We start from the raw sequence: 559,267 nt of genomic DNA on the forward strand, positions 1-559,267 counted from the left end.
GGTACATCCAAATCAACATGGGATTGAGCATGGGGTTTCACAAGTCATAAGCATTTGAAGAGAACAGACAAGAAGCAGGGTGAGATCAGATAAAAATGAGTAGTCCATTTTGAAGCACCCAAGAAGAAGGTCAGAAGAGAATCCAAAGAGTTTGCTAAGGTCAACAAACCAAAGAAGTTGAAAAGCCTAGTATGCAAGAGAGCTGGAAGCAGGGACAACAGTCAACTAAAGCAGGCATTGAGTCCAACAATACTAATCTCTTTCCTCTTCTGCTGCCGCGACCTATGTCCTTTAATGGCATAATCCTATGTCTCAGGTATTAATGCTTTATATGTTGCTACATCAGAAAGGCCAATTCATATTAATTAGAGGCAGTACTTCTAAGTCAGCTCTCTTGCAATCTATCAGTCTGCTACAGTTGGTTTCTTTTAAGCTCTTTCATGAGCTTTCTTGCCGAGAGAGCTCAGCATTACAGTCCTCCTCTCCCTGCTCCTTAAGGAGAAATTGATCTCTGTTGGAGGGCTGAAGCTCTGCCTCAGACTTAGCTTCCAACTGACAGACCCAGTTCCCTCCTCCTCCCCCAGTCTTCCCCTGATCCTTCTTCCTAGGACCCATTCTCTCAACTCTCCTCATCCTCTGAGAAGGAAACCTCCAGGTATTGCACAACAATGCCCACCTTTTTTATTTTGACTGCCGGTATAATGGTTACAAATATATAGATTAACTAGCAAAAATTTGGAGACGAACGTGAAATTAAAAACTTAGGCTCTTCTAATATCCACATCTATGAAAAAGTCAGAGGATAAGTAAACCTTTAGGTCAAACTTCATACAATGCAAACAGCCTTCCACCTGTCGTCTGTGATGCTTTGGCTGTGAAGTGTTTCAGAAGTGCGAGGGAATGGGGAAAATTGAGCCAGGGATAAATCATCTTCTGAGCTCCCGATGCACATGGAAATTGGAGAAAGTGGTGATTAACATGTGGGATGAGGTATTTAAGAACTCTTGTGTCACCTTGAGAATAAGGGGCTTGAGAGGGAAAGTAAAGGAGCCCATGGAAGTAGTGAATGATGCCTTGTGTCTACTCTGGAGTAAGGGGCTGGAGAGGCAAAGGAGCCCATAGAAGTGGTATCTGCCCCAAGAATGATGTCTTGTGTCTTCTTTACTGATGGTTGAGCTAGAGGCGAGAGGAGGTGATCCTGTGTGATGGGGGTAAGTAAATTCTCCATCTTCTTTGAAGACGGAATCCCACATGTGCCGTCCGCCGGACAATAAAAAGCTATAAAACTGAAACGTGCTGTCCTTTATCCGGGCGAACTGCAAATCCCTATAAGCTGTCCTATAGATATTGAACGACTGAGTCTGGATAACTTCAAAAAAGAATGTTTATTCATACAAGGTTGTAAACCTGGCACAGATCTTAAAGTTGCAGAAAATGAAACAAATTTCTATAGGTTTTAGTCACAGAATTATCCCTGGTTCCAGAAGGCAAAGGTGATTATAAAACCACTATACCCTAATCACGCTGCCTATATTAGAAGGAGAAACTCTTTCCTTCCCTATCTTTACAGCAAAGATTAGTTCTAGAAGCGATGGAATAACTCTGCTCCTCTAACTAGATTTCTTATTCCAGATCAATATAATTCAATACTTATCTAATTTGGATAGGCTTAGATTGGCCTGGTTTTGAGGATGATTTGTCCCAGTTAGCTTTGCACAGCTCCAGCACGTTGGAAGACTATAGCCAGAATGAAACTCTAAAATGGAGACTAGACCCTGGTAAAAAGGGCGGTCCTAAGATGTTGCACTCTTTGACCAATCACTGCAAAGAAAACTGCAGCCAGCTCTTGCAGATTCCAAGCCACTTTTCCTGGGCTTTGCAGCCAGAGGCTGAAACAAAATGCAAAGGAGGGAAAACAAACAAACGACCAATAGGTAAGGCAAACCATCGTCCTGGGGGACGGAACACCACACAAAGAATATCATTCTACACGCAAGGATGATTTCCCCCACTTTCCTCCAGCTCCATCTGATAAAGTCCAAAGTTAATATTTATTTGAAGTTACTTCTTGTTTGTAAGCCCAGAGTAAGGCTGTAGCCTAAACAATTGCACAATATATAGGAAATAAATAAGTGAACTGTGTCATAAGTTACTGATACTTTTAGACTGGAATCTTAATAAAACGTAACACCTGCTCTACATAAAGCAGGGGTCCCCAAACTAAGGCCCGGGGGCCGGATGCGGCCCATCGAAGCCATTTATCCGGCCCCCACAGCACAAGGGCAGAAGTGGGTTGGGCTAAATGATCCACGGGGTCTCTTCTTCTCTTACAACCATTATTGTTGTTGTTGTTGTTGTTGTTGTTATTATTATTATTATTAACATTGAGGCTGGTTGGCCATCTGTCAGGGGTGCTTTGCTTGTGCTTTCAGTGCACAAAGGCAGAAAGGGGTTGGACTCAATGGCCCAAAGGGTCTCTTCCAACCCTCTATTATTATTATTATTATTATTATTATTATTATTATTATTATTATTAACATTGAGACTGGGAGGCTATCTGTCAGGGGTGCTTTGCTTGATCTTTTTGTGCACAAAGGCAGAAGGAGGTTGGACTCAATGGCCCAAGGGTCTATTATTATTATTATTATTATTATTATTATTATTATTATTGACATTGAGACTGGTTGGCCATCTGTCAGGGGTGCTTTGCTTGTGCTTTCGGTGCACAAAGGCAGAAAGGGGTTGGACTCAATGGCCCAAAGGGTCTCTTCCAACCCTCTATTATTATTATTATTATTATTATTATTATTATTATTATTATTATTATTAACATTGAGACTGGGAGGCTATCTGTCAGGGGTGCTTTGCTTGATCTTTTTGTGCACAAAGGCAGAAGGAGGTTGGACTCAATGGCCCAAGGGTCTATTATTATTATTATTATTATTATTATTATTATTATTGACATTGAGACTGGTTGGCCATCTGTCAGGGGTGCTTTGCTTGTGCTTTTGGTGCACAGAGGCAGAAGGGGGTTTGACTAAATGGCCCAAGGGGTCTCTTCCAACCCTCATTATTATTATTATTATTATTATTATTATTATTGACATTGAGGCTGGGAGGCCATCTGTCAGGGGTGCTTTACTTGTGCTTTCGGTGTACAAAGGCAGAAGGGGATTGGACTCAATGGCCCAAAGGGTCTCTTCCAACCCTCTTTATTATTCTTATTATTATTATTAATTATTATTGCTCGGTGGCCAACTATAGTCCGGCCCTCCAATGGTCCAAAGGGTCGTGAACTGGCCCCCTGTTTAAAAAGTTTGGGGACCCCTGACATAAAGGCTAACATAGCCATATTGTTGATTTGGAAGCTATTGTTCTAATAATTTTGAAATTATTGCAACTTGCTTCAGAATAAATATTTATATGATTGTCTTGATACTGTAACTAGAACAAAGTTCTGCAGAAAAAGATTCAAATACATAGTAAATATCTCCCAATGGTGTTTAAATTTTATCCAAGATACAGCTGCCCCCCCCCCCCCCCCCCGCCATGCCACCATACAGCCATTGTGTGTATAGACACACACGCACACGCACACACAACTATTAATATTAGGGAGAAGAAGAGAAAGCCAGTAAGATTGTGCTTTAAAATTTATGGTTCATGTAACAATAATCAGAAGTGAAGAAAGGAGAAAAATATTTTCACATCAGAAATGCTTCTTCTACCTCTACATAAAGTGGAGGTGGAAGAGCAATCTAAAATCTATTTAAGGGAGAAAATTGTGTACCTGTGAGAGAGCATCTGAAAGACAGTTCTGGACATAATTTAAATGGGAATTCAAGGGAAGTCCCACTTCCCCTGCTTGTTTATTTCTTTTTCTTACCCCCAAGTACCAATTCTTGAATGAATAAAATCAGTGAATAATAAACTTAATGTTTATAGAGAAAGGAGTTTTAAAGTGTGCTATACTAATGTTATTTTTGTTGTGTTTTCTAATGGATATGTTTTAAAATTAACATTTAATTTATTTAATGTTTTGTATATCTTATTGAAACATGTTTTAATTTTTGTAAACCATTTGGAGTCTTAGGGCTGGGAGAAAAGTAAGGGATAAATATATCAACAACAGTGATGGAAATGACAAATTGTGCCCTTCAGGCAGCATAATTTCCCCTCAAAATGTATTTTTTCTGCCTTGGGCCTTTTGTAAAGTGTGTGTGTGTGTGTAGTGTTGGTTTTTTTTTTTAGAAATAGTGATGGGCTGAAATGACATTTACATGGCTAATTGTATCTTACAGAGGTTACTGGGAGCAATTTTGGCTGGCTAATTTTGGGCAGAGGAGAAAGGAATAAGGGTTGGGGGATATGTGGACTCTAGGGCTTCATTTGTGTTGAATCACTGATCAAAGGAAACTTCCAACCAAAATACTTCTCTTTTAGAAATTTGCTTGAGTATTTATTTATTTGTCGTGTCAGAAACGAACTGAGGGTGCAGTTGTAATGTATTTAAAAACACCAACAAAGTTAAAAACTTGGCATTATACTAAATGTTCTTTGACCAGTAGCTGGTCACTTGGAGTGCCTCTGGTGTTGCCGTAAGAAGGTCCTCTGTTGTGCATGTGGCAGGGCTCAGACTGCATTGTAATAGGTGCTCTGTTGTTTGCTCTTTTCCACACTCGTAGGTCATGGACTCCACTTCGTGGCCCCATTTCTTAACGTTGCCTCTGTATCTCGTGGTGCCAGAGCGCAGTCTGTTCAGTGCCTTCCAAGTCACCTAGTCTTCCGTGTGCCCAGGAGGGGTCTCTCATTCGGTATCAGCCATGGCTTGAGGTTCCAGGTTTTAGCCTGCCACTTTTGGACTCTTGCTTGCGGAGGTGTTCCTGCGAGTATCTCTGTAGATCTTAGAAAACTATTTCTTGATTTAAGGCATTGTGTGCTGGCTGATATCTGAACAGGGGATGGTCCAGAGATGTTACTGCCTTGGTCTTTTCATTGCTGGCTGCTACTTTCTGGCGGATGTCAGGTGGTGCAGTACTGGCTAAACAGTATAATGTCTCCAGTGGTGTGGGGTGTAGACATCCTGTGATAATGCGGCATGTGTTATTAAGAGCTAGTGTTTCCTACTAAAGTGTTTGGTAACTAAAGATCACAGAGGTATTGTAAGTACTGCAAGTCTTCTTATTTCTCTTGATGTTCACAAGAAAGATAGGATATACATTTCATGTATCAATATTCTGATTAAAATCCTCATTGAAGCTGTCACATCAACAACAAACACTCTTAAAGCCAACACAGTGTTAAAAGGTAATTAAAGCTTTTTCTCAAAACATGCTGATTTACTGTACACTCTAATTTGCCTCAATATTACTGTGCAACATTTATTTAATCCCAGCAAATGTGAGTATTCAATGATAAATAATATGTGAAATATTTAGTTTTCAATCACAGTGCTAAACAGGACTAAATTGCACTATTTCCAATATTATATAAGTGGAGTTACAGTCATACAGCAGGACTTTACCTTAACTTGTTTTAAGGGGAATCCATGCCAATAGATTCTAATCACAGGCAGTCCCTGAATTACAAACATCCATCTTACAAATGACTCATAGTTAAGAATGGAAATGAAACAACAGGAAGTGAGAGAAATCTACCCCAGGAAGGGGAATTCACTCCTGAAAGAGTTATCATCATGGGGAAAAGATGTCTGAACGGAAGCTTTGTTTCTACAATAAGCCGAATGTTTCAAAACCTAATTATCACAGGGACAAAGTGAGGTGAAAACTTTTGAACAGGGGCATAGACAGCGAAACAAACACCACAGGGGTATCAACCCTTCCTTATGCTATCTGAATAATCCAACTTCCTATCATGCAAGAAAACACAACTGAAGCATGCCTGGGAGGCAGTCATCCAAACTTTGTTGAAAGAAGGCCAAAGAAGGAAAGTGTGCCATCCTCTAAGACCGTCTCGTTCATTATCTAACAGCCATTACAGTAAGAAGTCCTTCCTAATGTTTGTGAAATGCTGTATCACTAATAACACACACTCCTTGATGTAACCCCATCTTTAAAACTTTTGTTTAATGTATGCAAATTTCCCAAATGTATTATTTGTTAAAAGAGTTATAATCTGTCCTCTGTCATAGACTCTCGTGGCAATACATAAGTAACATCAATTTAAATAGCTGGAAACAATTTAAAAATAAAGACGTTAAACAGACAAAAAAGCATATTAAAACATGTAACAAATGCTGCTAGTATAAAAGGGTAAAATAATTTAAAACTAGGTATATGTGCATTTTGGAAGAAATCAATTGGGCCTCCAAGGCTTTAATGTACCTGCATTTATAACTGAAAAATTCTAAGGAAGACTGTAAGTTTAGAACAATTTAACAATAACAAAACTTTAGTATTTTAAAAACTAGCAAAGTTAGTTATTGTCACTGTTTTAATGCCACTGCTGTTCAGCTTGAAAAAGGTTATGGGGGCAGAAAGTAGGTTTTTGCCTTGTTTTGAAAGGAGTTCATCTGTTTCTGACAGGCCCACATTAAAGTTACATTAACCTTCCTAGCAGTTTATCTGTTTCATATCAGAAAGGTTGCCAGGCAGCCTGTTTTTCTTTCATGGATTTTGCTAGCTAAAGACAAATTCAAAAAGATATTGTAGATATGATTTATAATTACATGTGATAAAAATATTTATATATAGGTATTACAATTTGAGCTGGAAAATCCTTTTTAGAAACAGATCTGAACACCATGAGTCCTTTTATGTGAGATCATGAAATGAGAAGTGCTCAATTTATTGAGGATTTATGAGAAAATGGTTGTTGTAATGTACATTTCATTTCATAACATGATTGTTGGAAGGGCATGAGAGGGAAAAACTCTTATAGCCTGCTTATTTCAAAGGGAAATATCAAATATACTAGTATGTGTATAAGGATTGTTAGCATCTGCCACTTTCCAGAAAACTGCCTCCCAGTTGATAAAGCACATAATGGAGAAATTGAATTCTTTTGTTTTCTAATGTGGCATTTGTGTGGGAAAGGACAATATAAATAAGTGTTAAGGAGTATTTTGGTAGGGAGAAAACATAGTTATGTGAAATAAACATGCTTCCAAGTTATCCTCTGCTGCTATGCTTTGTATGCAGGAGGTCTTCCATTTAATTCATTCTATCCCTAGTTAAAAGGATAGCAAATAATGCAATCCTTGCCTGGGATTGGATCAAACAAAACCAGACCTGATGTAAGACAACTTATTTTCCTAAAAGGGTGAGTAGATGTTTCTTAGTCACAGAAAAACTTTCTTGTAGGATGCTTATGTCTTGTTTATGAATTTTTCAAACACTAAGGCCAGATAGATATTTTTGTCATCACAAAATGCACTTCGTGAGTTAAACAATAGATAATCCTTATTTACCATTATTTAGACACCTGATGCTTATTTTGCTTCATGCAGTTCTGTATTCAGAGGGAGGATTTGGCCAAACCTCCTTTGAGTCTTCATTTCCTTAGAAAACTCTATGAAATCCATGGATTGTCATAATTTGATAGCAGACTTGAAGGCACATATAAATTTCTTTACTACATCACAGTCAATTAAAGGACCCTGATTTTAGTGAGTTAAATGCAAAACAAGGAAATGCAGGTAAGAAATAAAGTTGTTGTTGTTGTTGTTGTTGTTGTTGTGTCTTGGAAAGTAAGAAAAGTGGGAGATTTTGAGCAGAGTAGGGAGAATAATGAGGAGTAGGTAGGCCACATTTTCAAAAAACGGGTAAGGGAACCAAGCAGTGTGGACATCCCCGATAAGGATTGCAATTGCAATATTCCAACTGGAATAAGTTAAACCTGTCACTGATAAAATGCAGCTAACGTGGCTGTAAAAACAGTTCCACCTTTTTGGTAGAGCTACTGGAAGACCAAGTTCTACTAGTTTCAGATGATCCATTCCTTTGCTGAGAAAATGTCTTCACCACCTCATAGGCCCCTTCCACACGGCTCTATAAAATCCCCATTGAACTGGATTATACAGCAGTGTGGACTTTGATAATCTAGTTCAAAGCAGATATTGTGGATTATCTGCCTTGATATTCTGGGTTATATTATTGTGTGGAAGGGCCCATAGTGATGTTTGCATAGTCCTGATAGCTTCTCACTTGCTTTTCCTAAGATTAATTCATCAGTGAGCACCTAAAAGCACCAGATCCTTCAATTGTCAAATACTTGTTAGTATGTGTATAAAATCACAATACAAATGAAACCCGATCCTGTCTGTTTTTGAACGCTAGGCAAGGTGAGCCCTGGTTAGTACTTTAATGAGTGATTGCCAGTGAATACCACTGGCAAAAAGAAGGAATGCAGAAGAAACTGGCAAAACCACCCCTGAGTATTCCCTGTCTAAGAAAACCCCATGAATTATGGGGTTGCCATAATTTGACATGTGATTTCAAGTTGCATGCACACAAAAGCCATCAGTTAATTTATCTTGACTCATTCTAACCTAGCTGGACTTGACATGTAGTGATGCGACCAATTCAATCAGGTCTCCTTGGTTCAGCTTGGCTTCCTTCAGCCAGATCTTTCTGATGTAGCCTGTCTCTTCTGTTTTGGGCCAAACTTCGGTGATCATTAGTGTTTTAATTTGGTGTTTAACAAGTTTTTAAAAAACTTATGTTTAAATTGGTCACTAATATGGCCATCAACTGCTTAATTACAATGCACAACTAAATAATATTTTGTACCCTGACCCCTCCCCGTCCTCCCCAAAGCCACCTTAAAAGCCAGTAGTCAGATTGGGTGAAGGAGGTCCATTGGGACTCAGTAAGAATGACCATTCCACCAGCCTCCTGCCAACAAATTATGCTGCGCCAAGAATTGTGACATGGATTATCTTCTGATTTGATGGCAGGAGGTTGGTGACAATAACATCCTCCTTGCACTCTGATTGGAAGCTGAACAGATTTCCCTCATCTTATCTGGTTGCTAGCTCTTAAAAGGAGTTTGGGATGGAATTTACAGCCTTACGGAATACAAAATATGAGCCGCGGTGGCACAATGGGCTAAACCGTTGTGCTGGCTGGACTACTGACCTAAAGGCAGGGTTGCTGACCTGAAGGTTGCCGGTTTGAATTCACAAGACGGGGTGAGCTCCCATCTGTCAGTTCTAGCTTGCGTGGACATGAGATAAGCCTCCCAGCAGGATGGTAACACAGCCAGGCGTCCCCTGGACAACGTCTCTCACACTGGAAGCGACTTACAGTATATTCTCAGTGGTTTTGGCCTTCAACTCCCAGAAATCCTAACAGCTGGTAAATTGGCTGGGATTTCTGGGAGTTGTAGGCCAAAACACCTGGGGACCCACAGTTACCAGGTTGAATATTCCTCCATGTTATGTTGTCTTGGTAGTTTGATCTTTTCTTTCTACAAATATAATGCTAAAACAGTCGTACCTTACACCATGGAAGAATACCAAACCAAGAATATGGATTGTGCAGCAAGATGTTATTCAGGCGTGGATGATGGGGAGGGAAAGAAACTCCACCCACACAACAGTTAATGGCACCTCAAGCAAGACCAAAAAAAAAAAATTGAATGAAACCATAGACAGAAGAAGAAAAAGAAGATAGACATGATTGTAATCAGTAACAGAAATAACCATTATAAGATATTATAAAATGTGAAATCCAGAAAAAGAATGTTCCAATATTTACCAGAACGATTACAACTTTCTGGATGCTTCTTGAATAATGAATTTCTTTGCTTCTCATGTGTTAAGATTGGATGATACCATTGACCCCACAAAGCTGTTTCAAATTAACTTGAAGAAAGCCACCATAAAATTTAGAGACACATTAAGGTTCTGTTTCAAAAAAAGTACTGGCTTTTCAAAAGGTTACTGTGTTTAAAGTCAAACCATAAAAGTTCTGTTAGCAACATAAGGCTTAAAATATAATATGGAATTATCCCAGCTTTAAGGAACTGGAAGTTCTTATGAGCATCTTCCTTCAGGTTCACTTCAGGTCTGCAGCATTTTGAATGAAATAAAAGGTGTTCTATTAGCAATCAAAGCAATTCATACTTATAGAGCATATCTTGTGCACCAGTGTGCTGTGTAGGAGTATTTTAGTTCTGACTGCATGATAATTATAAAAAATGAGCAGGCGTTGACAGGCCGCAATCAGAATTACCCAGTTTTCTTTAAATTCACAGAGCAAAGAAGAAGAGAAAAATGAAAATGAAAATGAAAAGTTAACGTACTGCACGGTTAGCCTGGAGAATGATATAACAACATCCTTTCATTTGCATTAGAGCAAATAAGTTCCCCTATGCTACTTAGCAGTTGTGGTATTCTTGGAAAGGGCTTCTGAGCTCTGCAACCCCTATTGTTCCCAGTTCTGCCATTTTGATCCTGCATTGTAACAATGTTTTGGCAAATAATATGGAGATGTGGCTCCATATTGGGTGAAAAACAGATAGCAGGGGTGTTAGGTTGCTAGCTTTGTTACCAATTCCAAACCAGGAATGCCTTCAGCCCAAGCTTCCTAGGACCAAGCCCTCTGAGCCAAATGCTAAGATGGGACTGGCATTTTCATCTATTGCTCTAAAGCACCGGTTCTTAAAGTGTGCTCCGTGGAGCCCTTGGATCTGGCCACTGGGAGCACCTCACTCGGCCTGGATTGCAAAGCCCTGGTCCTCCTCCTTGTTCTCCTCCTGGGAACAGAAATGCTTTTCTTGCTTCCATAACCTTATTTTCCTCCCATCGCTCAGGGAGTGCTTTGATTGTGCTTTTGCTGCATGGCAGAAGGGGGTTGGACTAGATAGCCCTGGGGTCTTTCACTGAAATACTGTTAAGTTTATGTTGGTTAAAATTGTTCTTCATTTTTAATACTGCATTGTTCTTTCTTTTCTTTTTGCACTATAAATGAGATATATGTTGTGTGCATAGGAATATTCAAATTTAAAACACAATGTGGCCTCTGTGTCCAAAAGTTTGTCAATGTCTGATATATATACATTATATATAATAATGTAATATAATGTGATGTAATGTAATATAATATAACATAACATAATATAATATAATATAATATAATATAATATAATATAATATAATCTATATATATAAAAGGGTAATGAAATCACGAACGTGAGCAAAACAGCAAAACCATACAACGCAGAACCATGAAACTTGCCAACAGAACCCAGCGCCCTTGCCACTAGGTTCGTACCACAAACAAAACATCTGGAACCAAATCTGGCCCCCCAAAAGCCCCAAAACCACAAAAATTGAACAGCGTATGTCCCAGACATGAAATGGTGTGCGCTCACCACACACACCACCCTCCACCCTCAACGGTCGTCCCTCCATTCCCGCCGGGAGGGAGGGGGTCACAACGCAGTAATGCTAAGTAGTAATTACTGTATTTACAAATTTACCACCAAAATATCACAATGAATTAAAAACATTGACTACAAAAACATTGACTTTTCCTTACTTAGTTTATCCATACCTCACAACCTCTGAGGATGCCTGCCATAGATGTGGGCGAAACGTCAGGAGAGAATACTTCTGGAACATGGCCACACAGCCCGAAAGACATACAACAACCCTGAAAACATTGACTACTAAAAGGTACACTGCGTTGGATAATCCAGAACATTGGATAAGCGAATGTTGGATAAGTGAGATTCTACTATAATATGACATAATTACTGTGGAATAATAATACAGAATAATATAATCTCTAAAACCAGGACATTAAATAAAGAGCAACACTCTGAATGCAGGGAAATTGGGAAATCCAGAAAGGAAAAAATCTAAGCCAACTAACACCTCCCACTAAAATCAAAATATATCAAAACAGGTCTGCCACTGACACAAAACAATCAGTCCCACTTAACACTTAAGCATGACACAATCAGTCCCACCTAACACTACCCAACAAAGGATTCCACCAGGCAGAAATTAACCACGGTTTGGAGCTACAAGACACGAAACAATCAGGGCCAGCTAACACCTCCAAACACATGAATTCCCCAGGCACAAAGCACCCAGGCTTTCAGATTACAACACTATTAAATACTAATCAAAAGGACTAATTACACCATTCAGACCTGCCGCACCGACACAATCATTGCAATCCAGGTCACCAAACAAGGACTTCCAGAACAACAAAACGGCCAGGCTTTCAGGAACCAAGGCCATTCACTGCTATTCCATCTGGCCAACAAATCATTCCAATGAGTCACAGCAATGCGTGGCCAGGCAAAGCTAGTACAATATAATATAATAACATTTCCTGGGGCTCCATGAGAAACTTCAACAAGGGTTCCACAGCTGAAAAAGTTTGAGAACCCCTGCTCTAAAGAAAGCACTAGCTATCACAGGCAACATGGTTTGTTAGGCCTCATCAGATCCCGTCTGATCTGGAAGCTAAGCAGAGTCAGCCCTGGTTATAGAACTTAAATGGGAGACTGCCAATGAATACCAGGTACTGTAGGCTATTTTTCAGAGGAAATAACTGGCAAAACACCTCTTGGTATTCCTTGCACTATGGAATTTATAGGATGACCATAAGTTGACAGGTGACTTGAAAGCACACACAGACACATATATTAGATACCTGAGTAAAGGCATGCCTTTTATGTCTTATCATTCCTCAGCAGGAGGGTGGATTCTATGAAGGACAGTTACGACCACAAAAATAATCTTAAGGGTTTCAAAAATAGTTGGGCACATTTTTATATGAAGTGTCTGAGATCCCAAGAATCCAGCCAACTTTGTTAACATGACTGAGTGTAGCTGTGTAATGCCATCTTCTTATCTTATGTACATCTAGGGTCTAGACCAGGGGTCCCCAAACTAAGGCCCGGGGGCCGGATGCGGCCCTCCAAAGTCATTTACCTGGCCCCTGCCCTCAGTTTTATAATATAATATTTTTATATCAGTTTTAATAATATAATATTGTATATACATATAATATTGATAGTAATATTATAATGTAATATAATGTTATACTAATAATAATACCATATAATAATATTGATTATATATTATATATTACATGTAATATTACATATAATATTACAGTATAGTGGTATAATTTAATATAGTAATATATAATGCTAATATTGTTCTATGCTACTAATATAATATATTGTATATAGATACAAATTGTAAGCTGCTCTGAGTCCCCTTCGGGGTGAGAAGGACAGGATAAAAATGTAGTAAATAAATAAATAATAAATAAATATTTTTTTTGACTTAGGCTCGCCCAAAATCTGAAATGACTTGAAGGCACACAACAACAATAATCCTAAATAACTTGACTATCTTGTTGGCCAGAAGCAGGTCCACACTTCCCATTGAAATCCTGATCGGTTTGAGTTGGTTAAAATTGTTTTTATTTTTAAATATCGTATTCTTCTTTCGTTGTGTTGTTGTTGTTGTTGTTGTTGTTGTTGTTTTAGCACAACAAATAAGACATATGCAGTGTGCATAGGAATTTGTTCGGGTTTTTTTTCAAATGATAATTTGGCCCCTCAACAGTCTGAAGGATTGTGGACCGGCCCTCGGCTTAAAAAGTTTGAGGACCCCTGGTCTAGACAGATATAGTCTTGAACTGTCATGATGATATTAATTATCATTTAAAATTCTGCCTCTTAATCTCAGATTCCTAGGTGGTGATATAACTGAAACACAATACCCTCAAACAGAAGATGAAATTCAAATTTCCAAACAATTCCCAGGAACACTATAAAAAAGATAAATGGCCACAGCAAAAACAAAATAAGGGATGTTTATTGTTAACCTTAAGTCTCTGTCTCAGAAGGAGGGGGAGATAAAAATTACATAAGTAAGCAATGTCTGCCTGGAGAGCCCGGTGGCACAGGGGTTAAACTGCTGAACTTGCTGACTGAAAGGTTGGCGCTTCGAATCTGGGGAGTGGGTGAGCTCCTGCTGCTAGCCCCAGCTTCTGCCAATCTAGCAGTTTGAAAACATGCAAATGTGAGTAGATAAATAGGTACCGCTCTAGTGGGAAAGTAACAGCGCACCATGCAGTCATGCCAACCACATGACCTTGGAGGTCTCTACAGACAATGCCGGCTCTCTGGCTTCGAAATGGAAACCCCCAGAGTTGAACACGCCTAGACTGAATGTCAGGGGAAAACCTTTATCTTTACCTAATGTCTGCCTAGCTAGTGGCCTTTCTCCAGTATCTAAAGAACACCAAATAAGATGACAGATAAATCAATCATAGAAGATTGCTCAAAAACATGGCATCACAACTGAGAAGGCTCTTATTTTCTAATGGCCAAGTACTTTCACAGTGCAGCCTCGGAAGATCTTAATAGTTAAAATTAGATTTTTGAACTCAAATTAGGAGGCCCTTTAGAAACTCAGATCTCAACCCATTATGTGCTTACTATGACAAAGAAGGAAGAGCAACACGGCTCTCCTTCTTTGTCATATTCCACCACATGCTTTGGCAATCCCAATACAGTCATTCATAACATTCTCCTGTCCCAGTGGTCCTTCATTCTTGACAGCACAGGAGCTCACAGGAAGAAGATTGTAGTTTATGTAGACTGACAGCATAAGAGTAATCATCTGATTTAAGCTGAGCCGGTTAATATACTTGCAAATCTATTTCAAGATGAACTCTTGCATAACTAATTTAGTGCTCGACAAGCAATCTCATATCTTAAGTGCCAATTTTTTTCCCCGATGCACAAAGTAGCCCAGACAATTGAGTGGTGACCTATAGGAGCAATTTGTAATAATGAATCAGATATGCACTGATTTCCATTTGGATATTCATTTAGAACTCTCTTTCCTAGTTCAGTAGCAGTATACCAATGCATTAATGGCATGAACATATTCATATGATTGAGGAAAGAGTAAAATGCAAAAGCCCAGTTACCCAATCACAAGTTTACTATTACAAAACTTTTACCTGTTAATATCTTGGGATATTATGAACAGTATTCATTTTAAGTAAGATCACTTTATTTCCAATTTATTTATTTATAATAATTTTGTCCTGCTTTTTTTCAGCAACAGAGCAACAATAAAATGATAGAGACAGAATCTCTAAAAATATCCTCCTTTTTCTTAGGAGGTGAATTAGTATCCATGGAGTTCATGTCAAAATAATTTTGTGTTAAAGAGAGCACAAGACTTTCTTTTCCTAGAAGAGTGTATTGGAGTTTTCCTCACCTTGTTATTCCCTTAAAAAGATGCAGGTGTCAGTTCTTGAAGTTGGATTTTCTTTTCATTGCTTCCTTTAAATTAAAGTTTGGGTAAATATATGAGAGTGGCCACTTTTGTCTCTGTAACTTCTGCATCTGGCCACACAGTGGAAGGTAAGATACAAGTCAAAAGTTTTGAAATTAATTGAGTGTTATGACGAGTGGTGAAGCAGGTCGTCTTTGTTATTTAACCCCAAGAAAAGTCCCATTCTCTCACCTTGTTAATTGGGCACATGGTGGGGAGTCACACTACTGCAGTGTATTAGCTTGGCAGCATGCCCCTCATTGGCTCAGCTTTCACTCTTCTCCATTTCATGAAAATTCAAGAGAAGTCATACCAGTGTACACATCAGTAGTCAGTCCTGTGAGTGGTGTTCAATGAGTGACTTTTTTCTACGTGTCTTCTCTTTGACATTGTTTTAAGTTTTAAATTATTGAATCCATATATTAAATATGGATCAACAATTGAAAACTGTCAGAGTAAAAATGCTGAAATATAATGTAAAATGCTGAAACCAATCACCAAGAATTTTTGGACATGTCTACTGCTTGAGTGCAAAACAGTAAGAAAGCACAATCTTCAATTCTTTGAACAGGTAAAAAGAGTAAATACTGTAATAAATGCAGAAACTATGGATTTTTGAAAATAGAAGATTTTCTGTCCAAAGCCCTAGTGTGTAGCTTGTGGAAAAGCATCTTTGGAGAGAGGAGTAAGGAAAGAAGAGTGGAGCTCCAGAAATCTGTTTTTTAAACTTCCTTATTTCAGAGGAAGAAAGAAGGAAGGAGGAATCAGCCCCAAATAGCTCTGTGGCTATTATACAAGAAACACAAAAATACCAATTTTGCCACCCAAAAATGGTGGTGTGACTATTATACGGTGGTTTTTTGTTTTGTTGTTGTTTTATGTCAGGAATGACTTGAGAAACTGCAAGTTGCTTCAGGTGTGAGAGACTTGGCAGTCTGTAAGGAACACCCGGATGTTTGACGTTTTACCATCCTGTGGGAGGCTTCTCTCTTGTCCCATTATACGATGATGTCTATTATGTGATTAGATATAAGCATTATTTCTGACAAACATCAATTCACAGGCAATTTTTAAGTTTTGTTTATATAGTATCATGATCTCTGTGTAAAAATGTTTACTAATGTGTCAGGGATCAGTGCCATATTTGTCTCCACTGACTACAACGCATTTCTGACCTAGAAATTCAGTGCAGTCTTGTAGCAGATGGCTTGTACGTACATCAGCACTGATCTATGGACCATATCTTTGAGTAGCACTGCTGTACATAACTTTATACAAAAGTCTACTTGCTACATAGGTTTAAGAAACAATGTAGGAGTGGGCATAACTATATAAATGCCTAGTCTTAAAGATTTTATTCATAATTGTATAATACATTATTTTAATTTTTTTCCAGAGCATTGGAAAAAATGGATTTTTTTTCTTTTTTTCCTGGATCTTCATGCCCTCCATTGTGAGAATAGATTGATTCTGTAGAAAAGCTGTCTGAATACAGTACGTTGAAATATTTTTTTCTCATGGAGGATTAATATTAACAGATATTGTTTACATTCATATATTTAATTTTCCATCTATTCCTTAGCAAATAATTCTCCATTTATGAATGCCAGTGCAGAAAATATTCTGTCTCAGATACTGAACATGTAATAGCAATAAGACAGGGAATATGGCACTCAGAAGTTATTATGATGTCAAAACTTGAGCAGGCTCATATGAGAAGTGACTTATTATTTTAAAATTGGAAGATGGGCTGCTGACATTTGAAAAACAAGGGTTCGGTTTTATAATCAGCTTTATTTTAGCAGTATATGGTGACTTCCTGCTTCCAAACAGACAAAATAAGACTATAGAATCATAGAGTTGGAAGAGACCACATGGGCCATCCAGTCCAGCCCCCTGCCATGCCATTCAGTCAGCACACTCCCAACAGGTGACCATTCAGCCTCTGTTTAAAGGTTTCTGTGTGATGCTCCATTATATAAGCACCACAGAAACATTATCCACACACACACACACCCCCACTCATAGTGTTTAATGCAGCAATGGATTATGGTCTCCAAAGTGTGTCATGAACAAATTGTTTTTGTAGTGTACCCAATCTATCTATGTTTCCAATTTATGTCTAACTGGAGGGACAAAAGCTAGAATCCAGACTCAAGGTATGAGCTAAAATATACTTGAAAGGGGGACGTTAAGATGGAAGCCACAATTGTGCTGCCCCTGAATGACCCTTTGGCAGAGTAGGACCTTTGACATGCCATGGCTTCCCAGAACCACCTGCTCAAATTTGGTATTCTTCTAAATTTAGTTATGGTGATTACTGTTACTGGGCTTCCATATGGTAACAGTAGGTGACTACTATGGCAGATGATGCAGAGGCTTAAGAGGAGGATCCAGATTCTAGTATTCAGAAAAAAAGCATTGATTGCAAAAGCCTTTTTCTCTTGACTGTGAGTGGAAAAAACAACGGAAGCTGGTCTGTCTTGTATGGAAAGCTTTGGATTTTCTGGAAAGCATGGAAACTGATTCAGTTAAGACCAATCTTCTTTAGTAGAGTTTGAAAGTGAAAGTGTATCTCGTTCTCTCTGAGATTAACTTTAGAATAATAAAGTAGAGGCATTTACGGTAACTAAAAACATAATTGATAATGTTGACAAGCACATGCAAAATGTAAATACATACATTACATAGGTTCTGGTAACCCAGAGGACAGTTTCATGGAAAGGGTCAGCTCCACAGAACTGGCATTCGCTGCCACCTTGAGGGAGGAATGAGAGGGAGGAGGAGGAGAAGAGGAGGAGGAGGAGGAGAAGAGGGAAGACAGGGTTTTTTAAAAGTGTGGTTGCAGACACACTTGGAAGGATTTCTGGAACCATGAAGCAGATAACTAGATACAATGCAGTTGGTTGATTTAGCAAACATGGAAGTTCTAGAGCAGAGCTTTCCAAATTGTGTGTTGTGACACAGTGTGTTGCATGCAGTGTGTAGACTTGTCCTCAAATCTTGTTTAATAGATGAAGATGGTTGGAATCATGTGCCACTTCAAATGTTGCTGGTCTGCAACTGTCAGCATGCCTAAAGTTTTGCCATGCACGATTGGCAATGCTGACTAGTGATATTGAAACTTGGTGTTCAAAAACATCTGAAGAGCCACATCATTCTCATCTCTGATATGTGGCAAAAGGGCTTGAAGATATCCTTAAAATCTTTATTGTTTATTGTTACTAGGCCAGCTAGTTTCATTCCATGGCTCATCTTTCTCCATATACAATATAAAACTAAATATTACTGTGATGATATTTCATATTTACGAAACACTTTCCTGTCTTTGGAAATCATGTATACTGGACTTTATGCAGAGCACAAAATAATGCGTAACTGTCTTCTAGGAACTGGCATTCAATAATTAAAACTCCACCATGCCTAGACTACAACATACCCTATCAAGACTAACCTTAGGCAGCCATAGCAATGTACCACAGACATAGCAGAATTTGGGAGAGGACATGGAGAATGACTTACTTAATTTGCATTTGGCAGAGACAGAAGAACTTATCTAAGTATGAGTTGGGTAGAACAAGAAATAGAGGCCTAAGTCTTATTCTCCTGTTCTGAAGGTTGCATGAGGTAAATGCATGAAGAGGGCTAGCATATTAACCCTGACCTCTATTTGCCATTTTCATCACCCACCATATCTATAGGGCAGCTAAAAGATGACAAGCTCTGTTATGGTTCAATCTCTTCACATAATAGGAAATTCTAAAATACTAGCATTTCCAGTTGCATAGATAGCTTCCATTTTCCTCTTCAGAAGGTCCTAACAGGTGGACAGTGACCTAAATACTGACCAGGGAGAAGGGTAGCATTTCCCTTCTTATATGTTTATCTTACTGAGTCTTGACAGTTATTGAGCAGGGATAAACTAGTGCAGGCATAGGTTAATATGGTCAATATCCTCCTTTTAGAAGGATTTTGAACTAGATCGTCATTTCTTAGACTACTATTTCCAAAGGCTATGCAAGCTGCGGACTATAGGTATTACAGTCAAATACATTTGGAGATAAGAGTACATTGTTGAGAAAAGCTGGGAAAACTTTCTATCATAGCTAGAAGATAGCTTCCATACATGGTGAGCAGGCATGTAGCCGGGGGGGCGGGGCGGGGGGGGGGGGGCGGGCGGGCGAGAAGGCCTTACATTTATTATTTAAACTGTTATGTTTATTCATATCATGATCTAATCACCATGCTCAATATATCCCGTATGCATGGGGTTATTGGGATAATGATACAAAAGGTTTGCTAGGGTAGATCTCCTCCCACCCAGATTCAGCCCCCTGCCCCCCAAAGCAAAACCTAGCACCTCCCGAATCAAAATCCTGGCTACAGGCCTGATGGTGAGGGTGTTGGGATCTTGTTGTTCTTTACTTCATACAAGAAAATTTCTTTGATTAGCCTGAGAACGCTCTTTCTTAAATCTTTGCAGCTCACATTCCTAATAAAATGAATTTTTGTTAGGTATGTTGTTGTTGTAATTATTTTGCTAAAGAGCATATTGTCTATAAGAAGAAGCAAAGTTTGTTCAATCCTCTTTTTCAAAGGAATATTTTAAAAATTGGTTTGTGTCATAGAGAGTGCATTTGTACTGTACAATTTACATAGTTTGACACCATTTTAACTGCTATGACTCAGTATTATAGAATCATGGGAGTTACAGTTTTATAGGGTCTTTACCTCTCTCTGCCAAAGAGTTTGAGTGCCTCACCAATAAAACCCCCAGGACCTCACAAAACTGTCATGACATTAATTCTACAGTGTAAATGCATGCAGAGTGTGCAAAGCTGAACAAGCTTTACTGTTTCTACACCATTAGCCATAATGAATCCCAACAAGCATATTTAGACCTTTGTAACACTAAATTCTTCAGTCCAAGGTACCTGAGGAGTATATATGAAGTGGGTTGATGATCACATTTTGGTTCTTCTAATTATTATGGGGAATTCTGAACTAGATTTAATGTGGATGGCATGACATTTTTGTACCATTACAAGAAGGATGTCAATTTAACTTAAAGTAAGTTGGAAGGAGAAACATAATGCTCAGGGAAGAGATTATTTGAAAAGAATGAAAGTCGAATGTAATTTGAGGGGAGAAAGATGTTGCCTGAAATCATACACTGCAGAAGTGTATGATTTCAAGGCTATAAAAAAGATTGCATAGGTAGAAAGAATGAACTTGAAAGAAAGATGAGTTTTGATACTTCATACTCCACTTATATGGAAAGTTTAAACCACCCACTTCACTCTAATGCAGTGGTTCTCGACCTGTGGATCCTCAGATGTTTTGGCCTTCAATTCCCAGAAATCCTAACAGCTGGTAAAACTTTCTGGGAGTTGTAGGCCAAAACATCTGGGGACCCCAGATTGAGAACCACTGCTCTAGTGAGTGCAGAAACAGGTTTCCAGAAGTGGATCTGCTACACCAGGTGTGCAAAGTGCAGCTAGGTATAGGAAAACAGAGTTCTGTCCTCAAAGGCACAGAGGTAATAGAGCTGTCCAAGAATCCAGCCTCCAGTGCCTGGCTCTGACACTTCTTGTCTCTTCCTTAAGAATAAGGAGTTCTTCTTTCTTTCATTAAACCAGCAAGTATATTTTGTCACCAAAACTAAAAAAGAGGAAATGGGCAAAGATTATTCTTGATTGAAAGCTCAATAGTAATCAGTATATGTGAATATGATAGCTAAAAATGATTACGCTGATTCATTCAGATAATAATAATAATTATTATTATTAAGAGCCAATTCATTTCCTTCTGCCTCGTACTGGAGAGACATCTCACAATGCTCCACTGGTCCATGTCACTACTCAGCACAGAACATACCATGCCCTTTCCAAAAAGTACAATCTTCATGCTTTGTGAAGCAAACACAGAAAATTCACAAAAACTTTCAAAACATTCTCTTGCTTCAGACTTCTGTATTATATATCTGCAAACTAGGAGTAAAGAGCTAGCAAAAGCTTCATGTGAAGAATGAGTTGTTTTTAATTGCCATTCCAATAAAGACTCATCGTTACTCAATATTTCTTCTCTTCCTTCCCTCCCTCCCTTGCCATCTCTCTTTTCTTATTTTCTTTTTCTATCTCCTATTATTTTCCTCCTTATCCCCAAGTCAACATGCGGTTCTGTCTCCCTGGCCACCCTAGTTTTTTAAAAATAATAATAGGCTTTGTCCTTTCTCTTTACTGCCCTTCAGCTCTTGGGTAATGATTATCCAGGTAAGTGATTGCACAAAAACCCAAAAAACAAAAAACAAAAAAAACCCCACCTCCAACCCAATGCATATTTGAATAGTTATCTTTACTTGTCTTAATTTGCATTTAAGGAAATGGTGGCAGTTTTGAACTGGTCACCATCCTTTACAACATTTTAAAATAAAAAAAATATGTTGCACAAACTACTCATGAAGTCATAATCAGAAGACTTATAACTTAGGGTAGGGGTCCTCAAACTTTTTAAGCCGAGGGCTAGTTCATGGTCCCCCAGACTGTTGGCGGTGGTGGTGGTGGTGGGCGGGGGGGGGGGGGTGCACTATAGTTTGAAAAAAACCTGAATTAATTCCTATGCATGCTGTACATATCTTATTTGTCATGCAAAAGAAATGAAAGAACAATACAATATTTAAAATTAATAACAATTTTAACCAGTATTTCAATAGGAAGTGTAGGCCTGCTTTTGGCTAATGAGACTGTCACGACCCAGGCTGCAGAGCACCAATAACCATACACAGAGGCCAGAATCTAACTAATATCTTTATTCAGGAATTGTATAAGGTAAATAAAAGCAAGTGTAGGAAATAGTTCAGGAGTAGACCTTTCAGGGAAGGTCAAAATTAGTCCAAAGAAACAATGTCCAATATGAAATATTAAGGTCCAAAGTTGTAATCCAATAACCGAAACACTCACTTCGCCAAGCGAAGTGAGGGGAGATGACAAGGTCCTTTAGTCCATGAAACTTGAGCAAGGCTAGTTAATAACTTGATACTTGGAACACAAGGCTTGAACAAGGCAACAAGAAACGAGGAGCAAAACCAAGATCCGTGGAATTTACTTGGCAAAGTCCGGGAAGCAAGGCAAGATCCGTGGAAGTAAACAAGGCTGGGAACGAAGGCTTGGAAACAGGAACAAGGCTTGGAAACAGGAACGAGGCTTGGAAACGGAGTAGCTGTCCACACACGCTACTCCAGTAGCTGACGAATTGACTCCGCAAGATTCCAAAAGGGGCAAGGAACCTAAATAGGGCCTTGTTTCCCACCAGAGAACACTTCTCTGGGGAAACCAGAAACGAAAGTCAATCTCTGTGTCCAGATGTATGACTCCCTAAAATTTCTCATGGGAGCAGGCTTAATCATCAGAATGCTTTGCTGCGATTCTCAGGCTTCGGCGATTAGCCTGCTGAACTCCTTTTTGTTGTAGATAATAATTACGGCGAGAAAATGGGGGAGATTTTGACTCAGGGCTTGTTTGGCAGATTTCTGGAATACAAACCTCCTGCAGGTGCAAGGGCTCTAATTCAGGCTGGGAAAGTTCCCTTTCTGGCTGAAATGGTGGAAAACCCAAGTTTTCCTCTTCATCTGTCACAACAGCACTAGGAACGGGACTACATGGCCCATGAGTCATCACACTATCCCCCTCCTCAAGCCCCCTCTCAAACTGGGACTCTCTCCCCGAGGCGCGAGGCCGCGGCTTGGCGGGATAGGTCTGATGGAAACGGCGGGTTAAATCTGGGGCATGGACTGTGGAAGCGTCTTCCCAAGAGCGTTCCTCGGGACCAAAACCCACCCAGTCAATGAGATATTGAAGGCGGCGGCGGTGAAAGCGAGAATCCAAAATGTCCTGAACCTCGAATTCCTCCTCCCCATCCACCAAAATAGGAGTGGGGGCCGGCCGGTCTACATCAGGGCGCACACCTTCCGCCGGAAGGAGCAGAGAGTGATGAAACACTGGATGAATGCGCATAGAGCGTGGGAGTTGGAGTTTGAAAGTCACGGGGTTAAGCTGCGCCACCACTGGATAGGGACCAATGAAACGGGCATCTAACTTCCGGCAAGGGCGATGGGAGGGCAAAAAGCGAGTGGACAGAAGAACCCGGTCTCCTACCTTGATTTCGGGCCCCGGCTGGCGATGTTTGTCCGCGTGACGTTTATAGTCCTCCTTGGCTTGGTCTAGTTGCTGGAGCAAAAGTTGTTGCACCGCTGTGAGTTCCTGCAGCCAGTCTTCGGCTGCGGGAACTTCTGAGGTTTCAATGACAGGAGGAAAGAAATGTGGATGGAAGCCGTAGTTTGCAAAGAACGGGGTTTCCTTAGTCGAGGCCTGGACACCATTGTTATAGGCAAACTCTGACAGCGGTAACAGGGAAGCCCAATTGTCCTGCTGGTAGTTCACATAACAGCGAAGGTATTGTTCCAGAGTGGCATTGGTGCGCTCAGTTTGCCCATCCGTTTGGGGATGGTGAGCCGAAGATAAACGAGAGTCTATGCCCAATAGTTTTTGTAGTGCTTTCCAGAAACGAGAGGTGAATTGGGACCCACGGTCTGTGACCAAACTCTTGGGCAATCCATGCAATCTGAAAACATGTTGAAGGAATAAATCTGCAGTCTCTTTGGCCGTGGGAAGGCCATCGCAGGGAATGAAATGGGCTAACTTAGTAAAAAGGTCCACCACCACTAGGATTGTGGTGAATCCACAAGAAGGTGGTAGATCAGTGATAAAATCCGCAGAGATTATTTCCCATGGGCGAGATGGGGTAGGGAGGGGATGCAGAAGCCCTGAGGGCTTTTCCCTTCTTGTCTTGGAGCGCTGGCATACTGGGCAGGTGTTGACATATTTTTCCACATCCTTGCGGATCTTGGGCCACCAGAAATCTCTTAGGATCAAATGCATGGTTTTAAATAGTCCGTAGTGCCCTGCTGGCTTGCAGTCATGACACAGACGAAGTGCTTTTTCCCTGCCCGGTCCTGGAGGAATGTAGACATGATTTCTATAGCAGAGTAGCCCATCCTTAAGCGAAAAGGGGAAATGTAGTCCTTGGCGAAGTTGGTCCTGTGCCCAGGCATCTGCTTGCTGACTAGCCCTGATTTCCTGAGCACAAAGGGGCCCTGGAGTAGAGGGAGTTGATTCAATGGGAGTGGATTTGGTGTTTCCCACTGTGAGCGTGGCAAAGTTCTCGGGCTGTAGCAGCTGGGACTCAAAGGTCTCCTTGCGCCCTGCAGCATATTCCGGTTTCCGTGACAGAGCATCTGCTTGCTTGGTCTGGGCTGGGGTTACATAATGGATTTGGAAGTTAAAACGTTCAAAGAATAAAGCCCAGCGTTGTTGCCTCTGATTTAGCTTGCGGGCAGTTCTTAGATGCTCTAGGTTCCGATGATCAGTATGGACTTCAATGGGAAATTTGGCCCCTTCTAACCAATGTCTCCAAGTTTCAAAGGCTGCCTTTATGGCCAAAAGTTCCTTTTCCCAAATAGTGTAATTCCTCTCTGGTGCGGTCAATTGACGGGAATAAAAGGCACAAGGGTGAAGATGATCTCCCACTGGTTGTAGGAGTACAGCCCCAATCGCCACATCGGAGGCGTCCGCCTGCACGACAAAAGGGGTTTCAGGATCTGGGTGCTGAAGGATTGGCTGGGACGTGAATAATTTCTTTAGTTGCTGGAACCCTTTCTCTGCTTGTTCTGTCCAGCGGAAGGGCTGTTTCCCCCGGATGCAGCTGGTGATTGGATCAGACCAGCGGGCAAAGTCTGGAATGAACTTGCGGTAGTAGTTCGCGAACCCCAAGAAACGTTGCACCTCTTTCTTGTTGGTTGGCGCCCGCCATTCCAATACTGCTGCAACCTTTGCCGGGTCCATGGTGAGCCCTAGTGGCGAGACACGATATCCCAGGAAATCTACCTCTTGTAGATCAAAAGCGCATTTTTCCAGCTTGGCATAAAGTCCATGGTCCCGCAATCGTTGTAACACCATTCTGACGTGGGTCTCATGTTCTGATTGTGATCTAGAAAACACCAAAAAATCGTCCAGGTAGATAATCAAGAACCGGTCTAGATAATCCTGAAAGATATCGTTGACAAAATGCTGGAACGTTGCGGGAGCTCCACATAAACCGAAATTCATGACCAGGGTTTCGAATAAACCGAATTTAGTCTGGAAGGCAGTCTTCCACTCGTCCCCTTCCCTGATGCGAACTAGATTATAAGCTCCTCGTAGATCCAGTTTGGTGTAAACCTTAGCCCCTCGAAGCCGGTCTAAGAGGTCCGAGATCAAAGGCAGGGGATACCGGTTTCGCTTAGTGATATTGTTCAATGCTCTATAGTCCACCACCAAGCGTAGGTCCCCTGACTTCTTTTTCACAAACATCACCGGGGAAGCGGCTGGGGATTGAGAGGGTCTGATAAACCCCTTGCGGAGGTTTGTCTCTAAGAACTCCCTGAGAGCTTCTTGCTCTGGTTCAGTCAGGGAGTAGAGGTGTCCTCGCGGGATCGGGGCCCCCTCCACCAAGTCAATGGCACAGTCATAAGGTCTATGTGGGGGTAGTCTCTCGGCTTCTTTTTCATTGAATACATCCCAATATTCTGAGTACTTCTTGGGCAAGGTGATGATGGGTTCAGCGTCTGTGGCATGGCAGACCTTGGCTACAAGGCAATGGTTTTGGCAATATTTTGAAGCAAACTGCAGTTCTCTGTTGGACCAGGAGATGTTTGGGTCGTGGAGTGTCAGCCATGGAATTCCCAAAATCACAGGGAAGTGGGGAACCTCGGTAACAAAGAAGGAAATCTCTTCCATGTGTTCCCTTATCCACATTCTGGTGGGCTCCGACCACTGGCTTACTGGACCTGTCTTGAGGGGGCGGCCATCGATGGCTTGCACCACACGGGCGTTCTTGAAGTCGTGATATTGTAATCCCAGAGAGTCGGCATACTCTCTATCAATGAAGTTGTTTGTGGCTCCTGAGTCTATCATGGCATGGACCATGACGGGTCCTTTTTTCACTGACCACAAGGTGACCACTAGAAGAAATAGGACCCCGGTTGGCGGCTCTTGAGTGGGGTTTTTGACCGGGTTGGCGAGCCTCTCTACGCCCGGTCGCTGGCTTCCCCCGCCGGCTGTGCGCCAGCCGCCTCAGACGTCTTCGTCTCCGTGGAGGACGCCACCGCCAGACGAGCGGCGGGCTTCCCTTTGGCTGGACACTCTCTGGCAAAGTGGCCCCCGTTTCCGCAGTACCAACAGAGATTTAGGCATTGGCGGCGGGCCTTCTCGGCGGCATCTAATCTGGGACGCACATTGCCCAACTGCATCGGCACCTCCTCGCTTCCTCTGGGGTATGGGGCTGGTGGCGGGGGTCTCCACACTGGACGCGGCTGGACGCCGGTGGGAGCGGGAGGTCTCACTCCGGTCCTACCGCTCTGGCCTCGGATCCATTGTCTTCTGTTGGCAATCATGACTTCAGCTCGTAAACATTGATCAATGAGTGCTTCAAGAGAGTGTGGAGGATCCACCTTGGAGATTTCCTCCAGCATCTCGATATTGAGACCCTCCCGAAATTGTCCTCTGAGGGCTATATCGTTCCATCCGGTGTTATGGGCCAGCACTCGGAACTCGGCTATGTACTGGGACATGGGTCTGTCCCCTTGGGAGAGGCGGCGGAGTTTGTGGCCGGCTGCCTCCAAATTGTCCTCAATCCCCCAAGTCGCCTTAATGTGATCTAAGAATTGTTGCGCTGATCTTAGATGTGGGGAGTCTTGGTCGAACAGTGCCGTCGCCCAGTTGGCCGCTGGCCCGTCTAGGAGACTGTAGATCCACGCCACCTTGATGTCTTCTTGGGGAAACTCGGCATTACGGGCCTCTAGATAAGCCTGGCATTGGCGACGGAAAACATGTACCTTAGAAGCTTCTCCAGTAAACTTGGTTGGCAACTCCAGGGCCGGGAGACGGATTCCGCGTTCCTTCAATCCCCTTATTTCTCCCTCCTGCGCATTGAGCTTATCACGGATGCGGTCCACTTCATCCTTGTCGATGGTGTAGCTGAGTGGTTGGGCCCCCGGTCCGGCTCCGGTAGACATTCTGGCCTAGGTTAATTGGTGCTTAGGGTGGCGGAGTCAAACTGTCATGACCCAGGCTGCAGAGCACCAATAACCATACACAGAGGCCAGAATCTAACTAATATCTTTATTCAGGAATTGTATAAGGTAAATAAAAGCAAGTGTAGGAAATAGTTCAGGAGTAGACCTTTCAGGGAAGGTCAAAATTAGTCCAAAGAAACAATGTCCAATATGAAATATTAAGGTCCAAAGTTGTAATCCAATAACCGAAACACTCACTTCGCCAAGCGAAGTGAGGGGAGATGACAAGGTCCTTTAGTCCATGAAACTTGAGCAAGGCTAGTTAATAACTTGATACTTGGAACACAAGGCTTGAACAAGGCAACAAGAAACGAGGAGCAAAACCAAGATCCGTGGAATTTACTTGGCAAAGTCCGGGAAGCAAGGCAAGATCCGTGGAAGTAAACAAGGCTGGGAACGAAGGCTTGGAAACAGGAACAAGGCTTGGAAACAGGAACGAGGCTTGGAAACGGAGTAGCTGTCCACACACGCTACTCCAGTAGCTGACGAATTGACTCCGCAAGATTCCAAAAGGGGCAAGGAACCTAAATAGGGCCTTGTTTCCCACCAGAGAACACTTCTCTGGGGAAACCAGAAACGAAAGTCAATCTCTGTGTCCAGATGTATGACTCCCTAAAATTTCTCATGGGAACAGGCTTAATCATCAGAATGCTTTGCTGCGATTCTCAGGCTTCGGCGATTAGCCTGCTGAACTCCTTTTTGTTGTAGATAATAATTACGGCGAGAAAATGGGGGAGATTTTGACTCAGGGCTTGTTTGGCAGATTTCTGGAATACAAACCTCCTGCAGGTGCAAGGGCTCTAATTCAGGCTGGGAAAGTTCCCTTTCTGGCTGAAATGGTGGAAAACCCAAGTTTTCCTCTTCATCTGTCACAACAGCACTAGGAACGGGACTACATGGCCCATGAGTCATCACAGAGACAGTGAAGTCAATTAGGATTACTGTTGTTGTATGCCTTCAAATCATTTCAGACTTAGGGTGACCCCAAGTCTGAAGTTTAGAGTGGGGGCCAGGTAAATAGCTGGTCCACTGCATTAGATGGTGGTGTTTATTCGTTCAGTTGCTTCTGAGTCTTCATGACCTCATGGACCAGCTCCGTCAGTCATCGCCACCCCCAGCTCCTTCAGGTTCAAGCCAGTCACTTCAAGGATACCGTCCATCCATCTCGCCCTTGGTCGGCCTCTCTTCCTTATTCCATCCATTTTCCCCATCATCATTATCTTCTCCAAGCTTTCCTGTGTTCTCATAATGTGGCCAAAAATACTTCATCTTTGCCTCTAATATCCTTCCCTCCAGTGAGCAATTGAGCTTTATTTCCTGAAGTATGTACATGTTAGATCTTTATTATTTCTCACGATGCTTCAATTATCTTGTGACATCCACATGGAAGAACTGGTAATTTCTATATAGTCACATGCATTTTTATTCACACTTACAGAGAAATGACACATGTAGTAAACCACAAAGTAATTATGATACATACTTCCCTTCAGTTGTAAGAAAACTCATAGAGAAGGAAAATGGATAGACCCCCAGGGCTAATTAGCAAATTGTGTTTTCTGTGCCGAGGTTAAATTCCCAGGTGTTTTACTGGGATTTATATACCATAATTACTTGCAAGGATTATACTCAAGCTTGGTGAGATTGATATATGCCCCATGGTCAAAGAACTAGTTCTAATTCTTAGCAGGCAGCCTATTCAAATACTGAGTCTAGCCTTGATTCTATGTCTGATCCTGTCTTGAAAAAATGCTTAAAGAACCTAGTCTTAATTAAAGACAGATCTAAGGTTTTTAACTAATTTGTAAAATTGCTTGTGATTATAGAACTTTTTAAAAAAGAAGATATTGTACTTTGTTTTTTAATGTACTTGAGCCGTGTACCTACTATTTTAAATGTTTTAATCATTATACATCATTTCAGGGGTCCTGGTATGCTGAAAGGGAATCAGCACATATCATACATAAAGAAACAAACAAATAAATAAATAAATCCAATCATGAAAGAATATGTTGCCAGCTAATTAGCTACTGGGGAGGAACAGAGGATAAGTTCAACTAGTCCCAGATGTTAGCTCTAAGCCGAAAGGAAGGCTAACGGCCGACGGTGCTGGAGGTGAACGACGAATCCTATGTTCTAAAGATCAACACACTATAGAAAGCTGGAATGTAAGAGCTATGAGCCAGGGAAAATTGGACGTGTTTCTTGGTGAGATGTCAAGATTAAAGATAGACATTCTGGAAGTTAGTGAACTGAAATGGACTGGAATGGGCCATTTCACAACAGATGACCACCAGATCTACTACTGTGGACAAGAGGAACACTGAAGAAATGGAGTAGCCTTCATAACTAATAATAATGTTTCTAAAGCAGTCCTTGAATACAACCCAAAAAATGTCAGAATGATCTCCATTCGAGTTCAAGGTAAGCTGTTTAACATCACAGTGATCCAAATATACGACCCAACCACAGCTGCTGAAGAAGCAGAAGTAGATCAGTTCTATGAGGATCTGCAGCACCTACTGGATAATACACCAAAAAGAGACATTACTTTCATTACAGGAGATTGGAATGCTAAGGTGGGCAGTCAAATGACAACTGGAATCACAGGCAAGCATGGGACAACAAAATGAAGCAGGGCGTAGGCTGATAGAATTTTGCCAGGAAAACTCACTTTGCATAACCAATACTCTCTTCCAACAACCTAAAAGATGGCTTTATACATGGACTTCACCAGATGGTCAACACTAAAATCAGATTGCCTACATCCTTTGCAGCCAAAAGTGGTGGATATCCATCCAGTTGGTGAAAACAAGACCTGGAGCTGACTGTAGTTCAGATCACGAACTTCTTATTGCACAATTTAGAATCAGACTAAAGAGATTAGGGAAAACACACAGATCAGTTGGATATGATCTCACAAATATTCCTACTGAATATGCAGTGGAGGTGAAGAATAGATTTCAGGGACTAGATTTAATCAGAAGAACTATGGACAGAAGGTCACAACATTGTTCAGGAGGCGGCAACAAAGTACATCCCAAAGAAAAAGAAAACCAAGAAGGCAAGATGGTTGTCTGCTGAGACACTGGAAGTAGCCCAAGAAACAAGGAAGGCTAAAGGAAACAGTGATAGGGGGAGATATGCCCAATTAAACGCACAATTCCAGAGGTTAGCCAGAAGAGACAAGGAACTATTTTTAAACAAGCAATGCATGGAAGTGGAAAAAGACAATAGAATAGGAAGGACAAGAGACCTCTTCCAGAAAATTAGAAACATGGAGGTAAATTTCAGGCAAAAATGGGCATGATCAAAAACAAAGATGGCAAGGACCTATCAGAAGCTGAAGAGATCAAGAAAAGGTGGCAAGACAATACAGAAGATCTGTATAGGAAGGATAGTAATATCAAGGACAGCTTTGACAGTGTGGTGAGTGAATTAGAACCAGATAACCTGAGGAGTGAGGTTGAATAGGCCTTAAGAAGCATTGCTAATAATGAGTCAACAGGAGATGATGGGATCCCAGCTGAGTTGTTTAAAATCTTGGAAGGTGATGCTGTCAAGGTGATGCATGCCATATACCAGCTAATATGAAAAACACAAGAATGGCCATCAGATTGGAAAAAATCCATTTATATCCCCATACCAAAAAAGGGAAATGCTAATGAAAGCTCAAACTTTCATACAGTGGCACTTATTTCACAAGCCAGTAAGATAATGCTCAAGATTTTGCAAGGCAGACTCCACCAATACATGGAGCGAGAGTTGCCAGATGTACAAGATGGGCTTAGAAAAGGCAGAGGTAGAAGAGATCAAATTGCCAATGTTTGCTGGATAACGGAGGACGCTAGGGAGTTTCAGAAAAACATCTATTTCTGTTTTATTGACTATTTTAAAGTCTTCGACTGTGTGGATCATAATAAATTGTGGAAAGTTCTTGGTGGTATGGGGATACCAAGTCACCTTGTCTGTCTCCTGAGAAATCTGTATACGACTAAGTAGCAATAGTAAAAACAGATCATGGAACAATGGATTGGTTCAAGATTGGGAAAGGAGTACGGAAGGGCTGTATACTTTCACCCTACCTATTAAACCTGCATGCAAAACACATCATGCGATGATGAATCCAAGGTGGAGTTAAAATTGCTGGAAGAAACATTAACAATCTTAGATATGCAGATGATATTACTCTGATGGCTGAAATCGAGGAGGAGCTGAGGAGCCTTCTAACCAAAGTGAAAGGAAAAAAATGCAAAATCTGGGTTGCAGTTAAACTTCAAGAAAACCAAGATTATGGCAACCAGGCTGATTGATAACTGGCAAATAGAGGGAGAAAATGTTGAGGCCATGATAAACTTTGTATTTCTAGATGTGAGGATTACTGCAGACACAGACTGCAGCCAGGAAATCAGAAGTCTTTACTTATTGGGAGGAGAGCAATGGCCAACCTCGATGAAATAGTGAAGAGTAGAGACATCACACTGGCAATGAAGGTCCACATAGTTAAAGCAATGGTATTCCCCATAATTACCTCTGGGTGCGAGAGCTGGACCATAAGGAAGGCTGAGTGAAGGAAGAAAGATGCTTTTGAACTGTGGTGTTGGAGGAAAATTCTGAGAGTGCCTTGGACCGCAAGAAGATTAAACTAGTCCATACTCCAGGAAATAATGCCCAGCTGCTCACTGGAGGGAAGGATATTGGAGGCAAAGATGAAGTATTTTGGCCACATCATGAGAAGACTGGAAAGCTTGGAAAAGATCATGATGCTGGGGAAAATGGAAGGAAAAAGGAAGAGAGGTAGACCAAGGGCAAGATGGATGGATGGTATTCTTGAAGTAACTGGTTTGACCTTGAAGGAGCTGGGGGTGGTGATGGCTGACAGGAAGTTCTATTGTGGGCTGGTCCATGAGGTCACGAAGAGTCGGAAGTGACTGAACGAATAAACAACAACAATCAGCTACTAGTTGACCCCATGATAATTATCTTTTGCATTTCTATTTCAATTCTATTTTTGGGAGCAGGAGAAACTTTTCTGAAGCTCAGAAACTTATTTTACCATTTATGATGGTATTTGACCCATAGATGTTACCTTTATTAGGCTATCATTACTGGAAAATTTCACATAAATAACAGGGTTACTGCATGTTGTTTTTTAAAAGTCTGCTGTGCCAAAATTCTATTGAGAAGATGTAATGATGATTAGGAATTTTCTTCAAAGATATCTTAATGAAAACAAATTCATAGCAATTATATTCATACTGTATGAATACACAGTTGTGAGTTTTCAATAAACATTCATCATGGCTTGTTGGTTCTTACTGAAAAATAATTGTCATCTCTGGCAATTGCCTGAGACATTCCAGTTTAACACCATAACAAATTAGAATGAGGAGGTTGTTCAGCAACGATCTTTGTTGTTGTTTCTGCTTATTACTTACTTGGAACTAATTATAGTTTTTTTTTGTGGTAAGATAGGTGATCTTTTTGGAAATGAATGCATGCTATAACACTAGCTCAAAATAAAATCCTAAAATGCAGTTTTAATTTCACATTGTCTGTCACTTTCTCTAATTGTCTGTTGCCCAGCAGCTGCCTCTAATTCCTTTCTCCGGCTGAAGAAGAGAATGTGCTAAATGGTGTACATAATGCTGCCCACAAGACACTGTAGGGCTACTCTGAATTTTATGACTGTTTCTCCTAAAGCTACTCCAGGTTGATCAGGAGATTTGCAGATATTGGGCACTAGTTTACACAAGAAGCTGGCAGTGAACACGAGAAGAAATTTCCAACCAACTACTTATGGGAAGTAACTGTCCGGAGTCACAGGCAGAAGTCTTTCCCATCATGTGCAATTTGCTCCTTTTAAATAGAGACACTGAAGATGGAAAATTGGGACCTTTCACATGAAAAACATGTACTCAGCTTCTTAGCAATAGTCTCTCCAGAAAGACATGCCTTCTTAACACGTGATAACTGATGACTTGTGCAAAAAACAAACAAACAAAAAAACCCTAGACTTGTGCAAAAAAAAAAAAACTACCACAGGTTTAACATCACAGAAATAAACTTAATTACTTTATTTGTCAACATACCTATATCCTATAGCATGAGAAGTGCTTCTTCTAATATCAAGATCCCAAGCTGTTGAAAGCTTTGAATCACCAGCACTTTTGTTATCGAACACCACTAACCCCACCCTAATTAAAAAGGATTTATAGTTAGGGCTTTATAGTTTTCCAAGGGCAACAAACCAGAATAAGATACAGTGCGTTCTCTTGTTTGTATAAAAAACCCCAGGCCTCCCCATCACCCCCAGACCTCTCTCCTTTCTCTATATTTTATTCCATTTTTATTCCTATTAAAACATTCTATTTTACATCTGGAGCAGAAAAGCATTAACCTTTACCTGACCTAGGTCAGGAAGCAAATTATCCAACTATTGTTTCATCCTGAGAAACAGCCTCGGTGTGGTTTAGAAACAAAAGAAGACTTTGGGTCATGGCAGCATCCTTTATCTGGGAAAAAGACATAATCATGCTTAGACCGGGCTAAGGCTGGGCTGTGGCGCAGCTAGCTAGTAACCAGCTGCTATAAATCACTACTGACCGAGAGGTCATGAGTTCAAAGCCCGGGTCGGGTTAAGCCTCCGACCATAAAAAAAAAAAATAGCCCCAGCTTGCTGTTGACCTAGCAGCCCCGAAAGACAGTTGAATCTGTCAATTAGGGAAATTTAGGGACGCTTTATGCGGGAGGCTAATTTAACTAATCTACAACACCATAAAACTGCTCACGAGGAAAAGAAGAGGAAGAACAGCCATCAATGGACGGTGAAGCAACAGCTCCCCCTGTGGCCGGAAATCGTGAAGCTGGAAGATGTTAAAAAAAAATGCCTCTGTGTCTGTCTAAAAAACTGAATGTTATTTGTCTATTGGCATTGAATGTTTGCCATATATGTGTTCATTGTAATCCGCCCTGAGTCCCCTTCGGGGTGAGAAGGGCGGAATATAAATACTGTAAATAAATAAATAAATAGACATCCAAAGCCCAAACTTCTATCCATTCCTTACTGTACAACTTTTATCCTTTCCCCAACTGGCTGGGAGGGGATTTCCAGCCACATCACCAGAGTGCAGCCAACCAGAAACAGAAGAGGGATGGTTCAAATGGAACAATGGACCTTGTTGTATAAAAACTGTTTTGCAGAGCACATGCTCTCTAATGCTTGTAATTTTTGGAGCAGGAGCACACAAGCATCACATTTTGGCCAAGGTAAAATAAATGCCTCTGCTCTATGTCTCCACTTCACTTGTGAGTTTTTAAAATCTGGAAATTTGATTATTAATTATGGTTGGCATAAATGCTCCTCTCAATTTATTGTGGCCTAAATTCCATATCACTTTGAATTTGGATTGGAAGTGTATAGATAGCTGTTGCAATATATTTATGTATTTAATTAATTACTCCAAGACCAAGGTTATGGTTTTTGGCAGATACTTTCCCAGGTATAAATGGTCTTTAGACCAACATGCCACAACACAAACCCATCTATTTAAATATTTGAGAATTGTTTTTAGTGAATCTCTTTCCTGGAAATGTCACAGGGAAGCAGTGAAGCTGAAAGCTGATAAAACAATAGGAGCTCTGATGAAATTTTCCATACTCAGGACATTCAGCTGATTGAATCTGCTCTAAAAATTTTCAGTAGCAAAATGTTGGCACAGATGCGATATGGTGCAGAAATCTGGGGCCTAGATACTAACACTTGAAAAACTTTGGAAACATTTCAGAAAGAGTTCCTCCAAAAACATTATTCTCTCCCAACTGGAACTTCTGCAGCACTTCTGTGTGCCAAATCTGAATGGCCATCAGTCAAAACAAAAGTAGATTGTGCCCAATTAAGGTACTTTAAACAAATTGCCACTCTACAAGTAACAGTCTTCCAGCCAGGGAAATTTTCAAGTGTAAGCGAAACAGGATTTTGGTGCCCCCCCCCCCAAAAAAACCCAATCACCGAGAAATAAAAGGTAGAAGGTAGAGGTGAATGGAATGGATAAAAGGGTTTACCTTACAACCAGAAGTTTATTAACAACATTATGTTCATATAGTAACATTACATAGAATTAACACCAATCTTGCATTTTAATAAATAAATATTTTAATAAACTTTGCAACAATTTTAATTTTTTTGTTATTTCTAGTCTACAAGTACTACACAAAGGTTTCCTGGTCATGATATCTCTTCAGAAGATTTTTCAGACTTCGGACTAGCTTCAGATCAGTTTTGTTTGGGAGAACGCAGCCCCAGGAGAATAGACGCTTCCTTTCTAAGGAAGTGAACTCTTGTCCTTCAGAAGTGCCACGCCAGCGTGGACCATTGTAATGGGTGTAGCAAAGCAGGGGAAATCCAGTCATGAATCAATCAGGGCCAGCTAACACCTCCCAACAAAGTATTCCCATCATCAAAGTCTGGTAAATCCTCTGTTTTCTCACGGCCACAGACGGTAGAGGCACATACCATATCACAAAGAACACCACTCTGAAAACAGGGGAATTCCAGACAGGAAACAATCAGGGCCAGCTAACACCTCCCAACAAAGTATTCCCATCATCAAAGTCTGGTAAATCCTCTGTTTTCTCACGGCCACAGACGGTAGAAGCACATACCATATCGCAAAGAACACCACTCTGAAAACAGGGGAATTCCAGACAGGAAACAATCAAGGCCAGCTAACACCTCCCAACAAAAAATTCACTCAGAGGGGAAACAGCCAGGCTGTAAATCTGCAAGGCCATTACATCCTTATCATTTTTCCGAATTGCAGCATTCATACTTGCCTCTAACAGACAAAAAAAAAAACAATCAGAAATATTGTATATTCACAACCTTTAAGAAATAATATCCCCTGATGGCACAGCGTGTGAAAGCGCTGAGCTGCTGAAATTCTGGACCAAAAGGCCGCAGCAGGTTTGAATTGGGGGACCAGAGTGAGCCCTCACTGTTAGCCCCAGCTTCTGCCAACCCAGAAGTTCAAAAACATACAAATTTGAGTGCATCAATAGGTACTGCTCCAGCGGGAAGGTAACGCATGCAGTCATCCCACATGACCTTGGAGGAGTGTACGCACAACGCTGGCTCTTTGGCTTTGAAATGGAGATGAGCACCAAACCCCAGAATCAGACATGACTGGACTTAATGTCAGGGGGAAACGTTTACCCTTTAGGGTTGTTGTATGTCTTTCGGGCTGTGTGGCCATGTTCCAGAAGTATACTCTCCTGATGTTTCACCCACATCTATGGCAGGCATCCTCAGAGGTTGTGAAGTCTGTTGGAAACTATGCAAGTGGGGTTTATCTATCTGTGGAATGTCCAGGGTGGGAGAAAGAACTCTTGTCTGTTGGAGGCAAGTGTGAATGTTGCAACTGACCACTTGATTAGCATTGAATGGTTTTTTAGCTTCAAAACCTGGCTGCTTCCTGCCTGGGGGAATGCTTTGTTGTGGTGGAGGCTCCTTCTTTGGAGGCTTTTAAGCAGAGGCTGGATGTCCATCTGTCAGGGGTGCTTTCATACTAAAGCCTGGAGCAGATTCAATTGTTAGCTGAGATGGTATCCACCAGCCATAGATGCCTCTTGGCAATTTAACTCATGGTCCAATGCTTCCAAGACCAAGAAAGCCTGACCTTGGTCAGACCACAACTGGAATACTGAGTCCAGTTCTGGGCACTGCGATTTAAGGGAGATGCTGACAACCTGAAATGTGTCCAGAGGAGGGCGACTAAAATGATCAAGAGTCTGGAGGACAAGCCCTATGAGGAGTGGCTTAAAGAGCTGGCCATGTTTAGCCTGCAGAAGAGAAGGTTGAGAGGAGACATGATGTCCATCCATAAATATGTGAGGGGAAGTCATAGGGAGCAAGCTTGTTTTCTGCCGCTCTGGAGACTAGGATGCAGAACAATAGCTTCAAACTACAAGAAAGGAAATTCCACCTGAACATTGGGAAGAACTTTCTAATTGTGAGAGCTGTTTGGCAGTGGAACTCTCTGCTCCGGAGTGTGGTGGAGACTCCTTCTTTGGAGGCTTTTAAGCAGAGGCTGGATGGCCATCTGTTGGGGCTGCTTTGAATGCGATTTTCCTGCTTCTTGGCAGGGGGTTGGACTGGATGGCACACAAGGTCTCTTCCAACTCTATGATTTTATGATTCTATGGAGGTGTTGGCTGGCCCTGATTGTCTCATGCCTGGAATTCCCCTGTTTTCTGAGTGCTGCCTGAGGCTGGGAGTGTTTTGGAGTCTCATTTTCTGAAGGTTTTTAAGCAGAGACTGGATGGCCATCTGTCGGGAAACTACATATGTTTATGTTTTCTTATTTTAAACAGGCATTTGTAACAGTTGGTAGATAGAAGATAGTTGTGCAGTTGTCTCTGTTGCAGCTCTCATGAGCCTAAGGCTTCATCTACACTGAAGAATGAATGCAGCAACCCCACAGCAACCAACGCCAAGTCAAAGATCCACCCAGAGGAAAAGTGTTCTTACGGAACATCAAGGGAACCACTGGCTGCATAGTGAAGCTGATGAAGAAACGCAACGTATAAACTATCTACAGTCCCACTAAGAAAATCCAACAAATGCTGCGTTCAGCGAAGGACAAGAGGGATCCTTTCACCTCTGCAGGAGCCTACCATATACCATGCCGCTGTGGACAAGTCTACATAGGGACCACCAAACGCAGCGGCATTGCCCGAACACCAATCAAGGAACAGGAAAGGCACTGCAGACTAACTCAACCAGACAAGTCAGCCATAACAGAGCACTTGATGAACCAACCTGGACACAGCATATTATTTGAGAACACAGAAATGCTGGACCACTCTAATAACCACCATGTCAGGCAAGACAGAGAAGTCACTGAAATCCACAAGCATGTGGACTATTTCAACAGAAAGGAGAAAACAATGAAAATGAACAAAATCTGGCTACCAGTATTAAAAAACCCTCTAAAATCAGGACAGTAAATAAAGTACAACACTGAAGAACAGGGGAATTCCAGACAAGAAACAACCAAGGGTAGCTAATCACCTCTTAACAAAGGATTCCCCCAGGAAGGAAGCAGCCAGGCCTTGAAGCTGCAAGGCTATTCAGTGCTAATCAAGGTGGCCAATTGCAACATTCGCACTTGCCTCAAACAGACAAGAGTTCTTTTTCCCAACCTGGACCTTCCACAGATATAAAACCCCCACTTGCCTAGTTTCCAACATACCTTACAACCTCTAAGGATGCCTGCCATAGATGTGGGAGAAACGTCAGGAGAGAATGCTTCTGGAACATGGCCATACAGCCCGGAAAACTCACAGCAACCCAGTGATTCTGTCAACCCCAAGTCAATCCTTTAGTATGGTTTACTCTGGAGAAAGTGTGCCTGGGATGGCAACCTCAGGGTGTGTCTACCTTGTTGAATTAATGCACTTTGACGCTGCTTGAACTGCCATGGCTCAGTCCTATGGAATCCTGGGAGTTGTGGTTTGGTGAGGCATCAGCATCATGTAAAACTACAATTCCCAGGCTTCCATTCTATTGAGCCATGGCCGTTCAGGTGGTGTGTCAAACTGCCTTCATTCTACAGGGAATTAACAATATCTCTAAAAGTAGGGCAGCCTGGGCAAACTTCGGCCCTCCCAGGTGTTTTGGAGTCCAAAACACCTGGGAGGACCGAAGTTTGCCCAGGCCTGCAGTAAGGGCTAGAAAAATGTGAGTTTAAGATGCATCCTAAGGAAATCTTCCTATCCGTTTGCTCCTGGTCTCCCCCACAAGCTGATTGGCCCAAGACCCTGGATGGGATCGAGGCCAGTTGGGGGCGGAGAAGGAGAAGGGTCTTTCCCTCCAGCGCTGAACAAAAGAAGGAAGGAAGGAAGGAAGGAAGGAAGGAAGGAAGGAAGGAAGACGACCTGGGATCGGGGCTGCTCTGGAGCAGTTCTGAAGCTCATGAGTGAGGCGCGCCTTGCCAAGACAGAGGAGGAAGAGGAGGAGGAGGAGGAGGAGGAGGAGGAGGAGGAGGAAGAAGACGCGGCCCAGCCAGTCTCGGAAGGAGCCGAGGCCAACCTCAAGCGATCCTGCAGGTAATGTTGCTATCAGAAGGGGTGATCTATGGGGAGGAAGGACGGAGAGGCCCAAGCAGGCCTAGGAGTGGGGAGGAGGGGAGCTGAGCCTTTGCCCCACTGCCTCACATCCCCCTTATTTCCGCCCACAAAGGCTCCCCAGCTCCTGCCGCCCCCGATCTTCTCCTCTCCCCATCCCAGGCCCCCCTCCTCCATCCTGCGCCGCCGCTCCGCGCCAAACTGCATGTCGCCCTAAATGGCAGCGGCAGCGCTACCTGGCGCTGTCGAGGCGTCGACAGCGCCCCTAGCGGCGTGCGCCCGAGGCGGTGGCTTAACCAGCCTCATAATTTAAACTGGCCCTGCTTCCAGCATTGTGTTACTTGGAAATAAGTAATCATCAACACTGGGAAATAAGTCTAGAAAATCTCCTACACAGCTGCAACCTCTCCGAGTTGAATTATATCTTGGACATGGATAAGAGGCAATTAAGAGACTGGTTATGTTGGATTGTTGCAAGAAAGGCTCTGCAATTAATCAGGACACAAAATTCTCCCCATGGTTCTCCTTCTTGAAAACCAAACATTTTTGAGTCAGATATCTGATTAAACTTAAGCCATCCTCCTTAAGAATGCCTTCACTGAACTGTGATTTCAAGAAATGCCCACTGCAGTGCTAGATGGTCGTTACCATAATATGTCATAGGAAAACAGACTTTGCTTCTATAGCCAATGTCAGGTGGAAGCCATGGAGACTCAAAGGGCTAATTTGACCCTTCCCCATAATATATCTGCAACTATCGATGATTCACATTGTCTTTTGTTCTTTGTATGAGCATGAAGATGGCCTTTGTTTATTATCTTTTGCTTTCTGTTTCCTTTGAGGGTGCTATTCTGTGCACCCTGTACTTTTTTGTGATGGCTTTGAGCTTGTACAATAAACTATTTGAAATTTATTTATTTATATTCCACCTTTCTCTCAATATAGGGACTCAAGCACTCTACAATAAACATGACACAATACAAATTAAAAAACAATTAAATCTTTTGTGTCATAAAGTATAAATAAAGTCATAAATATTCTAGCTGTTGCATTTTGCACTAACTGCAGTTTCTCAGTCATCTTCAAGGGGAGCTCCATATAGAGTGCATTGAATATAATTTCTTGGCAACTTAAATACAAAGGTTTTCAGCCGAATAAATTCACACATTCACCACCAGTTTCTTTTGGAGGAGAAAAAGTGGGATACCAATACTAATACTACAAGTAATCAAGCAATGAAAAAGATACGGTGAAAATAAACTGGATGTTGCACCTCTCTGTGAAAATCAGTTCTTGATGACTGGCATATGTAAGTACTTCGTAAGGTATTGAAGTCCTTTCTCTGATGGTTGAGTTATGATGCATGAGTTATTCATGCATGCAAGCATCAGAGTGATTATCATGCCATTAAAGAACAAACATATTTTTCTAGAAATAGGGTCCATTGAAATCAATGAGGACTTCAGATAAGACCTAAATGTCAATCATACTCATAAATGACAATCTAGACTCAAAAATGCAATTGTCACCTAGCTGTGGATGTTTCACCTTTGTTCAGTGTACCTCACAGAGTTGGTAACCAAGAAGGTATGACATCCATTGGACTCTTCCAGTAATTGAACAACTATTGGTAGAATTAATAACGATCAGGAATGACAAGCTTGCAGAATATACAGCACATCGGATTTGTGTATCTGCTCAGCAGAAATGGCCTTATTTCTAGCCCGGCCCATTTATTTCCAGCACACAAATCAACAATATGGTTCAGTGTAATTAGCTCACAAATCTATATCTTTGTGGCCAGGAACTTTGTGTACAATGTTTTAAGTTAATGGATGGAAACATTTGCTAGGGAAGTGAGGTGTTCTCAGTTTTCTGGTAAGGAAAGGGAAATTATGTGAAATGTTAAGGCCCGGTAGTCAAATATTATCCAGAAGAAAGTTGTCCAGTAATGTCTGTATTGTCTGTAAAAAGCAGAATTAGATTAACGGTGGAAATATTATCCATGGAATGTCTAGAATTGGGAACTAGAAGCTTGGCCTCAGGGTTGCTGTACCAGCAGAGCTCAAGAAGCACCTGAAGATTTATTGAGGTCAGCTTATACACAAGTAAATATGGTAGGGTGACCTCAATAAATCTTCAGGTGCTGCATGAGCTGTGCTGGTACACTTGTGTTTAAGGTTTTTGAGCCAAAATTACATCTTTTGATATCATCCTCGGATAAGTCGAGGGTCATTCCACATAGATATGAAACTGGCAGCATGGAAATGCCATGATATCCCAATCTATCCATAGAACAAACTAGACTTGTTTCAAACAATCCTGCCTTGATAGAGACAGGCAGATTGCACGTGTAATATTTTATTCCAGTCTGAGATATACCCATGGATATGGCCAATAAAACTCCAACAGTGTTTAACCATTAACTTTTAAAATTACTCTTCCCAGCCTTTTCCCAGATGTTCCCTTTTGTAAGAGCATGCTCTCTTTTGTTAAAGAATTTACAGGAGATAATTACTCCATAATTATAAGCCTGTTGTATTTTAAATTTAGGAGCTAGCTAGAGTCAAAACAGATGGTACAATAAAAAGTAGCTGCCTCCAAAAATGTCAACCATGTGTTTCTTACAATGTTTATTGTAATATCTAATTTGGACATTAGATGGGTTTGGATAGATATTACATGGTATATAAGACATGTGTGTGTGTGTCTATTTGTGCCTTTATAGAATTGTCTTAGGCGATATGCAAAGGTGGTTTTGCCAGTTCCTCTAAAATATATCCAATAGCACTGGAATTCATTGGCAGTCTCCCATCCAAAGACTACGTTTTTGCAATATTGTTTAACGTGGCCATACTTGACCTTTAAAGTATGATATACTGCCACTTTGTCTCTGTTCGCCTTTCCAGTAGTGATGATCTAAAACATAGTCCTTTCACATGGAGAATTTTGTGGGGGTTTTGGTTGGCTAATGAGATTTCACAATAGAGAAGGACATTTATGCCACATTAAACTAGAATTTGATACCCTCCAAGCAAAGTTAACTGACCCCATTTTATTCCTATCTAAGGACATGAGAGAAGCCTCCCAGTAACACATTTGGGCATCCCCTGGGCAACGTCTGTAGACGGTCAATTTTCTCACACCAGAAGTGACTTGCAGTATGTTCTCAAGTCACTTCTGAGACGATAAAAAAATATCCTATCTACATGCTTTGCCTGAGCGAGTGCAGACATTTGCCTTTAGCCCTGATAATAAAGAGATGCCTGGAGGAACTTCCTGCTGTTTTCTTGGAAAGGGCTGTGAGTTTCACACCGAGTAGTAGAGAATGAGGGTTTGAATTTTCAAAGGTTTCTGTGTGTTCCTAAATTGAGAATTAAAACTGATTTCTCTTTTGTCGTTCCCAGATTCAAGGATATGTTTATGTGCAGCCTGATTAACCTAATTGCCTAGTTTTAGGATTATTTCTCCATCTCATCTCACTCTAAAATAGACATTTTCTCACTTTCCAGTATGCTGTTAATATAAATTTGCACTAAATATATTATCTGAGCATTCCTTATTTGGAATTCCAAAATCCCAAATATTTAGACAATCTAAAATTGTCCATATGGATGCTGACTAGTATCACCTTTGCTTTCAGATGGTCCATTATACACAAATTTTGTTTCATGCACCAAATTATGAAAATATTTGCTAAAATTATCTTCAAGCTATGTATATAAGATATACCATATATGAAACAATTAGTGCTTAGACTTGGGTCCTATCGCTAAAATATCTCATTATGTGCATATCTGCAAAAACCCCGTGGAATGAAGTCCAGGTCTATCCATTAGGACATTTATTCCTAGTGTTTACAGTAAGTCCAAAAGTACAATTGACTTCTACCCACTATCTGTCCCTAGAGTCAGTGCCATTCATAAATGAAAAGTATACTGAGTGCTCAATTGAGAAGCAAAATTTCATTGAATTCTTTATAGATGCAGGGTATTTGCGAATATATTCCAAGATGGATCTTCAGTTGTCAGATAAACCTGTACCAATAAATATTCAAGGAGAACAATCACTGGGTGCCCTAGCAGTTTGGGCAGGAGAATGTATACACATATCACCTTACAGTGTACACATTAATAAGAGTCTGAGAAGAGATACATATAAAATAACTGAGTTTTATGCATCTATGTGTTCTGTTACATTGCTTTGAGTATGCTATCTGCTTCTATAAATAACTCTTCAGGTTAACAAAGCACTGTATTGGTTTATTGGCTCAGAAGTGACGTTATTTGTTTTACCACACAAGAAAAATCTAACACGACAATTTCCTCGCAGATGGCATTTACTGCTCTTAAGGAACAATTTTACTTATCTAATTTTACCTTTAGCTTCTAATGTTACCTTTAGATTTTAGCTCCTTACCTTTAGTCAAAGAGCCTGGAACTGTTTTATTTATTTATTTACTAGCTGGGGGACCCGGCGGTGCCCGGGTCATTTGATAAAGGCATTGTTTGTCTGTATTCCAAGTTTAGTCTAGTTCCTGGGTCAGCGGGGTTCAGTGGGTGTGGGTGAACTACAACTCCCATATGCAAGTCCCATCATCCATGGTCCATCCCACTCCAAACAGCGCCAGGATGTATAGTAGGTCATGGGGACTGTATGTGTCAAGTTTGGCCTTGATCAGACATTGGTGGTGGTTGCAGTGGTCTCAGGAAGTGAGTGAAGATATTGCAAGTCCCATCATCCATGGTCCAAACACTTCCAAACCACACCAGGATTTAGAGAGGGTAATGGGGCCTCTGTGTACCAAGTTTGGTAGTGATTTGTCATTGGTGGGAGTGAAGGCACTGCAAATCCCATCTTCCATGGTCCATTTCCCCCCAATCTGCACCAGGACATAAAGGGGGTCATGGGGGTTCTGTGTGCCAAGTTTGGTCCAGTTCCGTCATTGATGGGCATTGCAGTAGTCTGTGGGAGTTGAAGTGTTTCAAAGTACTGCAAATCCCATCATCCGTGGTCCATCCTCCCCCAAATGGGACCAGGCCATAAAGGGCATCATGGGGGGTCAAGTGCGTCAAGTTTGGGCCATGTCTGTCATTCCTGACGGTCACAGTGGCCTGTGGAAGTGGCGGCCAATCAGAAAGCTGCCACATACACACATACAAACATTCACTTTTATTATATACTAGCTGTGCCCAGCCACGCGTTGCTGTGGTGAAGTATGGTGGTATGGGAAATAAAGTATTGAGGAATTGGTGGTAGTTAAGGTACAGGGTAAAGGTTTCCCCCTGCTTAGACAGAAAAAGTAGCCAATTCCACCAATTCCTCAATACTTTATTTCCCATACCACCATACTTCACCACAGCAACGCGTGGCCGGACACAGCTAGTTACAACATAAATTTATGCTAAATGCTACATAGATGAGTTGAACTGATTTAAAGCAACCGAAACCATGAGCTATTTACAGAGACATAGTTCCTTTTGGTTTCCATATTCTGTTTTTGTGGAAACGTGTTCAGCTGCATTCAGATAACCTGTTAGCAAAACCTTGCTTTCTGGGGGATTATTTAAATTTCTTTTAATATAATTAATTTAAGTTATATTTATTTAAAAATAAAAACCCTCTTGTATTTTCTGAATAAGACTTAAAACTTGATGCAATCATATTGATTAAAGTGCTTTACACAAGCCATAGTTTTCAACCCAACCCCATCCTCAGAAGAATGTCCCTCTCAAATTGAACAAGCACATTTCCTAGTATAACTAAGATGAATCTTGGGTGTATTCCTTCCACTTTCCCTGCTGAATTTTAGTTACTGAACTCGGAATGTGAAGTACTAAATCTCTTGCATTAGTATTCAGGGTGTGCTCCAGCACATTATACAATTGTCTCCAGTGTTACTTTTATTTTATTATTTTTGAGGGACGTGTATAATTCCATAGCAACAGCATTTAATAGCTATAGAGTGTGACAGCAAAAAAGATAATATTACTGTATTTGACCAGTAGTAAAAAAAAAATAAAAAACATTCTGAAATGAAATATCAATGTATTATCCAAGAAAATATTGTCGTCTACAGTACAGTATTTCTAAAAGATAAGTTTATGAATCTGTTTTGTCTAAGTTTATGAACCATATTTCTCTTCAAAATGAACATCTTACATTCTATATTCTATATTTAATATTATAACTACTCAGGTAATGAAGTTTATGGGAAATGTGGAACTTGTTCATCTATGAAACAGCAGTAGCCACAATTATATATAAAAAGATAATTATTTTGGTTCATAGTGAAGGCTTTTTTTTTTTCGTGTCAGGAGCAACCGGAGTTGCTTCTGGAATGAGAGAATTGGCCGTCTGCAAGGACGTTGCCCAGGGGACGCCCAGATGTTTTGATGTTTTTACCATCCTTGTGGGAGGCTTCTCTCATGTCCCCGCATGGAGCTGGAGCTGATAGAGGGAGCTCATCCACACTCTCCCCAGGTGGGATTCGAACCTGGCAGCTTTCAGGTCAGCAACCCAACCTTCAAGTCACTTAGTCCACTACGCCATCTGGGGGCTCCATAGTGAAGGCTGAAGATTCTGCTTTCCTGTATTAACTTTCTGAACAAGGAAATTCAGCTGCGCATGGTCTGAATATCCCTAAAGGCACTAAATCCCATCTGATCCTGGAAGGAAGGTCAGCCCTCATTAGTAGTTGAACGGGAGACCACGATGAATACTAGATGCGGTAGGCTATATTTCAGACAAAAGAAGCATAATGTCTGTTAAAGAGAATGCTTTTTTTAAACAATCAATTCTTAATTTCAAAACCATCTTGATAGAAGAGATAGGTCTTTGGTGCTGTTTTAAATTCAGAGAGCATATCTAGCTGGCGAATCTCATCCAGCAGGTCATTCCTCCATTTGGAGACAGCTAAAGGAAAAGTCCCCTGGATAATAGCTGTCAGTTTAGGCCCTATCGCCTCCTTTTTCTTCCTTTTTCTACCAACATAAGCAAAAAAGCCTTTTTTGTTGTTTTTAATGTCCCTGGCAAGCCTGAGCTCATTTTGCGCTTTAGCCTTGCGAACCTTTTCCCTACAGGAGTTGGCTATACATTTGAATTCTTCTTTGGTGATTTCTCCCCTTTTCCACTTCTTGTGCATGTCTCTTTTGAATCTTAGCCCGGTTAAAAGTTCTTTGGACATCCATTCTGGCTTCTTCGCACTTGTCATCTTTTTTTTCTTTGTTGGCACTGTTTGCATTTGCGCCTTGAGTATTTCACTTTTAAAAAACTCCCATCCATCCTTAACTCCCTTGTCTTTTAATATTGGTGTCCATGGAATGCTGCTCAGTATTTCCTTCATTTTTTGGAAGTCAGCTCTCTTAAAGTCCAGAATGCGGGTTTGACTTTTTTTCATTTCGGCCTTCCTTTGTATTGCAAACTGCAGGAGCACATGGTCACTTGCCCCTAAGGATCCGACCACTTCGACTGTATTGATCAGGTCTTCCACATTTGTTAAGATTAGATCAAGTAGTAGACCTGGTAACTGCATAATCTCATCATTCATCTTTTCAAACTCTCATTGTCTTCAATGTTCCATTGTCACACACCTAAGGTGGTGCAACCCCCTGGAGACTTCTCTGCCCCAGAGACCACCTCTATTGGCTCACTGGAAGCCCCAGGGCTTCCTTGTCTGGCTGGGAGCGGATACCTGGCTGCACCTCCACCAATCAGAGTACACACCAGCGAAGATCCATCTCCCAGCCAATCAGGATCCTGGGAAATGCTGGCTGGCTTTCTGGTGCTGGGCAATCAGGGAGATGGGTAAGAATTTCAATGTCAATGCATGAGAACTTTTATGTATAAAGATACCTGCTTTTTCCTTGTGCCTTATGCTTGTACCTTCTGAGCACCCGCTGCTGTACAAGTGTCCATTTGCACAGATTAAAGAAAATTTCTGTCATTTGCCTTCAACCTGGTGAGATTCCTGATTCAAGACATTTGCAGCGAAACTTGCCAGGCGTTCCTCGGTATCCATGGGTCCTTGAAAAACCTCAAATTTTCAGCATCACTTCGACCATAAACACCTCTATTTTATCTGGATTTAGTATCCATTTTTTTCACCTTCATCCAATCCTTTACTTTCTGTGTGCATTCTTTCAGAGGACATACTATCTTTACCTGAGATACATTCGGACAATCTACTTGTCCGAACGTATCTCCTCCTATAAGCCAGGAAGATCCCTAAGGTCATCTGGTGAGGCCCTGTTCTTGATCCCGCCTGCCCCGCAAGCACGGCTGGCGGGGACGAGGGACAGGGCCTTTTCGATCGTGGCTCCTCAGTTGTGGAACACCCTCCCCAGAGATGTACGACAAGCCCCAACCCTCTTGAGTTTTAGAAAAGCCCTGAAAATATGGCTATGTACCCAGGCTTTCGAAGATTAAATGATAAAGACGACCCGGACTGATTTACGGCTATAGCACGAGGATTTTGGATGAATGGATTTTTAACCATATGTTTTATATTTTTATATTGCTTTAATCGTTTTAATTGGATTTTCATTGCTGTTTTAATTATGTGTAGGCATCGAATTGTTGCCAATTGTGTACACCGCCCTGAGTTCCTTCGGGTGAGAAGGGCGGAATATAAATGTTGGAAATAAATAAATAAAAATAATAATAATAAATTGTTTTTGAGGATTTTCCTTTTGAAACAACTCTGACAGTTAATATTGGGATCCATTTTCTACAAGAGTAAGATTTCATAAAAATGTAATGCAAGATGCCCCAAACACTTTTGTTTGCAAATGTGAATCGCCAATCCTCCAATAAGCATAGACAAGGGGAATGTGAGTTCTGGAGCATTCCCACATACTCTGTGTTTTGAAGCAAGGAGGAATAAATAAGCCAGCGTGGTACATTAATTCTTTAAAGACGGATTGTGAGACAAAATTTTCCAGACTGTAGCACAGGGAAAGCAAGCATCATATTGACAACACATCAAGCATCATATGTTCACACTTAGTAATCTTTCCCAAACAGTTATGGAAAAATATGCCAATAAGAATAGCTAATATAAGACAAATGAACATGTGTATTCTGCACAGTATCTGTCATGTAAAATAGGCTACATAGCAACTCACAATGTTTGAAAGAAAAAGGCTCACAGTATAAAACTCTTACCATTTTTGCAATTGTGCAAATCTCTTATCTGTATCCTCCTGATGCTAGGATTCTTCCAGAAGCAATAAACAGAACAGCGTGTTTATGTGCTAAAAATGGAATTGCTCCTAATTATGTAGTAGACACTTGATTTGTTAATCTGTACAAATAGAAAACAAATAAATAAGATATAATGATGCTCTTTTCACTTATCTCTCATAAAGCAAATTTACAGATCTTAAGATCTATTGCCTGCTGCTTCTAATGGCATTTTAATGGCCTTGCTTCTGAGTGATTTGTTTTTTAACAGTAGGAGAATGCAAAGATTTGGACTCTCCAATCCATTTATGAGGTCAGCTGCAATAACACTACGCTGGAAGCTCAGGGTGAAAGCCGCAGGATATTCCTAACCAGCACTAAAAGCCACAGGGGAACAAAGCCATTCCTCTGGCTACATTGGCCTGTACATCAGTTAACTCATTATTGGAACCAAGCCATCAACCAGATGCAAAAAAGAGGAAGCAAAAGGTGCAGATTCTGGAGGGAAGTGCACCAACCACTCCCAAAACTAGTTGATGGCTGTTCCTGGGCCTTCTCCCAAATGATCTGGCAAAATTGAGCCACCAACTTCCCAACATAATTGAGCCCATGTAGGAACTATCAATCAGAAGTATACATCATTGTGTGAGTGTAATTTTACCATTGCTTTCATGGTCTTCAAATTATTACCACCTTCAGTTGGAGAAACAAGAAGATTGTTTCAATGCAGTGTGCTCTGTTTTCACTTTTTATAAAAGCAAATTGCATGTATTGATTACTTCATTAAAATCAATCAATCTATTAATTAAAATTAATAATGTCATACCTCCAGAACATCAAGCCCCCACCCAGGGCCGGGCTGTGGCACAGGCTGATTAGTAGCCAGCTGCAATAAATCAATGACCAAGAGGTCATGCGTTCAAGGCCAGCCCGTGGCGGAGTGAGCACCCGACCATTAAAATAAAAAATATCCCTGCTCGTTGTTGACCTAAGCAACCCAAAAGATAGTTGCATCTATCAAGTAGGAAATTTAGGTACCACTTATATGTGGGGAGGCTAATTTAACTAATTCACGACACCATAAAAATCGTCCAGCTACTGTTTGGAATGAGGAAGTCAGCGTCACAGTGGATGATGAAGCAGCTGCTCCCCCTATGGCCGGAATCGGGCATACCCTCAGGAAGCTGGAAGCTGGAGAAGGTTATATTGCCTCTGTGTCTCTGTCTTTATGTTTATATGGCATTGAATGTTTGTCTTGTATGTGTACATTGTGATCTGCCCCTAAGTCCCCTTCGAGGTGAGAAGGGCGGAATATAAATACTGTAAATAAATCTATATACTGTCTATATATATAAAAGAGTGATGGAATCAGGGCAGCGGACAAAACAACCAAACTACAGCCCCCCTGGGCTGAGTGGGTTGTTAGGAGACCAAGTGGGCGGAGCTTAGCCTTCTAACTGGCAGTAATTGGATAAAAACAATTATTCCTCTCCCTCTAATTATGACTTTATTTTTCTTTTCTTTTTGTTGTATGAACATAGAGGCATGGATGAGGGGCTGTGCTGTCAAATTTCAAGGTTGTGGGGTGTTTAGTTTTGTTGTTTTGTCCGGTGGGGCGATTAGCCCCATTCCAAGTAAAAAACAGATGCAGTAAAATATGTAACAGAAATATAAGGTCAACCTGATAGCTGAGATTAAGAAAAAAATGATAGTTTAATCAGACAGCTTGACTAAACAAATCCATGTTGTTCTAAGCAATGGATAAACCAGAAGTGAAGTTTATGTAGTTGGGTCTTCTAGAGCTTCACTCAGAGCCAAGAGGAGCCAGTGGTTCTCAACTTGTGGGTCCCCAGATGTTTTGGCCTACAACCCCCAGAAATCCCAACCAGTTTACCAGCTGGCCTAGACCCAAACCTTCCCACTCTTGAGGAAAATAGTTTCTCTGAGTGTCCTGGTCTGACTTTAAGGTCAGCACACTCCAGTTGCTCAGAGTATTGTGGCCTCTGAGCTGTATTTTAGTGAAGCCATGGTTTTGTCTACAAGGAGCCTAGGGAAAGGGAGTAGACTATGAACTAGGCATCACCCAAGGCTAACAACTAGGTCATTCATCATCATTAGCACCCAAGGGTTTAGCAAACTATAATTCAAATCTAATTAAAAAGCACGAAAACCTCATGCAAGCTTTCAAAGTGTCATTGGCTTCTTTCTCAAGCAAAGATGTCAAAAATCATTACTAAAATGTTACTATCATATAAGAAAAGAAAAGCAACAATGTTATAGTCACAGGCCTAAGCTTTGTCTCAAATGTTATATGTCACAAAGTATAGGCCTCTGATTATAACATTGTTGTTTTTCTTTTCTTATATGACAGTAACATTTTTTCTTGTTGAAGAAGTCAGAGAAACTCTGAAGGATTGCATGATGTATTTTGTGTTTTTTAGTTTGCCCCAAAAGGTATCATGGTACTGTTCCATTATCCGGGCAGAGTCCACCAGGGGACGCTAGGGAGAGAAGGATAGTCCATTTTATGGGGGTGGAAGGAGTAAGACCATTTCCTCCTGTTATTCCCCCCCACCCATGTCCCTGTCATGGAAACAAACCTCGTTTATGATATGGGAAGGGGGCAGGGGGAATAACCAGCAAAAACGGGGGAAATGCTTTTCCTCCTTCCAGCTCCACCCCTGTAAAATGGACTATCCTTCTCTCTCTAGCATTCCCCTAGCGGCCTCCACCTGGATATTGAAAAAGTGCCAGTTGCTAACTGGATCTAATTATAGGGAGCAGATGATTCCCCCCCCCCCCCATTAGAACATCTCCACTGGCTGCCGATGCATTTCCAGTCCCAATTCAAAGTGCAGTAATCACCTCTAAAGTCCTAAATGGTTTGGGCCCTGCCTATCTTTATGACTGCATCCCCTCATGTACCTGTATGGGCATTAAGATCTGCCGTGGAGGCCCTCCTCACGGTCCCACCACTGTCACAAGCATGGTTGGTGGGGACAAGGGAGAGGGCCTTCTTCGTGGTGGCCCCCTGGGTTTGGAACATCCTCCCCAAGGAGATTAGGCAAACCCTCACCCTGTCCTCCTTCCGGACGAAATTGAAGACTTGGGTGTTTAGACAAGCCTTTGAGAATGTCCAAGCCAATGGTCCGCAATTATGATACAGCACAGCATTTTCATCCCATGTCATTGTTCCTTAGCTACAACTTGCACTATAGGTTACTGGGCGTTGTTCTGAGTTCAAATTGTTGTTTTATATTCTGCTGGTTTTATTTTGTATTATACTGTGTGTTTATTTTAGGCATTGTTTTAGGCACTTTGTGCCATATGTAAGCTGCCCCACGTCCCTTTGGGGAGATGGAGGCAGGATACAAAAATAAAATCATCATCATCACCACTGTTCTGTGGATTTTGTTGTATTTTGCTGCATGGCTACCCCCTGAATATGTTTCTGGTTCTTAGCAGTAACAGGAACCATAAAAACCCAAGGTCGTGAACTAATTTTAAGATACCTACACCCCCTACAGAAGCCTATGAACAAAGATTCCCCATGATGCTTGTAATGCTGGTCTTATAATTCTGTAGACTCCCACAACACTTAGGTTTCCAGCTCCACTTAGGTATGGTCTTCTACTCCCGAGAAGTATTTGGCAGTAGTCATAAGCCACATCTGAGGTGAAGAGCCTGAATTAGCCATTTCTTTCTACATCTTCTTGGGAGCTGAGTGGCTGTTCCTTGTACAGGAGACCACACAGGTCATCTAGTCCAACCCCATGCTGCCATGCTGGAATATATTCAGTTGGCGGGGCCAGGGAGATCCTAAGCTCTCTGATCAGGTGTCTATAGGTCTCATTCCTACAGCAAGGTAAGTCGATCTCCTCGTCTGGTGAAGTTTTCAAAAGCCCACCCCACTGATGATGCAGAACCCCAAAGCATATGTTTTGCAGAGAGAAGACCACTTGTTCTTGTGCCTTTTGCCCCTCATGCTGTTTATAGTTTAGTGATTACTTGCCTGCCTCTTCTGACTCCATTCTAAGGGCTCTGAACAAACCATTGAATTGAAAGGGACCTGTTGCTTATGTGAAATCCACAACGCTGATATCAAGCACCTTGTTCGGTGGTCTCCAAAGTCTTTCTAAATACTAAAAAAAAAAAAGTTCTTCATATAAATAAAGGCTATCTACACATCCTTGCAGAAGAAGAATTTTACCTGTAATAGTGTTATTGTGTTGATTAGAAATAACAATCCGGAATGGTTAAAGATAGAATTATGCACAACTGCTTAATGATTCATGATGCTAAATTATTTTTTAAAACCACCCTGGCAGGCCGTGTTATTTTAGGGAGGAAATTTGAATTATTTGTTTGCAACAAACCACCAAAGCAAAAAGAAGACACTATATTAATCTCAGTTCTCACGAAAGCCTTTTATACGATTCTTTAATGACAAGAGACAAATAATTTTTTAAAGAAGGAAAGTGTGAAAGCTGGTTTTAAATGAAAGAGCTTTCTTCAGAGACCAAATGGAGTGGGAAATGTTCCAGTGTTTAAACCTTCCTCATGGAAAAGTTAAAAACGACTACACTTTCTTGGTTTTTTTAATCCAGCATTTATAGATTTCCATATGACCATATCATTTACATATTTGCCCATGGCCACTAAAAATTGCCACTCTGCCAGTTCGACAACATGTCTGGAATTGTGTACAATACTTTCTTTTTATTATCTACATATTTTAAATTCTGGGTCACAGCAATATAAACCTGCAAGATTTGACATACATATATTGAAATCAAGGTTGAGGAATGAGTGCCTTTCCTGATGTTGTGGGATTGCAACTTCCATCATTCCTCACCAGTGACTGAGTTGGTTAAAGTTGAGGCAGGTTGCAGGTTGACACAGTAAATTAATTTATGTTGATAATTAGTAAGACTGTGGCATTAATTGACATTATTTTATTACAGGCATGCTTGCATCACAAACAGCATTATGACCTTATAAAACCATAGAACATTAATTCTGAGAAGGCTTTTTCTGATAAACATAAAAATGCAGCAAGATAAACAGCTGTGTGTATTCAAAGTTCTATTGAAAAAGAAACAACCTAAGTCAAACACAATGCTTAAAGGACAAAGTATGCACGTAGATTATGTCTGTAGAAAAAGGAAGTGATAATTTCAGAGAGCAATTTAAAGAGAATGGGATATTTAAATCACACAGTAACCAAATTTTGTTCAATTGATTTTCCTTGGCCCTGCTGTTTTACATTGGTTTTGCTTTGTAGTCTAGTTTTGATTTGTATTCTAATTTCAAAGCCTATTTAACAAGGATCTCAAGAGACCCAGTATGGTGCAGCGGTATGAGCATTGGTCTATGATTCTGGAAACCAGGGCTCAAATTCCTGTTAGCCATGGAAACCCTCTTGGTCTTGGTGACCTTGGACAAGTCACACTGTCTCAGCCTTAGAGGAAGGCAAATCCCCTCTTAACAAATCTTGCAACCCTCCCCCCCCCCCCCCCACACACACACATAATGGTATCATTTTAGAGTTACCGTAAGTCAGAAATGATTTGAAAGAAAATCCCGTGCCATGTTCTTGGCAACATTTGTTCAGAAGAAGATTGCCATTGCCTTCCATTTTCTTTTGTTTTGGTTTTTTAAAAAGGCAGAAAATGGAAATTGACTCAAAAATATTTTCTTTTTTTCTGTTCTATTTTCTAATCATGCCTTAAAATCCATTAAAAAAGAAACATAAAATATTAATGAATCAAAGCAGACCACATTCTTTTTTCCCCTTCAGTAGACTTCATGGTCTTTGAGCATTTAGGAAGTCACAATAAGTTTTAGGAAAGTTATTTTAAGGTATTTTAAAACATTTCAACAGAGTTTACTTTTTAAAGTGTGGTATATTTTGGGGGACTTCCGGTGAGCGACAAATGGCGACGGACACGGATCACCAGTGCTCCTGGTGACCACCCGAATGCTGCGCCTGGGAAGAGCCTAGCTCTCCCTCCTTACCGCGGATAGAGACGGGAGGAGTTGCAAGGTCGGCTGGAGAACCCGATGGCCCCAGCAGGCGCCCATTCCCCAAGAGTGGGTGGCTGAGAGGGTCCGGGAAGATCCGGACAGCAAGGCGCGGCACGGGAAGCAGGGGATCCTGCACAAGCCGTACGCTTCGCTCACAAAGACTAAAGACTCAAGCAGAAAGCCGCCTGAGAGGGGGCAGACGGCAAGAATAAAAAGAATTGTTCTTATCTTCCAAGGAAAACAACGGAGAACTAAGAAAGAGAACGAAAACTGTGAGTGGATAAATGCTTTATTTCCATCTTTCTGGCTAAGCTGGGACTTGGGGGGACTGAGGGCAGGGCAAAGATTCGGGGGAGACTGAGTCAGGGAAACATATGAACGCGCGGGCCATCCCCCCAAAATCTCCCCTGTCGGCTCGCCTGCCAACATCCGTTAAGATAAACTCAAGCCTCAAGACATTGTCCCATTGTTTGCTGCAAGATTCAGCTTAATTTGTTCGCTGTTTGAAACGGGCAAGCTACAGGAATAGATAGCTTAATCTGAACATCGAGTCCCAGGTCGATTAGCAGAGAAGGCACGGCCAGCAAAAACATTATAAACAATATCCCCTCCCACTAAACAAAAGCCACTCCGACCTTGAAGCCCTCGGCATGTTTTGAAGTCCTTGGCATGTTTTGTCTACAGCGCTGTGTGGGTGCGTGAGCAAACGGACGGAAGTGGTGATGTGTAAGGAGGAGGGGCAAGCTTACTGAAGGAGGGGCATTACCAAAAGGAGGAAGAAGAAACAGGAAGTGTAGCTCCACGGACACCCATTCAGAAACACATACCAGAGAGACTAAAAGAAGGATAGAAGAACAGGAAGAGACGGACTTAGACGGTATTGTGGGAGAGCGTACCAATGTTTGGAGGCTAGAAGCCGTAACTAAAGAGCCTGCCACCGTGGAGCAGCGAGTTATAGCACACAGCCCAAAAAAAAAAAAAATAGACAGGAGAGTCTGTAGAAGATTAAGGACTGAGAAGTGTGAGAAGACAGCATTGGATCGGGCAACTCAATAGAGAGTCTACAAGAGAATTAAGGCAAAATACTAATGAAGATAACAAAGTAGCACTAAGAGAGTGTTAATCCCTGGGATTTCAAAGGAAATAATGATAACAGCAAAGTGGAAAATGGAAAAAGACCCGAAAGACAACAAATCTATGTTACGCAGAGGATCGCTGAATGATGAGATAAATCTAAGGGATCTAATGAAGGAAATTCAATCTATCTCAGCTAAGCAAGACATGATCCAAAAGGAGGTACAAGCCATTGCTGCCAAGCAGGATCAACAACAGAAATCGCTACAAGAAGATATGAAAGATTTAAAGGAAGAACTCAGTTCCCTAAGAAATGAAATGCTCAATAATACAAAAGAAATTCAGGATATAAAAGCGGAAACGATTAATAACACAAAAGATATAAAAGAACTGAAAATGGATAATAAGAAAACGGAAAAGATCCAAAGTAAAATGCAAAAGAAACTGGAAACCTTAGAATCCAAAAATCAAAAATTAGAAAAAATACAAGAAAAATGTGAACAACAAGAGTTAGAATTCCAATTGAGATTTAGAAATATTGAAGAAGATTCCAAAGAAAATATTAGAACGGTGGTGTCACAGCTGATCGCCAAAATTCTCCAATGTTCGGAACTAGAGGCAGATTCCCAAATTGATCGGGTCTATAGAATACAAACCAACTACGCAAAGAAGAACCAATCAATAAGAGACGTAATTGTCCGCTTTATCAAGAAAAATACCAGAGATGAAATATTAAAAAATAATTTGACCAACCCACCCTACTATAAACAAAGAAGAGTAGCAATAATGAAAGAAATCCCCGCATCAGTAATGAATAGAAGAAGGAGATACTATTTTCTCACAGATGAACTGAAAAAGCTGAACATCAGATTTAGGTGGGAAAAATTCGAGGGGATTATGACAACTTACAAAGGAGAGAAATTCTGGCTGACATCAGAAGATAAAGCCAGGGACTTTTACAGGAAACTTAAGAGAGATATAGATCTTGAGTCAGTATCACCAAATAAAGAGAAAGTGCTCAATCCAAAAAATCCAAAAAAGAGAAGATTTGACTCACCAAAAGAAATCGAAGAAAACCTAGGACGGAAAGACAAGACGGACAAAGCAGCCCCATCCTCAGAGGCAGATGATGAAGAGGACGACGACAGCCCAATTGATGACAACCCAACCGATGAATGATTTTACCCAAACAATAAAATGTTTTTCAAACAACATTAACTGTCTGAACTCGCCATCCAAAAGGAAAAGACTATTTAGTAAATTATGGAAAGAAAAATATAATATTACAGCCCTACAGGAGACACACATAGCAAAAAAACATGTAAAATATCTGATAAACGACCCATTAGGACAGGTATATTACTCCTCGGATATTAAGAAAAAAAGAGGAGTTGCACTATATATAGACACCAAATTTAAGTCGTTGGAAAAATTCAAGGACAATGAAGGAAGAGTTATAGGGGTAATGATAGAGATTGGAGATGAGAAAATCCTTCTATGTAATATATACGCTCCAAACGGCCCAAAAACGAAATTTATAAAATTTGTTTGGAAAAATATTAACCAGATAGATTTTGAGCACATTATGATTTTCGGAGATTACAATGGGGTGCTAGACAATAAATTAGACAAAACCTATAATCAAAAGAGGAAAAAAGAATTCAGTACCCTGCCAAAAATGTTCATAAGATTTAAGGAAGAATTTGACCTGAAAGACACATGGAGGGAACTTAATCCTAATCAAAAAGATTATACCCATCTCTCTAGCAGACATCATCAATGGTCAAGAATCGACATGATTTGGGTGACCAAAACATTGTTAACCAAAATAGACAAAATTAAAATATTATCAAGAGACCTTTCGGACCACTGCCCACTTGTCATGGTAATAAATCATAAAAACCATAAGAGAAAATGGAGACTAAATGATAATTTAATAAAATTAGAGAAAGACATAGATAGAATAAAAATTAAATCAAAGGAATTTTTTAAACTAAATGACACCCCTGAGATGAGCCCACAGATAATCTGGGATGCCTATAAGGCTGTAATTAGAGGAGATCTAATTCAATTAAGCGCAAGTAAAAATAAAAGAAGGAACCAAGAAATAAACGAGTTGGTTAAACAAATTGATTCAGAAGAAAAGAAACTTAAACAAAATCCCAAAAACCAATTGACGAAAAGGAAATTAGAATTATTAAAAAAACAAAAAAATACTTGGGAAATAGAGAGACTAGCCAATCGGTTGAAATGAGTGAAACAACAAACGTTCGAAAATGCCAATAAGCCAGGTAGGTGGCTGGCTCGAATGATAAGAAAGAGGAAACAAAATAAACACATAGCTAAAATAAAGGTAGGAGATAGAGAGATAATTAAAGACGAGGAAATAAAGGAGGAATTTAAAATCTTCTTTAAAAATTTGTACTCAAAGGATCCCATAGACCAGGAAAACATTGTAAAGTACTTAGGAGAACAAAAGCTACCAAAAATAACGGAAGACCAGAGACTTGAACTAAATAAGGACATTACAGAGGAGGAAATAAAAAAAGCAATAAAAGATCTTAAAGTAAATAAATCACCAGGCCCAGATGGCTTCACAGGAGAATTTTATAAAACAGTACAAGAGGAAATAATACAATATTTGAAAAAAATAATGAATCAGGCGTTAAACTTGGGAAAAATCCCTGAATCGCGGAAGGAGGCTGAAATAATTATGATACACAAGGAAGGAACAGAAGCACAAGAGATCAGCAACTATCGGCCTATATCCTTACTCAATACAGATTATAAAATTTACACAAAAGTTCTGGCAAATAGATTTAAAGAGTTTTTAAACGATTGGATTTCCGAGGACCAAACGGGATTTTTGAAAAATAGAAGTACAAAAGATAACGTAAGAATCATATTGGATATAATAGAATATTATGAATCAAACCCTCAAAAAGAGTTAGGACTTGTCTCAATAGACGCCGAGAAGGCATTTGACAACCTAAATTGGGAATTTTTCAAACTACTGTTACAAGAAATAGATATAGGGTGGCAATTTCAAAATGCTATTAACGCTATCTATGCCAAACAAAAAGCCAGAGTTAGTATTAATGGCCTGACATCAGAAGAATTCCGCATCGAAAAAGGAACTAGACAAGGCTGTCCTTTATCTCCGCTGTTATTTATTTTTGCCCTAGAAACACTACTTAAAGCCATAAAAAACGATAAAATCTTACATGGGACGAAATTGGATAAACAAGAAATAAAAATAAGAGCCTTTGCAGATGATATAATCTGTATAGTAGAAGACCCACAAAGAGAGTTAAACAATTGGCTAGAAAAAATTGAGGAATTCGGCAAAGTGGCAGGTTTCAAATTAAATAAAAGGAAAACAAAAATTTTAACCAAGAACATGACTAAGAAAAAACAAGAAAATCTACATAAAATCTCAGGACTAGAAATAGCAACAAAAATTAAATATCTGGGGATCTGGATCTCTGCAAAGAATAACCAACTCTTGGAACTAAATTACTTAGCCAAATGGAAAGAAATAAAAAAAGACCTCGAAAATTGGCAAAATCTAAATTTATCATTACTAGGGCGAATAGCGGTAATCAAAATGAACATACTTCCTAAATCATTATATCTTTTTCAAAATGTCCCAATTATAAGAAATACAAAAATATTCAAAGATTGGAATAAAGATATATCCAAATTTATTTGGAAGAATAGAAAACCTCGAATCAAATACTCAATTATGATCACACCCAAACTAAAAGGCGGTTTCGGTCTCCCTGATCTAAGATTATATTACGAGGCCTGTTCTTTGGAGTGGGTGAAAGAATGGGTAACCCTTAAAAAAGAAAAAATACTTACCATAGAGGGATTTGATTTAAGAAGGGGGTGGCATGGATATATGTGGTATGATATGATGAAAGTAGAAAATTTTTTTGGAAATCATTTTATTCGCTCTGCCCTGTTAAAAGTTTGGATTAAATATAAAAATTATTTCTACACAAAAACTCCTTTGTGGATATCGCCCCTTGAGGCAAACCAAAGAAGGCTTTTAGGCTGGACAATCTGGCCAACATACAAGGAGATCCTAGGTGGATTAAATAACAGAGATGAAGAGCCCTTTGTAAAAAGCTTGGAAGAGATACAAAAGAATTACAAAAACGTCTCGTGGTTTCAATATATTCAAATTAAGGAATTCTATAAAAAAGATAGACAAGTAGGGTTCAATCAAGAAAGTGGCTTTTGGGACAAATTCCTGCAAGTGAAGGAGAAAAGTATAACTATCCTCTATAAAAAGTTATTAGATTGGGTTACCGAAAGAGAAGAAGTCACTAAATCAATGATACAATGGGCCAAAAATATAGGGAGGCCTATAAACATAGATGAATGGGAATCAATATGGAAAAAAAAATGAAATATACATACGCCTCAGATCTAAAGGAGAATTGGTTAAAAATAGTACACAGGTGGTACTTGACACCAAAAAAATTGAACTTAATGTATAAAAATGTTAGTAATAAATGTTGGAAATGCAAAGACCAAGTGGGCTCCTACCTACATATGTGGTGGAGCTGTAAAAAAAATGAAAAGTTTTGGAAAACAATACACTCAGAATGTAATAAGATTCTTAAACTAAAAATGATCTTTAAACCAGAACTCCTCCTGTTAGGGTTGTATGACCCTGAAATTAAAATGGAGACAAATAAGGATAAACTTTTTACGTATTTTATAACGGCAGCGAGGATAATTTTGGCGAAACACTGGAAATCGGAAGAACCCCCCACAAAAGACCAATGGTTAAATAAAATTATAGAAATAAGAGATATGGACATTTTAACTTTTTGGATGAAGAGTAACTCCGGTAAGGCCATGAAAAGAACAAACTGGGAAGATTTCGACGAGTATCTCAAAAAAGAATATGATTGAAGAGAGAAGATGCCATATTGGAAGAGAAGAACGGAAGTCACCCAACCCCCCCCCCCCCCCAAACTTTAGGCAACATTCCTTCCCCGGCCCCCTTATCCTACCCTCCTTAATTTATTCCTACCCCTCTTTTCCCTCTCCCCCCCCCCTCCTTTTTTTTTTCTTTCTTTTTCTCTTCTTGCCCCTCCCCCTAAAGCTACCCACTTCCCTCCCTCAAAAACTTTCCCGCACAATCTTTTCCCTTAGTTTCTTCCCCCCTGGATCACTGTTATGTATAAGTAAAATTTCAATAAAAATTATTTAAAAAAAAAAAGTGTGGTATATTTTTTTCATTTCTTCATTTTCTACAAATTCATTCTAATTTATCTTTTTAATGGAATCTAGTAAATAGAAGAGCAATGATTCAAACAGATATCCAGTAAAATAATTGTACACATTAGCAGTAATTTCTTCACTGAGAATTGTTGCGTGATTAATAACACTAAGCTTTGTCCAGTGTTGTGTTTGCAGAACCAGCAGTGCTGTGGAATTTGAAGAGGCATGAATGGAAGGCAAAAGGGAGAAATGTTCAAAGAGGAAGGTGTGTCAAGTCAACCCTGATCGGGACCACCTTCCACCTGGAAACCAATGTCCTCACTGTGGAAGAACATGAAGGTCAAGAATAAGGCTCCATAGTTACCTACGGATCCACCAAGACACTGCACATAGAAGACCATCACACTCAGACAAAGAGTGATCACCTAAGAAAAAGTATACAGAACTTAAATGTCCATCCTTTTCACAAGATCCTTTTGCATACCTACAAGTTTTGCTCTGGAGGTTTTCCCCAATCCAATGGTAGATGCAACGGCTATAGGGTCAAATTTGCTCTATTGATAGCTGCAGGTCCCTCTGTGGATGAAGAAAAATCACCCAGAGAATTGATGTTATCAGTCCATTAGGTTTTCCTTCTACTTCAATATCTAACTTAAAGACTGAGTAAAGATTTCTCAGACTTTAAATACTTGGGACTCATTTTCAGTCTATATTTTATTGTGTCTACAAGTTTTATTGGGGACCAGTATAGCACACTGAAAGCCAAATCACATAACAGTGTCATTTTGAGTAAAATCTGTGCAGAAGCCATTGTGTCATTGCTGTAACATGCTGAAAATTTGTTTGCTGTGTGTCACTCAGCAAAGGGCTCTCTGTGCAAGTGGACAGGTGGACAAACTGAATAATGCCAAGTTTTTAACCAACAGGTACAATCTATGGGTAGTAGAGCCCTTTTACTTGGAACCAGGAAATTAGGAACAACCAACCACCTTATTCCTTTCTGGGGTTCATTGTGGATACCCTCCTTCATGAATCTATATTTGAACACAGCACCATGTCATTTAAAGATGCAGAAAGTAGCTGCATGTTTTTGATGGTGGTATGGTAACTGAGGCTTCCATAAATCTCCTTGACAATTCCCCTTCACGATCCAGGAAAACATCTGTTTTCTGAGGACGTGGTGATCCTGCTCTGCTGGCCCCATCAAATAAATCAGCCGTAGCCTTCTTTCAGCTCAGAAGAGCGGCTTTAGCTTTATTTACATTTTTGACTACACTATACACAGGATCACACTTCCACTTCCAGGAGAGGTAACAATAGCAGGCGAGATGATAATATACTCTTTCTTATCTCTGAGACAGACCACACGGAGATGACATGAATTCACTGACCAGAAGACCACACTCTACGAATGCACTCTCCTATATCCTAACCTTTTCATTACTTTTTTCTACACTAACCCATAAAATAATGTTTTTTTTACTTATTCACATATTTCTTAATCATCTGTATCACAACCATTTCATGATGAATGGAATCATGAAATCATGTACTGAGCACAAGATGAAGCAACTTCATGCTTGCTTCAACACGTATAGAGAAGCCCACATGGTCTCCCTTTCTTCATATCTTCTATGCATGGCAGTATTGTCATATTAACTGACTCCTCTTCCTGGCTGCTTTATATGCTTCAGTTTAATGCACATACCTGCACAAACCAAGTAGTCTGAACAGTCTTTCTTCCAGACACATGACTTGTAAATATACCTACAAAGTATCCTGTATGTATAGGTTTTGAAATGTTAGTCAAAAAATCAACCTAAAAACCCTGAGCCAACTTATTTCTGGATCTGTGTGACCACTGTACCTTTAGTAGTACCTGGGGGTTGGCGCCAGGGCCGTAGCCAGAAAAAAAATTCGGGAGGGGTTTTGAAAATTTCCGGGGGGGGGGGGGGGGTTAACCCCTAGCACACACCCCTCCCCACTACAAACCTGTCAATATCTGTTTGAGATAGTGCCTGGAGGGACTCTTAAGGTTTTGTGTCTCATAGACTTAGCATGGGGATTTGGTTAACCAGTTAAAATTCATGAGTAAACCAGGTTTTTTTTATAACCTGAAAAATTTCGGGGGGGGGGGGGGTTGAACCCCTAAAACCACCCCCTCGCTACAGGCTTGGTTGGCGCTTATCTCCATTTCTAAGCCAAAAATTGTCCATAGACACCTCCTGTGGCTGGCATGACTGCATGGAACGCTGTTACCTTCCCGCTGGAGTGGTACCTATTGATCTACTCACATTTGCATGTTTTCGAACAGCTAGGTTGGCAAGAGCTGAGGCTAACAGTGGGAGTTCACCTTGCTCCCTGGATTCGAACCGCCGACCTTTCGATCAGCAAGTTCAGCAGCTCAGCAGTTTAATCCGCTGCACTGCCAGGGGCTCCACTGTACCTTTACTCTTATAAAAAACTAGCTGTGCCAGGCCACGCGTTGCTGTGGCGAAGTATGGTGGTATGGGAAATAAACTATTGAGGAATTGGTGGTAGTTAAGGTAAAGGGTAAAGGTTTTCCCCTGACATTAAGTCCATTATAAATGGGTTATATAGCTGTGTGGAAGGGCCTTGAGTCTACACTGCCATATAATCCAGTGTAAATTAGATAATCTGTGGAAGAGGCCTAAGAGAGGCCTAAGTCTGCCTGTCCCCTGGGCTTAGTTGGTTGCTAGGAGACCAAGTGGGCAGAGATTAGTCCTCTAACTGGCAGCAATTGGATAAAAACAATTATTCCTTTCCCTCTAATTAGGACTTTATTTTTCTGTTCTTTTTGTTGTATCAACCTAGAGGCATGGATGATGGGTTGTGTTGTCAAATTTTGAGGTTGGGGGGCCTGTAGTTTTGTTGTTTTGTTGGTCGCCGTGATGCCATCACTCATTTATATATATAGAAGGGGAAACATTCCATTCTCTTAGATGAGTGGTGAAAGATAAGATCTTACCTTATCCTTGGAAAACGTATATACGATACGTGAGTATATATGGTGAGTATATACGGTAAGCTCAGTGCATGAAATAAAACTCAGAGCCACGTTGAGCAAGCCACATTGGAAAATATAAATGTATCACTAATCTTTCTTTATGATTAGCTTAATGTCAGATTTAGCAATTTCTTTTCTTCCACTTCTGCTATTTCAAATCATTAGTCCCCCAGGAATTTTAAAATATAGCCATTGGTTGAAATTGTAAAGCTGCTGCATACATCAGTATTTGCTGCTACATCTATAAATGGAATTCGAAAACTAAAATAATGCCTGAAGAAGGCAAGGTCCTCAGTAGCCCTGTCAGTTTATTTTAAAAGAATGTTATTTCATTGGTTGGCACTTAAGGCAAAATGTCAGCTCTAATAAGGTAAAATATTTAAACACGGAAATATGTGATGTTTATTTGAACCTTTTATCCGTTCACTGAAATGCCTTTTTAAGTGACAGCCATCATATTCAGGGTTTTTTTTTTAAAAAAAAAAAATGAAATACCTAAGCTCTTTTCCCATCTTCCTTCCAATGGATATGGCCTTTTCATTGAACTTTCAACAAGGTAGACAATGAACAATAATTTCTTGTGATCTTGTGATACTGGTGCTGGTTAAAGGAAAAGTGGAGCAGGAAAATAATATTCTTGATTTAATAGCTATGAGAACACTGGTATATCATCACATTATTACGTCATCACCTCTCATGAAATACTGTGTACATTAGAACCATAAATACTCAGCCCACCAACTCAAGTTAGTGACTATTAATTGGGCTGTTGTAATATACAATCCCTGGGGAAGGTAATGGCAAACCACACCAGTATTTTGCCATGAAAACTAAACAGATCAGTACAACCAGAGATATGTCGGTATACCATCAGAAGATGGGACTCTCAGGTTGGAAGATGGTCAAAATGCTACTGGGGAGGCAGAGGATAAGTTGAATCTCATACCTATGCTATCCAAAGCATGCATTATGCACATAATGGTAGTACCCAAGTTACAAACAAGACAGGTTCTGTAGCTTTGTTATTAAACTGAATTTGTATGAAATTCACACACACACACACACACACACACACACACACACTTTAAAAATGTACCTGTTCCAATTTACATACAAATTCAATTGAAGAACAAAGCTACAGAACCTGTTTTGTTTGTAACTCAAGGACTGCCTGTATGTACATAATGAGTTAATTTGAAGATGGGACTCAAGTCTAAACATAGGGTTCATTTATGCTACATAGTCTGAAGGTAATTTTATATACTACTAGCTGTGCCCGGCCATACGTTGCTGTGGCGAAGTATGGTGGTATGGGAAATAAAGTATTGAGGAATTGGTAGTAGTTAAGGTAAAGGGTAAAGGTTTTCCCCTGACATTAAGTGCAGTCGTGTCTGACTCTGGGGGTTGGTGCTTATCTCCGTTTCTAAGCCGTTGTCCGCAGACTCCTCCAAGGTCATGTGGCATGGCTGCATGGAGCGCCGTTACCTTCCCCCTGGGGCAGTACCTATTGATGTACTCACATTTGCATGTTTTCAAACTTCTGGGTTGGCAGAAGCTAGGGCTAACAGTGGGGGCTTACTCCACTCCCCCAATTCAAACCTGCGACCTTTCGGTCCACAAGTTCAGGAGCTCAGTGCTTTAACACGCTGCGCCATCAGGGGATATTATTTCCTAAAGCTTGTGAATATACAATATTTCTGTTTGTTTTTTTTTGTCTGTTGGAGGCAAGTATGAATGCTGCAATTAGGCAAAATGATTAGCATGTAATGGCCTTGCAGCTTTAAAGCATGGCTGTTTCATCCCTGAGGGAATTTTTTGTTGGGACTTGTTCACTGGCCCTGATTGTTTCCTGTCTGGAATTCCCTTGTTTTCAGAGTGGTGTTCTTTGCAATATTTTATGTGCTTCTACTGTCTGTGTAGATGAAGAAGTACCCCTGTGCAGTGGTTGAGTACACACAGTTTTTTTTTTAAATGGCTGTGGCCCTCAGAAAACAGAGGATTTGCCAGACTTTGGTATGGGAATACTTTGTTGGAAGGTGTTAGCTGGCCCTGATAGTTTTGTGTCTGGAATTCCCCTGTTTTCAGAGTGTTGTTCTTTATTTAGTGTTCTGATTTTAGAGATTGTATTGTTCTGTTTTATTATACCACAGTAATTTTTATATATTCTGATTGTAGTGTTTTTGAATACTTGGAGCCAGATTGTGTTCATTTTTACGGTTCACAGCAACATAACAACAACAACAATAATGATGATGATAGTAATAATAATGACTTTGGTAATACACACTGCTTCACTCCCTTCTCAGCTTCCTTTCTGGAAAAATCCTTTCTTGGGAGGTGTTAGCTGGCCCTGATTGTTTCCTTTGTGGAATTCCCAATTTCCCTGCTTTTAGAGTGTTGCTATGTATTTACTGTCCTGGTTTTAGAGATTATATTGTTCTGTATTATTCTACCACAGTAATTATTTCATATTACAGTAGAATCTCACTTATCCAACAATTGCTTATCCAATGTTCTGGATTATCCAATACAGTCTGCCTTTTAGTAGTCAGTGTTTTTGTAGTCAATGTTTTAAATTCATTGTGATATTTTGGTGCTAAATTTGTAAATACAGTAATTACTACATAGCATTACTGCGCATGGAGCTGTGATGACTCATGGGCCTTGTAGTCCTGCTCATGACATTGTAATGCCTGATGAAGAAGAAAACTTGGGTTTTTTACCTTCCCAGTCAGAACTGGAATCTTCTCAGCCAGATCTTTCCCAGGCAGATCTGGGAACCTTGCACCTGCAAGAAAGTTGTGTCCCAGAAGTATGTCAAACAAACCCTGAGCCTACATCTCCCGTGTTCTCTCGCCATGAGTTTTGTAAACAACAGAGGGGTTTGGAAGCAGCTTCGCGCAGGAGTGCGAGGATAGCAGCTAAGAATGTACCCAATTAAGTCTGCTTTTCGTGAGAATCTTTAAGGAGTCAGACATCTGGTCTCAGAGTTTAGCTTTCGTTTCTGGTTCCCAGAGAACTGCTTCGGCGGGAAAGTTAGACTCTTTATAGGTGTTTTACCCGCGTAGTAACTTCGCGGAGTCAATTCGTCAGCCTCCGGAGCGAGTTGTGTCTGGACAGCGCGCTCCGATTCAAGCCTCGTTCCTGCTCAAGCCTTGCCTTGTTTCCAGCCTTCGCTCCTGTTTCCCAGCCTTTGTTTACCTACGGATCTTGCCTTGTTTCCCAGGACTAACCCTTGCCTTGTTTCACGGATTTTACCAAGTTATTCCACGGACCTTGTTCTTGTTCCTCGTTACCTTGTTCCACGTTTCAAGCCTTGTTTCAAGTATCAAGTTATTTCCTAGCCTTGCTCAAGTTCATGGACTAAAGGACCTTGTCATCTCCCCTCACTTTGCCTGGCAAAGTGAGTGTTTCGGTTATTGGATTACAACTTTGGACCTTAATATTTCATATTGGACATTGTTTCTTTGGACTAATTTTGACCTTTCCTGAAAGGTCTGCTTCTGGACTAACTTTTACATTTGCTTTTACTAACTTTATATATTTCTTTAATAAAGATATTAGATAGAATCTGGCCTCTGCGTATGGTTATTGGTGCTCTGTAGCCTGGGTCGTGACAGTTTGACTCCGCCACCCTAAGCACCAATTAACCTCGGCCAGAATGTCTACCGGAACCGTACCTGGGCCGAGCGGCCAGCCGATTACCTACACCATCGACAAGGATGAGGTGGACCGAATCCGTGATAAGCTCAATGCACAGGATGGGGAAATAAAGGGTTTGAAGGAACGCGGAATCCGTCTTCCGGCCATGGCGTTGCCAACCAAGTTTACTGGAGAAGCTTCTAAGGTTCATGTTTTCCGTCGCCAATGCCAAGCTTATCTAGAGGCCCGTGATGCCGAGTTTCCCCAGGAAGACATCAAGGTGGCGTGGATTTACAGTCTCCTAGACGGGCCAGCGGCTAACTGGGCGACGGCTCTGTTCGACCAAGCCTCCCCACATCTAAGGTCAGCGCAACATTTCTTGGACCACCTTAAGGCGACCTGGGGAATCGAGGACAATTTGGAGGCCGCCGGGCACAAACTCCGCCGCCTCTTCCAAGGAGACAGACCCATGTCTCAGTACATAGCCGAGTTCCGAGTGCTGGCCCACAACACCGGCTGGAACGATGTTGCCCTCAGAGGACAATTTCGGGAGGGTCTCAACATTGAAATGCTGGAGGAAATCTCCAAGGTGGATCCTCCCCAAACGCTGGAAGCACTCATCGATCAGTGTTTACGGGCTGAAGTCATGATTGCCAACAGAAAACAGTGGGTCCGAGGCCAGAGCGGTAGAGCTGGGGCAAAACCCTCCGCTCCCGCCAGCGTTCAGCCGCGTCCAGTGTGGAGACCCCCACCACCATCCCCATACCCCAGAGGGAGCGAGGAGGTGCCGATGCAGTTGGGCAATGTGCGTCCCAGATTAGATGCCGCCGAGAAGGCCCGCCGCCAACGCCTAAATCTCTGCTGGTATTGCGGGAATGGGGGCCACTTCGCCAGAGAGTGCCCAGCCAAAGGGAAGCCCGCCGCCCGTCTTGCGGCGGCGTCCTCCGCGGAGACGAAGGCGTCTGAGGCGGCTGGCACACAGCCGGCGGGGGAAGCCAACGACCGGGCGTAGAGAGGCTCGCCAACCCGGTCAAGAAACCCGTTCAAGAGCCGCCAACCGGGGTCCTGTTCCTTCTAGTGGTCACCTTATGGTCAGCAAAAAAGGGACCCGTCATGATCCACGCCATGATAGACTCAGGAGCTACCAACAACTTCATTGATAGAGAGTATGCCGACTCTCTGGGATTACAATATCATGACTTCAAGAATGCCCGTGTGGTGCAAGCCATTGATGGTCGCCCTCTCAAGACGGGCCCCGTAAGCCAGTGGTCGGAACCCACCAGGATGTGGATAAGGGAACATATGGAAGAGATTTCCTTCTTTGTTACTGAGGTTCCCCATTTCCCTGTGATTTTGGGGATTCCATGGCTGACACTTCACGACCCAAGCATCTCCTGGTCCAACAGAGAACTGCAGTTTGCTTCAAAGTACTGCCAAAATCATTGCCTCGTAGCCAAGGTCTGCCATGCCACAGACACCGAGCCCATTATCACCTTGCCAAAGAAGTACTCCGAGTATTGGGATGTATTCAATGAAAAAGAAGCCGAAAGGTTACCCCCACATAGACCTTATGACTGTGCCATTGACTTGGTGGAGGGGGCCCCGATCCCGCGAGGGCATCTCTACTCCCTGACTGAACCAGAGCAAGAAGCTCTCAGGGAATTCATAGAGACAAACCTTCGCAAGGGATTCATCAGACCCTCTCAATCCCCAGCCGCCTCCCCAGTGATGTTTGTGAAGAAGAAGTCAGGGGAATTACGCTTGGTGGTGGACTACAGAGCATTGAATAATATCACCAAGCGGAACAGCTACCCCCTGCCCTTAATCTCGGATCTACTAGACCGACTTCGAGGAGCCAAGGTTTACACCAAGCTGGATCTTCGGGGAGCTTACAACTTAGTTCGCATCAGAGAAGGGGACGAGTGGAAGACCGCCTTCCAGACTAAATTCGGATTATTCGAGTCCCGAGTTATGAATTATGGATTATGCGGAGCTCCCGCAACGTTCCAGCATTTTGTCAATGACATTTTCCAGGACTATCTAGATAGGTTCTTGATAATCTACCTGGACGATTTTTTGGTGTTTTCTAGATCACAATCAGAACATGAGAACCACGTCAAAATGGTGTTACAACGATTGCGGGATCATGGACTTTATGCCAAGCTGGAAAAATGCGCTTTTGATCTACAAGAGGTAGATTTCCTTGGATACCGTATCTCGCCTCTAGGGCTCTCCATGGATCCAGCCAAGGTTTCCGCAGTATTGGAATGGCGGGCGCCAACTAACAAGAAAGAGGTGCAGCGATTCTTGGGGTTCGCGAACTACTACCGCAAGTTCATTCCAGATTTTGCCCGCTGGTCTGACCCAATCACTAGCTGCATCTGTGGAAAACGGCCCTTCCGCTGGACTGATCAAGCAGAGAAAGGGTTCCAGCAACTAAAGAAATTATTCACATCCCAGCCAATCCTTCAGCATCCAGATCCTGAAACCCTTTTTGTGGTGCAAGCGGACGCCTCTGATGTGGCAATTGGGGCTGTGCTCCTACAACCGGTGGGAGATCACCTTCATCCTTGTGCTTATTATTCTCGTCAACTAACCGCACCAGAGAGGAACTATACCATTTGGGAAAAAGAACTATTAGCCATAAAGGCAGCTTTTGAAACTTGGAGACATTGGCTAGAAGGGGCCAAATTTCCCATTGAAGTCCACACTGATCATCGGAATCTAGAACATCTAAGAACTGCCCGCAAGCTAAATCAAAGGCAGCAACGTTGGGCTTTATTCTTTGAACGTTTCAACTTCCAGATTCATTATGTGACCCCAGCCCAAACCAAGCAAGCAGACGCCCTGTCACGTAAACCAGAATACGCTGCAGGACGCAAGGAGACCTTTGAATCCCAACTACTACAACCCGAGAACTTTGCCACGCTCACAGTGGGGAACACCAAATCCACTCCCATTGATTCAACTCCCCCTAATCCAGGGCCCATCTGTGCTCAAGAAATCAGGGCTAGTCAGCAAGCAGATGCCTGGGCGCAGGACCAACTTCGTCAAGGTCTGCACTTTCCCTTTTCGCTTAAAGATGGACTGCTTTGCTATAGAAATCATGTCTATATCCCACCCGGACCGGGCAGGGAAAAAGTACTTCGTCTGTGTCATGACTGCAAACCAGCAGGGCATTTCGGACTATTTAAAACCATGCATTTGATCCTAAGAGATTTCTGGTGGCCCAAGATCCGCAAGGATGTGGAAAAATATGTTAACACCTGCCCAGTATGCCAGCGCTCCAAGATAAGAAGGGAGAAGCCCTCAGGGCTTCTACACCCCCTTCCTAACCCATCTCGCCCATGGGAAATAATTTCTGCGGATTTTATCACTGACTTACCACCTTCCTGTGGATTCACCACGATCCTAGTGGTGGTGGACCTTTTCACCAAGTTAGCCCATTTCATTCCCTGTGAAGGTCTTCCCACGGCCCAAGAGACTGCAGATTTATTCCTCCAACATGTTTTCAGACTACATGGATTGCCCAAGAGTTTGGTCACAGACCGTGGATCCCAATTCACCTCTCGTTTCTGGAAGGCACTACAAAAACTATTGGGCATAGACTCTCGTTTATCTTCAGCTCATCATCCCCAAACGGATGGGCAAACGGAGCGCACCAATGCCACTTTGGAACAGTACCTTCGCTGTTATGTAAACTACCAACAGGACAATTGGGCTTCTCTGTTACCACTGTCGGAATTTGCCTACAACAATGGAGTCCAGGCTTCTACAAAAGAAACGCCGTTCTTTGCAAACTACGGCTTCCATCCACGTTTCTTTCCCCCTGTCATTGAAACTTCAGAAGTTCCCGCAGCAGAAGATTGGCTGCAGGAACTCACAGCGGTGCAACAACTTTTGCTCCAGCAACTGGAACAAGCCAAGGAGGACTATAAACGTCACGCGGACAAACATCGCCAGCCGGGCCCCGAAATCAAGGTAGGAGATCGGGTTTTTCTGTCCACTCGCTTTTTGCCCTCCCACCGCCCTTGCCGGAAGTTAGATGCCCGTTTCATTGGCCCCTATCCAGTGGTGGCGCAATTAAACCCCGTGACTTTCAAACTCCAACTTCCACGTTCAATGCGCATTCACCCAGTGTTTCACCGCTCCCTGCTCCTTCCGGCGGATGGTGTGCGGCCAGATGTAGACCGGCCGGCCCCCGTCCCTATTTTGGTGGATGGGGAGGACGAGTTCGAGGTTCAGGACATTTTAGATTCTCGCTTTCACCGCCGCCGCCTGCAATATCTCATTGACTGGGTGGGTTTTGGCCCTGAGGAACGCTCTTGGGAAGACGCCTCCACAGTCCATGCTCCTGATCTAACCCGCCGCTTTCATCAAACCTATCCCGCCAAGCCACGACCTCGCGCCTCGGGGAGAGAGTCCCAGTTTGGGAGGGGCCTTGAGGAGGGGGATAGTGTGATGACTCATGGGCCTTGTAGTCCTGCTCATGACATTGTAATGCCTGATGAAGAAGAAAACTTGGGTTTTTTACCTTCCCAGTCAGAACTGGAATCTTCTCAGCCAGATCTTTCCCAGGCAGATCTGGGAACCTTGCACCTGCAAGAAAGTTGTGTCCCAGAAGTATGTCAAACAAACCCTGAGCCTACATCTCCCGTGTTCTCTCGCCATGAGTTTTGTAAACAACAGAGGGGTTTGGAAGCAGCTTCGCGCAGGAGTGCGAGGATAGCAGCTAAGAATGTACCCAATTAAGTCTGCTTTTCGTGAGAATCTTTAAGGAGTCAGACATCTGGTCTCAGAGTTTAGCTTTCGTTTCTGGTTCCCAGAGAACTGCTTCGGCGGGAAAGTTAGACTCTTTATAGGTGTTTTACCCGCGTAGTAACTTCGCGGAGTCAATTCGTCAGCCTCCGGAGCGAGTTGTGTCTGGACAGCGCGCTCCGATTCAAGCCTCGTTCCTGCTCAAGCCTTGCCTTGTTTCCAGCCTTCGCTCCTGTTTCCCAGCCTTTGTTTACCTACGGATCTTGCCTTGTTTCCCAGGACTAACCCTTGCCTTGTTTCACGGATTTTACCAAGTTATTCCACGGACCTTGTTCTTGTTCCTCGTTACCTTGTTCCACGTTTCAAGCCTTGTTTCAAGTATCAAGTTATTTCCTAGCCTTGCTCAAGTTCATGGACTAAAGGACCTTGTCATCTCCCCTCACTTTGCCTGGCAAAGTGAGTGTTTCAGTTATTGGATTACAACTTTGGACCTTAATATTTCATATTGGACATTGTTTCTTTGGACTAATTTTGACCTTTCCTGAAAGGTCTGCTTCTGGACTAACTTTTACATTTGCTTTTACTAACTTTATATATTTCTTTAATAAAGATATTAGATAGAATCTGGCCTCTGCGTATGGTTATTGGTGCTCTGTAGCCTGGGTCGTGACAGGAGCTACTTTTTCTGTCAGATTTGTTGTATAACATGATGTTTTGGTGCTTAATTTGTAAAATCATTACCTAATTTGATGTATAATAGGCTTTTCCTGGATCTCTTCTTATTATTCAACATATTCACTTATCCAACGTTCTGCCGGCCTGTTTATGTTGGATAAGTGAGACTCTACTCTACTGGATAAGTGAGACTCTACTCTGCTTAGAACTGGATTATATAAGGCCCCTTCTATACAGCTGGATAAAATGCACACTGAAGTGGATTATATGGCAGTGTGGACTCAAGATAATCCAGTTCAAAGCAGATAATATAAAATTATAAATGGGTTATATAGCTGTGTGGAAGGGTCTTGAGTCTACACTGCCATATAATGCAGTTCAAATCAGATAATCTGTATTTTATAGGCAGTGTGGAAGAAGCCTGATTGAAGAGGGCCTGGGCTGAGTGGGTTGCTAGGAGACCAAGTGGGCGGAGCTTAGCCTTCTAACTGGCAGCAATTGGATAAAAACAATTATTCCTCTCCCTCTAATTTGGACTTTATTTTTCTTTTCTTTTTGTTGTCGGAACCTAGGGGCAAGGATGGTGGGTTGTGTTGCCAAGTTTCGAGGTTCTGGGATGTGTGGTTTTGTTGCTTACTTCACAGCCCCCAGTTTTTTACTCTTTTAGATAGATAGATAGATAGATAGATAGACTAGCTTAGGTATCCGGCAATGCCCAGGTTAGATATTTAATAATTTGTAACACCATTAGAAAAAGTCATTGTTTTGGGATTATATGAATGGTCCAATGAAGAAAATGTATAAGGATATGGGTAGACTGCAACTCACCTTATGCCAGGTTATTTCCCCCCAAACCCCTCAAAGTATTTTCCGTTTGTCATGGGGGTTCTGTGTTCCAAGTGTGCTCCAGATCCATCGACAGTGGGGCTCAGAGTGCTTCCTGGATGCAGGTGAACTACAACTCCAACCATTGTGGGTCAGTCCCCACAAAACCCCTCCAATATTTTTTGTTGGTCATGGGGATTCTGTGTGCTAAGTTTGGTCGGTGGGGGTTCACAGTAGTCTCTGGAAATGGGAGCTAATAGGAAATCGGCCACAAACATGCATCGTTGCCCCCATAATACATACATACATACATACATACATACATACATACATTTTTACTATAGATTTTAAATAATTTTGTGTATGAAACCAAGTTTGTATATACTGAACTATCAGAAAGCAAACATGTCACTATTTCAGGCATCCATGTAGAATATTTTGAATTTCCAGATAAAGGATGCTCAACTTATAGTGATGCTTCAGCATGAAAGATAAGAAGAAAAATACTGCAGCTGTTTAGGAAAGATTTCCACCAGTTTCAGTATCTCAACAACGGACAGAAATGGAAGAGGCAGCAAACTTTTCAAGATATTATTACATGCAGAAGCTGTTTCTAAAAGCATGGATGGAATCCCCTTACAATCTTCTTGAAAGGTTTCTAATGGGTCTCCCATCTGTGCATTCGATTTCTGATAATGCCCAATAATTTTGCTGCATTAGATGCCTTCCAACTATACATACTTTGACTTTATCCCTGTCTCCTGCTGCTAGTAATGAATGTGCCTTTTTCAGAATGCTCTGATCCCTAAAATCAGCCTATAAAGACCTCATTTACTTTGTTTTTCCTTGCAAAAGACCTATTGTAAATCTTGGTTAAGATTTTTAGTTAGTAATTAGTAAGGCTTAACAAATACTTATTGTGTTCTATACCAATAGCAGCAATAATTATTCTCAATAAAGCAGCGATTACACATTATTTAGAAATGTAGTAGTATGCTGAAATTAGAAAATACTGAAAGCATGATTTAGTTTTAGTTTCCTTTTACTGCCAGATTTGTAAAACACCCTTAAAGGAAACATCTCAATGTCACTATGACATTTGGTAATTAGCAAAGTCTGTTAATATTTCAATGACTGTTAAGTAATCTTTAATTGTCTAAAAAATTATATTACAGCTAGTAATAGATAAATTTGGTAACTGAATTACAGTGAAATCATGCGCCCAACTGTCTTGATTTGGCAGTGACAATGTTTATAAACTCACTGTCATCCCATTTTTCAACTCTTTTCTTAAAGTCTTGTTTTCTTTCTCTTCCTCCCACTTTCTCCCTTCGTCCTCAGTTGCCGCAACCTGAGAACAAAGGGAAAGTAGTTCGTACTCAATTAACTCTTAAAGAAGGAGAAGGCACAATTTTGCTCTTTCTTTCCCAGTAAGCTCCAAAAAGAACTAAGCTTGTCTGTTTTTCTTCATTAATAACTTTTGCCATCTGGATTATACTCAGCTATTGTTTGGCAACATGTCTCTGGTGTTGGCTGGCAAAATGTTGGAGGGTATTCTTCTATTTCTAAAAATGGTAATTTTTCATATGAAACAATGGGCAAAGCCTGCAAAATATTGAAAAGAATAACATTTGCTGCTGGAAATTTCCGGGACAGACATAAATCATCCCTCCACTGCCCAAAAAGACAATTTGAGGGAACGTGGTGCTGCCAAAACATGAGTACCACACAGAGCCTTAAGACTGCAATTTGTCCACTCCATCCTGATCTAATCCAAATATTTCTCGAACAGCTAGAACAGTGGTTCCCAACCTTTGGTCCTCCAGGTGTTTTGGAGTTCAGCTCCTAGAAATCCCAGCCAGTTTACCAGCTGTTAATAATTATGGGAGCTGAAGTCCAAAACACCTGGAGGACCAAAGGTTGAGAACCACAGAGCTGGAAGGAGGAGCACGATCAGCCTAACATGGCCTGGACTAACATCTTTCCACAAAGAGTTTTAAAAGGAACATATACACAGGTGTTTTCAGTTTCTTCAAGAAGTAGTTGGAGACATAGCTGACTGAATAACCTTGTGAAAGATGTTGTACATTTCACGCGGTACATTTCTCTCTGGCATAAGGGATAGATTAATCTTTTGGTTGCCTTTCCTGCCATTAAAAATAAAAGGAAATTGAATGAAATTATCAACCAAATGCTCTGATCAAATTCAGTAAGTACTACTAATATGAGAACATCATATTATATCAGTCTGCAATACAGCTCCTATAAGAGGAGTGAGTCAGAAAAAATACCATAAAAATAGACCACCCAGAGATTTAATCCCAGTATTTAAAGGCCAAACCTGGGAAGCCACATCTGTCAGTTTACCTTTATGCCACTTTAAAAAAAAAGCCTTTACCATAATGTCCAGAAAGAAATGTAGAAATTTGGGAAAGCTTTAATCAAAAATGAACTGGATAAAATTCTCCCCATTCCTACTTGGGATAGTGAGAGATGATTGGAAAAATGACACATTTCTCCATATTTTCTGATAGTTAAAGACTCAAGAGGAAGGCTATAAAAAGGCTGGCAGCCTTTTCTCTGAAAAATACATATATGGTAATCCTCAGTTTTAGGACTGTCACTGGCCCAGGCCTTTTCAGTGAAGTGTCATTTTGCTCTACAGTCCAAAGACGAATGAATGAAAGGAAAGGTGTGGATCTTAATTCCAACTACATGCAATGATTACCTTGTAGCAGATATGGCAGGAGAATCAGAGTCATGTAGTGGTTTCAATACTGGACTAGGTGTCTAGGAGACCAGGGATCATATTCCTGCTCAGATTTGGAAACCCACTGGTGATCATGGGCAAGTCACAGTCTCTCAACTTTGGAGGAAAACAATGGCATAGCTTTTCCAAATAAATCTTGCCTTAGGGTTATCATAAGTCAAAAACAACTTGAAGGTACACAAGAACATTGATATACTTGGTGCACTCTCCTTCGTCATACACTCTCCGCTGCTTCATACAGTCTCTAGAGATGGATAACATTTTTCTATGGTCTTTCATAGGTAAGAGATACATTTATGATAACATAAAATCCTCTAGTTTCCATTTGGATTGAAAACTTTCCTGGTTCCAACTATAGTTAGTTGGCTCCAAGCCATGTGAATTTAGAAACAGATTTCTGTGTAGCAATATTCTGTGATGTTGATAGAAAGGTCAGTTGGGAAGGACATGTCACACAATGACTTGCAGATATGCTTCTGAGATTTTGTGTGTATGTTTTGGTGTATATCAGAGGGAATGGAATGAAAGTTGTTATGTATCATTAGTAATTCAGAGAACAAATCTTTGATAGGTTCCATGTTTGTAGAGATCCATTATGATACATTGCACTTGAACCCTTCTATAGTAATTTTTCAAATGAAATGAATGTTTAATTTATAGCAAGTTTGAAAACGGCAAATTCCTTTAACCACTTTTCCCAAGCCATTTTATTTTTAACTGTATGAGGGCTGACAATTTCTCTACCCCTAACTAAGCAATTAAAAAGCTTCGAGGACAGGTCTGCTTCTGTAAAGAACAACTTGCTGTGCACTGACATTTCAACATTAAAGTTTCAGAGTTTAAATTATGTAAGTTTGATATTTCTACTCATTATGTATTTATTATTTTGTCCATTTTACTCAAACCTCTTGTTTAAAATTTTGAAATTGGCATCAAGGCAATCTTTTTGTGATCGCAGTCTCCTAGCAACTTTAAGGTACCTTTTGTCATCTAAACAGCAGGATTGATCTGCTACACCAAAATGCTTCTGGTTTTCAGTTGTCTTTAGAAGCTTTCATCTGAGGTCAATGTTCCCTGTTGATTCTTATAGCTTATATAAACAGGTCCATTAATTGTGCATAAGGAACAACTGGAGGGAAGGATATTGGAGGCAAAGTTGAAATATTTTGGCCACATCATGAGAAGATAGGAAAGTTTGGAAAAGATCATGATGCTGGGGAAAATGGAAGGAAAAAGGAAGAGAGGCCGACCAAGGGCAAGATGGATGGACGGTATCCTTGAAGTTACTGGCATGAACTTGAAGGAACTGGGGGTGGCGACGGATGACAGGGAGCTCTGGCGCAGACTGGTCCACGAGGTCACGAAGAGTCGGAAACGACTGACCGAATAAAGAAGAAGAATACAATCACTTGAAATGGAAGGAAGCCTCCTATAACAAGTAGTGGATTATTTTTTCCATAGGCATTCTATTCTCATTTGTTACATAAAAGAATGTTTCTTGCACTGTAACAGTGGTTCTATTACTTTGTACCAGACTGTTCTTTTCATAAGAACAGTTTGTAGCATTTCATCTTCGTCCACCTTAACCACCATATTACAGTATCATCAAACTTCAATCAGATTTACTTCCAGGTAACTGTCTAAAAACTTACAGAATTCTGGTTTCAATCATACAAATCAATGTCAATGGTGAGCCAACACACTTCCTACAATTATTGAATATAATATGCCTGGGCATATAATGACAGGTAATTATCTAATCAGTACTTCCAGATTTCTCCTCCTTCCATTTCCATCTATATAGGGAAACATTTATGACTTTTGGAGAGCTTACTTTTCCCCTACTCTTCCATATTCCACAGGACATTTGCTGTAGAAACTGTGGGCAATTGTCACTCCAATCTACTCTTAAATCAGCAAACCCAAGGATGTACATTTTTGCTACAGATATAATTGGTGCTGGCCTAAGAACAGATTTTGTATACTGTACTGAAGGAGCTGTTACTGAATGCCTGCACATGTTTCAAATGATCAATGGGCCTTTTACTATTTGCCTATTAGTATTCAGCAATGGAAGAAAAGCCAATCATCCCAGCTCTGTCTACCTGCGTGAGCTATTTTGTGCATCTTATTTCTAGCCAATAAGTTTCATCTTACCTACCAGGGCAGGTGGACGGCTGCCTGCAGGAGGCACTCAAGCATCATTGAGTGAAGCTGGAAGCAAAATCACCGAAATAACATGTGCTAAATAAGCATCATAAGAAGACTGTGAAGCAAATTAATTTACAACAGAAATATTTCATTTGCATTATGATGCATTATTTATTGTAAGCTGCTTTGGAACAGCTTACATTAAATTATGTTAAGGTATTTAATCAACATTATGCCACATCTTTCTCTCCTATTCTGATTCCTCTGTTCTCTGTTGTTTACTGGAAGGTGATCTGCTTTCTCCAGGAACTTTTGGTATTGTCATCTCAGAATAGTTTCTTAGCCCCCACCCCACCCCGCCCCACCTCCCAGTAAAGCCAAATGCTATTGTAGCCTTTATTTACAGCAGAAATGTTTTGTTTGCATTAGAATGTATTATTTATGATCAGGTAGTTTGGGTCACTGTGGGGAAACTGTAATAAAAGGTTCTAAATAAAAAGTTCACAAACTAGGATAAAAACTCTTTGGTTTAAGAAAAGAGCTAAGGCTCTTAGAAATTTATTCATGCACCAGAAAACATGAAAATTGTTAACTTTCTGGCTTAATTTATTTGTCATAGAACTGTAAATGCACTGTGTAGTCTCTGTTCACTTACAACTTAGGCTAGTTTTATGGATGCCAAGTTGGGTGATGTATCTGATTTCTTAATTTGTATATGGAGAAATTAAGGAATCAATCTAGATGACACTGTTAGCAATTTTTATAGCACATCCCTTATGTGGCAAAGTATATCTGTTATAGCATATTTCCCCACCTCTATATTTTCTAACCTCTATATGTTTACAGAGGTACTTTGTTTGTTATTCGTCATGAGAAGATAAACATCTTAATTTGCAAGCTTGACCACCAAGGCATAAATACCTGGGGAAAATAATAATAATTTTATTTTTGTATCCCGCCTCCATCTCCCTGAAGGGATTTTGGGCGGCTTACATGGGGATGAGCCCAATCAACATAGTTAAAATATAAAATATGCCATACTAGGTACATACATAGTAAGTGCATAGACAATAACATAAAAACAGAATAAAACAGAAACATTATAGCAAAAATAAAATAACCATCAACCAATCAATAAAGCTGAAATAACTGTCAGCTGCTGGGCGTGGGAGGGTGGACTGGTGCAAATCAGTTTTGAGGATAAGGCTGACGGATAAAGTGCATAATCAGACAGCAGAGATTAGGGATGGAGGACAATGTAAAGTGGAGCATAATATCTTTGAGTAGAGAATGGTAGTAAAGTGCAAGGACAAGATTTTCTGTTCTAGTTGGGGTGAGTGATTGTTGTGGAAGAGAAAGGGGATTATCAATTCCTGGCAACATCAAAGATGGTTTGTGGTGCTAATTTCTTCTCTTTTTTCCCCAGAGTTCTATAACATTCAGGTGATCTGAAAAATGAGTTAATCCTTAGAATGCAACTTTTCATAATGATCAATATATGTGCAGTAAAAGTGATTAGGCTTGTGCAATCCAGGTAAACCACGATCCGTTTTGGTGTCCCAGATTTTGATGGGGTCCCGATTAATTTTTTGGGAGCTTCCTGAATACAGGAAGACAGAAATCTGTTTTAGATTTCGATTTTCTATCCAGCCCATTGGTGACAATGGGGGAGGACTCTCCACAGGCTCCCCTTCCCGCCATTTTAGGCATCGTGTTTGTCCTTATATCCTTCATCAAGACCTGGATTAAAATCATCTTTCTGCAATCTTTTTCCTTCTGTCTGTAGAGGAGACCAGGTTTAATACATCATTAAAGCTGTTTCTATTCTAGAAGAGATAGGAACTGCAGGCGCACGCTCTCTCTCCCTGCAGCGGGCAATTTTCCAAGGCATTTTAAGGAGGCTTCCCATTTCCCAAAGAAGGAAGAGGGATTTACCTGGATGTATCCCACCTTGGGCTTTCTTTAAAAAGCCCTTTCTTGATTTGGAGGTGCGAGAGTGGTGCTTTTCCCCCCTTCATGCTTTTCCTTCTTGCGGTTGCCTCCCTCCCCGCACTCCACATGTAACCGAAAGCAGACAGTTTTTGACAGCTATTGTTCTGTTGCAGCAGGTAACAAATGGTGGCAGAGCCCATGCTGTTACAGGCTTATGAACCAAACGAATAAGCCAAAGGCAAACATCCATAACGAATCTGTGCACAAGCCTAAAAGTGATTATTATTCAGATGTTCCTTTTTAGGACAATAAAAACCAGTACAAAATACTGATTTTTTTTGTTAATGCAGTGAAATCAAATGCCCATATATAATCTTATTGTTGTGGAAGTGCATGGGGATTGCCTTATTGTGCAGGGACGGCCTTGCTATGGTGGGATGTGACATATGTCTGCACATTTCATGAGTATAAAAGAAGAGCCTTGCTATATCAGACTAAGGGCCTATCTAATCTAGCAGTCTATTCACATACCCCATTACTGTTCTAATTTGGCAGAACAACCTCAATTAATCATATGTCACCCCCCTTTTGCAGCTGCTTTGAAAATGTTTCCTTTTTCACACTTTGTTCTTAGCTACTACTGTAATTGCAACTGAGTTCAAAGTGCAAAAATAGTATGCGGTCATTAACTCAGAGGATGGAGAATGCATTGGATTTTTCCTTCCCAGTAAAGCAAAAGCAGCCTGGTGCAGTATCTCCAGCTTGTGTTTTTCCTCATTAATATATTTTGCCATCTTGATCACATTCTTATGTTGATTTGCCATATATGCTCTGATTTTCATATGAAATGTAAAATGTTGGAGGAGATGTAGAAATATTTGCTATCTATATTAAGCAGAGTGCAGCAGGACTAGTGAAGCATAAACTTCTGGAAGAAACAGGTGAAATGACTCTGGAACCCAAAGTCAGTCTCCCCACAGGTCCAATACTCCATTAGACCTGGGCCTTTCAGAAAGGCCCTGATCTAAACAGGGTATCAAACCTAGGAAACCTTGGTTTGTTCGTAATTAATTAGCTTTTATCAGAGATGCGGTTTGGACGCTTCCAGTAAAAAACTCGGACAGGTCCCGGTTTTTGGGCTTGTCTGGATGGGGCCTGTGAGGCTTAAGGAGGTCCTTGTACTAGAAGATGCTAGTGACTGCATCTAGGTCTGTGGACTGGTTAATTGTACCAATGTGGTCTTCCTTGACCAAGGGATCGTGTGTGCATAGGAGGGATGCTTTATGTTAGTGACTGCATTTAGTAGTCTGTATATGGTTTGGTTATTTTAGTTCCTACAACTTACCTAAGTGGTTTTGGTTAGCACAGGGAAGGGTTAACACCCCTGTAGTGTTTGTTTTACTGTTTGTGCCCCTGTTCAGAAAATTTCATCTCATTTTCTGTCCCTGTGATGACTGGATTTTGAAAAAAAAATGGCTTGCTGTGGAAACAAGGACTGGAAGTAAAGCTTTAGTGGAGACACCTTTTCCCCATGATAGCTCTTGCAGGAGTGAATTTCCCTTCCAAGGGGTAGATTTCTCTAGCTTTCTGTTGTCCCACCCCTCCTTGACTATGAGTAATTTGTAAGTCAGATGTTTGTAACTCGGGGACTGTCTGTACTGTAGCCTGGTTTGAACACTTGGCATGTTTGGATACTGGGCTTAAACCCTTGATTCGATCGGTAAAATTTGTTTTGTGATACTCTGAATTTTAAAACAGCCTGGAATAAGTCTGGGTTTTCCTGGCCGAGATTGGGGGCCCTTCCACACTATGCTATATCCTAGGATCTGATCCCAGGTTAACTGCTTTAAACTGGATTAAATGAGTCCCCACTGCCAGATAACCTGGAATAAACAGATAATCTGGGATCAGATCCTGGTACATAGGGGCAGTGTGGAAGGGGCCAGAGTGGACCTTGGGTTGCAGATAACCATATTGGATGGCAGTAAATTGTAGTTGTCTCAAGTGTGAATGGTGGGCCTCAGAAATTTAGCATTACATTGGCCTCTGCTTCTGTAACACCGAATCTAGAAATGATACAGTGTTATTTTCATTTATTTAGAAAGAGAAGGAGATTCAGCACTAATAATTTGAGGAGGTCCCATCTCAAGACCAGAATTTGTGAAAGGACACCACATGAAAAGAAGATAGGTGAGAAAAAAAAGAAAACATTCAAGTATATCAGATTTAGAAAATTACAAAACAGAATAATCACTAGTGAATGAAGCATACTGATGTTGACTATTAAGACCAATGGAGAGGACTTCATTATTTCACTTTGCTCACTTGGTTGCCAGGTAAAATGCCTTATAGGTGCTGCAGATTGCAACCTATGTGAATGAAAGTTGCACACATTTTATGAACATGTATAAGACAGGGTAGCCCGTTCTTTCGTCTCTCTTTTTTTTTTGCTAGTGAGCCTAGAAAATGACTGCTCAAGAGGGAATTACTACTGTCAAAGACATTTTGCTTTTTCTCACTTGGGGTTCTGTGCTGAGTTCATGGGAGTAGGAACTGAGAATCTGGCCCAGATAAATCTTATTATGATTATAATAATCCTTTGAAGAGAAGACTGTGCTGTGCTATTTTTGTGGTATTAATATGTTAATAACTTCAAGGCTTTGCTTATGTATTAAAAGGGAAAATTTGAATGCATATTTGTAATGCAGTGCCTTAAGCTACAGGCAGAATTATAATGTAGATATATACTATTACTGTTATGATTGAGCCTCATGGCTCTGCTTCTGGCAGACGTGGACGTAAGACTCCTCGAGAGTCAGATACTCTCGAGGAGCGAGAAAGAAAGAGGCTGCGAGATATCTTTGCAGAACCGTCTGACGAAGAGTCTTTTAAGGGGTTCACGGAGAGAATGGAGGAAGAGCTGGTTAGCTCGGAAGAGGATGAGATGGATTGGACTCGGGTAAGGGAGGAGTTGGGTGCCACTGGCAATAATGGGATGGAAGATGAATGGGGACCTTCAGGATTAGACCCATGGACAAGCTGGAGGGATGGGACGGGATCCACAGCTGGGGATGCTGTGGGGCGTAGTCAGAGGTGTTCCAGCTCTGATGAGGAAAGTGATGAGGAAACGCCCGGGTTAAGGAGGGCAGCTGATAGTGATGAGGATTTGTAACTGGCATAAAATGAGGCTTGGGAGCAATTGCAAATTGCGTTGGGCAAGGTAATCTGGACGAACGCTTGGGATCTGTGTGGGATGCTTTCCTGAAGACTGGTGTGTTTTCGTGTGCTGATACGTAAGTTGTTTTGGAATTTGGGTTCAGACGGCGGGAGGAATTGTGTGGGCTTTTGTTTGTGCAAAACCTCTGCTTAATCTCAATAGCTTTGACCTTCCGTCGTCTTCTTGACGGACGCCATCTGCTACTCTGGATTTACGGACTGAAAACTGACTACGGGCTCGCTTTCTCCTATTGGACTTGGAAAACTGCAAACGTCTGATTCTGCCTCTCGACCTTCGGAACGAATTGGGACTACGCTACTGCTTCAATCCTTGGCTGTTGAGTTTGTATTGGAAATTTGCCTTGCTGTGTGAAGGAGTGACTCCTAGTTACTCAAAACATAGTGCTGGCAGCAGAGAATTATCTGCTGCCAATTAGTTGCATTCTTTTGAACTCTTTGTTTCCCAGCTTCTGTTTGTTTTTCCCCAGGCTGAAGCAAGCTGTTTTGATTTTACCCGGATTAAACTCCGGTTTAATCCGGTTTATCTTTTGAACGTTTTTTCTTGCCCCTTTTTGTTTTTAAAGGCTAAGTTGCCTTGCCCTTGTCTTTTACGGGCATTTTGAGTTCTGTAAATCCAATAAACTCTGTTATCTTTGATCTTGTGGCGTTCTGTCCTTGACAATTACAGTTAAATACTAATGTCTTAACAATGTGCAACTGTTGCCATTTCCTTAACACTTTCATTTTATAAGTAGCTAATTAATCTTTTGTTTTTAAAAATAACTTTTTCATAACTATTGTACATAAAAGATCACATAAAATGGTAAGATGAAAAATATTTTGTTATGCCAGTTCTAAAGAAGACAATAAACAAAATTAATAGGACTTTAATAAGATGCTGAAAATCACACAGCTGAAAAGAACTTATGGGAGGAGAGTGCACATAGATTTGCAGACACTCGCTTGCTGGGTAGAGAACATCACGTGTCAGTCAGATGTCATTCAGACACATATCTAAAAGTGTGGATTATCTCTCTCCACATCACACCTTTAAATAAAATGCGTATTTGAATAGTTGCCTCCATGTTCTGGTACAAGAAGTCAAGTATCAATACCTTTTCAAAAGCACAATGGCATGCTTTTTAATCACAGTTATCTGAATTAGGCTATGCTGCTTAATCACAGTTGTCACTTTGATATGATCTCTTACATGTGTGTAGCAATTGCTTGTTATCTATAACCTGTTATTGACAAGGTGCATGTTTTGTTTATTCTGTCTTTTAGTACATATGAGATTTCAGCTTAAAATATTTCAGAGAGGCATTCCCACATATTTGGTTAATAGTTTCTACTCCTTTTAAATCCAATTCTCTCTTTTGTTCCCTTGTTAGTTATCACAACATGACATCTGATAATATTTATTTATTTATTTCTCACATTTATATCCCGCCCTTCTCACCCGAAGGGACTCAGGCCTCTTACAACAGTGGAAACATTAGATGCTCATACAAACCAATATAAAACAGCACATAAAACAGTTAAAACTATTAAAATACATTATGAATTACAAAATATACGTTTCAATATATTCATCCTCATGCTTTGTCCCTAATAAAAAACCTCTGGACCGATCCAAGATGCATTTCTGTTTATATCTGCAGCAGAATATTACATTCTACTTAGAAGAAACTGGCTTATATATTTATATGTTAAGTATGGCCTTTCACATGCAGCTTCCTGTTGGTAAAAATTCTGTCCAGAGGAATATGCTTTCCTATGTTTCACTTTATAATGAGTAATTTTTCAAATGTATCCAGCTGAGTGGTTGTTTTCTGGTCTTCAAATGGAATATTTCTATCTCTCTACACTTCTGGTTTGCTGAAATGAATAGATATCTCATGAGTCAGAATTCATTGATGTGCATGGCACATGATTTCCCGTTGGGGGCCCAGGTGGCCAAATATGATTACATATCTATGCATTACAGTTAGTTGCCTTTCTACTTGTTGCATTCATAATCTTTTTAGCAAATATTGCTGTAGATTGCTGCTAATTGTTATGACATACTGTCATTCTATATTAATTCATTTTATATAGGATAATTACTGTCCTTCTGTTCATTTTCCATTTATTCTAAAACTATGTTCCACCAAAAAAAATTGCAGCATGATTTAGTTAAAGTTACTGATTTCATCAATAATAAAATTAATGTAGATTAAATAGAATAGAATAGCTGTGTTATCATTGTACATTGCACAATGAGATTAAATGCTGTTCCCAGCATACATCACAAAAACAACACACCAGTCCACACCCTCCATATTCCAACCACCACTGCACAGCTCCCAAATATAATTATTATTTATTTGCGGTATTGTCACATCAATATGATACCATGGAGTTTTAATATAGTTACAGCTCTAGGATAACAGCTACCTCTCAGTCTGTTTGTCCTTGTCTTTGTCACCCTGTACCGCCTGCCAGATGATAAGAATTTTAAAAAAGAATATGCTGGGTGGGATGGATCCTTAAGAATGCTCTGAGTATTCTTAAGTGTGGGACTTATTATTATATTTATTTATACCCTGCTTTATCTCTCCCAAAGGAAACTCAAAGCAACTTAACGTAAAAGCATCACCACACAATTTAAAATATGTAAACATTAAAACAGAATTAAATATAAACAGTATTAAAAACTCAGTTAAAAACCATTATAAAGTTCTTCCAAAGAGAGGAGAGGGCAACCAATTATTCTCTGTGAAGTAGTGGTGACCCTTTGGAGCGCCTTCCCATCTGCCTCTTTGCAGTTACCAAACCATGCACAGATGCAGTAGGTTAGGACACCCTCTATAGTACACCGGTAGAAAGTCACCAGCAGTTTTTCATTCAGTTGCTGTTTCTTTAGAAGTCTCAGGTAGTCTCTGCTGGGGCCTCTTATCCAATGCTGCTGTATGGGTGCCCCAGGTCAGATCCTCCGTAACAGTGACACCCAGAAATTTAAAACTGGCCACCCGCTCCCCTTGATCTCCATTTATGACCAAGGGCTGGATTTCTAGTCTGTTCTTTCTGTATTCCTTTGAGCTCCTTGGTCTCATTGATGTTGAGAACGAAGTTATTATGCCTGCACCGCAAGAGCAGCTGATCCACCTCATCCCAATAGGCAGACTCATCCTTCCGAGATAAGCCCCACCACTATTGTATCATCTGTAAATTGGTAATGCACATTCCCATGCAGGGCCGGCCCTAGGTATTTTTCAAGTGTAAGCAAACAGTATTTTGCCCCCCCCTCCCCCGCAAACCTATCACTGAAAAATAAAAGGTAGAAGGTAGAGGTGAATAGAATAGATAAAAGAGTTACCTTACAAACCAGAAGTTTAGTTACACCATTATGTTCATATAGTGTCAAGACCCAGGCTGCAGAGCACCAATAACCATGCGCAGAGACCAGAATCTATCTAATATCTTTATTAAAGGAATATATAAAGTCAATAAAAACACGTGAAGAATAAAGTTCAGAAGTAGACCTTTCAGGAAAGGTCAAATATAGTCCAGGAAATCAATGTCCAATATGAGATATTAGAGTCCAAAGTTATAATCCAATAACCGAAACACACACTTGCCGAGCAAGTGTGGGGAAATGACAGGGTCCTTTAGTCCAATGGAGCTTGACAACAAGGCTGGAAAACAAACTAGATTCTTGGCAAACAAGACTTGATACGAGGCAACAAGAAGCAAGAACAAGGTCCGTGGTGAGGTCCGGGGAACAAGGCAGGCTTGGAACTAGAACAAGGTCCGTGGCAAGGTCCTGGAAACAAGGAACTGGAGTAGCGTAGTCCACACATGATCACACTCCTGAAGCTGACGAATTGACTCCACAAGGATCTCCTTGCGGTAAAACAGCTATATAGGATCTTGTTTTCCCGCCAAGGAACACTTTCCCTGGGGAACAAGAAGTGAAACCCAAACTGTGTCCAGATGCATGACTCCTTAAGATTTCCCAAGGAAAACAGGCTTAATCAGCTAATTGTCTGGCAGCGATTCTGGCGCTTCGGCGATTCGCCTCCCTAGCGCCTCTATCTCGATTATAATTATCCTTGCGAGAGAATGGGGAGAATTCTGCCCAAGGCTTGTTTGGCTGACTTCTTGAGGGCAAACATCCTGCAGGTGCAAGGGCTCCGATTCTGGCTGAATCGGTGGGAAACCCAAGTTTTCCTCTTCGTCTGCCACAATAGTACTAGGAACGGGACTACATGGCCCATGAGACATCACATATAGTTACTTTACATAGAATTAACACAAATAAACTTGCATTTTAGAATGCAAATATTTTATTAAACTTAGCAACAATTTTAAGTTTTTATTGTTATTTTTGGTCTACAACAGTGATTCCCAAAGTGGGCGCTACCGCCCTCCCAGTGGGTGCTGGAGCGATCCAGTGGGGCAGTGATGGCACCTATAGGACATGGGGGCGGGGCCAGAGGAGTGGGCATGGCTTCTTCCCAAGAGCCCGAGACAGGGCTGAGAATCTAGACCTCTCCTGAGGCTCTTGTTGGGACACATAGGGCAAAGCTAGGGAAGGGGGCAGGGCGTCCTTCCAAGAGCCCGAGACAGGGCTGATCCTCTATACCTCTCCTGAGAGGTCTTTTAGGACTAAAGGGTGGGGCCTTTTCCCAAGAGCATGAGACAGGGCTGAGCTTCTGTATACCTCCCCTGAGGTGCTTGTTAGAACATGGGGGTGGGGTATAGAGGTTCAGCCCTGTCAGGCACTTGGGAAGAGGCCCTGCCCCCTCCACTAGCCCCGCCTCCTGTGTCCTGGCAGGCGCCGCAGGACAGGGATAGAAGCTCAGCCCTGCCTCAGAGCTCGTAACTCTGCCCATCCCAGTCCTGGCCGCCCATTTGTGGCCCTGCCCACCTCCCCCTCCCAGCCCTGCATCTTGGACTAGGGGAGAGGCTCAGCCCCGCTCTCTTGAGCAGGAGCCACGCCCACCCCTCTAAGCCATGCCCCCTTTAAGGGGGCGCTGAGTCATATTTTTTCTGGAAAGGGGGTGGTAGGCCAAATAAGTTTGGGAACTACTGGTCTACAAGTACTACACAAAGGTTTCCTGGTCATGCTATCTCTTCAGAAGATTTTTCAGACTTCAGGTTTGCTAATAACAGAGAACTCAATTACATGCTTGTTGAGTCTGTCAAACAGTGGGAATGTTGAAATTGGCCACCTTGATTAGCATCGAACGACCTTGCAGTTACAAAGTTAATCAGGGAGGGTCTTTGCATAGAGGTCTGTGGTAAATGAGGCAAGTGGAAATGTCAGAAATGAGGCAAGTCTTGTCTGTTGGAGGCAAGTGGGAATGTTGCCATTGGCCAGATTGATTAGCACTGAATGGTCTTGAAGCTTCAATGGCTGGCTGCTTCATGCCTGGGGGAATCCTAGAGGTTGTTACCTCACAACCTCTTGGGATGCCTGCCATAGATGTATGGGTGAAACGTCAGGAAAGAATACTTCTGGAACATGGCCATACAGCCCAAAAATCATACAACAACCCTGTGATCCCGGCCATGAAAGCCTTCGACAACACACCTGGGGGAATCCTTTGTTGGGAGGTGTTAGCTAGCCCTGATTGCTTCCTGTCTGCAATTCACCTGTTTTCAAAGTGTTATTTGCTTTCCTGGTATTAATTGTTTGTAACACTTAGAGCCAGATTTAGGAGGTTTTGTGGTAGCCTGGGAGGGCGCTGAGTGGAGCCAGAACATTATAGTTATATATATACTTTTAGAGACTAAAAGCGGGGTAAAAATAATAATAACATAATAGTAATGCAGTAATATATAATAATATGTATTATAGTAATCTATATATATATAAGGGTAATGAAATTTCGGCCTAGGACAAAACAACAAAACTACACATCCCAGAAACACTAAACTTGGCAGCACAACCCCTCATCCATGCCTCTACGTTCATACAACAAACAGCTCTAGCTACTCCAGAAAACAGCCAGGCTTTGAGATTGCAAGGCTATTCACTGCTATTCCACCTGGCCAACAAATGATTCCCATAAGCCACAGCAACGCGTGGCCGGGCACAGCTAGTATTAGAGACAAAAAGCAGGGTATAAATAATAATACTATAATAGTAATCATACACACTGCAGCCAACACACTAATGTGTCTCAGCACAACATTTGGAAAGCTCTGATCCAGACTAACATGGCCATGTCTTTGGATTCTACTTCCATAACAACAGCGATACTAACAATGTTGACTCTCTTGACCATTGCAATGAGAGATCATATTAATTCTAATGGCAGTTTTGCATGAAAATCTGCACAATAGTGAGAAGTACATGAGCCCATCAGTATGTAGTTAACTGGGTTTTTGTCATGGCACATTAAATATGTGATTCCAGTTCTTTAGTGTGACATTTGTTCCTGATTTATCCAGTCAAACATGATTAAAATAAATGTCTCTGTAAATTTTGTATTTGGATTTAAGTATTTCAGATTAGCAAATCAAAGATTAGTCACTATTTAAATATTTGGGGTATCCATATTAGGATAAACTAAGAATGGATTAACCAGATCGGAACTGACTTTTTATATACTGCTTCAGATTTTCAGCAGTCTGGAAGTTTAGATAAGATGATCTTAAAATATACAATTTTGGGTTTCTTCAATTATGGATACATTTCACAATAATAAGACACTATTCCAACTACTATCAAAATATTAAAGAGTTGAAGAAACTTCACTCATGGTTATGTTTGACAGTCTGGCTAATCACTTAGGGAACAGGCTTTCTAAATACAACTGTATGAAGTTTGTGTGCTTTCCCTTTTCCCATTGTAGCATGTGCACATAGGGACACATAGAAGTAGAGCCAATGTGTAGTTTAAGTGCTGGCAAAAGACTGTTCCTTAAAAATATCAAAATAATGACTACCTGAATTCATGTTGCTTATATCTGAATTATCCTGTATTACCCATTGGCAGCATTGATTGTATAGTACCTAGGGATTGTGGGATGCCTTTAATAATATTTGTTAATGAAACAAAGTAATGATTATCATTCTGAAGGCTTACACCCTCTTCTATGAGTCTCTTGCTGTTCTCTAAGCATAGATATATTATTATTACAATACTTTTGGAAGGGCAAGGAGTCGGATAAGATGGCCACTGGGGTTTCCAGTTAAAAGCAGATATTTTGGGTAATATGGCTGTGAGGAAGGGACCTATGATTCTGTGAACACTATAGCTGTCATATTATGAACTATTACACAGGAGCAATTCTCAGATAAATCAATGAGACATGGATCAGAGGATATAATGCTGCATTAGGGTTGACAAATTATATGGATCAAGTAACTCAAACTCAAATTATTTATTTGATAACTAGCTAAACCTTTAGGCCACGCTTCACTGTGGCTCAGTATATGTAATGAATCTGAAAGTAAATAAAAGTATTGTAGCAAACATATTCAGCGAGAAAACACACCACTCAATTCAATACCCTGCCTTGCATTGCTGTGTCTATGTGGAATGTATGGAAAGGAAGGAGTTTTTTTCCAAAAATCTTTTTTTGGTAATGCTCATGGATTGACATTTTTTGTTTGTCTTTTTTTTCTGTATAAATATTAAGATCAGATGGTTTACCGACTCTGGAGCCCATAATTGCCCACAAGAGAAGTATTTGTTTTCTAATTTCGTTTGTCATTCATGTGGGTCGCAGTGGTCTGATTCGGGTGAAGGTACTGCAAATCTGTGGTCTGTTCTCCCCTAACTGCACCAGGACGTAAAAGTGTGTTTTATGAATACTGATGTAAGTTAATAATTTTTAACTGATTTATATTGCACTGTATAATTTTTATATATGCGTTTTAATGTAAGCTGCCCTGAGTCCCCTGTTGGGTGAGAAGGGCGGGATATAAATATTATAATAAATAAAATAAATAAGTGGGGAATGGGGGGTCTGTGTGCCAGGTTTGGTTCTGATCTGTCATTGGTGCATGTCGCAGTGGTTTGCGGGAGGTGAAGTGATTGAAAGTATTGCGTATCCCATCATCCATGGTGCTCCTCCCCCAAAATCATTATTAAAACACTCGCCATATGCAGACTATATATGCAGACTATATTTTTATAAAAATAAGGTCCTATCTACATTACCATTATAAGGCAGATTGTACTGCATTCTATGGTCAGTGTACACTCCGGCCCCTTCTACAGTGCCATATAACCTAGATTATCAAAGCAGACAATCCATATTTTCTGCTATGAAGTGGATTGTATCATACAAGTGGATTGTATGAGTCTACACTGCCATATAATCCAGTTCAAAGCAATCTAGATTTTATATGGCAGTGTAGAAGGGGCCTCAGATAATGTAGTTTGGTATATAATCCAGCTCAGACAGAATGGAAGTGTAGATGGGGCTTATGATCCACTCTTCCCCTATATAAGTATCTTTTAAAATGGGAAGCATTTTAGAATAGCAGTTGCTTTTGTTTATATATACTTTTTTCCTTTGGTGGCATTGAAATTAGTGTGCATCTTAGATGGTATCTTGGAATTGATGAAATACAGTATTATATTTTTACTGGACTGGCACAATTGTTATTATCAATACAGTAGAGTATAGAGAACGCTTATCCAACGTTCTGGATTATCCAAGGTAATCTGCCTCCCGCTCGGATCCACAGCTGTTTCTCTAGGCAGCAGGGACTGAACTTTTTTAACTTCCGACAATGTTGTTACTGTAAGTTCATTTTATGCAATTCTGTCTTTATTTGTAGTCAAGTGTTTTCAATACATTGCGATGTTTTGGTGCTAAATTCGTAAATATAGTAATTACTACATAATGTTATCATGTATTGAACTGCTTTTTCTGTCAATTTGTTGTAAATCATGATGTTTTGGTGTTTAATTTGTAAAATCATAACAAAATTTGACGTTTAATAAGCCTTTTCTTAATCCCTAATATCCAACATTTTTGCTTATCCAATGTTCTTCTGGCCCTTTTATTTTGGATAAACGAGACTACTATATATTTATTTCTATTACGCCGTTTGGGATTCGAAGTGGTTTACAACAAGTTTTTAAAAAATCACAAGATACAAATATTACAACAAGACTGAATTGAAAAAAAATTAAAACCAGATGAAAACATGTATCATTACACATACCAGACCAAGAATACACAGGATCCAGAACATTGTTTAGGTCGAAAAAGTCCTTATAATGTCACTCATTGAATAACTGTTGAATAAGAAAAGCCTTTAGAGTTGGCCCTCCATATTCTTGGATTCTGTACCCCCAACTTGAACATTCCAGGGCTGATTTTGCCATTTGATACAAGGGACACCATTTTACTATGCCATTATATACAGATTGCTCCCCCTTACCTGAAATTCCAAAATCCAAAATATTGTTACCCTCAAATTGTTCAGGTGGGTGGGTCAGATAGTGACATCTTTGCTTTCTGATGGTGTAATGCAGGCATGGGCAAACTTTAGCCCTCCAGGTGTTTTGGACTCCAACTCCCACAATTCCTAACAGCCTCAGTCCCTTTCCTTTTCCCCCTCAGCCGCTAGAGGGCTGAAGTTTGCCCATGCCTGGTACAATGTATTCAACTTTGTTTGGTACAAAACATTATTTAAAATATTGTGTATAAAATTATGTTCAGGCTATGTGTCGTAGGTGCACATGAAACAAATAATTTCATGATTAGACTTGGGGGACATCTCCAAGACATCTTAGAATGAGCATGCAAAACAGATATTCCAAAATCTGGAAAAAAAAAATTCCAAATTCTCAAACACTTCTGGTTCCAAGCACTTTGGATAAGGGATACTTATTAATTATATATTACATGTAATATTATTAATAATATTACAATATATATAGTACAATATGGTAATTTATTGCCAGTATTGTGCTATGCTAATACTGTAATATAATATTGTATGTAAATTTAATTTGTAAGCCGTTCTGAATCCCCTTCGGGGTAAGAAGGGCGGGATATAAATGTATTAAATAAATACTTCCTTCCCTCTTTACAAATAAGGACAATAATATTTTTTAAAACTATCTCAGATAAACGCGACATAAAAGTAACTTCATGAATTTCATTCTGGAGTATAGATACACCCTGTAGGTCTTCCAGAGTCAAGGGACAGCCTGGTGTATCTTATATTCAATTATCCTCTTAAGAGGGCCTGTAAATAAATGAAAAATTCAGTTATAAAATACTATTGTTGAGATTCCAGTTTTAGGAAGCAGGAAAATAATAACAGTAATGGGTTGCTGTGAGTTTTCTGGGCTGTATGGCCATGTTCCAGAAACATTCTCTCTTGTTTCGCCCCATCCATGGCAGGCATCCTCAGAGGTTGTGAGGTCTGTTGGAAACTAGGCAAGTGGGGTTTATATATCTGTGAAAAGTCCAGGGTGGGAGAAAGAACTCTTGTCTGCTTGAGGTAAATGTGAATGGTACAACTGGCCACCTTGATTAGTACTGAATGACCTTGCAGCTTCGAAGTCTGGCTGCTTTCTGCCTGGGGGAATCCTTTGTTGGGAGGTGTTAACTGGCCGATTGTTTCATGTTTGGAATCCTCCCTTTTCTGAGTGTTGTTCTTTATTTGCTGTCCTGGTTTTTTTCGTTTTTAAAAAAATACTGGTAGCCAGATTTTGTTCATTTTCATGGTTTCTTCCTTTCTGTTGAAATTGTCCACACGCTTGTGGATTTCATTAGCTTCTTTGTGTAGCCTGGCAGGCTGGTTGTCCAGCATTTCTGAGCCGACCAAAGACCTTGTAAAAAGTGTAGCTCTCATGATTCTATTGTACTGAGGCAGTAAAAGTAGTGTCAATTCTACTGCGCAAATTATAGCCAAGTTCTCGCTTCTCCACCACTCAATTCCTAAATGGGAGAAAAAAAGGCGCGGAGTCTGAGGGAGACTCGGCTGCGCACGCGCACGAGCACGGCGGCTCGCCCCCCCCCCCGCGCGCTGCCTCCTTGGGCAGCCAATCACATGAGAGAACGGGAGCTGAGGGAGGGGGAGCGGCCGGGCGTTGGAATAACGGTCGCTTCTGACACCTGCGGGAGAGGCAACCAGTAACGGCCAGGCTGTAGGGAAGGCAGGGGAACTGTGAGATTCTCCTTAAGGAAAGACTCATTCTCCTTTCTCCTTTCCATTCGGCCACCTTGCGAAGTCTGAGGAGATAACCGTCTAAAAAGGTGAATGAGAGGGTGGGGACAGTGCCTCATATCGAGTGGAAAAACGAAATACAGTAGAGTCTCACTTATCCAACATAAACGGGCCGGCAGAACGTTGGATAAGCGAATATGTTGGATAATAAGGAGAGATTGAGGAGAAGCCTATTAAACATCAAATTAGGTTATGATTTTACAAATTAAGCACCAAAACATCATATTTAACAACAAATTTGACAGAAAAAGTAGTTCAATATGCAGTAATGCTATGTAGTAATTACTGTATTTACAAATTTAGCACCAAAATATCACGATATATTGAAAACATTGACTACAAAAATGCGTTGGATAATCCAGAACGTTGGATAAGCGAATGTTGGATAAGTGAGACTCTATTAAGAGGGGGGAAGCAGGAGGGGGCGCGCACACAGGCTTATGTTTGTAAGTGTTGATCAGAGGCAGTGGTTCCCAGGCTTTGGGCCTCCAGGTATTTTGTACTTCAGCTCCCACAGTTCTTAACAGCTGGTAAACTGGCGGGGATATCTGGCTCTGAGATGTTCGCCAGTGTCTTTGTGCACATGCTTCCCTTCTCTCAGGACAAACCACAGGAGAGGCAGGCCGTCTTTTAATCCAGGAAGAAACGTTAGCTTTGGAAAGGAACTCTTCTTTTGTCACTTGGCTTATTTATCCTGTCAGAAGCAAATTGAGAATGCAGTAATAAGGTATAAAAACCACAAAGTTGGCTTTATGCTAAATTTCCATTGACCAGAAGCTAGCCACTTTGAGTGCCACTGGTGTCACTGTAAGGTCCTCCATTGTGCACATGGCAGGGATCAGGCTGCGCTGTAGTAAATGGTCTGTGGTTTATTCTCCACACTCGCATGTCATGGACTCCACATTCTGGCCCGATCTCATGATGCCAGAGTGCAGTTTGTTCAGCGCCTTCCAAGTTGTCCAGTCTTCTGTGTACCCAGGAGAAAGTTTCTCCGGCATCAGCCACTGATTGAGGTTCCGGGTTTTAGCCTGCCACTTTTGGACTCTCGCTTGCTGAAGTGTTCCTGCAAGTATTTCTGTAGATCTTGGAAGCTCTTTCATGATTTAAGACATTGGCATGCTGGTTGATATCCTAACAGAGAATGAGCCGGAGATGTCAATCAATGCCTTGGTTGTTTCATTGCTGGCTGCTACTTCCTGGCGGATATTAGGTGGTGCAGTACCGGCATAGGCAAACTTTGGTGTTTTGAACTTCAACTACCACAATTCCTAACAGCTAAAAATTCTAAAATTAAACAAAAAACACAACTTGGAAAACAGATGAATTCCAGACATGAAATAATCAGGGCCAGCTAACACCTCCCAATAAAGTATTCCCCCATGCAGGAAGAAGCCAGCCTTTGAAGCTGGAAGGCCATTTGGTGCTAATCAAGGTGGCCAATTGCACCATTCACACTTGGCTCAAGCAGAGAAGAGTTCTTTCTCCCATCCTGGACCTTCCACAGATATATAAACCCCACTTGTATAGTTTTCCAACAGACCTCACAACCTCAGAGGATGCCTACCATAGAGGTGGGCAAAACATCAGGAGAGAATGCTTCTGGAACATGGTCATACAGCTTGGGAAACTCACAGCAACCCAGCCTACTGGCTGTTAGGAATTGTGGGAGTTGTCCAAAACACCTTGAGAGCCGAAGTTTGCCCTTGCCTGGGCTAAACAGTATAATTTCCCTAGTGGTGTTGGGCGTAGATCAGTGGTTCTTAACCTGTGGGTCCCCAGGTGTTTTGGCCTACAACTCCCAGAAATCCCAGCCAGTTTACCAGGTGTTAGGATTTCTGGGAGTTGAAGGCCAAAACATCTGGAGACCCACAGGTTGAGAACAACTCATAGAATGTCATTTGGTGTACTAGCATAAAAAAAGCAAAACAAGGAGGGGAAAACTGGAAAATCAAGGGGATGGAACAGAGCTTTCCAAACATTTCATCTTGGTGACACATTTTGTAAACATGCATCATTTTGAAACCATCATTCTGGTTTTTTTTAGCAAACCAGAGGCTAAAGTTAACCAGCGCCTTATAAGAGATTCGGATACATACATGAATTGTAAACACAATGTATGGCAGGCATGGGCAAACTTGGGCCATGTGTTTTAGATTTTTTACCTTTTGGGAAACAAATCTAAGATTGTAAAAAGGTAATTATTTATATCCTACTGGCACAATATACAGGCATAACTACTCTGGTTTGGATAGAGATAGGAAAAGAAGTTCATTGAACTCAACATCTGTAAAGAAAGTAATTGCTGGAGCAGAGTTTCTCAATTATTAATACACTAAGAAAACTCCATACTACGATGTACTTTCCCGATGCAGATACTGTTTTAATATGTTTTTCTTGCATATGTTTTTGTTGGTTACTATATTTGGAATTTAATTTGATGAAAAAAACAAACAAAAACCCTGCTCCTCCAGATGTTTTGGATTTCAACTCCCACAATTCCTAATAGCTGGTAAAATGGCTGAGATTTCTGGGAGTTGAAATCCAAAACACCCGGAGGGCCCAAGTTTGCTCATGCCTGATGTATGGGGACACAACTTATCTCATGAAAACCTTTCATTTATATTTTTTAAATCTTATTTCACATATTTTTTATTCATTTTGTTTATTTATATTCCACTTTTTCTCTCAATTCGGAGACTCAAAGCGGCTCACAACTAAAAGCATTTAAGTACAACTTAAAATATACAAATATTAAAACAGTATTAAACAACATTCATATTAAAACAATCCAGGTTAAAACCATAAAAGCACATAAAATCACATCACAAAATCACAACAGCCCTTGGTGGTTTTAAACACCTTCGTCTTTAAAAGCTTGCCTTTAAAAGACTCACTTCTCTGTACACACTAGCCAGCATATAAATGTGTCAACACACAAAGCTTGGAAAACTGAGGTAGAAGATGGCAATTCTAATATGATTTGATATGAATGCATTTGAAACATCTTTAAATATGTTTTAGAAGACTACATAAATATTTCTGAACTTATGAAAGTATGAATTTGCTTTAATCCTGCCCATTTTATGCTAGCTTTGCAGGCCCAGGCTGTGGCGCAGGCTGATGAGCAGCCAGCCAGCTGCAACCAATTACTCTGACCAAGAGGTCATGAGTTCGAGGCCAGCTCGGAGCCTATGTTTGTCTTGTATTTGTTCTATGTTAAAGGCATTGAATGTTTGCCTTATATGTGTAATGTGATCCACCCTGAGTCCCCTTTGGGGTGAGAAGGGCGGAATGAATATAAATACTGTAAATAAATAAATAAATAAATAAATTGATTGATTGAAGCAGGCATACCCATCATTTGGCCCTCCAGATGTTTTTGGATTTCAGCTCCCAGAATTCCTGACCATTGGACAAGCTGGCTAGAGCTTCTGGGTGTAGGAGTCCCAAACACCTGGAGGGCTGCAGGTTGTGCAGGCCTGGAGGGTCAAAGACCAACATAAAGTTAAATGTTATTATGTGACTAGTTTACATAACTCTGCAAGTGCAGATTATACTATGTTTTAAGTGAATATTCTAATTATGTTTTTGATGTTGGAAAAAATATATTAGGCTAAGATGAATGAGAAGATAAGACAACAGCAAAAACTGCTGACATCTCGTCTACAGCATAAACCAGATGACACAAATGTGCCACATATGGTGAAAGGAAAGTTTCTTAAACACGAAGAAGCTTCTAGAATTGCAGGAGATGAACATCCACTAGTGAGTGACTAGAATAGTATGTTACTTAAGCTACTGAAATTGGTGCTGCCTTTCAAGATGATCCAAAATATGTTACTAGACTTTTTCTGGCCTTCATGATAATTGACAGGAGGTTATGGTGGCATTAAAATAAATCTAAACTATTTGTTGGATTACCTTTATTAGGCCATCGAAAAGGCACAAAATGCATGACTATAGCTTTCAAAGGTTACTAATTTCGTCAGACAAAGATGGTTAAAATGATGCAGGGAAAGAAAGTTTACATTCTTGCATCTCCATCTTACTGATTTATTTATTTCATTTATAGGTCGTCTTTCTTCCAATAACTGGGCTCAAGGTGGCTAACAACATATTTAAAAGCAACATAAAATAAAATTATACAAAGACATTAATTAAATTATAAATAAAAAAGTATATAAAAGAGATTAAACTGTATGAAGTTAAAACATTAAAGACTACATATAAACCTTAAAAACAGTATCACACAGCATTAAAAATCTATTCCAGGCAGTTTTTAAAATCCAATGGCATAGAAATGTTTTAATCTGCTGATGGAAGGAGAGCAAAGATGAGTCCATCCTGGCCTCTTTATGGAGGGAGTTCCCAAGTTGAAGCAGCCACCAAGAAGGCCTCTCTTTTGTTCCCCATACAGTTTTGGAAGGTGGTGGGACTCAAGCCCCTTCTTACACTGCCATGTAAAATCCAGATTATCTGCTTTGAGAATCTGAATTATATGGCAGTGTAGAGGGGCCAAAGAGAAGGGCCTGTTTAGATCAATGATCATAGAGACCTAAGGAGCTGTTAAAAGGAGATATGTTTCTTCAAATAACAGACGGAAGCCAAATAAGGCTTTATAGATCAAAACCAGCACTTTGAATCGTGCCTGAATTGTGAAATGAATTAGCAACAAGCTGTTGCAACAAGAGTTATGTGCTTCTTGTAGATAATCAGTTAATCTGTATGAAGCTTTTTGTGCCAACTTAAGTTTCTGATCACTTTTCAAAGGCATACTGGTGATACCTAACCCCAAAACGCTGTATGTCTTCCAGTGTTTTCATGCTTATGTTAAGTAGCATAGGGCACAAGACAGAACTTTGAGGGATTCTGAGCCAATAATAATTATAGTAATAATAATTTTATTTCTTACCCATCTCTCCTCATGTCTCAAGGCGGGTTACAGAATAATTAAAACACATAACATTGTAATGATACCCGAAATGCACATATTAAAATAATTCTATAAAAGATAGTATTAAAATGTATTTCTATAAAATACATATTAAAATACACAAAACAGATTAAACAAAGGACACTTGTTTAAAATTCATGCTTAAAAATTAGCTGGGTAGTTCCTTAACTAAGATGTTAAGTATATTGATATTATGATAAACAGAATTCTGCATACTCAGTCTATAACATTTAAACTTGTTGGAATTATCTGTGGCCCAAATTTCTATGGCTTTTTAAATGGAAATGCTGTCTAAGGCTTTAAGGACTAGTTTATATTGGGCAGACTAGTTTAGTGTAAATCTGGTTTGCAGCTATTGCCAAGATCAGTTGGGACTGCACTGGTCTTAACTGCATCTTCTATGTTGCTTGCTGTCGCTGTTTCTTCTGATCAGCTGAAATAGACCTGATCACCAGTCCAGTATTCTGAAGCCCTGGAACACTCAAGAGTATCAATCAAATTCTGGAGTATCGGATGACTTTGTCTAAATCAAGGCAAAATCAAATTAAAGTAAAACAAACCTGGAATATTCATCAGAGGTTGCTTTACATCCTGAGGACTGTCAGCAGTGCATTTGTGTGATTTGAGCTAGGGTAGACAAGCTCTAAAATATCCTGAAAAACAGAGGTTTACTTTATTATTTTTTATTTTTAAAATAGTTTTTATTGAATTTAAAATTTTTCATACAATAATTACTTTTTTCACATAGCAGATATTTAATGTATCATACAATACTTGCACCATTCTTTTATATCTACTGTTGATTTATATCTACTACATCATTAACATTTGTCCATCTATATTTCTTCACCACTGTGTATCCCCCCTCCCACCCCGAGTCACTTCTTATGCATTGTCTAACCAAAATCTCATTTCTTCCTGAGGCGGTAGCCCTCCATCCCTTTTTTGGAGTCCTTTCTCAATAAATTTCCCCCATATATCCTCAAAATCATTTTTTTCCATATCCCTCTTTTAACTTTTAATTTGCATGTTAGCTTATCATTTATTGCCAATTTCCATACTTCCTTATACCATTCTTCAATCTGAACATCTATTACTTTTCTCCAGTTCCTTGATATAAGCAGTCTTGCTATTGTCAATAAATTTGTTATTGCTTCTTTTTCTTTTTTATCCATTTTATTTTCATTATAAATTGATAATAATGCAATAACAGGGCTTCTTTTCAATTTGATGTTCATTATATCCTCTATCTCTTTAAATATTTTATACCAAAATTTCCTTACATATTTAAAATGCCACTACATATGTATATATGTTCCCACTTCCTGACAGCCTCTCCAGCAATTTTTTGGATGGTTTTTATTAATATTTGACATTTTTAATGGCGTTAAATGGTAAGGTTTACTTTATAAAAGAAAATGCTTAGTGGCATATTAATGTTTGATATTTTGACATGTTATTTAGTATTGAATAACATGTATACTAGAACAGAAGTGGGAATCATGTCACCCTCTAGAGGTTGTTGTAATAGTTACTTCACAGCTAACCAGTATGGCTAAGGAATACTGTTAGGCTAGGCACAAGCTAAGACCACTAGGGAGGCCATGTAATTCCAATTTTGATATAAAATGAGAATATTTTAATGTGAATGTGACATAGTAAAATGAGCAATATGTGATGCCCACTCAGCTGCAATACTAAACAGTCTAATACAGATCACAGTATTCTAACTTACTAAAGTTAATAAGTTCTCACTGGCTCTTTTGTTAAAGTTATTTCCTGCAGATATTTCTTCAGATCTCCGCACAGCTGTTTGCAGAACAAATACTGCAAGAAAACGCAAAGAAAAAAACAAAGAAGGAGAGTTGGGTTTTGAGTATGTGTACGTAAACCTTGTATCACTATTTAATTATTTGGTAAAAGTCAAAAGGGTAGCGATAAATCCAGTTGTTAGTCCCATTCAGACTAACAGCTTGGTTAGTCAACACATATATAATTTCCATTGATTTAATAGATGTACAAATAACAGCTTAATTATAGCTACAGAATATTGGGGTTAATCTAGATATGATGTTAAATGCACGATCTTAAGGTGTCTTCTCCCCTTCAGCCTTCTGTAGATGTTAAGAATAATAGCTGTGGGGTGGAGATGAATCAGGATTAGGAAAAAATTTTTTAGCCCTTTAAGTACTATTTTTTTAGTGGAACAGCAAGATTCCATTTACCGCTACAAGTAGTTACCACCTTTCAAGCCATTTACAGCTTGAGTCCAGAACATCTGAAAGATTTTGTCTCCTAGAGTTTCAGGGGAAAGGTTTACTTTGTTACCTTTGTTAAGGACCTATTACTTTCTTTATTCATAAAGATCTGTTCTTAAGGCATGTCAGTTCATGCATCTGATGAAGTAGATTTAAGTCAACAAAAGCTTATGGTCCCAATTTCTTTCAGTTATTCCCAAAGGTGTTACAAGTTCCTTTGCATACTTAGGGGACTTGGTCATACATCAAATGATTCTTGGCTGTATCTTGTAAAGAAATATGTTGCAGTTTCAAAGCAATGCAAATTGTGATCTCTATAGGTGCCTGACATGCAACATATACTGACAGACAGTAGAGGTAATTTTAACATTTTCCAACTTCCGGCTACATGAGGTTATTATGCTCGATTCCGGCCATAGGGGGAGCTGCCGCTTCATCCATTGTGACACCGAATCCTTTTGATTGTAGTACTTCCTCCTTGCTCTCTGTTTGCCGACAGTTTTATGGTGTTGTAAATTAAATTATATTAACCTCCCCACGTTAAGCAGTCCCTAAATTCTCTACTCACAGCTGCAGCTGTTTTTGTACTGCTTAAGTGGACAATAAGCTAGGCTATTAAATAGTCTGTGGGCTTCGAACCGATGACCTTTCGGTCAGCAGTGATTTATTGCTGCTGGCTATAAACCAGCTACACCACAGCCTGGCCCTGTGACAACCATTTCTCCACTGCCTCTGTCCTCACATTTGTGAGGGTTTGTAAAAAGACGCCGTGATGGAAAGCCATGTGGCGATAGCTGATTGGCTGAGCCAGCCAGGAGCCAGAATTCAGATTGGCTGCTGTCTGTTGCTTGCTGTAGAGACAAACGGTTTGAACTGCCACTTTCATCTCGGAGAGGGAGGAGTGCGCTGATTGAAAATGGTCAGGGAAATGGCTGCCAAACTCTCCGAAGCCTAGTTATTTATACGACAAATAAGGCATATTTAAAGGAACTGTTTATTCCCATGTTCTCTGTGTGAATTCAGAAAGACTGTTATATATATTGTTGCCTTGTTTGAACTTTTGAAGTGGAGTAAAGATACATTTATTTGTTGTACAAGCCTGAGTGACATTTTATTATACGAGGGTTGAATGAAAAGTAATGCTTCCACCTTCATAATTCCTCAACAGATGGCAGTACTGGTATGCGGCAAGTATTGGCTTGTTCAGTAGACTCTCCTCTACATTCCCATTTGGCGGAAACCCTTAGCATTGAACGCTTGTTGTAACAAAATGCCTAGTTATAATGTAGAATTTTAAATATGCTTGCTGATGTTGGGACTTGACCTACCTTATAGGGCTGGCGTCTGAGCAGCCATTTTGTGGTTCTCAGGGAGCAGCAGCACCAGCTATTTTGCATAAGAGCGACCTGATTGGTCATATGCAAATGAGCGGGTGCCAAGACTTGAAAGATGAGAGAGTCAAGGATGGCAGTTGAAGAAAACAAAACCCCAACTGAACATTCTATGGGAGTTGAAGTCAGTAAGTGAAGGAGTTAGCTGGAGAGTCATGATAGTTTGTTAGTAAGAGTCAGGGAGGACGTTAATTAAAGGTGGTTAGAGAAGTAGTCAGAATAAGTTAAAGATAATCGAAAATCTGTATTTACGTAGTAATATAGCATTCCTTTTTATGAAGAAAAGGATTGGAGGAGAGTTGTAATGAAACGTTGTTTCTTAACCGCTAAGCATTTATACCTTTGTGCGCCCCAGTTGTGTTGTTAAAGTATGGAACCCTGTGCAGATGGTCGGTCAATGCGACTAAAGTAACGTGCAGTCATTGAATTCTTGACAGCAGAAGGTGTCACCCCAAAGGATATTCATCTGAGAATGCAAGCTGTTTGTGGTGATTGTTTTGATGTGAGTACTGTGTGTCGTTGGGCGAGTAAGTTTAAAGATGTTGAGGTGGGAACATCTGACTTGCGTGACAAACAAGAGTTGGACGTCCTGTGACAGCAACCACCGAGTTTCACAAGCAAAAAGCAGACAGATTGATTCAGGATGATCGTCATATTACTCAGAGAGAAATTTCAAGCATAATCGGCATTTCACAAGAACGTATGTGTCACAATATTGCTTTGCTTGGCTATCAGAAGATCTGTGCACGATGGATACCCAGGATGCTGACACCTGAAATGAAAGCGCACAGACTTGAAATTTGCCAGGAACTCCTCTCGCGTTACGAAAATGAAGATGATGCCTTTCTCCATTCAATTGTGACAGGAGACGAAACGTGGGTACACCATTACGACCTGGAAATGAAGTGTCAGTCTATGGAATATCAACACAAAGACTCGCCCCAGAGAAAGAAATTCAAGACATAGCCCTCAGCTGGAAAAATCATGGTAACAGTGTTCTGGATGCAGATGGTGTTATCCATGTTGATTTCCTTGAACGTGGGACAACAATAATTTCAGAGCGTTACATCACAACATTGCGAACTTTGAAATGACAGCTAACAAGGGTCCAAAAGGAAAAGGGAAATGTTTTCCTGTAGCATGACAATGCCAGACCACACACTTCACATGCCACCACAGCAGAACTTCAGAGACTGGATCTCACCACTGTACGGCATCCTCCATACAGTCCAGATTTAGCACCATCTGACTTCCATCTGTTCCCAATAATGAAAGAGGATCTGCGGGGACATCATTATGCTTTTGATGAAGACATTGAGAGAACTGTGAGGCGCTGGTTGCGGAAACAGAGTGTCGACTTTTTCCGTGACGGCTTCAGAAAACTGGTTCATCTTTGGCAGAAATTTATCCAGTTGTCTGGTGATTATGTGGAAAAGTGAATAATAGTAGTTTGGTTCCCCTTTCTCATTTTTTAATGAAGAGAATGACATGTCTCATTGGTTAGTCTCTTGGCAGCAAGCCCAGTTACATTGTGAGGAAAAAGATTCCGGGGTTCATGGATCTAAGTAGTTATGAGTTCTTCCAAAGAATATTTTATTCTAGGCACAATAGGACAGTATCTGCCACAGTTTCCTTGTCAATACTGTCCTGGAGGAGTTGGGGCTGTTTTGTTAAAGTTGCCTCTGCCTAGTAAATATATCATGACAGTATTTATAGATATATATGTATATTTTGTTTTTTTGCTTTTTAGTTTCTCAAGAATATATAAGGAAAGAACAAAACCAGTTGTTGACCATGCTAATGAAGTGGCTGAGTGGAATGAACAGAAGATCTTAGAATATTCTAATCTGAAAAGCAAGAGCACAGAGAAGCTTTCTATTACTCCTCTCTATGAAGATTCTAGCTGCACTGTTGATACTTTTGCTGAATGTGAAGGAAAGTATAATAGATAGGTCTATGTTGGAAATGCAGCTTAGAAATTGTTAAATGGTTTTATAATGACAAATTTTGAATAGAAAAGGACATTTTCCCTTTTCTTTTGTGTACTATATGTAAATGGGTGAAAGTTATGCAAGAAGAATTAGATTTTAACCCTTTTGTAGACATGAGAAGAGGATATGGAGGAGGATACTTTTAAAGTGTCCTATGCAAAAGGTATTTGACTGCCAACAATCAGAATAATCTCTTCTGACTCGCTAGAATGTATTGCTGTTTGCATGAAAGGCACTAAATCAAAGGACTATCTGGTCACTATGCACCATGAACTGATATTTGTTATTTGGAACTATGTCCCTTTTTAATTTAAGTGAGAAATAGTAACTCAATTTTATTTGTATAATACATAGTTGTAGCTGCTGTGTGATTTTCCTTGTCCTGAGTCTGAATTGTCCTGCATGCAGATACTGATTACTTCTGTTATTTTGCAAAACACAATAAGCTTTAAAAAGTCTTTGAGCTGCGCAAGTATCAGAAATTACATGGACACCATAAAGTTTGGATATTGGGAACACTGATTTAAAAGCAGCATTTAGTTATATATATCAGGTTACTTTGAGCAGCAGTTATAGATATTTATTTTCTGTTACAGCTCAAGAAAAAATTGAAGTGCAAACTGTTTCTTCACAGTTAAGTTGCCACAGAAGAACATGTATGAAATTTCAAGCAGGGTATAATCACAAATTTGTCAGAAAAAAGTCTCCTCCCTCTTATGACAAAACTGGTATGTACATCAAAACTGAGATGTTGCCACTTACCGTTGTTGAAGCCAGCACTATTTGTTGTTCATTATTTTATGCATTGATTTACATTGTGATTTATCAGAGCAAAGACAAAATGATTGCATCTCATTTAAAAATAGTGAGAACCATGATATCCTCTAGGTTTTGTTGAACTGTAACTCCCAGAATTTTTTTACCATTGGCTATATGGCCTAGACTTGCCTATCCTGGCTATATTGTTTTCCTGTACGCACATAACATAAGCATATAGTTTAGTTTAATTTGCTACAAACAAACATACTGGTAGACTTTTCCTGAGTTCATGTATGCCTGGATGTTTCCCTGAACAATTTTGTTTGCTTTTACTTAATTGTAATTTTATTTGTAACATAGCTAGGGAAAATTAAATGAAATAATTTAAACTGGACAGCTTCTGAAATAATTTTGTTTGGAATAGTCTTGTTTTAAATTTACCTTGGGTACCAAGAACAGGACTTTTTCTCTATAACCATTATAATTAATGGCATAGTATATTGGAAGCAGTAGTCAAACAGTGTTTGGAAGATTGCATTATTCCTGCTTGTTACAGATGGAGTAAAACAGTATTCTCTTGCTAGTGGAAAAGGAGCCATTCAGGAATATAATCTTTTCTGCCAGTCAGGCAAGACAAAAGATGAGTCTTTTTCATTGGATCCCTAGTTTCTCTATGCAGTTCTTTCACCAGAAGCGACTTGCAGTTTCTCTAATCGCTCCTGACACCAAAACAAAACAAAACAAAAAACTCCTACCTTTGCCCAGAGCAGGTCATATCAGAACAGATCCACTGTTTCTTGGCAACCTCTGTTTTCTTAGTCTGTACTTAATTTATTTGGGTTTATTCTTTGTTTAGTATCAGTAAATTTTAAAAGTGTAAAAAATAAAAAAAAATCCCTTAGTTGCATTTTAGTTGTAGCATCTTCTTTCCCAACCCCTGGTAAATCAGTGTGCCTTCCCAAACCATGTTTTCCCCCCTCACTCTGTTATATATTAAAGTTGTAGATGACACCTAGTGGTTTGACTATGCTAATAATGTTAGCATCCTAACTTCAGCACATGTTTTCTGGGGATTTTCAGCTTCTCTTTCATTAGATATTTGTCAGGAATGAGTTGGCTTCACTGTGAGGGGCATGCCAGGTGAAATACCACATTTTTTTTACAGTGCAGCAAGAAGAGTAATAAACTTGTAAGAATAAAATAACAACAATAATATAATACAGTAGAGTTTCACTTATCCAACATAAATGGGCCGGCAGAATGTTGGATAAGCGAATATGTTGGATAATAAGGAGGCATAAAGGAAAAGCCTATTAAACATCAAATTAGGTTATGATTTTACAAATTTGGCACCAAAACATCATGTTATACAACAAATCTGGTAGAAAAAGTAGTTCAATACGCAGTAATGCTACGTAGTAATTACTGTATTTACAAATTTCGCACCAAAATATCATGATATATTGAAAACATTGACTACAAAAATGTGTTGGATAATCCAGAACGTTGGATAAGCGAGTGTTGGATAAGTGAGACTCTACTGTAATAATAAAGTAAGAAGAAAAAGAAAATGCACAGCGTTAATAAGAGACTCGACCAGATCTGCTGTCATTTTGCAAGCATTTTTGACCAGTGTTCCCTTAGAATAAATGTGTAGATGTACTCCATCAGCAACCTACCTTCATCTTTCTCTGATGGTAGAGAATGTTATGTTGGGGAGTTAGGTAAAAGTAAAGGTTTTCCCCTGACATTAAGTCCAGTCATGACTGACTCTGGGGGTTGGTGCTCATCTCCATTTCTAAGCCGAAGAACTGGCGTTGTCTGTAGACACCTCCAAGGTCATGTGGCCGGCATGACTGCATGGAGCGCCGTTACCTTCCTGCCGGAACGGTACCTATTGATCTACTCACATTTTGCATGTTTTCGAACTGCTAGGTTGGCAGAAGTTGGGGCTAACAGCGGGCGCTCATTCCGCTCCCGGGATTTGAACCTGGCACCTTTTGGTCCCCAAGTTCAGCAGCTCAGTGCTTTAACACACTGTGCTACCAGGGGCCCCATGTTGGGAAGTTACTATGAGGTTATTCTTGCCAAGGAGAAGACATTCAGCCTTTTAGTGGCAAACACGTTCTCTTCTTTTTTTATTCTGTCTTTGGCTTTTGTATGGAACTGCATGGAGGAGTTAGGGTTCCAATTAAAATGACTTAATTTAGATGATGTCATCACTTGCCTTGCCTGGGCAACAGATTGACCTATTCCTGGATGTTTCCTTTTTGGCAAGACTGGGCCTTCATGTTAAATTAGCAATATAACATTTCATCTTCATTTAAGCTATTATATATTACACATAATCAAAGACAGTAATGGAAGCTTGCAAACCTGTTTATCTGTGCAAAGGACAGAGCATGTGAGGTAAATGGAAGAGAGTCTGAGCCCTACTCATAGTGTGCTAAAATGCAGTTTAGCATAATGTCACTGTAGTCTAATCGCTTAACATGACCTCAATGTAAGAATGATTTGAGTGGATTATCATCACAAGTCTTTGCTTTATGTGGCAGCATAGTTAAACTGAACAACAGGCCCACTTTGACAAATTACACAATACTGAAAATAACATTGACTGACCTCTTTTCCCTCTAAGAGCCCATTATTGATGATGTGATATCACATATTTTGAGACTGAGAGATAAACTTGGATGGGAGACATCATTACCAAGATGTGGATTCATAGCTAACGAAGATGGTAGAACTGATAAGCAGAAGATTACATTGCCGGTATATATATTTGTCATTGAGTTCGTTTTTAAAAAAATCATTTGCTTGCTGTTCAAATCACAAATACCTAGTTAGTTAATGAAAGAAATGATTTTAACATGATTAGTTATTAAGTCCTATTAAGTAATGGCGAAATTCTATTTAGTTTCTAGCAAGTTACTTTTTGAAACTCATATCTTTATTCATATTCTGCCTTTCCCCAAAATGGGATTCAATATGACTTACAATAATTTCCATGACGTGGCCAAGATGGGGAATTCTGGGAGTCGTAGGCACCCAAAGTAACTTTTCCAGGTTCTGGTTTTATACTGGTAGAATTGAAATTCTACTGTTGCAGCTGGCATATCAAAATGGTGCTTCAGTTTATATCTCAGCTTTTCTGATGCTTCCTTAATGTTATAATTGTAACTAGGCCACAGATGGATGTGTATTTGGTCAATGAAGTACTTTTCTGGAGTATGCCTGTATGTATTGCAGAGTTGAGAAAGCTACTTTTTGCATTACAACCCACAGCATCCCTCAGCACTCTTAGAAACATTAGGCTGTGTTTGCTTTTCACTTAAGTTTGAGACCCAGATAGTGTGTAGATGTAAAATGTACTTTGTGTTGTTTCCTATCCCTATTTTACAAGCGCAGAACCTGAAATGTGAAAGAGCTATTATGTTGACATACAGAGGCTGACTGATGAGCTTGCTTGATGACATACGTACAGTGGAAGCCAGAGAAGATTATAATGGCACAAGCTAGTTACATTGATAAATAGGTGGCTACCATTAAAATCTTTCACACTTCATAAAGATTCCTAGAACCTGCTTATGTCAATTATAAAGGGGAAAATGTCCCTTTATAATTGAAATTTGAAGACACTTTATTTCATGATAGAATGTATGATAAAGTCTGGCTTGTGAATCCAGAGTTCCCCAAACAGTTAAATCAATATTGTTGCAGGAGCAATAAAATAGCCACAAGGCAGCAGCAGTTAGCCAATAACAAGGGAGAACTGTTTCCAAATTGTACTTCTTTGTAACTTACATGTGTATTCTAACAAGAACACCAAGATGTTCTTTTAATTGCATTAGAGAGTAATCCACTAGTATTGGGTATTCCCACATGCCAATCTTTTCCTGCCAGAACCATGTTCTTTTTTCATTGCGGCCATTAACTATTCATCTCTTCTCTGACAGTTTTTGTTTTACTACTAAACCAACCATAGTAATATATTTTATGTTCTCTGGCAATATGGAAAAAAGGGATAAAATCTGAGCCAGAAATAAAAAATAGCGGCTCTCAGAGATAATCTCAGCATGGTGGGGGGAGAGAAAAGACTAAAAACAATGGAGCTTAATTGATAGCTACCCAGCAAATCAATGAGAAGGGGAAAAGGCATAAATCATTGCTACTTAATAAGGTGCTCTCAGTGGCACAATGGGTTTAAACCTTTGTGCCAGCAGGACTGTTGAACAAAAGGTTGGCAGTTCGAATTCGGGGAGTGGGGTGAGCTCCTGTCTGTCAGCTTCAGCTTCCCATGCAGGGACATGACAGAAGCCTCGCATAGTATGGTAAAACTTCCGGGCATCCCCTGGGGAGCGTCCTTCCAGACAGCCAATTCTCTTACACCAGAAGTGACTTGCAGTTTCTCAAGTTGCTCCTGACATGAAAAATATTGCTACCTACTGGATTTCCAATGCAGAAAGGAAAGAAAATGAGAAAGCTATTTATTTCCTCAAGCAAAAGTTACACTGAGGAGATTAAAAGTAAAATAGCAAATAAAAACAGAAAAGAACACTGTATACTAAACTTAAAATATCAAAATATAAGCCACATAAAAATGAATAGTAAACCCACTGGTAAATTAGGCTGAAAGTGGAGCCGAGGTTTCCAGTGGGAAAGGGTAACTGATAAACTGCTAGGAGCGATAAAAGACTAGAGAAAATGATGGAGCTGGTAATCAACTTTAGGTTTCAAAAACAAGGTTACAAACAGAGAACATAGTATAATAAGCAAGGATCATTTGTTAGATAATAGCAAGAAAGAGGTGGAGGTAACATCTTGCAGAAAGAATGATCTCAGAACAAAGGTTCTTGGGTATATGCAGTAGTATTTTCACTGTACCCCCAAACAATGGGAAAGAATGACCTGCATTAAACCTGAAATAGCTCAGTCTTTTTGTGAGCTATTTCAGGTTCAAAATGGAATTTTAAGCACAATAAAAGAGAATATAAAAATGGAGGCTCAAATGACTTCTATAACCTGAAAGAAGTTTGCCCCCATATTCAGGTTGCTCCAGAACACAGGAGATACTTAAGTATCAGATTTTTGAACGGATTTTTAACCATATCTATATATATAAAAGGATAAAAAAAAAATTCGGCCTAGGTCAAAACAACAAAACTACACATCCCAGAAACACTAAACTTGGCAACACAACCCCTCATCCATGCCTCTACGTTCATACAACAAAAAGAAAAGAAAAATAAAGTCCTAATTAGAGGGAAAGGAATAATCATTTTTTATCCAATTGCTGCCAGTTACAAGGCTAAACTCTGCCCACTTGGTCTCCTAGCAACCTACTCATCCCAGGGGACAGGCACAGTTAGGCCTCAGGCCTCTTCCATACTGCCTATAAGATACAGATTATCTGATTTTAACTGGATTATATGGCAGTGTAGACTCAAGGCCCTTCCACACAGCTATATTACCCATTTATAATCTTATATTATTTGCTTTGAACTGGATTATCTTGAGTCTACACTGCCGGATACAGTAGAGTCTTACATCCAACATAAACGGGCCGGCAGAACATTGGATAAGCGAATATGTTGGATAATAAGGAGAGATTAAGAAAAAGCCTATTAAACATCAAAATAGGTTATGATTTTACAAATTAAGCACCAAAACATCATGTTATACAACAAATTTGACAGAAAAAGTAGTTCATTACACATTAATGCTATGTAGTAATTACTGTATTTACAAATTTAGCACCAAAATATCACAATGCATTGAAAACATTGACTACAAAAATGCGTTGGATAATCCAGAACGTTGGATAAGTGAGACTCTACTGTAATTCACTTCAGTGTGCATTTCATACAGCTGTGTAGAAGAGGCGTCATATAATCCAGTTCTAAGCAGATAATACAAGATTATAAATACAGTAGAGTCTCACTCATCCAAGCCAGCAGAACGTTGGATAAGTGAATATGTTGGATAATAAGAAGGGATTCTGGAAAAGCCGATTAAACATCAAATTAGGTAATGATTATACTAATTAAGCATCAAACATCATGTTATACAACAAATTTGACAGAAAAAGTAGTTCAATGCTCAGTAATGCTATGTTGTAATTACTGTATTTACAAATTTAGCACCAAAATATCACAATGAATTTAAAACATTGACTACAAAAACATTGACTACTAAAAGGCAGACTGCGTTGGATAATCCAGAACATTGGATAAGCGAATGTTGGATAAGTGAGATTCTACTGTAATATGAAATAATTACTGTGGTAATCCAGTCCAACCCAATTCTGCCATGGATGACACAATCCAAGCACGCCCAACATATGGCCACCCAGCCTCTCAATAATAATAATAATAATAATAATAATAATAATAATAATAATATCATACAATCCTAAGGTTAGCAGATACCCCTAAGGATCATCCAGTTCAACTTTCTTGTATCACGCAGGAGGACACAATCCAACCACTCCTGACAGATGCCCATCCAATATCTGCACAATAATAATGCACATCGAATCATAGCATCAGAAAGATAGGAGACACCCCTAAAGGCCATCCAGTCCAACCCAATTCTGCCATGCAGGACACAATCCAAGCACTCCGAACAGATGGCCATCCAGCCTCTCAATACTACTAATAATAATAACAACATCATACAGTCCTAAGGTTTGGAGTGACCCCTAAGGATCATCCAGATCAATTTCTACCATGCAGGAGGACACAATCCAAGCACTCCTGACAGATGGCCATCCAGCCTCTACATAATAATGATGATAATAATAGAAGCATAGAATCCAAGAGTTTGGAGAGACCCCTAAGGGCCATCCAGCCCAACCCTTTCTACTATGCAGCAGGACACAATCCAAGCATTCATAACACACGGACAACGTATAAATACTATACAATACTACACAGGGACATAGACCTCCTCTACTCTCACCACTTTCACAGTACACAAACAGCCAAATGCATACTAAACATAAAGACAACCACACAACAGACATTCAATACCACCACTACCTCAATAAGTTCTCACCAACCCCACCAGACAACGCCACAGCAATGCGTGGCCGGGCACAGCTAGTGTTTTATATTTTTATATTTATATTTATGGAGGGCCCTGGTGGCACAGTGCGTTAAAGCGCTGAGCTGCTGAACTAAGTGGAATGAGTGCCCGCTGTTAGCCCCAGCTCTTACCAACCTAGCAGTTCGAAAACATGCAAATGTGAGTAGATCAATAGGTACCACTCCAGCGGGAAGGTAGCAGCGTTCCATGCAGTCATGCCAGCCACAGGAGGTGTCTATGGACAATTTTTGGCTTAGAAATGGAGATAAGCGCCAACCAAGCCTGTAGCAGGGGAAAACCTTTACCTTACTATTTATATTTATATATTTTTATATTTATATATTTATATTTTTATATTGTTTTAATTGGATTTTCATTGTTTTAATTATGTGTAGGCATCGAATTGTTGCCAATTGTGTACACCGCCCTGAGTCCCTTCGGGTGAGAAGGGCGGGATATAACTTTGAAATTTCCCCATATCACTAACTGAATCATAGAATAGTAGAGTTGGAAGAGACCTCATGGGCCATCCAGTCCAACAAGAAGCAGGAAATCGCATTCAAAGCACCCCTGACAGATGGCCATCCAGCCTCTGCTTAAAAGCCTCCAAAGAAGGAGCCTCCACCACAGCCCGGGGGAGAGTGTTCTACTGTCGAACAGCTCTCACAGTGAGGAAGTTCTTCCTGATGTTCAGGTGGAATCTCCTTTCCTGTAGTTTGAAGTCATCTCACAAGAATGGTAAAACATTAAAACATCCGGGCGTCCCCTCCTTACAGACGGCTAATTCTCTCACACCAGAAGCAACTTGCAGTTTCTCAAATCACTCCTGATATGAAAAAATCAAAAAGCTCATAGATTCCTGACTTGGGATTTGAATTTAGTTTTGAATGCCCTTTGAACAAATAAGAGACACATCACATGGCTTACTTTCATTTAAAATGGCTACTATTAGTCGCAACAACATTAGGAAGATGTATGTCAAAGCCGGCAGTGTTATCAGTTTATCCACATCTTTTTATCAGAGAAAGATAAGGTAGTTTTATTGTTAGATTCATCTTTTGTACCAAAGTGTCTTCATTGGAATAGGATTTAATACAATATCCTTACAAATATTCTGTTAAAATCCATAGCATTCAGGGGAGGAAGTCTGACATGTTTTTGATGTTAGACAAGCTGTGAAGATAAACGTAAACAGAACAAATAGAATTCAGACAGAAGGCTTATTCATTTGGTCCAGAAAGCATTCAAACAGGTCATAGCTTGATGGTTGAAAATATAGATTTACTTGTGGTACAATTTAGTTACGAAGCTTCATTCAGTGAGGTTGATGTCAATAACTGCAGCATATACATTGCCTCATTTTTTAAAAGGCATTTGCAAAATTAGGGTGGAAGGATCCAACAACATTTGTGAGAGATTACAAGATAATTTAGATTGGCGACTGCAGGTTTCTGGAGAATGGTGCTGCAGTCAGTGTTGGATTAATTTTTTAAATCTCCCTAATGTTAAAGCTTGGGAATATATCAATTCTATTTGAGCATTAATTTGCAATGTTACATTGTTTAAATGTTTGAGTAGTTATTTAGGTTGAGGCAGGGCAATGTACAAAATTTTTGGAAAAGGGTTAAATACCTAATGACTGTAATAGAAAAAGAATGTGTTGCTGTCTGGGAAAGATTCGCACATAGGAGACTATAATAAATTATGAAAAAATATGAAAGAAGAATACAGCATTTAAAATGAAAAACAATTTTAACCAACATAAACTTACCAGTATTTCAATGGGAAGTGTGGGTCTGCCTTTAGCTGATGAGAGTCAAGTTAATTCGGATTGTTATTGCTGTGTGCCTTCAAGTTGTTTCAGACTTAGGGCACCCTAAGTCTAAAGTGTAGGGCGGGGGCTGGATAAATGACCTTGGAGGGCCACATCTGTCACGCAGGCCTTTGGGGACCCGTTATCTAGTTGGACCCAAGTGTGTTCTTTGGAGCAAGGCATCTATTAGTTTGAAGATCAGATGTCTGTTTAAGTTATAAACTCACTTTATTTTTCTTTGCTAATCAATACTTGCAAATTTTTCAAATACATAGTCTGGTACAAGTAACTTCTATTCTGTTTTTCTTGAATTTATTTTAAATTAGTTAATACTTCCCACAATTTTGGTACAATTTGAGAAAAACATGTAAAAAGATGTATATATTTTAATCTTTACATAAAATAATCTATTGATTTATTTTCTGGAATCAGAGTGTTTCATTACAGAAAGATGATGGAGAGTATGTATACTGTCTCATAAGAAGCAGGGATGATCCTAAAGCAGCCTATGATCCTTATGACCTTCAAGTGGTTTCGGCAAATTTGGCTAGACAATTTAAAGAATATTGGACTATTACAGCTTCATATATTTCCAAGGTAATATTAATTCTTTCCCAGTCCACAATTTTAAACTATTGACTGCCAAGTCTTGCAAGGCTTATATAGCAAATCTTTATTACACATGCTGTAGTTTTGTGCAGAAAGACTCCTATTAAAAGGGCAGTCACTGTCCGCTTCACCTCAACTGCCCAAAAATATTATTCAGGCTCACCAATGTTGCTGCTTAATGCCGCTCAAACCGAAAAACAAAGTAAAGAAAAAGGGAGAATTGCCTTTCTTTGTTTTGGCAATGAAGGAACAATAGTGTGGGAGCACTGCTTCTATACTACACCAAGAAACTTTTTATCTGCCTCTCATCACTGTCTTCACACTGCCTCCCTAAAAGCAGTTTGTTTCTTCCTTAATCTTTTTTCTTCCTTTTTTTCCATGGTGCATTCTCATTCCATTTCCTCATTTATAGTCCTTTATCTGTATTTGGATAGATGTAGACATTGTATTTGTATACATGTAGACAAACAGATCCTTTCTTCTTTAGTTCTTCCTAAGTATGTTCCTTCTATGCATTTTTAAAAGGAAAGATTTGTTACAAGCCCCTATATTTTACCTTTAACTTAGCCATGGGCTGTAGTAAAATCCTTAATTTTGCCCTGAAAACCTGTTCTGTATTTATACATGAGGTCATTTTATTCATGACTATACATTGTAATATGAATTTATTTTAAAAGAAGTATTAATCTTCTTTTAATTAATTAAAAAAGTTGATTGCAAGCCATACGGTCAATTCTTCTTTTATTTTTTTAAGTGGATATAAGATTCAAAGAATGATTTATTCAATTATTGTTGTTTTTGATCATTCACCATCCCCACCTAGAGGTAAGAATGAATAATGCAAAATAAAATTTTCAATCACGTTTTCTTTCCGTTATTTTATGGAAACTGTTGACATTTATGCTTATCTTTGAGAAATTTTTGAAGCCATACAAAAATTAATGTAACTTACAGAAACAGAAGTCTTCAAAGAGCATATTGTAAGTCTAAATAATCATTCATCTCATGTAAAAGAAAGTGCTAATATAAAATATTTCATAATTATGAAAATAATTTCATAATTGTTCAGACTATTAATTTTCAACTCTGAATTCCTAAATCTGGTTTTCCTCAATTTTTCTAGTTTACCTTGGTGTGTGGAGAAGAAAAAATGGAAATAAGACCAGTAATAGAATGGTTATATGAAAGACAACTTTATTATGCCTTACGTAGTATTAAGATCTGTTTTAACTTCAGGTAAGACCTTAAGTATAAGTTTGAGCAAGAAGTACTCTTCCACATATAGGAAAGCATTTTCTGATACAACATGAAATCTTTATGTAAGATAATTTGCTACTACTGATTTGCAGACATTTTTGTATAAGGATTTAAGGTATATATTAGTTCAAACTCTCACAATTTTTCACAGAACGCGGTTTTTAAAATTTACAGTTTTATTGAAATTGCTGTATTACATTCAGAATACAAAAATCTAGAAGTCAAAAGAATTATAAGTATGGACTATATATTAAACTAGCACGCGTTGCTGTGGCGTTGTCTGGTGGGGTTGGTGAGAAATTGTTGAGGTAGTGGTGGTATTGAATGTCTGTTGTATGGTTGTCTTTATGTTTAGTATGGATTTGGTTGTTTGTGTACTAAGTGGTGAGGGTAGAGGGGGTCTATGTCCCTGTGTAGTATTGTATAGTATTTATACGTTGTCCATGTGTTGTGAATGCTTGGATTGTGTCCTGCTGCATAGTAGAAAGGGTTGGGCTGGATGGCCCTTAGGGGTCTCTGCAAACTCTTGGATTCTATGCTTCTATTATTATTATTATTACTATTACTATTACTATTGTTATTATAATGTTCATCATCATCATTATTATGTAGAGGCTGGATGGCCATCTGTCAGGAGTGCTTGGATTGTGTCCTCCTGCATGATAGAAGGAAGTTGATCTGGATGATTCTTAGGGGTCGCTCCAAACCTTAGGATTGTATGTTGTTGTTGTTGTTGTTGTTGTTGTTATTATTAGTGTTGAGAGGCTGGGTGGCCGTCTGTTGGGAGTGGTTGGATTCTGTCCTGCATGGCAGAATTGGGTTGGACTGGATGGCCTTTAGGGGTGTCTCCTAACTGTCTGATGCTATGATTCGATGTGTATTATTATTGTGCAGATATTGGATGGGCATCTGTCAGGAGTGGTTGGATCGTGTCCTCCTGCATGGTAGAATCCTTATTATCCAACATATTCACTTATCCAACGTTCTGCCGGCCTGTTTATGTTGGATAAGTGAGACTCTACTGTATATTTATAATCTTATATTATCTGCTTAGAACTGGATTATATGAGGCCCCTTCTACACAGCTGTATAACATGCACACTGAAGTAGATTATATGGCAGTGTGGAATCAAGATAATCCAGTTCAAAGCAGATAATATAAGATTATAAATGGGTTATATAGCTGTGTGGAAGGGCCTTGAGTCTACACTGCCATATAATCCACTTCGAATCTGATAATCTGTATTTTATAGGCAGTGTGGAAGAGGCCTAAGTGAGGCCTAACTCTGCCTGTCCCCTGGGTGAGTGGGTCACTAGGAGACCAAGTGGGCGGAGCTTAGCCTTCTAACTGGCAGCAATTGGCTAAAAACAATTATTCCTCTCCCTCTAGGACCTTAGTTTTCTTTCCTTTTGGTTGTATCAACCTAGAGGCGTGGATGAGGGGTTGTGCTGTCAATTTTCGAGGTTGGGGGGCCTTTAGTTTTGTTGGTTGCCGGGATTCCATCACTCATTTATATATATATAGATTGGACTATAACAGCAGTGGGAATCTTATAACATCCTAGATCAGGAGTCCCCAAACTATAGCCTGCGGGCCACATGTGGCCCATTGGAGCCATTTATCTGGCCCCCGCAACAGTAGCTCCCTCCTCCTCCCCCGAGAAAGGCACGCATGGGGCAAGGGAGCAGAGAAAGGTGCTCACCTTTCCCGCCTCCTTGCCTGCCCTGCACACTCCTTTCCCGCCATCGCTGCCAAAGAAGGCGCTCACGGGGTGAGGGAGCAGGGAAAGGCACTCACCTTTCCCACCTCCTCGCTCGCCCCGTGCACGCCTTCCTCGGAAGCGGGAAAGAAGCATGCGAGGCGAGTGAGGAGGCAGGAAAGGTGAGCACTTTTCCCTGCTCTCTTGCCCTGTGCGCGCCTTCCTCAGCGATAGAGGAGGTGAAACAACGGAGGAATCCTTGTGGCGAAAGGAAGAGACCTCCCTCCTTGTGGATGTGCGTGCGGCAAAATAAGGAGGGAGTCTGCATGGTGAGGTAAAGAGGGAGGCCTCTTTCTTTCACCACAGGCACACCTCCGTTGTTGTTTTGCTACGCACGCACATTCACAAGGACGGAATTCGCATAGCCAGAGTTAGAGCGAGGCACATGTGTGCGCAGCAAACAAGCACGGAGTCCGCGTGTGCCTCTCCCTCCTCCTCAGTCATTCCAATGTGAATGACTGAAAGAAAACTTGGCAGCCCTGTTGTGGATTCATTTTTCTTGAAGGCTAGCAGTCTCTTCCAACCCTGATTATTACAGTATTATTGTTGCTGTTGCTGCTGCTGCTGCTGTTGGTCAGCAAAACAACAATGGAGGCGTGCCTGTGGTGAAAGGAAGTGGCCTCCCTCTTTACCTCACCATGCGGACTCCCCTCCTTTGATTATCTTTTGGTGCACAAAGGCGGAAGGGGGTTGGAGTAGATGGCCCCAGGAGGTCTCTTTCAACCCTCTTCATTATTTTTATGATGATGATGATGATGATATGATTATTATTAACATTGAAGCTGTATTTGTTCCCTTTTTGTTTGTTTTTTTACTTCAAAATAATTTATGTGAAGTGTGCATAGGAATTTGTTCATGGTTTTTTAAAACTATAGTCCAGCCCTCCAATGGTCTAAGGGACCGTGAACTGGCCCCCTGTTTAAAAAAGTTTGGGGACCCCTGCCCTAGATGCTATTGAACTGCAAGTCCCAGCCTAGCTTGGAGGAAATCAGCAAAGCTGTAAATCAACTAAAAAAAAATAACAAAGCTTGCGGACTTGATGGGGTTCCTTTTTTATTGTGTCAGAAGCGAACATACTGCAAGTTGCTTCTAGTGTGAGAGAATTAGCTGTCTACATAGACGTTGGCCATAGGACGCACATATATGTTATCATACTTCTGAAAAGCTTCTCTCATGTCCCCAGTGGGATCCCTGATGAAATCTTCAAGGAGGGTGAGCCTGAGCTGACACAACAATGTTTTCTAATGTATGGCATTTCCTAATCACTTTTGGGCTGTATGGCCATGTTCCAGTAGCATTCTCTCTTGATGTTTTGCCTGCATCAGTGGCTATCAACAATACATTTTCTAACCAATTGAAACATTTTTGCAAATCATTTGAATATATGTATTTTTCTTTCTTCTTCATTGTCCTTCCCTTCTCCCTAGAGTGCAAGAAGAAACTAGGCTAGGACAGCTTACAGGAAAGAAATTTAGCATCTAAATTCTTTGTGATAAGAATCTTTTTTACATATGTAAAATCAGCTGTCACTATTTAATTTGAGCCCTTCTAGAAGGAGCAGATGTCAATGTAATATTTTTTTCTGATGATAATTATAGGAAACCAAATTACAGTATACATTATGTCTTAATCTTTTTATTAAAAAATTAAATAATATTTTATTCAATATTTCCAAATGTTTTTTTCACACGAAAGGGAAAATGGAACAGTCAGGTAAAAAGGAAAAAAAGTGAGGGTAGGGGTAATTGAATTATTGTTAGTAGGTTAACTCTATAAATATCTAGTTTGTCTCCGGGGAAGAGGGAGTGAGTTGAGGGAACGAGGGAAAGACATTGTACAAAATTGTAGTTGTTACATCTAATTCTTCATATCTATTACACTTACATTACTTAACGTATTAAAAGTATTACAAATGCCATATATCCTCTATAACAAAAAGAGGAGTAATAGTGTCATCTAATTTTAAACCTAATAGTCATATCTTCTTATCTTTTCTGTATTGTTCCATGTTCTTCTTGTCTTCTCCTCCAAGTCCTCTTCATTAAAAGTTCATATTGATTGTTCTTATTTAGATTATTTCTTTTAACTCTTTTGTAAGATTTTAATTATTGTTTAAATAATCTAAATCTTTAGTTTAATCTATTAGTCAGTAAATTAGTATTGTGCAGACAAAATTTACTATGTATCACTATCATCCTCCAAAATGATCCAAATTAATTAGGGGGTACTAACCCCTCTATTATCCTAGAGGTTCTTGAATGAGGCGGTAATAAGTATTTAAAAGTATATATACGTGCACAATTTTTTTTCCTTTTGTGCTATCTTTGTTTCAACCGTTCATTTACACAAAACGAATGATGACATTTTTGTAGGAAATGAGAGGCAACATGAAAATGAAAGCCGCACACTTGCTTTCGTTTTCCTTTTGTTTTGGCCCTGTAATGATAAGCAGAGGGCTGATTTCCCATTACAGCTGATGTGTACCAATGGGTGTTAATAATAATATTAATATAAATAACGATAGTTACTCTGGTACCCAAAGCTGAATCTGAGAGAGGTCTGCTTCCCAATGACATCTGATGGGTGTTAATAATATTAACTGTTTTGGGACATGGAACTGAAACAGCCTTAGTAGATGATCTACCCCGGGAACTGGACAGGGGGAATGTGTCCCTGTTAGTTCTGCTGCACCTCTCAGCAGCCTTTGATATCATTGACCATGGTATCCTTCTGGGACACCTCACAAGAATGGGGCTCGGAGATACTGTTCTGCAATGGCTCCAGTCCTTCCTGGAGGGTCAATCCCAGAAGGTGTTGCTGGGGACACCTGCTCGGCCCCGCAACCATTGTCTTGTGGGGTCCTGCAGGGCTCAGTACTGTCCCCCATGTTGTTTAACATCTACATGAAGCCATTGGGAGAGATCATCAGGAGTTTCGGAGTACGATGTCATTTGTACGCAGATAATGTCCAACTGTCACTCCTTTCCACTTGTCCCTAAGGAGACTGTGCAGGTCCTGAACCCGAGCTTGGCAGCTGTGTCGGACTGGATGAGGGCGAACAAATTGAAATTGAATCCAGACAGGACAGAGGTCCTCTTGGTCAGTCGTAAGGCTGAACAGGCATAGGGTTACAGTCTGTGCTGGATGGGGTTACACTCCTCCTGAAGGCGCAGCTTGGGAGTGATTATAGATTCATTGTTGAGCCTAGAACCCCAAGTCTCAGCAGTGGCTAGGGGAGCTTTTGCACAATTAAAACTTGTGCACCAGTTGCGCCTGCACCTTGGGAAGCCTGACTTGGCCACTGTGGTCCACGCTCTTGTTGCATCCCGAATAGACTACTGCAACATGCTCTATGTGGGGTTGCCTTTGAAGACTGCTTGGAAGCTCCAGCTGGTTCAACGGGCGGCAGCCAGGCTGCTCTCTGGAGTAGCGTACACAACTCTCTTGTTACACCAGCTCCACTGGCTGCCAGTTTGCTACCGAGCACAATTCAAAGTGCTGCCTTTAGCCTATAAAGCCCTAAAAGGTTCCAGCCCAGTTTACCTGTCTGAACGTATCTCCCCTATGAGCCACTTTGGAGATTAAGATCATCTGGGGAGGTCCTGCTCTCGGTCCCGCCTGCTTTGCAAGCATGGCTTGGGGGATGAGAGACAGGCCCTTCTCAGTGGTGGCCCCTCGACTGTAGAACTCTCCCCAGCGATGGTAGATCAGCCCCCTCCCTTCTAGCCTTCATAAGGAAAGCAAAAATTTGACTCTGAGATCAGGCTTTTGGTGATTAGTACAATGCATTATTAGACTTGGAATTATGGATAATTGACAATGGAACAGCCTTGGACTATGATTTTCAGATGATGTGACTTTAATATTGAATGTAATTTTTAAATGTTTAATATGTATTAATTTTAAATTTAATTGATTTTAAGTCTCTATGTATTTTAAGGCATCTAATGTTTGCCATATATAAGCTGCCTTGAGTCCCCTTCGGGGTAGAGAAATGCAGAGTAGAGCTAGATAGATAGATAAATAAATAAATAAATAAATAAATAGTTATTCTGGGACCCTAAACTGAGTCTGAGAGAGGAGTGTTTTTCCATGACATCTGATGTGTACTAATCGGTCTTAATATTAATATTAATAACTAGTTATTCTGGGACCCTAAACTGAGACTGAGAGAGGAGTGCCTCACCATGACATCTGATGGGTACTAATGGGTCTTAATATTAAAATTAATAACAACAGTTATTCTGGGACCCTAAGCTGAGTCTGAGAGAGGAGTGCTTCCCCATGATATCTGATGTGTACTAATGGGTCTTAATAATATTAAAATTAATATTAATAACAATAATTTTTCTGGGATCCTAAGCTGAGTCTGACATTTTGACCATTTCACAGACTCTTATGCTCTATCCCAGTGGTTCTCAAACTTATTTGGCCTACCGCCCCCTTTCCAGAAAAAATATTACTCAACGCCTCCTGGCTTAGAGGGGGTGGGCATGGCTCTTGCTCCAGAGGGCGGGGCTCTCACCTAGTCCAAGATGCAGGGCTGGGAGGGGGGTGGGGATGTGGGAGGGGCCAAAAATGGGCGGCCAGGACTGGGATGGGCGGCGTTCCAAGCTCTGAGGCAGGGCTGAGCAGAACTCTGTCCTGCGGCACCTGCCAGGACACAGGGGGTGGGGCCTCTATATCACGCCCCCCGTGTTCTAACAAGTGCCTCAGGGGAGGTATACAGAGGCTCTTGGGAAGAGGCCCTGCCCTTTAGTCCTAAAAGGCCTCTCAGGAGAAGTATAGAGGCTCAGCCCTGTCTCGGGCTCTTGGAAGGAGTCCCCACCCCCTTCTCTAGCTCTGCCCACTGTGCCCTAACAGGCATCTCAGGAGATAGATTCTCAGCCCTGTCTCGGGCTATTGGGAAGAAGCCATGCCCACTCCTCTAGCTCCGCCCCCTCTGTCCTAGTAGGCGTCTCAGGGGCTCAACCCTGTCTCCGGCACTTGGGAAGAGGCCCCGCCCCTCTCCTGGCCCCACCCCCGTGTCCTAATAGGTGCCATCACAGCCCCCCTGGATCAATCCAGTGCCCACCGGGGGGAGGTAGTGCCCACTTTGGGAATCACTACTCTATCCAAAGTCTTTCAAAATTACAGTTTTCTTGACATCCATTTTTACAGGGTCTCCCAGTTGCCATCTGAGGATTGAGACTCTTAATCTCCTCTTGACAGATGTTACAGCCATATCTGTAAGCATTTGTTTTTGTAACACATTCAGAATTTGCCCCAAATGTTTGATCTATTTCTTATTTATTTATTTATTTACAGCATTTATATTCCGCCCTTCTCACCCCGAAGGGGACTCAGGGTGGATCACATTACACATATAGGCAAACATTCAATGCCTTTACCATAGAACAAAGACAAGACAAACATAGGCTCCGAGCGGGCCTCGAACTCATGACCTCCTGGTCAGAGTGATTCATTGCAGCTGGTTGCAACTGGCTGCTCTCCAGCCTGCGCCACAACGCGGGCCTGTTTCTTCACATCAAGTTCCTGCGTTCTGAGCCCCTCCATGACATTTTGGATTAACATCGTTCTCTAACTTAGGGCCACACAGGAGTGTCTTAATCTTTTGAATACGTGCTTTTCTAAATGAAATCCCATTTCCACTTTCTCCCTATTTTTCTTAAAATCTTTTCTTTTTTTCCAGAAAAATTAAATATTTTATTGTGTGGAAAAGCAACGTTAGGAGATCAAAAGTAAAGAAGAGCAAGTAAGTGTGAAGAGATGTTATGAGCACAGAATAGTTTAAGAACATATCTCTAGAATACATAATAATTGTAGCTTTATATTGTGATAAAAATTGGAATCAAACATTTCAGACCATTCTCGATGTATGTTGATGATCAATTTTGTTACCTACAGCTCTAGGTAGGGCCCCAACACAAATAAAACACATTGTCATAAAATACAGACTTTAAAACACACTGCTACAAAATACATATATTAAAAATACATAGGTCAAGTATTAAAATACAATATAAAATGCAATATAAATACATATATTAAAATATAAATAGAATGAAAACTTAAAATTCACAGTTTAAAATTGACTGGGCAGTCCTGCTGGAAGAAATTTAGCTGTCAAATCTCTTTTGGCATATGTGGGGACAGTGATTATTAAAAGAGTCCAAAAGCACTCTTTTCCATGAAGGGTGGGCAGGGCATATTCATTCACGTGCATGTTGATGCTGATACACACCTTAAAGATAAGGTTTGAAATTGCTATTCCCCATGATGAGTATGTATTGTCTCCATTATCAGAGGCAATTTATTTCTTTATAGTACTTACCCCTCAGGGTTGCAGAAGCCAAAATTGTATTATGTTTTGTGCTGAGCTTACCACAGATATCTGGTCACTAAATAGTGGAATAGGGTAAACCCTTGTTTTAATCCAGAACTGCTGTTACTACATTTATTTATTTATTTATTTATTTGCAGCATTTATATTCCGCCCTTCTTCTACGTGGTCCCTGTCAAATGCACACATATGGGTTTTCCTTGCGCCTGCGCAAACAGTTCGGAATTCTCTAGAAGCTCTCAGAGATACATTTTTGGCGGAGGCCCCGCCCCAATCTCCCCTCGTTAGTATATATAGCCAGTGGGCGTGGCCGACGCCCCAGTTCCTTTTTTCCGCCGCGTCGGACAGTTAGAAATCTCTTAGCTCTCTCGTTAATCTTTAATCCTTCATTGACCAACGGACTTCTGACTACTCTTTTGCGCGTCGTTTTTGGACTTGTTTGACCTACGGCTACATCAACTCAGGCCAGTTTTCCCCCCCTACCTGCTATAAGATGGCCGCCTTGTTTAAGAAGTGCTCCCAATGTGGGGGGAAACTTCCTGACACAGATGGACATTCTATGTGTCTCCTTTGCCTGGGAGAGGGTCATGCGGCCCGTTCCTGCCCTATCTGTCAGGCCTTTACACCACAGGCCCGCAAAAACCGTGAAACCCGCCTCAAGGCCCTCTTGTATGAGCAGGCCCTTTTGCCACCATCCATTCAGCCAATGAAAAGGGCAGTATCAGAGCCCCCGGCTCAAACCTCGTTGACGGGAGCTGTTGTTATACCAGATCCTTTGGCGAATGGAAACTTACCTGTGGCTGGGCTTTCCGAGGTCAGGCCTCCGCTGGCAAAGAAACCAAAAGTTAAGAAATTGAAGCCTCTCCCTGGAGGGAAAGCCATTAAAAAGTCCGCAGCTGAGGTAGAAAATGCAGTCGGCCTTTCCTCTCAAGGATTCTCTGCCTCCTTGCTGGAACTGAGCCCGGCGGAAGGATATAGCATTTTTAGCAACCAGGCTTTGCTCTCGGATCTTCCCCAGCTACTTCTGCAACCAGAAGAGGGCGGTTCCTCCCTCCCGGAGTTAGAGCCCGCGCCCGCAGCGCCCCTCCCGTCATCGGGAGGAGAGCTGGTAACAGGAGAAGAGGCCTTGGCAGCCACACCTCCTGCGCCTGCCCTGGAGAGGGAAGGTGGTGAAACCGGAGATCTTGCAGCTTCGGTCCCGATAGTGCCTTCAGTATCAAGCGAGGGACCTTTGGAAAGGGAGAATGCCTTCCGTCGCCAAGGCAGATCGACTTCGAGGAGAAGTCGATCACGTCGCTACCGACGGAGGCATTACCGCTCCCTCTCCTCTTCGGGATCATGGAGCTCCGACACCGAGGATGAGGGGCATGGCTCTTGGTCCCGAGACTCCTCCATGAGGGGCTTTTCTCGCGGTTCTAGATCTCCCTCCCCCTTTTACTTTCATGGTGACCCTATTTATACTCGGGATTATTTTCGTTTCATCTCACGTTGCCATAGACATTGACGCAATTCCTTAAGGGATCAGATGCAAGCGCCCACTCCAGGGGGTGAGCGAGTACCAACGAGGCAAACTCAAGGTGCCCCGCAACTCCCGACCACAGCTTCGGCTGCAATGCCTGCAGGCCAACCTATAGCTCCAAGAACCACAAACCCCTCTCAAATCACGGCCCAAACAACTCAGCCTGTTCAAACAGCGCCTCTTCTTCAGCAGGCACAAGAGCCAGGTGATGTAGGAAATGTCATAGAGTCTGACTCAACCTCGGCGGCAGAGGTTGAGGGCTCTCAACTTACTGCAGCAGTACCAGATGTGGACTGCGATTCTCCAGAGGAACTGTGGGGGTTCTCCTCTTTGATTTCTCGTCTAGCAAGGGCGCTTAACCTTCCCACTCGCCAGGACCCAGCTGCTGTTGATGATCCGGTTTTTCCCCGCGAGCAACAACAGACCCCCGCTACAACACCATTGCCTCTGTTACTTTACCTGCTCCGCCTCCTGAAGTCGCCTGACCTGGCTCCGGCTGTGATCCCAGCTATCTCAAAGAAGGCTGATAATCTATACGGTATGGATCTGACATCTGCTGAATGGCTAGGCAAACAATTAAAACCTAACTCTGTAGTTGTGGATGTCTCACAACCACGTCAATCGCAGAGGTCCCAAGTTTCCCCAGCTGACAGGGAGGGGAAAAAGATAGACGCTATGGGCCGTAAGGTTTACACTTCCGCGGGCCTCTACGCTCGATTGGCCCACTATGGAGCCTATATGGGGGCCTACCAAAGTTACCTGTGGAACAAGATTGCCCCCCTCCTGGAGCACCTACCTACTGAAGAGTTGCGCTTGGCTAAAGCATTCAAGCAGGAAGCGTGCCAACTGGCTGATCTACAAAAAGAACTTGCCAAACATATGGCTGACTCAGCCGGAAAACTCTTTGCCAATGCTGTAGCTATCCGACGTCACGCATGGCTTCGCTCCTCTGGATTGTCTTCAACCGCACGTACAGCTATTGAAGACTTACCTATAGATGAGTCAGGGCTCTTCAATCCCAATACTGACTCCAATCTTGAGCGCACGCATCAAATGCGTCAGACGGCTCACAGATTTGGAATACCATCTCAACAACCTACCTATCCTCGACAACGTTGGCCTACGTACCTTCCTTTTCAGCGCAGACGCTCAAGCCCAGTCCCCTCAGGGTCAAGACCTCGTCTCCCGACTCAGTTGGCTGCCCCAAGGAGAACATCTTCTACATCGAGGCGTCGCCCGCAGGGTAGGGCCAGGCAAGCTTATGCGCCTCGGCGACGGGTTTAGCCACTACCCGTCTAGGTCGTCTTCGTTCTCCCCGTTGGGAGAGTTAGGTTTTTCCCCGGTTATGGTTGATGGCACCCACCCTGTTGCAGCATCCACATTGTTACGGGATGACTCCTCAATTTCCTATCCCCCTACCTTCACGGACCGTCTAGCCACGTTCCTGAATGTCTGGGCTCAGATTACTTCAGATAGATGGGTGCTGGACATTGTTCGTAGAGGCTATGCAATTGAATTTGAGACCTTACCACCTACAGGTCATATCCAAACAACACCCCCTTCTGTCCCCTTACTAGAGGAAGTTCAATCACTATTGGCCAAAGGCGCTATTAAGCGCTTAGAGGAGGATGCCCTGCATAACTGTTTTTTCTCGAAGTATTTTTTGGTTCCAAAGAGGGATGGTGGTCTTCGTCCCATCCTTGACTTACGGGGGCTAAATTTCTTTATTAGACCCCGGAAATTCAGGATGGTAACACTCCCGATTATTCTGTCACTACTACGGGAGGGGGCGTGGTTCGCTACGGTGGACCTTAAAGACGCCTACTTCCATATTGGAATTCGACGGTCTCACCGCCGTTTCCTCAGTTTTAAAGTTGGCCATAACTGTTACTGTTTTAATGTTCTCCCGTTTGGCCTTTCAACTGCACCTAGAGTGTTTACTAAGTGCATGTCCGTTGTAGCCGCATTCCTCAGACAACAGGGCGTGGTCATCTACCCTTACATTGATGACTGGCTACTTGTAGCGCAGTCGAAATCAACTTTACTGGACAATATTCATTTCACGCTGTCTCTTCTACAGGATCTCAGTTTGGTTATCAACCCAGAAAAATCTTGTTTGCAGCCTTCCCAGTCCATTCTGTTTATTGGGGCGCTCATCGACTCCGTTCAAGAAAAGGCTTTTCTGCCAGACGACCGATTCACGACTTTGCGGTCAATCCTCTCAAAGATCTTCACTTCCAGAAGCGTAAGCGCTCGTCTCGTGCAGGTGGCGTTGGGGCACATGGCATCAACGACATCAGTAACACCGTATGCAAGACTTCACATGTGCCCCCTCCAGACTTGGCTGCTGTCGGTCTTCGACCCTCTTCGCGACAGTCCAGAGACAATTTTCCTCATCCCCAACTCCGTCCGGAACTCTCTTCGTTGGTGGATGTGCAGAGACAATGTTCAGAAAGGAATGTCCTTCAGGACACCAAGACCGTCACTGACTCTAACAACGGATTCCTCCTTACAGGGGTGGGGTGCCCACCTAGCCGGTCTCAGGGTGCAAGGACAGTGGTCTCTAACCGAGAAGAAACATCACATCAATTACTTAGAGATGTTAGCTGTCCTCAAGGCTCTTCGAGCTTTCGAGCCATCCCTCCGACGACGTGTGGTCCGGATACTCACAGACAACACTACAACTCAGTTCTACATCAACAAACAAGGGGGAACTCGTTCACGAAAGCTTATTGACCTGACTCTGCAAATCTGGCATTGGTGCCTCCCCCGAGGTATCCACCTACTGGCAGTATATCTTCCAGGGAAGGAGAACGAACTGGCAGACACATTGAGCAGGACTCCGAATTCCTGCCACGAGTGGAGGGTCAAGACCCAAGTACTTTCACCGATTTTCAGTCTTTGGGGCCAACCGCTGGTGGATCTCTTTGCCACACCCAGCAATACTCAGTGCGACCTGTTCTGTGCCCACCTTCCCAGGAACCCGGGAACGGGATGCCTGGGGGATGCGTTTTTGTACACATGGAACCCGGGTCTATTGTTCACCTTCCCTCCAATTCCTCTAATACCACGAACGTTGTCCAAGATACTGGAGGACAATACCGACTGCATACTACTAACTCCCTGGTGGCCTCGACAACCGTGGTTCGGGCCTCTTCTCCAGATGTCGAAGGGCGAATTGCGGCACCTGCAGTACACGACAGACATACTAACCACACACAACGGTCTTGTTCGCCATCCGGACGCAAGGTCCCTCCGCCTAACAGCATGGAGAATTCGACCGCTCCGATACTTTCGGACCCTGTAATAGCCATCATCGCTGCGGCACATAAGGATTCCACAAGAAAGTCTTATTCGTATAAGTGGCAGCATTTTGCAGACTTTGCGAAACAAGCTGGTGCTGAGCCTACTTCGGCTTCTACCGCGATACTACTAGAATTCCTTCTTTCTTTCTCAAAGAAGGGACTAACACTTTCTTCCATCAAATGTTACCTGGCAGCAGTATCATGGTACCGTAGGAAGGCTGGGCAACCATCTTGCTTCGCAGACCCCTTGGTTCGCCTTTTTCTCAAGGGGCACATGAATCTCCATCCTCTGGTTCGTACACCAGCCCCCGGATGGAGCCTGGAATTGGTGTTATCTCAGTTATCAAAAGCCCCCTTTGAACCTATGGCATCGATTAGTCTCCAATACCTCACATGGAAAACAGCATTTCTCGTCGCCATTACCACAGCAAGGCGCGCAAGTGAACTTTGAGGGCTGATGAGCCATATTTACGTTTTCATAGGGATAAAGCAGTTCTTCAAACTGATATAGCCTTCTTGCCTAAGGTGGTGTCTATGTTCCACTCATCGCAGGACATTATCCTGCCGTCCTTTTTTCCAAATCCTACTACCCCGCTTGAGATTGCCCTTCATGCTCTAGATGCCAGAAGGTCCCTTGCCTATTACATGGATAGAACACGTCCCCACCGAAAATCGCCACGTCTCTTCTTAAAATACAGGAGAGACGCTCTAGGTTCACCAGTAACGCCTCAACGTTTGTCTTCATGGATCGTAGCGACTATTCGGTTGGCCTACGAGCTTGCAGGCCGAAGTCCTCCAGCCATGTTGAAAGGACATTCTACCAGGGCCGTGTCGACGACTCATGCCTTCATGAAAGGTGTCCCGTTGCAGGACGTATGCCGTGCGGTGACTTGGGCCACACCCATTACCTTCGTGTCCCACTACAAGCTGGACGCTACATCCAGGAGGAACGCAGCTTTCGGAAGAGCCGTACTTTCAGCGTGCCTGGCATGACGCCCACCTAACCAGGTTGGTAGCTTGCTAGTCACCCATATGTGTGCATTTGACAGGGACCATGTAGAAGAAGTATGGGTTGCTTACCTGTAACCATGTTTCGTCGAGTGGTCACCTGTCAAATCCACACATCCCCGCCCTTCCTCCCCGCAGCACGTCATGCCTCAGTTTTGAGCTGCCTCTCGCGGCTAGGAACTGGGGCGTCGGCCACGCCCACTGGCTATATATACTAACGAGGGGAGATTGGGGCGGGGCCTCCGCCAAAAATGTATCTCTGAGAGCTTCTAGAGAATTCCGAACTGTTTGCGCAGGCGCAAGGAAAACCCATATGTGTGGATTTGACAGGTGACCACTCGAAGAAACATGGTTACAGGTAAGCAACCCATACTTCTCACCCCGAAGGGGACTCAGGGCGGATCACATTACACATATAGGCAAACATTCAATGCCTTTTAACATAGAACAAAGACAAACAAACATAGGCTCCGAGTGGGGCTCGAACTCATGACCTCCTGGACAGAGTGATTCATTGCAGTTAATTGCACTGGCTTGCTCTCCCGCCTGCGCCACAGCCCGGGCCCATTCTTAAGAGATAGAGGAGGAGAGATGGTTAGCATGGGCTATCTAATTTTGCCATAGTTAAGAATTATGGGTTTCATATGGGCTACCAATACCAACCTCAAATTTAGTGGGATGTGAAGATGTACCCTAAGACATAGGCACAGGAATCTTAGATTTCTACTGCGCTGGACAAACCTCAGATTTAGCAGCACATGTAGATGCTCCCTAAGGCTGGATCTACACTGCCAAAGAATGCAATGTGAACTGCAATATATGGTAGCTGTTGATCCATATAATACAGTTTGAACTGTATTGAATTGCCTTATATGGGTCTACACTGGCCATATAATGCAGTTCAAACTGCATTATTTGGCAGTGTAGAACCAGCTGAACAAGTCTGAACAGAAATCTTAGAAATAGGGTGGAATATGATCACACAGTGAAGGTAAACAAGGGCCCTGTCTACACAGACCAATATAAAAATCATAATTCTTACTAACACACAACATTCATGACAAATGTATATCTCAATTGGATCTTTAATCTTTAAACCATTTAAAAAAGAATTGCCTTTCACTCAGCATTTTGAATAATGATCCAAATGATTTCCAGAGGTTTTGTTTTGTGTAGCAATCCTGAGCAGTTAGTTTTTGCATTGGGGCTGGGGGAGGTGTAGGGGGTGATCTGAATTTATTTATTTATTTATTTACAGTATTTATATTCCGCCCTTCTCACCCCGAAGGGGACTCAGGCGGATCACATCACACATATAAGGCAAACATTCAATGCCTTAACATAGAACAAAGACAGAGACAAACGCAGCTCCGAGCTGGCCTCGAACTCATGACCTCTTGGTCAGAGTGATTTGTTGCAGCTGACTGCTTTATCAGCCTACACCACAGCCCGGGCTTGGTTGATAAAAGTCAGCAGATCACATTATTGTTTCTGCAAGAACGTGAATTTGTTCATGGCTTAATGCTTAATTTTACATTCACCTATAATTTTTTAAAAGAAACCCCAAGAATATATGTGTGGCTACTAGCAGATCAGTGTACTCATATATCAGTATTAGTACACCTCCGCATCACAAAATGGTTAGCTGGAAATCTTTAGATTCGCCTGTATGATCGGAAGAAAAAAAAAAGTGAAATGGCAACTGCTGTGAGTCCACCAATATGCAAATAGTAGGAGTGTTTTGCATGCAAACCCGCATCAAGATGAGCTTGCCCAGGAGACACGTGTGGATGCCAAAGACAAACTCGCCAAGATGTGATTGCTGCATGAGGTGCTAATGAGGCAAACGTGAGTCCATGTGGATCTGGAAAATAGAGCAAATAAGGGGTGTTTTTTCAAGTATACATAATCCCAACATTTAAATTGAAGATGTGCTATGCAGCTTATAATGCCAATAAGTGTTGACATCAAATATATTTCTGTAAAGTGAGAATTTAACATCTCAAACTTCTTTTTTATAGAATGGTGATATACAAACAACTATTTTTTGTTGATGAGATATTACAAAACTGCTTGCTTTATATCCAAGCATTATGTGTGGATGTAAGTAGCCCTAAGAGAAATAAATCTTCAGAGGATGTAGCTATTCATTTTATAAAGGTGAGAAGAAACAATATTTAAAATACAAAAATACTAATCTAAATGTATTTGTTTACTTATTATCTCAGTCAACAACATGAATAATTTAAAAAATACAGATAATTAAATAAGATATTAACTGAAAACCCAGACACATACAGTATTGAAAGCAACTTAAATTATTTAAAAACAAAGAGAAAGCACCCAGATTTTAAAAATCTGTCTGTAAATGTCATTGCTCAATTGATTAAAAATATCTTTTGTGGCCCAAGGAGTGCTGAGAGAGGACTTGCTTGCCATGGGAGAGTGAACTTAGGAAACTAATGCATATTCCAGTAATCAAGGAATAGAATATTGGGTGAACTTGATCTGGTCACTATATCTGAGTCCAGTCTACCTCATAACATTACTGTAAAAATAAATTGTTACCTTGAATTGACTGAAAAAAATAGGTTATAAATGTAACTAAATACTATAATGGGATTACCCTAACTACAGTATAAATTAGTATACAGTTCTGTTTTCAGCTGATATGGGAGAGAAAATGAACAAAATACTGCATCAAATGTTGCTCCAATAATTGAGCTATTTCTGCTGCTGCCACCCCACCCCTCACCCCCCATCCAATTCATCTCTTAAGCTAGGCAGTGCACCAACTGAAGGATTTCTGAGGTGTTGCTGACTGCAGACACATTGAGATTGATGACTGAAGAGATCCCTAAGTCTTCTGCCACAACTGTTCACAACAAATCTCTAGGAAAGCACTGCACTCATAATTTCCCAGAACACCAATTTGTAACCCCTTGGATACCCTTCTAACAATTAGGCTTTTGGAGTCGTGTTCTATTACTAGTGATCATAAATCTGATTTCCAAAAGTTACAAGTTTACAATCACATAAATACTGATCAAGATGCTACCCTAAATGTCAACTGTTTTTTTCTCCTCATTAATTCTTTGTACTAGTTGGGACTTAAGTTATGCTAAGTAAGTATAATTAATTCAACTCTTATGTTCTGTATAGTTGTTGTATTTACTAGCTTAAAAAAGTAAGTTCCCATCATTATTTGTAATACATTTTCTTGTTTTAAAACAAATTTTCTCCAAGTTGCTTGGTGTGTGTTGAGAATAACATACTTCCACGTGTGAGTCAAAAGTTTGACAGGAAATCTCTACATTTGTTCTGATTTTTTCTTTGTTTTATTAGATAGACACTTCCTACACTTACACTTTGAATGAATTTTGTGAGAAACAGTATCAACAGAGTCAACTAGCACGTTCTCTAATACAAACTTTTAGAGACAAAGTAATCAAAGTAATTCAGAGGTCTTTTTTAAAGGTAATATAAATTCCTTTTTTTCTTATATTTTTATTTTTATTTTGCGTATATTTACTGTATTATATATCTCAGTTTTTATATCTAGAATTGGTGTATTGCACCATATCTAGTATTATTTGTTAGCAACCCTGTTTCCCCTAAAATAAGACATCCCCAGAAAATAAGACCTTGTAGAAGTTTTGCTGAATTGCTAAATATAAGGCCTCCCCCGAAAGTAAGACCTAGCAAAGGTTTTGTTTGGAAGCATGCCCGCCAAACAGAACACCAGAGCATGCAGGATCGGTAAATGTACGTACCATAGAGTGTTGTACATGGAAATAATGGTAGTAACAAATTCTTGATAGGATTCACAGTTTGTCTGGTTATGCTGGTTTGTGATGACAACTACTGTACAGTATATAATAAATGTTAATTTTTTTGTGTTCAACAATAAATGTGAATTCTTCTTCATGGAAAAAAATAAAACATCCCCTGAAAATAAGACCTAGAGCATCTTTGGGAGCAAAAATTAATATAAGACACTGTCTTATTTTTGGGGAAACACGGTACCTTGATTATTTACGAAGAATGTTTGGATGTAAAAACAAATGAATAAATACATTCTATAATCTTGAAAACAGAATTTAATAAGATCTTGTTCTCCCTACTTTAGAAATTAGACTTACTCAGGGGAAGATACAAGTACTGCACTGATGTTCTCTGTCATTGAAGTTGACCATAAGCAGTGTTTGCTCTTTCACCTGAAATCTCAAGGCTATGATATTTAATAGTTTCTTGAGATACCGTATATACTCGAGTATAAGCCAACCCGAATATAGCCGAGGCACCTAATTTTACCACAAAAACTGGGAAAACCTATTGACTCGAGTATAAGCCGAGGGTGGGAAATGCAGCAGCTACTGGTAAATTTCAAAAATAAAATTAGATACCAATAAAATTACATTAATTGAGGCATCAGTGGGTTAAATATTTTGAATATTTACTGTATTTCAAAGAAAAACAGTAAACTAACTCTATAAGTGGAAAAGCAACAATACCTTTATAATAATAATAATCATCATCAACAACAGCTTCATTTGTACCCTGCCCTATCTATCTCCCCCTGGGGACTCAGGCCAGCTTTGTCAAAAGTCAGACGCCAATTAGAGAGCAAAATAGAGTTTATTAAAGCAACAGTCCAAAAAATAGCTCAACAAACTAAAAAGACTTAAAACACTTAACTTTCCGGATTAGCCAGAGATATAATCCGGGTTAAACTTAAAGTTCTAGAACTTGACCCAAAAGTTCACAATGGGCTTGAACTAAAGCAAGCAGTATTGAAGCCCACAAACCTTTCTCAAAACCCAAATTACAAAAAGGAGTTCAAAACAAACAAACACCCAAACTGAGCTAGGGAATTCCCAGTTGACAGCAGCAAAGCCAGCGAAACAGCGAGACGCTGGCGAGCACGCAGCAACCGCTGCTGGAACATACACCAAACCAAGAGTTAAAGGAACAAAGCGGGAAAGCATCGTCAAGCCGGTCCGAAATTGGGATAAACCAGCAGTGCCAAGCTGCTGCAGAAACAAACGCCAAGCCAGGAGTTAAAAGAGCAGAGCGGGAGAACGTTGTCAAGCCGGTCTGAAGTTCGGATAAGCAGACAGCGTCGGTATCAGGAGTGAAGGTAGTGGTCAGCAACAGCAGACAGCCACGGAATAGAGAACGACGCCAAGCCACGGATTGAGAGCGAAGAGCAAAGCCGAGTCAAGTTCCAGTCCAAGGTCCGGGAGGTCGAAGTCATCCAAGAAGGTCACAACACGAAATGGCACAGAGAGCCAAAGCAATGAGGGCGAACAGCAGCTAATACAAAATAGTAATAACAGTGCAGTCCAGGAAAACCCACACAATTCCAGCCTGAGTCATTCTTCACTCAAGAGGACTACATCCACATTCCTCTTGTCTCTAATTCTTCTGGTTCTGGTTCCATAAAACAATAATTGTAGCCATTTTTTTCTAGAGGCTTCTCTTGTTCTTTTATTTTCCCTCTTAAATCACAGAGGAGGAGGGAGAATGGGAATTATGCAAAATAGAATCAAGATAGACTCTCTAACACAAAGAATTTTTATGAATCTCTGCCTAAATATTGATACTCTTTATACTGGAATCATCTCTGCCTAAATATTGATGCTCATTATACTGGAATCATAATGTGCTACAGTTGTTCTTCAATGAAACTAGTGGGAGTAAACAAGACTTTTGCCTTTTTTGTTTCTTTCCCAACTTTGATATCATCATTTGACTTCTGTCATCAGAAAGGAAATAACTTTTCCAGCTCACCTCTCATTCACTTACTTTCGGAAAAAAGGCTTCTCCTAAGTCTAAACTGCACAAAATGTGGCAAAATTAGGAACAGAAATATTTGCCTAAGGGATAAGTGGGTCAGTATGATTAAATCTCCAAGTGGGACATTTTAGCTTTTTTTTTTTTAAAAAAAAATCTGTACAAAGCACTGTGGAGCATGAAGAGAAAGCACTCTTGGAAGCTAGATACAATTTGTGACCTGTATTTTCTTCATCTCTGCTTAAAATGTATATCAAACTGCATTTTGTGTTTATCAAATCTTTTAGACCTTCAATAATACTGAATTTTATGTGGAATATAGCCAGGGTGCATGTGTGTCTCACAAGCACTTGCTGGATCATTAGTCTAGTTTCTGGGAGCCAGCATGTGAAAAAATAACTTTTCTGGGTGGTAGTAACAAATTATACCATTCTTTTAAACATAGCAATTATGCCTCCATATTTAGGGACCGCCATAATAATGTAATAACCACAAGAAAGATCAAAAGCCCATATTAAATTCTAAACAACCCAAAATGTCAAGAGTCAGAGTTTATTCAAGAGATAGGCCAAAAAGTAAACGTAAACACAAACTTAGCTATCAGTGTTTAAAAGCAGTCCAAACAAAACTATATCAAAAGGTATGTTTTAACAAGCCAACCGGGTTATTCACCCAGATAAAACTAAAAAGGTGCTTCACTTCAGCTCAAAATAGATTAAGTTGGCTTAGAAAAGTAGTCAAAACAAACAAAGACTTGGAACCTTCCAAAAACCTCCCAAGAGCTACAACTAGTAGTTTAAACACGGAACTCCCAAACAGAAAACAAAGCCAGGGAAAAAACAGACTGTGCAAAAAGAACTGTGGTTCCAAACCCTTTCTGTTGCAGGCAACAGACTCTGGGGATTTAAAGGGACAGTTCACAAAGTTGTCACCAAACAGGTCCGGAGACAAATTGCCAGGAACAGAAGCAACCTGCTTCAAGGATGCAGATAATGCCAGAAGCTCCTAGGGTATGGCGAAGAGGCGTCGTCAGGTTGATCCAGGGTCGGGGCAGGAGACAGCAGCTGGGTCAAGAAGGCAGGCCAGAGGTCAAGAGCCGTGGGTAGACATCAATCAAAGGGCGAAGGCAGAAACAGGGTCGAATTCCAGTCCAGGGTCCAAAGGTTGCAGTCATCAAAACCAGGTCCACGAAATGGCACAAAGAGCCAAGGCAATGAAGGCAACAACAGCTAGAATAGTAATCACAGTGCAATCCAGGGAAACCCACACAGTTCCAGCCCTCCGTTGCAGAGCAACCCAGATAACTTACATCAGAAGCAAAGTCCCAGTCCAGTCTTCTTGAACGAACAGAAATCCCAATGGCGCTTCAGCAACACCTTGCCACACGCAAAGTGAAGTGACCAAACATTCCCCATTTATTCCCATTCCTCTTGAGTGTCCAAACACCCACACCCAAACAGCAGGTGTCCCGAATCCTACTCAGAGTCAGAACTCCACACAGCTAGGGCTTGTGGATCAGGCGAGCCTAATTGTCCTTCAGAGTCAGAACTACACACAGCTAGGGCTCGTGGATCGGGCATGCCTAATTGCTCATCAGAGTTCCAATCATCCTGCCCACACCCAACCCCATGCACACTTGAAGATCCATCCTCCCTTCTCCAAGCAGCCCAAGTGGGATCTGCTCCTGAAGATACCCAAGGTTCAGCAGTATCCATAGGCCCCAATTCCCCAGACATCTCCAGTGGCCGTGCCCATTCAGTGCCCACTTCCTCAGCCACCACCTGTTCACCAGCATCCATTTCTTCCACAAACTCCCCATCTGAATCTTCCTCAGAAGATTCCCCATAGAGATCCCTCATCCTTTTCCTGCGCAAATCCTCCAACGAGCCCTCCTCGCAAGGGTTTTTCCTTCCTCTCCTGATCCCACCACCATCATCCATAGTCCCCGAAGGCGCAGTCACAACACAAAAAGGTTATGTATTGCAGCCTATATAGTTACAGAATTATAGGCCCATTTCCAGATTTGTGTCATCAGCACTTCCTGAGACAAATGTTTCATCTTCTCCTCAATCCCCATGGTTGTCTTGTAAATCCTGGTGATCTTGTGTTGTGTATACCTATCATGACAGGGGTTTTTAAAATTACTATTCTGAATTTGTAAAAGGAGATCTGAAATGTAAACTTGCAAATGGCTGATCAACATGGAAAAAACCTAGGCATGATGGTTTTCAGAAGTGCACCAGTTTAAGCCTCCTAAAATGATGTTAGTGTACTAATTTGTGTGGTATACATAAGGGGGGGGGGACACCCTGGAGAAATAACAAACCATGCTGTGTTTAAATTGCAACAAGACTATTGGGAACAAAGCTTGAATTGAAGCCAAATTTTCAGAACAGAAACTAAACAGACAACAAGAAAACCTATATATAAGTTTTCACTTGGAAAAGAACTAAGTTGAGAGCCCTGCATTGTTTTGACTACATTCAATATCAAAGTCACACCCAAATCAACAAAGTGCAATACATGGTTACAAAGAGAGAGTGGTAAAAAGCCATTTAATATTTAATACAAACAAGACTGTACTCATTCAAATTGAAATAAACACTACATAGAAGACATATGACTGAAAATACTAGAGACTGAAATACAGAACCATTATGAAAGAAAGTAAGGTAACTACAATAGAAGGATTACAACCAAACAGCTGTGCCATCTTAAAAGACTAAGTAATTACTGGTCAAAGACATTATATGTTTAAATAATAACAAAGAAGAACATCAGCTGAAATACCAGCTAAAATGGGAGATTTAAATCAAGATTCTGGCAGAGAAACAAGCAATGAGAAATCAGTTCATCCAGATCTTTGTAGGAATTAAGGATGAAGTGATAGCAGAATCGAAAGATGTAGGACAATCATTTACCCAGATGAGAAATTACATGAAGACAGTCGTGCATCAAGTGTAAGAGTTGGTGGGGAAAACAGTAATGCTGGAAGAACATTTTGGAGAAACAGAAAAAGAGAACACCCAATGGAATTATTTACACCAGTGAAAGCTAGAGAAGGAAAGCTAGGCTTGGGATTTGGTGACATAAAGGAAGGAACAGATGAAAATATATAAAAATGGAGGGTTAGCTCCCTTTTAGCCCTTCCCCTTCTATTTTCATTTTTCTTGTCTGTCCAACACAAAACATTTTCTTGTAACAACTAATGTATTTTAAATCAAAATGAGCATCCAGGGATGAGTCCTGCTCCACACACCAACTCAAAGGATTGAATGGAAGAACTTCTATTGTTTACAACTGCGGACAGGGTTGGCACGTTTATGAGTCTGGATCCAGGCAACGACCAATCTGCCTGAGCCCAACCACTGGCGGAGCATATAGAGGAGTGAAGATAAATAGACCCACACCAGGCTGGAATAAAACCTTCAAATAGAGCATTCTGTACAGGTCTGCCAGCCAATGAATCTATACCTAGGTTTGGATTCATTTGGTTTTTCACAAGTCATGATATTATGCATTCTTCATGAACAGTTTCCTCAATGGTATCATTTTAACAAATGCACCGTAATAAGTCATATTTAAAGAGGGCTCAAGGAGGTAGAGTAAAAAGTAGCAAATGGCTATTTTCATTACTGGTCAGTGGGGTGATGAAGGATACACCCATGCATCATTTTCTAGTGAGTGGGAAGTTTTCCCAGTGAGAACTTTAAAGGAACTCTAAAGTGCTGAAGCCTAGCCTCAGACTAGACTAAGCAGTTTGGGTCGCTCATTTAACATCTGGACTAAAAACCAGAGTAGGTTTGCTACTCCACTACCAATGGAGCCATCAGCAATAATTTTATTTGTATGAGAATAAATTTTAAATGTACTTCCATGACACATTATTAATTGGAAGTTCTCATGATAGCTAAAGATTGAGTATAACAAAATTGACATTTTATCGAATGAAAGTGTATTTAGCATATTGATTCATTTTCAAACTTTATTCTAAACTACTCAGGTCGCTGAAATGAAAGGAGCAGAAAAGCTTTTTCAACATTTCCCAGATGATGTCACAGAAAAGTCAAAACACTTTGAAATAGCTGAATGGCGACACATTATGGAAAGGTTTTCTAGATTTCTTCAGCTTGTTGATAGGATCTTTCAAGAACTACTTCGCAGATTGGTTCACAATGCTATTGATCATCTTTTGGAAATATTTAAAGGTTCCAGTATGATGGTTGCTCCAAAAGAGAAGACAAATGAAAAGCTTATAAGGTTGTTTTCCATTTTTATAACCAAGGTGTATGTCTAAAACTCCATGCTTCATAGTTTAGTTTCTGAATTTCTTTGTTAATATGCATATGAATGAGCACTGAGATATAAATGAAGGGCCTGTGTGTAATCTGAGTTTTTCATGATCTCTGCATTCACACAGATGGGTTTTCTGTGCTTGCACAGTGCATCGTTTAGAACTTTCTAGAGTTATTATATAGGATTTTTGCTGGTAACCCAGCCCATCTTTAGGTCATCTTATCTCTTTGCTTGTTGCCTAAACTCTTTCTTTCTGTCTTAGAAGCATCAAATTAATTATTCTGAACTTTCCTTCTTTTGGCCTTCATTCTTGAATTATTTTCTTGCTTGATTTTTAGATTATGAATCAACTGTTGATTCTTCTAATTCTGATTTTTGAGTTTTTGATGATTTCCATTTTAGTTTATGAATTGGACAGTTGTTTACTTTGTCATGGTTTGAGTCAGATTGTGGGCTTGTCTACAATAAGTCTCAGTGTACTATTGCGGCTTCGTCTGAAATGGCTTCAAAAAGAGCACATGAAACTTTAGTTGTAAGTATAAGGGCTTCAGTGACATGCAGTCCTATGAGTAAAGGATATTATAGAAAGTCTGGACTCTGAGAAACACACTTTAAAAAAGCATTAGAAAAAATTAAAAGGATTTTGGAGTTTGTAGTGGATGCAGGTTATGATTCAATAGCCTTTGTATCACAGCATTAATGCTGTAACAATTGTAAGGAGGTCCCATTGCTTAAAAATACTAGGAGGCTGATAGAAAATTGAGAAGTAATTTGGCTGTTATGCATTTAAAAGGTGAATTAGTTTTTGGTGAAAAGCGTCTGGGAAAAGTATTAATAGAGAATAAGGAAGTGAAACATGTGATGCCTACTCTCCCAAAGAAAAGAGAGATTTGAGTAAAAGCCTTTTAGAGGGAATGATAAATTGTATTCCTTTTGAGGGGGAAGAAGTGTTTAGTTAAAGCCACAAATGTGGAGGATTGACTGTAGGTGAAAAATTGCAAATGGGATGACCTCACTACATTTTCATTGTTATAATCAGTTGCAGTCTTTTTTTTAAAATTACTTTCACAAAGCTCTTGTTCCCTTTGAACAATTTTCACAGTTTTGTGGTTTTATGGCATATGGAGATGTGAAATAGGGAATGGAATTTGGACGCGGCTTTGACCTTGTTTTTAACTTTGTTTTTATTAATACCATGTAATTTGTCATTATTGGTTCTACGCGACTTGGTTTTTGTTGAATATTTTGTATTTTTATTTGAAGTGTTTAGTTTATTGTTGTGTTTTATGGCATTGAATGCCTTTTATGTTGTGAGCCGCCCTGAATCCCCATGGGGAGATAGGGTGGGATAGTAATAAAGTTTTACTTACTTGCTTTCTTATTTTCAGAGAATAGGAATCAGAGGCCATGGTCACTCTAGACCAAATAAGTAATATGGAAGGCAAGGCCAATATGTTAGAAATCAGCAAGGTAGAGGGAAAAAAGGGTGGACACAATATTGACGTATTGTTAGCATTGGTAGGAGGAAGGTTACTGCTGTTTGGAGAGAAATAGAAACATAACAACATATCAGTGGGTGATTCAAGTAGTCAACACACTATTACAAATTCTTGAGAGAATAATTTGAAAAATATAAGAAGAGGAGGCACATGTGTCCTGCTCACTTCAAAGGATCAGTCTGAACGCAGATCAGAGATGGCTGCTCTCAAATCCAATCTTTATTGAAGAACACATGACTTTGGAAAAGTCAGGAATGACTCAATGTTTACATACAACTATTTTTATAACTTTTTATGCTACGTAACACCACACGTAAATATCATCATCAAGTCCCACCCCCAATATCACATTACTACCATTTTCACACACTAGACCAATTATAATTGTTTATACTTTCGGCCCCAAGTTCCCAGGCATATTCTATCTTCTTCTGCCAGGTGCTCCTGGGATTGTTTATGTTATGACTCCCAGTTACAGGGCTGAATTACCAAAGCCCTGTAACTGGGTTCCATGACATGGTGCCCTCCTTTTCTTCGTCCTCCTCTTCGGTTCTTCTTTCATCACAAGCCTGAAACAAAACAATAATTCTATGTGTCCATTTTGTCCAAAGTACCCATATATTTTTTCAGTAAGCTACGATGGAATACAGGGTGTATTTTCCCTAAACTTTTTGGCAATGCCAACTGGAAAGTCACCTCGTTGATAACACCCTGTATTCTAAATGGTCCAATATATTTAGGGCCCAATTTTTTCGAAGGTAGCCCCAGTTTGATGTTTTGGGTACTTAGCCACACTAAATCTCCTTTCTCCAATTTATCACCTTCCACCCTCTTTCTGTCTGCGAATACTTTATACTTTTTATGTGCTTCTTTTAAGGATGCAGTCACTTGACTCCAGCATTCCATCGTTTGCGCTTTCCATTTCCCTGCCTCTGTTTCCTCATTCTCTGTCCATCTTGGCAGCTGGGGCAGAGGCTGTATTTCATGCCCGTAAACTACTTCAAAGGGGGTTTTATTCGTTGCTGAATGTATAGTCGAATTAAAAGCTAGTTCTGCAAAAGCCAACCACCGAGACCAGTCATTTTGTCTCATGTTAGAGTACATTCGAAGGAACTGCCCAAGTGTCTGCTGAGTACGTTCTACCGCCCCATTTGTCATGGGGTGAAAAGCAGAACTTAAGCTCCTTTCTGCTCCTAGCATTTCCAGGAATTTTTCCCAAAATTTTGCTGTGAATTGTACTCCTCTGTCACTGACCACTCTACTGGGACATCCATGCAGTTTGTAAATGTGGTTTATGTACAATTCAGCTAGTTTCTCGGCTGATGGTAGTTTCGTCAGTGCTATAAAGTGGGCCTGTTTAGAAAACAGGTCCAATACAGTCCAAATATAACGATGTCCTTTGCTAACCGGTAGTTCCCCCACAAAGTCCATAGCTACACATTCCCAAGGTCTGGTAGGTTCTGCTACTGTTTGTAATAATCCCATTGGCTTCCCTCCTCTCGATTTATTTCTGGCACAATCATCACATTGAACAACATAATTTTTTATGTCCTTCCTCATCCCTGGCCACCAGCAATGTTTTGCTATTGCTTTTGTTGTTTTTGTAATTCCTGTATGACCGGCGCTCTGGTTGTTGTGAAAACGATGCAAAATCTTGATCCTTAATGTTGCTGGGATATACAGTTTCTTGTTCACAAACCAAAATCCCCCCTTCTGCTCCCCCTGTTCTGCATTGGATGCGATCCACTGGTCTCCTTCATAAGACTGTTTCAGCTCGTTTCCCCAATCATCTTTTCCGTCGAGTTCAACCATAGCAGTGTTCTCCTTTTGGGTTTGTGCTCTTGTTCTGACAGCTAAGCCCCATTGTTTGTCAGAGAATATTGTTCCCTCTTTTGCTGTGGGTATTCCTTCGTGTTGAGGCATGCGTGAAAGAGCATCTGCCAAGACATTCTGCTTCCCCTGAAAAAACTTTAATTGGAAATCGAACCTGCTGAAGTATTGTGCCCATCTAATCTGTTTGGGGGACAATTTTCGAGGGGACTTTAAATACTGGAGGTTCTTATGGTCAGACCAAATTTCAAATGGGATTCCGCTTCCTTCGAGAAAGTGTCGCCAGCATTCTAAGGCTTTTAATATGGCTAGTGCCTCTTTTTCCCATATCGGCCAACATTTTTCAGTTTCGCTGAACTTCCGGGACAAATATCCACAGGGTTTTAAGTTCCCATTTTGATCCTTTTGCAATAGTACTGCCCCATACGCACAGTCTGAGGCATCGCAATGGATTATGAAAGGGCTCCTGATATCGGGGTGTTTTAGAATGGGTCCTTCTGTGAAGCATTCTTTTAGGGTTTCAAATGCCTTTTGGCATTCTGGCGTCCAACTTAGTTTGGCGCCAGGAGCTTTTACTTTTGCTGTCTCTCCTTTCCCTTTTGTTTTTAAAAGTTCAGTAAGGGGTGCGGTTATTTGCGCGAAGCCTTTTATGAAGGATCTATAAAAATTTGCAAACCCCAGAAACGATTGCAATTGCCTCCTTGTTTGAGGCACTCCCCATTCTTTTACATCTGATACTTTAGCTGGATCCATAGCTAACCCTTCTGGAGATATCCGATACCCCAGAAAGTCAATTTGAGTTTTATTAAATTCACATTTGGACAGTTTTGCGTACAGCTTTGCTTCTCTTAGTCTCTGCAAAACTTCCCGGACCAATTTCACGTGCTTTTCCTTATCTTCAGTCACAATCAAGATATCATCAAGAAATATGAATACCCCTCTGTACAACAATGGGTGCAGTATTTCATTTATAAGCTGCATAAAGCACCCGCCTCCATTTTTTAATCCGAAAGGTAAAATTTTATATTCAAAATGGCCGAATGCGCAGGAAAATGCAGTTTTCCAAGTATCCTCCGGTTTGATCCTTAATTTATGATATGCTTCAATTAAATCGAGTTTAGTAAATATGCTCCCTTTTTTCAATACGGTAATTAAATCCTTTACTAAGGGCATAGGGTATTTATTGTCCTTAGTAATTGCATTTAAATTTCAATAATCAATGCACAATCTTAGGGAGTTGTCTTTCTTTCTCCTGAATAACACTGGGGCCCCGAGAGGAGAATTGGATGGCTTAATGAAGCCCCGCGCCAGGTTTTTATCAATGTATTTCCTCAATTCCTCCTTCTCCTGCACAGACATGGGATACACTTTTGGTTTTGGTAAGTTTGCTCCGGGGGTTATTTCAATTTCTACTTCTATATTCCTTTTGGGAGGTAATTTACTTGCCTCTTTCTGATTGAACACATCCACAAAGTCTCTGTATTCAGGTGGCAATAGCAGTGGGTCTATTTCACCTTCTTCATCTCCCTCGTCCTCCTCTTCTGCAATCTTGCTTATCTCCCATTGCGTCTGCTGTTCTTTAAATGCTAGGCTCTTTCCTCTCCAATCTATTTCGGGATTTGCCTGTTCGAGCCATGGTATCCCTAATATTACGTGGTATGTGGCAATAGGGGCTATCACAAAGGATATTCTTCCTTCCCATTTGCCTATTTTACATGGGACCTCCCGTATTTCCTTTGTAGATACTTCCCCAGTAGCAACTGATCCGTCTAGCTGCGAAAACGCAATTGGGGAGTCAAGCGCCATCTGCTGGCATTTCAACGCTCCTGCTAACTCTGGAGTTATAATATTCCTGGAACAACCACAATCCACAAATGCCTTGCAGGTGGCCCGATTCTCTAGCCCCGAGAGGCAGATTGGCACTACTATCATGCGTTTGTCCCGACTCACCAATTTTTCTGAAGATTCTGGGGCTTGCACCTCCTCCTCCGCACGCCTCCCGGTTGCTGGCTTGGGCTTTGAGGGTTTTGGCGGCTCCCCCTTCCGTGCCCAGCATTCTGCTGCTCGATGGCCCGTCTTCCCACATACAAAGCATCCCGGTTTAGGTTTGTTGTCGTCTCCTCTGGAGGGAATCCCCGGCCTCCCTCCAGGTCTTTCCTGCTTCCTCGTTTCTCCTCGACCTCTCGCCACCGGTCTTTGCTGGCCGCCGCTGCTCCTGAAGCGCTTTACTTGGGCCAGGGTGGATTCAACGCGCCCCGCTAGTTGAATCCATCCCTGGAGCGTTTCGGGGTCATCTCTGTGCGCTGCCCAGCTGAAAATCTCGGGGCGTAGTCCCTCTTTAAATAATTCCACTTTGGTCACTTCAGACCACTCTGGTACCCTTTCCGCGAGGTGGAGGAATTCCTCTGCGTACTCGGGTACCGTTTTGTCCCTCTGCTTTATTCCTTTCAGCTGGTCTCGAGCCCTCAATTGCTCTAGCCGGTCTCTGAACCGGTTTTCCAGTGCGGCGAGGAAGCGGGGCACTGACCTCAGGCATGGGTCCTGTCTGGCATGTAGTTGCACATACCAGCTGGCCGCTCCTCTCTTTAGTGTGTTGCCGATGGCCCGAACCCTGCTTGCTTCGGAGGGGAATGTGTGTGCATTGTCTTCCATGTATCCCCTGATGCTAATTAGAAAAAAGTTCAGTTCGGCTGATTCCCCTCCGTATTCTAGCTTGAGATCTTCCCTTCTTGGCATCCATTCAGCGGCCCGTTGATGCTGTCTGGGAGGCATGGGGAAGGGTTGCATCGGGTTTCCTTGGATCACGCCGCGCCCCACTCCGGTGGTCATTCTGCGCGGCTCCCGAAATCCTGCCGCCGCTGTCGGCCCTTCCCCCATCCGCATACTGGCCTCGCTGTAGCCCCCGCATCTCGCCTTTCCCCGTCGTACGGCACATCCTCCTCCTCTTCCTGGATCTCCTGCTCCTCTCCGCCTTCGTCTGCTAATCCACTGGACCCGATCCCTGGCCCCAGTGGTCTTTCCACCCCGACGCCCATCCGGGGGGTTGGGAGCTCTGTTGGAGATGGCGGCCTCAGAGTTCCCAGAGCTCGCTGGCGCTCCACTTCGCGTGCCATTCTGTCTCTGAACTCCAGCTCCTGCCAATATTCCTCGTCTCCCTCGTCCCTTGCCGCCGCGGGACTCTGCGTTGAAGCTCGCTGTCCCCTCTGGCTCCAATCGCCTCCTTTGCTTGGCTCTCTCTCGGCGCCATATCGGATGTGCTCTTTTTGGAGATTCTCTTCCAATATTGGCACTATTCTCCCCACGGTATCCGACAGCCTGGATAAATGAGTTTCCAGGATGGATAACCGCAGGGCCACGGTCTCCGGCATGCTTCCTCCAGATCCCCAACTGGTTTCTGCCGCCGCCGGAACACCTCTTCCCCCTCTGGGAATCCTCTGGGTCACGCCGTCCGGCTTGGGGTACCCCGTAGAGGAAGCTATGGCTTGCAATGTCTCTTCTGCCAACGGCAGAGCTCCCAGCGGAGGCCCCTTTGCTCCGTCATGGCTTTGATCTCCTTCCCTGCTCATTATCACTTCACTGCAAATTTGCAGGAGGGTGAGAACTGGATTCCTGACTTAATTGTCCTGCTCACTTCAAAGGATCAGTCTGAACGCAGATCAGAGATGGCTGCTCTCAAATCCAATCTTTATTGAAGAACACATGACTTTGGAAAAGTCAGGAATGACTCAATGTTTACATACAACTATTTTTATAACTTTTTATGCTACGTAACACCACACGTAAATATCATCATCAAGTCCCACCCCCAATATCACATTACTACCATTTTCACACACTAGACCAATTATAATTGTTTATACTTTCGGCCCCAAGTTCCCAGGCATATTCTATCTTCTTCTGCCAGGTGCTCCTGGGATTGTTTATGTTATGACTCCCAGTTACAGGGCTGAATTACCAAAGCCCTGTAACTGGGTTCCATGACACACATGTGTTGCTGATAGCACCATATTGGCTAAGAAGACTATGGTTTTGTCTGTTGTTGCAGCTGACAATTTCTCCACCAATGAGATTACCAAGCAGACAGGATTTCTTGGGTCAGGGTCTGTTTCAGCATCCAAATTCAACATAGTTAAGTTTAACAGTGGAATTTGAGAAGGAAACTCTAAATTTACATGGTTATACGTCTGAAGTTGTAAACGCAATTATGTCATCTAAGAGAGAGTCTGCAAAAACATTTATGAAAGAACATGGAAAGTATTTCAGATATGGTGTAAACAGAAAGGCACAAATTTGGGAATAGTGGATGTATCACATGTTTTAAAATTTTTACAAGAGAGTTAAAGAATGATCTGAGACCAAATACTTTGAAACCATAGGTTTCAGTTCAGCTTTATCAACGGTGCTAGAGAGTGGAAAGGATCCTTTATTGACACATCCACATGTGAAAAGATTTCTAAAGGAGTAACATTAACATCATTACCTACCATACATAGATTCCCATCATGATATTTGAATTTGTTCCTGAATACCCTTAACATTTTACCTTTTTGATCTTCTCAGAGATTTTCTTTGAGGTATATCTATCTATATATATATAAAAGAGTGATGGCATCACGGCGACTCACAAAACAACAAAAGTACAGGCCCCGCAACCTCGAAATTTGACAACACAACCCATCATCCATGCCTCCAGGTTGATACAACAAAAAGAAAAGAAAAACAAAGTCCTAATTAGAGGGAGAGCAATAATTTTTTTTTATCCAATTGCTGCCAGTTTAGAGGGCTAATCTCTGCCCACTTCGTCTCCTAGCAACCAACTCCTAGCCACCCAAGGGACAGCCAGGGTTCAGTTAGGGGACAGGCAGACTTAGGCTATCTAATTTGCACTGGATTATATAGCAGTGTAGACTCAAGGCCCTTCCACACAGCTATATAACCCATTTATAATCTTATATTATCTGCTTTGCACTGGATTATCTTGACTCCACACTGCCATATAATCCACTTCAGTGGGCATTTTATACAGCTGTGAAGAAGGGTCCTCATATAATCCAGTTCTAAGCAGATAATATAAGATTATCAATAAACAGTAGACTCTCACTTATCCAACATAAACAGGCCGGCAGGATAAGTGAATATGTTGGATAATAAGAAGGGATTAAGGAAAAGCTTATTAAACATCAAATTAGGTAATCGTTATACAAATTAAGCACCAGAACATCATATTATACAACAAATTTGACAGAAAAAGTAATTCCATGCGCAGTAATGCTATGTAGTAATTACAGTAGAGTCTCACTTATCCAACACTCGCTTATCCAATGTTCTGGATTATCCAATGCATTTTTGTAGTCAATGTTTTCAATATATCATGATATTTTGGTGCTAAATTCATAAATACAGTAATTACTACATAGCATTACTGTGTATTGAACTACTTTTTCTGCCAAATATGTTGTCTAACATGATATTTTTGTGCTTCATTTGTAAAATCATAACCTAATTTGATGTTTAATAGGCTTTTCCTTAATGCCTCCTTATTATCCAACATATTCCCTTATCCAATATTCTGCCAGCCCGTTTATGTTGGATAAGTGAGACTCTACTGTACTGTATTTACAAATTTACCACTAAAATATCACAATGAATTTAAAACACTGACTACAAAAACATTGATTATGAAAAGGCAGACTGCGTTGGAAAATCCAGAACATTGTATAAGTGAATGTTGGATAAGTGAGATTCTTCTTTAATATGAAATAATTACAGGGATAGAATAATGCAGAACAATATAATCTCTGAAACCAGGACAGTAAATAAACAGGGGAATTCCACACAGGAAACAATCAGGGCCAGCTAACACCTCCCAACAAAGTATTCCCATCATCAGAGTCTGGTAAATCCTCTGTTTTCTCAGGGCCACAGACAGTAGAATCACATAAAATATCGCAAACAACACCACTCTGAAAACAAGGGAATTCCAAACAGGAAAGAATCAGGGCCAGCTAACACCTCCCAACAAAAAATTCACTCAGGGAGGAAACAGCCAGGCTTTAAAACTGCAAGGCCATTGCATCCTAATCATTTTCCTAACTGCAGCATTCATACTTGCGTCCAACAGGGGAAAAAAACCATTCAGAAATATTGTATATTCACAACCTTTAGGAAATAATATCCCCTGATGGCGCAGCGTGTTAAAGCACTGAGCTGCTGAACTTCTGGACCGAAAGGCCACAGGTTTGAATTGGGGGAGCGGAGAGAGCCCCCACTGTTAGCTCCAACTTCTGCCAACCCAGAAGTTCAAAAACATGCAAATGTGAGTGCATCAATAGGTACTGCTCCGGCGGGAAGGTAACGCCGCTCCATGCAGTCATCCCACATGACCTTGGAGGTGTCTACGGACAATGCCGGCTCTTGGGCTTAGAAATGGAGATGAGCCCCAACCCCCAGAGTCAGACATGACTGGACTTAATGTCAGGGGAAAACCTTTACCCTTTACCTTAACTACCACCAATTCCTCAATACTTTATTTCCCATACCACCATACTTTGCCACAGCAACGCGTGGCCGGGCACAGCTAGTGCCATATAAAGTATTATTTCTTGTGGTTATAACATTGGCCAGAAGAGATTCTGAGGTGGCAGCATTATCAACTGTCATTTTGAGACAGTATTATCTCCTGATCCCATTTTAATGCCTAAGTGTGTTTCAAGGTCAGTATCAATACATTATACCCACCAACATTTTGTCCTAAGGAATGTATATGGCATACTTTGGGTGTCAGAGGTTCTATTCCAGTGGTTCTCAACCTGGGGTCCCCAGATGTTTTTGGTCTACAACTTTCAGAAATCCCAGCCAGTTTACTAGCTGTTCTGATTTTTGGGAGTTGAAGGCCAAAAATATTTGGGGACCCCAGGTTGAGAACTACTGTTCTATACAATCCTGTTCTTGGGGAAGTGACGCTATTAGTTCCAGTTAAGGGACCAGGTATCCAAAAGCACAGTTGTAGTAATCTTCTACTCAAACAACAAAACACGCAGAAACTTTTTCTTTCCGAAATAAGCAGGAAAGCTTTTTTTTCTCCTTTGTTGCAGCAGTATACAAAGTACATACAAACTTTACAGCTTCTTCTTCCTCACTACTCACAGCAGCAATTCTCTAATACACTCTCCAAACCACCATTCATCCCTCAAGAATTCTCATCAACCCTCATCAAACTTACTCAGTATAAATACAACCTCTATACTACTGTCATTGCATTAACCACCACACCTAATTACAGTGGCTTTTCGCGGTTCACCGCAACACAATAATAATAATAATAATAATAATAATAATAATAATAATATTAATAATAATGATAGTAATAATAATGACTTTGGTAATACACACTGCTTCACTCCCTTCTCAGCTTCCTTTCTGGAAGAATCCTTTCTTGGGAGGTGTTAGCTGGCCCTGATCGTTTCCTTTGTAGAATTCCCAATTTCCCTGCTTTCAGAGTGTTGGTCTTTATTTACTGTCCTGGTTTTAGAGATTATATTGTTCTGTATTATTCTACCACACTAATTATTTCATATTACAGTAGAATCTCAGTAGTCAATGTTTTTGTAGTCAGTGTTTTAAATTCATTGTGGTATTTTGGTGGTAAATTTGTAAATACAGTAATTACTACATAGAATTACTGCGCATGGAACTACTTTTTCTGTCTAATTTGTTGTATAACATGATGTTTTGGTGCTTTATTTGTATAATGATTACCTAATTTGATGTTTAATCGGCTTTTCCTGAATCCCTTCTTATTATCCAACATATTCACTTATCCAACGTTTTGCCGGCCTGTTTATGTTGGATAAGTGAGACTCTACTGTATATTTATAATCTTATATTATCTGCTTAGAACTGGATTATATGAGGCCCCTTCTACACAGCTGGATAAAATGCACACTGAAGTGGATTATATGTCAGTGTGGAGTCCAGATAATCCAGTTCAAAACAGATAAGATTATAAATGGGTTATATAGCTGTGTGGAAGGGCCTTGAGTCTACACTGCCATATAATCCACTTCAAATCAGATAATCTGTATTTTATAGGCAGTGTGGAAGAGGCCTAAGTGAGGCCTAACTCTGCCTGTCCCCTGGGTGAGTGGGTTGCTAGGAGACCAAGTGGGCAGAGCTTAGCCTTCTAACTGGCAGCAATTGGATAAAAACAATTATTCCTCTCCCTCTAATTAGGATTTTATTTTTCTTTTCATTTTGTTGTCTTGTCCTTGAGGCGTGGATGAGGGGTTGTGCTGTCAATTTTCAAGGTTGTGAGGTGTTTAGTTTCGTTGTTTTGTCGGTCGCCGGGATTCCATCACTCTTTTATATATATAGATTTATACCCCGCCTTTGTCCCCATTGGGACTCAATTCGACTAACAATTCCGCTCGTTAGTCAAGTTTTGAAAGCACAAGACAAAAGTTAAAAAACAATTACATAACAGTGTGGTTAAAAACATTAGAATATAATAAATATACTTAAAATAGCCTTTAAAACTCACATCCCCTTCCTCCCAACCTCACCCAAAGCCTCCTGAAAGCCTGCTATTTGTATAAACTGCTTTGTTGTTAGGTGGTTTAATTGTTTTGAGTTAGAGTAGATAGGATTGATGTTTCGTTGGGCTTAGCTTTGGGGAAAAATTAAAGGATACGGGAATGGCAGCAATGAAAAAAATCCTAAAAATAATGTCCTGCTCGTGTGAAGACTCATTTGGTGATGGAATCTTCCACGTCATCCCAGAATTAATTTTCTCAGTAAGTACAATTTCTCAATCCTGTCCATCTTCCCCTTGTCATGCCTTGCCTCCCCTTAGAGATGTTGCTGTTTAAGGGCCCATGTAATTGATGATTTAGGCAGGAAGTGAGAGGATGAGGCACATAAGGGGGGTGAGATTACTGCCAAAAAACCTAGAAGGTTCTGAACAGCACACTGTGCATAGCACAGATAACCCATTTGTGTGAGTTCACAGATGACCACTCAGAGAACTACAGTTACAATTACAGCCTGCTCATTTACTGAATAAAATTGGTAAATGTGAATAATTAAGCAATATTTTCTTCATATTTTTCATGTATTTTAATGTTTTTCGTGATGTTTATGCATTCATGTGTGTGAATGTTGCACCCATTTGGAGCTTGGAGTTTTTCACCCACTTCCATGTCTAACCACAGAGGTGGAGAGTTCTGTGGGAACAATTTTCAAAATTGGTTGAAATGAAAAGAGATACAACATACGACCACAAATCCATATACTCTTTCTTAGAAAGGGCTGGCAGAGTGTAGACTTGAAGTCTTGCAGACAATGAAGGATTATATGATGGTGGATTCAAGATCACCAGCTGGGTTGTGGGGTGAAGCTGTACAAACAGTAAATCATATGGTGGAGTTCACGTGTTAATGTTGATTTCAGGTGTTAATTAAATTTCCTATTATATGTTGTATGCGCATGCACCATTTTCAAGTATTTAAGAATTTTTGAACAATTTGCAAATGTACTCATTCTCAGCCAACTAAGAAAAGGTCAAGCAAAATGGAGAAGGTTGAGGTTTGTTGGCTATTTATTTATTTACTTCATTTCTATCCCGCCTTTCTCTACCTCAGAGGGGACTCAAAGTGGCTTACAAATCCAGCAAAAATTCAATGCCGCACAGGTAAACAATAAAACACATCTCATCCAAATATTAAAAAATCTAACAAATAAGAATTTTAAACACATGTCAATCAATTAAACAGATTAAAACCAAATAAAATTCCAAGTCATGAATTGGAATTCACAAGGGAACAAGTATTGGTTTCATATTGGGTATGGGCAGATGGTGTACTCCAGAAGTGTAAACTTCGAGTTTCATAGCAGTTGGGAAAATATAAACTAACCAAGAAGTGTTTGTACACCTACTTGATACTGAACCAGACCAAAGTCCTGAAAATGGAGGGGCAAGAACACTTAACAACATGATACAAACACCTAAAACACCTCAAGTCACAGCAAAGCACATTCAGTGCACAAAGCACACCCTCACCCATCTTCCTAGTTCTAGTGAAGATGTTGCCATTAGGGCAGACATTCCTAGGAGGAGTAAGAAGGTGAAAAAGACTCCAAACATTTGTGATGCAACAAGCTAGAGTGCATTATAGCAAGTGAAGAATCTGAAAGTTTTGAAGAGATGTTAAAGTATCCTGAGGAGAAACAGAAAAGTTGGAATGAAGCCATGGACATGGAGTTTGAGTCTTTGATAGAACAGAAAGTGTTTGATGTGGAGAGACCAAAGGACCAGAAAGTAGTTGGTTGCAAATGGGCCTATAAGAAAAAATGTTTGCCTGATGGTAAAGTAAAGCACAAGGCAAGGTTAGTAGGAAAAAAAATTGCACAAGAAAAAATTGAGAATTTCACTGACAGTGAAGCCAGGAAGCCTGAGGTTGGGATTGCGCTGGCAGTGGAAAAACAATTAGGACACAAGTTCAAGTCAAAGGACTTGGAATGTTTGAAGAATTGCATAGTCATAGAAGTAAAAAGGTCAAAAATGGTGAAGTGTACTTAAGCCAAAAGAAAAAGATTGAACAGGTGGTGGAAAAATGCAACTTGAAAGATGACAAAGCAGTGAAAACGGAGGAGCCATGCTGCCAGAGTTGCTAGACGGGTCCCCTTTTCTTCCGAACTTAATTAACTTATAAAACATTCCCTAAAAACTTCTTAGGGATTTTTAAAAAACAGATTATCTGCTAGAGACTGGGAAAACAAAAGGATCATTAAAATAATGGGAATAATGGGAAGATAAATCTTAAAGCTATGAGCAACAAGCTGAAAGCTGTTATAAGCAAGAGGGAGATGCTCCAGAGGTTGCCTGACTTCTTCAAACACTGATAACCATGGCGACATCTGAAGCCGATAAGGTACTGCAAAATCCTAAAGAGGACAGTTTGGAACAAAAATTAGATATATTAATGGACATTATGCGTGGAATTGAATCCTCCATCCGCAAATTATCTGTTGCAGTAAATGAATCCTAAGCTAAAATGACAGAAATTAATTTAAAATCACAGAATAATGAAAAAAGAATTGGAGAACTGGAACAGGAGATTAGATTCCTTAAAGCCAAAACAGTTGACCAGGAGAATGGATCCTAAGGAGTTATCTGGATGAAGGCAAGTAGAATTCACTCAGGAAACAGATGGTAATAAAAAAAACTTAAAAATTAACTCCTCACCAGGCCCGGGTGGGCTCACTACAGTTTTTTATAAAAAAATTTCCAAGAGGAAGTAACCCCTAATTTACTAATATTATATAACAAAATGATCAAAACTAAAACAATTCCAGAGACATGGAAAAAAACAGAAATTATAACAATTTTAAAACCAAATAAGAACATGATCCTAACGCCTACAGACCAATTACTTTATGCAATGTGGACTATAAAATATTCACAAAAATTATAGCAAATAGATTGTAAGAGATATTACCCACTTTAATTGAGGTATGGCTTTATTAAAAAAAAAGAATGATTGCTGATCCAATCAGAAATATTCTTAATGTAATTGACCACCCAACAAGAGAGAAAGCAAAATTACTCCTAATAAAGCTAGACGTTTACAAAGCATTTGGTATGATAAATCATAATTATTTAGTCAAATTATGTGAGGAGTACAACTTGGGGGGAAAGATGTGTGGAGTAATTACAGAATTATATAAAGAAAACCAAGTGGAAGTAATAATAAATGGATCTAATTCAAGAACCATTAAAATCGCAAGTGGAACCCATCAAAGCTGCCCTCTCCACTACTCTTCACCTTAGCGATAGAACCTTTAGCCAACCCAATAAGGTCAGACAAAAATATAAAAGCGTATAAGATGGCTAGAGAAAAAATAAAAATTTATATGCAGATGATGCAGTAGTCCTTACAGGCAGAATAGAGGACTCTGTAACGGCAGTAAATAAAATAATTTAAAAATTAAAAAATATTTCAGGCCTCACCATTAATATTGAAAAATCAGAAAGTTTATATAAAAACCTCAATTGGAAGGAGCTGAAAGAAGTTCAGCCTATCCTAGGGATGAAACTCGGGGAAAAGAAGTTAAAATATCTAGGCATTCACATCCCTAAAAACCTAAATATAGTAGAGTCTCACTTATCCAAGCTAAACGGGACGGCAGAACCTTGAATAAGCGAATATCTTTGATAATTAGGAGGGATTAAGGAAAGCCTATTAATCATCAGATTAAGTTATGATTTTACAAATTAAGCACCAAAATATCATGTTATACAACAAATTTGACAAAAAAATAGTTCAGTACGCAGTAATGTTATGTTGTAATTACTGTATTTACGAATTTAGCACCAAAAAATCTATATATATAAAAGGGTAATGAAATGGGGACTGTGAGCTAAACAACAAAACTACACATTGGAGAACCATGAAACTTGCCAACGGAACCCAGCGCCCTTGCCGCTAGGTATCTACCACAAAAAAAAAAATCTGGAACCAAATCTGACCCCCAAAAAGCCCAAATACCAGAAATTGAACAGTGCATGCGCCGGATATGACATGGCGCGCACTCAACACACCACCCTCCACCCTCAACGACCGTCCCTCCATTCCCACCGCCGGTGCCATCGACCTCAATACCCCCAAACCAGCCTGCCAGTGGAAACAAAAAAACGGGGCTAACCCTTTGTATATGTGTATCCATCTTTAGCAACATCCTCGGCGTCAGATTCGTCAGCCTCGCTTCTCCTCTGGGCCAGTTTCTCGAAGTAGGCCGTGAGTAAAGGCACCGGCTCCTCCGGCCTGGCTTCACAAGGAGGAAGCAGACCGCGCTGTACCCGCTGGGGACTCCATTGCCAACAGCCTGGCCCTGCCCGCCTGGGCCTTGCTGCCATGCGGCCCAGCCCCTGCGGCCTGGCCACACCTCCCATGCCGCGCATTCTGCCCACGCTTCCCGCGCGGCCTGACCCTTCGCACCACGGCCTGGCCCTTACCGCAGTGGCTATTCACTGCTATTCCACCTGGCCAACAAATCATTCCGATGAGCCACAGCAACGCGTGGCCAGGCAAAGCTATATTGAAAACATCGATTACAAAAATGCCTTGGATAATCCAGAACCTTGGATAAGTGAGTCTTGGATAAGTGAGACTCTACTGTAATATAATTCAGACAAATTATACCAATTATAGAAAAAAGTAAGTAAACAAATCAAAGGGTGGAAAAAATGGAACTGGGACATTACAACTAGGTTAAAAGCAAGCAAAATGATGATACTACCTAAATTCTTACATCTATTCCAAACTCTCCCATTTAGTATCCCACCTAAAATAATTAAGAAATGGGGTAATTCAATCAAAACATGGATAATTGACTCTAATAAAAATAGAATTTCTAATACAATATTCTTCACAAGAAAATGGAGGCTGGGGAGCACTTTGCCTCCAAAACTATTTCAAAGCTTGCCAATTGGCTAGGCTACTCGAACTAGACATTGGCGAGCCCAAAATATGGGTCAGATTAGAGAAACTAATAAATGAATGGGAATATAGATCGTGTCTAATGGGGAAAATTAGAAAAAGATAATTAAAAAACCTAAAAGGAGGTCCTCTGACCTCAACAATGACATGCTGGGAAAAATGGCAAGATAAACTTCCAATAAATAAAATAGATATGTTCCCAATAGGATCCATAGAAAATAGAAATTCCCAGCTATACCAGTATATGTTAAAGAAATTGGAACAACATGGCATAACAAAGATCCGGGACATGCTGGTTGGAAAAATTGGAACACTGGTTGGAAAAATTGTAAGAAATAAAGAACATAGACAAATTAACTTTTTATATGAAAGAAGTTATAGGCGAACCGATAAGGAATACAAAGTGGGAAAAATTGGACTTATACATTAAGAACAGGACTATAATGGAAAAATGAACCGGGACATGGACAGAAATGTATATTACAGAAATTTTTCCGAGAAGTGGAAAGAATGGAAGTTTTCAACGTACCCCCACCCCCTCCCTGATAAACCCCTTGCGTTTTGTCCCCTCCCCATCTCCCCACTTTCTCATTTCCCTTCCCTGGGTTCCCTCACTGTTATCCTATATGTCATTCTTGTTTTTAAATTGTATGTATGTCTGTTTGGTTATCACTTACCCCCTTTAATAAAATATCAATATAAAAAAAAAGATCCTGGACATGCTGAAACCCGACGGAACAGTAATGCAATGGGAGGAACTAAATAATAAGTGTGGTCACAGAAATTGGCTATTATGGAGGGGGTTATCTAAAAAGTTAACAGAATGAAAGAGTAAGGAAATCCCAGAGACAGATTTTGATAAAATAATAAAACGGAAAGTAGAGAAAGAGAAAGGAATTGTGGGATACATTTACAAAATAATCACAGGAAAACTATACAATATAAAAAATACCTTGACAGAAATCTGGAAGGAGGAACTAAGTTGCAGTGAGAAATAGACAACTGGATAAATTCAATTAATAAAATAAAACATTTGAGGATAAAGGAACTGCAACGCAAAATCCAGACAAAATGGTATAGAACCTCTGTGCAATTAGCTCATATAACCAGAACCTCCCCAAAACAATGTTAGCACAACTGCGGGAAAACCAGAACATACACCTACATGTGGTGGGATTGTAAAAAAATACAAAAGTTCCATAAAATAATTAAGACAGAAATAGAGGAGCTATAAGGGATAAAAATCGATTGAAACAAGAGACAAATTTTCCTCCAGAAAATTGAAGGTGAAGGGGGAACTAAAAAAATGGGAACCATTAATAAATTATATGTTAGATGCAATTAAAGCCTCAGTTGCCTTAGGCTGGAAGGACCAAAAGAAATGGGACATTAAAACATGGTATAAATATTTAGCAGACTATCTCCTCCAAGACTACATTAGCAAAAGGAAAAGGGAATGGGCCAAATCAGAAAGTCATGGGAGGAAAAATGGAAAGACTTAATTTACAGAATAAAGGGGGAAGATAAATATAAGAAATTAAACAAGATTATCCTCATGATTGATCAATCATAATAAATACAGCAAAATCTGTAAACTGTTCCCGGGGAGGGGAGGGAGGGAGAAAGAGGGAATAATATAAACGTGTTACCAATGGAAAATGTTCTGAATGTTTGTATAATATTATGTAGCACTATTTACAATAATTCTGGAAATAATAATAAAAAATTCAAAAAATACATAATCAGTTAATGAAGATTTAAAACCTAATGACAAAAACTCCATCAATAAACCCAGATACAGTGGAAAAAAAGAAAGCAGTGAAAACGGCTATGACTGTGGACTTTGTGCGTCTGAAGTCAGATGAGTTGTTTGATAGGCCAGACGTGTACCAATTAGTGATCAGCAGCTTAATATACATAGCTAATCATACCAGACCTGACATAAGTTATGGCATTGGTTTATTGAATAGAAATGTGAAAAATCAAGGATCATTGACTGGATAGTGTCCTGCATAAATAGTTTCTGCTACCATTCTGCCATTAAATGTATGTGAAAGACTAGAAAGTTAGTAGAAATATATTTAATATTTAGTATATATATTTAATAAATTAAAAACATTTAATTCAATTAAATTTATGTTAGAAGGCAGATTATGTGAAATTGTAGTTTCAGAAATTGAAATACCATGTTTGATCACCCTCAGACTGTTTTTTACTAAAATAATTGGAATGTATTATCAGTAAATCTACATCTTACATTGAACGATGACACTTCTCTTTGTCTTGCCTGTGGTGCTGGGACTGTACTTAGTAATACCAGATTAAAAGGGCCACTCACTATTAATAACACACTTGACATCGGAGATACACATACACGAGCCAATATCCTAAAAATGATATTTGTAGTCATTGAATCTAATAATGTCATTTACAATGTTATGAGAAAATGGTGTTGTGAAATTTTTCATTTGCCAAGATGCCTTGCTTTATTTTATATAGGAGAAACAGTCCAATCTACACAAAATATATGGAGATACATATTAAACATTTCAATATGAAAAATCTGTTAATTCTCTCTTGGGACTTTCCTAACTTTAAGATAACCATGGCCAAAACAGAAGAATTTGATCATTATTCCAGTTTGAAACTTGAAAGAAAAGTACAATAGAGTCTCACTTATCCAACATAAATGGGCTGGCAGAATGTTGGATAAGCGAATATGTTGGATAATAAGGAGGCATTAAGAAAACGCCTATTAAACATCAAATTAGGTTATGATTTTACAAATTAAGCACCAAAACATCATGTTATACAACAAATTTGACAGAAAAAGTAGTAAAATACACAGTAATACCATGTAGTAATTATTGTATTTACGAATTTAGCACTAAAATATCACAATGTATTGACAACATTGACTACAAAAATGCATTGGATAATCCAGAACGTTGGATAAGCGAGTGTTGGATAAGTGAGACTTTACTGTACTGAAGTAGTTCAGCTCTTATGTACCGTGATGCAAATTGGGACAACTACTTTTTAACATGTAACGTGTGATTCAGTTCATTTGTGCATTACTACTACACAAATACTGGTTTGCACATTGGACTATGATGCTGGAGTCCAGACTTTGAATTCCTGTTTGATCAGGAAAACACACCAGGTGACCTTGGACAAACCCCCTCTGAACAAACATTCCAAAACCCCTCAGTATATGTTATGGTTGAGCCTTCGGGCTCCGGTAATAGAAGAAGGGGTCATAAGACTCCTCGAGAGTCAGACTCTTTCGAGGAGCGTGAAAGAAAACGGCTCCGGGATTTGTTTACAGACCCGACAGATGAGGACTCATTTGAGGGTTTTTCTGAGGGTTTGGAGGAAGAGATGGCCAGCTCGGAGGAGGACGACATGGAATGGACTCGTGTGAGGGAGGATTTGGGTGTTGGGGAAACAGGCAATGAAAGCATGGGAGGTGAGTGGCGGGTTGCAGGATCAGACCCATGGACTGGCTGGAGGGATGGAGCGGGATCCACAGCTGGGGATGCTGTGGGGCGTAGTCAAAGGTGCTTAAGCTCTGATGAGGATGATGATGTTGGGGCGCCTGGAATTGGGATGGCAGCTGACAGTGATGATGAGCTTGAACTGGGATAAAATGGGGTTTGGGACCAATGTCTAATTGCGTTGGGCAAGGTAATCTGGACGGACGCTTGGGCTTTTGTTTGGGAACTTCCTGAAGACGGGTGTGATTCGTTACTGGATACGTAAGTTTACCAAGGACACTGGGCATCGACGGCGGGAGGAACTGTGCGGGGTTTTTCTCTGTGCAACTTGTGTTTAATCTCGATAGCTTGGACCTCCGTCGTCTTTTTGACGGGCAATACCTACTCGCACTGGATTGACGCTGGACTGACTGACTTCGATTCCGGATTATCCCTTCTGCTGGCTACCGGTGAGACCTTTGGATTTCTTGACGACTACGCTTGGCTATAGACCTCTGGACCGGATTGGGACCCTGCTGACTGCCGTTACCCTGACTGCTGTGCCTGGACCTGGATATCGTTGGCCGCTGAACCTTAAACTGAATCCTGACTACGACCATGCTTTTCGCTCGCTGTAGGAAGGAATAAACAAGCCTGGTTTATTCTCCTGCTGTTTCTGAGTAGCAGAGAGGAATCTGCCACCAGTCTGTTGTTTACATTCTGACTCCTGTTGATCCCCTTTTGTTTGCATTGTTTGCCAGGCTGAAGTAAGCACTTTTGATTTAATCCGGATTATACTTCTGTTTAACCCGGTTTATCCCTTTGAACCGTTTAAGCTCAAACTGAGCTGTTTTTTGTTACTTATCACACTGAAGTCAAGTGTTTGCCCTGTTCTTTGTTTCCTACGGGCGTTTTTAGTTCTGTAACCTCAATAAACTGAGTTTTGTTTTACTTGCTGGCGTTCTGTCTCTGACAGTATATGTTCACTTTAGATTCGCTATAAACCAGAAATGATTTGAAGGTATTCAATATTAACAAATGTTTTATTATAGCTGTTCGCATGTTTTTCTTTTGTTTCCTCTTCTACTTTTTATAGTTCCTCACCCACAAATTTATCTTGGGTTTCCCTGTCTCTTTTGATTCAATAGGGCAAAGACAATTGAATATCACGATCAGTTTTTGTGCTTAGCAGTGTTTTTGCTATCCATGTATTTTTAGTAACCACCAGTCAGGTAATGAGCAATATTTGTACTCTTAGCATTTTCGTTCTGTCATATTCTCTTGTGTCTCTATCTAATACAGTGACAACTGTAACAATGCTCCATCTACCTACTGGCATAGCTTTTAATTCACAAAAGTTTATGAGAAAAAGACTCTGTAAGATGGCATGTATTTTTGATTTTTTAAATTGGTGAATCTATAATTTTGGGACGATATAGCTGGGAAGATACGATGTGCCTCTCCTTCATGCACATCGATTGATCTATATGTTCTGCCCTAAGCTTCTTCAAGAAAACCGGGGTTTGAAAATGTTGAATAAATTATTAAAAATGAATGGCCTTATTAAAAAATTAATTTAAGATTTTTCCACATATGCAGATTGTTTAAAAAAACAATTGAGCGAGCAGATGATCTTTTACTCAGTGAAATCCGATGTCCCTGGATGCATCAAAACAATTATTTTCAAGAACCTCAGGAATTACCATGCCCTCCAAAGGAACATGAAGTACAACAAGACATCATTACCACCAGTGATATAGACAAGGCAAGTTGTTTTCTTAGTCACATACTTGTTTGGTTTTGACGGATGAGTTTCGGTTTGTTCATCTTGATGTAATTGTCAAGTTTCTTGGAGAGGTGAGGCTAAACACTTGTCTATTACATTGATGTTTATCCTAGCTAATTAATGTTAGAGAACTGGTCAATAGACTGACAGAGGCTGTAAATGCTTCTTTGAGATAAAACTATGTTCCAACCTCTCTCAGAAAAAAACAATTATGAGAATTTGGTTGAAGAAACCTTCCCTGGACCCTACCTCTTTAGGTAACTATTGAACAGTCTCCAATTTCTCCCTTTAAATTAACAACCCAAAGCTAGTTGGGGCACGTCAGTTCCATGCTTTCTTGGATGAAATGGATTGGATCCATTCTAATCTGGGTTCAGGCCTAAATTTTGAGACAGAAAAAAAGGAGATGTGGAAAAGATACAAAGTGTAGATTTTTGAAAACATACTTTATTGTTGAACCCAATACATTGTGGCCTGGAGTTTTTTTGTTTTGTTTTTTACTTCTTCAGTGAGATGTAATTTAAAAATCTGCCTGTATACTTTATTTAAAAAGTAGTTCAAAACCTTCTTCCCAGCAACTAATAAGTTACAGAGTTGGAGCTCCAAAACATGTTGGGCTATTTTTAACAACAAAATCGTTTCTTTTTAATACCCTGACCCTTTGCATTTTTTCTGCTTTTCTGCATATTCCTCCTGTTGGGGTATTTCTGTGTTTCTTATCTATGGTCTCAGCAGGACAACTTTACCCACCTATGACTGGAAGATGGCACTCCTCATTCGCCTTTTCCATCTTTGGAGGACACTCAAAAGAGACCTCTGTGTTCTTGGTGAATGCCCAGTGTAAATGATTCTGCAGCAAGGGCTGCTGAAATTTGGACTGTCTCAGTGACGCATTTCTTTTCTTATGCGGTGATCCCATGCTGTAGGTCTTCCCTCCTATCTTCATGCGGATCATCACAAAGATCGAGGGAAGATAGTAATCTGATCACTCTGTGGTAGTCCTGCTGTGTTTCTAAACTTTCCTCAACCTGTCCAGTTTACAGATTTTTTAAGTGCCATGATCTCTTTACTCACCACAGTGGAATATTCCACCTGGACATGGCCACTTTCACTTGTACTCTTGGTCCTGGCATGACTCACAATATTTAGGAAGTTAGCTTTTTATTCTCCCATATATGTAAGTCAAAGAGACTAGAAAGAACAGCTTGCCTATCTGTAACTTTGGTTCCTTGAGAGGACGTCTGTGCATTCATACAACCTACTCTCATCCTCTCTAGAGGATGAGAGCAGGTTGTACAACAGATTATTTGCCTATCCTAAATCTTATCATTGACTATGGGAAATTCGAAATTCCTAATGTTACAGAAATGTATAGCTTTCTCAGCCCACATATTTTCCTTAAAGCAGACTATGCTTAAATTTATTTTCTGCTCAAATTTATTTAATTGACTATAAGTAACCATATGAGGAATGAATTAATCATCTTCATTTTCTACTTTTAATTATGTTAGTATTTTCCTCTAGAATACTTGATTTTAGAAATAAATCATTTTTGAAGAATTGTCAGCAGTATTGTATAGTTGCTTTGTCATTTGCATTTTAGATTCTGGAAGAAGTAAAAAGGCTGCTGAAAGGAGAAGCAGAATATTCACCAATATTTGAAGTAAATTTATGTCTGAGAATTCCTTATGAAAAGGACTTTTATAGAACATATTATCCAGATGATGAGGATTTAACAGAAACACCATTAGAATCTGTGAAAGAAGAGTTAGAATATAGTGAAGATTTTAAAAATTTGGCTCAGCATGACAGCAAAATCAAATTTGAACAACAACTAGAAGATACTATTACAAATGCATCCCATAGTGGAAAAAAGAAGAATTATAATGGTAAGAGCTACAGCATTCTTTGTACTTAATGCTATGTTTGCTATTGAACAAACTCAAATCTGTAGTTCAGGGTGATATTAATTGTACCACCATTTCAAGACTTAAATTGTACATGAACAATATGATTATGTGGCCACCAAAATCCTATTGAAAAGGCATTTTTTCCCTGTTGTTATAAGAAATAATTAACATTGCGAAACATTTAAAATATTCTTTGGAGTTACTCTGTACTTAGCACACACCATTATAGAAACACTTGTTCCTTTCAGAGATATTCTTGATGGATTGTCACCTTGTCATGGTGAGGGGGCTTGCGTGTTCCTATGAACCTTTGGGCATAACCACCAGAGTCGTGCACTCCCAGGGAGGGGGGCAGGGGAGGTTCCAGTCTGAGCACAATCTGAAGACCTCAACGGCGGGTCAGGTGGAAGTTAACATGGTACATATTACAATGGTTGTGAAGGCGGAAGAAGGCTGCAACAGATTCCATGGTAATGGAAAACATTCGGTCAATAACTTTCATTTCATTATGTATAAATCGTGCTTGAATCTGTTTTTATTTGATTGTTATACTGTTATTGTTATGTTTTTGCTTTATATTTTAACCTGTTTATACCTTGTTTTCTTTTGGGCTTGGCCCCATGTTAGCCGCCCCGAGTCCCTTCAGAGAGATGGTGGCGGAATACAAAAATAAAGTATTATTATTATTATTTGTTGGGTGTAAGGTTGCTGGCGAAAGGCATTACAACTTTTGGACCTCTGTAAGGGAGGTGCTGAATGAATCCAGGCCTGTTGGGAGCTAGGCCAACAGCCCTGAAAGGAAAAGTAAGATTAGTAATTAGAGCCATACTTCCGCATTGACAATCTCATCTCTTGGTTATTTTTCAATTTTGAATCCATTCTAATCCAATTTTGAATTTTAATGAATTCAAATCCAATTAATTAAAAAACCCAGCTTCATTGAACAGTAGATCTCCAATGACTGTTCTAGCTGCCAACAAAAGACTGGAAGAACGGAGCCAAGCATGGTGCCAAATTGCAACAGAATGTGCCATCATTTTTCCTGCTGTGTCGACAGTAAGCTTTTTTCCCCTCATGTCAGGAGCAACCTGAGTCGCTTCTGGTGTGAGAGAATTGGCAGTCTGCGAAGACGTTGCCCAGGGGACGCCCGGATGTTTTTGATGTTTTTACTATCCTTGTGGGAGGCTTCTCTCATGTCCCGCATGGAGCTGGAGCTGATAGTTGAAATGAAATGATAGTTGAAATGAAAGTTACCAAATCGTACAGGGCTTTGTAGGTGATTGCCTGCACCTTGAATTGGGACCGGAAAGTGAACGGCAGCCAATGGACCTCCTTAAACAGGGGGCTTGGCCGCTCCCTTTAAGTTGCTCCGGTTAACAATCTGGCTGCCAATCGTTGGACTAATTGTAGTTTCCGGGCTGTCTTCAAGGGCAGCCCCACGTAGAGTGCATTGCCATAGTCCATTCTGGAGGTAACTAAGGCGTGGACCACCATGACCAAGTCAGACTTCACGAGGCAGTCTGGTCCCACTCTAAAGAGGTCAGCCGACCCACAGCGTCATAAGACCTGACTAACGTCTGACAAAAAAAGGGACATGTAACACCACCAATGCTGCCAATCCAAGGCACTGTTTTGACACCTCATTTCAGATTTCACTTAAGCAATTTGCACGTAGAAACCACACATTTGTACTCAAAGGACGATTGTATTAGGACACACCACTGTCGTAATACCCTTCGTACATCTCCACATGCATCCACTTCAGCAGTGGTTCCTTCGTGCCTTTGACCCTCTTCAGTAATCTCACCACAAATGGCTTTCAGTCCCAACTCAAATTTGAGACTCTCCAGTGGGGGACCATCAGAGAAAACATATGTGTTGAGATGCCCTTTTTAACCTTGAAACAGGAGATCATTATCACTATGGGTGCCTCAATGCTAGGCTGCTGCACTTATTGCAGGGATGTATCCGTTAATCAACCTTGGTCAGCTCCCGAAAGACAACATCACATCAATTACTTGGAACTGCTGGCGATTTTCAAGATTTTAAGGGCTTTTGAGAAATTGCATCAAAGATTCCATGATGCAGATTCTGACAGACAACACCACTGCCATGTGGGAATGGTGAATTTACCACAGTCTTTTCCCTACTGCCATCCACCTTCCAGGGGAAGACAGCCTGTAAGCAGATACTCTGAGCAGGACCTCATCCTGTCATGAATGGCAACAGCACCGATCGCCCCTGCTTCACATCTTCAATGTCTGGGGCTATCCAGAAGTGGACCTCTTCGCTACTGCCACCAATGCTCAATGGCACCTGTTCTGTGGCAGAGTCCCCCAAAACCTGGCATTAGGCTGCCTAGAGGTCGCCTTCCCAATATAGTGGAGGCATCATTCCTTATTGGTTTTTCCACTATTACTCAGATTCCGAGCGTGTTAAAAAATGCCGCTTGATGCATCCTGATTGCTCCTTGATGGCCGAGATGTCACTGGATCGCTCAACTACTGCTGATGTCTTGATGCAGATATCTCAGGCTCCCTCTCCGAGCAGACCTCCTCTTGATGTGCAGCAGCGATTATTCACCCCACTGCCAAAGCCCTGTACTTGATGGCTTGACGGATTGGGTTCTAGCAGCTTCATATTTGGTGGTGAACCACCCATAGCCTTCTTTGAATCTGACAGTCTATCACATACAGGAGGCTTGCTGCAAGCCACATACTGAGAATCATACAGGGGTTGCTTTGTTACCTTTTTGGAAGGAAAAGGAATTTCTCCCTACTGGGCCACCAATGCTGATGTTCTTGATTTTTTGGGAATGTTAACTGAAAAGAGCCTTTCTTTATCTTCTGTCAAAGTTTATTTGTCTGCCATTTCTTGGCGTTTACAAAGATGGGGCAAACTTTTGTTTTTCTGATCTTTGGATTCAGAGCCTTTTGAAGGGTTGCAATAACTTGCACCCATCTGTGTTACACCTAGCCTTGGACTGGAGCCTCAAACTGGTGCTTTCAAAGCTTATGGACAAACCCTTGACCACATGTCCATTGCACTTACTGTCTTGGAAAACCACCTTTTTAGTGCCAATTACCTTGATGCGCCGACCTGGAGAGCTCGGCGCTTTGCATTGGGACCGACCGTACCTTTCTTTTCAAGTCTACAGGGTCATCTTGGACCTGATATCACCTTTTTGTCCAAGATGGTATCTTATTTTCATATGAATCAAGAATTTTTTTGCCTGCCTGGAAAAAGCTTTACCTACTTGGTGTGGAGTGTGCATTGTCTTTTTATCTGGACAGGATTCATGATACTTTGCATAGACTGTTTTTGGCCTATGCTACTGACAAGTTGGGACTACCTGTGCCCCCTCAAACACTTTCAAAATGGATTGTGGCCACCGTGAAACTGTGTTGTGAGCTTACCAGAAAGAGACCACCGGACTGTGTTAGAGCACATGGGACAAGGGCAGCATCTGCTTCTGTTGCTTTTCTTCTTCACTAGAAGTCCTTTTTAAAGGCTGCTACATGGAGCAATCCAACCACGTGTATGTTACACTATAGGTAGGATGCTCGATCCCTGAAAGATATTTCACTTGGTCGCTCTGTTTTATTATCATGTGTTTCATGATTCCACTTCAAGACACTTTGGGGGGTTACTTTTGCATGTTTTATTTTCTATGCAACATTCCACTGGGCGAAATTACTGAATGTACTGAATGGTTATCCTGATTGTACAAGTTTATCTTTTATGAATGTATAATCATGCCTTGTGTGATACTCATTGAACACTTTATGTGTAATTATGTGCATTAATGATGGGAAGGAGTCAGATAAACTTCTTTCAAAGTTATATTTGTACAATTTTACAAGGTATTCTCTTGTGAATTTTTGATGGTACACTGGACTCAGTCTTCATGGTTATACAGATCTGTGTGGCATATTCCACATTCTTTCATAGTACTGTTTGCAGAAGTCTCTCTGATGAGTACATAATTCGTGGTAAACCTTGCAGATTTTATGCCAAAGGCAATGGTTGCTGTGTGTCATGATTCCTGCCTCCATTAACTTTTGTTTGATAGTCAATTGTGTGATTCACAGAAACTACAAAGAAGAAGGACACGTTGCTTACCTGTAGCTGTATTTCTTTGAGTGGTTATCTGAATTCACACAATCCCACCCATCCTCCCCACACAGGGGTCATGCCTCCTAGGAACTGAGGGGTTTCGGCAGCAACCAACCTAACATAGCCTCAAAATGGTGGGTTTTGAAGCAGAGACTGGATTGCCATCTGTCGGGGGGGGGGGGGGCTTGATTGGATAGCCTTTCTGATTATATGATCCAGTAATTTTTTGGTTAGAAATGTCTTTCAGAAAGTGGATGCCAATAATTTTTTCTTGATTTCTTTTTTAAAACCATGCTTTTAAATATGAATATTTCAATCAGTTAGAAGGGAGGTTTTTCTATAAGATATGACACAAAAATTAAGCTATTTGGTTAATTACATTTGCTGTTATTGTCAGTTCTAGATCAAGAATCTATCGCTGAGTCCAGTAATGGATCAATCATATATGAGAGGTATGTATAATCATAAGAATCCTGTTTTACAAATTATATATGTTGTTGTGATACTCTCTAAAACACATTAAATCTTTATCTAAGTAGTCAGCATATAGTGCTATTATCATCAAATAGAACTACAGTGGGACCTAGCTTTGGGAGATTGCTGTCTGCTTTGCTCTTGTCTGCTTTGAGGAACATTGGGTTAGTTGATTTTGTGTGGTTTTTATTCCTAGTATGTTTGGCATCATGAAGAGAGGGAGTGAGGCCAGAATGAGTAAAGTATGAAGAAAATGATCCTTCTGCCTCTTCATTTTGTGCTTCCTTGTCACAACTTCGTGCTTCTACCATTGTGTCACAACTTTATACTTTTTTAAATTCTTCCATGTAAATGTGCAGTCATACATTATTTGTTATTTTTATAAAGTACATTTTCTTATTTAAAAACATGTAACAAAAATGGGGGGGGGGTGGCTTTAATATTTCTGTAACATTTTGTGATAGAATTGATCCCTCTTCAAATTTTCTGGATACCAAAGTTCAGCAACTTTTCTCCATTCCTGTTAGACCAGACACAACTAGACACAAAGCAGGATTAAAAACAGGTTGTTCACCTATAACTGCTTTTCTTCAGGTGGTTGAACGAGAATTCACACTATCAGTTTGTGAGGGCCCCACCTCCACACCCTCAATATGTATGTTTCAGTGCATGGAACCCCAATCTCCTCAGTTCTGTCTGCCATGAAAAAATATAGTCATGGAAAGTTTGGAGGAGGGAGCAATGAATTATATAACCTTGATTATTGCTGCAAAACATGGCTGTTGTGTTTTTGTGGCCACTCAGACAACTTGACAATGAAGAGGTGGTTTGAACGATCATTTTTTAAAAAATTTCAAACTCTGGTTAATTGCTTGTATTGATGTCATTGCAATTACCTTAAGACCAAGAGCCTGTGTGGTGGTGTAGTTTGAGTGTTGAGCCAGGACTCCAGAAGACTCAGGGTTTGATCATCACTTAATTAATGAAATCCATTGAAGTGGGTTAGAGCAAGTCATTTGAATTACAGTATAAGACTTGATGTAGAATTTAATTTCAATCTCCCACATATACTCTGTTATTAGTATTGTTGTTATCATCTATATATATAAAATGGTAATGGAATCCCGGCACCGAGCAAAACAACAAAACTACATATCCCACAACCTCAAAATTTGCCAGCACAACCCCTCATCCATGCCTCTGGGTTCACACAACTAAAATAAACAACAGGAACCACCACGGGGCCTAAAAACAAAAACGGTCCATGTGCGCCTCCGCCACAACGAACCCCAGGCACGGACAGAACAACCCCCACCCCTCCCCTCAACAGGCGCTCCTGTGCGCTCCCCTCTTCCTGCTCCGAGGCACCGCCGACCAAGAAAACCTCACCCAGCGGCCCTCAACATGGCACCAGGGAGGAGGGACCAGCAAGGCCTACACAGAGCCCCCCACCGCCGCCCTCCCCTGGCGAGGCCTGGCCGGGACTGGGGCCGGGAGACGCGGCCAGGAGAGGGCCGGGAGGCCAGGCCTCCTCCCCGGCCACCCTCCTCCGGGACGACCTCCTCCTCATGGTCATCAGGGAAACAGAGCGAGGTGGGAGGGAGGGAGGGGCCTTGCCCACGTCGCCCGCTCAAACAGGCACACCGAGGCCACGGAGGGGCGGGGGCCAGAAGGAGGAGGAAGGGGAAGCAGGAAGAGTTCTCCCTCCATTACTTTCAGTTTCTCCTCCTCTACACCTCAATTCTAAGACAGTCAAGTCTCACTTATCCAACATTCTGGATTATCCAACCCATTTTGGTAGTCCATGTTTTCAATATATCGTGATATTTTGGTGCTACATTTGTAAATACAGTCATTACTACATAGCATTACTGCGTATTCAACTACTTTTTGTCAAATTTGTTGTATAACATGATGTTTTGGTGCTTAATTTGTAAAATCATAACCTCATTTAATGTTTAATAGGGTTTTCCTTAATCCCTCCTTATTCTCCAACATATTCACTTATCCAACATTCTGCAGGCCCGTTTATGTTGGATAAGTGAGACTCTACTGTAAAAACAATCACAACCACAACAATAATCATCAACAGCTTCACAGGCAAGAACCACACAGGCACTGAAGCTGTAAGGCCATTCAGTGCTAATCAAGCTCGCCAATGGCAACATTCACACTTGGTCTCCAAACAGACAATACAGTAGAGTCTCACTTAGCCAAGCTTCACTTATCCAAGCCAGTCTGCCATTTAGTAGTCAATGTTTTCTAATTAAATGTTGCAATGTTTGCGTGCTAAATTCGTAAAAACAGTAATTAATACATGACATTACTTTATATCATATGTAATAATTACTATGGTCTAATAAGAAAACAGAACAATAGAATCTCTAAAATCAGGACACAAAATACAAAACAACACTCAAAAGACAGGGACATTCCAAACACGGGAATTCCACACAGGCCCAGCTAACACTTCCCAACAAAGGATTCCCTCAACCAGGAAACAGCCAGGCCTCGAACCTCCAAGGCCATTCAATACATTCAAAGCGTAACTAATTGCAACATTCATACTTCCTGCACTCAGACTATTCATTGCTATTCGACCTGCCCTACCAACAATTCCACAAGGTAGAAAGCGGCCAGGCTTCAAAGCACCAACACTATTCACTCCTCTTCAACCTCTCTTCAACCTCTCAAACCAATATTTCCCCTACATAAAAAACCCTCACATTTGGAAGCTATCACACCACTCCGTCCCATTCAACCAGCCAAAGCAAGGAGGCCCATATATAGAAAGCACCCAGGCTTGGAAGCAGCGAGGCGATTCAGTGGAATTCCAAATGGCCACAGCAACGTGTGGCTGGGCACAGCTAGTTTATTTATATAGTACCATCAAGCATACATGGTAAATAACCAACAACAACAACAATAATTTTATTTCTTACTCTCCTTTCACTATGGCTGGAGATGGGTCACAACATAAGCTAAAACCACACTATCAAAAATGCTATATAAAATATACATATTAAAATGTATTATATAAAATACACAGAACAAAGATTAAAATAAAGTAAAATAAGATGTGTGTCAAAGGTCAGACACCAGCCAGTTAGATAAATGCAGTTTATTTAACAAACAACCCAAAACAGCTCAATAAACTGTCCAAGGAGCTTATAACACTTAAACTTAAGTGTAAATAAGCATTCAAAACGAAGAAAAAGCCAAAAAAACAAACCGGCGTATAATCCGGATTATCCGGAGATATAATCCGGATTAGAACCAAGGTGCTTGAATCAAGTTCAAAATTGCAATGCAGACTCAAGACGGCAAAACAAACAAAGACAAATAATCCCAGAAGCTCGAAACTTCCCCAAAACCCAAGAGTACAGAAAAAACCCCAAAAACCGGGCCAAAGTTTTTCGCCAAAAATGATGCAAGCAAGCTAAGCTGAGAAAAACTGAAACAAGCGCGACAAGTCGCTGCGGAGTTGAAAGCCAAGCCAGATGTCAAAGGAGTGAAGCGTCGTAGCGAAGTCAAGCCGGTCCGAAGTCGGGGTTGGGAAACAGCGTCAGAGTCGAAGATGAAGCCAGTAGTCAGCAACGGAAGACAGCCACGGAGGTAGGAATGTTGCCAAGCCGAGTTTTGGGAGCGAAGAGATATGCCAAGTCAAATTCCAGTCCAAGGTCCAAAGGGGTGAAGTCGTCCACGTCACAGGATAAAACAAAAAGCCAAGACGACGGAGGCGAGCGGCAGCTAATGCAAAATAGTAATAACAATGCAGTCCAAACAGAAAAGCCACACAGTTCCAGCCCTCCGTTGTAGAATAACCCGGATCAAACTTCGGTTGCAAAGTCCCAAGCCAGTCTTCGGAATCAAGTACAGGAAACCTAATGGCGCCCAACAACACCTTGCCACACGCAAGGAACAATGGCCAAAACCCCCCAATTTATTTAGGTTTCCTTGAGCGTCCAAACCACCAACGCCTTAGGATCAGGCATCCCAAGTTCCTCATCAGAGTCAGAATCGCTCTGCCTACGCCCAACCCTGTCCACACCTGCTCTGGTTATATCCCATATGGATTACTGCAATGTGCTTTACGTGATGCTGCCTTTGAAGACGGCTCGGAAGCTCCAACTAGTACAACAGGCGACAGCCAAACTAATAGCTGGGGCGGCTTACAGGGAGCGTACTACTCCCATGTTGAGTCAGCTCCACTGGCTGCCAATATGCTACTGAGCCCAATTCAAAGTGCTGGTTTTGACCTACAAAGCCCTAAACGGTTCTGGCCCATCTTACCTGTCCGAACGTATCTCCCCCTATGAGCCTTCTAGAACTCTTAGATCATCGGGGGAGGCCCTGCTCTCGGTCCCACCAGCCTCGCAAGTAAGGCTGGTGGGAACGAGGGACAGGGCCTTCTCGGTGGTGGCTCCTCGGCTGTGGAACACACTCCCCAGCAACATACCCCAGATACCAATTTTCCTAGGCTTCAGGAAAGCTTTAAAGACATGGTTGTGCATGCAAGCTTTTAATGAATGAGAACATGGACTTTACATGACCTGTACAAAGACTTATTGAGGATTCTGGATGAATGGATTCTAATCTTGGACATGCTCAAAATTTTATATAATGTGATTTTATTTTGTAATGGTATCTGTTTTATATGAATTGTTGTTTTGTAGATTGTTTTATATGAATTGTTGTTTTTACCTTGTTTTTAGGCATTGAATTTTTGCCTATTTGTTGTAAGCCACTTTGAGTCCTCTCTGGGAGAAAGGCGGGGTAAAAGTGATGTAAATAAATAAGTCCAAAACACCTGGAGGGCCCAAGTTTGCCCATGACTACCTTACATTTTGGATCATGGTTTTAAGGTTCTGAATTGATGTCCCTAACAGGTTAAGTATGCATTTTCGGCGGCTTTCATGGCTGGAATCACTGGGTTGCTATGAGTTTTTTGGGCTGTATGGCCGTGTTCTAGTAGCATTCTCTCCTGATGTTTCGTCTGCGTCCATGGCAGACATCCTCAGAGGTTTGTTCAGAATTATTGGAAACATTGTGTACGTAAAATTACTTTCATGCTATGTGAATAGTAAAGGTTTTCCCCTGACGTTAAGTCTAGTCGTGTCCAATTCTGGGGGTCAGTGCTCATCTCAATTTCTAAGCCAAAGAGCTGGCGTTGTCCGTAGACACCTCCAAGGTAATGTGGCCTGCATGACTGCATGGAGCGCCGTTACCTTCCTGCCAGAGTGGTACCTATTGATCTATTCACATTTGCATGTTTTCGAACTGCTAGGTTGGCAGAAGCTGGGGCTGACAGCAGGAGCTCACTCCGCTCCCCGGATTCGAATTGCCGACCTTTTGGTCAACAAGTTCAGCAGCTCAGTGGTTTAATCTTCTGTGCTACCTGGGGCTATGTGAATATATGGTGTATATGAAACATATTGTAAACCTCTGAACAAACCTCTGAGGATGCCATTAGCCATAGGTGCAGGCAAAACTTCAGGAGAGAATGCTACTGGAACATGGCCGTACAGCCTGAAAAACTCACAGCAACCCAGGTTGAGTATGCCTTATTTGAAATGGTATAATTTCTAGCATTTAAATTTGAATTGCACAGAATAGCCTCGCTGCTTCAAAGCCTGGCCGCTTTCTATATAGGGGCATCCTTGGGCAGGTTGAATGGGACAGAGTAGCCTCGTGGCTTCAAAACTTGAGGGTTTTCTATCTAGGGCAAATCTTGATTGGCCAGGTTGAACAGCACTGAATAGCCTTGCTGCTTCAAAGCCTGGCTGCTTCCTGCCTGGGGGAATCCTTTGTTGGAAGGTGTTAGCTGGCCCTAGTTGTTTCCTTTCTGGAATTTTCCTGTTTTCAGATTGTTGCTCTTTATTTACTGTCCTGATTATAGAGATTATATTGTTCTGTATTATTATACCACAGTAATTATTATATATTATATTTATAAACTTATATTAACTGCTTAGAACTGGATTGTATGAAGCCCCTTCTACACAGCTGTATAAAATCCACACTGAAGTGGATTATATGGCAGTGTGGACTCAAATCCAGTTCAAAGCAGATAATATAAGATAATAAATGCTGTGTAAAAGGACCTTGAATCTACACTACCATAAAATCCAGTTCAAATCAGATAATCTGTATTTTATAGGCAATGTACAAGAGGCCTGTGTGAACAGGCCCTGGGTGCCATTTTGGGCTGAGTGGGTTGCTAGGAGACAAAGTGGGTGGAGCCTAGCCTTCTAACTGGCAGCAATGGAAAAAAAACAGTTATTTCTCATCCTCAAATTTGGGCTTAATTTTTCTATGTTTTTTTGACTGAAAGACATATTTTGGATGACTATGTCTTTTGTGGCCAAATTTGGTGTGATTGGGTTCAGTGGTTTTGTTGTTTACTCCATAGTAAAATGAAAATTACATTTTAACTAGTGAATATAGTAGAGTTCCGGTTATCCAAAATAAACGGGCGGGCCCAATGTTGGATAACTGAAATTGACAGATAATACGGAGGCCCTATTCAAGCTGGGGGCATGGTGTGATGTCTCATGGGCCTTGTAGTCCCGTTCCTAGTACCATTGTGGCAGACGAAGAGGAAAACATGGGATTTCCACCGGTTCAGCCAGAATCGGAGCCCCTGCACCTGGAGGATGTTTGCCCTCAAGAAGTCAGCCAAACAAGCCTTGGGCAGAATTCTCCCCCGTTTTCCCGGAGAGACAATTATGATAGAGATAGAGGAGCTAGGGAGGCGAATCGCCGGAGTGCCAGAATCGCAGCCAAACAATTAGCTGATTAGGTCTGCTTCCCTTGGGAAATTCTAAGGAGTCATGCATCTGGACACAGTTTGGGTTTCACTTCTTGTTCTCCAGGGAAAGTGTTCCTTGGCGGGAAAACAAGATCCTATATAGGTGTTTTGCCGCAAGGGGAACCTTGCGGAGTCAATTCGTCAGCTCGAGGAGTGAGATCGTGTGTGGACTCCAGTTCCTTGTTTCCCGGATCAAGTTCAAGCCTGCCTTGTTTCGCGTTTGCCACGGACCTTGTTTTTGCTTCTTGTTGCCTCGTTTCAAGTCTTGTTCTAGCCAAGTATCAAGTTTGTTTTCCAGCCTAGTTGCCAAGTTTCAATGGACTAAAGGACCTTGTCTTCTCCCCACACTATTGCTTGGCAAAGTGTGTGTTTCGGTTATTGGATTATAACTTTGGACTCTAATATCTCATATTGGACATTATTTTCCTGGACTATATTTGACCTTTCCTGAAAGGTCTACTTCTGAACTTTATTCTTCACTTGTTTTTATTGACTTTATATATTCCTAAAATAAAGATATTAGATAGAATCTGGCCTCTGCGCATGGTTATTGGTGTTCTGTAGCCTGGGTCCTGACACATGGCAAGGAGGGAAGGGATTTTTGCACCCCATGCATGGAGGAGGGTGCAGAGGGGAGGGCCAAACTTGAGAGGTGCAATTTGAGAAACCTTTGAAACAGGCCGCAGGAAGGTGCCTGGAGGGAGGCAGGCTCAGAAGGAAGCTTTAATGGAAAATTTCTCCCCCCCCCCACCCGGGCGCCTTCCTTGTTTACCTTAGAGGAGCTCGAAGGCTCCCACCAGCTGTTTCTAGGGGCGGGCAGCGAGGTGGGCTCCATGTTTGAGAGAAGAGCTTTTCTCTCCCTCGCCTCAAATGGCGCCTCTCAAGTTTGGCCCTCCCCTCTGCACCCTCCTCCATGCATGGGGTGCAAAAATCCCTTCCCTCCTTGCCAGCCCCCCCCCCCCCCCCCCCGCAGTGCGTTGGATAATACGGTATGTCGGATAAACGGAAGTCAGATAACCGGAACTCTACTGTATGTGTAATTGAAATAAACGATAATTTTTCTGAATATTTTTTGCTGACAAAAATATATTATTTTCTTTTGTAGTTCTCCATTATTCTCTACAGATGTATATCTAACTCCCAACAGAAGAGAGTTTTCAGTACAGTTGCAAGGAATTTTGGATGGACTGGAAAACACTATTGGTAAGTAACCTGTGCTAATAAATGTGCAGTCCTAAGTATAATTATCACTTATTAATTTATCCAGTACTGATCGTCTACTAGGTGATGAGCTAAATATAGTGGTGATTGTGCATTTGATTTTTGAAAGAAAGAGGTCTACAGATGATTTCTTATTCTTTTGGAGATCATTTATACTTATACATTATCCAGAAAAATAGTGACCTAGAAGGTATATTTATTAACATTTATCAAACATATTAATTTCTATTATTATGTAAAGCAGACATTATTCCTGGACATGTATCATGCCAAATAACAGACTAGTTTTGTTCAAATACGGTACAAAAATGTTTCTAGGTACATTTACATTATATTGTTGTAGCCCAGCCTCCATCTGAGCTGTCAGGTGAGCCTGAGGTTGGCCCTATTCAGCCAGTGATTGTCTCTGCACCTGTCTTGTCAGAGGTGCAGCCAGAATTTGTCTCCCCACCTGCCTTGCCAGAGGACTCTGGGTTTGGGCCTGAGATGCAGCCAGAGTTTGTCCCAGTGGATTCTGGGACCAGAAACAGAATGGTTGCAAGTAGGCAGTTTGAACTGCATTCCTCAAAGCAGTCAAGGTCAGATCTCCAGGTTCCAGATGGACATTCTAGTTCGGATGCTGGAACTGATAAGGTGGGGAGGGATAATGAGCTTGACAGGAGGAGAGCGATAAGTCAGTTGAGAAAAGAAAAGGAGTGTGTTAGAAAGATTAAACGTCTGCTTTTGAAAAGAAATAATGAGCAACCTTCTCATGGAATGGCACCTTGAATTATGTTGTTTTCTCACAACAACAGAATGCGTTCATGGTAATAGGAGTGCAGTTTTTCTCTGTTGGATGTAACATACCCTAGCTGTGTACCAATCTTAACTCATATATCCCATAATTATAACATGGACCACAGAGTTTAATTAACAAGGGGAGGATTCCGATACACCCTGAGAGCTGTCCAGGAAGCAGAATCTGTGGCTAAGTAGTAGAAACCACTGGGTCACCAGTTTGGGTGCTCCTTCTCTTTCTCTGTGTGCCATAGTAATAATAATAAATAATAATAAAGATTTATTTATATCCCGCCCTCTCTCCCCAAGGGGACTTGGGGCAGCTTATAACAGAAAGAACAATTACATAGTATCATCACACTTACTTCCAAAAAGTTAAATCAGAACAAACAAATCAAAAGGGAAATATGGCCACCGGCACCAACAGGAACAGCCTCTTTGTATGTCTGCACCTCCCTGTCCAGTCTCTTGGGTTCCCAGCTTCTCTAGGCTTTTTCATGTAGGTGAAAACCCATCAAATCTAATGCACACCTCAATTTTAGCAATGTAACTTAGCATTAAACTCAATTAAAATTGCTCTCAGTAACGTAATTCTAGATAGTGGTATCTAGATTACGTAAATATGGATAAAAGTGGAAAGATCTAAAATTGTACTATATAAATTGGCTACACCATCTAACACCAGCAAAGGATCGTTACCTTGTTACAGTGCTGGAGCTTGGGCACCTCAAAGATGCCATAAGTGAAACTGTTAAGGGACACCCAAGATGGGAAGGTCATGGCAGAGAGGTCAGACTAAATACGATCCCTGGGGAAGGTAATGACAACTCACCCCAGTATTCTTGCCATGAAAACTAAATGGATCAGTACAACCAGAGATATGTCGGTATACCATTGGAAGGTGGGACTCCCAGGTTGTAAGATGGCCAAAATGCTACTGAGGAGGAACAAAGGATAAGTTCAGCTAGCCCCAGATGTGATGATGCAGTTAGCTCAAAGCCGAAAGGAAGGCTAATGGCCGATGGTGCTGGAGGTGAATGACAAATCTGATGATCTGAAGATTAACACACTATAGGAACCTGGAATGTAAGCTCTATGAGCCAGGGCAAATTGAACGTGGTTATTGGTGAGATGTCAAGATTAAAGATAGACATTTTTGCGGGTCAGTGAACTGAAATGGACTGGAATGGGCTACTTCACAACAGATGACCACCAGATCTATTACTGTGGACAAGAGGAACACCGATGGACTAACCTTTATAATTACAGTAAAGTCTCACATAAACGGGCCGGCAGAATGTTGGATAATAAGGAGGGATTAAGGAAAAGTCTATTACACATCAAATTAGGTTATGATTTTACAAATTAAGCACTAAAACATCATGTTTAACAACAAATTTGACAGAAAAAGTAGTTCAATATGCAGTAATGTTATGGTGTAATTGTTGTATTTACAAATTTAGCATCAAAATATCACGATTATTGAAAACATTGACTACAAAAATGCGTTGGATAATCCAGAACGTTGGATAAGCGAGTGTTGGATAAGTGAGACTCTACTGTAATAATAAAGTTACTGAAGCAAAAAATGATAGAATGATCTCAATTCGAGTTCAAGATAAGCCATTTAACATCACAGTGATCCAAATATACACCCCAACCACAGCTGCTGAAGAAGCAGAAGTAGATCAGTTCTATGAGGATCTGTCGCACCTACTGGATAATACACCAAAAAGAGACATTATTTTGATCACAGGAGACTGAAATCCTAAGATGGGTAGTCAAATGACAACCGGGATCACAGGCAAGCATGGTCTGGAACAACAAAATGAAGCGGGAAGTAGGCTGATAGAATTTTGCCAGGAAAACTCACTGTGCTAACACTCTATTCCAACAACCTAAAACAGGGGTCCCCAAACTTTTTAAACGGGGCCAGTTCATGATCCTTCGGACCATTGGAGGGCCGGACTATAGTTGGCCACCAAGCAATAATAAATAATAATAATAATAATAATAATAATAATAATAATAATAATAATAACAGCAACAATAATAATAATAAAAAAGAGGGTTGGAAGAGACCCTTTGGGCCATTGAGTCAAATCCCTTTCTGCCTTTGTGCATCGAAAGCACAAGCAAAGCACCTCTGACAGATGGCCACCCAGCCTCAATGTCAATAATAATAATGATGATAATGATAATGATAATACAGGGTTTTGGAACACAATACTCCTGACCTCACAATCGTGTTAAAAAACAAAGTATGGATTGTCAATGTTGCAATCCCAGGTGACAGCAGGATTGAGGAGAAACAACTGGAAAAACTGAAACGATATGAGGATTTAAAGATCGAATTACAAAGACTCTGGCACAAGCCAGTCAAGGTGGTCCCAGTGGTGATCGGCACACTGGGTGCAGGGCCTAAAGGCCTTGGCCTGCACTTAAACACAATCGGCGCTGACAAAATTACCATCTGCCAGCTGCAGAAGGCCACCTTACTGGGACCTGCATGCATTATTTGCTGATACGTCACACAGTCCTAGACACTTGGGAAGTGTCCGCCGTGTGATCCAGTACAACAGTCAGCAGAGTGTCTGCTGTGGACTCATCTTGTTGTGTTTCAAATATTAATAATAAGGGTTGTAAGAGAAGAAGAGACCCCTTGGGTCATTTAGCCCAACCCCCTTCTGCCCTTGTGCCATGGGGGCCGAATAAATGGCTTTGATGGGCCGCATCTGGCCCCCGGGCCTTAGTTTGGGGACCCCTGACCTAAAAGATGGCTTTATACATGGACTTCACCAGATGGTCAATACCGAAATCAGACTGACTGCATCCTTTGCTGCCAAAGGTAGCAGACATCCATCTAGACGGTGAAAACAAGACCTGGAGCTGACTGTAGTTTATATCACGAACGTCTTATTGCACTATTTAGACTCAGACTAAAGAGATTAGGGAAAATACACAGACTGCTCAGATATGATCTCACCAATATTCCTAGTGAATATACAGAGGAGGTGAAGAATAGATTTCAGGGACTAGATTTAATAAATAGAGTCCCGGAACTATGGACAGAAGTTCACAGCATTGTTCAGGAGGCGGCAACAAAGTACGTCCCAAAGAAAAAGAAAATCAAGAAGGCCAGATGGTTGTCTGCTGAGACACTCAAAGTAGCCCAAGAAAGAAGGAAGGCGAAAGGAAACAGTGATAGGGGGAGATATGCCCAATTAAATGCACAATTCCAGAGGTTAGCCAGGAGAGACAAGGAACTATTTTTAAACAAGCAATGCATGGAAGTGAAAGAAGATGATAGAAAGAATGGGAAGAACAAGAGACTTCTTCCAGAAGATCAGAAACATCGGAGGTAAATTACAGGCAAAAATGGGCATGATCAAAAACAAAGATGTCAGGGACCTAACAGAAGCTGAAGAGATCAAGAAAAGGTGGCGAGAATATACAGAAGATCTGTATAGGAAGGATAATAATTTTGAGGATAGCTTTGATGGCGTGGTGAGTGAATTAGAACCAGACATCCTGAGGGATGAGGTTGAATGGGTCTTAAGAAGCATTGCTAATAACAAGGCAGCAGGAGACAACGAGATCCCAGCTGAACTGTTTAAAATCTGGAAAGATGATGCTATCAAGGTGATGCATGCCATATGCCAGCAAATATGGAAAACACAAGAATGGCCATTAGATTGGGAAAAAAAATCAATTTATATCCCCATACCAAAAAAGGGAAATGCTAAAGAATGCTGAAACTTTCATACAGTGGCACTTATTTCACATGCCAGTAAGGTAATGCTCAAGATCCTGCAAGGCAGACTCCAGTAATACATGGAGTGAGAGTTGCCAGATGTAAAAGCTGGGTTAGAAAAGGATTAGGAACAAAAGACCAAATTGCCAATATCTGCTGGATAATGGAGGAAGGTAGGGAGTTTCAGAAAAACATCTATTTCTGTGTGGATATCTTCGACTGTGTGGATCATAATAAATTGTGGAAGTTCTTGTTGGTATGGGGATACCAAGCCACCTTGTCTATCTCTGTATAACGACCAAGTAGCAACAGTAAGAACAGACCACGGAACAACAGACTGATTTAAAGAATCAAAGACTCCCAACGGAAAATAATCTTCAAATGGTATAGAACCCCCTTCAATTAGCACACATAATGAGAAATATTTTCAATAAATGTTTGCATGATTGTGAGGGGATAGATTCATTCTCTCATATGTGGTGGATTGCAGAAAAATTCAAAACTGTTACAGTAAAATAAGAAATGTAATGGAAGAAATAATAAGGAAAAAATTAAAGTGGGATAAAGCTAGATTTATGTCTCTCGCTATAGAGGCAAAGGAAGACAACAATAAATGGACAGAAATCCTAAAATATATGATAGTCGCAATACAGGCTACAATAGCCCGAGGGTGGAGAGGCAATAAAAGATGAGATGTGAAAACTTGGTGGTCTTATCTCTCAGAATACATAATCAATGATTTCATTAATCAAAGGAAAAACAAGTATAGTAAAGGGTAAAGGTTTCCCCTGACGTAAAGTCCAGTCGTGACCAACTTTGAGGGTTGGTGCTCATCTCCATTTCTAAGCCGAAGAGCCGGCGTTGTCCATAGACAAGGTCATGTGACCAGCATGACTGCATGGAGCGCCGTTCCTTTCCGCCGGAGCGGTACCTATTGATCTACTCACATTTGCATATTTTCGAACTGCTAGGTTGGCAGGAGCTGGGGCTAACAGCGGGCGCTAATTCTGCTCCCGGGATTTGAACCTGGGACCTTTTGGTCCGCAAGTATATAGTCATACAAAACAAGATTGGTCTAGGAAATGGTTTATTCTAACTGTCAAAACAGGTGGAGATGATAGGTATAGCATTTTGAACCAAGCTTTCCACACAGTTATATCGATGCAATAATATCATTTGGAATTGTTGTTCCAGGAGGGAGGGGAGAAATGTGGGGGAGGGCATGGGTAAGGGGTTATACACATCTAAGAAATATATAAAGTGTAATTTAAGGAAAAGTGACTTTTGGAATAATGTATATCGAGTTAAGACTTGTATGGCAAAAGTTTGTTAATTGAATGGATCTATCAATAAAATATTTAAATTTTTAAAATTCAGAAATTAGTTGACAAATGGCAAATTAGTTGACAGAGCATTGGCACCTCTTGGACTATGTAATTACACGTGCTAGAGACCACTGCGATGTGCTTCTCACAAGAGCCATGACAGGTGCTGATGACTGCTGGACAGACCACAGGTTAATCCGATCCACGATGGCTATCAAGATCGTCCCCAAATGCAGACTCCGAGGAAGAAAAACAAGGCGTAAAATGAACACCCAAGCCCTTCAGGAGCCCTCCAAATGAGCCCTTCTCCAAACAACACTCAAAGATCATCTACCCACAGAACACCCCAAAAATGTTGAGGAACATTGGAACAAACTGACATCATCACAGTCTGCGAAGAAACCATAGGATATCAAACTAAGAAACATTAAGACTGGTTTGATGATAACGACAAAGAGATCCAACAGCTACTTGATAACAAAAGGAAAACCTTCCAAACATGGCAGAGAGACACCAACTGTGCTGCCAAGAAAAAGATCTATGCCAGTGCAAAAGCTGAGATCCAAAGAAGGACCAGAAAACTCAAGAACATCTGGTGGACAAAGAAGACTGAAGAAATCCAACACTTTGCAGATACCCATGACTCTCAGGGATTTTTCAAAGCCACAAAGATCATTTATGGACCAAGAAACCATGGCATACAGCCTCTACGCTCATCAGATGGAACCAAAATTCTGAAGGACAAAACATCAATTGCACTATGTTGGAAAGAGCACTACCAGAACCTGCTGAATCACAGCTCCAATGTGGCCAAAGAGACCCTCTCACCAATCCCACAACAACAAACCAGGGATGAGCTTGCAGCACTGCCTACCGTGTTTCCCCGAAAATAAGACAGTGTCTTATATTAATTTTTGCTCCCAAAGATGCTCTAGGTCTTATTTTCAGGGGATGTCTTATTTTTCCATGAAGAAGAATTCACATTTATTGTTGAACAAACAAATGAACATTTATTGTATACCGTACAGTAGTTGTCATCATAAACCAGCATGACCAGACAAACTGTGAATCCTATCAAGAATTTCTTGTTACTGCTAATATTTCCATGTACAACACTTTATGGTACGTACATTTACCGATTCTGCATGCTCTGGTGTTCAGTTTGTTGGGCATGCTTCCAAACAAAAACTTTGCTAGGTCTTACTTTCGGGGGAGGCCTTATATTTAGCAATTCAGCAAAACCTCTACTAGTTTTTATTTTCTGGGGATGTCTTATTTTAGGGGAAACAGGGTAGTTTGGAAGAAGTTAGCAATGCCATCAGCCAACAAAAAAAACAAAAAAACAAAGCCAGTGGACCTGATAGGATCCCTGCTGAAATCTTCAAAATGGGTGGACCTGAGCTGATACAACAACTCCACCAGCTCATTGAAAAGGTGTGGGTGACCGAGAAAATCCCAGCAGACTTCAAGGATGCCACCATCATCACCCTTTTCAAGAAAGGGGATAGAACAGACTGCAGGAACTATCGCAGTATCTCCCTTCTAACCTCCGCTGGAAAAATCCTTGCAAGAATCCTTACAAACCGCCTTCTCCCTATCTCAGAAGACACCCTCCCAGAATCCCAGAATAGCTTCCGTCCCTCCAGAGGAACAGTGGACATGATCTTCACTGCTCGACAGCTCCAAGAAAAATGCAGGGAACAAAACCATCCTTTATACATGGCATTTATTGACCTTGCAAAGGCATTCGACACAGTGAATCGCAGCGCTCTCTGGACCATCCTCCAAAAAATCGGGTGCCCTGACAAATTTGTGAACATCCTGCGACTCCTCCATGATGACATGATGGCAACAGTCTTGGACAGCAATGGCTCCCAAAGTGACCCATTTAAGGTGGAATCAGGTGTCAAGCAGGGATGTGTTATTACCCCTACCTTATTTTCCATCTTCATCGCTATGATACTTCTCCTTGTTGATGGGAAGCTTCCCATCGGTGTGGAAATCATCTATCAGACAGATGGCAAGCTATTTAACTTCAGCAGACTAAGAGACAAAACCAAGGTCACTACAACATCTGTTATAGAACTCCAGTATGCTGATGACAATGTAGTCTGTGCCTACAAGAAGACCTACAAGCCATTCTAAACACCTTCGTAGAAGCATACGAGAAGCTCGGCCTCTCACTGAACATCGGGAAAACCAAAGTGCTCTTCCAACAGTCACCATCTAATCCCTTTGCAATGCCAGGAATACAGCTTAATGGTGTAACATTAGAAAACGTTGACCATTTCCGCTACCTTGGCAGCCACCTCTCTACAAAAGTCAACATTGACACTGAAATACAACACCGCCTGAGCTCTGCGAGCGCAGCATTTTTCAGAATGAAGCAGAGAGTGTTTGATGATCGGGACATCCATAGAGATACCAAGGTGCTTGTTTATAAAGCCACTAGCTGTGCCCGGCCACGCGTTGCTGTGGCGAAGTCTGGTGGTATGGGAAATAAAGTATTGAGGAATTGGTGGTAGTTAAGGTAAAGAGTAAACATTTTCCCCTGACATTAAGTCCAGTCGTGTCCGACTTTGGGGGTTAGTGGTTATCTCTATTTGTAAGCTTGAAGAGCTGGCGTTGTCCGTAGACTCCTCCAAGGTCATGTGGTATGACTGCATGGAGTACCGTAACCTTTCCGCTGGAGTGGTACCTATTCATCTACTCTCATTTGAATGTTTTTGAACTTTAGGGTTGGGAGAAGTTGGGGCTAACAGTGGGGGCTCTGTCTGTTCCTCGAATTCAAACCTGCAACCTTTCGGTCCAGAAGTTTAGCAGCTCAGCGCTTTAACACGCTGCACCATCAGGGGTATTATTTTCGTAAGGTTGTGAATATACAATATTTTTGATTGTTTTTGTCTGTTGGAGGGAAGTATGAATGCTGCAATTAGGAAAAATGATTAGCATGTAATGACCTTGTAGCTTTAAAGCCTGGCTGTTTCCTCCCTGAGTGAATTTTTTGTTGGGAGGTGTTAGCTGGCCGTGATTGTTTCCTCTCTGGAATTTCCTTGTTTTCAGAGTGGTGTTGTGTGTGATATTTTATGTGCTTCTACTGTCTGTGACCCTCAGAAAACAGAGGATTTTCCAGACTTTGGCGATGGGAATACTTTGTTGGGAGGTGTTAGCTGGCCCTGATTGTTTCCTGTCTGGAATTCCCGTTTTCAGAGTGGTGTTGTTTATTTAGTGTTGTGATTGTAGAGATTATATTGTTGTGTATTACTGCACCACAGTAATTATTTCATCTTACAGTAGAATCTCAGTTATCCAACATTTGGTAATGCAATGTTCTGGATTATCCAATGTAGTCTGCGTTTTAGTAGTCAATTTTTGTGTATTCAGTGTTTTAAATTGTGATACTTTTTCTGTCAAATTTGTTGTATAACATGATGTTTTGGTGGTTAATTTGTATAATGATTCCCTAATTTGATGTTTAATTGGGATTTCCTGAATCCGTTCTTATTATCCAACATATTCAGTTATGCAATGTTGTGCTGGGATGTTTATGTTGGATAAGTGAGATTCTACTGTATATTTATAATTTTGCAAGGAAGGCGTTTGCGCCATCCCCCGGGCCCTGGAAAAGGGTAAATAAGAGAAGAGGAGAAGGCGCTCTGTACGTGCTCAGGGGCCAGGCGGGAGGCGTGGCGGGGTGAGGTCTGCCCTTCCCCTTTGCCCCTCAATCCCGGCCCTTCCCCTCCTACCGGAGGTGGCGCCGGTGTGGTGGTGGGTTGTAGGCCAGGCAAGAGCGGGCTCCAGTGGAGGCGCAGGCCTGGGGCGTCGCGGCTTCCTCCCCGCCTCCGCGCTTCCCGATGCCGGCCTCCATGTTCTTCCCGCGGAGGACAGGAGGAGGCCTGAGCAGCGGCGAGGAGGAGGAGGGGAACCGGGCCAGGAAGGCGGGCAACGTGGTGCTCGTCCGCCGCTGCAGGCCCGAGAGGAAGAGAAAGGGGTGGGAAAGGCTGCCCCTCCACACAGAGGGAGAGAGGCAGGACTCGCTTTCCCAGAAGTGCCTGGCGCGGCAATGACAGTGTTGGCGCCAAAAACCAGGAAGGTCCCGAGGGAGGGACCTTTTTGTTTTCCAGGCGAGAGGTGAGGGCAGGGAAGGGTCGGCTTAGGCCCTCCGGGTGTTTTGGAGTAGAACTCCCGATTCGAGGATGGGGAGCTCAGCCTCGTGAGGCGGAGATGTGCCTTCTCCTGCAGAGTCCCTGGCTTCGGCGGTGGAGGAGGTGCAAGAGAGGGAGGGAGGGGAACGGTTCTGTGTGTGTGCGCGCGCGCGGAAAGAGTTGGGAGGACTGTGTTTCTGCGCGTGCACAGATTGCCTGTTGTGTTTTTTTGGTGTTGTGATTGTGTTTTTTGTTTGATTATGTTGTATCTTACTGGAGGCGGGGATGATGGATTGCGTTGCCAATTTTAGAGTTTGGGGGAGCTGTAGATTTGTTGTTTTGTCCATCGCCGTGATGCCATCACTCTTTTATATATATAGATTGTCCTCCCAACCCTGCTCTACGCCTGCGAAACGTGGACAGTCTATAGACATCACACCAAACTCCTGGAGCATTTCCATCAGTGTTGCCTCAGAAAAATCCTGCAAATCTCTTGGGAAGACAGGCGGACAAATGTCTGTGTGCTGAAAGAAGCAAAGACCACCAGCATTGAAGCGATGCTCCTATGCTATCAACTCCGCTGGACTGGCCACATTGTTGAATGCCCAATCACCATCTCTCAAAGCAGTTGCTCTACTCCAAACTCAAGAACGGGAAACGTAATATTGGTGGGCAGGAAAAGAGATTTAAAGATGGGCTTAAAGCCAACCTTAAAAAACTGTGGCATAGACACTGAGAACTGGCAAGCCCTGGCCCTTGAGCGCTCTAATTGGAGGTCAGCTGTGACCAGCAGTGCTGCGGAGTTCAAAGAGGCACGAATGGAGGGCTTAAGGGAGAAACGTGCCAAGAGGAAGGAGCGTCAAGCCAATCCTGACCGGGACCGCCTTCCACCTGGAAACCAATGTCCTCACTGCGGGAGAACATGCAGATCAAGAATAGGTCTCTTCAGCCATCTATGGACACACCCCCAAGGTGGAAGACAATCATCCTCGAACTATGAGGGATCGCCTAAGTAAGTAAGTAAGTAAGACAGATGGCAAGGCCCCTCTATTCAGTGGCACAGGGAAAAGAAGATGGGTTGAGTCTGTGTTGTCGTCCCATTGCCCCCCTCTTTCTCCTTGGTTAGCAAAGGTGCCTGTTGATGTTCAGGATCTCTCCATAGCTCTTTGGTCATCTGTGGAGGGTGTTGGCAAGGTCAGCCAAGGTAAGGTGATGGTCAAGTGCAACTGAAACAGTTTCTGAAGTATGATTAAGATGACGATTTTACCACAGATATTGCATGTTGTCTGAACTATCTCACAATCAATAATATTTTTGGGAAAAAATATACCATATGCTGGTCTTTACCATCTCATTTTTCCTCAAAAGCATGCAACTGCTATTTTCAGAAGGTGGATTTAATTTTCCATGCTTGAGTTCATATCATGAAGCATATTTTCTGACTCATATAAATTAATAGCAAATATAATTTAATTCAAATATTCCTTACACAATTTTGGAATCAATTTGAAGATGATAGTGCATGCACTATCCTACCTTTGTACCAAGTTCGGAAACTCCAGCTGGTTCAAAATACGACAGCCAGATTGGTTATGGGAACATCCAGGAGTGAGCATATTATACCTATCCTAAAGTCACTCCACTGGCTGCAAATTAGTTTCCAGGCAAAGTACAAGGCGTTGGTTTTGACCTTTAAAACCCTACATGGTTTGTGTCCAGGTTAATTAAGGATCGCTGTCATACCCCAGCCACCTTTGGTTTCTGAACCTGATTCAGAAATGAACTTTGACCAGGATGAAGCTTATTCTGACTTTTTGCTTAGTCCGCAGAGCTCCTTTCAATTACAGCTGCCGGCTGTTGATAGTTCAGATGCTTCCTTAATTGGGAGAGATACTGGAAATATTATTCCCATGGCTGAACCAGATGTTCTGAGTTCCCCAGAGAATGTGCCCTTCAACAGAAGGGAGTTTCTGCATTGCCAGAGATCAGAAAAACAAGGGCTCCGAAGGAGTAACCGCTTGGCATCTCGAGGGGATTATGGATAAGAAGATTCCCTTGGGAACCTCTGGGGAGTTTGGCTTCCCTTCGTTATGATCTGATCTAAGTTCCATAAAAGTGTCTTGCACTGTGAACACTTTGCGGTGTCAACGTGGCTATTTCCTGAGAACAGTTCACCGACTCTAGCTCCTGATTTTACCAAGCCAAGTTTCCTGTTCCTGGCGGTCAACCCAAGATGTGACTCCCGAGTAGACCCGGAGTGAATCCTCTTTCTTGCCTTGTTCCTGAATCTAGTTTGGTCTTAGCTTCGTCTCGTTCCTGCATTGATATCAAAGATTTTCTTGTGACTTTGGACTTCATTATTCAGTCTTGCTTCCTTGTTGTTCCCCGCTCAAGAACTTTCCAACAGTTTTGAGCGTGTTTCGGTTTCTGGACTTTGGACAATAATATTGGACATTTCTCTTCAACTCTTTGGACTAATTCATACCTTTTCACAAAGGACTATTATCCATTCATCCTTTCCACTTATTCATTCCTGAATTTATAATTGTTTTAATAAAGATATCATATGATTATTGGTCTCTGTCTGGTTTCCAGTGCTCATGCTGCCTTGGGGTGCAATAATTGCCTTCTGTCATACAATCTGCCCCACACACTTAGGTCCTCTGGGAGGAGTCTTCTCCAACCAGCCAGAACCCAACCAGTAACCACCACCCAGAGGACCTTTTCATTGGCCGCCCAAGATTGTGGAGAACTTGCTGGTAGAGGTCCAACAGTTGATCAACTGTTGGAATTTAAAAACCATGTAAAGACCTATCCCTTCTGGCAGCCAGTCTTTAAGCATGAATTTTAAATGTGTGCCTTATGTTTAAGCTCTGCTTTGTGTATTTTAATATGGATTTTATAGAAATATGCTTTAATATGTAGTTTTTATAGAAATACATTTTAATGTGTGGATTTGTACTATTACAGTGTTTATTTGTTTTAATTATTCTGAAACCTACCTCAAGCCACGAGGAGAGGCGGGTAATTAATAATAATAATAATAATAATAATAATAATAATAATAATAATAATAAATTGGGTGCCATGCCAAAAGATCTCAGCCGGCATTTGGAAACAATAGACATTGACAAAATTATAATCTGCCAACTGCAAAAGACCACCTTACTGGGATCTGCACGCATCATCCAAAAATACATCACACAGTCCTAGACACTTGGGGAGTGTTCGACTTGTGATTTTGTGATACGAAATCCAGCATATCTATCTTGTTTGCTGTGTCATACTATAATATAATAATAAATAAATAAATACCCCAAAGGAACTCAGGGCAGATTCCAACAAACAACAGCATACATTCAATGCCTTCATAAAACAGATAGATATTGGCATAAAATCCCAACAAGATCCCACATATGAAACAGCGTTAAAAACTAACATCAAATTAAACCTAATAACAGTGAATTGAACATAACATCAATAAATTAAACAAATAAAGTCAGACAGAATCAGACAAGAAGTGACATAAAATCTAAATAAACGTTCACAGTAATTTAAAAAAAAACTGAAGTTCAACACAGTTGTTGGGTTGGATTATGTAGCCTATGGTGGTAAATTAATAAAATTATTATTATTCACTTAATAAAAAATATTTTTAAAAATATTATTTTAAAATTATTATTAATTTCCTTGGAAACTCTTGTAGGGTGAACTCTCTTAGGTTTTGTTCATTAAACGACAAAATGGAAGTGCCCACTCCTATTTTCTGATAGGACAGCATACAGTAACTTGTCATTTACAACTTCACCCATGTAATCATGGTAAATGACATCTATGGGACAATCTTTTAACTAGAAGGAGTGTAGTGATTGTGGGATTTATACTTGGATCCATTTCTTAGTCCAAAGATTTTTGTCTTTTTAAAATATTATAGTCTACTTTTCAGTTGTCTGTAGGATCACTGCAGCAATTGCAATACTTTTTGTTGCCTGTATCTTACTTCTTAAGCGATCCCTCGTAATTCGTGGATGATGGTTTTCCGTCTCTGTTGTATTTTTCTTGGAAGACGCCTGTGCGTGATTTTTTTTAATGTGTGGAGGTCGGTGCACGGCCGGTCAACACACAGTCTTCACAGAGTGAGGTCCCAGCCGTGGGGTGATTAACACAACGAGAGTGGCTTCTCAGTCTGTTGCAGCCTTCTTCCGCCTTCACAGCCGTTGTAACATGTACTATGTTATCCTCTGCCTGCTCCGCCGTTGAGATCTTAGGGTCTTCGGATTGTTCTTGGTCTGGATCCTCCCCTGTGGCCACTCCTGGGAGTGCATGACTCCGGTGGTTGTGCCCGCAGGTTCATTGGAACACGCAAGCCCCCTCACCATTACCATTGAATTTAAGTGTCTCAACCATCCCTTCTGTGTAAGAAGCATTAATCACATCCTCAGAGATACTGGAACCAGTAAATCTAATTTTTAATTTTTTGTTGGAAGCCACTAATTTTGACGTTAATGCAGTTATCAAAATCAATTGCATTATCCTTTGCAGTTTAATCAAATGGATTACTCTCCTAGTCAAAATATATACAAAGTGTTAGCTTGATCTAAGTCCCTCCAGGGAGATAAGACGAAATATAAATAAAGTTTTATTATTATTATTATGTATAGTCATCATTATGCCTTTAAAAATGGAAAATTCAACTAAATGCTTGCTTGTGGGATGTGATGTAAGTGCGTTCTGTTGTTACTTCTTTTTGGTTGGATATGTTATTTTGTACTAGAAAAATCTCTGGTATTTGTTCTTTAAATTATATTTCTGTGATGTAGAATTTAACTGATTCAATACCTGTACAATACTGTACGTTTTAGCACTTATGGTATTTTGAATGCTGCACAATTTCTGAGTTTATAAATATTTTTATTTATCTCTCACTAGACCAGATTGTGCCATTTTCTCAAGATCCTCAACTATCAATCTTTGTTAATCAGTCTTTAAATAAAGGAATGCAGTCATATGAGACTTACATTGATCCTGAACCAGAAGATTATGTGGCAACATGGCCACATTGTGATCTCATTCTGGGAACAGATCCAGATTATGAAAATAAAGTAGGTTTTGAAAGTAAAATTATGTAATTATCATCTTTGGGGAACTGAAATAATATTTTAGTGAAATTTTATTTCAGCCATGAACTTATCTGCATGTATTGTACAATTATGTATGTTCTCTGGATGGCTGGAGGAGCAATCTGTAAGTTCATAGGCTATCCCTTGTGCCAGCAAACTGAGGCAGGAATCAGAAATTCTTTTCAGGTTTGATCATTTCCTCTTCTCTACCTACCTTTATTTGTTAATTTCCTGCATTTGTCAGCTCATTTAAGTTTCTCTCTCTTCTTTTCTGTAATTTTCCTACTCCAAGTTTCTCAAACTGCTAAGCTACCTGTTGAAGGCAGCAAATCATACAGAAGGGATAAAGAATAGGGCCCATCTATAAGAGCCACAAAATCTGAGGCTGATCTGGATGGCAGTATGCCAGGGGTGGCTATGCTAGTTCCTGTTTCGATCCTGCCGTGTTGATATGGAGTCCAATTGTCCTTGCTTTTGCTGGGTTTTGTTTTGTTTTTGTTTTTTGTTTTTTTGACACTGTGACAGCAAACCCTTAAAGAGCTGGTGGGCCATTGCTGTGTTCCTTTGCTGATGTTAGCAAAAGTGCCTCGCAATGGCCACCAGCTCTCTAGAGCTCCACACTTTGCCCATTCATTTATGCCCCACCCTTCCAGACAATTTGTGTAATCCTGTAAGTCCAAAATCTATTTATTTATTTATTTATATCATTTTTACCCCGCCTTTCTCCCCGGGGGGACTCAAGGCAGCAAAATCTCATGAGATGGGATTTCGCGTTAAATACTTCCTCAGATTTACAAGTGATATCCCTTTAAACACTTTAAATATTAATAAAAAAGGGAAACATACATTTTGCATTACCTAGTCTTTCCCTGTTTTGGGTATTCTACAAAGGAGAGGGCTACTTTTCATTGTCAAACTTGTACGTGCTGCTTGTTTTGCAAAGTGATGATTTCAATTAATAAAGATGGAAAAATTCATTTTTCAATTAAAATCCTTTCTCTGGTTTGTGTATTCTGCAAGGGAGAGGCCTATTTCTCATTGCCAAATGAGCCCAGGCTGTGGTTTGCAGCAGTTTGGTTCCAACAAATTGCTTCAGTGCTTGCAAAACAACAAAAGAAAGTTAGCAAATAATATGGAAGTCCTAATCAAGAAGGAAATTCCACGATTTGTCTAGAATTAGCAGTAAAATTACAGTTTCATTTGTTTCTTTTTTTAAAAAAATGCATACAGGGCAAAAGAAAGCAGTAATGGCTTTGCAATGCCAATCTCTGTGATTGCTGGAATTAAAATGACTTGCACTATGGCCATGAGAAAGTGATACCCCCAAGGTTCTCACAATCACACATCTCACTACTGGAGCATTTTTGGATTTACTACAAATCTGAAAACATTTGAACACAGAATCAAAGTGCATTCAGCTGCCAAAAAAACGGGTTTCCTGGGTTATTTTTAAAGAATTGGTTACAGATGAATTGAGCATTGGTTTGGGATGAATATAGGACAACTTTGTGAGGTGGTAAGTGTTTCTTTTCATGGTTGGAGAGACTTCAACATTATGAGTCTCATGAGATAATGTCCTGAGTCAGCACAGGGGGCTTTTGCATCATGTAGTGCTTCAAGTAGTTTTTCAGGATAGGGCAACCACAGCTCTTGAAGTAGCTTGGATATATCCCACATGTGCATGAGTTTCTCTTACAGCAGTCAAGAGCAGAGGTGTTAAACTTGCCGTCCAGATGTTTTGGACTTCAACTCCCAGAAACCTTAGTCAACTTGTCCAGTGGTCAGGACTTCTGGAAGCTGAAGTCCAAAACACCCAGAGAGCCAAAGGTTTGACATCACTGGTCTAGAGCAGGCCTGCACAACTTGCTGCCCTCCAAGTGTTTGGGCCTCCAACTCTTGGAAGCCCTAGCTAGCTGCTGTATCAAGTCCAAAATATCTTGAGGGCTTCAGGTTGTGCAGATCTGGTCTAAAGGATGAAAGGTGGGGATTAAAGCCAAGGATGGCTGCAAATAAATTTAAAACACTTGAGCACATCTTAACCCCCTCCCCACTGAAGTACAACATACTCTCTTTTTCTTGTCTACAACTACTCATTTAAATTTCATCTGAGTTCTGGATAGAGTTAGGTAAGCCTTTTTAACAAACTGAAGGGGGAAGAATGGAGTTTACCGTCAAAACTGAAAAGACATTTGGAGTCTTACCTCAATCTGCTGCCATGAGGGAATAACCCACAGGTACATGGGTTGTTCTTCCAGTCATTTAAGAATGAACATACATGGTAAGTTTGAATCTCTGGATATTCTGTCATTTTGGAAGCAGTACTGAAGTTATGTTAAATGGAAAAGGGTTGGGCCTTACAAAGCAAAAGGAAAAGATAGTACTGTGGGCAGATACTTAAGGATTTTATGGAAATAAGAGAATGGGTATAGTTAATTAGTAGAGGACATTGGCTTTTTATGCACAGTCCCAAGCTCAGTCCCTGATATTTTCAAGTAGGTTTTGAGAACAACTTTTCCTAAAGCTCTGGAAAGCTATCATAGTAGAAATAACTAAGTGCACATCTACACTAACACTACAATGCAGCTTGGAACAGGTTTGGAACAGGTTTTGCTGCGAGGGTGACATTAACGAATCTGGAACTTGTTTGCAGCCAGATGGGTGGTTACAGTAATCATGGAACCTGCCTTAACCTGCTCTGTGGGGTGTTTTTGTTTGTTGATTTGTTTGTTTCCAGGCGAGATGCACACCAGTGCACCAGATATATAGGAAGTGGGGGGGGGGGGGAGAGAAAAGTGACAGATAGGAGAGGAGGTAAACAATTACTTCTCTCGGGAGGTCAATTAACCCCCTACTAGCCAGCCATGCCTTTGGTACTTGCCTCGCCCCCTCATTCAGAATTAATTCTGAATTTTGTGGAAATTTTTCACCCTAGGATCTGGGCTACACTGGGATTTTCTGCAGTGCATTAACAACTTGAATTCAGACTTTCCTGCAACTTTCTTTAATGTGCTGTATAACCTCAAATGTGCACTGCATTGGAGGTGTGCATTTTGCTGTAATCAAATTAGCTACAGATTTTACCACTTTGAGTTAGGACTGCACTGTAAGAAACATTCCTGTATACTAAAAAAGAGATTGTAGATATTGTGGTAGTATTCCATAGAACATCACATGAGTATAATATATATAATGAACAATTATATTCAGCATTCTTTAGTTCATAGAAGCTAACTTTCATTAGGTTATTTTATTTAAGGTTGTGTGTATGTGTGTGGAGGGGTGTGGATAATTTCTGGCAATTCTTATATTTTTAAATTATTAATTCAAAAGAGGGAGTTATACTCAGCACAAGATGCTACTTTTTATAAGTTTGAAATATATTTTAAATAGGTTTATGGGGTCCTAATCAGTAGCACCAATTGATGTTTTTGTGGTATTAAGACTTAATAAAACAAAAATTAAAATGAGTTAAATTATAATACACTAACACCCATGCTTGATTCCCCCTTTTGTGTTTCCCATGTCTATATAATTGTGATTGGGTTGTGCTAACAGTGAGAGAAATAAGGTCGAACACTGTGAAAGCCACCCACTGCATGACTATCAGCCTCCTCCCACCAGACTCAAATCAAGGAAGGGCTTCATGAGAACCACCACTCCTCTTGATGTTCCCCCAGGAACAGCAAGAATGTCCCTCTGGGCAGCTAAACCAGGCAATCCCAATTGGATGGTCCCCCATGAAGGTCTTCCTCCAGGGGCAAACCAAGAATGGGCAGCTTGGAAGTCCCTAAACAGACTGAGAAGCGGAGTGGGCAGATCAAAAGACAACCTGGCAAGATGGCACTACCTGGAGGAATCCTCCACCTTGTGTTACTGTGGAGCAGAACAAACAACTCCTCATATGTATGCTTGCCCACAATGTCCAGCCTCATGCACAGAGGAAGAGTTGTTCAAAGCTACGGACAATGCGATTGCTGTAGCCCATTTTTGGTCTAAAACTATTTTGCTGTTTGTGATTCCTTTATTTTATCGCTTTTAAACTTATTTATTATGCAATGCTTTTGACACAAAATAAATAAATAAACAATTTTAATTGTGCAGGTTCTGAGCCTTCTCTCTCTTCAGAGTTCTTCACTGGGCCAAGTTGAATGTTACAGCAGAAATTATATGGAATTTTGCAGTATGGTAGATAAAGCAAAAAATACAAGTGAGAAGATATCGCTAAAAAGAGAGTTGTGTACAGATGAGTTCAGAAACATTTTGGAAAACTATACAATTGATATCAAGGAGATTGTGTGCATGATTGTTGAAAGACGGATATCTATGTTTAAAGTCAAAAGTTCCAACTATCAGGAGGATTGTCTGCCATATTTCGAGGTTCTGCTTAATAAAATTCATGTTTCCTTCTATGCAGCTATGGAAGCAAAGAATACACATCTTGTAGAAGTAAGTACATCCATTTTGAAATTAATTTATAAAGTTTATATTCTGCCTATCAACTTCAAAATTGTGTAAGTTTTTTCTGTGACAATGATTTAAGAAAAAGACATTATATGGGAAACAATAAATAATTGCTACCATTACTAGGAAACAAAATGCTGCTTAAAAGATAAGTACTAAAATATATAGATAGATACTGCTATCTTTAGAACTGATGGGACATGCACTGCATTCAATATTTTAAGACATTATTCAGGATAAAGTAAGCAAAAGGAAATGTTGATGGTAATAGCATTTCTACTTATAATTTCCTAATTGTAAGCACAATGAGGCTAAGCTATTGGATAACAGAAGCAGGGAAGTGCCCGGGCTGTGGCACAGGCGGGAGAGCAAGCCAGCTGCAATTAACTGCAATGAATCACTCTGACCAGGAGGTCATGAGTTCGAGGCACACTCGGAGCCTATGTTTGTTTGTCTTTGTTCTATGTTAAAAGGCATTGAATGTTTGCCTATATGTGTAATGTGATCCACCCTGAGTCCCCTTCGGGGTGAGAAGGGCGGAATATAAATGTTGAAGTGGGAATGATTTTATATAGAGTTGTTTAAATGTAATTGAGTTATAGTGTTGCAATGTGAGCTGGAGATTGCATCATGCACTGCCTGCTGTCCACTATGTGAGTGTGTAAAGAGTTAACTGTGTATTGCATCAGACAGCAGAGATGGTTATAAATAGCTCCTTGTGTTATCTGTTCGCTCTGTGCTCTCTGCCTCTCTGCACTCTGTATGTGTATATCGTCTTGAGAGTTTTCCGTTTGTTAGTAAACCTTTTGTAGATAGCCAAACAGGCTTCAGCCTCTTTATTGGTGCCAGTGATTCTTCGTTGATCTTCCGCTGCATGTGTGTTTATTCAAACTGCGTGCTCTGACAATAAATGCTGTAAATAAATAAATAAATATGTGAAACTAGCAAAGGATCTCTCAGAGAAAATAACAAAGAGACTCGACCAGCTATTTAGTGAGTATAGGACAAATAAAAATGGCACAACCGTATGCAAGCCAAAAGGACATTTAGCTGCTGACATGGTTGGATATGAAAGTCAACTCCCAAGACACACAAGACATATAATAGGATCATGGAATGTGAGGTGTTTGAATCAAGCAAAACAAGAAATCATAAAACAAAAAACAATGTATTAACATATCAGTATGAGAAGCTACAGTGGACCAGAATTGAAACATTTCAACCAGATAAATACACTGTGGAAATAAAAATTTTAAGAAAGAGTGGGGGTGGCATTAATAGTGAGACAAGATGTACCCTGTTTCCCAGAAAATAAGACATCCCCTGAAAATGAGACCTAGCACATCTTTGGGAGCAAAAAGTAATATAAGACACTCTTATTTTTTGGGAACATGTTAATAAAAGTGTTTATAATCCATATTTATGCTCCAACAAAAGATGCAAAAGAAGAAGAAATCAAAAGAGTCTATGCTAGCATTGAGGAATAAAAGTGACCGCACTAAAAATATTCTGGAATTGATATTTAGAACATAGGATCAGTAAATGAAGTAGGAGAGTGACCTACTAAATTTTATAAGGCAACAATTTATTCGTTGTTGAGTAATCAGTTTTTATGTAGTGGAACAGATGATCGAATATTATAACTGGAAGAAGATGGAGAAGCCCCATTTAATCTACAAAATCAAGACCATGAGTAGATTGTGGCACAGACTATGAATTATTAATACATATAAAATCACAATTGAGAAAAATAATAAAGCTAGACTTACAACATACTCATATAATTTAAATGCAGTGTGACAGATGTGTACTACTAGGTCTAATTAATGAATACTCAAAAGAATCATGGAGCAAAACCAGGGACTTTATCAGGGGAAAAATTAAAAGGAAAATTTGTAGCCAAAAAGAAAAAAGCATTGGATAATTCATTAAAATCTTGAAATGCTTCAGACAAGAAGCAAAAAACAACAACAAAAACCCAAAAAAACAAAACAAAACAAAATTGACAAAAATGAGGTCAGAGTTCTAAACAGAACTATTCAATGACTTGTATATAGGAAATAAGAACTGCTTTAATAATAAATATAATAATAAATAAGGCAACAAATAAGACAGAAAAAGAGACGCCTTTCATAAGATTTGAGAAATGAAAGGGAAATATGAAGCAAGAGCAGGTATGCTATACGACCAACTAGAGAATACAGTAGATGATCAGGACAAATAGAATAATTATTTTGAAGAGCTATATTAAAGATTAAAGGACAACCAATTCCAGGAAACAACCTTTTGATGATAAACCCATAATTAGAAAATGAAATTCAAAAAGCTCCCAAAGCTCTAGGAAGATTAAAAAAAAACAAACCACAAATAGATGTCAAACAAACAGATTTTACAGTGTAGACTTTTGCCATATATGGACTGACAAATGTCACATGTTGAAGCCAATTTGACAAGAAAAAAAACACATTTAACTATCTGGTGTTATTTTCGGGGTACTTCCCAGAATAGCAATTGCTTAACATTTTGGTAGCTCAGAGGAGGGATATATAGGATCAGGGTACTAGATACTGTTATTTTTCAGGTTAGTGAATCATGATAGAGGTAATTCAATACTGAAAAATGACAGAGAAATAGAAAATCCAATACCTGATTGGGCAGATTAATCTAACAACTGGGATACAGAAGCAGCATTCTAAGAAGGTAATAGTCTCAACATACCGGGGTTGTTGTGTGTTTTCCGGGTTGTATCGCCATGGTCCAGAAGTATTCTCTCCTGACGTTTCGCCCACATCTATGACAGGCATCCTCAGAGGTTGTGAGGTATGGAGAAACTAAGCATGGAAGGTTTATATATCCGTGGAAGTTCCTGGGTGGGGGGAAAGAACTCTTGTCTGTTGGAGGCCAGTGTGAATCATCTTGATTAGCATTATATGTCCTTCCCAGGCTCACATCCAGGCCTGGGGAAATCCTTTGTTCAAAGTCGTTAGCTGCCCCTGATTGATTCATGTCTGGAGTTCTTCTGTTTTCAGAGTGTTGCTCCTTATTTACTGTTCTGATTTTGGAGTTTTTTTAATACTGGTAGCCAGATTTTGTTCATTTCATGGTTTCCTCCTTTCTGTTGAAATTGTCCACATGCTTGTGGATTTCAATGGCTTCTCTGTGTAGTCTGACATGATAGTTGTTGAAGTGGTCGAGCATTTCTGTATTCTCAAATAACATACTATGTCCAGGTTGGTTCATCAAGTGCTCTGCTTTGGCTGATTTCTCTGGTTGAGTTAGTCTGCAGTGCCTTTCATGTTCTTTGACTCGTGTTTGGGCGCTATGTTTGGTGGTCCCTATGTAGATTTGTCCACAGCTGCATGGGATACGGTAGACTCATGCAGATGTGAGGTTGGAGCCATATAGAATGCACACTTAGCAGGTGAATCATAGTCCTCGTGATAAGACTTTGACTAATCTAGCCCTTTCTTTAGAAGTGACTCAAGTTGCTCCTGACACGGAAAAAAAAATCTAGCCCTTTGATAATTGTCTAACGAATCTAGTGCCTGACATGAAGTCTTTCTAATACTGTGTTTATGGCTTCTGTTGCTTTATTCTTTGGCTACCTAATCAGGTGCTGGATTTTCTGTTTGCCTGCCATTGTCCACATTACTCTTTTGCTCTTTGTGTGTCCAAATTGAATCCTGAGATATTTCTGTTTTATATATATACTAGCTGTGCCCGGCCACGCGTTGCTGTGGCAAAGTCTGGTGGTATGGGAAATAAAGTATTGAGGAATTGGTGGTAGTTAAAGTAAAGGGTAAAGGTTTACCCCTGACGTTAAGTCCAGTCGTGTCCGACTCTGGGGGCCATTCTAAGCTGAAGAGCCGGCATTGCCCGTAGACTCCTCCAAGGTCATGTGGGATGACTGCATGGAGCGGCGTTACCTTCCCGACGGAGCAGTACCTATTGATGCACTCACATTTGCATGTTTTCGAACTTCTGGGTTGGCAGAAGCTGGGGATAACAGTGGGGGCTTTCTCCGCTCCCCCAATTCAAACTTGCGGCTTTTTGGTCCAGAAGTTCAGCAGCTCAGCGCTTTAACACGCTGCGCCATCAGGGGATATTATTTCCTAAAGGTTGTGAATATACAATATTTCTGATTGTTTTTTTTTTGTCTGTTGGAGGCAAGTATGAATGCTGCAATTAGGAAAAATGATTAGGATGTAATGGCCTTGCAGATTTAAAGCCTATCTGTTTCCTCCCCGAGTAAATTTTTTGTTGGGAGGTGTTAGCTGGCCCTGATTGTTTCCTGTTTGGAATTCCCTTGTTTTCAGAGTGGTGTTCTTTGCGATATTTTATGTGCTTCTACTGTCTGTGGCCCTGAGAAAACAGAGGATTTGCCAGACTTTGATGATGGGAATATTTTGTTGGGAGGTGTTAGCTGGCCCTGATAGTTTCCTGTGTGGAATTCCCCTGTTTTCAGAGTGTTGTTCTTTATTTAGTGTTCTGATTTTAGAGATTGCATTGTTCTGTTTTATTATACCACATTAATTTTTATATACAGTAGAGTCTCACTTATCTAACATAAAGGGGCCGGCAGAATGTTGGATAAGTGAATATGTTGGATAATAAGCCCTAGGCCCATTCCAACTGGGTGTGACTCAGCAACCTCCAAGCAGGGAGAAGCTATAAAGGCTGAGTTGCACCAGGCCTGGGAAGGCTTCAGTCTGCTGCAGCTTTTCTACAAGAGGCCTGAGGATTCCATTTGTCTTCTGCTGTAGGCCTACTGCCCCACCCTTTCTCCCAGCGTTGGTGAGTGGACACAAGGAGGGAGGAAGACTTTCAAAACTTCTGATTTTATTTTTGAGATGGGATCCAACCAACTAAACCAGGACTTGTTGGACCTTTTGTTCTTAGAGTACGAGTGCCTTACTGAAAGTTTAAGCCGCCTTGGAGTGTTACTTAATCGATTAAGTGACACAAAATCACCAGAAAGAGCCTCTATGGACATATTGCAGGCAAATAAGTACTTACTAAACAATAGTCCAGCTGAGGTGTTCTTTGGGGGGGTAAGTTCCTTGCCAAGACCATCGCAGCCTCCGAGTCCACCATCATGGTCCCTGATACCCTCGGGGGAAGTTTTCCAGGAGGCGACAGTCCTGGAATGCTCATTTGGGGGAAATTGCCCTTTTGGGGCAAATCCTGATGACACCTGTCCCTGGTCAAACCAAAAATCTAGGAAGGCCATGGGGGCCATGGGAGCAGATCCGCCTCAGTGGATGGAAGCAGAGCCATTGGACATTTCTGCAATCCTACAAAAGAATCCAAGGACGATCACCGAGGCCCAAAAGCCGGAAGATCGCTGCAGACGTCGTTGTCTTCCCTTGTCTGAAAGACAAGCTCAGATCAAGGCCTTGGAAATGGCGCCCGGTGTGGGGATTGTTAAAAGGGAATTGACCTCCCTATGGCCAAGTCCCAAAGAGAAACAACACATGTGCAAACACCGTACGAGAAAGAGACGGAAGCACCATCTAGGGAAAGGCCCTACTTCCGGTGAGGACACCCCCAAAGTAACTGCTCTTGAGGGGAATCCACATGAAGCGGTTTCTGGTGGGAGCTCCTCCGGAGGAGATGTCTCCGGCCGAAGAAACTCTAAGGGGGCCGATGCTGGAAAAAATACTGAAGAAGCTCGAACTCAGGATGCCCCAGTGAGTAAGATCGCACCCAGAGGGGCTTTTGCGAGGGCAGAGAACATTTCCGCCGACATACAGAACAGAGAATTGCCCAGAAGTCAACGTTCTGAACATGTGTCGGTCAGAGCCACAAGCCCTAGTTCATCAAAACACAGAGCCCAGCAGAAAGGCTACAAAACTAGAACTTTTTGGGGGGCTGGTTTTAGGGTCAGGACAAGAATGCCGAAGGCACTTTCAACACAAAGGATGAATACCTCTCCAGTTAGGGCCACTATTAATACAAACGGGGAAGATAGAGCCACAGAAGAGGGTCATTCCAAAAACCCAGCGGCTGGGGGCTCATTCCCTCGGTGCAACGGAACACCTGCACGTCCTAAACGATGTTTAGGAGACTTCGCATTTACTCCAACTCCGCTGTGCCCACAGGCTGGTGCTCAAAATCATACCCCCTCGGGCCTTGCGTCATTCCCTTTTCTGGAGGTGGTTCGAACATCGGGTACCTAACTGACACTACAGACGAACCCAGAACTGGGAGGACGATCCCAGTAATCATCAGGAGAGGGGTATATGAGAATGATAGCATGCTGGTCTCTAAAAAGAGACAAAGTCAGCGACAGATTCGGCCTTCATCTGTCCTACGTGATATTCCCAAGTATGATAACAGTGGTCCTAGGTCAAGTGCCAGAGTAAGATCGAGCCGATTGGAAACTTGTTCTCTTTCCAACTTGCGTTCCATCCCTAGGCATACGGCCGAGAAAGTGCTACCAACGCCCCTCCTGTCCCTGCTATTATTCAATGCTAGGTCTATTGTCAACAAAACTGCTACCCTCTCTGACTTTATTCTCGATCAAGCAGCGGACCTGGTTTTTTATTACAGAGACCTGGATCCGTGAGGGTGATAACATTCCCTCACATGAACTGACTCCTCCAGGCTTCCAGATATTTCAACAGCCACGGAGTGGGGGTCGGGGTGGAGGGGTAGCAATACTCTCCCGTGATTATTTTACCATCAAAGCTATTCCAACTCCAAAGATAGCCAGTATTGAGTGTGTTGGTGTGGTCCTGGCTAGCAGGGAATCCCTAGCCATTCTTGTAGTTTACCGCACGCCTGGGTCTCCGGGAGAGAGTCTGCTAAATTTAATAGATCTTGTGGCAGACTGGGTCCTGAAGTTCCCCAGACTTATTGTTCTGGTGACTTTAATGTACATGTCGAGGCATTGCCATCTTCATCTGTGACTAAGGACCTAGTACCAACCTTTGAAGCTCTGGGCCTCTCACTACTCAAGACTCGCCCTACTCATCGGGCCGGCCACACCTTGGACCTGATTTTTAATATCGGAGTACAAACATCTCTATCTGCGGTAATTGATGTTCCCTGGTCTGATCACGCTGTCCTGAAGGCCCGGATTGAGATTCCATCTCCTCCTCCCCATCTTGCCACACTAATCTTTGCTCGGCCTAGGAGACTCATAGAACCTGCTAGGTTCTTGAATGCCCTTAAGGGCCTGGGAACTGCGTGCGTCACTCTCAATGAGCTAGTCAACACCTGGAATGTCAGTTTGTTGGCTGCCTTGGATGAGATTGCCCCCAGACGCCTCCTTCGCCCTCACTGGAATCGCTCCCCCGGTATACTAATGAGCTGCGGACGATGAAGCAAGCACGAAAGTGGCTGGAACATCGGTGACGACAGAAGCCCGACGAGGTGTCACTGTCCGCGTTCAAGGCTTTTCGCAGGTCCTACGAATCAGCCGTCAAGGACGCTAAAAAATCTTACAATTCCTCCTTAATAGCCTCTGCTAGATCGCACCCAGCTCAAGTATTCAAAATCGTTCGTGCTTTGACCAGTCCGGCTCCCTTAGTCCAAAACCCAGCAACCACGGCTCTTACAGCAGAGGCATTCCAGAAGTTTTTCACTGATAAAATCACCGTGCTTCGACAGGAACTGCCCCCTACAGCTGATACCTTAAGTGAGCTTGAGACTTTGTGGCCGCTTAGTGGGCCTATCTTTGACCGATTTACTCTGCTTGACAAGGAAGATGTCACTAGAATCCTGGCTGTTGCAAAACCAACCACCTGTTCCCTTGATCCGTGCCCCTCCTGGCTGGTGAAGAGCTGCCTGGAAGGTCTACTCGATCTGTTGAGTAATATCATCAATGGCTCTCTTGAACAGGGGGTCTTCCCGGACAACCTAAAAGAGGCAAGGGTTCGTCCCCTGCTAAAGAAGCCTAGCTTGGATCCCATGACCCTTGCCAACTATCATCCTGTCTCCAACCTCCCATTCTTGGGTAAGATGATAGAGCGGGCTGTGCTGGGACAATTGCAACAATTTCTGGATGATACAGCCGGGCTGGACCCTTTCCAGTCAGGCTTCCGCCCTGGCCATGGGACGGAGACAGTCCTGGTTGCCATTACAGATGAACTTCGTCGCCAGTCTGATAGCGGCGGATCAGCGCTACTGGTACTTCTCGACCTTACCGCAGCGTTTGACACCGTTGACTACGATCTAATGATTCACCGTCTCGCCATGTCCGGAGTTCGCGGTCAGGCCCTCAATTGGTTCAACTCATTTCTGCGAAACCGGAGCCAATGCGTGGAGTATATGGATCAAGTCTCTGACAGATCTCCCCTCCTATGTGGGGTACCCCAAGGTGCCATTCTCTCCCCTCTTCTCTTCAACATCTACGTTAGACCCCTTGCTAGCTTGGTTCGGAGTTTCGGCCTAGACTGTTATCAATATGCGGACGACACCCAACTCCTTCTGCGCTTGGAGCCTGGAGCAACGTCAATACCAGAAAATTTCACCTTATGTCTGGAGGCTCTGTCAAACTGGCTACGTGCTAGTAGATTGAAGGTGAACCCGGCAAAGACTGAGATTCTTTGGCATGGCCGTTCAACTGGTCTGACCCACTTGCTACCCACCTTCGATGGTGCTGTCCTATCTCCTTCGCCCACCGTTAAGAGCCTGGGTGTCGTTTTAGATTCGCAGCTGACAATGGAAGCTCAGGTCGCTGCTGCCAGCAAACAGGCCTTTTTCCACCTACGACAAGCGAGGCAACTGGCACCCTATCTGATGAGGCGCTGGCAACAGTCATTCATGCCACGGTCACATCTAGGCTGGACTATTGCAACGCCCTGTATATTGGGCTTCCGATGTCCACGACCCGAAAGCTCCGTATTGTTCAGAATGCAGCAGCCAGGCTACTCACAAGAACACCCATGAAATGCCACATAACACCAGTGCTGCAGCATCTGCATTGGCTTCCAACTGATTACCGTGGTCTATATAAGATGCTAGTCCTGACTTTTAAAACTCTTTACGGCCAGGACCCATCGTATCTTAGGGACCGTCTCTCCTTCTCCCATCATCGGAGGTCGCAACGACCATCCCAACGAGACTTACTCTATGTACCGGGTCCTAGAGAAGTGCACTTGGAGAGGACCAGGCACCGAGCTTTTTCTGTTTCTGCCCCTGCCTTATGGAATGCCTTGCCGCCCTATATGAGAGCCATGCGTGAGTTGGGGCCTTTTACCCTAGCACTCAAGATGTCAGAGACAGAACGCCACCAGATAAAGTTCAACACAGTTTATTAAAGTTACAGAACTAAAAAGTGTCCGTATGAAACAAAGGACTAGGCAAACACTTGCCTTCAGTGTAAAAGATACACAAAAAAGACTCCGCTGATACCTAAAGCGGTTCAAAAGATAAACCGGATTAAACGGGAGTTTAATCCGGGTTAAACAAAAAATGCTTACTTCAGCCCGGCAATTTAAACAAACAAAAGTTGATAAACAAAGACTCAAAGAAACATAAAAAGCTGGCAGCAGATTCCTCTCTGCTACTCGAAAGCTGCAAATGAGTAACTAAGGTTGTTACTCCTCCGTGCAACAAACGGGATCCGGATCCAAGCACATCAATCAGGGAAACAACGGTCAGCAGGGTCCCAGTCTGGTCCGAGGTCGAAAGCCAGGTACAGAGGTCTTTAGTTCACCAATTCCACCGAAAGCCACAGAAGGGGTAGTCCGAGGTCGTAGTCAGTCAGTCTGTCCAGCGTCAATCCAGAGTAGGCAATTAATGTCCGTCAAGAAGACGACGGAGGTCCAAGCTAATAAGATTAAACACAGGTTGCACAACAAAAGCCCACACAGTTCCTCCCGCCGTCTATGCCCAGTGTCCTTGGTAACTTACGTATTCAGCAAGCGAAACACACCCGTCTTCAGGAAATTCCCAACAAGAGCCCAAGCGTTCGTCCAGATTACCTTGCCCAACGCAATTAGCCCTGGATTCAAAACCCCATTTTATGCCAGTTTACAACACCAATTGGACTAGTATTAATAAAAAATCTGTCTTTATCATTACACTAATAAATTCCCTGTATGGTTATTTCAAAATCTATTTTTGTCTTCTTTTTCAAATACTCAAAGGCAAGTCTCCATTTTCTAGCAAACTCTTTTTTGTTTCCTCCCCTTATACCATTGGAGATCTTGGCCATTTGAATATATTTGACTAATTTTCTTCTCCAATCATTAATCAGTAGTTCTTTCTCCTGCTTCCAAGATATGTCTAGATGATTATTTTATTGGGCAGTCACATGAATTCAGTTATGATTTTTATATAGATTCACTGTAATTCATGTGTAATCCTTCCATGTCTTCCAGCTGTTTATTCCACCTTTTTTCTCATAGAAAATAGGCAGGGAGAGCAAACAAAATAGTTGCATGGTGACTTTTATAGCATTGGAAGAGTGACATTGTTAAAGCTGGATCAGTAACTGAAAATCATGGATCACATTTCTTGTTCCCATCACAACCAATTGTTTCTTCCTCCCTCTCCACTTAGTTTTCCCAAAGGACAGTATCTTCTCTTTTTCTTCTTTAACTTTGGAACAAATGAGATATAATGTGGAGAAAGTTGTAGGCATACCTTGCATTTTCATTTCCTTCAGCTGATCTCACATGCTCCAGAAGTATAGTGAGGAAATAAATATAGTGCTATGATAATAGCTTCACTCTGGAGCATGTACAACATGCCCCAATTTTTTTTTTTAAAACCAAACTGCTGCTGTCTTATAAACAAGAAGTAAGAATTGAGGGGTTAGGGAAGCTGTGTGACAGATGGGCGGGGGGGGGGGGGGGGGGAGGGAACATAGGAAGTGGAATAAAAGAATATTTATTTATTTACTTATTTGCCCCATTTATACCCCACCTTTCTCACCCCGAAAGGAGCCACTGAAATGCAACCAAAGAAGTTCTGGGAATGAGGAGATCACAGTGAAGTTGAAATTTAGATTTCTAAGGGCAACAGAAAGTGAGGGCCTGTTCCCTGGAGAAATCTGGAAGAGATCAGGACCCCCCCCCCCCCCCCAGTTGAAGGCAAACGACAGAGTCTTTACTGCAATTTTTGCCCAATAATGGATGCTTGTAGAGCTCCTGCCCAAATGGTACAAGCATAACCATTATGAGAGACACAGTAAATTTTATACAGAAGAAATACCATACATTAACATTGCCAAGTTTTGGAATTCCCTGCCCTGTCCCTGATTGGTTGAGCATTGAAAGCCAACTGGTGCCACCTCCCCTCCTGGTGGGCTCAGGAAGTGCGCACTATAATATGCTCAGGCCCCGATGATGCGGCTGGGGATTCCCTCCCAGCCGGGTGGGAAAACCCTGGGGCCTCTAATCAGCTGTTGGGGGTGTCTCTTGGGCAGAGAAGTTTTCCAGGATGTTGTACCCGTCTCTGGATGCTTAGGAAGGAATCTGAGAAACAATGAATGTCTGGGGTGAGCAAATAGTGGGATTAGGCAAATGCTAAATCCAGAATGTTGGGACAAAGGGTAGCAAGTCCCCAGGTCCACTGTCAAGCAGAACAAACAATGGCGGAGTCCAAAAATGTCTATTCGAAGTGGCAGAGCATCTTATTCTTTTGTCCATGACTTAGTCTGATTGATGGCCTGTTTTGTCCTTCAAGTCCCAGAAATCCCAGCCAGTATATCAGCTGTTAGGATTTCTGGGAGTTAAAGGCCAAAACACCTGGGGACCCACAGGTAGAGAACCACTGATATAGAGAGAAGGGCGCTGCTGAAATTCATTTTGGCCCTTTGCCCTTGGAAAACTAAATCCTTTTCATGGTGAACTATGCATTCCTTTTTGTTAAGGGTGCTCGATATTGACAGCACACCTTGGTCAGGGTCTCCTCAATCTGGCAGTACCAGAGCCTTTTGTCTTGAAACTTCATAAATGTCTTTCTTAATGGCACAAACGATACTTTTGGTGACAAAGTTGACAAAGAATGATGTATCTTCCTGTTCCAAAATTCCCTGCCTGACACAAATTCCTTCTTAGAAATCTCATTCCTCACCTCTTAAGTGCCTCACAGTCCTGTCTATATCCTCTTAGGAGGCCTATCACAAAGTTTTACATGCACATTTCTGTGGATTTTTTTATAGATTTAATATATCTAAATATATCATTAATATTTCATTTTATGTAGATCACCAGAACAGCACTTGCAAAGCTGAGCAAAGAACTGACAACGGTGGATGGATTTATTGAGCATCTGCAATACCTCCAAGAAATTTCCACAGATCTACCCAAAATAAACACGCAGTATAATAGTCTTTCTGAACTCTACTATATTGCAAAAGACTATGACATTTTTCTTCCAATTCAGCAACTAGCTCTGTATCAGACCATTGTGCGCACACTCCAGAATCTTCAATCAACTGTTCTCATTTGTGAAAAAATGAAGGATGATCATATTATAAAATTCAGTGAAGGCTTAGGAGAATATATTGACAATCTGCAGGCTGAAATGAGGGAATATAAGAACAAAGTAAGTTACCATGATAGAAAAAATTATGCAATCTTAGTATTTGCAGAAGAATGAGACCACAGCAGCTGTGCATTTAACTTTCTTATTAAGAAATGAGGTTTTTTTTAAAAAAGTTTTATCCTGTCCTTCTCCTGATACCCTGTTTCCCCTAAAATAAGACATCCCCAGAAAATAAGACCTAGTAGAGGTTTTGCAGAATTGCTAAATATAAGGCCTCCCCTAAAAGTAAGACCTAGCAAAGTTTTTGTTTGGAAGCATGCCCACCAAAGAGCATAAAGGATTGGTAAATGCACATACCATAGTTTGTTGTACATGGAAATAATGGTAGTAACAAGAAATTCTTGATAGGATTCACAGTTTGTCTGGTTATGCTGGTTTGTGATGACAACTACTGTACAGTATATAATAAATGTTCTTTTTTGGGGTGGTATGTCTTTCGGGCTGTGTGGCCATGTTCCAGAAGTATTCTCTCCTGACGTTTCGCCCACATCTATTGCAGACATCCTCAGAGGTTGTGAGGTATGGAGGTATACCTCACAACCTCTGAGGATGCTTGCCATAGATGTGGGCGAAACGTCAGGAGAGAATACTTCTGGAACATGGCCACACAGCCCGAAAGACATACAACAACCCTGTGATCTCGGCTATGAAAGCCTTCAACAATACATCGTTCATTTTTTTGTTCAACAATAAATGTGAATTCTTCTTCATGGAAAAGTAAGACATCCCCTGAAAATAAGACCTAGAGCATCTTTGGGAGCAAAAATTAATATAAGACACTGTCTTATTTTCGGGAAAACACGGTATAGGACTTAAGGCTGCTGCAAACATGACACAATACACATTTAAAACAAAACATGTACATGTAAATATGAATGTAATTTTTTAAAAAATAAATCTTTGTGTCACGAAGCACAACAATTAAAATAGAATTACAACTACAGTTAACAACTACACAGCCCCCCCCCCAACTCCTGAAACCCCACTCCTCCCAGCCCCAGGAAACAGCCCCTGTTTTCACATGCCTGAAAAAGGCAAGCAGGAATGAGGTCATCCTTGTCTCACTATGGAGGAAGTTCCAGAGTCAGAGCAGCCACCAAAAAGGCCCACTTCTGAGTGAAATTGGTCTTGGCCAAATAAGAGTATTAGCAATTTGCAGGTGCTAAGAGGCTCCACAAACCTTCTCTTAAAGTGGGGAATCAGGTATGGCTTTCCACTCACCATTTTCTGCATCATCGTTGGTGTTGAAGCTGGATACCCACATCATAGGTCCCTATCCCATAACAGTACAAATTAATCCTGTGTCTTATTTGAATTGTTCTTATAAAATATGAGCCACTATGAGTCCTAATTTTGAGGGAAAAGCAGGACACAAATAAATACCGTCATCATTACTTGCAAGCATCTATATCATTCTTTAGCATACATTTAGTGTAGCTAGGTATTCCTTCTTTAGCTCTTTACCTATTCCAGGCTACAGTTCTCTTCATAATTTCTTCTGTTTTCACCAGTTAGAGTACTATTTTCCTTTGGGAAGAAGACTGAGGCAGAAATGGTATTGAGGAGTTCTTTTTCTTTGTTCCTTGCCTGTCTCCAGACTATTGACAGTAGAAGACCTACCCCTTTAGACATACATGCAAACCAACAAATAGTGTAGACAAACAATCAGGTTTAATTCCCAAAACACAAGTTGATCTTTCTCCTCAGATACTGAACTTCAGAGTCATGCAGCAGCTATACAGAGCTAATGGCACATACCACTGCACCCAACCCAATCAGTGAATTGGCAAGAGCTTCTAAGATCATGTGCTCAAAAAGGGCTCACAGTCACAAACACACAAAAAGAAACACTTGTCTATAACCAGTCAACACTGATCCCCACTTCAAACACTAGCTCATCTTCTGTTTCATCAGAGACTGAGCTCCAGAGACAGGTGGATTGGCTATATAGAGCTAGTGGCTGATAGCTCCACTCACGATCAGGTTAGATGAAACCAGCAGAGGTTGGATGGGGGGAAAGTCTGAAATTATGACCACAAGTACCATATATACCTGAGTATAAGATGAGTTTTTCAGCCCTTTTTAGGATGAAAAAGCCTCTCTCGACATACTCAGGTGAGGGTCCTGGTGGGAAGGTGTGGAACTGAAAGAAGGGCTTCTTTCAGCCCCACACCTTCCTGTCAGGACCCTCACCTCTCCACACAGTGACCCAGATCTCCTTTCTCTTTCTCCCTCTCCCCATGCATGCCTTGCTTCTCCCTCGCCCTGCGCACACCTTTCTCTCTTTCTTCCTCACTCAGTGCATGCCTTTCTCTCCTCTTTCACCTCATGTGTGCTTTTCTCTTCTCCCTCGCCCTGTGCACGCCTTTCTCTGCTTCTCCCTTGCCCTACGCATCTCTTTCTGCTTCTTCGTCACTCCGCGCACATCTTTCTTTGTTTCTCCCTCACCTCCCCTTCCTACCCAGTCTTTACTATCCCCAGCCCCTCTCTCCCACTTTTCCATCTCCCTTTCCATCCCCGCCTTTCCCAGGTTCCAGCCTCTCTTTCGCATTTCAGTCTTGCCTTTGTCCCACATCAGTTTCCCACTTTCCCAGTCCCTCTTTCTCACCCCAATCCTTTCCACTTCTTCACTTGCCCCCTCCCCACTCCAGTCTTTCCACCTTTCCAGCCCGCCCTTTTGCACCCCAGTCTTGCTCATTTTTTGATCTTCCTTTCCCCATCCCAATCTTTTCCAGCTGTCCCTCTTTCTCACCCCAATTTCTCCAGGTTTTCCCAATCTTCCCCCTTCATTCTAGACTGGGGTCTTTTCCACTTTTCTAGCCCTCCTTTCCATCCCAATCTTTCCCAATTTCCAGCCCCATTTCACACCTCAGTCGTTCCATCTTCTCCAGTTGCCCCCTTCCCACCCCAATCTGTCCTAGTTTTCTAGCTACCCCTTTTCCACCTCATTTTCCCACTTTTCAACCACTTCTTCCAACATTTTCCCATTTCCAGTCCTTTTTTCCAACCCCCTTCCCAAGCTAGTCTTTCCCAGTTTTCCTTATTAATATACACACAGCATTTCCCCCAAAATTTGTATCATAGTTAAAATAAACTATGGTGATTATTGCATTGTTGTTGTTGTTGTTGTTATTGTTGTTATATTTATTATTTTATTCTATATATTGTGGTTACATGTATTATTTTACCCTGTTATTGTTATTAAATTAATTATTTTACTCTAGCCCCTGGTGGCACAGCAGGTTAAACCACTGAGCTGCTGAACTTGCTGACTGAAAGATCAGCTATTCGAATACAGGGAGTGGGGTGAGCTCCCACTGTTAGCCCCAGCTTCTGCCAATCTAGCAGTTTGTTTATTATTTTACTGTTATTACTATTGTTATTACATTTATTATTTTACTCTATTATTATTATTTCATTACTAGCTGTGTTCGGCCACGCGTTGCTGTGGCTTATGGGAATCATTTGTTGGCCAAGTAGAATAGTAGTGGATAGCCTTGCAGGCTCAAAAGCCTGGCTGTTTTCTTCTTATGGGAATCCTTGTTTGGTGAACTGGAATACAATGGAATAGGCTTGCTGCTTGGAAGGCTGGGTACTTGCGTTCTAGGGGAATCGTTTTTTGGGCTGCTAGAATTGCAATGAATAGCCTCGCTGCTTCAAAGCCTGGCTGCTTGCTACCTAGCAGAATCTTTGGTTGGTCAGCTTCAATAGTACAGAGTAGTATCACTGCTTCAAAGCCTGGCTACCTTCTACCAAGGATAATCCTTTGTTGGTTTGGTTGAATTGGACTGAATAGCCCTGCAGCTTCAATGCCTGTCTGTGTTATACTTAGGGGAATCCTTGTTTGGTGAGCTGGAGTAGCACCCTCAATCAAAGAGTTGCTTTGAAGCCTAGCTACTTCCTTTGTAGGGGAATCTTTGTTTGGCCAGCTTGAATTGCACTTAATAGTCTTGCAGTTTAAAAGACTGGCCACTTTCTACATAGGGGCTTCCTTCATTGGCCAGGTTGAATGGGATGGAGTAGCCTTGTGGCTTCAAAGCCTGGGGATTTTCTACCTAGGGGAAATCTTGGTTGGCCAGGTTGAACAGCACTGAACAGCCTTGCTGCTTGCAAGCCTGGCTGCTTTCTACCTTGTGGAAACCTTGGTTGACCAGGTTGAATGGCAATGAATAGTCTTGGTGCAGCAAGTATGACTGCTACAATTAGTCACCTTAATTAGCATTTAATGGCATTGTAGCATGAAAGCCTGGCTGCTTTCTGCCTGGAGGAATCCTTTGTTGGGAGGTGTTAGCTGGCCCTGATTGTTTCCTGTCTGGAATTCCTGTTTACCTATTGTTGCTCTTTATTTACTGTCCTGGTAATAGAGATTATATTGTTCTGTTTTATTATACCACAGTAATGTTTATATATTATATTTATTATCTTATATTATTTGCTTTGAACTAGATTATATGAGGCCCCTTCTACACAATTGTATAAAATCCACACTGAACTGGATTATATGTCAGTGTGGACTCAAGATAACCCAGATACTGTGGATTATATCTGTCTTGGCATTCTGGGTTATATAGCTATGTGGAAGGGTCTTAAGTCTACAATGTCATATCATTGAGTTCAAATCAAATAATCTGTATTTTATCAGCAGTGTGGAAGAGGCTTAAGTAAGGCCTAACTCTGCCTGTCGTCATTGTGGCTGAGTGGGTTGCTGGGGCAAAGGGGGTGGGGCCTAAAGGGGCGGAGCCTACTCTTCTGACCGGCAGCCAGGAAAAAAACGGCTTTTCCACATCTTCTAATTTGGACTTTATTTTTATAGGTTTTTTTGTTTTGTTTGAAAGACACAGATTAGATGACTATGTCTTTTGTGGCCAAATTTGGTGTGATTTTTACATATATAGATTTTTACTCTAGCATTATTGTTATTATTAAATTTATTATTTTACTCTATTATTATTGGAAGGATTCATAAGCACATTTACATTGAAGAAGGTTAGAATAATGATTTAATCAGAGTTGGACAGTTATCTTAAATTACAGTTTTATGTAAATATTCAACATTTAACCGACTCCTCAATTAATGTAATTTTATTAGTATTTATTTTTATTTTTGAAATGTACCAATAGCTGCTGCATTTCCCACACTATGGCATGTATCACAAAATATATTTTGATTGGAAGACAAATCATGTATAGCTCTTGGTGGATTTTCATATTTGTGTGATTGTGATCATTTTATCATGTATTGTTTTAGGTGAGAAACCCTGTCCTCCTCCTCAGTGAAACATTGCCTAAGACAGCAAAAGAGATGATTGAAAGCCTCATTGAAGAAGCAGCAGTAATTAGTGAAAAAATTATAAACTATTCAAATTACCAGACAGTTTTTGACAGCTCTGTTAGTGGCATGAAATTACTGTCATTGGATAAGCTGTCACATGCAGATCATTCTGGAAATTCTCAAAAGGTGAATGCTGAACTTGCTGAAATTGAAAGTGAACTTGCATTGCGCAAATTGTTGTGGGATTCTCATGAAGAGTGGACCAAGCTTTTCTTTAGATGGAAACACACCATTTTTTGGAATCTTAATGTTGATTTAATCCAAAAAGATGTTAACAGGCTCATTCAAATCATACAAATTCTTGAAAAAGGTAAAATTTATTTTTAAATTGTGGTTATTGGAAGTGAATTCAAATGTTTAAAGATTAAAATTTTGATAATATATAATTAGAGTAGTTCAGAAATGAAAGTTTATCAAGAGTATTTAAATAGCAAGAGTATTTTTAAATAACTTTTAAATAGCAAGAGTATTTCAACATGAGAGACAGACAAATCAGTGCTGTGTAAAAAGAATGCAAGTCCTTTTTTCCTTGCCCTATATTTATCCTTTGTCATTTCATTCCTACAAAACATAAACTATAGCTGGCATGTTGTGTAGTATTTATATTGTTTCAGTTACATTTATGGCCATGTACATTTCATATTTCCCACTTATGTTCATTACACCATTGCAACAACCACAAATGTACCCCAAAACAACATTTGTGGAGATTGTTTCCAAATGTGAACAATTTTTTACAAGAATAAAAAAATGTGCTGAGTGATTTGCTATTTTTGATAGTTTTGATCTGTATATAATATTCTATTCCTAGCCAACAATGTGCTGCCACCTATATTTCATTTTTTAATGGGTATCTTTTGGAAACTTAACTCCACATATGAAACCAGGTAGTTCCAGCAACCAAAGGAAATCTGAAGATTTTAATGGCAAATGAGGTGCTGATAGATTATATTCTTCCACCACTGAACTGCAGTGTAGGGTCTTGGTAGTGGATCCGTAGGTGACTGTGGAGACCTATTCTTGGCCTGCATGTTCTTCCACAGTGAGGACATCACTTTCCAGATGGAACATGGTCCTGGTCAGGGTTGGCTTGATTCTCCTTCCTCTTATTCAAATTCCACATTACTGTTGGTCACAGCTGATCTCCAATTAGAGCGCTCAAGGGCCAGGACTTCTCAATTCTCAGTGTCTGCCACAGTTTTTAAGGTTGGCTTTAAGGCCATCTTTCTCCTTTCCTGTCCACCAACCTTCCCCTTTCCATTCTTCAGTTGGGAGTAGAGCAACTGCTTTGGGAGACAGTGATCAGGCATTAGAACAACATGGCCAGTCCATCAGAGTTGATAGTGGAGGATCATCATTTCATTGCTGGTGGTCTTTGCTTTTTTTCAGTACGCTGACAGTTGTCTGTCTGTCTTCCCAAGAGATTTGCAGGATTTTCAGAGGCAACGCTGAGGAATCGTTTCAGAAGTTGAGTGTGACATCTGTAGACGGTCCACGTTTCGCAGGCATGCAATAGGGTTGGGAAAACAATAGCTTTATAAACAAGCATCTTTGCCTCCCTACAAATGTCCTGAACCTCAAACACTCTGCTTCGCTCAGAAAAATACTTCACTCACAGAGCTCATACAGTGTTGTATTTCAGTGTTGATGTTGTTTTTTGTGAAGAGATGGCTGTCAAGGTAGCAGAAATGGTCAACGTTTTCTAACTTTACATTGTTAAGCTGTATTTTTGGCATTGCAGAGGGATTGGTTGGTGCCTGTTGAAAGAGCACTTTGGTTTTCTCAATGTTCAGTGAGAGGTCAAGCTTCTTGTATGCGTCTGCAAAGGTGTTTAGATTGGCTTGTAGGTCGTCTTCTGAATGAGCACAGATCACATTATCATCAGTATATTGGACTTCTATAACAGATGTTGTTGTGACCTTGGTTTTGGCTTTCAGTCTGCTGAGGTTAAACAGCTTGCTACCTGTCCAATAGACGATTTCTACACCAGTGGGAAACTTCCCATCAACAAGGTGCAATATCATAACGATGAAGATGATGAATAAGGTTGTTGTACTGAACTGCAGTGCAACAAGGACATCTCATGGGGACTCTGCCACTGCTCATTCATCCACAGCTCATTGGTGAATGGAAACTAAATACATTGTCCTTCAGCCCCATTCTAGCCAGTGCCTCAGAACTCCTTTGGATCTTAAGGTTGCCTGGTTTCTAAAGTGGATTTGGATAAATCAGATTGGCAGAAGAAATCATGGCTATGTCATCTAGCTACATTTCCCAGACCAAACCTCAGCCTATGTTTTAAACTTTAAAAAAATTGAAAATGTGTATGAAAGAAACCACACATGTTCATGCTTATACTTCTCTATATATAAAATGATAAAGTTTATTTATTTGTTTATTTACAGCATTTATATTCCGCCCTTCTCACACCGAAGGGGACTCAGGGCGGATCACATTACACATATAGGCAAACATTCAATGCCTTTTAACATAGAACAAAGACAAACAAACATAGGCTCCGAGCGGGGCTCGAACTCATGACCTCCTGGTCAGAGTGATTCATTGCAGTTAATTGCAGCTGGCTTGCTCTCCCGCCTGTGCCACAGTTGTTTGCACAGTGACTATAACAACAAAACTAAACGTCCCAGAAATACGAAACTTGGCAACACAACACAAAAGCCTTGCCTCCCAGTTATAACAACACAACCACACCACAAAACCACAATCTGGACCCACAAAACTCACAACAACACATCATGACTATAACAACACAACTAAATGCCCCAGAAATACAAAACTTGGTAACACAATGCAAAAGCCTTCCTTCCCGGTTGTAACAACACAACCACACCACAAAACCACAATCTGAACCCACAAAAATCACAACAACGCATCATGACTATAACAACACAACTAAGCGCCCCAGGAATACGAAACTTGGCACACAACTAAACGCCCGAGAAATACAAAACTTGGCAACACAACGCAAAAGCCTTGCCTCCCGGTTGTAACAACACAACCACACCACAAAACCACAATCCGGACCCACAAAACTCACAACAATGCATCGTGACTATAACAACACAACTAAACCGGATGGCCATCTGTCTGAGGGGTTTGGGTAGGGTCTTCCTCCATGACAAAAAGAAAGAAAGGGGTTGGACTGGATGCAAACTACAAATCCCAGCACCCCATAGCATTGAGTCCATGCATTTCAATGAGAGGCCTCTTCCTTCTCCCTTTCCCCGCCATCCAACCCACTGACCCAGTTCCATGGCTCCGCAGACAGGAAAGGTTGGGACGGATTGAACGAAGGAAGGAGGGAGGGAAGGGAAGCGAAGGAACGCCAAGGACAAGAGCCCTCCCTCTCTGCCCGGAAGGCCAAGAGCAAAAGGGAGAGAAAGACCATTGATCCGGTTATATTTACCCTCCTTTCTGACCAGTGTGTTCTTATCAGCAAGCTCAAGATCGGAGCAGAAAAAGGGAACAGCATAGGAATAAAGAAAACAAGGAGAGCACCCACTCTATCTATCCATCCACTCATCTATCCATCCACTCACCCACTAATAATAAACACCTACACAGGCAAGAATCAGCCATGCACTGAGACATCTTTATTAACGACTTAGACGAAGGGTTAGAAGGCACGATCATCAAGTTTGCAGACGACACAAAACTGGGAGGGATAGCTAACACTCCAGAAGACAGGAGCAGAATTCAAAACGATCTTGACAGACTAGAGAGATGGGCCAAAACTAACAAAATGAAGTTCAACAGGGACAAATGCAAGATACTTCACTTCGGCAGAAAAAATGGAAATCAAAGATACGGAATGGGGGACGCCTGGCTTGACAGCAGTGTGTGCGAAAAAGACCTTGGAGTCCTCGTGGACAACAAGTTAAAACATGAGCCAGCAATGTGATGCGGCTGCTAAAAAAGCCAATGGGACTCTGGCCTGCATCAATAGGGGTATAGCGTCTAGATCCAGGGAAGTTATGCTCCCCCTCTATTCTGCCTTGGTCAGACCACACCTGGAATACTGTGTCCAATTTTGGGCACCACAGTTGAAGGGAGATGTTGACAAGCTGGAAAGCGTCCAGAGGAGGGCGACTAAAATGATTAAGGGTCTGGAGAACAAGCCCTATGAGGAGCGGCTTAAAGAGCTGGGCATGTTTAGCCTGCAGAAGAGAAGGCTGAGAGGAGACATGATCTCCATGTACAAATATGTGAAGGGAAGTCATAGGGAAGAGGGAGCAAGCTTGTTTTCTGCTGCCCTGCAGACTAGGACACGGAACAATGGCTTCAAACTACAGGAAAGGAGATTCCACCTGAACATCAGGAAGAACTTCCTCACTGTGAGAGCTGTTCGACAGTGGAACTCTCTCCCCGGGGCCGTGGTGGAGGCTCCTTCCTTGGAGGCTTTTAAGCAGAGGCTGGATGGCCATCTGTCGGGGGTGCTTTGAATGCGATTTCCTGCTTCTTAGCAGGGGGTTGGACTAGATGGCCCATGTGGTCTCTTCCAACTCTACTATTCTATGATTCTATGATTCTATGCAAGGCCATTCAGTGCTCATCCGCCTCCCCAATCTCTACATTCACACTTGGCCTTCAAAAAAACAATTACAAAAATAACAATGACAACAACAACAATAAGAATCAACACTTCACAGGCAAGAAGCAGCCAGGCACTGAGGCTGAGAGGCCAGTCAGTGATACACTGGGCCTCCAAAAAAACAATACATTAGCATCTAACTTATCCAATCTTCATGACCACTACAACAACAATAATAATAAACACCTACACAGGCAAAAAAAAAAAATACTATTGTACCACAATAAAAATATAAACTGCACTCAGCAGAATCAGATTAACAACAAACCAAAGACAACAGGGATCTCAAGCAATTATCAATCAACACAAAAATTGAAGAAGGTAACAGACTTCAAATGCTACTACTAGTGTGAGTTTAAAGAAGGGTGGAGGTCACAGCATAAATACAACCTAATGTAGACTGACCAACACCACCAGACTAAGCCCCAGCAACGCGTGGCCGGGCACAGCTAGTGTGTGTATGTAGATTTTATATATATATATATATATATATATATATATATATATATATATATATGCGCTTAGGCGACCCCTCGTTGTCTGAGTATGATGGCCTTTCAAGTTCTTGGAAGAGGCCTGTGCGTAAGTTTTTAAAAAATGTGTGGAGGTCAATGTACAGCCGATCAACACACAGTCTTCACAGAGTGAGGGTCCCAACCAGTGGAGTGTTTAACACGATGACAGTGGCTTCTCAATCTGTTGCAGCCTTCTTTCACCTTTACAGCTGTTGTAACATGCACCATGTTATCTTCCACTTAATTCGCGGTTGAGGTTTATGCACCTTATTCATGGCTATATGAAATGTTAGCACATATTAGAAAGGGTATCTGTTATATAAGATATTCTTTGAACAAATCTTGTGAGAGGAATTTTTAATGTGTCCATTACACTTTCATACTTTGTAGGTTTGCCAGAAAATACTATTTTACCAGCTCTGAAGACATCATTGATGGATTTTAAGGAATTCTTGCCTATCATTATAGCTTTACGAAATCCCTGTCTACAATCAAGGCACTGGGAAATGATACAGAACATTGTTGGACAGTCATTTTCTGGTGATAAAAGGATTACCTTGGAAAAGATTTTTGAACTTAATGTAATTATATATGTACTATAATTTAAAGTATCTGTTTTTTATGCTGTCAAATCTACATGCTTGAGTTGGGACGTTATATACTGGATAAAAAGACCTTAGTACTAGGTGCCTTCCAAACACCACTTTCTGTAGTTTTTACTTTATAGTTCTAATGCTTTGTGATACAAATCAGTGAATGTCTCAAATGAGACAACTGACCTGAAAACCTACAGCTCCCTTGATATAAATCACATTTCAATCACCCTCAGAAACAAGTTTTTTTTTTTACTTTGGGGCAAGTGAAAATGTCTCAAATTTTAGACATTTAGCTGAATATATTAGAATATGTTAAACAGTTATGTGTGAAATAATGGTTAGCAGCAGCATCCCATTGGTGCTTGTAATAATTGCTGTTTAAATTTAAACATGCCTCCACTTGGTCAACCCTCTCTGGCTGTGGAAATTAGGCACTGTTCTGCATCAGGGTGGCCAGGTCCATATGCTAGGAATCACTTTGTGGGTTAATGATAAGCAAAATCTTTGTGGTGAGCATTCACAGTGGACAGTTGTTAATAGGATTTAGTTATTCAGTTCACTTTACACAGAACAAATGCATTGGCCAAATGTATGCTCCAGTTACTCATTAAAACAGATTTTCTTTACCTAATGCAAGCTTGTGCATACTGGATAAAAGTGCTCAGTTTTGGCCTGATGCATCATTATAAGGACTGTGGGGCTTTTTAAAAGGTCCATTTAATGCATCCTGTTCTGGTCCTTTTGCATATACATCAGCAACTTTTTGCAACTACGGTAGGCGGAGGTTCCTTTGCTAACAGCCAAAGATAAGTTTCCTATCTGGCTTACTTGTTTCACTTTCTCTCATATTACTGCACAGTTCCCACCGATGACAAAATAGTTGGTGGTGTGCCTTTGCTTTCCTGCTGTCATAGAATCAGAATCATAGAGTTGGAAGAGGCTTCATGGGCCATCCAGTCCAACACCTTGCAAGAAGCAGGAAAATCTCATTCAAAGCACCCCCGACAGATGGCCATCCAGCCTCTGCTTAAAAGCCTCCAAAGAAGAAGCCTCCACCACACTCCGGGGAGAGAGGTCCACTGCTGAACAGCTCTCATAGTTAGGAGGTTCTTCCTAATGTTCAGGTGGATTCTCCTTTCCTGTAGTTTGAAGCCATTGTTCTGTGTCCTAGTCTCCAGGGCAGCACAGAACAAGCTTGCTCCCTCCTGCTCCCTCATTCCTATGCTAAGCCCCTAAGGATCCAACCACTTTGACTGCATTGATCAGGTCCTCCGCATTTGTTAAGATGAGATCGAGAGTAGCCGATCCCCTTGTTACTTCTTCTACATTCTGGACCATAAAATTGTCTGCAAGGCAAGCAAGGAATTTGTTGGACTTTGTACTCTTGACTGAGTTTGTTTTCCAGCAGATATCAGAATAGTTGAAATCGCCCATGACTACTATATCTCTTCTTTGTGTGTGTTTGGTCAACTGCTGACAGAAGGCTTCATCAAGTTCTTCATCCTGGCTCGGAGGTCTGTAGTAGACACCCGCGATAAGATCTTTTTGAGTCCCGTTTCCCTTGATTCTCATCCAGATGCTTTCAAGCTGGTTCAGTAAGCATCTGAGAAGGGAAAGAAAACTCACCAGCACCATATGCCAAATAAAACAGATCTTGATATGTTTGAGATATGACTGAACACAGACTCAGAATAGCCTGACATTTATTAGGGCTTTTTCTTGGTCAGGATGCAACCTATCATGTTATTAATATTTCTGATTTTTTCACTTTTAGATGTTTCAGTATAAAAATGAAATTAATGAAGTCTCTATAACAGCTACCAATGAAACAACTCTTGAAATGATGCTAAAAAAGATAATGGACCTATGGCACAAAACTGATTTTCATTTATCGCCGTATCGTACTGAAACATCATCTACTTTAATTATTTCATCTGCTGAAGACTTAATTGCTCAGTTAGAAGATTCTCAAGTGACAATTTCAACAATTAAAGGTTCTTGTTTTGTTGGACCAATTAAGGTAAAAATCGTGGAGACATTTGGAGATAGTGTGGTGCTTAGTCATAAAATATGGTTACTTCCAGACTAGACCAATTTTAAGGAACTCGCTTTATATTTTTTTTCTTATCTGTGATTTCTGTCTCTTAACATGTCTGTGTATCTCCACCCACCTAATCATCTTCTCTTTTTTATCTTCTTCCTTCCCAGCAGTCAACATTGCTGGGATGACTCATTTCTTAATCTCAGTCCACCATTTTACATATTATGCACTGTGTCTATTTGAAATTCAGCGTGTATGTGCATAAATTAGAATTATTCACTAGGCTAATCTGTATAAAAGAGGACAATTGGCTATCATTTCCTTATTTTGTTGTTATTCTGTTTTCTGTAATAGAGTCTTGTAGATATTTGGGGTCGTAAGTTAAATCTCTTTTCTTGTACTTTGGAAGAATGGCTGACGTGTCAAAGGAATTGGATTTACCTTGAGCCCATTTTTCATGCTCCAGAAATCAAAAGGTATGCTAAAGTGCGTTAAGATGAAATATCAGCTTTTAGATATGAATATACTACTGGGAATTTTGTCTTTGTTGAGAATCCTCTTGAATGTTTTGTGAAAAGGGAAACTTAATCTGGTTTTTTAAAAAAAGACCTCTGTAAATAAATGCAAGAGACAGACCAAGAACTTTTCTTCTGATTGTTTTTCTCCTAAGTTATCATAGAGCTTAGCTACACTGGAAAGGATAGCACATTGTAAATATGCCCTGGATCAGTCTCAGATCCACCACATTTGTGCTGAATCCAGGGCCGTTGTTCAGATCTTCTGGGAGTGCAAACTCCTGAGTGCCCCCCAGCATTGCCCAAAGGGGATGAGTCTGCCTATCGGGATGAGGTGGATCAGGTGCTCTCAAGGTACAGTGGCAATAATCTGGTTCTTAACATCAGTAAGACCAAGGAGCTCATAGTGAACTACAGAAAGAACATACCAGAAATCCAGCCCTTGGTCATAAATGGAGACCAAATGGAGCGAGTGGCCAGTTTGAAGTTCCTGGGTGTCACTGTTAAGGAGGTTCTGACCTGGGGCACTCATATGAGAGGATCCAGCAGAGATTGTATTAAGACTTCTAAGGAACCGACTACTGAATAAAAAACTTCCTACCATTGTGCTATAGAGAGTGTCCTAACCTACTGCAGTGTGCATGGTTTGGTAACTGCACAGTGGCATATAGGAAGGCACCCCAAAGGGTCACCACTACTGCACAGAGAATCATTAGTTGCTCTCTCTTTGGAAGAACTTTATAAATCCCACAGCCTTAAGAAAGCTCAGAACCTTCTTAAGGATCCATTTCACCCAGCATATTCCTTTTCTGAATTATTACCATCTGGCAGACAGTACAGCATGACAAAGACAAGGACAAACATATTGAAAGCTAGTTTTTATCCTAGAGCTATAACTATATCGAACTCTATGGTTTCACATTAATATTGCATTGGGGCTGTGCAATGGTGGATGAAGTGTGGAGGGATGGATATGTTGTTTTTGTGATGTGTGCTGAGGAAAGCATTTAATTTTGTTGCACAGTATACAGTGACAATAAAGCTATTCTATTCTAAAGCAGGGCAAAGTCAGTCTAAAGGACAAAAATGCAATACTCGCTGGAAGCTGGTTTGCATCATGAGGGCAGTCATGCTTCTATTTAGGATGAGTCTGGATTGTAGGGGTTTTTTTTTGCAAGTGTAGAAAAGCCTTGTTAGTGCTCTTCTCAAGGGAAATTTGGACATTTGGACATTTTGGATATTTTAATTGTATTTTAACCTAATCCAGATAGTACTATTGAATTGGGGTTTTTTTTTTAGAATTTTTGTATATGCTTTGTTTTAAATGGGGACCACAGTGTGAATGTTAGCTGTCATGAGTCCCCCACGGGGGAAAAGGTGGAGTATAAATAAAGTAAATAAAGTAAATAAATAAATAATAGACTCTCAAAAGTACCCTATATACTTGAATATAGGCTGAGTTTTTCAGCCCTTTTTTGTGGCTGAAAAAACCGGCCTCAGCTTATATTCGAGTCAACGGGCAGTGAAGCCTGAAGGAAAGGCTCCGAAGTCACCTAGCCTTCGCCTTCATGCAGCAGCCGGAAGAGGACGCCGAGTTGCGGCCATGGCAGCAACGGAGCCCACAGGCGAGGCTCCAATGCCGCAGCCGCTGCCGCCATTCCTCCTCCTCCTCCTCTTCAGCCAGCTAGGCAATGGCAGCAGCGCAGCACCAGAGGCAGGGAGGAGGAGGAAGGTGTGTATGTGGGGGGGGGGGGGGGGGGGGAGGAAGAAGGCTCCTGCTGCTTCTCTGCGGTGCTGCTGGCAGAAGGCGAGTGTCCTCCTCTTCCTGTACTTCCTCCTCTTCCTCGCTTCTGAAGTGGCAGCGGCGGCGGCAGCGGCAGCATAGCTGCAGGTTGAGCGTTGTGCTGTCACCGCTGCTGCTGCTTTGGAAGTAGAGGAAGAGGAGGAGGACGGCCGGTGGGCTCTTAAAAGTCCCTCCCCTGCCCACCTGCCGCCAGCAGCAGGAAAAAGCAACACCGAGAAGCAGCTGCAGCCTTCTCCCTCTCAGCAGTCCCTGGCCTTTCTTGCCTCCTCCTCCTCTTCCTGTAAGATGGATGCCTCCTGCCTGCCTCCTCCTCTGCCGTGGGGATTGGGGCGGAGGCAGTGCCTGGAGAGAGCTGCTCTTGCTCCTTGGAAGAGGCAGAGGTGGAGACTGAAGCAGCTGCATCGGAGTTGGAGGAGGGGAACCATCTCCAGGATGGTGCTTCTGAGTGAATTACCTTCCTTCCCTTCTCCACTTTCTTCCCTTCCTTCCTTCCGTCCCTCCCTCCTTCCCTCTTTCCTTTCCTTCCTTCCTTCCCTTCCCTTTCTTCTCCTTCTTTCATTTCCTCCATCTTCCCTCCTTTTCCCTCCTCCCTCCCCTCCCTCCCTTTCCTTCCTTCTTTTTCCTCCTTCCTTCCCTTTCCTTCACTTCCCTTTCTTTCCTTCCCTTCCTTTTCTTTCCTTCCCTTCCTTCCTTCCTTTCCTCCTTCCCTCTTACTACCTCTTCCTTCCTTCCTTTCTTTCCCTCCCTTCTCACCTTCCTTTCCTTTCCTTTCCTTTCCTTTCCTCCATTCCTACCCCCCTTCCTTCAGGGACAACTAACACCTCCTAACAAAGGATTCCCCCAGACAGGAAGCAGCCAGGCTTTGAACCTGAAAGTCTACTTAATGCTAATCAAGGTGACCAATTGAAACATTCACACCTGCCTCAAACAGACAAGAATTCTTTCTCCCACCCAGGACATTATTCCATAGATATATAAAATCCACTTGTCTGGTTTCCAACAGATCTCACAACTCTGAGGATGCCTGCCATAGATGTGGGCGAAACGTCAGGAGAGAATGCTTCTGGAACATGGCCAGACAGCCCGGAAAACTCACAGCAACCAAGTAAATCAATGTCTAGAACTAGTCATAGAGACTCATTTGCTTTACGGAAGACCTGGTAGAGATCTGCTAAGAACTTGTAATGAAAACCTTTTGGCAGAAAAGGCTGTAATGCTACAACTCCCAGGATTGCATAGGAGCTGAAGTGGTGTCAAACTATATTAATTTGACAGTGAAGGCTCCCTCTTTCCCCGTTTCCTTCCTTCCTTCCCTTCCTCTCTTTCTTTCCTTCCTTTCCTTCTCCTTCCTTTCCTTCTTTCCTTCCCTTCTCCTTGCTTTCCTTCTTCCCTTCCTGCCTTTCCTTCTTTCATAGAATCATAGAATCTTAGAATTGGAAGAGAACTTGTGTGCCATCCAGTCCAACCCCTGCCAAGAAGCAGGAAAACTGCATTCAAAGCACCCCAATAGATGACCATCCAGCCTCTGTTTCAAAGCCTCCGAAGGAGGAGCCTCCACCACAGTCCAGGGCAGAGAGTTCCACTGCTCTCTCTCACAGTGAGGAAGTTCTTCCTCATGTTCAGGTGGAATCTCCTTTCCTGTAGTTTGAAGCCATCGTTCCATTGTGCCCTAGTTTCCAGGGCAGCAGAAAGGAAGCCTGCTCCTTAGGATTTCCTCTCACCTCTTGATACATGGCCCTCATCATGTCTCCTCTCAGCCTTCTCTTCTGCAGGCTAAACATGCCCAGCTCTTTAAGCCGCTCCTCATAGGGCTTGTTCTTCAGACCCTTGAGCCTTTGAGTTGCCCTCCTCTGGACACATTACAGTCAACATCTCCTTTTGTTTGCGGTGCCCAGAATTGGACACAGCCTGATTCTAGGAGTATCGAGTCTAGATCCAGGGAAGTTATGCTACCCCTGGAATACTGTTTCTAATTTTGGGCACTGCAATGGAAGGGATATGTTGACAAGCTGGAAAGTATCCAGATGAGGGTGACTAAAATGATTAATGATCTGAAGAATAAACCCTATGAGGAGCTGCTTGAAGAGCTGGGCATATTTAGCCTGCAGAAGAGAAGGATGAGAGGAGACATAATGAGGGCCATGTATTTCTTTCCTCCTTCCTTTCTCCCTCCCTCTCTTCCTTTCTTTCTTTCCTTCCCTCCCTTCCTTTCCTCCCTTTCTTTCCTTCTCCTTCCTTCCCTTCTTTCTTTCCTTCCCTCCCTCCCCCCTTCCTTTCCCCCCTCCCCTTCTCTCCCCTCCCTCCTTTCCCTCCTACATCTCCTTCTTTCCCTCCCTTCTCTCCCTCCCTCCCTTCCCTCCTTTCTTTCCTTCCTTCCTCCCTTCCTTCCTTCATTTCCTTCCTCCCTCCCTCTCTTTCCTCCCTTTCTTTCTTTCCTTCCATTCCTACTCATTCCTTCCTCCCTTTTCCTCCTTTCTTCCCTTCCTCCCTTCCTCCTTCCTTCTCCTTACTCTCCTTCCTTTCTTTCTTCCTTTTGTCCCTTCCTTCTCCCTTTCTTTCCCTCCCTCCCTCTCTTCCCTCCTTCTCCTTCTTTTCCTTCTTCCCTCCCCTCCTCCCTCCCTTCACAGCTTCTCTCTTTCTTCTATGGCTCCTTCTCCCTTCTTGTTTAACTCCTTCCTTCACTCTCTCCTCCCTCCACTTATCCCCATTATTATCATTACATATTGTTTAGTAATTAATCAGTATACTGTAATTAAGTTCAGTGTGTAACAATGAAAATAGATCCTGCATATCAGATGTTTACGTTATGATTCATAACAGTAGCAAAATGTGTTATGAAATAGCAATAAAAATAATTTTATGGTTGGGGGTCACCACAACATGAGGAACTGTATTAAAGGGTCATGGCATTAGTAAGGTCTGAGTCATTAATAAAGATGTTGGACAGAACCAGGCCCAGTACAGAGAAAGAGATAGCAAAGCGAGCAGGAAGGAATGAAGGAAAGAAAGAAGCAGAGACAATTTTTATTTTTGAAATGTACCAGTAGCAGCTGCATTTCCCACCCTCGGCTTATACTCGAGTCAATAAGTTTTGCCAGTTTTTGCATTAGCAGTACAGTAGAGTCTCACTTATCCAAGCTAAACGGGCCAGCAGAAGCTTGTACAAGCGAATATCTTGGATAATAAGGAGGGATTAAGGGAAAGCCTATTAAACATCAAATTAGGTTATGATTTTACAAATTAAGCACCAAAACTTCATGTTATTCAACAAATTTGACAGAAAAAATAGTTCAATACGCAGTAATGTTATGTTGTAATTACTGTATTTATGAATTTAGCACCAAAATATCACGATATATTGAAAACATTGACGACAAAAATGGCTTGGATTATCCAGAGGCTTGGATAAACGAGGCTTGGATAAGTGAGACTCTACTGTATTAGCATGTAAAAGTAAGGACAAATCTTCTATAACTTATGAATCAGAGATATTTTGACATATTGTTTCCTAAATAATTACAATTCAAACAGACAGCTTCCAGGAGAAGCAGGTCTTTTCTCTCAAGTTGATAATAAATGGAAGGAAATCATGAAACGTACAGAAGAGCGTCCAAATGCACTCAGGGCCACTACAGCTGTGGGAGTTCTTGAAATGATGCAGAGCAACAATGCAAGCCTGGAAAAAATTCAGAAGGCACTTGAGGTAAATTATAGATTATTTGATTGCAATGGGGATTTTCTCCTGAATGCATATACGTTATTCTCTTCTTTTAAATTTTGTTCACATATCTAGAGAATGCACATAAAGTAGTTGCAGGTTTATTACAATTTATTGGGAAAAGTCTCAATAATTTCAAGTCAAATCCAATTGGAAGTTATCCATTTTATATATGTTCCTTAAGATGCTCAAATTCTCATTCTACAAACCAGACAGCACGGTTTTTTGACTTAAGAGGAGTCCAAACTGTTTCTCTGGGTTTTTTTCTGGAGAAATGAACTGTGGTAGATATCAGAGAATCAAGCTTTCAATATCAAGGCATATTGCCAACTTTAGATTACCTCGACATTAGATTGGCAATGAAAAGATAAGTAGTCAGTGGATCAGGCAGCCTCAAAGAATAGCAGCAGGCTCAGTCTGCCTTGGTGGTAAGTAGCCCGAAATCAGGATCTCAAGGTCTAATAGTAAATGCCAAATCAAGTAGATTTTGAATGATGCTCTCTTTGAAGATAAGTGGCCAATGGATCTTGAGCTCAGTCACAGCAATAGTAATTACTGCTACATGATACAATCATTTCAGGAACAGGCTCTGCTATCCTTTTAGCATGCAGGAAGCTATTTGAAATTATTTGTCTTCCTGGACTATGGTCTAAAGTTTAATGAAGTTGGGCTACTAGCAATGGATGGGTTGCAACACACAGAGGTTGGAAACAGGAAATGGTCAGGCCACTGCATACAGGTGATGGCAAAATGCTATCAGGAGACAGAGAAAAAACACAACTAGTTAATACCTACTTTGCCTCTGTCTTCTCCCTAAAGGTAAACAGTGCTCAACTTGGGGATAATAGAACAGAGAATGCAGTAAGGGAAATTTAGCACAGAATATGTAGCAAGGCGGTACAGTAATATTTGGTTAGTCTAAATGAATTCAAGTTTCCAAGAACATCCAAGGGTATTAAAAGAACTTGCAGTAGTAATTTTAGAGCTTCTGACCATCATCCTTGAGAATTCTTGAATATTTGAAGTTCCAGCAGAGTGAAAGAAGGCAAATGTTGTCCCATTCCAAAAATGAGGAGGGAAAGGACCCAAACAATTATTACCAATCAGCCTGACATCCATGACATTTTTGCAAAGAAGCTGGTAAAATGTGGGCTAGCATGCTACTGTTAGATGGATTGAAAACTTGTTAACCAAACCCAAAGGGTGCTTACCCATAGCTCCTCTTCATCCTGAAGGAAGTGAGTACTGGGTGGCCAGAGTGCTCTGTCCTGGGCACAATGCTATTCAACATCTTTATCTATGACTTGGATGATGGAATATCATGAGTGAAAATGAGAGCCAATGCTTTAGAATTCTTGATGTGATAAAGTACATAGTCCCATCCTGTTCATTGCTGGTTAGACTTCTCCTGGAATACTGTGTCCAGTCCTGGGTGCCACAATTCAAGAAGGATATTAGCAAGTTGGAAACATGTCCAGAGGAGGGCAACCAAAATGGTCAAAAGGCTGGAAACCAAACCCTAGGAGGAGCGGCTTAGCAAGTTAGGAACATGTAGCTTGGGGAAGGGAAAGTTGAGAAGAAACATTATAGCCATGTTTAAATATTTGAAAGAATGCCATATTGAAAAGGTAAGCTTGGTTTTTTTTGGTTTTTTTGTTTTTGTTTTTTGGTGTTCTAGAGGCTAGGGCAGGGGTCCTCAAACTTTTTAAGCCGAGGGCCGGTCCATAATCCTTCAGACTGTTGAGGGGCCGGATTATCATTTGAAAAAAAAAATACAAACAAATTCCGATGCACACTGCACATGTCTTATTTGTAGTGCAAAAACAACAACAACATCAAGAACAATGAAAGAACAATGCAATATTTAAAAATAAAAACAATTTTATCCCAACATACATTTATCAGGATTTCAATGGGAAGTGTGCTCCTGCTTCTGGCCAATGAGATAGTCAAGTTAATTAGGATTGTTGTTGTTGTTGTTGTTGTGTGCCTTCAAGTCATTTCAGACTTTGGGCGAGCCTAAGTCTAAAATGTATTTATTTATTATTTATTTACTGCATTTATTTACTACATTTGTATCACACCCTTCTCACCCCAAAAGGGGACTCAGAGTGGCTTACAAATTATATGTACATATATATTATATTATTACCATAGCACAATATTAGCATTATATATTACTATATTGAACTATACCACTATACTGTAATATTATTAGTAATATTATATGTAATATAGAATGTATAATTAATATTATTCTATGGTATTATTAGTGTTATATTGTATTACATTATAATATTATCAATATTATATGTATATACAATATTTTATATTATAAAACTGAGAGCGGGGGCCAGGTAAATGACCTCGGGGGGCCGCATCCGGCCCCCGGGCCTTAGTTTGGGGACCCCTGGGCTAGGGAATAGGGCAATAGATTCAAGCTGCAGGAAAAAGATTCTACATAAACATTAGGAAGAACTTTCTGATAGTAAGATATGTTTGGCAATGTAATATGCTGCTCCAGAGTGTAATCAGAGGTTCTGTGATGACCCATGGGCCTTGTAGTCCTGCTCAGGACATGGTAATTCCTGATGAAGATGAAAACTTGGGTTTTTTACCTTCCCAGTCTGAACTGGATTCCTCTCAGCCAGATCTTTCCCAGGCAGATCTGGGGACCTTGCACCTGCAAGAAAGTTGTCTCCCAGAAGTATGTCAAACAAGCCCAGAGCCTACTTCTCCCGTGTTCTTGCGCCGGGAGTTTTGTAAACAACAGAGAAGTTTGGATTCAGCTTCGCGCAGGAGTGCAAGAATTGCAGCTAAGAATGTAGCCAATTAAGACTGCTTCTCGTGAGAATCTTTAAGGAGTTTAACATCTGGTCTCAGAGTTTAGCTTTCGTTTCTGATTCCCAGAGAACTGCTTCGGTGGGAAAGTTAGACTCTATATAGGTGTTTTGCCCGCGTAGTAACTTCGCGGAGTCAATTCGTCAGCCTACGGAGCGAGTTGTGTCTGGACAGCGCGCTCCGATCCAAGCCTCGCTCCTGCTCAAGCCTTGCCTTGCTATCCAGCCTTCGCCTCGCTTCCCAGCCTTTGTTTATCTACGGACTTTGCCTTGTTTCCCAGGACCAATCCTTGCCTTGTTCCACGGATTTTACCAAGTTATTCCACGGACCTTGTTCTTGTTCCTAGTTACCTTGTTCCACGTTTTAAGCCTTGTTTCAAGTATCAAGTTATTTCCTAGCCTCGCTCAAGTTTCATGGACTAAAGGACCTTGTCATCTCCCCTCACTTTGCTTGTCAAAGTGAGTGTTTCGGTTATTGGATTACAACTTTGGACCTTAATATTTCATATTGGACATTATTTCTTTGGACTAATTTTGACCTTTCCTGAAAGGTCTGCTTCTGGACTATCTTTTACATTTGCTTTTACTAACTTTATATATTTCCTTAATAAAGATATTAGATAGAATCTGGCCTCTGCGTATGGTTATTGGTGCTCTGTAGCCTGGGTCGTGACAGTTTGACTCCGCCACCCTAAGCACCAATTAACCTCGGCCAGAATGTCTACCGGAACCGTGCCCGGTGGGCAGCCACTGAGCTACACCATCAGCAAGGACGAAGTGGATCGCATCCGCGACAGACTCAACGCCCAGGATGGAGAAATAAAGGGCTTGCGGGAGCGCGGAATCCGCCTCCCGGCCATGGCGTTGCCTACCAAGTTTACTGGAGAAGCTTCTAAGGTTCATGTTTTCCGTCGCCAATGTCAAGCTTATCTAGAGGCCCGTGATGCCGAGTTTCCCCAAGAAGACATCAAAGTGGCGTGGGTTTACAGTCTTCTAGACGGGCCAGCGGCCAATTGGGCGACGGCACTGTTCGACCAAGCCTCTCCACACCTAAGATCAGCGCAACACTTCTTGGACCACCTCAAGGAGACTTGGGGAATCGAGGACAATTTGGAGGCAGCCGGTCACAAACTCCGTCGCCTTTTCCAAGGAGACAGACCTATGTCTCAGTATATAGCCGAGTTCCGAGTGCTGGCCCACAACACCGGCTGGAACGATGTAGCCCTCAGAGGACAATTCCGGGAGGGTCTCAACATTGAAATGCTGGAAGAAATCTCCAAGGTGGATCCTCCCCAGACCCTCGAGGCACTCATTGATCAATGTTTACGGGCTGAAGTCATGATTGCCAACAGGAAACAGTGGGTTCGAGGCCAGGGCAGTAGAGCCGGGGCAAAACCCCCCGCTCCCGCCAGCGTTCAGCCACGTCCAGTGTGGAGACCCCCACCGCCAACCCCATACCCCAGAGGAGGCGAGGAGGTGCCGATGCAGTTGGGCAATGTGCGTCCCAGACTAGATGCCGCCGAGAAGGCCCGTCGTCAACGCTTAAACCTCTGTTGGTACTGCGGGAACGGGGGCCACTTCGCCAGAGAGTGCCCAGCCAAAGGGAAGCCTGCCGCCCGTCTTGCGGCGGCGTCCTCCACGGAGACGAAGGCGTCTGAGCCGACTGGCACACAGCCGGCGGGGGAAGCCAACGACCGGGTGTAGAGAGGCTCGCCAACCCGGTCAAAAAATCCATTCAAGAGCCGCCAACCGGGGTCCTGTTCCTTCTCGTGGTCACATTATGGTCAGCAAAAAGGGGACCCGTCATGATCCACGCCATGATAGACTCTGGAGCTACCAACAATTTCATTGATAGAGAGTATGCCGACTCTCTGGGATTACAATATCATGATTTCAAGAATGCCCGTGTGGTGCAAGCCATAGACGGCCGCCCCCTCAAGACGGGCCCCGTAAGTCAGTGGTCGGAACCCACCAGGATGTGGATAAGGGAACATATGGAAGAGATTTCCTTCTTTGTTACCGAGGTTCCCCATTTCCCTGTGATTTTGGGAATTCCATGGCTGACTCTCCACGACCCTAACATCTCCTGGTCCAACAGAGAACTGCAGTTTGCTTCACCGTACTGCCAAAACCATTGCCTCGTAGCCAAGGTCTGCCATGCCACGGACACCGAGCCCATCATCACCTTGCCAAAGAAGTACTCCGAGTATTGGGATGTATTCAATGAGAAAGAAGCCGAAAAATTACCCCCACATAGACCTTATGACTGTGCCATTGACTTGGTGGAGGGGGCCCCGATCCCGCGAGGGCATCTCTACTCCCTGACTGAACCAGAGCAAGAAGCTCTCAGGGAATTCATAGAGACAAACCTTCGCAAGGGATTCATCAGACCCTCTCAATCCCCAGCCGCCTCCCCAGTGATGTTTGTGAAGAAGAAGTCAGGGGAACTACGCTTGGTGGTGGACTACCGAGCATTGAACAATATCACCAAGCGGAACAGCTATCCCCTGCCCTTAATCTCGGATCTACTGGATCGGCTTCGAGGAGCCAAGGTTTACACCAAGCTGGACCTTCGGGGGGCTTACAACTTAGTTCGCATCAGGGAAGGGGACGAGTGGAAGACCGCCTTCCAGACCAAATTCGGATTATTCGAGTCCCGAGTTATGAATTTCGGTTTATGCGGAGCTCCCGCAACGTTCCAGCATTTTGTCAATGACATTTTTCAGGACTATCTAGACAGGTTCTTGATAATCTACCTGGACGATTTTTTGGTGTTTTCTAGATCACAATCAGAACATGAGAACCACGTCAAAATGGTGTTACAACGATTGCGGGATCATGGACTTTATGCCAAGCTGGAAAAATGCGCCTTTGATCTACAAGAGGTAGATTTCCTTGGTTACCGCATCTCGCCTCTAGGGCTTTCCATGGATCCAGCCAAGGTTTCAGCAGTATTGGAATGGCGGGCGCCAACTAACAAGAAAGAGGTGCAGCGTTTCTTGGGGTTCGCGAACTATTACCGCAAGTTCATTCCAGATTTTGCCCGCTGGTCCGACCCCATCACTAGCTGCATCCGTGGAAAGCAGCCTTTCCGCTGGACTGATCAAGCAGAGAAAGGGTTCCAGCAACTAAAGAAACTATTCACCTCCCAGCCAATTCTACAGCACCCAAATCCTGGAACCCCTTTTGTTGTGCAAGCGGACGCCTCAGATGTGGCAATTGGGGCTGTACTCTTACAACCGGTGGGAGATCACCTCCATCCCTGTGCCTTTTACTCTCGTCAACTAACCACACCAGAGAGGAATTACACCATTTGGGAAAAAGAACTACTGGCCATAAAGGCAGCCTTTGAAACTTGGAGACATTGGCTAGAAGGGGCCAAATTTCCCATTGAAGTCCACACTGATCATCGTAATCTAGAACATCTAAGAACTGCCCGCAAACTAAATCAGAGGCAGCAACGTTGGGCTTTATTCTTCGAACGTTTCGACTTCCAGATTCATTATGTGACCCCATGTGATGACCCATGGGCCTTGTAGTCCTGCTCAGGACATGGTAATTCCTGATGAAGATGAAAACTTGGGTTTTTTACCTTCCCAGTCTGAACTGGATTCCTCTCAGCCAGATCTTTCCCAGGCAGATCTGGGAACCTTGCACCTGCAAGAAAGTTGTCTCCCAGAAGTATGTCAAACAAGCCCAGAGCCTACTTCTCCCGTGTTCTTGCGCCGGGAGTTTTGTAAACAACAGAGAAGTTTGGATTCAGCTTCGCGCAGGAGTGCAAGAATTGCAGCTAAGAATGTAGCCAATTAAGACTGCTTCTCGTGAGAATCTTTAAGGAGTTTAACATCTGGTCTCAGAGTTTAGCTTTCGTTTCTGATTCCCAGAGAACTGCTTCGGTGGGAAAGTTAGACTCTATATAGGTGTTTTGCCCGCGTAGTAACTTCGCGGAGTCAATTCGTCAGCCTACGGAGCGAGTTGTGTCTGGACAGCGCGCTCCGATTCAAGCCTCGCTCCTGCTCAAGCCTTGCCTTGCTATCCAGCCTTCGCCTTGCTTCCCAGCCTTTGTTTATCTACGGACTTTGCCTCGTTTCCCAGGACCAATCCTTGCCTTGTTCCACGGATTTTACCAAGTTATTCCACGGACCTTGTTCTTGTTCCTAGTTACCTTGTTCCACGTTTTAAGCCTTGTTTCAAGTATCAAGTTATTTCCTAGCCTCGCTCAAGTTTCATGGACTAAAGGACCTTGTCATCTCCCCTCACTTTGCTTGTCAAAGTGAGTGTTTCGGTTATTGGATTACAACTTTGGACCTTAATATTTCATATTGGACATTATTTCTTTGGACTAATTTTGACCTTTCCTGGAAGGTCTGCTTCTGGACTATCTTTTACATTTGCTTTTACTAACTTTATATATTTCCTTAATAAAGATATTAGATAGAATCTGGCCTCTGCGTATGGTTATTGGTGCTCTGTAGCCTGGGTCGTGACAGTTTGACTCCGCCACCCTAAGCACCAATTAACCTCGGCCAGAATGTCTACCGGAACCGTGCCCGGTGGGCAGCCACTGAGCTACACCATCAGCAAGGACGAAGTGGATCGCATCCGCGACAGACTCAACGCCCAGGATGGAGAAATAAAGGGCTTGCGGGAGCGCGGAATCCGCCTCCCGGCCATGGCGTTGCCTACCAAGTTTACTGGAGAAGCTTCTAAGGTTCATGTTTTCCGTCGCCAATGTCAAGCTTATCTAGAGGCCCGTGATGCCGAGTTTCCCCAAGAAGACATCAAAGTGGCGTGGGTTTACAGTCTTCTAGACGGGCCAGCGGCCAATTGGGCGACGGCACTGTTCGACCAAGCCTCTCCACACCTAAGATCAGCGCAACACTTCTTGGACCACCTCAAGGAGACTTGGGGAATCGAGGACAATTTGGAGGCAGCCGGTCACAAACTACGCCGCCTTTTCCAAGGAGACAGACCTATGTCTCAGTATATAGCCGAGTTCCGAGTGCTGGCCCACAACACCGGCTGGAACGATGTAGCCCTCAGAGGACAATTCCGGGAGGGTCTCAACATTGAAATGCTGGAAGAAATCTCCAAGGTGGATCCTCCCCAGACCCTCGAGGCACTCATTGATCAATGTTTACGGGCTGAAGTCATGATTGCCAACAGGAAACAGTGGGTTCGAGGCCAGGGCAGTAGAGCCGGGGCAAAACCCCCCGCTCCCGCCAGCGTTCAGCCACGTCCAGTGTGGAGAACCCCACCGCCAACCCCATACCCCAGAGGAGGCGAGGAGGTGCCGATGCAGTTGGGCAATGTGCGTCCCAGACTAGATGCCGCCGAGAAGGCCCGTCGTCAACGCTTAAACCTCTGTTGGTACTGCGGGAACGGGGGCCACTTCGCCAGAGAGTGCCCAGCCAAAGGGAAGCCTGCCGCCCGTCTTGCGGCGGCGTCCTCCACGGAGACGAAGGCGTCTGAGCCGACTGGCACACAGCCGGCGGGGGAAGCCAACGACCGGGTGTAGAGAGGCTCGCCAACCCGGTCAAAAAATCCATTCAAGAGCCGCCAACCGGGGTCCTGTTCCTTCTCGTGGTCACATTATGGTCAGCAAAAAGGGGACCCGTCATGATCCACGCCATGATAGACTCTGGAGCTACCAACAATTTCATTGATAGAGAGTATGCCGACTCTCTGGGATTACAATATCATGATTTCAAGAATGCCCGTGTGGTGCAAGCCATAGACGGCCGCCCCCTCAAGACGGGCCCCGTAAGTCAGTGGTCGGAACCCACCAGGATGTGGATAAGGGAACATATGGAAGAGATTTCCTTCTTTGTTACCGAGGTTCCCCATTTCCCTGTGATTTTGGGAATTCCATGGCTGACTCTCCACGACCCTAACATCTCCTGGTCCAACAGAGAACTGCAGTTTGTTTCACCGTACTGCCAAAACCATTGCCTCGTAGCCAAGGTCTGCCATGCCACGGACACCGAGCCCATCATCACCTTGCCAAAGAAGTACTCCGAGTATTGGGATGTATTCAATGAGAAAGAAGCCGAAAAATTACCCCCACATAGACCTTATGACTGTGCCATTGACTTGGTGGAGGGGGCCCCGATCCCGCGAGGGCATCTCTACTCCCTGACTGAACCAGAGCAAGAAGCTCTCAGGGAATTCATAGAGACAAACCTTCGCAAGGGATTCATCAGACCCTCTCAATCCCCAGCCGCCTCCCCAGTGATGTTTGTGAAGAAGAAGTCAGGGGAACTACGCTTGGTGGTGGACTACAGAGCATTGAACAATATCACCAAGCGGAACAGCTATCCCCTGCCCTTAATCTCGGATCTACTGGATCGGCTTCGAGGAGCCAAGGTTTACACCAAGCTGGACCTTCGGGGGGCTTACAACTTAGTTCGCATCAGGGAAGGGGACGAGTGGAAGACCGCCTTCCAGACCAAATTCGGATTATTCGAGTCCCGAGTTATGAATTTCGGTTTATGCGGAGCTCCCGCAACGTTCCAGCATTTTGTCAATGACATTTTTCAGGACTATCTAGACAGGTTCTTGATAATCTACCTGGACGATTTTTTGGTGTTTTCTAGATCACAATCAGAACATGAGAACCACGTCAAAATGGTGTTACAACGATTGCGGGATCATGGACTTTATGCCAAGCTGGAAAAATGCGCCTTTGATCTACAAGAGGTAGATTTCCTTGGTTACCGCATCTCGCCTCTAGGGCTTTCCATGGATCCAGCCAAGGTTTCAGCAGTATTGGAATGGCGGGCGCCAACTAACAAGAAAGAGGTGCAGCGTTTCTTGGGGTTCGCGAACTATTACCGCAAGTTCATTCCAGATTTTGCCCGCTGGTCCGACCCCATCACTAGCTGCATCCGTGGAAAGCAGCCTTTCCGTTGGACTGATCAAGCAGAGAAAGGGTTCCAGCAACTAAAGAAACTATTCACCTCCCAGCCAATTCTACAGCACCCAAATCCTGGAACCCCTTTTGTTGTGCAAGCGGACGCCTCAGATGTGGCAATTGGGGCTGTACTCTTACAACCGGTGGGAGATCACCTCCATCCCTGTGCCTTTTACTCTCGTCAACTAACCACACCAGAGAGGAATTACACCATTTGGGAAAAAGAACTACTGGCCATAAAGGCAGCCTTTGAAACTTGGAGACATTGGCTAGAAGGGGCCAAATTTCCCATTGAAGTCCACACTGATCATCGTAATCTAGAACATCTAAGAACTGCCCGCAAACTAAATCAGAGGCAGCAACGTTGGGCTTTATTCTTCGAACGTTTCGACTTCCAGATTCATTATGTGACCCCAGCCCAGACCAAGCAAGCAGACGCCCTGTCACGTAAACCGGAATACGCTGCAGGACGCAAGGAGACCTTTGAATCCCAACTACTACAACCCGAGAACTTTGCCACGCTCACAGTGGGGAACACCAAATCCATTCCCATTGGTTCAACTTCCTCTACTCCAGGACCCCTCTGTGCTCAAGAAATCAGGGCTAGTCAGCAAGCAGATGCCTGGGCGCAGGACCAACTTCGCCAAGGTCTGCATTTTCCCTTTTCGCTTAAGGATGGGCTGCTTTGCTATAGAAATCATGTTTATATCCCACCCGGACCGGGCAGGGAAAAAGCGCTTCGTCTGTGTCATGATTGCAAACCAGCAGGACACTTCGGACTATTTAAAACCATGCATCTGATCCTAAGGGATTTTTGGTGGCCCAAGATCCGCAAGGATGTGGAAAAATATGTCAACACCTGCCCAGTATGCCAGCGCTCCAAGATAAGAAGGGAGAAGCCCTCAGGACTTTTACACCCCCTTCCTACCCCATCTCGCCCATGGGAAATAATTTCTGCGGATTTCATCACTGACCTACCACCTTCCTGTGGATTCACCACGATCTTAGTGGTGGTGGACCTTTTCACCAAGTTAGCCCATTTCATTCCCTGCGAAGGCCTCCCCACGGCCAAAGAGACTGCGGATCTATTCCTTCAACATGTTTTCAGACTACATGGATTGCCCAAGAGTTTAGTCACAGACCGTGGATCTCAATTCACCTCTCGTTTTTGGAAGGCGCTACAAAAACTATTGGGCATAGACTCTCGCTTATCTTCAGCTCATCATCCCCAAACAGATGGGCAAACGGAGCGCACCAATGCCACTTTGGAGCAGTATCTTCGCTGTTATGTAAACTACCAACAGGACAATTGGGCTTCTCTGTTACCACTGTCTGAGTTTGCCTACAACAATGGAGTTCAAGCTTCTACCAAAGAAACGCCGTTCTTTGCAAACTACGGCTTCCATCCACGTTTCTTTCCCCCTGTCATTGAAACTTCAGAAGTTCCCGCAGCAGAGGATTGGCTGCAGGAACTCACAGCGGTACAACAACTTTTGCTCCAGCAACTGGACCAAGCCAAGGAGGACTATAAACGCCACGCTGACAAACATCGCCAGCCGGGCCCCGAAATCAAGGTAGGAGATCGGGTTTTTCTGTCCACTCGCTTTCTGCCCTCCCACCGCCCTTGCCGGAAGTTAGATGCCCGTTTCATTGGCCCCTATCCAGTGGTGGCGCAATTAAACCCCGTGACTTTCAAACTCCAACTTCCGCGTTCAATGCGCATTCACCCAGTGTTTCACCGTTCCCTGCTCCTTCCGGCGGATGGTGTGCGTCCTGATACAGACCAACCGGCCCCCCCTCCTGTTTTGATGAATGGGGAGGAGGAGTTCGAGGTTGAGGACATTTTGGATTCTCGCTTTCACCGCCGCCGCCTACAATATCTCATTGACTGGGTGGGTTTTGGCCCTGAGGAACGCTCTTGGGAAGACGCCTCCACAGTCCATGCTCCTGAGCTAACCCGTCGCTTTCATCAGACCTATCCCGCCAAGCCGCGACCTCGCGCCTCGGGGAGAGGGCCCCAGTTTGGGAGGGGCCTTGAGGAGGGGGATAGTGTGATGACCCATGGGCCTTGTAGTCCTGCTCAGGACATGGTAATTCCTGATGAAGATGAAAACTTGGGTTTTTTACCTTCCCAGTCTGAACTGGATTCCTCTCAGCCAGATCTTTCCCAGGCAGATCTGGGAACCTTGCACCTGCAAGAAAGTTGTCTCCCAGAAGTATGTCAAACAAGCCCAGAGCCTACTTCTCCCGTGTTCTTGCGCCGGGAGTTTTGTAAACAACAGAGAAGTTTGGATTCAGCTTCGCGCAGGAGTGCAAGAATTGCAGCTAAGAATGTAGCCAATTAAGACTGCTTCTCGTGAGAATCTTTAAGGAGTTTAACATCTGGTCTCAGAGTTTAGCTTTCGTTTCTGATTCCCAGAGAACTGCTTCGGTGGGAAAGTTAGACTCTATATAGGTGTTTTGCCCGCGTAGTAACTTCGCGGAGTCAATTCGTCAGCCTACGGAGCGAGTTGTGTCTGGACAGCGCGCTCCGATTCAAGCCTCGCTCCTGCTCAAGCCTTGCCTTGCTATCCAGCCTTCGCCTTGCTTCCCAGCCTTTGTTTATCTACGGACTTTGCCTCGTTTCCCAGGACCAATCCTTGCCTTGTTCCACGGATTTTACCAAGTTATTCCACGGACCTTGTTCTTGTTCCTAGTTACCTTGTTCCACGTTTTAAGCCTTGTTTCAAGTATCAAGTTATTTCCTAGCCTCGCTCAAGTTTCATGGACTAAAGGACCTTGTCATCTCCCCTCACTTTGCTTGTCAAAGTGAGTGTTTCGGTTATTGGATTACAACTTTGGACCTTAATATTTCATATTGGACATTATTTCTTTGGACTAATTTTGACCTTTCCTGGAAGGTCTGCTTCTGGACTATCTTTTACATTTGCTTTTACTAACTTTATATATTTCCTTAATAAAGATATTAGATAGAATCTGGCCTCTGCGTATGGTTATTGGTGCTCTGTAGCCTGGGTCGTGACACCCCAGCCCAGACCAAGCAAGCAGACGCCCTGTCACGTAAACCGGAATACGCTGCAGGACGCAAGGAGACCTTTGAATCCCAACTACTACAACCCGAGAACTTTGCCACGCTCACAGTGGGGAACACCAAATCCATTCCCATTGGTTCAACTTCCTCTACTCCAGGACCCCTCTGTGCTCAAGGAATCAGGGCTAGTCAGCAAGCAGATGCCTGGGCGCAGGACCAACTTCGCCAAGGTCTGCATTTTCCCTTTTCGCTTAAGGATGGGCTGCTTTGCTATAGAAATCATGTTTATATCCCACCCGGACCGGGCAGGGAAAAAGCGCTTCGTCTGTGTCATGATTGCAAACCAGCAGGACACTTCGGACTATTTAAAACCATGCATCTGATCCTAAGGGATTTTTGGTGGCCCAAGATCCGCAAGGATGTGGAAAAATATGTCAACACCTGCCCAGTATGCCAGCGCTCCAAGATAAGAAGGGAGAAGCCCTCAGGACTTTTACACCCCCTTCCTACCCCATCTCGCCCATGGGAAATAATTTCTGCGGATTTCATCACTGACCTACCACCTTCCTGTGGATTCACCACGATCTTAGTGGTGGTGGACCTTTTCACCAAGTTAGCCCATTTCATTCCCTGCGAAGGCCTCCCCACGGCCAAAGAGACTGCGGATCTATTCCTTCAACATGTTTTCAGACTACATGGATTGCCCAAGAGTTTAGTCACAGACCGTGGATCTCAATTCACCTCTCGTTTTTGGAAGGCGCTACAAAAACTATTGGGCATAGACTCTCGCTTATCTTCAGCTCATCATCCCCAAACAGATGGGCAAACGGAGCGCACCAATGCCACTTTGGAGCAGTATCTTCGCTGTTATGTAAACTACCAACAGGACAATTGGGCTTCTCTGTTACCACTGTCTGAGTTTGCCTACAACAATGGAGTTCAAGCTTCTACAAAAGAAACGCCGTTCTTTGCAAACTACGGCTTCCATCCACGTTTCTTTCCCCCTGTCATTGAAACTTCAGAAGTTCCCGCAGCAGAGGATTGGCTGCAGGAACTCACAGCGGTACAACAACTTTTGCTCCAGCAACTGGACCAAGCCAAGGAGGACTATAAACGCCACGCTGACAAACATCGCCAGCCGGGCCCCGAAATCAAGGTAGGAGATCGGGTTTTTCTGTCCACTCGCTTTCTGCCCTCCCACCGCCCTTGCCGGAAGTTAGATGCCCGTTTCATTGGCCCCTATCCAGTGGTGGCGCAATTAAACCCCGTGACTTTCAAACTCCAACTTCCGCGTTCAATGCGCATTCACCCAGTGTTTCACCGTTCCCTGCTCCTTCCGGCGGATGGTGTGCGTCCTGATACAGACCAACCGGCCCCCCCTCCTGTTTTGATGAATGGGGAGGAGGAGTTCGAGGTTGAGGACATTTTGGATTCTCGCTTTCACCGCCGCCGCCTACAATATCTCATTGACTGGGTGGGTTTTGGCCCTGAGGAACGCTCTTGGGAAGACGCCTCCACAGTCCATGCTCCTGAGCTAACCCGTCGCTTTCATCAGACCTATCCCGCCAAGCCGCGACCTCGCGCCTCGGGGAGAGGGCCCCAGTTTGGGAGGGGCCTTGAGGAGGGGGATAGTGTGATGACCCATGGGCCTTGTAGTCCTGCTCAGGACATGGTAATTCCTGATGAAGATGAAAACTTGGGTTTTTTACCTTCCCAGTCTGAACTGGATTCCTCTCAGCCAGATCTTTCCCAGGCAGATCTGGGGACCTTGCACCTGCAAGAAAGTTGTCTCCCAGAAGTATGTCAAACAAGCCCAGAGCCTACTTCTCCCGTGTTCTTGCGCCGGGAGTTTTGTAAACAACAGAGAAGTTTGGATTCAGCTTCGCGCAGGAGTGCAAGAATTGCAGCTAAGAATGTAGCCAATTAAGACTGCTTCTCGTGAGAATCTTTAAGGAGTTTAACATCTGGTCTCAGAGTTTAGCTTTCGTTTCTGATTCCCAGAGAACTGCTTCGGTGGGAAAGTTAGACTCTATATAGGTGTTTTGCCCGCGTAGTAACTTCGCGGAGTCAATTCGTCAGCCTACGGAGCGAGTTGTGTCTGGACAGCGCGCTCCGATCCAAGCCTCGCTCCTGCTCAAGCCTTGCCTTGCTATCCAGCCTTCGCCTCGCTTCCCAGCCTTTGTTTATCTACGGACTTTGCCTTGTTTCCCAGGACCAATCCTTGCCTTGTTCCACGGATTTTACCAAGTTATTCCACGGACCTTGTTCTTGTTCCTAGTTACCTTGTTCCACGTTTTAAGCCTTGTTTCAAGTATCAAGTTATTTCCTAGCCTCGCTCAAGTTTCATGGACTAAAGGACCTTGTCATCTCCCCTCACTTTGCTTGTCAAAGTGAGTGTTTCGGTTATTGGATTACAACTTTGGACCTTAATATTTCATATTGGACATTATTTCTTTGGACTAATTTTGACCTTTCCTGAAAGGTCTGCTTCTGGACTATCTTTTACATTTGCTTTTACTAACTTTATATATTTCCTTAATAAAGATATTAGATAGAATCTGGCCTCTGCGTATGGTTATTGGTGCTCTGTAGCCTGGGTCGTGACAGGTTCGCTGGTCATCTGTCATGAGTGCTTTGATTATATTTTCCTGCATTGCCAGGTGTTAAACTTGGAAGGCCCTTATGGTCTCTTCAAATCATCATTTATCTCAATCACTATTTGTTAATCCTCCACAGCAAGTAGATTCTTCTGCTACTACTATTCTGAATCTTTTCCATCTTTGGCTTCTTTGCCTAATGTGGATGTCCAGGGCCCAGCTAGCCCTTATCTAGCTGTCTTATGTTGGCCTTGAGTTCTTCATATCAAAATCTATATGGTTTGATATCTGTGCAACTCTTACTTTAGTTGCTGCTCCAGTTTTCCAAGTTGTAGACTCACAAAGCACAGCACCAGTAGTGCTCAAGTAATCTCAAATCTTGGCTCAAGCCAGCCTCATTGCCTCTTATTTTTTTTGCCTTTCCATGTATTTGTCTATCTAGATAGTACATCTTTCCTTTTTTACATATCCGTATGGTTGAGAAAGTAGAAGAGGCAACAAGGGGATCAGCTACTCTTGATCTCATCCTAACAAACACGGAGGACCAGATCAATGTAGTTGAAGTGGTCGGATCTTTAGGGGTAAGCGACCGTGTGCTCCTGCAGTTTGCGATACAAAGGAAGGCCGAAACTAAGACAAGTCAAACCCGCATTCTGGACTTTAGGAGAGCTGACTTCCAAAAAATGAAGAAAATACTGAACGGCATTCCATGGACGCCAGTACTAAAAGTCAAGGGAGTTAAGGATGGATGGGAGTTTTTGAAAAGTGAAATACTCAAGGCACAAATGCAAACAGTGCCAACAAAGAATAAAAATAAGCCAAGCGCAAAGAAGCCAGAATGGATGTCCATAGAACTTCTAACTGGTCTAAGACTCAAAAAAAAAACATACACAAGAAGTGGAAAAAAGGAGAAATCACCAAAGAAGAATTCAAACAAATAGCCCACTCCTGTAGGGAAAAGGTTCACAAGGCTAAAGCGCAAAACGTGCTCAGGCTTTCCAGAGATGTTAAAAACAATAAAAAGGGCTTCTTTGCTTACTTCGGTAGGAAAAGGAAGAATAAGGAGTCGATAGGGCCTCTGCGAGGAGAAGATGGGGAAATTCTGACGGGATAGGGAAAAGGCAGAACTATTTAATGCCTTCTTTGCCTCAGTTTTCTCACAAAAAGAAAACCAGCCTTAACCTCAGCAACATAGAGTGGATCAAGGATTAGGGGAAATCCAACCCCAAATAGGGAAACAAGTTGTTCAGGAACACCTGGCCGCTCTAAACGAATTCAAGTCTCCAGGGTTGGATCAACTACACTCAAGAGTATTGAAGGAAGTTATTTCGGAACCACTAGCAATCATTTCTGAGAGTTCTTGGAGAACAGGAGAAGTCCCAGCAGATTGGAGGAGGGCGAATGTGGTCCCTATCTTCAAGAAGGGAAAAAAGGATGATCCAAACAATTACCATCCGGTCAGCCTCACATCGATACCAGGCAAGATTCTAGAAAAGATCATTAAGGAAGTGGTCCGAAAACACTTAGAAACAAATGCGGTCATTGCTAATAATCAACACGGATTTACCAAAAACAAATCATGCCAGACTAATCTGATCTCTTTTTTCGATAGAGTTACAAGCTGGGTAGATGTGGGGAACGCCGTGGATGTAGCGTACCTGGATTTCAATAAGGCCTTCAACAAGGTCCCCATGACCTTCTGGCAAACAAGCTAGTCAAATGTGGGCAAGGCAAAACTATGGTTAGGTGGATCTGTAATTGGTTAAGTGAACAAACCCAAAGGGTGCTCACCAATGCGTCATCTTCATCTTGGAAAGAAGTCACGAGTGGAGTGCCGCAGGGTTCCGTCCTAGGCCCAGTTCTGTTCAACATCTTTATTAACGATTTAGATCAGTGATTCCCAAAGTGGGCACTACCACCCCCTGGTGGACGCTGCAGTGATCCAGGGGGTGGTGATGGCACCTATTAGGCACAGGGGCGGGGCAAGGCCAGGTGCGGGGCCTCTTTCCAAGTGTCAGAGACAAGTCTGAGCACCTGAGGCGCCTGTTAGGACACAGAAGGCGGAGCTAGAGGAGTAGGCGGTGCCTCCTCAGATACAGGGCTGAGCCTCTGTACCTCTCCTGAGAGGCCTTTTAGGACTAAAGGGCAGGGCTAGGGGTGGGGTGGAGCCTCTTACCAATTCCGCAAGACAGGGCTGAGCCTCTATACCTCCCCTGAGGCATTTGTTAGAACACGGGGGTGGGTTATAGAGGTTTAGCCCCGTCAGGCACTTGGGAAGAGGCCGCGCCCACTCTAGCCCCGCCCCCTGTGTCCTGGCAGGCGCCGCAGACAGGGATAGAAGCTCAGCCCTGCCTCAGAGCTCGTAACTCTGACCATCCAAGTCCTGGCTGCCCATTTGTGGCCCTGCCCCCTCCCCCTCCCAGCCCTGCATCTTGGACTAGGGGAGAGGCTCAGCCCCGCCCTCTTGAGCAGGGGCCATGCCCACCCCTCTAAGCCATGCCCTCCTATCCAAGGGGTGCTGAGTAATATTTTTTCTGGAAAGGGGGCAGTAGGCCAAATAAGTTTGGGAACCACTGACTTAGATGAAGGGTTAGAAGGCATGATCATCAAGTTTGCAGATGACACCAAACTGGGAAGGATAGCCAACACTCCAGAAGACAGGAGCAGAATTCAAAACGATCTTGACAGATTAGAGAGATGGGCCGAAACTAACAAAATGAAGTTCAACAGGGACAAATGCAAGATACTTCACTTAGGCAGAAAAAAATGAAATGCAAAGATACAGAATGGGGGATGCCTGGCTCGACAGCAGTCCGTGTGAAAAAGATATTGGGCAACTAAAATGACCAAGGGTCTGGAAAACAAGCCCTATGAGGAGCGACTTGAAGAGCTGGGCATGTTTAGCCTGCAGAAGAGAAGGCTGAGAGGAGACATGATAGCCATGTACAAATAGAGTAGAATCTCACTTATCCAACATAAACGGGCCGGCAGAACATTGGATAAGCGAATATGTTGGATAATAAGAAGGTATTAAAGAAAAGCCTATTACACATCAAATTAGGTTATGATTTTACAAATTAAGCACCAAAACATCATCTTATACAACAAATTTGACAGAAAAAGTCGTTCAATACACAGTAATGTTATGTTGTAATTACTGTATTTACAAATTTAGCACCAAAATATTACGATGTATTGAAAACATTGACTACAAAAATGCGTTGGATAATCCAGAACGTTGGATAAGGGAGTGTTGGATAAGTGAGACTCTACTGTACATTGCATCCAATAATGTTTTTGTCCTTGGGCGCAGAAACAAGTTCCCAGGTTCCATTCTGATGTAAAGAGTAGTTCCTCCAATGCTACATTTTTTCATTTTTCTTTCTCACTCAGTGGCAAATTTTGCACTTCATTTCAAGATGATGGTTCTTGAAGGTCTGTTGTCTTAGCCATATAAACTAAGAGAATTGCGGGAACCGCCCTTGTGCTTCTGTCTGACCTTTCAGTGGTGGTGCTGTTTGATCACTGGGAGGTACTGCTTCCACATGTTCACTTGATGGCTGGGCTGGAGTGAGTTGAGTCAAAGGTATAAGAATGGTGGGGTGATTGTTCTGATGTGACACCTCCTTTGCCCTTTCAAACCAACAATGTTTCCTGATGTTTCCCACAAAAATGACAAATCTTATCACTTTTATTTTGAAATCATTGCCTTTAGAGCTATTCTCTTTGCAGTAGCTAAAGAAGATAGACTGTTTTTTCTCATTCTTTCTAGAGATTCTGCCTTTAGGTGTGAAATCACATTATCCAAAATTAGGGTTTTTTTCTCTGTATTAGTATTTTTCATAATTAATACAAAATTCTCATAACTTCCATGAATTTCACCAAAATTATGGCTATTTCAATGTTGTTATTGATATTCACACCCACTGATCTTAATTGATCAATTAAGGATCTCATGTGTTGCAGGATATCATCCAAACTTTCTTCAGCATTCATCTTAGCTGTGAACAGCTTGTGATACACCAACATGCTTTCATCAAAAGAACTCTTGCTGTAGATTTTCTCCAAATGTGCAAATGTGGCCTTTGCCATGACATCATGAAGCTCTAAATAGTTTGGGAGCTGCCTAGTTCTGCGATCACATCTTCCCCTACGAACCCACATAGGCTCTAAGATCTGCAGGAGAGGCCCTTCTTTTGCTCCCACTTCTGTCTCAAGCACGTTTGGTAGGGACGAGGGAGAGGGCCTTCTCTGTGGTGGTCTCCCGGCTCTGAAACTCTCTCCCCAGAGAGATTAGACAATGTCCACATTCCGTAAAGAGCTAAAATGTGAATGCTCCATTGTGCTTTCGATTAAACAGTTCACAAGATATTCAGCCCCCAACCAGCAGTTCCCACACTTTATCCCTGTCCTTCCTCCTATATGTTTAGTGTTTTAAACTTACATTGCTCTTTTACTTCTAATTTATCATTGGCACTTACATTTTTGTCCACCAGCCCTGTTATGAAATTCTATTGCACAGTTCTCTTCCCCCTGAATTTCAGTACCCATTACTGCTCAGACTTTTGGCTGTTGATGATGCTGTTTTTATGTTATTGCCTTGTTGTAATGTTGTTGATTCTATTGAGATATGTTTTAATCTATGTTTGGTTTTAATTCTTGTTGGATCGGGCTTGTCCCCATGTAAGCCACCCCAAGTTCCTTCGAGGAGATGGAGGCGGGATATAAAAATAAAGTTATTATTATATTATTGTGGCTGTAAAAGAATTCTGTTTCGCATTGAGGACTGCAGATTTGAGCAGTGTTAGGTTGACTTCCAACAAAAAAAAATGTATTTCTCAAAGGAAGTAATATACATAATAGTCTAAATCAAGTCTTTATAAGATGATTTAATATAAGGTATAAAATAATCTAGCTTGTGCTGCTGTTTGTTTGAACTAACCCTAACACAAATGATAAAAATGGAAACAAGTTGAAGGAAATGAGGTTATTGAAGCAAGTTCATATGGGCTAAAAATGTAGAAAATGTGTAAAATGTTGTATTTCATTTAATGATTTTAATTAAATATTATCTTATTTTTAATTTGGGGACAGGACCATCTTGAAGTTAAACGTATGATTTTCCCAAGATTTTATTTTCTCAGCAATGCTGAACTTCTTGATATATTAGCTGAAAGTAAAAATCCTGATGTTGTGCAGGTAATAATTTCACTTTCTCCCCCCTTTTCAATTTTGCACACAGCTATTGGCTTAATGTTTATAATTCTGTTTTGCTTCACATCTGTGCTACAGCCTCATCTTGTGAAATGTTTTGCAAATATAAGGAAAATATATATACGTCCACAAGAACAGAGACCCCCAGTCATTCTAATGATTAGATCTGCTGAAGGGGAAATTCTTCTATTGCCAAAGTACAGTATGCATTTATTTTACATTTCTAAAATGCTTGTAATAATTTGGTAAGAAAATATGATTTCAGTGATTTTAGGCAATTTACAAAACTATGTCTTATAGATATTTCTGTATGTTTGAGTTGATAATTATCTCTAAAATCTATTGCTACTATTTAACAATGTAAATAAAAATATGTAAAAAGGGCAAAGCAAAAGAAAAACAAATTCCCTTAAAAATATTAATTCTGGAGGTATTGCTGGCCGTTGTTTTAAGTGTAAAAAGTTGATTAATGGTGGTGGTGGTAACGCCTGGAACAAGATTCTTCTTGTATAGCTAGGCTTTGTGGCCTAAAAGCGTTAGCAGGAATTCTTCCAGTTTAGTCATTTTCTTAACAGAAATTCTACCCTTATCCTTTTTGTAAATTATAATGAAATGTATTTTAAACTGGCATTTGACATTTTTCAGATCACTAGCCACTGTTAATCCAGATTTAGAATTGATGATTTTAACTCTTTCTTTGTATTAAGGAAAAAGTCATTTTCACGTTAACAAACCCTGAATAGACTTGCCCTGTCAGTGCTGTCTCTAGAATCATAGAATTGTAGAGTTGGAAGAGACCTCATGGGCCAACCAGTCCAACCCCCTGCAAGAAGCAGGAAAATCTCATTCAAAGCAGCCCTGACAGATGGCCATCCAGCCTTTGCTTAAAAGCCTCCAAAGAAGGAGCCTCCACCACACTCCAGGGCAGAGAGTTCCACTCTATCAGATGTTTAAAAAATAGAGAGGTCCGCAAAATTAAACTCATAGAGAAATCTCCATCAAGGATCAATCTATTAAGTTGTACAACTGAAATAAATGTTATATTATCATTTTAAAATACTATTCTTTATATGCCTGCTTAATGTTTCCAGGGACTACTGAACAAATGCACTTTTTTAAATGAAGGAAAATTGTAATTAGGGAATAACTTGTAGGGTTTGCATATGGTATTTAGTAGAGTTGGGCAAAAAAGTCGTATCCATCATATGTCAGATCTAATTCGTATGTTTTGTTGCTTTTGAATGCGGTTCCAACACGGGTTATCCAATTTTTCTAATGGTGTTGTATGTTTTTCGGTACTAAAGCCATGCATTTTTAAAGCGTCCAAACCTGGTTTTGACAGAGGTGCAGCCTAGCCTGCGTTTACCTCCCTGTGGCCAATTGCAGTGCATGTTCATGTAAGGGGAGGTGCTTGTATGTCCTCCATGCAAAGCGCCTGCAGAGCGCCTCGTGGCTCATTCATGCTCAGGAATTAGAGAGGGAGGTTGGGTGTTGGTGTGCTCTCAGGCAGGAATTTTCTACTGCACCATTGTTTCCTTATCTGGTGGGCAACTGGGCATTGCTGGCTGCGGCGCTGATTGCTTGGGGCCAGGACAGGGAGGGCATTAAAAGAAGATACTGGGAAAAGGGTGGGTGGGAAAAGGACGAGTGCTGCTTTTTCTCCCGGGTCGGCGGGGCTGCCCGCCAGTTCTTCCATTTCTGCTGGCCGGCAGTCTATTGTTTGTTTGCTTGCCCTGGCATTCCTTACAGCCTGGTGGTGGGCATTGCTGGCTACAGGCTCGGGTCCATTCCTTTGTGCGGCGCCATTGTTTGGGGGGGGGGAGGCTTATTTTTCTTTAAATATTTGAATAATAAAGAAGTAAAGCAACACAACGTTTTATTTTAAATTCCAAAGGTTGGGGCTGGGAGGGCGAGTGTGCCGCTTTTTTTTTGTAATTAATGGACATCATTGCGAGCAGTTAGTAGAAGCTTTTTGGAGGTGGTAGGGGGAAAGGGCTTATTTGTTGTGTGTTTGTGGCCTTGGCTATGTGGCCACTGGCCAGGCCTCCTCAAGGGTACTACTCCAAGGCTTACTCAAGCCCTTGTCTGTCTCTGGCTTTGTGTGTATCATAGGGTTACATTGCAAAGCCCATCGCTCTCTCCATCCGCATCAATACCTGCTGGGCAGAGCACTCCAAAGCCAGGAATGCTTCGCAAGTTACACTCTCCGGCTCCTTCCAAGCAGGCCTCTTGTGTGCTAGGGTTGCATTGCAAGGCCCATTGCTCTCTCTCTCTCCACCCACATCAATACCTGCCGGGCAGAGCACTCCAAAGCCAGGAGTGCTACGCAAGTTACACTCTCTGGTGCCTTCCAAGCAGGCCCCTTGTGTGCCAGGGTTGCATCAATACCTGCCAGGCGGGGCACTCCAAAGCCAGGAGTTCTTCGCAAGTTACACTCTCCGGCTCCTTCCAAGCACTCTCTGCTGATAACTCTACCTCTGCTGCTAGCATGAAGAGTTTGGGTGAATGCGGGTCGGGTCGTCCGACTTCTGGCCGTGGCCAAGCCACTGCCCATACTTTGTTGGGCAGCAAGAAAGGGAGGGGGACATTCAGCCAACAGCAATGTGAAACATTGGGAAGTGATGGAGATGGTGATTCAGCCACCTATTCCACTGTGGCAATTAGACCCCAACCCCGAGACAATTGTCATCCATTAGAGCCGATGCCACTGACGTAACGGAACTTGGCAGTGTTGTTGTCTTGGAGCCACAGGTGGGGACTGTCAGGACCCAGGCTGCAGAGCACCAATAACCATACACAGAGGCCAGAATCTATCTAATATCTTTATTGTGGGAATATATAAAGTTAATAAAAACAAGTGTAGAAAATAGTCCAGAAGTAGACCTTCCAGGAAAGGTCAAAATTAGTCCAAAGAAACAATGTCCAATATGAAATATTAAGGTCCAAAGTTGTAATCCAGTAACCGAAACACTCACTTTGCCAAGCAAAGTGAGGGGAGATGACAAGGTCCTATAGTCCATGAAACTTAAGCAAGGCTAGGAAGTAAACTTGATTCTTGGAACACTAGGCTTAATTCAAGGCAACAAGAAACGAGGAGCAAGAACAGGATCCGTGGTAAATTCGTGGCGAGGTCCGGAAAGCAAGGCAAGGTCCGTGGAGCAAGGCAAGGTCCTGGGAAGCAAGGCAAGGCTGGAAACGGGAGCAAAGGGCTTGAACGCGGGAGTAGCGTAGTCCACACACAACCTACTTCCGAAGCTGACGAATTGACTCCGCAAGATCCCTACGTGGGCAAAACACCTAAATAGGGTCTCGTTTTCCCGCCAAAGAACAATTCTCTGGGGAACCAGAACCGAAAGCCATCCTCTGTGTCCAGATGCATGACTCCCTAAAGTTTCCCATGGGAAGCAGGCTTAATCAGCTGAATGCCTGGCAGCAATCCTAGCGCTCCTGCGAGACGCCTCCTGAGCGCCTTTCTGTTGTTTATAATAATCACGGCGAGAAAATGGGGGAGATTTCGGCTCAAGGCTTGTTTGGCAGACTTCTGGAAGGCAAATCTCCTGCAGGTGCAAGGGCTCCAATTCTGGCTGAAACGGTGGGAAACCTAAGTTTTCCTCTTCATCTGTCACAACAGTGCTAGGAACGGGACTACATGGCCCATGAGTCATCACACTATCCCCCTCCTCAAGGCCCCTCTCCAAAATGGGCTCTCTTCCCGAGGTGCGGGGCCGCGGCTTGGCGGGGTAGGCCTGGTGGAAGCGGCGGGCTAAATCGGGGGCATGGACTGTGGAAGCGTCTTCCCAAGAGCGTTCTTCGGGGCCAAAACCTACCCAGTCAATGAGATACTGAAGGCGGCGGCGGTGGAAGCGAGAATCCAAAATGTCCTGAACCTCGAATTCCTCCTCCCCATCCACCAAAACAGGAGTGGGGGCCGGCCGGTCTGCATCAGGGCGCACACCATCCGCCGGAAGGAGCAGGGAGCGATGTAACACTGGATGAATGCGCATAGAGTGCGGAAGTTGGAGTTTGAAAGTCACGGGGTTAAGTTGCGCCACCACTGGATAGGGACCAATGAAACGGGCATCTAGCTTCCGGCAAGAGCGGTGGGAGGGCAAAAAGCGAGTGGACAGAAGAACCCGGTCTCCTACCTTGATTTCGGGGCCCGGCTGGCGATGATTGTCAGCGTGATGTTTATAGTCCTCCTTGGCTTGGTCTAGTTGCTGGAGCAAAAGTTGTTGTACCGCTGTGAGTTCTTGCAGCCAGTCCTCTGCTGCGGGAACTTCTGAGGTTTCAATGACAGAAGGAAAGAAACGTGGATGGAAGCCGTAGTTTGCAAAGAACGGGGTTTCTTTAGTTGAAGCCTGGACACCATTGTTGTAGGCAAACTCCGACAGCGGCAACAGGGAAGCCCAATTGTCCTGCTGATAGTTTACATAACAGCGAAGGTATTGTTCCAAAGTGGCATTGGTGCGCTCAGTTTGCCCATCCGTTTGGGGATGGTGAGCCGAAGATAAACGAGAGTCTATGCCCAATAGTTTTTGTAGTGCTTTCCAGAAACGAGAGGTGAATTGAGACCCACGGTCTGTGACCAAACTCTTGGGCAAGCCATGTAATCTGAAAACATGCTGAAGGAATAAATCTGCAGTCTCTTTGGCCGTGGGGAGGCCATCGCAGGGAATGAAATGGGCTAACTTGGTAAAAAGGTCCACCACCACTAGGATCGTGGTGAATCCAAGGGAAGGTGGTAGGTCAGTGATAAAATCCGCAGAAATTATTTCCCATGGACGAGATGGAGTAGGAAGGGGATGCAGTAGCCCTGAGGGCTTCTCCCTTCTTGTCTTGGAACGCTGGCATACCGGGCAGGTATTGACATATTTTTCCACATCCTTGCGGATCTTGGGCCACCAGAAATCTCTTAGGATCAAATGCATGGTTTTAAATAATCCGAAATGCCCTGCTGGCTTGCAGTCATGACACAGACGAAGTGCTTTTTCCCTGCCCGGTCCTGGAGGGATGTAGACGTGATTTCTATAGCAAAGCAACCCATCCTTAAGCGAGAAGGGAAAATGTAGTCCTTGGCGAAGTTGATCTTGAGCCCAGGCATCCGCCTGTTGACTGGTCCTGATTTCCTGAGCGCAAAGGGGCCCTGGAGTAGAGGAAGTAGATTCAATTGGAGTGGATTTGGTGTTCCCCACTGTGAGCGTGGCAAAGTTCTCGGGCTGCAGCAATTGGGATTCAAAGGTCTCTCTGCGCCCTGCAGCATATTCTGGTTTCCGTGATAGAGCATCTGCTTGCTTGGTCTGAGCTGGGGTTACATAATGGATCTGGAAGTCAAAACGCTCAAAGAATAAAGCCCAGCGCTGCTGCCTCTGATTTAACTTGCGGGCAGTTCTTAGATGTTCTAGATTCCGATGATCAGTATGGACCTCAATGGGAAATTTGGCCCCTTCTAACCAATGTCTCCAAGTTTCAAAGGCTGCCTTTATGGCCAAAAGTTCTTTTTCCCAAATAGTGTAATTTCTCTCTGGGGCTCTCAGTTGACGGGAGTAAAAAGCACAAGGGTGAAGATGATCTCCCACTGGTTGCAAGAGTACAGCCCCAATTGCTACATCGGAGGCGTCAGCCTGCACAACAAAAGGGGTTTTAGGATCTGGGTGCTGAAGGATTGGCTGGGACGTGAATAATTTCTTTAGTTGCTGGAACCCTTTCTCTGCTTGCTCCGTCCAGCGGAAAGGCTGTTTCCCACGGATGCAGCTGGTGATTGGATCAGACCAGCGGGCAAAGTCTGGAATGAACTTGCGGTAATAGTTCGCGAACCCCAAGAAACACTGCACCTCTTTCTTGTTGGTTGGCGCCCGCCATTCCAGTACTGCTGAAACCTTTGCCGGGTCCATGGAGAGCCCTAGTGGCGAGACACGGTATCCCAGGAAATCTACCTCTTGTAGGGCAAAATGGCATTTTTCCAGCTTGGCATAAAGTCCATGATCCCGCAATCGTTGTAACACCATTCTGACGTGGTTCTCATGTTCTGATTGTGATCTAGAAAACACCAAAAAATCGTCCAAGTAGATGATCAAGAACCGATCTAGATAATCCTGAAAGATATCATTGACAAAATGCTGGAACGTTGCGGGAGCTCCACATAAACCGAAATTCATGACCAGGGACTCGAATAATCCGAATTTAGTCTGGAAGGCGGTTTTCCACTCGTCCCCCTCCCTGATGCGAACTAGATTATAAGCCCCCCGAAGATCCAGCTTGGTGTAAACCTTGGCCCCTCGAAGCCGGTCTAATAGGTCCGAGATCAAAGGCAGGGGATAGCGGTTCCGCTTAGTGATATTGTCCAATTCCCTATAGTCCACCACCAAGCGTAGGTCCCCTGACTTCTTTTTCACAAACATCACTGGGGAAGCGGCTGGGGATTGAGAGGGTCTGATGAACCCCTTGCGGAGGTTTGACTCTATGAACTCCCTGAGAGCTTCTTGCTCTGGTTCAGTCAGGGAGTAGAGGTGTCCTCGCGGGATCGGGGCCCCCTCCACCAAGTCAATGGCACAATCATAAGGCCTATGCGGGGGCAGTTTCTCGGCTTCCTTCTCATTGAAAACATCCCAAAAGTCTTAGTATTTCTTGGGCAAGGTGATGATGGATTCAGCGTCTGTGGCATGGCAGACCTTGGCTACAAGACAATGGTTTTGGCAATATTTAGAAGCAAACTGCAGTTCTCTGTTGGTCCAAGAGATGCTGGGGTCGTGGAGTGTCAGCCATGGGATCCCTAGAATCACAGGGAAATGAGGAACCTCGGTAACAAAGAAGGAAATCTCTTCCATATGTTCCCTTATCCACATTCTGGTGGGTTCAGTCCATTGGCTTACTGGACCTCTCTTTAGGGGGCAGCCATCTATGGCTTGCACCACCCGGTGATATCGTGATATTGTAATCCCAGAGAGTCGGCATACTCTCTATCAATGAAATTGTTTGTTGCTCCTGAGTCTATCATGGCATGGATCATGACGGGTCCTTTTTTCGCTGACCACAAGGTGACCACTAGGAGAAATAGGACCCCGGTTGGCGGCTCTTGAGTGGGGTTTCTGACCGGGTTGGCGAGCCTCTCTACACCCGGTCGTTGGCTTCCCCCGCCGGCTTTGCGCCAGCCGCCTCGGCCGTCTCCGACTCCACGGAGGACGCCGCCGCCAAACGAGCGGCGGGCTTTCTTTTGGCTGGGCACTCTCTGGCAAAGTGGCCCCCGTCTCCGCAGTACCAACAGAGGTTTAAACGTTGGCGGCGGGCCTTCTCGGCAACGTCTAACCTGGGGCGCACATAGCCCAATTGCATTGGCACCTCCCCGCTTTCTCTGGGGTATGGGGCTGGTGGCGGGGGTCTCCATACTGGACGTGGTTGGACGCCGGCGGGAGCGGGAGGTTTTGCCCCAGCTCTCCCACTCTGGCCTCGGAGCCATTGTTTTCTGTTGGCAAGCATGACTTCGGCTCGTAAACATTGGTCAATAAGTCTTTCAAGAGAGTTCGGAGGATCCACCTTGGAGATTTCTTCCAACATCTCGATATTGAGACCCTCCCGAAACTGTCCTCTGAGGGCTATGTCATTCCAACCGGTGCTTTGAGCCAGCACTCGGAACTCGGCTATGTACTGGGACAAGGGCCTGTCCCCTTGAGAAAGGCGCCGGAGTTTGTGGCCGGCCGCCTCTAAATTGTCCTCGATCCCCCAAGTCGCCTTAAGGTGATTCAGGAAGTTTTGCGCGGAACTTAGGTGTGGGGAGGCTTCATCGAACAGCGCCGTGGCCCAATTGGCCGCTGGGCCGTCTAGGAGACTGTAAATCCACGCCACCTTGATGTCTTCTTGAGGAAACTCGGCCTGACGGGCTTCTAGGTATGCCTGGCATTGTCGACGGAAAACATGAACCTTGGAAGCTTCTCCAGAAAACTTGGTTGGCAACGCCAGAGCAGGGAGACGGGTTCCGCGTTCCTTCAAGCCCCGTATTTCTCCCTCCTGCGTATGGAGCATATCACGGATTCTGTCCACTTCATCCTTGGCGATGGTGTAGCTGAGTGGTTGGTCTCCCGGTCCGGCTCCGGTAGACATTCTGGCCTAGGTTAATTGGTGCTTAAGGTGGCGGAGTCAAACTGTCAGGACCCAGGCTGCAGAGCACCAATAACCATACACAGAGGCCAGAATCTATCTAATATCTTTATTGTGGGAATATATAAAGTTAATAAAAACAAGTGTAGAAAATAGTCCAGAAGTAGACCTTCCAGGAAAGGTCAAAATTAGTCCAAAGAAACAATGTCCAATATGAAATATTAAGGTCCAAAGTTGTAATCCAGTAACCGAAACACTCACTTTGCCAAGCAAAGTGAGGGGAGATGACAAGGTCCTATAGTCCATGAAACTTAAGCAAGGCTAGGAAGTAAACTTGATTCTTGGAACACTAGGCTTAATTCAAGGCAACAAGAAACGAGGAGCAAGAACAGGATCCGTGGTAAATTCGTGGCGAGGTCCGGAAAGCAAGGCAAGGTCCGTGGAGCAAGGCAAGGTCCTGGGAAGCAAGGCAAGGCTGGAAACGGGAGCAAAGGGCTTGAACGCGGGAGTAGCGTAGTCCACACACAACCTACTTCCGAAGCTGACGAATTGACTCCGCAAGATCCCTACGTGGGCAAAACACCTAAATAGGGTCTCGTTTTCCCGCCAAAGAACAATTCTCTGGGGAACCAGAACCGAAAGCCATCCTCTGTGTCCAGATGCATGACTCCCTAAAGTTTCCCATGGGAAGCAGGCTTAATCAGCTGAATGCCTGGCAGCAATCCTAGCGCTCCTGCGAGACGCCTCCTGAGCGCCTTTCTGTTGTTTATAATAATCACGGCGAGAAAATGGGGGAGATTTCGGCTCAAGGCTTGTTTGGCAGACTTCTGGAAGGCAAATCTCCTGCAGGTGCAAGGGCTCCAATTCTGGCTGAAACGGTGGGAAACCTAAGTTTTCCTCTTCATCTGTCACTACAGTGCTAGGAACGGGACTACATGGCCCATGAGTCATCACAGGGACCAAGCAAGAAATTGTTTGCATCCCCCCCCCCATTCTTCTCTCATCTGACAATCAGGAGGAGGAGGAAGTCCCTTCCAATCAGGGTCTTCCTCAGGAGGCCTTTCCGTCACCAACAACACCCGCCTCCCCTTGCCCCATTAGCAGCACACCAACGTCCCTGGGCGTTGGAGCAATGGGAAGGCCGAAATCTTTGCTTTGGGACATTTCAGTGTCCATGCCCAGCTTGCCACTTTGGCAGTTTGCAGGCACTGCGGTGCCCACATCAGCAGACGAAAAGACAGGAGGCATCTGGCCACCTCGGGGTTGAGGTCCCACATGAAGAGGCATCATCCAACAATTTCAGTGGGGGGAGAAGCCGCCAGCCCTTTAGCAGCAGCCTAAGCACTCCCCCTTCGCCTTCTGTCGAGGGCGGGGGACAGACACAGGCCACTTTGGAGGTTTGGGGCCATCCCGTTGACAGATAGAGAACGGGGGAAACGCCGCCCACCCCCCAGCAGATCACCCAGTATGTGGGAGAGATGATGGCTCTTGACCACCAGCTCTTCTGCATGGTGGAGCAAGAAACCTTTGTTCGCTTGATGCAATTCCTGTGCCCCTGGTACAAAATCCCATCTCGCTACACTTTTTCTCAAACCATGATACCCGGCTTGCACGAGGGCTGCAAGGAATGCATCACCAAGATGTTGCGGAGCGCTATGGGAGGCCACATCCATTTCACTTCCGACATTTGGTCGAGTTTAGGAGGAGGCCATTCCTACCTCTCTCTGATGGTACATTGGTGGGAGAAAGAAGGAAGCCTGGAGACAGCCCATAGCTGGGCCCTCCTCGGGTCATAGATAAGGACCACAAAGGTAAAACCATCTGCAGGTACCTAGAAACCATGATGGGGGAGTGGATGTGGTGCAGGCCAGAGGCCATGAAGAGGGGGTTTGTGGTGACCGGCACCAGCAAAAATATGATCAGAGCAGTGGAAAATGCCGGATTTACCAACGTCACCTGCATTGCCCACTTGTTCCACATCACCATCAAAGATGGTTTCAAGAGCACAGAGGAACAGCACACCAACACCGTCCACATCAGCCTGTTGATAGAGCGCTGCCACAAGATCGCAAGCCACTTCCAACGGAGTACCAAGACAGCCCAAGAGCTGCATGAGAGGCAGAACTTGGAAGGGCTCCCACAGCACAAGCTGCTGCAGGATGTCTCAACCTGGTGGAATTCCACCTACAAAATGCTGGTATGCATGGTGGAGCAGCAGAAGGTGGTCCACAGCATCTCCCTTACCTTGGTTGCGCCAATAAGCAAGCTGGTGCCAACAAACAAGAGTGGAACACCATCTCCCAGCTGGTTGATGTGCTGAGGCCCTTTAAAGATGCCACCGAGACCCTTTCTGCCTTGAGAGCCCTTCTCAGCCAGGGGGTTCCTCTGGTCTTGGGGCTGAAGAGGCACCTGGATATGTTCGGGGGCGGGCGAACACCCCATGTGCGATCCACGGCTAAAGTACACCATCTGCCCCAAAGACTTTCCAGCATGGAAGGCGCAGCTTGTAACCCTGGTGAAGGAGGCGTTTGCCATGAGGGTGTGGGATACGGGCCCTGTCTCCACACTGCCACAGATGCCCATCACCCCCGGCACAAGCGGCAGTGCCAAGTCCGACAGCCTGGAGGTGCCAGCTGAAGGGTTGCGGAGGGCTCCGGGGCAGCAGCAGCAACAACAACAACAACAACAAGGGAACACTTTCTTTGAGGAGACGGTGGCCATACTGGCACAGCCAGAAGATACATCTTTGTTGGCCACAGTACAGAAAATCGAATCGGCCCAGTGTTCGGTCAACTGTTACTTCGAGGAGCCACCAGAGCTTATCTCCTGCGATCCGTTGGCCTACTGAGCTTCCCAGGACCACATGTGGTCGGATCTATCGCATGTCACCCGCCAGTTTCTCAGCTGCCCTCCCACCAGCGTGCAGAGCAAAAGGGTCTTCAGCATTGCGGGAGATGTTGTCACCCCCCACTGTAGCTTGCTGGATCCCATTTCGGTTGAGAAACTGCTCTTCTTGAAGGCCAACCTACCAGTTTTGAATTTTCCAGAGATGGATTTCGACAGCAACATCTCCTAGATCAAGAGGCAACCATTCCTCTCTGCAGCTCTTTTTTTCTGTTATGCTTGTTTCCAGGGCAGATGGATCCGTTCTCCAATTTTTCCAAGCAGGTCATACTGTCGTTCTCCAATATTTTCCAAGCAGCTCATACTGCCATTCTCCAATTTTTCAAGGCAGATTTTCTGTCACCAATGTTTCCAAGGTGTACCAATCGTACATCGGAACAGCTGCCACTATCTCCCCTTGTCTTACATGTCCTTGGGAGCCTATAGTAACATAATAGTAAAAGCCACTGTCTTCTTTTCTATTAAACAACCACGATACCTGCATGTTGACCACAATGCTTTCCTGTAAATAAGATTTCATCCTCCGTTTTCGAAGAAGTCTGTTGTGTGGTCATTCAATATCAATGCCGTCACCAATGTCAGAGAAAGAGGTGTCATGGAGAAATGACGTGTCCTTCCTTACAGAACTGGAATGTTTTGGGTGTGTTTTTCACCAAAGTACTTTTGCAGCGGCCAACCGGCCACATACCACAGACAAGGGGAAGTTGGTGGGTGAAGAAACAGCCACTGCTCACATGAAGTAGTGTAGGGTTGTAAAGTCAAGCCACATGTCTCGTGCTGATGCTGAGCTAGGTCGGGAGTACATCTTGCTATTGCGGAAGGGGTTGCTGATGCGATGCTGCTTTGCGTTTGTGTTTCCAAGTGTCTTGGAAATGAGGTATTTCTCCTTAAAGACCGGAGAGAAAGCCATCCTGAACCCAGTGTGGTTCAGGGACAACAAGTTTCCTGCATCCCCGGTCATAATGATGAAGAAACAGCCAGCCACAGCTCATGTAAAATTATAGAGCACTGTGGGCGGGGTTCTAGTGCTGGTAAGTCTCAGCCTTGTAAGATTCCTTCCTGCGGTGGGGCGGGATGCCTGCCTTTTTGCCTGGCAATAGAGCTTCTTGGTTTTGGTGAAGCAGCACGGTGAACTTGCACTGTGGCCAGGTTCCTTCCTGCACTTGGTCAGGATGTTTTCCTTTTGGGCTGGTGGTGACAGCTTGGAGTTGCATCGTGCCTTCGATGGGTTTCTGAAATGTTCATAGAATGCTTGGGGAAGATTCCCTTCTGGGTTGTTGCGGGATGCCTGCCTTTTTGGCTGGCGGTGACAGGTTGGAGTTGCATCGCGGGCCAAACTGTACGGCTGGAGAGCAGTGCACACTTCAGTTAGTTGCTCCCTCAATGCAGCCTTCAGTTATCTGGTCCTTCCTGAAGGGTTGCTGGCTCAGCCAGGTCTTTTGGGAGTGGGGGCCGGCCAACAGTGGCCAGCCGAGGGAACCCCCCTGCCCCGCCATCCTTCCACTGTGGCCACTAGGTTCCTTCCTGCACTGGGTCGGGATGCCTGCCTTTTTGGCTGGAGGTGATAGGACGGTGCGGCACCACGGACCGAACACTTATGTTGCACTGGTCATTCCTGAAGGTTTGCTTTTTGTTTTGTTTTGGTTTGGTTTGTGTTGGTTTGATTTGGTTTTGGTGGGCCTGCCAGTGCCTAGTGGATTATAGGATGGTTGGGCAATAGCACAGACTGGAGTTATCTGGTCCTTGCAAAAGGATTGCAGGTTGGATTTCTTTAGGTTTGGTTCAATTTGGGCTGCCTAATGCCTATGGTTGTGCAACAGTACACTGCAGACTGGAGTAATCTTTCCCTGCCCTGCGATCCTTCTGCAGGGGCAAGATTCCATAATGCAAGAAGGTTTGAGGTTGAGCTCCCTCCTGGGGTGAGGTGGGGTGGGGTGGGGTGCCATGCCAACCTTCCACTGCCAGCCCAAAGGTCAGACTCCCACTCCGTGATCCTTCCGCAGGGCAGGATTCGCTCCTGGGGTGGGGCGGGGTGCCAGCCCAATCTTTCACCGCCGGCCCAAAGATCAGACTCCTGCCCCGCAATCCTTCCTCAGGGGCAGGATTTGCTCCTGGGGGCCCGGAGGAGTGGAGCCCAGCCAACAGTGGCCGGCAGAGGAAACCCCACACCCCGCGATCCTTCTGCAGGGGCAAGATTTGCTCCTGGGGTGGGGTGGTGTGCCACGCCAACCTGTCACCGCTGGCCCAAAATGAGAGTCCCGCTCCACGATCCTTCCACAGGGCAGGATTTTCTTCTGGGGGGCCAGAGGAGTGGAAGCCGGCCAACAATTGCCAGCAGAGTGGAAGTCAGCTAACAGTGGCTGGCAGAGGAAACCCCACACCCCGCAATCACTCCGCAGGGGCAGGATTGCTTTCTTGGGTGGGGCAAGGTGGGGCAGGGTGGAGGAGCTGTAGAAGTGTGGGCCAGCCAACAGTGGCCGGCCGATGGAACCCCCGGCCCTGCTATATCCTGGGGGAAGATTCCCTTCTGGGGTGGAGTGGGATGCCTGCCTTTTTGGCTGGCGGTGACAGGTCGGTGTGGACACACTTGTGTTGTGCAACAGTGCAGCCTTCAGCCGTTTATCTGGACCTTTCAAAATGGTTGCTTCTGGCTTAACCAGAACTTCCAGCAGGATGGGCCAACCAACAGTGGCCAGCCGAGGGAATCCCCGGTCCCGCTATACCCTGGGGAAGATTCCCTCCTGGGGTACAGCCTTTTAGGCTGTAGACTCATATAATCCAGTTTGAATCAGATAATCTGGATTATCTACTTTGAATCTGGATAATATGGCAGTGTAGATCAATCTGAAGTAATACAGCTCCATTTCCATGTTTATCAGAAATATTTAGAGTTCTAGTAGATTACACATTATTATTTATATTTATATTGCTAGCATATATATATATATATATATAGAGAGAGAGAGAGAGAGAGAGAGAGAGCTTTATTTTATTGCTTTTGAGTATATAGATAATATAAGGCATAGTTTACTGAGTAGAACCAATTTATAAATTAGTATATTTTTGGCACTGTAAAAAGAGAACTGATTTTTTTATTTATTGGCTGCCAGAAACACCAGTAAAATTATCTGAGGATCAATTCTATAAATCCACAGAGCTAAGGGATTAGGCCAGGTCCATAAAGCCAAGGTAATATGGATTTGCACTGAGTTTAAACCGAATGTTGGGGCTGTATTATTGCTTCTAAAATAAATACATAAGATATATATATATATTTGCCTGTAATGTACAGAATTTTCAAATGCTGTTTCAGGAGTATTCGTATTAGAGGTCCTGCTGAACAGTGGCTAGGAAATGTTGAGAGTACTATGTATGATATGGTGCAAAAGTAAGTTTATTTATTTATTTATTTACTATATTTATATCCCGCCTTTCTCAACCCCTGAGGGGACTCAGAGTGGCTTACAAATGGCACTACATAGTGCCTACAGCATAAAACATGAGAAAATTACTTACATAAGCATACATAAAACATATTTAACTATATTACAGCAAATATATATACAGCAAATATATTTTTCTGTAATATTTAAATATATTACAGCAAAAGACCCACTAATTTTTATCCTTTTGTATTATCCTTAACAGGTTTAAAATGGGATTAGTATAATACTGCTTTACTTAGTTGTAACAGTGTTATTCTTATGATGACTGAAGGAACAATCCACAACTAATGAGTAATTCTCTCCCATCGGTGGGTTGAGGCTCTTTTTCTGTCATCAGTTTTAATGTTCCTTTTTGTCATCCAGTCAGAATTACCTTACTGTCTCCCCTTTCTGTATTTACACTATTTTCTTCACTAGTTAGGTTAGGATTAAAACAGACACACAATCCAGATTATCTGCTTTGAAATGGATTATATGAGTCTACACTGCAATATCCAGTTCAAAACTGATAATCTGGATTTTATATGACAGTATAGAAGGGACCTTAGTTGCCCTCCTCTGGACACATTCCAGTACATCAACTAATGAACGATCAGTTCGACTCCAGCCAGCTCAGTTTATAAATCTTTCACAGCAAGGGGATTCTTCTTACACTGACTATTCATCACATTTACTAAATTCCACTGAGTGTTACACTTAAAAACCAGGAAGCCACTGTTCCCATCACATTAGTTTGGCTTCAAGTGTAGGATAGAGCATTATTTTTGTATTTTAAGCATGAGGGACGGCATTCTTTTAAAATGTTTCAGGAGGTGAAGGGGAAGTGGATTTTGAGGGAATGATCTGGATGAACGGCCAGTTCTCTAATGTGATGGCATTTGTTGTCCCAAGTTTAAAATGAAACATTTCTCCAATTTGTGGGAGAGGAAAATTGTGGGACTAGCCAAAAGTACCCTTGTTAGGGAACGCATTACCTTTTGCTTACTGAGTTTTTACTTTGCCAGAACAATTTGTTTTTGTTTTATTTTTTTAATAGCCTTTCTGGGTCCTTTCCTTTCTTTCCCTTCCCTTCCTTTACCTTCCTACCATGATATGTCTGTGCCTTGTATTGCATGGGAAAGCTGAGAGAGAAGGATTATTATCATTTTTATTATTATGCCATGTCTTCATACTGTGCAATCCTGGGAGTTATAGTTTCCCAAGGTTCATAACCTTCTCTGTGTGCATTTACACTATGGAATGAATGCTCTTGGACCCCACTTTAAATGCCATGACTCCATGCGATGGAGTCCTCCTGTGAGTTATAGTTTTCCAAGGTCCATACTTTTCCTTTGGTGCATTCACAGTATGGAATAAATGCCCTTGCACCCCACTTTACATGCCATGACTCCATGCGATGGAGTCCTCCTGGGAGTTATAATTTCCCAATGTCAATACCCTCTTCTTGCTGCATTGACACTATGGAATGAATGCAGCTGTATCTTACCTTAAATTCCATAGCTCCATACTATGCAGTCCTGGGAGTTATAGTTTTCCAAGATTCACATCCTTCTCTGTGGAACAACAGAGAGAGAGAGAGAGAGAGAGAGAGAGAGAGAGAGAGAGAGAATTGCCACTTTTCCTCCCTCCCTCCCTGCTTCCTTGCTTCCGTAACAGCTGACATTTCAAAGAGAACAGGTCCCGTCCCGTCCCCCCCACAAAGAACAGGGAGGGTGGTTGGTGGTGCCTAGTGAATGATGGCAAATGTAGTAAAAGAATGCGGAGTGCCACTGATACATTTAACAGTGTGATGGAGGTAGGGAAATCATCGGTTTCATTCCAACACTGAGTCAGACTGAGCTCTGCACTTCATAGCCTCAAATGTAATGAAATGGCCTATCTTTTCCTTCACATTTGGCTTCTTTGCCTAATGTGGATATTCAGGTCTCAGCTACCCTTTCTCTACCCAAAGACAAAGTATTATTGCAAATAACAGCTATAGTCTTTAAAGTGTAACAAGACTCTTCTTTGCTTTTAGTAATGAACACCTTGCATAATTTTATTCTCCTTATGCAATTTACTTTATATAATTTATTTTAAGATTTATAACAGTTGGAATGGCAGAATGGGATCAAATGGAATTTAAAGAATGGTTTTTCACGCATCCAGGACAGGTGATACTACTTGTGGTAAGCAACTCATTGAAGTACATTAAACAGTTATGATAATACTACTTAATTGAACATATACAAATAACTCCAAATATAAAACTTGTCCTTGTGTTTTGAAGTAATAAATGTATATAATCAGATTGAATGAGACATTTACAAAGTTTACTGATTGTTCTCTCTAATGCAAGGGTGGAATCATGTAGCATTTGAGTTGTCCCAGCATCTCTTATCTTTGCCCATGCTGACTAGGGACCCTTCTACACTGCCATATAACATACAGGTTATCTGGGTTGTTGTATGTCTTTCGGGCTGTGTGGCCATGTTCCAGAAGTATTCTCTCCTGACGTTTCGCCCACATCTATGGCAGGCATCCTCAGAGGTTGTGAGGTATGGATAAACTAAGTAAGGAAAGGAAAGAATATATATCTGTGGAGAGTCCAGGGTGTGGCAAGAGTCCTTTGTCACTGGGAGCCAGCATTAATGTTTCAGTTAATCACCCTAATTAACATTGGAAATGTTTTGTCTCTTGCCTGGGGGCATCCTTTGTTCAGTCAAGCCCTCAGAGTTTTGGTTCCCATCTACTGTTTTGATTTTGGAGTTTTGTAATACTGGTAGCCAGATTTTGTTCATTTTCATGGTTTCTTCCTTTCTGTTGAAATTGTCCACATGCTTGTGGATTTCGATGGCTTCTCTGTGTAGTCTGACATGATAGTTGTTGGAATGGTCCAGCATTTTTGTGTTCTCAAATAATATCCTGTGTCCAGGCTGGTTCATCAAATGCTCTGCTATGGCTGATTTCTCTGGTTGAATTAGTCTGCAGTGCCTTTCATGTTCTTTGACTCTTGTTTGGGCGCTGAGTTTGGTGGTCCCTATGTAGACTTGTCCACAGCTGCATGGTATCCGGTAGACTCCTGCAGAAGAGAGAGGATCCCTCTTGTCCTTCGCTGACCGTAGCATTTGTTGGAACTTAAATCCCATAATTTCCATCAGAGTCATCTTGAACCTGAATCCCATAATCCCCATCAGAGTCACTCTGAGGCTCCAGCTGAGTCACAACAGCTAATATGAAAAATTGCTTGTAGAAAAGTAACTATCCCAGTTGCCACTGAACTACAGCAATATTGGTAATCTTCAAGTTGGCCATCAGAGTATGGCACTGGTATGATATCCTGGTGTACTAGAGAGTCCAGTCTGCTTGAAGTTTGGAGAAGCAATAGGGTCCCACCATTTGCATTCAGTAATCCCGCCATTTTCCCATCACCTCTGATTTTGTTCCCCATTTCATGCCTTCCAATTTTTGTTTCTTTCACCATTTTCATCTTCCTTTAATGCTGTGTGTTTCTCTTACTCTAAGTTGATTCTTTGTTTTACTTTTGAACTCCTGTTTTAAAAACATATCACTTGTAGGAGGGAGGCAGCTTCCATAAATTTAACAGATTATATTAGCATTAGTTGAGAGTAAAACGCTAATATGCTTCCATCATCTGACAATGCAGTTTAGTAGGTAGATTCTTTGGTGGACTGTTCTTCAGTAAGGTCTTGTGATCCACATGTGTGCCTATCCATTGACTATTTTTGTTCTGTGTTTCAAAATATACCATCTATACTCGAATATAAGCCAAGTTTTTCAGCCCAAAAAAAAGGGCTGAAAAAACCTCCCTCAGCTTATATTGGCGTCAAGGGGCAGAGGAGCCTGGAGGCGAGGCTCTGAAGCCAGCTGGCCTTCACCTCCATGGAGCGGACTGGAGAAGGAGGATGAGTGGTGGCGGTAAAGGAGCCTGCAGGCGAGACTCCAATGCTGCCGCCGCAGCTGTTGCCACTGCTCCTTTTCCTAAGCTGGCTGGCCATGGAGGACAAGGAAGGGGACGATGAGTGGTGGCAGTGGCAGCAGAACCAGAGCCCCCAGGAGGAGGAAGAAGAGGAAGAGGGGGTGAGGAAGGCTGGATGGCAGCCAAGAAGAGGAAGACTGCTGCTGCTGCTTCTCCTGAGGTGCTGCTTCTGCTGGCTCCTGGCGGCGGGTGGACGGGGGAGGGACTTTAGAAGCCCATCCACCATCCTTCTCTTCCTCCTCTTCTTCCGAAGAAAGACAACGCTTAGCCTGCATTGCAGGTAGCAGCATGGCTGCAGGCTGAGTGTTGTCCTTCTACTGGTGTCCAGATTTTGTTCATTTTCATGGTTTCCCCCTTTCAGTTGAAATTGTCCACATGTTTGTGGATTTCAGTGGTTTCTCTGTGTAAACTGACATAGTGGTTATTAGAGTGGTCCAGCATTTCTGTGTTCTCTCAGCACCCAAACACGAATTAAGAAACATGAAAGGCACTGCAGACTAACTCAACCAGAGAAGTAAGCCATTGCAAAGCACTTGATACCTTGAACCTGGACACAGCATATTATTTGAGAACACAGAAATGCTGGACCACTTTAACAACCACTATATATAAACCCCACTTGCCTAGTTTCCAACAGATCTCACAACCTTTGAGTATGGGTGATAAATCAGGAGAGAATGCTTCTGGAACATGGCCATACAGCCGAGAAAACTCACAGCAACTCAGTGATTCCATCCATGAAAGCCTTTGACAACACAGAGAGTTCCACTGCTGAATAACTCTCACAGTTTGGAAGATCGTCCAAATGTTCAGGTGGACTCTCCTGTCATATAGTTTGAAGCCACTGTTCTGCATCCTAGTCTCCAGGGCAGCAGAAAACAAGCTTGCTCCCTCCATCCTATGACTACCCCTCACATATTTATACATGGCTATTATGTCTCAGCCTTCTCTTCTACAGACTAAAGATGCCCAGCTCTTTAAGCCACCCCTCATAGGGCTTGTTCTCCAGACCCTTAATCATTTTAGTTGCCCTCCTCTGGACACTTTCCATCTTGTCAACAGCTTCCTTCAACTGCGGTGCCCAGAATTGGACACAGTATTCTAGGTGTGGTCTGACCAAGGCAGTATAGAGGGGTAGCACAACTTCCCTGGATCTAGACACTATACTCCTATTGATGCAGGCCAAAATCCCATTGGCTTTTTAGCTGCTGCATCACATTGTAGGCTTATGTTTAACTTGTTGTCCATGAGGACTCCAAGGTCTTTTTCGCGCACACTGATTGCTGTGCCCAATAGTAGAAAAAAAGAGAGGCAGAAACCATTTTTATTTTTGAAATTTACCAGTAGCTGCTGCCTTTCCCATCCTTGGCTTTTTTGTGGCAAAATGAGTAGCCTCTGCTTATATTCGGGTCGACTTATACTCGAGTATATACAGTACTTCTATTTATTTATTTATTTATTTATTTATTTACAGCATTTATATTCCGCCCTTCTAACCCCGGAGGGGACTCACATTACACATATAGGCAAACATTCAATGCCTTTTAACATAGGACAAAGACAAACAAACATAGGCTCCGAGTGGGCCTCGAACTCATGACCTCCTGGTCAGAGTGATTCATTGCAGTTAATTGCAGCTGGCTTGCTCTCCCGCCTGCGCCACAGCCCGGGCCTCTATGCCTTACTGCTTTCTCTAGAAAACAAGGAGACTAAAGTGTTACAAATGTCTGTTCTTGAAAAAGATTGTAGCTCTAATCTCTTTTTTCTTGTTTTTCTTGGCTAGGTTTGTCATCCTGGTATTCCATCCAATCCTCTCATTTTCAAATAATTTTATATAGTTTTCAGGTGATTCCCCCCCCCCCCCCCCAAAGCCATACAAAACATGCAAATCGTTAAAGGAGACATCAGACATCACTATTATATGGTGCTACCTCTTGTCTAATGGGCAGGGGTATTTTAAAATAATTGTTAGCACTTTTGTCTCTTCTTTAAAATTAAGAACATAAAAAAATATTTTTTTCCATTTGCTCTCAACCATCCTGTGGAAAAACCCTTTTAGCATTATTCAGAAAGAGAATCAGGGAAGGAGGTGAAGAAATTTGCCACTACAGCTTTGTCGCTGCAAGATTAACAATAGCAAAATCCTGGAAGGGGAAAAAGAGTTATTCATTAAAGATTGGAGAGATAAATTACTAGAATATATCCAAATGGCCAAGCTAACAAATGGTATTAGAGGAAGAAATAATGAAGAATTTGCAAATAAATGGAAGCTGGCATTTGGATATTTGCAAAGGAAGATAAAGGTAGATTTGAAAGTAGCCACAAAGGGAATTTATTAAAACAGGATACAAGGGTAGATAGGTTTATGAGCCACAGTGAGTGATGTTGGAAGTCTTCAGTGGTGGGGTGGGTTCACTGGTGGAGGGGGTGGTGGTAAGAGTGATGTGAGTTGGTTAAAAAGTGATAATTGTACAGTTATTAATAGTTATTATATGATCTGCATTTGATTGCTGAATAATTGTTTTAAAAATCCTTTATGTTTGCCTTTTTGGGTTTTTTTTTCTTTTTTACATACCATATACACAATAAAATTATATATATTTTCAAAAAGCATCCTGTAGAATGCAGTCTATTTTGTTGATAAATTCTGTTTACTTATTTTCCACAAACAAATCAAGTTTTCATTAACAGGATCTGTATTTTCAGTGTTGTGTGATAATCTTTTGAAAAGTATTTTAAAGGAAAGATAAACATGCATTGTTTGACAGTTAAATTAAGCATTTCTTTATAGAATTCTAGCAAATATAAGAGTAAATAGAGGACAAGAAATGAAAGAAATATCTAACTATGAGTACAAACAAATTATAAATATTATTGGTGATATATATTTTTATTTCTAGAGTCAAATCATGTTTACTCAAGAATGTGAAGTATGTTTGCGAAGTTCTAATTCAAAAAAGGAGATGATATCAGGTCGTAATGATCTAATCAACCTTATAGAGCAACTTGCAGAAATAGCTTCAGAGGTTCTTCCCTACCACAAAGAAAGCACATTGGAAGCATTGGTTACTTTGTTCATCCACTGTAGGGAGATACTAACTGCATTGCTGGATCATGACATTTGTAATCTTGAAGATTTTGAATGGACAAGGTATTTCTTGAAATTATTATTCATTAGTTAAATTTAGATATATAATAAATAGATATATAAAACTTATTCAATTCCTTGTTTTGAAAATAAATAAATCTAAAACTGGGATCAAATACTTTAATCTTCATACAACAGGGTAAAGAATATTAATTAATGATATGTGCCATTTAAATATAAGGTGTTTTATTGTTTTGCCATATTTTCCCGTTGTTGCTGGTTCTGTCTTCATTCTTTTTGCAGCTACTTGTAACAGGGTTTTTCTTTTTCTTTTTCTTTTAAAAAAATCTGCTTAAGGGCTCTTTCAATAAAATAATAATAATACAATAATACATTTCTTTTTGTATCCTGCCCCCATCTCCCGAAGGGACTCTTGGCGGCTCACATTGGGACAAGCCCAGCAACATAAGTTAAAAACAGATCAATAAAATTAAAAACATTGTAACAACATAAAACAACATAAAACACATAAAAATGTTGTAAGCCAGAGGAAACTTTGCTGAGATAATCCTATGGCATGAAGAGCAAATTCTCATCCCTGATTTTTTTTAAAAAAAGATTTAATGCTGTAGTGTTACATTGTAAGATTCTAATTCACTGATTTGCTGGTACACTAATGCACCATAACCCCAAAGGAAGAGTGTGTTCCTGATGTGTCTCAGAATTAAAAAGCATCCCACTTAAATACAATTCTTCAGATGGTACTAGGAACCACCACAAAATTGTTTGGGACAATAAAAATGCCATTTATAGGCAGGAGCAGTCTCCTGAGAATTACAACAATGATACTGCAACCTCCCGACCTGTCTGGAGGAGCCAATTGAGTGAGCTCTGTTTCCTTTTCCCCTGGCTGTGGTGAGAATTTTGGTGTTCTGGTTATTCACTATAAATATTAATGTATTAAATTTCTTAACTCTGAAAATAATTCTAATCCTCATCCTTCATGGGGCCAAACTAATGACAAACAGCATGCCACTTCTGCATGTGATCATATTTGTTTGTCCCAGTACATTACAGTGGTAGCAGTGAGGGAGTGGGGGAGGGAGATAGTAGTTTGAATAATAGGAAATTGCATCCTTTTTGTTATTGTTCATTAAAAATACTGTGCATGGCAAAAAGCTGGGATTTTGGCAAACTATCTACAGCTGCACAGTTAAAAATGCTACAATATGCCTACATTTTAGATCTAACTTTTAAACTTTTGTATTCTGCAACAAAATATACCAGTGGGAGTAAAATGTTGTCGTGATGCATGAAATTTAAGCAGATCTAAATAAAATACTATACCAACAAAAACATAATTCAGTTTTTATCATACGTTTTAAGTTGTGTATTGTGTTCAGTATATTTTAATCTTTTTCTGTATATTTTAGTATGTGTATTTTATGTAATGCTTGTGTGTTTTTAGCTATGTTTTAACCTTCCTTGAGCCATAAGGAGAGGCAGGTAAAAAATAACATCTTCATTATTATTGTTACTATTAAATATTGGTGTAATTTTGTGCTATTGCTTATATGTGGTTTTATGTACTTTCATGCAGATTTTTCTGCAGACACTGATATGCTATATTTGTAATTTGATTAATCAAGGTTCAATATTTCATCACAATCCAAAATGATTAAAGCTGATTGCATATACATTCGGAGGCATTTCCTAAGTCAGCAGGGATATTCAGAATATTACGTGCCTATTAAGTCAGGGCACATCTACAGTGATAACGTAGACTGGTGTGAGTATAGATCAGCCTGCGGGCAGCCACAAAATACATGTGGGTTGATCCAGAGTAATTTGGGAAAAGCTGCTTAATATGGCTGCATACAAGGAGCCTCCGGTGGCTCAGTGTGTTAAAGTGCTGAGCTGCTGAACTTGCAGACCAAAAGGTCCCAAGTTCAAACCCGGGGAGTGGAGTGAGCGCCCGCTGTTAGCTCCAGCTTCTGCCAACCTAGCAGTAGCAGTTCGAAAACATGCAAATGTAAGTAGATCAATAGGTACTGCTCCAACGGGAAGGTAATGGCGTTCCATGCAGTTATGGCAGCCACATGACCTTGGAGGTGTCTACGGACAATGCTGGCTCTTCGGCTTAGAAATGGAGATGAGAACCAACCCCCAGAGTCGGACACAACTGGACTTAACGTCAGGGGAAACTTGATGAGGAAGAGAGACTGCGGAGCAGATAGAAAGTCTTGTTGCACTGTAGCTGGCAGCAACAGGGAGGACAGGAGGTGGCAGTTGGGCCAGCAGTGCTGAACCAGTTTCAGTGAAGCTGGGGGTGCCTCCACACAGGGAGGAAAATGCACGCCGTCCTGGATTTTTACGTGGGGCGTCCAAATGACAGCTCACATAAAAATGCATTAATTCACCACAATGCAGGAAAACATTGCTTTGTGATGAATTAATTTGGCACTGGATTAGACCCGAGTCTTCCTGGAAGACTCAGGTCTAATTGAATATGGCTGATGTCGGGACTGCCCCCTCAGAAGTCCCGGACTTGAGTTTTTTGAGCTGTTTCAGCCCAGAATATCGGAGAGGGTTCTAATGCCCTCCCCAAACCCTTCAGAAAAGCCTTTAAAAGTAAAAATTACTTATCCGGACGGAATTTCCCTGCTGCCAGTCCTCTCATGCTGCGTACAAATGATGCACCAGGAGAAGGGGAGGAGGACAATCACTCCTGGTCCCACCTCTCCTGGGGCATCATTTTTACGTGACAGGAGAGGACCGGCAGCAGGGGAATGCCAGCTGGGTAATTTTTACCTTTTAAGGCTTTTTTTTTGGGGGGGGGGTGGTATCTCTGGGTGCCCTGCTGGAAGGTCCGGGAGGGCATCTGGACACCCACCCCCAGGAAATTGCGGGCTTTTTGACTGGTTTGAGGACAGAAGTCTGGTGGCCTGACTCGGGTTTTTTAAACTTGGGTGGAACTGGACTTTTCCCCTGTCTGGAACCGCCCTGGGCTGTAGGGATGTCCTTCCACCATTGAAGCAGCTTGAGGGTGCCCCTACTGCCTAGCCATGGAAAACATATAGGAATGGGTGCATCAACCACTTAGCTTAGAAGACATCCAAGTTGGTGATGTGCTTGGATTTTTAAGGGGGTGTTTCTATGTGTTTAAAATCTAACACAGTAAAAACACAAGAAACAGTTTGGAAGCCAGGAGGTAATATGATGTCAGCACATTCTCATGTGAAAAGGGTTTTTTTATGTGACTATTATATTGGCACTACCAATAGATGATTTGAATTTAGGCTTAATCATATTAACACTTAAAGTGACATATTGAAGATTTTTTTTTCTTTTGAGGTGATTTTCGAGATATCAGTAACATCCACGAGTGCCTCAGAGTTAACCGCTCTTTCCATAAAACCAAATTTATGCAGGTTTGATTATGACAAATTGACTTTAACATTAGATGTTTTTCATATCCTTCTATCCTAATTTTTTGAAAACAAATAAAGCAAATTATCGCTTAATGGTTGAAAGCGTGTGTCTTTCAATGCCAGTGTGCCATGACCAAAGTGCATGTAGCTGCATTCACCTCAGTCTATGGCAGTGGTTCTCAACCTGGGGTCCCCAGATGTTTTTGGTCTACAACTCCCAGAAATTCCAGCCAGTTTACTAGCTGTTAGGATTTCTGGGAGTTGAAGGCCAAAAACATCTAGGGACCCCAGGTTGAGAATCACTGCTCTATGGCAACTAGTACAGCATATCCAGCTTCAGCATCATTGGAATATGTTTGCAATGTTACATGATATAATGAGGTTTCCACATTCATAGAACATTGATTGAGTTCAAATTAGCACAGGTGTCTTGTCGTCTCATTGTGCTGTAATCAGTGAGAACAAATAGTAGCCACACACCACACACACACACACACACACACACACACATAAAATGCAATGTCCATAATTAGAACAGAAAAAACATCAAAACCATTGAGCCAAATCACACCAAATTTGGCCACAAAACTAATCATTTTCCAAGGAGTAACCATCAACCCCCCCCCCCCCCAAATTGGATTGGCCTATATCTATTTTTCACTCCCACCCTTTTTGGCCCAAATGGTACGTTGCCCTCTTTTCCCTTTACTCTCTGCACTTGCCCTGAGGGGGGCAACTGTGTTTACAGCTGATGGGGGGGATCCCAGCACATAGAGAAGAGCAGGTAGAGAGAGAGCAAGGTGCCAGGGCTCTTCTTCTTGGAGGGGCTTCCCTCCCTCCTCGCACAGAGAGGAACACATAGACCTCCAATTAAAAAAGGGGGGGAGGGAGGACAAGTAAGAGCCGTTCTCCCCCCTGGCTACCAGTCAGAAGGGTAGGCATCGCCCTTTTTTAGGCTCCACCCGTTTCGTGTCATAGCAACTCCCTCATCCACAATGGCACCCAGGGGACAAGCAGGGGACAGGCAGAGGTCACATAGGCCTCTTCCACACTGCCTATAAAATACAGATTATCTGATATGAACTGGATTATATAAACCACATTTGCATGGCTGCTTCCTACCTAGGGAAATCCACTGAAAATGAACAAAACCTGACTCACAGCATTAAAAAAAACTCTAAAACCAAGACAATAAATAAAGAACACTCTGAAAACAGGAATATGCTACTGAAGGGGTTTGAGACAACTGACTCACCATAATAGGAGTTCAAGTTTACCCTACAGCCAGAGACCACACCGAACCCCAGCAGTACTGCATCTAGGCCAAAATTGCCCAACCTAACAAACTTTAAGTACTGATGGAGTTTGTGGTTGTTAACCAGGCATGATGTAAGTTGCAGCTCACATACAACCTTATGCATACTGTACATATATATAACCATATAACATATATTAAATACCACCACTTCCTCATTACTTTTTTTTTTCAAAACCAACACGTGGCCGGGCATAGCTAGTCCCTACTAAATCTAGAAAGTGCATGATTTTTTAAATTTTTTTTTGCCATTCAGAGAATGAAAATCTGGTACATCTAGAGAATGTTCATTCTTGGACAGCTGGAGGAACAATCTACCTTATCCCAATTTGCTGCTGCACAAAATAAATAAATAAAATATTTTAAAAAGGGATTAGATCAGGCTTTAGAATGAAACTAGTGAAGAAGAAAAGGGAGTCAATGGACATAACAGAAAAAGACTCTTGGATTCCTGCTTAGAAATAATCCAAGAATATGTGAATTGCTCCTCCAGCCATCCAAGAATGAATATTCACAGGAAACATCAATCTTTCATGCTCACATATTAAAATGTGCTTTCATTTCAGGCAGCTGCGTTATGAATGGCATGATGCTTACCCATGTAGGGTTATTCAAGGTTTTGCCTCCTTTGAATATGGTTATGAATACCTGGGCTGCTCTCCACGTTTGGTTATTACCCCTCTCACAGATCGGTGTTGGTTAACTGTCACTGGAGCTCTACAACTGAATTTAGGAGGTTGTCTTGCTGGTCCAGCTGGTACAGGAAAAACAGAAACTGTTAAAGATCTATCAAAAGTAAGTTTGATATCAAAATGTGTTTTCTTTCGTAAAACAGTATATTCATCTTCATATTTCATGCCAAAAACTTTATCTGCCTTGGTGAAACATGCAAAAGTGCTGTCTTTGCCAGGCCTTCATACCTCAGGCCCAAAAAAATAGCAAGGGACTACAAAAATAAGCTGGTTGTGGAACAATCCTGTTTGGTTAATGCCATGTAATTCATAGAATCAAAATTAAAAATAGGTTCCAATACTTTTGAACTAAATCCATTTGTTTGCTCAAATAGAAAAGAACTATTGGGTGAGTTAGTTATAATTTAGACCAGGACTTAGATTTAGTCCATATTGTTTATGAATTAGCTGAACGGTTATATTGAAATGTTCATGTCATGTTTTCTTGTCTGCACAGTTTTTAATTTTATCCAAATTTCACTCGATTTTTAAGTTTAGAAAGGCAGTTTTTCTTAGGGGTATTTTTTAAACAGTACAAATTGAAAATTTAATAAGACCTACAATTTTATTCCACATTTGAAACATTTTTATCTTATTAATCTGCCTTTTTAAGCAAATAACATTGTTTCAGCCCTAATGCGGTATTTCTCTTTTTCACTAGGCTTTGGGGAAACTCTGTCTTTCCTTTAACTGTTCTGAAGGTTTGGATGATCAGGTACGGTGCATAATTTTTATAAATAAGCAGTTTAGAAATTTGTACCCTTAGACTTGTTTATGTAGAATTAAGGGCTCATCTGTACCAGGAAGGTAAAGGTAAAGGTAAAGGTTTCCCCTTGACATTAAGTCTAGTCGTGTCCAACTCTGGGAGGTGGTGCTCATCTCCATTTCTAAGTTGAAGAGCCGGCGTTATCTGTAGACGCCTCCAAGGTCATGTGGCTGGCATGACTGCATGGAGTGCTGTTACCTTCCCACCGGAGCGGTACCCATTGATCTACTCACATTTGCAAGTTTTTGAACTGCTAGGTTGGCAGAAACAGGGGTTAATAGTGGTTACCCTGCTCCCCGGATTTGAACCACTGACCTTTCAGTCAGCAAGTTCAACAACTCAGCAGTTTAACCCGCTGCACCACCGGGACTCCCAGGAAGGTTAGCCCTGTGTAAATCTGACCAGAGAAGCTCTGGATTTTTTTTCACTTAAAGAACTATTCCAATAAGTTATGACTCAAACCAAAAGAAAATTGAAGCAACTCCTGGATGCTGAATACCAAAACAACTTGTGTATAGCATAACAATTGAGTCCTTGGTTTAGCCAGAGCCGGTCACATTCTTCTACTTGACACCCCTTTATCTATAATGATGTGTGCGCGTGTGTGCATGCCTTCAAGTTGTCTGTCTACTCATGGTGATTAGACAAGGAATATTTAGAGATGATTTAGCAAATTCTTTTCTCTGAAATATAGCTTATAGATCCTGATGTTTGTTGGTAGTTTTCCATACAAGTACTAGTAATTGCTGAACCTATTTAGCTTCCAAGATCAGATGGGATCTCTGTGTGTCATGCACAACATACAGGAAAGCCTCTTCTGAGTTTATTTGAAAGTGCTTCCTGCAGCAGCACTTCAAAGCCAATGCAATACATAGCAGTGGAAACACGGAAACTGTTGCCCATGTCTTACTGCAGTATAGTCTTTGTACAGAGATAAATTAGAAGGGTTAATTGCCCAGAGCATCGAGCTAGATTTTATGCACCATAGTCTATTGGTGTCTATTAGTGCCGCAATCCTGTTTTTTGTGAAAATTGATATGCACCAGCATTGCCCTTCTTCCTTTCCTATGGTCTGCTTACCATCTTGTAGACCAGGGGTTCTCAAACTATGCTCTGAGGAGCCCTTGGGGTTCTGTGGGTAATTGTGAGGGGCTTCATGGCACCATAGTGCTTCCCGCTTCCTCTCTTTCATCATCCTGAGAAATGCAGGGAAATTAAAGTTTTGAGTTACTGGAAATAACAGCAGCAGAATCCTCCCAGGGCACAGACCCTTCCCATTCTCACTGCCTATTCCTTTCCATCCAGATCCTTCCCGCTCCTTCCATCTGTCTGGCGATACTACTTTTCTTGCCTCCCAGACCCTCCTCCCCATTTTCTTTGCTTCCAAAACCCTATTTCCGTCCCATTGCTCAGGTTATACTTTGATTGTGTTTTTCCTGCATGGCAGAAGGAGATTGAAGTGGATAGCCTCTGGGGTTTTGCTGCTGCTATTATTATTATTATTATTATTATTATTATTATTATTATTATTGACACAACGACATTGTATGACACAGCAAACAAGATAGATATGCTGGATTTTGTATCACAAAATCACAAGTCGAACACTTCCCAAGTGTCTAGGACTGTGTGATGTATTTTCGGATGATGCGCGCAGATCCCAGCAGGGTGACCTTTTGCAGTTGGCAGATCGTAATTTTGTCAATGTCTATTGTTCCCAAATGCCAGCTGAGATCTTTTGGCATGGCACCCAGTGTGCCAATCACCACCAGGACCACCTGTACTGGTTTCTGCCAGAGACTTTGAAGTTCAATCTTAAGGTCCTGATAGCGGCTGAGTTTTTCTTGTTGTTTTTGGTCAATGCGACTGTCACCTGGGATGGCAACATCAATGATCCAAACCTTGTTCTTTTCCACAACTGTGATGTCTGCTGTGTTGTGTTTCAGAACTTTGTCAGTCTGGATTTGGAAGTCCCACAGTATATTTGTGTGTTCATTTTCTAATACTTTTGCAGTGTTGTGATCCCTCCAGTTCTTTACTGCTGGGAGGTGGTACTTGAGGCATAAGTTCCAATGAATCATTTGGGCCACATAGTTGTGCCTCTGTTTGTAGTCCGCCTGTGCAATTTTCTTACAGCAGCTGAGGATATGATCAATGGTTTTGTCAGCTTCCTTGCACAGTCTGCATTTTGGGTCATCAGATGATTCTCGATCTTGGCCTTAATTGCATTTGTTCTGATGGCTTGCTCCTGGGCTGCAAGGATCAGGCCTTCTGTCTCCTTCTTCAGTGTCCCATTCGTGAGCCATAGCCAGGTCTTCTCCTTATCAGCTTTTCCTTCAATTTTGTCAGGGAACTTTCCATGCAATGTTTTGTTGTGCCAGCTGTCAGCTCTAGTTTGTAGTGCGGTTTTCTTGTACTGGTTTTTTGTCTACTGTGCTTTGAGTTTCTGATTTTTGACTTCCATCAAAGCAAGTTCTTCACTTTGCTTTACATATTCTGCCAGGGCATGTTCTTCTTCTTTGACTGCTTGTTTTACTTGCAAGAGTCCTCTGCCACCAGATCTTCTAGGCAGATATAGCTGGTCAACATCACTGTGAGGGTGCAGTGAATGATGAATGGTCATGAGTTTTCTTGTTTTTCTGTCCAAATTGTCCAGTTCTGCCTTTGTCCAGTTTATGATGCCAGCAGTATATCTTATGACAGGTATGGCCCAGGTGTTTATAGCCTTGATGGTGTTGCCTCCATTGAGCTTGCTTTTGAGATTTTTTCTGACCCTTTATGTGTATTCTTTGCTGACCACAGTTTTCACATGTTCATGCTTGATGTTGTCCAGCTGTAATATGCCCAGATATTTATAGGCCTCTGGCTGGTGACACTTGATCGTTTGGCCATTAGGCATATTTATGCCCTCACTTTCAATTATTTTTCCTTTCTTCAATGCCACTGTCGAACATTTGTCCAAACCAAACTCCATGCTGATATCAGTGCTAAAAATTCGGACAGTGTTAGTCAGAGACTGGATTTCAGTTTCCGTTTTCCCATACAGCTTTAGGTCATCCATGTACATCAGATGCGAAATTTTGTGAGATTTCTTAGATGTTTGATAGCCAAGATTTGTTTTTTGTAAGATTGTTGACAAGAGGGATCATGGCAATAATGAAAAGCAGATGGAACAATGAGTCTCCCTGGAAAATTCCTCTTCTGATGTTGACAAGTCCATAGCTTTTATTTCCAACAAACAGTTCAGTTTTCCAGTGCTCCATCATATTTTTAATAAAGGTGCCAACGTTTTTACTAATCCCGATGGCGCCCAGGCACTTGATGATCCAGCTGTGTGGGAGTGAGTCAAAGGCCTTTTTGTAGTCAATCCATGTCATGTGAAGATTAGATTTTCGGCTTTTACAGTTCTCCAGAATCATTTTGTCAATTAATAACTGGTCTTTTGTGCCCCTGCTTTTCCATTTGTTGCCTTTCTGTTCATCTGGCAAGATGTTTTTCTCTTCAAGATAGTCTTGAATTCTGTCAGCTATGATGCCAGTCAGTAGTTTAAACATAGTGGGCAGACACATTATTGGCCTGTAGTTTCCTGGTGCTGCTCCTTTTGCTGGATCCTTTTGTATCAGGTATGTTCTTCCAGTTGTTAGCCATTCACTGATACTTCCTTTCTGCAGCATCTCATTGAATTGTTGGGCCATTTTTCCATGTAAACTAATCAGATATTTGAGTCAAAATCCATGAAGTTGATCACTACCAGGCGATGTCCAGTTCTTGACTTTTTGCACTCGTTTGCTGATCATTTCAGTTGTTATTTCCATCTGTTCCATTTTGTTCTGTGAGAATTTTCCTTCAAACTCCTTTATTCACCCAGCGTTTTTATTGTAGTTCTTATTATTTTCCCAAAGCTCTTTCCAGAACTTCGTTGTTGCAGTTTTCTCTGGCTTTATGGTTACTGTGTCTGTTGTTTGGTTCAACTCTGGTAGAACCATTTTTGGCTTGATTGAAACAGTTGATTTTGTCTGTACTGGATGATTCTGGCTTCATATCTTTCGATTTTTCTGGCTGTTGCTGTAATTTGTTCTTTCATGATTTCCAAAGCTTCTTCAATTTTTCTGGTGTTTAGCCAGTACTTTCTGATCAGGTATTGCTTGATTTTGTCATTCTTCAGTTTCTTCTCTTTGATATTTTTCAGGTTATTTGCATCTGATCTAAGTTTCTTGATTTTCAACTCTAGCCTGACCTTCCACTTTGGTTTTCCAGTCAATTTTCTTTGGGGCTGCCTTGGTTGTAGGAGCCCAAGCTCTTCTGTTACTATCAGTGCTGCACTGTAGGCCTACTGGTTTGTTTGTTCAATTGATGTTATCTGGACAGTGGAGAGTACTGTATTCACAACTTTCATAAGAGGCGGCAGGTGTCTCTTGGGCACTGTTTTTAGAGTTGAGAGCTGCTTTCTTATTGCATTTGCTGCAGCATGAGCCATGATCATATCCTTGAGCTCTTGTTGTCTTGCTGTCAAGGTTCCTGGTGGTTCAACAGGTGTTTCAAGTGCTGGTTCTTCAAATTCATGCAAAAGCTCCACACTTTCTTCTGGTTCAGTCTGTTCCACCATTCCAAGTGTTGCTGGAGTCTGCTGCTGTCTGTGCTGTGGTGTGATGATAATTTTCTTTGCAGATTTTCTGGATTTCTTCGAGTTCAACTTTACTGAACACTTTGTTTCTGATTATGAATCTTTGTTAGTCAGCCAGTTGGGGTTCTGTTATCTGTGAGTCAGGGTATTCTTGTTTCCACAGTTGATGCATCCTTTTTTGGTAGCCACGCTTTTGAGGTTCAGACTTGTAATAGCATTTCATAACTGTGTAGTTTTCTGGCATTGTATATTTCTGCTGCTTCTATGACTGTTCATTTGTATTTTGATTCCGTAGCCTACTTGTCGATGGATGTCCAGAATCAGCAGCATCCACCACGGCCCTTTTTATCCTGGGCGACGACCGAGCCAGTATAGACTTCGTTTTGGTTTGATTCTCCATAATGCTAATGGGTTAGGTGCTCTTAGTTCCACTTTTCAGCTGAGACCTCTCTGGCTTGGTTGGACCTGCCAGTAGTTACACTACCGCCAGCACAGCTCTCAGCGTCCTCGGAGCAGTTAACCCCCCCCCCCACTGCGACAAGGTGGCACCTACAGGGGGGCTATTATTATTATTATTATTATTATTATTATTATTATTATTATTATTATTTTATTATGACACAGCAAACAAGATAGATATGCTGGATTTCATTTCACAAAATCACAAGTCGAACACTTCCCAAGTGTCTAGGACTGTGTAATGTATTTTCGGATGATGCGTGCAGATCCCAGCAGGGTGGCCTTTTGCAGTTGGCAGATCGTAATTTTGTCAATGTCTATTGTTTCCAAATGCCGGCTGAGATCTTTTGGCACGGCACCCAGTGTGCCCATCACCACCGGGACCACCTGCACTGGTTTCTGCCAGAGTCTTTGAAGTTCAGTCTTGAGGTCCTGATAGCGGGTGAGTTTTTCCTGTTGTTTTTCGTCAATGCGACTGTCACCTGGGATGGCAACATCAATGATCCAAACCTTGTTCTTTTCCACAACTATGATGTCTGGTGTGTTGTGTTCCAGGACTTTGTCAGTCTGGATTCGGAAGTCCCACAGTATCTTTGCGTGTTCATTTTCCACGATCTTTGCTTGTTTGTGATCCCACCAGTTCTTTGCTGCTGGCAGGTGGTACTTGAGGCATAAGTTCCAATGGATCATTTGGGCCACACAGTTGTGCCTCTGTTTGTAGTCTGTCTGTGCAATTTTCTTACAGCAGATGAGGATATGATCAATGGTTTCGTCAGTTTCCTTGCACAGTCTGCATTTTGGATCATCAGCTGATTTTTCGATCTTGGCCTTAATTGCATTTGTTCTGATGGCTTGCTTCTGGGCTGCAAGAATCAGGCCTTCTGTCTCCTTCTTCAGGGTCCCATTCGTGAGCCAGAGCCAGGTCTTCTCCTTATCAGCTTTTCCTTCAATTTTGTCAAGGAACTTTCCATGCAGTGTTTTGTTGTGTAAGCTGTCAGCTCTAGTTTGTAGTGCAGTTTTCTTGTACTGGTTTTTTGTCTGTTGTGTTTTGAGGAGTTTCTGATTTTTGACTTCAATCAAAGCAGGTTCTTCACTTTGCTTTACATATTCTGCCAGGGCATGTTCTTCTTCTTTGACTGCTTGTTTTACTTGCAAGAGTCCTCTGCCCCCTGATCTTCTAGGCAGATAGAGCCGGTCAACATCACTGCAAGGCCTGAAGTCTTCTTCCCTTCCGCATTCCTTGGTATAGCCAGAAGAGGACTTTGGGGGGAGGGGGGATTTCTCCTCAAACAGAGCATGTATCAGTAAGTCGAGAGGGGAATGGGGGAGGAGCCTCTTCTCCAGGCTCCCTGAGTCTGGGGAGGAGGGATTGCTGTGGAAACAGACAATTGGACCACTGAAGGTAATCCCAGGAGTCTGTTTGCACAGGTCCCATACCCCCAAAAATCCGGATCTTCAGAGAAGATCTGGATCTTTAGAGGTATTGTTAAAAATTGGATTAAACTGAGCAAATTCGGTTTATTCCAGTTTGAAATGGATTAGTACGAAACGTCATTTGGGTGCCTCCAGCTAATCAGTTTTTAGCCCAAGTTTTAGGGCTTAGTTTTAGAAGGGCCCTAAGGCTGAAGATTTCAAAACTCCAGTTCCAATGTGTTGTCAAAGGCTTTCATGGCTGGAATCACAGGGTGGCTGTATGTTTTCCGGGCTGTATAGCCATGTTCCAGAAGTATTCTCTCCTGACGTTTCGCCCACATCTATGGCAGGCATCCTCAGAGGTTGTGAGGTAACCTCACAACCTCTTAGGATGCCTGCCACAGATGTGGGCGAAACGTCAGGAGCGAATACATCTGGAACATGGCCATACAGCCCGGAAAACATACAACCACCCTCCAGTTCCAATGTTTGCAAAAGAACAAAAGAAAGTTTGCAAACAAGATGGAAATGCTTAACCAAGAGGGAATTTCCTAAATGTCCCCGGAATGAGCTTTGGAATTGTGTAATTTCAACAATAATTTCAACAATTATTTTTTTCAAAACGAGAAGTGGAAGGGGCCAAAAAGGATAGTTTTGGTTTTGCAGCCACAGCTCCTCACGTTCTTATGGCCAGAAGTAAAATGACAAGCACTATGGTCATAGGGAAATGAAGCAATTAAAGTGACGTTAACAGTACACCTTTAATGACATGTCACAATCCCCAAAACTCATAGCTGAAGTGCTTTTGCATTTGTTGCACAGCTGAAAACACTTTGAAAAGTGCTTCAAAGTTCTTTCTGTTACTTGAAAACAAGAGATGTACATTTTTAGAAAAGGACTTCTATGCGTTTTGTGGTTGAAGAGGCTGCAACTCATGTTACAAACCTCATGTGGTAAAGTCTTTAGTATTAATAAGCTTTTACACTAGAGTATATCTACTGATATATATTGCTCTGACCACTAGCTCAACACAAATAAAACTTGACTTGATGCTTGATAATGAGAGGGATAGTTTTACAGAAGAAATTAGAGAATTTGAGTGTATCACATTAAAAAAAAAGTTCAGTGCTGATCAAAATATTCCTTTTTGTTTAAGGTGATGGGGAAATTATTCTGCGGACTAGTTCAGTCAGGAGCTTGGTGTTGTTTTGATGAATTCAACAGGATTGATATAGAAGTACTTTCCACAGTTGCGTCACAGATTCAGACAATCAAAGCAGCTAAAGACAGCTTCACTGTTAGGTATTTATTTGAAAATTTTTCAATTGTTTGAAAGTGGAATTGTGCACTTTATATGTTTTTAACCTGTTCTAGATGTTTTATTTGCACAATTGTTTTAATTGGTTTTAATTTATGAGATGTGTTTTATTACTATATTTAAACAGCATTAAATTTTGCCCGAGTTGTAAGCCGCCTTGAGTCCTGCACGGGGTGAGAAAGGCAGGATATAAATAAATAAATAAATAAGTACCTTATTGTATTATTTGGAAACATTACTTATTGGATAAAACGTCCCAGAATTATCCAGAATCCCCCAATCATCATGATCAAATGACTTATTACATGCAGATGCATGTGGCTTTACATTGTGTGTATATGTGTATGCATGTATATACATGTTTCTATGTTTGTGTTTTAAAATTTTACTTAAAAGAAGGCTTTAAAAGTGTTTAGAAATCTTGACTCTAGGACTGATAGAAGTTCTGACTGCTGGATGGCCATGTATGAATTAGAAAGCCAACAATACAACCAATTGTATATTACCTATATGTGTTTTCTGTACAACTCTGGAGAAAACAGTTATTTGAAAGCATTTTAAAAAGAAATGCCTTTCCTTTAATTCTAATATTGAAATGATTTGTATCTATTTATTCAATAACTTAGAAGTTCTATTGTGTATGCCCACAGAGCACATGAGTGAATTAATAAATGTTCTATGTACCCATGCTTGTAAAAGGATCTTTTGACCTTGCTCATAGCATGTCTTACGCTACGAAAGGGGGATTATAGTGACACAACAGTCATACAAATCATTGCAAAAGGAAAAAAGAAAGAAATTAAAAAGTAAAAACAGCATGCCATAATACTTTCCATTTATGCAAGGCTGTAATCCACACATAGGACTTCATCAGATTACACTGGGAAGTGTTCAGAAGGAGAGAGTTCAGTCTAACTCCATTCCGTAAAAAAAAAAGAGAGAGAGAGTTTTTCCCTACCTTGGGATCACACTGTTTAGTGCACACAGTTTTCGTGCATATTTTTCAATGAAGACATTTGGCCCCGCCCGCCATTCCACAATTCCCAAAAGCAGAGAGGGAGAAAAGGGGGGGGGGGGGGAGGGCAACAGCACTGGCTCTCACAACACAGGACACAGACAAACCATGAAGGGAAGGAAAAGGGTACTCTAAAAGGCATTTTTTTTTGCAAAGTAGAAGTGTTATGAGGTAGCTTACAACTGAACCTTCCTGGCTGCTTAGGGAGCAAAAGGAAATGCCGGAAATTGCCCAAAAAAGTTTATTTTGACTCCTTCCCCAATTTCTCCTCCCACAAATTGGATGATTCTAACCTGAGAGCAACGAGGGCTACTTCATTTGAAATTTGGCAAAACATCCAGAGTTTTGAGAAAAATCCATTTCCTCACATCTTCCTGATTTGTTGTGGGGGGGGGGGGGGGGTGAGGGAATGCTGCCCTCCACGTTTAAAATACTCAAAAACTGCACTTTAACAAAATGAATGTAGTGGACCCACAGACTACCAGATTTTAAGTGTAGAACTCGGTAGAATTTAAGTTATGTGATGAAGTGGATATACACATTAGACAAAAAAGAAACATTTTGGGACCTGCAAGGAGCAGGAAAGTATTTCTTGAAAGACAGATTTTAGAAATGGCAAGTTATTTCCTTTTAGCCCAATTGGTCAGTGATCCATATCTATTTAATATCAATTTACACCTTAGTTTATTTCAATGATGTACATGGGACTACAATTGAAAGCTCTGACTCCCATTTTCTTTCAAAGCTCAGAACAAGTTTTTAAGATTGATAAATTATAATAATATTATAATAATATTATTTCTTACCCGCCTCTCCTCACGACTCGAGGCCAGTTACAACATTGCTAAAACACATAATCAAAGCACATAATCATTTAAAAGCACTCAATAGAATACACATATTAAAACATATTTCTATAAAATACATACTAAAATACACAAAACAAAAGTTAAACATAGAGTAGAAGTTTTAAATTAATCATTAAATGTTATGATTGAGCCTCATGGCTCTGTTACTGACAGACGTGGGCGTAAGACTCCTCGAGAGTCAGATACTCTCGAGGAGCGAGAGAGAAAAAGACTGCGAGACATATTTGCAGCACCATCTGACGAGGAGTCTTTCGAAGGGTTTACGGAGAGAATGGAGGAGGGGCTGGTTAGCTCAGAGGAGGATGAGATGGATTGGACTCGGGTAAGGGAGGAAGTGGGTGCCACTGGCCATGATGGGACAGAAGATGAATGGGGACCTTCAGGATTAGACCCATGGTTTAGCTGGAGGGATGGGACGGGATCCACAGCTGGAGATGCTGTTGGGCGTAGTCAGAGGTGTTCCAGCTCTGACGAGGAAAGTGATGAGGAAACGCCCGGGTTAAGGAGGACAGCTGACAGTGATGAAGATTTGTAACTGGCATAAAATGGGGCTTGGGAGCAATTGCAAATTGCGTTGGGCAAGGTAATCTGGGCAAACGCTTGGGATCCGTGTGTGTGTGGGACGCTTCCCTGAAGACTTGTGTGCTTTCCTGTGCTGTGACGTAAGTTGATTGGAATCCAGGGTCAGACGGCGGGAGGGATTGTGTGGGCATTTGTTTGTGCAAACCTGTGCTTACTCTTATTAGCTTGACCCTCCGTCGTCTTCTTGACGGACGCCATCTCCTGCTTTGAGAACTCGGACTGAACTGACCACGGCTTGTCTTCCCCCCTTCTTGGACTTGGAAAAACTACAAACGTCTGCTTCTGGCTTTGATCTACGGAACGGAACTGGTCTACTCAACTGCTACAATCCTTGGCTGATTTACTCGTGTTGGAGATCCTGTCTGCTGTGTGTGTGGGGGAGCGACGCAAGTTACTCTAAGCACAGTGTTGGCAGCAGAGAGGAATCTGCTGCCAATTAGTTGCATTCTTTGTATCTTTTGTTCCTTGGCTTTCGTTTCGTTTATACCCAGGCTGAAGCAAGCAGTTTGTTTTTACCCGGATTAAACTCCGGTTTAATCCGGTTTATCTTTTGAACATTTACTTTTGCCCCTTTTTGCTCCTAAAGGCAAAAACTGCCTGGCCCTTGTGTTTTACGGGCATTTTTGAGTTCTGTAATCTAATAAACTCTGTTACTTTGAATCTTGTGGCGTTCTGTCCTTGACAGATTGCCCAACGCCCATAAAAAGTTTATTGCAGCAATAAACCCGTCAGGAAGACGATGGATGAGTTAAGGGCCAAAGTAGACCAATTGCAAACGGCTTTTACCGTTATCCAAACAGCTCAGGCTGTGAAAGGACATGTTTTGACTCCTGAACGCTTTGACGGAACCAGGTGCAAGTTGCCAACCTTTTTGGCACAAGTGGAGCTTTATTTTTCTCAGCTCAGTGCTCATGCTTTTCCTACAGACACTAGCAAGGTGGCCTTTATTTTGAGTTTGTTGACCGGTCCCGCAGGACAATGGGCCACTAATTTAATTTTGGGAAATGACCCAGTCAAGGACAATTTGAATAATTTCAAAAAGTTGTTAACTGATACTTTTGGGGATCCTCTCCGCACGGAGAACGCTGGGTGGGCTCTGTATCGGTTGAAACAGGGAAAGGGGACTGTTTTGGATTACTTAAATAAGTTTAACCTGTATCGCCACCAGCTGGATTGGGGGGAAAATGCATTCATGCTTTTATTTACTGCCGGGTTAAGTGATATGCTCCAGGATGAATTAGCACGCTTGGAGCCGGCTGAAAGCTGGGACGCCTTAGTAGCTAAGGTGCTGCGTTTAGACGCAAGGTTCGAGGCTCGTAAACACTCAAAAGCAATGTGTGCGCCACCCATGCATGTAACCAGGGCACCTGTGGTGATGGGGGAAGAGCCCATGGAGCTTGGGGTCTTTAAAAAGCTGTCTACAGAGGAAAAGAGCCGTAGGAGGCAGCTGGGCTTGTGTTTGTACTGTGGGAATGCTGGGCATTTTGCCAAAAATTGTAATGTGAAACCTTCCCAGCTTTCGGGAAAAGGCCAGCCCTAGTGCGACGTGAGTCCAACGCACTAGGGCTCCTCAAGCAGTCAACTGAGGGGAGGAAGCATGTTTTCGTACCCATTACATTATCTGTTGGGGGAAGGGAACTTGTTTCTACTTTGGCACTGCTGGACTCAGGGGCTACGGTCTCCTATGTAGATATTGAGTTTGCTAAGAAGCATGGCATTCCTAGAGTGCGCAAGGCATGCGACGTGTGGGTGGAAGGAGCAGATGGGAGACTGCTGGAGACTGGGGTGGTTAACCATGAAACCTCAGCAGTAACGTGGGAGGTGCAGGGAGTAACGGGAACGTTTGTGTGGGATATTACGAGCTTGCCTAGATATGATGTGATCCTGGGGATGGATTGGCTAGCTGTAGTAAACCCACAAGTAGATTGGGCAACACGTAAAGTGATCTTAAAGAGGCAGGATTGTTGCACTCTAAATGTTACTCATTCTGATATGGAGGGAGTGCCTGCTGAGTATGGGGAGTTCTCTGATGTATTTTGTAAAAGAGAAGCGGACAAATTACCACCGCACAGGCCATATGATTGCGCCATCAAGTTGGCAGAAGGTGCGAAACTGCCAGCAGGGAGGCTGTATGCCTTGACTGTACCGGAAAGGCAAGCTTTGCGGGAGTTTCTAGATGAAAATTTAGCCAAGGGGTTTATTCGCCCATCTAGTTCTCCAACTGCGGCACCGGTATTCTTTGTAGCCAAAAAGACTGGGGAACTTAGGTTGGTCTGCGATTATCGGATCCTAAACAAATACACCATTCGGGATAGGTACCCGCTGCCTTTAATCTCGGAACTGTTATCAAGGGTGCAAGGGGCTAAGGTCTTTACCAAGCTTGACCTGCGGGGGGCCTATAACTTAATCCGTATACGGGAAGGGGATGAATGGAAGACGGCATTTAACACGTGTTTCGGATGCCACGAGTTCCGAGTCATGCCTTTTGGGCTTTGTAATGCTCCTGCGGTATTCCAGAGGTTCATGAACGATGTGTTCAGGGACCTAATTGACCAATTTTTAGTGATTTATTTGGATGATATCTTGATTTTTTCTAAGGACGAGAAAGAACATCGTCAACATGTCAAGCAGGTTCTGCACCGACTGCGGGCTAATGGGCTTTTCGCCAAGGCTTCCAAGTGCGTCTTTCATGTGCCTGAAGTGGAGTTCCTAGGTCATGTAGTGTCAGGTAGGGAACTTAAAATGGACCCACATAAGGTTGACGCCGTCAACTCATGGCAGGAGCTGAAGACTAAGAAGGATGTACAAAGGTTCTTGGGTTTCGCTAATTACTACCGGGAGTTTATTCCGAATTTTGCAAAGCTCACGGTACCTTTGACGCAGCTTCTGCGCAAGAAACAGCCATTTGTGTGGGGGCGGGAAGCTCACGAGGCGTTTCTACAACTAAAGTCTAGTTTTCAATCGGACAACATACTAACCCATCCTGATGTTGACAGACCGTTCGTGGTAGAAGCGGACGCTTCTAGCTACGCGTTGGGGGCTGTATTGTCTCAGAAGGATTCCTCAGGGACCTTGCGTCCCTGTGGATTTTACTCGCGGCAACTAACACCCTTCGAGCAGAACTATACCATATGGGAGAAGGAGTTGTTGGCGATTAAGGTGGCGTTTGAGGTGTGGCGGCACTGGCTTGAAGGGGCACGGCACCAGATCGTGGTCAGATCTGATCACAAGAACTTAGAGCACTTGCAAACAGCAAAGAAGTTAAACCAGCGTCAAATCCGCTGGGCTTTGTTTTTCTCCAGGTTTAACTTCAAGGTGCAGTTCGTGGAGGGGAAGGCAAACTTGCGGGCCGATGCTTTATCCCGCAAGCCGGAATTTAAGACCAATGAGCAGGTAGTATGTCAGACCATCTTGCCTACTGCCTCTCTGTGTGTTGTAGATAATGAGCTTGGGTTACATGACCAGATCCTTGAGGCTCAGAAGGATGATGTGTGGACTCAGGAGCAACTGATGCTGCTCTCTGCAGGTAACCGTACCATACTGCCGCATCTCCAGGATCAAGACGGGGTATTGGTGCGTAGGGGGCAGGTTTACGTACCAGTGGGGACCCTCAGGTTGGAGGTGATTAGAGCCCACCATGACGAACCCATGGCTGGGCACTTTGGCAGGTTCAAGACCGTACAGCTTATCACCAGGAGCTACTGGTGGCCAAAGATGCGGCAAGACATTCTGCGCTTTTGTGACAGCTGCGCCGTTTGTCAGCAGAGTAAGACGCCTGTTGGGCGCCCTAGAGGGTTGTTATCGTCTTTACCTGTTCCGGAGAGGCCATGGCAAATCATTTCCATGGATTTTATTTCAGATTTGCCTAAGTCTGGGGGTTATACTTGTATTTGGGTGGTGGTGGATTTATTTAGTAAACTGGCTCATTTTATTCCTTGTTCAACCATTCCGGCGGCCCCTACGTTGGCCTTACTATTTACAAAGCACATCTATCGTTTGCACGGAGCACCCGAGGTGATTATTTCAGATAGGGCTCCGCAATTTGTGTCACGCTTTTGGAAACACTTCCATGAGTGTTTGGGGACTAAGTTAAACGTGTCTTCAGCTTTCCATCCGCAAACGGATGGACAGTCGGAACGGGTTAATGGGCTCTTAGAGCAGTATCTGCGTTGTTTTTGTTTAGATCAACCCACGGCTTGGGTAAAGTGGTTACCGGTGGCGGAATTTGCTTACAACAATGCGGTGCACACGTCTAGTCAGCATACGCCATTTGAGCTAACTTATGGTTTTCACCCACGGGGAGGTGTGGCGCCGTCGACCAATGTGGTCTCTTCGGACCCTGTGTACCGCTCTTCGGAAATGGCTGCATTGCATGATGTTGCCCGTCGCTTACTGTTGGAAGCTAAGGCAACGCAGAAGACTCAGGCTGACCGCCACAGGCAGGCAGGGGAGGAGTTGGAAGAAGGGGATTTGGTGTGGTTATCTTCCAAACATATTAAACAGGCTGGGGGAAAGTTTGCGCCTCGGTATTTGGGTCCCTTTCCTATCGTTAAAAAGATTTCTTCTGTTGCGTTTCGTTTGCGTTTACCGTCTAGTTTAAAGGTCCATCCAGTCTTTCATCGTTCGCTGTTGAAACTTGATACCTCTAGTCGTCGTGGTGCTATAGCGGAGGGTATCACTGCCACTTCTCCGCCATCGGGGGAGGAGGCCTTTGTGAGAGGGGATAGTGTTATGATTGAGCCTCATGGCTCTGTTACTGACAGACGTGGGCGTAAGACTCCTCGAGAGTCAGATACTCTCGAGGAGCGAGAGAGAAAAAGACTGCGAGACATATTTGCAGCACCATCTGACGAGGAGTCTTTCGAAGGGTTTACGGAGAGAATGGAGGAGGGGCTGGTTAGCTCAGAGGAGGATGAGATGGATTGGACTCGGGTAAGGGAGGAAGTGGGTGCCACTGGCCATGATGGGACAGAAGATGAATGGGGACCTTCAGGATTAGACCCATGGTTTAGCTGGAGGGATGGGACGGGATCCACAGCTGGAGATGCTGTTGGGCGTAGTCAGAGGTGTTCCAGCTCTGACGAGGAAAGTGATGAGGAAACGCCCGGGTTAAGGAGGACAGCTGACAGTGATGAAGATTTGTAACTGGCATAAAATGGGGCTTGGGAGCAATTGCAAATTGCGTTGGGCAAGGTAATCTGGGCAAACGCTTGGGATCCGTGTGTGTGTGGGACGCTTCCCTGAAGACTTGTGTGCTTTCCTGTGCTGTGACGTAAGTTGATTGGAATCCAGGGTCAGACGGCGGGAGGGATTGTGTGGGCATTTGTTTGTGCAAACCTGTGCTTACTCTTATTAGCTTGACCCTCCGTCGTCTTCTTGACGGACGCCATCTCCTGCTTTGAGAACTCGGACTGAACTGACCACGGCTTGTCTTCCCCCCTTCTTGGACTTGGAAAAACTACAAACGTCTGCTTCTGGCTTTGATCTACGGAACGGAACTGGTCTACTCAACTGCTACAATCCTTGGCTGATTTACTCGTGTTGGAGATCCTGTCTGCTGTGTGTGTGGGGGAGCGACGCAAGTTACTCTAAGCACAGTGTTGGCAGCAGAGAGGAATCTGCTGCCAATTAGTTGCATTCTTTGTATCTTTTGTTCCTTGGCTTTCGTTTCGTTTATACCCAGGCTGAAGCAAGCAGTTTGTTTTTACCCGGATTAAACTCCGGTTTAATCCGGTTTATCTTTTGAACATTTACTTTTGCCCCTTTTTGCTCCTAAAGGCAAAAACTGCCTGGCCCTTGTGTTTTACGGGCATTTTTGAGTTCTGTAATCTAATAAACTCTGTTACTTTGAATCTTGTGGCGTTCTGTCCTTGACATTAAAAGACCATAAGGCTTGGGCTAAAGTATATTTAAAATGTCCCATTGTTTCATACCCAGGTTCTGCAATCAAAATAGAGGTCTTGGTTAAGAAGCCAATGGTCCTGCATGCTAGGATAACTGGTTTTGACTAGGACTTTTCAGTGTTAGCCTCCAAAGGGCGACATTTTGTGTACATTTCATCATTTTAAATTATACTTTGTGCAAAATAAGAGGAAATTGCCATTTCAGTTTTTTTTAATTCCTTTAACTTGCAATATGATTGGTTAGTCAGTTTTATCTTAGATTGAGTCTAATAACTATTTCCTCTTCTGGCCATTTTGTTCTCAACTGGTTTCTAAACCAGTTGTTCTCATTTTTATTCTATTTTAATGGATTTTATTCTGTTGTATTTTATGTTTATATAGATTACTTCAGTTATAGGTTGAGACATTAGTTTAATCACTAGAAAAACAGACTAGAAGTAGTTATATACAAATGGATAATGCAAGGTAAATCTGGTGTCCTGAATGCCAAATCAGCCCTGAACAGCAGCAGAATTGGGACTCCCTGAACTACTTTAGAGGCAACAGGGAGTTACAACCACCCAACCCACACCAAACATGGTTGACTCCACTGGGCAGCCACCTTATGGGACTACCCATATTGCAGTTGTCACCAGCCATGATATCAACACACTATCTTCTTCTTGGCATGTTGGCTTACATCAGAAGATGGGAGGAAGCAAGTGGATAGTCTGGCTAATAGTGGTCATACTGATTGCAGCTGTCATTATTATACACCTCTGGGTCACCAGAGTTTGGGGAATGCAAGATGACAATCAAGACAGCTGCCACTATTTTTGCTTAGAAACTGGCCCCGCTGTGGATGCCCTTAATTCTGGGGAGAACTTTAATTCTGAGTCAAGATTCAGGTCCTATCCCCCCCCCCCCCCCACACACACACACACTTTAGCTAAACCTGGAGGAAGGCCATGCTCTCAGTTACACCAGATCTACCCCTTCTGGTGCTTAGCTGCTGTTAGGCTGATCCATATATACACTGATCAAAGTAGTCAGTGTATGTGTCCTAGGATAGTATAATAGGTTTAACAAAAATTCTTCCTATTTTATTACTTAAGAAACTGTATTTAATCATCTAATATTTGTCATAGATTTGTACTGGAAGGAAAAGAAATCCGTCTGAAACCATTTTGTGCAATCTTTATTACCTTGAATCCTGGGTAAGTGATAAATGTTGTCTATGACTATTAAAAAAGATAGCAAAATTATTTTTATATGAACATATTTGTCTCAAATTGTTAAATCACTAAATTAAACATATTGACCTCTCTCTTGCAACCTTACCAGAGATTGAATGTGGGATTATTTTGTGCATTCAAAAACATATGACCTCCCATTGAACAAATGTGGGCCCATGGTGTCTAATTGGGTTTGGTTCTTAGACCCTCTGTGAATATCAAAACCTATGGATGCTCAATTATCCAAAATATAGAATGGGATAGTAAAACAATGTCCCTTCTATTAAGTGGCAAAATCAGGGTTTGTCTTTTAAAATATATTTTTAAGACATGAATAGTTGAATCCATGGATGCAGAATCTGAGGATACAGGGGGCTATGTATACATTCACTTCTCCAAAACAATGACAAAGCTTATCTGTCCGAACGTGTCTCCCGCTACGACCCACCTCGAAGCTTAAGATCATCAGATGAGGCCCTGCTCGCGGTCCCGTCAGCCTCACAGGTGCGGCTGGCGGGGACGAGAGACAGGGCTTTTTCAGTGGTGGCTCCCCGCCTATGGAACGCCCTCCCCATTGAAGTCAGGCAGGCTCCCTCCCTCCTGTCTTTCCGAAAGAGGACAAAAACGTGGTTATGGGACCAGGCATTTGAGCATGAGTAGCAGCAAAAATGAGATAAGAATATATGACCTACTGACAGACCCCACATGAACATGGAAAGCGCCTTAAATGTATATTTAAATGTATAATTATGTATATTTTAATGGATATTCTTAATTTTATTGAAATTTTTAATCTTGATGGATTTTTAAATTTGATGACAACTGTTTTTAATGTGTATGGTTATACTGTAAGCCGCCCTGAGTCCCCTGATGGGTGAGAAGGGCGGGGTAGAAGTGATGTAATATAAATATAAATAAAAATAATCTGAGGATACAGGGGGCTATGTATACATTCACTTCTCCAAAACAATGACAGTTTAAACTGATAATTTTTTTACCTTTTTTATATCTATCTAAAGATAGCACATAAATTCTTATTTATTTTCCTTTAGAATAGAGCAATAGCCATGGTCCCAGTGCTTTATCATAGGCAAATCTCCTACATTTTTATTTAGTACTTGGCTTCTTTTGTAAATTGTTTTGTTATTGTTGAAAGTGTTCAAACAGTCATGCTAAAATCTTCTTAATTTGAACTTAAAAAGTAACTCATTATTTTTCTTTCTTTTTCAGATACAAAGGTCGTGTAGAACTCCCTGACAACCTGAAGTCATTATTTCGTCCTGTGTCTATGATGGTACCAGATTATGAACTCATTGCTGAAATAATGTTATTTTCAAAAGGTTTCAAATCAGCAAAAACACTTTCAGGGAAGATAGTAAATCTTTATCATCTTTGTAGCAAGCAGCTGTCACAGCAGGTAAAACTTTCTGATAAATGTGTTAAATTATTACCGCAAAAATATCAAAGTAATGTGTAGCACCTTAACAAATTGTATTACTTTGCAAACTGAAGAATTGCTGCAGTTGGCATATTTATATAGTGCTTGAATAGTTCATAACCATAAGGTAAAAATACAAACAATGAAAGCAATCCTAACAGTAACTATTTAAAAAAAAGGTTTGGATAGTAATATAGACATCCTTGACTAAGATGCTTCTGAAATCCTATCTGCTCCCTACACAAGGCATAGAATGGCCATGCGGGAGTTTTCAGAGGCAATTCAGTAACAGTAGCAGTATACAGGATTGCTACTATAAGGTGATGAATGACCATTGTCAGTGCTGAAGACGTAAATAGAGAGAAGATCAATGTATATTCTAGCATAGAGATTTTAAAAATAACAAAACTCCTCAATGTATAAACACTGTGATTTGCACGAAGCAAAAAGTATAATAGTTACCAAACTTTTGGTTTGGGTCTGCTAGGTGCTATTGTCAAGGTCAGACGCCAGCCAATGGATGAAATACAGTTTATTGTATAAACAACTCAAAAAAAGCTCTTAAAACAAACACAGGACCTTGCGACACTTAAACTTCAGTGTGAAACAGACATTTAAACTGAAAAAACTCCAAAAAATCAATCTGGAAAATAATCCGGATTATCCAGAGATATAATCCGGATTAAAACAAACCTGCTTAGATTCAGTTCAAAGTTGTAGGACAAAACGGAGAAGGCAAAACAAACTACGGGCCAAGTTCCCAAGGAACCAAAATAAACAAAATCCCAACTGGGTACAAAACAGAGTTCAAAGATTCAAAACAAACAGCGTCCCAAACCGGGCTGAACTTTGCCACCGGAAGCACCACAAACAACCCGGTGCCAAAAACAAGTAACGAAGAGCAAAGAGTTACTGCAGGGTCAGAAGCCAAGCCAAGGACCCGTGACAGAGCGTAACTGCAGAACCAGGAGTCAAGCCGGAATTGGGAGCGGAGCGTTACTTCAGGGTCAGGAACGAAGCCAGCGGTCGGTAACGGAGAGTAACCGCAGAACCAGGAATCAAGCCGGAATTGAGAGCGGAGCGTTACTTCAGGGTCAGGAATGAAGCCAGCGGTCGTAACAGAATAGTTACAGGATTGAGAACAAAGCCAAGCCAGAATATGGAGTGAAGAATAATGCCAAAACGATGTCCAGTCCAAGGTCCAAGATGAGGTCGTCACAGCAAAGTCCTCATCAATGGGTTGACACAAGTAGCCAAAACGACGGAGGTGAACTAATGCAGACAGTAATACAATGCAGTCTAAAGAAAACCCACACAGTTCCAACCCCCGTCGTAGAAGTAACCCAGAATAAACTTACATCGGTTGCACAGTCTCAAGCCAGTCTTCAGGAACACGAACACGAAACCTAATGGCGTCCAACAACCACCTTGCCACACGCAAGGGCCCAATGGCCAAATGCCCACAATTTATTTACAATTCGTCTTCAGAACTTGAGCTGGGCACCGCCCTTCCCATAGGTTGTTCCCATTCCTCATCTGAGCTGAAACCACCCTGCCAACGCCAGACCTACCCTCAGCTGTGGAACTATCCCCACTCCTCCAATTAGACCACCTTGGGTCTGATCCTGAAGGACCCCACGTTTCCTCAGCGTCCCCATCACCAGTGAGCCCAGTCTCCCCATCACAATCCTCTGGAGTGCGTGTCCACTCCATGCCATCCTCTTCAGCCCGTGCCACATCCCCAACATCCATTTCAAGCCCCTCATCCCCTTCAAAACCCTCAAATGAATCCTCATCTGTTGATTCCTCAAATATCCCTTTAAGCCTCTTTCTCTGTAACTCCTTAAATGAGTCTTGCTCCCGAGGAGTCTTTCTTCTCCTCCTGCTACTATCAGTAGTATCATTGACCCCAGAAGGCTCATTCACAACAGCTATCAAGGGAGTGCTGAGGAAAAGAAGATGTGAGGAGACTGCTAGGAGCAGGATTAAGAACTTGCGACTTCCAAAAGATGCATCAATGGTGCCCAAAGATGCTACCGTTTTCCAAACTCTTAATCTAGCTTTACAGAGATCATATGCTGGTTCTGTAATAGTTTGATGATTTTGTCACTTTTAGTCTAATTTAAGAGAGGAAAGTGGAGTATAAATGTAATGATAATAACAATTATAGCAATAATGTTATTCATTTATATTCCACTATTGGGACTCAAAGCAGTTTACAAAATATTATAGCCAATGCAGACTGTGCCCTTTGGCTACACATTATTTCTGGACTTTTGAAAGATAGTACTTAATGTATAACTTCCTTCAGCAAACTTATTTCATGCTGTGCTGTTGACCTGAGGCAGAAACTATTAATATGTGGCTGTTTTGATATATTCCTGTCATTTGAAATGGGGAGCTGTCAAAAGGCTCCCCTCCCCCCCCCCCCCCCCAGTCCCCCATTTAAGTCCCCAAACTTACCGGAGAGGCCTGCTAGCAGCACAGGCCTCTCCCTACAGTCCTCCTGACGTGAGAAAATGGTGCATCAGGAGAAATCCCTCCTCCTGATGTATCATTTTCTTGTTTCAGAAAGCTGTAGGGAGAGGCCTGTAAGGCCTACAGGATGTTCCAGTAAGTTTGGGGATCTAAATGGGGGCCTTCGGGGAGGTTTCATGACATCTCGGTTTGACTCGGGATGACACTTAGCACACACACACACACACACACACACACACCCCGTGTTTGGGTTGGGGGTGGGGACTAGAAACCGCACTGAAGCGGGTTACTTTAACCTATTTTGACATGGGTTTTAGTCATGTCTGGAAGTGCCGTAAGAGGACTGCTTGCTGAAAAGTAAGAAAATTAGCATGTCACATGCCCTGCCAGCTTTACTGATCAGGGTCTCCTTTTACTTGATACTGAGGACACTTGCAAGAAGTTCCAAAAAAGCAGGAAAATCTTATTTTATTATTTCTAGGATCATTATGATTTTGGCATGAGAGCCATAAAAACTGTGTTAATAAGAGCTGGTCAGAAGAGACAAGAATTAAAATCCCAGTAAGTAAGATTTTTAATCACTTTATATTATTTCATTATTAATTTGTTTCATGAATTTGGATGGCCAATGCATGGAAATTTAGAAGAGAACTGCAGATAAATTGATGAGATAAGATCCAGAAGGAGGCAAATTATTGCTGCCATCCTAAATTATCAAAGGGTTGCATAAGGTGATACAGGTTTTTCAGATCTTTTGCTGCCTCATTCTGCTTCCCCCTCTTTTGCCAATTAGTTTTTACAATATGAATTAGGAGAATAAAGCCTTTGCGTAGAACTTCCGGACAAGTCTTATTTCTAAATCCTGTGTTGTGATGCTATCTAATTCAGGACTGGATACTGTGGAATACAATTAGGATTGTATATTAATCTCAGGAGGGTTAAGCTAATTTTTTTAAAGTGACACAAACATACACTTTCAGATGAGGGTGGAAAATGTTATTGTAGTCTATAGGATTCCTAGGAAACAATGCTACTTAAAGTAGGAGTCCAATCTGCAAGCTGTTGGCTACTGGTACACATTGGGTTTCTAGGAAAGAAAGAAAGAAAAAATAACCAATGGACATAATTATAGTGCTGGTGCTGGTCTCTGGCACAATGGGGAAGAAATATTGGGCACATCTACACAGGCCAAATATCCCAGTGCTAATCCAGTGGAAGCAAGGACACACATGATTTGTCCCTGTTGGATTGCCACCCTTATCGTTATTGTGTTGTTACCATGATAGTAGCAGCCACTGAGCTTGAAAGAGCTCCTGGTTGTCAGTTGTCACCTTTGCCAATGCTTGCAAAAACACCAGCACAACTGAGAGAGGAGTGGGGGGAAAGAAGGAATTGCCCTCGCTTTGGGGGAAAACGTCCCATGTAGATGAGCTGCTGGAAGACTTCCCTAAATCAAAGTATCTTAAAAAGCACTGCTATGGAGGTTTCCTATTCATATGAATTCTGCTTTTTAATGTCTGTATCTAGGGATGGGTTCCACTGACAGATCTGTATTCTGGTAAGATGTGCAGCTTTTAGTATTTTTTTGAACTTACAGAGGTAATTTCAATCTTTTCACCCAGAACCTGAAGAGTTCCTCTTTTAAGGCATTGATGCACAACTGTGGAAAAGCTGAGGCAGTGAATTGTTCTGTTAATACTATTCTGTCAGTTCCCCTGTTCTGTTAGTCCACTCATGTATCATACCTAAAGAACTAAAAAGTCAAGTGAGATAAGATATTGGGAGTTGTTTTTTTTTTAAACAACTTCAAGTCAGCCCTATACAGGTGGACAGAATTCGGGCTGGAGATGGAAATTGACAGAAAGGTATATTGCTTGTACAATTTTCCTGATATTGCTTTTTCTGTCTTTCTCTCACATATACACATATAGGGAAAATGTATGAGCAATATGGTTTTTTGAACTTGAGAAAAAAATGCAGAAAATCTTGTCATAAATCTCTTACAAACTCATCTTCCATAGCAGGGATGTCAAACCTGTTTTCACAGAGGGCTACATCAGCCTTATGGTTTTCTTCAAAGGGCTGTTTGTAATTGCAACACTATATAAATATTGTTATGTTGTCCTTGCATTGGAAGCCTTGCAATCACGTAAAATGACATGCTGGGTTGGATTCAGCCCAAAAGGCATGCATTTGACACATATATTCTATAGTGTCTGAACACATTTAGTAAGCAGTCTTAGACTTTGGAATATAATGTCTAGAATTAAGGAAATATGGAATAGGTTTAACCCTCTATTTTATTTTTAAATAGCACATCTTCAGTTGGCGTGATTTTGCAGAGAGCAGAGAGCAATATAACATCAAATAAATACATGTGAGCATATCTTATTATTATTTAATTATTTCCCACATTTGTATCCCACCCCTCTCACTCTGAAGAAGATTCAGGGTGGCTTTACAACAGGCAACAATTCGATGCCAAGATATATAAAACTGAAAATAAACAGATACAATTAAAATCCATACAATTAAAACATCAATTATTAAAACACCAGTTAAAATCACGCAAATTTTTAGAATGTCTCAGGAAGAAAAGGATAAAAGCAACAACTTCCCTAAGATCAAAAACAGAAAGTAAGTAAACAATGTAATGATTACTAATTATGAATTTCTTTTAACACTTATGTAGTAATAAAAAGAAAATGTTTTCTACAATGGAGGAATCTCTCATCATAATCAGTGTGCTGAAAGAGGTTAATCTACCGAAATTTCTTACTGATGATGCTTCATTATTTGAAGACATTTTGACAGATCTCTTCCCAGGGGTGAAAATTCCAAAAGTAAACCCAAAACAACTAGAGGTAATAAAACATATTATCAATAGGAAACAATGTTTTAGAAATAAAAAATGCTGCTTAACATTAAGCTTAAAATGAAGATGATCAAAATCTGACTTTTGCGCTATTCAAGGGAGCAAATTTGTATTCTTTGAAGTGGTACAAAAACAAACCATCAGGCTCCTTCAGAGTCTTTTCAGCCATAATTACAAGGATTTTTTTAAGTTCCTGGTTGCTTTATTACCAAATTTCATGACCAAGTAGACTGTGAGTAGGCTATTATTTTATATTATTATATGATCATTGTAATTCAGGCATTTCTTTTAATTTTAGAGTGCAGTATCTTTTGCAATACAGCATTTATATTTGCAGTCCTGGGAAAGTCAGATAGAGAAGGTTATACAGTTTTACAACCAAATTATGGTAAGTATATTTGAAATTAAATGTGTCACAGCATTTACATGTGGTGCACATATTGCAATCAGTGCTTTAAATCAAATTGCTGGCACCTCCTAGCAGGCCTGTAGCCGGGGGGAGGGGGGGGGGAGTTTTTTCAGATTAAAAAAACCTGGTTTACTCATGAAATTTAACTGGTTAACCAAATTCCCATGCTGGGTCTATGAGACGCAAAAAATTAAGAGTTCCTCCAGGCACTATCTCAAGCAGATATTGACAGACCTGTAGCCAGGGGGGTGGGGTTTGGGGTTCAGCCCCCCCCCCTAATTTTCAAAACCCTTCCCAACTTTTTTTTCTGGCTACGGCCCTGCCTCCTAGTGTAGGCTTGTTGAGTCAATTGCTGAATGGTGTGTTAGCAATTTAGTAAATCTAGATCTAGTTGGTCTAGTGTAATTGGGGCAAGTATTTGAATATCAAAGACTCCAGGGAAATCTAGTACTGCAAGCATGATGTAGTAACATAGATACTGTACTAAGAAGAACAAATGACCTACATACCCTGTAGGCACCAGATCCTTTCTGATCATGAAAACTGAGCAAGGTCAACCCTGGTAAGTATTTGGATGAGAGACCAACAATTAATCCAAAGTGACACAGACTATATTTTAGAGGACAGACTGACAAAATCACTTCCGTGTATTTCTTAGCTAAGAAAACCATATGAATTTGATAAGGCTGCATAGGTCAACAGGCAAATTGAAGGTATACACACACACACACACACACACACTAAGAATGCTTTTATTTATTTATTTCGTGTCAAAAGCATTTCACGACAAATACATTTCACAATGATGGGGGGAAAAAAGAAAATCACAAGCAACTAAATAGTTTTGGACCAAAAGCGGGCAACAGCAACCGCATTGTCCGTAGCTTTAAACAACTCCTCCTCCGTACATGAGGCAGGGCATTGTGGGCAAGCATACATATGAGGAGTTGTTTGTTCTGCTCCACAGTCACACAAGGTGGAGGATTCCTCCAGGTAGTGCCACCTTGCCAAGTTGTCTTTAGATCTGCCCACTCCGCTTCTCAGTCTGTTTAGGGACTTCCAAGTTGCCCATTCTTGGTTTGCCCCGGGAGGAAGACCCTCATGGGGGGCCATCCAGTTAGAATTGCCAGGTTTAGCTGCCCAGAGAGACACCCTTGCTGCTGCTGGAGGAACATCAAGAGGAGTGGTGGTTCTCATGAAGCCCTTCCTTGATTTGAGTCTGGTGGGAGGAGGCTGATAGTCATGCAGTGGGTGGCTTTCACAGTGATCAACCTTTTTTCTCTCGCAGTTAGCAGAGACTTCCCGTCGCACGTCAGGAGGGGCAATGCCAGCTAACTTGTAGAGTTTATCAACAGGTGTAGGTTTAAGGCATCCTGTGATGATTCTGCATGTTTCATTCAGTGCTATGTCCACCTGCTTTGCATGGGCAGACTTGTGCCAAACAGGACAGGCGTACTCAGCAGTTGAGAAAGACAAGGCCAGGGCTGATGTTCTTATTGCTTGTGGGTCTGCACCCCATGCGCTGCCAGTCAGTTTCCGCAGGATGTTATTGCGTGCAGCTACTTTGTGCTTGGTGTTCATGCAGTGTTTCCTATATGTTAGTGTTCGATCTAAGGTGACACCAAGGTATTTAGGATGGAAACAGTGTTCAAGCTCTTGGCCTTCCCAAGTAACTTTCAGTTTCCTGTTGGCTTCATGGTTACATAGGTGGAAAGCACACACTTGTGTCTTGGCAGGGTTGGGCTTCAGGTGGTTCTCTTTGTAGTAGCTGGAGAGATCTTTCAAGGCATTAGTGAGCTGCTTTTCAACTGTTTCAAAATCTTTTGCTTGTGTTGTAAGGCCAAGGTCATCAGCATATATAAAGCTCTTTGTGAGTGGTGGTTGTGGCTGATCATTCGTGAAGATGTTGAATAAGGTCGGTGCAAGGACGCTGCCTTGGGGTAAACCATTCTTTTGCCTCCTCCATCTGCTTTTCTGGCCCTGAAACTCTACATAGAAGCTGCGGTTTTCCAGGAGGGTCTGGACAGTTTTTGTAAAGTCAAAGTCCCGGGTGATATGGTAGACTTTATGCAGCATTTTTCTATGTTGCACCGTGTCATAGGCTGCCGTAAGGTCCACAAAAACTGTTCCCGTAATGCAGCCTTTCTCATAGCCTTCCTCGATATGCTCAGTCAGATGAAGAATTTGACCTGTGCAGTTTTTCCCTGGTCTGAAACCTGCTTGTTGTGCAATAAGCTTGGGTTCGATAACAGGCCCTAGTCGATTTAATAGCATCCTCTCATAGACTTTATATAGATGACATAAGAGGGAGATGGGTCGGTAGTTCCTGGCATTGGAGGCATCTTTACCAGGTTTTAAGATGGCAATGATCTTAGTTTTCCTCCATGCTCTGGGAATCTGTTTGTGTGCCAGGCATTGATTGTAGAATTTCAAAAGCCAGTTTTCAGCTTTGGGACCCAAGTGTTTGATTTGCTCCATCATCAGGTCATCTAGGCCAGGTGCTTTACCAGTCTTACATCGCTTGATGGCTTCTCTGAATTCTTTCAGGTTTAGAGGAGAAGACAACTGGTGGGTTTCAAGTTCTGGCACCCTGTTGATTTTCATCTTTATTCTGCTGCAGTTGGTTTTCCCATTCTGAATTAGCTGGTGAGCTATCTGATCTGGTGTCACGTTTGCGTGTCCATGGTTGACCAGAGGGTCACTATCTAGGCGTCTCAGCAGTTGCCAGGCTTTTCGGCTACTCTTGGACATGTCCAGGTTTTCAAGCAGCTCTATCCAACGGTCTTTCTTATCATTAGCTAAGGCTGTAGATAGTTTTTGGCCTGCTGCTATAGTCCCATCACTGTATGGATTCTCTTGAAATAGTCTGAGATATTCCTGTAGCTGATTTAGTGATTCTTCGTTTAGGCCTGGTAGGTAGCTTGTGCGACAGCCTCTAGGGATTGAGAGCCTCGAGGATCTTTTCACAGCTTCTACAAACAGGTCATAGTTTTCTATAGAAGGTTCTATATCAGAAATAGCAGCTTCCAAGGTGTGATGACTCATGGGCCTTGTAGTCCTGCACAGGACATTGTAATTCCTGATGAAGATGAAAACTTGGGTTTTTTACCTTCCCAGTCTGAACTGGATTCCTCTCAGCCAGATCTTTCCCAGGCAGATCTGGGAACCTTGCACCTGCAAGAAAGTTGTCTCCCAGAAGTATGTCAAACAAGCCCAGAGCCTACTTCTCCCGTATTCTTGCGCCGGGAGTTTTGTAAACAACAGAGAAGTTTAGATTCAGCTTCGCGCAGGAGTGCGAGGATTGCAGCTAAGAATGTGGCCAATTAAGACTGCTTCTCGTGAGAATCTTTGGGGAGTCTCACATCTGGTCTCAGAGTTAGCTTTCGGTTCTGATTCCCAGAGAACTGCTTCGGCGGGAAGCTAGACTCTATTTAGGTGTTTTACCCGCGTAGTAACTTCGCGGAGTCAATTCGTCAGCCTACGGAGCGAGTTGTGTCTGGACAGCGCGCTCCGGTTCAAGCCTCGCTCCTGCTCAAGCCTTGCCTTGCTATCCAGCCTTCGCCTTGCTTCCCAGCCTTTGTTTATCTACGGACTTTGCCTTGTTTCCCAGGATCAATCCTTGCCTTGTTCCACGGATTTATCAAGTTATTCCACGGACCTTGTTCTTGTTCTTAGTTACCTTGTTCCACGTTCAAGCCTTGTTTCAAGTATCAAGTTATTTCCTAGCCTCGCTCAAGTTTCATGGACTAAAGGACCTTGTCATCTCCCCTCACTTTGCTTGGCAAAGTGAGTGTTTCGGTTATTGGATTACAACTTTGGACCTTAATATTTCTTATTGGACATTGCTTTTCTGGACTAATTCTGACCTTTCCTGAAAGGTCTAATTCTGGACTATTTTCTACACTTGTTTTTATTAACTTTATATATTCCTACAATAAAGATATTAGATAGATTCTGGCCTCTGTGTATGGTTATTGGTGCTCTGCAGCCTGGGTCGTGACAGTTTGACTCCGCCACCCTAAGCACCAATTAACCTCGGTCAGAATGTCTACCGGAACCGTACCTGGGCCGAGCGGCCAGCCGATTACCTACACCATCGACAAGGAAGAGGTGGACCGAATCCGTGATAAGCTCAATGCACAGGATGGAGAAATAAGGGGTTTGAAGGAACGCGGAGTTCGTCTTCCGGCCATGGCGTTGCCAACCAAGTTTACTGGAGAAGCTTCTAAGGTTCATGTCTTCCGTCGCCAATGTCAAGCTTATCTGGAGGCCCGTGCTGCCGAGTTTCCCCAAGAAGACATCAAAGTGGCATGGGTTTACAGCCTTCTAGACGGGCCAGCGGCCAGCTGGGCGACGGCCCTGTTCGACCAAGCCTCTTCACACCTAAGATCAGCGCAACACTTCTTGGACCACCTCAAGGAGACTTGGGGAATCGAGGACAATTTGGAGGCAGCCGGTCACAAACTCCGTCGCCTTTTCCAAGGAGACAGACCTATGTCTCAGTATATAGCCGAGTTCCGAGTGCTGGCCCACAACACCGGCTGGAACGATGTAGCCCTCAGGGGACAATTCCGGGAGGGTCTCAACATTGAAATGCTGGAAGAAATCTCCAAGGTGGATCCTCCCCAGACCCTCGAGGCACTCATTGATCAATGTTTACGGGCTGAAGTCATGATTGCCAACAGGAAACAGTGGGTTCGAGGCCAGGGCAGTAGAGCCGGGGCAAAACCCCCCGCTCCCGCCAGCGTTCAGCCACGTCCGGTGTGGAGACCCCCACCGCCAACCCCATACCCCAGAGGAGGCGAGGAGGTGCCGATGCAGTTGGGCAATGTGCGTCCCAGACTAGATGCCGCCGAGAAGGCCCGTCGTCAACGCTTAAACCTCTGCTGGTACTGCGGGAACGGGGGCCACTTCGCCAGAGAGTGCCCAGCCAAAGGGAAGCCTGCCGCCCGTCTTGCGGCGGCGTCCTCCACGGAGACGAAGGCGTCTGAGCCGACTGGCACACAGCCGGCGGGGGAAGCCAACGACCGGGTGTAGAGGGGCTCGCCAACCCGGTCAAAAAATCCATCCAAGAGCCGCCAACCGGGGTCCTGTTCCTTCTCGTGGTCACATTATGGTCAGCAAAAAGGGGACCCGTCATGATCCACGCCATGATAGACTCTGGAGCTACCAACAATTTCATCGATAGAGAGTATGCCGACTCTCTGGGATTACAATATCATGATTTCAAGAATGCCCGTGTGGTGCAAGCCATAGACGGCCGTCCCCTCAAGACGGGCCCCGTAAGTCAGTGGTCGGAACCCACCAGGATGTGGATAAGGGAACATATGGAAGAGATTTCCTTCTTTGTTACCGAGGTTCCCCATTTCCCTGTGATTTTGGGAATTCCATGGCTGACTCTCCACGACCCTAACATCTCCTGGTCCAACAGAGAACTGCAGTTTGCTTCACCGTACTGCCAAAACCATTGCCTCGTAGCCAAGGTATGCCATGCCACAGACACCGAGCCCATCATCACCTTGCCAAAGAAGTACTCCGAGTATTGGGATGTATTCAATGAGAAAGAAGCCGAAAAATTACCCCCACATAGACCTTATGACTGTGCCATTGACTTGGTGGAGGGGGCCCCGATCCCGCGAGGGCATCTCTACTCCCTGACTGAACCAGAGCAAGAAGCTCTCAGGGAATTCCTAGAGACAAACCTTCGCAAGGGATTCATCAGACCCTCTCAATCCCCAGCCGCCTCCCCAGTGATGTTTGTGAAGAAGAAGTCAGGGGAACTACGCTTGGTGGTGGACTACAGAGCATTGAACAATATCACCAAGCGGAACAGCTATCCCCTGCCTTTAATCTCGGATCTACTGGATCGGCTTCGAGGAGCCAAGGTTTACACCAAGCTGGATCTTCGGGGGGCTTACAACTTAGTTCGCATCAGGGAAGGGGACGAGTGGAAGACCGCCTTCCAGACCAAATTCGGATTATTCGAGTCCCGAGTTATGAATTTCGGTTTATGCGGAGCCCCCGCAACGTTCCAGCATTTTGTCAATGACATTTTTCAGGACTATCTAGACAGGTTCTTGATAATCTACCTGGACGATTTTTTGGTGTTTTCCAGATCACAATCAGAACATGAGAACCACGTCAAAATGGTGTTACAACGATTGCGGGATCATGGACTTTATGCCAAGCTGGAAAAATGCGCTTTTGATCTACAAGAGGTAGATTTCCTTGGTTACCGCATCTCGCCTCTAGGGCTTTCCATGGATCCAGCCAAAGTTTCAGCAGTATTGGAATGGCGGGCGCCAACTAACAAGAAAGAGGTGCAGCGTTTCTTGGGGTTCGCGAACTACTACCGCAAGTTCATTCCAGATTTTGCCCGCTGGTCCGACCCCATCACTAGCTGCATCCGTGGAAAGCAGCCTTTCCGCTGGACTGATCAAGCAGAGAAAGGGTTCCAGCAACTAAAGAAACTATTCACCTCCCAGCCAATTCTACAGCACCCAAATCCTGGAACCCCTTTTGTGGTGCAAGCGGACGCCTCTGATGTGGCAATTGGGGCTGTACTCTTACAACCGGTGGGAGATCACCTCCACCCCTGTGCCTTTTATTCTCGTCAACTAACCACACCAGAGAGGAATTACACCATTTGGGAAAAAGAACTACTGGCCATAAAGGCAGCCTTTGAAACTTGGAGACATTGGCTAGAAGGGGCCAAATTTCCCATTGAAGTCCACACTGATCATCGTAATCTAGAACATCTAAGAACTGCCCGCAAACTAAATCAGAGGCAGCAACGTTGGGCTTTATTCTTTGAACGTTTCAACTTCCAGATCCATTATGTGACCCCAGCCCAAACCAAGCAAGCAGACGCCCTGTCACGTAAACCGGAATACGCTGCAGGGCGCAAGGAGACCTTTGAATCCCAACTGCTACAACCTGAGAACTTTGCCACGCTCACGGTGGGGAACACCAAATCCATTCCCATTGGTTCAACTTCCCCTACTCCAGGACCCATCTGTGCTCAAGAAATCAGGGCTAGTCAGCAAGCAGATGCCTGGGCGCAGGACCAACTTCGCCAAGGTCTGCATTTTCCCTTTTCGCTTAAAGATGGGCTGCTCTGCTATAGAAATCATGTCTATATCCCACCCGGACCGGGCAGGGAAAAGGCGCTTCGTCTGTGTCATGACTGCAAACCAGCAGGACACTTCGGACTATTTAAAACTATGCATCTGATCCTAAGGGATTTTTGGTGGCCCAAGATCCGCAAGGATGTGGAAAAATATGTCAACACCTGCCCAGTATGCCAGCGCTCCAAGATACGAAGGGAGAAGCCCTCAGGGCTTTTACACCCTCTTCCTACCCCATCTCGCCCATGGGAAATAATTTCCGCGGATTTCATCACTGACCTACCACCTTCCTGTGGGTTCACCACGATCTTAGTGGTGGTGGACCTATTCACCAAGTTAGCCCATTTCATTCCCTGCGAAGGCCTCCCCACGGCCAAGGAAACTGCGGATTTATTTCTTCAACATGTCTTCAGACTACATGGATTGCCCAAGAGTTTAGTCACAGACCGTGGATCTCAATTCACCTCTCGTTTTTGGAAGGCACTACAAAAACTATTGGGCATAGACTCCCGCTTATCTTCAGCTCATCATCCCCAAACAGATGGGCAAACGGAGCGCACCAATGCCACTTTGGAGCAGTATCTTCGCTGTTATGTAAACTATCAACAGGACAATTGGGCTTCTCTGTTACCACTGTCTGAGTTTGCCTACAACAATGGAGTTCAAGCTTCTACAAAAGAAACGCCGTTCTTTGCAAACTACGGCTTCCATCCACGTTTCTTTCCCCCTGTCATTGAAACTTCAGAGGTTCCCGCAGCAGAGGATTGGCTGCAGGAACTCACAGCGGTGCAACAACTTTTGCTCCAGCAACTGGACCAAGCCAAGGAGGACTATAAACGCCACGCTGACAAACATCGCCAGCCGGGCCCCGAAATCAAGGTAGGAGATCGGGTTTTCCTGTCCACTCGCTTTCTGCCCTCCCACCGCCCTTGCCGGAAGTTAGATGCCCGTTTCATTGGCCCCTATCCAGTGGTGGCGCAATTAAACCCCGTGACTTTCAAACTCCAACTTCCGCGTTCAATGCGCATTCACCCAGTGTTTCACCGTTCCCTGCTCCTTCCGGCGGATGGTGTGCGTCCTGATACAGACCAACCGGCCCCCCCTCCTGTTTTGATGAATGGGGAGGAGGAGTTCGAGGTTGAGGACATTTTGGATTCTCGCTTTCACCGCCGCCGCCTACAATATCTCATTGACTGGGTGGGTTTTGGCCCTGAAGAACGCTCTTGGGAAGACGCCTCCACAGTCCATGCTCCTGATCTAACCCGTCGCTTTCATCAGACCTATCCCGCCAAGCCGCGACCTCGCGCCTCGGGGAGAGGGCCCCAGTTTGGGAGGGGCCTTGAGGAGGGGGATAGTGTGATGACTCATGGGCCTTGTAGTCCTGCACAGGACATTGTAATTCCTGATGAAGATGAAAACTTGGGTTTTTTACCTTCCCAGTCTGAACTGGATTCCTCTCAGCCAGATCTTTCCCAGGCAGATCTGGGAACCTTGCACCTGCAAGAAAGTTGTCTCCCAGAAGTATGTCAAACAAGCCCAGAGCCTACTTCTCCCGTATTCTTGCGCCGGGAGTTTTGTAAACAACAGAGAAGTTTAGATTCAGCTTCGCGCAGGAGTGCGAGGATTGCAGCTAAGAATGTGGCCAATTAAGACTGCTTCTCGTGAGAATCTTTGGGGAGTCTCACATCTGGTCTCAGAGTTAGCTTTCGGTTCTGATTCCCAGAGAACTGCTTCGGCGGGAAGCTAGACTCTATTTAGGTGTTTTACCCGCGTAGTAACTTCGCGGAGTCAATTCGTCAGCCTACGGAGCGAGTTGTGTCTGGACAGCGCGCTCCGGTTCAAGCCTCGCTCCTGCTCAAGCCTTGCCTTGCTATCCAGCCTTCGCCTTGCTTCCCAGCCTTTGTTTATCTACGGACTTTGCCTTGTTTCCCAGGATCAATCCTTGCCTTGTTCCACGGATTTATCAAGTTATTCCACGGACCTTGTTCTTGTTCTTAGTTACCTTGTTCCACGTTCAAGCCTTGTTTCAAGTATCAAGTTATTTCCTAGCCTCGCTCAAGTTTCATGGACTAAAGGACCTTGTCATCTCCCCTCACTTTGCTTGGCAAAGTGAGTGTTTCGGTTATTGGATTACAACTTTGGACCTTAATATTTCTTATTGGACATTGCTTTTCTGGACTAATTCTGACCTTTCCTGAAAGGTCTAATTCTGGACTATTTTCTACACTTGTTTTTATTAACTTTATATATTCCTACAATAAAGATATTAGATAGATTCTGGCCTCTGTGTATGGTTATTGGTGCTCTGCAGCCTGGGTCGTGACACAAGGTCTCTGTAAACTTTGTCCAGTTAGCTTTATTGAAGTTATATCTTCTGCGGAATGGGACGCTTTTCGGTCTTACAGCTGCGTATGCTACGCAGCATATTGGTCTGTGTTGTGTGTTAGGTATTGGGTTTAATACCCTTTTGACGCATCAGATCAGGGTTATAACCACGCTTCCATCGGCTGCTATTGAAAGATGGTGGTAATTTACTGTCATGGAGGAGGCTCATTCTACTATTATCAGCTCATGTTAGAACTGCTTCACCATTTCTATCATCTTCGTCATAGCCCCAGACACAGCTATGGCTATTGAAATCTCCCACAACAAAATGGGCTTCATGATTGACTAAGAATGCTAATTATACTATTGAAAGCACACTTTGAAAAGATTTAATGTATCTTAACAATATTAAAGATCTATTAATGTTTCAGAACTCGTTTTAAAATGTATTTCTAGGCTCGTGTTGGTGTGATGCTCATAGGCCCTACAGGTGGAGGAAAGACTACCATTAGAACAATTTTAGAGAAGGCTTTGATCGTCTTACCTTTGGTGGATATAGACAGTAGTACAAAGCTTGATATTCTTCAGGTAAAAATGTTTTTTTTCATTAATTTTAGGCCTGTTTTGAAATTGGTGTTCCTATGTAATCTCTAATAAGTACAAATGCCTGAGAGGTTGGCTATGAGATAGCATTATTATGCTATATTCAAAATATTGTCACAATGCTTACATTTTCACCATATTATTCATGCATCATTCTGGTAATTGCATTTTGAAAATATTTTAAAGGATCAGTCTTTTACTCTAGATGCGCTGTTCCTGGGAATGAGATTGTTTTAGACTATGGCAAAAAAACCTCCACTATACTGGAGTACTTGCATTTAGAAATGCCAAAGAAATTAATTCAATCCAGAATGAGTTTCAGAGATCAATAAAAACTGCCTGCAAAACTGAAGGGAACTTTAATAAACTCCAACAATTCTTCTGCAGCCTTGATCTTGATCTGAACTGATGAAGAGATTATCTTTTATTACTATTGTAGAAAAGTAGAAATGGTTTGGAGGCAAATAAAATGGAGTATTTTTATGTTCAGTGTTTTTGTCAAGAGTCAAACACCAATTTGAGAGCAAAACAGAGTTTATTCAAGAGATAGCCCAAAAAATAGGCACAAACACAAAAGATGGCTTTAAACACTTAACTTTCAGTGCTTAAAGGCAGTCTAAACAAAAATATATCAAAAAGTATGCTTTAGCAACCAAACCGGATTTAACCAAGCAAATAGTTCAGATAAAACAAAAGGTGCTTCAATTCAGCTCTAAACAAACTAAATTGGCTTGGGAAAGCAGCCAAAGCAAAACAGAAACTTGGAAACTCCCCAAAAAACTCCCAAGAGTCACAAGCACAAAGCTCTAAACAGAAACTAAAACCGAGCTTGCAAACAGAATCAGAGCCAGTGCAAAAGGGAAGAGATGGTTACAAACCCTTCCTGTTGCAAGCAAGCAGACTTTGGAGATTTAAAGGGGCAGTGCACAAAAGACATTGTCAAACCGGTCCGGAGTCAAAATAGCAGAAACAGCAGCAAACTGCTTCAGGAGTGCAGGTAATGCCAGAAGCTCAAGGGACAAAGCGAAGAGACGTCGTCAGATTGATCCAGGGTCAGGGCAGGAGACAGCAGCAGGGTCCAGAAGCAAGCCAGAAGTCAAGAGTTGAGGGTAGACTAATCAGGGGGCGAAGGCAGAAACAGGGTCAAATTCCAGTCCAGGGTCAGAGGCTGTAGTCATCAATCCAAGGTCCACGAATTGGCACAAAGAGCCAAGACAACGAAGGCAACCACAGCTAAAAATAGTAATAACAGTGCAGTCCAGGAAATCCCACACAGTTCCAGCCCTCCGTTGCAGAGCAACCCAGGTAAACTTACATCTGAAGCAAAGTCCCAGTCCAGTCTTCTTAACACATACAGGAATCCCAATGGCGCCCAGCAACACCTTGCCACACGCAAAGTGTAGTGACCAAACACTCCCAATTTATCCCAATTCTCCCTGGGTGTCCAAACCAACATTCAAAGAGCAGGTGTCCCAAATCCTTAATCAGAGTCAGAACTCCACACAGCTAAGGCTCGTGGATCGGGCGTGCCTAATTCATCAGAATTCCAATCATCCTGCCCACACCCAACACCATGCACACCTGAGGATCCATCCTCCCTCCTCCAAGCAGACCAAGTGGGATCTGCTCCTGAAGATACCCAAGGTTCAGCAGTATCCATGGGCCCCAATTCCCCAGGCATCTCCGGTGCCCGTGCCAAGTCAGTGCCCACTTCCTCAGCCACCACCTGTTCACCAGCATCCATTTCTTCCACAAACTCCCCATCTGAATCTTCCTCAGAAGACTCCCCATTGAGGTCCCTAATTCTCTTCCTGTACAAATCCTCCAAGGAGCCCTCCTCGCGAGGGTTTTTCCTTCCTCTCCTGATCCCACCACCATCATCCACAGTCCCCGAAGGCGCAGTTACAACAGTTTTATTGAACAAGCAACCACCAGCAACCTGTTTAACAAGTGTTCTGCATTTTGCGTTAACCTTTATAAGAAAGTATTTCAATTATTCAAAAATACCTTCCACACTTAGCATTTTAAATATTTAATCTTTAAGTTTAGTTTTGCTTTAAAAGTTAAAACGTTTAAGATAACTCATCTTTTTTTCTGCAGTAAAGAGGATACTTCTTGCCTGTCCCCGCATTACACATCTTGCGAAGTACTGCATTAGAGGGCACCACTCAAAAACTTAAATATCTTGCTTGTTGATGTGATAGGAAAGAACAACCAATGCCAGGATGTCCTTTTTCTCGGAATGGCCAGGAGGAACAATCTACTACCACGCTTCAACCAGAATTGCAGGATCCAGCAGTTTTTTCAATCCTGTCTCACTAACCGGTCATGTTTGCCCTTTTCCTTTCTTCTTTTAAATAGTTTGTATTAAGGTATATTTTTTTTACTGAAAAAAGGTGGGTGTAGAGGGGAGAAACGATCGCTGAAAAGGGCTGTGGATGGGAAAAGGATAAAAGATAAGGGAATAGGGGGGGAAAGAAGGGGGAAGTTTATGTACTTCCAATCTCCTTCATCGTGGTTTGGTTGTTATCTTTAAGTTCCAATTTCTTCATCTATGCTTCCCCTGTTCATCCTTCTTGTAAGGCAATTTTTCTTTTTAGTTGATTGCACTATATTAGCATCTTCAATTTCTCTCATTTCATGTATTCCCTAAAAGGTAGTCAGTCTGTTGTTTTCTTAGGTGTTCCTTGATATTTTGTTACTTTTTTGTTGTTTATTTGTTTAGTCACTTCCAACTGTTTGTGACCTCATGGGCCAGCCCACTCCAGAGCTCCCTGTCGGCTGTCGCCACCCCCAGCTCCTTCAAGGTCAAGCCAGTCACTTCAATGATACCATCTCTCCATCTTATCCTTGGCTGACCCCTCTTCCTTTTCCTTCCATTTTCCCCAGCATCATTGCCTTCTTCAAGCTTTCCTGTCATCTCATGATGTGGCCAAAGTATTTTGTTACTAGTTGAGTCAATTTGTTCGTGTTCATAACATCCAATACTTTAGTTAAACATTATTTACTCTCCAGGTTCTTGAGTTTACTATTCTAGCTGCCGTTATTAAGTAATTAAACAATATGTCCTTGTTTACGTCCATATCTCTATTATTCCTAGTAGGAAATATTCTGGTTTCAGTTGTATTTTCACATTGAGTATTTTTTAAATTATTTCTTGAATTTCTTTCCAATAGACCTAGCTTTTTGGCACATCCACAAAATGTGCCCTCTTGGGTTTCATATTTCCAACATTCGATAATTTTTGCAGACTTGTGTACCACTGGTATATCATGTTATACCAATTCTTTTTCAAATCATAGGCATATGTGTATTTCAATTTATGGTTCCAAATCTTCTCCCATTCGTCTAATTTTATTGGACGACCTATAATCTTTGCCCATTTTATCATACATTATTTGACTTGTTCAGTTTCTGTATCCCACTCTAGCAATTTCTTACAGATTTTTGTAATTATTTTCTTTTCTGTTACCATTAATTTGTCCCAAAAGAATTCTTTTTTTATTATGTCTTTATTAAAGTATTCGCTTCATTGTCTATACTGGAACCAGGAAATATTCTCATAGGTTTGATTAATTTCTTCCTGTGTTTGCATTACATAGGTTCCATTTTTTTATTAAGTATTTCTCTATATATGAGCCATTGTACCCAGCATAATTGTCTTCTCTGTCCAGCTTCCAGAGGTGAAATCCATAATGGGGTTTTTCAATATAGTCTATATATTTGTATTTCTCCCATATTTTAATTAACACAGATATTATAAAGTGATTGCCATTTTTTCCACTTTTCTTTTCTCATTCCAAAAATATGAGTGCAATCCAGTTCTTAAATCATGGCCTTCCACTGTTAGAATTTTTACTTATTTAATGTCGTCCAATCTTTGATTAACTAAAAAGAAAACAAATTAATAATATAATAATAATAATAACTTTATTTTTATACCCCGCCCCATCTCCCCAGAGGGCCTCGGAGCGGCTTACATGGGGCCATGCCCGACATAAAAATACAATAACAGCGATAAAACAGTAAAAACAATTTTACACATCAATAAGACATCAACATCAGTAAAACAGTAATAAAAATCAATATACTGCATAAAATATTAAAAACGGGAGGCTAAAAACAGATCTGGGCCAAAGTGCAGAATGACATCACATGGGAGAGGTAGTTTCATGGCTAAAATAATCAATAAAGTGCAAGTAATTATGGCCAGGCATCCTATTGTTGAGTGAGCAGATGAATCAACCTACAAAGATTAATCCTCGAAGGCCTTTTGGAAGAGCCAGGTTTTTAGGCTCTTCCAGAAGGAGAGTAGAGTAGGGGCCTGCCTGATCTCCCTAGGGAGCGAGTTCCAAAGGCAGGGGGCCACGACGGAGAAGGCCCCCTCTCTCTCTCGTCCCCACCAACTGCGATTGCGAAGGTGGTGGAAGCGAGAGGAGGGCCTCCCCCGAAGAGCAAAGAGAGTGTGCGGGTTCATAGGGTGAGATGCGGTCTCTAAGGTAGGTGGGTCCCAAACCGTTTAGGGCTTTGTAGGTGATAACCTGCACCTTGAATTGGGCCCAGAAGATAAACAGCAGCCAGTGGAGCTCCTTAAACAGAGGCGTTGAACACGCTCTGTAGTTTGCTCCAGTTAAAAGCCTGGCTGCCGAGCGCTGTACTAATTGTAATTTCCGGGCCGTCCACAATAAAGACAAGGTCCAGCATGTGTCCCGTCTGATGTGTGTGTACCTGAAGGCCCACAGCTCATCTCTAATATATTTATCCTCAAGAGTGATAATGAGGTGTACTGAATGGTCAAGAGACTGGAAACCCTTATGGAGCCAAGTGATGGTCTTGATCTTAATATCTGAAACGCTCCTTGACAGAATACAGGCCACAGATCTCTGAATCAATCTCTTTGTAGTCCATCTGCCCTTATTCCATCTATTGCCTTTAATTTCGAGTGCCAGTTGTTCCGTTAGATAAAAATGGTCATCTGGGCACTCTGCACGCAGAAGTGAAGAATGCATCGTTAGTGTAGTGTTCAAGATCATCTGTGACGCACTCCAATCTGTATCCCTTTCCCCAATCCTGCCCTGTCCATCTTGTTCAACGAGAGAATCTTCACTTCCCTCGATTAGCCCATTGTCTGGTTTTGTCACCTTGCTATACTTTTGTTGCCCAGACCCTCCCTCATCACCCACCCCTGAGGACCAGCTGACCTCCGTTCGATTATAATCAGTGATGTTCTCCACTCCCGGGGCATCGTATTGAATGGAGTTCTTTACTAGTAACGAGATCCCTTTCAGGAGATGATCAATTTTATCATTCAAAGTTACTAGTTTATTTATTTATTTATTTATTTACAGTATTTATATTCCGCCCTTCTCACCCCGAAGGGGACTCAGGGCGGATCACATTATAACACACATAGGGCAAACATTCAATGCCCATAAACACATCAAACAGAGACAGAGAGAGACACGCAGAGGCAAGTTAACCTTCTTCTGAGGGGATGTTCGATTCTGGCCACAGGGGGGAGCAGCTGCTTCATCATCCACACTGACGGCGCTTCCTCATTCCAGGTCGTAAATTAGTTAATCTTGCCTCCCCACTTTATAAGTGGTACCTTATCTCCTACTTGATAGATACAACTATCTTTCGGGTTGCTAGGTCAGCAACAAGCAGGGGCTATTTTTTATTTTTAATTGACGGGTGCTCACAGCCTTGAGAAAGGACAAGGCTGAAAGATTTGCCCATAAAAGGTGGCATAATTGTGACATTTCGGAATTCCCAAATGTATCTTCTTGGTTCATTTCTGCTAACCTTAACAATACTGTCCAATTCCTTCCACAAGAAAACAACCTTTCTAGAACTTTCACTTTCCGTTTTACTCCAGAGTAGCAAGATAGCAGGGCTGGGGGTGGGGCGACAGGACTCCCTTCTTCTGTGCTGGCAAGCAGCAGATGGTAGCAGCAAGAGGTGTCCAGAAGCAGGTGTTTTAAAAGCCTTCCTTCACCCTCTTCCTTTCCTCCTTACCCCAGAGTAGCAGGGTAGCAGGGCTGGGGGTGGGGCGACAGGACTCCCTTCTTCTTGGCTGGCAAGCAGCAGATGGTAGCCCTAAATCACAAAGACACAAATCCACTATGAGCAGTAGTAAACCAATCACTAAAGTAAATTTTTTTGGCAACTTATATACGACAACAATGAACATGTATACAAAGAACATAAGTCTGTTATATTCCCAGTGACTGATTGTAGCCAAGAGAGTTCTACCAAAGAATCTTATAACAATTTTCTTCTGGAAAACTTGTAAAGATCTTCAAAGGATGTCAAAAGTTTGTAACATAAAGTATATATCATCACTCAAATCTGACTGCAGTGCCTTTCATGTTCTTTGACTCTTGTTTGGGCGACTAATTCAACCAGAGAAATCAGTCATAGCAGAGCACTTGATGAACCAGCCTGAACACAGTATATTATTTGAGAACACAGAAATGCTGGACCACTCCAACAACAATCATGTCAGACTACACAGGGAAGCCATTGAAATCCACAAGCATGTGGACAACTTCAACAGAAAGGAGGAAACTATGAAAATGAACAAAATCTGGCTACCAGTATTTAAAAACTCTGAAATCAAACAGTAGATGGAACCAATACTCTGAGGGCAGAGGAGCCCCAAGGACGGCTAATGACTGAACAAAGGATGCCCTCCAGGCAAGAGACAAAACCTTTCCAATGCTAATTAGAGTGATTAACTGAAACATTAATGCTGGCTTCCCAGTGACAAAGGACTCTTGCCACACCCTGGACTCTCCACAGATATATATTTTTTTCCTTTCCTTGCCTAGTTTATCCATGCCTCACAGCCTCTGAGGATGCCTGCCATAGATGTGGGTGAAACGTCAGGAGAGAATACTTCTGGAACATGGCCACACAGCCCGAAAGACATACAACAACCCTGTGATCCCGGCCATGAAAGCCTCCGACAACACATTAAACAAATTAAAATTAGTTGACAAGTGGAAATGGTTCTCAGAATTTGCATTGGTTAAGACTTGATAATAAAACTGTTGGAGAAGGGGTGGGGTCTTAATGGGTCAACTGAAAATTAATCTGGGATCCTGACATTCTGGTTGGTGCGCAGTGGTAAAACCCAGTTGTAGCTCCTCCTACCATCCCAGAATGAACCTTCACATAGCTGAAAAGAAATGTATCAAATGAGCATGCAGGATTCCTCTTTCCTTTTTTCCCTTTTTTGTTTACATTTTCCCTTCATTTCTCTTTTCTTTTCCAAACACATTTTAAAGCCAATGACTTTACCAGCAGTTTCACATTGAAGATATTGTAGCCACCAGCATGCATTCCTCCCTGAATAACATTGAGAAGGGGAAAAATGGATCTCACTTACTAGCTTTTCTCACTGCTGTAGCACTACGGCTCCTGCCAGCTTTTAAAAAATATCAGATTAGAAAAATAAATAATAAATGAAGGCCATCTCCCTAGTTGGACTCTGACAGACTGGGCAAGAAATTTGGGCATCTATTACAGTCCATCTCTAATAAATTTTGTATATGAATTTTTAAAATATGTTAAATGTTTTTAAAAATTACTGAATGTCACAGTAGTAAAAAATACAGGCTATAAAATCTACTCCAATTACTTTGGTACAAATTTGGGACATCCAGATTTCAGTGTTAATATTTAGTACATTAAAACTTGTATTTGTTAAAATATAGTGCAGTTAATATCCTCTAAAATTAATTCATTATCAGATTATTCGCAACAGAAAACTTGTAAACTTTTGTTCTTTTTTATCCCCTTTAATACTTGTTATACAAATAGAAAAAAAGATTTAAAAAGAGAATTATTTTTCTCCTCAGAACTCTTCAAAAAGAGGCAAAGTAGACACTTTTGTTATAAACCCAAAATGTGTAACTCTTGGCGAACTTTTTGGAGAGACAAATCTCAGCACAATGGAATGGTCAGATGGTCTGCTGTCATCAGCAGTTAGAAATTTTGCCAAACTTGCAGTCAGAAAACCTAAGAAAAAAGACGCAAGCCTTGATAGAAATTCTGAAATACAGGAGTTATACACGGTGAGTACAACACTTTTATAATTATAATTGCATTGATAATGTATACCATACTCTGTAAACATATTTTTGTATTGTGTGATTTAGATTAAAGAACCAATTTAGAAAGCAAACACAATATTTTCATCAGCATCAAAGTTGAAGAAGAGGTTCAATCCCAAAAAGAGGAAGGCCTCTATACTGAAAGGTGAATAGCACTAGTGGGTGGCAGATTACTACTATACAGAGATGAGGGGACTCATTCTGTAGTTATGCCACAAAATTAATTGAGTATATGGTACTGTGATTGTAGAGGCTTCTTGCTACCCAAATCATACAAGTAAAAATTAGCAAAGTTTTATCAGGTTTTTAAAAGTAATACTAAATTTGCTATTTAACATTCTAAATTTATTTTATGAACTGATTTTAAATGTAATTAATCTCATTTTTGTTTTCAGCTGAATACAATGAATGTAGCTGATGCTATTCTAACTGAGGAAACGGTGCAATCAACAGAAAATTTTAACTGTCAGTATAAGTACTTTAATGACTTGCATGACATAATTCTTTATTTTACTTTTGTTTTCTCTAGTGGTGGGTATAAATTATGCAACAGTATCATATCTGAGTAATGATTAGTTGAGCAATTCTTCTCATAATGCTTTGAGATCATGTTTATAACATATACAGTAGAGTCTCACTTATCCAAGCTAAACGGGCCGGCAGAAACTTGGATAAGCGAATATCTTGGATAATAAGGAGGGATTAAGGAAACGTCTATTAAACATCAAATTAAGTTATGATTTTACAAATTAAGCACCAAAACATCATGTTATACAACAAATTTGACAGAAAAAGTAGTTCAATACGCAGTAATGTTATGTTGTAATTAATGTATTTACGAATTTAGCACCAAAATATCACAATATATTGAAAACATTGACTACAAAAATGCCTTGGATAATCCAGAAACTTAGATAAGCGAGGCGTGTCAGAGTTGACACTTTTTTAACAATATACTCCTCACTTCAAGAGAATACCAGTAAAACTAACTATGTGTGAGATATTTTGTCACTGGAAATTTTTAAAGGAAGGGATTAACAGCATGGTCCAAGAGTCCCACAGAAAAGGCATCACAAGAGGAGAAAGAACACTTTGATTAGATGAAGGCTTTTTCATCTATATATATAAAAGAGTGATGGCATCACGGCAATTCACAAAACAACAAAACCACAGGCCCCCCAACCTCAAAATTTGACAACACAACCCATCATCCACGCCTCAAGGTTGATACAACAAAAAGAAAAGAAAAATAAAGTCCTAATTAGAGGGAGAGCAATAATTTTTTTATCCAATTGCTGCCAGTTTAGAGGGCTAATCTCTGCCCACTTGGTTGCCTAGCAACCAAGGGACAGCCAGGTTTCAGTTAGGGGACAGGCCGATTTAGGCCTCACTTAGACTTCTTCCACAGATTATCTAATTTGCACTGGATTATATGGCAGTGTAGACTCAAGGCCCTTCTACACAGCTATATTACCCATTTATAATCTTATATTATCTGCTTTGCACTGGATTATCTTGACTCCACACTGCCATATAATCCACTTCAGTGTGCATTTTATACAGCTGTGAAGAAGGGGCCTCATATAATCCAGTTCAGAGCAGATAATATAAGATTAGAAATATACAGTAGAGTCTCACTTATCCAACGTAAACAGGCCGGCAGGATAAGTGAATATGTTGGATAAGAAGAAGGGATTCAGGAAAAGCCAATTAAACATCAAATTAGGTAATCGTTATACAAATTAAGCACCAAAACATCATATTATACAACAAATTTGACAGAAAAAGTAGTTCCATGCGCAGTAATGTTATGTAGTATTTACAGTAGAGCCTCACTTATCCAACACTCGCTTATCCAACGTTCTGGATTATCCAACGCATTTTTGTAGTCAATGCTTTCAATATATCGTGATATTTTGGTGCTAAATTCATAAATACAGTAATTACTATATAGCACTACTGTGTACTGAACTACTTTTTCTGACAAATTTGTTGTCTAACATGATGTTTTGGGTGCTTAATTTGTAAAATCATAACTTAATTTGATGTTTAATAGGGTTATCCTTAATTCCTCATTATCCAACATATTCGCTTATCCAACATTCTGCTGGCCCGTTTATGTTGGATAAGTGAGACTCTACTGTACTGTATTTACAAATTTACCACTAAAATATCACAATGAATTTAAAACACTGACTACAAAAACATTGCTTATGAAAAGGCAGACTGCGTTGGATAATCCAGAACATTGTATAAGCGAATGTTGGATAAGTGAGATTCTTCTTTGATATGAAATAATTACTGGGATAGAATAATGCAGAACAAAATAATCTCTAAAACCAGGACAGTAAATAAACAGGGGAATTCCACACAGGAAACAATCAGGGCCAGCTAACACCTCCCAACAAAAAATTAACTCAGGGAGGAAACAGCCAGGCTTTAAAGCTGCAAGGCCATTACATCCTAATCATTTTTCCTAATTGCAGCATTCATACTTGCCTCCAACAAACAAAAAAAACCATTCAGAAATATTGTATATTCACAACCTTTAGGAAATAATATCCCCTGATGGCGCAGCGTGTTAAAGCGCTGAGCTGCTGAACTTCTGGACCGAAAGGCCAGAGGTTTGAATTGGGGGAGCGGAGAGAGCCCCCACTGTTAGCCCCAGCTTCTGCCAACCCAGAAGTTCGAAAACATGCAAATGTGAGTGCATCAATAGGTACTGCTCCGGCAGGAAGGTAACGCCGCTCCATGTAGTCATCCCACATGACCTTGGAGGAGTCTACGGACAACGCTGGCTCTTCGGCTTAGAAATGGAGATGAGCACCAACCCCCAGAGTCAGACATGACTGGACTTAATGTCTGGGGAAAACCTTTACCCTTGACCTTAACTACCACCAATTCCTCAATACTTTATTTCCCAGACCACCAGACTTCGCCACAGCAACGCGTGGCTGGGCACAGCTAGTATATATATAAAAGAGTGATGGCATCACGGCGACCCACAAAACAACAAAACCATAGGCCTCTCAACCTCGAAATTTGACAACACAACCCATCATCCACGCCTCTAGGTTGATACAACAAAAAGAAAAGAAAAATAAAGTCCTAATTAGAGAGAGAGGAATAATTGCTTTTATCCAATTGCTGCCAGTTAGAAGGCTAAGCTCCTCCAACTTGGTCTCCTAGCAACCCAATAAAAAATAATAAAAAACACTAAAAATTAATACAATAAAATACTATAATAACAGAAAATAACTAAAAATAATATAAGAAAATAATAAAATATAATAAAAATATAACTTACAATAAAATTAATAAAAAATTGCAAATAACGTCAAATAAAAATTACACAACAATTTTTAACCAATACCACCACTACTTTGCCACAGCAATGCGTGGCCGGGCACAGCTAGTTCTAATCTAAAATAGTATATTAGATGAGAAGCCTCTTCAGAATGTCATAATCACAGCCAAAATAGTCAGAGAGGTTCCCAACATGCTGATGAAACAGAGGGAAAGAAACTGGGTAGAGAGGTGAGAGTGCTCCGTAGACATTTGTACTGAGGTGGGGGCATGGCTCTAGACCAAATGCTTTTCTTAATTCTAGAATTTGCTGACAAGGCACAGAACAGCCCACATGTGTGAGCTCACTGTTGAACACTCAAAAAATAAGTTATAGTTAAGTTTTTCAGCATTATTAATTATATAGTAATACTTTGGGTTATGTACACAACTTCCAGTGAAATTACAGGCAATCCTTGAATTACAAACTTCTGACTTAAAAATGATTCACAGTTAAGAATAGGGGTGAGACAACAGGAATGTGAGAGATCATAGAAGAAGAGATGACAACAGACATTTCAACCAAAAAATCTTTTGAAGACCAATGTACCAAGATGGGACTAGTTGACTTGATCAGTTGAGAATAGCAACTTTCTCAAGCCTCCACTAGTTATTTGTTATGTTTATAATTACTTACTGTATTGTATATGTGTGTATTGGTATGCAATTTTACCTTAACTCTTTGTTGTGGGAGGGGCTGCAGACCGTGTGAGCAGGTCTGGTCTTGCTCAGGGCTCAGACTCCATTTTAGAAACAGTATGCTTCAGACTTCAGTAGGAACTGATGTATGCTTCAGATTTCAATAGGAACTGTGTGCTTAGAGACTTCACTAGGAACAGAATGGGGATGCCTGGCTTGACAGCAGTGTGTGCAAAAAAGACCTTGGAGTCCTCGTGGACAACAAGTTAAACATGAGCCAACAATGTAAAAAAAGCCAAGGGGATTCTGGCCTGCATAAATAGGGGTATAGCATCTAGATCTAGGGAAGTCATGCTCCCCCTCTATTCTGCCTTGGTCAGACCACACCTGGAATACTGTATCCAATTTTGGGCACCGCAGTGGAAGGGAGATGTTGACAAGCTGGAAAGCGTCCAGAGGAGGGCAACTAAAATGATTAAGGGTCTGGAGAACAAGCCCTATGAGGAGCGGCTTAAAGAACTGGGCATGTTTAGCCTGCCAAAGAGAAGGCTGAGAGGAGACATGATAGCCATGTACAAATATGTGAGGGGAAGTCATAGGGAGGAGGGAGCAAGCTTGTTTTCTGCTGCCCTGCAGACTAGGACACGGAACAATGGCTTCAAACTACAGGAAAGGAGATTCCACCTGAACATCAGGAAGAACTTCCTCACTGTGAGAGCTGTTCGACAGTGGAACTCTCTCCCCCGGGCTGTGGTGGAGGCTCCTTCTTTGGAGGCTTTTAAGCAGAGGCTGGGTGGCCATCTGTCGGGGGTGCTTTGAATGAAATTTCCTGCTTCTTGGCAGGGGGTTGGACTGGATGGCCCATGAGGTCTCTTCCAACTCTACTATTCTATGATTCTATGAATGCTGTACAGAGGCCATTGGACTTTCACACTAGACAGAGACTCTGTTAGACTTTCAGAACAGAGATGCATTAAGTTTTGGACTGTTGATTCTAAGAAAGATGCCCTGTGTTATCTACACAGAGAAACTATTTCAAATTCTATTTGTAACTGGATTGATAAGCAAAGTACTTGTATGCTGGCTACATGAAGTTTGTGAGTAAACCAACTATGTTACTTTTAAAGTAGTCTTGTTATTTTTGTGTCTTGAGAGCATGATTTAAAGGCAAATATATATTTTAAGGGAGAGCAGATTTTTTGTGCAACTAAAGAACACTTCTACTATATATACATATGTGTGTTTTGTGCATTGGCATATCTTTGCCTCTAACAGAACAAAGACATATTTAGGAACATCAGTTTAATAGCTGAGAAATCTAATTGCCTTGCATGAATGCCATTTTCCCAAAACGTTATGATTCTAATCATTTATTTATTTGTGGCACTTTTGTCAACCCTGTAGGGGACTCAAGGCTGCTTCACAACTAACAGGTCATGCTTTTTACCAAGAGGTTTTGTCATCATTTTTCCAAAGGTTGTGACTTCTAAACAAGGTCATGCTTTTCTAAAGATCATAAAATCTCCAAAAGGTTCTGGAGATTTCCATTTTCCAAAACACACACTGTATTTACTCAAATCCAACACTCACCTTTTTTGGCTAAATCACCTTGCCAAAATTAGAGTGCACATTAAATTTGTGTAATAGGATAATCTTAGTGCTGAGCGAAGTAGTACAGGAAGCTGCTTCAGGAGCACCTGGAGCTTTTATTTGAGAGATGTTGTGTGTCATTTAATGGTCATAGCTCAATGTTATGGAATCCTGGGATTTGTAGTTTGGTGAGGCATCAACATTCTTTGGCAGAGGTGGCTCAAGACTTTGCAAAACTGTAGCCTTCATGGCTCCATAGCATTGAACAAAGGCAATGAGATTGGATTCATTCCAAAGCATAGATGCACCCCAAGGTTTATTTTCCATTGCTTAAAGCTTTGGTCTTCCAGAACAATTGTTTTTTAAAAAGGAATTCTAAGTAGGCAGAACTGTAATAGGCATATCACTTGAACTTGTGTAATTTTAAATTGATGTTTTTATCATTGATGTTTTAACTATTAGTTTTAACTGTAATTGTTACTATAATTTTGTGTTTGGCATAAAATTGTTTCCTGTTTCTAGGCCGCCCTGAATCCCCCACCAAGGGTGAGAAGGACGGGATATAAATGTATGAGATAAATAAATAAATAAATAAATCACAAAGACTGCACCTTTTGCTGCTACACGTTACATTCACCAGAAAATGCTTTTTATTTTTTATTTGTTTTGGTTTGGTTTCAGGGTTTGAAAATTGAGATGCACATTAGATTTGATGGTGCACTTAAAAATGTGTCTGTTACAAATAAATTCAATTTAAGAACAAACCTACATAACCTATCTTGTTTGTAACTTGGAGACTGTCTGTATTATGTTACTTTGAGAAGAGCCAGTTAATCTAATCTCCAAATGGCTTTAGCAGCAAGTGATGATACTAAACACAAATTGAGTTTTATCAATCAACCCCAAACTTATGGAAAAGAAGAAAATTGCTATAAAACTTTTAAGGAATTGATTATCATGTTTAAATTTTCATTTTAATACATTATTCTAGATACTGCTAGGACCCTAAAACAGCTACTTTGCCTTTCTTCATTTTGTATATATATGGTGATATCGATAGCATTTTTTTCTTTCCCACTGTACTCTTTCTCAGTGCTCCTTGCATCATTTTGTGAGGGTACAGGGGATATGCTATCATCTACCATCCATAGCCAACTTGGGTTTGGTACCATTTCTTGCTGTCATCTTGCATTTTCTTGGTGCCTGGTTGCAGCTTACTACTAAGTGTAAGCAAGTGCCATATACGTATGTAAGAAAAAAGTGAACAAAATTCTCCATGGTAATAGAAATGAAAAATGATGGGACAATTTAGTTTCTTCAACTTGATATAACAAAATTGGAATTGAGGTTTTAGAATATATTTTTCAGAGTAACAGTTCAAGTACCTGAACCTTTTCTAAGTTTTCAACTTTTTTGTTAAATGTTACTTCAATTTTGCATACAGTTCTAGGAAATTCTAAAATTAGTGAATTGTTGTTTTTGTTTGTAGATGAAATTATTAATGATTGGCAATGGATAATCTTGGATGGACCTGTTGATCCAGTTTGGATAGAAAATTTAAATTCTGTGCTAGATGATACAAGAATGTTATGTCTTGCTAACAGTGAAAGAATTTACTTATCACCAGGAATTAGAATGATATTTGAAGTGGACAGCCTCTCTCAAGCCAGTCCTGCTACTGTTAGTAGATGTGCCATGGTTTATGTGGTAAGTTTCTTAATGAAAATAAAAATTTCCAAAAATATTTTAAATACATGATAAGTGAACATGCTGAGTAAAAATATCAAGTGAGTTGGACTGATTAATTGTATATTTGTTGCTTAAAAGATATTATGATAAATGTGAAATGCAGCCGCGGTGGTGCAATGGGTTAAACCCTTGTGCCAGTTGAACTGCTGACCTGAAGGTTGGCGGTTCAAATCCGCGAGACAGGGTGAGCTACCATCTGTCAGCCCCAGCTTCCCACGCGGGGACATGAGGGAAGCCTCCCACAGGATGGTAACACATCCAGCTGTCCCTTGGGCAAAGTCTTTGTAGACGGCCGATTCTCTCACACCAGAAGCGACCTGCAGTATGTTCTCAAGTCACTTCTGACATGATTTTAAAAAATAAATGTGAAAAGGATTTATTTTCCTTTATGCTTGAAAGTAACAGCATAATAGAACATGTTTCTATCTTGCTTTCATTTGATATCTTCAAAGATATTTGATAGGACTGCTACCTCTGATATTTCCTCTCTTTTTGACCAGGATAGCTTGGGAAGGTTGTTGTCTACTTGGATTAGTATTTTATCTGACAACATTGGTCCTATTATACAAATATTACTGTAAGAAATTCACAATAAAATTAATCTAGGATGCCACTGAAAAAGTTGTTGTAGTCTTTTATAACTACCCATTGTGATTTCTGGGATAACTTATGTTGAGATAAAAACAGATATCAGTCAAGCCTACTGTGGTTGCACTAGTGATTTTGTCTTTGCTTTCACTTCACTTTCCGATTTTCTACCTCAGTGTACAAATAGATAATAGGGAATTATTCAGTGTTGGTTATCCCATTTATTTGTGAATTTTAACGTAAATTACAGTCATCTTCACCAAATGTTTAAATAAGAAGGATAATCTTACATTTTAGCATTTTTTATAATCCATGCTATAGGTATTATAGAAAGCATATTAAATGTTTGGAATGAACTGTATATAACAAAGAACATGTTGTGCTAAACTTGGCCTATATATGTGGAACAGTGAAACAAAAAAAACCTATTATAATGGCAGAAAGGACAAAGCCATTTCAGACAGTGGATATTTTAATATTTCTGTATGAATTGTGATGGAGTAAAAGGATTATCCCAATGTGTTTGTATAGTTGTTGTTACCAAGCTGGTGTTTTCCCTCTGGGTTTTCACCAAATCTTCATGTCCCCTTCTTCATATTTGGCTGATATGTGATATATATATATATATATATATATATAGAGAGAGAGAGAGAGAGAGAGAGAGAGAGAGAGAGACCATGATTATAGTCTCATATAGTGAAAAATATACCTCATAGAAACATTCAAAATGTAATTAACTATCAATACAATTAAAACTAGTTTAAAACATAAGGAGGAATTCAATCTATTAATTTCATAATGTCTATATTTAGCAAGGGACTGCTGTGATATTACTACTTAGGAGAGCCAACAAAGTGAACACTGAGAATCCAAAGTGAACACTGAGAATGCACATCAGTCTTTATGTGCATTTGGCTCAATGACCAGGGACTGCCAGTGTACATCAGTACAATCTGAAGCACATCAGGACATTTGCATGGGAGACTCAAGGCACATCAATAGCAGCCACTGAAAAGGCCCTCTACCATATTGACTGTAGATAGAGGGGGTGGTGAAACAGAGAGAAAATCTTTATCAGAAGATTTCAAAACAGGCGCATATAGGAGGAGCTAGTCTTTCAGTTAACTTAGACCTGAGCCATATAACAAGTACTTTGAATTATGCATAAAAACAGGCTGGCAACCAATGGAGTTGTTGTAACAAGGGAGTTGTGTGCCCTCTGTATCCAGCTCCAGTTAAAAATATGATTGCAGCTCTTTAGACCAGCTGAAGTTTCGAATAGCAAAGAATTCATTACTGTAATCCAAATGGGTTGTAACCAAGGTGTCTGTTACTATCGTCAAATTTGATGTTTCTAGAAACATGCACAACTAGGACATAAACCTTAATTATTCAGGTACACTCCTGGCCATTGTAGAGAGTTAAATTTAAAAGCTCAGGATTGAATCGAGAAGTACACTCAAGCTATGAACCTGCATCTTCAGGTATAATGTAATTATATTCAGCATTCACTGAATTTCCTTTCCCTGATTTTTCTTTTGACAGATCCATGAACAGCTCTCTCATTTCTTTATTCAGTTTCAATTTGCTTGTCCTTTTTCAGTTCACTACTGAAGATAGGCGAGATCGGGCATGTTCAGGGTGGTATGGCCTTTGGAAGTTCCTCCCATAGATAATACTCATCTATATTTCTGTGTGGAAATTCTGTGCTAAATTTGATTTCTGAAGATAGTTTCAAGCAGTGATCTATGAGATTCTGGCTCAAACTGATCCAGTGAATTTTGACTCTTATAATAAAACTTTATTTTATATACCGCCCTATCTCCCCCCCCCCCCCCAAAAAAAAAACAAACGACTAAAGATAGACATCAGTTTAGAATTGAAACAACTTTGTTGGATAGAGGTAGAATGTCATAACAAATCTTGGTGTAATTCATATATTAATGATACTGGGCTCCAATGGGCCATTTGATGAAAAATTGACATTGAAGGTAATGACAACCTGATATGTCAGTGAGTGCCATATTGTAGATTTCCATTATGTAGAGGAAATGTGTATATAATTTAGTATATAAAATGCAACACACAGTTTTCTGTATTTCATACCTTATGAGCAGAATACATGACATTAATACATTTCTAATAGATTCTTCCATTTTATTTATTTGTAGGACCCCACTGATCTAGGATGGCAGCCATATGTCAAGTCATGGATGGAAGATTTTTCTGACCTGATTGCACAAAATGATATTGAATACCTTGAAAGTTTATTTCATTCTAGTATACAAAGAGGGATAGAATTTCTCAATAAACATAAGAAAATGCAAGCTTTCTCTGTACAACAGATGGGAGTTGTAATGAATATTTGCAGAATTGTTGGTTCATTCATTAATATAATTCGTCAAAGTCAAGGATTACAATCCAGTAAGTAAATTAATTGTAACTGTAATGTTTAAAAATATTTTAAACACATTTATGTTGTGGTGAATCCTATTGAATTTAACTGAACTTACTTCAAAGCATAAGGCTGTTCTTTTAGATTTCCACTTGGTGACAGATAAGTAAGGAGGATTAAAGGATTCTGCGTAACTTCTGTAATAATTTATTTTTCATAGGTGTCTAAGAGGCCTCTGATATATTATTGGCCAGAGTTATTGGAATAGGCATATATCAGCAGTATATAACATTAATTTAAGAGTGGGTCAGTTTTACTCTTAGTAATATTGAGACAAATATGAGCTCTGAGCTTTGGTAGGATGACTCACATGATGGTAATATAACAATTGAATAATCTAACCTTTTCAAAAAGAAAGAAGTGGCCACAAAGAGAAGAGGAAGTAGTATTATATGTAAAAGACAAATCCACTTGTATAGAACATAAGAGTAATCAGAAAGCACCAGTTGAACCTATTGGGTGAAAATAAATGGACAAATAACTAAATGCAGAAAAACATCTATTTCTGCTTTATTGACTATTCTAAAGCCTTCGCTGTGTGGGTCATAATAGATTACCAAGTTACCAAGTTCTCTGTCTCCTGAGAAATCTATATAACGACCAAGTAGCAACAGTCAGAACAGACCACGGAACAACAGACTGGTTCAAGATTGGGAACTGAGTATGGCAGGGCTATATACTTTCACCCTGCCTATTCAACTTGTACGCAGAACACATCATGCGGCGTGCGGGGCTTGACGAATCCAAGGCTGGAGTTAAAATTTCTGGAAGAAACATTAACAACCTTAGATATGCAGATGATACCACTGTGATGGCTGAAAGCAAGGAGGAGCTGAGGAGCCTTCTAACTAAGTTGAAAGAAGAAAGTGCAAAAGTTGGTTACAAGTAAAAATCAAGAAAGCCAAGATTATGGCAACCAGACTGATTGATAACTGGCAAATAGAGGGAGAAAACATGGAGGCAGTGACAGACTTTATATTTCTAGGTGCAAAGATCACTGCAGATGCAGACTGCAGCCAGGAAATCAGAAGACGTTTACTTCTTGGGAGGAGAGCAATAGCCAACCTTGATAAAATAGTGAAGAGCAGAGACATCACACTGGCAACGAAGGTCCGCATAGTCAAAGCAATGGTATTCCCCATAGTAACCTATGGATGCGAGAGCTGGACCATAAGGAAGGCTGAGCGAAGGAAGATAGACACTTTTGAACTCTGGTGCTGGAGGAAAATCCTGAGAGTCCCTTGGACCACAAGAAGATCCAACCAGTCCATACTCCAGGAAATAATGCTCAGCTGCTCACTGGAGGGAAGGATATTGGTGGCAATGATGAAGTACTTTGGCCACATCATGAGAAGACAGGAAAGTTGGAAAAGATCATGATGCTGGGGAAAATAGAAGGAAGAAGGAAGAGAAGCTGACCAAGGACAAAATGGATGGACAGTATCCTTGAAGTGACTGGCTTGACCTTGAAGGAACTGGGGGCGGCGACAACCAACAGGATGGCGTGAGCCGGTCCATGAGGCCACGAAGAGTCGGAAGCAATTCTCTAAATATTATAAATCACTATATGAAAAAGATCAGATTGAGAAGGAAAAGATAACGAGCTATTTGGGAAACCTAAAATTACAAAAAATCACAGAAGAGGAAAGAGAATCATAGAGTCATAGAATCGTAGAGTTGGAAGAGACCTCATGGGCCATCCATTCCAACCCCCTGCTAAGAAGCAGGAAATCGCATTCAAAGCACCCCTGACAGATGGCCATCCAGCCTCTGCTTAAAAGCCTCCAAAGAAGGAGCCTCCACCACGGCCCGGGGGAGAGAGTTCCACTGTCGAACAGCTCTTACAGTGAGGAAGTTCTTCCTGATGTTCAGGTGGAATCTCCTTTCCTGTAGTTTGAAGCCATTGTTCCGTGTCCTAGTCTGCAGGGCAGCAGAAAACAAGCTTGCTCCCTCCTCCCTATGACTTCCCCTCACATATTTGTACATGGCTATCATGTCTCCTCTCAGCCTTCTCTTCTGCAGGCTAAACAATCCTTTAAACCAATCCTCATAGGGCTTGTTCTCCAGACCCTTAATCATTTTAGTCGCCCTCCTCTTGACGCTTTCCAGCTTGTCAACATCTCCCTTCAACTGCGGTGCCCAAAATTGGACACAGTATTCCAGGTGTGGTCTGACCAAGGCAGAATAGAGGGGGAGCATGACTTCCCTGGATCTAGACGCTATACCCCTATTGATGCAGGCCAGAATCCTGTTGGCTTTTTTAGCTGCCGCATCACATTGTTGGCTCATGTTTAACTTATTGTCCACGACGACTCCAAGATCTTTTTCGCAAGCACTGCTGTCAAGCCAGGCGTCCTCCATTCTGTATCTTTGCATTTAATTTTTTTCTGCCGAAGTGAAGTATCATGCATTTGTTCCTGTTGAACTTCATTTTGTTAGTTTCGGCCCATCTCTCTAGTCTGTCAAGATCGTTTTGAATTCTGCTCCTTTCTTCTGGAGTGTTGGCTATCCCTCCGAGTTTGGTGTCATCTGCAAACTTGATGATCGTGCCTTCTAACCCTTCGTCTAAGTCGTTAATAAAGATGTTGAACAGAACCAGGCCCAGGACGGAACCCTGCGTCACTCCACTCGTCACTTCTTTCCATGATGAAGACGATGCATTGGTGAGCACCCTTTGGGTTCGTTCGCTTAGCCAATTACAGATCCATCTAACCGTAGTTTTGTCTAGCCCACATTTAACTAGTTTGTTTGCCAGAAGGTCGTGGGGGACTTTGTCAAAGGCCTTACTGAAATCCAGGTACGCTACATCCACAGCACTCCCTGTATCGACCCAACTCGTAACTCTATCGAAAAAAGAGATCAGATTAGTCTGGCATGACTTGTTTTTGGTAAATCCGTGTTAACTATTAGCAATGACCACATTTGTTTCTAAGTGTTCGCAGACCACTTAATGATCTTTTCCAGAATCTTGCCTGGTATTGAACACCTTAATAAGGAAATATCCAAAAAATAAATACAACTGGCAATCAAAAAGCTAGATGGATCAAAATCTCTGGGCCAGATAGCTTAACAGCAGCCTATTACAAGACATTTGAAAAAGAGTTAACACCATATCTCCAAAAAATAATGAATATAATAAGAGAACAGAAAACAATGCCAGAATCATGGAAGGAAGCCCAAATTACAGTAATCCACAAAGAAAATTCCAATTCAGAAGAAATTAAAAATTACAGACCCATCTCATTACTAAATGTTGACTATAAAATTTTCTCGAGTATATTGGCTGAGAGACTTAAATCAATTTTAAAAAATTGGTTAAAGGAAGAACAAGCTTGGTTTCTCCCGAATAGACATATTAAAGATAATGTAAGATTGGTAATAGACTTAATAGAATATTACGAAGCCCATAATCAAAGAGAAATCTTATTCTTAGCAGTGGATGCTGAGAAAGCATTTGACAGGGTAAATTGGGATTTCTTCAAATTATTAACACAAGAATTGGACATGGGGTTCTATTTTCAAAATTTACTAGAGGCAATTTACCAAAAACAAAAGGCAAAAATTATTATTAACGGGAGGGAAACAGATTCGATAACAATTCAAAAAGGTACTCGTCAGGGTTGTCCCTTATCCCCCCTAATTTTTATTATGACATTGGAAACATTATTAATAAGGACCTACAAGGGACCAATATCCAAGGAACAAAATACAAAGTGAAAGCTTATGCAGACGACCTTATCTGTTTTATAGAAGACCCGGCCAGTAAAGGGGAAAAATGGATGTCAACTTTTAAGGAATATGGAGATATTGCCGGATTTAAAATTAATATCAATAAAACAAAAGCCCTTACAAAAATATAAATAAGAAAAAGCAAGAGCTAATTGCCAAGAAATTAGGCATCGAGATAACCTCCAAAATTAAATATCTAGGTATAACCATCTCCGCGAAAAACTCCCAACTACTAAAAAATAACTATGAAAAAATTTGGAAAAACATAAAGAAAGATTTAGAATCTTGGAAAAAAATTTAAAATCTCACAATGGAGTAGAATATCCACTGTGAAAATGAACATACTTCCAAAAATGTTATTCTTATTTCAGGCTGGCATTCATACATCTGGTATGAAAGAACTAAAGTGGGGAAAAACTATGGCAACCATTTTATCAGATTGGCCCTTATAAAAACCTGGAACAAGTATAAGTTAAGAATGTATAATAAAACCCCGAGATGGGTATCTCCCATAGAGGCTGTCCAAAGAAGACTTCTGGGGTGGTCCCAATGGCCTAAATATGAAGACCTACTAAAGTTACAAGGGTCGGAACTCATATTAAAATCCCAACAGGAATTAAAGGAAGAACATTTAAATATCACATGGCTACAATACGGTCAACTCAAATAATAGTACAATAAGGATAAGACAAAGGGCTTCATGGAAAAAAATAATTTATGGGATAAAATCTTATTTTCAGAAGGAAGACTAATTTCAAGGATCTATAAAATTCTACTGGAATGGAACACAGAAATGGAATTGGTAAAAAAATAACATGATTAAATGATCCAAAGATCTAGGAAGACCGATACAAATGAAGGAATGGGAGGCCTGTTGGGGTAGGAAACTTAAATTCACATATGCCTACCAGCTAAAAGAAAATTGGATGAAAATGTTTTATAAGTGGCATATTACCCCCCAAAAATTAGGCATGATCAGTAAAACTAAGAACACTAAATGCTGGAAATGCGAAGAAGAAGAAGGCACATACCACCACATTTGGTGGAAATGTAAAAAAGCTAAGGAGTATTGGGCCATGATTCATGAAATTATTCAAAAAATGTTAGACACCAAATTAAAAAAACTTCCAGAAATATACCTATTAGGAATTTTTACAGAATCCCGAGACACAAATGAGGAGAAATTAATGACCTATTTCACTACACCAGCTAGAATTATTTATGCCAGATACTGGAGGAAAAAAGAAATCCCTAAGAAAGAGGAGTGGTTAACTAAACTACTTGAAATAAAAAACATGGATAGATTAACCTACCTAATAGCAAAAAATCAGGGAACACCTAGGAAAGAAACAGATTGGCAACAAGTAGAAAGATATTTAAATATCAACAAGATTGCAAAAAAGGACAATTAAACAAAAGACCCAAACAAACTGGGCTTAAAAAGATAACTAGAATAGAACATCAAGACTGAATAATGCGCTAGAATCCCCACCCAAATTATGAAGAAAGAATTAAAAAGTGAAAATTACGATCGAAGAAACGAATGAAGATAAGGAGAAAGAAACTTTATCAGAGAAAGCAAGACCTCTCCAAATGTGAAGTGAAAGTCAAACCATCAACATTTTAATCACCTTCCTACTCTCCCTTCGACAATCCCTCCCTCCCTCCCCCCTTACCTACCTAACCTCGTCCATTACTTCTTCCCACCCCTCCCCTTCCCCAGCAATCCCCTCCCCCCTCATCTATCTATTCCCCGTCAAACCAATTCCCTTCCCCCATATCCAGCCCGACCCCCTCCATACCTTTCTTTTTATGTATGTAAATAAAGCAATAAACAATATTTTTAAAGAGTCGGAAGCAACTGAATGAATAAACAACAACAATTAAATTCAATGTTGTGATAGGAGTGTATTTCAGGCCACCAAAGCAAGAAGAGGAGGTGGGCAATGACTTCCAGAAAAAAAATAATCAGAAATCTCAAAAATATAAGTGCCAGTAGTCCTGGAGGACTTCAATTAACCTGATATTGCTGGGAAACTCTCTGCTCAGTGTAGACTGTCCAACAAATCCCTGATAATTTCCCATTTCAAAAAGTAGAGGAAGGAACAAGACTTGAACCAAATGAATATGGAGAAGTTGGTCAATCAGAACATAGTAATCAGTAATTTGGGGAGAAATTATCATATGATACTAGAAATTTACGATTGCAGGAATAGGCCAAATAAAGATTATAGTCAAACACAGACCTTGTATTTCAAAAAGGGTAGGTTTCTCAAGCTCAGAGAAATACTGGGTAGAATTCCATGTCTTGAAATGCTTAAGGGAAAATGATACTCAGCAAATATGGACATTTATGAAGTAAGAGTTAAGGATCATGAATCTGCTGAAATTCGTGATCCTTAACTCCTCATCTCAAAATTTTCATTGTCCTCATCATTCTTTGGAAAACTCCCTTTCATCTTCCTGAATGTGAGAGGTGTCTCATTCGTAACAACTGTTCTGTATGGCATTCTGTTGGGACTGGAGGACAAAATGCCACAGTATCCTGCATTGGATCCAGTTTTACAAAGTATCCAGGCCAAGTCTACCTTTACTGTGGCAATTCACATGACTACTCTTTGGGATGTAGCTCGACAATTGTACCTGAGTCTACCATCAGTTTCACCAATGTATCTGTGTGTCAAGAATCTTTATAAGGTACAAGAGGATTGTTGTATTTTGCTTTTTAGACATTCCACTGTTAACTTCATTGCTGTGGAGACATAGCAGAGCAAGGACAGAGATGTGATGCAATCAGTACCAATGAACCACACAGCAATGAAATTGTTGGGAGACACTCATCTGTATGACTGAAAAGGAAAAAGACCACATGCCTTCCCTCTTTCTTCTACAGATGAAATAAATATTGAAGCCAATCAGCTTATGTACCGATCAAGCCATAGTGGCTTCACCAGGCATACTTTGCACCAATTCTCTGGCTAGCAAGACAATAATGCCATTCATTGTGTTGTGACTGCAAATGCAGCATTGCAGTCACATCAGCATCTGGATCTGCAGGCTCTGTGCCTTTTAGGAAACTCTTCATTAGAAAGTTGTATTTATAAAAGAGGGAAAGAGTTTTTACAGAGTTTTCCTTGGTTTTTACATGAACATAATTCCTCTCAGTCTACTGTCCAGATGGAGAATATCCTAGAATGCCTTACTCAACTAGTGGATAAAAGCCTTACACCAGGGGCCCTCAAACTACAGCCAATGATGCCGAGGGCAGTGCCCCATGGCAAAGAACCACGGTGGAAGGTGGGAAGGATGAGAATGGGGCCACCGGGGCTGCCCTGGCCCACTCCAATGGCATGAGCTACGAGCCACACATCCTGTTGGATGAAGATGACGAAGAGGCTGTGGAGATGGACTCCTTGTGGGGCGGCAGTGAGGCCAAGTTGTGCATCAGTAAGTTCGGCTTCCTGGTGGCCGACAGCGGCGATAGAACCAGACAGAGCAACCATGAATAAAGTGCACTGGACATGGATGGAGGCACTCTCACCTGAGCATTGGGAGCTTCTGTGAGCACTGTTGTGTGTTCTTAACTTTAAATATTGTGCAGTGTATACAGGAATTCATTGGGAGCTTCTGTGAGCACTGTTGTGTGTTCTTAACTTTAAATATTGTGCAGTGTATACAGGAATTCATGCATGTTTTTTTTAAAAAAAAAAACTAGTTCTGCTCTCCAACAATCTGAGAGACCATGAACTGGCCCTCTGTTTTAAAAAATTGAAGATCTTTGCCTTTGACATTTTCTTTATGGTTTATTTGTCACCCATAGTTGCCTGCTTCATCTTTGGTGAACTCCTAATGTTTTCCCACACACACAAGTGAAAGCTTTTACTAATATGATGATAATGATTAAATGTTTCATGAGACTTACATGTGGATGGATTGCAATGTCAATTTCTGATCAGCTGCAAATGCTTTGAGTTTCTGAAATAGTAAAGGCTGCTTAATTACGATAAAAGTCTAAATGTAATTATATCTGAAACTGTAATTATTTCAAATATGGAGCTTATTTCCAAAAGTACCAAATCCATTTGAACAAATTTTACAGAAATTGAAAAACAATTTGCTGAAATTGCAATTTTCCAAGCCCGTTATCAAAATAATTTGATACATTTTGATTGTTTTGATATGTACACAACATTCTGATACTCCTAGCCAATAATGAGCTGATAGCCATAACTAATTGTTCATTTGTTTTATTTGGTACCTTTTGAAAACAAACTCCACAAATGTAATATTTTGTTATTTTCCAAGGGACCAAAACTGTTATCTGGTCTGTTATATTAAAGGTAGGAAAAGAGGACGTTGTTCAGTGAGTTTTTCAACAGTGATACAGAACAATGCTCTTCCATTTTCAAATAAAACCACTTCATCAAGTGAAACAGTTCGATCCATAATGAAGAAAAAGTAAGTGAACAATGAATACTATGCATTTCACAACCAATTAATTTTTTTCTAATTCCAGAGCATTTGGTGTCCTGTGCCTTCAAGTTGTTTCCAGTTTATGGTGACTCTAAGGTGGCTCTATTGTGGGGTTTTATGGCAAGACATTTTCAGTGGGCCTTTTCCTTCCTCTAAGGCTGAGAGAATGTGACTTGCTCAGAGTGACCTAGTGACAGAGCCGGCCCTAGGCAATTTTCAAGTGTAAGCAAGCAGCATTTTGGTGCCCCCCCTCCTGAAACCAATCACTGAAAAATAAAAGGTAGAAGGTAGAGGTGAATAGAATATGTGTGTGTGTGTGTGTGTGTATATAATATACATACACATACACACAATGTGGAGAATATGTGGAAAGGTAGATAGATAACTAGGGAGCCACAGTGGAGGAACCTTCCCAGGAGCAAGGCCTAATAATAATAATAATAATAATAATAATAATAATAATAATAATATAAAAAATCATCCCTTGCAATATCCAAGATGGCTCACTGCTACAGAATCTTGGGAGCTGTAGTTTGGTATGGTACCATTGTTGGCAGAGAAAGCTAAGCTGTAGGAGTTGAAACCCAATCATTTATCCTCCCTATGGAATCAATTTTATATGCACTTTTAGCTATGATTTATTTGCTATTTTATTGTGTTGTGTTTTTATATGGCATTGAATATTTGCCTTTGCATTTGGAAGCTGCCCTGAGTCCTTTTTGGGAGAGAGGGCAGGTTAGAAATAAAATAGAACAATAACTATTATTATTATTATTATTATTATTAAATATCTGGAGGACTAAAGTTTGCCCATGCCTGCTCTATACTGCACTTTCCAGAACTTTCCCATCACAATCTGCTATTGAGTTGGATACATGATTAAGACATTATTTCCAGCTTACTGAAGTTGGCTATATATGTTTTGGCTGAGGGGGCAGAAATTGCCTTATAGCCATCTTGTGCAGCTTCAAAAACCCAACACTTGAGAACATTTTGCACTATAGCCAGATATTTCCAAGGTCCTACCCAAAGGGATTGGCAAATATACCCTTTTTTGAGATGGATCTAAATCAGGCATGGGCAAACTTTGGCCCTCCAGATGTTTTGGACATCCACAATTCCTAACAGCCAGTATTTGAGAACACAGAAATGCTGGACCACTGTAAAAGCCACCATGTCAGACTACACAGAGAAGCCATTGAAATCCACAAGAAGCACATGGACAATTTCAACAGAAAAGAGGAAACCAAATAAACAAAATCTGGCTACCAGTATTAAAGAAAAGCTAAAATCAGGACAGTAAATAAAGAACAACACCCAGAAAATGGGAATTCCAGACAGGAAACAATCAGGGCCAGCTAACACCTCCCAACAAAGGATTCCCCCAGGCAGGAAGCAGCCAGGCTTGGAAGCTGCAAGGCTAGTCAATGCTAATCAAGGTGGCCAATTGCAACATTCACACTTGCCTCCCACAGACAAGAGTTCTTTCTCCCACCCTGGACCTTCCACAGATATATAAACCCCACTTGCCTAGTTTCCAACAGACCTCATAACCTCTGCGGATGTCTGCCACAGATGTGGGTGAAACGCCAGGAGAGAATGCTTCTGGAACATGGCCACAGAGCCCGGAAAACTCATAGCAACCCAGCCAGTAGGCTGTCGCTGAACAACCTATGCACCTTTAGCATTAAAGGAAAAAATGCCCAGGATTTTCTCACTTAATATACAAACTGTTGGCATGTCTGGAGAAGAAGAATAGAATGCTTCTATACCAGGCAAGGGCAAACTTTGCCCATGTCTGGTGTTAGGAATTGTGGGAGTTGAAATCCAAAACAATCTGACAGAAAACTGGGAGTTGTAGTTTGGCATGGTACTGGCTCTCTTCTGCAGGGAAGGCTAGGGACTTTGTAAAACTACAACTCACATGATTACATGGCACTGAATCTGTTGCAATTGAGCTGGTGCCATAATCCTTTCCGGGAGCTCTCCTCCTGGAGATATCTCTTAAAGGGATATCCTCTGGCTCTTAAGGATTCCCATTAGAAAGGCTCGCCTGCCTCTGGTGTTCCCCTTTAAGGCTAACTGGCTCCTGTGTGAACTCTGGAAAGACACAAAACCAAACGGGGGAAGAGACTTTTTTCCTTAGAGGGAGAAAGAGAAAGAGGCTGGTGCCGGTTCCCTTCTTTCTTCCCTTCCCTCCCTCCCTGCTTCTCTCTCTCTCTCTCTCTCTCTCTCTCTCTCTCTCCCCAACCTCTCAGAGAGAGAGAGAGAGAGAAGCAGGGAGGAAGAGAGAGCCATGCCCACCGCTGCGGAAGGTGGAAGGCTTCAACTGAGCTGGTGGTCCCTGTGGGGGGGGGGGGGGAGACGCCTCAACGGTGCCCCAGGGGACCGTGCGCTCCAAGCGGGGGCCTCACTGGCCTCCATGTTGGACTGGGCCTGCCTAGTGGGTTTCCATGGGTGGAGATTTGAACCTAGTATCCAAAGTCATAGTCCAATGTTCAAATCACAACACCATGCATGCTTTCCATGCTAAGCATAATGGTTATTAAGCTTAGAAATTATAAGACCAAACTCACATCCAATCTTCTCAGAATACTAAATCCATTTATTTCCCCCCTTAATTTCAGAGAAGGTCCAAAATGGTTTTGGGAGAAGCAACCTAATAAATTGATGGTGTTATTAGGGAAATTGTTCATATTTGCCTTTACCTGGGCTGTTGGAGGGATTTTAAGAAGAGAGGAAGAGCATGAGGGCGAGACTCTAATTGGTATAAACACCAGCCATGATGACCTTGCAAATGTAACACGAGACTTCAATGACCTTGTTCATGATATATTTGAAAGTCAACCTTCTGCTAGTAAGTGCTGCATTTTGCCCTATTCTCAATGTGCTAATTGTATATTGCCATTTTAAGTAATATAGTGTTCCCTCACTACTTTGCGGTTTGCTTTTTGCAGATTTGCTGTTTCGCAGTTTTTCAATAAACTCTAAAAGACTATTATAAATCATAAAAAATTACAATTTACAGCCTAAGGAAGGGAGGAAGGAAAAGCGAAAGGGAGAGAAAAGGAGCCCAAGCAGAAACGGGAGGCAAAAGAGTAAAATAGTGTATAACTACTAAAATAATGTATAAATATATAGCAGCCCTACTTCGCAGATTTTCACTTATTGCAGGTGGTCCTGGAACCTAACCTCTGTGATAAGTGAGGGAACACTGTACATCGAAGTCTTAAAAGCTTTATAGAATAATAGAATTGAGAAGAGGAAAGTGTTATGTAACTGACATATTTTGGAAACCGAACCATTTATTGAAGACTTTTATAGAGATCCCATAACACACAGGAACCACCCCCAGGCTGAATTCTTTCAAATTTTTGAGCATAACTCCATCTCTATCAATTGACCATGCCTCCTTGGGGTAATAGGAACTATAGCTGGAAAGACCCAGTATTTCCCTGAGCATGTTATTATTAAATATTTATATAAACAGAATGAAATTCTGATTGGGGCAAGTAAAGGGGTGAAGGAAGTTAGTCACAGTCTGCCTTTATATAATAATACTTTTGCGCATTCAGGGACAGAATAGTTCCAGATTTGTGTATATGGGCTTATCTTTAATTGCTATGGTTTATTACGGTTTCAGAGCAGTTCTGTATAATGCCTTTAACAGAATGTAGTCAGCCGTTTTCTTTGTGTTTCTAAAATGATCCAGTAAAAGGTACCTAATTTGTACATGCCCTTAACTAGATATTGATTTGATGTCGAATCTCAATATGTTCCAGAACTTCCTAACCGTAAGAGTTGTTCAACACTGGAATTCACTGCCTCAGAGCTTGGTGGAGGTGTCTTCTTTGGAGGCTTTTAAAACAGAGGCTGGACAGCCATCTGTTGGGGTGCTTTAATTGTGCTTTTCCTGCATGGCTGGGGGCTGGACTGGATGGTCCATGTGGTCTCTTCCAACTCTATGATTTTATGTCATAACAGGCTACAACTGCTTACATGTGCATCCCATATTCTATGGGCTTGGGTAACCTAGAGATACATGATGGCACTCACTGTCTTCCTTCTGTTCTTGGTGTAGTGATGGCCAGCAGGCACAACATGGCTAATATCCATTGCTCAGCATCTGGACTGTTATTGCCTGGGATGTAAGGTGGTTTGAGAAGGGAAGGGGGAAAGAAGGGAGTGATTCCTTCTTTCTCCCTCTCTTCTCCCATGTTGCTGTAGAGCCCTGGCCAACATCACTCTAAGCAATTGTACAGATCTGGAATTTGACACTCCAGAGCAGCCCTGGGATAAAGAGTCAGTGTAGGTGTGCCCCAGGATATGAGAGGATTTGTAATGCAATCACATCTGGTTGGAAGTACAGGACCTAATAACGTATTTAGTTAGACGTAATCATTGGTCTACATCTCTGTTTTCTTCTTTTCATCCCACTCACCCTCCAAAAATGCATGTCTGTTCATTCACAGTGAACCAACATATAATCCAAACCTTATGGATTATATGGCTGCAGTGGAAGTGATGTCCACCCCAGTTAAAGAACACTGAGGTGCAACAATAAATAACTACGAAGATCAGTCATTGTAAATAAATTTGTTGAAAATTCAACCCAGAAAAGGGAATAAAATGATTTAGGGTTCTTCTACCCAGGTCCTAAAGCCCATGATGGGTAATGGGTTTACCGGAGGTGTCTGGTAAACCTGGATTAATCTGAAGACTCCGGATTAATTTGACACCTGGAAAGATCCAGACCTTAAGCTTCTGCAATTCTGGGGGGAGGGGGGTCCCCACAGAAATCCTGGTTTTTTGGGCTCCTGTAGTCCAAAGGAGCAGGATGGCATACCCCATACTCTCTTCCCACCCCACCAATTCCCCCTCAAAAACTTATCTGAGGGGCCTGCCTGCAGTGCAAGCCCCTCTGGAGAGCTCTCCTGATGTGCGAAAATGATGCGTAAAGAGTGAGGGGGGATGGGAGGAAAGAAAGCCTTTTTTAATTAACAATTATTTTGAGGGGGAACTGGGAGGCTGAGGGTGGCTGGTGACCTCCCACATCAACTTTTGGTTGACCTGGGAGGACATCTAGTCACCGCCCAGGGAAATCCCGGGGTTGTGGGAGGGTGTGGGGATTAAATCCTGGGAGGAACTGAGTACCTTCCGGGATTTAGGGCAGTATACAAGGACCCTTAGTTTCAGATTTTCTGACTTCTAAAATATTATAGAATTACTGCTTTTTTTACTGGAGCCCGTGGTGGCGCAGCAGATTAAACCGCTGAGTTGCTGAATTTACTGACCAAAAGGTCAGTGGTTTGAATCTGGGGAGCGGGGTGAGCTCCTGCTGTTAGCCCCAAGTTCTGCCAACCTAGCAGTTAGAAAACATGCAAAATGTGAGTAGACCAATAGGTACCACTTTGGTGGGAAGATAGCATCTCTCTATGCACTCATACTGATCACATGACTTTGGAGGCATCTACGGACAACACCGGATCTACAGCTTAGAAATGGAGATGAGCACCACCCCCCAGAGTTGGACACGACTAGACTTAATGGCAGGGGAAAACCTTTACCTTTACCTTACTGCTTTTTAAAATAAATAAATAAAATAGGATTATGTTGCAGTGTGATGCAAGAACATTCCTTGAATCACAACTTAACATATCATTTTATGGCAACTATAAGACAAAAATTATATTTACCATAAGCTTTAAAGCCAACTTGTCTGCTTCATCCGAATTAGTTCATATTTATAGTATTATGGGACTCTCTTCCTGGCCTTCAGGTATTCAGATTCCATCTGGAGACAAGACTATTTTTGATTATTTTGTGGATTTGCAAACAGGAGAATTTGAGCCATGGGGAAATTTAGTTCCTAGTACACAACTGCTTATTCAAAAAGGTAAGAAGAGTTACTTGGAATCATTATTTTGTTTATCATGGCAGTACTTATTTTACTATTTACTTTTATAGCCTATCTATCTTGAAAAGGCTGCATACAGGAAAATCAGATTGATGATTTTAAAGCTTTTAAAACAGAGAAAGATTTCATTTGACTAAAAATGAACAAAACAATTCTAGGCCTCAAAATCAATCCATTTAAAACCAATGTAAATAGTTTACAGCAATTTGAAAGTATTATTATTATTATATTATTATAATTTTTATCTCGTTCTTTTTTCTCTTAAAAGAGACTAAGTAGCAGTCTCCTACATAATCCTAAAAACAATATAATATACAACTTAAAATTTAAAGCAACACTAAAACAGAATTACACCAATTTTACACATGTATGGCTTTGTATGAATTCATTTAGGTCTAAAAGTTTTACTAAAACCAATGAAAACATATGAATACCTGGAACTGGAATTGTCCCAGTGTTCATACAAATTTGGCCAGTATGAGGAAGGTATTCCCCAGCAGGATACGACAGAAGTGATCTCACACACACTCTCACACACAGACGCAACAATGATGGGACAAAAAGGGGAATAAGGCAGATGTGAAGTATTGAGCAAGCTGTACAGAGATATTCTCTGAAGAATTTGACAATCTACTAGTAGATTCTGACCCACCTTCAGCTCATCAATTTAAAATGTTAGGGTAATATATTTATAATGTTAGAGAAAAGTACTCCACATTTATGAAACAATCACAATTTTTTGTGTTAAACATAGAGACTTCAAACCTTTCAAATTCCAATATGACAGAAAACAAAGAAAGGAAAACAGAGACCTTGACATTTATTCCCAATATTGATACAATACGGCATAGTTTCCTAACAAGTCTTCTTTTAATGAATAAACATCCAGTTCTGGTCATAGGTAAGATAATTTTGAACAAGAAATGTAACATTAAAAACAATGTGAAATTATTTGCTTAAATGAAAGTAAATTATTTATATTTATATTGTAATTATTTAAGCTGTATTCACTTTGTCCATTGATATAAATATTTGCTTAGAAAGAACTATAGAATTAATGCATTTTGACACCACTTTAACAACAATGGTGCAATACTATGGAATCACTGAAATTGTAGTTTGGCAGAGAAAGTCTTTAGCCTTTTCTGCCAAAGAGCACTGGTCCTCTACAACTCCCATGATACCACAGCATTGGGCCATGTCAATTAAAGTAGTGCCAAACCACATTAATTTTACAATGTAGATATACCCTATGACAGAAATGATCTTGGCATCAAAAGAAGAGTTAAGGCAAAGAATTTGTGAAACTCCCTTAAAACTGTTCATGTTCTGGTGCACCCACATAATGTAAGCATGTCATCTGTTGGTGTTAAGGAGGTTAAAAGGCAAGAAGAAATTACAGCAGATCATTCACATGTAAAATTAATTTTGAAAGGAACACTTCTCAAAGCACTATGGACATTGCATAGATTTCCAGTATAGGCTTTAAATATTGCAATCCTTTATTTATTTATTTATTTATTTATTTATTTACTATATTTCTATCCTGCTCTATCTCACCCCAAGGGGGAGGGGGACGACTCGGAGCGGCTTGCAGTTTGGCAGAATTCAATGCCACTGTATACATACAAAAAACTATACGTAACGTAATTAACTAAAAATCAATAGACATATAAATACAAATTAAAATCATTAAAACATTATACATGTGAACATTATAAAACATATTGTACATTCCACCATTCCAATAGTCATCATTTAGCTGTTTCATTTAGGTCTACATCATGATGAGGCAATTCTGTCACTCGCCAAACTCATGCTTACACAGCCAGGTTTTAACTTTTTTCCAGAATACCATGAGGGAGGGGGTCTATCTGATCTCATTGGGGAGGGAGTACTTACAGGTACACGCTGTCAACCACTGCCAGGCTTCTCTAAGAATATTGACTTTAAAGGTGATTTTGCTGGTAGTAATCACTCTTTGATATGAGAGCTTGTGTTACATTTCAGAATAAGTTAACATTGACAATAGATCCAGCCTTTTTAAAACATTGATTCATTACCTCATCCTGCAAGCAGCGTTTTTAGGTAAAAAGGTTGGATCTGTTGTCAGCATTAATTTATCATCTGCAAACAGACACATCCATTAGGTAAAAAAGGCATAATGCCACTGTGACAAGAGCAGTGAAACTTTACATTCAAAGAACACATGTTTCTGATTTAGAAGCACTTTTTGACTTGTATAATTTACAGCCTATGAGAAACAATATCACAACGTTATTCAGGGGGATAAGAGCATGTATTTTGCTGCAATATGTTGTAGTTCACAAATCAAGAACTGTTAATGTGTGGACTCACTCAATCTGATTCATGGCCAGAACTAAAGCATTTAAAACATTTGTACATCTTTTAAATATATTAGAGTCCTGTAGGTCATACTATCAATTTAATGTGGCCACTTCTCCAAAAAACATTAGGGCTTGAATATATTCCAATAAGTTGCAAATCATGAATATTCTTGGATATACAGTGAAGCAATTTACCACTCCAAAATTTGTATTTGAGCTGCAAAAGTGGAACTATAAAATATTGCTTCTTTTCTTTGTCATTTCAATTGTCTTTAATTCCTCCTTGACACAATGAAATAATCCAATAAGAAAGAAGGGAAGTCAACTGAAATAAGTATATGCCTCAAATGCTGGTGCCTGGGGATATAACCCAGTAGGCTGTGGATTGCTCCTCTTCATACCCAAAAATAAATATTCATCTTGTGTACTAACATTTTATTTAGGTTTAAAAAAAGGGTGTGTGGACAGGTGTGCCCCCTAGCCCCCAGCAGCTGTCATTTCAAGATCTAGAAGGTCAACTTTTGGGTGCCCATCAGCTGAACAGCCTATTTAAATCTGGATGAAAAACAGCATTTCAATTATATATAAAACAATTAACTGACAGTATAAGTTTCCTGAATATTGGAACTATAATTTGATAGCACTCAAAAAAGTAAAAATGAATAACAGACTCATTTATTTCCCGTTACTCCCACTGGCCTGTTAATATATTTATTAACATTTAGGGGATCCAGGGAGTGGAAAGACTGCTATGATAGAGGATATGTTTGGACGACTTCAGAAGCAAGATGGATTAAGTATGAGAATGGGAACAATATTAGGAGATGTCTTTTATTATAGTGAAAGGTAATTAATCCAAAATTTTAAATAATTAATTTAAATGTGATTCTATTAGAAACATTACAGTAAAGTTGAATGTATCTATGCTCTTTTAGCATCTAATCTGGGTACATACATACCATTAATTCATATTCCATTCTAGGGATGTTCATTACAATTAGTATTTTTATTACAGCTTGTATCTTCCATACATCATAGCAACAAGACTACAACAGACACCTAATTGTTTATCACCAAACTCTCCACAGCTGTCAGAACTGTACTGTAAACAAGAAGTCCACTATTGTTTTAGATTATGAAGGACCATTCTATATTGACTATATAATACAGTTTGAAGCTGAATTCAGGCTGCGATAGCCACAAAATGCATGCCGCCAGTGCATGCTGTAGTGCATATCTAAGGGTATACAAGTATTTTAAAAAGTAATAATAATAATAATAATAATAATAATAATAATAATAATAATAATAATAACAGCTTTATTTTTGTATGCCGCCTCCATCTCCCCATCGGGGACTCGGAGTGGCTCACATGACATCACATCATATACATCATATAACATTGTAAAATGAACAGTTAAGACAAATATCAATGTTAAAACTAATTAAACAAGTCATAATTAAAATAAAACATAATTAAAATAAAAAGATTAAAACAATTATTCAGGCATTAAAAATCTAGTATAGCCCAACAATACGGGCGGCAGTCAAACTGAGGAGAGAATGTCACAGTAGAACATATATCCAATAGACAAGACAAGTAGGGAGATAAATCTGGAATGGAAATCAAAATATAAAACAACAGGGATATTTTCAGTATAGATATGGGACCAGGTTATAATGGGCTTGTATAGTCGAAAGCACAACAAAACAGCCATGTTTTTAACTGTTTCCAGAAGGTAGAGAAGGTCGGAGCTAACCTAATCTCCCTTGGGAGGGAATTCCAGAGCCAGGGAGCTACCGCTGATAAGGCTCTCTTATCAGGGCAGAAAATAAATTTATTTGATTAGTTTGCTCCTTCTTTGTCTGATCTGATTATTCACAGCTTTTAAATCATTAATACAAAGCTGATTATTAAAATTCTTGTAATTTTGGGCATAAGCATATTTATATTACATTAACAAAAAAAATCTCAGTGCCCTTCCAGACAGGGCCCAAAATGCGGACTCTGTCGGACTTTTACCAGAGGTGTCCAAATGACGCCCTTGGTAAAAGGTGAACCCTGCTTTGTCCCAAATTAATTAGATACCCCATTAGACCCAGGTGTCATGGTGGCCTGGTAAGTTTTTACTTCTTTTTAGGGCTTTTTGTGGGAGTTTTGGGTGACCCCATGCCATCCTCGAAGTTTTTTTTGTGGGCTTGGGTTTTCCCCATATCTGGAAGCGCCCTTAGGTAACAAGAAATTTGTACAAATATGTCAGTGTGCCTGGATTTTTTTTAAAAAGCCCGCTTGAACTTCTTATTATACTTTGCTTTGTGGCAATTGTCTATATTAGTGAAATGCCAATTATTATAATACAATAACAATTATTCTGTGACAAAACTTATTTGTTTATTATTTCTGTTTCTTCATATGTATGTTTTCTATCTAGCTTGTTGAAGACTGTAAGCTCCCTCAAATCAGATTCATTTCGTACTCGGAAAGTAACACTGACTTCAACTAAAGACTTAGGTAAAATATTCTTGGTTTCTATATGAATTGGGAAAAAGATTCACAATTAGATTTCCTATTTTAATCTATGTTTTAATCTATGTTTTAAAAGGCGTAATGTTGTTATTTTCCTTATTTTATATAATTTTTCAATCCATTTTAAAAACAATTAAAATATAGATGAAACAAATCTACATAAAAATAAAACACAAGAGTTATAAAACAACATCTTAAAAGGCAAATAAAAATATAATCAAGATTAAAACTGAATGCTCTATGTTTGAATGTGTTTGGTAAGTGCTAAAAAGAGAAGAGAGTAAATTCAAATATTTTTAAATTAAATTTAGCAATAACATAAACAAAATGTTAGCAGGTTAACAAAGAAAATAACTGTTTAAGTCATGGGTGGGGAAGATCCAGGCAGTGTATGTAAGTAATTTCATGGTAGAATTGATCTAACCTTGATATTTTTAAATAATATTTTATTTAATGTTTCCAGATTTTTTTCACACAAAAGGGGAAAATGGAATAGTCGGGCAAAAAGGAAAAAAGAAGGGGGGTATAGAGTTAGTATATTAACTCTTTAAAATATCTAGTATGTCACCAGTGAAGAGGGAGGGGATTGAGGGTATGGAGGGAAAGACACTATGCAAAATTATGGTTGTTAAATCCAATTCTTCATCTCTATTACTCTTACACACATTACTTAAAGTATTAAAAATATTACAAATTCATATATCCTCTATAGCAAAAAGAGGAATATTATTGTCATCAAATTTTAAAACCTAATAGTCGTATCTTCTTATATTTTCTGTATTATTCAATGTTCTTGTCTTCCCCTCCAGCTCTTCTTCATTAAAAGTTCTTCATTGCTCATATTTAGATTATTTCTTTGAACTCTTTTATCAAATTTTAATTAATTTCTAAAGAATCTAAAGTTTTAGTTTAATCTGTTAGTTATTAAATTAGTATTGTGCATACAGAAATTTACCATGCATTACTATCATTCTCCCCACCCCCCAAATGATCCAAATTTAATTAGGTGGTACCAACTCCTCTGTTATCCAAAGATTCTTACGTGAGTTGTTAATAAGTATTTCAAAGTGTATTAAAATAAGTATTGCAAAGTGTATATGTAGGGTAATAATTGTCTTTTTAGCCAACAAGTCCTGAAATCTTACTCTTCTTGAAAAAAATTGTTTCGGTTTTTAGTTGTATTGCCGAAGTTAGTTTGTCCATTTCATTCATTTCACAAACTCTGATGCTCTGCCCAAAGCCTTTCAAAATGATAGTTTTCTTGACATCAATTTTTACAGGATCCCCTTGTTGCCATCTGAGAACTGAGTCTCTTAGTCATCATTTGACAGATGTTCTCTCAATATCTCTTTTAAAAAATTCTTGTAAAACATTCAGAATTTGCCCCAAAGGTCTAATCTGTCTGTTTCTCTGCATCAAGTTCCTGAGCTCCAAGCCCCTCCATAAAATTTTGGATTAGCATCCTTCTCCAACTTTAGGCTACATCAGAAGTGTTTCCCAATCTGACTTGAAGCCACCCCTGCAAACTATCCAACCATTTGTGGCTGTACTTTTCCTTGCAGACTTCTATCTGGTGATCACTCTGCTGCTGTTCCAATTGATCAATTTTTACTTGATTTTGATCTTGTATGGCATCAGTTCCATCTTCCATTATGTCTACTTCACTCGATTCCTTCCTCACATCCCACTACGTCATCTTCTTCGTCAACTTCATGAATTAGATTTCCCAGCCTGATGTCCAGTGATTGAATCATAACTGAGATGTCATCCAGTATGTTCAACCTATTATTAACACTGTTGACATTCAGAATTTCAATCTCTAGCCTCATGGATTGTATGCAATCATCTCTCTGTGTGTGTTCCTCTCTTGAACTTTGCAATTGGTCATCATGTCAAACATTTGGACTGATTGAAAAACATCATTGTTTGGAGTAGAATGGAATGTATTTTGACTCAATAATCCTTTTTCAAGGTCATTTTCTCCAGAATCCGTTCAGTTTTTTTCTCTTTAGTTAGGCAGCTTACAAACATTTCTGCCTTATATTTATAAAAGGTTAAATCCTTAAAAGAAAATACTACACTGTACATTTCAATTTAAAAGTGTCTTTTTCTCGTTCTTTTTTTAATGTTGTTAAAGCTTCTGAATGGTCTCAGCTACTTATTAATTATTTATTAATTTTATCTTTTCTTTTTCTATTCGTTTAATATGCACATTTTGAGGGTAATCAAGTCATTCTTTCTTGATACTTGCCATTAAATATGTAATCTAAAATTTGTTTATTTCTTCTCCTCTTCTCCTTTTTACTCTTCCTCCTTGCACATAGACTTCGTATCTTCTCTGCTCTTTAATTGAACTTTAACTCTGAAGGGTAAGAAAGAAACATAAATAAATAAATAAATATAATGTTGTTGAATCGGTAGGTGATATTGGCTGGAAGAAGCAGCAACAATGAACATGTGTGCCATTCTCTCTCTTCCCCAGCAGCATTGCTTTTTGGAGAGGCTATATCCTTCCTGCAGGGAATTTGTGGGTCTCCAGCTCCTCTTGTGCATGTATCACTGATCAAAGAGTTTGCACATAACCCTTGACCATTTATTTAGCCTAGCTGACCTTCCTGACCCTTAAAAGGTGTCTAGAGGACACTAAGTCATTGCTGTCTGGAACCGATAAATCTCTCTGACTTGTCTCACCACCATGTTCAAGCCGCCCCTCCTAACCTTGTTATTTGATTTTTAAAAGTTGTATATAAAGACATTTAGGCAGAATATATTTGCTCTGTTAATGGTTGTTATCAGCAAACACATTTAAAATAACATGCTATTACTGTGATATAATAGTGAGTCTGACCTCACCAAGAGAAGAACCTGATCTACAAAGGCAATCTGTTGGAAGTACAAGAAGTGCCATTATCTCCACACTACAACTGGGAGCCCATACCAGTGCTGCCCAAACAAAGGCATGGATTATTCAGAAATTAATACTCAAAAATAAAGACATCTTGGGTGCTCCAAAATCTAAGCAGGTAAGGAACAAAAAAAACACCTTCAAACATACCAAGACCAAATTATTGAGGGAATATAATTGGAAATATACTGTGAATATGCAAGTAGGAGTTTGTTCACAGAGAACCTCACCAGCATTTCCTTGAATATCTGATTATATTTCTATAGCTTTAATAATAATTTTCCTGTTAGGAAACATTTTACTATCTGAGGAATAACAAGAGCAGTAAATGCTTCCCCACAACTATGCAAAGCACATGCCTCTTTCTAGCTTTTCATTTTTTTAAAAATTAAAGTTATAATTTCACTTTGTGTAGTATGTTGTATATTATTTTCATATTTTGCACATTTATAATATTTTGTTGTTGTTTATTCATTTAGTCCCTTCCAACTCTTTGTGACCTCATGGACCAGCCCATAATATTTATAATATTACTTACACATTTTTATTTGAAGTTCTCTCTCAAAGTCTCCTTCTCCTTCACCCTAACTACAATGAATATAAATTAAAAGTTAAATTTGACTTCTTGCCTTCTCAAAGACCTATTAAATACTAAGTTATATATATCATTACACTTATAATACCATATTTAAGATCTCTTCTTCTGTTTTATAACTTCAGTAATATTTAATAACTCTTCCAACCCCAACCCTTTACATTTTCCTTCTTTTTAATATAAGACATTAAGGATTTCCAATCACTTTAAAAAGTGTTTATTGGTTTCCTTATTATCAAACAAGACCATTTATCAATTTCTTCTATTTCTAGCATTTTTATAATCCACTTTTCTCTAGAAAATAAGTTTGTATCCTTCTACTTTTGGGAGCTCTGTGTAACATTCGAGGTTAATGAACAAGACACCTATGCTTCCAGTATTACAGTACATAGTCCCTCATTTACTTTCCAGTAGTAATCACTTTTAGTTCTATTGTAGTTCTAGAAATAATGTGGCTGTTCAAATGTCAGTTACACTTTCTATTTTTATCTACACAGATATGATAGGTTGAATCGTTGCATGCCATGACAGTGATATTCACCTCTTCATTGTTGTGCCTCTAATAAAGTTATACATAGTACAAGTAACTTACCACTTAGTTCAGGTATATGTGAACCACATAATCCAGGTAAATATACTGAGGAGATCTTTATCACAGCCAACTACCTGTTTGAAGATGGGGATTGGGTGCAGTCCAGGACATCTTTTGGATGAGTACATACATATGTGTATATACAGTTTACTGAATCATGGCCTTTATTTGTGACAAAAAATGTATAAGAATTGACTGTATTCAATATTTTTATTAGTGTACATCATATATTCTTTATAATACTCTCATTTTAAGGTACTACTTTTTATTGATGATCTGAATATGCCAGTAGCAGAGGAATATGGATCTCAGCCACCACTTGAGCTAATCCGACAGCTTCTAGATCTGGGAGGAATTTATGACACTCAGCACCTTGAATGGAAGGTACTATTCTTCCCTTCTCTTTCCCTTTCCTGTAGTCCTCTGCATAGCTCCGTTTTCAGGCCTCCAGAGTCAGTTTTGGGGGTGCACAGAGGGGCCTTCAAGGAGGACAATCATCAGCCCTTCTGTATTGGCTGAATGAGCCTGTTACAGCATCACAACTGTTTCCCACCAAAGCATTTTACTTTCAATATATTGCCTCTTCATCAGGCCGAGAAATGTTTTACCTCTTATAGTGATCTTCAAAAGGGAAGTTAGATCTTTTCATGAAGATTTTCCAAGTGAATATTCCAAGTGGGTAGTTGATTATTTCTATTTCTTCTTCATGGTCTCTGTGAAATACGCACATATGGGTCTTCTCGTGCATGCACAGACAATTTAAGAACTCTCTAGATGTTGGAAAGGGAAACATTTTGGTGGTTGCCTGCACATTCTTCCCTTGTATTATGCCAGTGGAAGGGGCAAATTCCCCAGTTCCTTTTGTCCACTACAATAGCAGCAGCATAGGAACTTCTCTAGCATTTGCTATTTTTCACATTGCTTTATTTGACTTGTTTATCATTGTTTTAGACCACTGGTTCCCAAACTTATCTGGTCTACCGCCCCCTTTCCAGAAAAAAAATGACTCAGTGCCCCCTGGAAAGGGGGGGTGTGGCTTAGAGGGGTAGGTGTGGCTCCTGCTCAAGAGGGCGGGGCTGAGCCTCTTCACTATTCCAAGATGCAGGGCTGCGAGGGGAGGTGGGCAGGGCCACAAATGGGCGGCCAGGACTGGGATGGTGTGATGACTCATGGGCCATGTAGTCCCGTTCCTAGCGCTGTTGTGACAGATGAAGAGGAAAACTTAGGTTTCCCACCGTTTCAGCCAGAATTGGAGCTTTCTCAGCCAGAATTGGAGCCCTTGCACCTGCAGGAGATTTGTCTTCCAGAAGGTTGTCAAACAAGCCCTGAGCCGAAATCTCCCCCATTTTCTCGCCATGATTTTTGTAAACAACAGAGGGGCGCTCAGCAGGCGTCTCGCAGGAGCGCTAGGATAGCTGCAAAGCATTCAGCTGATTAGGCCTGCTTCCCATGGGAATCTTTAAGGAGTCATGCATCTGGACTCAGAGAATAGCTTTCGTTTCTGGTTCCTCAGAGAACTGCTCTTTGGCGGGAAAACGAGACCCTACTTAGGTGTTTTGCCCACGAAGGAATCTTGCGGAGTCAATTCGTCAGCTACGGGAGTAGGTTGTATGTGGACTACGCTACTCCCGCGGTCGAGTTCTTGCTCCTGTTTCCAGCCCTGTCTTGCTTCCCAGGACCTTGCCTTGCTCCATGGACCTTGCCTTGTTTTTGGACCTCACCACGAATTTACCACGGATCCTGACCTTGCTCCACGTTCCTTGTTGCCTTGAATCAAGCTTTGTGTTCCAAGAATCAAGTTTACTTCCTAGCCTTGCTTAAGTTCATGGATTAAAGGACCTTGTCATCTCCCCTCACTTTGCTTGGCAAGTGAGTGTTTTGGTTATTGGATTACAACTTTGGACCTTACTATTTCATATTGGACATTGTTTTTCTGGACTATATTTGACCTTTCCTGAAAGGTCGTCTTCTGAACTATATTCTACATTTACTTTTACTGACTTTACATATTTCCTTAATAAAGATATTAGATAGATTCTGGCCTCTGTGTATGGTTATTGGTGCTCTGCAGCCTGGGTTGTGACAGATGGGCAAAGTTACGATCTCTGAGGCAGGGCTGAGCTTCTATCCCTGTCCTGCGTTGCCTGCCAGGACACAGGGGGCAGGGCTAGAGGAGGGGACGGGGTCTCTTCCCAAGTGCCTGATGGGGCTGAACCTCTATACTCCACCCCCGTGTTCTAACAAGCACCTCAAGGGAGATAAACAATGAATTTGTAGCACTTTGTTTGTTATCTTGAGTTTACAAATTATAACAAAGTGCACTTTAGCTAGTCTATTACTCAACTTCGCTGTTTTTAATTCCATGTTTTATTGAGTGTGTTTTTATTTTCATAGGTTAATGTTTAAATTTTATAATTGGTGTATGTTTTTGTTTACCTATGTATTGTTTATTGCCACTGTTTTATCGGATATTATCTGTGAACCGCCCTGAGTCCCCTTCAGGGGAGATGGAGGCGGGGTATAAATAAACTTATTATTATTATTATTATTATTAAACAGGCTCAGCCCTATCTTGCGCTCTTGGGAAGAGACCCTGCCCGCACCCCTAGCCCCGCCCTTTAGTCCTAAAAGGCCTCTGAAGAGAGGTATAGAGACTCAGTCCTGTCTTGGGTTCTTGGAAGGAGGCCCCGCCTCGTTCCCTAGCTCCACCCTCTGTGTCCCAACAAGAGCCTCAGGAGAGGTATAGATTGTCAGCCCTGTCTCGGGCTCTTGGGAAGAAGCCACGCCTACTCCTCTAGCTCCGCCCCCTGTGCGTCCTAACAAGCGCCTCAGGTGCTCAGCCCTGTCTCCGACACTTGGGAAGAGACCCCACCCCTCCTCTGGCCCCGCCCCGTGTCCTAATAGGTGCCATCACCGCCCCCCTGGATTGCTCCAGCACCCACCAGGAGGCAGTAGTGCCTACATTGGGAATCACTGTTTTAGACTGTTTGCCTACCCAGTTTGACTCAGACCTCCCTGACTACTCACTCTGCCTCATGATTTTTGGACTTCTTTGACCTTTTGATATTGATGCAGACTGCTTAAATGATCCCTCTGACCACCAGACCAGGCTAGTGACCTTTCTATCAATGGTGACTACAACTTCTTTTAAGAAGTTTACAGCTTGTGGGGGCAAGCCACCAGACACTGATGGCCACGTCATGTGTTTGCTGTGCTTGGAGAAGACGCCTGGGGTTCATTCTTGCTGCATCTGCCAGGCATTTACTCCCCAAGCCAGGAAAACTTGGGAGTCCCACCTTAAAGCCCTCCTCTACAAACAGGCATTGTTTGGGACGTCAGGCTATTCTAGCAAGCATCCCGCAAGAGAGCTTGCTGGTGCTGCTGAACTCCCCTCAGAAGGGGCTGAGCCCCTGTTGGCTCCAAGGGCAAAGAAGGCCAAATCATCTCCCCCAACCATGGAGAAGACTAAAAAGGGGAAGCACCATGATGCCTTTAAGCCTCTAGCAGCCCCATGGAGGCATGCTACTTCACCGGTGGCCCTTCCATCGATCCACGTAATAATAATAATAATAATAATAATAATAATAATAATAATAATAATAACAACTTTATTTTTATACCCCACCTCTATCTCCCCAAAGGGGACTCAGGGTAGCTTACAATGGGGCCAAGCCCGAATAAAAACAATAGCAATATAAAACACAACAATAGACAAAAAACATGCACAATTATAAAATGTAAACATTAGCCAATAAAAACAAATGACAACAACTAATAAAAACATGGATTAAACCGGAGAGGTTGTAGTGACTCCAGGCATGGAGACCTTGGGCCCATCATCCTTAAGTACTGTCTCGACACCCTGGAACTCCCACTCTTGCTGCAGCGGCTATCAGCTAGATCACTACCACCATCAGATTGCCTTACAGCCTGGCAGGCCAGGATCCTCCCACTTTAGTCAAGGGCCACTCTGTTTTAGCTGTTGCCACTTCCCAAACCTTCCTGCATGGAGTACAATTGGAAGAAATTTGCAGAGCAGCAGCCTGGTAAAGTCCATTAATTTTTGTTTCCCACTACAAACTCAATGTTGCATCCCACTGAGATGCAGCCTTTGGCAGAGCAGTCCTGTTTTCCTGTGTGGCACGATCCCACCTCCAGGTTGGTACCTTTTTAATGACCCATATATGCGCATTTCACAGAGACGACGAAGAATAACAGTTTGGTTACCTATAACTGTGTTTCTTCAAGTGGTCATCTGTGAAATTTGCACATCCCTTCCCACCTTCCCTGCAGTTATCATGCCTTGGTATCCATGGCCTTTATTGTGACTAAGGAACTGAGGCGTTCCACCCCTCCCACTGGCTTTATACTACAAGGGGAAAGTGGGCGGGGCTACCACCAAAATGTTTCCATTTCCAACATATAGAGCTGCAGTTTTCAACCTATGGGTCGCAACCCCTTTGGGGGGGGGGTCAAACGACCCTTTCACAGGAGTCACCTAAAACCATTGGAAAACACATATTTCTGATGGTCTTAGGAACTGAGACATCTCTCTTCTATCTGTCTCCGGGTCTCTTACAAGTTTGCATGGAGCAAGACTCTCAGGGGATCCCTCCAGATAGCAAGCCCAATTCCCTGCTCAATCCCAGGAGAGGTGGCAGGGCGCAAGGCGACGTGCAACTTTGTGCCAGGAGCTGGGGAAGGCAGGGGGAGGGGCTTCAGAGGCAGAAGAGCTGGGCCACTCACCAGAGGGGTAGCAGGGAGCCCTGTGTCCAACCGAAGCCAAGGTGCTCCTCGACTGGTCATTCACCTGGGCTTCCAGAAGCTCCAGGTGGCAGTCCATGGCTTCACTCCTCACTCAGGGTCCTTCTCTCTCCCCCCCGGCCTCTCCTTTGGGGCATGTGCAAAAGAGCTGTCAGGGAAGGAGAGAAGTAAAGAAAGAAAGGGGGAAAGAAAGAAAGAAAGAAAGAAAGAAAGAAAGAAAGAAAGAAAGAAAGAAAGAAAGAAAGACAGGCTGCTTTGCAGCTGCAGCAGGTGTTGCTGGCTTTAGAGGCACATGGCTCCATTCAGTGCCTGACTCCTTCTGCTCTTTGCACATAGCTTTCCCCCCTTCCTTTCTTCCTTCCTCTCCTTCCTCTCCTCTCCTCCTTCCTTCCTTCCTTCCTTCCTTCCTTTCTTTCTTTCTCTCCTATCTTTCTTTCTCCTTCATTCCTCTCTCTCTCTCTCTCTCTCTCTCTCTCTCTCTCTCTCTCTCTCTCTCTCTCCTCTTCCTTTCACTCTCTCTCTGGTCCCTCCTACACTGTTCTTATATCCCAGGATCTGATCCCAGGTTATCTGATTTTAACCGGATTATATGAGTCCCCATTGCTATATAATCTGGGATAAGAAGATAATCTGGGATCAGCTCTGGGGATATAGGGCAGTGTAGAAGGGGCCTCTCTCCTTCCTTTCTCTCTTCCTTCATCTCTCTTTTCTTTCTTGCTTTCTTGCTTTCTCTCTCCTTCCTTTCTTTCTCTCTCCTTCCTTCATTAATTTCTCTGTCTCTCCTTCCTTCCCTCCTTACGTCCTTTATCTTTCACTTCTTTTTTTTCTGTGTCTACATCCTTTCTTTCTCTCTTTTCTTCATTTCTGCCCTGAGAATTTCTAATCTGGTGAAAAAGAAGCAATCGCAACCTTTGCACTAACATTGGATTTTTATGCATACTGTTACAAAATGTAGCAATTTAGTTTACTGTTGTTATTTTAAGACTTTTACCCATGCTACATCATGCTTCAAGACAAAATTTCATTTATTTGTAATTAGAAATAAATATTTCACAATATATAATTACATTTTGTTTTTGTGATTAATCACTATGCTTTAATTATGTTCAATTTGTAACAATGAAAATATATCCTGCATATCAGATATTTACATTACAATTCATAACAGTAGCAAAATTACAGTTATGAAGTAGCAATGAAAATAATTTTATGGTTGGGGGTCACTTCAACATGAGGAATTGTATTCAAGGGTCGCAGCATTAGAAAGATTGAGAACCACTGGTCTAGAGAGTTTTGAAATGTCTGCACATGTGCAAGAAGAACAATTATGTGCGATTTTCATAGATGACCACTCAAAGAAACACAGTTGCAGTTAAGCAACCCATTCTTCTAATTGTTCTTAGTTACCATAATAACACATTGTATTTTATTTTGCATCTGAAAATTTGTGGAAAAATTTGTTGAGTTCATTACCACTTCCTAAACTAATAAAGCAGCATTCAGAATTTTTTACATCCAGTCTTTTAAAATGACTCTCTTTCCTTCTCCAAACAGTATGTTCAGGATGTTTCCTTGGTTGCAAGTTGTATGTCTACCAGTGAAGGAAGTAATGAGATCAGTGCCCGTCTTTTGACACATTTTTGTACATTATGTTTGCCTTCAACATCTTTGCAATCTTTGCAGCGTATTTTCCAGGTAAAAGTAGAGCTTGGAATGCTACTTTTTGAAATAAGTTAATTCACTCATTTTTAATAATTTATGAGATTATTATTTGCTACTATTCCAAAAATAGTATATTTCAAAAATTGAATTACTTATTATTAATTAATTATGTTCATTTTTTTCTATTGAAATAATACAGAAAGTACAGAAAAGTGGCTGGTTGACCCATATTTGTTGTTGTGTGCATTCAAGTTATTTCAGACTTATGGCAACTATAACCCAAACCTAACATGAAGGTTTTTTTGTCCATATGTGTTCAGAGATATTTCCATTGACTTCCTCTGAGGCTGAGAATATGATTTGCCCAAAGTAATCCAGTGGGTTTCTATGGCCAAATGGTAATATGAACTTTGACCTCTTTGAATTCATGTCTACATGCTAATCCATCAATTCATGGATAGCATCTTGAAAATTCTTCAAAAAATGCATAAAACATTGCAAAGAAATCCTTTGCTAGCATGGTCTTTCCACTTGGGTGCCTTGATTTATACCTCCCCCCACACACACACACACACACAAACTGATACAATTACTGTAGAGATGTGATTTCCAAATTTCTGAAATATGCATTTTCAGGGTTCTTATGATTTTGAGCAGCCATAGCATGCTCTGACTTCATTGCAGTCTCTATCTGGAACCAGGGCTGAGAAAACAGAGATCAAGGATTAATCAATTACCTTGAGATCAGAAATACTATAATTAGGAAATACGAAGAGCTGAAGCCAAGAACAGTCCAGGTTGACAGTAGGCTTCATTGTCAGTGTTGAGGCATGTAAAAATGGAGTTAAATTCTATTCTCCCATCCTTCCAAAAATGCATATGTTTCTCTGAGAGCACTATTTACAAAACAGAACAATCAGACTTTTGGTTTTATGGGAAACTCCAAGAAATAAATGTGATTACTTAGGGCTGCTATTTGGATGGGGTGTGAGAGTTAGGTTATCAATTGAGCCTATACTGTATATACTCGAGTATAAGCCAACCCAAATATAAGCCAAAGCACCTAATTTTACCACAAAAACTGGGAAAACTTATTGATTTGAGTATAAGCTGTGTGTGGGAAATGCAGCATCTACTGGTAAATTTCAAAAATAAAAATAAATACCAATAAAATTACATTCATCTGTAGGTTACATGTTTTTGAATATTTACATAAAACTTTAATTTAAGATAAGACTGTCCAACTCTGATTAAATATTATTCTAATCTTCTTTAGTGTAAATGTCAAGGACAGAACGCCACAAGATTCAAAGTAACAGAGTTTATTAGATTACAGAACTCAAAAATGCCCGTAAAACACAAGGGCCAGGCAGTTTTTGCCTTTAGGAGCAAAAAGGGGCAAAAGTAAATGTTCAAAAGATAAACCGGATTAAACCGGAGTTTAATCCGGGTAAAAACAAACTGCTTGCTTCAGCCTGGGTATAAACGAAACGAAAGCCAAGGAACAAAAGATACAAAGAATGCAACTAATTGGCAGCAGATTCCTCTCTGCTGCCAACACTGTGCTTAGAGTAACTTGCGTCGCTCCCCCACACACACAGCAGACAGGATCTCCAACACGAGTAAATCAGCCAAGGATTGTAGCAGTTGAGTAGACCAGTTCCGTTCCGTAGATCAAAGCCAGAAGCAGACGTTTGTAGTTTTTCCAAGTCCAAGAAGGGGGGAAGACAAGCCGTGGTCAGTTCAGTCCGAGTTCTCAAAGCAGGAGATGGCGTCCGTCAAGAAGACGACGGAAGGTCAAGCTAATAAGAGTAAGCACAGGTTTGCACAAACAAATGCCCACACAATCCCTCCCGCCGTCTGACCCTGGATTCCAATCAACTTACGTCACAGCACAGGAAAGCACACAAGTCTTCAGGGAAGCGTCCCACACACACACGGATCCCAAGCGTTTGCCCAGATTACCTTGCCCAACGCAATTTGCAATTGCTCTCAAGCCCCATTTTATGCCAGTTACAAATCTTCATCACTGTCAGCTGTCCTCCTTAACCCGGGCGTTTCCTCATCACTTTCCTCGTCAGAGCTGGAACACCTCTGACTACGCCCAACAGCATCTCCAGCTGTGGATCCCGTCCCATCCCTCCAGCTAAACCATGGGTCTAATCCTGAAGGTCCCCATTCATCTTCTGTCCCATCATGGCCAGTGGCACCCACTTCCTCCCTTACCCGAGTCCAATCCATCTCATCCTCCTCTGAGCTAACCAGCCCCTCCTCCATTCTCTCCGTAAACCCTTCGAAAGACTCCTCGTCAGATGGTGCTGCAAATATGTCTCGCAGTCTTTTTCTCTCTCGCTCCTCGAGAGTATCTGACTCTCGAGGAGTCTTACGCCCACGTCTGTCAGTAACAGAGCCATGAGGCTCAATCATAACACTATCCCCTCTCACAAAGGCCTCCTCCCCCGATGGCGGAGAAGTGGCAGTGATACCCTCCGCTATAGCACCACGACGACTAGAGGTATCAAGTTTCAACAGCGAACGATGAAAGACTGGATGGACCTTTAAACTAGACGGTAAACGCAAACGAAACGCAACAGAAGAAATCTTTTTAACGATAGGAAAGGGACCCAAATACCGAGGCGCAAACTTTCCCCCAGCCTGTTTAATATGTTTGGAAGATAACCACACCAAATCCCCTTCTTCCAACTCCTCCCCTGCCTGCCTGTGGCGGTCAGCCTGAGTCTTCTGCGTTGCCTTAGCTTCCAACAGTAAGCGACGGGCAACATCATGCAATGCAGCCATTTCCGAAGAGCGGTACACAGGGTCCGAAGAGACCACATTGGTCGACGGCGCCACACCTCCCCGTGGGTGAAAACCATAAGTTAGCTCAAATGGCGTATGCTGACTAGACGTGTGCACCGCATTGTTGTAAGCAAATTCCGCCACCGGTAACCACTTTACCCAAGCCGTGGGTTGATCTAAACAAAAACAACGCAGATACTGCTCTAAGAGCCCATTAACCCGTTCCGACTGTCCATCCGTTTGCGGATGGAAAGCTGAAGACACGTTTAACTTAGTCCCCAAACACTCATGGAAGTGTTTCCAAAAGCGTGACACAAATTGCGGAGCCCTATCTGAAATAATCACCTCGGGTGCTCCGTGCAAACGATAGATGTGCTTTGTAAATAGTAAGGCCAACGTAGGGGCCGCCGGAATGGTTGAACAAGGAATAAAATGAGCCAGTTTACTAAATAAATCCACCACCACCCAAATACAAGTATAACCCCCAGACTTAGGCAAATCTGAAATAAAATCCATGGAAATGATTTGCCATGGCCTCTCCGGAACAGGTAAAGACGATAACAACCCTCTAGGGCGCCCAACAGGCGTCTTACTCTGCTGACAAACGGCGCAGCTGTCACAAAAGCGCAGAATGTCTTGCCGCATCTTTGGCCACCAGTAGCTCCTGGTGATAAGCTGTACGGTCTTGAACCTGCCAAAGTGCCCAGCCATGGGTTCGTCATGGTGGGCTCTAATCACCTCCAACCTGAGGGTCCCTACTGGTACGTAAACCTGCCCCCTACGCACCAATACCCCGTCTTGATCCTGGAGATGCGGCAGTATGGTACGGTTACCTGCAGAGAGCAGCATCAGTTGCTCCTGAGTCCACACATCATCCTTCTGAGCCTCAAGGATCTGGTCATGTAACCCAAGCTCATTATCTACAACACACAGAGAGGCAGTAGGCAAGATGGTCTGACATACTACCTGCTCATTGGTCTTAAATTCCGGCTTGCGGGATAAAGCATCGGCCCGCAAGTTTGCCTTCCCCTCCACGAACTGCACCTTGAAGTTAAACCTGGAGAAAAACAAAGCCCAGCGGATTTGACGCTGGTTTAACTTCTTTGCTGTTTGCAAGTGCTCTAAGTTCTTGTGATCAGATCTGACCACGATCTGGTGCCGTGCCCCTTCAAGCCAGTGCCGCCACACCTCAAACGCCACCTTAATCGCCAACAACTCCTTCTCCCATATGGTATAGTTCTGCTCGAAGGGTGTTAGTTGCCGCGAGTAAAATCCACAGGGACGCAAGGTCCCTGAGGAATCCTTCTGAGACAATACAGCCCCCAACGCGTAGCTAGAAGCGTCCGCTTCTACCACGAACGGTCTGTCAACATCAGGATGGGTTAGTATGTTGTCCGATTGAAAACTAGACTTTAGTTGTAGAAACGCCTCGTGAGCTTCCCGCCCCCACACAAATGGCTGTTTCTTGCGCAGAAGCTGCGTCAAAGGTACCGTGAGCTTTGCAAAATTCGGAATAAACTCCCGGTAGTAATTAGCGAAACCCAAGAACCTTTGTACATCCTTCTTAGTCTTCAGCTCCTGCCATGAGTTGACGGCATCAACCTTATGTGGGTCCATTTTAAGTTCCCTACCTGACACTACATGACCTAGGAACTCCACTTCAGGCACATGAAAGACGCACTTGGAAGCCTTGGCGAAAAGCCCATTAGCCCGCAGTCGGTGCAGAACCTGCTTGACATGTTGACGATGTTCTTTCTCGTCCTTAGAAAAAATCAAGATATCATCCAAATAAATCACTAAAAATTGGTCAATTAGGTCCCTGAACACATCGTTCATGAACCTCTGGAATACCGCAGGAGCATTACAAAGCCCAAAAGGCATGACTCGGAACTCGTGGCATCCGAAACACGTGTTAAATGCCGTCTTCCATTCATCCCCTTCCCGTATACGGATTAAGTTATAGGCCCCCCGCAGGTCAAGCTTGGTAAAGACCTTAGCCCCTTGCACCCTTGATAACAGTTCCGAGATTAAAGGCAGCGGGTACCTATCCCGAATGGTGTATTTGTTTAGGATCCGATAATCGCAGACCAACCTAAGTTCCCCAGTCTTTTTGGCTACAAAGAATACCGGTGCCGCAGTTGGAGAACTAGATGGGCGAATAAACCCCTTGGCTAAATTTTCATCTAGAAACTCCCGCAAAGCTTGCCTTTCCGGTACAGTCAAGGCATACAGCCTCCCTGCTGGCAGTTTCGCACCTTCTGCCAACTTGATGGCGCAATCATATGGCCTGTGCGGTGGTAATTTGTCCGCTTCTCTTTTACAAAATACATCAGAGAACTCCCCATACTCAGCAGGCACTCCCTCCATATCAGAATGAGTAACATTTAGAGTGCAACAATCCTGCCTCTTTAAGATCACTTTACGTGTTGCCCAATCTACTTGTGGGTTTACTACAGCTAGCCAATCCATCCCCAGGATCACATCATATCTAGGCAAGCTCGTAATATCCCACACAAACGTTCCCGTTACTCCCTGCACCTCCCACGTTACTGCTGAGGTTTCATGGTTAACCACCCCAGTCTCCAGCAGTCTCCCATCTGCTCCTTCCACCCACACGTCGCATGCCTTGCGCACTCTAGGAATGCCATGCTTCTTAGCAAACTCAATATCTACATAGGAGACCGTAGCCCCTGAGTCCAGCAGTGCCAAAGTAGAAACAAGTTCCCTTCCCCCAACAGATAATGTAATGGGTACGAAAACATGCTTCCTCCCCTCAGTTGACTGCTTGAGGAGCCCTAGTGCGTTGGACTCACGTCGCACTAGGGCTGGCCTTTTCCCGAAAGCTGGGAAGGTTTCACATTACAATTTTTGGCAAAATGCCCAGCATTCCCACAGTACAAACACAAGCCCAGCTGCCTCCTACGGCTCTTTTCCTCTGTAGACAGCTTTTTAAAGACCCCAAGCTCCATGGGCTCTTCCCCCATCACCACAGGTGCCCTGGTTACATGCATGGGTGGCGCACACATTGCTTTTGAGTGTTTACGAGCCTCGAACCTTGCGTCTAAACGCAGCACCTTAGCTACTAAGGCGTCCCAGCTTTCAGCCGGCTCCAAGCGTGCTAATTCATCCTGGAGCATATCACTTAACCCGGCAGTAAATAAAAGCATGAATGCATTTTCCCCCCAATCCAGCTGGTGGCGATACAGGTTAAACTTATTTAAGTAATCCAAAACAGTCCCCTTTCCCTGTTTCAACCGATACAGAGCCCACCCAGCGTTCTCCGTGCGGAGAGGATCCCCAAAAGTATCAGTTAACAACTTTTTGAAATTATTCAAATTGTCCTTGACTGGGTCATTTCCCAAAATTAAATTAGTGGCCCATTGTCCTGCGGGACCGGTCAACAAACTCAAAATAAAGGCCACCTTGCTAGTGTCTGTAGGAAAAGCATGAGCACTGAGCTGAGAAAAATAAAGCTCCACTTGTGCCAAAAAGGTTGGCAACTTGCACCTGGTTCCGTCAAAGCGTTCAGGAGTCAAAACATGTCCTTTCACAGCCTGAGCTGTTTGGATAACGGTAAAAGCCGTTTGCAATTGGTCTACTTTGGCCCTTAACTCATCCATCGTCTTCCTGACGGGTTTATTGCTGCAATAAACTTTTTATGGGCGTTGGGCAATCTGTCAAGGACAGAACGCCACAAGATTCAAAGTAACAGAGTTTATTAGATTACAGAACTCAAAAATGCCCGTAAAACACAAGGGCCAGGCAGTTTTTGCCTTTAGGAGCAAAAAGGGGCAAAAGTAAATGTTCAAAAGATAAACCGGATTAAACCGGAGTTTAATCCGGGTAAAAACAAACTGCTTGCTTCAGCCTGGGTATAAACGAAACGAAAGCCAAGGAACAAAAGATACAAAGAATGCAACTAATTGGCAGCAGATTCCTCTCTGCTGCCAACACTGTGCTTAGAGTAACTTGCGTCGCTCCCCCACACACACAGCAGACAGGATCTCCAACACGAGTAAATCAGCCAAGGATTGTAGCAGTTGAGTAGACCAGTTCCGTTCCGTAGATCAAAGCCAGAAGCAGACGTTTGTAGTTTTTCCAAGTCCAAGAAGGGGGGAAGACAAGCCGTGGTCAGTTCAGTCCGAGTTCTCAAAGCAGGAGATGGCGTCCGTCAAGAAGACGACGGAAGGTCAAGCTAATAAGAGTAAGCACAGGTTTGCACAAACAAATGCCCACACAATCCCTCCCGCCGTCTGACCCTGGATTCCAATCAACTTACGTCACAGCACAGGAAAGCACACAAGTCTTCAGGGAAGCGTCCCACACACACACGGATCCCAAGCGTTTGCCCAGATTACCTTGCCCAACGCAATTTGCAATTGCTCTCAAGCCCCATTTTATGCCAGTTACAAATCTTCATCACTGTCAGCTGTCCTCCTTAACCCGGGCGTTTCCTCATCACTTTCCTCGTCAGAGCTGGAACACCTCTGACTACGCCCAACAGCATCTCCAGCTGTGGATCCCGTCCCATCCCTCCAGCTAAACCATGGGTCTAATCCTGAAGGTCCCCATTCATCTTCTGTCCCATCATGGCCAGTGGCACCCACTTCCTCCCTTACCCGAGTCCAATCCATCTCATCCTCCTCTGAGCTAACCAGCCCCTCCTCCATTCTCTCCGTAAACCCTTCGAAAGACTCCTCGTCAGATGGTGCTGCAAATATGTCTCGCAGTCTTTTTCTCTCTCGCTCCTCGAGAGTATCTGACTCTCGAGGAGTCTTACGCCCACGTCTGTCAGTAACAGAGCCATGAGGCTCAATCATAACAGTAAATGTGCTTACGCATCCTTCTAATAATAATAGATAGACTAAAATAATAATTGTAATAATAATAGAGTAAAATAATAAATGTAATAACTATAAGTAGAGTACAATAATAAATATAATAATAATAATAAATAGAGTAAAATAATAAATGTAACAACAACAACAACAACAACAACACCATAATCACCATAGTTTATTATACAAAATAAACTATGGTGGGGCCTTCTCATTTTCCAGGCTTCCCCCAGTTAGTGATCAGTGAAAGCAGAAACAAACTCTTAGGAACATCTCTGCACCATCTTCTTCTCATCAAATACTGACAACTATGATTTAGGTTGACAGCCTCAGTGGGGAGTTGGCAAAAGAGAAGCAGAGAAAGGTGTGCAGACCGAGGGAGAAGCAGAGAAAGGGGCATGGGGAGAAAGAAAAACAGAGAAAGGCATGCAGACTGAGGGAGAAATAGAGAAAGGGTTGTGGGGCAAAAGAGAAGTAGAGAAAGGCACGCGGGGCAAAAGAGAAGCAGAGAAAGGCATGTAGACTGAGGGTGAAGTAGAGAAAGGTGTGTAGGGCAAAAGAGAAGCAGATAAAGGCATACGGACTGAGGGAGAAGCAGAGAAAGGGGTGTGGGGTGAAAAAGAAACAAAAAGGCGTGCAGATTGAGGGAGAAACAGAGAAAGGGTGTGAGGTGAAAGAGAAGCAGAGAAAGGCACGCGCAACGAAATAGAAGCAGAGAAAGGCGTGCAGATCTAGGGAGAAGCAGAGAAAGGCATGCGAGGCTAGGGAGAAGCAAAGAAAGGTGCGTGGGGTGAGAGAGAAGCAGATAAAAGAAAGCTGGGTCACTGTGCAGACAGTTGATGGTCCTGGTGGGAAGACGTGGGGCTGAAAGAATCCTTTCAGCCACATGGCTTCCCACCAGGACCCTCATCCGAGTATAAGCCGAGAGGGCGTTTTTCATCCTTGGCTTATACTCAAGTATATACAGTAACACCTTTCAACTGCATCTACAGTATATGTTACTTTTCTATAATAAGTAGTAGTGTTCCAGCTGCTGATAGGCTGTGCTGAGGCATAAACCAGATAAAAGTACAATCTATGGGGCATAACTTATAGTGTCTAAGTTATGTGCATTAGAATATGTGTGCATGTTGGGCCATAGCCAGAAAAAAATTCGGGGGGGGGACACCTTTTTTAGCGAATCATGAAGAGTAGTTCCATAACACAAAATAATTTAAATAGTATAGTTCATCCTATACAGGATGTTTGAAACAGAACTAAGTATAATTAAGTATAATTAAGTATAATTACATTAAAACTAGGGAGTTCTTTTTCAGACAACCTGTATTTTATATAGACTTAATTAAAACAATTTTCTATTTTAGTTACAAAGTTTAAGTCTTAAAATAACTGAAAATAACTGTTAATCAGTATTTTATAATTACAAAAGAATACCACAGCATCTGTTGGAAACACTTGAAAACTGTGTCAATACCCTTAGATAGAAATCAAGCTCCACTGATAAACTTCAGTGGACACTCAAGAGTCCAAGTCCAGTTAGTCTTTCTTGCCTCATTGTGCTTCTTATTCATGCTTTCAAACATTTAAGAGTTGAAAATGACACACACACACACACACAAACACACACTTTAAATTGACATATTTAAAAATCAAAATCAGTGGGCCAACTTGGTTGCTTCCACTATATCAGCTACTGCTGCAAGTAATGCCAGTGAATAAATTATTTGCTTGAGATAGTACTTGCAGTTCTGGAGGGACTCGTTTAATTTTTGCTTCTCATAGACTTAGCATGGGGACTTGGTTAACCAGTTAAAATTCATGAGTAATCCAGGGTTTTTTTTTTTAACCTGAAAAATTTCATGGGAGGGGTGAACCTGTAAACCCCCCCTCCCCCTTGGCTATTGCCCTGTGTGCATGTATGTGTGTATGCATGTTTGTATTACTGTAAATAAAATGACAGATTAGTTCCAGGCAGAAGTAGTCAAATGTAAACAAAACAAGGAGAATGTCTGTGTTTCTCTATTGAGATATGATCAGATTTGGCCACTAAAAACCACCTAACAGGTACACTATTTGATGCAAAAGATTGTTGGCGTGATGTACAGTATATGTTTTTGAGAGCACCAATTTCCAAACATCTAAAATGGATTAATTTAGCATGAGGTTACCTTCTGAAATGAAACATTTTATAGAAAGTTTTTTATAATCACATTTGTTGTTTCCTGTAGGTGCGTCTAGGAACATACTTTTTCAACAAAAGATTCGTGGTTGAAGTTCAGAAATGCAAGGACTACTTAACATGTGCCTCTATTGCTTTGTACTATAGAATGTTTAATAAAATGCGTCCAACTCCAGCCAAATGCCATTACACTTTTAACCTGAGAGATCTTTTCAAGGTGTGTTAAACTCACAAAAGGTTTCAACTTATTATAATAGACAATAGAATCATAGAGTGGAAAGAGATCACAAGAGCCATCCAATCCAATCCCCTACAGTACAGGAAAATGCAATCAAAGCACTCCCAACATATGGTCAATCAGCCTCGGATTAAAAACTTCCAGAGAAACCACCACACTTGGAGGCAGCAGCACATTCCAGTGTTCAAAAGTTCTTTCTAATGTTTAGATGGAATCTCTTTTCCTGTGATTTGAACTTATTACACCATGTCCTAGTCTCCAGAGTAGCAGAAAATAAGCTTGTGCTCAATGTAACATTCTTTCAAATAGTTAAACATGGCTACTCTGTCAGCCTTCTTTTCTCCAAACTAAACATACGCAGTTCTATAAGCCATTCCTCATAGGGCTTGGCCTTTAATTTTTATCACCTTTCATTAGACACATTCCAAACTTTCTCTTGGACAAGTATGATTAAAGCAAAATAGAGTGGGACTATGACTTCCCTCCATCTCGACACTATACTCCTAGAATCACATTGTCTTTTTTAGCTGTCTAGAATCACATTGTCTTTTTTAGCTGTCACACTGTTCAGTTTGTGGTCTGCTACTGGATTGCATGGTTTTAATGATGGATTTTAATGTTGAGGTGTTTTTAACTTTTTGGTTTTTAATTTATGTTTATTTTATTTTATTGTATGTACGTTTGTGCGATATCAAATTGTTGCATATTCAGAGTCCCCTTCGGAGTGAGAAGGACAAGGTATAAATATAGTAAATAAATAAATAATAAAATATTAAAACTCCTAGATCCCTTTACAAGTACTATTTTCAAGATAGGTGTGACCCAGCCTAGATCTGTGCATAGCCTCTATTCGTGTTGGAAAAAGGCCTTTTAATGAACTGTATGAACTTCACAGTTTTTTGTTTACTTGTGCAAGATTTACCAGACCTGGTCCTTTTACATGTTCTCATAGTTGTACCCTACCTTTTAATGTGGCTATCAATATTCCTTCAATAAGTCTACAGAATAGCTTTAAAATGCAATTATTGCAAATCATCCAAAGCAATAAAAATGATACACTACAATATAAAATGAAATGAATAAAAACTAATCAGAAAAGTGAATCACATCTTAATCCAGGACCTTCTTGACAGCATTGTAGGCCCCTGAGAAAAGTGTCAGGGGTCTCCAAGGCATATGCGATTAAGCTAACCCATGGATTAATCTGCATCCTCAGAAAGGAATGTTGTCTGCGACAAGTACACATTCAGCCAGACCGCTTTTTCAACTGCCCATCTTATCTGCTTGCCGCTTATCTATCGCTTTGCTGTTTAATTGAACACTTTGGAACTGTTTCTTCTGTCAAGCACCCTTGATGACAATAATTATTTCTTTTTACAGTTCCTTAAACACTTAACGTTTTGTTGTTTATTCATTCAGTGACTTTTGACTCTTCCTGACCTCATGGACCAGCCCACATCAGAACTCCCTGTCGGCCTTCACCACCCCCAGCTCCTTCAAGGTCAAGCCAGTCACTTCAAGAATACCATCAGTCAATCTTGCCCTTGGTCAGCCCCTCTTCCTTTTCCCTTCCACTTTCCCCAGCATCATTATCTTACAGCACAGCTATTTCACACGATCAAGAGAGAGTTCAGAAAGAGAACAAAGTAGTATACCTTCCATCTTATATAACATAGACCATTGGCTCCTCCTTTGCCAAATGACCTCTAGGCTTCTCACTGTGACCCAGCCAGACATGTCGTTCTCAGTCTAGCCTCTCCACTGAGCAATTAACCCCTCAGTGACTGAGCTAGCTGACACATGTTTGGAGGAATTATTTTTTTCTTGCTCATGGCTTAACCACCATATTTCCAACAAAAAGCAGTGCACAAGGCCCTGTGTACGCAACCATGCACAGGAATAAAAATGTAAATTATTGATGAAATAATAATAATAATAATAATAATAATAATAATAATAACTTTAATTTTGTATCCCGCCTCCATCTCCTTGAAGGGATTTGGGGCGGCTTACACATGACACAAAGTGCCTAAAATGACGCAAAAATAAACACACAGTACAATAGAAAATAAAACCAATATCATAAAAAACAACAATTTAAAGCTCAGAACAGCACCCAACAACCTATGGTGATAAGTGTCATAAAAACATAGCCCAGTGTGAACAAGAAGTGGAAGGGATAGTGCAAGTTTTAGCTAAGGAACAAGGGCATGAGATAAAAGGTCAGTGCTGTATCATTAAATTGTGGACCATTGGGCTAGGCATTCTCAAAGGCTTGTCTAAAGTCTTCAATTATCTCTGGAAGGAGGAGAGTGTGAAGGCCTGCCTAATTTCCCTGGGGAGAGCATTTCAAAGACGGGGGGGGGGGGGGGGACACCGAAAAAGCCCTCTTACTTGTCCCCACCAACCACGCTTGTGATCGTGGCGGGACCATGAGGAGGGTCTCCCCGGCAGATCGTAACACTTGTGCAGTTACATGGGAGGATGCGGTCATAAAGATAGGCAGGACCCGAACTGTTTAGGGCTTTTTAGGTGATGACCTGCACTTTGAATTGGGACTGGAAACTTATCGGCAGCCAGTGAAGCTATTTTAATAGGGGTGTCGTTTGCTCCCTATAATTAGTTCCAGTTAGCAATCCGGCTGCCAACCTTTGCACCAGTTGTAGTTTCTGGACCATCTTCAAAGGCAGTCCCACACAGAGTGTGTTACAGTAATCCAACCTCAATGTAACTAAGGCATGGACCATGATAGCCAAGTCAGGCTTCTCGATTTACGGTCGCAGCTGGTGCACAAGTTTTAACTGTGCAAAGGTCCTTCCGGCTACTACCGATACCTGAGCATCAAGCGTCAGCATTGAGTCCAGGAGGAACCCTAGACTGCAGACCTGTGTCCTCAGAGTGTAACCCCATTGAGCACAAGTTGCCACCCAATGCCCCGATCGGCCTCCCAACTGACCAGGAGGACCTCTGTCTTGTCTGGATGAAGCTTTAGCTTGTTAGCCCTCATCCAGCCCATCACAGTGGCCAAGCAAAGGTCCAAGATTTATATTTATTGGTAACTCCAACAAAACCAGTGTTTTGACATTTAAAAATGCTCTACAGAAAAGATGAATCAATACAGATGTTTGGACAATATAACATGAGGCATGAACATGACAAATATAAATTTCAACATAAACATAGTACTCAGTTAGTAAATCATACTGACAGAGATAATAATAATAATAATAATAATAATAATAATAATAATAATAATAATATAAAACTTTATTTATAGGCCGCCCTATATCCCTGGGGAGACACAAATGCACAGCATGTACATAGGTTAGCATGGAGCCCCTGTTCTTGGGGCCCCACAGGCACATGCCCATGTATTAAGATGGCACTCTTTTGGTCCAGAGCATTAATTTTCCTTGTTATTTATAACAGCTGCTTCCAGGATTGCTCCAAGCACATCCGTCTGTGATTGTATCAAAAGAAACAACGGCGTTGCTTTTTGTGCATGAATCAACCCGGGTTTTTCATGATCGCCTGATTGATTCTGCAGACAAAGAGATTTTTTACCAATTTCTTTCAAATGAGCTCAATAATTATTTTAAAGTAAGTCTATTTAAGTATATGCATGTATATGTGTGTGTGTGTGTGTGTGTGTGTGTGTGTGTGTGTGTGTGAGAGAGAGAGAGAGAGAGAGAGAGAGAGAGTTGCAGCCTAGCCACCTCTGTGAAACCTTTTTACCCAAAATGAAGAGCTAGTTAGTCCAAATATAGCTCAGCCAACGAATCAATCAACTGATTTAAAGTTTATTAAAGAAAAGAACGTTCTATAGAAAAATTCTAGTTCAATGGTCCATTCCAACGTACAAAATAGCAAAGTATTTCCAAGGTATACATAAAAGGCAAAAGCAAAAGTACATCCCAAATACTGGCTTCAAAATCATTCAAAAATATAGGTTACAGTCAAAATATTCTTGATACAGCAAACAGCAGAGTCCAATACTGAAAGTAAAGCCAAAAATCCATAGAACTTAAACAAAGAACAGTATCCTAAACATGATTCCCCAATACCAAACAAGAAAATATGACATGAAATCCTATCCCAGAGCACATAAAGAGGTAAAAGAGGTTGGAGATCTAGAAAGGTTACTCGGAGAAACATGAGTGCAAAATGGATGAGAACGTGCTGAACGTGGAAAGAGTGGATGTTAAAATTTTGCTTATCTTATATATATATATGCTGCTTACTCAGAAGGAAGCCTTCTGGACAGACAACTGAATATAGAATAATTGAAATATCACACCAGAAAATAGCAAATCTGGAATCAGTATAGCTGTACAAATATTATAGAAAGTGTGAAATTGCCCTCAGTTACTATAAAATTAATTAAGTTATGTTTATAGATTTCTTGGACAAAGGAAAAAATGATGGACGATTCACCTATTTTTGTGGATTTTTTGGAACCAAATACACCTGTGGAGAAGAGAATCTATAGAAACATTACCAGCCAGAAGCGTCTTCTTTTGTTACTAGAAGAATCCTACTTGAGAATGCAGTCTCTAAAGCCTCAGGTAACCCACAAATTCTAAATTAGGCTTTGCGAAATTAAAATTTGTGTATGTTCAGCTTAAATACAAAGTACCAGCACATATAAATGTGGTAGTTAGAGTTCAATATAGGATTGGGAAGACATAGTTTCAGAAAGCCACAATGGGCTTGTCGACATCAGCAAAATACTTCAGCTGTAATTTTCAGTATTCTTCCTTGGAATCACCCTGTTAGTACCACACCTACTCCAAATAAACCTGATCCTAATTGTATTTATAGTCACACACTTTATCATCCAAATTCAAATTAATAGAAGAATGAGCATTGTTAATCTCTTGGTAGTAGATATCAATGAGAAGACATGGATTTTTGTCTTTACTTTTCCTTCTAGTTCCCTTCTGTCTTTTCTTGAGAGTACCACAAGCTTTTAAAAGTCCTTGAAGTCCACTCCCTGTGCAACCTGTCTTTTAAACTCAGAATAATAGTTTCCTGCTTTTCAGAAGGAGAAATGTTATAAGAAAATCTTGAAGGGGTCACAATGGTGATGGAGATTGTGATTTGTTTTGTTCTGGTAAAAAAATCTTTGTAGCACCTTTGTGTTTCTGCTTGCAGTTTTCCTTCATTTCCTCGGTTTTCTGCTACAGCTGGGTTTTTTCAGCTATTGATCCCATCTCTTTTGACAAGTAAAGGGCTTTGTTACCTTACCAAGTACTTCTTCACATTTCACAGTTTCATATCTATGAATATAGTTAATTAGACTAACAAGTTGAGATATGGCCTAGAAACTGAGAGAATGACAAAAGCCAGTGTTTACTTTTTAAAAAAATGAGATTGTTTTAGGATGCAGTCCTCCTTTGTGCTGATATCCCTGCATGAAAGGTTTATACTGATTACCTCTCCTCCTGTACTGCATAAAAGAAGATGATTCAACTGCTAAAGAGAATTATGTCTATATGAGAAAAGGGACAGAGATGGCACAGTATTCTACTGGAATATATATCTTCTGTTATAGGTTCTTTCTCTTTTACTCTGATTTTGATTTGAACTTTAAAAACAGACTACATAGAAACTGTGTTTTGATTCAGAAAAATAAACTCTTTTGGTTGATGGTCATTTAAATTTATTTCCTCCACTTGTTCCTCTATGATTACTGCCATGTGTAATTGATGATAAGTGATTAATAAAGGTATAAAATACCATCTAAAATATACTAACCCATTTGAATGTGTTCTCCTTAATTCCTTAGAGTACTGCCATAGTATTTTTCAAAGAAGCTGTACAACATATAACAAGAGCGGCAAGAATTTTTCGACAAGAGGGTGCTCACATGACAATGGTAAGAAAATATGCTCTTCTTTTTTTTTTTTACTTAACTTTATACAAAGGATCTCAATGATAATTATATATACAGGCAGTCCCCAAGTTACAAATAAGAGAGATTCTATAGGTTTGTTCATAAGTTGAATTTCTGTGTAAGTTGGAACACGTATATGTTTTACATGTAACTCCAGCCATATATATGTGTGTGTGATGGCACGCCCGAGCCTTTGGAAAACTATGGTGTCTAGCTTTACTTGGGGGCTATCTGTATGCCTTCTATTAAGATCAAGACTCTTGACATACAGAAGCACTTTAGGCAAGGTGAAAGCTAATCAAAACGAGTTTACTGAAAACAGGGAGAAAAAGGGCTAACTCCACCCGGGACTATTGTAAGATAACTTAAAACAATACAATACGAAAGGAAATTTTGCTGGTTGCAGTCATCTCTCTGGGATCCTTGAAAGTCTTTTGCCTCTGATGTAAAGTGATGGATTATAAGCTGGTGCTTATAAGATGTCTTGGTCTTCTACTTTGTGAAATTTGGGCTGACCACAAGCTTCTCTTGTCACTGGGACTGATGGTATATGAATACTGCTAAATGCAGTGTTTATTAGTGCTAAGGATGCCTGTTTTGGATTTTCAATAGCTGCAAATGTTTTGCTGTTAGAATAAGTCCCAGATATTTAATTTTATTTGAAATCTGAAGGCCCAAGGTTTCTTTCAATTCTAATTGTTTCTCTTCAGATACGTTTTAGTTAGTTAGTATTACCGTTTTATTTTTATTAATTCTAAAGCCGAAGAGTACACCAAATTTCTCTATTTTGCTGATCCATTTCTTTATATTGTTTATCGGATCCTCCACAATACATATTAAGTCATCCGCAAAGGCTCTTATTTTATAGTGTTGGTTTCTTATTTTAGTTCCCTTTAAACTCTTGTCATGTAACACCTCTAAGCTGCGTGAGCACTGGAAACCAACACAGAGGCCAATAAACAATCTAATATCTTTATTAAAGCAATAAAGGAATCACACAAAAATAAGCAGAATATAAAGTCCAGCAATAGTCCTTTTTGGAAAGGTAAAATTTAGTCCAGTAATATAAAGTTTAATGTCCAGTATTAGAGATCAAGTCTTCAAATCCAATAACCGAAACACACTCAAACTTCCAGGCAGTTTGAGTGGGGACTAAAGCAAGGTCTCTCAATGTGATGTCTCATGGGCCTTGTAGTCCTGTTCCTAGTGCTATTGTGGCAGATGAGGAGGAAAACTTGGGATTTCCACCGGTTCAGCTTGAATCGGAGCCTCACCACCTGGAGGATGTTTGTCCTCAGGAAGTTAACCAAACAAGCCTTGGGCAGAATTCTCCCCCGTTTTCCCGAAAGGACAATTATAATAGAGATAGAGGAGTCAGGGAGGCAAATCGCCGGAGTCTCAGAATCGCTGCCAGACAATTAGCTGATTAGGTCTGCTTCCCTTGGGAAATTCTAAGGAGTCATGCATCTGGACAGAGTTGGGTTTCACTTCTTGTTCTCCAGGGAAAGTATTCTGTTGGTGGGAAAACAAGACCCTATATAGGGGTTTTGCCGCAAGGGGAACCTTGCGGAGTCAATTGTTCAGCTTGAGGAGAGAGATCGTGTGTGGACTTCGTACCCCAGTTCCTTGTTTCCCGGATCGAGTTTCCAACCTAGCCTTGTTTCACGGATCAAGTTTCCAGCCTTGCCTTGTTTCACGGACTTCTATGGACTCAGTTCATGTTTCATGTTTGCCTCGTTTCAAGTTTGATCTAGCCAAGATTCAAGCCTATTTTCCAGCCTTGTTGTCAAGCTACCTTGGACTTTAAAGACCCTGTCATTCCCCACACCATTGCTTGGCAAGGTGTGTGTTTCGGTCAAGTGGATTATAACTTTGGACTTTAATATCTTATATTGGACAACAAATTTCTGGGCTATATTTGACCTCATCTGAAAGGTCTGCTGCTGAACTATATTCTTCACTTGTTTTTATTGACTTTATATATTTCTTTAATAAAGATATTAGATAGATTCTGGTCTCTGCGCATGGTTATTGGTGCTCTGCAGCCTGGGTCCTGACACTCAAGAGAGTTCCAAGTTCAATGTCCAAGGCAGGGAAACAAGGCAAGGCAAGGAAGCAAGGCAAGGCAAAGTTGGTCATGGTGGAACTGAAACACAGTCTAGTCTTGGCAGGGAGACGGGACACAATGCCTGGTCTACTCGAGAGTAGCGTGCCATCAGGCCGCTGAGGTACACAGGAACAAGAGTCGATGTTAACTTTCCATCTGTCACGTTGACACCGCGACAGTTAGTCTGTGCCCAGAACTTTTATGGGACTTCAAAAACCTCTCCGAACCAGGTGTCTGAGTCCACATTTTCCCAAGGGAAATGGACTGATGACAACAACTTGCCAGATGTAAACCTTCCTGAAACTTTCCAAGAGAACCGGTTTAATTATAATCCTCTCTCTCTGCTAATCGCGCACTTCGTCTCCTTCTCAGAGCGGTGTGTTTTGAGAAACGACTTCCTATCAAACACAACACTGTCCGGGGAGTCAGGCTCTGATTCAAGGGCTTCTGTAATTAGCTTTGGACCCAAACTGTCAACAGGGGACATCTGGAATGGAACAGAATCTTGCTGAGTTGGGAAAAATCCCATATCTTCTTCAGTTTGATCTATAATGGCTGCGGGGTCATGGCTCTAGGGTCTCTGAGACATCACATGTCACCTCTTAATTTGTTCAACAGGATTTCTATGATCATTATGAAAATTAGTTGAGATAGAGGGCATCCTTGTCTTGTACCTTTGCAAATTCTAAAACCTTTTGATTCTTGGCCATTTATTATGATTTTAGCTTCTTGGTGATCATAAATTACTTTAATTGCATCTAAAAACTGGTAGCCCATATCAATTTTTTTCACTAACATTTGGAAGAAATTCCAATTTATGCTATCAAATGCTTTTTCTGCATCGAGCGTGATTAGGACTAGTTTTTTTATTATTTGGTTCATAGTACTCAATACTATCAATTATATTTCTTACGTTGTTCTTTATTTGTCTATTTAGGAGGAAGCCTGTTTGCTCCTCTTTAATCCAATCATTTAAAAATATATTTAATCTATCCGCTAATATATTCGTAAATAATTTGTAATCTATATTTCACAACAATATTGGTCTATAATTTTTAACATCCTCTGGGTATTGATTTTCCTTATGAATGATAGTTATATCTGCTGTTTTCCATGAGTCTGGCACTCCATGTTCATGTAAAATTTGATTCATTAACTTCTTGAGGTGGGGGACAAGTTCTTCTTCAAAGACTTTATAGTAGACCGCTGTTAGGCCATCTGGGCCAGGGGCCTTATTAGAATCTATTTTCCTTATTCCCTTTATTATTTCTTCCCTCTGTAATTTCTTTGTTTAATAATTCCCTCTGATCATCTGTTATTTTTAGTAGGGTTTGTTCTAAAAATTTCACTATATCTTCTTTCTTTATCTGGTATTTTGTATATAATTTTTGTAATATGTATTGAATTGGCTTAAGATTTCTTGGTTAGTGGTGTATATTTTATTACCCATTTTAATTTTCGTAACATATTGTGTTTCTTTTATTTTCCTCAATTGTTTCCCTAATCACCTTCCCAGTTTATTGGCATTTTGAAAGTATTGTTGTTTAACAAATTTTAATTGTTTGGCTTGTGTTTCCAATTCTATATAATTTCTCTGTTTAATTAGTAATTCAATTTCTTTAGTTTTCACATCAGTTGTATTTTGCTTCAAAACCTTTTCTAAGTTACTTATTTCCTTGGTTATCTCATTGAGTTTTTGATTTTGTTTTTTATTTCTTGTGTGTTCTGTTGAATAAAATGCTCTCTCATGGCTGCCTTACTGGAGTCCTATAGCAACTGTGTTCCAATTTCTGGGGTATCATTAAGTTTAAAATATTCTTGCAGTAATTTCCTATTTTTATCTATATCTTCTTTCGACTTTAAAAGGTTTTCCATTTAATCTCCATCTCCACATTTTCTTAGTTTGATTAAAAATAACCTCTAAAGGACAGTGGTCTGAATCTATTCTTGGGAGGATTTTTACTTTCTGTATTTTTGTTACTAGGGAGTTTGAAGTCCAAATCATATCTATTTGGGACCAACTTTGGTGTCTATTTGAATAATAAGTAAAATCTTTTTCTCCCAGATGATGCAATTCCCAAGCATCCTGTAGATTAAATTCCTGTTGCAGTCTCATAAATGTCATCGGGAGTGTTCCTGTGGCCTTTATTTTTGTCTTTTTAAATCTTTGCTTTTGTTGTTTTTACTGTCTATGGCACCATTAAAATTTCCAAAAATTATTAAGTTGTTAAAATCCTGTCCTAGTATTTGCTCTTTCAGGTTTTTTTTTAATAAAACATGTTATTGGGCCATTCGGGGTGTATATGTTACAAATTAAAAATTTAGATTTTTCTATTGTTATCATTGCTCCAATCATTCTCCCTTCCTTATCTTTAAATGCCAATTCCGCCTGAATGTTTTTATTTATATAGACTGCTACCCCTATTTTTTTCCAAAGCCGATGAATAAAATACCTTACCCAGATTTTTTGATCTAAATGGGCCATGTGTTTTGGTGAAATGTGGGTTTCTTAAAACGCTATCACATCATATCTCCCTTTCTTAAAATCATTGAAGATTTTTCCCATTTATTGGTGCAATTTAGGCCATTAACATTATTCAAGTAACATTTAATTTCTCTTTCCATCAGTATTCTTCTTCTTCTAAACCTTCTTCAACAGTGTCCAAGTTCATGGTAGTAGGTCCAGCTGCCAAGCCTAGTTTCAGTTGCTCTTCATCCAAATCGTCTTTCTCCGGTGATTCAATCCGCTGTCTCCTCTTCTCTTTTGTTTCTTTAGACTCTTTAGTTTCTCTGTATCCTGGTGGTTTAAAATCTTCCCTTTCTTTTCTCAGCTTCTTATAGAATTCTTTGGCTTTGCCTTCCGAAGTAAGCCAGTACTTCACATCTTTGTAAGTAGCCATTATTCCCTCTGTACATTCCCTTATCTGTAACCTTTTAAGTTCTTCTGTGGGAAACATATACTTTCTTTTTCTAGCCAAAACTGAAGTAGGATATTCTTTCAGAATTGCGATTTTACTTTCTTTACAGAAAATTGGAGTAGAGCTGTTTTTTCTTATAATTTCATCTCTTATTGTCTTAGTTGTGAAATGAACTATTACATCTCTTGCCGTCTTATTTCTCTTTGCAAAATTTGTTGTGACTCTTTACACCCTATCAGTATTTCCTGCATTTCATCCTCCTCCAACTGTAGTAGTTCTTCTGTTAGTTGGGTTATTATTTGTCTAAGGTCTTCTTTTGTCTCTTCCTGGATATTTCTGAATCTTAATTGAAATTCTAATTCTTTTCATTCCATCTTTTCTTGTTTGAGCTCTAATTTATCTATCTTCTTTTGTAATTTATCTTGTGAATTCTCCAAATTTAGTTTGTTTTGTTTAAACTTTTCATATTCTGTTGCAAAGTAGTCATATCCTGTTTCAGATTGCCAAGCTCCTCCTTTATCTCTTTCTTCATGTCCAGCATCTGTTCTTGAAACTGTCTTTGAAAGGTGTCTTGTTTTTCTTGCTTTTCCTGCATTTTTTGTAATTCCCTCATTACATCCCTCAAGATTATCTCTTCTGACAAGGATGCTCTTCTAGGGAAGTTTTTCAGATCTTTGATATCTTTATCTGGTTTTGATTTAAAGTTTGCCTTTATCTTTTAACATCTTATAAGACTTTTGAAATAGCCTCTTATTCCTCTATGGAATTGATCTTCTCTTTAGATTATCTCTGGTCTCTCTCTGATTAATCTTAATCCCTTCATGTTTTCTTCCCTCTTTCCCCTTTGCTGATCTTTTGAATCCGTCTCTTAACTCTGACGTTTTTCTTCTGTTGATTCACCTCTTGACTCTTGACCTTTGTTTCACTGCGCCACTACTCTGTACCTCCGTATTTCCTCTCACTGTTGTTTTCCTTCGCTTTGCTCCCCTTCTCCTGGACACATTCACTTTTTCTTCCCTTCACCAGATCCCAATCGCCTTCGCCATCTTCTCTTCTTGGACCAGATCTTTTCTAATATTTATTGGCTCCTACACTTTCTCCTCTGTTCTCCCTTTGCGCTGTCCCTTTAAATCCCTCAGTCCTCTCTTTCTTCTGGCCTTCTTGGAGGGTACGCTCTAGCATTGCTTATTTACTCTATTGTTCTTTTTCTCCATTTCCAGACTCTCTGTCCTTGTTTTTCTTTTCTCTGGTTACTAATGTTGTTCCGGTCATCCCAATGGATTCTCTGATGCTTCTCTTGCTATCGTCTCTTTGGCTCCTCCTTCCTCTTTGTCCCTTCCTGTCTTTCTGACCCTCTGCATTGTTTCTCTATGGTATATTTCTTTGTTTGGGTGATGTATCCAGGCTAGACACAACAGACCTCGTTCCAAGGTCAGTCCTTCCTCGCAATGTCTTGCTGCTTTCCTTTAGATGCAATTACAATCCACAACTTAAATTAATGCAGTTTCCCATTGTCTCCTTTCAATCCTTTTAGTCTTTTAGTCCCATTTGTCTTCTAATTTAGCTTATTTTTTTAAAGTTTTGATTCTGATTTATCCTCAATTATGCCCAATTTTCCAGTCCTGGTAGAAGCCTCCCTCTCCACCAAAACAGATCTTTTTCCTTGACTTTGACTCACTTCTATCATCGATCTTCGGCTTGCCGTCTCAATTCTTCAAATTTAAAGTGGGCAGGGATTGGCAGTAACCTAAGAACTTGTTCGTGCCGATTCGCACAACTGTGATCTGCTATGCTCGGCAAGTGCCTCTTGCCGGACCCTTGTGATACGCCTCCCTTGAGCAGGGAATATCTTCTGGATCATCTGTGGGGACCCCTTGAGCTTTGCAGTCCCTCTAGCTTCGATCTACTAGGAAGGAGCCCAGCTCTACATGATCGCCTGGTTGTGCTGGCTCCCCAAGAGCCTTCAGGGAGTCGTGCCTACCACCATCTCAACACAACGGAAGTCACGCCTTCTTTAGACAAATCTTGTCTCACTGTAATCTGCTTGTTTCTATATAGAGATTTCTTCCTCTTTAAATCTCTAAACACCTCTTCCTTTTTGTATTCAGTAGCAAACCTAATAATCACTTGCCTTGGCATTGCAGATGTGGATGATCACATGCCTCCTCCTTTTGAGCTTCAGTGTAATTTATCTATATTCATTGATGACACTTCTATTTGATTTTTTATAACCATTTTACAGTCTCTTCTTTCAAATCTTCTGGTTTTTGTTTTTCTTTCTCTGGCCAGTTTCCCAGTCACAAATTCACCCTTCTGCTTCTGTCTTCCAATTCTGTGAATTGTTCTTTTAATTTCTCAATTTCTTTCATATTGCCTTTTGATTGTTTTTCTGTAGTTGTTAATTTATTTTCAAGAATGCTCATTCTCTCCTCCATTTTACTCAAAGTCTCATTCATTATTTTGAAATTGTCTTGTAGCATTTTTCTCAGTTCCTCAATAGCTTTATTATTTCCCTTCAAGTCAGCCTGGGTTGGCGGAGGATCCTTTGGAGATCTTATTTTTTAGCTAATAAGCCTTATTAAGGCTTATCTCTATGTTTTTTTCCCTTCTCGTTTCTCTGGAGAATCTTATCTTCACTTACTTTTGAGGTATCTTCCCACCTCAATTTGTTGACTCTCCTAATTTTCCTTTTAGGCTTAATTACTTATTTTCTTCGGGAGGAGAGATTAGAGTGTTATTGCTCACTCCAGCTGCATGCGCAGAGATCCCCAGGAGCTTATTCTCTACTTCTCTTAGGACCCACAGTGGTTTCATAACCATCAATATTTTTAAATCACAACATAAGGTGACTTTATGGCCTTCTCATTTGTTTTTGTGGGAGTTTACAGCAAAGTTCCCATTCCTGGAGACTTCAAATGGTGATAAACAAATTCCTACCCACCCCCATTTTTTTCTGTGAGTATGCATCCTACAAATGACATTTTTCTCAGCACTGTTCTAAAAAGGTTTTCAAGTCCTGTAATTTATATTGATTTCATTTGTTATACTCTACAGTAATTTTATTCTCAATAATGATCCATGTTTTTCTGCAGATTGGTCTGGATGGAAATGGGAAAGTAACCTGTGCATCCTTAGCCTGTTGCTTATCTAACTGCATCCTCTACAGGTTATCTATTACATGCAATTACAGCTTTGTAAATTTTAGAGATGACCTCAAGAAAGTCTATAAACAAGCAGGTTTGGAAGGCAAGAGGGTAGTTTTTCTCATCACAGATTCTGAAATAATTCAGGCAAGTCATTCTACTGTGGAAACTGATATACATATCATATTAATTATGCATTAGCTGTGATTTTCATTCATCTACCTAATAAATCCATATAGTTTTTTAGATTGCCTTGGCATGAGTGAATGTTTGGATAACTTTAAGAGCAGTTCTGTCAAAACTCTTATAAACTAGTGTAACAGAGAACATAAGTGCTAAATTGTGATGAATTAATACGGTAACAGTTATCGAGATCTCAGGCTTCTTGGTATATCAAGGAATTGTAAGCAGTGAGGTCATTTGGGTCATTGGGCTACAGGGAAAATATATGCTTTCCAACCTGACCATGTTAACTCACAATACCTTGTTGTAGACTTGTAGATGTATCCCAGTTGTTGATACCTATTGGTCTAACTAAAGGTTGAAAATACGTGGGAATAGCCATGTCACTCAGCTCTAATAAGATAATAGTAATCCTTCTGCAGATGTATATTACATTAGCACAATTTCATTTCATGCCATTCACAATCACAATGAAAATCTACTGAGTGAATAAGGACAGAATAGAATGTCCATAGCACCAAAATATTGTCGCTAAAATCTGGTAAAAAATTATTTCTCTACAAAAAAAAGCACTTTCCTGGGGGAACCAGTATTTTTTCATTATTAAAAAAATAAAATATTTAAAATGAGATTATTTTCACTCAGGTTACATAGGTTTTGAAAAATGCAGTCTCGGAAATACAACCGAAAGTGAATATAAATAAAGTCCATGGGTTTTAGTATATGTAGCCATGATTAATTTTGTATTGGAGTAATTGTATGATCTAGGTTTTTTTTAACATTAACCAACTATGAGAAGATTATTAATTAATATATTTTTTCTTAGGAGGCATTTTTGGAAGATCTGAGTTGTATTTTGAAGTCAGGACAGGTGGCAGACTTATTTGAAAAGGATGAGTTGGATAACATTATTACACCGCTTACATCTTCTGCTGAAAAGAGTAAACACTCCAATAAAATAGAAGACGTATATTCATTCTTCTTACAGGTAGAATGTCTTTCGTGTGCTTGTTTTTTCTGTTTTTGTATGTCAGTCTGCATGGCTGAATTATATGTACTAGAACAATTGCTGAAGACCAGGATTTTAATTCTCATTTAACCATGGACACTGACTGACCTTGGGTAAGTCACATTCTTTGTGTCTCAGAGGAAGACAATTGCAAACTCCCTTTGAACAAAGTCCCGCTGATTTTGATGGAGCTTACTTCTAATTAGGAACAAGTCCAAAACACAACACTGTAAATATAAACATATAATATTTTCTGTTTTAATTCAGGATTGTGTCTTTATTTCAGAGGGTACGTTGCAATCTTCATGTGGTTTTGACAATAAGTCCTGCAGGAATAGTATTTCGTCAGCGTTGCCGGACATATCCCGCTATTGTTAACTGCTGTACAGTTGATTGGTATAAAGACTGGCCTGAAGAAGCCCTTTGCCATGTTGCAAAAAGTTACTTTCGTTATAATGATACATTCGGGAATGAGGTATGGTATTTCTATAGAATTACACTTTCAAGGCATACAGATTGTCTCATTTCAGTTGTTTCTCCGAACTAGACTACACCCATTGTGCCATTTTATGTAAAAGCATTGTGTAAATTTATATTCTCATCTTTTTATATGCTATGTATTGTGTATTTTATGTGTGCTGAACCTCGTAGTGCTTTTCTAAGCCGCTCTAAGTCCCTTCTGGGAGATGGTGGTGGAATATAAATAAAGTTTTATTTTTATTACTATTATTATTTGACACATTATTTACATTTCTGATGTAAAACTACAACATTTTATTGTTTTTCTAACTAAAGAGATTTTGTGGATAAATTCAAATTTTGGATGTATTATTGTGACTGATTTTATGCATTCAAAATATTTCCTTTTTTAAAAAAAATATGCAGATTACAGTGGCCTCACTGCTCCAGGGATTCCTGGATGAAATAGATAATCTACAATTCAGTCTAGCTCTAGGCTTGATTATGTGACAGAAATAGTTCCTTTGTGGATTGCTTATACTGGGAACTGCAGAGGAAGAGTGACCAACCACAAGATACTTCTGGGCCATTCCTTTGGGATGGAGTTTAGGGTTTTAAAAGGGTAACTTTTAGAATAACAGTTGCAGATAAGTGCAGCAACAGTTGCAGCTAGGTAGTTCAGAGAACTACTTAAAATACCAGAAACTAAATGTCCTTAAACAGAAATGCAAATACACAAATGCAGTATTTTCATTGTTGCATTTCTTCCCAGAATTTCAGAAATGTGCTTGTTGATGTATGTGTTAACATTCATAAAGATGTATCTGTGATCATTGAGAAGTACTTGAAAGAAACTAAAAGACACTACTACGTTACTCCCAATAGTTACCTGCAATTCATAAAAACTTTTTCAACTATATTGCAGTCAACAAAAGAAAAAATTGTGAGGGACAGGTAAGAATGATGTTTATTATTTTTCAATTATTTTAATATTCCATTGCTTCACAAAAATATTTACATTTCTTTGTTATCTCTTTGGCTCACACATATGTGTTATCTTGCACAAAACCTATTGAAAAATTCTATAGCTAAGCAAAACAATTTTTGATTGTAACACCAACTTTTCTCTGATGCACATGTTCCCTCTCTTTTTCTCAGTTTCCATTTGTCCCAGTGTACGGAAGATTGTAGCAAAATAGATGGAACAAAGATAGCCATAACACAGAGATGTTTATGAGTTCACAGATGACAATTAAAAAACCATATACAGATAAGCAACCTGCTATTTTGTGAGCTCTGTAATTCACACAAACATCTCACCTAGTATTCTGGTGGTGCAGTTTTACCATCATTAATGGTTGTTTGGATAGGTACGGCTAATCAAAATAGTCAACACTTATATGAAGCAGCTCATGTTTTAAAAACAAAAAAAATGTAGTTTCTCCTTGGCAATGCTAGATATATTATTATCTTGTAAAAGGCATTTCCAACATTAATTCCCTTTTTATTTGTAACATTCATTGTTCCCTGCTGTCTAAAATCATTACCTTAGTAGAACTTTTGTCCAATTTTACAAAAGAGGAAACAGAAATGGATAAATATATTCTCTCACATAAATGTTTTTGTTTTATCACATGGGGAAATTTGACTCTTGTTTCAAATCCTTGGAGATTTTTCATCAGTTCATCAATGCCGGGCAGCAGCGGCCCTAGGTTTTTTCACTGTGTAAGCAAACCTAGGGCTGCCCCCCCCCCGAAATTACGCCCCCCCCAACTTACCGGCGGCGGCACGCTCTCCAGCCGTGAGATTTCGTGAGAATAGCAAGCAACCCAATGGTCGCCGCCGCCGCCGCTGCAAGAGCGCCCAGCAAGGGCTGCGCCCGAAGCGGCGGCTTCAAGGGCTTCAATTACTAACTGGCCCTGATGCCAGGTTCCCAAAGGATAACTTGTCTGCAAGCTTGTGAATAGCAAATTTATGTAACTACTTTTGAGCTCAGTGTTTACCGTTCATCTATTTGCTATAACTCTGTTGTTGTCACATGTTCCCAAAAAGAATAGACATGTTGGTCTGTTGCAGCAAAAACAGAGGAAGGCATTTTACTTAAAAGGTTGAAATTCAAGTTATACAGTAGATATTTCTTGTCAGCTATAACTTTCTGGTCTGTATTATAACTACTTTTATCATTTTTTAAAAAAGAACCTGCTATAATTCCGGTCTGACCAAAATTCTGGAAGCAACCTCACATATTACAGAAATGCAAGAGGAGTTATTTATTCTTGGTCCTCAAATAGAGAAAAAATCACAGGTATATTATAAATAATTTAATATAGGTTCTTCAAAATATTCAGTATTTCTTTAAGAACTTGGATTATCAAACACAATATATAAAACTATATTTTGTGTGGATATACAGTATATGGTACCAGCTAATACATTAGTACAGTAATAACTGTAAACATTATTGGCAAAGCAATGAGTATTATAAAAACCATTTTACCACATAACCACTAAAGTATATAAGTAACATCTCAGCTCTGATTCAGCTGACCTGCTATTCTGACACTTTTCCAATATTTGTTTGCATATGTATCTGTATTTATATGTGCTGGTAAAGGCAAGAGAAAGGAGGGATGGGAAAATATTATTTGGGATATAAATCTGAATATATTTCATTTTCAAAGACAAGAATAGATTCTTGGCTATTCTTAACTTCACTGTGAGAAAGCCAGCTTGTTTTCTGCTACTCTGGAGACTAGGACATGGAGCAATGGATTCAAATTGCAGGATAAAGGATTCCACCTAAACATTAAGAAGAACTTCCTGATGGTAAGAGCTGTTTGGCAGTTGAATATGCCACCTCTGGAGGTTTTTAAACAGAGATTGGATGTCCTTCTGTCAGGGTGTTTTTTGACTGTGCTCTCCCTCCATGAAAGGGAGTTAGACTGGCCGACTTGTATGATCTCTTCCAACTCTATGATTCTATGATTTTAAAAAATAAAATGGTATTTTCTGTAGAAAACAAGTTTTCTATGCAGAAAATACTGAGGGTTTTTTGCAGGGTCCTTTTCTTGATTAAAAACAGTTTTTTGTACAAAGCGTTGCATTTTAAAACATATTTATGTGCAAAAAAGAAGTTTATCGCACAGAAAAGATTATGGTACACATGCTGGTAACTTCAAGGTTAGATTTCTGCAATCAGCTATACCACATTTGGAAACTTGCTCTGACTTAGATGCCACAGTTGATGCACCTCCAGTGGATGTAACCATGGCACCTTATTGTTCATGATCATCCCCTGTGTTTTTGTATGATCCTTAAGGCTGTCTTGCAAATATTTATCTCTTGTGGTGGTAAAATTTCTCAGTTGGGTAGATGTTCCAAGTGGCCATTTTATCTAGTGGTCACAAGATCCAGTCTTGCTTGAATCCAATAATGCTTGATCTGCTGTGGGGGTTTTTAAAACAGAATCTGCATATCTGCATTTCCTGCCCTTATTTATATAATTAGATGCTCTTTCTAAAGACTGGGGACCAAGATTTGTATCACACTACACAGTTATAGTGCTGCTATTCTAGTTCAACTGTCATGGTAACATCCTATGGAATTCTGGAGTTTGTAAGTTGGTGAGTCCAAGAGCAATCTGGCTGAGAGTTGTAACCCCACCCCCCAACGTGCAAACCCTAAGATTCCACAGGATGTTGCTACGGCAGTTAATGTGGGATAATTGTGTTACAACAATGGAATAGGGTAGGATTTTTGTGGGAGGGGAGGTTTCAATTCGAAAAGATGTAACAGATCTGTTGATATTAATAATACACTGTAGGCAAATTTACTATTGATATAAATGAAACAGTATTTGAAGCATTTGAAGGATTTGGCAGTGATATATGTGTGAATGTTTCCCCAGGAAATACAGGAACTTGTGGAAAAGCTTCACAAAGATGCAGGAATGGTAGAACAAGTTCGAACTATTGTTAAACAGGATGAGGAAAACATGACTGCAGAAACACGTATTGTGGAAGAGTATGCCCAGGTACAGCATGTTTCCATTATTTTTTCATTTTATTTGCAGAATAGTGAATATTTGTTGTTTCTTGACAAATATCGCAATCTGATTGACAACTCTGTGTCAGTCCTACTGAGTAAAAGATGAGCATTTTATATAAAACTAGCTGTGCCCGGCCACGCATTGATGTGGCAAAGTGGTGATGGTATTGGTTAAAAATTGTTGTGGAATTTTTATTTGGCATTATTTGTATTTTTAAATTAATTTTATTGTAACTTATCTTTTTTATTTATTATATTTTATTATTTTCTTGTATTATTTTTAGTTATTTTCTGTTATTATAGTATTTTATTGTATTAATTTTTTAGTGTTTTTAATTATTTTTAGTGTTTTTATTGTATTATTTGTATTTATTTTATTTTTTATTCTTTTATTATTGTGTTTTTATTTTATTTTATTATTTGTATGTATTATATTTTATTATTTGATTATATTATTTTTATTTATGTTTTTAATTGTATTATTTTATTTTGTTTTTTGTATTTATTATTTTTGTTTCTCTTTGTATTGGGTTGCTCTGAGTTCTGTGGTCTGCCTGGTTATGTTCCAAATGTATTCTCTCCTGATGTTTTGCCTGCATGTATGGCAGGCATCCTCAGAGGTTGTGAAATGTGTTGTAATGAAAGGAAGTGGGATTTATATATCTGTGGAATGACCAGGGTGGAAGAAAGAACTGTTGTCTGCTTTAGGCAAGTGTGAATGTTCGAATTGGCACTGAATAGCCTTGTAGCTTCAAAGCCTGGATGGTTCCTGCCTGCCTGGAATGAACAAAATGTGGCTCCCAGTATTCAAAAAATCTGTGAAATCAGGACAGTTAACTAAAGAACAGCACTAAGCAATCAGGGAATTCTAGACATGATGTACTGAGGGCCAGCTAACATCTCCCAACAAAGGATTCCTCTCCGAAGCAGGAAGTAGGCAGGCCTTGAAAGTGCAAGGGCATTCAATGGTAATCAATGTGGCCAAGTGGAACATTCACAGTCGCCTCTGACAGATAAGAGTTGTCCCATCCTGGATATCATTGGTGAGATAGAAATAAACATCCCACTTGTCTGTTTTCAAACAGATCTCATAATCTCTGAGGATGTCTGGCATAGACATGTACGGCAGTTTGGCAGCAGATAGGGTCGTGAGGGAATGTGATGTTTAATAGGCTTTTCCTGAATCCCTTTTTATTATCCAACATACTCAGTTATCCAATGTTCTGCCGGAGTGTTTATGTTGGATAAGTGAGACTCTACTGTGTATTTATAATCTTATATTGTCTGCTTAGAACTGGGTTAAATGAGGCTCCTTCTACACAGCTGAATAAAATGCACACTGAAGTGGATTATATGGCAGTGTGGACTCAAGATAATCCAGTTCAAAGCAGATAATATAAGATTATAAATGGATTATATAGCTGCGTGGAAGGGCCTTGAGTCTACACTGCCATATACTCCAGTTCAAATCAGATAATCTGTATTTTATAGGCAGTGTGGAAGAGGCCTAAGTGAGGCCTAATTCTGCCTGTCCCCTGGGCTGAGTGGGTTGCTAGGAGACCAAGTGGGCAGAGCTTAGCCTTGTAACTGGCAGCAATTGGCTAAAAACAATTATTCATCTCCCTCTAATTAGGACTTTATTTTTCTTTTCTTGTTGGAACCTAGGGGCAAGGATGGTGGATTATGCTGCCAAATTTCTAGGTTCTGGGGCTTGTACTTTTGTTGTTTAGTGGGAGGAGAGGACACCATTACTCATATATATATATATACATACAGATAGCTGATACAGAATGTGGAAGCCAATACCATTTCTGATTCCATTCTGAGTCCCCTCGGGTGAGAAGGGCGGGGTATAAATGTTGTAAATAAATAAATAAATGGAATGCAGTTTCTGTGAAGAAGATGATATGCTATTTAATTGCAGGTAATGGAAAATAAAGAAAATAAAAACTAGTCATATCCTTTCCTAGCAATCTATACAAAGAAGTGGAAGGAAAGAGGACTTTATAGAGATTATATGTCAAAACTTGCTTCTCTTTTGTATTTCTAATTCATATAGCAAGCAACAGAAGAGCTCAATACTGTATTGCCTTCCCTGGAGAAAGCCCTTAATGCTCTTGATGCTCTTGACAAAGGCCACATTGCAGAAATTAGGTAAGAATATTGCTGCTACATGAACTTTAATTCAAATCCATCTCGTCACTCTGTTCCTTTTTTATTACAATTTAGCAGCACTAATAGTACTGTAATAATTTAGATATTTTAGACAATTATTTTAAATAATTTAGGAGGGAAAAGAAGTCAAGAATGTTTTCATTAAAACACAAGGAAGTTGGATTCTGTAAGCAGGACCATGGGCACATCTACACTAACCACTTCAGAATATTTCAAATTGGAATAGCAGAAACTGGTTTCTCTGTGCAGATTATTACATTGATGATTCTATGGAATTGATTTGAGGTTCAGATGGTGACTGCATACCCTGCAGGAGCTGGCCTCAGATAAGTTTCAGGATCCTTAATATGTATGGCTTGACAGCCACAGAGATCTCAGTTGTGCACATTGGGTGTCTGTACAGGGATTCCATTCTGCACACCTGATTTTGCTCTATGATATGTTTACATTGAAACACACTGATGCTCATTACGAGCATCATCTTGGTTTTTCCTCTGACTTTGCATGAGTCATTTCAAAGGGATTAAAATGCACTGCATTATGTTTTCACAGCATGCATTGTTTGAAGCTGAACGCAAGCTGCATTATACAGTCAATGTAGATAACTGTATTAGGAACTCCCCTTTGCAGGAATGGGCCACAGCAAGCTGGTTGACTGACTGAAGAGGGGACATCCCAACACAGATGCCAGTAGTGGAAGTTCTTACTCCAATATTCATGGGGAGTATATAAGCATTACCCAACAGAGTTTGAGAAATAGGCCAGTCTTTATTTGGCAGCCTCCATACAACCGAAAATCTAGAGAGAAAGGGAGGCTGTCATGTTCCAAGGCTCTCTCCCAATAACAGGGATAGAGTTTAACCAAATAAACCCAGGATATGCCAAAACCTATTTTTCTCTTTCGTGACATCTGTGAAATCACACCTATGGTAGAAATCTCACGCATGCGTAGCAGTTCGGAACCTATAACATGCTCTCTGGCTCTTTAAGCCTACAGCCCCACCCGTCTTCCCTAGAGAATATATAAGAAACAGTTCCTTTTTTCTGCCTGTGCATTGGCAGTGTTAGGAACCTCTCTCTCTGTTACTGAATTAAGACTTCAGACTGTTTTTTGACTACTCTTCTCTTAAAAACTTACCTTGTGTATTGATCCGGACTGTTGACCATTCCTGTCTTCTGGTGGCCCTGACTTGGACTGTTTTGCCCATTCTTAAGGCCAGTATGTCTACAGCACTATGTCTCACAAGGGTCATGGCAAAGATAGACGAAGACGACCCAGACTGCATTTTCATCACCCCATGGTGGCCTCGCCAACCGTGGTTTGCACCTCTTCTCGCCGTGTCTGCCAAGCAGTTCATACACTTGTCCAACAGGCTGGATCTCCTCCCATCCCACTCCGGGCAGATGGACCTTCACCATCTCCCTCTAACGGTGCGGTGGATCAAGTCCTGAAAGTTTCCGTAGCAGTTTTCAGAATCTGCTGGTGCAGCTTTTCTTACAAGATTACATGAACATTTACCCGCAAGTCAGCCCCCTGCCTCCGGCATGGCAGCTGGACCTTGTCCTCTCTGCATTACAGAGGCCACTTTTTGAACCGCTGCACTCAGCCGACTTAGTTTATCTGTCATGGAAGACTGCTTTCCTGGTTGCAGTTACAATGGCACGAAGGGCCAGCGAGTTATGCACCCTTCGTGCAGATAAGCCTTACATAAGATTCCATGAAGATGAAGTTGTCCTGCTTTTCTTCCAAAAGTGTCCACATTGTTACATATGTCACAAGACGTATCCTTCCTGCACTTTTTCCTAATCCGACTACAGACTTGGAATGTTCTCTTCATCTCCTCGATGTTCGTAGAGTTTTTGCTTATTATTTACACAGAACAGCATCCATCCGGAAGACCCCGAGGTTTTTTCTGCAATATCGAGCAGATACTGCGGGCCTTCCTGTTTCTGCCCAGCACATCTCAGGCTGGGTGAAGTCCATCATCCACTTGTCTTACCAGCTGTAAGGGAAGGATAATCCATTAAAGGCCACTCCACAAGGGCGGTGGCCTCTTCGGTAGCATATCTCACCGGTGTACTGCTCGAAGACGTCTGCAATATGGGCTACCCCTCTCACATTCGCTGCCCACTACAAACCCAACGTCCTCTCCAAATGGCACGCCTCCTTTGTACGACTCCTTTGCATGATGCCCACCTACCACAGTACGTAGCTTGCCAGTTTACCATATGTGCGATTTCACAGAAGACACGATGGAGGAAGATTGGTTCTTACGTTCTTACGTGTAACCATGTTTCTTCGAGTCGTAATCTGTGAAATCTGCACATCCCCCGGCCTCCCCGCTGACTGTCATGCCTCAAGGACTCTGCCTCTGCATTGTGGAGGAACTGGGACTACAGACCCACCTGTTTCTTACATATCCTCTAGGGAAGACAGGCTGTAGGCTTAAAGAGCCAGAGAGCTTGTTATAGGTTCTGAACTGCTACGCATGCGTGAGATTTCTACCATATGTGCAGATTTCACAGATGACGACTCGAAGAAACATGGTTACAGGTAAGCATCCAATCTTTCTTAGGTAAATAACGACAACATAAAGTCATTGCAAGGACTGAGTAACAGAACAGAAATATTGCACTCAGTTAAGGTAATTCCAACAAAGTCATATGCTCCAAAGGTACAGACTGTAGTCAGAATTCCAAAAACAAGACAGAGAAGCAAGGTTAACTGAAGTTCATGTCAGGAAAGTTGAGATAAATCACCATTCTTATCTCAGCTGCTTCGACCTTGCAAGGAACTTCTTTAAGGCACAAAGTGGTAAAGACACTGAACTCTTAATTTCAGCCATCAACCCAAAGCGGCATATTATCTTCATTTACAAAATATACAGCACAATCTCCAGTCATTACATATAAGCTCACTGCATGAAGCAAACTGCATTTTTTCTTTTTCCAGTCAGTACAGGAAATTCAAAAAATGGCACTCTACCCATTCTAGGTAAAGGTAAAGTCCAGTCATGACCGACTCTGGGGGTTGGTGCTCATCTCTATTTCTAAGCCGAAGAGCCGGCGTTGTCCGTAGACACCTCCAAGGTCATGTGGCCGGCATGACTGCATGGAACCCATTCTACACATCTCTATTGTTTTAACTCTTGCATTACTGAAAACATACTGTTTAAACTATTAGAAATTTTAACACCAGATGACATTGCATACTGACAGTTCATAGTCCAAAGGCACAACTAGAATTCAAGTCCAATAAGTCAAGCCAGGAGTTCAGGTTCAAGGTTTCCAGGGATAACAAAATATAAATCAGTTGCTCAGGATTTAGCAGAGTTCAAGACAAGATCGCAACAACAAGATCTGGGTATTGAGATTCAACATAGGGTTAACAGCCAAGATACAGGTCTTATGGTTCTGTGTTCTCAACTGTTGCTCATTTCAGCAGGCCTTCACCAATAATCCTGAAGCCTGTAAAACTGTGGTTCTCAATGGACTTAGTGGGGAGTGTGGCGTGCTGGTGATCCCTGGCAGATTGGGGAACATATAGAGCAGAGGTTCTCAACCTGTGGGACCCCAGGTGTTTTGGCCTACAACTCCCAGAAATCCCAGCCAGTTTACCAGCTGTTAAGATTTCTGGGAGATGAAGGCCAAAATTTCTGGGGACCCACAGGTTGAGAACCGCTGCTGTAAAACATTACTCAGAAAGGGAAGGTCAGTTTGACCTCATCCAAACAAGAGTCAGATTAACCCCTTCCAAGCATGCAGCTGTAACTGAGCCAAGCCAACCAAATTGCTGGTCATGACAGAGGCAACCTATTAGGTTTATTTTTTTTAATAAAAAAATTTTTTTTTGGATACTCAAATAATGCTTTCAGTTATTTGAGAACTTTCAGGCAAGGGATTTTTCTTATAGCAAGCCATATTAATTTGTGGCACGCAACATTCATGAGTCATATTCAGACTGTGTTAGTTCTAGGATGATTGTGCAGTAAGTGAGACTACTTGTAACTCTTTCCTATCATTTGAGAGACAATTCAAATGATAGATGTCCTTAGAATTGTTGTCCAAATGTATAACATCTGGACATAAGGTCAGTGTTGTGACTGCGCCTTCGGGGATTATGGTTGATGGTGATGGAATTCGAAGAGGAAGAAAAAACCCTCGTGATGAGGATTCACTGGAGGAGTTGCGCAGGAAGCGTCTTAGAGAGTTATATGGGGGATCTTCTGAGGAAGATTCAGATGGGGAGATGGATGCTGAGGAACAGGTGGTGGCTGGGGAAGCAGGCACTGAATGGGCACAGCCACCGGAGATGTCTGGGGATTTGGGGCCTATGGATACTTCTGAACCTGGGGTTTCTGCAGGAGCTGATCCCAATTGGGATGGTTGGAGAAGGGAGGATGGTTCTTTAAGTGTTCATGGGGCTAAGTGTGGGCAGGATGATTGGGACTCCGACGAATTGCTAGGTACTCCAGATCCACGAGCTCTAGCTGTGTGGAGTTCAGACTCTGAGTAGATTTGGGACACCTGGTGTTTGGGTGTGAGTGTTTGGTCACCCAGGAGGAAGGGGAATAAAATGGGAATGTTTGGCCACTGCACTTTACGTGTGGCAAGGTGTTGCTGAGGCGCCATTGGGATCTCTGTGAAGACTGGACTTGGACTATGATTTGAATCTGCTGATATCACCTAGCTTGGCTCTCGCTGTGTCTTATCGTGGACCTGTTTTGGATGACTGCACCCTCTTCGGACTTTGGATTGAATTTGACCTGGCTTCTGTCTACACCCTCTGACTGACGGCTACTCCCAGCTTCTGACTATTGGTTTGTCTTTCGGAATTTCTGCTGCCTCCTGACCTGACCTTGGATTCTTCTGACGACGGCTATTCATCATCCCTTTGAGGCTTTCGGCTTATCTGCACCGTGGAAGCAGCTTTATTGCTTTTCTAGTTTGTTTATTTTCCAGCAATTAACTCTATTTGTTTTCCAAAGCTGAATTGAAGCGTTATTTAGTTTTTTATTGAATGCCAGCATGGGAAATTAACGTGGCTCGTTTTTGAGTTATTATTGTCCAATCTACTCTCGAAACACTGAAAAGTGAAGTGTTTCAAGGTTATTTCCTGTGTTTATGTTATTTTCTGGCTTATCTTCGGAATAAACTCTGTTTTGTATGTTAACTGGCATCTGACTCTTGACAGTCATTTATAGTTAAGTTGTATATACTTCACCTGTTTTCACTAAATTTCCTTCTAATTCACTGGGTTATGCATTTATTTATCTTGCCAGGTTAGGACAACCTAATGCTTATAGTGTCTTTCACTAATACCAATGCAATTCAGTCATGTAATCTTGAATTGCCATTGCTTCCATATAACCTGGGGTAACATGTTTCCTCAATTGGGTTCTAACAAATCGTATGGGCTTGTTTGGCAAATGTTATACACTTTTATTTTGTACAGAGTGTACACTCGTCCTCCCCCACTTGTATTAACGGTTATGAATGCAGTTTGCATTCTTCTTCAAAAGAAACCTACCTGGACATCAGCAAAATTATTACTCGCAGACCCTGGATTCCTTAAGAGGTTGGTTACTCTCGACAAAGATAATCTACCAGAAAAGGTAACGTAAAAGTGCAGTTCCAGTAGAATAAGAGTAATCTAGTTCTACCTGTCTAGTTTATAACAGAGAACTAATTTATAATTCAGTTATAAAATGTGTGTCTGTGTGTGTATTGTTATTTCCTTTTCTGAATTTCAGTATATGTGTCTTATTTTACTCTTAAGCTGTGCTTAAGAAAACTACTTTGAAGAGCAAGCAGTTTCCTTCATCTTATGGCAACATTTCTTCCACAGAAACACTTATTCTTTTCCAAATTCTCAGTGTTTTCCAATAAATTTTACTATTATTTTTCTTACATATATTATATTAATATTGCTTCCCAGATTTTCTCCTGCATTTTCACCTTTTATAATTTCACATTAATGATTTTTAAATGCTATTTCAGTATTGGTCACTGTTGCAAGACAAGTAGACACCATAAAATAGATTCAACATCAAGTACCTTTTCATGAATCCTAGTTCAGATTTATAATACCATTTTAATCCTTCAGTTGTACTGTGTGTAGTCTTCAGTGTAATACAATATATTATTTTTACTCATTAATTTCTTGTTGGTGATAGTACTGATTTTTTTACTTTGTTGTTTATAATGTGTTAATCAGTATACCAATATTATTGTTGTAATGTAATGTAACTGTTTAGAGAGTTGTTTAGTGGTCCAGAATATTCCTTAATTAAAGAAATCAGTTTTGAGGGTTTTTAAATCACTAATCCCAATTCTTCTAAACCACATATGGAATGGGTTCCCTCTCTCACGCAGCTTTTATTTGTCTCAGTACACACTCAGAGTTCCTTCCTACTCCTTGCGAACTTAAAATCACATTTTTATTAACAATTTATAACCAATCAGAATTTGTCTCTCACAATCTGGTAAAGATTTTTTTCTAAAACTTTCCTAAAATGTTCCAAATGTTCTTGTCATCTTAAAGTTATACTGCAATCTGGATAGTAATAGGGATTAATACTATTTAAATACAAAATTGCATGTATTGTCATAGAAACTTGATACCTTAATTTAATCTCCTTGTTTAATACATTTAAAAAACATGTATGTATTATATTTATATAATGTTTTTATGCAGGGCTCCTAGTATTTTCCCCCTAAAGGGCTGATCATCCACACTTGACTTACTGAAGAGTACATTCTATTGTTCTTAGAAGGAATAAAATCTAAACCTCCAAAAGACTCAAGGCTATACTTGCTAGGCTTTCTAGAAAATAAATTCTGTTATATGCAGATATGTTTAAGATTTCCCTACAAGCAAATTGAACGAATGCCAGCATATTTTTAATGCTGCCTCAGAACACCACAGATAGCGTTTCTTTTTTCATTCACTGACACACATAGTTTATGCCATTTGTTTTAATAATGAATTTCTGTTCTTTTTAGGTGTTTGTGCAGTTGAAACAATTTGTGAAGTCACCTGACTTCAGCCCAGTAAAAGTGGGACTTGTGTCTGTTGCCTGTTGCTCCATTTGTCAATGGATTTTAGCTTTAGATCATTATCATAATGTTCAAAAGGTAGGTTTACACATGCTTTTAATTTTTGACTTTTGCAATTGTATTTTAGATAAACCTATTGAAGAGATTTATAAAGAAGTATGCTGTATTCTTTGTGGCATTTCGTTTGTTATGGGGGACACAATCTAACCAATTTTCTACATGTGGAATTGCACATGTTATTTGCAAATGTACAGGAATACAGGAAAGGTACAAGAGGAAATGGCAATATGGGAGTCCCCATTCAATTGTATGCATGCCTTTATGGTGGAGAGGGCCTATCTTGAGCCCTGGATTCTTCAGCTGCTTGATTATTGGACCAAAAGCATTTCGGATTTTGGAATTTCTGTATTTGCATATATGTTCCTAAAGAGAGCTCATGGAGATGGGATGAAATTCAATTATATGTTTATAAGTTATATATATATATATATATATATATATTTCATATATACCATTTATACTCGAGAATAAGCCGACCCAAATATTTGCCGAGGCACCTAATTTTACCTCAAAAAACTGGGAAAACCTATTGACTCGAGTATAAGCTGAGGGTTGGAAATGCAGCAGCTACTGGTAAATTTCAAAAATAAAAATAGATACCAATAAAATTACATTAATTGAGGCATCAGTAGGTTAATTTTTTTAATATTTACATAAAACTGTAATTTAAGATAAGACTGTCCAACTCTGATTCAATCATTATTCTAACCTTCTGCAATATAAATGTGCTTACGCATTCTTCCAATAATAGAGTAAAATAATAAATGTAAGAATAACAATAATAGAGTAAAATAATAAATGTAAGAATAATAGAGTAAAATGATAAATGTAATAATAATAATGATAGAATAAAATAATAAATGTAATAATAATAATGATAAAGTAGAATAATAAATGTAATAATAATGATAGAGTAAAATAATAAATGTAATAATAATAATAATAATAATAATAATAATAATAATAATAATAGTAAAATAAGGTAGGAAGGAATGAGAGAGGGGGGGAAGCCAGACCAGAGAGGGAAGCAACTGAGCAGATCTTCCAGCAAGGACTGAAGCCAGGAATCAAGGAGGGAGAGATTGAGAAGGAAAGTCAGACCAAAGAGGGAAGCAAGGGTGCAGATCTCCCAGCCAGAACTGAAGGCAGGAAGGAAGGAGAGAGAGATAGAACCAGACCAGAGAGGGAAACAAGGAAGCAGATCTCCCAGTCAGGACTGAAGCCAGGAATCAAGGGGAGAGACTGAGAGAGGGAAGGAGGGCAGAGGGCAGGCAGGGGGGGGGGAGGGAAACCAGACCAGACAGAGAAGCAAGGGAGCACATCTCCCAGCCAGGAATCAAGGACAGACGGAAGGAGGGATGGGGGGGGGGAGAGAGAGAGAGAGAGAAAGAGAGAGAGAGAGAGAGAACCAGACCAGAAAGGGGAAGCAACGAAGCTGATCTCCCAGCCAGGACTGAAGCCAGGAATCAATGGGAGATTGAGAGAGAGAGAGAGAGAGAGAGAGAGAGAGAGAGAAAGCCAGACCAGACAGAGAAGCAATGGAGCATATCTCCCAGCCACGACTAAAGCCAGGAATCAAGGAGGGAGGGAGAAAGAGAGAGAGGGAGAGAGGAAGCCAGACCAGAAAGGGGAAGCAACGAAGCTGCTCTCCCAGCCAGGACTGAAGCCAGGAATCAAGGGGAGATTGAGAGAGAAAAGCCAGACCAGACAGAGAAGCAATGGAGCATACTCCCAGCCAGGACAGAAGCCAGGAATCAAGTAGGGAGGGAGGAAGAAAGAGAGAGAGAGAGAGAGCTAGAGGAAGCTAGACCAGAGAGGGGAAGCAACAGAGCAGATCTCCCAGCAAGGACTGGGAAAGCCAGACCAGACAGGGAAGCAGTGGAGCAGATCTCCCAGGCAGACAAGAAGGAAAGAAAGTAGGCAAGGGTGGGATCTGCCTCCAGACCTTGGATCCCGGGCAGCAGCAGCAGGGAGAGGGAGGAAAAGGCACACGCAGGGCGAGGGAGGAGGAAAGAAAGGAGAGCTAGGTTGGTGAGCAGGGAGGTGAGAGTCCTGGACAGAAGGCATGGGGCTGAAAGAAGCCCTTCTTTCAGCCCCATGCCTTCCGACCAGAACCTTCACCTGAGTATAAGCCGAGGAGGCGTTTTTCAGCTCTAAAAAAGGGCTGAAAAACTCTACTTTTATTCGAGTATATATGGTACCTTATAAACGTAGCATCAAGGTAATTTTATACACAGTCTTTTAAAATGATTTTGCATATGAAACAAATTTTGCATACTTTGAACCATCAGAAAGCAAAAGTGTCACTATCTCAGTCCTCCATGTGGACAATTTAGGATTTTAGAGTATTTGAGGTTTTGAAATTCCAGATAAGGGATGGTCAACCTATATTGTTATGTTTCCTCTATATTGTTTTTGCTTTTTATTCAAATAGCAGAGTTAATTTAATAGGTGTTATGCAATAGGAAACTGATTATTTAAGAACTATTTGATTTCAGCATCTTTCCTTTTCATCCTTTTTCCTTTGAAATTTTATCTTTTTAGCTTTAAACATGCAGGAAGAAACATTAATTTTTTTTGCAAAATTTTGGTTGTACAGTACAATTAAAATAGTATAAAGAAATAGTTAATGTGCAATACTGATACCATGTTTGTTATACATGTGTATGTTGCTGTTTCTTTATGACACACAACCTGTCTTTTTCCAAGGAGCTCCATATTGCAGTTTTTCCTTCTTCAGGCTAACTTGTATATCTTCTTATCTAGATTGTAGGTCCAAAACAAGCAAAGGTAGCAGAAGCAGAGGAACTACTAAAATGTGCATATGAAAAATTGGCTGAAAAACAAAGAAGTTTAGCCTTGGTAAAATAATTCTATTTAGTGTATGACATTGTGTTTGTGTTATTTATTTTATTCATCTACATTTGAGATAGAAAGAGAAACTAGGGTAAAATGTCCTTCCCTCTCAGTATTTTCCTCATGATGTGAGACAGTTTTCTCTCCCACTTTTCCTTGAATTGTGGTTCAGCAGTATTGAAGGGGAGGAAGAGGCAACAAAGTGTAACAAGCAGGGCCGGCCCAACACGGAGGCCACCTGAGGCGGCCACTTCGGGCGCAGGTCCCCAGGGGCACCGTCAAGCTTCCCCCCCCAAGCGGGGACCATGGGCTCGCTCACCGGCGAACAGGAAGGCCTGTTCGCCGACGGGCGAGCTCTCCCACTGCAGCATGGCCAGCTAGGCAAGGCCAGCCAGGCCAGGGCGCACTGGGTGGGAGGCGGGGCACCGTCAGGGCGGTGCCCCGCCTCCCGCCCAGCGCACCCTGGCCCCGCCTCCCACGCTGCGCAAGAGGCGGGGTCAGGGCGAGCAGCGCGGGAGGTGGGGCCAGGGTTGGCTCTGCCTCCCGCGCTGCTCACCCTGGCTCGGCTGCCATTGCCTAGCTGGCCAGGCTGCGAAGAAAGTCCCTCCAGGCCGCGGCTGCCGCGGCTGCCGCGGCCTGGAGGGACTTTCCCACCGCCTGGCCAGCCAGGCCAGGGCGCACTGGGCGGGAGGCGGGGCACCATCAGGGCGGTGCCCCGCCTCCCGCCCAGCGCACCCTGGCCCCGCCTCCCACGCTGCGCGAGAGGCGGGGTCAGGGCAAGCAGCATGGGAGGCGGGGCCAGGGTTGGCTCTGCCTCCCGCGCTGCTCACCCTGGCTCGGCTACTGTTGCCTAGCCGGCCAGGCTGCAAAGAAAGTCCCTCTAGGCCACGGTTGCCGCGGCCTGGAGGGACTTTCCCGCTGCCTGGCCAGCTGGGCAGGGTTTGCGGGGCGGGAGGCGGGGTCCCGTCAGGGCGGTGCCCCACCTCCCGCCCAGCGCGCCCTGGCCCTGCCTCCCACGCTGCGCGGGAGGCAGGGCCAGAGCATGGGAGGCAGGGCCAGAGCGTGTGAGGCAGGGCCTCCCGCAGCGCATGGCCACGCCTCCCACAGTGTGGGGGGCGCAATTCCCCCCCCCCCACTTAATGTGCAAATTTATCTCGGGCCGGCCCTGGTAACAAGTTTGCTATTAGGTATATCTTGCAATCACTTTCCATTACCAGAGGTCAAATCCTACCTCAAAAGGGCAGCAAACGTCACTCTGACTAGTGCATAAGCTCCTGTGTGCCAAAGCAACATGTCATCATTATGAAACTTCATGCCAAAGCTCTGCATCTCAATGGCTTATTTTCTAACCCAAGTTGTCAATGGCGTTATTGCTGGTACTTCTTCTGAATGGCAAAATTACTGGACATTGTGGTCATAGAGTAGCCACTACCATAGCTGATCCAGTGTTCCAACCTCTATCACCTAGCTCGAAATTCCATAGTATCAGGCTCTGAAACTCTCTTCCACAGGAGGTCCAGTTGCCCCCTCTCCCCGCCTTCTTTCCCCATGCAGACTTTTCATTTTAATTGTGGATCCACAGTGTATGTTTAAAATTAACTGCTGTTTGTTTTTGTTTATTGGAAATCATGTTTTAAATATAAGTATTTTAACTATTTGACCTTATAATAATTTAATAGTTTATTTTTTAAAAATGTTTATAAATGTTTTAGTTTGAAGTTTTCAAATTATTGTAAACTAGTGTGAATTCCATCTTGGGGGAGGAAAGTGGTATATAAATTCAATCAATACATTAATTGAATTAAATACCCAAGGCACCATAAACCAAATCTGTAGGAATAATACATTCTATAGCTATTGACAAAGAAAGAAATGTTCTGAATATTTCAGGCAACATTTTTACAGAGTTACTATCTACAGTGGTTGCATATCTACGTATTGGAAGTTTTGAGATAATATGTTGTCCTTTATTCCAAACGTATTAGAAAACTACAAAAATGTTCCATTTGGAGACATATCATTCACCTTGCCAGCAGATTAAAGTTTTTAGACATAGTGTAGACTCTGTAGTGTAGACTCTGTCTCTAAGGCAGGTGCCATCACCATAAGGTACTGTTTGGTTTAATTCCTCTATTTGCAAATAATACCCATTTGCAAATAGAGGAGCCCTCCTATGGTGATGGACTCTTCAAAGTCAAAACAATGGGCCATTTAAAAAACAGATCAAGAGATTATTATTATTATTATTATTATTATTATTATTATTATTATTTCTTATCCACCTTTCCTCATGGCTCAAGATGGGTTACAACATTACTAAAATACATAAAGGTAAAGGTAGATAAAGGTTTCCTCTGACATTAAGTCCAGTTGTGGCTGACTCTGGGGGTTGATGCTCATCTCCATTTCTAAGCCGCCATTGTCCATAGACACTTCCAGTTCATGTGGCCGGCATGACTGCATGGAGCACCGTTACCTTCCCGCCGGAGCGGTACCTATTGATCTAGTCACATTTGCATGTTTTCGAACGGCTAGGTTGGCAGGAGCTGGGGCTAACAGCGGGCGCTCATTCCGCTCCTGGGATTTGAACCTGGGACCTTTTGGTAAAATACATAATCAAAACAAATAATAATTTTAAAACACTCCATAGAATACATACATTAAAACGTATTTCCATAAAATACATATTAAAATATATGTTAAAATACACAAAACACAAGTTAGACATAAAGTGAATGTTTAAAATTCGTCATATAAACTGTCTGGGTAGGCCTGCCAGAAAAGATAGGTCTTCACTTGTGTCTTAATTCCGACAGCTGATCTAGCTCTCAATATAATACCTCACATCTTCCAAATCAGGTCGTCTTAAACTTTTCCACGCAGGACCTCTTTTGACCCAATACATTTTTACATAACCCCATAGCCAGAAAAAAAAATTGGGAGAGGTTTTGAAAATTTGGGGGGGGGGGTTGAACCCCTAGCACACACACACCCCTACAAACCTGTCAATATCTGCTTCAGATAGTGCCTGGAGGGACTCTTAATGTTTTGCGTCTCATAGACTTAGCATGGGGATTTGGTTAACCAGTTAAAATTCATGAGTAAACCAGGTTTTTTTATAACCTGAAAAATTTCGGAGGGGGGGGGGGGTTGAACCTGATCCCAGGTATATAGATATATTAAATATATACAAATCAAACACTTACAGATAACAAATCAGCATCTACAAAGCTTGGTAAACAGGCTGTACTTCATAAAAACAGCGTTTTTATGAAGTACAGGAAGTCCCCAAGTTACAAACATCTGACTTGCAAACAACTCATAGTTAAGAACGGGGATGAAACAATATGAAGTGAGAGACATTTTCCCCTCAGAAGGAAAATTCAGTCCTGAAAGAGTTATCATGGGGAAAAAGTATCTCAAATGAAGCTTTATCACCCATTTTTGTTTCCACAATAAGCCATTTTTTTCAAAAGAGGGGCACAGGCAACAAAACAAACAAAACAAGGGGGTTACCCCTTCCTTATGCTATCCAAAACTAAACAGTACACAGTAGAGTCTCGCTTATCCAACATAAACGGGCCGGCAGAACATTGAATAAGCAAAAATGTTGGCTAATAAGGAGGGATTAAAGCCTATTGAACATCAAATTACATTATGATTTTACAAATTAAGCACCAAAACATCATGTTTTACAACAAATTGACAGAAAAAGCAGTTCAATACATGGTAACGTTATGTAGTAATTACTGTATTTACGAATTTAGCACAAAAAAAATCGCAATGTATTGAAAACATTGACTACTACAAAATTGACTACAACTAAAGATAGAATTGCTGCCTAGAGAAACAGCTGTGGATCCAGATGGGAGGCAGACTGCACTGGATAATACAGAAGATTGGATGAGAGAAGGTTGGATAAGCGAGACTCTAATGTATATATTTTTGGCAGGGGTGCTTTGAATACGATTTCCTGCTTCTTGGCAGGGAGTTGGACTGGATGGCCCATGAAGTCTCTTCCAACTCTATTTATTATTCTATGATTCTATGAGTTACACTAAAAAAAATCTGTTCTGACTTACATACAGATTTAACTTAAGAACAAAACTATGGAATCTGTCATGTTCATAACTTGGGAATTGCTTTAACAGCTGAAATATTTTCTGCGGAGTCTACTGTAAATACTTCACAACAGTCTAAAACACCCATTAGGTGATGTTCAGAAAAAAAATCAGGGTCTCAATATTGACCCAAGAGGGGACCCCATTTGAGATCAGGATACATAATTTATGAATCACTGTTCTAGATCACAGTGGCATAACTGTTTAAGTTCTTCTACAAGATTTCATCTAATTGTTCCTCCTGAAATTTTTCTCACAACTCTGGTCATAATAAAATACTTTTCCAGCAGTCTGGCAAAACTGCATTAAGATAAGCCATAGACCCGTGGTTTTCAACCTGGGGTCCCCAGATGTTTTTAGCCTACAACTCCTAGAAATCCCAGCCAGTTTACCAGCTGTTAGGATTTCTGGGAGTTAAAGGTCAAAAACATCTGGGGACCCCAGATTGAGAACCACTGCCATAGACTCTTCATTTTTTTAACCAGTTGTCAAATGATTTTTGAACAGATTGTCTTATATTTTTCCTATTGCTTATCCCACCTTACTATGGTAGTTCTCCATACTTCTTTCACAGTTCTTGCCTCAGTACTTACTCCTTGTGATTAAAAAGGTCTCAATGCTTCTTTCTGTTTAAAAAAGTCTCTCATCTTCTGTCTGAACAAATCACATTTAGATTTTATCTTAATATGGTTAAGTTTCAATTGAAACCAACATGTTGCTCCAGATTCATTGGTACTGCATATAGTTGTGCATATGTTCATAGAATAGACTCATAGAATTGGAATGATCTTATAACCTGTCTGTTGCAGAAATCAGTTTTGATCTTCTTTCACTCCAATTTTTTCATTATTATCTTTTGAGGCAGACTTCCATTCCAATTATTTTCATATAGCTCTTGAAAGTTCTGAATGTTGATCTGTTTAACAACACAGGACAATGCTTAAAGAACAGTGTCATTAAGTAGCCACTCTTCGTATAGACTTAGAGAATGTGCACACTATAGCATGAAAGAAGTACTTGTGATCCTTGGATAGGAGCCTCATATAAGCTATTCTAAAGTTTTAAAATAATGAATTAATTAGAATTTGATAAATGCTACAATTCACCTTTTTATCTAAAGTTTGAAATGTGTAACTTTTCAGATTGAACAACATCAACAAAATTTAGAAGCAAAGTATGCGGAAGGTATTGCTGAACAAGAAAGCTTAGCAGCTCGAAAAGATCAAACAACTTGCCGTTTGTACAGTGCTTCTGTGTTAAGTACAGCATTGAAAGATGAGATGGTATTGCCTTTTTTGTTCTGTAACACTTCTGTCTCGTTAGAGTTAAACTTCATTTTGTAAGCTTGTTTGTTTGCCTTTTCTGCTAAGGGTATTTTATTTGTGCAACTTGTCTTCCTTTCATGTGTAAAACAGTGATTTGTAATATTATTTATCTATTTATCTATTTATTTTTCTCCCATGGATGGGATTCAAAGGGGCGTGCAATGGTTAAATGCATGTGGTTTTCCACCAGTGGTATATTCACTTTCTGTAACCATCATAAAATTCATTCTGGGTAAATACAAATGCAGTTTGTTAAGTGATAGCTTGCTGTGATGTGCAAGTAGCAATCTAATGCAGTGTTTTACCAGGTTGTGAAAATCCCCACTTCTCCGCATTTTCTTGTTCTACTCACTAGATGGGTAGATTATAAAAGAGCATTTTACTGAGTGGTTACTTGCATGTCATGACAACATACTGCTTGGCAAGTAAAACCTGTATTTGACTTCAGTCCAGCTTCATATAGGTCCACTATAATTTAAGTGCTATTTTTATGTAATTATATTTTCTGGGAAAATTTGGCAGGAGGAAATCTCAGGGATATCTTTTGAAGCAAGGGTGTTCAAGCCATGTTGTTTCTATAGATAACTATTATTCTGATGACTAATTCCAGATTTATACTAGTCCTTGGATGTCAGCTCATTATTAATATTGCACTTTTAAAGTGAATCCATCAAAACCTTATTAAGGCCGATCTGACTTTGTTACATTAGTGTCTGTCTGATTTGTCTGTCTGATTTGTTACATTAGTGTCTGTCTGATTAGTCTGATTAGTGTCTGTCTGTTTTGGCAGAATGTATGTCTTCTTACGTGAACTCAGATACCCAAAACCAAGAAAAAATGTTTTACAGAAAGAAATGAGTTCATAGCAACTGCATGTTCACCAGCAAAAACTCAATATATATTATGTTGGCTGATTCTTGTTGTTTTGTGGTGATTCTGGTTGCTTTCATAAGTACATGTGATTATTAACTGCATCTATACTATTTTACATTTACATACTCTATTTCTGGCCAAGACATTGTTGTTGCTGATAATGTTGCTGTTGCAAAGCCTTCGACAACACATATCCTCAAGTGATTTCTGAGTTATAGTGAACCTAGGTTGACGCTATCACTGTGTTTTCTTGGCCAGATTTATTCAGAGGGGGTTGATTTTCCCAGAGGACGAGAGAGAGTGTCTTGCCCACAGTGACCCAGTGAGTTTCCATGGTTTAGCAAAATTTGACCTTATTCACTTGGAATCCTAGCCCAACACCTAACACCATGTTGACCCCAAATACACTTTGTATTACTTTAAAAGGCTTAGATTACTCTACAACCTTCAATATCATTGACTTCATTACATAGGCAGAATTGTCTGTATTTTCATTACTGATCATCTCTGATATTCTGTTTTTTATCCTTATTTTATCCTTTATTTGTGTGATGACACTTATTATACAACATCTCATCTCTTCAAATGTATACATTCTGCCTTCTCCTCCTTCTCTGCATATTCCCCCCCCCCCCCTCTTTCTCCATTTCTCCCAACTTTTGTTTTACCCTCAGGCCACTAATTCTTTCATATTTTTTCTCGTCTCGTTATCTCTTTTTCTACTCCTGTTCCCTTTCATTCTGTAGCTTTATTCTCTCATGTATGGTGCATCATTAGATAGTATGTCATGATGGTCTGTGTCCAGCTCTTTCATGGATTTTTTGCTACCTATAACATTATTTCCACTATATAGTGAAGCACAATACAGAGTTGGCAGGAAAGATAAGAAGAAATATGCGATGTCAAGAGAGAGAAACAAGGGGCAAGAGGATGGGGAGAGAAAAGGGGGGAAAGTGACTCCAAACTCAGATTTATCCCAGCACCTCAAGTAAGAATCCAAAAGTTCTAATTTTGCTGAAAATATTGACTCCATTCTCCTTCACACTAGTCTAATCACAAAGTCCTGCCACTAGGAATTTGCCCAGAAAAATGTTGTCAGGGGAGTGAGAGTGGAAGGCTAAGAATAGTTGCTGCGGGGGGGGGGGGGGGGGTTACACACATGGCTGCTTGCTGGCACACAGTCTTCATCCTGGTCTTTGCCCCTGGAGACTAGGAGGGCACCCTCCTCTGCCACCCCCTCTTCCTCCACCGTCACTGCCACCCTCAAAGGCAAGTTCCTCCTCTGAAAGAAGAAGAGCAGGAGCAGCTGAGGGAAAGGAAGGAGAGCCTGCAGAGCATTTCAAATCCTCCTCTCCTGCTCTTCTTCGGGCAGCAGCCTCCTGAAGGTGTGCTCCTTGGGGCCAGTGCACCTTCCTGGAGCAGTATTCCAAGGCGGACTTTGCTTTTGAGGAAGACAATAGAGGAGGAAGAAGAGGTGGGGGAGGAGCCACCATCCTCGTTGTCAGGGGCAGAGGCTGGGAAAAAGGGAAGTGCGCCAGCAAGGAGCAGCTGAGTCCCGTAATGGTGGAGGCCAAGGCGCAGGCCAAGAAGAGACTCTGAGCTGGTGCTGAGGCCATGTGTGACTGTCCCGACCACCCTCTCAGCATGAAGGCCACCATATCCACATGCTGATAGGATGGTGAAAGATTTTCAATGGCTGTGGTTTGATGCCCAGCTGAGTCACCAGGGTTGGTGTTATTTAGCATCCTGAACATTCTTTCATCCTCACCACCAGCCCCATCTTGGGGTTTTCTAGCCTTACTAAAATTTGAACAGTCTTACAGTTCAGACTCACTGGAAGGTTGGCACCCTGGGAAGATCACATCTGCCACTGGGCGCTTACAGCAGATTTTTGTTATTTCCCTGGAGCAACTTGTCTTCCGTCTCCTCCTCTCTTGCTTCTTCTGCCACTGGCATGGGCCTTCATGTCCATGCTGTTTCAATGGCAGTGTTTACCCTCTCCTTTGCCAGCTTACTTGATGGAGCTCTTTGTGGTTGGGACTTCCCTTGGTCTGGGTGCTCCCCTTCTGCAATCCATTGCTTAATGCTTTCCTTCTGGCACATAAAGCACCCCTTTTTCTTTTTACTGGCCAAGTGCCCTCACACAGGTGATCAATGCATCCCTCCCGCTGGTGTCACCACTGGGTTCCTCCCACATTGTCCATACTGGGAGTATTTTCTTTCCAGTTCCTGGTTGCATTCTACTCTCCGCCAGGATTAACCACTCTTCTACAATGTCGGGATTGCCGCAGTGTAGTGCCCATTCCAGCAGGTCAGATCACAACCCTCCTTTAAACTATTCCAGTTTGGTCAGCTCAGACCAATCTCGGATTTTCCCAGGTACAACCTTAAACTCCATGGCGTACACAGAGACAGACTGAGACCCTTGATAAAACTTCCAAATGTTTCCCTTTGCTTTCAGCTCCGCCAACAGATCCTGGATTTGGCCCTTTAATGCTGCCAGGTAATCTCGCACCCGCAGCAGCAGCTCTGACACCTCTGCATTGTACATCTGGACCAGCCAATCTGCCACTGGCCCCTTCAGATTAGTTCCCAATGCATTGATCCTTGCTTCCTGTAATGGAAACAATGCTCCATAATTGTCCATATAATAATAATAATAATAATAATAATAATAATAATAATAATAATAATAATAATAATAATAATAAACTGTATAGGTGGCCCTATCTCCCTGAAGGGACTCAGGGTGATTTCTATTTTATAAGTCTTTATTGAAATTTTCCACACATTTTAAGTAAAAAATAAGAATAAGGAAGAAGTTAGAGGGGGAGAGGGGATGGAAAGTGGGGTGTAGTTGGGGTTTAGGATAATGTCTTTAGTTGCGGAAGAGAAAATTGGAAAGTTGGGGAAAGGGTAGGAAGGGGGAATTTTAAAAAACACATCAACACTGAAGAAAAAAAAAGGCAGGCAGACAAACAAAAAGCAAACAAAAACCGACAAAAATACAGTTGGTCTTCCTAGTCTTTTTTGACAGAGTATATTTCATCTGTTGTTTCTTCTTTCTTGGTCTTCATTCAGTTCTTCTGATTTTTGGTACTTATCTATGTATATGGATATGGGCGTATATATTTTTTTCTTTCTATCTATTGTGAAAGTCTATCCACCTCCCTGTTTAATGAGGTATCTTTTTTTTCCAATTTTTGTTTTGTTTTTCTCCATCCTTTTTGTAAAGTTCTCAACTTGTTGCCAGTTTGTCTCTTTTCTTGGTTTTCCCTGCTGTTTAGCCAATAAAAAGGTTAACCTGTCCATATTTTTTATTTCTGCAATTTTAATTAGCCAGTCTGTTTTGCTAGGTATTTCTTTTTGTCTCCAAAATCTCCTGTATATAATTGTAGCCACTGTTGTTAAATATGTTATTAATTTTTCCTCATTTGAACCCGGGGGGAAGTTTGAGATACCTAATAAATATATTTCAGGTAATTTACTAATTTTTTTTATCTAGTATCATTTGCATATTTTCATGGATTACTGACCAAAATTCTTTTGCTCTTTTACACTTCCACCAAATATGGAAGTATGTGCCCTCTTCCTCTCCACATTTCCAGCATTTTGTACTCATGCTTTTATTCATTAGTCCTAATTTTTTTGGTGTTATATGCCATCTATGTAGCATCTTCATCCAGTTCTCCTTTAAATCATACGAGTATGTGAATTTCAATTTTCTGTTCCAGCAAGCCTCCCATTCCTCTAATTCTATCATCCTCCCAATATTTCTCGCCCATTTGCTCATGCAATCCTTAATTGTTTCTGTCTCCGTGTCCCATTCAAATAGTACTTTATAGATTTTCGAAATTATTTTTCTTTCTGTGTTAAGAATTCTATCCCATCTGTTGTTTTTTCCATGAATCCCTGTAATTTGTCCTTTTTGAAAGATTCTTTTAATTGGCCATATTGTAACCATGATATATTTGGGTGCTCTGATTTTATTTCTTGTTGTGTTTTTAATATGTACTCTAATCCCTGTTTTTAAATTAATTCTTCATATTTTTGCCACTTTAACCATCCCAGTAACCTTCTTTGCATTGCTTCTATGGGTGATAACCACCTAGGTGTTTTGTTATACATTCTAATTTTGTACTTATGCCATGTTTTTATTAAAGCCGATCTAATCATGTGGTTACCAAAAAAAAAATCTATTTTAATTTTGTCATACCAAAGGTACGAATGCCAGCCATTGCGCAGGTCGAATCCTTCAATATTTAATATTTTCCTATTTTTTAGTTGTATCCAGTCATTAATCCAAATTAAGTTACTCGCTTCATAATATAGTCTCAAGTTGGGCAGTGCGAAGCCTCCCTTTCTCTTGTCATCTGTTAAGATTTTCATTTTAATGCGGGGTTTCTTCCCATTCCAAATAAATTTACTCAAGTCTTTATTCCAGTCTGTAAAGTTTTTCTGGTTCCTTAAAATCGGGAAGCACTGGAATAGGTATAACATTTTTGGGAGAATATTCATCTTGACGGTTGAAATTCTTCCCCATAATGAAATTTTTAAATTTTTCCATTTCTCTAATTCTTTTTTTATTTCAACTCATGTTTTTTCATAATTATTTTTTAATAATTGAATGTTTTTTGATGTTATAGTTACTCCCAAATATTTTATTTTCGATGTTATTTGAATACCTAACTTCTGTATGATACTATCTTGTTTTCTCTTTTGGATATTTTTTGCTAGAGCTTTAGTTTTATTTGTATTCATTTTAAATCCTGCCAGATCCCCGTATTCTTTGATCGTCTCCATCCATTTTTCTCCTTTATTTGCCGGATCTTCTATAAAACATATTAGGTCGCCCGCATAGGCTCTTACTTTATATTTTATCCCTTGTATCTCTGTACCTTGTAATTATTTATTTTCTCTAATTTTGTTAAGTAATATTTCTAATGTCATTATAAATATTAAAGGCGATAGGAGGCAGCCCTGTCTTGTCCCTTTTTGGATTCCAATTGGTTCTGTTTCTAATCCATTTATTGTAATTTTTGCAGTCTGATTTTGGTAAATAGCTTCTAATGTCAGGTCCTGGGGCTTTAGTCCCATCTAATTTTTTAATCGCCTCTTTTATTTCTTTTTTTGAAATTTCTTTATTTAAGATTTCTCTTTCCTCTGTTGTTATTCTTTCTAGCTTTAATTTTCCCAAATAACTTGTAATATTTTCTTCCTTAATTTTGTCTTTCTCATATAAATCTCTGTAGAATTTAGTAAACTGATTGGCTATATCTTTCTCTGTAAAATAATAGTTCTCTCCAATTTTTATTCTGTTGATATATGTTGATTCCTTTTTTTCTCAATTTCCTTGAGAGCCACCTTCCTGGTTTGTTTGCATTTTCGAAGTGATCCTGTTTAATATATTTTAATTGCTTTGCTCTTTGCTTTAATTCTAGGTATTCTTTGTTTTTTTGTCTTATTACTAATTCTTGAAGGAGATTGTTATTATTGGGGTTCTTTTTTAGTTTGGTCTCCGTTTCAATTATTTTATCAATTGCCTGTTTTAATTGTTCCTGTTTTTTCCTCTTTTTTGGCACTTTGCTATATGAAATATCCTCTCATGGTTACTTTGCTCGCTTCCCAAACAATTATTGGGGATGTTTCCTGGTTGTTATTAATTATAAAAAATTCCTCTATTAATTTCTTATTTTTCTTGATATCTTCTTTCTTTTTTAAAAGGTTTACGTCTAATCTCCATTTCCATTTTCCCCTTTTTTGATTTAGTATTAATTCAATTGGGCTGTGGTCTGTATCTATCCTAGGTAAGATCTTTGTTTTTGTTACTTTTGGAGCTAATGAACTTGATATCCAGAACATGTCAATTCGGGACCAGCTCTTATGTCTTGCCGAGAAGAAGGTGTAATCTCTATCTCTTTCATGTTGTAATCTCCATATATCTACTAGATTATACTCCTCTTTGAATTTTATGAATTCTTTGGAGAGTGTTCCTTTATTTTCCCCTTTTTTCTTAGCCTTTCCTGGGTTTTTATCTGTTTCATTATTTAAGACTCCGTTAAAGTCCCCCATTAGAACAATACTATCAAATTCTTTATCTAACAAAAATATCCTTAGTTTCTTCACAAAAGTTGTCTTTGTTTCGTTTGGTGCATATATATTACACACCAATATTTTTAAGTTTTCTAATGTTATTATTATCCCTAATATTCTCCCCTCATTATCTTTGAAGCTTAATTTAGCAGGGATTTTGGGATTTATATACGTGACTACTCCTCTTTTTTTCTGTGTATCTAAGGAATAAAATTCTTGTCCTAATTTTTGTTGAGATAGAAATTTAGCATGATCCTGTTTTATATGAATTTCTTGCAGTGAGATTATATCATATTCCAATCTTTTGAATCTATTAAATATTTTATTTCGTTTCTGGGGTGCATTCAATCCGTTTACATTGTTACTATATATTCTTAATTTCCTGCTCATGTTTGTTCTTCTTCCTTGTCATTTGGATCCTTCCCTTCTTCTTCTGAGGGGTTTATCGAGCTCTCTTCAATATCTTCCTCCACCTCTCCTTCTTCTTCCGTTCTATCTTCTCCCATTAGTTGTTTCTCTCTTAGCTGTCTTATCTTATCTTCTATTCCAATTTCTTGTTGGTTATATTTCTTCCCTCTAGGTCTCCTTCTCGTTATTCTGTCATCCCCATCTGTCTCTTCCTCTTCCTCCATTTCCTTTTTATTTTTTTTGTAAAAGTTTTGCGCTTTCCCTTCTGATGTAATCCAATGCTTCTCTCCTCTGTATGTAGTCATCAGGCCTTCTTTCTCCCAGCGGAATCTTATAATATGTTTTTTCAGTTCCTCTGCTAGGAAAGTGTACTTTCTTCTTTTATTTGTTGTGTCCAAGGGAAATTCTTTTAGTATTATCACTTTTTTCTCTTTATATGTAATGGTATTTTCGTTATTCAGTTTCAGTAACTCATCTCTATAAATTTTCTTTGTAAAGTTCACTATTACGTCCCATGAAGTCTTGTTCCTTTTTGCATAATTTGTATTGATTCTGTGTACTCGGTCTATTCTAGCCTCTGTCTCTTCTGTTGAACATTTGGTAAGGTTAGATATAATTTCTATCACCACTCTTCTTATATTTTCTTTTGGTTCTTCCCAAATGTTACGTAATCTCAGTTGATACTCCAGGTTTCTCGCTTCCATCAGTTCTTGTTTTGTTTCCATTTTATTAGTTTTTAACTCCAATATTTCTACTTCTCTCTGTAATTTTTCGTGTGATTTTCTGAGTTCTGCCTTATCACTTTTTAATTCTTTTAATTCTTGGCTCAGACTTCCTATTTCTTGTTTCATTCCTTTCAGTTCACTTTTAATTTCCTTCTTAAAATCCAACATTTGCTCTTGCGCTAATTTTTGATAGGCATCTTGCTTCTCTTGCATTCTATGCAACTCTTTGAGAATCATATCTGTCATCTCTTTGACCTGAGATGATGATGCCCTTTTCTGCGTGGGTCTCAGGTCTTTAGAATCACTTCTCAATTTGTAAGCCATTTTCCTTATAATTTCCAGTGTGTGTGTGTGTGTGTGTGTGTGTGTATATATATATATATATATATATATATATATATATATTAGGTTGTTGCCTTTTTCTTTATATCCAAATTTGATTTGGAGTGTCTGAGGATAAGTCCGGGCTTCCAGTCGTAGTTTTTAAATTTTACTGAAGATCAAATAAATCAGATAAATCAAAAATATCAGGATAGAGAGAATAGAGAGAGCTTTAATTCCACTTCTCACTTCACTTTTCCTCCCGTCGTGCGTCTCACTTCTCGTCTCTTCCTGTTTCCTCTCACACTCTTCTCCTCTTACTTCCTCTTCCGGCTCTCTCTCCTTTCTTTCCCTCCTTTCTCCTCCCTTCTCGCGAGATAACTCTCTTCTTGTTCCGGGCTGTCCCTTCCCTGCGAACGCCTCCGCATGGACCTCTCTCCCACGCAGCCAAGCCTGGCTCAGTTTATCTATCTTCCAGCATTTCCAAGGTCAGGACAGAGCTGTCGCCATGTTCTCTTCATCGAGTATTGGATTAAAGTATGTATTTTAAATTGGTATAAATAAACTAAGGCTTATTATTTAGCCTTTAGCCTTTAGCTCTCCCACACTATTCAAACTAGTCCACCAAAGTTCTCTTTAACAAGAGTCTTATTTCTTTCCTGGACAGGCTGTCCGTTACCCAATATCTCGGTCTTTCAGTTAGATATTCAATTAAATAACTCTCTTGGTGTAAAGTATAATATTCTGTTTTCCTTGTCTGTTAATTTTCTGAATGAAGCTCTCTTACTGTCCGTCCAAAGAGGCTTCCTTCTTTCGTTTGTCTTCTTTTCTTTCTTTCTCGTTTTGTGGAGATGTGGTGACAATGCATGTTCCGATCGCCTGATCTGGCGAACGGGTCACCTCCCGTGGCTTGCCGTACCCTATGGGGACTGTTTTCCCGGACCTTTCTAGGCGTCTCTCCTTGATGGAGAGGCTCCTCTATAGGCCTTCGGGTTTCCCCGTGGGTTGCACTGTCTCCCTGCTTCAGTCCGCAAGGGGAAAGGGAGCTTATGCTCTACCCAGCCACTCGGGAAGGCTGATCCTCTAGCGGAGCTTCAGAGGACCCAGCTCATCGCCATTTTTCCACACCGGAAGTCCAGGGTGGTTTCCAACATATATGGCAAACATTCAAAGTGAAAATGCAGAAAGATACAGCAAATTACATCAAAACCCACCACATCAAACAATATAAAAGCAACATGTCTAACATGGATGAAAAAAATAGGGAAGTTGGCTTGGTTCGCTGTTGAACTTCACCCAAAGCTCTACTCTTCCAAGACCTAGGTTCAGCTCACTTGCCCTGGCAGCCACCTTTCTGGGCTCTATCTCCTCCTCTCCAGCAAGCCTCAGCTGGCTAGCATTCCCCTGGTCCTGCCACCATTTCTCTTCGCAGTCCCTCATACCCGGGGTCACATCTTGCTCCTATCTCCAGGATTCCTCCACCTCCTTCCTCATCTCTGTCATCTGTATTGAGAAGATGGAAAGCATTTGGCATTCATTTTCGTCTCTAAGCCTCCTAATCTCGGAGGGGTTTCACTGGCAGTAGCAGAAATCGGTGCCATCTTCTTTCTCACTGTGACTTCTTTCCCCACCAGGAATTGAGTTCAGCTCAGGGGAAACCGAGGATCGCCTCCGAGTCACCTTCCACTGCTGACAGGTTCATCACTAAGGCAGCTGCCAGAGAGCTGACTGGGTGAAGGTCAGACTCTTGGGGTGTCTCTTCCTCGTCTCTCCATTCCCCGTTCCTCGACATTGGATCCAAGGGTTTCTCTCTCCACTCTTACTGTGGGAAAGTCTTCCATGAGAATTAGCTTAATGTCAGAACCTGCTAGTCCCCAGAGATAAAGTACTGCTCACAGACAAGTCTCTTCTGGAAACAACCTTTATTTCAGCCTTCACAGTAAACAGAGAAAGCTAATTCTACCAGATCAACAAAACCTTCCCCTTTTATACTCTATTGCTGCTTTGAAGATTATGGGCCTCCTAGAGGCAACTTACATTCCCATAACAAAAGCCAGACAGCCAGCACTTATCACATCTATTCTACTATCTCCCTGCCAGGAGTCCCCCAGTGGTGCAGTGGGTTTAACCCTTGTACTGGCAGGATTGATTACTTGAAGGTTAGGTTGTTGACTTGAATCCAACCCAGGAGAGCGCGGATGAGCACCCTCTATCAGCTCCAGCTCCATGCGGGGACATGAGAGAAGCCTCCCATAAGGATGGTAAAAACATCAAAAAATATCCGGGCATCCCCTGGGCAACTTCCTTGCAGACGGCCAATTCTCTCACACCAGAAGCAACTTGCTGTTTCTCAAGTTGCTCCTGATACGAAAAAAACCCCCTCTCACCAAAGTTGCAAGATGGCATGGATTCTTCTTTCACTGAAAACAACAGGTGAATACAGGATCCATGACAGATGCTTAATACTGACCCATTTTAAAATTGTATTTTTAAAGATAATAATGGCATCCTGGGTGAATTGCTCATGCAGTCAGCTAATGTTTTTTATATTAAGTGCCAATGTCTCATTTAGTACGCTTTTTATTTGTTGATGTGATGTGATAGTTTGTGCCTCTTAATATAGAGCAGCTTCCTTTGACTGTGGAATCTACAAATGTGATCAACTATCAGTGTGTAGTCACTCCTCAACCGCATGTTTTTTGCTTTACAAATTCTGTTGATTAGGACTTATATATTGGTAGTATGCTCTAAGTACTGGTATAATAACATTATTTAAATATAGTTTCCCATCCTCACTGCTGGAACTGCAATTCATACAATTAAACTCTTAGGTCATTTAGTTATTTAGTTATCTTTGCATTTATATAGTGCTTTTCTATGAAGGCACAAAATGAAGCTAGTTAATAATGTTAATAAATAGTTCTTTCAGGCTGGTAGAATTTCCCTTCGGGGCTTTCACTGAGCTTCCTGACCTTGAGTTCTTCCTACTATGTAGACACACAAGTATTAAGCAATTCCAATAAAGAAGTGGAGCGGCAGTCCTTACAGTTGTTCTGAGTCCATCCCTTCGGGACTTGATGACAGGAGCATTTTGATCTCCTAGCTTATTCTTAAGTTTTTAAGTCTTAACGTGTAGCTGTAACCAGTCCTCGTTTTTGTTATGTTGATTTTTAGGAACGCTGGAAGGAATCTGTTGATAACTTTGATCAAAGACTTCAGGGAATCATAGGTGATGCCCTTGTTTCAGCCGCTTGTATTGTCTACAGTGGTGTCTTATCAGCAGGATATCGTCAACAGATAGTGGATGAGTGTGTCAGACTCTGTCATGAAAACCGTCTGCCCGTTTCTCCATATTACTCACTAATAAACTGTATGACAGAAAAAAATGAGGTAGTATGCATAGAGTAAAAATGTACAATGTGATTTAAATGAAAATTAAATTAAATAACTTTTTGGGAAGTTGATATTTCTTTTTAGATGCAAAATTCACAGATGATGCATTAGCAAGTTAACCATGTAAAGGATTCATTTGTATTGCATGAATTTTGGAGGATAGTTATACTTTATGTGTTCATGTTGTACACATTCTGACAATGTTATCTAAATTAAAAATGATGTTTTTAGGTCCGTAAGTGGCAAAATGCTGGTTTGCCGCTTGATCAGTACTCCACAGAAAATGCTATACTTGTTATGTATGGACAACGGTGGCCTCTGCTAATTGATCCAGAAAGACAAGCTTACAAATGGATATATCAAATGGCAGGTGGCAAGCTACAAGAGATTTCTGCTACAGATGCCTCTTACTTAAGAAAACTTGAGAATTCTATGCGTATTGGTGAATCAGTCCTACTGCAGGTATTTCAGTTTCCACTGAGTATGGTCATACAATCAATAATCTTCCTCATAGTGTCTGTATACCACATATGAGTTTTGCATTTGGTGGCACAGTGGGGTTAAACCGCTGAGCTGCTGAACTTGCTGACCAAAAGGTCAGCAATTCGAATTCAGGGAGCAGGGTGAGCTCCCATTGTTAGTCCCAGCTTCTGCCAACCTAGCAGTTCAAAAACAAATGCAAATGTGAGTAGATCAATAGGTACTACTCTGACGGGAAGGTAATGGCACTCCATGCAGTCATGCAGGCCACGTGACCTTGGAGATGTCTACGGACAACACTAGCTCTTTGGTTTAGACATGGAGATGAACACCAACCCTCAGAATTGGACATGACTAGACTTAATGGCAGGGGAAAACCTTTACATTTTAGTACATCATTTTCAGCTATCTTCATGCTAAAAGGATTTTGTTGAGTCTTACTGGACTTAGATGTGCAAGCATCAGACCACCATGTCTTTTCATGGGGACATTGTGCTCCATGAGGAGTTTGGAGTGATCTTGGAAAGAAACTGATCTGAGATTGACTTTTTATTTTTAATCCCTACTGCTCGTTTCTTTTATCTTTTTCTTTTCCTCCCCACTGTATTTTACTTTTCCATTTTGGCAATATTTCCCATATGCATTGTTTATATTTTTAAATTGGTTACTCTTGTCACTATTCTAGGAAATTCAAGGGTTCCAGCACTTTAAGGCATTTTTTATTTACTTGATGCTTCCAAAAATTGTGGCTATTCTGAAAATAATTTATTTGGCCCTTGTATGATTTTGTCACAACTGAGGATTGGCCACTTGTGTGCTAGAAATGCATAAATGATGTTTATTTTAATTTTACATTTTATTCAAAGGGGCAGTTAAGTTTCCTTTCTCTTTGCCTTTTTTTAGTTTAATGAGACATTGAAGAGATCATCCATAATTATCAGATTTCCTATTAGTAATAGAGTAAAGCAGGAAATATACAGAAGCAGAAAGTACTTTTCCTTAGAAACTTTAGTCAAACAAACACTACTGGAACTGCCTCTCTTTGGGTGGGATAATGTCCAGTGTAACTGCAGTATTGACCATGGTTTTATATTTGTTAGGATCTAACTGAAACACTGGATTCAAGTATGAAATCAATCTTAAAAAAAGAGATCTTTAATAAAGGAGGACAAGATTTCATCAGAATAGGTGATTCAGAAATTGAGTTAAACAAAAACTTTAGGTAAGTGCTCTTACTACAGATAATGCACAAATATCTATAATAACACAGAACAAAAATGTGTAATAACACAGAACAAAAATACACTCTTTTAAGACTCACAAGAAATGTAATACAAATCAGGTTTCTACAACTCTATATTACAGTAATTCGCTTCAAACTATATTGCATATAACAAAAGTGCTTTCAAGATATCATAAACAAAGGTACAATTTCCATGTTATAATCTAACAAAGTATACTATTTAAGGAGTAAATAACAGACATGAAGAGACAATCAAGTCCATATTATTTCTGGAGTTGCATGGAATCTTGGGCCAATTTCACTTGTAGTAAAGACATTCAGTCTCCAAAATAACAGTTTATATGTTCAAAGGAATTCTTCGTTTGATTCGCAACGCCAAGAACTGGTACACAACAAGGTCTCCCGGGTTGTTCCCCTTGTTTCGTTATCACTTCCTCAGGTGTTGTGTCTGTATTAATTTTATTGTGCTTAGTATTCTAGATAAAGGAGTAAAAATAACATACACAATAGATATATGAGACTCCCATATTAACATTGCTAAGGAAAAGTTTCAAAAAAATGGTTAAAAAACATGCTTCTCTACTTACATTCTTATTAGTAGCTCTGGCTCTGTTTTAATTGGAGTTCTAGAATGAGCCAACCAAGCAGTTCTAAAACATGCCAATGTGAGTAGATCAATAGGTATCGCTCCGGCGGGAAGGTAACGGTGCTCCATGCAGTCATGCTGGCCACATGACCTTGGAGGTGTCTACGGACAACGCCGGCTTTTTGGCTTAGAAATGGAGATGAGCACCAACCCCCAGAGTCAGACATGACTGGACTTAACGTCAGGGAAAAACCTAACCAACCTATAATGAGCAAATGAAAGATTTCCAGGATGCTTCTTAAGTAAGGTTACATGTTACAGAAAACAGGTGTATTCAATTCTATCATTTAGCCCTTGAGGAAATAGTGTTTGTAGTTTGAAAATCCAAAAAGATTCTCTTTGTAGAAGAAGTTTTTTCACATCTGCATTAGGTCTGGGCAATACTTTTTCCAAAGCGCAAAATTTAAAGCTATGGTACGCATGGGCTTTTTCATTAAAATGTATATATAGTGAAGAGTCAGTGGACCCATTCCTTATGCGTGAACAATGTTCGTTTCTCCTAGTTTTAAGGAGTCTGGTGGTCATTCCAATATATAACAGTTTACAGGGGCATTGTATTAGGTAAACTACATCATCAGTAGAACATGTTGTCAAATGTTGCAATGTGATATTAATGTTAAGTGTTGGATGAGCGTATATTTTGCCCTTAAGTGATTGCTGACAACAGTTACAGTGTCCACAGCTAGTGTGACCCTTAATGGTAAGTTTATGGGATGTAGTAGGAGAGTTCTATTCTGAATGGATTATAAGATCTCTTAAATTTCTGGATCTTTTATGAGCAATTATTGGTTTGTTTTGGCATCCAGGAATGTCTTGCAACATTTATATTTGAGAAATCACATTTTCATGTAGAGCACTTTTTTCTTTTATCCATCAGTGTATCACATTTTTATCCAAAGGATGCGAGCTATAATAAGAAATAAACTTCCACTTGGAAAATGCATATTGATATATTGTATCAAGAATCTCCTTTTTGATCCTCAGGTTATGCATGACAACACAAAAAGCCAACCCCCATTTTTTACCAGCAATATGTAATGCTGTCACCATGATAAATTTCACTGTAACATTCCAAGCTTTGCAAGATCAACTTTTGTCTGCTGTCGTAATTAAGGAAAAACCTGAACTGGAACAAAAACGTTGGGAATTACTAGAAAGTATTTCCACTGATCTAGTGACACTTCGTGAACTTGAACAAAAATCACTTCGACTACTGCAAAAAACAGATGGTAAATAAAAATGTATACAAATGCTTAGGTAACAATAAACAAAATACAAGATGGATATTAAATGGCTCCTAATGGAATTATTATTTTCATGAAATTGCATGTATAATGTTTATTTTTATACATGGATGTTTTCTGTATAGTATGCAATGTACACTATATTAATATACTAATATAATAGTATATTAGTATGGTAGAAACATGGATCCAAATCCATTCTAATGTATGAAGCTTTAAGTCTAATCTCTGTCACAAGACTAAAACATTGATCTGAGGGTAGATAATTCCCATAGCAATAGTAAGTAGTCATAAACTCTGCCCTACCCTCATATTCACATATTTTAGCCCAGGGAGCTTATGTAAGGTCATCTGGTGAGGCCCTACTCTTGGTCCCGCCTGCCTCACAAGCGCGGCTGATGGGAACGAGGGACAGGGTCTTCTCGGTGGTGGCTCCCCGGCTGTGGAACAGCCTCCCCAGAGATATACGGCAAGCCCCAACCCTTTTGAGTTTTAGAAAAGCCTTAAAAACATGGCTATGCGCCCAGGCTTTTAACGAATAAACGACAAAGACGACCCAGACTGTTATATGGATAAAGTAGGAGGATATTGGACGAACGGATTTTAAGCACATGTTTTATGTTTTATATTTTATACTGTATTTAATTGGTTGTAATACATTTTTATATGTTGTTGTTTTTAATGATGTGTCGGCATCCAATTGTTGCCAATTGTACGCCGCCCTGAGTCCCTTTGGGTGAGAAGGGCGGGATAGAAATATTGGAAATAAATAAATAGCAATTAAAATCTCCCATATGAACCTGCTTGGATATTGCATGCAAACCCCTGTGAATAATTCAGTACTTCAAGTATGTCATTTCTCCCTCTCTTTTTCAACCAATAATCCAAAGGAAGTCAAGCAGACATTTCTTAGTGTCTTAATATTATATGGCTATTGAAGTTAAATGCGAGAAAGAGAGAGGTTATGTGTATTTAGAAGTTATGTGTTCCTGGCAAGAAAGTTGTTCAATGTCTTTAAGTTTAGAAACATAATTGCAGTTTTGTGCAAATTGAACTGGTTATCAGCAAGCTTCCTGAATGAGTTATTACTTAAGTGGTCATTATTAAGAACTTCTAGACTGACGTTTATAAAAGTACTATAAAAATACCAAGAACTAGCAAAACCATCTCTTGAGTATTTCTTGCCTAAGAAAACTCTATAAATTGACAGGTGTCTTTAAGGCACACACAGAGGCAGAATCTCCTTAGCAAGTAACATTTAATATCTGCAGAACAGATATGTAGACTATAATGTGTTTCAGATATTCTCTGTTACAAATATAGATTAACCTTACATTTTAGGTCACCTTCTAGATGATCAAGACCTCATTGATAATTTACAGAAAACGAAAATCACCTCAACAGAGATTTTTGAACGTGTTGAAGCATCAGCAACAACAGAAGCCACAATAGAAACACTCCGTAAAGGTTATCTTCCTATTGCAAATCGTGGCGCAGTGCTCTACTTTGTAGTACTGGACCTTTTTCATATCAACTATATGTATCAGTTCTCACTGGAATGGTTTTGTAAGATGTTTTCAGATTCCATAGATGATGTAGCCAAACAAAAAAGTGAGGTTTCTACGAGTTCTTCAGCAAGTTCCAGAAGTCTAATCTTAAGAAGGCAGAGAGTCACCAAAGACTGTGAAGAAAGTGAGACTGATTGTTTAAAAAGACATGTTAATGATATAATTGAGAAGTTAACAAGTAATGTTTATAAGGTTGGTGAATCTGTTAGACAAATTATTTATTATGGACAATGCAACTTTACCTTTCTAAAGTATATTGAATTTTTATTCCTTATCCTGCAGACAGTGTCATCAGCTCTGTTCAGTGAAAATCAGTTGTGCTTTTCTTTTCTACTGTGCACAGCAATTATGAAAAATAATAGTGAGGAAAATCAGTTTAATAACAATCTTGGATTTATACAAGAAAATGAGTGGAACTTCTTCCTGCACTCTAGCATGATGGCAAATATTATGGACACACAAGACACAGGGAATATTGGTAAAAAATTAATTTTTTGAATATTTTATGTTAAAATAGTTTTATTCTGCATTGGAAGAACATTGCAAATAATAGACATTTTATATATTTAAAAGTTACAAATAATTTCATTTAAACTATTAATTATTAATGTCATTTAAACAATTACTAATACAATGGCTATAAAACACGTTTTTTTAAAAAGGCATACTTTTAAAAACTAACACAAGTTTTAAAAGATAAATAAAATGGGTTGCTGTGAGTTTTCCAGGCTGTATGGTCATGTTCCATAAACATTTTCTCCTGATGTTTCACCCACATCTATGGCAGACATCCTCAGAGGTTGTGAGGTATATTGGAAACTAGGCTAGTGAGGTTTACAGTATATATCTGTGGAAGGTCCAGGGTGGGAGAAAGAACCCTTGTCTGTTTGAGGCAAGTGTTGTAGCTCAGCCATCATGGCCTGTATTCCATCAAGAGATGGAGTTGGAAACAGATGATGCTGTGGATTTTGCAGACATTTCTGCCCCAGATCGGGGCCCCTTGACCTTGCAGCTGACTGATATGGTTATGCCAGAAGAACTGCTAATTGGCGAACATTCTGACGTCTCCTCATTGTTACCTACACCAGATGGTGTTGACCTGGGTGAAGATGAGACTTTTAATCAGAAGGAATTTGTTACAAAAGATAGGAGCAGGAGAGAGGGAGTGAGACGGAGTCAAAGGTTAGCTTTCAAGTTGGATAATGGCTAACTTTCCCATGGGAAGTTTTGTGGGTCCTGTACTCCTTAATTTTGCAGACTTGGGATTCTTTAAAAGTGCCCCTCACTGTATTCTCATTGCGCTGTCAACTTTGCCTTTCCTCGGAAGAGGTTCCAGTTTCCAGCTCCTTGCCTTGTCTCCTGAATCCGTGCCGAGTTCCCAGTTCTAGGCAAGCCGCGCTGTGCCACGACTCCCGAGTATACCTCGCCTTGTACCAAGTTTTCCTTGTACCTGAATCGAGATTGACTCTGCCTTGTTTACCTTGCTTTCTTGCTCCTGCTATGGGACTTTTCGAGTGGATTTGGAGTTTGCAGATTTGCAGCGCTGTGTTCCTGCTATTGTTTCATGGACAAACTTTGATTTCTTGGAGGAAACTATCGAGTTTTCATTTGTGGATTACAACTTGGACATTTCTGAACTCATTCTGAACTACAACTGACTATATATTAAGAACTATTTCTTACTCTGACTTTCTGCCTTAATTCCGCATAGATATTTTATTTATTTATTTATTTATTTATTTATTATTACTCTGCTTCAATAAATGGCTTGTGTGTTATATTGGCTCCTGTCTGGTTTTCAAGTGCTCGCGCTGCCTTGGGGTGCAACAGCAAGTGTGAATGTTGCAATTAATCATTTTGATTAGCATTAATTAGCCTTTCAGTTTCAAGGTCTGGCTGTTTACTGCCTGGGAGAATCCTTTGTTGGGAGGTGTTAGCTGCCCCTGATTGACTTATCTCTGGAGTTCCTCTATTTCTGGATGTTGTTCTTTAGTCACTGTACCGATTTTAGAGTTTTTAAAATATTGGTAGCCAGATTTTGTTCATTTTCATGGTTTCCTCCTTTCCATTGAAATTGTCAATATACTTGAGGATTTCTACGAAAATGAACAAAATATGGCTACTAGTATTAAAAAAATCTCTAAAATCAGGACAGTGAATAACAACATTCGGAAAACAGAAGAATTCCAGACATTAATCAATCAGTGCCAGCTGACACCTCCCAACAAAGGATTCCCCCAAGCAGAAAGCAGCCAGGCTTTGAAGCTACAAGGTCATTCAATGCTAATCAAGGTGGCCAGTTACAACATTCACAGCTTGCCTCCAACAGGCAAGAGTTCTTTCTCCCACCCTGGACCTTCCACAGATATATTGGTAACTAGGCTAGTGGGGTTTATATATCTCACAACCTCTGAGGATGCCTGCCATAGATGTGGGTGAAACATCAGGAGAAAATGTTTATGGAACATGGCCATGCAGCCCGGAAAACTCACAGCAACCCAGTGATTCCGGCTATGAAAGCTTTCAACAACACAATAATAATAATAATAATAATAATAATAATAATAATAATAAAACTTTATTTATACCCCGCCACCATCTCCCCAGCGGGGACTCGGGGCGGCTAACATGGGGCCATGCCCAAAGCAATACAATATAATAAAATATAAAACAGCATATCATAACATAATTAAAAGTAATACAATAAATAATAATAGACATCACATCAAGAAATCAAGAAACAGTAAAACAAGAGCAGGCCGCATGAACACAAAGATAAAACCCGGAGTGAGAGGGACAGAGGGGTACTCCAATGTGGACAGGGACATATGAGAGTGGGGCAGTTTAGAGGATAAATGTTCGGGGGGAGTAACACAGAAATATATAACAGAAGTTACTCACCGAAAGCACAGCGGAAGAGCCATGTTTTCAGGTCTTTCCTAAAAGCTAACAAAGTGGGAGCTTGCCTGATTTCGGTAGGCAGTGAGTTCCATAGTCGGGGGGCCACAGCAGAAAAGGCCCTCTCCCTTGTACTCACAAGGCGGGCCTGGGATATAGACAGTGGTGATAAAAGGGCCTCCCCGGATGATCATAAAGATCGGGCAGGTCTATGGAGGGAGATACGGTCACGGAGGTAGGTGGGTCCCAAACCGTTTAGGGCTTTATAGATGATGGTCTGCACCTTGAATTGGGACCGGAAGATGAACGGCAGCCAGTGGAGCTCCTTAAACAAGGGAGTGGATCTCTCCCTGTAACTTGCCCCCGTTATTAATCTGGCAGCCGAGCGTTGGACAAATGCCTTTGTTTGCCAGTGAAAGGACAGGAGGAAGGGGCAACCTAGTCTCCTATGGAAGGGCATTCTCTTTCTCCCTCCCTTTCTCTCTCTCTCTCTCCCCCCCCCCCACCCGCTCACCCTCCCTCCCTCTTTCTCTCTCTCTCATCTGTGATTGTTGCAGATCTCAAGAAAGACTTATCCTGAATACCCTTGTGCTCTGGAAGTTTCTTAGGGGGCGATTCAGTACTCATCTACATTAAAATTTAAAACACTTCAAAACTAGCTTCAAACTGCAGCAGCCAAACAATAAAAACCCACAAAAGTGCATAAAAGAACCCACTTAATGTGCATCAATGCTCTGTGGTTTGTGTTACCACTATCCGGATCTTAAACTAGTTTATACAGGATTTCTTGTATAATCATCTGCATGGTGAAAGCACTTTCTTCAATACCAGTTTGAAACTGTCTTAAATAGTCAGTATAGATATGCCCAAAGTCTCCTATCTGTGAGGTGTTTTAACAGTGCATGATGGATCTCCACTGAGAAGTAATACTGCTGTATTCATGAGGACTTATCCCCTAGTAAGTTTGGTTAGGATTGCAGCAATTGCCAAGAATTACACGGGATTTGTATAATGATAAGAGTGGAGCAGATGGTTTTCTAAGTATCTGTTTAGTTTAACTGAATTAATTCAAAATGGAAATGGATATAGCATGTTCATGTACTATATTAGCCAAAATCATTGGGGTGGGGGTGGCTCAGCAGAGAGAATATCTAAGTAATGATCAGACTAAATATCAGATTGTTATATCTGTTCTCTGGGTAAAAACCTAAAAAAGCAAATATGTGCCATTAAATCCATAATATTATGGTTTGGCTAGGTTCATACGCATTTACGACATCTCCTCCTCCTCACTGGATTACTGAAATTATGTGGAAAGAATGTCAGTACATGAGTACCCACATGCCAGCATTCAGCCTATTATGTGAATCCCTCTCATCAAATTCTCAGCAATGGAGAGCTTTTCTGAACAGTCAGAACTTATATTACTTGATTAGTACACCTTATAGACCAGTGCCATTACAGCAAGGTAAGTGCTAAAATATGATAATAAAACCTACATTCATGATATTGTTTGTGAGAGTCTTGCATGCTTTTCACTTCTCTGTATGGTAAAAAGACTCAGAAACAATGTCATCCATGCAGTTCAACATGTCTCGAGTTCTGACTGTGGCTGGATGTCCAGCCAGGGTTGGCTCAAGCGCTACGCAAAGTAGGCAATTGCGGAAGGCGCGATCCAATAGAGGGCACCACCGGCAGGCTGCCGGGGCAGGAGAGTGTCCCCACAACATGCCCCTGGTTTCTCGAAGTCCCGGGCCTTTGCCGGAGGAAGAATTTCCTCCCTCCAGCAAAGGTCCAAGCAAGGGAAACCCAGGGCGTGTTGTAGGGACACTCTCCTGCCCCGGCAGCCCTGGGCCAAGGCCCTCCTCTCGCGGCCCTCTCTCTCAGCCCTCTCTCATGGCCCTCTTTCTCACCCTTCTCTCTCTCTTGGCCCTCTCTCTCTCTCTTGGCCCTCTCTCTCTCTCCCTTCTCTCTCGCCCCTTCTCTCTCGGCCCTCTTTCTCACGGCCCTCTCTCGCGGCTCTCTCGTGGCCCTCTCTCTCGCCCCTCTCTCTCAGCCCCCTCTCTTGGCCTCCTCTCTCGCAGCCTTCTCACTCTTGTGGCCCTGGACATGACCTGAGGCCAGGCCCCCGGGCCCGCCACCCCACCTGTGCCCTTCCTGGACTCCGCCCGCAACACCCGGCACGCCTTTTGCGCCTGGAAGGAATGCCTCAGACGTGCGCAGGTCTGGCAGGTCGAGCGGGCCTGCAGCCCCGCCATGAGCCTCCTCGGGTACCCGCTAAGACGAGGCATGTAGGAGCCCGTCCCCGTCCCCAGCATTTCACCAGGTGTGTCTCCAGGGCAGGCCTGGGCCAACTTGGCAGCTGAAGGGGGAAAGGAAAGGGCCTGAGGCTGGGTTGTTGCGAGTTTTCCAGGCTGCCTGGCCATGTTCCAGAAGCTTTCTTTCCTGACGATTAACCCACACCTATGGCAGGCATCCTCAGAAGTTGTGAGGTTTGTTGATATTGATGCATGTGAGGTTTACATATCTGTGGAATGATGTCCAGGGTGGGAGAAAGGAAGAACTCTTGTCTGCTGGAGACAGGTGTGGATTTTGCCATTGGCCACCTTGATTAGCATGTAATGGCCTTGCAGCTTCAAAGCCTGGTTGCTTCCTCCCTGGGGGCATCCTTGATTGGGAAGTGTTAGCTGGCCCTGATTGTTTCTTGTCTGGATTTTCCCTGTTTCAGAGTGTTGTTCTTTATTTACTGTCCTGATTTAAGAGTTTTTTTAATACCGGGAGCCAGATTGTGTTCATTTTCATGGTTTCCTTCTTTCTGTTGCAATTGTCCACGTGCTTCTTGTAGTTTTCAGTGGTTTCTCTGGTATCCTGACATGATGGTGGTCAGAGTAGTCCAGCATGTCTATCTTCTCCAGTAATATTCTGTGTCCAGGTTGGTTCATCAGGTGCTCTGCTATGGCTGATTTCTCTGCCTGAATTAGTCTGCAGTGCCTTTTGTGTGCTGTAGCAGGAAAGGGAAGGTGGCATCTCTGGCCCTTCAGGTGTTTTGGACTTTAACTCCCACAATTTCTAACACCTGGAGGGCTAGAGTTGCCCAGGCCTCTATAAAGTATATATAATGCAGCCCAACAGAGCTTTAACTGCCATGGCTCAATGCTTTGTGTTCCTGGGAGTTGTAGTTTTACAAGGTCTTTTACCCTTTTCTAGACTGGTGCCTCACCGAACTATGAATCCCATGATTCCATAGCCTAGAGCCATGGTAGTTGAAGTGTCAGATTGCATTTCATGGTTTCAATCCACAGGAAAAGACATTCCGATTAAACCTAAGAGTAATCTTCTTGACGGTAAAACTATAACTCCCGGGATTCCACAGCCTAGAGCTGCGGCAGTTCAAGTGGTGTCAAGCTGCAATAATCCCAGCATTATGTGAAGAGAAAGTTATAACAAGATCAAAGAACATGAACGTTGCTGTGAATCATGGCACAAAATGGTCCCTAGTCTGTGGATGCATCTGTACTGTAAGATTAATACAGTTTGATACCACTTTAATGACTCAATGCTATGGAATCATGGAGCTGTAGCTTTGCAAGATCTTTCGTTTTCTCTGCTAAAGAATGCTAATGTCTCAGCAAACTACAACTCCCAGGAGTTAATTGAGCATTGGGCCATGGCAGTTAAAGTGGTGTGAGACCGGGATCACTGGGTTGCTGTGAATTTGCCAGGATGTATGGCCCATGTCCCAAAAGCCTTCTCTCCTGACGTTTCGCCCACATATATGGCAGGCATCCTCAGAACTTGGGAACTAGTCAAGTGGGGTTTATATATCTGCGGAAGATCCAGGGTGTTAGAAAGAAAGAACTCTTGTCTGTTGGAGGCAGGTGTGAATGTTTCAATTGTCCACCTTGATTAGCCTTTCTGCTTCAAAGCTTGGCTGCTTCCTGCCTGGGGAAATCCTTTGTTTTATTATTATTATTATTATTATTATTATTATTATTATTATTATTATTAGGCCTTGCTCCCGGGAAGGTTCCTCTGCCGTGGCTCCCTACGTATCTATCTACCTTGCCACATTTTCTCCACATTGTGTGTATGTGTATGTTTATATAAGATATATACACACACACATACAAACACATGCAGGGACCATATGTGCCATATGTGTGTGTGTGTGTGTGTGTACAGTAGAGTCTCACTTATCCAACATTCACTTAGCCAACATTCTGGTTTATCCAACGCAGTCTGCCTCCCATCCAGATCCACAGCTGTTTCTCTAGGTAGTAAGGACTAAACTTTTTACGGATTTAATTTCTGAAAATGCTGTTACTGGAAGTTAATTTTATGCAATTCTGTCTTTATTTGTAGTCAATGTTTTAGTAGCTAATGTTTTTGTAGTCAATGTTTTCAATATATTGCGATATTTTGGTGCTAAATTCATACCGTATATACTCAAGTATAAGCCGACCCGAATATAAGCCGAGGCACCTAATTTTACCACAAAAAACTGGGAAAACTTATTGACTCGAGTATAAGCCGAGGGTTGAAAATGCAGCAGCCACGGGTAAATTTCAAAAATAAAATTAGATACCAATAAAATTACATTAATTGAGACATCAGTGGGTTAAATGTTTTGAATATTTACTGTATTTCAAAGAAAAACAGTAAACTAACTCTATAAGTGGAAAAGCAACAATAACTTTACAATAATCATCATCATCAACAACAACAGCTTCATTCGTACCCTGCCCTATCTAGCTCCCCCTTGGGACTCTCTCTAGCTCTGCATTGTTTATGTAGGCATTATATGTTTGCCTGTTACTATGTTGGAAGCTGGCCTGAGTCCCCAGGGGGAGATAGATAGGGCAGGGTACAAATGAAGCTGTTGTTGATGATGATAATGATTATTATAAAGTTATTGTAGATCTATCATTATATATACTAATTTCACATGTGTATTTCCCCCTGAAATCTTTGCAAATCCTCTCTCTACGTGCATTTTCCTCCTGCAATATTTCCAAGCCCGATTTATGAGCATTTTCCCTCTGGACTTGCAAACATGTGATGGTAAAATTCATATAAAATTCATATATAAAATTAATGTATACATATAGGAACAGATATACAGGTACATGGAAATCTCTAGTTATCTATATTTACATAGGATTTGCAAAGACCTGTAAACATATGAGGGGAAAATTCATATATTAATGTATTTGTAGGGGGAACATCTATATAAATATTTAGAAGCTTTGGGGCATGCATTTACCCAACGAAGAAATGCAAGCAAAGCCCCCCTAAAAACAACTTTGTCCTCTTTTCTCCTGCCCTTTCCCACCTCTTTTCTTTCTCCCTTTTTCAAACTCTAAAAGTAGCCAGAAAAGGCTTTTTAAAACTTCTCTCCCCCTCCCAAAAAAACCCACCTCATTTTTGTTTCCTTGGGAATAAAAAAAAAATACACACCTTCTGTTGCTCTCTTTTCCCTCCTTCCCTCCCTTTGGACTCAAATGTTCTTGCAATAATAGTAGTAGTAGTAATAGTAATAATAGTAATAGTAATGAATCGTGCAAATTTGCAAGAATATCCTTTTTCCTTCCCCTTCTACCCATGCAATCTGGCTTGCAAGGGTTTCACATTCTCCTTTCGCTTTTGAAAACATTCGCTTCTTGTCTCTGTCTCTCTCAAAAAAAATAAGATAATCAGCCTGGGAGGAGAATCAAAGAAGGGAGGTTTTGGAAAAGGAAACATACTGTGGCCTCCAGGCTGGCTTGACCTTGACCCGAATATAAGCCGGGGGAGGCTTTTTCAGCTCATAATTAAGGGCTGAAAAACTCGGCTTATCTTCGAGTATATACGGTAAATACAGTAATTACTACATAACATCGAAATGCTTTTTCTGTTGATTTCTTGTAAAACATGTTTTGATGCTTATTTTGCAAAACCATAGTGTAATTTTATGTTTAATAGACTTTTCCTTAACCCCTCCTTATTTTCCAAAATTTTCGCTTATCCAACGTTCTGCCAGCCCGTTTATGTTGGATAAGGGAGACTCTGCTGTATATATATATATATGTTACACACACACACATATTCTATTCACCTCTACCTTCTATCTTTTATTTTTCAGTGATTGGTTTGGGGGGGGGGGCAAAAATATTGCTTGCTTACACTTGAAAATTACCTAGGGCCAGCCTTGTGTCCAGCATATGTCTAGACATGGAACTTGGTTTCTGCACTTCCAGATACTTTTTGCCCACCACCCAACAGTGCTCCTATCAACTGGGCAAGTCCCATACACTGTACACAAACTTTTATGGATGTTCACTGCATTTTCATTTTTATGAACTAACAATTCAATTACAACTCATTGCTTGTAATGGGAGTTTACAAAAGATGTCATTTTAACAGTTTGCTACAGCTCCGCCATCTATCAGAATTACGTAAAACTCAGTACATGCGCGGGAGAAAGATCAGATTTCAAGCATTCAAAAGTGCACAAAATGGCATGTCTGTATTATGCGTACTTGATTATGTTTAGTTTTCCTTTTTATATTTTGCATGTCATTAATTCATTCAATAACAACTTTTAAATTTAAAAAGTGCACTTTTCTATCTTTGTTAATGGTGGAAGGCATTATTTCTGAATGGCTCTTAACCTTTAATACAAAAAGGTTCATTCCTGCACAGAAAATGCTATTTGCTGCAATGTAACTGCTGCAATAAGGATTTGTAAAATTTGCACATGGTTGATTTTCATATAAGAGAGCTATTTCTGTGCAGAAAACATCAATTCCCATGCAGAAATTGATGTTTCTATGTTGAAAATACTGTTTTCAGTGCAGAAAAGACTGCTTTTAGTATGTTTTCACTACATGTCAATTTTCTGCTGAATAAGTCCCAAGATATACAGATAGCTTTTGAAAATTGTATGATTTTTGAAGACTTTCATACAATGGCAATAGAGTTGCTGAATTTACTTTGAGAAGAAATTTATTGAAGTATATACATAAAGAGATTGGTTGCAATATTTGAATGGCATGATGGTTTAATTTGTTTCAGTCTTTCAGTAAAGTTGTAATTTTTATTTAAATAAGTTTCAGAGCTCCAGCTGAAAATACTAAGAGAAGATCAAGGTAATGCACCTTTAATTTTTCCTTGGGATAAGCTTTCTTCATTTGAAAGACTTATCTTGGTAAGTATTTTTTTAAAATGTTAATGTTCATATACAGGCTATTTTTGGTCAAGATTAATTTGCAGCTTCATCACTAAGAATTTGTGGATAATACAACAAAATGCTGTATTCTATCAAGGGCTTCAACATTGTTTCCCAAGGAATTTTAAACCTCTTCATAATCTCATCTGTTTCAAAGCATTTTAGTTGATTTGTATTACTATGAAAAGCACCATGTGGAATGCAGTTGAATTTATTGGGCTGCAAAAATAAATGTTTTCCCAGTCCCCTGAAAGTGCCAAATAGATTCAAGGGGCCCCTTTGCAATGACCTGTCATAAAGAGGAATCCCAAAAGTTGAGTGGAGACATCTTCATCAACATAAAGTAGACCTGGATCCAACCAGATGATGATACTACATAAATACATTCCTTCAATGATGCATTTTGGCCTACTATATCAGGTTTTTGCTTTGCTTTGGATGCTATAAATGTGGGTGTCCAGTATCATTTCACATTTAGTGAAATGCATTGTTGAGACTATCTTGTTGGCATATGCTCTAGGATAGGTCAATGACCCACCTTTCCTCATGAGCTGTCTGACCAAGGTATGCAACATAGAGCATAATCCAAATTGCCACCTGGTTAAACTGAAGATATGTGAATCCAAACCTCACTCGTTCTATATATGAAATAAATTACTTGGGCCTGTTTTAATACAAGTGCAGCTTTGTACCTCCATTTTGTCTGTGTTTGTTACTCATAATGTGCACCTTGCTTATCCACTATTGCAGCCTCATTGTTTTTAATTTGATGTTTTAATTCTGTGTTGTGTTTTTTGCCTATTGTGTATATTTTATTATTGGTTTTTGTTGTTGTCCTTTGATGTTTCATATTTTATCATCGCCTTATTTTAATTTTGCTGTAAGACGCCCCGAGTGCCCTTCGGGGGAGATGGAGGCAGGATATAAATAAACTTATTATTATTATTATTATTATTATTATTATTATTATTATTATTATTATTTGAATAAAGAAGGCTAGGATCTGATGTAACCTTCAAGGTACCACTAGACTCTCTGTTTCCAGTTTAATCTTCTCTTAATTTTTTTTCTAGATAAAAGTTCTTCGATTAGAAAGCTTAAACAGTGCAGTACGAGCATTTATAACTGAGAAAATGGGGTCCAAATATCTTTGGACTGGAGGAATTGATTTCAAAGCAATATATGAAGAATCTGATTCTACTACTCCTCTAATTCTGATTCATGCTCATGGTAAGTACTGTATTGATATAGTACATATAAAGGAGACATATTTTTGAATTTATGTCTTCCTGACTCTGCATGTAAAAAGGCTTCAATCCAGCAAAACAAATAAAAGATGAGAAAGTTTTTTTAAAAAAAGGCTTACAATGAAAAACATTTTTCAGTTGCAGCTATTTTTATTATATTTCTAGATGCTGAATTTGCAAGTCAGTTAAAATGTCATGCCACACTTAGGTATTTCACAAATTTCAATCTGATTACAATACTAGTTTTATTCAGGTCACATCTTAAGACATAAACATCAAACCAGGTTGTGAAAAACCTATATCTATACAGTATCTATATCTATATCTATATATTATAAAAGTCAGTGTTTGTATGTATGTATGTATGTTTGTGGGTATGCGGGTATGTGGGAGCTTTCTGATTGGCCGCCACTTCCGCAGGCCACTGTGACCTCCAGGAAGGACAGACCTGGACCAAACTTGCCACACATAACCCCTATGACCCATTCTATGTCCTGGTGCTGTTTGGGGGACAATGGACAATGGATGATGGGATTTGCAGGACTTTCAATCGTTTCGACTCCCACAGATCACCGCGACGCCCACCAGTGACAAATCTGGACCAAACTTGGCAGATAGAATCTCCATGACTCCCTTTAGATCCTGGTGCAGATTGGGTGCCGACGGACCATGGATGATGGGACTTGCAGTACCTTCACTCACTTCCTGAGACCACTGCAACTGCCAAGAATTACAGAACTAAACCAAACTTGCCACACATATCCCAAATGACACACTTTACATGCTACAGCAGTTTGGGGGGGAGGGTTTGACCAAGGATGATGGGATTTGCAGTACCTTCACCCGATTCACCTCCCACAGACCATTGCAACACCCATGAATGACACAACTGGACCAAACCTGGAACAGAGATGCAATATGTCCCAGTGTCCATGGTCCATCCCCCTCCAAACAGCACCAGGATGTACAGTAGGTCATGCGAGGTCTGTGTGCCAAGTTTGGCTTTGATCAGTCATTGGTGGCCGTCACAGTGCTCTCAGGAAGTGAGTGAAGATACTGCAAGTCCAATCATCCGTGGCCCGTCCTCCCCCAAACTGCAGCAGGACGTAAAGGGGGTCACAGGGGTTCTGTGTGCCAAGTTTGGTCTAGTTCTGTCACTGGTGGGTGTCACAGTGGTCTGTGGGAGTTGAAGCGATTGAAAGTACTGCAAATCCCATCATCCATGGTCCCTCCTCCCCCAAATGGCACAGGTGATAAAGTGCATCATGGGGGTTATGTGTGCCAATTTTGGGCCAGGTCCATCATTCCTGGCAGTCACAGTGGCCCGTGAAAGTGGGAGCTAATCAGAAAGCTGCCACATACATACCCACATACAAACATACATATATACATACAAACAAACAAACACTGACTTCTATTATAGATATAGATATAGATAGATATATAGATTATGTTAAGTTTCTGCTCATTCCTGGGATGGTCAAGAGGAGTAATCCATTACAATTGGGTTTTACCTCCACACTCCAATTGCAATGAATGGCTCCTCCTGCCATCCCAGAATGAACCTTCACGGTAAGTACAATTTCTCATTTTATAATGCAACGTTATTAATTAAAATATTATGTCCAAATCATTTATTAATATATTTTATATTAGTATATTTCTATATAGTTTCTGAAAGTAGATATAAACAGGAGCTATTACACATATTACACAGGAGTAGATATTGCAGCTGTCCTCCTGCGCCTTGCCCAGGAAATAAAAGGAAATACACAACATGTGAAAATGATCTCTCTGGGACGTGGTCAAGGAAGCAAAGCTGAAGAATTGATATACAAATCACAGATACTGGAGGGACAGTGGACATTCCTTCAGAATTGTCATCTTGCTGCTTCATTTATGCCTAGACTCTGCACAATTGTTGATTCGTAAGTCCTATTTCAGTTTCTTAGGGTTGTACCTTTACAGGTGGTAAAATGAAACAGAACCACATAGGAGATGAGTTGTTTATACTTGAGAGGAGGATGGGATATCACAATCTCTGAAAACTATCATGGCCATTGTACAAGTTATAAGGTGGTAGGATACATTTGCTCTTATATTATGTTTAGTAATTTTGAACAAAATAATTCTTAATTAAATATAACATCTTTTTATGATAATGTTGTTATAAAACATGTTTAATCCACAGGTTGAGCCAAGCATACAGAAATATAGACCCAAATTTTAGACTGTGGTTAAGTTCAATACCAGATACTTCCTTTCCTACATACATCTTGAGAAAGGGCTTGAAGGTAAGTCTTCAAATAATCCCCACACCCAGAAGAATAAGTCAAATATTTTAGGGTAAATCATTTTAAACAATCTGCTCATAAGGTAAGAGAAAAACATTGTGCTATTTGTGTATCACCCATTTGAGATTTCTGTCTATGCAAAAACATATTTAGAAATATTCAGAAACTGAGCTTTTTGGTGGAAGCCACCCCCATCTTCAATTTTGTGTGTATTCAGAGGGGATGGCTGCAAACATAAATTCTTCATCATCTATTAACACAGCCACTTCAACTAGAATGTTCTCTTGCCATAGCTATACAAATATTTGCTGTTTGTTTATTTATTAAAATATTTCTATCCTGCCCTGTGTTATGAGATCTTAGGATGTCATACAATTAAAGTATTTTTTAAGTTAAACTGTTAAAACTATTCCAAAAATAGATTTATTTCAATTTGACAAAAATCACAATGTTTCATCATCTTTGTTGTTCCTTTTTCCATTATGGTTTTTTTTAATTCTTTTCTTATGCCCTCATGTGCCATATATACTTCACCTGTGTCACTGTGTATATCTCTGCCCCTCTTTTACTTTTTAGTGGTAGATGTTCAAATATGTATGACCCCATATATGCATAAATTGAAGTAAAGAAATGCAGATGGCAAGGTAAAACCCCTTTATAGCCCCTCCACCGTGAACTGTGCTCATTTCCTACTCGTACATATACATACATCCTGATTCGGTGCACATTCCATTCTGATTTGGTGCACATGTGTAAAAAAGCTGTTTTTCCCCCAAGAAAATGCAGAATAAAAAGTCTGAGGCTTTTAAACTGCATTAAGGCCTATGGGTATCTAAAAGAAATGTTTTTACTTTGAAACAGAAGAACGTTCCATTTTAATTAAGTTCATGAAGTATCATATAATTCAGTATATATTCTGTTGAAGTCTTGTTTCAGCCATGAATTGTCTGCTTATTTTCTAAAGATAGTTATAGAGTCTCCCCAAGGACTGAAGGGAACATTGCTTCAGACATTTGGACTGGGTGGTACTGAATTGGTAACAGAAGCCGTATTCAATAAGACTTCCTGTGGACCATCATGGAAAACACTACTCTTTAGTCTATGTTTCTTCAATGCTGTAGTTCATGAGAGAAAGAAGTATGGAGCTTTGGGCTGGAATATTCCATATGAATTTAATTCTTCAGATCTGGAGGTATGTGAAATAGTTGAATAGAATACATCTCATAACCAAGGGAGCAATGAATGCTCTTGCTGGCAGAAATAAGAGAACGGCAATATTTGCTTATTCTCCCACCTCTGCAGCCTCAGGATAATCTCTTCAACTCTTCGATAGGGCCCAACAAACCAGTTTAGAGCAAGTGGACAGGCAGGGAGACACATAGAGAACTGGCAAAGATAATCATACATGTTTCAACAGTGGAAAAGGGTTTGCTGGGCTCTATAGAAGAGTCGGAGAGGTAATATTTGCTGAATTTACTGATGAAACATGCCCTTCCATTGATAGGAGGCACACATTGGATCCAACTAGATTCAAACTATATCTAGCAATGCACCTTTTCAAACTATGCCTGGCAACAGATACAACAGTAATTGGGGATGGTTATGGTATCTGTTCCTTTCCTTTCCCTTTCATTCCACTCTACAACCAGAATAACCTTCATCTGAGTTAGATAATGTAGTTGATACAGGTGGATATGAGCCTGACCTCTGCATGTTCATTGCTATTGGATGTTTCAATTTGTGCAATCTAAGGATGTGAACCAGTTACTTGGCCACTGGAACCATGCCCTTTCTGGCTGCTGAAAGCAATCCAAGGGAACTGTTGGATTAGGTAAGGGAAATAATAAAGGCTTCAGTACAGCAAGGTAGGGTTCCAGTTGTCCATTATTGAGAAAATCCTCCTTGGATCCTACCAGACTGGAGAACTATTGACTAGTCTCTAATATCCCCCTTTTGAGACAAAATAATGAGGTGTGTGTTAGCCTCACAGCTTCACGGACTCCTGGAGGAAATGAATTATCTCAACCCTGACTATGGGACTTAAACAGAAAATTGGACAGGAGAGTGTTTTCATGTTTGTCCCGCTGGACCTCACAGTACCTTTCAATACCATCAGCCATAGCATCATTCTGGGTCGCCTTTCTGGGTTGGAGTTTGGGGACACTGTTTTAGAGTGGCTCCAATCTTTCTTGAGGGTGAACTCAGGTGATGATGAGTGGAGGTGCCTGTTTGACACCCTGCTGTCCAAGAGACACAAATCCAGTATTCTTTTGGGCATAATGAGCTAGTTACATGGTTTGGGGGATTGTAGCCTGTGACTTATACACAAAAGAGTTGAGGTGGGAGGAGAATTCTCATGACTTTTTCTTCCCAAGATTTCCATCCACATGCTGGAGTTGCTTCTAGAAAACCAAAAGGAAATTCCTTGGGCAGCACTGAGCTATTTGACTGGAGAAGTGGCATATGGGGGCCGTGTAACTGATCACTGGGACCGTCGGTGCTTGCTTAGTGTTTTGGACAATTTTTACAACCCATCTGTGCTGCAAGAAGATTTTGCTTATTCTGTGGACTGGGTAGGAGAAGCAATTTTTACAACACAATTACTTAAATATATAGCGGGTAAAGATTGATATGTTTATTTTTGTGAGTAAAAAAGCAAAGGAAAACAAGATAGCAATTTACTAGTATCTTGAGAACTTTTACAGAAAAGAAGGAAATACATTCTTTTTTGCTCTGGAGGGCAGGACAAAAACTATTGTTCTTCACTTCTGGACTAGGATTCAAGTGTGTGCTAGGATTAAATTACCTCTAAGATATCTTCCAGCCATCTGTATCTATATATTGGGTTGGTTAGTTTTCTTAATGTATGCAGGACACACATTGTTGGGCACACAATTACAATATCAACTTCTGGAGCCTCAGGAAAACACCTTGGAAGTTCTGGAGGATATCTTTATACAGACACAGCCAAACCCTGCTCCATACTTTTTACTAGAATATCCATCTCTGGGGTTGGGGAAAGACAGTTATACCATGCAAGAAGTAAGAAAAGAGGTTGGGTACAGTTCTAGAATACCTACCCAAAACAAATATAGACATTTTACCTATGATATTTCACAGACCCAAAACAGTAAACAAATGTTTTATCTATCAATCATCTTCAGATCCTTCAAGCTCCTAGCTAGTTTTATGAGCAGACATATATTGTTGAAGATGATTTCTAATCTATCATGAACTGCAGTTCAGTTTCAAGTTTCCTCTAATGAACTTGAAGTATTCTGCAATTAGAAGCCAGAAAGAGGTTACAGGTATTGAGATAACCTAAGGTCCTTTCCACGCAGCTGTATAAAATCCACATTGAACTGTAATATATGGCAGTGTGGATTCAGATAATCCAATTCAAAGCAGATATTGTGGATTATCTGCCTTGATATTCTTTGTTATATGGCTGTGTGGAAGGGCCTTAAGCAAGCTTTAAAGAAGTTGATAGATTGAGCATCACTTTACAGTTGTGTATGTTGAAAATAAAGTCTTCATCAATTATTTTGCAGGTGTATCGACCTATATCTCAAACAGATACTTTAAAAGACTGCCGAGCCTATCTACGATCTCTACCAGAGGCTGATTCTCCAGAACTCTTTGGAATGCATCAATGCGCTGAAAAAGCATACTTAAAATCTCAAGCACAGTTTTTTGTTGAGTCAATTATCACTACCCAGCCAGCAATCAGCACAGACACTATTATTAGGTGACTGTTCTGGCTTTTTTTCTAGTTTTAGATATGGTCATGTTCCAGATGACTAAGCATGATCAAAGGCCACTAATTTCATTCTTTATCAGCATCCTCTAAATCAATCTCCTAATTTTCTAGCTTTTCTAGATTACATCTTTGTATGGAAAGAGCAGTGAAATTGCCAAGTGGGACCATACAACAACATTGTTATATTGTGGAGTGCTTCTATTCAGGGCTCCAGCCACACCTTTCTGTTTTACCTCCCCCACCATTTCCTCCCCACCACCCCAAACAGTCATCATTTCATGCCCACTGAGTTTACTCAGCCTTCAGTCGCCTGTTTAGAAGTGATATTTTCTTCCAGTTTGGATTCTTAGAGTAGACAAGGTAGATACATATGCACAGTCTTAGCTATGTGGAAGTCCCGAATTTTACAATTCATTTCTTTGGCCATCTGTCTTCCTCCATCATCCTTTTCCATTAAGCTTCTCCACTGAAAGTTAAACATGAGCCTACAATGTGATGCGGCAGCTAAAAAAGCCAATGGGATTTTGGCCTGCATCAATAGGGGAATCGCGTCTAGATCCAGGGAAGTCATGCTCCCCCTCTATTCTGCCTTGGTCAGGCCACACCTGGAATACTGTGTCCAATTTTGGGCACCGCAGTTGAAGGGAGATGTTGACAAGCTGGAAAGCGTCCAGAGGAGGGCGACTAAAATGATTAAGGGTCTGGAGAACAAGCCCTATGAAGAGAGGCTTAAAGAGCTGGGCATGTTTAGCCTGCAGAAGAGAAGGCTGAGAGGAGACATGATAGCCATGTACAAATACGTGAGGGGAAGTCATAGGGAGGAGGGAGCAAGATTGTTTTCTGCTGCCCTGCAGACTAGGACACAGAACAATGGCTTCAAACTACAGGAAAGGAGATTTCACCTGAACATCAGGAAGAACTTCCTCACTGTGAGGGCTGTTCGGCAGTGGAACTCTCTCCCCCAGACTGTGGTGGAGGCTCCTTCTTTGGAAGCTTTTAAGCAGAGGCTGGATAGCCATCTGTCGGGGGTACTTTGAATGCGATTTCCTGCTTCTTAGCGGGGGTTTGGACTAGATGGCCCATGAGGTCTCTTCCAACTCTACTATTCTATGATTCTATGATTCTATGAAATCTGTTGTGTGTGTGTGTTTATTTGTTTGTTTTTTACTTTTATCATGTTATTTTATTCCATTATCCTTTTCATTTAGCTATCACTGTCTCAATATACCAAGATTCAATGCACTGCTGAACTATTTTTTCAGCTGAACTCAAATAATGAGACCCACACAAATGGTGAAAAGCAGGAGTGGCCAGGTTGCAGGCATTGGGAATGTACTGACAAACAACAACAAACAACAAAACTTTATTTATATACAGCTCTAGCTCCCAAAAGGGACTCAGGGCGGTTTACACATTAGAATAAAGCAAAGGTATAATTTTGAAGACAAATCATCTGCATTTTTGGAGTCAATTGGGGTAAGCTGTAGGGGTGATGCAGATATTTGATCTGGAGCAGGATCTTGACCTTGTTAACAACTAGCTTATTTTAACTTTGGTTTTTTTTTTAAAAAAATGTTTATTGAAAAGTGTTTTATAAAAATATATAAAATGGGTAGATTAGGGTAGGAAGAGAGGGGGGAAGAGGGAAGGGGTAGAGGGAAGTGAGGGGAGTCTGGGATGTTGTAGGGAGAGTGGGGGGATGGGGGGCGGGAGAGAAGAGAAAAAGAAGTGAAAGAAAGAGCTAGAAAAGCAAAAAAAAATAGGGGGAATTTGTTTCGGCTTCTGTTCTGCTTCCTTCTGGAGTCCATAGTCTTTGTATCTGAGGAGGAGAGATTTCAATATTGGTGCTAGTTAGTAATTCAATAATACTCTCCTCTTCGTTCTCTTTTGGCTATCTTCCTTAATATTCTCACCTCAAATATTCCTCAAAGCATGTCCAGTCCGTCTTGTTGATTGGTTTGCCGGTATTTCTTTTCAGCAAGTATGTCAGTCTATCCAGAATTTTAATATCGATTATTTTCTCTATCCAAAGTTCCCATTCAGGAATAGGTAGGTAAAGAGCTTGTTTTTGTTTGTTTGTTTGTTTCATTACTTGCATATCAGTTATCCCTAATAAATAGCATTCTGGTTTCAATTGTAAGTTTATTTTTTTAAAAAAATTGGATTCTTCATGAACCATTTACCAATATTTTGAGGTTCTTTTGCAGCTCCACCACATGTGGAAGTAAGACCCAGTTTGTTCTTTGCATTTCCAACATTTTTTATCTTTGTCGTTATACATTATTCCCAGTTTTTCTGGTGTTAGATACTACCTGTGTATCATTTTTAAACTATTTTCTTTTAAATCCGTGGCATACGTGTACTTTAATTTTTTGGTCCAAATTGTTTCCCATTCTATCAATTTTATAGGTCTTCCACTATTTCTGGCCCAGAGTACCACTGAATTTGTTATTTCTTCTTTTTCAGTTTCCCATTCAATTAATTTATTATATAGTTTTGTTATGTTCTTTCTTTCCGATGTTAATAATTTCTCCCAGCAATTCTGGGTATTTTCGAATCCTCTTTTTTTGTCCATTGCAAAGGCCTCTTTAATTTGCATATATTGAAGCCAAGAGATATGCTTGTATTTTTGAGAGAGTTCTTCATATTTTCTTATATACAGTCCTTTCTCATTATTCTTTTTTGTCAGGATTTCCTTATATATTGGCCAATCTTTTCATCCAATTATCCTTCTTTGGTTGGCTTCCAGTGGGGAAAGCCACAGTGGAGTTTTTGTGTAAAAGTAGTTCTTGTATTTTGTCCAGACTTTAAGGAAAGATGACCGGATGAAATGGTTGCCGAAGTTTTTCTCTATGGCTGTCTTTCCATACCATAAGTACGCATGCCATCCTCTTCTTAGATTAAATCCCTCCAATGTTAAGATCTTCCTCTTATCTAATTTTGCCCAGTCTTTTACCCATTCTAGGGCACACGCTTCAAAATATGTTTTGAGGTCTGGCAGATCGAATCATCCTTTATTCTTTGGAGTAATCATGGTTAGGTATTTAATTCTCGTTTTTTTCCCATTCCAAATATATTTCATCAAGTCTCTATTCTATGGTTTGAAGAGTGTCATGTTGCGGATTATGGGGATATTTTGGAAAATATATAATAGTCTTGGCAGGACATTCATTTTCATAGAGGCAATATGACCCATTAGTGACAGGTTCAAAATTTTCCAATTTTCCAGGTCCTTCCTTATTTCTTTCCATGTTTCGATATAATTATTCTCCAATAGTTGATTGTTCTTTGTAGTTATCGTAATCCTGAGGTATTTTATTTTGGAAGCAGTGCTCAGGCCAGAAATTTTCTGTAGTTCTTTTTGATTCTTCATCGTCATATTTTTGGTTAAAATTGTCATCTTTTTCTTGTTAATTTTAAATCCAGCTAGCCGGCCGAATTCCTCTATTTCCATAAGCCAATTTGATATATTTTCTCTGGGATTTTCGATTATACATATGATATCATCGGCGTATGCCCTCACATTACATTCTTGTTTATCAATCTTTATGCCTTTTAATTCTTTATCTGCTCTAATCCTTCTTAGTAAAATTTCAATGGAGAAGATTAATATTAACGGTGATAGCGGACACCCTTGTCTGGTACCTTTGTTGATCATGAATTGTTCCGTATTACATCCATTAATGATGATACTCGCTTTCTGGTCTTCGTAGATGGCGTTCACTGCGTTTTGAAAACAAAAGCCTAAATCTAACTCCTGAAATAATAATTTTAAAAAACTCCAATTTAGGTTATCGAAGGCTTTTTTGGCGCCCAACAATAATAATCCCATTTCTTTTTGATGAGTAATTTCATAGTATTCTATTGTGTTCAGTACAATTCTTAAGTTGTCTTTTATGTTTCTATTTGTTAAAAATCCATTCTGATCTTCCCCTATCCATGAGTTTAGAAATCTTTTCAATCTCTCTGCCAAAAATTTTGCATAAATTTTAACTTTGATTGTAATGTAAATTGTATGCTCTATTTGTGTGCTAAATGTGTTTGTTAAATGTTTTAAATGTTTTGATACAGCCGATGGGCTAATCAATAAAATGTATTGGGCCAATAGTAGAAGCAATGGGATTCTTTGAGAAACCCAAGAAATGACTGGGAGGGGGCACAGTTATTACTAACTGCTTTCGAGTTAGAATAATACAATCATAGAAATGGAAGGGACCTCATGGGCCATCTAGTCCAACCCGCTGTCAAAAAGCAGGAAAATCACATTCAAAGTTGAGCTGGTAAAAGAGTTGACTTTAATTTATGATGATCCTTTGATTGAGAGACCTTTACAAATCATGCTTTCATCGCCAACCCTGCTCAGGACTTGAGTAAATTTAATTTATTTACATCACAGGTTCCTGCAGGACTAGGGATCTTTCTTTAATAATAGAGGACAACAAGCTACGAAAAAGTTTATTAAACTTGTAAATTTGCAATCATAATCCTAGCAATGTTTGTTTCTGTCCTACCCTGTTATAGTGGTGGAAGAAGCCAGGATGAAATAATACTGGAAATAGCATCAGACATTTTAATTAAATTACCACTAATTGTAGAGGATGTTGGACAAGCACCTGAAACTGAAGGCAAAGCCAAAGAGAAAATTACATTTAGAAGCTTCAAGCTGAGTACAGTTTGGGCTACATTTGTGAAAACTGCAGAAGGTAAGAGGGCTCACATAATTTCAAGCTGGAATAAATGTCATTGGCAGTAGAATAAAATAAATGATAAAGCTTTCCAGAGTGTTAGATTATTCCATTATATATAGAAAAATTCTTACTAGCAGATTTATGCTAAGTTTTGGCACTGAGGATATGAGTGTGGCAATATAATTGGTGGTTTGTGCCATCACTAGAATAACTCAGAGCTAAAAACCTAAGAATACGGTATCTACTGCTCCCAAGGTAAACAAAGACATGTTGTTGACGCCATTTGCCCATGTATTTGGAATCAATGCACAATAGATGACTCAATAATCAAAAGCAACTCTGCTTTTGTAGTCTTGGCTAGACTGCAGATGTTATGCATCAGACAAAAATGTCAGTCTGTTTAGATAGGGGACCTTACACATGTATAACACACATCAAAATTCCAGCCATTGTCTCCCCTTCAGGTAAATGCAATGATACATTAAACAGCTGGCAGTTTACTGCCCTTGAGTAATTGTCCAGCTCTCCACTTTGATGCAGCCTTCTGTGTTTATGCAACAGTAGAATCAGCTCTGCTTAACAGTCTAGAGCAGGGGTTCACAAACCTTTTCACACGTGGAGCCCTTTTTGAAGCAAAGCTTTCTTGTGGAGAAATGTTTTATATATTATATATTATATTATATATAATGTGTATATATCAGGCATGGGAAAACTTTTTGACACATTGTGTTTTAAAATTTGACCCACAGGCCAGGCCAGTGGCAGACAAATGGAAAGCCTTTGTAATAATAGTAATAGGTGTAACTCCAGGGGCCATCCAGTTCAACCCCTTTCTGTCATGTAGTAAATGCACAAGCAAAGGATGGTCACCCAGCCTTTGTAGTAGTAGTAGTAGTAGTAGTAGTAGTAACAACAACAGTAACAATAATAGCAGGAACACCAGGGGCCATCCAGTTCAATTTCCTTCTGCCATGCAAGAAAAACACAATCAAGGCACCCCCTGAGCAGTGGGAGGGAAATGGGATTTTGGAAGCAAGGAAGGCGAGGAGGAAAGGACCTGGGTGGTGAGGGAGGCAGGGAGGGGGGAGACCTTTGACAGCAAGGGGACCAAGGGGAAAAGGCTTTAAAGTGCAAGAGAGGTGGGGGGAGAGGGAGGCGCAGGAAAGAGGAGGGAAAACTTGGAGGGGGAGGGAGGGGGAGGAGGGAATCGCAGAGCTCCTCAATATGCTTTGCAGAGCCCCAAGGCCTCCGTGGAGCACACTTGGAGAACTGCTGGTCTAGAGGGCCTCCTATGGTTTTTTTTGTTTGTTTGTTTCCCTGTAGGTCCTGATTCTTTTACCAGCTCAACCTTTCTAACTGTCTTGCAACAGGAGATAGATCAGTATAATAATTTACTAGCCATAATTATTCAATCCTTACATACACTTCAGCAAGGTATAAGAGGTGATATAATTTTCACCTCAGGACTCGAGGAGCTTTATAATTCAATACTAAAAGCCAAAGTGCCTGAACAGTGGCAGGTAAGTGAATGGTTATTTGCTTGAATTTTGAATAATACAAAATATGCTTATGTTCTCTCTTCTGAAGCTGGTTGATAAGAATTTATTGTTGCACTTCAAAACCAAACTATAGTTTTTAAAACTACAACTCCAAAAATTCCCCAGGCAGTATGACCACTAAGATTGCATTGCAGGCTGCCAAATTCTGGTAATTGTAGGGGACCATGGGGTGGGGGTTCAAAGCCAGGGCTGGCACACATGATCTTGGAGGATGTGTGCCATTCAAAGGTCACACCTTCTCCACTGTTTCCATAAACATATAGACACAAGGCTAATAACAGTCCTACCATGCTATCTTTGAAAAACAATCTTAACAGCAGATGTTACAAAAATGACTTATTTCATCTATTGAAATAAAATTGATTTCATTGTCTATGGTTTCAAAAAAATCTTCTAATGTCTGTTAACGCATTTTCTTGTACTAATCATGATGAATTAGAAGTCTCTTCCAAGAATAATGATCACAATCAATAATTTTAGCCCATCAATCCTTTTTAATTTGCTTGCTACCAAAATAGAACAAAAGGCCTGTCGTAAGTACTCCTGGAAAACACACATTTGGACACATCTGGAATGATCAAGAGCACTCAAGTTTAGAATTTTCTCAAAATCCACACCAAAAATGGTTAAATGGTGGATTTTATGTCAGAAGGTCCACAATGGAATCCAAATCTCCCTTACATGCTTTCTTTCATAAACAAACATCTAACTGTAGCCTCAGCACTGTTGTAACACATTCTGTAAAGCAGAAAACTTTAGAACTCACAAAGACTGCATCTACACTGTAGAATCAGTGCAGTTGCATACCACTTCATCAGTTTTGTGGATACCTGAATGTTATAGTTTGGGGAGACACCAGCACTATCTGGGAGAAAAGGCTAAATACCTTGTAAAACTCCAACTCCCATGATTCCATAGTATCAAGCCATGGCAATTATTGGTACCAAACTGCATTCATTTTACAACCTAGATGTGCCCCAAGGTAAGGATGACTAAGATATGATGAATGGACCGTTTGGCTGCGTCATCTGTTACCATATTTTATTTGGATAGATTTAGCCATTTCCCTCACTGCTCTATATGCCTCCATCCTTGAAGGTACACTATTTCCATGAGTGAGAGTAATGTACACAGTGGTATTTAATTTTTTAAAAACATGTAATTGTGTCTTATGTACTATTTCACAAAAGCAACATTCCTATGAATCTCACAAACCTCTGGGATCCTGGATTGATGACCTTATTATACGAGTGAATTTCTTTGCCATGTGGGCTAATCGCGTTATCATCTTTATGAAGTCAAGGTAAAATGCAAAATACTGAAATAGTTTAAATTCCATCAACATATAAATATGATGATGTTTAGCAAAACTTTTTTATATGATGAAACTAGTTCTAAATACTAAGTTTTGCAATTGCTACTGTGGAAACTAGGTGAAATCGTCTGTCTACCTGACGTCTCCTGAATAGCCAAATTCTTCTTTTAGTTCAAGTTTTAAACACTGTAAAGTTTAAAACAGTATAACTCTGAATTCCATAAGAGATACATTCCACGACTCCCCATGGATATCTGAAACTATGGATAATGGCAAACCTTGTATTGTGATTACATGCCATAGAATAGTACTGCAGGATTACAGAGGCCCACAAAAACTTCTGTGGAGGAATCCTTTTGGAGCATTTGTATGTGAAAATATGGATATCAAATCCTTGGATTAAGGGGTCATACCTCATTTCCCCAACCCTCAACATGTCCTGCTCACTGGCTTCCTGTGTTTAAAAATGTTTTCATGTTTCATTGTGTTTTAAATAGGTATAATCATTTATTGATACTTCAGAGACAAACAAGAACAGTGCTTCAGACTAGTGAAGAAACTGACTCCACCAATGACAACTATAAGGGACATCCCAGTTGCTTTTGGCTTCCTGGTTTCTTTTTTCCACATGGTACATGATTCCATAGCAGTTCTTCACCCATGACACATTTCTGCTATAGTTCTTCTGAATCCCTGTTTTGTCACACTTGGAATGGCTGATGGGTTTTCAACTGGTGTTTAACTAGGAGCAAGTACCCCTCTGCCAAGATAAATACTCCAATTTATGCTGGGATGTAGAGAGGACTTGGAAAATGGAAGTAATTACCTTCCAAGTTCTCAAAATTCATTTTCATATTATTTTTAACATAGAAGGGAATTGGGATTGTTTCATGTAGATTAGTATTTCACCTGTACCTGATTCATTATGAGGTGGCTTCTAGGCATGTGCGATCCAGGAAAAATTGTTCTAAACTCTCTTCGAAAGTAGGGGGCGCTGGCGCTTCATTTCTAAAGTCATTTCCGAATTTTGAAGCAAAAAGTTCAAAACTTTCCAAAACTTCCAAATCTTCGTATGTACCTCGTTAATGGAGGATGCGCATGAAGTAAAACATTATTGTCAATGGGGAAACTTGAGGGGCTTCTCTCTCCCTCATTTTTGAGCTATCCTAATGAAACTTGCTACAGTGGTAGAACACATTTACCACTGTTCGCTCACTGAATCTAAGATTGTTTGACTTATCCTCAGATTTTTGGCGAATTTTCAAAGTTTTTATAAACATTTTTTTAATAATAACAAAAATCTGTTCCTGGTTTGAAAGTGTAATTTCCTGTTTCATTGGGTTTTCTGGGGCTGTGAATGTTTGACTTGCCCAAGATCACCCAGTGGGTTTCCATGGCTGAGTGGGGAATCAAACCACAATCATAGTTCAACTCTCAAACCACTACACTACACCATGCTGTTTCAAAACCTGCTGCTGCTAGCCCCAGCCAGGAGGGAAAATGCTAAGGACTTGGTTGCTTTCTATGGAGCTGCCATTAAGCCCGTGGCTAGCCCCAGACAGGAGGGAAAACACTCAGGACTTGGTTGCTTTCTATAGGGCTGCCATTAAGCCTGTGGCTAGCCCCAGCCAGGAGGGAAAATGTTCTGGACTTGTCGCTTTCTATGGAGCTGCCATTAAGCCCGTGGCTAGTCCTAGCCAGGAGGGAAAATACTCAGGACTTGGTTGCCTTCTATGGAGCTGTTATTAAGCCCGAATTAAAAGGCTCTTCCCTTTCTGCCAAGACTCAGCACTGATTGGGCAAGTAGGCAACCCCAGGCTAGGCTGCTCTTCCCTGCAAGCAAAGTTTGGTTGAATAAAAAAACGCTTTCTCATATGTCCAAAGGTTTTCCGAGGCCATTACATAAACAGGCTCCAACGTTTCAAATTGGAAAGTTAATTCCGAATTGCCAAACCACCTCGGAACCCCATTCGGAACCCAAATTAGATACAATTTTATTACGATTAATGATGATTCCGAGGAATGACTAGTGACTTCATATGTTTGTGCAAGCTTGCCAAAGGTATTTCAGTGCTGTGATCCATGAGATCAGTAACTGGTGAGAAATTAGGGAAGTTGCACTACAAAATATCTATTATTATTATTATTATTATTATTATTATTATTATTATTATCTTTATTGATACCCCACCTTTCTCCCTGTGAGGACTCAAGGTGGCTAACAATCTCACACTAGACAAGTTTTAAAAGTGTTAAAAAACAATTAAATAGTAACAATGTGGCAATAATATACATAAAATGTCCTTTAAAATATCTAGAGGGCCCCATGATTGCCATCCATGGTGTAAGGGATATCATAAACCCTGTAAAATTTCAATTTTTTTAGTTTTAATAACTAGATGACTGACATCATGGTAAATGTTGCAAAATATGGAAAATATTTAATTAACAGGTTTAATTATGCTCTCAGAAGTTATAGTTAGTAAAGTAGTTAGTTGTAGTTCGTATAGTATACCTGAGAATCAGGATCCAATATCCACCCCTTGACAGTTCTTTGACTTTACTCCTCGACATAGCCACAGGGTTCACCCGTTTAAAGTTCTCCCCATGATCTCATAGCACCTTAACGTCCTTCATGTTTACAAGTTTCACTCAGTGCACTTTGCCCAGTCCATTGTATGATTTTATTGTTGTGTTTATCATGTGTTTTATAATGACTGTGATTTTATTTTATGCCTTTTAATCTTATTTGTGTGTTTTTGGTATTTGATACTCTGTATGCTGGTTTTATATTTGTGAGCTGCCCTGAGTCCCTTTGGGGAGATGGTGGCGGGGGATAAAAATAAAATTATTATTATTATTATTTATCCCATCACTTGCTGCTCGTTACAATGACAGTTTTATTCCTACAGGGTTTCTTACTGCTGTCCTTCAAAATTATGCTAGGCAGAATGAAATACCTGTCGATTCTCTTACTTTTGTCCACAAAGTTCTGCCACTCAGTCAAGATGAAGAACAAAATCTCAGAAGCTTGAAGAGAAAAGAAGTCATATTAAACAAAGCTTTTAAGGTATGGAAGATTCCCTGGCTTCTATAAAAATGGTATTTGGGAGTCAAAAATTATATGCAGAGGGCAAATAGTTTCAACACCCTAGAAGCTTGGTGAACACAATTGGACATTTTGGAGATGAATGTTGTTTGGAGGGAAGGACAATACAACTTGATGGTATCTGTGGAGACCTTGAGGTTGCACTGGAGAACACAAACTTGAAACAATCATTTGAGAAGTTTCACCTGGATTTCAGTAAGTTTGTGAAATGATTGCCAACAGCACAAGAAATTTGCTTATCACCAAAGCACATCTGCATAGTCAGTCAATGGGCAGTGATTAGAAAGTTCCAAAGAACCATCCAGCTGTAGATTTGCATCTGTGAGAAAGGAGCCATTGCAAATGTCCAGTAAGTACACAGGAGGTCTGTGAGGACAATGATCTTTCACTTAGTTGCCAGACAGTAGTGGGAAAATGTCTGAGAGGTTACATCAATGTATGTCACCAATATCCATTGGGATTGCCCTTGTCTTTCAATGTTTATGAAAATATAATATAGGACTTATTTGTCACTTTTACTGGTTTTCAGGAACCTTCTCAGTGTGAAAATGGAATTAGAATGTTTGGCTTATACATAGATGGTGCATGCTGGAGCCCCATTACAGAGTCATTGGAAGAGCTTGAACTGCATGAGAGATTCCATGCACTACCAGACATCCTTTTTTTACCACAAAAGGTACTTATGAGTCTCATTTTAACAAGACCTCAGGGCATGTAGCCATAATACTAATTATATAAATCTTGTAAATTACCAAATTAAGTGCTTATCCTACAATGAAAAATTCAACTATTTGTTATACTAGTTGGCTACTTTGTGCACTGTACTTTCCCATCCCTTACTTGGATCAAAATAAAGATTAGAAGTCCTATTGATATCATAGATGTTATAACAATAGTAGATATGTGGATATAAAAGAATCATAAATAAAAACTACCAAAGTTTTATTTCTGGGAGGATCAGACTATTTGGTGATTTTAATAAATCAATGAAAATTTTAATTTGAATGTAATAGTATTTAAGTATAAAATAAAAGGGACCCAAAAGCATTGCCAGGAATTCATATAATTGAAATCAGGAAATGTCTATCCTGCCCCTTATTATACTTCAGCAAAATATACTTTTCGTGTCAATGTTTTTGACACGAAATAAATAAATAAATAAGCAAAATATACTTTGCATTCTGCTACTTCCATCTTGTGCATGGCGGGTGTCATCCTGGCTGCCTAAGGGTCAGCATTCAAGGTCTGAACATCAGTCATCGAAGGAACAGTGATCCTTCTTTGCAGTCTCTGATTCATGAAAATGGGTCAGTCCAAGGATGTGCAGTGCCATCTTCAGAAAGAAACTCTGCTCCCTCTATTGAATATGTTCCAGTGGGATTTCTGCTCCAATCCCTCGTTTCACCATAATAGCAGTATTAAAGGGAACGTGTTCTTTGGAGATTCTAACAATGGTCTTAAAATTCTGTTGTCAGTCCTTAGTACAGTAGAACCCCGGTAGTACGAGTTAAACGGGTGGACCTCAGCTCAGTCAACCCGGATGACTCGGATTACCAGGCCTCTCAGTTGGGACTCAGCCTGGATCCGGAGGAGCTTGCAGCCCCTCCGAATCCAGGCTGCGTCCCAACGGAGGGGAGGCTTCTCCGTTGGGAGGCAGCTTGGATCCGGAGGACCTGCAAGCTCCTCTGAATCCAGGCTGCAGCCGACGGAGGGGAAGCCTCCATGGCCGCGGTTTGGATCCAGGGTACCTTGCTGCTTCTCTGGGTCCAAGCACCCGCCGAATGGAGAGGAAACTTCTCCCTTCGGCAGGCGTTTGGGCCAGCCATTGAGCGGGTGAAGGCCACAAAAGCCCTCCCTGTTCACCCGCCCGCCAGTGCCTCGGCTCCTTTGTCACGCCGAGGGCCGGCAGCACCAGCGCCCGGCGTGTCGAAGGAGCCAGCCGTGCGTGTTGCTAGGTAGATAGCAAGCTACCTAGCAACACGCAGGGATGCTCGCCCCTTGGGAGGTGCCCCCTGCATGTTGCTAGGTAACTTGCTATCTACCTAGCAACACGCACACCAGCGAGCAGGTGAATGGGGAGGGCCTTAGCGGCCCTCCCGTTCACCCGTTCAGATTGCATGGAGGCTCGGATGAGCGGCTCTCGGACGAGCGGGGTTTTACTGTACCTCAATTCTGTGTTGACTCACCATTTAACACTTGATGAAATGAGTCTAGTCTACTTAGGAATAATCTACAAAATGCCAACCAATATGTGAATTAGCAGTCATCTTTTGTTTATATCCTGTTATCTTCCTGTTATCTTCTATGTCCTCTTTTGCCAAAGCACTGTGTCAAGAAGTTCCTTCTTTAGGGAGGAGGGAGAAAACTTGTTTTCTGCTGCCCTGGAGACTAGGATGCGGAACAATGGCTTCAAACTACAGAAAAGGAGATTCCACCTGAACATTAGGAAGAACTTCCTAACTGCGAGAGCTGTTCGGCACTGGAACTCTCTGCCCCAGTGTGGTTGAGGCTCCTTCTTTGGAGACTTTTAAGCAGAGCCTGGATGGCCATCTGTCGGGGGTGTTTTGAATGTCATCTTCCTGCTTCTTGGCAGCGGGTTGGACTGGATGACCCATGAGGTCTCTTCCAACTCTATAATTCTATGATTCTAATGTTAGTTAAAATGTGCTATCCTGTAACTTCGAATCATTACACCTGGTCTTTCCCTCTTGGACAGCATCGGAAGAAACGTCAGGTCTTACCTATGATAACATTTCTTTCCAGCAGATTGGAGATAGACTTCTTGTAGCTTGAGATACAACTACCCACTGATCCAGATAGGCTATAAGGAAGGTCTCGAGTGTAGTACCTCAGGGATCTGTCATTAATAACTCAGATGATGAAGTGAAGGGAATCTTTATCAAATTTGCAGGCAATAAAAAACTGAGAGGGAAGGCTAACACATAAGAAGATATGAAAAGCTGGGCAGAATAGGATGAGAGAAAAATGGCTCAGCACTACTACATGCTGTTAGTGATGAACATACGTTAAATATGAGCCAGAAGTGTGGTGCTACAACAAAGAAAGTGAATGCCATTTCAGCCTACATTAGTGGAAACAGTTTCCAAGTTGAGGGAAGTAGTCCAACCATATGCTATCTTGGTTATGCCTTACCTGGATTTCTGGGCACCTCACTTAAGGAGGATATAGAAAAATCAGATTGTGTTCAAAGACAGCAAGAGGTATGGAGAGCACAAGATAGGAGGGAGGAGGGGTTGAAGGAGCTTATTCTGCTTAGCAGAGAACATTTAAGGGCATGTGACAGGATTACACACTTTAAATACCTTAAGGGCTTTCACAAAGAGGAGCAGGTTTGTTCTTTGCTGCCGCAAAGTGTAGGGCCATATCTAATGGTTTTAAGTTACAGAAGGGTATATTTTGATTGAACATTAAAAGTAACTTCTTAACAGCAAGAGCGGTTCAGCAGTGGAACCAATTGACTAGAGGTGGTGGAGTTGCCCTCTCTGAATGTCTTCAGAAAGATTCTGGAAAGCCATTTGCTGGGGATGAAGATCCTGCACTGATTTGGGGGGGGGGGGGGGGGGGTTGGACTTAATGGCACATGAAGCCAATTCCAACCCCATAATTCTGTCACGCTGTGCAGGTGCAGACTGACTCATTTGTGTGAGTTCACAGATGACCACTCAAAGAACAAGTTATAATTAGTAACCTTTACTTTGGTTTCGGAATCAAAATGGTTTCTGGAGTCAAGCCCTAGTATTAACTAATGGTTGGAGTAGAAATTCTCAATAAGCTGTGCCATCTATTTTCCGATTCCCATAACGTTTCGACCTTGTATGTTGTCTCAAGCCTAGGGCAATGCTAGTATTTGGCCATGTGATCTGAGGCTTATGGAGTACTGCACATTATCTGTCTCAGGGTATCCAATCATAGTTTTCAGTTGTCTAATGAAGTATTCCAGGTGTTACTGTGTGATGTGTCCACTCCAGGCTGAATGTCTCTATGCTCCTACAGTTAATTCATCTAACAAATTAAAACACATTTTGGCTGTAAATTATAATTTTCTACTGTTTTACATTTTATTACCCCCTCCCCAATTTCACACAATCTTGAGATCTTTAGATAAATGGTAGTAGATATAAACTAAATTAAGAAAAACATGCACATACAAATAACATCAAAGGTGAAATATGTATGAATTGTGCCTGTTTTGCTATGTGTATTAGCTCTGTGTATTACCTTATTTCTTTGATTCTAAGATACACTTTCCTCCCATATAAGCATCAAACGGGGTGTCTTAGAATCATGGGTGCTTATTTTATTTTTGTTGGTGGTAGTACTGTAAATAGCATGTGTCTTACAATTGATAGCATCTTAGAATCAAAGAAGTATGATATATGCTTGAGGTAGTCTCTAGTTTTTCCCTAACAGTGGGTAACTATGTCCCCCTCACCCATTGCAGCTATTAATGATCTCTTGCCATTGACCACATAGTTGCCACAGTTGCCAACATATAACATAATTGAAACATAGGGTAGAAGAATAGAAATCACATCTGTGTGCTTTTTTCTTTGGTGTGCATATATAATTTGTGAATATTTTTTTTAAACCTAGATGGACCACAACTCCAGATGCCATTATTTAGAGGAGGAAGCAGTCTTGCTAATTTATGAATGTCCATTATACAGAACACCCCAAAGATCCGGAATGCTTTCTTCCACTGGTGTGTCAACTAATTTTATAACTGCAGTCAGTTTACCAACTCTTATTGCGCCCAGTCACTGGATAACTAGAGGAGTTGCAATGTTATGCCAACTAGATGACTGAGAACCACCACTCTCCAGGATCATAAATCCCCTCTGAAATACTGTTTTAACCTGTTATGCACAACCCATGTTTTAATAGTTTGACGTTCAAGAATAAATGCTATCTTCTGTAAGTAGTATGTGTCAACTGTTTTCTGTAAGTAGTATTGCATGGTGGTTTTATTTACTTTAATCTATTTACTCCATCCCAGGTCTGGTGTCAGGACATAACTCCATTCATGCACTAAGTTAGGCAATGTGCAACTATCCAAATATTCTAGGACAGATTGTGTACCTACAATTGGCTCTTTTGGTGGTCATATGTAAACTGGTTATCTGTGCCTATGCATTTGGAACCTTCTAGAGGAGTAGTGTCGGATTCATTTTCACAGAGAACATCAACCTTCAAAGGACTAGTTGAAATCGTAAGACTTTAGAAATGTAACTACGTTGTCCTGGCATTGAAAGCCTCACAGGCCACATAAAAAAACATGGCATAGATCTTATCAAAACACGTTCTAGAGCAGATATGAGCAAACTTTTGTCCTCAATGTGTTTTGGACTTCAACTCCTACAATGCCTAACAGCCTACCAGCTGTTAAGAATTGTGGGCGTTGAAGTCCAAAACAGCTGAAAGGCCAAAGTTTGTCCATGCCTGTTCTAGAGCTATTACGTACGTTTTTCAGCAGTAGCCCAGCCATCCCTGAGCCTTCATGTCCCCTTTCAGCCTTCATTTCTCCAAGCTAAACATATCCAGCTCCCTAAGCCATTTCTCATAGGACTTGGCCTCCAATCCTTTGATAATTTTGGTTGCTCTTCTCTGGACATGTTCCAGCTTGTCAATATCCCTCTGAATTGTGGTGTCCCTGGTGAAGCTTGACCAAAGCAGAATGGACTATGACTATGACTTCCCTTGATCTAGTTTAGACACTATTCTCCTATTGATGCAGTCTAAAACCAGAGTGGCTTTAGCTGCTGCATCACATTTTTGACGCATGTTCAGCTTGTGGTCTACTAAGACTCTTAGATCCCTTTTGCATGAAGTTTTCAAGCCAGGTGTCACCCATTCTATATCTGTGTGTTTCATCTTATTGCCTAAGTGTATAATTGTACAGTTCTCCTTGTTAAAATTCATTTTGTTAGTTTTGGCCCAGCTTTTGTTTTGAATTAATCCTGTTCTCTGAGGTATTAGCTGTCCCTCCCAATTTGGTGTCTTCTGCAAATTTGATAAGAATGTCTTTTATTTCATTGTCCAAGTTATTAATAAAGATAATAGCACTGTAGATAATACATTGTAAGACTACGCTGTAACTGGGAGAAGAAATCTTGTGCCCTTTTGCTTTTTCCAATGTCAGAAATAGGCATGGCAACCAGATAATTCTTCCTAAGCTTCTTTTGGGCAGGAAATTAGTAAGACATCCCACCCACATTTCCCAAGGCCTTGCTCCTAAGGAAAGAATGCATCCTTTCCCCCAAAGGACTTGCTCAAGAAGACAAACAGAAATACTGGAAATTAATATTTTAGGAGCCACATAACACTCAGAGTAAAACAATTAATTAATTATACAATATATTTTATTCAATCTAAAGAATACATTGTAAATGTATAAAAATAAGAAATATGACAAACTGCAGTTTATATTAGTCAGGAACTACACTCCTGAAGAAACATGCTTATGTAAAAACAGAAAAAAAAACCAGGTTTTCTTTAGAAGGGGTTTCTTCCCAGAATCACATGAAAACAGTAGTATGTCTAAAATGGTTATATTGCAAGGCAGTCTTTGTATAACTATTTACACAAATAATTTGAACTACTGCACAGGTTTAAAACGTTGCGTCCCCCAAATGTTTTAGGTTGCAACTTCCATCAGTTACAGGCAGCACTGAGTATGATCAGGATGATACGATTTGTAATCCAAGAGAAGGGTTACAAGAAGGCATAATGTAGTCTAAAGAAAGTTGTCATGATAATGTCTTGAACTGTTATGCCACATATGTGAACTAATACAATTTTGTACAAAAATAACTTTGTACAGAAGTAGCTAAAATGGCTCATATAAAAATATAGGACACAGCAGAGATCATCACCACAGAACATACGAATCCTGCTTCTCCCCAACTCAAATGCATAAAAAGGGAGTCGTGTTCTTCAAACCAAGCAAACGCCAGGTTAGACAAGAAAAGGAAACCATCCTAAACATTCTGGCACAGTGCCTGCACACCTTACACATACTTTAAAACTAAAAAAAGAAAACTCTAATGTTATCAAGATGTATGCTACAAATACATGAATGTAAAATATCACTCACTACTCAAATTAAAAACAGCTAATTTCACATTGTTATTGAATGGGGAAGTTTTCATTAAATACAAAAAGTGTTTGAATTCGTCCTATGAAGAGATCATTTCAATATATGTCTTTGTAATTTCATATATTAAATGACAATTGTTCTGCTCTCAATCATAGCCAATTTGGTAAAAATATTTCAATAAAATTCAGATGTTAAAGCTATTGAGGGGTAAAAATTTCCATAGCTATAGTAAGAGGCTAGAGTAATTAAATATACAAAAATATATTTAGTTGAGAAATGGCAGACTTTAATCACTAATTCTTTTTAGAAAACTGATTTAAATAGTAATGTGAGATAACATTTTTTCTTATCTCCAACAGTATCAAAAAGGCAAAATAACCTACATTGAGGTAGCAATGCCAATTCACACAACTTTCAATACATTTCCAATGTTCATAATGCATTTGTCATTACAATATTTAAAAGAACAGTTCAATTGTTGAAAATTGTATTTCGTAGCAATACTTTACAAAACATTTCAAAAATACTGGAAATTGTTTAGCAAAAAAATTAAAAATCATCTAGCTCTAAAAAACTACTGCATCTTCCAATCTGTACACCAAAATATTTCAATGCCATAATATAAAGGAAAGCTATGTACAAAGCATTGGTTTGTAATCCTAACTGGAAAAAGCAGCTGCACCTATATATTTTTCACTCTTTGTATAATAAGCCACACCTTGCACTATTAACTAATCACTGCATGAAGCACTTTTGTTGTCACTTGCATTTGAAGCCTGAGACACAAAGAGTGAGTTGCACAAGAACATTTTTTAAAGCCCATTTACATCAAGAACTAAGCTGGTGATTATAGCAGAATGCACAGGGCACGCATCTTTTTCACTAACAACTCCAACAGGCATGTAATGGCCCTTCTAAATTTAAATTTGGGATTGTTTCTCTAGTAAGGAAGGATTTAAAGACACCTATGTGCTGGTTGCCCTGGAAATCCTACCTTCTTCTGCTAATGCCACCAATGCAAATAGCCAGAGGGAACTTGTGCTCGACAGACCTGAGTAAGACCAACCCTGACTAAGGGACTGGGCTTTAATCGAATTCACTCTGCTGGAACTTACAGGGTTAATTTATTATATACTAGCTGTGCCCGGCCACGCGTTGCTGTGGCTTAGTCTGGTGGTGCTGGTCAGTCTACATTAGGTTGTATTTATGCTGTGAGCTCCACCTTCTTTATACTCACATTAGTAGTAGTATTTGAAGTCTGTTACCTTCTTCAATTTTTGTGTTGATTGATAATTGCTTGAGATTCCTGTTGTCTTTTGTTTGTTGTTAGTTGTAATGTCTGATTCTGCTGAGTGCGGTTTATATTTTTATTGTGGTACAATAGTCTTTTTTTGTTTTGCCTGTGTAGGTGTTTATTATTATTGTTGTTGTAGTGGTCATGAAGGTTGGATAAGTTAGATGCTACTGTATTGTTTTTTGGAGGCCCAGTGTAGCACTGACTGGCCTCTCAGCCTCAGTGCCTGGCTGTTTCTTGCCTGTGATGGTGTTGATTCTTATTGTTGTTGTTGTTGTCATTGTTATTATTGTAATTGTTTTTTTGGAGGCCAAGTGTGAATGTAGGGATTGGGGAGGTGGATGAGTTGTGTTGTCAAATTTTGTATTTGTTATAGTCACAATGCGTTGTTGTGAGTTTTGTCGGTCCAGATTGTGGTTTTGTGGTGTGGTTGTGTTGTTACAACTGAGAGGCAAGGCTTTTGTGTTGTGTTGCCAAGTTTTGTATTTCTGGGGCGTTTAGTTGTGTGCCAAGTTTTGTATTTCTGGGGCGTTTAGTTGTGTTGATATAGTCACGATGCACTGTTGTGAGTTTTGTGGGTCCGGATTGTGGTTTTGTGGTGTGGTTGTGTTGTTACAATTGGGAGGGAATGCTTTTGTGTTGTGTTGCCAAGTTTCGTATTTCTGGGGCGTTTAGTTGTGTTGTTATAGTCATGATGCTTTGTTGTGAGTTTTGTGGGTCCAGTGTGGTTTTGTGGTGTGGTTGTGTTGTTACAACTGGGAGGCAAGGCTTTTGCATTGTTTTGCCAAGTTTTGTATTTCTGGGGCGTTTAGTTGTGTTGTTATAGTTATGATGCATTGTTGTGAGTTTTGTGGGTCCGGATTGTGGTTTTGTGGTGTGGTTGTGTTGTTACAAATGGGAGGCAAGGCTTTTGCATTGTTTTGCCAAGTTTTGTATTTCTGGGGCGTTTAGTTGTGTGCCAAGTTTCGTATTTCTGGGACGTTTAGTTGTGTTGTTATAGTCATGATGCATTGTTGTGAGTTTTGTGGGTCCGGATTGTGGTTTTGTGGTGTGGTTGTGTTGTTACAAATGGGAGGCAAGGCTTTTGCCTTGTTTTGCCAAGTTTTGTATTTCTGGGGCATTTAGTTGTGTGCCAAGTTTCATATTTCTGGGGCGTTTAGTTGTGTTGTTATAGTCACGATGCGTTGTTGTGAGTTTTATGGGTCTGGATTGTGGTTTTGTGGTGTGGTTGTGTTGTTACAACCGGGAGGCAAGGCTTTTGCGTTGTGTTGTCAAGTTTCGTATTTCTGGGGCGTTTAGTTGTGTTGTTATAGTCATGATGCGTTGTTGTGAGTTTTGTGGGTCCTGTGTGGTTTTGTGGTGTGGTTGTGTTGTTACAACTGGGAGGCAAGGCTTTTGCATTGTGCTGCCAAGTTTTGTATTTCTGGGGCGTTTAGTTGTGTTGTTATCGCATGATGCGTTGTTGTGAGTTTTGTGGGTCTGGATTGTGGTTTTGTGGTGTGGTTGTGTTGTTGTAACCTGGATGCAAGCCTTTTGCATTGTGTTGCCAAATTTCGTATTTCTGGGATGTTTAGTTTTGTTGTTATAGTCACTGCGCAAACAACTTTATCATTTTATATATATAGATGTTGCTTCTATAGAAAATAAAATTACAGACTAGGCAAGGTCTGAGTTTTAAATTTATAACTGCCCTTTCATTCACATCTTGAAGTCATCAACAGAACAACCAGTTCACAAATAATGCAAAGACCGGATCTTTTTTCTTTTTAATAGACTAAACAACCAGAATTAGTTGCTGCTTCAAATGGGCAATAAAAATACAGAATAGACTGCATCTCTTAAGATTATTGGTAAAGATACCTGAACTCATCTTTAAGAAAATGCAGCAGAATTAACTTATGTGCCAAGTGCAATGGTATGAGGTATGTTGTTTATGGCAAAAACAAAATTTGAACTGCAGGAACTGAATATATATTATCCACCAGTTTAAGAGGGATCAGTAGATATAAGGGAATATGCGATATGGTACACGATGACAGTATTTCTCCCAGGCTAAGCCATATTTTTTCTTACACTGACGTTCATCACGGGCTTCACGATGAATAAGCAAACCAGTAAAATATATGACATAGAAGTATGGTAAAATGTGATTAATTCCTGAAAGAAAATATATAAATGTTACTGGTTTGTTCACCTGGATCTGAAAATTCAGAATGAGTCACAATATAATAACAACTTCCTAAACAATGTAATAAAAATAATTAGCTTTGGAGAAGGTAGGTGGTATGAAACATTAGAGATTTTTTAAAACAAAAAAAAAAAGCCCAATGTGTGAGAGCCAGAGCAGTATAGTGGGGGTTTTTTTGAACATTTTAAATTATTATTTTCAGAATTATTGTAAATAGTGCTACATAATATTATACAAACATTCAGAACATTTTCCATTGGTAACACATGTTTACATTGTTCCCCCTCTTTCTCCCTCCCTCCCCTCCCCTCCCCTCCCCTCCCCTCCCGGGAACAGTTTACAGATTTTGCTGTATTTAGTACGATTGTTCAATCATGGGGATAATCTTGTTTAATTCCTTATATTTATATCTCCCCTTTATTCTGTAAATTATGTCTTTCAATTTTGCCTCCCATGACTTTCTGATTTGGCCCATTCTGTAGAAACTTTTCCTTTCATGAATGTAGTCTTGGAGGAGGTAGTCTGCTAAATATTTATACCATGTTTTAATGTCCCATTTCTTTTGGTCCTTCCAGCCTAAGGCAACTGAGGCTTTAATTGCATCTAACATGCAATTTATTAATCATTTCCGTTTTTTAGTTCCTCCTTCGCCTTCAATTTTCTGGAGGACAAATTGTCTCTTGTTCCAATCGATTTTTATCCCTACAGAGTAGTATAGTGTTTTTGACTGCGGATCTGGTGACTCAGGTTTGAATCACTCTGGGTGACCTTAGGCAAGCAACACTCTCTCGGCCTCAGAGGGAGGTAAAGGCAAACCTCATCTGAACAAATCCTGAGGGGAAAACCCGTGAGAGGATTGTCTCAGGCCTGCAGTAAGTTGCAAAGGACTTGAATTCACACGGTAATGTTCAACTACCAAGAACATTCAAAAATGCAAGTCTTTTCCTTAATTAGCATTTCAGTCTAACAAACTATGATTATGAAATCATTAATATTTGTCACCTTTCTGAATTTTGTGTTTGTAAAAAAATAGGAAAATAACATTGCTGACAATGAAAGAGAGTATTATGCTAACCTGCATTTAGATCTCAACAATATTATCTCAATAAAGTTCAATGAAAATGGCTTTCTTTTTCATTTCATCCAATCTGTCTTAAGTTATTTAGCTCAGTTACTATCACCACACTGCAAAAATCAAAAAACAAGCAACAGAGACAAAAACACAATAAAAGGAAAATGTTATGCCAAGACAAGCCACTTTATGATCTTACCACAAGGTAGGGACCAAGCCAAGGCCATGATAATATCCCCTAAATAGTTAGGATGACGCACGAAGCCCCACCAGCCAGAGACCAAGAGGTTTTTTCTAGTTGCAGTGGGAATAACATTCAAATCTGTATTGTAATAGATAAACATATGTATTATACTACCCAGAAGAACACAAGATCTGCATAATACGTGTTTTCCTAAAACAGTACTTACGGTTAAGTCTTGAATCCTTTGGATTTCTTCGGAATGAGTTTTTTTGTGAATTTGAACATCGGAAAATGTAATATCCAAGGACTTTATAAAAAGAAAAAAGGAGCTGTCACATTGTAGAATTTACACTAAGAACAGTTTACATCCTGTTAGCCTACCTATTTTATATTGGTAATAGCAACATAGACAACTTTATTTTCATTGGTGAATTTATTTTTCAGTTCTATAATCACTAATCTAATGCAACTGCTTCTGCTATAGCTTCCAGATAGGTTAGTGACATCCTGATTTCCATACAAACAGTCCCAACATTAGTTCTTAGCCTTTTATCACCTAATTGTCGCATGGGAAATTCTATACGTCAAGCCACTTAAAATTAGCAATGCATTTACCAGTGGCTGTGAGTCTAAAATTCTCAGTGCATGTGCAATGTCAGTGTGCTGTTTAGCTAGTGTGGGATGATGCAAAGTTTATCACATTGAGTGACTAATCTCATGGCAGCTTCAACTGCCCACCTGCTCCCTCCCATTGCACCTTCATTGCATTGAGTGACAATGCCATTAGTACTGCAACCACACAAGCCGGGTGTCTAGGACCCAACACAATGAAGAGCCGTAGGCACAAGAAGAGAAGACAGGGAGACTAAGCTGCCATGAGGCAAGTCACATCATGTAGTAAGCGTTATAGTCTTTCCGATTATGAGTAAATACTTTTGTGGGCTTCAATCTGAAAGGGATTGTTTGCTGAACAGCATGGAAACAGAGCTGCGGAAAGAGTTTTCAATAATATTGGCACATTTATTTATTTTAAGATGGACAACATTTGAAACCATACTTCTAACGAAGAAAATCTTAGCAACTCTTGTTCTATTACACTCCTCTCTCAACTATATAAATTGTTCCAGTTTGTCTTGCTTTCGTTGATTACCAAAAAGCCTTTGACTCAGCTGAGATTAATGCTATCCTTAATACTTTGCACCAAGCCAGTGTAAATCATGTCCTTTTTGACAAAAATTATAACATGATCTCCAACAACTATCTTTTCTCTCAAAATCAGTAGGACTAGAAATGAACTTGAAGAAAACAGAATGGATGAAAAATGAGCACTGTCCAGGGCTGCATCATTATAAATGGAAATAAAATTGAGGAAGTGATTGGATATTTATATCTTGGACAAGAAGTACAGTCAAATATTTTGGCAAATGGCGAATGGGCAAGAAGACGCAAGGCGGCTTGGACAGCTGTGGCGCAGGCGGGAGAGCAAGCCAACTACAATTAACTGCAATGAATCACTCTGACCAGGAGGTCATGAGTTCGAGCCCCGCTCGGAGCCTATGTTTGTTTGTCTTTGTTCTATGTTAAAAGGCATTGAATGTTTGCCTATATGTGTAATGTGATCTGCCCTGAGTCCCCTTCGGGGTGAGAAGGGCGGAATATAAATGCTGTAAATAAATAAATAATCGAAACCAGATAGTGCTAACAGATGATAAGCTGCCAATGAAGGTCAAGCAGATATCTTCAACATTACAGTTTTACTGGCAATGTTATATGCATCTGAAAAATGGTTAGACAACAACAAGGTTAGAAGAGGAAAAACTAGCGGTGACTCAGAGAGCAATGGAAAGGATGTGTGGCATGACAATAGGAGATAAAGTCAGCAATAAAGAGCTACGTGACGTGGTCAATGAAATCTATGAGGCAAAAAGAAGATGGGCTGCGCATATAGCACAAACAAAAAACAATTGATGGACATGTTGACTAGCGAACTGGAAAGCAAGAGGCCACAAGTGGCCCTTGGGCAGATCTCATACTTGATGGGACAAACCTATGGTTAAGCTATTTGACAAGAAATAGAAAAGAAAAGCGCAGGATCGTATATTTTGGCAAATGGCAGATTTGCATGAAGCCCAAAGGAGTGGATTGACCACAAATTGGATAGGATAGGATATATATTTTAGCAAGCTTTACGTAATGGCCGCAACCAACTTTTGGCAAAAAAAAAAAAAAAAAAAACTGACATAAAATTGCGTGATGAAATATGGCATTCCCCATTTCCCCTTGGTCTGGAGCAGGGGTCCTCAAACTTTTAAAGTAGAGGGCCGGTTCATGGTCCCTGAGACTGTTGAGGGGCCGAATTATCATTTGAAAAAAACCCGAACAAATTCCTATGCACACTGCACATGTCTTATTTGTAGTGCAAACCCCCCACCCTCCCAACAACAATTATTTAATGTGTTGTCGAAGGCTTTCATGGCCGGGATCACAGGGTTGTTGTATGTCTTTCGGGCTGTGTGGCCATGTTCCAGAAGTATTCTCTCCTGACGTTTCGCCCACATCTATGGCAGGCATCCTCAGAGGTTGCAAGGTATGGATAAATTAAGTAAGGAAAGGAAAGAATATATATCTGTGTATAGCTTGCCACACCTTGGACTATACACAGATATATATTCTTTCCTTTCCTTACTTAATTTATCCATACCTCACAACCTCTGAGGATGCCTGCCATAGATGTGGGCGAAACGTCAGGAGAATACTTCTGGAACATGGCCACACAGCCCGAAAGACATACAACAACCCAACAATTATTTATTTACTACATTTATACCTAACCCTCTCTCACCCCGAAGGGGACTCAAGAGCAGCTTACAAGTTGTATGTACATACAATATATTATATTAATTGCATAGCACAATATTAGCATTATATATTACTATATTGTACTATACCACTATACTGTAATATTATTAATATTACATTTAATATATAATGTATAACTAATATTATTATGTTCCATTATTATTATTATTATTATTATTAGTATTATATTGTATGACATTATAATATTAGTATCAATATTATATATATACACAATATATTCTATTATTAAAATAGCACAATATTAGTAAATGAAAGAACAATACAATATTTAAAAATAAAAACAATTTTAACCAACATACAGTAAACCTATCAGGATTTCAGTGGGAAATGTGGGCCTGCTTCTGGCCAATGAGATAGCCAAGTTAAGTAGGATTGTTGTTGTTGTTGTGTGCCTTCAAGTCATTTCCGACTTTCGGGGAGCCTAAGTCTAAAACTTAGAGCAGGGCCAGGTAAATGACCTTGGAGGGCTGCAACCAGCCCCCGGGTCATAGTTTGGGGACCTCTGGTCTGGAGGACTAGGGAGTCCCTGGAGCAGATCTGAAAGGGCACAGAAGGTGCAGAGAAAGGTGGGAAATCTCACACAGACATAAAAACTCTTGTCTGTTTCATCTGTGGTGGAAAAATATCTGTTTTTTACACTAAAAAGGAGAAAGAATGTGTTCTCTCTTTTTTGGCTCTTAAACAAGAGGAAAGAAGACAAAAACCAAACTAAAAATTAAGAAATACTACACATATATTGACCTATTATTTATCAGTTATAAATTTTATCAGCTGCGTTTCTGCTCACAAGGATCCTTGAAAAACCGCAGTATAAAAAGATCATGCTTCAAAAAAGGCTCAAATTGCCTGTTTTTTAACCATATTATTGCTGTTACAAACTTCTACAACAAATGTTACATACCACATTAGATTACGACATGTAAATTGATTTTAGGTACTACCACCTGAAACGATTAATGTCTACATTGATTTTATTAATTTCTCCCTTGTTTATTTCATTTTTAAATCATTAACTCATCACTTACAATTCAGAGCTATAATTCCTGAAGCCATTGGCCAAGACATCTCATTGGGGTGATTCACTAAATAGAAAGCTTGTAGGCTGTAGAGAAAGGGAACCCACACCAAATCTCCAAATGCTAACATAAAGCCAAATCCATCATGGGTGATGTCCATAGTTGTCAAAATAGCTTCCTAAGAAATTAAATTAGAATTTAGACAGACATTTTACAAATGACCACAGTATTTCTCATTATTATTTATAATTGCTGCAGAGTTCTGCGCATCTACAAGCTGAAATTATACCAAGCTGTAAGAGAAAAACCCTGTTCACACATTTATCTGGATGTTCACAGGACTAAAACTGGGAACGGAACACAAGTGAAAGCTTTGTTCAGAGTGTCCAGCCAAACATTGTTAAGGAGTTCTGAAAAGAGTTCCTTTCAAACCTTTCAAGGGCCTAACTTACATTTGGGTTCTGGGGAATATGGAGTGGAAGGACACACGTATGTGCCACATAGCAGCTTCCTTAGGTCTGGTTCAGGTAAATCTGAAGAAAGGTTGATATCCTGTTAGCACATGTCAACTGCAGTGATGTCTTGATGACCAATGGAAGTCCCCACAGAGGCTTGTTGCAACACATATATTAGAAGAAAATAGCTAGATGTGTCCCCACTGAAACTCCCATTCTCCAACAACATGGAAACGGCTGTGTTTGGCGTGGGGGAGACAATACTGCTTATAGCGGCTATTAGCATTGGGACATGTTACAGATGTAGCTACATGACACATATATAACTCCTAATGAAGGGCTTCAGACAGATTTACACCTGCCTTGATTTTAACATTGCATCACAACATGATAGCAGGGATTGGTATTTTCCAGCAAGGAATAGTCCTTAATCCCTCATTCATGATGTAACACTCTGGGAAAAGCTGCAACAACCCTCCACGCCCGCCCACCCCCCCCCCCCCAAACACACACCATCACTTGAAGAAAGTAGAGGGATATTTCACACAATAATGTAACAGTCTCAAGAACAACCCTAATTTTAAGCCCAATTAACCTGTGATGATTTGGAGTTTGCAGTGAATGATTTAGTCTGTTCTGTGTAGCAAGTACAAAAAGCAACCCATTTCAAGATAGATTTTACTCCCTTTAGTGGAAGAAAAGGGGCCTTATCCTTGTCTTGGCTGCATGGTCTCACGATAACGTTACACTTACAGAAACAAAAGTAAACAGAAGTTTGGATATATAACACGTATGTATTTCAGCAACTTGAATATATGCATAATTCCAAATCCTAAAGCAACTTTACCTCATTCCAAAGAGCATCAACCACATAGAGGAGCTGGAAACTATTCACTAGGATCATTGACAAAGAGGGCATATCCAGATGGTGCACTCTCATCTCAGTCAAGAGCATTGCGAAGTTAATAACAGCCTTAAAAATGGAATTGCATATTAATATCAGTTATATTTAAAATTATTTGTAATTCTTAAAACAACAGTGTTATAAACAACCACTGACATCTAGAATTTCGTAAATTCAGTATTTACATTTCTATATTTCCCCACTTCAGTTTTTCCACACTTTTCCAGCCCCCCTTTTACACCTCAGTTGTTCCCCTTCCCCAGCTGCCCCCTTCCTACCCTAATCTGGCCTAATTTCCAACTATTCCCTTTTTCACCTCATTTTCCCACTTTTTCAACCACCCCTTCCCATTCCAACCTTTTCCCATTTCCAGTCCTTCTTTCCCTTAGTCATATACACACAGCAAATACATTTTCCCCAAAATGTATAGTTAAAATAAATTGGAAGGATACATAAACACATTTACATTGAAGAAGGTCAAAATAATGATTTCATCAGAGTTGGACAGTCTTATCTTAAATTACAGTTTTATGTAAATATTCAAAAACATTTAACCTACTGATGCCTCAATTAATGTAATTTAATTGGCATCTATTTTTATTTTGAAATTTACCAGCAGCAGCTGCATTTCCCACCCTTGGCTTATACTCAAGTCAATAAGTTTTCCCAATTTTTGTGGTAAAATAAGGCGCCTCAGCTTATATTCGGGTTGGCTTATACTCAAGTACATACAGAAATCCACTAGCTTACCTAAGACTGTTTCAATTACTAGTTTCTTTAGAAAGTTTATGCAAAGGGATTATTAGAGATTGAATGGAAATTCTCACAGACCTGTTTTTGAAGAAACATACTTCTGCCTTGTGGGATGGAATTGGGTGATTTAGTTACTGATTTAGTTTCTAGCCTCTCACAAAGTACCCCTCTCTCCAATTTCTCCCATTCATATATCATCTCTCTTCTCCGAAGCTTCCTTCCCCTGACTGAGACCATGTGCCAGAGATTTGCTGCCCAGCAATGGACTTCCTCCAGCACCTCTATCTCATGGATTGTTATCCTTATTCATTTATTAAGGTTCTCTTAGCTCCCTCCCATGTCCATGGACTAAGGGAAGGGGATTTTAAAAGGCAGTATGCAGTTCTGCTCCCACCCAGAACTCCTCTTGCTCATGTTTCCAACACCCAGACTTGCAGCTCTCACTACTATTGCTTCTACCTTTTGTCTGCATTTTCTCATCTCCTCCATCCCTTCTTTCTCGTTGTTTTGAATCTCTTCTTTCTTCTGCATCCAAACTTCTACCCCAAGATCACCCTCCTATCCATTTTTTCACCCTCATCCCTGTCAGTTCATCTAGTCTTCATTTGCTGCTCCCTGTCCTTGCAACCTGATAGATTGCAAGTAGATAACACAGATTCTCTGGTCCCAGTTACCCACAAATATCTATGAGCACAACCTCCATCCATCAACAAGGAATCAACAATTATCACACCATCACTTTTTTCCCTAGTTAAATGTTAGGAGCCTAATCCACATAATCAGAGTGCATACATACATATTTATTATTACGGTCAATAACCAGCATCTATCAGAATGCATAACCAGTATTGACCCCAAACAACCTTATTTTAATCAGGACACTTGGCTCTGTAACACAAGTATACAAACAGCCTTCCATAATTTCATGTTTTACACTCAGTTTTACGCTATTTTATTTGTGAGCTTTAACTGCTGACCTTGCATTCCAACCCCCCCCCCCCCCCCCCTTCTCCCAAGTAGACCGCTGGCTGTATAATGTTCTGTCATAATCCATGTGGCTCTGCCCTCTGCTGGACAGCTATAAAAGATACAATGATCAAAGTATGCTTTTTGATACTGTCACTGTGTTCAAATATCTTTATACTGAAACTATTTCATTACCAACAGCTTCCCTGAACACTGAATATGTGTAGGAGAAACACATATTTGCTTCCTACTAATGAGAATAATGCCTTATGTAGAGAGAGACAGAGGAACTGTGTGTTGTCAAAGGCTTTCATGGCCGGGATCACAGGGTTGTTGTATGTTTTCCAGGCTGTATGCCCATGTTCCAGAAGTATTCTCTCCTGATGTTTCGCCCATATCTATGACAGGCATCCTCAGAGGAACTGCTTTGTTCTGGTGCCCCAGGTATGGATGCAGCTCCCCTTGGAAGTCTATTTGGTTCAGATACTGACCTCAATTCATCATTAAGTTACAATTTTACTTTGCACAAAGGTTCGAGCATCATTGCCTGACAAGGTTATCTGGTTTAATATAGAGTAATATAAAAATGTGCAATATTTCATAGTTTTAAAAAATTATATAGTCTGTTATCCATTTATTTTGTTATCTGTTTACTGCATGCAATATATATTGATAAAAGCAGGGCAGAAATATATTAATATTAATATTATTTAAATAAACAATAAATAAATAAAAACATAATCTTGAAGTGCTCTTCAATGCACCATTCCACAATGAAACTAGGGCCTCAACAACCATTGTAGCAAAACCTCTAACAAAATATTCAAAAAATCCTCAGTCTCCATTAGTCTCTGAGAATGAGCCATCTTTATCAGTGCTCATAGGAATAGTCATAGCAACATTACAAGAAATAAAGAAAATAGCCTAATACCAATATTCTTAAATCAAGATTTCACTTCCTCTTTATTCCAGAACTTCATTTACTCATCCAGGAGAGAAAACCAGGTGTAAGACATGCCCTGCATAATGTCTTAGGCTAGTGGTGTGCTGAAATATTGCATGATTCTATCAGTGGCTGGGAAGTTCTATGGGCAGTTCAATGTGAATGGTAAAGTCCACGGTCTGTAGGGTCTCCAACAACACACCAGAAATGACCTCTAAAAGCCCAGATAGGACTTTCACTGGGCAGGAGGACAAGACAGTACACTGGCAGAAATCCCAGGTACAGTGACTTAAACCTGACTCCTGAATTACTTCAAATGACCTCTCCCTGCATACAAACCATTTTAATCTATGTTCAAAAACATTTGTTAAGGTTTTATTCATCTATGTTTGTATTTATTTCACCTTGTTTTTATTTTAACCTTTATAAAAATGTATTGAAGCAATGGTCTTTGTATTTTGATTGTCATACAAGTAATGCCAACATGATTATTGTTGCCAGCACCCCACTATTTTACATGCTTTAGTCACAGTAATTTTCATTTTAATAACTGCTACATAATTTGTAAAATAAAATATTCAACAATATATTTATATTTTCACTTACCCAGCCGATTAGGCCTGGTCGTAGTTCACAGAAATATTTCAAGTCAAAATTTCCAATGCGTGGATTTAACTCGCGCCCCATTACAAAATCATAAATGATATTCCCTATAAATAAAAAGAAAATGCATTAGTATGTAATATTATTGTTGGCTTCTTGGTTGTGGCTCTATTAAAATAAATAACTTTTAAACAACCATTTCACGTTAAACCTACTCTAATGAGATCCACATGTTAACATTTACCAATATCATGATGAGGACTTGTTAGTATGAAGGAATTTCCACCAGTATTTAGTAAGCTGAAGCAATTCCTTCTCAATGCAATTAGAACATGCTTAACAGCACCAATACAAGAATTCTTTAATTTCATGGTAGCTGTCTCAGAAAAACATCCAAGAACAAACAAGGTTTGCTTTAAACTTAGGCTTTTGGGTAGGACCAAACTTTTTTTATCTGAATCAATTCTTCACACAGAAAAGCTACAAAGCTAAATAAGCAGGGTTAGATAGACAAGTTATAATCCAAGAAAGCAACAGCTACAAAGTCCTACTGAAGTGAGAGGCAACTGTCAAGATTTCTGCATGAAAGGATGGGTAGAAGCCACACTGCATCATTTTTTTTTAATATAAGGGTACTATGTCTACAGAAAATAGGATAAATATCCAGCTATTCCCAAAATGTTCTTTATTCTGAAGATAACACTTCTAACCTGTGCAAAATCCTTGCTCTATTTTTTATGCTTCTGTATTTTTCCAACTCATGCTAACATGTCATTATCCTCCCTCTTTTACACAGCTCATCTACATCTTCTCTTTTCATTTTTGGGTGATTGAACCGCTTTCCTATCAAGACTGGTATCACCAGGCTGTCTTGGCCTGATGGGAGCAATAAGACCAGTATCAGGAGCCAAGACATTAGAAAGACTAGAGAAATATTCTTGCCATTATTACTATGTCCCAACATTTTCCTTTTGTCAGCATCGGTTTTCTCTATGGAAGACAAAGGAACCACATTTAGCCTCCAAAATTTTGTAGCCTTTGGAGCACAACAAGACCAGCAAAGTCTGTTTTTAAAGGTTTATTGTAGTCTAATTAATTACTCTGTAAATATATATTAAGCTTTGGTTATTGTGCTATTGAATTTATCGAAAGTTTAATCTGGCTTTATTGATATGTTTTGTAAAGTGTTTTTCAATATTATATTTTCACATGGAATTTGTTGTGAAATATTTTCAGCACAAGCTATGGAATAATAACATATTGTTGGTGTTGTTATATTTCTACCCTACTTTTTCTCAGAATCAAGATTCAAAGCGGCCCACAACTTTAAAAAGCATGCAATTATGATAGCGAGGGGCTTGACATGAACTGCAATAACCAGAGGACTAGAATGCAAAAACTAAAAAGCAACAAATGGATCAATGGGTACAATTTAGCTTAATTTACCTCGGGAAATCTGCATTTTTATTATGTTTAATCCACTTGTTGTTAAAGCATATTTAATCTGTTGCCCAAGTTGTTCCCTCTCACCATTTTACACCCCATTCTGATCATCAGAATAAAACAGAGATGGGAAGCTGACTGGCCTATAGGGGTTAAATTCCCCGGACAGCAAGCCAATGGGTCAAATGTTATCATAGGGGTCCCCCACGTTGTACCCCTCAGATGATATGCACTAGCTCCACCTCTTTCAAACATCATTTCCTGTTCTCTAAGTAGAAAATTCAACCTGTTCAGATCTCTTCTCTGAGATCAAGGAAAACAGTAACATTGCTCTGCAGGCAGCTTCACCTTCTCAACTGGGGGTCAAGATGAGTGACTAGAGGTTCAGAAAAGGAGATCCTATCAATGCATTGTGGGTCATATTTGGACACTTTGCCAGCTGAGAGCTCTTTCCAATAAGAGATCTAGAGGCACTCTTTCCCTAAATAACATCTTACACATACTTTGAAAAATCCCAATTTTAAATTCAAAAGTAATTATAGAAAATATTTTATTCATTAATATTTGCATTCCTAAGTAAAGATCTGTTTCATTAATATTTAAATTTAAAACTCTTCAAGTAGGTATGTTTATATACTAGGCATGAGCGATCAATTAAAAAATGGTTCTAAACTCACTTCTAAAGTAGGAGGCGCCGGTGCTTCGCTTTAGTAATTATTTCCAATTTTTCCCCTCCAAAATTTCGGATATTTCCGAAAATTCGTAATGCTCTAAATTAGTTCGTTAATGGTAGACGTGCACGCGCAGTCGCGAAAAAAACAGGCAGGAAGCAGCCAGGCTTTGAAGCTGCAAGGCCATTCAATGCTAATCAAGGTGGCCAATGGCAACATTCATATTTGCCTCAAACAGACAAGAGTTCTCTCTCCCATCCTGGACATTATTCCACAGGTATATATAAAAACTTCACTTGCCTAGTTTCCAACAGACCTCACAACCTCTGAGGATGCCTGCCATAGATGTAGGGGAAACGTCAGGAGAGAATGCTTCTGGCACATGGCCAGGCAGCCCGGAAAACTCACAACAACCCAAAATCCACATTGTCTGCTTTAAAGTGGATTATCTGAATCCAAACTGCCATATAATCCAGTTCAAAGCAGATAATCTGGATTCTGTATGGCTGTGTGGAAGCGACCAGAGAACGTGAAAGATGTCGGAAAAGGGAAAAAAGGATAAAGAAAAGGGGAGAGGGAAGGAAAGAGAGAAAAACAAAGGCATGGGGAAAGAAGGAAGGAGAGAAAGAAGAAAATGTAAAGGTAAGAGAGGGAGAGAAGGAGAGAAAGAGACAGTGAGAGGGTGAGAAAGAGAGAAAAAAGAAATCACAGAATGGTAGTGAGGGGAAAGAGAGAGAGAGCTGCAGAGAAGGAAGGAAGGAAGGGAGCACAGAGAGGGAGAGAGAGTCCACCCAGAGTGCTAGCTGGCCTTCCTCCTCCTCCTCTGGCTCTTCCTGCCCCCTTCCTCCCCCCCTCTCCCTCCGCCTCCAAGGCAAGGATGCATGCGCTCCCAACAGAGAGCAAAGTCGGGAGACGCTTGGGAAAGAGGTGTGTTTCTTTGGGCAAAGCAGAAGAGGAAAGGGAAAAGGGGAGAGAGAAAGAGAAGGAAGGAAGGAAATAAAAAGGAAGGAAAGAGAGAGGGAAGGAGGGAGGGAGGGAGGCGTGAAGGAAGAGGGAAAGCAAAGCAGCAGCCGGTGGGGTGGCACTGCCCACCCACATGTGGGGAGGAGGAGAGGAGAGGAGGAGGAAGCGCCAAAGCGGCAATGGTCGGCAGCTTCCTTCAGCAGGTGAGGATCAGGATGCGACCCTGGGAGGAGGAGGAGGCAGGGGGTGCACGCACACATGCATCCCTCCGAGGCAGCCCAAACCGGGATTTTTATAGAAGAATAATGTGTGGGCACGCAGAGGACGTTAGCCCCCACCCTTGCCTCCACAGTGGAGTCATGTGATTGGTCGGGGAGCCGAGGTCATGTTTGGCTGTGCTGCGCCCCCAAACAAGTTCGGTTGCATTAAAACATTTTTTAAAATAATTTAAAAAATATTTTAAAAATATTTTGGGGCAAAAAATTACGAAAAAATATAAGAGACATAATGAGAGTAGGGCTACAATGCCTCGAATTAACAGGCTTGATAGGCCGTGATACCACGATTCAGATATCGCTTCAAAAAGCAGGAACAATCCGATTTTAATCTGATATAAGAATCATTTCGATATTTTGCCCATGCCTATTATATACAATATACAGACAACAGTGCTGATGCTATCCAGTCCTGGCCACTGAATTACTTGATACATTCCATTTTTTCTGCACCATATGATTTTACTTCCTTCCCAATCCAATTATAATTTGACGATTTCTGCTTTATTTCTGAATTTCATTTCCCATGCTGCACCTTTAGTCTAAATAACTTCTTTGTAGGATGCAATGTAGAAATTATTTCCATACACGATGGACTTCTTTACAAGACATGTTTATGAAAAACTTCTAGCAAATTCTTAAGTATACTAAGAAAAGAAGCAGACGTTCTTCTGCAGTATGGTTTCATATATATATATGAATATAATATATTCATTATAATATAATACATTTTCAGTAAAGAACATCTAAATTTAATTACTAGAGTTTACATAGATGCTGATTAAGTAAAATGCAATTATTCGAATGGAATCACATTCAATAAATTAAATTCATGATTCCCATTAAAATTCTACTGAAAGCCCAGTGACTTTAGTGCAAAGGGAAACATAGCATGATGAGATTTTTATTCACAAAATACTTCCTACAAGAATGACAAAAATTAAGTAGGAAATATTTTCATGATTAATAACTTACCAGAATTTCCCCCTGATGATAATTCCTTCCAAGATGCATTCCGGGAACGGACATAGAGATAAATGCTGAACACCAAAGAGAAGACTGTGGCGCAGACAGCAAACTGAATGAAATGGTCATATATGTAATAAAATTGTATTTCAAAATAGAGAGATACTCCTACAGCTGCAGCTGTTAGGATAAACACGTAGAATCCTTAAAAGGAAGGGGGAAGAAAACACCACACAATTAATACAAGGCACATGTCAAAAATATAACTGTAATTACAAGGCATAGGTGAATAAGTGTAGCCATGTATGGTCCTGCCATTTTAAACAAAAATTACCCATTATGCTCCTGAACTTCCCCCTGGAGTTAGGGGCAATTTCGACCTGTTTTTTGGTCCCTGCAGCTATTTCAGACCCAGGAAAGAGGCCTTCCCTAAGAGGTGACCTGGAATCCAACTTACAGATCACTTCTAGTGGGAAAATGCATTTGTTGGATTTAAAATGTTCTGGATATAAAGAAAAAAAAAGGCTTATAGGAGATCAAAAATGTTGGGGCAAAAAAGTTTTACTTTTGGGGAAAGGTATCCTCCAACATCTCCCAGGGACAAATGCAGCACCCTAACCCGCAGTAGTTGGCCATCCCTGTTGTAGGGTATCATAAGATTAAAACAAGTATTTTTCAGCTGTGATGACATGTATGGCCTAAACTACATAATAAAACCTTATAACATAATAAAGCCTCTGGAATAAATGAATGTAAATTCCAGATTAGCAGTTACAAATTACAATCAAACTGTTATATAGTAGTTGTATTCACAATGTAGTAAGTAATGTAATACATTTCCTTGTTTATTTCCTTAATTCTTCCTTAATGTTCAGGAGATTCCACCTGAACATTAGGAAGAACTTCCTAATTGTGAGAACTGTTCAGCAGTGGAACTCTCTGTCCCCAAGTGTGGTGGAAGCTCCTTCTTTAGAGGCTTTTAAGCAGAGGTCATCTGCCAGGGGTGCTTTGAATGTGATTTTCCTGCTTCTTGGCAGGGGGTTGGATTCGATGGCCCGCGAGGTCTCTTCCAACTATATGATTCTATGATTCCTGAAGGCTGAGCTTACATACAACAGACAAAGTAAAAAGTTGCCTCCAGAATCTTTGTGTAGAAAGCAAAACAGAAACATGTTTTAAACCGTCTATTTTATTATGTTAACATGGTGATTGGGCTTGTCCCTGTGTGAGCTGCTCCAAGTTCTCTAAGAGAGGTGGAGGCGGCATACAAAAATAAAGTTGTTGTTGTTGTTGTTTTTATTATTATAAAAGGAAAAAGCAGATTAGCCTCCCTCAACAGTTACCTTGGCATATTCAACAAGCAGAGGCCTACAAATTTGAACACCAAATGGAAATCATAAGTGCAAGCTGTTGAAAAGGAAGGGAAAAAAACTCTCTAGAATTCATTTTGGAAGAGACTTCCAAGTAGTCACTAGAAGATTCAAGAAGTTATTTATTTATGCAAGGACTGCCTGACATTGTTATTTATTTTTGCATGTGAATATTGTTAGTTCTGGATAAAAGGTTAGTCAAAACACCTGAACTGCTCTTCTTTTTTGTAATACATTAATCTATTACTATTCTTTCCATGGTATTCTACTCTGGCACCAAAGCTTCTGTTTTTAAATGATACTAACCATTTATCCTGTACTGCAGTCTACTTCCATCCAAAAGGGGTGTTCCTTCTACAACCTGGAATGAACATAAGAGCAATTTTCAACTAGAATTTTAGTGCATCAGTTTTCATATACTGATACAAAAGCAACAAGCACATTATCAATAACAACATATTTTTAAAAAGTAACACTACCCCTTTTACATTTTTAAAGCACAATGAGAATTGAATCTAGAGTTGTTATTCTGATGGTGCAGTGGTTCTCAACCTGTGGCCCCTAGGTGTTTTGGCCTACAACTCCCAGAAATCCCAGCTAGTTTACCAGCTGTTGGGATTTTTGGGAGTTGAAGGCCAAAACATTTGAGGACCCACAGGTTGAACCACCACTGTGCTGGTGGGATATTTGAATGAAACACACATAGAAAGCTCCTGCTAGTAGAATGGGATAAAAGGGGAAACTTTGTTGAGTCCCCCTTCTTTCTGAAGCCCCAAAACTTCCTCTTCTACTGGTTTACAAATCTTCCAAATTGTCTGACAATATACAGGATTGATGGATTATGTTTCTTTCTATTTGGGCAGAGAAAAGAACTACGAATACACTGTTGAAATCCTTTTCTAAATGTTACTATGATATTATTATTATTATTATTATTATTATTATTATTATTATTATTATTATTATTATTATACACTCTCATATGCACCTCTACCTTCTTGGTTCACAAAAATATGTTTAGAAATAGAACAACAGTTTGTTAATGGTAGCCATATGCATTTCACAAAAATAAGCACCATTAACATTCATATGGGGTCATAAATCAAAGTCAATTTGTCAGCAGCGATCTGAGATCTTAGCAATACAGAACTAAGAGCAGGGGTCCTCAAACTTTTTAAGCACAGGGCCAGTCCACGGCCCCTTAGAGTGTTAGGGGGTTAGACTATAATTTGGAAAAAAAAATACAAACAAATTCCTACACACACTGCACGTTTTATTTGAACTGCAAAAAAACACATGGAATAACAATACAATATTTTAAAATAAGAACAATTTTAACTAACATAAACCTATCAGGATTTCAATGGGAAGTGTGGGCCTGCTTCTGGCCAACGAGATAGTCAAGTTAATTAGGATTGTTGTTGTTGTTTGCCTTCAAGTCATTTCAGACTTAGGGCGACCCTAAGTCTAAAACTGAGGGCGGAGGACAGATAAATGACCTTGGAGGGCCTCATTCGGCCCACAGGCCTTAGTTTAGGGACCCCTGACTAAGAGTAACAACTTGTGCTTTCGCTTTCATTACTCATATGTTTTGATTTTCTCCTGATCACCTCTATCAAACAAAGTCCACAGTTCAAAAACATGGATTATTTCAAACAAGGGCTTATAAAACAATAGTTGTTTGGTTTGTGTCTCCTTCAAAACTTTAGAAAGCATAAGAATATAAAGGACACAAAAAGCCATCTTTTATGAGTGCTGAAGCAGTATATTCCCACATAGAAGGGTTGGATCAGTCCTTGTGAACCCTTTCCAAGTCTCTGATTCTGGGGTCTACAACATGAGAACCATGGAAAGTATAAGGAATGAGATGTGTGCCTCATACTCCACTCTCAGCCACAGGGAAGCTCTACTACATTAAGCCTCTTAAAAAGCAAAAGGAAATGTTTTATCAGTTGAAGCTTTTTGCTGAATCTAGTCCAGTGATACTACAAATTAAGCAATGCCTTGCAGGAAGATATATGTATGTCAGATATCATGTTTACTCTCAGCAAGAAAAGTACAAAATCTAGCAATGCCAAACACAATAGGATTCCAATAAACATTGAAATAATTCTACATTTACTAATAATCCACTTAACTGGACATATACAAATTGGGGTGGAGGATAGCAACTATGAAAACTGCAAACTGCCTTTCACCACCATATACAGTTCCCTTAAGTTGAATTTGTTTATAAGTCAGAACAAGTACATTTCTGATTTATAAACTATAAGATCTATCTATCTATCTATCTATCTATCTATCTATCTATCTATCTGGATAGCAAAGGGAACGGTTAGTAATACCCCTGTGGTGTTTTTTGCTGACTATGCGCCTGTTCAACAGGCTGAGCTGTTTAAAATCTTGGAAGGTGATACTGTCAAGGTGATGCATGCCATATGCCAGCAAATATGGAAAACACAAGATTGGTCATCAGATTGGAAAAAATCAATTTATATCCCCATACCAAAAAAGGGAAACGCTAAAGAATGCTCAAACTTCTGTACAGTGCACTTATTTCCCATGCCAGTAAGGTAATGCGCAAGATCCTGCAAGGCAGATTCCAGCAATACATGGAGCAAGAGTTGCCAGATGTTCAAGCTGGGTTCAGAAAAGGCAGAGGAACCAGAGACCAAATTGCCAATATCCGCTGGATAATGGAGAATGCCAGGGAGTTTCAGAAAAACATCTACTTCTGCTTTATTGACTATTCTAAAGCCTTTGACTGTGTGGATCATAATAAACTATGGCATGTTCTTGGTGGTATGGGGATACCAAGTCACCTTGTCTGTCTCCTGAGAAATCTGTATAAAGACAAAGTAGCCATAGTAAGAACAGATCACTGAACAACAGACTGGTTCAAGATTGGGAAAGGAGTGCTGCAGGACTGCATACTTTCACCCTCTCTATTCAACTTGTATGCAGAACACATCATGCGACATGTGGGGCTTGAGGAATCCAAGGCCGGAGTTAAAATTGCTGGAAGAAACATTAACAACCTTAGGTATGCAGATGATACCACTCTGATGGCCGAAAGCGAGGAGGAGGCGAGGAGCCTTATCACCAAGGTGAAAGAAGAAAGTGCTAAAACTGGGTTGCTGTTAAACGTCAAGAAAACCAAGATCATGGCAACTACACCTATTGATAACTGGCAAATAGAGGGAGAAAACGTGGAGCCAGTGACAGACTTTATATTTCTAGGCGCGAAGATCACTGCAGATGCAGACTGCAGCTAGGAAATCAGAAGACGTTTACTTCTTGGGAGGAGAGCAATGGCCAACCTTGACAAAATAGTGAAGAGCAGAGACATCACACTGGCAACGAAGGTTCGCATAGTCAAAGCAATGGTATTCCCCATAGTAACCTATAGACGCTTTTGAACTCTGGTGCTGGAGAAAAATCCTGAGAGTGCCTTGGACCGCAAGAAGATCCAACCAGTCCATCCTCCAGGAAATAATGCCCAACTGCTCACTGGAGGGAAGGACATTAGAGGCAAAGCTGAAGTATTTTGGCCACATCATGAGACAGGAAAGCTTGGAAAAGATCACAATGCTGGGGAAAATGGAAGGAAAAAGGAAGAGAGGCCGTCCAAGAGCAAGATGGATGGACGGAATTCTTGAAGTGACTGGGTTGACCTTGAAGGAACTGGGGGCAGTGACGGCCGACAGGGACCTCTGACGTGGACTATTCCATGAGGTCACGAAGTCGGAGACGACTAAACGACTGAGCAGCAGCAGCCCCTGCTCAGAAGATTTCACCTCACTTTCTGTCCCTCACTTCCTGATGTCTCACCCCCATTTGTAATTATGAGCCCATTTGTAAATTGGATGTTTGTAACTTGGGGACTGCCTGTATACCATAATTGTTTCATAACATATAGCTGTTTACAACCATTTTAAAACTGCAGGCAAAGTTAACATTAGAACCAAAGTGAACACCATACAAATCCATGTTTTTATTTGCTGAAATTCTTTACCTTTCCTATAGGCAGTAAGTAAAACAAGGCCTGGAGAAAGAACCAAAGCAGATAGACACCAAACACTCTTGCCTCCCACAGACTTTCAAAAGCTGGGAGGGAAGGAGGTAAATTTAGAACACTGGGATCTTTCTGTGAGCACAACACCAACAAATAAAACACTGCTACAGGCAGGAGAAGTATCATAAAGAATGCACCTGCAAAAAACAACAACAAAAATGGAGTTCATTAAAAGTAACACAATTAGAAGTTAAATAGAAAACAAAAGAATAATTGGTTTCAACATGAACATGTTGTTAAATACTTCCTTTGTGATAAGTCTGAAAATCAAATTCTAGAGTATTTACCAAAAAAATCAATCAATGATAGAACTGTCATTATTATAATATAGACTATACTCAGGAATATGTAAGAGGTGACATAAGACACTTGTAACAATTCGGCAAAACCTGCCTATCTATAGTAGTGCTTCAACTCTGGCTACCAAATCTTGCTGGATTTCATCTCTAAGAATTCTTGATCTTTGTCTATACTAGCAAGGGCATCCGAGAACTGAATTGCAATATAGCAATACCATATGTAAAGAAGGTAGCTAGGACTTTAACTATATGCCTAGACTCTAATAACACTCAAACATTGTAGGTAATAACAAAGACATTTTTTGTAATTCAATAAATCTCATTAAAATACCAATGACAGAAGTATCAATGACACTTACGAAAGCATGACCTTCTCTCACAGTCATAACCAATTCACAATTCCTATGTGTCTGATCTTGAAAGGAATACACCCACAGCTATTGCAAAAGACGGGGGGGGGGGGGGGGGGGGGGGGAGAGGTCTGTGGTCCAATAGACTGGGAAACAGCATGCTGATGTTTCCACTTCCCAAAAGTGTTCTCCTGTGCAAAAGTGAGAAGCAGAATCCCTCTTCACGCAACAAATTGTTACGGGAGGCATGTGTGAAAATGTCAGTCTGCCACATCCCATCTGATGGAAGAACAGACTTGTCACTCACAGCAGTTGTTGTCAGTTGAGTAAATTCGATTATTTCAATGAAGATATAGCTATGAACATAGAATCTGTATTTTCAGAACTTATCTCTCAGCTGATTTGGGAGTTTGCAAATGCAGGAATGTCTTGCAAATGTTGCAATGTACTTGATACAAATTGCTGAAATCATCTACAATTATAAATTGCTACTTCCAAGATTATCATACCAATCTTTCCTCCAAATTCTAGTTCTTCTGTCTTCGGGCATACTTTCCCAATAGTTTTTGGTGTCTCAAAAATTCTCTCTTCAGAATACTTTTCTTCTTTTCTCTTCTCCTCGTTTCTTGGATATAAACTGTATCGTTCCAGAATGCGCTCTCTGGCTTGCTCAGACTCAATTCTTTGGCGCTAAAACAAAATTGGTAAAAAAGAGTGAACAATTTGAAATTTTAAAGCATTATTTATTGAAACTCTAGCCCTCAGCTCAAACATTCTTCTTTAAAAATGCTTCCCTTATTTTGTCCCTTTTTCTGACACTTTCCACTGTTGTTTCATATCTTTAATATTAATTAACAGAATTTAAGCATAATTAGTATTGTTGATACAGTAGAGTCTCACTTATCCAACACTCGCTTATCCAACATTCTGGATTATCCAACGCATTTTTGTAGTCAATGATTTCAATATATCGTGATATTTTGGTGCTAAGTTCGTAAATACAGTAATTACTACATAGCATTACTGTGTACTGAACTACTTTTTCTGTCAAATTTGTTGTATAACATGATGTTTTGGTGCTTAATTTGTAAAATCATAACCTAATTTAATGTTTAATAGGCTTTTCCTTAATCTCTCCTTATTATCCAACATATTCGCTTATCCAACATTCTGCTGGCCCGTTTACGTTGGATAAGCGAGACTCTACTGTACTTTGGAACATACTGAAAACGTTAATCGGAATTACAGTTCACTAAATTTGACTTTCAATATACAGTAGAGTCTCACTTATCCAACATAAACGGGCCAGCAGAATGTTGGATAAGCGAATATGTTGGATAATAAGGAGGCATTAAGGAAAAGCCTATTAAACATCAAATTAGGTTATGATTTTACAAGTTAAGCACCAAAGCATCATGTTAGACAACAAATTTGGCAGAAAAAGTAGTTCAATACGCAGTAATGCTATGTAGTAATTACTGTATTTACGAATTTAGCACCAAAATATCATGATATATTGAAAACATTGACTCCAAAAATGCGTTGGATAATCCAGAACGTTGGATAAGTGAGTTTTGGATAAGTGAGACTCTACTGTAAATTGTTTCTTTTCCAAAAGGATTGAAGAGCAAATAAGCATAGACACTTAGCCAGAGGATTTCTAGCATTCCTTAAAATGCATGGGTATAACACATATCATTTGGTATTTCATACCTCTAAAATGCTGCGAGGAGAAGAATAATTCACTTGTTTTATCTCCGGCTCCCCATTATACTGGTTGGTATTGTTTTCATGAGGTTTCTAGATAAAGAAGAATGAGTTTTTCTATTAAGGAAAATATTTTTTTTAAAATAGATTTTGCAACTAATGCTGGATCTACAATGCAATATAATGTAGTCTTGAACTACATTATATGGATGGTGTAAACCCATATAACGCAGTTCAATGCAGTCAAACTGCATTGTACTGGTCTATGATGACAATATAATATTGCAGTGTGGATCCAGCCTTAAACTATAAATTAATTTTATCGTTAATTATCTCTTACTAGGATGATGGGTAAGATCAACCTAGGGAAAATTAATGTATCCTTCTTGGTGAATGTATATTGAAAGGTATTTCAATATTTAGGTACACACCTTAAAACCACAAATAGAAAATATTGGGGAAAGCAAAAGACACTAAACTAGACAACTTCAAATCAACAAATAAAAAATACCAAAGGAATCAAATTCGGCTCCTCAACCATGTTTTTTTCATTTTTTGGTTCTCTGCTTTGAGAGGAAGAACGCTTTTTGTGTTTGGCTGGTCGACCAGGTGATCGAGATCTAGAGCCTGATCTAGATCTGCTACTGCTGCGTCGTGATGGAGAACCTGAGGAAGAGCTGCTTTTTCTAAGGCGAAAAGATGACACTGCCTAAAAAAAGAGACAGTGGTTACATTATTTCAGTTTTTCAAAATATTAATTAATTACTATTTACTCAATTACAAGAAAAACCATGTGAAACCAAGGATCCCAATTAGTCATTTGGGGGTGTTCTCTTTCTGGCACCTGGAATCAAATAATATTGAAGGAATTTGAGAGAATGGGATTATCTAAAGAAATGGTGGACTTGACAGTGATGGCTGAGATAATGGGACTAGTTCCCAAGGGAAGATTCTGAAACTATTAATACTTCAACAGAGATGAGTTGGCAGAAAAGCAGCTACAATAGTGGTTGAAAGACTAAACATGGACGTTGGAATGTCTTTGATGTTAGTATACAAAATAAATGTGAAAACAGCCAGTTTGTTAAGTTATGATGCTTAAGACAGCTGTTTTGGTTTCAAACAGAAAGTACAACTAGGTAAAAGCTGACAGACTAGTGCTGGTATTTTTACATAAAGTTCAGGGGTACAGCATACAAGTTTGGACAGAAAAAAATGATAATCCAAGCCTATGTTTTGAATCAAGTAGGTCTGCATTAGAGACCCTAAATGAGAGTCAGACATATTGTTTGAATGGGCAAAAAGACACATACATTCAAGAACAGTAGCATATTTGGGATGAAAGACCAAAATCCAAACAGATCATTTGAGTCTGAATAGATTACACTCCGAAAATGGTCTCAGAATTTCTCAGTGTTTCAACAGCTTCAGAAGAAATTGGGAGCATTTTTAGGTAGAAGTATTCATAATCAAAAACACCAGACTTTTAAAAAATATTGGTAGAACTGGAAGTACATATGCTAATGAGGCACTAACAATTCTTTGGTCGCAAAGCTTTTCCTCCTATACATATCATGCCATAGGTTCTTCTCAAAATACAGTGAGAAAGCATCAGTAGAGTTAATTGCCCCATATTAGCCAAAGAGACCTTGGTTTCCCATGCATCTTTAAATGTCAAGAGTCCATTCATTATTCAAATCCAACTGGCTGAGTTTGAAAAGCTTGGGTTTTTGGGAAAGTTGGAATTTAAATTTATTGCTGACTAGGTTGGCAACAGCTTCATGTGAACTTATTAGGGAGCCTTTGATAGGAATGCTTCCATTTAAGGTGACATTCTTACTTTCTATAACATTAACAAGAAGGGTGTCAAGGCAGGCAGCTTTATTGGTGAAACTTAATTTCTGTCTGGAAAGATTCAATTTAATAATGGTTCTGGATTTTCTACCTAAGTTCTTAAAGAGAAAGAGAGCCCAGGAAGAAATGTATCTTCCAAATTTTTACCTAAATTCCAGTCATCTCAAAGAGCAGAGAGCTTTGGATGGGAAGAGAGCTGTTAATTTATTAGAAGAGAACATCTCATAATTAGTTACACAAGTAACTAATTAATTGTATTGCTTTATAATAGAATACTCCTAGAACCTTGAGAAAAAAGGTATCTAGACTGGTTATGGGATGATGGATCAATGTATACATTTTGCAATACTATAACTATGAGAATAAATTGAAACTAAAATGTGTTTGGGTCATTTGACAAGATCATGCACATTAGCAATGTTTTTTTTTTTCTGTTCAAGTGTCCTTGCAGGATATGTGATGCTGCAGACTAGTTGAAATTTCAGTGTTTGTGAGACACTATAAGTTGAACCAATACAAGTCAGCAAGAGCAGCTTTTGTAGTATCAAAGTGATTCTCCCACCAAGAAGGGCTTCAGTAAGTCCCAATTGTAGTGGATTGCTCTCCTTGCCATCCAGGGAATGATAAATTGTACTTATTTTTGCAATACTGGGATAGCAGTAGGAGCAATCCATACCTTCCCTGGAAAACAATAAACAAACAAACAAAAATAATTGATATGTGGAAGTTCTTGGAATTTGGGTTAGTTAAGTCTTGATAAAAACTGTTGGAGAAGAGGGCAAGGTCTTAACAGCTCACCTGAAAAACAATCTTGGACTCTTTCATTCCAGTTGGACAGTGAGGGTCAAACCCAATCATAGTGGAATGCTCCCCCTGCCATCCCAGAATGAACCTTCACTGTAAATACAATTTCTCATTATCAACCGTTGCTACAAGTGCCACTGCTATGTCCTCCTTGGCAGGAAATATCCCATGGCATGCTCCTGGCATGCTCCTCTCCTCTGCATCCAGGGCTACCAATAATGGTATAAGGATGCTCCAGAACTGCTGCCAGTCCTCAGACTCACCACAGCTGTTCTCCTGTATGGAAACCAGAGAAGAGGAACACACCACTTCTGCCAGAGCTGGAGAAGCTACAACAGAAGAGCAAGTGCAGGACCTCACTGGCCAATCATAGAGGACTGTATCAGCATAACAGATGAGATAGTAGGTAGCCTGAGCAGGGGAAGGAAGAGTAATCAGCCTTTTGGGAACAGGTATAGCCAGCTCTAATGGTTGCAGGGGAATATGTAAAGGATTGAAGGGTTGGGTTTTTTGCACTGGCACAGCAGCACCAACAGACTATTTAGACTCATGTGTACACAACAATATTGCAATAAAGCATTCTGCATAAACAAATCACTATTTGATGAACCAACATAACTAGACTACAGTCTGTAGGTTTGACTTTTGATGATCTAATTATTCATAGATTTGCTTAAAATGTTTTCTCTATGAATCTCTAGGTCCCACTGCAACTCTACTTACTCCAGTGCCATGATGGAGGACCTAGAGCAGTGGTTCTCAACCTGTGGGTCCCCAGATGTTTTGGCCTTCAATTCCAAGAAATCCTAACAGCTTGTAAACTGGCTGGCATTTCTGGGAGTTGTAGCCACATTCCGTCCAATTCAACCATACAGTTGTGGTGGAAATTTATAAAAATATGTTCTATCAGGTAAAAAAAAAAGAATTTGCAGTTTTTTTCAGCTTCATAGTGTTCCTGTGCCCACAACTCCAGTGAATGTGGAGAGCTGAGAGTAATTACTGCAACTTATTTATGAGTTACAATGTCTGAATTGCTGAGCTTTCTAAATACAGACAGTCCTCAAGTTACAAACATCTGCCTTACAAACAACTCAGTTAAGAACGGGAGTGAGACAACAGGAAGTGAAAGGAATTTACCCCTCAGAAGGAAAATTCACTCCTACAATGGTTATCATGGCAAAAAGCTTTCTCACCAATCCTTGTTTCTACTGCATTTTTCAAAAGTCCCAATAAAATGCTGCAGGAACAAACCAAAGAAAAGTGCAAGTATTCATTCAGGAGAAAACTTACCTTCATTTCACTTTCCTTCAACTGAAGTTCAGTTCCATCCTTGTATTTCACGGTATAAAGATGGTTAAGATCATCATAGCTGGTTACCTGTACTTCATAATACAAAACACTTCCAGGCCATCGGCCCATCACTACTTCTTCATCAGCAAACTTTCTCCGGGGCATTTTTCAAACAATCCTCAAAGGAAAAGAAAAGAGGAGAATAATTTGAAAACACATGGAGTTGCAGAAACTCAAACTTCTTGTCACCTTATGTATATCAAAAAATGGGAGCACTCTTACTAGTCAGTTAGCATCCAGTAAGACCAGAACACTGCGAGTGTCTAAGAGTTGGCAACTATGGTGGGGGCTATTTTTAACAAAATACACACTCAGGCGGCCACATGTTTTTCCTGATTCAGTAAAGTTTTTCTTAATTAGTATAAACCTAAACAAGGATTTTAAAATGTGTGATTCTCTATCTGTACACATCTAATAGTTCAACACACACATACACATCACTCATGGCTCTACCTTTTCCCTGCCCAAGGATTTAAAAAGTCCAGAATCAGTGGGAGAAAGAATACAGGGGTTTGGTGCTTCTTTTAGGTTCTCCATAGATAAAATCTTGCTTTTCACCACTCTACTTAGATAAAGGGATGGTTAATTTCTTGCTAAGAATAAAGATACAGTACCCACATTAACCTATGCAAAAGTCAACCCAGTTTTTGGGGTTAGTTTTTAAACTTATATTTCTAGACGTATAAATGAAAATATAAAACAATCCTGGCTAGAGATGCATGTGTTAGTGACCTCCTCTTCCACACAGGTTTTGTTATTTGTCAAATAAAAACTCTGGATTTAAACTACTTAGTTTCTCCTATCATAACATTTTTAATCTTTTGATTCGTCTCTGCGAACTATAATAAATGCTAAACAAACAATACAGAGCTCAGAAAAGCAAGCACATAACTAAGATATATTATACATTTGCATGACTAAGTACAGTAGACTTAAGTACAATAGACTCTTCATTAATCAGAACTCTCTGTTCACCAGAACTCTCAGGCAACCAGCAAAAAAGTTGAGCAATACTTTAAATAAAAATTAAAATAAAACTATTTTTAGCAGAAATGTTACAGTAAATTAAGTTGGGTTTTGTCAATTTGCTTGTAATTACTGATCAATATTAATACCATCAAGTCAATACAGAGTTTATGGCATGGTACAATATGAGGTATAATATTAGGCCTATTTTAATAGTAACTCTCCAGTAACCAGAAACTACATTTATCTGGGATCTATCAACCCACATAAGTGCTTGTTAACTGAGAGTCTATTCTAATAGCTGAATATAAAAAAATAATACAATTCAATTACTAATTTATTTATTTATTTACCATATTTATATCCTGCCTTTCTCTAGCCCAAAAGGGATTCAAGACGGCTTACAAACGGCATTTATACAATGCCTTAGGCATAAAACACAGACATGAAATAGAATTATAAAAATTAAAACAGACATAAAATATAATTAAAATACATTCCAATATGAGACATATCATCCAAAGGCAAGGTCTAATGCCGTTCCAAAATCCACTGCATAATTTCCAGGTTAAAAAAATTGCACTGTGCTATTTATCAAATAATAATATAATAATAATTTTATTTTTATACCCCACCCCATCTCCCCGAAGGGACTCAAGGCGGCTTACATGGGGCCAAGCCCAGTCAACAAAGCAATAAAACAAATCAAATAACAATAAAACAAGTCATAAAAAATCACATACAAGGACAAAAGATAAAATCTTGGATAAAATCTGGAGAACCTGGGCCAAAAGTGCTAGTTATGTCGAAATCATCAGGAAGGGGTGGATTATCCAAATTGTCGTCGCCTTCAAGGTGCTGGAAGAGGCGTAAATACGGGACTATTATTGGAAATGCTACAGGTGGAACTTACTAGATCAGTTATCGAAGGCTTGCTGAAAGAGCCATGTTTTCAGGCTCTTCCGAAAGGAGAGGAGGGTAGGGGCCTGCCTGATCTCCCTGGGGAGCGAGTTCCAGAGCCTGGGGGCCACGAGGGAGAAGGCCCTCTCCCTCGTCCCCACCAACCACGACTGCAAGGGTGGTGGGAGCAAGAGGAGGGCCTCCCCCGACGAGTCACGAAGGTAGGTGGGTCACGAAGGTAGGTGGGTCCCAAACCATTTAGGGCTTTGTAGGTAATGACCTGCACCTGGAATTGGGCTCGGAAAATAAACGGCAGCCAATGGAGCTCCTTGAACAGGGGAGTAGAACGCGCCCTGTAATTTTCTCCAGTTAGAAACCTGGCTGCCGCACATTGTACTAGTTGCAGTTTCTGGGCCGTCTTCAAAGGCAGCCCCACGTAGAGTGTGTTGCAATAATCCAGTCTAGAGATAACTAAGGCATGGACCACCCTGGTCAGATCAGTCTTCTCGAGGTACGGTCGCAGCTGGCGCACAAGTTTTAATTGAGCAAAGGCCCTCCCAGCCACCGCTGACAGCTGGGCCTCAAGTGTCAGCGTCGAGTCCAGGAGGACCCCCAAGCTGCGGAACTGCGCCTTCAGGGGGAGTGTGACCCCGTCAAGCACAGGTTGCCACCCTATGCCCCGATCTGACATACGACTGACCTGGAGGACCTCTGTCTTGTCAGGATTAAGTCTCAGCTTGTTCGCCCTCATCCAGACCAACACAGCGGCCAGACACTGGTTCAGTATCCCAGGGGCTTCCTTGGATTTAGGTGGAAAAGAGTAGTAGAGCTGGATGTTGTCCGCGTAGAGATGGCACCGAACTCCAAAACTCCGGATGACCTCGCCCAATGGTTTCATGTAGATGTTAAAGAGCATGGGGGACAAAATAGAACCTTGCTTGCAAGGTTCTATTTTGTCCCCCAGGTCAATGGCCAGGGGTCCGAGCAGGAGTCCCCCAGCTTCACCAACTGAGAGCGACCCTCCAGGAAGGACTGAAGCCACTGTAGAGCAGTACCCCCAAGGCCCATCCCAGAGGGCTGCCCCAGAAGAATACCATGGTCGATGGTATCGAAAGCTGCTGAGATGTCCAAGAGAACCAGCAGGGTCACACTCCCCCTGTCCAGCTCTCTGCGGAGGTCATCCACCAAAGCAACCAAAGCTGTCTCGGTACAGTAACCAGGTCTGAAACCAGAATGCGAATAGTCCAGAAAATCAGCATCTTCCAAGAATCCCTGGAGCTGAGAAGCTACCACCAGCTCCAAGACCTTGCCCAAAAAAGGAAGGTTAGAGATTGGTCTGTAATTACTTAAGTTGGTCGAATCCAAGGAGGCCTTCTTCAAAACTGGCCTCACTATAGCTTGTTTTAAGCTAGATGGAAATTTACCCTGCTCCAGGGAAGCGTTAATTATCTTCACAAACCAATCTACTGACCCACCACTGGCCTGTTTTAAAAGCCAAGATGGGCAAGGATCAAGGGCACAGGTGGTCTCCCTCACTGCTCCAAGGATCTTGTCCACGTCATCAGGCTGCACAAGCTGAAATGAATCCCACAAGCTCGAACAGACAGATGCCTCGGTTACCTCCCCTGGCACTGCACCAAAGCCAGCATCCAAGTCGAAATGAATCTGAGAGACTTTGTCTGCAAAATGGTGAGCGAACTCGCTCCACCGAGTTGCCGAGTTGTCAGGTGCCCCGCCAACCTGAGGAGGGTGGAGGAGCTTCCCAACAACCCAAAACAGCTCTGAAGATCTATTTGTTACAGACGCGATGCGGGCAGTCGAGAAAACCTTCCTGGCTGCCCGCAACGCCGTGGAGTAGGCCCTAATAGCGGCTCTAGCCCCTGCTCGGTCAGATGCATCACGCATTTTCCACCAGAGGCGCACTAATCTCCTTCTCGTGCGTTTCATCTCCGCCAACTCCCCAGTAAACCAGGGGGCTCGGGCGACTCCACACAGCAAAAGGGGACATTCGGGGGCGATCATGTCTATTGCCCTGGACATCTCGCTATTATAGCGATCGACCAAGGCATCAATAGGATCGTCAGCCTCCATGACAGACAGAACCCCCGAGAGACCTCAGGAATCCATCAGGATCCATAAGCCTCCTGGGGCAGACCATCTTACTGGGGCCCCCACCCCTGCAGAGGTTTGAGGACACGGTGAGACTTAAACTGATCAGACGATGGTCAGACCATGACAATGGAAGAATAGTTTGCTCTTCCACCCCGACCAAACTGTCGCCTGCAACAAAAACCAGGTCGAGTGTATGCCCAGCTTGATGAGTGGGACCCGATATTACTTGGGACAGCCCCATGGTCATCATGGCAGCCATGAATTCTTGTGCTGCACTTGCCAAGGTGGCCTCAGCACCATCAGGCGCTGGGAACCCAACACCACGCTAGAGACCACCTCTGCTAGCGCAGACAGGGAGACTGCTGTGTTGCGGGGTGGACGGTACACCAGCAGAATCCCCAAACTGTCCTGGGTACCCACCTTCAAGTGGAGACACTCAAACCCGGCGGATTGCAGGATGGCGCATCTGACCAGGCCAAAAGACCACCGCAAACCCACCTCCCCGCCCTCCAGGCCTGGCCTGCTGATGCAAAACAGTGCCTACAAGCCCCATTCCCGCAAGGTGTCCCAGAAGGATACTGTGGTTGATGATATTGAAGGCTGCTGAGAGGTCCAGCAGAACTAATAGGGACACACTTCCCCTGTCCAGTTCCCGGCGAAGATAATCCACTAAGGCGACCAAGGCTGTATCAGTACCATGTCCCAGCCTAAAGCCAGACTGCGACAAATCTAGACAATCCGTGTCTTCCAAGAATACCTTGACTTGTGAGGCCACCACACGTTCCTGGACCTTGCACAAAAAGGAGATTGGAAATAGGCCTGAAGTTGTTGAATTGAGTGGGGTCCAGTGATGGTTTTTTCAAAAGCGGTTTTATGTTAAGCTGGCTGGAATACTGCCTTTCCAAAGGGAGGCATTAACCACCACCTTCAACCACTCTGCCAAACCCCTTCTGGCTTGCTTTCCCAGCCAGGATGGGCAGGGGTCTAGGATGCATGTGGTTGCTCTCGCCTCTCCAAGTATCTTGTCGACATCCCCGAGCTACACTAATTGAAATGAATCCAACAAAACGGACAAGCAGGTGCTCATCCCTATTCTGTCCGTCACCTACCCTCAGATGGACACATTCAAAAGAGGTTGACTGCGGGATGCGGCACCTGGTCAGGGAGATGGAATCCCTATAGAGCACTGCGATTCAGCCTCCCCGCCCCTCAGATCTTTGTTGGTGCTGCACGGAGTAGCCTGATGGACAAAGCAGAGTGAGATTGACTCCTCCCGCCTCACCCAACCAGGTCTCCATTATGGACGGCAGGTCTGCCCGCTCATCCAGAATTAAGTCCTGGATGATAGTTGTTTTTCCCTTGACAGACCTGGCGTTCAACAGCACCACCTTTAATCCAGAGGGGCCGCCAGCCTGATTAGCAAATTATATCAAATGAGACTATAATCTACTTACCAGTAAATAAATTCCATTGAGTTCATTGTGATATACTAACAAGTAGACACAGAATAGGATTATTACTATATTTTACAAGGAGATGTCAATGATCAAGAAAATGCAAAATTAATTTGGTACACGAGATGGCCACCACATTACCTGCAGCAGTCATTTCTAAATATTAACTACACCCAATGGAACTGAAGTATATGAAATCAATTTTCTGAATGTTTGGCATAATGATGAAGCAAAGGGCTGATGCAACTATGGGTCAACACAATGCCTTTTCACTTTGTTGGTGTTTATCCATAGAGAACTATGGGAGTTCAAGAAGCAGGCTTTTGCCAAACGATTTACACTCTCAGAAGTGAGTGGCAAGAACAGGAAGATAATTAAAAGTTACCTAAATACTTCATGACTCCTGAAGTCTGGTTGCCTGAAACCAGTTACCTTGCTCCATGTAATTGAGTAGATCTCATTGAAAATGTACCTTTCTCTACTATTGTCCCAATACAAATCAATAATAATAATAATAATTTTATTTTTTTTATCCTGCCTCCATCTCCCCGAAGGGACTTGGGGCAGCTAATACGGGGCTAAGCCCAAACAATTACAATAAAACAACATTAAAATACAAACGAGGCACACAACAGCATCCCATAGGGTGCCCGTACAATAACAAAACAAAACATGGGAACAATGGCACAGTAAAACAAAGTGTAAAAACAGTACAAAGTTTAAAATGATGACAAGCTGGGCCAAAGTACAAGGCAAGAGGCTAGTAAAGCCCGTGGGTAAGGTAAACAGAAGAGGTGCTGCATGTAGGAAGGAAAAACTCAGGTGGGCTAAACGAAGCAATGAAATTACTCACAGGCAAGGGATAAGATGAAGTGCATCAGGAAATCAACTAGACATTGCACTAGAACCTGACAAGAGGAATAATTGTTTAATTTTCAAAGGTACACCGAAAAAGCCAGGTTTTCAAGCTTTTCCTAAAAGCTGCCAGAGTGGGTGCTTGCCTAATCTCTCTGGGGAGCGAGTTCCAGAGCTGGGGTGCCACCACAGAGAAGCCCTCTCCCTCGTCCCCACATGCCGTGTTTGTGATAGAGGCGAGAGAGACAAGGGCCTCCCCCGATGATCGTGCAGGTTCATAGGAAGAAATGCAGTCACAAAGGTAGGCGGGATCCCAGACCATTCCGGGCTTAGTAGGTGATAACCAACACCTTGAATTGGGACCAGAAAATGAACGGCAGGCAATGGAGTTTCTTAAACAGGGGGGTTGACCGCTCCCTGTAATTCGCTCCAGATAGTATTCTGGCTGCCGTTTGCTGGACCAATTGAAGTTTCCGGGCCATCTTCAAGGGCAGCCCTAGGTAGAGTGAGTCGCAATAGTCCAATCTAGAGGTAACTAAGACATGGACCACCATGGCCATGGCAGACTTCACAAAGTACAGTCGCAGCTGGTGCACATGTTTTAGCTGTGCAAAGGTCTCCGGGCCACCGCCGACACCTGAGCATCAAGCGTCAGCGCTGAGTCATCTAATTGAGACATAACTCACTTAACAGCATAATATACTACCTATTATCATAACTATTTTAGGATTTATTACAGCTTCATGCCAAATTGGCACAGGTCATATTCTTAGCATAAGTAATGATTTGAATATACTTGCTCCATATAATTTTTAAAATTACTATCAAATTATAATATTTTACAAAATCATGAGCATATATATATCTATCTACTATCTACTTGAACACTTTAATTCTAAAGTGACAGGATTAAAGAAATAAGATTGAATACACATTTACATAAAATGATTTTTTTCAGCTTTGACAATGTAAATGGACTGAGAAATTAGCACATGTGTTTCATTCTTTTCTTCTTTCTGTCAATCCCTGTAATCCAGAGGTTCTCAAACTTTTTCAGCCACAGAGCCCTTTTTGAAGCAAACAATTATTGTGGAGTCGCAAAAGAGATTTATCTATATCTACATCTACATCTATATCTATATATATATAATAAAAGTGAATGTTTGTATGTTTGTAGACCCCAAGCTAGTCTATAATAAAAGTCAGTGTTTGTATGTGCCAGCGTTTTGATTGGCCGGCCGGAATATGGGCCAGCTTTCTGATTGGCCGGCCGGAATATGGGCCAGCTTTCTGATTGGCCACCTGAGGACCCCTGAGGCAAAAACTACTACCAGAAGGCTTCGGCCTACTCTCTCTCCTCAGAACGACGCTAGCTTTGGTACACTTAACAGCCTTTAGCCTACACTTTTGTAATCAAAAATACCACTGGGACCACCAAGAAGGCCGGACCTGGACCAAACTTGACACACATAACCCCTAGGACCCATGAACCCACTGACAACAGTTCTGGACCAAATACACCCAACATCGCCAACTGTGCATACTAATAAAAAACTTTGGGTGCTAGGAATTACCGTTCACTCACACATCCAAAGCATTCTTAATCCAACTAATGATGGAAAATAATTATGTTTTAATGCTTCCTTTTAAACAATGGTTGCGGGTATGTTTATGAAAACTTCTATCTTCCTCACCTCACCCCCCTTCAGCGCTTCTACTGACATGTCTCGGCCTTTGCAAGCTGCTAGGCCCTGCTAGGCCCCAAAACAGGATGCCATCTTCCCTCCTCAATATTGTTCCAAAGAAGGCAGCTTTTCCCTGGCTCATTGGGACACAGTACTATTCACAGCACACTAAAGAGAAAATAACTATCTTTTTAATCTTTATTTATTTTTTTAAAACATATTTTTATTGATATTATCTTTGTAAAGAAGTGTGTGTTTTGTTTTGATTTATGGATGATATGTTTATTTAATTTTGTTTTAGAAGCCATGTTTGTCTATGTTCAAAATGGGTAAGTATTGGAGTTGACAATACTTGGGGGAAGGTAACCAGCTCAGCATTCTGAGGCAGGTTACCATAGCAACGGGGGCGGAGCCAACCGCCGTTTGGAAAGGAAAAGAGGGAATGTTTTAAACCCAGCTCAGTCTGTGATTATTAGTCACAGGAGATGGACAGGTTGCTCACCTGTAACCATGTTTCTTCGAGTGTACTCTGTGAATTCACACTAATGGAGAAGCTGCGCCTGCGCAGGTTCCGACGGAAACTCTTCCAAGCTGAAGTTCAAATTTTGGCGGTAACCACGCCCCCCTTCCCAAGGGGCATATAAGGCAGCCCCAGGCGCGCGCTCCCCAGTTCCTACGCCGCCAAGGCAACGAGAAAGGGAGAGGTTTGCCAGAGGGGAAGGAAGGGCGGGTTTGTGTGAATTCACAGAGTACACTCGAAGAAACATGGTTACAGGTGAGCAACCTGTCCTTTTTCTTCGTGTACTCTGTGAATGCACACTAATGGAGACTGACACGCTAAGGTCCCGGATGGTGGGACAAGGCAAACTCAACAATTTAGTGAATGTCCAAACACATATTTATTAGGACATAATGAGATAACAGTCCCAAGAGACCAGTGCAATCAATTGTCCGAAAGGACCAGTGCAATGCAAACATGAGCATAGTAGAAGAGGAAACATAACATAGAAATTTTCCAATAAACATGATAGAAAAAAACACTCAATTGCGTATAGTGCATATAAACGCTCTCCCAGGGGGGAGAGGGACAAACACATCATATCCGCCAGGGTCAATAAGGCGGTACCAGGTAATAGAGCAACTGCTCAACACAATCAGGGAAAAACACATCCCTAGAGGTAGGTATGGGGAAAAACGACCGGCCGAAACTTGAAGGAGAGGTATAGAGAGTCACCTGCGGGTGAATATAAGGAGAAAGACGTTTGAGAGTCAGGAGAGGCAAGATGAGAGTACTGATCTTGCAAAGGCAGAGTCCTTTAAGGCTTTATTGTCCAGCCTGTAGTGAGAGACAAACGTAAGAGGGTTTGACCAGATAGCCGCTTTGCATATGGAGTCAAGCGGAATACCCCTAAGGAAGGCGGTTGAAGCCGAGAGGCCCCTAGTCGACCTCGGGCGGATGGATGGAGGAGGAGGTCGCTTGGCTAGTTCGTAGGCCAACTCAATGGCCTGAGCGATCCAGTGGGACAGTCTTTGGGAAGAGATGGGATTACCCAACTTGTCCTGGGCATAAGCGACAAAGAGTCTTTGTGTCTTACGGATGTCTTTGGTACGGTCCCTGTAGAAGAGAAGTGCCCTTCGAACGTCGAGAAGGTGCAGTTTTTGCTCTAGAGGAGAGGAGGGGTTAGAGAAGAAAGCTGGTAGGACAATGTCTTGATTGAGGTGGAAAGCTGACACTACCTTAGGGAGAAAGGTAATGTCCGGGCGAAGAACAGCGCGGTCATGGTGAAAACGTAGATAAGGCTCGTCGACCCTGAGAGCAGCAAGCTCGGATGGCCGTCGTGCCGACGTGATCGCCACTAGAAAGGCCAACTTCCAGGAGAGCAGACGGAGATCGGTCGAGGCAAGCGGTTCGAAGGGAGCAGAAGTGAGTTGAGAAAGTACAAGTTCGAGATTCCAGCCCGGCGTAGGTGGTAGCGACGGCGGGCAGATGTTATTGTAGCCTCGGAGAAAGGTTTTGATCAAGTGATGAGAAAAGAGAGATGGCTGACCGTGGCGTTGAAAAGACCAGGAAAGAGCTGCGAGATAAGCTTTAATAGAAGCGAGAGAGAGTTTCTTCTCGACGAGGGTCATGAGGAAGTCGAGGACCACCGATACCGAGGTCGGAAAGGTGTCGACGTTACGGGATCGAAGAAAGGCATGAAAGCGAGAGAGTTTATAGGAATAAGCCTTGGTAGTAGACGGCTTATGGGCTGCCCGAAGGACGTCTTGCAGGTTCTGCGGAAGGGAGGCTAGGTAAGAATCCTCCATGCAGTGAGATGAAGGGAAAGGAGGTCCGGGTGAAGAATTTTGCCGTCCTCCCTTGAGAGAAGGTGCGGCGAGGGAGGCAGAGGGCGAAACGTTCCTCTGGAGAGACGAAGAAGGGCCGGATACCACGGTTGGCGGGGCCAGGCCGGAGCTATGAGAATCGCTGTGACCGAGATCGAGAGAAGTCTTTCGAGAACTTTCGGTATGAGAGGAATCGGTGGAAAAAGATAAAGCATCTCCGCCGACCAGTCCAGTAGAAAGGCATCTCCTAGACAGCCGGGGAAGGAGTTCGGGGGAAGTCTCGCCCCGTAGCGGGGTAGCTGAGCGTTGTGGGGAGACGCGAAGAGATCCAGAGTAGGGCGTCCCCAGTGGAGGAACAGACCGTCGAGGATCTCGGGATCGAGCTTCCACTCGTGAGAGGAAGATGTCATCCTGCTGAGGGCATCTGCTAGGTCGTTTTGGGCGCCCGGCAGGTGGATTGCAGAGACCTGTACATCGTGGGCTATGCACCAAACCCAGAGACGGGAGGAGAGGAGCATCAATTTCCTCGAACCCGTACCGCCCTGTTTGTTGATGTAGAATACTGCTACGAGGTTGTCCGATTGAATGAGGATGGACTTGTGACGGATGAGGCGGGAGAATGCTTTCAGGGCTTTGAGAATGGCGAGAAGCTCGAGAAAGTTTATGTGGTTGGCCCTCTCGGATGGGGACCAAAGATCTTGAACCGTTAGACCGCTCATGTGGGCTCCCCAAGCGTAGGTGGAGGAGTCCGTGGTTATGGTTAGCGACGGCGGGGCTGGATGAAATGGGAGGCCCCTGCACACGTTTTGGTGAGACGTCCACCATGAGAGGGACTGGCGGACGAACAACGGTACCGACAGGTATCTGGAGTTGTGGTGGTAGGACGGCTTGAAAGTGTCTATAAACCACCTTTGTAGGACCCGAAGGCGCAGCCTGGCAAACGGGGTCGTGAGAACCGTGGAGGCCATGTGGCCCAGAAGGACTTGGATGGCACGGGCTCTGACTCTCCGGGCAGATCGACAAAGGGCGATGTGGTGGCGGAGAGCTAGGAATCTGTCGAACGGAAGTGAAACAGTCTCTGTGACGGAGTCGAAGAGGGCCCCGATGAACCGGATTCGGGTTGACGGGGAGAGATTTGACTTCTCGGAGTTGAGTTGGAGGCCGAGAGATTTTAGAAGACGCAGCGTGAAGGAAACGTGGTTTTCGAGAAGAACCGGATCGGGCCCGACGAGAAGCCAGTCGTCCAGATAAGGAAAGACCGTGATGCCATGTAGCCTGAGGTGGGCCGCTACGGCGGCGACGACCTTGGTAAAGACCCTCGGGGCCGTAACGAGCCCGAAGGATAAAACGGTAAATTGGTAGGTTTGGTCGAGAACTTTGAAACAGAGGAAGCGTCTGTGCGTCTCCCGTATCGCCACGTGGAAGTAGGCGTCTCGTAAGTCTATGGAGGCAAAGTAGTCTCCCCGCTGCAGCATCGGGAGGATAGAGGCAATAGAGACCATCCTGAATTTGGAAGGGCGAATGAATATATTGAGGGCCCTTAGGTCCAGAATGGGGCGTAGCCCGCCTCCTCTCTTCGGGACTGTAAAGTATCTGGAGAAGAAACTTAAAGGGTCCAGTTCGGGAGGGGAGGGACGGATGGCGCCTTTGGCCAGTAATGCCTCGACTTCGGCCAGTATCTCTGGGGAAGGAGTTGAGTGGAGAATGCGACCTGTAGGTGGGAGGTCCGTGAACTCTAAGGCGTAGCCGTCTTGGACAATGCGAAGAACCCATGCATCTGAAGTAATAGACTCCCATTGATTGTAGAAGGGGGCTAGGCGGTCTGCAAAGGCGCCGGAGGATCGAGGCAGCGTGGGCTCTGCATCGGTAGCGGGCGAGGAGCTTTGGCAGGGGTTGGCGTCAGGTACGCCGGTTAGCCTGCGGAGGAGCGGGGGTGGTTCGACCGCGTTGCTTTTGCGGATGAGGTCCCCGATGAGGTTGGGGATGGGTTTGATTATTCGAGCCCGAAGGCCGCCTGAAAGAGTGGTGTCTGAAAGATTGCGGCGGGAAGCGGCGGGAGCGGTGCGGGAACCAGCGGGTGCGCTGAGGTTGCGGTTGGTCGCCACATTTAGACGCAAGAATTTTAAAGTCATGATTAGACTTGAGTTTGTCATCGGTACCGGAGTTAAATAGTCCGAGCGCGTCAAAGGGAAGGTCTTCAATGACCTGTCTGGAAGATGAGGAGAGACCCGAAGACCTCAGCCAGGCGTGGCGGCGGATGGATATCGCATGGGCAATCATCTTGCCCGCAGTATCACCTGTATGTTTCGCCATTTGTATTTGGTGGTGAGCAAGCGAGTCTGCTTCCTGTTGGGAGGGTAGTGAGGACGGAGCGGTCTTCGTCCGACATCTTAGCGAAGAAGGGCTGTGCCTTCTCCCAGATAATCTGCTGGTAGGCACCCATGCAGGCTCCATAGTTCGCCATGCGGCAAAGCAAAAGGGCTCCGGAGTAAAGTTTTCGACCCACGGCGTCGAAGCGCTTCCCTTCTCTGTCGGCCGGAGTGTTCGACTGACGACCTGAGGATTGAGAGGCCTTAACGACCAGGGAGTTGGGGTCGGGGTGGTGTTTGAGCCATTCCAAGGTATCATCGTCGGTACGGTACCAAGTCTCGATCCTCTTCGAGGTCGGAGGAATGGAGGAAGGGGTTTTCCAGGAGGCCTGGATAACGTCCAAGAGATAAGGCAGGAAAGGGAGTAGCGTGGCCGGCGGAGCTTGGGCCTGCACCCTTTTGAAAACTGGATCAGACACTTCTTTGGAAGTCTGCTTGATCTCCAAACCCAGGGCGTCGGCCATTCTGACCATTTGATCAGAGAAAGCACGAATATTGTCAGTAGGAGAAGGCGGGTCCGCCTCATACGCATCGTGGGGAGGAGAGAGGTCGAGGCCGAGAGAGACCACCGAGGCCGAGAGGACAGAGTCTGGGCGGTCAACATCAACATCTTCCTCCTCAGCCCCTTGGGGGGAGTGAGGGGGAGAAGAAAGCACAGTCTCGGGAGGAGGCATGGCCTCGCGGGAAGAGAGGGTCGGGAGCCGAGGATCCTTGGAGGCTGAGGCCTGAGCTGCTCGAGCCAGGCGAGCCGTTTGTCTGCCACGCTCCGGTGTCGAGGTGGGAGGGAAGAGCTGTTGGCGCGACGAGTGAGGTGGCGCAAGGGGCTCCGGCACCGGCACCCTGACCACCGTTTGGGTAGAGTGGTGGGGTGAGTCCTGCAGCTCCCCGTCAGACAGGGGGTGCAATGGAGATTGAGAAACATCTCTAGGCCTCTGTGCTGGCACAATTGGAGAGGATCTTCTCGAGGAGGTTGCCGAGGAAGATGGCTGGTCTCTCCTTGAGGAGGCCGAGGAAGAGGAGCGCTGAGTCAGCCGTTTCTTTGTCGGCGGTTGCTTGGATGCAACCCTCAAGGACTTGCCAGGTGTGGGAGGAACCACAGCTGAGTCAGATTGCGCTCGACGAGACTCCTCGTGAGCCCTTTTAAAGGCTATTTTGCTAGCAGAGGAGGACGGAGGGGAGCCGATACGAGAGCGGATCGAGGTCACCGAAGCCAAAGAGCTCGACGTCGAGGAAGGCCCCACCTTTCCGGAGCGGGTCGATACGGTAGCCGTCGTCACGGTACACGGTGGCTTGACCGGCTTAGCGGCCCTGGAGGTCTTGGACGCCCTGGACGAGACCGAGGAGGCTTTAGCTGACGGAGGCTTAGCTGGTGGCGCCGACATAGCTCTTAGGGCTGAAGACGACGACGTACCCGACGTCGACGGAGTCGGTTCTGGCGCGAGAGATTTTTCGTAAAGTGCCGCTCTAAGCCTAGCGGCTCTGTTCTTTCTGGCCTGAGCTGTGAGAGCTAGGCAGAAACGGCAGGTACTGACCACATGAGCCTCGCCAAGACAGAAGAGGCACTTGGCGTGGCCGTCCGAGTCAGGAATTTTAGCAGCACACTGTGTGCAACGCTTGAAACGAGTAGTAGACATGCAAAGAGTCCGAAGTGAACCTTGCGGCGGAAAAAAAGGAACTGGGGAGCGCGCGCCTGGGGCTGCCTTATATGCCCCTTGGGAAGGGGGGCGTGGTTACCGCCAAAATTTGAACTTCAGCTTGGAAGAGTTTCCGTCGGAACCTGCGCAGGCGCAGCTTCTCCATTAGTGTGAATTCACAGAGTACACGAAGAAAAAAGACTGGTTTCAGGTTAGGGAACCAGGGAGGCACACCTCTAACAGAGCCAGACTAAGCAAGTTGGGTGACTTGTTTAGGGTTATTTGTAGAGGCTGTGGAGTAGGGGAAGTAATCCCAGTAAATCCAAGCGATCTGTTATTAGTTTTGATTGAGAGAAGAAAGTATTTTGGAGTTAGAACACCTCAACATCTATTTGTAACAGTTATTTAAGTGCCTTAAAGAAATTATTGAAACCACTAAGCTTTGTACATGAAATAAACTTGTTTTGTTCTTTAAACCATCTAAGTCTCTGTCACACTCATATTCTAAAATAAGCAACGTTACCATCTGATGTAACTAAGAATTAAAAAGAATAAATCATCCTCTGCCTGACATCTCCATAATTGGTGGCACGGGTAATAAAAAATCATCATCCAGACATCTTCACAAATTAGTGGCAACTGTAGGGTGGGATATTTTAAAGGATTCCTCCCTGCCTCACATCTTTACAATCTTATATTTCATGTTGTGAGTATATTGCACATTTAATACAAACATTCATACCTACACATCATTTATCTCTTATCACATTTCTCCATCCTCTTCCCTTCTATATTGTCTACTCATATATCTAATATATCATTCTATTCATTTTTCCCCCTTCCCTTCCCCTCCCCCCCTCCCCCCACCCCTACCCCATAACACAATTCCATTAGAAATTTAACTCCAACCATGAGCACAACTTTTCCCATTTCTGTACAATAGTTACATTGGCTTTGCCTCTTTTTATCCAATCTGAATATATTGTCCATTTCTCTTTAATTTTCCTCATTTTATCTTCCTTCTTATCCTCAGAGGTTACATTTGCAATAATTTCTGATTGGACCTGGTCAAACAAATAGTTATTCCAATTCACCATAAGCACTAATAGCTTGGGGCTGGAGATGTGAAAAAAAGTGGAATATGGTGAATTCGGGGGATGGTATGGTGAATATTTATTTATTTATTTCCAGCATTTATGCCCCGCCCTTCTCACCCGGTGGGGATTCAGGGCGGCTTACAACAGTTGGCAACATTTAATGCCAAGAACATAATAATCAAACAAAAACAGTACATATAATCAATTAACACTATAAAAAATACATCATTAAAATACATTATAACAATTAAAACATATGTAAATTAGATCCATATGTCTAAAAACCTCATGCTTCAGCCTTCAATCGGACCATGTCCATGTTATTATTTTACTCATCTTTCCTTTTAAGGATGGTTTACTCCCCCCCCCCCCTCAGTTTTTACTCTGGCCAAAAACTACCACCAGCAGGCTTCGGCCTACTCACTCTAACAGGCTTGACACATACAGTCCCCATGACCTACTATACATCCAGGCACTGTTTGGAGTGGGATGGACCATGGATGATGGACTTGCATATGGGAGTTGTAGTTCACCGGCCCCCACTGAACCCCACTTTGTCTTATTTATACTACTATTGCTTGATGTTACTTTTATGTTTTATTTATATGGTGGATGTTAGCACGTGGCTTAATGACCTTCCAAGCCACTTTGGGTCCATTGCAGAAAGGCAGGGGAGAAATATCAGAAATAAATAAATAAATAAATGTCTCAATCGTATGTATGGTTGGAATGTCCTCCTGTCGGGAGGGCTTGGATGGTGTCTTCCTTTGTGGCAGACAGGGCTGTACTGGATGACCTTCAGAAACCCCTTTCAAATGTAGGACTCTATCTCCCAATCGTATTTATGACTGGATGGCCATCTGTTGGGAGGGCTTGGATGGTGTCTTCCTCTATGGCAGAAGGGGGTTCGACTAGATGGCCTTTGGGCGCCCCTTCTAACTCTAGAATTGTATGAAAGCCTTTAAACCAGGCACGGGCCAACTTGGGCCCTCCAGGTGTTTTGGACTCCAACTCTCACAATTCCAGACAGCCTACCCCATGATTTATTATTTATTTATTTATTTAATTTATATACCGCTCTTCTCCCCCAGGGGGACCCAGAGCGGTCTTACATAATGGCAAGATTAATGCCACATATAATACAAAATATAGTAAAACAAACTATTATAAAAACACACTTAAAAACCAATATCATACCCCATTTAAAACAGTAAAACACTGTGTGGCCATTACAACAGGGCCAGTAGCATTGGGCCAAAAGTCAGAGCCAGTCTGTATTCAATTACACATTAATCAAGCGAATACATCAGATTATATCAACCGTATCTTAGGGTGGGCCAAAAGCTTGGTCCCACATCCAGGTCTTCAGCTGCTTCCTAAAAGACATGAGTGAGGGGGCTTCCCTAATCTCCCTTGGCAAGGAGTTCCACAGCCGCGGAGCCACCACCGAAAAAGCCCTGTCTCTCGTTCCAGCCAAATGCACCTGTGACGGCGGCGGGACCGAGAGCAGGGCCTCACTGGAAGATCTTAATCTGCGGGGCGGCTCATAGGGGGAGATACGTTCGGAGAGGTAAGTTGGACCAGAGCCGTTTAAGGTTTTGTAGGCCAAAGCCAGCACTTTAAATTGTGCCCGGAAGCTAACAGGCAGCCAGTGGAGCTGCTTCAACAGAGGAGTTGTATGCTCCCTGTACGGCACTCCAGTTAATAACCTGGCTGCGGAACGTTGGACTAGTTCCAGCTTCCGAACAGTCTTTGAAGGCAACCCCACGTAGAGCACATTGCAATAGTCCAAACGAGATGTAACCAGAGCGTGGACCACCGTGGCCATGTCAGGCTTCCCAAGGTATGGGCGCAGTTGGCGCACAAGCTTGAGTTGTGCGAAGGCCCCCCTGGCCACCGCCGAAACCTGGGGTTCCAGGCTCAGCGATGAGTCCAGGAGGACACCCAAACTGCGAACCTGCGCCTTCAGGGGGAGTGCGACCCCATCCAGCACAGGCTGTAACCCTATACCCTGTTCGGCCTTACGACTGACCAGGAGGACCTCTGTCTTGTCTGGATTCAACTTCAATTTGTTCACCCTCATCCAGTCCGACACAGCAGCCAACCACCGGTTCAGGATCTGGACGGCCTCCTTGGAAGCTGGAGAAAAGGAGTGATAGAGTTGGACATCATCTGCGTACAGATGACACCGAACTCCAAACTCCGGATGATCTCACCCAGCGGCTTCATGTAGATGTTAAACAACAAAGGGGACAGTACTGAACCCTGTGGGACTCCACAAGACAATGGTTGTGGAGCCGAACAGCTGTCCCCTATCAACACCTTCTGGGTACGGTCCTCAAGGACTGGAGCCACTGCAATGCAGTACCCCCAAGGCCCATTCCCACGAGGCGACCCAGAAGGATACCGTGGTCTACGGTATCGAAGGCCGCTGAGAGATCCAGGAGAACCAGCAGGGACACACTCCCCCTGTCGAGCTCTCTGCAGAGATCATCCACCAAGGAGACCAAGGCCGTCTCAGTTCCAGACTGTGCCGGATCCAGATAATCAGTTGCTTCCAAGAATCCCTGGAGTTGCGAGGCAACCACGCGTTCCACGACCTTGCCCAAAAAGGGGAGATTGGAAACAGGCCGAAAGTTATTCCAATTAGTGGGGTCAAGTGATGGCTTCTTCAACAGCGGTTTTATTACGGCTTGTTTGAGGCCGGCTGGAAGTCTGCCTTCCCGGAGGGAGGCGTTCACCACCACTCTTACCCACTCGACCAACCCCCCTCTGGCTTCTTTAACCAGCCAGGATGGGCAGGGGTCTAGGATGCATGTGGTCGCTCTCGCTTCTCCAAGGACCTTGTCCACGTCCTCGGGATGCACAGATTGAAATGAATCCATCAAAATAGGACAAGCAGGTGCTCTTGCTACATCTTCGGAGATTGCATCAACCGCGGCGTCAAGCTCAGAACGAATCAAAGCGATTTTCTTTGAAAAGAACTGGGAAAAAGCTTCACATTTCTCTGCCACATCATCTGTGGGCGCAGTTTGAGGGGTGTTGTTAAGCAGCCCTCTGACAGTTCTAAAAAGCTCGGCAGGACGGTTTTTGGCTGCCTCAATTCTAGAACTATAATAGGGTTTTTTTACAGCAGCCATTGCTTTGCAATATGTTTTCCTTTGGGCTTTAACCCGTTCAAAATTTGATTCACTCCGTCGCTTTCGCTACACACACTCTAGACGCCTCGTCTCGCGCTTCATCGCTGCCAACTCCCCGGAGAACCAGGGCGTTAGTTTAGCTCTGCGCATTGCGAGGGGCCGCTCTGGAGCGATCGTGTCTATTGCCCTGGCCATCTCCCCATTGTAGAGAGTGACCAGAGCATCAACAGAATCACCTACCGAGGAGGCGGGAACATCCCCAAGAGCCATCAGGAATCCATTTGGATCCATAAGCCTCCTGGGACGGACCATCTTAATGGGTCCACCACCCCCGCGGAGGTTAGGGGTTGCAGTAATTCTAAACTTGACCAAGGGTCGGTCCATGACAGTGGGACTAACGAGAGCTCTTCCACACCACCACCATTCTCCCATCCCTGGCAAAATACCAAGTCCAATGTATGTCCAGCACAGTGGGTAGGGCCAGAAATCACTTGGGACAGTCCCATGGTTGCCATGGTATCCATGAAAACCTGAGCCGCTCCCGACAGGGTGGTCTCTGCGTGTATGTTGAAGTCTCCCAGCACAAGAAGCCGCCGAGACTCCAACACCAAGCTCGAGATCACCCTGGCTAGCTCAGTCAGGGAGTTTGTAGTGTTGCGGGGTGGACGGTACACTACAAATATCCCTATACTGTCCCGGTCTCTTACCCGCAGGTGGACGCTTTCAAATGAGGTAGATTGTGGGATGAGGCATCTGGTCACGGGGATAGAATCCCTATAGATTATTGCAACCCCACCTCCCCTCCCTCCGGATCTTGGCTGGTGCTGAATAGAGTAACCTGGAGGACAGAGCTGAGTGAGGTTAGGCCCACCTGACTCGTCCAACCAGGTTTCTGTTATACAAGCCAGGTCTGCTTGATGATGCGCTTTATGTCCTCGTGCCGCTTGCGGGATGATGGACCATGGGTGATGGGATATGTAGTACTTTCAATCACTACGATTCCCACAGGCCACTGCGATGCCCACCAGTGACGGAACTGGACCAAACTTGGCACACACAACCCCCATGAACCCCTTTAAGTCCTGGGGCAGTTTGGGGGAGGATAGACCAAGGATGATGGGACATTCAGTACCTTCACTCACTTCTTGAGACCACAGCAACTGCTACAAATGACAGAACTGAACCAAATCTGGTATATATATCCCAAATGACACACTTTATATGCTGCAGCAGTTTGGGGGAGAATGGACCAAGGACGATCAGATTTGCGGTACCTTCATCCAATTCACTTCCCACAGGCCACTGTGATTCCCATGAATGAAGAAACTGTACCAAACTTGATACACAGGTGCAATGTGGCCCCCTTTACGTCCTGGTCCGGTTTGGTGCAGGATGGACCATGGATGATGGGATTTGCAGTACCTTCACCCTATTCACCTCCCACAGACCACTGCGATACCCATGAAAGATGAAACTGTATCATACTTGACACATAGGTGCAATGTGACACTATTTATGTCCTGGTGTGGTTTGCAGCAGAATGCACCAAGGATTATGGGATTTTCATTATCTTCATCCAATTCACCTCCCACAGACCACTGTGATGCCCATGAATGATGAAACTGTACCAAACTTGACACACAAGTGCAATGTGGCCCACTTTATGTCCCCCTGTCGTACCTTCACTCACTTCCCCAGACCACTGCGACCCCCACCAATGTCTGATCCAGACCAAACTTGACACATCGAGTCCCCATGACCTACTTTACATCCTGGCACTGTTTGGAGGGGGATGGATCATGGACTTGCATATGGGAGTTGTAGTTCACTCGTACCAACAGAAGCCAACTGACACTGGATCAAGACTAAACTTGGAACAAAGGCAAACAATTCCATTCTCAAATAACCCAGGCACTGCCAGGTCCCCAAGCTAGTATTGTATATATATCAGGCATGAGCAAACTTTCTGACCAACACAAACTTAACAGCATTTCAGTAGAAGACCCCAGGGGCCATCCAGTTCACCCCCCTTCACCATGCAGGAAAAACAAAATTAAAGCACCCCCCAAGTCGTGAAAGTGAAATAAGAGTTTTGGAAGCAAAGGTGAGGGGAAAGGGATCTGGGTGGCAGGGGGGGCGAGCAAAAAAGGCTTTTTGGGGGTGATGGAAGTGAGGAAAAAAGGATTTGGGCAGAAAGGGGGAGGGGGAGGAGCAGGAAAGTGCCAAAGCTTGGAGGGGGAAGAGAGGGAGGGGGAGAGGAGGCAATGCAGAGCCCCTCAGTATGCTTCGCAGAGCCCCAAATGCTCCATGGAGCACACTTCGAGAATCCCTACTCTAATCTATCCCTTAAACTACACACCAGAAATTAAGTATGCTAACAAGCATGCATACACACATGAATGTATGTACTTGTGGTGTAAAAAAATGTCCATGGAAAAATACAGCCCACCTCACATCTGTCCTCCAGATGTTCTGGACCACAGTTCCGATAATTCCATACTGTGGACTATGCTGTGAAGGATTAATAAAAACTATAGGGAATAGCATATCTAAATTGTAAAAATTCTCTACCCTTTCCAACTACAATTCTGTCTTATTGTATTACGCTACTCATAACAAACAAAATTATACAACTTCGGAACTATTCTGAATAAATCCGCAGGAAATAAATTTTGTGTCAATTTACAACAGAGCAGCTTTTAACATTGAGGAAGATGTAAAGTCTAGAGATCTTCCTCTATTCATCCATTAAGGAAACAGCAGAATATAATGTGCTCATTACCTGCACCAATGTACAGGTTCTGTGTACAATTACCGTAGATATAAGAAATAAATAATCCATAACATCATTTTTTATATAAATGCAATTGTTGGTGTCAAGTGGCACAGGCACACTGAATTAATTTGGATTTGCTGACATTTTGTCTAGCACTACTGTTTAACAAGTACACTGACTGGCTAGAATGTGTCCAGACGTAAACAAGATGGTAAAAGGCATGGAAATAAGACTGATTTAGGAACTTGGGTGTATAGAATAGAGAAGATACAAATACAGTAGAGTCTCACTTATCCAAGGTTCTGGATTATCCAAGGCATTTTTGTAGTCAATGTTTTCAATATATCGTGATATTTTGGTGCTAAATTTGTAAATACAGCAATTACAACATAACATTACTGCGTATTGAACTACTTTTTCTGTCAAACTTGTTGTATAACATGATGTTTTGGTGCTTAATTTGTAAATCATAACCTAACTTGATGTTTAATAGGCTTTTTCTTAATCCCTCCTTATTATCTAAGATATTCGTTTATCCAAGGTTCTGCCAGCCCGTTTAGCTTGGATAAGTGAGACTCTACTGTAGCTGAAAAGATGTCATGTGGAAGAGAGAACTATGGGCTCCCATGACCAAGCAGGAATTCAAGTCATGGTGTTGAGAGTCAAAGTCCAATGATTAAAGCATTAAATCATGCTGGCTACCTAATTTCACTTGGAGCTTACTAAAATATATCTTAACCATTACAATGAGTTGGGAATTATGAGGTCCTCTAGATTCTGCAAAATTACAATTTCTATCATCCCTCATCATCAACTACGGTCCCTGTAGTTACAGGCACTTTTATATTACACAATTATAATAACTCCATTTCAATCACCATAGCTGCATCCTAAAGATTTCCAGCATTTGCTGTTTAGGGAGACTCATTTACAATTCCCTGCCAGACAAACACAGTGTTTCCACAAACTGCAAACACCAGAATTCCACAAGATACAGCAACAGCAAATAAAGTGGAATCACAATGCTACATCTATGTAGTGTAAGAGCCATATAAAGAACATCACAACATATTGCAGCTTGTAAAACAGGATTTCCTGTTTGCATTTAAAATATGCACTACTCCCACATTTTCATTAATTTCATCTTGTATTAATAAGGAAAATTATAGGAAATTGCACTTACTGAACTTTAAGGTGCCTCTGAGGCTTCCCCCCCCCCCTCCATAATCTTTTAAAATCGTGTCAGAAGCGACTTTAGAACATACTGCAAGTTGCTTTTAGTGTGAGAGAATTGGCCGTCTACAGAGACGTTGCCCAGGGGGAAGCCTGGATGTGTTAACGGGGGGGCTTCTCTCATGTCCCCACAAACTAGAGCTGACAGACTCTCATCCTATCTCGCACATTCAAACCAGCAACCTTCAGGTCAGCAACCAAACCTTCAGGTCAGCAGTTCAGCTGGCACAAGTGTGTAACCCACTGCACCATCGCAGTCCCCTTCTGAATAACGGAGAACACAAGAAAATGCATATTGTTCCATAAACAATCCAAAATTGGGGGATGATTGCACCTTTCTATAACTTTAGTGAAATTTGGAAACAAGTTCAAAATCAGCTACCATGTTTTCTTTTGCTTGGGCAAAAAAGAAATCACAAATACATTGTTGCAACTGTCTTCTAAATATTACTATAGTATCAGAGGTCACACTCTCATGTGCAAATCTACCTTCTTGTTCACAGAAAATTAGTTTAGAAGTGGAACAAGTTTTTTTACTGGGTAGCCATATGTATTTCACAAAAATAAGTACAGTACTACTAATACACATATAAAGTAATCACAAGTCAACTTGTCAACAGTTAGCAAAAAACAACAACAAAGCAACCTGGGGTCTTAGTAAAACAGTATTAGGATTCACAACCGGTCATTTCATACATTTGAATTTTGTTCTGATCACCAATATCAAATATAGAGTCCAAAGTTCAAAAGTGTGGATTATTTCAAATTCAAGCTTATCAAACAAGCATGGGCAAACTTCAGCCCTCCAGGTGTTTTGGATTAATTTCCACAATTCCTAACAGTCAGTAAACTGGCTGGGATTTCTGGGAGTTGAAGTCCAAAACACCTGGAGGGCAAAAGTTTGCCCATGCCTGTTTAAACCAATAAAAAGGTATTTCTTTGCTTCATCTCAGAAATCTTAAAAAACATAAGAACATAAAAGAAACACAGCTTTCAAGTGCTTTAGAAGCGTATTCCGACATGGCATGGGGTTGGATTAAACAGCCCTTTTGATTCTTTCCAAGTCTTCTGATTCTAAGGCCTACAAAGTAAGAACAATCGATAGTGTAAATAATGGGGCTACCTGTCAAGCTACCTGTCAATTAATTGTGATCTTATGAATCTTATAGTGTTTTCTGGGGCAAGGAATCTGCGGAGGTAGCTGTTCTAAAACATTGGTTGCCAAACACTAATCTTCCAGAATAATTGCTCTTAAACTTCCAGAAAGCTAAGCAAGCTTCTCCAATTGCCAGGAATTGTATGTGCTTGTCCAAAATCCTTGGGAGGAGTAAAGTTTGCGAACAACTACTCTAAACCCTACAGTATCTGGGATTTGAAGGCAGCCTCTCTTCTAAGCACCAATCAAGACTGACCCTGGTTAGCTTCCAACATCAGGCAGAATATGGTGGATTTAAAGCAATGATTCCCAAACTCTCATCCTCTAAGTGCTTTGGAGTTTGGCTTCCAGAATCTCTCATCAATGCCCAAAGGCTGAGATTTCCAGAAGATGAAGTCCAAAACACCTAGTCCTACAGATGTTTCCAATTTTGGCTCTAAGATAGCTTTATGACACTCAACACTGGCATATCTTTAAATCAAATCTTAGGATGATTCAAAATTATGTTTTACAAACTTTCCCACAATTTCAATCTCGTCCATATACTTCAAAAGATCAAAGACGAAACTCAGAAGGTCTCTTTTGATTTGTTATGTATTCTGTTGCCAGACTGTTGGCCAACTAAGTCACACAGTAGTTTGTACACAGCAAGACTGGGATAATGTGTCATCCAGCATCGGATCTAATAACTACCATAATTTCAAAGCATAGGTGAATTTTTTAAATATATGCAACAACTGTAATGTGATATGAAATGAATATGACTAATGTATTGCATACATTCTTAAGTGAAAGTCAGAAAATAAAGATAATCAGTTGATCTGGTTTTTTTACATTTTCACTCAAGGATCACCAAAATATTTCTCATGGCCTTCTCAGTGTGACTGTGGAACTCCCTTCCTAATGAAATCAGATCAGCTCCCTCCTTCCTGACCTTTAGAAAGAAAGTTAATAACTGGCAATGGAATAAAGCATTTGGAGAGTAGTACAGGGTAACATACAGCTGTGAAGCGAATGGAATTGGAACGGATTCTGAATTATGATTTTGGGTCTATGTGCAAAGGTTAACAGCTTATTTAATGTATTTATATGCTATTGTTTTTATAATGTTTTATGATTTTAATGCATAATGTATTTGTATGTTTTATGTTAAATGCAGCACTGAATATTGCCAATTTGGAAGCTACTGAGTCCCCTTCGGGGTTGAGATAGAGCAGGGTAAAAATGCTGTAAATAAATAAATAAACATATTTCCCACAGGCCTCTTGGTTAAGAACTTCTGCCTTTAGGATATTTAAATCCTTGGGTTGCTGTGAATTTTCTGGGCTGCATGGCCACGTTCCAGAAGGATTCTCTCCAGACGTTTCGCCCACATCTAGAGCAGGCATCCTCAGAGGTTGTGTATACCATGCAGCTGTGGCCAACAAACCTCACAACCTCTGAGGATGCCTACCATAGATGTGGAGAAACATCAGGAGAGAATGCTTCTGGAATATGGCCACACAACCTGGAAAACTCACAGCAACCCAGTAATTCTGGCCATGAAAGCCTTCAACCACACATTTAAATCTTAGGGAAGTTCAGCATTCACGGCTTTCATCATGGGTGCCTGTAGACTGTAGAATCAACGCAGTTTGACTCCACTTGAACAACTCAATGGTATAGAATTATGGGAACTGTAGTTTGACAGGGCCTTAAGCCTTCTCTGTCAAAGAGGCCAACTGTCTCACCAAACTACAACTCCAAGGAATCCATAGAACTGAACCATACATGACAGTTAATGGTGGTGACAAGCGGCATGAATTCTACAGAGTAGATACAACCATGGCTGGATCTACACTGTAAACCAAAAGAATAAATAAAACACAGTTCAAACTGCATTATATGTACACTGCAGAATTAATTTAGTTTGCAATGGCTCTATGCCAGTGGTTCTCGACATGTAGGTCCCCATACATTTTGGACTTCAACTCCCAGAAATCCTAATAGCTGGTAAATTGGCTGGGATTTCTGGGAGTGATAGGCCAAAACACCTGGGGACGCATCGGGGGATTTGTACTGTGTAGAACAGGCATGGGCAAACATGGGCCTTCCACCTCAACTCCCACAATTCCTAACAGCATCAGTCCGCTTCCTTTTCCCCTTCAGCCACTAAGTTGAAGACCAAAACACCTTGAGGGAGGGCCCAAGCTTGCCATGCAAGGAAGGGGCCCGAGGCTGTTAGGAATGGTGGGAGTTGAAGACTAAAACATCTGGAGGGAGGGCCCAAGTTTGCATGCAAGGAAGGGACCCGAGGCTATTAGGAATGGTGGGAGTTGAAGTCCAAAACACCTGGAGGGAGGGCCCAAGTCTGCATGCAAGGAAGGGACCCGAGGCTATTAGGAATGGTGGGAGTTGAAGTCCAAAACACCTGGAGGGAGGGCCCAAGTTTGCCATGCAAGGAAGGGACCCGAGGTTATTAGGAATGGTGGGAGTTGAAGTCCAAGACACCTGGAGGGAGGGCCCAAGTTTGCCATGCAAGGAAGGGACCCGAGGTTATTAGGAATGGTGGGAGTTGAAGTCCAAAACACCTGGAGGGAGGGCCCAAGCTTGCCATGCAAGGAAGGGGCCCGAGGCTATTAGGAATGGTGGGAGCTGAAGTCCAAAACACCTGGAGGGAGGGCCCAAGTTTGCCATGCAAGGAAGGGACCCGAGGTTATTAGGAATGGTGGGAGTTGAAGTCCAAAACACCTGGAGGGAGGGCCCAAGCTTGCCATGCAAGGAAGGGGCCCGAGGCTATTAGGAATGGTGGGAGCTGAAGTCCAAAACACCTGGAGGGAGGGCCCAAGTTTGCCATGCCTGGTGTGGAATCTAGATCCCCCCCCCCCTCCCTTCAACGTCCGTCACCCCGAAGGGAAGCCATTTCCACAGGTTCGGTGGCGCCCCCACGCGGCCCTCAGGCAGGACCAGCGCCAAGGCTTCCTCAGGAAGCGGTTTTTGCGCTGCCTCGGAAATAAAACTTGCGCTGAAGAGACCCCTCAGCCTGGGATGGCCCAAGACGGAGGCGAGGAGAAGGAGAACTGCGGCAACCAGAGACCCTGCGAAGGCCTCAGAAAATGGAGGAGGGAGCGACGAGTTGGGAGGAGGCCCGCCCTCCCTCTCTCCCTCCGCCCAAGGGGTGTGCCGGCTCGGCCCCTCCGGCAACGCGCCCTCACCTGCCCGCCGGGCCCTCTGCCTGCCTGCCGCGGTTGAGCTTGGACCAAACCCGAGCCACAGAGAAAGCCTCCGTCAGATGAAGGAGACGCTGAAGGTTTGAACGGGCGCGAGAGCCAACCGCCTCCAGCGACGGTTACGGACGCGGGAGGAGCCACGCCCCCAAGTGGGGCGGGGGCCGGCGCGAGCGGCGAGGCGCCAAGCCACCCCATTGGTCGAGCCGCCGCGTTTGAATCGCTCCCGGCGCGCCGTAATTGGCCGAGCGTGGATGGCGCGTTCCTCCTTCTCTGAGCCCTTCGGGGTTGCCTCGCTCTGAAGCTCGGCCTCCGCCTGAGCCAATGGCTGGAAAGATTCCCTTCGCGGGAAGGAGGGAGAGCATCATGCCAGGGCTCCCCTCCCTCCGGCCCTGGGACAGCACTTTCCCTCGGCCGTCGATTGAAAACGCATCCAGCATTGAAATGCCATATCAAACATCTTTTTAAACTTATTTCTTCTTCCAGAAGATAGTTTAAGGGTGCATTTACACCAGACATGGGCAAACGTGGGCTCTCCCTCCAGGTGTTTTGGACTTCAACTCCCACAATTCCTAACTAGGAATTGTGGGAGTTGAAGTCCAAAACACCTGGAAGGAGAGCCCAAGTTTGCCCATGCCTGATCAACACTGTAGAGTTAATGCAGTTTAGCTGCCGGGAAATCCTGGGAGTTGTTTGCTGAGGCACCAGTGTTAACAGATTGATGAGGATAAATGGGAGCTCTTACATGTGCCTGCAATCCAGTCACCCGCAGGACAATAACATGCCACTCAGTTTTGCAGAACAAACATGCAGGAACTTTGCTGATTCCAAAAGATCAAAACAGTATTATTGACAATGGTCCCTCTGATCATTTACAGAAGTCCACAGTCATAATTTTATTTATTTATTTATTTTTCAAACTTATATGCCGCCACTCCCCTAGGGCTCGGGGCAGCTTACAAGAGCAGGCTAAAATCTAATAATTTTAAACATCTTAAAAACATCTTTTAAAAATATCTTAAATAGTCCTTTCTTGGTTCAAAAATTTGCTTTAGAGAAGAATACAGTCCTGGCTCTTCTCCCTCTTTTCTCAGCAGCAAACAGGCCTCAAAAAGGCAAGGCTCCTCTGAGTACACTCCTCTCTTCACCAACCCTACTCAGTCAGCAATGAAAACTTGACCAATTTGATTCTGCAGCAGCAGAACAGAAACAGTTTCAAATCAATTCCCAGGTCTTTGCAGGCTCAGCCAATCGGTTTAATGCACTTCATTTTTCAGTTAACACACACAACACAGTGCCTTTGCAAACCATGGCAATCAGTACTACCGTATTAGGCAAGAGAGGCCCAGAACCTTGTAAAACTACAATTCCCATGATTCCATAGCATTGAGCCATGGCAGATTCAGGTGGTGTCAAACTATTCATTCTACAGTGTCAGTACACCCCCTCAGATCTAAATCTTGGCCTCTGGTGGGCTTTCAAACAGGTGGCATTTGGTTTTGGAAGAATCCACAATTCTGTCGCCACTGATCAGAGAAAACAAACACATCCATTCCCAGAGTATTAAATGGACTTTTCCACCAAAAAGAATATAAATAAAGCTGACAAAGCTTCATACAGAAAAATGTTAAAACATTCAGCTTTGACATGACTTTAAAATATGCATTATATGGTTTGTTTTATTATTTTAATGCTTAATGTGTTGTGTATTTTGTATGCTTCTCTTTTGTAATGTGGCATTGAATTATTGCCAAACTGGAAGCTGTTCTGAGACCCCTTTGAAGTGGAGATGGAGTGGGGTAAAAATGCAGCAAATAAATACATAAAAATAAATGTTTTTACTCACTTAGCCATAACTCGAAAGACTCACCACCACCACCACCCCTCCCCAATTGCAATTTGATGGTCTGGCCCAAGTATAGTCAAAATATACAGGGTTTGCTATTATCAAATATCCACAGGAGGTCTTGGAGCGTATTGCTACATGGTGCACCTACACTGTTGAATTACTGCAATTTGGCACCACTTTAAACTGCCAGGGCTTAATGCTATGGAACTATGGGAGATGTAGTTTTATAAGGTCTTTAGTTTTCTCAGCCGGAAACCGCTGGTACGTTGCAACACTCCTTTGGCCTAGCCTTTGGGAAGAGGACACTCTGGAGGAATGCATTGGGTGGATAGCAAACTTTGAAATGTGCCTGTGGTAAAATCTTATGCTCTGACTTTGTGTTAAATACGTTTAAACAGATGTGGGCTTGATTGCAGACATTGGCCTTAATCCCAGCTAGAAAAGAGCCATTACATCAGTTAGGTTTACCCATGTTTCAACTCATCATGCAGTTCAATGGATCTACATAAATCAAGACTAACCAACAATTCCAGCCAATTTATTTTGTGAGCGTTTGGAATGGAAACTGTAAATGACAGGTGCAATAGTTAGTAGGCTTTGATACAGAGTGAGACTTAGGCTCCTTCTACACTGCCATATAATCCAGATTTTCAAATCAGATAATCCCCATTACAGCAGTGTAGAAAGGGCTTTTGTCTGGATTTATACTGCTATATAATCCAGTTTCTGAATCCAGATTATCTGCCATATAATCCAGTTCAAAGCACAGAAACTGCACTACACTAGAATTAGTGCAGTTTGACACTGCTTTAGCTGGCCATGGCTCAATTGTAGTTGTAGTTTGGTGAGGCACCAGTATTCTTTTGGCAGATAAGACTTTTGTTGTTTATTGATTCAGTCGCTTCTGATTCTTCGTGACCTCATCAACTAGCCCATGCCAGAGCTCACTGTCGGCCGTCACCACCCCCAGCTCCTTCAAGATCAAGCCAGTCACTTCAAGAAGACCTTCCATCCACCTTGCCCTTGTTCGGCCCCTCTTCCATTTTTCCTTCAATTTTCTCCAGCATCATTGTCTTCTTTAAGATTTCCTGTCTTCTCATTATGTGGCCAAAGTACTTTATTTTTGCCTCTAATATCCTTCCCTCCAGTGAGCAGTCAGGCATTATTTCCTGGAGCGTGGACTGGTTGGATCTTCTTGTGGTCCAAGGCGCTCTCAGGATTTTTCTCCAACACCACAGTTCAAATGCATCTATCTTCCTTTGCTCAGCCTTCCTTATGGTCCAGCTCTCACATCCATAGGTTACTACAGGGAATACCATTGCTTTAACTATGGTCCAAATTCTCAGACATACTAGATGACAAGATCATATCTGTCACCCCAATCCCTGAGGAATACGAGCGCTTTATCAAAATACTAAAAACCTGCTCACGGGCTTCTATACCGAGAGGCTGCAGAACACACTACCTTCATGGCATTACTCCTGATACAGCTGCCTTGCTGGAAGACTACTACAGGCTCCACAATGAAGGCCCATTTAGTGAGCAAACTCTCCAGACAGTGCAGAGCATTTTGTCCTCCATCTCTGAAGCCAAGAAAGAACAGTGGATAAAGCTGATAACAGAAGTCGACATGGGCAGGAGCAGGCAGAAGGGATGGAGGCTGTTAAGATGGCTGAGCAATGATCCCTCACAAACTAACACTCATGCCAACATAAAGGCAGATCAGATAGCGCATCAACTTCTGAAGAATGGGAAGCCCAAACTCTCCACCAAAGTAGGAAGGAAACCAATAGCCGGACAACCAGATAATGAGAACAACCACCTTCATGAACCTTTTACATCAACTGAATTGGACATGGCCCTCAATAAATGTAAAATGGCAAAGCAGCTGGATGATCTACGGATGGAACAAATTAAGAACTTTGCCCCAAAAGCAAGGTGCTAGCTGCTGAAGATGATGAACAACTGCATTGCATCCTGTCAGATTCCCAAAATCTGGCGGAAGGCAAGAGTCATAGCCATCTTGAAACCAGGTAAAGACCCAAAAAGCTATAGACCAAGCTCCTTGTTGTGCCTTCTTTACAAAGTTCTGGAGAGACTTATTCTGAATAGAATTATGGGGAAAAATAGACCCATGTTTGATTCTGGAGCAAGCTGCCTTCAGGAAAGGCAAAAGCTGCACATCACAAATGTTGAATCTGACTCAGCACATAGAAGATGGGTTTGAAAGGCAGCAGATTACAGGAGCTGTCTTCATAGACCTGTCAGCAGCTTATGACACTGTAAACCATCACCTTCTCCTGAGAAAAACTTATAATATCACAAATGACTACCACATCACCCACTTCATAGGAAATCTGCTAGAAAACAGGAGTTTTTTTGTTGAATTCCAGGATCAGAGAAGCAGATGGCAAAAACAGAAGAAAAGCCTCCCTCAGGGGAGTGTGTTTGCTTCATCAATGTTTAACATTTACACAAATGACCAACCACTGCCAGAAGGGACAGAGAGTTTAATCTATGCTGACGATCGTGCCATCACCGCCCAAGCAGGGAGCTTTGAAATGGCTGAACAGAAGCTCTTTGAAGCTTTAGGTGCTCTTACTGCCTATTAAAGGGAAACCAGCTGATCCCTAATCCATCTAAAACACAAGATGTTTGCTTTCCACCCTAAGAACAGAGAAGCAGCTCGAGCTCTGAGGAGTACTTGAGAATAAATCCCACTGTAGCATTGCAGCATACCAAAATACTTGGGAGTTATTTATTTTATTTATTTACAGCATTTATATTCCGCCCTTCTCACCCCGAAGGGGACTCAGGGCGGATCACATTACACATATAGGTAAACATTCAATGCCTTTTAATATAGAACAAAGACAAGACAAACATAGGCTCCGAGCGGGCCTCGAACTCATGACTTCCTAGTCAGAGTGATTCATTGCAGCTGGTTGCAGCTGGCTTGCTCTCCTGCCTGTGCCACAGCCTGGGCACAAGAAGCACTGCTTTACTATCAAGCAAAAAGTAGGTGCTAGAAATAATATTGTACAAAAGCTGACTGGCACAACCTAGGGATCACAACCTGACACAGTGAAGACATCTACCTTTGCACTTTGCTGCTCTGCTGCTGAATACGCATGCCCAGTGTGGAATACATCTCACCACATTAATACCGTGAATGTGGCTCTTAATGAGACATGCTGCATTATCACAGGATGTCTACGTACTACACCACTGGAGAAATTATACTGCTTAGCCAGCATTGCACCACCTGACATCCGCCGGGAAGTAGCAGCCAACAATGAAAGAACCAAGGCATTGACATCTCCGGCCCATCCCCTGTTCGGATATCAGCCAGCACGCCAACTCCTTAAATCATGAACTAGCTTTCTAAAATCTACAGAGATACTTGCAGGAACACCTCAACAAACAAGAGTCCAAAAGTGGCGAGCTAAAACCCGGAACCATAGTCAGTGGCTGATGCCGGATGAGAGACTCCCCCCTGGGCACACAGAAGACTGAGCAACTTGGAAGGCGCTGAACAGACTGCGCTCTGGCACCACGAGATGCAGAGTCAACATTAAGAAATGGGGCTACAAAGTGGAGTCAGCAACATGCGACTGTCGAGAAGAGCAAACCACAGACCACCTACTGCAATGCATTCTGAGCCCTGCTACATGCACAAGCGAGGACCTTCCAGCAGAGGACCTTCCTCTGCTTCCTACCAGAGGCACTCCAAGTAGCTAGCTCCTGGGAAAAAGACATTTACGTAGTATTAATGCCAAAAAAATTTCTTTCTTAAAAAAATCTCTATGTTTGCAAATCCATTACAACTTGTACCATCGGTTCGCTTCTGACACGAGAAATAATAACTATGCAGACCTGCCAGTGTGATGTCTTTACTCTTCATCATTTTATTGAGATTGGTCATTGCTCTCCTCCCAAGAAGTAAACGTCTTCTCATTTCCTGGCTGCAGTCTGCATCTGCAGTAATCTTTGCACCTAGAAATATAAAGTCTGCCACTGCCTCCACATTTTCTCCCTCTATTTGCCAGTTATCAACCAGTCTGGTTGTCATAATCTTGGTTTTCTTGATGTTTAACGGCAACCCAGCTTTTGCACTTTCTTCTTTCACCTTGGTGATAAGGCTCCTCAGCTCCTCCTTGGTTTCAGCTATCAAAGTGGTATACAACTGCATACAAGTTAAATAGGTAGGGTGAGTATTATTATTTTATTTCTTACATGCCTCTCCTCATGACTCGGATGCTATGGAATCCTGGGAGTTGTATTTTGGCACTTGTTAGCATGCAAGACTAAAGACCCTACAGCTCCCATGATGCCAAAGCATTGAGCCATGGCAATTAAAGTGGTGCCAAACTATATTAAATCTACTGTGTAGACCAATGGTTCTGTGATCGAGGTGACCCCCCCCCCCAGGACTTTGTAAAAGATAGTTCAAAAATCAAGACTTTATGTTCTATATTCCATATATTTATAGTAGAAGGTGATTGAGACTTTTTATTGGAGTTTACTGTGGATTATCCCTGCACTCTGAGGCAAGAGATAACAACTTCATGAATTGTAAAATCATGCTGCTAAAACTCCACTTTTATGAATTTCCATGCTGGGTTCTCCAGATGTTATGAACTTCGTTCTTATCAAATATTTTCAATTGTTTATATCATTCATGATTCCCCCTTATGCAATGTAACTCACTTTTATGGATTCTCCCTTATTTCCATGAAATCTATCTATCTGCCTATATGTATTTGTACTCTTTGGGATCCCCGGAAAATATGTATTTTTCCCAGCAGGGTTTATATTCCAACTTTATTTTATTTTTCATTTTATTTCATATAATTGCCAAGTCATGAAATCAAATAGGAAATATTTTGAACTCAACCTGAACCCCAGAACCTGTCCCATTTTCTATGACCCAGGCTTCCCTTCCCAAAAACAAAAGGATAATCTGCCACCGCTTAACCCAATCAAATTCAGATTGCATGGACAATATAGGGCTTGAGTCGCCGAATTCGGAGTATTGACCTAAAGGTGATTCACCCCCAAGGCAAACATTGTCATATCTCATCCAAAGGAAAATCCAGGACACCTCAGGAAGGCGCCCTGCAGAGCCTGTCAATTATGGCTCATCACCACCCATCACTACTTCCACCCCTGACACCCCAAGGCATATCTAAAATCTGTATACGTGACAGAAACCCGGACATTCCTTGATTGCTGCCATTAATCCCTTTAGAAATCGGCCTAGCAGGAATTAATCCGATCTTTTCCTGCTCTGTCACTTCATTGTTTCAATAACTCCCGCCTTCTCCTTCCTGATTGGCTCGAGTAGAGACAAAAAGCAGCTTCCTATTGGGCCAACAGAGCAAGGCGGGAAACGAAAGCCCGCCTCGTTCAACCTTCTAGCCTATCAACGATCAGGAGGGCGGGGGAGCGGGGCGGGAAATTCAAAGGGCTGTCAGACTGAAATTTTGTATAAATATGGCTTTATTTTGATAATATGGTACCCTAGTAGACTGAATGATCACTACTAGAGTCCTTTTCAGCTGAATCGCTCAATAAAGACTCCTTGGCGGAATTTTCCTTCAACTTTGGCGGACCTTCTTCATTTCGGCTTCAGGTTGTATTGCGGCTCATATTTTCCTATTGGCTCCGCCAAGGTCCGTTCTCTCAGGACCAGATCGGGTCTTTCCTTAAGGGCCCGATCCCCTAAAACGCGGTCGACAACAGTTCCCAAACTTATTTGGCCTACCGCCCCCTTTCAGCGCCTCCTGGAAAGGGGTGTGTGGCTTAGAGGGGTGGGCGTGGTTCCTGCTCAAGAGGGCGGGGCTGAGCCTCCCCCAGTCCACGATGCAGGGCTGGGAGGGAGAGGTGGGCGGGGCCACAAATGGGAGGCCAGGACTGGGATGGGCGGAGTTAAGAGCTCTGAGGCAGGGCTGAGTTTCTATCCCTGTCCTGCAGTGCCTGCCAGGACACAGGGGACGGGGCCTCTTCCCAAGTGCCTGATGGGGCTGGACCTCTATACCCCGTCCCCGTGTTCTATCAAGTGCCTCAGGGGAGGTATACAGAGGCCCTAGCCCTGCCCTTTAGTCTTAAAAGGCCTCTCAGGACAGGTACAGAGGCTCAGCCCTGTCTCGGGCTCTTGGAAGGAGGCCCCGCCCCCTTCCCTAGCTCCGCCCTCTGTGTCCCAACAAGCGCCTCAGGAGAGGTATAGAATTCTCAGCCCTGTCTCAGGCTCTTGGGAAGAAGCCATGGCCACTCCTCTAGCTCCGCCCCCTGTGTGTCCTAACAGGTGCTTCAGGTGCTGAGCCCTGTTCCTGGCACTTGGGAAGAGACCCCGCCCCTCCTCTGGACTCACCCCTGTGTCCTAATAGGTGCCATCACCGCCCCCCTGGATCGCTCCAGTGCCCACTTTGTGAATCACTGGTGTAGACCCACCCATAGTGTTATGCTGATTGGGAACTAGAAAGGAAGTGAGAAGCAGTCTGTAGATCTTTACTTACCTACAGACAGCCTTCCAATCTCAAACAGTTTCTTAGCTGTAGGAGGAGACACAATATATAGTGCAAGACCTGGCCACAAACTCTGATGCCAACTCTGCCCACACGTCTACTTGGGGAATGTCATCACAGGACTTAATCACATTATCCACAATATTTGATGTACCTTCACATGCTCATCCTCTTAACATAGTTTCTGATTTTTTTAATGCAAATATTGTTTGTATTTTTAGGAGAAGAAAACATGTTTAAGGGACATACCATGGTAGGAGCAGGTTTTTACTTCCTCGTTCCCTGCAAAACGTACTACTTTGTTTTATGAAAGATGAACAACATAGAGCATTTCATTGTGCCTAATCTCAGAAATTATCAATGCAATCCTAGAATGGATGATGATTAAAGTGGTGATATCACAATATGCCTTCAGTGATATCACTGGAAGATATTTAGAAGGTATTTTCATATTAGAGCAGTTTAATTGTCACATCCATCCAGCTAATCAATAGGACTTTTGATCTGCCTGGTTTTAATTAGCCTGCTGTTAAAACAATGTTAGATGTTCAAAATTTAGGGCCAGCTAGCAAAGTTATATAAGCCACATTCTGAGCAAGTCTGGCCCCTTCCACACAGCTGAATAAAATCCTACATTATCTGCTTTGAACAGGGATATGTGGCAGTGTGGACTCAGATAACCCCGTTCAAAGCAGATTATTTTGCCTAGATATTCTGGGTTATATGGCTGTGTGGAACGGCCCTCAGATAGTATTGTGTTACTTGGAACAGGAATAGGCAAGACGCAAATATTGACTACTGAAGTTGGAAGCAATGTACAAGATGAGAAAATAAAAAGTAAGTTATTTTTAATATATATCTATATAACTATATAAATATATATTTCTAGAATACAAATGTATGATTACTGTAATAACATTTAGCAACACGTATATGCACTTGCTTACTAGAAAACCTTCCCAGTAGTTATCTCCAGAAACAGCTTTAAAACAGCTTTTAGGTCTAAAGGAGGGGGGGGGGGAATATAGCCACAGCAAAGTAGCAATATATCAAAACTGTGCCATTTCCGAAGAATAAATTATTTTTAAAAATTACTGTAAAAATTTCATGCAAGAGGATTACTGATGAGAAAAGAATAATCAAGGCTAATGATGAGACCAACCACAGGAACTCCCACTCACTAAAATAATCTAACATGGGGGAACCTGACAGTTCCCATCCCACGTATAAATAAGTGCCTTTACCTGTTTCTACACAAATTGGTAGCTCTGAAGAAAATTGTTACCTGACTCTTAAAACCTCAGTTTCTACACACTTTCCACAGGCAACTTATTTGTTTATTTATTTGTGATATTTCTATTCCGCCTTTCTCAACCCCGAAGGGGACTCAAGGCAGCTTTACGTATATGCAGCTATTTGATGCCTTAAAAACAATACAAAATTAAAATAGACATTTAAAATTTGAGTTCTGTTATTGATGTTTTAAAAGGTGTTTTTAAGATGTTTTTTAAAGATGTTTTAAAGATGTTTTTAAATTGTTGATTTTAGCCGGTTCTTGTAAGCCGCCCCGAGCCCTAGGGGAAAAATAAATAAATAAATAAATAAAATAATAAAAACAATTAGAGACATTTAAAACCATACAATCATAAGTAATCACATAATCCACAAGTGTAATCTGGGCCGTTCCTATAGACAATACACATCAATTCATATCTATTTATTGCACATATTCTCCAAAGGCTTGATCACAGACCTTCTTCCGCCAGCAGGCATTTGGGGAAGGATAAAGGGCAGGTCTGTAGCTGAGAAGTCTAAACAAAAGATGGAATCATGGAACTTAATGTGGAGTCATAGCATTACATTTGTGTAGCGCTGAGTGCCATAATAAAGCCCTCCCTCATTGCCCTAAAATATAGTGACAGGACAAAAAGAAATGGCTCCATAGAACTGGTGAACCCTTAGACAAGTTAAACAGAGAATACAGACTCTAAAATAGCTTGGCTTCAAGTTGTAAATTGTTCATATCATTAAAGTGTTTTGTAGCCAAGAGAGCTTTTACCAGAAAGATTTATAGCCCTGTGCTTCAATTTTAGCTACTGTTGTTGTTGTTTATTTGTTCAGTTGCTTCTGACTCTTTGTGACCTCATGGACCAGCCCACGCCAGAGCTTCCTTTCAGCCCCCCCCCCCCAGTTCCTTCAAGGTCAAGCCAGTCACTTCAAGGATACCATCCATCCATCTTGTCCTTGGTCGGCCTCTCTTCCTTTTTCCTTCCATTTTCCCCAGCATCATGATCTTTTCCAAGCTTTCCTGTCTTCTCGTTATGTGGCCAAAGTACTTCATCTTTGCCTTTAATATCCTTCCCTCCAGCGAGCAGCCGGGCATTGTTTCCTGGAGTGTGGACTGGTTGAATCTTATTGCGGTCCAAGGCACTCTCAGAATTTTCCTCCAACACCACAATTCAAAAGCGTCTATCTTCCTTCGCTCAGCCTTCCTTATGATCCAGCTCTCACATCCATAGGTTACTATGGGGAATACAAATGTTTTAACTATGCGGACCTTCTTTACCAGTGTGATGTCTCTACTCTTCACTATTTTATCAAGGTTGGCCATTGCTCTCTTCCCAAGAAGTAAACGTCTTCTGATTTCCTGACTGCAGTCTGCATCTGCAGTGATCTTCGCACCTAGAAATATGAAGTCTGTCACTGCCTCCATGTTTTCTCTCTCTATTTGCCAGTTATCGATCAGTCTGGTTGCCATAATCTTGGTTTTCTTGATGCTTAACTGCAACCCAGCTTTTGCACTTTCTTCTTTCACCTTGGTGATAAGGCTCCTCAGCTCCTCCTCACTTTCATCCATCAGAGTGATATCATCTGCATATCTAAGGTTGTTAATGTTTTTTCCAGCAATTTTAATTCCGGCCTTGGATTTGTCAAGCCCCACATGTTGCATGATGTGTTCTGCGTACAAGTTGAATAGGGAGGGTGAGAGTATACAGCTCTGCCGTACTCCTTTCGCAATCTTGAACCAGTCTGTTGTTCCGTGATCTGTTCTTACTGTGACTATTTGATCTTTATACAGAGTTCTCAGGAAACAGACAAGGTGACTTGGTATCCCCATACCACCAAGAACTTGCACTCAAGCCCCAGCGCCGCGTCAAGGTAACGATCCTTTGCAGGGGTTTAACTACTGTAGCAACATCTCATGGATCCCTGAGCTTTATAGTTGAGGGAGGGGTATCTAGAAATCTCAAGCAGGGAACTACAGTGCCTCAACAAGCTACAAACACTCAGATTTGAACAGGATGCAACTATGGCAAATAAAGAGGGATAATAGTAATGTAATTGTGTTGTGCAAAAGGGCTCCTGGAATGCATATGAAAAAATGTTTTCTGTTATGTGGGACCCTGCTATTTCATTTGGAGCACAGAATGGTATTTGACATTTTAGGTATATTATTATTAGCAAAAATGTGAGGTAAGGTAGTACCAGGCTTTTTCAAGAGGAAGACAACTGGCATCCTTCCTTTAAAAAATTGGCAATTGCAATTGTTTTTACTTTCTACAACATTCTCTGATTATCTCTGAGTTTAAGAATTGAAATTATTTATTTTATTGCAGATATATCATTTTGAACTCCTATTTCAAACTAGATTAATGCTTCCAAAGTTTTCTAAATGCAGCTTCTAAATCTGTTGAAAAATGTTAGACAAGAATATTGGAAAATACTGGAAAACTAGTAATCCAACCCCTAAGACACACAATGCAAAACAAAGGCACACTCCTTCCCTAGAAAATTTTCCATCTTCTCTCATTACAAGGTAGAATTACCAGGCTAATATCAAATGACTTGCTTGGCAATGAGATTTCAAAAGTTGGAGGGGGTGGTGGTGCTGGAAAGACTTTTAATGCTCCGTTTTTGGCCATTTTCCCCAGTTTATCTTTCTTTAGCACTGACACAGCACACGGGTTTGGAAGGATTTAAACCATTCTGTGGCCAGTTATGTCTTTTGTCTGTTAAATTTTTAAAAAAATATTCTTTATACTCCAGTAAATATTTGGTCTTGAAAAACATGTTTACATATATTCAGTGCATGCCTCAAGAAGCTCAATCAAACTGTTGGTATAATGCTTGCCTCTAAGAAGTTCAAGTAAAAGGCACTATGACTTAACAGTGTTTTTCTTACTTCCTTCAGTCATGACCTCAAAGGATTCATGTAATGCTTATCTTCCAAGAGTTGGACTAAAGCCATTTACTCCTATACACACTGTAAGCAATCATGCTGTCACTTGGCAATCAGCTTCTCTCTTGGCCTACATTCTTACTGGAAGACTAGAAAGGGAAGGTTCTGCACCCAGCTTCTAATCTCAAGCACCATCTGGTTTTGTCTCATTAATATGCAGCACTAATGCAGTAGAGGCAGTCATATCCAAGCCACAAACAAGAAATTGGCCTATTAAGAAACAAAAACGACAACTGTCAAGCCAATTGCCAACAACTTGCTATGTGTAGAAATACTCTTTTCAGAACACTGCCTGACTCATTAACCTGAGAAACATATTTTTTGCTGTAGTACATAGAAAAAAACTATTTATTTGGATGTTCTCCAGATGATCAGGAGAAACATGGATCACAGAGGAATGAGTCATAGATGTTTCACACAGACAAGCACCTGTTCACTTCTAGATATTGTGAACTTCACCTCTCATCAGCCACAGCCTACAGAGCCAACACTGAAGAGTAACAGGAAGAAGTACGTTAACTCTAACAAATCTTTCATACAAAGCTTGCAAAATCAAGACTGGTTAAAGGATTAGTTTGGGAAGCTCACAAAACTGCATTCCATCATTTTTAAAAGATTTGAAAAATACTGCTGTTGTCTCCATATTTGCTGTGTTCCACAATGGTTTCTAGTCAAACAGGTAGTCCAGGTTTTTGAACTACTCTGCAAAACACTTTTTATTCAGCGTCTATAGCAAATGAGTCAGAGGAATTATGTGTCCGAACAATGTACAGTCTTGGAAAAAACTAATCTATATATAAAAACTAATCCAGAGCAACCTTTGAAACAGGTGCAGCAAGCAATAATTTCTTTTGCATTCACATGCACTTTGGAATACTTTGTACTTGCTAATACCTTTAAAAGTTTTGATTATTTTTCATAAGTGCAATACTTGATTTTGAGCCATTTTACTGTATTTGGTTATCTTGGTATATTTATTTTGAAAATCATATTCGTCACATATACAGCTTAGAAGTATGAGTGGACAGCTTATGTCCTTCCATCTCCCATTGTCTCTTGCTATTGGCCATACTGTTAAGCCTAATGAGATTTGCAGTCCAGCAATGTCTGGTGGACCACAATTTGTCCAGCCCAAATTTGAGAGAATTGTGGATTTTTTTTTTCAATTATGGCAAGCAGCAATTTGGATTGGAGGATTTCAGAGAGAAAATGGACCTCAATTGAATGACCACCACCACCCCATGACTACTTTTTATTAGGAAACTAACATGACCAGATGTAGAAACAGATGTAGAAATATGACCCTTTCCAATCTGCTGTGTATCTTCCAATTGTTTCCAGTGTAAAGCAACCCTAAGAGGTTTTATTGGCAAGATTTCTTTGAAAGTGGTTTGCTTCTGCCTTCCTCAGAGACAGAGAGGATACGAATTGCCTGCACCCTACTGCTGCCCAAAGAGGACCCATATATAATTATAATCACATCAGTGGTTGGCCATTTTCCATTTAACTCATTTGGAATCTTTTCTTAAGTGACAAAAGACTGGAAATTAATAACTTATACAGTAATTGGAATTTGAAAAACATATTCTATTTTCATTGGCTATTTTGAATAATTTTAATTTTTTAAAGAACGTATTCTCATTTTTATATACAGGTCTGATATTTCTTATCCAGAAATCTGAAATTCAAAATGCTCCAAACCAAAATATTCCCCATGGTAGCGAAGATGGGCACTTTTGCTTTCTGGTGATTCAATGTATACACACTTTGTTTCATGTACAAAATTCATGTACAAAATTATTGAAAATGTTTATATAAAATGATCTTTAGATCATAGAGCCCCTAGTGGTGCAATGGGTTAAACCCTTGTGCCGGTAGGACTATTGACAACAGATCGGCGGTTTGAATCCAGAGAGAGTGGGTGAGCTCCCTCTGTCAGCTCCAGCTCCCCATGCGGGGACATGAGAGAAGCCTCCCAGGAGGATGGCAAAACATCCGGCATCTCCTGGGCAATGTCCTTGCAGACAGCCAACTCTCTCACACCAGACGTGACTTGCAGTTTCTCAAGTTGCTCCTGACACAAAAAAAATCCTTAGGCCATGAATATAAGGAGTATATAAAACATAAATGAATGTTGTTTTAGACTCAGGTTCCATCTCCAAGGCATCTAATTATGCATATGTAAATATTGCAAAATAAAAGAAAAACCCTTAAATTTAAAACACCTTTGGTCTCAAGCATTTTGGATGAGGGATATTCCATCTTTATTTTATCTATAATTTAATTGTTTTAATTTTGTAAACTACACTGAATCTGAGTAAAGACAAGATATTACAGTAAATACATTAATAGATGGGTGAATATTATGGTAAAAGAATCCTTGTGACAAATCTGATCATCATTATTTCCCATAGAGCACCCAGGAACAATGCAGGCCAGTGAGTCTTTTTCTCTCTCCTCCTATTGTATACACAGCAGTAATGATGTAATACTGGCTGAGGAATAGCTGAGATTATCTTTGTTTTTTCTTTTTAAAAAGGGTTAACGTGAACTGACACAGGCATCGTAGCTAAGCAGCCTTGCATGAAAACAAAGATGTTTCCTGCTTATGGTTGAATGCTTATTCCAATATGCCCAATGTTGATTAAGAGCAAGCGCCATTTTAAAGATGCCAGCAATATTGCACTGAAGACATAAATATGGTGGAAGTGTTATTTTTTTAAAATGACAACTGTATTCTGCTAGTACGGCAAACTGTTGTTGCTAATCAGGCATCTGTAAATACACTTTCTTAATATCACTAATTCTAACAGTGAGGTCACTGTTTATTATAGTAGAGACTTGTGATTCTTATGGGGGTAGGACTGCGAATCCCCTACAAATTTTAATCCAGGTTTTAAATGAACTCTCCAAGGTACTGAGCTATATCCTGCCCATGGATTCAGGCCCCTCAGAAGCCCTTTTAAAGCCATTCAAAACCTGAAATGGATTCACAGCCCTGCTTAGATGGGAGCTGCCAGCCTCCATTGATTTACTACACTTCAAATAATATTCCACAATTGTTAGCATCATATTAGGTGCCATGCAGGGTATGTATCTGTTTGGTTGCAGGTAACTCTCAGAATCCCAGAAGTTTTAATCCAAATGTAATTTTCCCCATCTCTGATACTAATTTCTAATGGGATACTCTCAGTATGGAGAACTATACTTGTAGTAGTTTTGATATTAAAAATTAATGGCAATAGGCCACAAGGCCAGTCAGCTGTGTAGTTTTCATGGTAAAACATATTTACTTTTGAAATACAACGAATGGCTGAAAGTAACCTAGTAATGCCTCTGAAATGACTTTTAAAAAATTCAGCCTTCCTCACAACCTATCAGGAACTCAGAGATTTCGAATGCTTTTTTTAAAAGGGTGTTACTTTGAAGCAGAATGTTTTGTGTTTGGCTTCCTGTGCACAGCTGCTAGCAAGGATTTGAATGTTTTCAAGCGCCAAATGCCTTTGTTTCAACATTGCGTTTCCTCTTTTTAAGAAAAAAGGAAAAAAAGTTTCCGTCTGGTTGCCCCAATCATTCTCCACACACATCAGGGTGTGTTTTATGCACTTTCCTATTTGATACTCACTACATCCACAGGTACAGGAAGCATAACTGATATGGACAGTTGTCTTTCTAAAACCATTTATTTAAAGGAGCACCCTTTCAACACTCAATTAATATGTAAAACATTAAATACGGGACAGATCTCCAAACTTGTTTGAAATTTTAAAAATAAAAGGAGGGGGTTATCCTTTATTTTTAAAGTATCAAATTGTAAGTACTTTTTAAACAACGAGAGAGTGATTTTATGGAATTTGACAAGACTTCTGCCAGAATGGAAACAGCCACACCCTCCACTGGCTGATGCTAATGTTCTAAGAAATGCAGCTTGGCTCTAGGCCATTGTATGGTGCATAAAATCATAATGCCTTATGTACTTTGAACATAGGATTTTCCAGGAAGGAACAAGTAAGAAGCATTGTGACTTGGCTATTAATTACTATCACATCATGAAATGACATACGTTTTACTGCATATGAAGTGTTTTAAAGTCTGTCCATGTGTAGGCAGTTCTGCTTCAAACCATAATCCCACCCCCCAGTCTAAATAGAGCAAGCAAAAGAATAAGTAGAAGTAAATGGAATGAATTCTGAATTTGGACCTGAGGCAGCATTCATAGTACTTAAGCTTATACAACAAATTGGAGAGTTGAAAGAAATCAGGGTCACAAACTGTCCTTCCTCTGCGTGTATCATATTTCTCTTCAAATGTCCCTACTCAGTTTACTTCTCACCACAGAACCCATATCACATTCCTTCATTCTTAAAATACATCACCAGAGTGAGCATATGCTGGGAACAAGAAGCTGTAAAGGTCATAATTTTTAAACTATATATGAAGGAACATAGTGGAGGCAACCAAAGTTAATGAGCAAAACAGACTCAGGATTCCTCTTACATCTCCTTTTTCTCTTCAATGGGCTAGTAAAATAACTAAAGAACAAACACAATAGAAATAAGAAAAATGGATACTGTTGTCTTATATCTTCCTCTGAACTGTATGCTAGTATTTTGTACACCAGCAGCATGCTTCCTGAGTGCACAGAGTATTTCTCTATACTTGTACTCTGCATTTCTTCCTCCACTTAAGAGAGTTTTATCATTGCTTTTTGTACTAGATAAGGAATGTCATGTGAGGAAATTATTGCGGAGAAATAATTGACTGGGTGCTCTTGTAGGGCAATAATTCTTCTTCCATTCAGGCTAAAATGTTAAGACAGATTACATAGGAAGTTGCTTTTCCAGCCCTCAGGCTGCTGACACTAGGCCCCTGCAAGTACTGTAACTGTTTCTTTATTGGGTTGTTGTATGTATTCTGGGCTGTATGGCCATATTCTAGAAGTATTCTCTCCTGACGTTTCGCCCACATCTATGCCAGGCATCCTCAGAGGTTGTGAGGTATGGAGTTTCTCCATACCTCACAACCTCTGAGGATGCCTGCCATAGATGTGGGCGAAACGTCAGGAGAGAATACTTCTAGAACATGGCCATACAGCCCGGAAAACATACAACAACCCTGTGATCCTGGCCATGAAAGCCTTCGACAACACATAGGCTTTATTTGTGATCAAGTTCATTTCTTAAATTCTGAGATCTTTCCTGTCTCATCTCCCAAATTCATTGCACAAGGGGTTCGCAACATGCAACCCTTATAAATGAATAATAATAAATCTTTATTTGTGCCCTGCTACCATCTCCCCAGGGGACTCAGGGCAACTCACAGAAGCACTACAGTACCGCATCTGAACCACAATACACAGTATACAAGTATACAAATATAATATATATAACACAAGTATAAAAGCAATAATGTATGTAAAATCCCAGTAAAATATAAGAATTATAAAAATTCCTAAAATGCAGTAAAACCTGCGAATAAACTAATCATCAGCAATAACAAAGTGCAGAGTGGCACAATCAGGTCATTGGGCTAGCCAGAATTACACACACTCAAAGGCCTGTCGGAAGAGCCATGTTTTTAAACTTGTCCGAAAGGCTTGGAGAGTGGGGTCAATCTAATTTCTTTGGGTATGTCACACCTCAGATTAGCTTCACCTTGCTATATACACTAAACTGCACACAGGTTGAAGTCTTTTTAGTTTATTAGAAAATAGGAGATAAAAAGGTTATTTAAAAGCCAAAATAAAGTTCCAAAAGAACGTTGCAAAATACAGTCTTAGAGAATAGTCCCAGAAATCACAAGGAATAGACAAAGTCCCAATAGAGCATGACAAAGACCCAAGAACATGAACACATGGCTGCAAGATAATCCAGGAAAACAAGAGCTTGCTTCTTGATAGAATGAAAGTTGCTTTGACAAAGATTTGTCTCCAAACACATTGCTTTACTACCCTTTGCAAAGCATGAAAGCATTTATCACACCCCTCTGAACCCTGAATTCCAAATGGTCAGCTCGATCTAAAGATTCTATTTCATCAAGGTCAGCCTGCTCGTTAGTGTGCTGAGCCTCATTATCAGACTGAGAACTGTCCTCCTTTTCCAAGTCAATGTGCACCTGGCTAGTTTCAGTATCAGCAACATCATTCCTTGCTGTGGGAAAGTGAACTTGCACTCCTTGTTCCTCATCTTCTACAACAGGGACATTTTGAACCTGATTCTGAACCTGAATCCCATTATCCTCATCAGAGTCAACCTGAGGTTCCAGCTGAGTCACAACAGGGTAGGGAATTCCAGAGCCAGGGAGCCACTACAGAGAAGGCCCTCTCTCTCGTCCCAACCAACCGTATTTGAGACGGTGGTGGGACCGAGAGAAGGGCCTCTCCAGCAACTTTAAACAACTTTCCTTTTCAGATGATCAGGGAATAAATGCATGGGAAGGAAAGAAACTTGAGGTCATGCCCACAGTTACCACCCCATGACGAATCTCAAACTGGATTCTATCTCATATTTCTGTTGATACAGAATAGGGTTTTTTTTTGTATTTTTGTTGTTCTTTTGTTTATTTGTTGCATGTCAAATTTGACTCATGTTCATCTTGTGGTCTGCTAAGATTCCTAGTTTCTTTTCACATGCACTACCATGAAGCCAGGTATTATTGCCCATCCTATATTTGTAGATCTGATCTTTTTTCTGCCTAAATTAAAATGAATCCTGTTTGTTTTAGTCTGATTTGCCAAGTTATTAAAGTCATTGTGAATCCTCACTACCACTTCTTCTTTGGACTACAGCTTTTAAAATCCTACAGCCAGCAAGGATTGTGTATGGAATGAAGGGAGCTATAGTAAAAAAAAAAAAAAGTAACATTTCCAAGCTTTTGTAAATTCTGTTTGAAGATATGGTATTTCAATGGCAGAACAACATTAAAGAATTATCATCATTCATTTCTCAACCGTCTTGAATTTTGCTAATATTTCAGCGCTTACATTTCAGATATTTTTTTTTACATTTGCCCTTTTTCCATGTTTATGGTGTTGGTTTAAGGTACAGTTCACAAAATTTCTATAAAAGCTTCCAGTGTATTGAAAGACAATGGTGAATGTCTCTTGTGCAGACAAGTTTGCCTAATAATTACATCATCTCTGGCTCAGTTTAATTAAAGGAGAGCACAGAAAATGGATTCTCCTTTAATTAAAGTTTTATGACAAGCTGCAGGTGTTACTCTTTTTTCTACCGAAACTTCACATCAGCCTTTCTTGTAGTTAAACATTATGGAATATTTGCTGGTTTATAATATAAAACTGAAGGGATCCTGTAGAACTGAAGTACCTACTGAAAGTCAGCTAATTGAAATGGATTGGGGATGCATCCACACACTGAACAATTAATTTAGTTTGACACCATTTTAACTGCCATGACTCAGTGCTATCAAATCCTGGGATCCGTAGTTTGCAGAGGCACCAATACTCTTTGGCAGAGAAGGCTAAAGACATTGTCCAACTCCAACTCCCATGGCAGTGAGCTGTGGCAGTTAATATGCTGTCAAATAAATTAATTCCTGGGTGTAGATTCACCTTGAAGATTTATCAGTTAGGGATTTCTTTCAAAGCTAGACAGATGGCATGATTGTCATGTGGTCAAAAGAAAAATAGAGCTTTACAGGTGAGCAAATGACTAGACGTCTCAACTTGTGTACCTACAAACTAACCATCTTCCTTCCATAATAATTACATGAGGGGCCACCTATGTTTGAGAGTTGTTCTGGGGGAAATTAAGATGGCTGCATAACAGAAGCACCACTTTTGTATTTTCTCCTGCAATCTATATAATAAAAGTGAATGTTTGTATGTTTGTATCAGCGTTTTGATTGGTCGGGCAGTGTATGTGCTCGCGTTTTGATTGGCCTGGCGGAATATGGATCAACTTTCTAATTGGTCGGCTGGAATATGGGCCAGCTCTGATTGGCCGCCACTTTCACAGGCCACTGGGATCGCTGAGGGAAAAACTACTACCAACTGGCTTCATTCGGCCTACTTCTCTCCTCAGAACGATGCTAGCTTTGGGACAGTTACAGCCTCGGCCTACACTTTGGTAATCCAAAAAACCAGTCACCACCAGAAAGGCCGGACCTGGACCAAACTTGACACACATCACCCCATGAACCCACTGACAACGGATGGCCCCCTTTGGCCCCTCTACTGACATGTTTAAGGCCTTCCAGGCTGGCCCCTCGCTGCTAGGCCGAAAAGGAGGACGCCATCTTGCCTCAGCTTTCAACTTCTTTGTAAGGCCTTACTTTCCTCAAAAGACAGCAGAGAACATTGTTATTATCTTTTTAACGATATGCCTATGAACACTTCTAGCCCCCAAAGCCCCAATCCAAGCCTACTTTGATCATTTTGCTAACACGTTTCAGGCCTTGCAGCCTGGCTCCATTGTGCTAGGCCACAAAAGAGGCAGCCATCTTCCCTGTTCCACATGGTTCCAAACAGGGCTTTTGCCTGTGTCTTTTGGATACAGCACTCTCCTTCAACAAGGTAAGGCGGCAGTATGTAAATACTATTCACAGTAAGGCAGGAATGAAGGGGTAGGAGGAAATGGCCATATAAGGAGGTACGAGCAGGCCAGGAACACAGCCGATGGGTTATCACATGATTTCCCCGAAATCATGTGTTTTGAGAGAAACGAAAGTAATGAAATGTAATACTGCACCACAAATATGCACCAATGGTTTGATATGTGGGCGGTCGTAAACTGAACCCACTGAATTGTATAAATAGACACTTGACCCTGTCTGCAGGGTTCTCCCTTTTCAGCATCTAGTTGTGCATGGGATGAACCTCTGCAGCTGCAGGAACTTTAGTAAACTGCTTTCTTTGGAAAAAACTCCAGTTGTCTGTCTCCTACTTCCACTGCGTCCGCACAGACACACGACAAGCTGAGAAGAGGGGAAGTCTGGCTTCCGCTACATTTTCTGGTGACCCCGACGTGATTCCACAATAAGACGGGCCAGGAGATCGGAGACGGATCCCGTTGGCGGGACGGTCCCAACTCGGCGGTGGGGGCCAGAGGCAACTACCGTGAGACGAGAAGGGGCCCCTGAATATTGTAAGACCGGCTGCGGTACTTGCCTCTGATGCCAACGCCGGCCGACGGTGGGAGCCGCAACGACAGCGAGGTTCCAAAGAAACCAGCCAGGAGGAAAAGGATCCAGGGAAAAGTCCAGGGGCGAAGGTTGGTCCGACGTCTACAGCAATCTGGCAAGTATAGTGGTTAAATGAGACACTAAGGGAACACAGTTACCAGCGCCGGGAGGGACACACAAAGGTTCCCAGGGAGGTATAAAGGGGTTCTGTCTTGTGATTCCTGACACACACCGTTGAGTGTCCAGGTGCCCAGTCCAAGGCAGTCCCCTCTATTAGGCAGGATGGGAGGCAGTGGGTTCAAATCCACCACCCCATTACAGTGTATGTTAGACAATTTCGGCTCAGTTGCAAGTAGATCCGTAGAAGGAATTCCCCAGAGAACAAGACTTGTGAGGGTGCCCCAAGACCAAGTCGTGCAGGGCTCATGAGGAGTCACAACTCCCGGGGAAAGGAGAAAAAAAAACTGTTTGATTTCTTTGTCATGTGTGGGGAATAATGAGTTTCAAGTTCTGCATGTTTCGTGGTAATATTGAAGTGAAAATGAAAAATGAGTCTATAGATTTACACAAAAAATGTTGAGCACAAATATCTAGAAATTTTTTATTACGGTTGAAAAAATCTGATTCGAAGAGGGTCTGTCTGTGTTAGTTTGCTTTTGCTGACAAGCTGCAGAGAGGCGAGAAAAAGGGAGGGAGGCTGTTAAAGTGGTGTTGAGGCTCAGAAACTGTCTTTCAAAGGAGTTTTCCTTGTTATTTCTGAGGAACAAAGACTGTTTTCTTAAAAAGTTTTCCTTTGCACCTGGGCCTTATGCCAAAAAGATAGTGGGAAAATCTTGGCAGACAGTCCAAGGTAAAAACGATAAGTTTGTTAGAATATTTCTTCCCTGTCATTCTTGTTAAACTCAGGCGAAATGCCCAGAGAAAGATAATGGAATTCCAGTGGACAGCCAAGGTCAATGAAAGCCGCTGTGAACTAGTGAAGTTTTAAAAATGTAATGTGAATTTAATATGAAAAAAAAAGAAAGAAAATGATGATGTAAATGTGTGTATATATATATATATATATATATATATATATTGGGGTTCTGTCTTTCACCTGGATCTTAAATCCTTGCTTTGGACTTGTTTTGGGACAACTGGGTGAGAATGTTTCATGAGCTGAGAGAGAGTGTGTGACTTTATCTAAACAACTAACCACTAATCAGAATTCCTGTGGACCTTGTGTGAATGAGATGTATGTGTTGAATTCAAAATGCATAAAGAGTTATAAACAATGTTAGTAGATTTGTTCAGAAGCAATTCGGAAGCTGTAGATATATTTTTTTGGGAAAAAAATGGTCTTAGGCTTGAAAAAAAAAATCCTTGTTTTGAAAGAACAATGCTTCAGTGTTTTTAGAGAACATGGTGATACAACAGATAAGAGCTGGACATCTGCCCAGAAATTGAATCTCAAGAAAAAAAAATGAGCCTGAACAAGTGCACTTTTGAAAACTCAAGCCTCTGTGGGCTACTCCCCCTTTTTCTGTTCTACAGACTGTTTAAACCCCTTACAGGTTATAGGGAAATGTTGGAGGTTCTTTTTTGCAGCACTTTGGAATACAGGTGGTCTTGGTGAGTCAAGAAGAAGGAGAAGGAATGTGAATGAATGTTTTGGAAAGGAGATGGATGCTGAAGGGAGAGGACAAGGAGAGGAGTTATTAGTTGTGGAGACTTTGTATGGAAAACTGTCACAAGGTGGCAGTGCAAAAAAAAAATTATTTTTGAAAAAAAAAAATTGATCCCATATTCCTGACACAGAAGGATTAAGAACTGACATTGATTTTTAAATTTTTGATTGACATTTTATTCAAAAAGGGAGCTAGTGCCCAAGTGATAGAAAGTTATCCTTTTGAGAACCAAAGACATGATATAATTGGCTACGTCTCAGGTTGCTTCATAATAATTTTGTGAGATTTGGATTCTGGACTTTGTGATTTTGGCCCAACTCTTTCTAAAGGTTACGGAAAGGGAGGACTAGGACTTTTGTAAACGGGACATTAGATCATGCAAATAGGGGCATTTTTTCCATCGCCCCCAGCCTGGATTTTGCCAGATTTGAGAAGCGGCAGGAGGCTTTTCAACGTGTGTTACTAACAAATTTTGATCTGTTCAACGAGTCGGTGTAAAAGGGGAATTGAGTAAGTTTAACACTGCAGCAGGACTGGAGTGGAAGATTGCATTGCAGCAAGTGGATAGACGATTGTTAAATCGTTTGCGGAAAAGAAAAGAAAAGATGTGGAGAAGAAAGATTTTGTTGGATTTCAAGACAGATGAGTGTGTTGTCGAAGGCACAACCTCTGAGGAGGCCTGCCGTGGATGTGAGCGAAACGACTAGAGAGAGTGCTTCAAGAGCCATACAGCCTGGAAGGATGAGTATTTCCCTCCCCTTCTTTTCCCTCTCATTGTTTTTTGCTACAGGTCCTGAACTCCTGTATGGGATAAACCCAGAAGTCTATGAGACATGTCTATGAGACCTATAGGTGTTGCTGAGTGTTAAGGCTGTGATGGAGTGTGGCATCAGGCTGGAGGCTGTAAGGGCTGACCAACTCAACAACATACAATTTTCTATTTTGACCCAACTCTCCTGGTTAGGACCTTTTGTAACGGGACATTGCAAATAATTCGGATTTTTGCCAGATTTGAGAGACAATGAGGGACTTTTTCATATGCTTTTTAACAACCTTGCTTTTTAAGCCAAAAGGAGGATATAGCACGGAGGCAATGTGACAAAGAATAAAATAAGTTAACCATTGCAGCAGGACCAGAGTAAAAAGGATTACTGCAGATCGCGAAAGAAGGCCCATGGAGGAATCGTTTCTCAAGAGGCCATGGAGGGGTCGTTTGGGAGCTGAATAGTGGCCTACCTGCCCCACCCGTGGAGAGACAAGGGATTTCAACAAGATTGGCTGAGACAAAAGTGATGCCGAACAGGATGATCGACAGATGGGTAATCCGTTCCCCCTCCCCCATTCTCTCTCACTGTCTTCCTGCTTTCTTTTTCAGCTTTTTGGACTCCTGTTCCTAAATAGGAGATCCATAAGGCATTATTACTGGAAGGCCTGTTTTGGAATCCAAAACCTGCAGGAGTTTAAGTCTACCCCACGCCACACGCTGGGTATACTGGAAATGACAGCTAAAGCCCTGTGAGAGATGGAGATTTTCTTTACAGACTTTATCTTTACACAGAGACAATTCTTAGAGACTAGAGACTTGATTGGACAAAGAGACTTTCTTCAAATTAACTGAACATTATTCCTTTGATCAAGGAAGAGGAAACACACCCCCAGTTTGACTTTATGCCAAAGACTGAAAAGACCTGAAAGTTGGACATGTATGTGAATGGCCACCTCTGGCCATAGCAACAAATCCATCATCGGAAGAAGCCAAATGACTGGGCTAGATCAGAATTCTACTGTGGACTATGTCCTTTCTAAAACCTGATTAATATTTTTAATCCTCATGTGTTGTTTACCTCTGGTGATGAAACTATGTACAAATGCTATTCTATGTACAAAGGCAACACAGCGGCCAGCTGCAGAGCAATGATCGGCTCCGAAGAATTCAAAGCAGCGGGAGCAGTGTAAAACCTCCTCCCAAGCTGGTCGTTAGCGATGGAGAGGTTAGAGACCAGCAGTGGCCCTAGTGACAGAAAAGTCAGTTCCAAACAAAGTATTGCTGGTGATTTTCTATCTCAGGACAGCTGACTATCCCCTTCAATGGGCAACCTCAATCAGTCATCTCTCCAGGGGGGAGAGGGTTTCCACGGGCAGGGTCTCATTGAGGTGGTTTGGGGGAGAAGGAAGAACGGTCACTTTCGACCCAGGGAGAAGCGCAACAGAGTTTTTGCGACCCTGGAGAGGAATAGGTGTGGTAGTCTTCAGGACAGACCTCCCAGCCTTAAGGTCCTGCTTTTGAACGCCAGATCCGTCAACGGTAAAACAGCTGTTATCCAGGATTTGATCCTGGATGAGGGGGCGGATCTGGCATGCATCACCGAGACGTGGTTGGACGAGCAGGGTGGGGTGAATCTCACTCAGCTGTGCCCACCAGGTTTCGGGGTGCATCAGCAGGCCAGGGCTGGGGGGCGGGGAGGAGGAGTCGCGGTGATTGCTCGGCAGTCCATCGCCCTGATCAGATGCGCCGTTCCGCAGTCTTCGAGGTTTGAGTGTGTCTTCCTGAAGGTGGGAGCCCGAGACAGCTTGGGGATTCTGCTGGTGTACCGTCCACCCCGCGACCCAGCAGTCTCTCTGTCCGAGCTAGCAGAAGTGGTCTCCAATTCGGCCCTGGTCTCCCAACAACTCATAGTTTTGGGGGACTTTAATATTCATGCCGAGACCTCTTTGACAGGTGCAGCTCAGGATTTCATGGTTGCCATGACGACCATGGGGCTGACTCAAGTTATATCTGGGCCCACACATCAGGCGGGACACACGCTGGACCTCGTCTTCATTGTGGACGGTGGGACAGTCAGAGTGGAAGAGCAAAATATTCTTCCATTGTCATGGTCTGACCATCATCTGATCTGTTTGAGTTTCGCCGTGTCTTCTAACCTCCGCAGGGGTGGTGGACCCATTAAGATGGTCCGCCCCAGGAGGCTGATGGATCCGGATGGACTCCTGAGGTCTCTTGGGGATCTTCCTGTTCTGGAGACTGGCGATCCTGTCGATGTCCTGGCTGATCGCTATAATAGTGAGCTGACAAGGGCACTTGACACGATCGCTCCCGAACGTCCTCTTTCGCTGCGTAGAGTCATGTCGACTCCTTGGTTCACTGAGGAGCTGGCCGTGATGAAGCGTGCGCGGAGGGGACTAGAGTGCATCTGGAGGAAATCTCGGGATGTGTCTGACCAAGCACGGGCTAAAGCCGCTATTAAGGCTTACTCCGTGGCTCTGCGAGCAGCCAGGAAAGCTTTCACGACTGCCCGCATAGCGTCTGCGGCCAACAGGCCATCGGAGTTGTTCCGAGTTGTTGGGGAGCTCCTGCGGCCTCCTGAGACCCAGGGGCTTCCTGATGACTTGGCAACTAGGTGCAGCGATTTTGCGCACCACTTTGCAGGCAAAGTTGCTCAGATACGCCATGAGTTGGACTCCAGCTTAATTGTAGTTCCAGCGGAGGTAACCGAGGCACCTGTCTGTCCGATTTTGTGGGATTCTTTCCGGCTTGTTCTTCCGGATGACGTGGAGGGGATTCTTGGGTCTGTGAGGGCGACCACTTGTGCTCTGGATCCTTGTCCCTCTTGGCTGGTTAAGCAGGCCAAAGAGGGGTTGTTGGATTGGTTTGTGGCTATAATAAATGCCTCCCTGGGTCAGGGGTCATTTCCATCTTGTTTTAAGCAAGCGGTGGTAAAACCGTTACTAAAAAAGACCTCGCTAGACCCATCTGTATGTAACAACTACAGACCAATTTCCAACCTCCCGTTTTTGGGCAAGGTTCTGGAGCGGGTGGTGGCCACGCAGCTCCAGGAGTTCCTCGATGACACTGATTTTCTGGACCGCTCGCAGTCTGGCTTCAGGCCTGGGCACAGCACTGAGACGGCTTTGGTCGCCTTGGTGGATGACCTCCGCAGGGAACTGGACAGGGGGAGTGTGACCCTGCTGGTTCTCCTGGACATCTCTGCGGCTTTCGATACCATCGTCCATGGTATCCTTCTGGGGAGGCTCTCCGGGATGGGACTCGGTGGCACTGTTTTGCAGTGGCTCCAGTCCTTCCTGGAGGGCCGTTCCCAGATGGTGAAGCTGGGGGACACCTGCTCGGACCCCTGGCCTTTGACCTGTGGGGTCCCGCAAGGGTCTATTTTATCCCCCATGCTTTTTAACATCTACATGAAACCGCTGGGAGAGGTCATCCGGAGTTTTGGAGGGTGTTGCCATCTCTACACAGATGACACACAAATCCACTACTCGTTCCCACCTGACTCCAAGGAAGCCCCTCGGGTGCTGAACCAGTGCCTGGCCGCTGTGGCGGACTGGATGAGGAGGAACAAGCTGAGGATCAATCCTGACAAGACAGAGGCCCTCCTGGTCAGTCGCTCGTCGGATCGGGGTATTGGGTGGCAACCTGTGCTGGACGGGGTTGCACTCCCCCTGAAATCACAGGTCCGCAGTTTGGGGGTCCTCCTGGATTCAGCGCTGACGCTTGAAGCGCAGGTGTCGGCGGTGGCCGGGAGGGCTTTTGCACAACTCAAACTTGTGCGCCAACTGCGACCATACCTCGTGAAGTCTGACTTGACCACGGTGGTGCATGCATTAGTTACCTCTAGACTGGACTACTGTAATGCGCTCTACGTGGGGCTTCCCTTGAAGACGGCCCGGAAGTTACAGCTGGTCCAACGTTCGGCAGCCAGACTAATAACGGGGGCGAGTTACAGGGAGAGATCTACTCCCCTGTTTAAGGAGCTCCACTGGCTGCCGTTCATCTTCCGGTCCCAATTCAAGGTGCAGACCATCATTTATAAAGCCCTAAACGGTTTGGGACCCGCCTACCTTCGTGACCGTATCTCCTATCATAAACCTGCCCGACCTCTCCGATCATCGGGGGAGGCCCTCCTGTCGCCACTACCTATATCTCAGGCTCGCCTTGTAGGAACAAGGGAGAGGGCCTTCTCTGCGGTGGCCCCTCGCTTGTGGAACTCGCTGCCCATTGAAATCAGGCAAGCCCCCACCCTTTTAGCCTTCAGGAAAGATTTAAAAACATGGCTCTTCCGGTGTGCTTTCGGAGAGTAAATGTTCTATGCTACTCCCCCCCGATATTTATCCTCTAGACTGGTTCACTATCTGATGTCCCGTCCCTCGAGGTTTTATTCTGATCCCTTTCTCACCCAGAGTTTTAATTTTTAATCTAGTTTTTAAATGTAGTATTCATGCGGCCCGCTCGTGTTATATTGCTGTTTTGATCTTATGTTGTACTGTTTATTTTATGTAATGTATTATTTAATTGTATTATGTTATGGTTTATTGTATTGTCTTGGGCATGGCCCCATGTAAGCCGCCCCGAGTCCCCGTTGGGGAGATGGTGGCGGGGTATAAATAAAGTTTTATTATTATTATTATTTATATGTTGCAGCAGTTTGGGGGAGGATGGACCAAGGACGATGGGATTTGCAGTACCTTCATCCAATTCACCTTCCACAGGCCACTGTGATTCCCATGAATGACAAAACTGTACCAAACTTGATACAAAGGTGCAATGTGGCCCCCTTTACGTCCTGATCTGGTTTGGTGCAGGATGGACCTTGGATGATGGGATTTGCAGTACCCTTATCCGATTCACCTCCCACGGACCACTGTGATACCCATGAAAGACAAAACTGTACCTTACTTGGCAACAGGTGCAATGTCACACAATTTATGTCCTGGTGTGGTTTGCAGGAGAATGCACCAAGGATGATGGGATTTCCAGTACCTTCATCCAATTCAACTCCCACAGACCACTGTGATGCCCATGAATGATGAAACTGTACCAAACATGACATATAGGTGCAGTGTGGCCCACTTTACATCCTCCTATCATTTGAGGGAGCAACAGACCATGGATGATGGGATTGACAGTACCTTCACTCACTTCCCCAGACCACTGCGATCCTCACCAATGTCTGATCAAGACCAAACTTGACACATCGAGTCCCCATGACCTGCTTTACATCCTGAAGCTGTTTGGAGGGGGATCGACCATGGACTTGCATATGGGAGTTGTAGTTCACCCGTACCAACTAAAGCCAACTGACACTGGATTGAGACTAAACTTGGAACAAAGGCAAACAATTCAGTTCTCAAATAACCCGGGCACCGCCCGGTCCCCAAGCTAGTTAATATATAAAATGAATAAAGCAAAATTGACTTAGCCTGCTATTCCCACTTGCAAGTAGGTCTCCCTGAATATAATAGGACTTCATGTTCAGCAAGCATGTATGCAATTGTATCACATCTCTTTTTTTTATTTTTGGCTATTGTTTTATTTTGGACAAAAGCAGTTTTAATAATATGTCTTTGCTCCATTCCTAGGGAATGTGAAAAGTGGATTTATTTTTGTCTATTACTGACTGCTTAGGAAATCAATTTTAAGTGTGGTAGCTTAAAAAGCCAATGTGATTCTGGGCTGCATCTATAGAAGTATAGTGTCTCGATTGGGGGAGAATAATAACGCTGGGATACTGTGTCCAGTTCTGGGCACCACAATTCAAAGAGGATATTGAGAAGCTAGAAGATGTCCAGATAAGGGCGACCAAAGTGATCCAAGGTTTGGAAGCCAAACCTATAAGGAACGGCTGAGGGAGCTGGTGATGTTTAACTTGGGAGAACAGAAGATTAAGATGTGACATGATAGCCATGCTTAAATATTTGGAAAGATGTTATATTGGGGAGGGAGCAAGCTTGTTTTCTGATGCGCCAAAGACACAGGGCAATGGATTCAAACTGCAGGAAAAGAGTTTCCAGTTAGACTTAAAAAAGAAATCCTGATGATAAAAGTTCTTCATCAATATAATAAGCTGCCTCCTCAGAGTGTGGGGAAATCTGGAGGTTTTTACACAGAAGCTGAGTGGTCAGCTGTCAGGAATACATTGATGGTGTATTCCTACATGGCAAGGGTTGGACTGGATAGCCCTTGCAGCCTCTTCCAACTCTTATGATTTTATACTCATTATCTTTGGTAGGAATTGCCCCTCATCAATAGTATACAAGATTGCATTCCAAAAGCAATCAATGCTACAAAAAATAAGTCTTGATATTTTAAAAAGGCAAATAAAACTAAACATTCTTTATATTTTAGTTTATTATTTTCAACATATAAGGTGATATAAATAGTTCAATAATACAATTTGCCATCAAAATTCACATACATTGGAGCTGACTGAAGAAAAATAACAAACTATTCGATACTTCTCATGGGCAATCCAAAACACTGTAGTGTAGATCTGCATGTTCCCTCAACCAAGAGGTGGTTGCGTTTCTGAATCAGAGAGCCTTTTTTAGGCCCAAAGAATATCCTTGTTATTTTAAGCTATATTTTTCCAGGCTTGCAAATTGCACATTTTGGAAATGGGAACATGGATATGGGGATCAGCACGATAAACTAGCGGTTTCAAATACTATTATTTGTTAATACCTCTTTAAAAACAGAATTTGCTGGCTGAAATCTTGTATGAATCTCCATCTGACAATACCACACACAAAAAACTCTTATCTGTTCAACCTGGGAGGACCCCAAACAAAGGAAGAAAATACAGGGCCCTTCTACAGAGGCACTAAAGCCAGTCATAGGTAACGGGTTTCCCTGAGGCATCCAAATGACGACTCAGGCAAACCCGGATTAATACAGAGTAAACTGGGGGCCCTTCCACACTTAACTAAAACCCAGGTGGAAGCATGTTTTAAAAAGTCACTTCCTCACAGGTTTCAGTCCTCACCTCCTCCCACAACCCTGGGCTTTCCCTTGGGGGGTGGATAGATACCATCCTGGGTCAACCACCCCCAGCCTCCCATCCCCTCCCCCAAAAACTTACCCGAGGGGCCTGCCAGTAGCATATGCCCCTCTGTAAAGTCCCTCTGATGCTCGAAAATCATGTGCTAGGAGGTGTGTGGCGGAATTTGGTTGACCCAGGATGGCATCTAGCCACCTCTCAAGGGAAAGCCCGGGGTTGTAGGAAAAGGTGGGGACGGAAACCTGGGAGGAAGCTAGTTTTTTAAAACCCACTTCCTCCTGGTTTTTAGTTAAGCGTAGAAGGGCCCACAGCAGGAACCTGAAAAGGGTCTCTCCAGCTCCCTATTCTCAATACCCCATGATAGGAGAGCACTGTTATTCTCAGTACCCTAACCTGAAACCCTTTGGTTGGGGTGCTTCCTGACTAAAAGGTCTTTTTTGGTTTGCTGCCTAGTTGCGGTCATGTTTGGCTGTTAGACCATAACACTCAATCATAGTGTGCAACCAAGCTGATTAAAAAGACTGAAAAATCCTAAAGTTTGTTCTACTTTTTGTCCAGTTTAAGTTTGCAGATCTACATACATTTTGTTCAGCTCAGAATGGTTTTTGTGAACTCCTAAGGCGTTTTATACCCCCACCCAAGGTTGTTTTATTTTAATCCATAAAAAGTTGGCAAAAAACAGGAAAAAATCTAGGACTTTTCAATCACTCTGGATGCAACCCCCAAATTTACAAGAGCATAAATCCAGTTTACAATCTTGTAACTACTGAATAAGATGCCAGTCCCAGTGTTGAAAAAACATAACTTAAATAAAACCAGGATTATCCTGGCCTCTTAGCAGGTGCTGTACATCCTTCCTAGCTTTTGCCTGAAACTAAAAACAATCTCTTCTACAAGGCTTGTTAGCATTAAGACATTCAGGATGTGCTTCTTGAAGAAAAAGTGCACTGAAATGTCCATGTCTTGAGGAGACTCAGATGAATTCGGATAAATCTTATCCTCCACATCTAGAGACCAAACAAAATGTCTAAGGGGGTTGGAGGAGCTAGCACATTCCCCCTGCTTGTGCATTCACTGTACTTTGATCTAAACCATGTGAAGAATACTCACAGTGAAGTATCAGACATACCAAACCCACTGCTGAATAAACCTTATCAAGAAAATCCCATGATGGGATCGCCTTAGGGTTGCCATAAGTCGGAAATGATTTGAAGACACACAACAAAAACAAGTACTTAGGAAAGGTTCTTTTAGTGCTAAACAATTTCAAGTGTTTTAACTTGTTGTGATGCTCTTATCCAGATGCTTTTATTGTTTGCATTGAATGCTTGCCACTTTTGTTTGGAAACAGCCCTGAGTCCTCTAGGGGAGATAGGACAGGTTATAAATAAAGTTTCTATTATTATTATTATTATTATTATTATTATTATTATTATTATTATTATTATTATTCAGCATCACAAGGCTTGCACATATTAGCCAATTGATCAATCACTTTATTTATATCTCACCTTTCCTACCAAGGTATTCATCCATTATCAATAACGAGAGCCTGTGGCTTCACATCCTACCATTCCCCCTCATGTATAATTTCTAATTCACTTTATTATAAAAACTACTTTGTAGGTATCCTACAAAGTATCAAACACCCCTTGATTATTTATATGGGAAGGCCGCTGAAAATGGATGAGGGCAAGCTTCTGGTGAACAGACCGGTTCCTTAAAGGTCCAGTAGGATTAGATATTGCTAAACAGACACAGAGAACCAACGTGACTAGAATGTCTAAGAAGCTACTAAGAGATGTCTTTGACCCATATTGCCAACCCTGTAATGTACCTTCTGCTCCATACAGTACAATTAAGGCCAACTCCAGCAGGGCATGCATTCCAAGTGATGACAGAATCAATGGAGGTTTCATTAGCAATACAGTTGTTAATGGAAAAATTAGGGGAAATTAATAATGTGACAATTACTGAGTTGGCTTTGAAGAGGCTACAGTTTATTCACAAACATGAGGTAACAGCTAAATGTTAACAATCCTAAATAAATTTCATTCATTTTGAATGGCAGTGTAAAATCAGAGATAAGAGCCCTGTGGCACCTTAAAAATGACCATGTTTATTATGGCACAGCCTGAATTGATGACGTCTGTAGTTTACAACAGCTTGTACCAACATAAATGTATGTCTTTCAGGTGTCACCTGACATTTCACACACACACCCTTATCCCTCCCCCTCAGTAGCAGACTAACAGAGTTCACTGCTCTGGAAATTACTTTAGAAGCAAAGAGAAACAAGGTTCCAAAATCCAAAGTTTTCAACGTAAGTGGCTGAGAGAGTGATGCTTTTGCTTCCTGATGGTTAGATATACACAAACTTTGTTTCATGCACAACTTATTCAAAACATTGAGTATAAAATTAACATTCAGGCTACAGATATAAGGTGTTTGTGAAACATAAATTAGTTTTATGTTTAGACTTGGGTCCCATCACTAAGATATCTCATTATATCCACATATATAAACATACAGGTATTCCAAAATTCAAAATACTTCTGGTTTCAAGTATTTTGGATAAGGACTACTCAAATACAAGTAATTGAGGAAGGGTAGCACTTTAGTTTCACCTCTCTGCAACTTCACTTTCTTAATATGAAAAGCTATAGTTAAAAGAGGATGCCCTTTGGTAACTCTGTGATGGACAAGCCGTCTTGATTCCAGTTTGTGTGAAGAGTCTCTGTGGATAGAAGAAGCCTTCCTCAGATTACACTTGACCTCCAGCATTGACAGTTTTTACTTTTATGGATTTGATTTAAAAATGTTCTCTCTAAGAATCTCTAAGTCCTTTAATGTGATTCTATGGTTAGCTGGAAGACCTAGAAATTCCTAGAGAGGTTTAAAAGCAGCCATTTTTAATTTATGATTTTTCATTTTCACTGGGATCCTGTGCACTTCACCCCACCAAATGTGGAGGGCTGACTGTTGTTTCTTGAAGGGGGAAAATGATATGAGAGGAAGGCAGGCTAGAATATTGCTCCTCCTCATGCATTTTCATAATCACATTTGAAGCATCTGAATAGGACTATTCATCGTAATTCTGAAAGACCATCAACAATCTTGGACAGACTGCTATTCTAAAGGACATTGGATGATTACAGTAATGCTTGTCTCACTTTCTGACATAAATACTGTATTGTTTGTAGCTGAATGGTACTGAACACAGCTCACTTATTTATGTCCAAGACCTAAAATTTCATTTTCCATGCTGTTCTCTTCTTGTGACCATTGCACTCATTGACAAATCAGGAAGACCTTAATTCCTTCTTTCTGTCTCTTTTTCTTTTAGCTTTACCAAACGAGAGCTTTTTCTCTGGCAGGCAAATGCACATCTGTGTCAGGGCTGTGGTTTAGATCATTTCCTGCCAGTATGGTTTGCCTGTTGCTTTCTTGGCAGCATTGCTTTAAAAAGAATCTATGGAGTGACTTTTCTCAAGTAAGCTAGCAGATTCATTCCCAGTCTCTGTAAATCCTCATTCTGGCATGAAACAGATGAAATTGCACTTGGAAGCAGTTAAAATTCAAGGCACAAAAGAAAGTTCTCCATATTATTGATTTTTGTTCACCAAGATATTTTCAGTTTATAGCATACAGCACACCACAAAAAAGTTCACTTATTCTTATATCCCGCCTCCATCTCCCTGTGGGGACTTGGGGCAGCTTACAAATGTAGAACAAAACTACAATAACATCAGGAATCGAACAACAGCAATTGAGCTGGTTCTTCCAATACTGCTGCATATTGAAGACAATAGGTTTAATTGGAAACGGCCTTTCCTTTTGCATCTCCTCACAATTCCTTTTTGCAACTGCCTACTTTTTGTTACCTTCTGGAAGCCAGATGACAGTACCAAAGGCCACTGCAAGTCTTTTTGGCTAGCATCTTTCTAATACATATGGAAATGGGATGACATAAGAATTAAAAGAACAATCATTTTGGCAGACAACTACAGTTTCTAAAATGTGATGAGTAAACTTGTATTTGTAGTAGTCTTAAAAGTGCTGTCCTAATCCTCTTGAATGGTAATCTCGAGAGGTTAAAATATGACAGAGGTATTCATCTGTTAACCAGACAGTAAGGAAGGAACCCATCCACTTCAGAGATGTGTCTGTTAAAAGCCCATAAGCAAAAACCTACTATTGTCAATATTTCCATTGGTGGTGAGGAGCAATAGGCCCCAAAACGATGGCACAGAAGATGCGGCATGGGTGTGCAGGTAGCAATAGCACAACTCTGCCCTCACAGACTCCAAAACATTCTCCTGGAGAAGATACCATCCAGCAGGGGATGCCTCCCAGCAGATATGAGGTCTTACTGTAGTTTCACAAGCACTAAAATTCTATGGTTGAGAATTCTATATAATCTCCTTAAACAGCAAATCCCAGATTTTCCATACGATAAAACCAGGGAAGCTGAAGTAAAATCATAAGGTAAAGATAAAGGTTTTCCCTGACATTAAGTCTTGTTATATCCGACTCTGGGGGTTGGTGCTCATCTCCATTTCTAAGCCTGAAGAATTGCAGTTGTCCGTAGACATCTCCAAGGTCATGTGGCATGGAGCGTTGTTACCTTCCCACTGGAGCAGTACCTATTGATCTATTCACATTTGCATGTTTTCAAACTGCTAGGTTGACAGAAGCCGGGGCTAACAACAAGAACTCACCCTGTTCCCCGGATTTGAACCGCCAATCTTTTGGTCAGCAAGTTCATCAGCTCAGCAGTTTAATCCGAAGTGCCACCGGGGGCTCCTCGAAGTGAAATCATAGTATATTGTATTTCAACAATTGTAAGAAACACTTTTTTCCCAAAAATCAAAAACAAAAAAGGGGTGCGTCTTAGAACCACATCTTTTTAAAAAAATAAATAAATAAAGAGTACCAGGAGCAGAAGTTTGGGAATGAGAAGGAGGCCAGCTGTCTTGGCCAGCCTCCAGAAAGCCTCCCAGCCCCATGTCCAATGCTGTCACTGCTTCTCCACTGCACACCTTGAGTAGCTGATGCACTTTGGACTCCTGCTGCTGCTGGCCTTGGTCTCTGTTACCACCTCAGCATTGCCACATTTGTCTTTGTTGTAGCGAGGTTTTGGATTTAAAATTTCCAAATACATGAAATCAATCAGCTTTTAATTTTAGCATTCCACAGAATGGAGGAAAAAAAACCCCAGAAAATAGTTTTCTAATGTACAGTATTTTTCTAAAGCACTTGAACTTGAATTTGAATTACAGCCTTACATATTTACTAGGCTTGCTCAAAAAATTTGATTTCCCCGTTTATCGTTAGTAATTCGTTTGTTTTGTCGCTTTTGAAGCGATATTCGAATCGCATTATCCCGTCGTGTGGGTCCTGCGGTTTCGAACCGCAATAGGCAATTTTTCTGATGTCGTCGTTTTTTTTTGTTAGGTAAGCAAGCATTTGCAAATGACCCAAACTTGTTTCAGTGCACTGGGGCAACCTAGCATGTCTTTTCCACCTTGTGGCCAATCGGAGAGTAGGTTTAACTCAGGGGAGGGGCTTGTATGTCCTGAATGAAAACTGCAGGGAGCCTCGTGGCTCATTCGGCCCGGGGATCTGGAGAGAGAGGGTTTCTTTCTCACTAGCTCATCCCTCAGTACCAGCAGAACTACTTGTAATGAGTACAGAGCAAGTAACATGAATACAACACTGGAGATAATTTCAAGAGCCACAGGTAAAAAATCACTTCTGTAGCCCTTTTATTTTCTTGCACTGCACAAATGGCTGGCTCTCATAAGATTATCAACGCTTGCAAAGTCTAGCAAACGGTGCAATTCCCATAATCCACACAAATAGAACTTGGGCAAAAGGGAGGCTGTATTTTTCCCTTTTATTTTCTTGCACATTAGTGCAGTAAGTGCACATTGGCTGGGTATCTTACTCCTATCAATGCTTGCAAAGTCTGGCAAACTGTGCAATTCCCATAATCCACACAAATAGAACTTGGGCAAAAGGGAGGCTGTATTTTTCCCTTTTATTTTCTTGCACATTAGTGCAGTAAGTGCACATTGGCTGGGTATCTTACTCCTATCAATGCTTGCAAAGTCTGGCAAACGGTGCAATTCCCATAATCCACACAAATATAACTTGGGCAAAGGGGAGGCTGTATTTTTCCCTTTTATTTTCTTGCACATTAGTGCAGTAAGTGCACATTGGCTGGGTATCTTACTCCTATCAATGCTTGCAAAGTCTGGCAAACGGTGCAATTCCCATAATCCACACAAATAGAACTTGGGCAAAGGGGAGACTGTATTTTTCCCTTTTATTTTCTTGCACATTAGTGCAGTAAGTGCACATTGGCTGGGTATCTTACTCCCCCCCCCCCTCCTGGGCTGTTTTGGGCCACAGCGCATGCGCGTCCGCCATTAACGAATTACTTTTGAAACTAACGAATTTTCGTTAAATTTCGAAAAATTTTGAGGGCAAAATTCGGAAATGACATCAGAAACGAAACGCTAGCGCCCCCTACTTTTGAAGCGAGTTTAGAATCAATTTTTACGTGGATCACTCAAGCCTAATATTTACATAAAGGCTCTGTTGACAGGCTATGAAAAGCAGCATGATATCATATAGAACAACCCCTCTATACCTATTCATCAGGAAAATTCCCAGATAAGGAATTAATATAAAATTAGATGTGAATATTTGTATGTAATGAAAACCTTTTCTGTTTTTCCCCCCTAACTGCTTTGTACCAGGCAGAAGAAAAGAATGTCTTATCAGATGTTTTTTTCAAGTTTCTTGGCAGGTATAGTTCTCTTCTTGTTTTGACAGTCGGAGAAATGGTTTGCTTCCCTCCTTGTTTTCTTAATTGGGACCCCATGGGCCATCTATTCCTACCCTCTGTTTACCAAGCAGAAATGTAAAATCTAGAAGGGAAAGGATGGGGAGAGAGTGGGGAAGAGAGCGCCGCCAGATCCCAGATCCACAGTCCAGGTTTTCCAACTGCTTCGAGAGGGGATCTGGCTTCTTTCTCTCACTCTCACTCTGGAACAGATCCTGGAATAGATTTGAGGCCAGTCTCTGTGCTGTGTGTAATCACCACCTAAGCCTCAAACTGGTTCCGCAGTGAAACTGCTTCCTTTAGTACTGGTTTCAAACTGACCTAAGTGGTCAGTGAAAATGTGTCCAGAGAGTAACATCAATACAACACCTTTTAGAACTTATTGTAAGACTAAGTCTTTTTGTTTTTAATGTGCAGGAAAAATATTAATCATAATATCTCTGGCTTAATATGTACAGGTCTTTTTAGTTGTAAACACAGTTTGCATTTGATTTGAGAATGGCATGTAGTCTTTATACCATATGCCTGCTACGTCACATCCCAAATTAGCTTGGCACAAACCACATTATTGTGAAAAAAGGAAGTGTTGGTCTCCCAGGCAACCTCAGAACAATAGCGTCGAGGCTGTGCCTACCTGAGTGGCACAGGAAAATACACTTTAACAGCTTTTCAGTTTGACTGTTATTGTAACTGCTACTGGTAATCTATCCATCAGAGCTTCTGAAGACATTGATATTCATGAAAATTTATACTGAAATCCATCAGGTGTTGCTAGAGTCCATTTGGTCTTCTTACACTTTTTCTTTTTATTCTGTTGATGTTGATCATCGACCCCCCACCCCATCCCAGGTCAAATTATAAATAAAATTGTAGTCGGTACCGCAGCAGAGAGTCCCACAGATAGCGGTAGCCTGAAGTTCTGTTAATCGGTTATGCAAACGATTGGGGATACGGAGGAGCCCAGCCGCAGCTACCAGTTATATATCTTGGAACAATCTTTCCACTTTTTAATTAGTTGATTACAAAGTAACCCTTCAATAAATGTGCACCATGGTGCGTTACCCTCTCTATATCTTCTTGATTTTATGTATCTTCTTTGATTCCTGTGTCTTTCTCTCCCTTTTTCACCTCTTGCAGCCGGCCCTGGTAACCACATGGCCCCTATGGCCCTCAAAGTGGGGCTTCCCTCCTTCCTAATACTACATCCCTGTCCCCCAAATAACCCTTTAGCCAGCACGCGACCCCTTGGATACCCAGGCCTCCATACGCCAGGCCCTCCCTTGGTATCCACAAACCCCCATGTGTGTATGTTTAATATGTTCTATTTTATATCCTAATATAAAACATTGGAGTAAAAAGCCACCCAGCAAGACCTTGGTGACCGGCCACCCACTTAACAGGACTCGGTATCCACGCCTTTGGTTTCGCGATCTGCGGCCCAGATCTCACTATCTGCGGCTGTTCCAAATTGTTCTATTTCACTGTAACAGACTAACATGATCCTCCTGGGTAATCTAGTATTTAACTGTGATGAGTCTTGAAAAAAAAAAGATTACCGTAAGAGTCCAGTGTGAACAGTGAATGGTAATAATTGGAACAATGCATGACAGCTATATCCAACCTGGTGTTTCCCCCAACGTGTTGTAATACAACTCCATCATCAAGCCATACTGCTTGATTCATCCCAGAAAACCACAAAACTCTTTAGGAGTCTTTCTATTAAAAGAAAACACATTTGCTCAATCAAGAAGTTTTGTAAGTAGCTATTCTCTCACCTTAATGAGGTTTTATATGCATCAAGCCTGCAAGCTCAAGGCACAGAAACCAGTCAGCATATATGGGTCAGCCTCCTATTAGTAACGTACAGGCATTTGTTGTGTTACACATTCAGAGTGGTTTGGTTTTTTAAAAGATAGTACACAACAGCCATATCTAGCTGATGGGGATGAAAGCAGAACTCTGCATAGAGAATGTGTGCCTTGGAAGTCACCTACTGGTTTATGGTGGTCCCCATTAGGGTTTTCTTAGGTCAAGATTACACTGAGGATAATTTGCTAGTTCAGTGGTTCCCAACCTTTGGTCTCCGGGTGTTTTTGACTTCAGCTCCTACAATTCCTAACAGCTGATAAGCCGTCTGGGATTTCTGGGAGTTGAAGTCCAAAACACTTGGAGGACTAAAGGTTGGAACCGCTGTGCTTGTTCCTTCTTCTAAAATACAGCATCTGGTATTCATTGCAGTCTCCCACTTATGGTAAGTACTTGCCTGAGCTGATCCTGTTTAGCTTACAAGATGCTTATGCCATTGTGCCTTGAAATCATGCAATGCAGTGTCAGCCATGCATGTTTAGCAGTGATTCACTTGTATTGCACTACAGTGGCATTCAGTATAGGGATTGCATCACACAAGCAGAACATAACTCTGCTGGGAATTATTTCTGCCACACTGTGGTAATATAAGGACTCGGCCATGCAATGAGATTATAAACAGGAACTTACAATTAGCCCACCACTGTGCAGTGTGCTAATATTACTTCATATGACTGCTTGGCCTGTTTTAGGAAACAGAAACATCCACTTCTCCTGGTATTCCCCATGGCCATGTTTTTGATTGTAAACTCCTTGAGGCAGAAATCTGTCCATTTGAATTCTATGCGGAACACTGATGAACCATATTAGTCATGAACAACTTTGATCCACACAGACATTACAATTCTATAGTTAACTATTTTTTAAAATGCTCCCCCCCCCCCCACAGCAATGTGCATTCTTATTTTGTGTGTATTAAATAGCTCTCACGTGGCAGATAGCCACAAAAGTAAGTCTTTTAAACATCTTTGACAAGTATTAATTTCAGCTTGGCACAATTTAAGGTTTTTTCTTTCTTTACAATCCCACCTGGCAACTGCTGTCGCCTTGGTTACTTTTCAGTGTGGTTTAATACTGTTTCAGTAGTGGTTAATTTTCAACTCATGCACCCAATGTCTAATACTACTAGCTCTGGAACTTTCCCCTTAAGTCTTTTATGGGCAGAGCCACTCACAATCACAACCTTTAGTATACTTTATTCTCTGTTACTTTAAAAAAATGCACTATGTGTACCCAGCTAAAATAATTTCAACTTACCTTCTGTTTCCCAGCCATTTCAACCTGACATCTACTTTTACATTCCAATAACTCCCTCCACCATTCATAAGGTTATCTACTCATTTTGTCTTTAGGCAATGTCCCCAAGTAACCATTTTTAATATTGAATTTGTCACCTCATCAACAAGGTTTTGCATTACTATGACTATTCACACACACAGTCTGCTGATAAAATGTATTCCTAAACTCTTCACTCCATAGATTAAGGCCATATCTACACTGACCACATAAGATTATCTGCTTTACACGGTCTACACAGCCATATAATCCAGTTCAAAGCAGATTACATGGATTACATGGCAGTGTAGATGGGGTCTGAGGAAGTATGCTCCCAACCATGTCTTCTCAATCTCCAAGGCACAACATGGTCCCTTTGCACACTGAAATTTCAGACTAAAATTGCTATTTTAAAATTCATTCTTATAATTATCTAACACAAATGTGTGCAGTTGATATTTGTGTGTGCAGCAATAAACATCAATCTAAGATTGAAAATGAGCTAATTGTGTAAAAGAAAGAGTTTGAGAAAATTACTAGGTTGCTATCCAGAGATATATACTGTACGGCAAAATATTAACTGTCCATGTCTTTGGATTTTTGAATTCAGTTATTACAGAATTCATGAAAAGAGCACAGAATTCAGAAAGTTACCATGAAAAGGAAAACACTGCAAATCATGTGAACAAAACCTCTACCAGTAGAGATATAACCCATGATCAAAAAGATCTCTGGATATTGTCCAAAACCCAACTTTTTTTGGATGAAAATATAATATGGAAAGCAGCTGGTGCAGATATATGAATGTCTGGCCACCTGGAATGCATCAGACATGTATTGTAAAGAAATATGTCTCGGCTGTGAAATTAGTCAAGGGTTATGGCAGATTTTGCTTCAAGTATCACTGGAAAATCCCACAATATTGTACTTAAAGACACACACAGTGTTTAATATAATTAGGCTTTGCTCACTGCTATCCACCATTTTCATTTTTATCCATTCTAACTCCTTGCTTATCGCTTACTGCCATATTCCCTTGAATGTACTTAATCAGCACAACGTTCCAGGAACAGTGCAAGTGAGAGTTTTGGAGATTTGTGGTACTGACATTTTGTAATGTTGAATAAATACAAGGACACAAGTTGGACACAAACAGAAGCAGCATGCACAAACCTCATTGGCGCCATGAGAAATTACAGTCACCACTCTTCATTAGCTCTCTTTAAAAAAGCATAAAGTATCAGCCAAATTTATCCAGAAGGCTGGAGCCCCCAATGGCGCAGTGAATTAAACCCTCTGATGACTTGAAGGTTGGGTTGCTGGCCTGAAGGTTGCCAGTTCGAATCCAGCCCAGGGAGAGCGCCAATTGCAGATGGCCAATTCTCTCACACCAGAAGCCACTTGCAGTTTCTCAAGTCGCTCCTGACACACACCAAAACAAAATCCAGAAGGCACCAGGTCCCACCTGATCTTGGACGTTAATCAGGATAGAGTCTGCTTAGTAGTTGGAAAAAGTAGTACCAGGAAATGCCAAGTGCTGTAGCCTATATTTCAGAAGGAGAAAATGGCAAACTACCTTTAGTATTCCTTGTCAAGAAAATCCTATCCAATTAATGGAGCTTGGCCTAAGTCAAGCCAAGGCATCTTGAAGGTAAATACACAAGCAGATGCCAACATTCAGTTCTTCCTTTTCTTTCTCAGCGTCTCCAGGACATGTGCACACTTTGCATCAGCTTGCAAAGCGGATAGCTTTTCTATTCCAAATAATAATTCAGAGAGATTTAGCCTGATAGTTGCATCCTCACTTTATCCCAAAACATCTTGAGGTAGAAGGCAGAATTTACACTTTTATTTAAAGTTGTCAATCTATGAAAAGTGCAATGAAAGGAAC

The 559,267-nt window shown here is 41.4% G+C and overlaps 2 protein-coding genes across 9 annotated transcripts; one reads left to right on the top strand and one right to left on the bottom strand.

Annotated features, from left to right (window-relative positions):
- Nucleotides 1-95,119: 95,119 nt before the first annotated feature.
- On the top strand, nucleotides 95,120-457,697 carry dnah14 (dynein axonemal heavy chain 14). Of its 8 annotated transcripts, XM_062972591.1 has the most exons (88): nucleotides 95,121-95,325; nucleotides 98,909-99,061; nucleotides 102,023-102,132; nucleotides 105,650-106,053; nucleotides 106,487-106,618; nucleotides 109,288-109,421; nucleotides 115,981-116,145; nucleotides 117,281-117,393; nucleotides 124,867-124,929; nucleotides 133,371-133,509; nucleotides 134,695-134,826; nucleotides 141,149-141,405; nucleotides 163,342-163,507; nucleotides 165,132-165,417; nucleotides 169,952-170,006; nucleotides 177,945-178,042; nucleotides 192,991-193,163; nucleotides 197,283-197,627; nucleotides 209,805-210,146; nucleotides 215,395-215,788; nucleotides 220,996-221,186; nucleotides 222,976-223,221; nucleotides 223,597-223,718; nucleotides 229,093-229,264; nucleotides 249,755-249,859; nucleotides 249,953-250,071; nucleotides 264,183-264,257; nucleotides 266,396-266,483; nucleotides 271,195-271,445; nucleotides 276,695-276,923; nucleotides 277,521-277,574; nucleotides 285,278-285,423; nucleotides 294,936-295,004; nucleotides 296,253-296,439; nucleotides 299,420-299,499; nucleotides 301,253-301,315; nucleotides 301,631-301,802; nucleotides 302,112-302,201; nucleotides 312,131-312,262; nucleotides 320,143-320,358; nucleotides 320,793-320,862; nucleotides 327,461-327,678; nucleotides 330,480-330,732; nucleotides 338,833-338,950; nucleotides 341,593-341,822; nucleotides 344,745-344,861; nucleotides 345,637-345,783; nucleotides 347,956-348,076; nucleotides 349,663-349,742; nucleotides 352,596-352,780; nucleotides 354,105-354,233; nucleotides 360,168-360,308; nucleotides 370,141-370,308; nucleotides 373,759-373,929; nucleotides 374,727-374,894; nucleotides 376,118-376,207; nucleotides 384,343-384,540; nucleotides 385,403-385,564; nucleotides 385,872-386,060; nucleotides 386,817-386,998; nucleotides 388,241-388,349; nucleotides 389,952-390,077; nucleotides 392,151-392,245; nucleotides 397,722-397,881; nucleotides 399,272-399,403; nucleotides 402,152-402,247; nucleotides 407,505-407,645; nucleotides 419,282-419,497; nucleotides 419,732-419,962; nucleotides 421,081-421,202; nucleotides 422,854-423,098; nucleotides 424,455-424,873; nucleotides 424,964-425,159; nucleotides 428,838-429,047; nucleotides 434,668-434,765; nucleotides 435,860-436,016; nucleotides 437,751-437,961; nucleotides 438,225-438,327; nucleotides 439,292-439,519; nucleotides 440,703-440,900; nucleotides 441,879-442,075; nucleotides 446,609-446,790; nucleotides 448,099-448,295; nucleotides 449,525-449,637; nucleotides 450,147-450,280; nucleotides 452,562-452,719; nucleotides 453,288-453,434; nucleotides 457,373-457,697. In XM_062972591.1, the coding sequence occupies exons 4-88, from the start codon at nucleotides 106,017-106,019 to the stop codon at nucleotides 457,583-457,585; spliced, it is 13,809 nt and encodes a 4,602-aa protein (XP_062828661.1). In that variant the 5' UTR covers nucleotides 95,121-95,325; nucleotides 98,909-99,061; nucleotides 102,023-102,132; nucleotides 105,650-106,016; the 3' UTR covers nucleotides 457,586-457,697. The 8 variants fall into 8 exon arrangements, with proteins under 8 accessions (XP_062828664.1, XP_062828661.1, XP_062828651.1 ...); XM_062972581.1 differs by having other exon boundaries at nucleotides 424,455-425,159; XM_062972594.1 differs by lacking the exon at nucleotides 134,695-134,826 and having other exon boundaries at nucleotides 95,120-95,325; nucleotides 424,455-425,159.
- Nucleotides 457,698-459,120: 1,423 nt separating this feature from the next.
- Nucleotides 459,121-516,313, bottom strand: lbr (lamin B receptor). The gene is made up of 14 exons (XM_062972614.1): nucleotides 516,157-516,313; nucleotides 489,201-489,378; nucleotides 485,764-485,961; nucleotides 485,259-485,345; nucleotides 484,055-484,235; nucleotides 482,837-483,033; nucleotides 479,128-479,182; nucleotides 477,461-477,655; nucleotides 473,137-473,240; nucleotides 469,812-469,937; nucleotides 468,519-468,687; nucleotides 464,840-464,920; nucleotides 464,629-464,751; nucleotides 459,121-463,326 (listed from the first exon to the last, which is right to left on the bottom strand). The coding sequence occupies exons 2-14, from the start codon at nucleotides 489,363-489,365 to the stop codon at nucleotides 463,166-463,168; spliced, it is 1,842 nt and encodes a 613-aa protein (XP_062828684.1). The 5' UTR covers nucleotides 489,366-489,378; nucleotides 516,157-516,313; the 3' UTR covers nucleotides 459,121-463,165.
- Nucleotides 516,314-559,267: the final 42,954 nt, after the last annotated feature.

Source organism: Anolis carolinensis, chromosome 1 (genome assembly GCF_035594765.1).
Source record: "Anolis carolinensis isolate JA03-04 chromosome 1, rAnoCar3.1.pri, whole genome shotgun sequence".
Taxonomy (NCBI): Eukaryota; Metazoa; Chordata; class Lepidosauria; order Squamata; family Dactyloidae; genus Anolis; species Anolis carolinensis.

Coding starts and splice junctions, on each gene's coding strand:
- lbr (XM_062972614.1), bottom strand. CDS start 489,365: ATGCCCCGGAGAAAGTTTGCTGATGAAGAAGTAGTGATGGGCCGATGG. Junction 484,236..485,258: donor CTCCTCGCAGCATTTTAGAG/GTATGAAATACC, acceptor ATTTTGTTTTAG/CGCCAAAGAATTGAGTCTGA. Junction 463,327..464,628: donor GGCTTGGTCCCTACCTTGTG/GTAAGATCATAA, acceptor ATTTTCTTTCAG/GAATTAATCACATTTTACCA.
- dnah14 (XM_062972581.1), top strand. CDS start 106,017: ATGGAGGAGGATACTTTTAAAGTGTCCTATGCAAAAG. Junction 285,424..294,935: donor AAAGACAGCTTCACTGTTAG/GTATTTATTTGA, acceptor TATTTGTCATAG/ATTTGTACTGGAAGGAAAAG. Junction 370,309..373,758: donor ACCTGAGAGATCTTTTCAAG/GTGTGTTAAACT, acceptor TATTTATAACAG/CTGCTTCCAGGATTGCTCCA.